General features: G+C 38.1%; 3 protein-coding genes and 1 long non-coding RNA gene across 5 annotated transcripts in view; 3 read left to right on the forward strand and 1 right to left on the reverse strand.

Annotated features, from left to right (window-relative positions):
- Positions 1-2064, forward strand: part of LOC108176401 (uncharacterized) — a 5256-nt gene extending 3192 nt beyond the window's left edge. The window contains 1 exon segment of the mRNA XM_089309066.1: positions 1-2064. This exon segment is cut by the window's left edge and continues 1336 nt beyond it. Within this exon segment, the coding sequence (XP_089165192.1) occupies positions 1-2064 (2064 nt within the window).
- On the forward strand, positions 2064-3347 carry LOC149123531 (endogenous murine leukemia virus Env polyprotein from Emv-2 locus-like). The gene has a single exon (XM_089309067.1). The coding sequence runs from the start codon at positions 2064-2066 to the stop codon at positions 3345-3347; it is 1284 nt and encodes a 427-aa protein (XP_089165193.1).
- A 40337-nt stretch (positions 3348-43684) lies between these two features.
- Positions 43685-45084, reverse strand: LOC138844222 (uncharacterized). The gene is made up of 3 exons (XR_011379784.2): positions 44956-45084; positions 44506-44577; positions 43685-43820 (listed from the first exon to the last, which is right to left on the reverse strand). It is a non-coding gene; the product is annotated as an uncharacterized LOC138844222 (long non-coding RNA).
- Positions 45085-53988: 8904 nt separating this feature from the next.
- TRHDE (thyrotropin releasing hormone degrading enzyme) lies at positions 53989-479201 on the forward strand. 2 transcript variants are annotated; one of them, XM_070051462.2, is made up of 20 exons: positions 53989-55099; positions 60680-60742; positions 67466-67739; positions 165398-165524; positions 263253-263407; positions 266911-267024; positions 293261-293398; positions 338786-338851; positions 363390-363455; positions 364093-364280; positions 370143-370231; positions 378797-378930; positions 379027-379082; positions 437076-437223; positions 439300-439397; positions 439847-439954; positions 467090-467257; positions 467610-467750; positions 471796-471877; positions 476670-479201. In XM_070051462.2, exons 1-20 carry the CDS (start codon positions 54189-54191, stop codon positions 476811-476813), a joined length of 3270 nt encoding a protein of 1089 aa, XP_069907563.2. In that variant the 5' UTR covers positions 53989-54188; the 3' UTR covers positions 476814-479201. The 2 variants fall into 2 exon arrangements, with proteins under 2 accessions (XP_069907563.2, XP_051701635.2); XM_051845675.3 differs by lacking the exon at positions 60680-60742.
- The last annotated feature ends 97515 nt before the right edge of the window (positions 479202-576716 follow it).

Consider the following 576716-nt stretch of genomic DNA (forward strand, 5'->3'; position numbering starts at 1 on the left):
GTGGCGTACTTTTCAAAGAAACTGGACAATGTCGCCTCGGGGTGGCCCCCTTGCCTCCGCATGATTGCGGCTGTGGCCGTCTTGGTGAAAGACTCGGACAAATGGACTCTGGGGCAACCACTCACCATAGTGGCACCCCATGCCATCGAGGCCGTCATCCGCCAACCGCCAGACAGATGGCTCTCGAACGCCAGGGTTACCCACTACCAGGCCATGTTGCTCAACCCTGAATGGGTCCGGTATGGGACTGCTGCCTCGCTCAATCCGGCCACCCTGCTTCCTGAGCCGGGGTCTGAATCACAAGTTGACCATGACTGCCACCAAGTGTTAGCCGAAGTGCACGGGACCCGAGAGGACCTGACAGATCTACCCCTGTCAAACGCAGTCACCTGGTATACGGACGGGAGCAGCTTCTTGCACCAAGGTGAGAGAAAGGCAGGGGCGGCGGTGGTTGATGTGGAAACTGTCATATGGGCCTCTGCTCTGCCCCCAGGGACTTCGGCACAGAAGGCTGAACTTGTGGCCCTCACCCAAGCGCTTCGTGCCGCTAAGAATCGCAGGGTAAACATTTATACCGACAGCCGTTATGCCTTTGCCACTGCGCATATACATGGGGAAATATATCAGAGGAGAGGGTTGCTAACCTCAGGGGGCAAGGACATCAAAAATAAGCAGGAGATCCTAGACCTCCTACAAGCCCTCCACCTTCCAAAGAAAGTGAGCATCATCCACTGCCCAGGTCATCAGAAAGGAGATGACGCAGTGGCCAAGGGAAATAGAATGGCGGATGAGGTAGCTAAAACAAGGGCCCTGGACAGCGTCACTCTAGTAACGCAGTCATCGGAAACCACAAATAACCCTGGGTGGTCATATTCGGAGCAAGATGTGACAGCCATCCAAAGACTGGGAGGCGCGTACAATGACCAGCGTAAGGTCTGGGAGATCCAGGGGAAAACAGTATTTCCAAGAAAGGAAGCCAAGGACCTCGTAAAAGACCTCCATAGATGGACCCACTTGGGGCATAAAAAGTTAAAGGCCCTACTGGACAGAGAGGAACTAACCTACTTCATAATAGGACTGGACTCATTAGTAAAACAAGCGACAGAATCCTGTGTTCCTTGTGCAAAGGTAAATCCAAAGTGTATTAAAGTACCAGAGGGAGCAAGAATGCGAGGGGCACTCCCGGGAACAAACTGGGAGGTGGACTTTACCGAGATCCGTCCCGGTAGGTATGGAATTAAGTATCTCCTAGTATTTGTAGACACTTTTTCCGGCTGGACAGAGGCCTTTCCGGTAAAAAAGGAAACAGCGCAGGTGGTGGTCAAGAAAATCCTGGAAGAAATCTTCCCGCGGTTTGGCTTGCCTAAGGTACTGGAATCCGATAATGGGCCGGCCTTTGTCTCCCGGGTAAGTCAGTTGGTGGCCAAAGTACTGGGGATTGATTGGAAATTGCATTGCGCATACAGACCCCAGAGTTCAGGACAGGTAGAGCACACGAATAGAACAATTAAGGAGACCTTAACCAAATTAATGATGGAGACTGGCACTAGAGATTGGGTCGAGTTGCTACCGATGGCCTTATTCCGGGCCCGCAACACTCCCTCCGCGTTCGGGTTGACTCCGTATGAGATACTGTACGGAGGCCCTCTCCCAATAGCTGACTTGTTGGGACCCATCATTGACTCTTATGCCACTTCCCCTAGTTTGCAGACCCGACTGAGAGCTTTGCAGCTGATTCAGAGGCACGTGTGGAAACCTCTAGCAGCAGTATACCAATCCAAGTGCCCTACAGTGCCACACCCTTTCCAGATCGGAGATTCAGTTTACGTCCGCAGACATCAGTCCAGAACCCTCGAGCCGCGTTGGAAGGGGCCCTACACCGTACTCCTAACAATGCCGAGAGCAGTGAAAGTGGACGGAATTGCGGCTTGGGTTCACGCCTCTCACGTCAAAAAGACATCAGAAAAGGAGGGGAGTTCGAGCAAGGACACAAGTGAACCATCGAGATGGAAACTCCAGTGTACTCAAAACCCCCTCAAGATAAGACTTTTAAAAGCTGCCTAATGTTTGTAATCATTAGCCCGTTGCCTGTACTGCTTATGATTCGCCCCAGTCTCAGTCTCACCCTATCCAGCTCATCCCTTTCTAACCCCCATGGGCCGCAAAAGCTCACTTGGGAGGTGATCTCTCCCTCGGCTAGTGTGGCCTGGTCGACCAGCGACACTCGGGTACCAGGAAAGTGGTGGCCTTCTCTCCACCCAGATGTATGCCAGATAGTTCTGGGACTAGATTCCTGGGATCTACCCGATCAGGAAGATATCCCCCACAACACTTCGCCTCCGTTAGACTTCATTCATCCCCCGGGATCCTACCCCGTAGCAGCGGGATGTAGAACCCCAACTCGGAGATGCCAACTCCGCCAACTAGAATTTTATGTGTGCCCCAGGGATGGTAGAAGAAAGGATCAGATCTACCGGTGTGGGGGGCCGGAGCTCCTATACTGTAAGGCTTGGGGGTGCGAAACTACAGGGGAGGCATACTGGAAGCCTTCCTCTTCTTGGGATTGGATTACTGTGAAGCGTAATACCACTGTTGCCCACTCGGGCTCCTATCTAGCCAACAGGGCCTGCCAGAGCACCCCCTGTGGAAGCTCCCCTACATGCAATCCCCTCAATATTACCTTTACCACTTCAGGAAAGCAATACACAACGCTGTCCAGTTGGATGAAAGGGAGAATCTGGGGTTTGCGCTATTATACTACTAATAACGATTTTGGGTTTTGGTTCAAAATTAGACTAAGAATCACCTCTCCCGACCCCCTACCGGTAGGGCCCAACAGGGCTCTGGCCCCTGCCTACCGACCAAGCCACCCTCAGCCTGAGACAACCGGACAGCCAGCCTCTAAGGGAATATGCTCACCGGCTCCCCTCGCAAGCCTACCTGCAGGGGAGAGAGTGATGTTGCTAATACGGGGTGCCTTTTCGGCAGTGAATCAGTCACACCCTGACCTGACCAACCCCTGTTGGTTATGCTTGTCCGCAAGCCCGCCCTACTATGAGGGAATAGCTGTCGTTGGAACCTACAATACCTCCTCGGCCCACCGGCAGTGCCCTGCCGCTAACCCCCTAATAACTTTGGTGGAGGTCTCGGGGAGGGGAACCTGTGTTGGAGACCCGCCCTCAGCCTACCAGCGCCTCTGCAACACCACTACCAACTCCTCCCTGGTGGACCGGAACTTGTACCTGGTGCCACCCCCCCCAGAACCTGGTGGGCATGCTCTCGTGGCCTCACTCCCTGTGTGTCCACCAATGTTCTCAACGGGACCGGGGACTTCTGTGTCCTGGTGACGGTCATCCCGAAGGTGATTTACCACCCAGAGAACACACTTGAGGAGCGGTATGATGGCGCTTTAACCAGGTTCCGTAGGGACCTGGCCTCCATGACCCTAGCAGTGCTACTGAGCTTTGGGATAGCGGCTGCTGGGCTGGGCACAGGGACGGCCACCCTGACCCAAGGAAACAGCGGGCTGGCAATCCTCCAACAGGCGGTGGACACAGATATAATGGAGATAGAACAGAACCTCCAACGACTACAAGAGTCCCTCACCTCCCTCTCAGAGGTAGTACTCCAAAATCGCAGGGGCTTGGACCTTGTTTCTAAAAGAGGGAGGGTTATGTGCTGCCCTCAAAGAAGAATGCTGCTTCTATATAGACCACTCTGGGGTAGTAAAAGATTCTTTAGCCAAACTAAGAGAGCGGCTGGAAAAGAGACGACGAGAAAGGGAACAGACTCAGAGCTGGTTTGAGGGATGGTATAACAGGTCGCCCTGGTTGACAACCTTGCTCTCCACCATAGCGGGCCCCCTTATCACCCTAATCCTAATTCTGACCTTCGGGCCGTGCATTATAAACTGGCTACTCCAGTTTGTTAGGGACAGACTGTCCACCGTGCAGGCATTAGTCCTCACGCAGCAGTACCAAGCCCTGGCCACCAGTGACCGTGTTGAGACCCCCTACCAACAGCTTTAACAGTTATAGGTACTCAATTTTAGGATTAAAATTAGTTCAAAGAGAAAATGGGGGAATGTGAGACCCCCACAAAAGCCCCTAAACAATGCAGGTCCTGGGAAATGGGGAAGCAAACTGGTTTTCAGAGGAGCGGTTAAATGTTACTTAGGAGCGGTTGAATGTTACTTGAGATATGGGCACCAAAACATCCTGTTATGTACATAAGCCCCCTCCCCTATGCTTGCTCAAGCTTAACAAAGAAAACCGCAAGGCACGTAAGGCACGTAGCAGCCTGATTCTCTTCCTCAAACGACAACCCCCCCCCCGTCATACCCTTTTGACCTAGTACTTTTCCACTGACATTACCTCCCTACTGCTTCCAAACTGCCATATTAGGTCAATTGCTGAGAACTATCCAATGAACTTACGCCACCCTATAGTATGTTAATCTTGTGGTTTTGCCCTTTAAAAACTGTGTGAGATGACTGTTCGGGGCTCCTCCCTTTCTCGCTGCTTGCAACAGCAGAGGGCCCATTTGTGCAAATGAAATAAAACTGCCTCTTGCTTTTTGCATCGCCTGGTCTGGAATCTGTGTTTCTGGGGTTGTCACAAAAGGGCACCACTTTTGGGGTCCTTCACTGCTTTCCCAGGCCATAGCAGAGAGCTGGATCTGAAGTGGAGCAGCCAGGTCTCGAACTGGCGCCCATATGGGATGCCAGCACTTCAGGCCAGGGTGTTATCCCACTGCACCACAGTGCCAACCCCTCCAACTTCTTCTTAAAGCAAGAAGTTACCATGAATCATGATTCTGTTTTCATCACTCTATAGAAATATAATTGAAAAAATAGTACATTGGGATTAATTTAATATAAAGGAGGAACATAAACTTTAATAAAAAGGAAATGAGTAACAGAAATTATATTGTCATTTTTGGAATTTGGATATTTATCAACACTTGAAAATCAGAACTACATGATTCTCATAGAATTCACATCCTAAGTAGAAATATAGCTACTTAAGAGTTATACCTGTCACTTGAGAAAAAAATTAAAAGTACATAATACTATATCATATGGCAACTTGGAACAAGCATTAAAACTTAAAAGAAATACACACACACACACCCCACACATATACAGATAAAATATTTTCATTTCCTTGGTCATTGAGGTGGTTTCAATAACCAAGACAAGATTTTCTTGTTTTAAGCATGTATTTATGTTTTACTGAAAACCTACAACCAAATGTGTGCAAGGTTGTAAAATATATTATGTAGTATTTACAAAATTTACTTGTCTAAGAAATTCCTATATCCCACCCACTTTTGGAGGGACTTTCAATTAGAAGAGAGTTCTGTCCTACACAATTTAGGAAGCTCAACTCATTAAGTTCCCAGCCAGAGTTTAGTGTGGCCCATGAGGCCATTCCTGCCTTTGCTGCTTTTGTCTTATATAAGATGAAAATAATATAAAAGTGAGAAACAAGGCTATTATTTCGTGTTATTCTCTGTACTTCCTTGATGATGTTCTCAGTGCATTTCACTGATAAATAAGAAACACAAAGCCTCAGCATAAAATTTCATAGTTTGTAAGTCAATAGGGCAAGAACATGTACAATAATGCAGCAGCATTTAGATAAACAAAAACACTGCTATTGTTTCTAACTGCTTGGCAAAGTTATTCTCCTTTACACATTTTCAAGATTCTACTTTGGAGATATTTTTTCTAGTCAAAGTAATAGTAGTTTTGTCACCTAATTTTTCAATCACCTACTTCTAGCTGATAATAAAAGAAGTGAATAATGTCCTGAGTGTATGCTCAGTTCTGTATGTGTATTACCAATGGTAGGAAGTACTTGTATATGATAATAGCAGACTATTTATCTAAACTGGGGATAATTTATTTTTTCACTTCTGACATGACACGTCTATTGTAGACCTATGAATCAAGAAAGCACTGAATTTTATTGTAAAGTTTGCTGATGAGATACAGCATACTTCAAACATATTTTAGTATAAGTGAACAAATATTTCTCCATATGATACAGAGAAAATATTTAAATTTTGAATAAAGCCTTGTAATTTTTATGTTCACAGCTTTGTCAAAAATATGTTATCTTCCCAGTACCATCATGTTATCAAAGATGCGAACCTTAAATCAACAGCTGTTATACCTCCAGCAAACTATGCATTTTTCCTGATTTATAGCAATCATTATTTTTATTTCTTTTCTCAGTCAAGCAGGGAAATTAAGGTTATTTTCATGTAAGAGAAATACACATTGTGGCTTAGTATTTCACATATCCACATCTCTTACCTTTTGAATTAAATTGATATTTAAATGAATGTGATCTGAGAGCTACTCTTGATTAATAGAAATGTTGTTAGTAAATAGAGGATGGAGAACAAATTATTTACATAAAAATAGAAGAGAAGAAAACATAGACAAAATAACATTTTTATGATTTGCATGACTTGAATTATACTGATACAACAGACCAAAATTAAAATAAAAGATCAAAGTGATATATGATCGTAGAGGGGAGAAATTCTATATCATTATTTTTGTTGTTATAGGTGCTCTTTAAGATATCTAACTACTAAATCAGTGAAGGCTATCTTTTAATGAATTCAGGTTAGCAATACTTTAAAATTAAAACTACCTCTAATGTAAAAGTGATCTGGTAGTTAAATCTTTTGCCCAAAGTAAAGATACCATGTACTAGTTGTAATGGGTTATGTATTGCAGTGAAATGCTTTCTGGAGAGCATCAGCCATCATGTGGGTAACTGCAGAGCTAACTGCTGTTGGAGTTCCTGTTTTACAGAGGAGGATATTGAAGCCCAGTGACTAACGCAGTGAAACAGGAATTCACACACAATCAAGTCTTTTGAGTCATCAGTAGGAAATCAACATGTGGCATTCTCACACTGTATGAGGTTAATTCCTGATTGTAGGGAAGTCTGTCTTCTGGAGAATCAGGCACCCTGGGGCAGAAGCAACCAATACAAAAATCTTGTGTTGAGGCTGGTGCTGTGGTACAGTAGGTTAATCCTCTGCCTGTGGCATTGCCATCCTGTATGGACACTGGTTCTAGTCCCGGCTGCTCCTCTTGCAATCCAGCTCTCTGCTGTGGCCTGAAAAAGCAGTAGAAGATGGCCCAAGTGCTTGGACCCCTGTACCCATGTAAGAGACCCAGAAGAAGCTCCTGGCTCCTGGCTTCGGATCAGCTCAGCTCTGGCTGTTGAGTCCATTTGGGGAGTGAACAAGTGGGTGGAAGGCCTTTCTCTCTGTCTCTCTCTCCCATTGTCTATAACTCAACCTCTGAAATAAATAAATAAATCTTGAAAAAAGAAGAAATCATAATAGGGTTAATAGGGCTTATTTTATTTATGTAATACATACTATTATGGAGGCTATTCTATGCCAGACCCTGTCCAAAGCACTGTATTGATATTAGCTGAGATAGGTACTAATACCACTGTATAAATGAGAAAACTGAGACATGGTTTATAAATTGTGCAAGGAAACACAGCTAACAAAGTGTAGAGATTTGATGTAAAAGTCACACTGTATACTAAGTCTTCCTGACTGTATCATCCAGTTAGGGCTTTAACACATCATTTCCAAACTCAGTGACTTACAGTAGGCATGCAGTTTTCTTATATTGGGGTTTTCATGTTAATGGTTTGGTCTAGAAAGGATTCAGCTGGATGTGCCCACTCCCACCTGTGGGTCGGCTGGCTTTCATGCACAATGAAGATTAAAGTCAAATAAGCGAGGCTTGGGCTTTTTTGAGGGACTTAGGCTTGGGGAGAGCACCGCACACAAGTCACAACTGCACACACCTTTGGGGTTTCCACTCAGAAGACATTTGCTCACATATCATGAGCCAGTGAATATCATCAGCGATACAGGAAGTATATACTTCCTGGGAGGCAAGACAGGAGTGAATATTTCCTGAACAGATATATACAAATTATCACACTCTCTCCCGGGCTACCACTGTGTAATAATATAAAATGAAGCCTGGGTCTGAGAATTGTCCAAGTAGACAAAGCAGTTAGGTCACATAAGTGAAACTTAACTGTCGCTCCCCGTCTTCACGGAGGAACGACACAGGACCCTGCGCTGTTCTTTTGTCTGCTCGGCCCTCCCCGGGTTTGCTGCTGGTTCTTCCCCGGTTGGCTACCGACCCTTCCACGGAGGGCGGTTCCCCCTGCCACCTTCCCCACTTCCGTGGGGGAGTGGCACACCGCTGGCCGGCCGGCTCTCTCGGGGGCTACACAGGTGTTCCTTCAGATAGATGTTCCCCCTAGATGTTCCTGGTGCATGTTGTCTCTCTCCTCCTTTATAGTCCTCTTCCACCAATCCCAACTCTGCTACCCACACGCCGAGTACGCTGCTCTCCTCCAATCAGGAGCAGGTCCTACAGTTTATTGGTTGAACTGGAGGCAGCTGTGTAGAAGCTGTTTCTCCCTTCTCAGCGCCATATTGTGGGAGAGCAGATGCATAGAATAAGTCTTAATTCCAGTAACTTAGTCTAGTCCGAGTTGCTCCCCACACTTAACCTAATGACTTTTGAATCCAAGTGAAACCTTAATTAGATTATTTATTGCTACTGCCTTTGATAATCATAACAAATGAATCACAAACTGATGAAATTTAAGCAACTTTTCAAAATTGATTTCAGATGACAAATTTTAACCAATCCCTTGCCGTGTGGAAATCCCCTCTGCAAAAAGCATTCATTGTAAAGGTTGAACAACTTCTTCACTTTTACTGTATAAACTATCCTGTAACCAGCTTTTTACCATTTTGGTTTGAGTTCTTCTGTATTTTCTGCATGACAATAAACTTTAGTCTCACTTTAATTTTGACACTACTGAGTCAGACTTAGAAGGAGGGGTTGTTACATATTAATTAAGGTTATTTTAGCTACTGAATTAGGTAATTTCTAAACTTTCAAGTGCTTAACCTAATCGTACTTTATATCTCATATTGATGGCATTTGGGCAGCGTTCCACATGTTCATTCGTAGACTCAATCAGATCCTGATGTATGCTACTCTGCCTTCTTCTAGCTCCTTGGAGACCTCTCATTCAGCCAGCAGACACAGAAGAATGGTGGAGTGGACACAAAAGCTTCTTTTGGACTAAGTCTGGAAGTGGTTTCTGTTACTTCTCCGCATTCCATCAACTAGAACAGAGACACGTGGTCACTCCTAACTCCAAGAGATGCTAGGAAGTGAAGTGGATTTCTGAGCTCAGAGACTTTGGTTAGAATATCTAGTCTGTCTTTTTCATGTATGACCAAGGACTTTTGAAAAAGTAAAGGCATTCAGATGAGTATACGACAAAGTAGGACAAGTTGACCTTGGGTCTTGTGTTACTGCAGTGTAGCCTGAAGCAGAAAGACAGCTATATTCAGTCTGTTCTAAAATGAAGATAAAAACCTTAGTATGGAATCACTGTTTTGTGATAATGGAAGTAATAAGATGTTGGCTTTTGGTGACTTTTGGTGATAGAAGAGTGGGAAGCCAGATATACTGCTTCCTACATATGTCTCCTTCTGCAAAAGCAAATTTGGAACACAGAGTCCAAAATTTCCACAAGAGTGAGGGAGTCAATATGCACATTATGAATCTTTTGAGAAAATATTTTGTGATGGCATGATTTTCTCAGAACTATTTGGAATACATATTTCTCTCTTTAGTTTTATGAAAGCATACTGACTTTTCTCAGTATACTTTTCTTTCAGAAAATTCACGTCTTCCAAGATGAATTTTTACTGCTTTTGTTGGCCATAAACAGTCAGGATTCTGCATCATCACTTACCCTTATCATTTTCCTTTTTCTTTTTGTGTATTTCAAATATAAAATTATTCATAAATGACACAGGGAAGATATACAATTAAATCTATTTTTCTATAATGCCAAATTGAACCTAATTTTGAAGCAGAGTTGGAGTGAGAGTATGAAAACAAGTATTGAATTAAAGATGTTATTCATGGTATGACTCACCAATTACTAATACAATTATTATTATACATGCTGAAATGAGTGGAAATTCAAATACATTACAGCAGCATTACTGTAAAATACAAAAGTGGTCTTTTTTACCTTTTTATTTGTAGAAGCCTGAAGCATGTAAATAGCCACTTGAAGCTGTCAGTTCTCAATCATTATTTATGTCAGATGCATTATTGACTTATGAAAGCCAGGAATTCCTTGTACTACTTAAAAGACGTAGATTAGTTGCTTCCATATCTCACATTTTTGACAGGTATTTTCTGTGTCAAAAACATATTATGTCATAGCATAAATTACTGGCATGCATGATTTTCTAAATGGAGATAAAATCTATCAGGTTCTTTAAAGAGAAAATCTTGTAAAACAAGACAAAATGCATCCCACCACTGCTGCATACTTTCATAATATTTTAGTTCAATTTATACATTTGCTTTCTACTAGTTATGAAGCAAATTTAATTGAAGATGAGGAGGAAGCATTTTTGTGCCCAAAAATATCATAATAATGACAACTCTAATTATAAGAATTTGCGCTTTCATTTATTTTATTATTTTCACAGTATTTTTAAGATTTTATTTATTTATTTGAGAGGCAGAGTTACACAGAGAGAGGGAGAGACATAGATAAAGGTTTTCCACCCACTGGTTCACTCCCCAAGTGTCCTCAATGGCCAGAGGCTGGGCTGATTCAAAGCCAGGAGCCAGGAGCTTCTTCTGAGTCTCCCGCATGGGTACAGGGGCCCAGGCGCTTGGGACATCTTCCACTGTTTTCCCAGACCATCAGCAGGGAGTTGGATCAGAAGCCGGGACATGAACCAGGGTTCATATGGGATGCCAGGGCTGCAGGTAGAGGCTTAGAATACTACTCCACAGCGCTGGACCCCACACAGTATTTTCTGTATTTTGTACCTTAACCAAAAATAAGATCTTTTTGGGGGGTTATTTGTTTATTTAGTTTTGGTGGCCCTGAGAAATTCTTATTTTCTGATTCTCTCCTCTTTTTAGTAAAATTGTTGGCTTATGGAAAGAACTATTCCCTAGAGTTAAAGCAGCTGGTGTCTCAGTATCCATATTTTTAAGCATAGTAAGATCATTGTGGGCAGAAAAGAAGGAAATAAATCAGCTTGTGAGATATTATCATTCACTTTACGTCCTGAGAAACAAATACAGCTGTCGTATCCTAACATTCACTACAGATAAACTGAAAAATGTATGTCATTATTTAACACAGTGGAAAAAAGAGGAAGAGAGTATCTCTAACTAAGGAATTGCAGTATTTTGGTCATATGTCTTATTAAAGCAAAGGAAATTGGCTCCTGGTAGTAAAATTGTGAAGAGTTTATTAAAGTTCTTCTAATGTATAGAAAAAAATCATACACATTTCAGACTGAACAACATATCAGAGTTTATTGATCTCTAGAATTAGGTATAACTTGGTAGAGCATGTTAAAAAATCTAAAGAGGCTTTGAAGTAAATTTTTTTAATTCTCTCAGCTCTTCTCATTTCTTTTAGGGAAAGGACTCAGTTCCTCTCAAGGACTTCTCTCTCCTTCTCTCTTATTGACGGGGGGATAATTGTTGATATTTTGTGACAGGGATTTTGTACTTTCACCCCTAGCAGCTGTTTTGGAAAAGACAGGAGACTCCCTTTCCCAAACTGAGCCAGTCACCGTGTCTTTTCCCTTCCCTTTCTATAGTAGATGCACTTCAAGCAGGGGCCAGTAAGAGTCAGGCCTTTTCTTTCTCTCTCTTTTTTTTTTAGATTATTGCCAAAAGCTGGGAAGAAAAACTTCTTGAAATAGGAAACAATGAAAATGTAAAAAGCAGAAGAGATGGCAGAAAGAATCAAGATTTGTACCTGAATTCTCATGTCTAGGCCCTGAAATCCCAGAGCTTCTGTACAAAGGTTTAGTCCTTTGACATTTCCTTTGGGTCTGTGAGACTCCTTGGTGTACATGGTGTCCTTCTGATAAACAGTGCTCATTTTCTTCCTTTTACAATTTTTTTTGACTACAGGAGAAGTTAAATTTCTATCACTTGCAACCAAAGTAATCCTTGTGTATCTATACAGAGCACTTAAAGAGCTCATAGAAATGGAATTAAAACATGTTTATGTAATTTTTAAAATATAAGTGCAGATGCATGTATTTTATTTTGTGTATAGATTTGTTTTTAAATATGTATATTTATATGTAAAATATATATATTTAAATATATATATATCTGTGTATGTATTTGAGAGGAGACAGATAAACAGAGTGAGCTCCCATTTACTGGTTTACCACTCAAATGCCTGCAACAGCTAGGGTTTGGGCCAGGCAAAATTTGGGAGACTGTAACCTGATACAAGACCCAACTACTTCATTACCTGCCAACTACCAGGGTCTGCATTAGCAGGAAGCTAATATCCAGACCTACAGCCAGTGCTTAAATCCAGGAACTCTAATGTAGAACATGGGTGTTTTAACTATCTCTTAGCAGTTAGACCAAACTACAGTCCCAGAAGCTGATTATTTTGATGCAAAAAATTTTGAAATCTATACATAGCTTTTTCATAATATGTGTTTTCCATGAACTTTTTGAAGATCCCTCTATACATGGTTTTTAAAAAAATTTTTTTGCACCCAAAATAAATTTATCTTTTATTTTCCATTGATTTTTTGAAGCCTCCTCAAATACTTAATATTATGTATGTTTATGAAAATGCTTATTTGAGTCAAGAAAGTATTTAAAACTCCAACATCTTTTAACAATAGATTGAATAATTTTTATTAGATAATAAGGCATTTTAGATTATATGGCTTTCAAATAGCATTTCATGAAATATCTATCTTCAAAATCTCCAAAGATAAATTTTTTATGTTGCTTCATTTTGCTAGCCAGTGAGAAAATACATTTCTAGGCCCTTCCTCATGCATTAATTCAACAATGAACACTCACTGAGAATTGCTTTGTGCTAGATACTGTTCCAGGTGCTGGGGAAACGAAAGCAGGCTGTAGTGGCAGAATATACGCAATAATGTATCATAAGAAAGTGTTTTACGAAGTGGATCACAGACAGCAAAACCGGGAAGGAAAGCAGAGCTATGTGACAAATCAATTGGTCAGTGAGTTCTCAGTGAGTTGGTGAGACTGAGCAGACTTGAAAGAGCTGAGGCCGAGTCATGAACAGATGGCCATAGACTTTATCACTGAAACTGGGACACCTGAAAGATTTTGCATATGATGCTAGGATAGCAGGCACAAAGGAGGACTCTCAGGCAAATCGGGATGTGTGGTCACCCTGTTTTGTAGGAGTCTGAAAGACAGAATTTTGAGAGAAAAGCTAGTGCACAGCTCACTGAGGCAGGAGTGAGCCTGCTTGAGACAAGGTCCAGTGATACCACTGTGGTTGAAGCCGGTGGTGAGGGAGAGAGCAGGAGGAAGACAAGAATGCTGGGCATGTCTTAGGGACCCTGAAGGCCATGGGAGTATCATTAACATTTACTCTGAAAAAATGGATAGTCGTGGGAGGGTGTTATCAGAAGAGTGACATGACTTGACTTCTGTTTTAACAGGGTAGTAGACTATAGGTGGCCTAAAACAGAAATAGGGCTGTCCCCTAAAGGATTTTTAAGAAGGCAGATAAGAAAAAAAAGTGAGTGGCATTGGGTATGTGTGGAAACAGCAGCAGTGGTGAAAAATGGTCAGATTCTTCATATATTTAAAGAGAAAATCAACCGTATTTGCTGATGGATTTTAATATAAAGTGTGGGAGGGCTGGCGCCATGACTCACTTGGCTAATCCTCCACCTGCGGCGCTGGCACCCCATGTTCTAGTCCCGGTTAGGGCGCCGAGTACTAGTCCCTGTTGCTTCTCTTCCAGTCCAGCTCTCTGCTGTGGCCTGGGAAGGCAGTGGAGGATGGCCCAAGTGCTTGGGCACCTGCGCCTGCATGGGAGACCAGGAGGAAGCACCTGGCTCCTGACTTTGGATCGGCCACTGGGGGAGTGAACTAACAGGGGTGGGGAAGACCTTTCTCTCTGTCTCTCTCTCTCACTGTCTATAACTTTCTCTCTGTCTCTCTCTTAAAAGAAAAAATATGGAGTGTGGGAAAGAGAGTGCGGAGACAAGAATAACTCCAAGATGTTTGGCCTGAAAAATGGAAAGATGCAATTGCTGTTTTATGTGATAGTAAAGATACTAGATTAAATAAGTTTTATTAGAAAAGATGAATTAATTACTGAATATGTTAAGGCATGTTTATGAACATGAGAAATCTACTAAATAGCCAAAATAGTCCCTCAAAATAAAATCAAGGTATTAGCATGAGAAAGAGAGAAAAAAAAAAAAACTTTCATAGGTCGAGCCTGAGGACATTGCAACTATTAGCTATAGGAACTCTGTCTAGAAAAAGAACTGAGTTTGTCGTGACATATTTTTAGTGAGCCTGAGCTGAGATCCTAATAGTGCTTCTTCCATTCTCTAAGTCAATGTTTTCAATAATTAGGCATAGAGTTTTGCCATAGTTTTCAGAATATGACTGCTTTTTTGGAAGATTAGGAATACTTTTGTGTGCCTTTGATTCTCTAAAAGTTTTTGCAGTGTTCTTGGGTGTATTTAGTTGTAAGTCAATACATTCTTTGAAAAAATCATCTAATTCAGTTTCTATTCCTTAGTTTCTTTCACTTAAAAAATTTTAAAATCTTTTTTTTTCTTTTTTACTTTAAAAGTAATATTGTGAAAGGTAAACTATTTAGAAATACATATGCACAGTAAGATTAAAATCCTCAAAAAATAAAAACTACTCACATTTCAGAGTATCCCTCTTTTCTCTTTTCCTCTTTAAATGTGTGTGGATGCATGTACATATATATATATATATATATATGAAATATTTAAGTCAAATGGAATTATGTAAGTATTATACATTTTGTTTTTGTAACTTACCATTTTCATTTATATAAGGTCATTGGAACACATACAATGAAGGAATAACAATCAGAGTTCCTTGTACTTTCTGTCATCTGTTAACCTTATACCATCTGCCCTTAGCAGAGGGCTTATTGCTTCCTTGTTTTTGCTCCAAATAACAAAACAAAAAAAATCAAATTTATTTGGTTATTATTTTTCATATATCTCAATTCAATCTGGAAATTTAGCCATTGCTGCTATTTTCAAACAGATCTAAACCACTTTCTTACATGCATTAGTACTTGGTTCTATGATCTTGGTTATATGTGAACTTGGTTATATCGATCAGTGCTGCATTGAACACCCATTCCCTATTTCATTCTAAAAGGACTTCTATTTGACTTAATTATCTCTATCCCCACCTTCAGCTAACCCCACTACAAACAGCCATGTGCCTAAAAAATTGATTTTTAAAATTGACATACAATTGAATTGATGTTTGGTGTACAGTGCCACACATTTTTTAAAAGGTTGATTTATTTGAAAGATAAGAGAATGAGAGCAAGAGAAAGAGAGAGAGAGAGAGAATCTCCCATCTGCTGGTTCACTCCCAAATTACTGCAGTGGCCAGGGCTGGACTAGGCTGAAGCTGGGAGCCTGGAACTCTGTCCAGGTCTCCCACCTGGGTGGCAGGGACCCAAGTATTTGGGCAATCTTCCCCTGCTTTCCTAGGCACATTAACAGGGACCTGGATCCGAAACCGAGCAGCTGGGACTAGAACTGGTACCCATATGCGATGCCAGCATCACAGGCGATAGGTAGCTTAACCTGTTGTGCCACAATGCTGGCCCCCAGTACCACACATTATAACACACATGTAGATTCACTCCACTTCACTCAGGATGAATAACAATCCTGTTACCTTGGAATACTTCATTTTGCTCACTCGAACTCCTAACTTCTGGCAACCACTGATCCTGTCTATTACTATAATTTTCTCTTTTTTGAGGGTGTCATATAAATGGAATCATACAGTGTGCTACCTTTTGAAACCAGCTTCTTTTACTAAGCCTTGTGCCTCTGAAACTCATCCAAGTTGTTGTGTGTATCAATACTTTTTTATTATTGCTAAGTAGTATTTTATTATGAATATTATCATAGTTTGCTTATTCATATATTATTTGTTCACCTGTTGAAGGATATCTGGCTTATTTCCCATTTTGAACGATTATGAGTAGAGCTGGAATAACCACTTGTGTGTTCATTTTGTGTATACATTTCTCCAGGGTAAATAGTAGTGGGATTGAGAGTCATATAGCAAATAAGTATTTAGCTTTATAGGAAATAGTCAGTTTTCCAAAGTGGCTGAATTATTTTGCACTGATATCAGCAATTTCTGAGAGTATATGTCATTTGCGTCTTTACCTGTTCATGGTGATATCTGTCATTTTTATTTTACCCATTCATATAGGTATGTTCTAGTATCTTACTGTGATTTTCATTTGCATTTCCTCAGTGTCTGCTGATGCTGAACCTATTTCATGTGCTTACTTGCTTTTCACAGATCCTCTGGTGGAGAGGCTACTTAAGTCTCTTGCCAGTTTTTAATTGAATTATTGTACTGTTGAGTTATGACGATTCTTCATATATAATGGATATAATACCTTTGTCAGATACATAATTTAAAAACACTTTCCTTCAGGAGTTGGTGTAGACAGACAGATCTTGAAAATTCCTGCAGTTCGAGCTCAAAGAGCAGCAGACTTGCTGGCAACTGGGACAGCACAGGAGCCCACAGGCACGGAGCCCTCCGAGCAAGAGCAGCTGTCCTCTCTGATCAGAGAAGCTGTGGGTCCAAAAAGGCAGCAAGAACCTCCGCGGATTTTTTTTCTCTCTGTGGCCTCCTAACACTTGGCCATGGGCTTGGCGATGTGGCTAAGTAGGGAACCATAAAGTCCTAGGGAGATGCTGCAGAGTAAGGAGCTCAAGACGTCAACTTTGAACTGAAAGACATTTTTTATGGCCTGACGTCAGGCAAAGGGGTATTAGATGAAAAACCAAAGCTATGAGGTCACCTCAAAGTCTGTGGAAAAAATGGAATGAAAAGATAAATGTATTTGGTGCAAAAAGATTTCAAATCCTATATACTGAGTGTCTTCAAAAATTCATGGGAAATGTATATTATGAAAAGCTATGCATGGATTTCGATACTTTTTCCACATCAAAATCTTTTAATTTTATTTTTCTATGAACTTTTAGACATATCTCCATATAATTCATATAAAGGAAAAAGGATCAATTGGCTTTATTAATTGTTTTTCAAATTTTCTCTATGAAAGATAAGCTACAGACTTGAAACTGAAGGGGAAAAGAGAAGATAAACTCACAACTGACTCAGGGGTCATTTAAATTCTAGCCTCCTCCCCAAATCTGCCTGCTAATATTCACTTTTAAGCAGATACTTGCACTTTGTTCCATGTATTTTGTTCAGGTTTTATTACTGTATCCCATGGGCGAAACAGATTGTCAAGTGCCTATGTCATCTTACTCAGAATTGCAACTCTCAGATCCACTCCACCATAGCAGTTGGTAATGGAATGGCAATGGGATATAGTCAATATGATAGGAAAGGAATTCTGCCATGGGAAGCCTCAGCAGAGTTTTCTCACTGTTAATAGAGACATACACAAAGTGATGCTCTCTCTCTCTCTCTCTCTCTTTTTTTTTTTAAGATTTTATTAATTAGTGTTGGTGCTGTAGTGCAATGGGTTAAAGCACTGGCCTGCAGTGCTGGCATCCCTTATGGTTGCCAGTTCGAGTCCCAGCTGCTCCACTTCTAATCCAGTTCCCTGCTAATGTGTCTGGGAAAGCAGCAGAAGATGGCCCAAGTCCTTGGGCCCCTGAACCCACTTGGGAGATCAGGAAAAAGCTCCTGGCTCCTGGCTTCAGATAGTTCAGCTACGGCTGTTGCAGCCATCTGGAGAGTGAACCAGTGAATAGAAGACTTCTTTATTTCAGTCTCTCAAGATTTCACTTATTTGAGAGGCAGAGTTACAGAGAAAGAGATAAAGACAGAGAGAAAGGTCTACCCACTGGTTCACTTCCCGAATGGCCTAATGGCTGGAGTTGGGCTGATCCAAAGCCAGGAGCTAGGAGCTTCTTCTGGGTCTCCCACACGGGTATGGGGGCCCAAGAACTTGGGCCATCTTTTGCTGCTTTCCCAGGCCACAAGCAGAGAGCTGGATTGGAAGAGGAGTAGCCAGGACATGAACCGGTATCCAGATGGGATCCTGGTGCCACAGGAAGAGTCTTAGCCTACTACTCGCAGCGCCGGCCCTGGTGCTCTCTTCTGTCTACCTTGGAAGCTGTTGTATCAAGATGCAACATATGCAACTAGCGCTGTCTAGGTACCATCCTCAGGATAAAGGGGACACAGATGGCAGCATAGAAACAGCTGAGTCCTTGAAGCCATAGTTGAGTGTGCCCCCTTTCAGGACTTCTTACATAATGGTGATTACTTGATTTCCCCTATAAGCTTCTTTGCAGCTTGGGGTTTGAGGCTTTTACTTGTTGCCTGATGTCTTAAAGTACAGAAGCTTTTTTTTCTTTTTTTTAAATTTCGAACTTCAGAGAATTCCCTTAATTGCCATCTATTTTCCTTAAATCTGTGCTGTCTAAGAAGATTGCCACCTGTCATACATGGCTATTGAATACTTATGATTTGGCTGTCCTGAATTGAAATGTGCTATGAAGTGCAAAATATATACCAGATTTTGAAGAACTTAAAAATTACTTGTTAATAATTTTTATATTTATTGCATGTTGAAATGATAATGTTTTAGACATGTTGGTTTAATAATAGTTATTAAAATAAAGTCACGCTTGTCTTTTACCTTTTAAAGGTGTAGCTGCAAGAAAATTAAAAATTACATATGGACTTGCATTATATTTCTGTTGAACAGCACTGCTTTAGATAATTCATTCTTCCTGTTCATGGGAATAGTTATATCATCAGATTTAAGAGCTTACCAACCATCTGTAAAATTTTCATTTATTTATTTGTACTTGAAGGGGGGGGGAGGGAGAGTGAGTGAGTGAGTGAGTGAATGAAAGAGAGAGAGAGAGAGAGAGAGAGAGAGAGAGACTAATTAATTCCATCTTCAAGTTCACTTCCCAAATGCCTGTGGTTGCTGTGCTGGGCTATGCTGAAACTTAAAGCCAGGAACTCAATCCAGGTTTCCCACAAGGGTGGCAGGAACCCAGGTACTTGAACCATCACCTCCTTTATCTGCTCAGAGGAAGCTGGAATCAGGAATAGAACCCAACATCAAATCCAAGCAATCTAACATGGAATGCCAGTGACCAAATAGTGTCTTTTTTTTTTTTTTTTTTTTTTTTTTTACAGGCAGAGTAGACAGTGAGAGAGAGAGAGAGACAAAGAGAAAGGTCTTCCTTTGCCGTTGGTTCACCCTCCAATGGCCGCCGTGGCCGGTGCGCTGCGGCCGATGCACCGCGCTGATCCGAAGGCAGGAGCCAGGTGCTTCTCCTGGTCTCCCATGCGGGTGCAGGATCCAAGCACTTGGGCCATCCTCCACTGCACTTCCTGGCCACAGCAGAGAGCTGGCCTGGAAGAGGGGCAACTGGGACAGAATCGGGCACCCCGACCGGGACTAGAACCCGGTGTGCCGGCGCCGCTAGGTGGAGAATTAGCCTAGTGAGCCGCGGCACCAGCCCAAATAGTGTCTTAACTGCTATGCTCAACTCCTTTGCCTCAACCATCTGATCTATCTTTAATTTTAAATACTTCATTACTATCATTTTTTCTTTGAAACTTTTGCATCTTCTTTTCTAAGCACTGTTCTCAAACATGATAGGCCTTATATCTGGAATTCTTGTATAAAAAGTTTTTAGCCCCATCTTCAGAATAATTAGGTCATAGGCAGAGCCCAGGATTCTCCTATTTTTAACTGTTCATTCACTGAGCAGTCGTATAAGGTTATGTGTGACATGTAATCCTAGGCCGTGTTCCTTCTAATATTCTGTTAGTTTGGAATGCATCGTTTTCTGGCACGTCACTGAATTTACTTAACCATGGTATTCAGTATGAGCCTCTATTTATTGTCCTGTGTTATTAGATTTTTGTTTTTATCCATTGTTTGCACATTGGCTTATAGATATCTGAGACTATGACATTGCTAATCCTCTCCCTAGTCACTTTCTCATGTGGCCTATTGTATTGTCCCCATCATTTTATGTCATCCTGACATAGCCTTTGGCAGTGATCTTAGAACCAGGACACATGTAACGCTGGGGGTAAATGAGATTTTTCCAAAGGATATTGTATCAGAGTTGGGTGATTTAATGGAAATGGACTGTGAATTCTATTATAAATGATGCATTAAACAATACCATTTCCAAGTGTAGCTCCTAATGATGGCCTAATATCTCTTCTTTGGGTTGTAAGAACACTATTATTTCAATGAGATAGATTCCCAATAACATTTTACTTTTATGTTTTCTAATTTAAATACTTTACATATATAATTATATTTTGATTGATTGGTAATTTTAATGATAATTCAATCCAAAAAAAAATATTGCCATACATAATGGTTTCATAAAATTTTTAAATTAAATTTATATACATATGGTATTGAAGGCAATTTGATGAGTTGATCAACAAAAGTCTTGGAAACACAATAATATATTGCACTTAGATTATGATTCTTGAGAATTGGGCCATGAAAGTATGAGTTCAGAGAGAAAAAAAACAACCATGTAAACTTATGATTGCCAAAGAAATTGCTCATATGCTCTTTGAATTACTCTGCTGTTTAGATTCATTTCACTCATATTAAGTGTTATAAAAATTCTATTTTAGAATGTCATTATTTAAAGTGTACAAAAATTTTCTTCTTTGCAACTATGCATACTTATATTCAGTTTTTTAGATGTTAATCCAAAAATATGAAAGGGATGTCAATAATTTCAAAAATTCTTTTATTAGGTACAAAAAAATTATTGTAAAATTGTTGAATTTTTTTCTGGGTACTTTTTTTCCATCCAGCACATTCTATTCAACATATGGGGCTTGCAAAGTTAGGAAATATGTGTCAATAATTGTACAAATTATGTGACATGAACACAAATTAAGTCCTTGCCATCCATTTGGGAGACCTGGAAGGAGTTCCTATGCCCATGATTTGGAAATCCAAATGCCAATCTTTGATTATATATCTATATATGCAGATAGATGGAGAACTAGAGGAACTGTGGTCCCTCTCCTGTCCACCCTTACCTCTCCTGCTATTCATTGCACTCATACTACTTTTTCTTTCAAAATCTCAACCTTGCAATGAATGAATCCATTCTCCCACAGTCCTATAAGGCTTCAAATCCATTGGTTTTCCTCTTTAATGATTTCATAGTCCCTCTAGAAGTTTCTCAAGTCTCATCTGTGCGAGTTTCTTATTCTCTGATTTCTCTCAAGTGTAGTAGCTTTGTTTTCAGAAGGTCCACTATCGCTCATATGAGTATTTTTATTTCTATGGAAATGGATAATTTAATTTTAAGTTGTAACATTTCAAAATATACAGATATCTATTGAAGAGAATTAAGTAGTATATGTGTATATATATATATACAAAGTCACCTCCAAAGTTCATGAAAAATGAAAATAAAATGTAAGTTTATTGTGGTGTGAGAAAACTTTGAAATTATATAAACAAGGAGTCTAAAAAGTTTGTTGAAGATGTGTATTATTAAAAACTATGCACTGATTTCAAATTTTTTGCATATATGTTATGAGTTTATATTATTATATTCAATATTTTTGACCACTTTATATTACCCTACCCAGGAAATTATTCAAAAAATTTCAAGCACATATACCTATTTAGTTAATATATTTGTATGATATAAGATAGTATATATTCTATTGATTCATCTCATTATTCTTTTTAAAATATTTATTTTTGTTTATTTGGAAGGCAGAATAGCGGAGAGAAATAGAGATGACAGAATAAGAGAAGAGATATCGTCTATCCACTGATTCACTCCCCAAAGACCCTCAACAGTTATGGCTTGGCCAGGCAGAAGCCAAGAGGCCAGAACTCCCATGTATTGTATTACTTGAGCCATCATCTGCTACCTCTCAGGATGTGCATTAGAAGGAAGCTGGGTTGCAAGTAGAGTAGCCAGTGCTTGAACCAGGCACTCTGTTATGGGAGGTGGGCATCCCATCTGTGCCCTTATTATTCTCTCTCTCTCTCTCTTTTTTTTTTTTTTTTTTTGACAGGCAGAGTTCCTTTTTCCATTGGTTCACACCCCAAGTGGCCGCTATGGCCTGCGCTGCGCTGATCCGAAGCCAGGAGCCAGGTGCTTCCTCCTGGTCTCCCATGCAGGTGCAGGGCCCAAGGACCTGGGCCATCCTCCACTGCCCTCCTGGGCCACAGCAGAGAGCTGGACTGGAAGAGGAGCAACTGGGACAGAATCCGGCACCCCAACTGGAACTAGAACTTGGGGTGCCGGCGCCACAGGCGGAGGATTAGCCTAGTGAGCCGCAGCACTGGCCAGTCTTATTATTCTTAACTACAACAAAGTGAATGTTACCATGTCCAGGTGGATGGCCAGGCAGGTGGCTTTCAATCTGTCTCAACAACAAACAATGCTGTGAAGAAAACACTTGTGAATATAAATCAGCACGTTTGATTATTCTTCCTGGTTCAGTTTCTTTAAGTATGATGATTTTGTCAGTGACTACATATTTTCACTTTTGACATTGTCTTCCAAAAAACGTGTGCCATTTTACATTCAGATAACAATAGAAGAAATATATGTACCCTCATCAAAATGCATACAGTCAACTTTTATAACAACTGCCTATTGGATAGGCTGATAATGAGTTCTTGTGGATGGTCTGATTTGCTAGCTCACCTCTGGTGCATTAACTCTGTGAGAAGTGACAGACACTTAATTTGAGTTTCAGTAATGCTGAGTAACTTTTTTTATCCTCTAGGCCATATTTATCTGTCCAGCATTATCTGGATATGCTTTTGATCCCTCTCTGACCCCTAAAAACATACATTCAATTTTTTTTTGGATCATTTCCTCTTCTCTGTTTTTGTTTTAATCTTTGTCCATAGGAAGGTCTTCCCCAGGCCTGGTCGCTTTCACCTCAAGCAGCTGAGTCACTTAACCTAATTAGCAGGATATTGCTTCTGGCAGGAACACACACTGAGGACACTCCCTGAAGGGCTGAAGAAATAATCAGCCCACCCTCCCTTCTTCTTGCTTTTTGTTATACGGTGTTGGAAAAGATATTTTTTTCTTTATATTAAGATGTTGTTTTTGAAACTTTTCCACCAAATTGGTCCTATAAGCACAGAAGAGTGAACTTGCAAATATTCGTCTTTCTTATTCCAAACTGCTGAGTAAAACAAAAGGTACAGAAATGCATACTGTTTTCTTCTGTCAGTTTTTTACTCTGTGACACAGACTATATGTTGGTTAACAAACATTGCATTAAATTAGATAAAGATCAAAATCATGATCAATTCAGTTCAATTTAATTTAAAAAAATGTATGTATTCCATGTTTAGTGATTACATGGAAAATTGATGGAAAGTTTTGACTTTTTGACATCATAGAGTCCCTAAAAGGAAAATAGGCACCACTATTTGTCTCCATCTATGTGTCTCTGTATGTATGCATGCATGTATACATGCATACATATGCTAACCAATGGAATTGAATATTTAAAACAAATATTGAAATGCTTTTTCATGTTTTCACATACTTACGTAAAAAGTGAATGTGTATTACAAGATGCTTTTCTCTTTTTTTGACAGGCAGAGTTAGACAGTGAGAGAGAGACAGACAGAGAGAAAGGACTTCCTTCCATTGGTTCACCCCCAAAATGGCCGCCATGGCCAGCGCATTGCGCTGATCTGAATCCAGGAGCCAGGTGCTTCCTCCTGGTCTCCCTTGCGGGTGCAGGGCCCAAGCACTTGGGCCATCCTCCTCTGCCTTCCTGGGCCACAGCAGAGAGCTGGACTGGGAGAGGAGCAACCAGGACAGAATCCGGTGCCCCAACCAGGATTAGAACCTGGGGTGCTCGCGCCACAGGTGGAGGATTAGCCTAGTGAGCCACGGCGCCGGCCACAAGATGCCCTATTTCAGAAGCCAAATTACTGGAAATATATTAAGGTGATGGGAAAGAGAAATGAGAATAAAAGCATAAGTGTTAGATGTTCCTAAACATGTAATAGTTTTCCTAATTCTTCTTTTTAAAGATTTATTATTTATTTTAAAAGCTGAGTTACAGAGAGAGGAAGAGAGACAGAGAGTGATCTTCCATCCATTAATTTACTTCCCAAATGGCCACAATGGCTAGGGCTGGGCCAGACCAAAGACAGAAGCCAGGAGCTTCTTCTGGGTCTCACATGGGTGTGAGAGCCCAAGCACTTTGGCCATCTTCAGCTGCTTTCCCAGGCTATTAGCATGGAGCTGGATTGGAAGTGGAGCAGCTGGGACTCGAATTGGTGCCTATGTCAAAGGCAGCAGCTTTACCCAGTATGCCACAATGCCTATCCCAAATGGAAATTCTTATAGTTAATGCTTTTGCTGTGGTACGCATGAAATTTTGCTAAAAACCTAAGCAGTTGAATGTTAATGTTTTTATTTATTTATTACATTGTTGTTGATTCCTTGGATTTTATAATAAAATGTAGAATTGCTAATTAATTCAATATAATTAAGTTTAATATTAATGGAGACAGAAAGAGGGAGTTGAGTTCTGGTTTTTATTTTGTTTAAATCAAAAGAAAATTGATGCATCATAGACTTAAAAAGATGAAACTATAATATCTAAGACAAAAACAGGTGAAAATATTCATAATTTTGTGGTAGACAAAAATTTCATGGACAAGACACAAAGTACTAACCACGGAATTTTTTTAAATGATGAATTGGGTCTTATTAAAAAATAAAACTTCTGATCTTCAAAGACATTCTTAAATAAAACAAAAAGTATGCCAGAGATTGGGAGACAGTATTCACAATATGTGTACCTGACGAAGGATTTTTGCTATAATACACAAACTCAATAATTAGAAGAAACACCCAATTAAAATGTGAATAAAAGATTTGAAAAGACACTTCAAAAAAGAAGATCTATGAAGGCTAATAAGCACATACAAACATTTGCAGTATTATTAGTCATTAGGGAAATGCAATTTAGAACCATGATACAGCACTAAACACAGCTGTTAGAATGACTAAAATGAAAAAGAATAAGCAAGTGTTATTAAGAAGGCAACTGGAGCTCTCGTATGTTGCTGTGGGAATATTAAATATGAAAGAAGTTGAAAAAATTTATGGAAAATGGAATTAAAAGTTGAGTCTGTCTTGGTGCAAAACTTTTTTGAAATCTAAGAACAGGAACTGGTATTGTGGTACAGCAGGTCAAGCTGTTAGCAATATCAGCATTCCATATTGAAGTGCTGGTTTGAGTTCTGGCTGCTCTGCTTCCAATCCAGCTTCCTACAAATTTGCCTGGGAAAACAGCAGAAGATGGTCCAAGTACTTGGGACCCTACCACCTACATGGGAGACAAGGATGGAATTCCTGGCTCCAGCCTGGCCCAGTCCCAATGTTTGTGGCCATTTGGGGAAGTGACCAAGCAGATGGAACATCGCTCTCTCCCTGTCTTCCTTTGTTTGCCACTCTCTCTTTCAAATAAATAAATAAATCTTTAAAAAAAAAGAAAACCAGAAATAGTTTTCTCATAATGGACATTTTCATGTACTTTTTAGTCCTTTTGTATACGTAGGTTTCAAAAATTTGTTTTGAAGATTTATTGATTTATTGGAAAGTCACAACCAAAATAAACTTATATCTTAACTCTTTCCCATGAACTTTTTGAAGTCCCCTTATGGTTTGACAGTTCCTTATAAATTTAAATAAATACATACCTGCCAATAGATATAGCCATTCCAACCCTAAGTATTTACCCTAGAGATATGAAAACATAGGACCCCACACAAGGACCTCTTAAGGAATATTCATAGCAGCTTTATTTATAACAGCCTCAAACTACAATGACACAAATGTCCATGAATAGGTTAATGGATAGGAGCCTGAGTTGTGGCATAGGGCGTAAAGCTGCTGCCTCTGATGCCACATCCCATTTGGGTGCTGGTTCATGTTTTGGCTGCTCCACTTCCCATCCAGCTCCCTGCTAATGGCCTGGGAAAACGGCAGAAGATGGCCCAAGTGTTTGGGTCCCTGCGACCTATGTGATAGATCCAGATGAAGCTCCTGGCTCCTGGCTTTGGCCTGGCCCTGGGGAGTGAGTCAGTGGATAGAAGATATCCCTCTAAGTCTCTCCCTCTCTCTGTAACTCTGCTTTTCATATAAATAAGAAATAAAAAATAGGTGAGTGGATAAAGAAACCATAATACTACTTATATAACTTACACAACAAAATGGAATACTACTGAGAAAAAATTGTATTAAAAACATTATTCTGAGCTATAGAAGCCAAAGAAAAAAGAATACATACTTACACCTCTATTTAAGTAAATTCTAGAACAGCTGAAACTACTCTTAGTGATGCAAAGCGAAATACTGGTTGTCTGAGGCTGGGGACTGAAGAAGGCCAAGGGTAATGGAAATGTTCTATGATATAAGATGATGGTCACTGGCGGGGCCAGTGGTGCAGTGAGTAAGATGATGATCACAAGGGGTGAATTATTTGTTAACATTCATTAAACTTCACTTAAAATTAGTGCTTTTATTGCATATACATTTGCTTCCATTTAAAATAAACACATTAGTATAGGTTACAATTGTTATAGAAGTTTAGAGGTGAGGAAATCATTAGGGGCTGGCAGTTTCAATTGTAGAAATGCCAGTTCTGTCTAAACGCTATGAAAAGCAGCTGAAGACATAGGAAGATCGTGGTGGTCAGGAGTCAGATAATCCAGCTTTGAGGATGCTTCTCATCCAGATTTTATTACAGATTGCAAGGGACTAAAACATGTTACTCTGTTACGTTAAAGGTCAAAGAGTAATTGGGAATGAGGTAAAAAAATAACTCGTGTAGGTCAGAAGACAACTTAAACATTCTATTAAACTGAAAACAGACTCCTGATGGATGCTCAAAGAATATTTGACACTAAACTGCTTTACAAAGCTCTTAGAAGCTTCTCACTCTAAGGAAAGCTTCAAAGTGAATTTGAAGATTTCTTTCCTTTTGACCAGAGGAAAGACCAGAGGTAGTCTAAAAGGCTAGCATTAAAGCTAAAAGGATATGTTGCTGTTTTTAGTTTTTTGACTTTTGCCTAAAGTTACGTGTCACTTTTTTTTTTTTTTTTTAATTTGAGAGGCAGAGAGACAAATATAGACAAAGAAAGCTCCCAAGCATTGGTTCACTCTCTGAAATGGCCAGGATCTGGCCAGGTCTCCACTTAGGTAGTAGAAATGCAACTACTTGAGCCATCACTTGCCAGCTCCCAGGGTGCACATTAGCAGGAAGCTGGAATTGCGAGCAGAGCTGGTACACAAACCAGTTACTCTGATATGGATGTGAATGTTCCAATCAGTGGCTTCATCACTGTGCCAAAACCCACCTGAAGTGTATAATTTTATTTTATTACACTTTCCCTGTTTAAAGTGTGAGATTACTCAAATTATCTCAGGTCTTCACAGAAAAGCTGCTCACTTCTCTTTCACTTATGTATTTATCTATCTCACTTGTTATTTAGAAACAATTAGTATCCACTTGCAATTATAAGAAATAATACAGAAGATCCTGTATGTCTATTACTCAGTTTCTCCCAGTGTGAACATCTTGCATAACATAATATTGCATATTGAACAGAACAATATTGCAATGGGAAAATCGAAATTGATTATAATCTATTAAAATCTTATTCAGCTTTCTCCATTTTACATGTTTTGAGTGTATACATGTGTGTGTGTGTATTTAGTTTCATGCAATTTTTTTTTTTTTGACAGGCAAAGTGGACAGTGAGAGAGAGAGACAGAGAGAAAGGGCTTCCTTTTCAGTTGGTTCACCCCTGAATGGCTGCTGTGGCTGGTGCGCTGCGGCCTGCACACAGCGCTCATCAGAAGCCAGGAGCCAGGTGCTTTGCCTGGTCTCCCATGAGGGTGCAGGGCCCAAGGACTTGGGCCATCCTCCACTGCACTCCCAGGCCACAGCAGAGAGCTGGACTGGAAGAGGAGCAACTGGGACAGAATCTGGCACCCCAAGTGGGACTAGAACCCGGGGTGCTGGCGCTGCAGGCAGAGGATTAGCCTATTGAGCTGCGGCGCTGGCCCTAGTTTCATGTATTTTTACCATATAAATAGATTCACATGCCCACCAACAATCAAGATACAGAGCAGCCCCATCACAACAACACTCCTTTCTGTTGCCCTTATGTAACATTATTCCCTCCTGTTTCCCTTTACCACTGTATACATCCTTGGAAACTGCTAATGAGTTCCTCTTTTCTATAATTTTATTATTTCATGATCTTGTAGAAATAGAATCACTTGGTATGCAATCTCTTGGGATTGGCTCTTTTTTACTCAACTTAATTCTTTAGAGATTCATTCAAGTTGTTGTGTATATCAATAGTTCAGTTATTTTTATTGCTGACCTGATTCTATTTCATTGTGTGTGTGTGTTTAACTTTTCACCCAGTGTAAGACATGTAGATTATTTCTATTTTTTGGCTATTGGTATAACACTATTATGAACATTCATATGTAGCTTTTTATGTAAACATAAATTTCCATCTCTCTGGAGAATAATGTTGCTGACTAGTATAGTAATGTATTAGTTTTTAAAGAAAATGTCTAACCTATTTTCCAGTATGGCTGTACCACTTTTTATTCCCACCAGCACTGCATGTGTGATTCAATGTCTATATATCTTTGCTAATACTCAATGTCTACAAGGTTTCTTAGTCTTGGCTATTCTGTTAGGAATGTAGTGATAGGTAATCTTGGTTTAATTCATATTTCCCTAATGGCTAATGCAACCAAAAATCTTTTAACGTGTTTGTCATCTGTATATCTTCTTCAGTTACATGTATGTTCATATATATTATTGAATTCAATTATTGTTTTGCTGTTTCATATTCAAAATTTTTATATATTCTAGATATTAGACCTTTGTCAGGTATGTGGCTTGCAAATATTTCCTTTCAGTCTATAGCTTGAATTTTTATCCTCTTTACAAGTGTTTTGCATAAAAATGTTTTTAATTTTGATTAGCTCCAACCCATCAACTTTCTCTTTTATGAGTTATGCTTTTGATAGCAAGTCTAAGAATTGTCTGCTCAGCCCTAGATTCTGAAGAGCTTCTATTTTCTCTTTCTGAAATATTACAGCACTTCAAAACACTCATGAAAAATTAAAGTTAGGTTTATTTTGATTAAAAAATTGAAATTCATGCATAGTTTCTCATAATGTGCATTTCCATGAGCTTTCTGAAGACCTTTTGTATACACATTGTTGTATATTTTTTATTTACATTCATTACTCATTTTGAGCTAATTTTTGTATAAAATATGAGGTTAAGGTTGATGTTCTCTTTCTTTTGACTATATATGCTCACTGCTCCGGAATCATTTATTGAAAAGGCAGTCCTCCCTCCATTGAATTACTTTCACACCTTTGTCAAAAACCAGTTGGAAAACAATCAGTTGAAAACTGGGTTGATTTGTCAATTTTTCTTTTGTTCTATAAATCTCTGAATCTATTTCTCTACTGATAGTACACAGTCTTGATTACTGCTGTTCTATAGTAAAACCTTAGTATCAAGTAGAGTGGTTCCTCCCACTTTCTTCTTCTCTTTTGGATGTCTTAATTATTCTAGGATTTGTCATGTTCATATACATTTTATAATAAGCTTACTTATTCCTCTAAAAATAGTTGTTTGAATTTTAATAGGAATTGCATTAAGCCTATTGATCATTTTGGTGCAGACTGACGTCTTTGATATATTGAATCTTCTAATATATGATTGGCATGTCTGTTTATTTAGGTCATTTTTTATTTCTTTCATCAGCTTTTGCACTTTCAGTATATAGATAATGTACATGTATTGTTAAGTTTACATAAGTACTTAATTTTCTTTGTATGGGTTGTAAATGTCTTAATTCTTGTTTTCATTTGCTCATTGTTATTGTATAGAAATAACATTGATTTTGTGTTAATCTTGTATTCTGAAACCTTGCTGAAGCCACTTTTTTACTTTCTCTGAGTTTTATTTTTGTCAAATCTATGGAATTTAGGTAATCATATCATCAGCATGTAGGGGAAGTTCTATTTCTTCCTTTTAAATTTATCTTTTATTTGTTTTTCTTGACTTACTGCAGTGGCTAGAACTTCCAGTACTACGTTGACTAGAAATGGTGAGAACTTAGTCCTTGCCTTGTCCTCTGTTTGAGGTGAAAATACCTACTATTAAGGATGATGACTGTATATTTATTAAAGGACTGTATTTTTAGAACAGTTTTAAACTCACAGAAAAATTGAGTGCACAGAAAATTCACACATAGCCCTTTTCTTTTTTTTTTAGAAAAAGATTTATTTACTTACTTGAAAGTCAGAGTTAGAGAGAGAGAGAAGGAGAAGCAGAGAGAGAGAGAGAGGTCTTCAATCCACTGGTTCACTCCCTAATTGGCCCCAATTGCTGGAGCTGTGCTGAGCTGAGCTGAATCCAGGAGCCAGGAGCCAGGAGCTTCTTGCTGGCCTCTCACATGGGTGTAGGGGCCCAAGGACTTGGACCATCTTCCACTGCTTTCCCAGGCCATAGCAGAGAGCTGAATTGAAAGTGTAACAGCTGGGACTTGAACTGGTGCCCATAAGAGATGCCAGTACTGCAGGCATCAGCTTTACCCACTATGCCACAGCACTGGCCCCATATAGCCCTTTTCTGTACATGTATATCACCTTCCCCATTGCCATGATCACACTAATATGGTACATTTGTTATAATTGATGGAAACACTTTGATTTTTCAAAAAAATATATTCTTTATCAAGTCGGGGTAGTTCCTGTCCATTTCTAACTTGCTGAAAGTTTTTTTTAAAATATTTTTTATTTATTTACTTGACAGGTAGAGTTACAGTGAGAGGGAGAGACAGAGAGAAAGGTCTTCCTTCCGTTGGTTCACCCCCAAAATGGCCGCTAGGGCCATTGTGCTGTGCCAATCTGAAGCCAGGAGCCAGGTGCTTCTTCCTGGTCTCCCACATGGGTGCAGGTGCCCAAGCACTTGGGCCATCCTCCACTGCCCTCCTGGGCCACAGCAGAGAGCTGGACTGGAAGAGGAGCAACTAGGACTAGAACCTGGGGCCCATATGGGATTCCGGCGCCGCAGGTGGATGATTAGCCAAGTGAGCCATGGCACCGGCCCCTTGCTGAAAGTTTTTAATTACGAATGAGCCTTGGATTTTGTCAAATGTATTTTTCTGCATTGGTATAATCATTTTGACCTTCCAATTCTTCCTCATAAATTGTGTGCTTATGATGATTATTTTTCTATGAAAATGGAATCTTGGTAGAAATACAGATGTACTGTCTTGGAGTACTAGAAGAAAATAAAGTTCAAAGAAATCAAGTCAGAAGAGTGCAGGAATTCCCTGCTGTTCCTAAAGTCAAGTGGCAGTGGAATTATGGATGATTCTTAATAAATCAAAGTAAAAGGAGGCTACATTTGGGTTTTGCAGCACAGAGGACTGTATTATCTATTGAGAGAGAAAAGCCATTGCTTTTTCAGATTCAGTGTATCTTAACTGCAGTGATCTCATTTCAATGACTGGCATTCAGCAGTAATTCTTCTTTGCAAGGACCCATGACCTATGCATTCTACCTCATTTTCACTGTCTTACACTCCACCTCCTCATGGCCTTGCTTTCCTTCCTTTCCAGTTTGATTCCATGATACAGCTTTACAATTGCTTTCTTGACAATAGCCTTTATCTCTGTGTCCCATTCTCCCTCTTTTGCAGCTTCTTGACTGTCAAGCCTATTAAATCCAACTTGTTTCCAACTAGGTTAGCCAGAGAGTTACTCTAGAATCACTCAAAATGCGTTAGTACTAAACTCATGTGGACATTGAGGATTAATGATTCTAAGGCCTAACATTTTAATTTTCTGCTTTCTATTTACTCATCCTCTAATTACTGTATTATTTTCACTTTTTCCTCAAACCTCTAAGACCTTCTTCTCTACCTTCACTCTGGTGATGGTCGTGTTTCCTATTCCATTGAGAAAATAGCAACAATTGGGACAGAATATTCATGAGCATCCACTATCACAGGTACCCATACAACCATCAACCTACTAGTTCCTAAAGATGAATTGTCTGTACTCAAACCACTCATCCCTTCTAGAACCCATCCCCCTCACACTTATTCTAGGACAAGATTCCAAAAATATTTCCTTACTTTCCTGCATCATCAAGATTTTCTTCCTGACCAGATCATTCCCATTAGCAAATGGCATACTATAATTAACTACCCCCAAACCCCCTTTTAAATCCTACATCCTCCTATAGGTGATGCCTCATTGAAAGCCAGTAGAGAGATTTGTATGTACTCTGTACCTACTACTGCTCTTTTCCCATCCACTCTTGAACTCTCCAGTTAGCATTTTTTTCCTCTAATACTCCACTGAGCTTGTTTATGTGAAGGTCATTAATGGCTTCCACATACCAAATATCATGGTCAATTCTTGGAACACATAGTCTTGACTGTCCACAATATGCATATGGAAATCTTGATATTTTTTCCACTCAAAACTGCCCCTCACCATCAGTGTTACAACACAGCTGGTTAAGCTGCTGCCTGTGATGCCAGTATTTTATATCAGAATGCTGGTTCAAATCCTGGCTGCTTTGCTTTCCATCCAGCTCCCTGCTAATGCACTCTGCCAACCTCACGGGAGACTTGGATGCAGTTCCAGTCTCCAGCTCTGACCTTCACAGTCACTTGGGGAGTGAACCAGTGCATAGAAGATTTCTTTATCTTTATTTCTCCCTCTCTCTGTCCCTTTGCTTTTCACATAAATACAAAAATTTTTTTTAAAAGACTGCCCTTCCACAAGCTTTTGCCATATTAATAAATCGTGAAGCATGTTCACTTTGAAACAATCCCAAGAGAAGCATCTCATTGTGGGACAGAAGAGATCATCAATATGCCAACCAGCAGGAATAGCGTTGCACACTTCCACACACTACATCCTGGGCTGCAAGATTACCAATGCCCAAGTCTCATGAGAGAGAGAACACATTCACACACGAATTATATGAAACTGGCTTATTACTTACACATAGCAGCAGGGGACAGAAGTCAGGATCCATTGTGAGCTGATTCTCCAAGGCTCAAGAAAGCTGCCTGGGAATAGAGTCTGCATGTGCCTGACTTGCACTGCAGCTGAGGGGCCCTGAAAGTTGGCCTGACCTCATTTGTATGCCTCAGGATCTGGGTGACTCACTGGATAACGTTTGGAAGGACATCCTTCTTCCAGAGGACAGAGTAATGAAGCCCAGGTGGTTTGAGCAGTTCCTACCTAAATGAAGATGCTACATTCTTAGCAGAGACAAAAAACAAGACCTGGGATATTTCAGGCAGTTCCTCTCTATCCTAGGACATTGCATTCCCAGTGTATTCTAGTTATTTTTGAGAACCACAAGTCATAAAGGGAGAACTGGGTCGGCCCAAAGCCATTTGGAGAATTGTCCTACAACAAATGTCAACTCCCTCCTTCTAGACGCTCTGAGTGAACATCCTGGCAACCAATTTTGAGGTCTCTAACATGCACCCCATGTCTAATCCTTCAGCAAAACCCGATAAATTCTCACTATTCCTGTGTTACCACTTCAGTCCAACCTTGCACAGATTATTTCAGTTGCCTCAAAACGTTTTTATCTTTCAGTGAATTCTCATCAATCCCACCAAAAAGACTTCTCTAAAACTCATGACAGATCATGTCTTTGTTCAGCTCAAAAGCCTCTTGTGGTTTTCATCACTCTTAATAATAGCCAGTCTTTGTAATAGCCTACAAAACCTAATCTTGACTCTAATTATTTTCTGACCCCCACCTCCCTTTCCTCTCTCCTTGATTTGTTCTACTTTGGCCATATAATTTTTTCAAATTTCAGAAATTTCATAACAGGTATATTTAATATTATAATCCAGGGTGTTGTGGTACAGTGGGTTAAGGTGCTGCTTGGGACACCTGAATCCCATAATGGAGTGCCTTGGTTTAAGTTCTGACACTTTTCCTCCTCCAGCTTCCTAGGAATATGAATATGCATCCTAGGAAACAGTAGGTGATGGCTCAAGTACTTGGGTCCTTGCCACCTATGTGGGAGACAAAGATGGAGTTCTGAGCTCCTGGCTTTGGCTTGGCCCAGCCCCAGCTGTTGCAGGCACTTATGGAGTCAACAGTGGATGGAATATATTCATTCTCTCTCTCTCTCCCTCTCCCCCCTTTCTCTTGCTTTGCCTTTCAAATAAAAATAAAACTTTAAACAAAAATTTAAAAATAAAATGTTATTATAAAAATGATAATATTGTAATCTTTTTCTGTATCTAGCACTCCCTATCTTTTATTTTACCATTTATTTTACCTTTTTTTTTTTTTTTTATAAAAATGTGTACCTTCGGGGCTGGTGCTGTGGCGCAGTGGGTTAATGCCCTGGCCTGAAGCGCTGGCATCCAATATGGACGCTCGTTTGAGACCTGGCTGCTCCATTTCCAGTCCAGCTCTCCACTATGGCCCAGGAAAGCAGTAGAAGATGGCCCAAGTCCTTGGGCTCCTACACCCACGTAGGAGACCTGGAAGAAGCTCCTGGCTCCTGGCTTTGGATTGGCACAGCTCTGGCCATTGCGGCCAACTGGGGAGTGAACCAGTGGATGGAAGACCTCTCTCTCCCTCTCTTCTTTCTGTGTAACTCTGACTTTCAAATAAATAAATAAATCTTAAAAAAAAAAGTGCACCTTAATTGGAGTGCATGTTCCATAAATGCAGGAACAGTATCTTGTTGCTTAAAAAAACATTGTTGAATAAATGGGTGAATGAATGAGTGAATGGATAATAAACTCCAGGATGATAATCTTGGGGCAAGCTTCATAAGAGAGGTCTTGTGATCTCACTACTGGCCATGCTGAAAAGAGAATGATGTAAGTTGGGGAACATAATCCAGGCTCCTCATTATAGTAACAAGAAAACCTCAGTCCTTTGAGAAGTGTGGGGTAGATGCTAGTCCACAAGAACAGTAGTGGGGTCCTTATCAGCCCAGAGATGCAGCTTATTGAGACCAGCGCCACTGGGTGAAGTCAAACATCACACCTACCAGCTATGCCTGAACACTGAAGCACGGGAAATGGCCAGTAACCACAGAATGCAGTTCAGGTTGCAATAGTTCTTGATGGATTATGGAGAACTCAAAGGGAATGAAATATTGCTGATAGTTTTACTGAGATGACAGATATTACTGTGTAGTTCTTTTTATTTTATCATTATCTTTTGGTTGCCACTGTTATCATCATCATCATTGGTGTGATTTTAAGAGGGAAATTATCAGACTCCTAACAAATTTCCCAGGTTTCTTCAAGGCAAATTTGGGAGAAGGAAACAAAATACCTCTGCAGATATGAGTTGGGGCCATTGTTTCTCAGAGGTTTCTGAGAAATAAATGTTACTTGAGACATTAGACAACATACATGATTGCTTTTGTCTTCTTTCCACCTCACTTGTCATTACTCAAGATGGTAGGTATTTTAATTTTAGACAAGAAAATATAATTTAGAACTTCTAAATTTTCATCTAATAATTTCTTCCATTCCTGGAAAATGCTATTGAGAGTATCAGACATAGCCCTGACTTAATCCAAAGCAAGATGTTTTAGAAAATTAAAAAAAAATTTAAAAAAGGGATGCTGTTTTCACAATTTTCTTTCTTGTTATGTTGTGAGGAATTTGGCAATTTAGAGTATAAGATAAGAAAAACTGCTGGGAGTTCATTTATGATTAATTAACTTCAAGAACTATTTTGGTTTTACATCCTTAGTCCAGAGCAGGAAGGAGGAAAATGGTGACAAAGAGTGGTGACTGATGCAGGTGAAGGAGGTGGGTGTGCACTTGCTGCTTCTCCTCTGACTAATCAGATGCTATTTGCATTATTTGTGATGGGGAATAGCAGGGTGTGGCAAGGTGTTTTATGTTTAGAATAGGTTCTTCAGGGGCAGGTGCCATGGCTCACTTGGTCAATCCTCCACCTGTGGTGTCGGCATCGCATATGGGTGCTGGGGGGGTTTTAGTCCTGGTTACTCCTCTTCCAGTCCAGCTCTCTGCTGTGGTCCGGGAGAACAGTGGAGAATGGCCTAGGTGCTTGGGTCCCTGCATCCGCACGGGAGACCAGGAAGAAGCGCCTGGCTCCTGGCTTTGGATCAGTGCAGTACCGGCCGTAGCAGCCATTTGGGGAGTGAATCAACGGAAGGAAGGAAGACCTTTCTTTCTGTCTCTCTCTCTCATGGTCTATAACTCTACCTGTTAAAAAAAAAAAAAAAAAAAAAAAGAATAGGTTCTTCCTGCCTCTACAAATAAATAAAACAGGGTAGAAGGGGAGGGAAAAAAGGGAAAGATAAAAGTAATTATGGAAGGTATTCTCAAAATATCTTTTGTTATGGTTAAAATGGGCACATGGGCTACTTGAAATGAAAAATGTGAATAGGAAAAAAAAAGATTCCAGGAGAGCAGATAAAATCCAAAAAGTACAATGTGTTTTGAAACAAAGGTTGGTTGATAACATATCATTATTTCATCTTCTTTTCCACTTTATTAATGCTTTATTACTAGTTTCTAACTCATGTTCTTTTCCTGGCTTCTGTAACACTAGAACTGCACATTGAGGGCTTTTTAAAACTACTAAAGAGCATGGAATTTTTTTCCTTTTAATGTTTTACTTTAAAATAATTTCAAAACTACAGAAAAGTTGCATAAAGGTATAGTGAATTCTTGAATGCACGTCTCCCAAAGCCATGATTCAAGTTTTGCCAACTGTTCTAATAAAGTCCTTATAGCAAAACGTTCCATTTCAGGATCATACATTACACTCATTTGTCATGTCTTCCGATCCTCCATTAATCTGGAAGAGTTCCTCAACCTCTGCTTGATTTTCATGACCTTGACATTTTAAAGGCCAGTTATTTCATGAAAGTCTCTAAATTTCTATCAACTGATGTTTCCTACTGAATATAGTTAGGTCATGATTTTTTGGCTGAATATTAGAGAAGTGATGTTGTATTTTCTTCACCTTCCATTAGGTTGCACATGATATCCATTTGTTCCATTACTGAAAGTGTTAACTTTGATCACTTGATCCACATGGTATCTGTTAAGTTTATCCAATATAAAATTAAATTTTCTTTCCTTTGCAATTAATAAATGTTTTTTAGAAAGATCCTTGAGACTATGTAAAATTTTGTTCCTCATCTCACATTTGCCAGCTAATTTTAGCACAGATTGATGTCTTACCTGAATTTCTTTTGTATTTGCCAGTCACCATTCTAATCTAAGAAAGCATTTTCTCTTCTTTTATCAGTATCTGTTTTTATAAGTGTGGATTCATAAGACCCCATTTCATTCAGTGGGCTAAAACTCAATACTCTCAGTCCTTAATTTTTGTTCAAATTGTTCGAGATTTGGTCAGTGGGCACTCCTGATAAGGTGATTACAATGTTTTCTGGGCATGTTATTATTCTGCTTTGAATTATTTTCTTACTTTGCATCCCATTAATATGTTCAAGGCTCATTTTATTCTTTCCCTGCCCTATCTTTATAATCTCCAGAGAGCTATGGTGAAGGGATGTATTTAGAAACAAGGATTTGGACATCAAGTTTTCTCATTACTACTTAGGTGTTGTTGCTCCCCTACCCTCCTAATGGAGACATATACTTAAAATAGTATTTATATACAGATAATCTTTGATTTGCCATGAGGTTACATCCTAATAAATCCATTATAAATTGAAAATATCTTAAGGAGAAAAAGCATTTAATACACCAGCCTACCAAGCATAGCAATGCTTGGTATACTGTAGAGTATCAGTCCTTTACCCTTAGGACCATGTGGGCCCTGGGAGTTGTGACTCACTGGTGCTGCCCAGCATCGCGATAAAGCATCCAACCACATACATATTTACAGGCTGGGAAAAGATTAAAATTCAAAAAAGTACAATTTTTGCTGAATACATATTGCCTTCTCACCATTGGAATGAAAAAAACCATAAGCTGAACCATTGTAAGTGGGGCATGGTCTCTTTCTATGTAAGCGTGTGTTTACAACTACTCTTCTAATTCTAATCCAACATCACAGGGTTCATCTGAACCTTTTCCTTTTCCAGATCTGTGCTTTTTTTTTAGCACAGAGAAGCTAGACTGCCTATGTGTGGCCAATCATCTGATCCTGCCAGGCTTCTAAATCCCTCTCTTCTTGAGTCCTGACTACTGCCAAACTACCTTCAAGTCCACTTTAATGCCAACTTTGTGTGTCCTTGACACCAATTAGGCTACAGTTTTGCTGGAAAGACAGGAAGCTAGACAATGCCATCATTTTTTTTAACTGAAGCTTCTGCATTGGCTGGCTATTTAAGCAGAAGATACACACGTAGTAAATTGGTGACAGTGTTTTTACAACAACAATCATAGCATATGAGTATTTTATTTACTCAAATTCAACTTAAAATATTAAAAATATTGTAAGTCCTGTACATACATTGCATTTGAATCTATGTCCACTTATTTCTATATAGGAACCAATGCACAAAGCCATGGTTTACTGCTTTTTTCTAAGAGCATTAGAGAATTTTTCCCTAGGGCAAATGTGAGCATAGGTAGTTGTTACCTTATATGCTAACTTAAGAATCTAATCCTCTGCAAAGTATGACTCTAATGCATGGCCTAGATTGTGTCAGCATCCCATTAAATTCTCCCTCTAGGAAAACCATATCATTTTGGTTTCCAAACTTTAAGCAGAGAGGATCAGATACAGAACTTACTATTGGCTTACTCAGGGAAAATTATGTAGTTGTGTTTTATTAGCTCATTAGATAAAAATGTTCCCTGTTAATACTCCAGTGCCAAGTTTCTAGGCCAGAGCCTAGAGTAGGGTCTTGGCTAAAGGACCAACTCCTAGAGTAGATCACTGTAGCAATTCACAGGAGGCCAAGCTAATGAGCATCCTAGAGGAACTTTCATTCTAGCAGGGGAGAGTCATGCCAACAGTTAAGAAACTATGTCTTGAAAGTTGAGACAGTTTTTAGATGATGACTTTTGATAGCTGATGCTAAATTAATTTCCATAGGGTTAAACCAATTTATAGAGTTGTAAGGCTATTTCTAAATACTACTCTTAAACCCCTTTCACATTCTTATGTGTTTGAAGGATATGGGTTTTTTTTTTGTTGTTGTTCATTTGTTTGTTTTAAGATTTACTTTATTTATTTGAAAGAGTTACAGAGAGATGTAGAGACAGAGAAGGGTGGGGGGGAGGAGGGAGGGAGGGAGGTTTTTCATCCATTGGTTCATTCCCCAAATGGTCACGACAGCTGGAGCTGAGCCCATCTTAAGCCAGGAGCTTCTTTTGGATCTTGCACATGGTGGGTACAGGGCTCTGAGCACATAGATCATATTCTACTGTTTTCCCAGGCCATAGAAGAGAGCTGTATCAGAAGAGGAACAGCCAGCTCTTGAACTTGTACCCAATGGGATGTTGGCAGTGCAGGTCAGGGCTTTAACCTGCTGTGCCACAGTGCTCGCCCCAAAAGACATGGTTTTAAAAAAGATTTAGACAAGAATTTTAATATTATGTAGTTTGATTTTCCCCAGTTTTTCCTTCCCCATTTTTGAGTCATTAAATAATTATCAAGAAAGTAAGTAGATAATGGTTTTCTGAGAAAGTCCCAAGTGCCTACTGGCAGTATTTCTCTAGATCTTTTTTTAAAAATTTTTTAGTAAATATAAGTTTCCAAAGTACAGTTTATGGATTACAATGGCTTCCCCCCCCATAATTTCCTTCCCACTCCACCCCTCCCATCTCCTGCTCCCTCTCCCATTCCATTCACATCAAGATTCATTTTGAATTATCTTTATATACAGAAAATCAATTTAGTATATATTAAGTAAAGATTTCATTAGTTTGCACCCTCACAGAAACACAAAGTGTAAAATACTGTTTCAGTGCTAGTTATAGCATTACTTCACATTGGACAACACATTAAGGACAGATCCCACATGAGAAGTAAGTACACAGTGACTCCTGTTGTTGACTTAACAATTTGACACTCTTGTTTATGGCGTCAGTAATCTCCCTAGGCTCTAGTCATGAGCTGCCAAGGCTATGGAAGCCTTTTGTGTTCGCCGACTTCGATCTTATTTAGACAAGGTCCTAATCAAAGTGGAAGTTCTCTCTTCCCTTCAGAGAAAGGTACCTCCTTCTTTGATGGCCCCGTTCTTTCCACTGGGATCTCACTCGCAGAGATCTTTCATTTAGGGTTTTTTTTTTTTTGCAGAGTGTCTTGGCTTTCCATGCCTAAAATACTCTCATGGGCTCTTCAGCCAGATCTGAATGCCTTAAGGGCTGATTCTGAGGCCAGAGTGCTGTTTAGGAAATCCGCAATTCTATGAGTCTGCTGTGTATCCCACTTCCCATGTTGGATCGTTCTCTCCCTTTTTGATTCTATCAGTTAGTATTAGCAGACACTAGTCTTGTTTATGTGATCCCTTTGACTCTTAGACCTATCAGTGTGATCAATTGTGAAATGAAATTGATCACTTGGACTAGTGAGATGGCATTGGTACATGGCACCTTGATTGATTGTATTGGAATCCCCTGGCACGTTTCTAACTCCACCATTTGGGGCAAGTCTGATTGAGCATGTCCCAAATTGTACCTCTCCTCCCTCTCTTATTCCCACTCTTAAGTTTAACAGAGATCACTTTTCAGTTAAATTTAAACACCTAAGAATAATTGTGTGTTAATTACAGAGTTCAACCAATGGTACTAGAACAAAAAAAAATACTAAAATGCATAAAGTATTATATTGTACATCAACAGTCAGGACAAGAGCTGATCAAGTCACCGTTTCTCATAGTGTCCATTTCACTTCAACACGTTTCCCCTTTGGTGCTCAGTTAGTTGTTGCCCATCAGGGACACCATATGATATTTGTCCCTTTGGGACTGGCTTAGTTCACTCAGCATAATGTTTTCCAGATCCCTCCATCTTGTTGCAAATGACCGGATTTCATTGTTTTTGACTGCTGTATAGTATTCTATAGAGTACATGTCCTATAATTTCTTTATCCAGTCTACTGTGGATGGGCATTTGGGTTGGTTCCAGGTCTTAGCTATTGTGAATTGAGCTGCAATAAACATTAATATGCAGACAGCTTTTTTGTTTGCCAATTTCATTTCCTTTGGGTAAATTCCAAGGAGTGGTATGGCTGGATTGTATGGTAGGGTTATATTCTAGATCTTGATGATACTGGACTGAACACCAACGGGTATGGAAATTGTCTTGCAGTTAAAGCACTTTTGTTATTTTACTTAGTGTTCATGAACTGTAGAGTTTGGGGAAGGCTATCAGGTAAATGATGGTTATTCTTAGTAAACTGTCTGGTCTTTCCAGAATCAGGTGGTCATTTCTTAATAAACTTCTCTGCCGGAGCTTACCTTGTTGGCAAGCAAAAACCTATTTGAAAATTTGGAGGAAATTAGGTTACTTTTAGGAGATTATAAATAAATAAGTAATAGCATCTATGATATTTGCCTTCTGCAGAATTTTGGCTTTTAAATATGGGATTGAGCTGCTTTTCCTTTATTTTTAGGTACTTTATTTTTAGTTGAGACTTGTGGGCCCTCTTCTATTGGTGACATGCTTTTAATTCTAGAGTATGTGGACAAAAAGCTGTTAGAAAAGCAAGTATACCAGGATGGTATTCTGTATGCTCCTTTTGCAAATAATTTCTTGGGCAAGAACTCAAATCTAATAAATGAGAGCACATGGATAATTTACAGTGGTTTTCTTTTCTTAGAACTAACTGCCTGGGAATTGAGGGATTTGAAGTGCTATTTTGTAATTTTATTTTTGAATAAGTTTTTTGAAAGATTTTATTTCTCTACTTGAGGGCAGAGTTACAGACAGAGAGGCAGAGATAGAGAGAGAGGTCTTCAATCCGCTGGTTCACTCACCAAATGGCCGGAGCTGGATCGATCCAAAGCCAGGGGCCAGGAGAATCTTCTGGGTCTCCCACGCAGATGCAGGGGCCCAAGCACTTGGGCAATCTTCCATTACTTTCCCAGGCCATAGCAGAGAGCTGCATCGGAAGTGGAGCAGCAGGGACTAGAACGAGTGCCCATATGGGATGCCAGCGCTGCAGGTGGAGGCTTAGCCCACTACACCACAGCACTGGCCCGTGAATCAATTTTTTTCAAAAATTACTCACTTCATTTAGACTTGTACTATGTCTCTTCATTGCACACTTGGGAAAGAATTAGAAAATGCTGAACTTCGGGAAAAATTTAATAAAGTCAGTTGACAATGGAACAGTAGGAGTTAAGGGTCCTCGGGGCTGATTGTTTTCAGAACTGTAGGAACAGACAGGAGCGGAAAATGGGCCGCTGGTGTCCCTGTGCAGAGCAGAGGCTCCCCTCTCAGGCATGCAGCAGCACCTGGCAAAGACTGGTACTTCACGACGGAGATCCAGGCCACAATTCAGTCTCGTTTTAACGCAATTTCCACTAGCTAATACCTACAAGGTGTTTCAGGAGCATTAACATTGTGAGCCTTAGGCAATCAGATCTGAGGGCTCATTTTGTTCGATTCATAATGTGGATTATATTTTATAACGTTGCAAAGATTTGATTATTTGCACATCCTAGAAGATATAGCTCCTGCTCTGAACATTTAAGAGAACTGCTATATGGAAGGTAGCACATTAAACAGAGAGCTACTGTAAGTAAATCTCAAAGAAATAAAGAAATGATCCCATAACCATGGTGATAGAATTATATATTTGGATGATTATCACATCAGCTGTTTGACTATCTTGGCAAGCACTGAAAATGAAGGAGTGACACAAGGAACTGTTTGTGCATTTTATAACACTTGAAGCTTAGTTTAGTAGCAAGTAATACACTTTGATTCAGACTAGAGAAATGTATGTCTCATCTATTTGTATTTTTTTAGATAGATACAAATAAAGACACACAAGACACAATGATCACAGCAAGAGTTTGCAAACATTAATGTTAACTTGTAGACATTCATTGATTTTAAACACATCCTTTACTATTAATAGCTTTGATTTCCTGTCTAGAAGACAAAAGGGAACATTAATAGCTGTCACTTACGAAGTTTACATAGTTGAATGTTAGTGCTTCTAAAAATGAATTAATACATTGGAAGATTAAAGAAAATAAATGATAATTTGAAACCAAAAATGAAATTCTCAGAAATGTCTCAGAAAATATTTTGTGCAGTATCACTGTAAGAGGAATAGAAAAGAGATCATAAAAGTCTTTTGACATTAAAGGAAAAGACTTGGAATATCATGTAGCCCAATTAATTAGGGTCTGCTTAATTTTGAATCTGTAACAGGGTAAAGATAAAATATGTCTTATTTCTTGAATTTATTTTTAAAACCCCATATATTTAATAAGAAGATAATACAAACAAGAGGGTAAAACTCATCCCTGGAGTTGTGTATTGTATGGTGGTATCACTTATCTGTGTACAGTCCAGTAACTCATCCCCAACAGTGCACACATGTCCAAGGTATTTTCAGGAGGTCACTATGCAGTTTATTCAGCTTAAATGGAAAGAAATCACATATTTACTATTAAAGCTGAAGTTGAAGTATGAGGGCAAAATGATTAAAACATTTTATTGTCCTCAGGTGAGAAAGCTCTTTCCCTAGTTTTTAGTTATTTACTTAAATGTCAAACTCTAAGAATAAGAATTTGTTCAATGATAGCCATTCAAAGGTTAAATGGAGGGCTATAGATTTAACATTGTCTTTCTGGGAATCTTTTTATTTGCTCCTGAACCAAGTCTGTGGGAAACTGGATCTGTGTCAGAATGTCAGGGAAAGACTCAAATATCAAAGGTTTAAGAAATATAACAATTAAAATGCATCCCCTAAATTGGAAAGCATGATACATTATGTTTAGAGACTGAACATAAGGCTTGTTCAAGTTAAAAATGACCAGGAAAATTAAATTCTAAGGTCTTTGTAGCATTACTGGTGGTATTTGACTGCCTTGGTTCTATAATCAGATTTTAGCAAGCTTATAAAACTGCTTAAGTTTTTTTTTTTTTTTTTTTCATTGTTGGTGGTGCGCTTCCAGCACAGATAACAGATAGCTTGTGACATTCAGGTTACAGGTCAAATCTGAGGCCTTATTGCACATCTAGGGAAAATTACTTTTTGAATAACACATGGTACAACCTTCAACTCTTAATAGTGCGGGAGTAGTTCACATAAGAATACTTACACATTTATAGTGACCAAGTTTCATATGGGTTCCACTTGTTTTGAAACGACTCCACAAATTTATTTCTCCAACCTAACACAAAAGTATTGCAAACATTATAATAGCATCTCTAATACAGGGAAAATGGTAAGGGAACATCTAACACATGTGCTGTGTGTCTCAATTAAAACAGACATTTAAATACACTGTACTGACTTTTTCTTTATCTCCTTATAACAGTAGCATAATTTAAAAATGAACTAAGGTAACTCAATGCAAATTCTATCTGATGTACAGAATTAAACTTCATACATCAGATATGGGAGCTTTTCTTTAAACAGGATTAAGCAGAGTTTCAAATCACCTGGAGTCAATTCTCAAGGGACAGTGTTGTAGAAATGATACCGAGTGAAGAAAACATTTTTCTTATGGAAAAAAAAATCACAAGTCAGAGCTTGCCACTTACATTACCCAAGATAAGTTTGGTGATTATCCTGTAAATGAACATCGATTTTTGTGTAGACTCCAATATTTCCAATCTCTGAAAAATTGTCCTGGTGTCTGGAATGGCCAATTGCAGAATTATGGCAAATACCTTCTGGTGAAGTGGTTGCTCCTCTGAGAAAACAAAGAAATTACCTCATATCTGAGCGTTACCACACTACTTTCTAAGACTAGTTTTAACATAGCAGAGGAAAAGAAAACCAAAATACTCAAAACTATATAGTACATTTATTGTTACTGGCTAACCCACAAGGTGGCACTAAAGAGAAAAGTGACAAAAGTGAAGTTCACAGGCAAGTTCCATAGTAAATCAAGTCTATGATGATCATTAAACCTATTTCATGAAATGATCATCCAAATTTTAATAATGCTAATAACTCAAAACACTTATCTTCAGGCTCATTGCTTTTTTTTTTACCCCCACAGACTGCTGGAAGGCAAATTTCATTCAACCAAATTATTGGTTATTTTCAAGTTAGTCATTTATTGTTCATTTTATTTGAAAGCTAGAGAGATGGGTGAGGAGGGGAGAGAGAAAGAGAAAGCAATAGATATAGAGATAAAGAAATCTTTCAGTCACTGATTTACTCCCCAAATGTCTGCAATAACCAGGGTTGGGCCAAGTTGAAGCCAGGAGCCAGGAACTCCTGCCAGGTCACCCATGTGGGTGGCAGGGAACCAAATACTTGAGCCATCACCTGTTGCCTCCTGAGGTATGCGTTTGCAGAAATTTGATTTTTATGTGTGTGTGTGTATACATGTAGTAATTTTATAGGGAAGCCCTCTCCCCCCCAACCAGGGACAAACTTCATGACCATATTTTGATTATAAATCATGACCATGTCTCTTTTATACATTGTATAGTGTCTAGCATTTAATGTTCTTAATATAAATGCAAAGACTCAACATGATTGATTTTATAATTATAGTACAGTAGTGTATTTACATTTTAATATATGTAGTAGTAGCATTTAAATAACTTTTTTAAATGGTTAAGAAAATGGCACTTTGGCCAACATGTTTGAATTTAAATGTTTCCTGGAACTGTGAACAAATATTTCACCTTTCTTTTTTATTTTTTTATTTTTTGACAGGCAGAATGGACAGTGAGAGAGTGAGTCAGAGAGAAAGGTCTTCCTTTTTCTGTTGGTTCACCCCCCAATGGCCACTGCAGCCTGTGCACTGCGGCAGGCGCACCGCGCTGATCCATAGCCAGGAGCCAGGTGTTTCTCCTGGTCTCCCATGAGGGTGCAGGGTCCAAGCACTTGGGCCATCCTCCACTGCACTCCCGGGTCATAGCAGAGAGCTGACCTGGAAGAGGAGCAACTGGGACAGAATCTGGCGCCCCGACCGGGACTAGAACCCGGGGTGCCAGCGCTGCAGGTGGGGGATTAACCTATTGAGCCGCAGCGCTGGCATTTCACCTAACTTTCAAGGCACCTGAAGAATATCTTCAGACTCTGTGTAAGGATGTAAAAGAGGAAATCCTTTTTAAATTTTTTTTTTAATTTTTAATATTTATTTGAAAGAATTACAGAGAGGCCTTCCATCTGCTGGTTTACTCCCCAGATGGCTGCAACAGCCGGAGCTGCACAAATCCAAAGCCAGGAGCCAGGAGCTTCTTCCAGGTCTCCCACGTGGGTGTAGGATCCCAAGGACTTGGGCCATCTTCTACTGCTTTCCCAGGCCTTAGCAGAGAGCTGGATCGGAAGTGGAGCAGCCGGGACTAGAAGCAGTGCCCATATGGGATGCCGGTGCTTCAGGCCAGGGCTTTAACCTGATGTGCCACAATGCTGGCCCAAGAGGAAATACTTTGAGAAAAACTTGTGCAAAGGAAGAAGAAATGGCATGATATTGGCACAGCCTTGACACTGAACCTTGAAATTAGGGAGGTGTGGCCCCTGCACCAGTGTGGGAGACCCGGAAGAAGCTCCTGGATCCTGGCTTCGGATCAGCGCAGCTCCGGCTTTGCGGCCAACTGGGGAGTGAACCAGCAGATGAAGACCTCTCTCTCTGCCTCCCCTTTGCTCTCTGTGTAACTTTGACTTTCAAATAAAATGAATAAATCTTTTAAAAAATATTATGTCTTTTTGCTGTTTCAAAGTAAGAATTCAGTGAGGTATAAAATCAATGCTATTTTGCTTATTGTATATTAAATACATATGGGTGTGTACATGTATCTTATGAAATATCATCTGTGTGTATATATTTGCATATATCCTATGAAATATTTTCTACCAGAAGGCTTATTTTTCATTTGGAAATGACTGCGACTTTGATAAGAATACTGAGTCAGCAAACACGTATGTTACACATTCTTAAAAGAAACCATTGAAATTTAAAATCAGCTTTTAAAAATGCACATACAGGTAGATGGCCTAATATTAGTGAGATTTAATCATCTAAGGTGGAGAAATTTTCCATATTTCTTTTCATTGATATATTTAGTGATCATTTGCTACTCAAATTTTTAAAAAACAATTAAAGAGCTAAATTGATACTTATATAGCAAGCATTTCTCTGCAGTAAGTGAAGGTTTTAACAGATACATATATTTTGCTATTAAATAAAAGATGAGGGGAAAATGATTTGAAAGCAGGGCAGATGAGAAGAGTGGATTAGAAGACACATGTGGAAGAATTGAAACAATTCTTATGTCTTTATGTGACTACGCTAATATCTAAGCATGCCTTTGAAGCAGATATTTTTCCTGGTTTGAAAGAGGTGAGGCACCATTCAAATCATGTAATTTTCAGCTGTCAAATAAGCCTGGGTTAAATATGTATTTTTTTATGCATTCAAGAGGTAGGCTTTCTAAGGCATGTAAACTGCTTGTTCTGCAGTATGAAAATAAGCTATAGTCAACTCTTTCAACTTAGTTCTCAATCCAGGGTGAATAATGTCCTTTTTTTCTTTATCATTACCTTACAAAATTACTACTCTGCTCAGGGTCATATTACACTATTATTAATTATTCATTTCGTTTAATAAACACTCAGAGCTGATCACGTCCCACGCACTGTCCCCTCCTCTCCAGTAATGATAGAGACCAGGATTGTTTGGTTCAGTGTCATACTCCTAGCACAGTCCCTGGCACTCACTTCATCATTTACGTAGCAAATATCACTTATGCAACTGGGTAGTTTACACTTGGCTTACCTTTCAGGAAGTATGAGATAATGGTTAAGAGCAGATGATGGAGTAACACTGCTTGGTTTTGAATTCCAGCTGTGCTACCTGCTAATTAAATGACTGTGGGTAAGATATTTAATTCTCTCTGAGCCTCCTTTTCTTACTTGTCAGATAGGAGGAATAATAGCATTGACCTCACGGTTATTTTCATGATTAAATAAGATAACATAAAATGTTTAGACAAATATCTAGTGGAAGTTAAGCTCTTGAAAAACCTTAGCTATTATCATTAGTTCTTCCTGCATATTTATCTAGAAACATGGATCTGATCAACTTAAGTGGTAACAACTACATCAGTATATTTACTATTTTCATTTCTTTAGCTTCTATACAAATTGACTAGTTCAATAGAAACATCTCTGGAAAGTCACCCAATTTCTGTTCTGTTTGTAGATGCTGGTGTATATTATGCTTGCAGGTTTCATGAATAAACTATAAACATTTCCATGATACATACTTTGCCTTTTACAGGGCTTTCTTACATAGATCATAAACCAGAGAGCCCTGAGTGAACACTGAAGCTTTAACCTAGCATGTAATCCCCCAGATGAAAAGATAACATTCTCAGGATCTCAGTTTTTTCTTTTCTGGATGCAACATTTAATGCTGGAGTTGAGAATGACACTTTGAATTACTTGGCCATGCTTTTTTGTTATGTCTGCCATTTAGAGAGGCCCTTTTTAAATTATGAGACTTGTTTTGGTGTAATTATAAGATTTTCCTAGGATTGATAACATGTAACATATTAGTAGGTTAGGGAACTAAATAAGTTAGAAGTGTCACAGATTTTTATGTGAGATAAAAGACATAATCAAATGTGTATGTATATTCCAATTAATTTTTTAGATAAACAAGTTAGACCACTGAGAGTTAAGGTGTAAATTGTAGTTGGAAAAAGAGACATGAAATTTCACTATCAGTTATGGCTAATTTTAGTTTTTAAAGAAATTATTTTCATTTTATTTGAAATGCAGAGAGACAGAGAACAATCTTCAATTTACTGGTTCACTCCCCAAAATCTCCTGAAAGCCAGGGCTCTATTAGACAGAATCCAGGCGCCAAGAACTCAATTCAGGTCTCCTGCGTGGGTGGCAGGGACTCAAGCACTTGAGTCATTGTTTCCAGCCTCTCAGGGTGTGCATCAGCAGGAAGCTGGATCAGAAACACTGAGTAGTTAGGACTCAGCCAGGCACTGTATTATGGGATGCTGGGGTCTCAAGGGTGAACTTAGGCTGTTGCAATAGATAGCGAGTTTTAAACAATCCTTTTTCTATTTTCCAAGCCTTGAGTACTGTTCTGTCAGGAAGGATGTTTTTTCTATGAAACCTTTCATTGTCAAATGACAGATGTAGTGAGGTCAAATGTTACAAGATTTTGAAATTTACATGTAAAATATTAATAAAGTTTGCAGGAATGTGAATTTTCCTGAAGTAAATATTTAGTGAAAATATCACTATCTCAAATTGTAAACTGCTTTTTGGCTGTTGCCACCTGGTGGTACCACTTTAGCTGGTCAACAGGCATTCTGCCATTCACTGTTAGCATTGGTTTCCAGTTGTGTGAAGTCTTCGGAAATAGATTCCTCCCATAAAATTCATCAGCTCTGTTTTGACTGCCAGGGAAATAAGGCTCTTTTGTTTTCCTCTTGCTTTTGTTGGTGTGGTATATTTTATAAAGTCTCCTTATCCATTAAAATTTTAGTTTTTAATTGAATACTTTGTTTCTCTTGGGGAAGATTAAGATTCCTTGGAAGCATGCAGAGGACAGTGGACTAGCTTCTGAATTTCCCTCATAGAACCTATGAGATGTCAGAGACTTGGTGCAGGCGGAACAGGAGCTAGCTCTTAATCTTGAGCCAAGTTGTCACTGGGTGTGAAGTGCTAATCACATATGAAGACACCAGGAACACAAGGATACTTTAAGTTGTGCTTGCACCTACAAACCAGCGTGTGTGTGGAAGGGGCGGGGGGAGCACTTCGAGAATGTTTATTTAAACAGAGTAAAGACTCTGAAGCCACCATACTTAAGATAGTCCATTTGATTATTTACAGGACCAAGATGTAGACTGAAGAAAAAACAGCTGTTTGGGTTCAAGACAGCTTTTACTCTGTTTGGATGGGTGAGGGTGGAGTAGGTCAAGTCCCTGAATCAAGCATGATCATGAATGACTTTAAAGGCTTTTAACTAAGGAAAATAATCTTAGTATTCTCCCCCAAAATAAAAATTTCTGAGAAGCATTAAGCATTCGGATAATTCTTACTTCCATGTGCAGAGTGTGTGATTCTGGCACCTGCAAAGCCAAACCTATCTTTGTTGTAGCCATTACTATAACACCGAAAGCGACATTTTTTTTTAAAGATTTTATTTATTTATTTGAAAGCCAGAGTTATGGACAGGAGGAGAGAAAGGTTTTCCGTCCGCTGGTTCACTCCCCAAATGGCTGCAATGGCCAGAGCTATGCCGATCTGAAGCCAGAAGCCAGGAGCTTCCTCTGGGTCTCCCACACTGGTGCAGGGGCCTAACCACTTGGTCCATCTTCTACTGCTATCCCAGGCCACAGCAAAGAGCTGGATTGGAAGAGAAGCAGCCAGGACTACAACCGGTGTCCACATGAGATGCCGGCATCACAGGTGAAGGATTAACCTAGTGCACCATGGCGTCGACCCCCAAAAGCAACTTTTAAAGGGGGTACTAGCAAATCATTTCTTCAGTATGTTCTTAGATACTCAATCTGAAATTTTGCTCTCCCTCCTCCTTTTTCTGGTTTGAAGAATGAACATTCTCCAGAAAAATAATGCTGTTGTTGCATCTCAAGGCAAAAGTACCACATAGTTTCAGAAATTATAAAAAGAAACACTCCCTGGGATCCTGTAAAGGGATATTGTAAAGATATAGGTAGGAGAGGAAGAAATATTCACTCAGTTGACCTTGATACTGGGTTTATTGGGTAGTTAACATGTAAGGAATCAATGAACTAAAAAAAAAGTGCCACCCTATGCTAATAAACTTGTATCCACAACACTTGGGTCTCCAAAACAGTCCATTCACCAATTTAATCAGCCAGTAGAGATTTTATTGTTAGATGTATTATTTAATTCTGAGGTATTTGAGAGTTGCCTTGTAGTAGTTTTCAGAAGTGCATAAATGCATTGAGGCAATACAAAGATGAATAAAAGAAAAAATCTTTGAATCTTGAGTAGCATCACTTTAGAGAGAAAAAGTTCTTAAAAATCCCCTAGTAGGTAAGCTCTTCACTAATGCAGTGGTTCTCAAATTCCTGGGAGTGGTTTCAGAAGTCTGTAATAACCAAATACACTGACTCCATGGTCATATTTTACTAATCCTGAATTACCAGATGAGGACCCTGGAGTGAAAGAAATCTGGTGACTTGCTGAAGGACACAGGGCTCTTTTGCTGGCCTGCATTGCACTTCCTGATTCTGTGACACACAGCTCTTCAACTCTTAGAATGCATACAGCCAGATATATATGGACAGCAAGAGTATAGGCATTGAAAACAGAGCAGAAAAAGTAACTTGAACAGAATGTGGCATTTCCCTGGTCTGTTGCTAACGGCCCACATGCAACATGCTTTAAAAAAAAAAAAACAACACTCTAGCACGCATTTCACCATGGTTTAAAAATGATTCAAAGGGACATTTAGGTTACATGGTACCGAGCATGTGAGCATGCAACCCATCTGGGGACAAATGCAAAAGAGCTTCCTAGAGACGGCTGTGTTTTCAAGCTAAAACTGGTGTGCATTTGGTCTTTGGTCATGCTTTTAAAGCCAAACACAGTATTTTAATTGTACTTTTTCAGTACTGTAAAGCCAGTAGTAAAAAAAATTCCTTTCTGCAAGGAAAATAATTATGGACATGGTTTCTAAATGCCCAAGGATTTGAAGATGTGAAAGAAACAGCTGAAATGGAATCACCTCATTTTCTTTATATTATGCACTTTATTTTTTATGAACTCTGATGTCAGTCACACTGTTTATTAAATGCTAGAAACTCCTGCCTCTCAGCTGTTACCTTTTGAGTGGCTCTTTTCTTAAGAGTTCTTTGCACAGACTCCGAGGGCTGGGTACCCCCTATACCCATACACTCTTCACTCTAATTTGAAACTCCAATAAACTCAGCAGGGTCCACAACGAGCCAATAGGCTATGAATTTGGTTTGATGCTTACTGCTGTCAGCAAACGCTTCCCATTGATAAGTATTCTAAGAAAGTTTAGGCAATTTTCGTGATAGCACTGGAAGCCTACCAAAAAAAAAACAAAAAAAAAAAACAAAAAAAACATTGTGGCTAGGTGAAGCAAGAAGTGACCAATTCTGGGATATGTCTGTAGGCTCTCCTAGTAAATCTAAAGCCACGGGCTCCTATGCCCAGCTTCTGTCAGTCTTAGGTACTTTTTTGGTCCTGTGGGCATTATATTTTAATCATTTCCCCAGTCTAAAAATAGAAATGATCCTATAAGGGAACAGCCTCCTTTCTTTGGCAATTATTTCCTGAGAATTCTAAGTCCTCGTGGCTAACCTTTACTGCACACCTGGTCGCACCTCCCAGTATAATATAATATACGTAGTCAGGCTTCAGAGAATTTATTTCAATTTACATACAATCCTGCGAATCCGCTGGCGAGCTGGATGGGAAATCTGACCCAGCACGATCTTCCTTGGCTCTCCGCGTTAACAGCCCTAGGCTCCAGCAGTCCCTCCGGGGAGCCGCAGTGGGGTTCAGGAGTCGGCAAGAGGGGTGAGACTGCGGGGCTCGTTGCGCGGAAGATTTACAATGTACTTCTGGCAGGCGGCTCAGCAACCCCCTCTGTGGCTGTGGGTGTCTGGTGTGACAGAGCGGAGAAAAGCTCTCTAATCTCCCCGCGCCTGCCTCTGCCGCTCAACCGCTCCCCTCCCTCCCGCCGGGCTGGCCTGCCTCCCCGCGCGCGCTCTCGCTCGCTCCTTCGCCTTTCTCGGGGAGTTCCAGTCCCCGAATGCAGCTGGAGTAGCCTTGGCACTCTGGTCCCGGAGCCTGTGTACACAGACACGCGCGCACACACACACACACACGCACACGCGCGCACACGCATGCATACGCGCTCCGGCTCTCCCCCCCGGGGAGACGGAGCAACCCTTCATCTACCTGAAGTGGATGGCCGGGCCGGACACTTCTTCCTCACTTGTCATCTCTGGAGGGCAGAGCAACACCGGAACGAGGGAGGCTCGCCGCCGCCGTCCGGGCTTGCCACCTCACGCCGCCGCCTGCCGCCGCCGCTGCTGAAAGTGTCCAGGGCGGAGGAGAAGGCTCCTCCAGGCTCCAGGACAGATCCCCGGCGTAGCTCCGCGGCCCTGGGACTGGGCGCCGGCTGATTCCCTCCAGTCTCTCCCTCCAGCACTCCCGGCCATCCTCTCCTCTCCTCTCCGGCTGCGGGGTGTATGGCTCGGGCGCCTCCCGTGCTGCCGCCGCTACCGCCGCCGCCGCCGCCGCGAGCACATCCCACCCGGAGGACTGCGCGCCGCTGGAGTGGGGGGAGAAAGCGGAAGCCCTAACTTCCCTCCCCACCGCGCCCGGTCCTTCTCCTCAGCCCCAGGGCCCGCAGGAAGCCAGGCGAGAGCGCGGCGGCGGCGGGGGCAGAGCCGCGAGCCGCAGGCGCGCCGCCGGGGCGGGGGCAGCACGTGCCCGGGCGCCCGGGGCTCGCCCGCCGGAGAAGTAGCGCGCGCTGAGGCGAGCGAGCCGCTTCCCAAGTTGGGCGCGTCCCGGAGCCCCGCGCCCCGCGCTTCGGCCGCCGCGCTCCGGAGAGGGCGGGGCTGATGGGGGGCGCCCCGGCTGCCGTCGCCTGCGGCCGGAGCCCGTCTTAAACAGAACCCTGGTCAGACTCCTCAGGGTCCCGGGCGGCGTGGCACCCTCGGCCCGCGCGCGCTCTCTCATGCCCGCTCTGGCGGCGGCCCGGGTGGCCCGCCCGCGGGGGGTGCTGGAGGGGGCGGGGGAGGAGGAGGAGGAGGCGGTGTGATGGCCCTGGACGGCGAGCGGGGGGAGCAGGAGGAGGAGAAGAAAAAGAAGAAGAAAAAGAAGAGGAAGAAGAAGAAGGAGGAGGAGGAGGAGGGGGCCGGGAAGAGCAGCTCACCCTTCGCGGCCGCGATGGGCGACGACGACGCCGCGCTCCGGGCAGGCGGCAGGGGGCTCTCGGACCCGTGGGCGGACTCGGTGGGAGTGCGACCCCGCACCACCGAGCGCCACATCGCGGTGCACAAGCGGCTCGTGCTGGCCTTCGCTGTGTCCATCGTGGCCCTGCTCGCGGTCACCATGCTCGCCGTGCTGCTCAGCCTGCGCTTCGACGAGTGCGGGGCAAGCGCTGCGCCGGGCGCCGACGGCGGCCTCGCGGGTTTCCCCGAGCGCGGCGGCAACGCGAGCCTCCCGGGACCGGCCCGGCGCAACCACCACGCGGGCGGGGACTCCTCGCAGCCCGAGGCGGGCCGGGTGGCCACCCCGGGCACCCCTTCCGCCCAGCCGCCGTCGGAGGAAGAGCGGGAGCAGCAGCAGCAGCCCTGGACGCAGCTGCGCCTGTCGGGCAACCTCAAGCCGCTGCACTACAATCTGATGCTCACCGCCTTCATGGAGAACTTCACCTTCGCCGGGGAGGTCAACGTGGAGATCGCGTGCCGGAACGCCACCCGCTACGTCGTGCTGCACGCCTCCCGGGTGGCGGTGGAGAAGGTGCAGGTGGCCGAGGACCGCGCGGCCGGCGCTGTTCCGGTGGCTGGCTTTTTCCTCTACCCGCAAACCCAGGTCTTGGTGGTGGTGCTGAACAGAACCCTGGAGGCGCAGAGGAATTACAACCTGAAGATTATCTACAACGCCCTGATCGAGAACGAGCTCCTGGGCTTCTTCCGCAGCTCCTACGTGCTCCACGGGGAGAGAAGGTACGGAGGGGAGGGAGGCGGTGCCCTGCGCCGCCCCACCCCGCCAGGCGGCTCGAACCGCGGGGCGGCCGGCGACCCCAGGGACCCGGCTGGTTTCCCACGCTAGGGAAGCCGGGGCGGGGGCGGGAGGGAGCCAAGCAGGGTAGGATGCTCATCCCGCACTCGCGCCGGGGCTCGTCCTGCGGCCAGCTCCGAAAACTCACTCACCTGTGCCAAAAGCCGTACGCTGCTCCCTCCTCTAGTGCGGACCTCCCACGTTCCTGGGTCGAAGTTCTTAAGCCCCGCGGGCCCTCGGCTTTCTCTGACAGAGCGCGGAAGCTGAGCGAAGCCCGAGTGACCTCCAGAGATTGCCAAGTTCCCGTCGAGGGGAAACGCGGCGAACCCCCAAGGCCAGGGCAGCGGCGCACCCCGCGTAGGGTGGTGGAACGGGCCAGACACCCCGCATCCCTAAACACGCTCACTTCTCTGCCTAGGAGGAGCCCCTCCCGGCAAGTGCAGCGGGAGAGGGTGGGCTTCGGCTGCGTAAAGTTTTCCCAAAGTGCAAGTTGGGATTCGGAGCGGGAAGAGCGGTCCCCAGTGGGGTGGGGGGTGCCCGTGTGACCTAGCCCGAGCTGCCAGCTCTCTGCAGACGCTGGGTCACCTCAGTTGTTGGTGCGTGCGGCGCTGCCTCTGGGAATGACTGCAGTGGCTAAGGGTGGGAAAGGCAGCGTTCAGTCTCAAATGCCCAGTGAGTGAGTGCCTTTGAAGTGCTTTAGGTCTGAGCGGTACTCCACTTTGTAGTTTTTGAGAGGCTGCGGGTTTTCTTTTTTCTTTTCCTTTCCACGACTTGTTTAAAGCCCAGACTTTGGAATCCAACTGCCCGGGTTCGAATCACCGCTGAGGTGGTTTGAGAAAGGTACTATACCCACCTCTAGTGTTCATTATGCACTGTTCAGGAACCCGATCCTACAGGAAGCCTCTGGGTAGATAACTATTATCAGCATTCTCTGTTTTACAGCTGAGGCAATGGAGACACAGACAAATCTCGTAACTTGACCCAGATCACAGTGAGCTGACAAAGCAGGGATTTAGAAACAGGTAGTTTGGCTCCAGAGCCCAAACTTTGAATTCTAACCTGGGGATAATACTACCTGTTAGAGGATTTGCGCAGATGTTTGTGATCAAATATATTGAAAAGCATTTAACCCTGTGCCCGGCTGGGGTAGGTGAGCTTTCTATAACAGTAGGTTCTGTAATACATTGTGCATTGAGTGACACTTGCTCTTTCCTCTTGCCCATTGCATTTAAAATAACTTCGGTTAATTAACTGCTGACAACCAAAGTGGGCTTAAAAATGAAACCACCAACTTTAGCAGAAGAGGCAACGTGGAGGTTAGTAAGGAGGCAAGAACTCTCCTTTTCTCATAATAGCAAAACAAAACAAAAACATCAGGGCTCAGAGCAGCCAGGGGCACGTCAGGTCTTCAGGGTTGTCATTAGAGAGCTAGGTTTTCACCTTTGGTTCTCTAATCCCTGGTCGAGGGCTCAGGATGTTGTGTAAGAGGCTAGGAAAATTCTAATTTTCCTACAAAAAGTTATTTATAAATGCTGTGAAGTAACCTCATATAAATAAACTGCTCAGTGCATTAGTAGTTGCATGAGAGTTGAAGCCTCCTATAAATGAGTGTGTAGATTATTCAATTTCTACCTCTTCTGATCAGGTACACATAATTTAAAGCTCTTTCCATCACTTTCAACATACTGTAAAGAATACAGATTAAAAGTACTTTTTAAACCCACAATCATGTCAAACATGGGAGAAAGGCATAAAAGGCACATTTGCATGTTATGTTTAGAAACAAGTTTGTTACCTCTGAATGTCAGTGGTGGGAGTTGCATATCATTACTGATAAATTTTGCTGTGATGAAATAAATAGGTCCAGCAAATCCTGTTTTGAGCTATGCCAAAATACATTTGGCAGAGCTGAGCTTGTTTTGGTCAGTGCTTTCAAATTAACAGAACCCTTAAAACGACCAGCTGTTTCTGCTTGACCCATAACGGATTTCTTGTACCCCTAGTGCCTATTTGTATTCAAACTTTCTCCTTCAGTTTTCTCCAAAGATGTAAATAAATTGGTTGAAAGTTTAACCTAGTGCACATGTATGGTTAAAACGTGCATCCCAGTAGGACACCCCAGAGTGGCTTTGTTTCTAAGAGAAAGTCCTTATTCTGCCTTCTACCCTTCCCCCCTTCTTCTTCGACACCACAGTGAATCTGATCATTTCTTGGATGTTTCTACCAGGATTGATAAAGCAAAATAAATCTAACAAACCATTTCACACTATGTCAGCATTCCATTTTTAAACTTCTTCCTTGTTGTTTCTGAGGCTACTTGAAGCTTTTCTAAGCAGACCAATTTCAGGAACTGAGCCAGAGTTGAACTTTATTGGTATTGATTTTGTCCTCAAAATGCAATGTAAATTGGCATTTTAAAACCCACTTTCCAAAAGGACACAGATGCGAACTCTGAATTTTCATTTGATTAATGATTAAATATCTTGGTGTTTAGTTAGTCATAATTTTTGCCAATTAAATTATAGAATTAGTTTCATAATGAAAATATTTAATCTGCCAAAGGTCTACAATGAATTACTTGAAATACTTAAAAAAAAGTAATGCTGCAATTCAGTTCACTTTATTTAGCCTACATAAAAACAATAATTCATTGATATATTAACAGTATGATTCTTCAACTCACTCCTCAGAGATATGAGAGGGAGAATTTTGGTAAGGGCAGGAGATTAGGTTCTACCATGTGCCACATGCCTTTGGCCTCTGAAGGGTCTGATCTGCCATTCATTGTTTTTGTGCTACAGGAAGACTTACTTTTTCTGGTTTCCATACTATGGTGAATAAGGGTTAGAAGACAGATGCCCCTTGGAAGCCCAGAATTCCCCAACGCGAGGCCAATCTCCTAGTCTTAGGTCATCATTTGTCACAGAGAGAACACCTGTTGAGTACACAAAGTATGTACTCTTAAAATTGCAATGTTTACATACAAGCAGTAAATTATCTCCACTAGGCAGAACACATACTCTCACCTTTTCCTCAAGAAGGTGTGCAGCATGCAGATAAAAGGAGTGTACGTTTATGCCATCTTTTCTTAGAATTTGTTTGCCTAGAATTAGGTAAAATGTTCATTTACCTGAAATAATCATTGCTTTTCGGTAGCCAGATGGTGAGCACACCTATGTTCAAAGTAGGCTACCTTAATTTAGATCCAGATGGTCCGCTTGAAAGAGGAAATTTACCCCAAGTAAATGAACATTTTAGATATTTTCAAAGGGGAGACTGTCTCTCTTTGACAGAATTTGATTGGGTCTAGAAAATGCCAAAGTGACATGAGACAGCATAAAAATAGAAGGTCTTCTTCTATAAAGGATTGTTTAGAGAGAAACTGTGATCTTCAAGTAAAATGAGAAAATAATAATTGTAATTTTCAAAGAAAATTGGAACCATGCTTCTGCAAAAATCTTGGAAGTATGGAAGATTTTGTCTTTTAGTAGACATGTGTTCTTTTGTAGTTTAGTGTGCATAGTTTGATGCTGTGTTAGTTTTTCTGGAATGAACTAATAATGATATTTAATAAAACCAAGAAAATTACCTCATTGTTTTTATGCTGAAAGCGTCTCTATTTGTCCTATTCAATTTGGAGAGCAGATTTCCATGAACAAGGGGGAGCTCACAGATTTTTGCCCCTGGATAGAAGTCTATGAACTGAAACAATTTTGAGAACCATTTGTTTCTGTGAAAACTTTTTAAATGGTTCCTTAATGGACATACTTCATTGTTTTCCTGTCAGGTACACATAACCTCATGGCTAAACTGAGTCCAGTGTACACTTTGATCATAATTCAAAATGCCACCAATAAGTCTAACATATATATATGAATATGTATGTAAATATCTATATACATACACACACACAGAACTCTGGCCATCTAAACTCATGCAGGAAAACTCCTAAAATTTGTGTTTGTCTTCCATATTTTCTATGGTGCCATCTGATTTGCTCACCCTGGATTATAGTAATAAAACATAGTTTCTCTGACAGAGTTAAATTAGTTTGCCCCTGTTTTACTTTATTCAATGCAACTCCAAACAGTCTGTCTGCCCTGAATATTTTTTTCAAACAAAAATGGATCTGCTACTAGCTTTCTCAGTATTTATTTGGTATGTACAACATATTTTCCCCTCATTTTTGTCACTGTGTTTGGTTATGGGCTTGGGACAAGATGATAGGGCAGTAGTTTAATTTGCTTGGGAATAATGACATTAGGTCAATATGATTTTAAGACTCACATCTTTAGGCATGACTTCAAAGAATAATGCAAAGACAGTAAGGAAGAGTTATTTTACCTTTAAAAAGATAAGTATGTTACAGTCTGTAAGGACGAGCATCCCTCCTTTACTCCTGCGCTCATCTTCCCGCTTCACAGCAAGGATAATCATCATCCCATTCTGTTCCTTCTCACCAGCACCACCAGTCATCACCACCATCACCATTATCATCATTGTCATCACCACCACTACCGTCATCACCATCCTCATTTTCATCATTACCACCACCACCACCATCATCATCCTCTTAGTTCTTGACATCCTCACAGGAGTACAGCAGTGGCTGGTTTCCCGTAGAGTTTTTCAAAGTCCCATGCCCCCCTATTTCCTAGACTTAGTGGAAGCCCTCTCTTGCAGACAATTTTAGTATGCAGTGTTTGAGAATGTTGTAAAATGAGGAAGTATTTTCTGCTCTTCCCTGTGTGTCCAGTTGCACAGCTTGATGATGCTGGTGGGACCGTGGGGCTGGACTAAGATCAACAAGGTGGTGTGGGGCTGAATTGTGGTGAAGGGCACAGGCTCCCTGCCCTCTGCCTCCAGACCTCTGGGTGCCCAGGAGGGCCTGATGCTTAAGGGGCTCTGACACAAGCTATGTAGGTGCCGGCTAAATTGGTCCCTCCCAGTGCACGCCCATGTTGAATTGCAGGATGAAGTTTTTAATTATTGAGATCTCTTCATTATTGTGCAGCTGAAGGAAACCAAATCAGATGATGGACAAAGAAGTTTACAAACCACCATTACTTTGATCTCTTTTTGAGAATAGATTCAAGACTTTTGGTTGTGTTAGAAGATGGGAAAGGGTGTGTTTAATGTGTTGATTCTCCTCCTGCACAGTGATGCTTGAACCAGACTGCGTGCCTTCATGTCTGACTTTGCAACTCTAACTTCATGACCTCAGCCAAGTTTCCAGGTTGTGCTCTGTGGTCCTTATCTGGAAAATGGAAATAAAATGATAACTGTTTCATGGAATTTTTGTAAGGATTACATAAAGCTCCTAGAACAGTGTCTGACAATTGGTCAGCACTTCGGACAGTATTAAATATTATATTTTTACATGGCTGGAGGTCTACTATTTTTTCTGGTACAAAGTCTCATAGGACCAGTGTTCTTGTTTGGAATTTCCCCTGGCTCGTTAAATGATGGGGCAGTGGTCACTGTGGACAATCTTTTGTTTGCTGTTTGTTTTGCCCCCAAAACAGAATGCAGAAGATGAACAGGCAGAGAGTGGGAGAGAAGACCCAGAGTGCTGTCATCAGGAAGAGGTGAGGGAGAGGGCAGGCTGTGATTTCATGGTGAGAGAAATCCCAAGCTTGGATCAAACATCAGGAGATGGAGAGGGTTGAGGGAGTGGAAAGACGGGGGCAACAGAAGAAACACACAGCCCTTTGATTTTAGAGTGCTCTGTCTGCCAGTTGTGAGAATAGCAGGAAACAGCAAAGGGTCAGGATGGTGCCATTTCACATGGAGGAAAACCCACAGCACCAAGGAAAGAAGGATCTGGCTGGCTGGCTAGACTTTATGTGCGTTTCGACAGTAGCAGTACTTTATAATATTCACGTAATGTTTTTCCTCTTTCCACTATAAAACAAATGAACCTCAGACACTAATTTTATTTATTCTTATGAAAACCTAATGTTATGGCTTGGGAAAGCAATTTTAGTGCATTCCTAATACTTTTCATCAATGGTGATCAAGTACTCAGTACTCATTTTTGATGAGTATTTAGTACTACATAAATGGGGAAACAATTATGAATAGTATGCTCTGTTTTTATAACACGATTATTCACATATGCAGCACTTCCTACACACATATTGCTGGCATTATTGCATTATGTTTTTAGTTTACTAGAATGGTTATTTAAAAAAATAGACTACACACTTGCTTATATCGTTGAATATTCAGCAGGAGTACTTCTCTTTTGAAATGGCAGAGGTTTAATGACTCATTGAAGTACATAAAAATACACACAGTCTAAACAAGGACCCATTTGAGCTTAAAATGTTTTGTCATGGAGTAACAATTTGCATTTTGATTAACAACCTTATGTGACTTCTATGACCTTGTAACTTGGTTCATTTTAAATGGGACAGATGTCACTCCCATGACCTTGTAACAGTCTGTTTACTGCAATCAATTGAATAGTAACTAGATGGCCCTTGGAACTTTTCATTTGGTCTTGGGACTTTTTATTACCAATCTTAAACTATTATAACACTAGGCAAATTATAATTGCCTGGAGAAAACACTGCTAAGATCAGAGGGCTGTGTGTTTATTTTGTTGCCCCTGTCTTTCCATTCCCTCAAAGGTCATTTTTCATTGTGTTGTACATGTGGTATGTATAGATGTGGCCCAAACAGAAATCTTGCAAATATCCCTTGCTACTTGTGAGATTCTCTTGGTTTTGGTGGATGCTATAGTCAAAAGCCATGAATTCATCTGAATACTAACAGTGTTATGTAAATCATTGTTTCCTTTGCATATCTTACCTTTATGAAAAATCAAACTGAAAAATAATGGAGCAGAAATTGTTTTGTATCACATACACGTAATTTGTTGGCAGTATCAACAGCGTTAATGCATTACTTCTGCTGAATGTTATCATAATGACTTGACACAAGTAGCTTGCCTAGTGAACTTCCGCAGAAATATGAAGAAATCAATTCTCTATATCCTTCAGAGGCAACACAGAGCTTTAAGCCCTCCTTCTTAGCTCAACTAAAATGTCAAATGGACAAGTTAAGAAAATCAGGTAATTTATTTTAGATAGATGAGAATTAAAATACTTGTGTGTTTTCATATTTTTCTAGGTATGCTAGAGTGACATTCTTCGAGTGACACTTCCAGAATGTCACATTGGAAGTGGAATTTTTGATGGTAACAAAGGGCTTCATTAAAAGATAAGAATTATTTTATTTAAGAAAGCAAGAGAAAAACAGACAACACAATACTTTTCCCCATTACTTTCCAACTCCTTTTGTTGTATTTTACTTTTTGCTATATTTCCATGATATATTTCATATATACATTGTATATTTCAGTTTTTAATTAATTTTGTTCTTATTAGAGGTGGTGTCCTATAAATACCTCATTCCTGAAATTAACTCAGAAATCCTCTATTTTCTTGTCTAAATCACTCTTTCTACAGGGCTATTTGATGTTTTTAATGACACTAACCAGAAAAGTCTCCCTTCCACCAATTGAAGGCAATCATAAAATCTGTTATGGTGAGAGCAATATGTATTTTTGAAATCCTGTAGGCGCTGTTGCCTATTGAGGGTACTAAGCTGAAACTGGCTCTCTCTTAGAGAAGTGAATATCAAGGGTGAGAGAGGTGTTAGAGAGGGACTTGTAATACTGTGTAGTGAAGCCAGACATGACAGCACATGGGAACTCCATATGTGTGTCAAAGCTTTTTAGATGGGTTCTGTGTTATCGTAGTTATCCACTCATTTTTCCATCCAACTTTGAACTTTAAATATCTACCCAGGTTTCAAGACTGATTCTTGGTTTCCTTTACCATAAAACCTTCTTTGAGTTCTTTAGGCTGTTGCTTCTTCAGTGGGGCGGTTTTGCCCTCAAGGGGGCATGTGGATGGTGTAGAGACATTTTGAGTCGTTGTAACTGGGGAGCAGTTATGCTGCTAGTGTCTACTGTGTAGAGGCCAGGAGTTCTGCTAAAATCTTACAGTGCATAGGCTGGCTCCTCACATTGAGTCGCTATCCAGACTAAGAGGCCACGCTGGAGAAGCTCTGCTTTAGGGAGTGCAATTTCATTATCTGTTTTCCTTCTTTATCATGACTTTTTGCATGATATCCATTTAGGTATATGGTACTTCAGAAATTTCATGGAAAATGGAATTAGAAGATAAATTATTTTGGTGCAAAATTTTTTGAAATTCATATATAAACACTGAAAAGCTTTTCATTTATATATATTTTCCATGAACTTTTTGAAAACCTCTCAAAATTTTATTTTCCTAGAGTATAAACTCCTTGCAGGGGGGTGTATATTTATACTTTTCTCCTCGGTGCTGCACACTCAAAAATGAAATTAAGAGGAGCAAATGCACCATAGAATTTGTAGTAAAAAGCCATTTAGTGGTAGTGTAATTTAAGTTTTTAAATGAATCTCATTACACTGGGGGATATGTATTTATGGTAGGATCTGGAGCCCGGGAAGGGCCTTAAATATAATCTAGTCCAACTGCTCTTCTATACCGAGGGACTCCTTTTGATTTTCTAAATACTGAATTGAAATTCAGTTGTAATCACCCTCAGGTGCCAGACTGTGAAATTGGTATTTCCCCATTTAGACATTATCAGAATATATGGTGGCCCTCTGTGCATAGATATATACTGTGTGTATGAATTCATTAAGAATACAAATAGCAGAAAAAGCCATGTGATTATCTTGATTGTTGTTTTCAACCCTGAGGATGAGTGGTTTTAACTGGTATGTTCCTTAACATGTGTACTCACTAAGTAAGGCAAAAGGAGACTGCATGTTTTCTCTGCATAAATATTTGGCTTATGAATTTCTCATTAGCCCAGCGATATTTACATCATCTACATCTAATAAATTCCTGTCCATTTATTACTTAATGTCAAAGACACTTTTGATTTTTACTTAAAGATGAATGTATTCTAATTAACAACCTCTATTGAACTCTGGGAGAACTTTTCCCGTAGTGTAATTAGTTGTCTTGTGCATGTCTGAGTACATATAGGTAAACACACATGCACAAACATTGGCATTTTTTTCTATTTGTACTGCAAAGAACTTAAAGACAAAATTGGTTATATCTTTAAAAAAATAAAGATCCTAGCAAGCGCCTAATATGGTGAAAAGCTCACAAACACCTTACCGTGTTGTTATTCAGTGATTGGAATTGGAATTCTCAGATTCTTGAAAATTAAAAGGGAGCCCTTTTCCTCATTTGTAAAATTCCATGGATATCTTTTAAATAGACTCCGTAGAGAAATATCAAGCTCAGTGGACATTTTAATTAGTAAGTTGAAAGATAAGATTCATGAGTAATATGTAAGATAAAAGCAAAGGACGATAAAATTGTAAGTGGGTGCATTTTAACTAAAAGCTGCTGACATTTCATTAAGCAAAAATGTAATATTACCAGCAGAAAATAACAAAAAAATATTACTGCGATTCTGGCAATTTGGAAAAAAGAGCTATTGTCATCTACAGCTGAAGTAAAACATTGTTTATAACTTATAGGTAAAAATTTTACTCTTTTTTTAAAAGATTTATTTATTTATTTGAAAGGCAGAGTTAGAGACAGAGATAGCAAGAGAGAGATCTTTTATCTGCTGGTTCACTTCCCAAATGGGGTGGTTCGAAGCCAGAGGCTAGGAGCTTCCATGTAGGTGCAGGGCCCCAAGCACTTGGACCATCTGCTACTTTCCCAAGCACATTAGCAGGGAGCTGGGTTGGAAGCCAAGCAGTTGGGTCTGGAACCAGCACCCATATGGGATACTGGCATTGCAGAAGGCGGCTTTACCCGCTACACAACAACACGGGCCCCAATTTTACTGTTTTTGAAATATAATTTGCTTTTAATCAGACACAAAGTGTGTGTTCTAGTCTCAGCTTTGTGTTAATTGCTAATGTAACTTTAGACAAGTTAACCCTACTGGATCTACTTTTTCATTTCAGAAATTCATGAGTGGCACAATTTGTTTCTAATATTACTTCTAGCTTCAATCTTATATACATATAAAGATTTATAGTTAAAGGTTCTTTCTTCTATATTATCTCGTTTTATCATTTTGACACTTTTGAAAGAAAGACATAGAAAACACAATTACTATTCTTCTACCAATGGAAAAATAGGCTAAGGCAGTTAAGTCACTTAGCTAAGCCTGGTGTGTAGTAGACCAGTGCAGTTTAAAAGATAGCTCTCAAAAACTTTCTTACAAGATAAGTACACAATTAATCTTTAAGATTTCTTCTTTCTCTGTTTCAAAATGCAACTTTTAGAAAGCAGACACTCAGAGATAAATGTAAACTCCATCATTTTTAAATGGAGTGGACTTACACTTCCTGGTGTGAGCCAGGGTGGCCACTGAGATTCTACATGCACATCAACCTGTATTGATTGGTGGTAGCTGCCTCAAGTCCTGTGCTGAGAATAACTTAATAATTTCGATGCCAAGTTCAGGCTCAGTGAGAAAATATGCTGTGATAGATTAGCCATGTGAAACCTGGGTGGTGGGAAGGGGAGTGATGGCAGAGCTACTCACAGAGGAAAGAGCCTTTCAGAGAAATTACTTTAGAATTCAGTAATGGCTTACAAAGTGCCTGACGCTGACTTGCCTTGCATTAAATTTTGTAAGTAGTATCATTCAAAAAAACTGACTTTTGCCATGAATGTTTTCTTGTTTAGAACAGCGTCTTCCTTAAAATGCTTAATTTGAATATCTTCACTTGTAACCATTAAGCTGGGACTTGAACCAGTGCCCGTATGGGATGCTGGCACTGGAGACTGCAGCTTTACCCACTACACCACAGTGCCAGCCCCACTCACTGCTATATTTTATGTAGACATTTATTATGTTAATATATTGACAGGTAATACATATATTATATGTAGTAAAAAAATTAAAAGAAGAGACTTTGGACTATTCAGTATAGAAGGCATGTTACTGTCCTTCAAGAAAGGTTTAAGATAATGGGACTAACATTGGAGCATGCCATATTGGTGTGCTAGTTCTGAGTACTGGCCCCTCGATGTCTTATCCAGCTTGCTGTAAATGCACCCAGGAAGGCAACAGATGAACCCATATGGGAGGTGAGGATGCAGCTCCAGGCTCCTGGCTTCAGCCTGGCCCCGGCCTGGCTGTTGTGGCCATTTGGGGAGTGATCCTTCAGATAAAAGATCTATCATACTCCTCCTCCTCCTCATCTCCCTCTCCCTCTGCCTCTGCCTTTCAAATAAATAAGACTTTTAAAGATTGAAGACAGTGTGACTCAAGCATTGCAGTTTATTAACAGCTGCTGCATACTATTTAGAGATAGACACTTTACATATTTTTCCTCTAAGCTTTACAATATAAGTTAGTTGATTATTTCTTTTTTAACTTAAAAAACATTTACTCTAAAGGCAGAGAGGGACATAGAGATATCCTATCTAATGGTTCATATCCCAAATTCCCCAAATATCCAGAGTTAGGAGCTGGGAACTCACTTGGAGTCTCCCATGTGGTTGGCAGTGACGATTTGAGCCTTTATTGCTGCATCTTGGGTTATACGTTATCAGGAAGATGGAATCAAGAGAGGATCTAGAACTGAAACCCAAGTTCTCTGATGTACATGGGATGTGGGCATTCCAGGCAGTGTCTTAACCCCTGTGCCAAACGCCTGTCCTATTATTTGCTTTTTAAGAAGTGAACAGCCATATGTCAGGAAAGCTTAGTAATTGCTGAAGATAAGGTTAAGCTGTGGATACAGAATTCAGACCAAGATTTACCAGATTTCAAAGTCTTTTCACAAAACTAGGCAAATCTTATAATTTGAGGCCACAGATATTTCCCAGTGATTGTGTTATTTATATATCTGTGTATTATTTTTGAATTTTGGCCACATTGTCTTTACATCTTATGTATCATCAGCTTCAGGAAGGAGCATGAAACACCATAAAAGAGAATCATTATTTTCTAATCTTTGCCGATATGATTGTCAATGAAATGTTTTTCTGTGGAGTATAATGTTTCACCAAGTAAGCACCTCTGTGGGTTTAGAGAATTTACTTTAATTGAGACAGAAGCTTCCCTGGAGAACTTTTATTGTTGGGAACGTAGATTATATATGAATTGTGCTTTCATGCTTTTCAAGCACTAAAGTTCAGTTCAGAAAAAAAATTGCAATTTGGCAAAATATATTATCAGCACAAGCATATAATGTGGCTATAATTTAACTCAAGCCATAAATGTAATTAAGAATGTCCTTTTATTTTTATTTTTTTCAGATTCCTTGGTGTTACTCAGTTTTCACCTATACATGCCAGAAAGGCATTTCCTTGTTTCGATGAGCCAATCTACAAGGCCACTTTCAAAATCAGCATCAAGCATCAAGCAACCTATTTATCTTTATCTAATATGCCGGTGGAAACTTCTGTGTTTGAGGAAGATGGATGGGTTACGGATCACTTTTCACAGACCCCTCTCATGTCCACATATTATTTAGCCTGGGCAATTTGCAACTTCACATTCAAAGAAACTACCACCAAGAGTGGGGTCGTAGTAAGTATTCTCAAATTAATGATGTTTTTGGTTAATGCATACTCTTTGAACTAACTTGATTTCTGGATTAGCATTGAATCATTTCTAACCTCTTCATGGCTTACATAGCTGAATCCTTTCCTTAACCCCTGGGGGCCAAATTGTCTTCCTGGTTTCAGAGTCAGATAAGCTGCCTCTTCTATACCCAGCCCTCCTGTTCCTTTAACCGCCTCCACCTGCCATTCCCAACATCCTGGTCCCTCTTCATTTGTAACCTAGTTCCTGGGTGTCTGTAGAATAGCTGCTGTCTCTTTTGGGAAATTGCCTAGTTCTGTTTGTGTGGCTGGGAAAGCTGCTGCTTTTTATTATAAAATATTTCAAATGCACATAAAATGTGGCACATAATATAAAAACTCCATATACCTAGTAGCCAGATTTATAGAATCTAGACATTTTACCACATTTTACTGTCTTTGCCTCAGTGTAATTGAACTGTTGAGAAGTAAAACATAGTGGGTAGAGTTGAAACCCTCGATGTGAACCTTCCTGATCTCATTGCCTGGCCCCATACCATTGACCCAAATTTAGTATTTGCCATTTCCTTGCATATTATTGTCTAATTGCTAGTTATTTGCAAATATCTATTTATAGCATATATCAGGCTTTAAAATTGCATGCAAATTTAATGATTTAATATTATAGATAAATTTTTAATGATTTAATATTATAGATAACATTCTGCAACTGATTTTAAATTCATTTTATTTTTGTAGGAAAGCTTAGATATAAGGAGCGCTATCTGCGTTCGATTTATAATAAGAGTCAGGAGGATTGTTTTTGGTCACTGTCCTTTGTGACACCATAGTGTCTTAAGAATTTTTCACATACTACTGCACCGCATGAGTCTTGGTTAGGCCATGCTGAGTTAACAATTTCTTCCTTATTTCAGTGGTTTATGTGATATGATAAATATGCATTTATTTTAATTTTCATATTGACCCTAAAGCAAGGTATTATGATTCCACTTTTTCTAAATGAGCAAATTGAGGTTTAAAGAGATTAAGTAATTATCCCAGGGGCAAAAAGTAAGCAAGTGGTAGAGCTGTAAATCAAATCTCTGTTGGTTTGATCCCAAGTTTTAGGCTTTTCTCTGTGCCCTAGGAACCCTGTGATTGACCATTTCTCCTGTATGTCTCTAAGGGAAGTCATGATGTGCTTTGCTCATCCAATGTTTATTCTATTCAATATATCTTGAACAGAATAAAATCTATATTTTTAATCTGTAGGATGTTCATAACTCTATAATAACCTAAATTAAAAAAAACAGTTTTGCATAAAAAAATTCCTCACTGTGTAAATTTTAATTTAAATCATTGTAAAACCTACTTAAAAATAAGTTGCATACAAAATTAATTCATTACTGAAGAACTGCAAATACTGAATTTATCTAAGCAGTCATTAAAATAACGTGTTCAATGCTGACCATACAGGTCAAATGCCTCTTTACTCCTCGGGGGCTTCTAGCCGTTTATATGTGGAATTCCTCTGATGTCTGTTAATGCTTTTTGTGGACATTTCAAGGCTGTACTCTTTGGGCCATACACAGAAAAGCAACAAGACATCTCGTTTCCTTTTGCATCTTCAAAAGTTAATGATTGAGTTGCTATGGGTCAGCTAGCACAGGGTACACTGGAAATGCTTTTTCCTAGTATGTTTTCTTTAAAGTATCTTAAGTGTTCTCAGTCCTACACTATTACGCTTGTTGCTAAGTGACCCATTTTTAAAGCCAGATACACTCTAATTATTTAGATGTGATTTTTTATTAGAGTTAAGAATCTCTAAGTAATTAGTAAACATTTTAAAATTCCTACTTAATGATTTTTATGTAGGAAAGGAGAAAACATGTTACCAGAGAACATTGAAAGGTCAACTGAAATAAAAATTTTAGATTATATAATCTAATAATACTAACATCAATAAGAGGGAACACAAAAGTGCCATCGCAGCTCTTATTTATCAACTGTGGAAACACAGTTTGAAACTTGACTCTCTTTTTCAGTCACCCCTTGGAAATCCAATCTATTTTCTTTTCATTGCTTTTTTTCCTCTTTATTACTGGAAGCACATAGGAATGACATTTCTCAACCCTTAACAGCTGGAAGGAGTGGAAATTTAGCTTTGGAGCCTAGGATGTGGGATAGTCATGTGAAGTCCAGGGGGTGGTTTCAGGTCAGAAACCAAAGCAATTTTCTTTGAGAGAAGAGAGAGGAGCTTCAGTAGCATAGTAATAGTGCCCAGTTGAATTGTAGCAGTGCCCTAAGTATGAATATTTGAAGCATCATCATCTCCATCATCACTTGTTTATCAACTCACCTCTCCTTTGTGACATTATTCCAAGTAATTAGAAAGATAAAGAAAATGCAGCCTTCAAACAGAATCCACACTTGCAGACATGTTTTGTTTACCATCTTCAACACGGCTTGATATTTTTCTAATTAGTTGTCAACATTTAGAAATTGAGAGGTTGTGCATAAATTATTTATTTCTGGCTTTTTGTCAAAAATTGAAAGATCTTGTAACAGTGGGCTCATATTCCCTGCTTGGCAACATTTGTTCCTTCATTTATTCTTTTAATAGTTGTTGAATGAATGTTGGATGTTGTTTGAGGCTGTAGAGATAAAGCAGCAAACCAAGCAGAAAAGGTTCCTGCTCTCAAGGAGTTTACATTCTACTGGGGTGGGAGAGGTGATAAATTAATAAAAAGTACAGTATGGCAGATGGTGGTGTGTGCTGTGGCTGACTCATTTACAAGGGTATTTGTTTTACAGTGTAAATTAATCCAGATCAGTTTTGTTCCTCTGTACCCAGTCTACCTCAGCATTGTGTATTACCTGTTTAATTCTATGGTCATTTGGATTTTCAGCCCTTCTCTAGAGGCGTAATTCAGCAGGGTTGCCAAGAAATATGCATGTGAAAAGCACTCAGTTCACTAGATGTGAATAAGTGATGCTGGTATTCACTAATTGCAAAATGAACATTGGACATTGTAGAAAATAAATTAACAGCAGTTTAGAAGAGAGCAAAATTGTTAAGAGTGAGAGTCTAGGGACATGTTTCATGGAACAGATAAGAGTTAGTATGATCCTGAATGCTGATGTTTGTCTCTGAGAAGCAAATATCATATTCATATAATCCTTGGCAAGGGAAATGTTATTAAGACAATACCTAAAGGCAGATAGGTATATCTCCATGGAATGTGGTATAATATTATGGTAATAAAAATGGATTTTAGAATCAGATAGGTCTGTTTCAGAATTTTTGCTTTGTGTTCCTGTGACCTTGGTCAATTACTTAATTTCTCTTTATACTGATTTCATATTTGAAAGCTGAAAGTATGAATTTTTCCTTTGCAATTTTGTTCTGATTACTATTGTGTCATAATCAACTGTTAGAACTGAGTGGTATAAAGCAACCATTTTATTCTGCTGAAAGTTTCTATGGGTCAGCAATTTGAAAGGGCACAGTCAGGGTACTTTGTGATTTTTAGTGATGTCTGGGGCTTTGTTTGGGGAGATGTGTTGAATGGGGGCCACAGTCATTTGGGATAGTCTCTCTCTGGTGATTATCCTGTCAGTCAGCTGGGGATGCTGGTCATGCCATCTGTGTGTAGCCTGTCCATGTTACCTGGGTTTGCTCACAGTGTGATGGCTTCAGATGGCTGGACTTCTTACTTGATAGTTAAAAGTTCCAAAGTTGAGTGCCTCTTGAGAGCTATATGGTCTTTTTTGAATTGTCTTCAGAAGTCACACTGTATCACTTCTGCTACATTTGATTAGTTACAAATGAGTCACTAAAGTCCTAATTTAACAGAAGGAAGAATAGACCTTAGGTTTTGATGGGAAGAGTGCCAACATATTGTGGATATTTTTGAAAACTTACACAGTCTGTTCCCATATACAATATCTGCCTGTCAATGGGTCTCATCTTACTACAACATTGGACTCAAGTCTGAGGTCAAAGATCTCACCATTTTTTAAAAGATTTATTTATTTATTTGGAAGTCAGAGGATATTGACTGATGATTGATTTCACTTCTCAAATGGCTGAAATGGTCAGAGTGAGGCCAGGCTGAAGCTAGGAGCTTCTTCCAGCTCTTACATGTTGAGTGCAGGGGCCCAAGGATGGGTACCGTCTTCTGCTGCTTTCTCAGATATATTAGTGGGGAGCTGGATCGGAACTGAAGCAACTAGGACTTGAACTGGTGCCCATTTGATTTCTGAAGACCTGTTACTTAAAGAGAAAAGTTGTCTATCTTTCCTGTCCCAGACAATGAAGAAATGGGAATACAATTATTGAAATAGCATTCTGTTTGAGAATGGAGGAAATAGGAAGATTCAGTGGTCAATGGTCCATAACAATTCTGAAATCCAGCTGGTCATGTGTTAACAGTTATTTTTGCTTAGTGATAACCCCTGTGGGTTGTTTTTCTTGCCATCTGACCCAAGTCTTTGGGCTCTTACTTTTGCCTTCTAAAGAATTATTTCTTTCCCAGGTAAGAAGTACTTTGTGTTTGCAATTAAATAATAAATAAAAGTAGTTTGTGTTTGCAATCAACTTGAAGAACCCTGGATTTCCACAAGTAAAAAGTTGGAAGTCCAGAGGTCTGTTTTTTCTTTTGTGTTGGCTCTGTTATTTAAGTCCAGGCAAGACTACCTATATTTAAAAAAAAAAAAGCCATTTGCTTTTGATGTATCAAGCTATGTCCTCTCCAGCAGACAGAACTATACCCACACCCACAGATCTCTTTTAGTTGAACCTTTGCCTGCTTTGCTATGTGGAATAAAGGTTACTAAATGCTCATTATTGAACAGAGAATTCTTTGATATGCCCTTAACATTTTTGTAAAGGCTTTTGCGTTTTTGAAGCAGTTATGGGGAATCATGAGTTTTGGCTGTCTTAAGTCATCATCTTGGCTTCATCTTTGGTTATGTTTTCCTGATAGTGACCTACATATTGTTTTTTTCTGAAACTTTTTCCTACATTGAGAATCTGCCATGTGCAGGCAGGTGGGAAGGTGAATTTTAATTTCAAAGTTAGAAAATCTGACTGTTTTGTATTTTTTCTAAGTTTTGGTTGAAAGCAGGACAGGTTGTTCTTAAGCTCATCCCCTCCCCCCCTTTTTTTAAGTAAAATCCATGGCCAGTGAGAAGAAATGTGGTGGTACCATCAATGTTCTATATGGGAATCCCCTTAACTAGAAAATATAGCTCAGTAGTTAGATTTTTCATTTTCCTTAGTACTGTAGGTAACAGGGCTATCATCTCCTTCCTTTCATATTCCAATGACATTTACCCTAATATCCTTTAAGTCTGTAAGCTTCTGCTACAATCCCTTCCTGGCTCCTGAGTTTCTGTCCACAGTCTAGTACCAAAACCAGTGCTATATATTGCTAGGCTTTTGTTGTAGCTGAGTTCTTCCAAAATGGTTCCACTTCAGTATTGTGAAAAAAAAAAAAAAATCCTAACATTAGCTATAAAAAAAAATCACATTTTTTATGCTTGTCGATTCTGTAGATCATGAGTTTGGACAGTACAAAGAAAGGAATGAACTCAGCTGTGCTTCATGATGTCTCAAGCTTCAGCTGGCAGTGACTCAAAAGCTGGAGTCAGAAACGTCTGATGGCATCTTTGCTAAGTGTCTTCCCTTGATGTTGGCTGTCTTGTGAGACCTCATTTGGGGTTTTCATCTGGGTCACATATGAGTGATCCCTTCATGTGGATTGAGTTTCACTGTTCACTGTCTTAGTGATGAGATTTTGTGTATATAACTTAAAAATGGCACTATTTCTCTGTAGTTTCCTACTGAAAACAAAAATGAGTCTCAAGAGAGAATTGAGAAGTGTTGATTAATGTACTCTGAGCATATATTCTAGCTTTTAAAAAAATCTTTAATAATGAGTCTTGCTCTTCTCATAGCTTGATAATGGCCCATAGAGAAAGAAAAAAATACTAACAAGAGTTGGATTATAATCTATATAAGATTATAAATAGGGACTTCCTGCTTACTCCCAGAGAGTTAATTTCCCTCTTCCTTTCTACTCATGGACTGCTTTGTACATGTATTTTCTCATAGCCATTATCTTGCTGTTCAAGGTTTTTTTCTGGCTGGTTTCTTTGCTCCTTTAGACTGTGCACTCTTTGAAGGCAGGTGTCATATCTTATTTTAGCAAGATCAGTAGTCTACATTATATGTAGAAAATGGTAGGTATTCAAAGTAATTCTACTGGATCTCTGAGTGAATTCCCTTCAGAGAAATCACAATGTTGGCAGTTTCCAGAACCTTTTAGTTAGGTTAATATGTGGAAATGAAAATTTATGAGAAGTAATTTTGAAATATAAATAGCAGTTGTAATAATACAGATAATATTGCTTTAAGGAATTCTGCAAGAAGATATAGGAGAAAAGAGTTCCTAAGGAGTTTGATGCTGAGGAACAAAACTTTATTGCCAATCAGGGAATTAAATCCTATGCAATGTCTAGGCTCTGGAGGACCCTATATATAGGGGAGATGAAATTGGTTGTTTCTTACAAATGCAAAGATCAACAGTTGTTTTTTTTTTTCTATTAGGAAAGAAAAATCTCTGAACAGTGTTGATTAGGGGGTAATACCTGAGTTGACTTGATGGTCTGCTGCCATGTGGCTGCCAGTTTTGGGATTATGATGTCCAGGTTATCTCTGCAGTATGAAATACACCTGAACTAGGCTTGGGTCATTCAATCAAGTCTGAAATAACACTGGAAGGCCACATTTCTTGCTTGGGGGAGGTTATTAAAGTCAAGGAGCTTGAGAACATAAAAAGCAAAAAATTAATGAACCACCAGCAATTTCATTAATGCAGTAGAATCTGAGCTGATAGGTTCTGTTAAGGAGTGAGTGTAGAGTGAAGAAATCAATGACTGACTCTAGACTGTATTTTTAAGAGTGTTAGTTCAGGGAAGGAATGAGAGAACGTATTTATGCAGAGTCTATTGCAAGTGGTTTTTAGACAATTGATGAGCTGAATCTATAAGAAAAGAACAATAAAGGTTCCAGACAGCAACCAAGGGCTACCTGATGCTTAATGACTTGTGGTTGTAAGAGAAATATCAGCGTTCTTTTATGCCTTTATGCAAGTTTTAAGAAACTATGAACAAGAATTGAGATAGCAAATGTAGGGAGATTGAACCTGTGAAACTGACAAGGCATATATGGCCAGCAGTGAGGAGGGTAAAACAGCTAGAGAGTGACAAATAAGGTTGAAATCATTGTTGTGGCATCTAGAGAGCCAGGAATGTCAGTTTACCCATAATGGGAGTTATATTCATGAAAAAATGGATTGGGAAGGATGAAGAATAGAAGTTACTATGAGACTACAAAGCAGGCATGGAGAGAGATTAAGTGGAAGAGGCAGAAATATGGCCTCTGATAGGGAGGAGTGTTTCAGGATGAGTTGGAGGAATTTTAAGCAAAGTTGAACGGATAAAGGGTTCCAATGGTAGAATTGTAAGTGAGTAGGAGTAAGGTTAACGGGGAGGTACTATTGGAACCAACATCAATAATGTGCAGGGAGATCCTTGAGAATGTTGGCAGGCAGTTGTAATCCAGGTTTCAGACTGAAGAAGTGTGAGTCCGCATGATAGGCTTAGATGGGGAGGAGGATTAGGGAGAGTCATGAATCCCCAAAACATAGTTTTTTTCATGAAAGTGGAGGAAACATAGTATGAACAAGCATTTGTGGGAGCTGGGGAAGTACTCATCCCTGTTTATGGCTTCGAGGGTAAATGAGAGCATATCCATGTTAAGGATGAGGATGTGGGCAGAAGTGGTAGGAGTCAGGTATTTATTTAAAAGATGGAGTTGTTGAAAAAAAGGATTTGGGGGGGCCGGTGCCATGGCTCACTTGGTTAATCCTCCGCCTGCGGTGCCAGCATCCCATATGGGCGTCGGGTTCTAGTCCCCGTTGCTCCTCTTCCAGTCCCACTCTCTGCTGTGGCCCGGGAGGGCAGTGGAGGATGGCCCAGGTGCTTGGGCCCCTGTACCATATGGGAGACTGGGAAGAAGCACCTGGCTCCTGGCTTTGGATCAGCACAGTGCCGGTCCTGGCAGCCATTTGGGGAGTGAACCAACAGAAGGAAGACCTTTCTCTCTGTCTCTCTCTCTCTCACTGTCTATAATTCTACCTGTCAAATAAAAAAAAATTCCTTAAAAAAAATAAAAGCAAGGATTACTTACATAATGGATGGGATGGTACAATGGAGGGATATGATAAAAACAGAAGACAGGGAGAAGGTAGCAGGCTACATTTAGTTAATGTAGCTGCATAACAGATCTACCCCAGCCCAAAGGTTTCCATTGGGATGCTGGTAAAATGGAGTGTGCCTCAGCAAATCTCCTTCCCCTGGTGGCTAGCTTAGGCTTATGGTGGATTCAGTGATAAATGATAATGGGTTTTGTAATATAATCCACAATTTATCAACTGCCTTGAGTTTTCACAGTCTATATATTGAAGAGGCTAATAGAACTAAGAAAAAAAAAAGCTTGATGTAAAAAACAAATGAACCTACAAAGCAGAACTGGTTGATCTTTGTAGAGTTTTCATGGTTGGCGTATGTATTTTATGTTATCTTCTTTGATAGGGAGGAGGGCAGTAGGGAAGCAGAGAGAGAACATGAGTGTTACCATCTACTGGTTCACTCCCCAGTTGCCCCAACAAATGGGACTGGTCCAGGCTGAATCTGGTAATTGGGAACTTAATCTGAGTCTCCCACATAGGTGTCAGGGTTCTGACTAGCTGAGCCATCATCTTCTGCCTCCCACGGTGTACACTATCAGGAAGCTGGAGTCAGGATCTGGATCTAAGAATCGAACCCAGGCACTCTGATGTGGGATGCAGGTTTCTCAAGTGACATCTTAACCACTACACCAAATGTCTGCCCATGTGGTATGTTTATACTTGATGATGTGTGTGAGAGATTGCATGGTGTTAGTCAGGTCTGTTTCTGTCTTCTTGGACAGAAGAGAGTCTGGCTTGACCATTCGTTCCTTAGTCTTCCTAGTAGGATTTGGATGACCACCGAGGAAATTGCTGGTTTAGCTGTCTCCTCATCATAGTCCTGGCATCTCTAGAGTAAAGCAGTGGCATAAAGTATGATAATGTAAAAAGGTCTGCTCTTCTTTTCTGCTTTTTTTTCCTTCTGACTTCAAATTTTATTATTATTTTATTTTCCCTCTTCTTCCCCCCCTTAGATTTTTAGGATTTTTATTTTAAACAATAAAGTCTTGTCAAGCCTTTATAATCTGAGAAGTAGAGTGTTGTGTAATGTCAAGGAGCGATGAGGATAGAGATTAATGGGGGAGCCAGATCATAAACGGATTTGTATGTCATGCTAAGGAGTTTTGATTTCTGTTAGGCAGAGGGGAACCATTAAAGGATTTGAGCTTGGGAGGGCTTCAGATTGTTTCAGGAGCTTTCTCCTGGGGATAAAACGAAAAGTCTTGTCTTTGCCAGAAGACTCCCAGTTCCTCTTCTCCATTATTTACTTGACCGGAATCTGTTTTCCTGCTGGATTAAGGCTGCCATGCTGATCTAGTTCGACTTTCCTGAGGATTAGGGAACAGATACTAAAGTGGCTATACAGGCAAGCAAACAAGTGTAAACTGTTTAAATTGCAGCTGGCATGAAAAAGCAGCCAAACTTTTGCATCTGGTTTCAGACACAAAATGGGCTCTAGTACAGAGAAAGTGCTCCGAGAAACCAGGATATTAAAACAAATGATGAGGCAAAATCATCCTGTAAAGGTTGATGTTACTCAGGTTCAAATGTTTCCTACAGTTTTTCATGTCAGATTTCAGAAAGACTAACCACAATATTTGGTTGAGATATGTCAATATTTCTGCAGGTGGTACTTGCAGGAAACAGAAAGAAAAATTCTTCGCTGAAGAATCCTGTATTATTACTGGAAGGCCTTTATATTCCGATGGGCATATAAAGCTAAAGAGTCAGAGTGGTAGAATTGTCAAAAAGTGCTAATAGTACTATCTGTCCTCAGCTACTGCCACCTACTAATGTTTCTTGACTTCCTTATCAGGCCAGATGGCAGGATGGAACTCGCTGGGTCTGTGAGATGCTGCTTTTTTCTGATGAGGTTTAATTTGCAAAGGAGCTGACGAATGCCTAAACCCAGTGATTATCCATATGTATTGTTCATATAGCACTAAAAACTACTTATTTCTTAAAACTATAGAAAACCATTTCTCTATTCATCTAGAAATATATATATATATATATATATATACACATATATATATCACAATGGTGTTTAATAGTAAACTTATAAGTGTGGAAAATTTTGGCATAATTAATGTCAAAGAGAGAACAGATTGGACAAAACTCATAAGAAACTCACCTAGATGTGGGAGTAAGAATGACAGGGGCAGGAAAATATCCTGAAATTTACTGATGAACTTTAATCAGCTGATTAAGAAGATACTGGGGCGGAGGCGGTGCTATGGTGTAGTGGATAAAGCCACCACCTGCATCCCATATGGGTGCCGGTTTGAGTCTCTACTGCTCCTCTTCCAATCCAGCTCTCTGCTATGGCCTGGGAAAGCAGCAGAAGATGGCCCAAGTGCTTGGACCTCTGCACCTGTATGGGAGACCCAGAAGAAGCTCCTGATTTCAGATTGGCCCAGCTCTGGCTGTTGTGGCCATTTGAGGAGTGAATGGAGGATGGAAGACCTCTCTCTCTGTTTTTCTCTCTCTGCCTTTGTGTAACTCTGCCTTTCAAATACATATTTTTTTTTTTAAATGAAGACGAAGATACTAGGTATCTTCTCTGGAGTTGGCATCCTGTTATATATACTGTGTATAAACGTGTGAGGCTTAGATTTTGTCTTCAAGGAATTTAGGAGCCAGTTTATACGATAAATAACACTGGATGGTATGATGCACTATATATAAAAGAAAGGTTGATTCAGGGGTATGTCCAGTGTTTGAAAAGAACAGAGAAGGATACAGATGGGAGCACAGATAGTTGCTGAGAAGTATTGGATTTTGAGAGATGTGTGGATAGGGGTACATGGGAGGCAGGTAAGAGAGCATTTCTTGTGGGCAGAAGTGTGCAACAAATCTGTGCCTGTTGGATTTTCTTCATAGTTAGAAGATTACTTACCAATTAGTTGTTTGCAAATGTCTTAAAGGCACTCAAGAAAACTTACAAAAGAGAAATTCAACAATAAGGTCCTAGGAAGCACTCGTAAGTGAAGAACTAAACCTGATGCTCCTATCTTGGGCAAGACTGCCTTGAGGATCCATAGAGTAGACATCAATGAACAGTCATCTTTTTATTTTTTAAAAGATTTTCTTTATTTATTTGAGAGGTGGAGTTACAGACAGTGAGAGGGAGAGACAGAGAGAAAGGTCTTCCTTCTGTTGGTTCACTCCCCGATGGCCACAATGGCTGGAGCCGCGTCGTTCCGAAGCCAGGAGTCAAGTGCTTCTTCCTGATTTCTGACATAGGTGCAGGGGCTCAAGTACTTGTGCCATCATCTGCTGCTTTCCCAGGCTATAGCAGAGAGCTGGATTGGAAGAGGAGCAGCTGGGACTAGGACTGGTGCTTATATGGGATGCTGGTGCTGCAAGTGGAGGACAGTCTTCTTTGTAAGAACTGTTACCAGATTTTCTGAGAGTGCGAGCATTGTTGCTGTTTATGTTCTGAAAGAGAGTGTGAGCATTGTTGTTTTTGTTTTGTTTCGCTTTGCCTGAATTGTATGCCCATATAAAAGGATGGTATGCTTGCTGAGGTTTGCCACCACACCCAGCAAGGACAGATGACATTTGGTATGAGTAGTTTTTCAAAAGAAAAATGGTCTGACATTAACAAGAATGGGGATAGTGTGTTCTATAAGCAAAATATTGGGAGTAGGAATTTGACTTAGCCTATAAGATGCTACTCCAGACACCTGCCTGCATCCTACGTCAGAAAGACTGGGTTCAAGTCCAGCCTCCAGCTCCTGATTCCGCCTTCCTGAATGCAGACCTCAGGAAGCAGCACTGATGGCCCAAATGACTGACTTCCTGTCTCCCTGTGGGAGACCTGGATTGAGTGCCCAGCTGCTAGCTTCAGCTCTGCCCAGTCCTGGCTGTGACAGAAATTTAGGAAGTGAACCAGTGGATGGGAACTCAACCTGCCAATCTTTTTGTCTGTTTACTTCTTAAATAACAATAATAAAAGTATCAGTTTATAAGTAGAGTAAAATAGAAAAAAACAGAATAAAATATCAGCATACATATCACTTCTTAGTTGTTAGGTATGTTCTAAATATCGTTTCTTGGAACACTTTGGGGCAGGAACTGTGGTCCTTATTTTCTAGAGTAGGAGAGAGAGGGAATGCTTGGCTTGCTTATGATTGTGTGGCTCACAGCTGACAGAGCTGGCATTCATATCTCAACAGTGGACCTGGGGTTGTCCTCTTAATTGTGTGGCCCCCAGAGGAAGGTGTTGGATGGGGAGTTGCAGGAAGTAAAATGGGGTCAGAGAGGGGTCGAGGAGAAAAGCTTAGGTTGGAAATGGAGAGAAAGGAGGGTCCCAAAAGGCTAAGGGAATGTGATGATTGAAGTGAGATTTAAGAAATATTCATCTCGAAGAAGTGTGCTGGATACTTTGGAGGGGACAAAGTCTGAGGTCCTGAATACACGTGGACAAGTCGTGACGTGGCGTGGATAGCAGGATGCGGACCTGACAAAGGCAAATTCCCTCACTGACTGTATACCGTTCTCACGTGGAAATAGTTTTCTTCTTTTCTTTTTCTATCTTTTTTAAACATAGCTCGATGGGATCTCAATTACTGAATTCAGATTTTAAAAGCTGTTTGTATAAAAAGTAAGAATTGCCCTAGCACAAGAATGTAACTTCTTCGAGGAAGTTTTTCGGTTTCAATCCCTGCAGGAAGCCTTGCCATAGCTAAGACTTTCCCTTCTTTGAACAGGACTGGACCTTCAATTAGAGTTCTGTTTGGATTATTGTCCTTAAAAATTCATATTGTTTTCTTCATATCTTTTCTAATTTACTGATTGCAAGATTCGTAAGGACAAGAACTGTTTCCAGAATAAAACACACATTTATATATATATGTCGTACATACAATTGCAAACATACACTCTGTCTATATAACATATATGGCTATATATCATATATGTGTACATGTGTATATATAATATATGTGTACAGCACTTATATCTGCAAAAATACTCCAAAAAGTTCATGGAAAATAGAATTAAAATGGAAGTTTATTTTGATGTAAACAGTTTGAAATTCATTTATACAAGGGGTCTTTAGAAACTTCATGAAACATTAATATTAAAAACAACTGTGTGAATTTCAAAATACTTTTCACCAAAGTAAACTTGCCTTTTTAATTTATACCCTGTGACATGGCATAGGTCCTTGCCCATAGCAGTCACTCACTGCATTTACAAAGCGTGGGTGAACAAAAGAAAAAAAAAAAAAAAAAAACAAAGCGTGGGTGATGCAAGATGCATTTTGAAAGAAAACTTAGTAAGTCTTACTGAGTGCCTTGATTTGGGTAAAAAATGAATAAAAATTAATCAAGGAAAACTTCAAAGATTTAGCTTGCTTGACTGGTACTTTAGCCCTGGGCTTCGGCTTTTAGAGTTTTTTTTTCTTTCTTTCCCTTCCTCTCTTTCTTTCCCCTACTTTTCTCCATGCTGGCCAGAATGAGGCATTTCACTGCCTTTACTCCCCTGAAACTTAACACCACACAACCCTGGCATACGAGAGTGAAAAAATGAAGAAATACAGAGTACGTTTTTTAAAAAAAAATGGCACGTTTATTATATGTGCCTCTCTGATGAAATGTAAATTAAATGGCAAGTCAGGCTGAAAGTTAGGCTATCTCTACACATGCTTAGAGTTGATGAAGGGGTATCTCATCATTTCAGATAGGGAAAAATAATCCTTTGAAACAGGATCACTTTCTCTGGAGAGTATTTTTTTTTCCTCCTCTTCAGTGACTCCTTAGACGCTGAGAAATTCTATCAGAAGAGGCTCTTGGGGGATGTAAGAGATGCTTATGGTAGAGGCAGTCCTTTTACCTTCCCTCCCCCTAGGGAGAGGTAGTGTGAACAATGAGTGAGTGAAGTAGCCCTGTGTAAAAGAATCAGCTGAGAGTATAGGGATTCTCTTAAGTGATATATTTCCTAGCAGAGTGTGGAGGAGTCAAGTACTGGCCAGGCAGAGAAAGTTCGTGGAAATAGCTGTGATACTTGGCCAGTGGAGGTTGGGTTTTAGATCCCAGCACTTATCAGGAGCTGGTTTCTTAACTGAAGTCATAACCCCTTACATACAACAGGAATAACAATGTATGCTTTGAGAAACTTAAAAGAGACAATGGACGTGAAGTGCCAAAGTGCACGACATATAAGCGTGCTCAGTGCTTGTCAGCCACACAGACAAGAACAAGTTTATGTATCACTAGTGAGCAGGCTAGGACTGTAGGTGGGGTGGGAAGAAAATGAGCACAGGTGGCTAAACAGGAGCCTTTTATCCATCAGTGTGCAAAGGGCAGGATGGCATTGCTGAAGGGATGAAGACACGAAACATTGCCATTTCATCTGGACATCCCCCATCATGCCACTGTGAAAAGCATTGCAAAAATCCCATGTTTATTTTCTCCATAGTTAGTGGACGTGAGAGATGTGTGACGTATGTTTTTCTGTTGCTCTGATATACGCGGGAAGAAGGAATTTTCTTAGGTTTATGGAAAAAATATTCACAGGGAGAAATTTGGGAGAGAAAAGTGTTTGAAGAGAGAAGGAGGTTAAAAGAGTAGTGGAAAGTTGTCTATACCTGTTACCTATATCCACCTATTAAAAAATAAAGTTAAATCCTGCCAGTTATCAAGATATATGATTAATGATAGAGTGGAGGAAAAGGACACACTTGTTAAAGGATGAGAGATTCTCCACTTTACTGGAACTACACAGAAATCATTCATCCAATTGTTTTTGCTCATGATTTTATTTTAAAATAACCTCTTATTAGTCACTTATTATATGTTGGGTACTGTTCTAAGAACTTCATATGGGTTATATAATTTAGTCTTCATAATTATATGAAGCAGTTTCTGCTGCAGTATATTCTATAGATAAGGAAAGGTAGGCTCCAAGAGGCCACCACTTGTCCATTGTAAATGCTGGAGCTGGGGCTCAGGTTCAGGTGGTCTCACGGCAGAACACTCTGCTGCTTCGCTGTACTACTAAGAGGTGGTAAGGCTGAATGTATACAGGGCAGACACAGGAGTGAACATGACAAACATGGGATCTCTCTTCAAGGGGCTTACTTTCTGGCTAGAAAGTGAGACACTTCTCAGGGAATGTGTTTTTGAACAAACTACAAATCTCTTGGGGTAGTGTTCATGCAACACCCTTTCGTATGGGATTGCTTAGTCTCTACACTGTTGATATTTTGGACTAGATACGTTTTTGTCTCAAAAGTTTGTCCTGTGCATTGCAGGATGTCCATAGCATCCCTGGTCTCTACTCACTAGATGCATTACCACTATGACAGCTGAGAAACCTCCAAATGTTGCCAGATGTGCTCTAGCAAAATCACTCATGGTTCAGGACCACTGCCTTGGAAGCATGTCTTCAGTAGCTGAGGATTCTATATGGAAAGGTGTGGAGGTGGCTTCATCTGGAGGTGTGTAGCCGATTCACAGGGTGACAGAGGACTCACTGGTGTTTACTTCTACAGACAAACATGGGCACAAAGGCAATGAGAAAAAAAATCTAAAAGTACATCACTGGTAAGTTGAGGAATGGAAAAGAGAAGGAATAATAGACAAAGGTTTCCCTATTTTTCTGTGATGTTACTATAATGAAGAGCTAATGAAAGAAGATAGTTTCTTATGTGGGGAAAAAAAACAAAAGAGAACGGTACATTTTATACTATGTTATATGGTCAGGGGTTGTTGGCTGTTTTAGGGGTAGTCGGAGTGTTCAGTTTGCAGTGTTTCCAGTGTGCTGTTTGAACAGTGTTCATTTACTCGTCACATCCAGGTATATGAGAGTTGGAGGCCCCACTGCAATGATCTTCATGTGCATGTTAGATTCTTTTTCAAGATTACACTTATGGACTCTCCTCTAGGCTTATTGAACCTGAACCTTCAGATACAGGCCTCAGCATTAGAGTTTATGAAAAGTCTGTGGTGTATGCTCATGAGTGAGGCAGGGACTGAAACTTATCTTCCTGTGTTCTCTATCCAGATTGATCTTTTGTGACTCCGCTTCTTCCTTTTAAGGGGATATCCCAAAAGTCACATACAGAGCATTTCTTTTTAGTTCTTATTGGCCATATCTTTGTCACACGCTAAACCTGGTTGCCAGGGATGTTGGTAAATATAGTTTTTATTCTATAAAGCCATATGTCAAGCTAAAAGTAAGGGATTCTAAAAGAATAAGGGAAAATGGACATTGGTGGTCAATTAGCAATCTGTGTCACAGATTGTTTTTAAAACACAATAACTTTTCACACTTACATTGAATATTAAACATGTGCCAGGATCAAGAGAAAGCAACCATGTGCTCCTGCTATCATTATCCTTGTTTTATAGATAAGAGAATGGAATCAGAAGGGACGGCATTTGATCATTGTAACATAGTGGATGTTAGAGCCAAGGTATTAAACAGGATTTACCAGATTCTACAAAACATTTTTCATGCGATAATCTAATTCCACTAGCTCAGTTTTTCCAAGTAATCTACTTGTTTAAGTTTGTAGAGCCTTTAGATTTAGTTATAAAACATAGTTGGCTGTTGGTGGTAACGGTAATGTCAGTAGTCTCTTATCCTTCAGATCTTGTTAGACTTTTACTGCTGTATATTTTGAATACGTACTTTGTTTTATTAGTTCTAAGTGATGATAAGAAATATGCATTAAGCTGCAGAAAGAGCTTGATGTTTTTCATAAATTTGGCAAGATTTTCGACCTACAGTGCTCAATAATCTAAAGGATCATACATGATTATCAGGGCATTTTTGGAACTAATTTGATCCTGGGAGATCAGATTGGTAGGAATTCTAAGTTGGATTTATATAAATATGTAGGGTCTCCCCATGATAGCCAGTTCATGAATCAAGTAGAAAAATACTTGGCTAAGCTTATCTATCATCTTAAGATGACACAGTGAACAGTTTCTGGTAAGTTTTACAGCAAAATCTTTCTAATCCAGAGGACATTTGATAATGAGTCCTCTCGGCTGAATCCATCTAGAGTCTTTCCTTAGACATTTTTTGACATCCAGTATCAATGAGGCAGGTGGTATACATAAATAAACCAGTGATGTTTTAGAAAATTATTAATATAGGGAATATTTTTTCCAAGTCCATGACTGACCTTTTAAATAGCAAGTAATTCAGAGCATACTGGTTTATTTAGGGAGATATTTCCTCTGTAAGCAGATTTTATGAGGTTGTAGATAAGAAGAAACCAGTCTTACTGAGTCTTACTGTTCCATTTGTCCATCATCTTATCCTGTGGTTAGATGAAGATTTGGAGAGAGAAAGAGAAGAAAGGGGATAGGATAGAGATGAGACTGACTTTTATATTAGAACATTCTGCTAGATAAAAAGGATCCCAATAAAATTTCAATAATAAAAGCCTTTAATTCTGGGAGGTAGTTATAAAAGTGTTATTCAATGTTCTTTTTTGTACTTTTTATTAAAAACTATCAAAATCCCAACAATAGCAACAAAACAACTCTGACAAAGATAAAAAGGTTACATGTGACATGCTTAGCAGAAAATAATAAATGCTAGTCTACAAAGTAGACTAAATCATTTTCAACAGTTAATCCTTTCTGAAAAAGGGATTACTCAATCCCACTGCAAGATTCAAAGCAAAATAGTTATGGGCAGATACAGAAGATGATGGTGGAACCTGGTTGTTGCCCATGGTATGAATTCTGCATAAAATCAGAGTCATAAATTGCCACTGGTGACAAGTAATTAGTCACCTAGTGGTGACTATAAATCCAGGAGAATTTGGGTTACAAGAATCCCTTGCCTCTTAATATGTTCAATAGGATTCACTTGAGAACAGTTGTATCAGGATGTATCTCCAGGTATCTAGTTTAATACATAAGAGGACCAAACCTGCTTCCTCCCTTAAAAAAAATTCAAGATATTTTATTGTTGGATATGCCAGATTTATTTAAATGACTAGATGCAGTCACATAAGAGTGGCTAATTTTGTTTAGTAATTTTATGGGTACTATATCCTGTGTGCCTAAAACATTTATTTTCCTCAAACTTGCCTATGTTATCCTTCCACACACTCCAAATATTGGAAGACACTCTGAGATTTCTCTTTAGGTGTTCTGCCTCTTTCTTCTTGCCTGTTATGACTGTTTAGCCTGTTTGGAGTTCATATCTAAGGCTAACACACTACTCTGTCTTTATGGGGTTATTTTAATTTTAATTTTATTATTTTAAATTTAATTTTAATTTTAATTTTATTTTTAATTTTTATTTGACAGGTAGAGTTATAAACTGTGAGAGAGAGAGAGAGACAGAGAGAAAGGTCTTCCTTCCGTTGGTTCACTCCCCAAATGGCTGCTACCACCGGTGCTGTGCCAATCTGAAGCCAGGAGCCAGGTGCTTCTCCTTGGTCTCCCATGCAGGTGCAGGGGCACCCATATAGGATGCCGGCGCCACAGGCAGAGGATTAACCAAGTGAGCCATGGTGCTGACCCAAGAACTCTTTAATCCACTGGTTCACTCACCAGATGACTGCAATAGCTGGAGCTGCGCTGATCCAAAGCCAGGAGCTAGGAGCTTCCGCCTGGTCTCCCACACAGGTGCTGGAGCCCAAGGACTTGGGCCGTCTTCTACTGCTTTCCCAGGCCATAGCAGAGAGCTTGATCAGAAGTGCAGCAGCTGGGACTTGAACAGGCACTCACATGGGATGCCAGCATCATAGGTGGCAACTCTGCCCGCTATGCCATAGTACCGGCCTCTTTGTGGGGTTATTGCTAGTAATAAACACCAGCTCCAACGACAGGTCCCATGCAGTGTGAATTGTTTATCAACTTTCTTTCCCTCCACCTCCCACATGACTGAGAATATGTTCTGGTGGTGGGTATCCAATTGAAACTGTCTTTAAGTTTTCTTTGAGAAAATCTTGAGATTAGATAAAATCTTAATAATTTGCAAGAGGGACTAGTAAGATTTAGATACATCTATTTCATATGAATGTTTTTGATATCTGTAGTTTATACTGAGGACAAACAGTACAGTAGTCATTAATTCTCCCATAAGATTTTGATTCCATTTCAAAGAGTAGTTATGAACTAAGTATACTATCTCTGTAAATATTAAACTAGTGATTACTTTTTGAAAATCTGCATAATACTAACATTGTTAAATCAGGAAGGGCAGAGATCATTTACACAAATTTCATTTCTCTGCCACTTAAAGTAGAATTTCACTCTAATTTCTCATTAATTTTACACTTGAATAATTGTATAATAGTATTACAGGAAATAGATGTCCATACTTCAGCTGTAGCAAATATGAAAATAGGCATTCTTCTCTGTGTAGACACCATGATTTTATTCATTGCCATAATACAAGAAGGTTCACTCAACATATACTTGAATTTTCACGTTTTAGACAATAGGGACACAGCAGTGAATAAAACTGAACTTCACAGAGCTTAAATTCTATTCCAGAGGGGCAAAGCTGACAAAATATTAGGATACATAATATGTTAGATGATGTGTGCTAAGGAGGAAAACAGAGAAAAAGAGTGGTGTGACTTAACATAGGAAAGGGCTTTCTGAAAATGAATTTTGGAGCAAAGACTGAATTGAAGAGGTGAGCCTTGGGATGTCTGGGGGAAAAGGATTTATGGTTGAAGGAAGAGCCAGTGCAGAGACCTTGGGGCAGAGCAATGCCTAGAGTGTTGTGGGTGTTGAAAGAAAAGAGCTGTGGGGTTAAGAAGAGAATGGTAGATGATGAGGCCAGATGTGTGTGTACTTGGGTGTGCATACATGTCAGTAGAGCTTTGTAGGTGATTATGGCAATTTTTCCCTTCAATACTGTTTCAAGCCAATGAGTGAAATATCAGGCTCATATTCTCTGGCCATGGTGTGGGCTTTTCTGTGACGGGGTAAGAGTGCAAGCAGAAAGACTATCTAGATGGTTATGCAACATGTAGGCAATGGAGTATGGAGAAGTAGTGGCAGTTGGGATCTATTTTGAAAGTAGGGCTGATGGGAGTCATGATATAATGGATGTGGCTGGTGAGGAAATGAGAGAATTCGAGGAGCATTCAGGTTGTTTTATGCCAATGAGATAACTAAAATTTCTAGGTTACACAGGGAACAGCTGAGCTAGTTCCTCACTGTTGTCAGAAAGAATAATTCTGAGTCGGCTCAACTAAAGCCAAAATTGAAATATCTCCATTGTCCAAATGGATAACACTAAATAACTCCACAGAGCAAAGTAGTTAACTGAGTTTTGAGAATGAATTTTGCAGTGAACACATTTTACATGCACCTTTGTGCAAGCATTTTTTAAATTTAAAAATCAGATTTTTTGATGAAGATACTCCTTTTTCATACCTGTCTTTTCCATATTTTAAGTAAACTATTTGCAGTTTATCCAGTAACTTCCTGAAGGCATCAGTAAAATCTCAACAGCATATTCTTTTTGCTTTCTTGAAGGTCGTCCCCTGGTTCATGTTGTATGGGCTCTCAGAGTGGAGCAACTCTGACTCTTGCCTTTCTTGGTGGCAAAAGCAGATTCATTTTTCCTCCAGTCCCACAGATTATTGGCACTCCATGCACACATCAGTGAACATAAGGACGGATTGCCTGTGACCCAGCATTTGGCAATGACTTCTTCAGACAATTGATACCTTAGAAATCATTTAATGGGCATGCTGACAGTCCACTTGTTTATGTCAGTGCATGTGCCTGGCATTGAGGGAGGATTTTAAAGCTTGATGCATTCTCAGTCTGATTCTACTTCTATGTATTAGCTGTGCTATTTCACCACTTTAAATAAGTAATCTCATTTCATCTACCATGCATAATAAAAGCTTGTTAGATGAAATAAGATTATACATGCAAAGTCCCTGGCTTGTGGAAGATGATTTTTCTTCAGTACTTACCTGTTTCTACAGTGTATTATATTGACAGAAAATAACAAGTCCAATCTAGGCTGCATCAATGGCTATAGAAATTCTTTCACTGAGTAACAATTTAATGTTACACTCTCATTTTTAAAAATAGAAGGTGATATATAAAATGTCTAATTAAATATTATTTCTGTAATTTTACAAAGATGTTACATTACCCAAAATCTCATTTCTAAAGTTTAGGTGAAACATTCCTCATTGAATTACCGTATTACAAAGACATTTTCTAATCCTGAATTATTCCCATTCTGATGTGGTGAAAAGGAAATTCACCAACATGGGAAGCGAGATACACAGCAGACCCATAGAATGGCAGATGTCCTAAACAGCACTCTGGCCTCAGAATCAGCCGTTAAGGCATGCGGATCTGGCTGAAAAGCCCATGAGAGTATTTCAGGCATGGAAAACCAAGATACTCTGGCAAAAAACAAACAAACAAACAAAAACAAACCCTAAATGAAAGATCTCTGCGAGTGAGATCCCAGTGGAAAGAACAGGTCATCAAAGAACGAGGTACCTTTCTCTGAAGGGAGGAGAGAACTTCCACTTTGACTACGACCTTGCCTAAATATGATCAGAGTCGGTGAACTCAAAAGGCTTCCATAGCCTTGGCAACTCATGACAAGAGCCTAGGGTGATTACTGATGCCATAAACAAGAGTGTCAATTTGTTAAGTCAACAACAGGAGTCACTGTGCACTTACTCCTTATATAGGATCTCTGTCCTTAATGTGCTGTACATTGTGATTTAATGCTATAACTAGTACTCAAACAGTATTTTTCATTTTGTGTTTTTGTGTGGGAGCAAACTGTTGAAATCTTTACTTAATGTATGCTAAACTGATCTTTTGTATATAAAGAGAATCGAAAATGAATCTTGATGTGAATGGAAGGGGGGAGGGAGTGGGAAAGGGGAGGGTTGCGGGTGGGAGGGAAGTTATGGGGGGGGGAAGCCATTGTAATCCATAAGCTGTACTTTGGAAATTTATATTCATTAAATAAAAGTTAAAAAAAAAAGAAAAACCACAATGAAAAAAAAAAAAGGAAACACACATCAAAGCCTAGTTGCATAGTTTATCTTATTTTACATTTTCATAACTCTAGTCTACTTACTTTTAGTTTGTTTCTTTGTTCATATTGAATATAAGAACTTTTGTTACATTGAGTGTATTTTATTCGGCTAAAATTTATGTATGATAAGTAGAACTCTTAAAATTGATAGGGTTTTGACAGATATGAAACCACTCCCATGATTAACATACAGATCATTGTCATCTCCTCCAAAAACTTCCCTGTACCTTTCCCTCTATCTCCAGTTCTGGGTAACTACTATACTGAGTTTAATCCTGCAAACCTCTGCATAGTCACTTTACAGGTAGAAGGCAAGTGACACTAGTTTGAGAAGGAAAGAGTGAGTACCTACTCTTCAAAGGATTTGTAGGCAGAAAGTGTGAGTGTTAGTCATACAGAAAATAAAGAAGGGATTTTAAAACTACAAAAGAATTTTAGCAAAAAGCCACTAATTTTTTAAAGATTGATTTATTTGAAAGGCAGAGTTAGAGTCAGAATAAGAGATCTTCCATCTGTTGGTTCACTCCCTGAATGGTCTCAACAGCCAGGGCTGGACTAGGTGGAAGCCAGGAGCCTGGAATTCTGTCTGGGTCTGCCTTGTGGGTGGTAGGAACCTAAGTACTTGGGCCATCTTCTGCTGCTGTCTCAGGCACATCATCAAGGAGCTGAATTGGAAGTATAGCAGTCAGGATTTGAATTGGCTCTCCTATGGGATGCTGGCATTGCAGGCAGTGGCTTACCTGGCCTTAAAAGCTGATTCTTAAAGGCTGTTAGAAAGGCTAGAGATCCATGAAAAAAGAGGTCCCAAAGGAGATGAGAAGGACTTAAGTAAAACATCAAATTGAGGGGATAACTGGAAACAGGAGGAAAACGAATTTTCCTTAAAAAATGGAGTTGGGATGGCATGAGATGAAGCAGATAAGAGGCATGTTTATATTATACTTGGAGGTAGAGCTAGAGAGTTTATATTTGATGGTTCAGTTTCCTCAGTCAGGTGCAAGAAAAGTTCATCTGTGGAGTTACAGAGAGGACAAAAGATGCCTGAGAAAAATAGGAACAAAATGATGCTTTGGGATAGCAGCTGTGGGGAAGTGGGACCACGAGGTTGTTTTTTTTTTTTTTTTCCTGGCAAGGACTGTTGATGGTCCTTGGATAAAGGACAGTGGACATTGAATATCAAGGGAACCTATCACATGGTGTATTTAAGGTTTTTTTTTTTTTCTATTTTCAGTTGCTCTTTGTGACCTGCATATAGCAGTAAAAGAAGGAGAAAACGGATATTTCAGAGTTGAGGAGTAGTTTCACAGGGGTACAGAGGAAGGACAGAAAAATCAAAAAGTTGAATGCATTTCATAGAGAGATTGACACTGTGTACCATGGAGTTTAAATGTGTTGGGAAACTAGAGTTAGGAGTTAGGATGGGATATGAAACATTCAATTCTGTTTAAGAAATGAAGCCTTATTCTACAACATAGAGTGAAATACTGATCTTTCTAATGTGCTACTTGTTAGTGCAGTTTCTATGAACACAAATGTGGAAAGTGTGCACCTTAGTTAGAGGGTGCCTTATGCCCAGGGCAGGAGTAGTGAAACATGCTGTGACACACAACAGTTGACAGTGCTGAGCCAAGGGATCTGGAGCCATGTTAACTGTGTGTGAGTTCTGGTCCCTTAGTTTTCCAGCAGGGTGACCTTGGATGAGTTACTTAGCCTCCCTGTGTTTGAATTTTCTCACCTGTTAAAGAAGACAATAATAGTACCCACCTCATGGAGCTATGAAAATTGAGAGCTTTAACATGTGTAGGTGGCTAAGCCTAGCTGTTAGAATTCCGAAAGCCTGATTTCAAGTCTCATGTCTAAATTCTGAACCTTGGGTTTGCAACCATGAGCAAATCTTAACCCATACTGATTGCTTTGTACTTAGCTCTTCTGTGAAACAGTAATAATAATTTTTAGTGTTCATATTTTAATGACAATGATAATATCAATAAAAGTGCTCTGTAATTTTGAAACACTGTAAACCCACATAAAATATTGTGCTAATTGTATTATGTTTATATAGAAATTATATGAAGTAATGAATGTGAGCATGCTATGAAATATGAAGTGTTTACATAAATGTAGAACATTTGGAATTTTTTTAATCAGAATTTTGATCATATATTTATATAATTATATATTTAACCTGTGACTCTGATGGAAAAATGTATTGGTGGGAAGGAAGCCATTTAAATTTCTAATTAAAATGAAAGATTTGCTTTCCTTGTAGATCTTATTTCCTTCCTTTGCCTTCGCATGTGGAGTTGAAATTTGACAGTACCTAATCAATACCAATTTCAGCTGATTCTGACCTCTAATGGTATTGAATCCAAGAATTTATTCATGTATAGAATGTTTCAAGTTCTCTTAAAGATTTGTGACACCTCTGTGTTTTAGCTTCATGGAGTATTATTGGATGAAAAATTATAGCACTGATACCACTATTTTCTTTTCCCCTTTCCACTTAATTTTTATTAAAGTCAAGTTACTAGTGCATAAGTTATATACAGTAATATTCACCTTTCCTAGGTTCGTATTTCTGTAGATTTTGACAAATGCATATAGCTGCTAATGCTGCCTCAATCAAGGTAGAGAACATTTCTGGTATTCCTAGAAGTTCCTTTATGCTTCCTAAAGGCCAGTCCTTGCCTTGACCTCCACCTGTAGACAACCCTGGCCTTTTTTTCCCCATTACCGATTTTGTATTTTAGTAATATCACATGCCAGTTAAGCATTTTTAAACAGGTTCTGAAAACTTGTTACTGGACTTCCTTATGAATAATAACACTCAAATTATTCATCATCTGGCCTGTGGGAAGGTAGTGTCTGTTTTCATGGTTGGCTATGGGCAGTTGAGTAAAGGTGGTGCTGAGTCTACAGGTGCAGGCTTGGTTGACAACGCAAAGCACCTAGGGCTAGTGGTGCAGTCTTCGTTGATGGGATCAGCACATTAGCATTGCTGAAAATCCAGCAAAAGGAAAAGATTGTCGTTCTCAGTTGCCATTCAGTAAATATTGCTGACTGTTCATCAAATAAATGATACTTTAATGGAACACTAACTAAATAGCTTTACCTACTGCCAGGGAGAAACTAAGTTAATCTAGGTGATAAGAATGATGATAATGACAGCATTAATCCCATTTTGCCCATTATACCGGCCCATTTGGAGTGCCATAGTTGAGTCAGTACATTTTGGTAGGTGTTTGGTAATATAGAAACAGGAGAAAATGAAATTGACTGCAAAATGGTCAATTGAAGGGGCAATATAAATTCTTTCCATAACATATGGGGGAGAATGAAACTCATTATTTAACTATCTGCTGTGATAGCTTCAAACTCTTTAACACCTTTCTTTTAGAAGTGTTTTGTTTCTTAGTATTCTTCCTCTTTTCTTCATTAAGACTGTTAAAGGCATTTTGATGTCTGGACTGCAACATTAGCATAAATGTAGGTAGATGCAGAAGCAAATTGAAACATTTGTTGAGTTTCTGCTGCATGTATGAAAGATACTTTAAATTTTTTTAAAAATTTTATTTGTCAAGATGAGTGACAGAAGGAAAGGGGGAGACAGAGAGAAAGGTAACTCTTCCACCTGCTGGTTCTCTCTGCAAAAGCCAGATATGTACCAGGCCAAAGTCAGAAGCCGGGAACTCCGTCTGGGTCTCCCACATGAGTGACAGAGGCTGAAACACTTGGGCCATCATCTGCTGCCTTTGCAGGTGCATTAGCAGGAAGCTGGATCAGAAGCAGAGCAGTAGGAACTCAAGCTGGCACTTGGATATGGGGTTCCAGCATCATAATCGGTGGCCTAACCTGCTGCACCCCTACGCTGGCCCAGACACTTCAAATACACTTGTTTGAGCCTCATAATAACCTGAAGAAGTACATACTGTTTTTACTGTTTTACAGGTAAGTACCCTGAAAGGGAGTTTGTCTAGGGTCACATGGGCAGGAAAAATCGAAGGTCACAGTCTCTCATGTCCCTTGCCTTGCTGCTTGTCATTCTGCCTGTTGACTTTCCATTGTTATCTGTAGGTCCCATGTGTCTCCTGGATAAATGCATTGACAATGCTCAGAGACCATCAACTTTATGATTATGCACTGTTGGTTCAACAAATAACAGGAATTGCTGTTGATTTTCTATATTTAGGAGGCCAGAACAACTTATGATAAATATATGACCTGTAGGTCAGACATTTCCTGTAAAGTAATGACCAGACATTCTCCAGCCTGCTATTAATTATGGTCCAAGAGCACTCAGCCATTGTTTTAAAAATAATATAAAAATAAATAGCACGAGAAATGCTACTTTGGTTATTATGTAACGATATGGAGGGTGTTAAAAAGGCAATATTGGTGGCCTCCAACTGTTTCCCGCTACTTCACTCTCAGAGAAGATGAACACATTTTCCCGTAGGCCACAAATTTACCAGATTTCATTGGGCTGTGTTATCCTCTCAAACCTTAATAAAATTTCATGAACGTTATAATTCTTTGAACTTTTTAAGGCTATGCCACTTTTAAAAGTGAGATAAACAGGGCCGGCGCCGTGGCTCAATAGGCTAATCCTCCACCTTGCGGCGCCGGCACACCGGGTTCTAGTCCCGGTTGGGGCACCGGATTCTGTCCCGGTTGCCCCTCTTCCAGGCCAGCTCTCTGCTATGGCCAGGGAGTGCAGTGGAGGATGGCCCAGGTGCTTGGGCCCTGCACCCCATGGGAGACCAGGAAAAGCACCTGGCTCCTGGCTCCTGCCAGGATCAGCGCGGTGCGCCGGCTGCAGCGGCGGCCATTGGAGGGTGAACCAACGGCAAAAGGAAGACCTTTCTCTCTGTCTCTCTCTCTCACTGTCCACTCTGCCTGTCAAAAAAAAAAAAAAAAAAAAAAAAAAAAAAAAAAAAAAAAAAAAAAAAGTGAGATAAACATCACTGCTCAGGTAATGAAAAGATGTGTGGTCCAGGAGTTTTATAGGTAATCATGTAGCATATCTCTACTGTTACTCTCCTCCCCCACTCTGTGTTCCTGCTTCTCTCAAGGTACAAATCTGCATTTGTTTATCAAGTTCTGCAAGGTAAAATTCTTAAAAAATGTTTTTGACTTTGAAATTTCATCTCCCCTTTTGTTATTATTTTTTAAAGATTTTATTTAGTTATTTGAGAGGCAGAGTTCCAGACAGAAAGGGAAAGACAGAAAGGTTCACTCCTCAAATGGCAGCAATGGCCAGATCTGGGCTGATTCGAAGCCAGGATCTGGGAGCTTCCTCTGGGTTTTCCACATGGGTACAGGGGCCCAAGCACCCTTGTCCCTATTTTTATTCTTGTGCTATGTACAAACCTTTAGATTGTCTTTGATTAGATTAAAATATGACTTCATTATGGTGGTCAGTATTTACAGTTTCAAACATGTGGGGCACATAGCAAGATAGTTTCTCTGTTCTTTCTAAAAAACAAAACAAGGGACCGTCATTGTGACCCAGTGGGTTAGGCAGCTGCCTGCAATGCTGGCATCACATATGAGTTCTGGTTTGAGTCCTGGCTGCTCCATTTATGATCCAGCTCCCTGCTAATACCTGTAAAAGCAATAGAAGATATCCTGAATGTGTGGACACCTGCTATCCACTTGGAGCAGCTGGATGGAGTTCCAAGCTCCTGGCTTTGGCCTGGCCCAGATCCAGTTATTGCGGACATTTGGGAAGTAAATCAGTGGATGGAAGATATCTCTCTGTTTCTCCCTCTTTCTACCCCCTCTCTGTAATTCTTTGAAATAAATAAAAATTTTTAAAAAAAAACAAAAAGAAAACTCAGAATCTTTGTCTATTCATAATATTGACTGATTTAAAAAACTGTAGATTTATTGACATTGTGGAGCGTGATAGATCATTTATTAATACAAGTTTATCATTTTTATGTTTTAATTTCCTTTTGATTTTCTTCTATTAAAACACACAAACTGTAGTACTTGTTAAATGCTGAAATGAGTGTTTTTAAAAGAGGTTGTTGTATGTAAATAAGATGTAATTGTGGTAGTGTTAGATATAGCTTAAAATATATTTCTTGGCCGGTGCCGCGGCTCACTAGGCTAATCCTCCGCCTTGCAGCGCCGGCACACCGGGTTCTAGTCCTGGTCGGGGCGCCGGATTCTGTCCCGGTTGCCCCTCTTCCAGGCCAGCTCTCTGCTGTGGCCAGGGAGTGCGGTGGAGGATGGCCCAAGTCCTTGGGTCCTGCACCCCATGGGAGACCAGGATAAGTACCTGGCTCCTGGCTCCTGCCATCGGATCAGCGCGGGGCACCGGCCGCAGCGCGCCAGCCGCGGCGGCCATTGGAGGGTGAACCAACGGCAAAGGAAGACCTTTCTCTCTGTCTCTCGCTCTCACTGTCCACTCTGCCTGTCAAAAAATTAAAAAAAATATATATTTCTTACACTGAAATTAATTACATCATCAAAGGAGCATTTATTTCTTTCTGCTTGTCAATGTCAAACTCTCCAGTTTTATCATGGAAAAAATGTTCTCCTAAAACAAATATACACCTGTATTTTAGATAAAGTACAAGAATGTTTAAGATAAATAATAAAGTATGCAGCATATAACATAAAAGTTTTGGAAGACAATGCTCCCTGTAATTTTTTTTTTTTTTTACAAGTCTTGTGTCAGCTTTTGTCCTGAACTATCTTTTCATAGCAAATAGCTTCGAAAGCTGGAGATACTGTCTCCCTCTGGGTCAGAGGGTGGATTTGACAAAGACAAACTCCCTCAGGGACACAGGTTAGGCAGTATTGCACAGTTCTCTTGGTAAGAATGGAGATTTCCCCAAGCCTGGGACTCTCTAGAACCACATGTGTGAGTGCCCAGCATCCTCCTCAGCGGGCTGTTTCGTATGGTCCTCCTAAGACTGGATAGTGAGGGGAAGTTAGAGGGAAGGAAGCTCAGGCTGCCTGCTCTTCTGTGGGGAAGAAAATTTTTTTCTTGAGCCCAGGGGTCTTAACATACTTGCTAGTCTCAGTGAAACTCTTAGCTTGGAAATGAGCTAACATCTTAGCAATTCTTAACAAAACCCTGTGTTATTGTATGTGAGCTGAATTGAATACACCAGAGCACCAGCTGTTTCCTTAAAAAAGAGAAACAAAGAAAGGAGGTATGATAATGCTTTATACATTGCAAACTTGGTATCTGCTACTCTGAGTTTCTGATTGGCTTTGCAAATTAAATGCCCTAGAATGAAACTTTCACACAGAATGTTTGGCTTATAAAACATCTACTATGGCAGCACTTATTGTGGACACAGTCTATGGATAGGAAATTATTTTATTTGCATATAGTTGCTACTGTTTCAAATGAATGTCACTGAAGGAAAAGTGTAATACTGAAATGGCAAGTTTGGGTTTGATATATATGCAGTTTGCAGTTCTGAGAAGTTTAATCCTTTGGACATATCAAGAGTTGCAGGTGAAGCTTATGTCTCATTTGTAGCAAGTGCATAAAAAACATTTCAGAGTTTTAAAAAACAAAAGTGCTTCAATGACGGTACTTTAAATGTTTTGCTCTTGGAAATATGTCTTCCCCAACCCTCCCAACCTAGCTCCATTGATTAAATGCTGGAATTAGGAATTGAAATTTGGATATGTGGTTACATTTTTAAAAGCTTAAGAAACATTGAGTTTAAAACATGTTTTAAAAAACAGAACTGGGGCGGCACTGTAGCACGGCGGATTAAAGCCCTGGCCTGCAGGGCTGGCATCCCATGTGGGTGCTGATTGAAGTCCTGGCTGCTCCACTTGTGATCCAGCTCTCTGCTATGGGCAGTAGAAGTTGACCCAGGTCCTTGGGCCTCTGCACCCGCGTGGGAGACCCGGAAGAAGCTCCTGGCTCCTGGCTTTGGATCAGCTCAGCTCTGGCTGTTGTGTTCATTGGGGAGTGAACCAGCGGATAGAAGACCTCTCTGTAACTCTTTCAAATAAGTAAAAATAAATCTTAAAAAAAAAAAAAAAGAATTTAGGGGTTAGTGTTCACATAGTAAGTTGCACTCACAGAACCATAAATATTTCTTTGTATAACTTGCACTTTCATTGCAAATTTATCAGATTAACTTGGTGTTACCTAGTTAAAAAAAAGTTGTTTAAGACAGTTGTATCTGCATAATATGCATTAGGATGATGTTTTAAAGTTTAGAGCATTTTAATCCTTAGAATTTTGAAAGAATATTTTTCTTTCCATTTGAAATAAAAATGTTATTTTTTAAAAAAGAAATTGAGTTGTTTAAAGGTATTCTCAGCTACACGCCCTAAGACCTTTTATTGCATAACCTATGTGAGGAGGATAAACTTTTCCCATAAATTTTGATGCAGTTAGGAAGTATTTCAAAGTGATAGCTAAGGATTGCTTTCTACTAATTTTTGTAAGAAAAAAAAAATAAACTGATAGGTCTTATACAAATCCCTAATGGTTGCAATAATTTATGGATTAAGTAGTTTAGATTTTGTGAAGTCCATATATACTTTAGTTTTTTTTCAAGCAGCCATCTGTGCCATAACTCCAGAATTCTTGTGCATTTTAATCAGTATCTAGTTATGCATAGCTCCAGCCTTATTGCCATCTAAATACTTAAAACAGTAAAGCACTACAGGATATTAGGGGCACATAACTGTGAAATTATGGTGTGTACTTTCTCTACCTGAGCAGATGATCTGCAAATCAAGGCCTCTCAGAGGCACATCTGCAGAGGTGCTGGGTAGAGAATGTGCTGGCAACAGGAGCCCAGGACTCACGTGTGAGGCTGCCAGGGGGCTGACCTGGTTGTTCAGCCTTGGGTCTTCTAGTAAGGGAGGATGACCCATGACCTCCTGCCTCCTGCTTACTCCAACCAGTCTCTCTGTGTTGATGGAAAAGGGGAGTTGGCAGTGCAGCATAATTGCCATGTAGCTTGATTTTCTGTGGCACTTAATTGTATTGTGTGTCCTTGGAATTATGGTTACTTTAAATGGATATGCAATGATTTTTCCCTCTTTATGTGTAATTTAGCCAGGGGGAAAATGCAACTAAATTTTATTTCAAACAGAAATGCATTGCGCCAGCTGTGGATTGAGGGTTGGCCTTGATTTGCAAATTTTCACGGATTCAGAGGCTGTTCTGCCAGCAGCCAGCTTAATAGCTGGGATATGGCCAAAGAGCAGCTTTTCATTGAATATATTCTATTCCAGCTTCCGAGTGCACAAATCCAAGGAACTTTTTCCTTGAGAAGACACTGATATATTTACTTGGAATAGCATTATACACACATAAATCAAGAGCTCTGGCAAGAAAATCAGTACTTGCAGGTTTTAGTTCTGAGTCATGGATTTGTTTTATGAGTTTGGGTAGTTATGCTGCCGCACCCTTCTTACTTTAAAAAAAAATGATTTCAGTGCCTGTGAACAGGTATCTCTGGGGGGCCTGGAAGCCACCATGGGGTTTGGGGTTTGACTAATGCTTGTGGCTACCACTTTTTTTTTGTTTTACATAGTAAATTTTTTTTTAATTAAAATATACTTACAGAAAGAGCTCAAGTCATTTAAAAATGATTTTTTTTTTTTTAATTTCAAAAGCAGAGTGACAAAGAGGGAGGGAGAGACAAAAAAAATCTTTGATCTGCTGATTCACTTTCCAAATGGCTGCAATGGTTGAGGCTGGGCTTGGCCAAAGCCAAGAGTCTGTAACTCTATGTGGATCTCCCACATGGGTGTCAGGGGCCTGAGCACTTGGGCGACCTTCTACCTACTTCCCAGGCCAGATCAGGAGCAGAGCAGCTGGAACTCAAGCCAGCACTCTAATATGAGATACCAGTATCACAGGCAGCAGCTTAACCTGCTTAGGCCATGTCACCGGTCTCTGTCACTGAATTTTTAAGAGGTAAAGACACCAGATGGCCTCCACCTGGATAAAACCTGGAGCATCGGCAGTATCCACCACCAAGGCCTTCTCAGGCTCTCCTCAGTTGCTAACTCCGGTCTCCTTTCCAAAGCAAAGTGCTAACCTGCCTTCTCACACGATGCAGCAGTTTTTGTCTGATTTTTAATCTTGTGTGAGTGGAATCATGTGTATATATTCTTTAGTTTCTGACTTGTGTCATTCACTGATATGTCTATAGAATTGATTCATATTGACATATGTTGAAGTTCCATGATAAGAACACATCATGATTTGTCTGTTTAAAAATAAGAGTGCACTGGTTGAAGTAATTCTGCAGTCTCTTCAGGGTCTGAAGCTTTTTTTTTTTTTTTTAAGATTTATTTATTTAGAGAGGCAGAGTTACAGAGAGAAGGAGAGACAGAGAACTCTTCCATCTGCTGATTCACTCTCCAAATGGCTGCAACAGCCAGAGCTGGGCTGATCTGAAGCCAGGAGCCAGGAGCTTTCTTCTGGGTCTCCCACGTGGGTGCAGGGGCCCAAGCACTTGGGCCATCTTCCACTGCTTTCCCAGGCCATAACAGAGAGCTGGATCAAAGAGGAGCAGCTAGGACACAAATTGGCACTCCTATGGGATGCTGGCACTGTGCACAGAGGCTTAACCTACTATGCCACAGTGCTGGCACCTTGGGTCTGAGGTTTATCATTGAATAATTGTTCTGAGAAAACATGATGTATAAATTACATGGTTTTCGTGTGTTGTCTCATAGGATAGCAGTTAATACAAACTCTGGAGAAAGTAGGATATCTACTTTTTTAAAGAAAAAGTAACAATATTTTAAAGATGGTGGTGTTTTAGCATGATACACATCAAAATAAAAATTATATGTATTTTGTTATGGCCTGTACTTTTAAATTTATTAAACAAATATTGAGTATGAGAGCCTATACACTTCCCTTTTGGTTCTCACAACAGCTATCTAGAGGGTACTGTAATTCTGTTCTTTATAGGAAAGCAAGTCTCAGAAAATTAAAGTTAGTTGCCCATTTATATACAACTTCTAAAGGGAAATTCCTGAGGGTTTGGAGCTTGTGTTCTGTTGGAGGCTGGAGATGCAAGTGCATGAAACAGATAAATCGAGAATTTTAACACAGTAAACACAAGTTGTAATATAAGTGTCTTAGTTTGTTTCTCTGTTATAATAAAATTCCACAGACTGGGTAATTTATCAACAGTAAAAAGGCATTTCTCACAGCTTTGGAGGCTGAGTCTAAGAGCACGGTGCTAGTAAATTGGTGTCTGAGGAAGGCTTTCCCTTCTTCTGGGACGGCACCTTGTTCCTGTGCTCTCAGAAGGGAGAAATGTCAACTGCCATGCCTACACCTGGCAGGAGGGCCAAAGTGCCAAACAGCCTCTCCCAAGCCCCTTTACAAGGGCACTGAGCCCATTCATTAAGAGAACCCTCAAGGCTTACTCACTTCCAAAGGCTCTGCCTCCTAGTACGTTTGCATCAGGGACTAAATTTCAAAATGAATTTTGGAGGGACACAAACATTCAAATCACAGCAGCACCTATGGGAATCATAGGTACTTAGAGGAGGAATACCAATGTTAGTCTACAAAATAAGGAAAGGGTCTTAAAAGCAGTGGGAGTTGTATGATGGGATGGGCAGAGAATGTTCAACATAGAAACAGCAGCATGAGCGAAGGTCTAGAACACCTGGGAGCATTGCTGTAATAAGATGTTCTGTGTGGGTGGCAGGGAATGGGGAGGTGGAAGGAAAGGTGTGGTGGTAGGAATGAGGCTGAGGAAAGAAGCGTAGACAACAGCGTGGAGGACTAGGTTTTTCTCCTCATGAGCTGAGTCTTAGCTAGGAAGACAATTTGTAGCTGTCAAATTGTCTCCAGCTTTCATCCTGGAGAGATCATGATTAGAGGCCATACAAAAGAGGCGTGGCAGTGTCTTTCACCAGTTGAAAAAGCTTTAATTGTTCAAGTTGGAGTTGTTGCTTGTTCTACCATGGGAAAATCCACAGTTTGAGGGAATAGAGGGGGTGTCTCAGTAACAGCATGTTAGGACTTACATATTAGGTTGTTGTCAGGTGATTTTTGGGGAGGGATCCAAAGAACCAGGGATTCATTTTGGATTAGAATGTGTCAGCAAACAGGGATAATTCTATTATTTGGTACCTTAGTGTGTTTTATCTAGAGGAAAGGCAGAAATGAGTGGGTTTAAGCCTATAATCGGTAAAGAATCATGGGAGAGGGGAGTATTGGATTTTTTTTTCATTTGCACAGTAACCTGTTTGTGTATGTGCTCAGACAGTATTGTGAAGTAGTCTTGATGTTGGCTTCACTTCATCACCATCACACTGACCTTGGCTAATGTTGGAGTTTTCTGAGGTTGTTTCTCCTAATAACAGAACATCATGGCCTAGAAGTGAGCATCAGGCCAGCTCTCAGATGTCAGGGGCTGCTTTTTCTCTATTGTAGTGGTTAGGAGTTCAGTGTATGGATTCTGACTACTGATCCATCTCATGGCCTGTCTCCATTTTTTTCCTAGCTGAGTAACTTTTGAATGATATCTATTTCCTTTGTACCTCAATTTCTTGATCTGAAAATAGAACGTCTCCAAAGAGTTATGAGGAACACATGTAGAGAACTTGAGAACCTGACTTGTGGCAAAGACTTAATCAATAAACACTTATTATTTTGGAATGATTAACAGAGTGGGAGAGGGTAGACATCAGGAAGGAAGGCAGGGAAATTGCTGGGAGGATCATTAAAGAAGGTTGATGAGAGGTAAGTTCCGTCCTGAACCAGGGCAGTGGAAGTGGGCATAGAGAGAGGATACCGTCTCTCTGTGAGAGCCATGGGAAGAAGAAGAAAGAGTCCCTGTGATTCTGGGGTAGATGAATGGGTAGGAAGTGAGGTCCCCATTAGAGACTGGGAATACAGGGATAGCAAACCATGTTTCAGGGCAGAGAGTGCAGCCAGATGGAGACCTGGAGCAGGCTGCTGATGAAGCAGGAATGAAGCCCAGTGGAGAAGTCAAGTGCTGCAGCCTTTGTTGCCTTCTGATCTCTTGCAGAGAAGCCAGCTGTCTAGGAGAGAAGTGCCACTGTCCTTGGCCTCAGGTCTTCCCTTGGCTTTTCTCTCTGGGACTGTGGCAGAGGGTTTCTGTTATTTCATATGCGGCGTTAAACCCAGGTCTACCTCAGAGGCTGTCAAAAGTTCTGGATTTGTCTTTAGTCAACAACATGGGACGTTTTCATGAAAAGGTCTTGTCAGAAATTTTGAAACTCAAACTCTTCTCTGCTCAATACTTAATTAAAACGTGGATGGGGAAAATGATATGTGTGGAATGTCAAAGTGTGCTGCTTCTAGATACTATCTTAGATGATGATTTTACCTCTGTCATCTATCCCCCATCATCTATCTCCTTTTATTAATCTGGCCCTCAGATTTGCTGATTACCTGGACTACGTCATGTTGGCTCTTAGCAGGATAGCTTTTCTTGTACTGTGATGTGATAGTATGCCATTAGCCTGCACAGAGAGAGATGAGAACAATGGCTTATTTATTCACTTATTTTTTAAGGATTTATTTGTCTATTTGAAACAAAATTTATTTATTGTTCATTTATTTTTTAAAGATTTATTTGTTTGTTTGAAAGTCAGAGTTACAGAGAAAGGGAGAGAGAGAGAGAGAGACAGAGACAAATAAAGAGAGAGCTTCCATCTGCTGGTTCCCATTTGATCCCAAAATGGCAGTAATGGCCAGAGCTGTGCCAGGCTGAAACCAGCAACTTCACCCTGTTGTCCCACGTGGGTGGCAGGGACCCAAGAACTTGGGCCATCCTCCCCTGGTTTTCTCAGGCCATTGACAAGGAGCTGGATTGCAAGTGGAGCACCAGGATTCCAACTGGTGCCCATATGGGATGCCAGTGTCACATGCAGCGGCTTTATCTGCTACACCACAGCGCTGGCCCCTTTGGTGTCATTTTGTTAGAGGCACTAATAAAAAATAATTTATTTATCTTATTTTTGTGGTAGGAAAATGACAACTAATACAGTGTGAGGGATAATATGAGTATAATGATCTTTAAAAAATGCACTGAAAGGAAATTATCTTTTAATTTCATTTTCCATGAACTTTTTGAAGTACCTTTGGAGGAAATGGGAGAAACTGAGGCCCATGGGAGGGAAGGTGTGCCCTTTACAGGAAGCAGCTCCTATTCAGTGCAGGCTCATGGTTTCCAGGAAAGAATTAGGGATGAGGTGCACAGGTGAATTTTCTTGAGAAATAGAAAATCAGTTTTTTGTAAATTATTCTAATTTATAACTTCTGACCATTCCAAATTTTAAAGTGCATCTACTGGATTAACACTCCCAGGTGTAAACAACCTAATAGTTGACTTCAGACTGCTTCTTCACCATCACTGCCCTGGGAAGTTTTTGCAACTCACCTGTGTTTGAAGTGACATAGATCCAAAGAAAAACAAAATTATAAGTTGTTTTTAGGAAATACATGTGCATTTATTTTACTGTTGTAAAGCCCTTTCTCCAGTGAATATTCATGAGAAAATATACACTTTTTTCTGAATATATTCAGTTTTGTTACCAAAACACATTTTTTACTGTGAATGCATTATCTAAGTATACATTAAAATTCAAAGTTAATATAGTTGTATAGTAAAAAAGTGGTGATATTTATAAATAATTACTTGAAAATAATGTACAATTTTGCCTAGTGTTGATGCTGCCTGTCTAGTTGAGGATAACATTCTGATACAAAAACAAAACCCTGGTAGTCCTGGAGGCTGTATTCCACTAACTCAAAGAGCTGTTGGTGGCTTCTTTTATTTATTGTGTTAGCTCTAATGGGTAGGAGATCACAAAACATCAGAGATAAAACCAGTTTAATTTCTCAGACTATCTACAAATACTGTCAGTCCTTATTATTTGGAGATTCCTTATTTGCAAATTCTCACTTGCCAAAATTTGTGACCGCAGAATCAGTATTTGCGGTGCTTTCTTGGTCATTTGCAGATAGGCACAGTCTGGGAAAAATTTGAGTTCACCTGATGTGAGTGCTTCCAGGTGAGGTTGAACGAGGTGATCCTCTGCTTGATTCAGCCTGCTACTATAAATAAAGAAGTGTACTTCTTTTGGCCTATTTAGTGCCACTTTTTTCTTCCATTTTGGGAGGCTTTCTGTTGGTGATTTTGCTATGTAAAATGGTCCCAAGTATAATGCTAAAGTGTCAACCTTGTACTACAAGTTTGACAGTGAAAATATGTGTATTCGGTAAACATTGTTCAGATATGAGTTACACTGCTGTTGACCATGAGTTCAACATTAATGAATGAATAATATATATTAGCTAAACTGTATTTAACAGAAACAAACATAAAATGAAGTTATAATGTTGATGGATTGACAAAAATACTGTAAGCAGAGGATTGTAAGGAACTTAGTCTAGTTTCTCCTTGGGGCAAAGGTCCAGTATTTGCGAATTTATAGAATGTAACTACTGTGATTAGTGAGAATAGGCTATGAAACATTGAGGTAATTGATTTATTTTCAGTAGTATATACAGATACAGCTTCTACCTCAGTTTTGAAAGATGTATCTGACAAATTCAATGATTGCTGTAGGATAAATTGCAAATGCCTTTTTAGAACTTGAGTTGTATACTTTGGTGTATCAATCAACAAAGGAAACTGGGGGTTCAGGAGCACTGTCTGGGATCTTAGCCTTCCTGGATTCTTGTCTCAGTCTTGTTACTGATGACACTATAGTGGACTCTTCTCATCTCTACAATCGAGAAGAGTGAAGAATTCTAAAGTTCTTACTCTTTCTCTATATATGTAATACAGATAATATATGTATATATGCATACATATGTGTACATATACATTTATACATGTGTATGTGAATTTGTATATGAAAGTATTAATTTAACATGTATTCAGTTTCTCAGGGAGGAGGAGAAGGAGAAAGTTTACAAAGTTATGTCTGTATAAAGCTTTGTGCTTACAAATAAAGTTACAACCAATTTGGGAAAACATAAAAATTGAAACACAGGAGGGGCCAGCATTGTGGTACAGTGGGTTAAGCCACTGGCTGCTATGCCAGCATCCTGTGTAAGTCCCGGCTGGCCTTTGGGTTGCTCCACTTCTGTTCTAGCTCCCTGCTAATATACATGAGAAGATGATACAAGATGGCCCAACTGTTTGGGCATGTGTCACCCACATGGGAGGCCCGGATGGGGTTCCAGGCTGCTGGTACTGGCCTGACCCTATTGAGGATTGTGGCCATTTGGGAAGTGAACCAGTGGATGGAAGATCTCCCTCTATAACTCTGCCTTTCAAATAAATAATAAAATAAATCTTAAAGAGAATTGAAAAAGAGTGTAATTAAGATGTAAATTAGATCCTATTGAACAGTGGTTTTTAAACCTGAATATGGATGGTAGGGAGTAGCTTATTAGAATCTCCTGATCAGGAGCAGAATTTTTCAAATTAGCTGTAAATGGCGCTCTTACACACTTTGTGCTGTCCCTTAGAATGTGTTCTAATTGAAAAAAAATCAGAACTCTTGGTGAGAAACATACAAATTTTAAGAAAAGGACAAGCATCTACTTGCTTACATTCTCAGGCTGGGTCCTTCACACAGCTGCACAAAGTGGTCTTCAATGCAGAGGGGCTGCTCTTTTGCAGGCATGTCTGTTCCAGGAGATCCTGACCCTTCCCTTTCATTCCAGTTCCACCAATGACTGGATTGATTATATTAGGGCACCCAGTGCTAAAGAAGCCAGTCCGTAGGCCATGAATGACACATGCCGTGACTTGGTGCGAAGAAGATGAACTGTGTCAATCATATGTCCTCTTGACAGATTTGGACTAGGAGATAGTCAAAGAATGAGGCACCTGTGGGAGTTGGAGTTGAAAGCCAGCTGTGCTGTATAGAGAGGTTGTGTTGGTTATGATGGGTCTCTTGCACAATGAAGTTATAGGGAGAGGGGGTGGGGAGAGAAAAAGAAGAAAGAGAAGTAGACACACAACTATTTGAGTGATGGTAATGGCAGGATTTCCATTGAAAAACCCAAGTCTCAGCTTGATATGCAGTTTTTTGCTGACCAAGATGAAAACTTACTACCTTTCCCACTCTTCTTGGTAGCAGATTGTTCAACAGTTTCTTTGTGTGTTTATCCTTTCAGCAGCCTACTTGGTTATATCAACTCCTTGATTCATTTCTCTTTCTTAGAATTGAAGATTCTAGCAAAATTCAGCAATGAATCTATAGTAATCAAAATAGTCTGTTTAGTGAGTACCCACTAAATACTTCTTTTTGTTGACATCACTTTAAAACTGACAAGAATCTTCGAGGCATCTCCTCCTGGAGGGGTTAGATGACAGACTGCTAGGTAAATGTGTAAATTAGGCTTAGGACCTACCTATGCCTGATGACATTGACTTTGATCTTTATATACTGCCTCCTTGACAGTAGGAAGTCTTCATGGAGGAGGTGGGCATGCTGGTGATAGAGAACATTTACAGCCAATGAGATCTGGGACTTTCACATCAAGGTAAAGATACTGCGAAAAATATAAAAGGATAGTGGGGGAGAAATCAGGGAAAAAGTCAGACATGAACTGAATATTTCTGTGGTTCAGTATGGTCTAGAGGAGTCATTGTTGAAAGGCTTAAGAGTTAGGGAAGTTCAGTCTCCAGTGGATACAAGGGAACCACACCCATCGGTGACCTGGTAGAAGGTGAGGTGGATCTGTGGAGAAACCAGAGTCATGGAGAGCTAGGTAATGTTTCTGTGTAATGAAGAATTTTTACTGAGGCTGACTTCCTCCTGGGAGAGTAGAATATTCTTCTCCTCTCCTCTCCCCTCTTCCCTCTCTCCCTCCACTCCCCTCCCCTCCTCCTCCCCTCCCCCTCCTCTTCCTTTCCCCTTTCCCCTTCTCTTTTTTTAAAGATCGATTTATTTATTTGGAAATGAGAGTGCCTGAGCTTGGGTCTCTTCCTCTTCTATGAAAGCCCACTAATCCCCCATGACCTCAGCTAACACTGTCTCACAAAGGCCCCCATCTCCAAATAGCATTAACATTTGAACTGGGTGGGGGGATATGTTGAAACCCTAGCGGTGGGTAACTATACTTAAGTGATGTTTTCTCACCTTCTGTTTTAAACATTCTAGACCTCAGGTTTGGCTTGAGATTTCAGGAATACACGTGATAATAATGCTTGTATATAGTAGGTTGTGATTCTGGAGTGTTCCTCATCAATTGGGAGCTTTCAAGCTAAAATATTCCTTTCATAGTGCAGAAAGGAGCACTTTTTTTTTTTTTTTTTGAAGCAAAATGAAAAAGAGTTAAATGAGAGAGACAAAACTCAGTGGAACTCTTTTGATACAAATCATTGCCTATAGCCATTTGCTCAGTTTTTAATCTTATTTTTTGTTATATAGACATAACATTGTTATTTTAAAAAGGGCTTAGTTCTAAATTTAATTCTGTGTTCTTTAGTTTAAGCCCAAACCCCCAGTTTTGTTTACCTATAGTAACCATTCCTCTCTTAATAATTCTTCCTGGATTTTAAAACATTGCCCACTAAAGAGATTTAGATTTCATCTTCAAAGATTTATGTGTTTTTACATGTTTATTCAAATCCCAGAAAGGGAAAACCTAGGGATTGAAAGCCAGTAAAACAAATGAACAATTCTGTTTGCCAAACAGCATTGTATAAAGGAAGCCTAAAATTATGATTTTGTTGTTGTAACCAGAATTTGATGCTTTAGGAGTAAAGAAGCTATGCAAATATAACCACCACAAAATATGGGAGGTTTCATTTCCCTTTGAAAAAAAAAAATGGTTTAGAAAAAACAGTACTGGCCTTTTAAGATTCAGCAATAATTTACATGTATCTGTTTCTGTGAATTTCTATTACATTTAATCTTTCAGATTAAAAAATATTTTGTTTTTAATTGACATATATAATTATACAGTTTTGGGGCTAGTGTTGTGCCGTAATGGGTTAAGTTGCCAGTTGCAATGCTGGCATCTCATATGAGGGACCAGTTTGAGTCCCAGGTACTCCATCCAATCCAGCTGGGAAAGCAACAGAGGGAGGATGGCCCACGTCCTGTGCTCCTGCATCCATGTGAGAGACCCCAATGAAGCTCCTGGCTCTGAGCTTCAGCCTGGCCCCACCCCAGATGTTACCTCCATTTGAGAGACTGAACCAGTGGATTGAAGGTCTCTCTGTCTCTCCCTCTCTCTGTAACTCTTCTTTTCAAATAATTAAAATAATTAAAAAATAATGATACATTTTATGGGGTGTAATGTATTTTGATATATGTAAACATTTAACAATCAAAACAGGGTATTTTGGATATCCATCACCTCATACATGTTTCATTTGTAGTAAGATCACTCAAAGTCCTCTCATATAGCCATTTTGAGATATTCAGAACAATATTGTTAAGCATAATCACCCTAATGTGCAATAGAACATTTGAGCTTATTCCTTCTAACTATAACTTTATTCCTAACTGGAACTCTGTCTCCCCTACTTTGTACTTTCTCAAGCCTCTGGTAACCAGCATTCATTTTACTTTCTAGTTATATGAGATCAACTTTTTATATTTTACGTTTAAGTGAGATCTTGTCACTTTGCATCTGACTTACTTCACTTAACATAATGTCCTCCAGATTCATCCATTTGTTGCAAATGACAGGATGTCATCCTTTTGAAAAATGTTTTATTGTTGAATAGTATGCCATCCTGTACATATACCACCTTTTCTTTATTCATTCATTTGTTGTTGGATGCTTTTAGTCAGTAGTTATTAAACCTATTTTCTTTCTATGTGAAGTATCCGCAGTGAAACCTTGCTGTTGAAAGGGTAAGTTTAATTACTTTAAAATGAGGTGCTATTTAGTGAAACTGACAACACAGCCAAGCCAGTTCCTTTTTAATAACAAGTTTGGGACTTTTTACTTAAATTAACTGGATAATTATCTGTTGCCCAATTTACTTCTACAGAGAGTTTGATGTTTTTGGGATTTGATGTTTATGGGACTATAATCCAAGCACTTGATGTAGTGGATTCAATCAAATGACTTGTCAATTGTTTGGGAAAAAAGTCTTTTTTATTATAGACCTCTCAAAATGATTATCAATCCAGTTCTCCAGGTCAATGGCATTATTGGCAAACTACACAGAGACAATTAGCATATTTGGAATGTCTCTGCTTTCTTAACCACCAACTGTTTGATATTCATGAGGAAAAAGATTTTTTTAAATTATTGTTTTTAGAGGACACTTACACAATCCAAAACCAAATAGCTGGAAGTCAAAAGAGACTAATCCTGTGTGCCATTCTGGCCCTTGGAGGCCCTGAAACTGTGTTCTAGTTTCTTTATCTCACCAGGCTTCATCTATAAAGACACAAGCATTTGGATTAAATAAAATTTCTAAGCTAAGGAAAAATCATTAAACTGAAAAATTAAAATGTCTATAAATATATATTTGGATCAACATAGATTTTCAAACTTTTAATTTGTTAAATGATCATCATTATTATCACAACTCATTCCTTCAAAGAAATTGTATTTTAGCATGAATACAGTAGGAAGTATACTCTTGGAGTAACAGGTAATCCTCACTTTGAACAAATTGAGCTTTGTCAAAACTTGCTACATTGCCCTTATTTTCTCATTTTGTCTTAAAAGGTTAACAATTTGATAAGGAGAGGCAGCAATCTGGAACCCCAACTTGGCAACTTCCGGGCTAGAAGATTATTTGTCTCCATCTCTAGCTGTATATCTATATATATATTCCCACAAGCTCTAAAATTCTTTGATTTTATGAATCTAAGTTTTGTTTCTTCCTTTAAGCACACAATTCTGCAAGGTATAAAGAGAAATAAAGTCTAATATCAGATTTTGACATTTTTGCATATGAATTCTTATGAGGACATTTTATTTGTATCTTTCATAAAATCAAAGATATTTCAGGAAATGATTTGAAATGACATGTCTAGTGAGACTTCTACTGATATAAGGATTTCCACTGATTATGTGAGGCATAGGAGTAACTGTGGTGTGGGCAGTGATGAAAGTATGGTATAAATTTCCCAAGTTAGTAAGCATTGGTTGAGAGAATAAGTGAATGCATGAGTCAATGTCTTTCCTTATGTCAGGAAGTCTTTGTCTTAATTAAAATACTTACCTTTACGATATTCTAAAACTGTGTGTATTTGAGCAGTCATTACAGTTTAATGGATCATCTAATAGGACATGTTGAATCACTGAACTGACCACAGAGATTTCTTTTCAGAATTAAGCACTGTATTCATAGTGACACTACCAATAGGGGAACTTGCTCTGAGACCCCAATTAAGGGATGTTGTGTATCATTTTAGGGAATTTTTTTCCCACTTGTAGGCTTGAACAGTTTTTGTTTTTCTTTTGAAGCTCCTTAAATCCCAGATGAAACCAGTTCTTAGCAGTTTTCTCTTTTATGGGATTAATTGAAAAGAAAAAAAAAAAAAAGATGGAGTGTAAAATTAGCACCTAAGCTCTTTGATTACCTATCAGATGTAAATGTAAAAGAACTAGCTTTGGCTTTCAAAGATTGTTTTAGGAATCTGTTTTTCTCAGCCCTCTTTTTGCCACTTGTCTCTCACTTCCATGATTCCTCATCAGTTTTCTTAGTAGGAGTGTATGCAGGGCAAGCAGCCCAGGTCACTAGTTGTCCTTGCTTGGCTTTTGCCTAATTAACACCAGTTGCTGGGATTTTTGCATACTGACAAGCACTGTAAATGGCCTAGGGGCAACAGAAGGAGAAACCTGGACTTTTGGTTTAAACAAAGTCTGGTTATGAGTTACATCAACCAAAGTTGGAATACTGAAAGCTGAGGCCCAAAAAGTCCATTCTGAATTTGCTCCTAGTTTGGGTTATCTTCATTTTGTTATGTATTGACTTACGAAAGTTAAGTTTCTATGAAGAGTAGTGTAGGTTAGGCCCTCAAGGACAGTTAACTGGAGCTGAATGTTTCGGACACTTTGTAAATAATTGCCTGATTTAGAATTTCTTTCTTTGTGCTTGGTCGCCTTACTACAATTTAATGGATCAAATTTAAATTTGATCTATATTCTTTTCAGAAACAACATTTACAATTTTATTGGTTTCCTTTTAAAAGTTTGTGCATAAGTCTAGAGTGTAGTCACAGGGATCTTTTTTTACATTTACTTTGGATTATTAATGATTTAATCCATCATGTTCTTAGAAAGATAAAATAGGAAAGTAATGTATGCTATGATAATTTGGTAGCCTTGGTGAGGACATTCAAGTCATCTTTATTCTAGACACTTGTACATTTTAGTACATTTCTACCGTGTTGTGTTTTAGAGAAACTTTACAACACTGACAGGGCTGGAAAAAATTTTGGTGAAATAGTTTAATGTGACAAGATTTAATTTATGTGGAGTAAAAAAAATTTGATACAGAGAAAAATTTCATTGTTGGTAGCTTTTTCTTATATTATTAATTTTCTAGTGGTATAATTTCAAGATATTTTTCCTAATTAGCAAAATCCTATTTGAGTAGTTAATTATTTGCTTTAGCTTATTCCATGAAGACTGCTTTATTTAACAGCTAAATCATATAAACTTCTCTGTTTATTAACATTTCTAATTATGTGGTTCCATTTCTTTGATGTCATTAAAAATATGTGTTAAAATACAAAAATTTTCCCAAGTTTTCTGAAGTTCTTGTTTATCACAAACATATATTTAGAGAACTTGCCATGACCTTGTCTTTGGACAGACTGTTGGTTTACAGTTGGTGCTTCCCAGCTCATAGCTGACTGATTCGAGATAGATTTAAAAAAAAAAATCAGTGGTTATCATACATTATCTGCTATGATAAGTGGAACAGAGGAAATTATAGGAAAGTTAAAGTCATGTTCTTACTTTGGTATATTAAATGAAGAATTGGGGGGGAAGGAGAGGGAAGAGTTTATAATTTATGGATAATCCTTAAAATTTTAAATAGCAGAAAATAGACTAGATGTAATTATAAAAATTAATATACAGTTATAAAAAATTTAGGCTCAGTAAAATCCTATTTGTTTTGGAAGTATGAATTAGGTAAATGCGAATAGATCTAGGGAAATTACTATCATAATAAATGCATTGTAAACTCATTTTTTCCCTCCATGTTGGTAAAACTGTTTCTTTCTAAGTCTTTGAAATAGGTGTTGTATATTTTAAAATAATGCAAATGGAACTTATTGAAGAATGTTTATTTCTTTGGTTTTTGAGGAAATTTCAAATTCATTCCAATTTTGCATTGTTACTACATGACAGATTATATTGATCAATGCTAGAACCACATCTTTATTTTAAGGAAGTTGTGGAAGTAGAACATTTTCATTGATTATTGTTCATCCCATTTGTGTGGGAAAAAGAGGTTCTCTTGCAGTTTACAGGGTAAAATGATGTGAAATGATGGCTTATTTATTGCATGCCAGTTTGGGCAGACAGGAAAAAGATGTCTTGGGGCTTGATACCTGAAGGAATCACTTCTCCTGGATTTCTCCAGCTGATTTTCATCCAAATTCAAGAACAAGAACACTTGTGTGACAGGAGGTGTGAGAGAAAAGAACCAAAAGGAAAAAATGAGAAATGAGAGATGAAAGTGGGTCTCCAGAATAAGATAAATGGTTTCGCTGTCAGAGCAATGTAATGAAAATGAAATCAGTGTAGGCTGTGCCCATTTCCCTCTCATGCCTAGCCCCAAACACTGCTTTAAATACAACATATTTCTTTTACTTCCCATTTCTTGCTTGCTAACTTAAAGATAAATGACTTGCTTGCAAGTGTAGTGAAAAGGAAATAAAATCAGTAACAGGCACTGCCCAAAATGCCCCAGCTGCTTAACGGTCTCGCCTTGAGCAAAGCAGTTTTTATGGAAAAGTTTTACTGTTCTGCTGTTAAGGAAACAAAAGCATCTCTCCCCACAACCTACCACTAATTTTCAAAAAATAAAACAAAAGCAAAGGAAAATCGAAAACTAAAATCAAAGTTCAAAAAACAAACAAACAAACAAACAAAACAAAAAACAGAGCAATCCAGAATCAGGCATGCAGTTGGACATGTGGCCATGGTGACATTAACTGTGTGAGAATTGTCAGGACTGGAGCTATGTGAGCAGCATTCAGCCTGGATTGCTATGCTCACAGCGATGGCAGAGCTCTGCTCCTGCAGTCAGGGGTCAGCTGCTGGTAATTAGACCCACGGGTGTTTCTAGGTAGGCAATTGGATAAGCAATTAAATACTTGGTGAGCAGCAGTTTGGGGTACTCTCAAAAGGTTGGCAATTAGGCAGCTCTGTAACTGAAGCTACTAGTAGAATGTTCGATACACAAGGCATGGCTTTTTAGTGTTTGGAAATAGGGAAAATGTACTTTCAGGAAAAAATCATTTTCTGTTAAGAATGATAAAAATACTTAGTGGGTATCCCCTCTTGGGTGTAGCAATAAGCTTAAGTGGTTTGCATGTCTACTTTTTTTAATCTTTACAAAATGCATCTCGAACTTTAGAATGCATCAGAGTCTCTAGGAAGACTTACGGAAACAGATTGCTGGTCCCTATTCCCAGAGTTCTAATTCAAGAAGTCTGTGGACAGCCCCAGGAATGCACATTTCTAACAAGTGTCCAGTTGCTGCAGTGTTTCTGAGGACTGCATTTTGAGAGCTGCTGCCTACATTAAAATCCACTGTGCTGGTGGTAACAAAGGCAAACTTTGAGCTCTGCCATATGCCAGGCACTTTGTTAAGCAGTTCACAGCTATTATCTCATGAAGTCTTTGTAAAACTTTATTGGGTATATTGCATATTAGCTGTAAATGCAGAGTTTGGGCTTTCACAAGTCAAAGGTTTTTCCCAAAGCCATAGATGTCACAAGTGATGGAGCTAGGGTTTGAAGCCACGTGTTGCTCTCTAAAAACTATGGTCTAACCACTGTATCACAGCTCTGGTGTCTTGTCTTTGCATAAATTTGGCTATTTTTGAGATTTGTCAAAAATATCCCAAGAGACAAATGGAGAAAGCTACTGAAGAAGATTAATTCAGTTACTTAGCAGGGACCATGCTGATGCAAGATAGTGAACTCTCAGTGAATTTTACCTTGACAGAAGACATTTCATTACTGTGCCTCCAAATAGGCTAATTATCCTTACTGTGGAGTTGCTCACTTGTCATTTTGTTTACTTCCAAGGCTAAAACAGAACTGTGAGATGCAGATCTCTTGTGAAGGTATCAGGTATGACTGGGGAAGCAGTGCAAACCTTCATGGAAGAGGTGGGACTTGAACTCAGTGGGTTGGCAGACCCAAGTTTATGAAGGAAAATCAACAAGCTTTATGGTATTTTGGAAATGCAAAAAAATGAGAAATGAGAAAAAAATGACCTGCCTTGAAGGAATGTGCTTAGGGAGAGAGAGGAGAATAGGGATATTGAGTCAAGGTGGACAGGATGAGAAATTGAGTTCAGAAATGATTTGACCAATTGTATGTAAGAGAAAGTTAAGATCACTTCACTACTTCCATGTATTCTTTTTTTTTTTCTTAAAGAGTAATTTATTTATTTGAGAAGCAGAGTTAGAGAGAGAGGGAGAGACAGAAAGATCTTTGAACCGCTGGTTCACTCCCCAAATGGCCACAATGGGTAGAGTTGAGCTGATGCGAAGCTAGGAGCCAGGAACTTCTATGTCTCCCACGTGGGTTCAGGGGCCCAAGCACTTGAACCATCTTCCACTGCTTTCCCAGGACATTAGAAGGGAGCTACATAAAAAGAGGAGCAGCCAAGACTCAAACTGGCACCCGTATGGGATGCTGATGCTGCAGGCAGAAGCTTAACCTACTACACCACAGAGCCTTGCCCTATATTCTTTACTTCTTTGTGTCTCTTCCACAACCAATTATTCATTCCTAAGCTATTTACTGGGCATTTACTACATGCTAACCAGAGAGACCTTACAGTATAGCTCCTTGGTATTCAATGATGTGGCAGCATCACCATTAAGTATCATATGGGAATTTGTTAGAAATGTAGAATCTCATGTTCAGCCTGGACTATGGAATTGGAATCTGCATTTAAACAAGATTCCATGGAAATTTATGTGGACATTAATGTTTGAGAACCCCTAGACATTTCAGCTTTTGACACTTTATTCTCTTTCACTTACATTATCATTGTGAAGAACAGGAAGTGAGTACATTGCCTAGAATGAGCAAAAGTAAAGAGGAATTTACAAAGATACGAACGAAATGCAATTTGTGACTAACGGTTGTCAGACCCCTGATTGAACGCCTCCAGCGCTAGGGGGCATGTGCTTTGCGTTGTGTCTCTCCTGCAGCTCAGAATTCAGGGCAGAGAACAATGGTGTTGCCCACGAAGACTGACACATTCACGTGGTGGGGAAACTAGTGCAAATTAAGTCAGAAAACACAGATTGTCCTGAGTATCTACCAAGATGTATTGATGCCTCACTATATGATTTAAAGTTGGGATGAAAACAGTAAAGGAAGATACCATAGGAGATTTGAAGGTTGTGTGATTTGGGGGATGTTAAAAATTCTGAATTTGGAATAGGAGAGAGTAATAATCCAAGTGAATATTATACCCTTTATCAACTGCAGAACAAAAATATTAAACAGAAAATTCCCAAAAACCAAAAAATTCCTGTTTTAAATTGTATGCCATTGTGAGTAGCATGATGTAATCTCAAGCATTCCTGCTCCATTCTTCCCAGGGCGTGGATTATCTCTCTCTCTCTACTATATCTATGTTCTGTATGCTGCATGCCCATCTCAGCTATCAACTGAATGTTGCAATAGCACAGTGCTTGTGTTCAGTTAATCTATATTTGACTTAACAATGGTCCCAAGTACAAGAGTAGTGTTGCTGACAATTCCAACATGCCAAAAAGAAGCAATAATGTTCTTCAAGTGAAAAAGTGGAGCTTCTTGATGTCTAAGGAAATAAAGTGGCAGGTGTTTGGCCTAAAGGTTAAGCTGCTATTTGGGATGTCCAACAACCTTGTAAGAGCCTGGTTTTAATCCAATTTCAGCTCTTGGATTCCAGCTTCCTGCTAATGTTCACTCTGTGAGACAGCAGCTGATGACTCCAGTAGTTGGTTCCTTGCCACCCAGATGGGAGATCTGGATTGAGTTCCTGGCTCTCAGTTTTGCCCTTGCCCAAACCTGGCTATTGAGGGCTTTTGGGAAGTGAACTGGCAGATGGATGGATCTCTCTCTCTTGCTCTCTTTCTCTCCCCTGCCCCCTTTTCTCCTACCAACTTTTAAATAGATAAGTAAAAATAAAATTTAAAAAATAACAAAAATCAGTTGCTGAGGTTTCTAGGATCTATATTAGGTTTTTGTTGTTAATCTCATACTATGCCTAATTTATACATTAAACTACATTGTAGGTTTCTATGAGCAGTAAACATATAGTATATGTATAAGGGTTTGGTACTAGCTGAGGTTTTAGGCATGCACTGGCGATACTGGAATGTGTCCCTTGGGCATTACTCTACTCTGTTTTCAACCTTGATCACCTCGTATTTTTCTTCTAGGAGTGTCTGGACTTCCTACAGGAAATCCTGTTGCTCATGAAACATAGGCTTTCTATAAAAGCATTATTACACCGCATAATTCAAATTTAAGTGACAGTGCATGGAGAGAAGTGATGTTTTATGGTCAAACTACTTGGGGTTAAAGTCAACCTTCTGATTATCTATAGTTTGTGGAATGAGTATAACTTTAGGTTTTATTGGGAGTCCTTTGAATGACTTTCCCAATTACTCCCTTTTTTTAGTTCTTTTAAAGTGGAGAGAGGAGCAGTAGTGGCTTCCATGACTAGAATTGTATTTCAAGTGGCATAGGATAAAATAATAACATTGCTGTGTAATATATTGTTCAGCAAATCATTCATCATCATAATTGCTATAGTCAACACTTTGCTCGTTTGTAGATTTTTCCTTTCTTGCCAGAATTTTTCTTCAGTAAAAATGATTCAAAGAGTAGCTACAGGGTTCAATCCATTTCTTCATGATGGAAAGAGACAAGAACCATGTATTTTCCAAATCCATTCCCACTCAAACCCTAGTTTATTGTGAATACAGATTCCTTATGGGCTTGCCCTTAACAGAGCAGTTTCTTTGTATTCTTTTAGGGGTGAATTCTAGATTCTAGCAAGAGATTTTAAGGAACGCATCCAATTTGCTTATTGCAGAGACTTAAATGGCATCTTTTTTTGTTTACAAGTACAGATGAACCACTGGGCACACATATTTGTATGTGATATTAGAAATTACTTTGGCTTTTATGCATCTTTTTTTCAGTTCTTTCTGGATAGGCCCAAGAGAGAAAAAAAGATAGAGACCAAAACAGAAGATTTGGCACCAAATAGCAGACTATGCTCGGGTGGTTGTATGCCAAGCAGGCTTTCTCCTGCCACCTATTTCCCTGCACACACTCAAACCCACCACCAGAGTATGAAAAAGTTGAGGACAGGGGCAATGCCATGACTATGTAGGCTTGCCCCATAGAGCCTACAAATAAAAATTTTAAAGAAAATAATTGACATTATTGAGTAAAAATTTAGTAAAATGTTTCCCTGAAACTGTGGCAGCAATTCAAAATATTCTGTTTTATATCTTTGGTGCCCACAATTTTTAAGCCAAAAAAATTGGAGATGATTGTTTAGTGAGTAGGCAGAATATTTGAAATCAGAGCTGTCTTGAACAATCCAGGGTGCATGATTGCCATATCTGTGTTTTTGTTAAAGTTCATGAGAAACTGTTTTAAAAATGTTTAGTGAGTAAGTGGAATGAAACAGTTAAAACATTTTCAAGAAAGTATAAAAATTTGTAAATTTAATGTGATTTTTCAGTAGACATAAGCACATTCAAGTAGTCAGAAATGGAAGTTGATAAGTAGGATTGGGGGAAAAGGGTTTATGGCGAGGCTTGAGATGCAGTTTATTTTAGGTGCCAGTAAAAAGGGAAAAGAGTTTAACATTTGTTAGCAACTTAGATTTGTTATCCCTTCCAAAACCCCAGAGACAGGTTTTATTATACCTGTTTTACCACTGGGAACCTGAAGCAATGAGAGGGTACCTGATTCCGAAGCCATTTCTATTCCACACTGTCTTACATTAAAACACTGTAAAAACAGGCTTTTGGTGCAGCAGCTGAGCTGCTGCTGGAGATGTCCGTCTCCCGTACCACAGTGCCTGGCTCCACTGCTCGTTTCCAGCCTCCTGCAAATGTGCATCTTGGGAAGCATCAGTGATGACTTTAGTACTTTGGTCCCTGCTACCCACCTGGTAGACCCAGATTGCATTTTGGGCTCCTGGCTTCTGCCTGGCCCTTGTCTGGGTGTTAGAGGCATTTGGGGAGTGAACCAGCAGGTGCAAGATCTCCAACTGTCTGTCCTGTCCGTGTCTCCCTCTCTGTACTACAAATAAATAAAAATAAGTAAATTTAAAAAAAAAACATTCTAAATACATAGGCCAAGTAAAGAAAATCATCAACTGTTAGGGCCCTCCCCTTTTTATGCCTTTTATTTATTTAAATTTTAATTAGTTTTAACACATTCAATGTGATTTATAGATACAGTTCTAAGAACCTAATGAACCCTTCTCCTCTCTCTCACCCTTTTTCTTTCTTTCTCTCTTTTTTTACTTTTTGAGATAGCATATTTTAAAATTACATTAGAGGAAAAGGCTTAATACTTCACCAAATAAGTTTGACAAGTAAAAAGCAAAAAACTCTAGTTTACTGGAAATAAAGATAACAGCTATAAACAATAATTGGAAAAATGATCATTTTACCAACATATAGTAAATTTTAAAGTAACACAGATCATTAAAGCTATAGTAGTATAATATTCTTTTTATTTATTTATTTATTTATTTATTTATCTGAAAGGCATAAATAGGAAGACAGAGAGAGAGATGTTCCATCTGCTGGTTCACTCCCCACATGGCTGGAGCTGGGCCAAGCAGAAGTCAGGAGCTAGGATCTTCTGGGTTCTCATGTAGGTGCAGGGGCCCAGGTGCTTGGACCTGTCTTCTCAGGCACATTAGCAGAGAGCTAGATCAGAAGTGGAGCAGCTGGGACTTGAACCAGCCTCTCTGTTGGATGCTGGCATTGTAGGCAGAGGCATAACTTTGTACACCACAGTACTGGCCACAGATAATATACTTAACTGTTGGTTTGACAAAGGTATAAAACAAAGTTTTACAAAAGTATATTTGCAGCAGACATTTCTTTTTTCTCTCTCTCTTTCCTTCTTTCTTTTTTTTCTTTCTTTTTTTTTTTTTTAATTTTAGCTCCTACAGATGAGGGAGAACATGATGCAGTTGTCTCTCTGGGTTTGTCTTATTTCACACAACATGATGTCCTTCAGTTGTATCCATTTTGCTGCACATGGTAGAATTTTATTTTTATAGCTGAATAATATTCCACATTTTTGTTGTCCATTTGTCTTATGATGGACATCTTGATTGGTTCTAGATTTTGGCTATTGTGAACAGTGCTGCTATAGACATGGTAGTGCAGGTTTCTTTTTGATACATCATGTTCAAGTCTTTTGGCTATATGCCTTCTAGTGGGATTACTGGATCAAGTCTATTTCTAGTTTTTAAAATAATCTCCACACTGTTTTCCTTAGTGGCTGCGCTAATTTGCATTCCCACCAACAGTATCCACATCCTCACATGCAATTGTTTTGCCTTGTATTTGGATTTCAGCCATTCTGAAAGGGGTGAGGTGATATGCCATTGTGACTTTGATTTGATTTCCCTGATGGCTAGTGTTATTGAGCATTTTTTTTGTATATGTGTTGCCTATTTGTACTTCTTCTTTTGAGAACTGTCTATTGAAGACCTTTGCCCATTTCTCAACTGGATTGGTTGAGTTTTTAAGTTTCTGTTATATTCTGGATATTAATCCTTTGTCAAGTGGATTGCAAATATTTTTTCCCATTCTGTCAGGTGTCTCTTCACTCTATTGTTTCCTTTGCTGTGCAAAAGCTTCTGAGTTTTATATACTCCTATATCTTTTAATTTCTCTTTTGTTGCCTGTGCTTTGGGGGGGGGTGTCTTTCCAAGAAATTGTCCCCTATACCAATGTCTTGGAGTGTTTCACCTACGTTTTCTTCCAGCAACTTCCTAGTCTCAGGTCTTAAATGTAGGTCTTTGATCCTTCTAGAATTGATTTCTGTATATGGTGAGAGATATAAATCTAAGTTCATTCTTTTACATATATCATCCAGTTTTTTCAGTACAATTTGTTGGAAGAGATTATCCTTAGTCTACAGTATGGTCTGAACACTTGTGTCAAAACTTAGCTGGCTGTATATACATGGATTAATTTCTGGGCTCCCTATTTTGTTCCATTGATCTATGTATTGTTTTTCATGTGAGTACCAAGCTTTTCTAATTACTAGTGCTTTGTAGTATGCTTTGAAATCAGGTATTGTGATGCCCCCAGCTTGGTTTTTCTTGCTCAGGATTGCTTTGGCTATTTGGGGTCTTTTGTGATTCCATATGAATTTTAGGATTGTTTTTTCTAATTCTGTAAAGAATGCCATTGGTGTTTTGGTAGGGATTGTATTGAATCTGTAAATTGCTTTTGGTAGTATAGACATTTTGATGATATTGATTCTTCTAATCTTTCCATTTTTTGTGTACTTCATTTCTTTCATTAATGTTTGATGATTTTTGAGATCTTCTACTTCTTTGGTTAAATTTATTTCTGAATATTTGATTTTTTGTGTAGCTATTGTGAATGGGGTTTCTTTCTTGATTTCTCTTTCTGTGAGTTCATCATTATCATACATAAAAGCTACTGATTTTGAATGTTCATTTTGTAATCTGCAACTTTACTGAGTTGGTTTATCAGTTCTATCAGTTTTTTGGTGGAGTTTTTAGGTTTTTCCATGTACAACATCATGTCATCTGTAAACATGGATAGTTTTGTTATCAGAATTTGGGGTGCCATATGATATCACCATATGCTTATTAATAAGTACCCAATATTAATAAGCCCATGTAGGTTCTTTCTTAATATTCAGAGAATAATTCTGAATACCAGCATAAATGAATGAGGCAGCATGGTACATTTTAAGCTTTTATTCAGTGTGAAAGATGCATAGGAGAGTGAAGGCTTTATCTAAAAGAGAGGGATCAATCTGGATTCATACCGAGTTCCAGGAACCAGCTATGTGGAGGAACATCTAGGCCAGGAAACATGCAGCAAGCTCCGTACTGGCAAGAGGCCAAGGAAAGGAAAAAAAAAAAAAAAAGGCAGATACACTGTGTTCCAGGCTTTTAATCCACTTTCAAAGGGGAGTGGTTAATTAACCTGATTGGCTGGTGGGTGCACAGGTGTGGCCAGGTAGGCGCATGATGTCACACAGGGGCATGGTGAAGGCGTGGTCTTCCAGCTTACAAACGTAATCAATTTTAACCTGTTTGCCTGCCTACTTCAGTTTGATTTCCTCTTCCAATTTTGATAGGGTCTTTCCTAATCCCCAGATTATCCACATTAATTATTTATCAGTGAAAATAACATGGGGGTTTCCTACGTATTTTTGTTGGTATTTAACTGTAATAATATCTTTTATTTTAATATTTATTTGAAAGGGGGAGAGACAGGGAGAAAGAGAGAGAGAAAGAGAGCCATCTTCCTTCCTATGGTTCACTCCCCAGATGACCCCAAAGGCCAGGGCTGGGCCAAGCTGAAGCAGGAGCTAAGAGCTAAAAGCTTCTTCCAGGTCTCCCACATGGGTTCAGGGGCCCATGGGCTTGGGCCGTCTTCCATTGCTTTCCCAGGTGCATTAGTAGAGAGCTGGATTGGAAATGGAGCAGCCAGGACTTGAACCAGCGCCCATGTGGGATGCTGGCACTGCAGGCAGCAGCTTTACCCACTATACCACAATGCTGCTGTAGTGCTGGCCTCGAGGAGGATCCTCTTCAAGAACCTTGCTTCCTCTATGCCTCTCAGGCTAGATTAGCTGCCTGTGCTGTGTGAACATGTTACATGTAGTTATCCCTCTCTGTCTGTCTCCCTTAAGGGACCCTGAACTCCTGGCCCCTTACTACTCAAAGCATGATGCACAGCCTGGCAACATCAGCCTCCCCTGTGAGTATGCTAGAAACTCAGCCCTCCAGACTTTACCCCAGCCCTACTGAATCAGAATCTGCATTGCAAGGAAGCTGCTGGGAGATCTTTATGCACTTGGATTGAGCAGCACTGTTCTAGCACATGATAAGCATTTTTTGGAGCAAATAGATGTAACAATAAGTGATAATAAAATACACATAGTGCAGGGTTTTTTTTTTTTTTTTTTTTTTTTTTCCTTTTAGGAGGGTGTGGCTGCTCTGACTCCCTGGAGTGGCAGATCCAGGTCCCAGGAGTGTTGACTCACAGAGGCTTCATCCATCTGCTCCTGCAGTTACTCTGCAGGCATGTGTGAGCTACATGGCTGGAGGGAAAGGGAGATAGTCTGTCTCCTCCCGCAGGCCAGAACAGCTACAGGCACCTACCTGTTGGAAGATTTGTCCCAGTATATCCCAGGCAGGAGCAAACGACTCTGAATAAAAACGTGTTTTGATGCCAAGAAGAAAAGAAGGGAGAAGTAAATCTAAAACTTCATTTTTAGACCTCTCTCAGAGACAACCAATAGTTCTCCTCCTTAATTATTTATAGTGTTACCTTGGTGGTATTTATAGATTATGATCAGCTTCCCTCCTTGAAGCTCATTCTCTAGACTGTATAAATTTAGTTTCCCCGAGTGTGTCTCATATGTCTTTTCCTCTGAGCCAAGCCTGAAATGCATTCTACTCCCCCTTGCTTGCTCTGTGATTTATCTGCATTATTCCTAAACTGCTCCAGTCAGAGGAGTTCCTGCTGAAGGCCTTTGGCTGGTTTAGATTCACTGCTGCCTTCTCAGTTTGCATGCTGCTCCTAATGTGCATATCTGAACACTATACTAGAATTATTATTTTTTATTGTTAGCCCAGTGCAAAAATTTAAATACAGTAGAGTGGACACAATGTTTCCCTGTTGCACCTGCTTGGCAGCAGTCAAACATGACACTGACAACCTGTGTATGTAAGAACTTCAGGTCTGTGAGAACCTCTCAACAAAATCAAGGAAATTCTTGAGCAGGTCCTGGAAAAAAAGTAATTTGGATAAATTTTGGATCTGCAAGAATTTTATACTAATTGGAACTCAAAAATATGTTTCAGATGACTTTTTGAACAAGTGTCGCTGTGCCTGCTTATGTTTTCACACAGAATGTTGGAAAGAAATGCTTTTTCTCTTTCTTGGCTATACTTATTTATTAGATTGATGCCAAGCTTTTCCTCTGAAGCTTTGTATTGCCAATTTGAGGCTTTATGCCATCATCCCACCTCAGGCAAAAATTCTGTTGTTTTCTAACTAAGGATAGTGATTGCTTTTCTGCTTGGTGGTTGTTGTGCCAGTGGTCAGAGTTGATTATGGAAACAGAATACAGCCTCCTTATTTATGATTTCCCTACTTCTAGCACTTACCTGGGAAATTTTAAAAAATTCAAAGAAGATAAAGAAATAGATGCAATAGAAAAATTGACCTTCAGAAGTTAGAATTAGTGATAACAGAGGAAAGTATGTTTTCGCGTATCAGTATATAGTATAAGGGAGAAAGAAGTAGTTTGCCGGGATGAGTTGGAAAGTCTGGGTTCCAGCTTTGGGCCTGCTGTGTTTTTGTTCTTGGCCTTTCCCAAGCCACTTGTTTGTTTATACTGAGGATAAGTTTGTTTCACTTCACAAGTTTACACGGAGAGTCACTGGCTGATGTGTGGAAAGCCTGCTGCCAACAATATGTGCTATAAGTACATCAAGCAGCAGGTGGTGATGAAGAGGCCGACGCTGCTTATAGGTTTATAGTAATGTAATTTATATCCCATGAAGAAAATTCTAAATAAAATCTGAGTGGATTTTGTAAACCTATACCATATCTTTAGAAGGAAATACCGAAAAAAGGAGGATAATAACATATAAAGTGTTTTGGCAGCGGCTCACTAGGCTAATCCTCCCGGCGCCGGCACCCTGGGTTCTAGTCCCGGTCGGGGCACCGCATTCTGTCCTGGTTGCCCCTCTTCCAGGCCAGCTCTCTGCTATGGCCCAGGAAGGCAGTGGAGGATGGCCCAAGTGCTTGGGCCCTGCACCCGCATGGGAGACCAGGAGGAAGCACCTGGCTCCGGGCTTCAGATCGGCACAGTGGCGGCAGTAGTGGCCACATGGGGGTGAACCAACGGAAGGAAGACCTTTCTCTCTGTATCTCTCTCTCTCACTGTCTAACTCTGCCTGTCAAAAAAATATATATAAAGTGTTTTCTCCAAAAATTCTAAGATCTCACAATCAGCATAGTTTGAATTCTCTAAAGGAAAATCCTTTAAACTTTTTTCTGTTTTAAAACTATGTCTCGGCTGGCGCGGCGGCTCAATAGGCTAATCCTCCACCTAGCGGCGCCAGCACACCGGGTTCTAGTCCTGGTCGGGGTGCCAGATTCTTTCCCGGTTGCCCCTCTTCCAGGCCAGCTCTCTGCTGTGGCCAGGGAAGGCAGTGGAGGGTGGCCCAAGTGCTTGGGCCCTGTACCCCATGGGAGACAAGGAGAAGTACCTGGCTCCTGCCTTTGGGTCAGCGCAGTGAGCCAGCCGTGGCGGCCATTGGAGGGTGAACCAACGGCAAAGGAAGACCTTTCTCTCTGTCTCTCTCTCTCACTATCCACTCTGCCTGTCAAAACAGACAAACAAACAAACAAACAAAAAACAAAAGAAAACTATGTCTCAACAACTGAAAAAGGAAGGAAGAAAACAAGAGGGGGAAGTGAAGATCATTATATTCATAGAATTGAATCTGTTCTCTGTATTAATATCATATTAACACAAAAATTAAAGTATCAGAAAATAAATGAAAATCTGTCCTCATGTAGGAGGAAAGTATCATATTAAAGGAAACAAATCAGTATGTTTTCAGTAGAAGAATGATTTTGAAATAAAAATTCTAGAAGTAACTGTCTTTTAAGCATCAAATATGGAGACTTGGAGTGTGGCAGATAATTACTATTTCAATTTAACTCAATCTCTAGCATGGATGAACAATCCTTGACTGAAAGTCACCTTTTTCACATTTCTTGATTTCTTTAGATACTCTTATAATGTCCTTTTTTTTTTTTGTAAAAGTGTACTCTGCTGAAGCTCTTAATCTACTTTTATTCAAATTCTGTTAATTATCTTTACCTCCATACTATAGGAAACTTGGAAACTTTTATTTTTAAATTCTTCCTTTAGATTTCCACTTAAATACTCTGATTCAGAACTACCTTTATTTACTGGTAGCACTACAAATGAGGTTATCTTCAGGACTGTGTTTCTTTATATACGCTTCAACTCTCATGCCTATTGACTGTGTTACTGGGAGTGTACCTTGGCAAGGCTATTCATCCTCTTTGGAGGTCCTCATTAACCTCATCTCTAAGTAATGCTAGCGTAGAGCTGATAGGATCCTACAACTGTGTTTTCCACTCTCTAGGAAGATTTTGCTTCCAAAGTTAACTCTTTTACAAGCATCTTCTATTTTTCCTTTATTGATTTTATCCCCTTTGCTTGAAAAGTCATCTTTGTTTATTTGTCTGATTGTTCATCATTGTATCCATCCGAAACAAAATACTCCATTTTTTAGGCATTGCACATTTACAACGGAACAAGACACAGCTCCTGACTGTAGAGGATACCGTGGTGCTCACCCACCGCTCATTTGCTGGGGCTCTCTGCTGCTAAAGGATCTTAGGTGTGTCCCCCACTGGAAATTGCTCTTGGATACCAGCATCTTTGTCACCCAAGTGTTAACTACCTGCTAGGGAAAGAGTATGGGGGAAATAAATGTTTGGTTGATGGAAAGATCTTGAGGGCTGTCATTACGATCTATACCAGCCTTGGAACTCTCCTTAGGGTTGGCAGGAACTTCACTGCAACTGCACTGCATGCAGCTCAGCAACTCGTCTTACACAGTCCTTCCGCCTTCACTTCCTTACAGACGTGTCTTCCAAGAATATACCCCAGTGGATTGTTTAAATTTGCACATCCCCCTCTGAATGTTGGTTTTCAGAGAAACCAATCTAAGATGCTGCCTGTGAGTTCATAGTTTATTTAATGTAGGAAAGAAAAGAGAAGCAAACCAGTCATCAAATGTAAATATAGAAATACCTGGTGGGACTTCAGAGTCTTATAAGAACCTGAAGGAAAGGTTAAAAAAAAAAGCCCATCTTGGAGTCTGGGACCTCAACAAATGATAGGAGATTGTTACTGATGACCTGGCACTTAATACATGCAGGAATTAGCTATTCAGATGAAAGGAGAGGGAAGCAATAAACAGACCAAGCTATTTATTAAGAGAATTTTATACATTTGGACAAACCTATATTAAAGAAACTCTGCATAAAATGAGGGAAAAAGATAGTTGAAGTTGGTAGTGAGAGGCTACATGTAGGGAGTAGCTGTTTTTTATTTTCCTGTCTAGTATCTATTTTTTTTTTAAGTTTATTTGGAAGATGGAGTTTACAGAGATAAAGGGAGATACAAAGAGAGAAAGATCTCCATTTTCTGATTCACTCCCCAGTTGGCCACAACAGTTGAAGCTTGATTTGACTGAAGCTGGTAGCCACGAGCTTCTTCTGGGTCGCCTATGTGGGTGCAGAAGCCAAAGGATTTGGACCATCATCCTCTGCTTTCCCAGATGTACCAGCAAAAAGCTAGATCAGAAGTGGATTAGCTGGGAATTGAACTGGTATCTGCATGCGATGCCAGCATTGCAAGCAGTAGCCCTACCCACCATGTCACATGTCACCCACTAACATCTGTTACTTTTTTTTTTTTTTGGGCAGGCAGAGTGGACAGTGAGAGAGAGAGAGACAGAGAGAAAGGTCTTCCTTTGCCATTGGTCCACCCTCCAATGCACCGCGCTGATCTGAAGCCAGGAGCCAGGTGCTTCTCCTGGCCTCCCAGTGGGTGCAGGGTCCAAGCACGTGGGCCATCCTCCACTGCACTCCCGGGCCACAGCAGAGGGCTGGCCTGGAAGAGGGGCAACCAGGACAGAATGCGGCGCCCCGACCAGGACTAGAACCCAGGGTGCCGGTGCCGGGAGGATTAGCCTATTGAGCTGTGGCACCAGCCAACATCTATTACTTTCACATGTCTTCCAATATTAACATAGTATGCTATGAGGAACTGTTTTAGTTCAGATTAGATTGATCTCCAAATAATGCAAACCCAATAGGTAACAGATGGCTTAAACTAGAAATGGGTCTGTTCTCTCTCACATAAAAGGAGTATATTAGTATTTGGTCTAATATTTCATGCTATCAAGGACCTGTTTCTTTGCCCTTATTCTTCCATAGATGTCTTCCATTATCAAAACCATCTGATATGCAACCTGAGTGCTGGACCTATCGATTCTTCCTGCATGCCAGCCAGAAAGGAGGAGAGAAGATCACGCCCTCTAGTTTTAAGGATATTTCCCAGAACTGCGCACAACAACTCCCTTAAGCTCCATAGGCCAGGTCATTGTCACATAGTCATACCATGTGTTATAAAATAAAAATATAGCCTGCATTTTAAGAGACCATATATGAAGTTAAAAATATGGTGAAGTGACCGAATACTGTGAATTATCAAGCAGTATCTCCCATAGAAGCTGTCACCTTGTGTTGGAGCAGTCTTGTTAGAGATGCTGGCAAGCAGTGACAACCCAGCTAAGCACGTGCTCTTTCTGTGGTGTTGCCCATTTGCCAAAGGAATAGGGTAAGAGAGATGGAAGGATTGGCATAGTTGGTGTTCTGAAGAGACCATTCATGCATTTCTGCAACCTGGAACACCCTTTTTAACCAGCCTATTTCACCAGTCTTTAACTTATGAACCACCTGTGTTCTTCCTTAATTTCACAGTTGTTTCTGTAACATAGAAATAATTTCCTATCTAGTATATCATGTTATCCATATTAAAATATTTCACATTATTTTAAGATGAAAAAGTATATTGATGAGCTGAGGCAGGAGGGTCATATCATGTTTATTTTTGAAAATTTTTAAAAACTGAATAATGGATGTATTGGAAGGTGTTAAGATTGAAAGCAGAGAGAGCTGTAAAATTAGTGCATTAATAAAAATGAGAAATGTTGACAGGTCAAGCTTAACAATAGCAATAAGGGCAGAATCTAGGGGGGTAGTGTTTGAAATCTATTTAGGCAGTAGAGTCAACAGAATTTAAAAACTACATCTACAAATAATATCTGTTGATACAAAATACACCTGATGCTTACAAAGGCAATTCTAAAAGAGTCTTCTAAAAACTAATAAAATTATATAGTTCTGCAAAATCCTGGGCTAGTAAGTATTAGGATGTATGCTGAAGGAAAAAGTATTGGGATATGATTTTGGAAGAACTAGTCTACAGAAGTGACAAGCAATAAAATAGCAGGAAATAAGTAAGTAAGGAGAATTGAAACACAGTTCAAAAATCAGCACTTAAGACACAAATGTGAGTGCAAAGGAAAGACCTTGAGAACACCTAGATTTCTGTGGAGCAATTTGAAATAAAACTGTAGCTTGTTTAGAGAAAGAATTGCACATATTTGGTTCTTTCTTTCTAAGTTGTTAGTAGATTTTATTGTTATATTTTTATTAAATTCACTTATTTTACCATTCTATAACATTCAGTTTAAAGAAAATTATGTATAACTTGAGAAGTGTGATATAACTGAAAACTGGCTAAATTTTATCATCACTAAAGATTTGTTTTAGTTCTCAATTTCTTTTTAGATGTGTGCTCCAAACTATTTTTCAGTGTTTTGGATTCTTGGAAAATAAAATAGGTTTTTTAACAAGAAGGAGATTCCCTGTATCCAATAAAAATTATTTTTATTCCTGCCCATATAGGCTGTTTCCTAAAGAGAGCAATAATGAAGAAAATACGGTTAGTATAGGTGATTGTGATGTAGAATTGGAAGAATCAGTCGTTTTACTTTTCAGTGATTAGTAGGTAAGCAATTAATGAATAAAGGGAAAATCATTGGAACATAACTGATACATCTTATAAGTGGACTTAACTAATATTTCTTAGAGTTACTTCTATTGTCTGTCTAAATATTAGAGGAAGTTGTATGTGTACATATGAGAATACATTCTCTGATTTTCCTTCCTTGCTATACTGGTATATAATACAGTTTTATAGATATTATCCTTGGACTGAGTTTTTTGTTTCACTTTCTTTCTTTCTTTTTTGGTACTCAGGTACTTAGCAACTAGATTAAAAGCAAGAGTTGAACTTCCTGAAGTATCTTCTAATACACTGATTGTAAAAAGAGAGGATCATTTTCAGGTCTAGGGAACCTCTTGCTTGTTTGTATCTTGAAATGGGTCACTTGTATTGTATTGCTTTCACTGAAAAATTACTTGGCAATTATTATTCCTGTCTGACTAAACAAGCTTTACAGAAGAATCATATATAATCTCCTTTATCTATATTGATTGCATTTCTTATAATTTGTTAGCACTGGACTCACTAGTATTTGCCTTTCAAGTACAGTACTTACTGAACATATGGCCAGATTAAAGAAGAGGTGCTTCTTTATTAATATTTAAATAGCAACTTTGTGGAAATTTTTTGAAAATTAAACAGTGACCCAAATATTTTGTTGCTTTTATAAGTGTAGATGAGAAATTATTATTTGAATCCTATTGTGTACCTGAACTTCTGCATTTCTTTTTAAGCTTTAGTTCCTGTGTTTCTAAAGTAGGCATAATACTAGTACCTATCTCCTAGAGTTACAGTATAGGAGAATTAAAATGAGATAATCTTGGACCAGCATCTACTGCCTTCCCAGGTGCTTTAATAGGAAGCTGGATCAGAAGCAGCATAGCTGGACTGGAACCTGCACTGCAAGATGTGATGTGCATATCCAAGCAGTGCTCTAATCCATCTGTGTGGATTTCTAGGCTCCTGGCTTTGGCCTGGCCTAGCCCAGGCTGCTGCAGACACTTAGGGAGTGAACCAAACCAACTGAAGGAAGATTCATCTCTCTCTTTCTGTTTCTGTCTCTGTCTCTCTCTCACTCTCTCTCTCCCTCCATCTCCTTTTCTCCCCCTCTTCTCCCCTACTTCTTCCTCTTTATCTCTCCCTCTGTCTCTGTCACTTTGTCATTCCAATAGATAAATAAACAAATCTTAACAAAATAAAATGAGATAATCTGTGTGTAACTCCAAAAACAATGTCTGGTAAATAAGTGTTTAATACATGTAGCTTCTGCAATGATCACATGTATTATTTAATCTTCACAAAAAGGACAAAAAAGTATGTTCATTTACACTAAGCAAATTAAAACCTGAAGCGCTTAAATGTGTTGTTGATTGACTCATAGCTTATGTTGACTGGAATTCCTAAAATTCATTTATTCTTTCATTAAAACCAAACTTTTGAGTTGTATGTGGCAGTTCTGACTTGGGTTCTCATGGTAGGACGATGAAAATAAAAGGGCATCTAAGCAGGTGAGCAGTATCAGTGACTGATAATGAAAACCGATTAATGTGATAAGTGTGGAGTGTTGCAAATTAGTCCGGTGCAGAAGGCAAGCCTATGAGTGGGATGGGACCAATACTGCCTCTATGCCAAACACTCATCCCTGAGCTACTGTCAACCCTGCTATTTTCCTGTTCTGGTGTGGTCAAATACTGGAGGGACACTTTACTTATGGCTAACTCCCTGGCTGCAAATATGTCCTCTAAGGGTGCATCCTCAGGTAACATGGCCCATGTATGTGTAGAAGGATTATAGGAAAAACTCACATTAGTGTTGGAAATGGACTCTGAACCTACTGAAGTGCTGGTCATTGTTTAACAATTAGCTCCTTATGATTCTTAGATGCACAGTGGTCAACATTTGTCTTTGTGTTGATGAGTAAGTACAAGTGAAACCACCAAGCACAGTCGCTCATCAGTGATGTGTTTGACTTCTTTGCTTAACTACATTGTAGTTTTCCAAGAGAATGGACAGATATCTCCCAAATTTTGTGCTTCCATGTGATGGCTACACACATGACAAATTTTAAAGTTTAATCTTCTTAACATTTTCTCTACTGTATTTTCATGCCTGGGCAATCAATGAAATAAACTAAGCCCTGATTTATTACATTTGTATTTATAGCAGTGTGCCAAATTGAGGCTGTAACATGATGACATTGGAGGCAGAGTTGGAAGGAAATATGCAACAGGACACTGTTGTACAGTATTTCCACAATGCAGATGCCCTGGGCATAAATAGCAAGGACACAGATAATAGTAATAGTAATTAAAATAGCTTTATATTAAATGAAATCATTTTTAACATTTATTGTCTTTGTTTCCAATATAACTTATTTAAGGTTATACATTTATTGCTAATAAAGGTCCTGTTTAACATCCAGGTTACAAAATTTCTGAAAATTTAACAATGGTTTTTTTTTTAAAGGATTTAATTTATTTTATTTGAAAGTCAATACGACAGAGGGAAAGACAAAGGGAGAGAGAGAGCGCGAGATACCTATCTACTGGTTCACTTTCCAAATGGCCACAAAAGCTGGAGCTGAGGCCAGGAGGCTGGAATTGCATCCAGGTCTCCCACATGGGTGCAGGGGCCCAAGCACTTGTGGCATCTTCTGCTGCTTTCTCGGGCGCATTAGCAGAGATTTGAATCAGAAGTGGAGCAGCAGGGACTTGAACTGGCACTCAGAGATGGTATGCCAGCATCATAGGCAGTGGCTTTACCCCTTGTACCACAATGTCAGTCCCAAAACGAGTTTTTGTGAATTGGTAGGAGCCTTTCCAGAACACCACCATCTGGGCTATTTGGTTGTAGAATTCAGGTTCTTACATCTCCTGTCTAATGCTCATTAGACAATTAGAGCATTGTCTAATGGGTGCAGAATGTGTGAGCCTTTTGGTTCCTAGGAATTCTTGTCCCCTGGAGAAGATGCGGCTGGAGAAGAGACAGAGGTCCTCCAAGCCACAGGCAGTTATCAGGGCCCTGGTGCTGCTGAGCAGACGACAGTTTTGAGGCCAGATCGCGAAGTGTCTTTTAGTCTGCCTCTATACTTCTCAAGCAACAACAGATATTCATTTGTTGAGTGAAACTATATAAGGTTAATACATTTTGATACAGCATCAGTTTTACTCAGTTATTTGAGAGGAAGATCCATTATTTTTCTATTAAGATAAAAATGAGTGTTCTGTGGAGTGGTATGTAAAACTTGCATTGATTTTTCCAGAATATGCCATCCACATCTGGAATTTTATGCTTCAGCGGGTTTATTTCAGGATACCTGTGCCAGAGTCTACCCTCCTCTGCTCCTTTGGGTCAGCCAGTGGACATTTAGATATGTGGTCAGAGCCACTTTTGGCAAACCATTTGTCCAGGCTGTTTGAGCATAGAATTCTGGATTTTTTGTTATCCTTAACCAAGAATTAACAGAGTACCTTAATGGAATTTAAGATCTAAGTCAATTTAGTAGATGTGGAGACCTTTCATCAGCTCTGTCCTTAATGACTGTGCAACTTTTGCTCTCACAAAAGCAGCCAGACAACAGGGTGAAAATGCAGACCTAAATCCAGCAGGCATATTATTACCAACTTTGCTTAGATAGATAGAACAGTTCCATTCCTCTACCCTTGTGGAGTAGTTTGTCTTTTCATTTGAGGAGGGTATTCATGTTAACTCATCCTCCACAAGGAGGTGCCGTTTTACAATTTGCCTGGAGGTAGCCCCCTTTTCCAAGCACAAAGACACTCTACGTGCTAGCCGGATAGTGTGTGCCGCAGCTGTATTTCTTGTTTACTGCTGAACGTTCAGTGTCAAGAGCTTGGTGTGGAAGAGCCTTCTGTTGCCTGAATGAATGAATGGGGGCCATGACATAGTGAAATTCATATTTTAAATAAATCTCTTCTGGTTAACTGTGTGGAAGATAATGTATCAGTTTGCTAGAGCTGCTGTAACAAAATGCCACCAACTGAATGTCCTGAATAGTATACATTTATTGTCTCGGAGTTTTGAAGGCTAGATGTCCTAGATCACAGTGTCAGCAAAGCTTCGCATCCTCTGATGACTCCAGGGAAGAGTCTGCTGCATGCTTCTCTCCTGCCTTTCAGTAGTTGTTTGCCTTGTGGCTGTCTCACTTGATGTTCTCCCTGTGTGTGCTCCTGGGTCCCCATTTCCCCTTTGCCTAAAGAAACAAGTCATGTCAAATTGGGGGCCAGTCTTACACCATTATAACACTCAAGCTAACTAATCACTTCTGTGCTGACCTCCAGGTCTCATTCTGGGGATTAGGACATCAACAAAAGGGTTTTTGAATGACTCACACTCCTGAAAGGTGGATTCAGAGGGGACGAAACTAGAAGCAAGGAGACAAGTCTATTTGAGAGACACTGAGGTGCTGGAATTGAGTAATAAAAGTTGGTATATGGGCAAGCATCTTCTCATTCTAAAACCAGTAATGTATTCATAGATGAGACCATTAATTAGCTTATTTTTTATTGAATATTGTATGGTATCTGCTACTGTGTAACTAGTTACTGAGAAAATGTCGTGGTGTAAGACAACATGCACTATCCCGGTTTCTGTAGTCAGCAGTCTGATCAGAGTTTAGCTGGCTCTCCTGGCTCAGCATTTCTCATGAGGCTGCAGACAAGGTGTGAGCAGGGTCTGCGCTCATCCTGGGGCTCTGCTGGTGGAGCAGCTAATTTCAAGTTAATCACGTGGCTGTTGGCAGCAATCAGGTCCTCATGGATTGCTGGACTGAGAGCTTCATTTCTTTTTTAGCTGGCAATGGCTGGGGACTGCCCTCAGTTCCTTGCCCTGTGGGCTTGTCTGCAGGGCAACTCAGAAATAACAACTGACTTCCTGAGTGTGAACCAGCTGGAAGAACCTTGGCAGAATGCAAGATGGAAATTGTAGTCTTTTGTAGCCAACCGCAGGATGGACAACCCATTACCTTTGTTCTATTTGTTAGAAGCATTTGGTCAGCTCAGTCAAGACTGGAGAGGAGAACTCAGGGGTACCAGGAGGCAGGGAATCACTGGAGCTGACTTAGAAAGGCTGTCTACACACATGCTTAATTGTTTCTCTGAATAAAGATTCGCACTTGATGAGTTGCTCAACTTTTAAAAAAATTACTGTGATTGGCAGAAGTATTTACTTATGGTATACAGCATGGTATTTTGATATAGAAATAGACATATACAGATACATATATATACATGATGCATATAGTATATACATACAGACTATATATGGATATTTATATGTAGAATAGCCATTTAAACTATTTAACATGTGTCACCTAAATACTTACTTTTTATGATACAAACACTTAAAATTTAACAATTTTTAAATATATCTGTCGTGTTGGAATGTATTTCTTTAATCCCATTAAAGCAGCAGAAAGCCTCTGTGTTCTGCTTTATTCTCAGTATGTACATGCCATTCCATGTCTTTTCTGCTTCACCTGGACCAATGGTGAGGCCATTTATCTATTTGATTCCTGACAGTCGCCTTGATGGTTTTCATCTTACTATATGAACAACTCTAATTGATTCAGACCATTTGTGTGTGAAATATATGCTTTTAAAGATTTAATTATTTATTTGAAAGTCAGAGCTATAGACAGAAAGGAGAGGCAGACCAAAAGAGTTCTTCTATACTCTGGTTCACTCCCCAGATGGCCTCAGTGGCCAGCGCTGGCCCAGGCTGAAGCCAGGAGTCAGAAGCTTCACCTGGGTGTCCCACATGGGTGACAGAGGCCCAAACATTTGGGCCATCTTCCACTGCTTTTCTCAGGCCATTAGCAGGAACCTGGATCAGAAGTAGAGTAGCCAAGACACAAACCAACACCCATATGGGATGCTGAATTTGCAGTGCCAATCTCTATATATGAAATGATTCAAAGTGACTATAATAAGTCTTAGCAAATGTAAGTATATCTTTTCCAGACTAGATGTTGTTTGGAGTTATTCATAATGTAAACAAAAACTTTGAACACCTCACATCAAATATGTAGTAGCAAATATTATACTTTACTAAATTAAAAAAAAGCTCATTTAAGTGTCTTCCAGCCGACACACATTCTTTTGAGATCTGTACACCCAGAGAAGTATGTTGGAACTTTGCTGGATATGTGTTGGCAAAATAATCACCATATAAATATTCTGGAATTTTTCAAAGACTTTAAATCATATATTTTAATTTTTTGAGGCAGAAACATTTTATTTATTAGAGGTCTTTTTTGATAATAGTTTTTTTTACCAGTAAGATATAGTATATGGAAAGTTTGATTTTTTTTGTTTCCCTATTTCGTGGTTAATGGATTTTGCTTTTTGAAGCTGAATTGTATGTCTTTCCTCTCTGATATGTTTCTTGCTTCAGGGAATCTAGTCCCCTCTGGTCCATTAATATTAGCAATTGTCAGTGATGTAATCTTGTTTCATTTCTACTATGGATTTTATACCATAGTTATAACTTCTCATACATAAAGTTGAGTTAGCTAAGCATGAATTTCTCCCATTTTTCCTATGAATATCTTTGCATTCCTCAAAATGTTAACCATATATATCAGAAATTCATTTACTCATAGAAATATTCTGAATCATCATAGAAATATGTAGTTTTATTTCTAATCTGCTTGGCTTTATTTTATTGTCTTTGTTAGACAAATAGGCATTCTTTATGCTTCTAAAATATATGGCAGTCTTGAAAGGATGTTGTTAGAGTACCTTTATTTAATGGCTGAAAATGGTGAATGTGAACTTGATTTGGCTTTTCTTTTGTTTTATTTTCATAAGAAGATTTCCTTAAAAGGTCATTGTTTTGCTTTTTGATGCCTTTGGCTTGTAGATGAATACATAGCCCTACATTTTTCTGAGCAACAGTCCCTGCTTACTTTGCACTGTTATATACAAATATCTATTTATTATGAGGATATTGTTTTGTGACTGTAACTGCATATGAGCCGTGGTCAAAGAAGGTGGAGCTGTATGACCTTGGAATTGACTGTGCTATAGGAAAAAGAGCATGGATTTTGAGGAAACCTGGTGAGGTATTGCCCTGTGGTTTCCTAGGTATACATTTGTAAATTAGACTTCTTTGAGACTTGGTTGCCTCATCTGTAAAATGGAAAGAGCCATCATGCATAGTTATTAGTTATAAACCACATATGCTTTGTTTTGCATAGACTTAAAGATACTAAAATAACACAGATACTGGATTCAGCTCCGTGCTATCATTATTTTTATTCAATTGGTGGTACATACCAATTTATATACTATTTTCCATATTCTATATACTTTTTTGGGAACCATTACTTCCTTTTTCCTTTAACCTACTCCATCAATAAATACAAGAACATCATTTTACCCCTCCTCTCTCTCTGTTCCCCTCTCATATATTCTTGCTGAACTTACTAATTACTTAACTATATTATTAATTGCTATATAACTTACTCAGTCTTGCATCTTTCCATTTGCTAGGGGACAGCAGATTATCGGCACATTTCCTTCTCAAGCATCTCTCCTTTTGTGGTAGATGTCCCTACCTGTGCAAAAGCAGGAAATAAAGCACTGATGGCGATGATAGTTCCTACATGTCTCCCAGTTGCAAGCACTTTAAATATTATGTGTCTCCATATATTATAAGTTGCAAAATAATTAGAAGATAATATATTACAGTATACTAAGGCTCAGGCAGGTTAGATAACTTGCCCAAGGGCATATAGTTAATAAAAAGTGTTAGAATATCAAATTGATAGGAAAGTCAGCACTTCATGTTTTAGTATTATTTTTACCTGTGAGGCAAAGAGAGAGAGAGAGAGAGAGAGAGAGAGAAACAGGCAGACTGACAGAAAGAATGTCTATCTGCTCTTTCACTTCCCAAATACCCGTAGCAATCATCTAGTCTCAAATGCTGGACTAGATTGAAGCAGAGAACTGAGAATTCAATCCAAGTCTTCCATATGGATGACAGGGACCCAGCTACTTGAGCTATCACCAGCTGCCTTCCAGGGGAATCAGAAACCGGGTACAGGAATTGAGTACAGGCACTCTAATATGGGATATGGGCAACCCAATCAGCACCACAAAGCCTGCCTCTGAAGTCAACATTTTAATCAACTTCTGCCTGTGCTGATACATGAGCCTAGAGTTCCAAAACATGGTTGGGACGACTATTTCTATTGGACCAAGTTTCTGTTTTCTAGGTACCAATCCTCTTTCCTGGGATTGCTTATGAGAAATAAGTTTTGAAAGAAAAAAATTTATGTTGTAAAATTTAAAACTGGATGTGATTTTATACTATGTGAATGGATTTTAACAAATCTGATGGTCCAGTTGGGAGAAGATGTAGCGAAACCTCAAAACAGTGCTGATAAATTTGACTTTGCAGGATAGATATTCATTTTAAAATAATGACATTGACATCTTTTCATTTGATTATTGGTTATAACTCTTTATTTTATTTATTTATTTATTTTTTTACAGGCAGAGTTAGACAGTGAGAGAGAGAGAGAGAGAGACAGAGAAAAAGGTCTTCCTTTTTCCATTGGTTCACCCCCCAAGTGGCTGCTATGGCTGGTGCTTTACGGCCGGCACATTGCGCTGATCCAAAGCCAGGAGCCAGGTGCTTCCTCCTGGTCTCCATGCGGGTGCAGGTCCCAAGCACTTGGGCCATCCTCCACTGCACTCCTGGGCCACAGCAGAGAGCTGGACTGGAAGAGGAGCAGCTGGGACAGAATCCGGCACCCCAACCGGGACTAGAACCCGGGTTGCTGGTGCCGCAGGCGGAGGATTAGCCTAGTGAGCCGTGGCACCGGCCTGTTATAACTCTTACATTCTTGCTGAACTATTGTCCTTTTACTTGTTGAACCTTTTAGTTAGTGGAGAATTAATGTTATTTTAAAAAGAGGAAAAGAAAATAAAGTGTCACAAAGGTGAAATTACTCTGAAATTACTCTGAAAAAACACTGTGGTCAGTGTTTCTATGAGCATCCATAAGAAAAGGATCCAAATCTAGCCATGCAGAACTAGCTGTTTACATATAATTGAATGTGGACTTGAAGGAAAAATTATAGCAAAACCTTTAAATGTGTTTGTATTTCTGTCATGCACACTTTGTTAAACTAATAGAAGATCCAAAGGAAAAAGGTTGGAACATTTTCTAAATTTCTGTGGGTTTTGCAGATAACGTATTTCATAAACTGGAACAAATCCTTAGAAAAGAATGGACCCTGGGAAGTAAGAATCCTATGTGTGATAATCAGATGTCCTGATGAAGCAAGTGAAGTTAACAGCATTGAAAATAACTGATATCCCACAGGGTTAAATAGGATCAGATGTTGGTCTACAAAATTAGTTCTGCCATGTTTCAGGAGAGCAACTTACAAAATATCTACAACCAAAAGTGTTCTTGTATTGTAAATGGTGCTGAGAAAGTTTCTTGCATGGATACATGGAAAATTCTTCCTGGATATCCAAACAGTTGCAGGAGAGCAGTTCCTTCTTAACCTGCAGGGATGTGACCAACTAGCAGCCATAATAGAGAAAGAAGTACAATGCCTAGAAAGATTCATAGAGAAATTATAAAAGAGACTTTTGTTGCATCTGTTCTTACCCATCCTGTCCTATTGATTTTGCCTGCTCAGTATCTCTAGAGTCCCTGTACCTCTCTTTATCTCCTTCACTACCACCTCAGCCCAAGCGACTACTGTCTCTCAAGTGGACTATGGCAATGTCTTTATAATTGGTTTCCATTCTTGCTGTATCCCCAATTCATTCTCTAAATTAGAGCTTCCCTTCTTAAAGCCTGTCGATAGCTTCCTTTTTCACTTAAAAAAAAACATTGAAGATAGCCAAATAGCCAGGCACATCTAGACAGCATCTTTTCTCCCTGCTTTATCTTGCAGCTCCTTTATTTCATCCTTCCTAGCTATATCCGTGGAGTCACTGCACTCTATTGCAGCGTAGGGTTTTGAACAAACTATTCTCCCTGCCTCATTTGTTCACCAGCTTAACTCATTATTTTCCTACAGATACAAGCTCAGGAAGATTTTCTTGAATCTTCCAGACTAGGTCAGATTCTTTTATTATAGACGTTTGTGGTCACATTGACCATGAGCCTATCCTTCAGGGTAATTTCATCTCTGTGTAATTTTATTTTTTAGTTAATTCCTTCTAACTCCTAGACAGAGGGAAAGGGCCAGAGCTCTCATCCTTGGTTTGCTCCCTAAATGCTGCAGTGTCTGGGGCCTGACCAGGCTGAATTTAGGAGATGGTGACTCAATCTAGATCGCCATGTAGGTAGCAGGACCCACATACCTGAGCTATCGCCACTGTCTGCTGAGGTGTGCATTAGCAGGAAGCTGGAATCAGAAGTGGAGCTCAGACTTGAACCCATGCACTTTAATATAGGATCTGAATATCCCAAGCAGAGTTTCAACTATAAGCTAAATGCCTTTTCCGACCTCTGTGTGATTTAAAATGTATTTGTCTCCTCTGCTAATTCAGAACCACAAAGATAGTTATAAGTTTTAGCTCATTATTAAGTCCAGAATCTGATACATGTTCATGAACAATGGATTAAATGACTCACTAAACAAATCTGCATATCAGCTTTGGAATTTTTCTGAAAAAACAGTGATTTGGCCAACTTTTCTCAATTGTGTCTGTTTTACTTAGTAAGAATATTACTAGATGTTAGAAGCAAGTTATTGTTCATGAGAATTCCTTCTCTGTCTGTGTGAGTTCTTATCTGGATTACCTAACCTTGCTATTTTACCAAAACAACAACAACAATGTCAGATATTAGAAAATCACCTGAACACTATTTGGGAATGGTGGTGATTGGTCATTGTTTTGTTATTTTAGCTATGGCTTCCCAATTTTTGCATGAATTATACTTCTTTCAATATAGAGACAATTTGTTTTTAAATGATATTTTAAATGCTTAAAAATATCTAAAAATGAGAGTTTTCCTATGTAGGTGGGGGGTTAAGCAGTTTGTATACTACTATGTTATTGACTTCTTTGTTGTTCTGAGTTACTTGGGAAATATTCACAAACTTTATGATTCTAGACATAGATTTTCTTGGAACACTATCTCTTTTTAATAGTGATAAGTAATCTGGTAATCTTGCAGAAGATGAAAATATTTCAGCAGCCCATTTTAGGGGCTGTTCTAGTTGAATAGTGAATTTGAAATTGAGACAAAATACTTGTCTTCAAGAAGATTTGACAAAATTCATAGTTTTTCTATACTGTCTAATTTTTAAAATTATCTAGTAACAACCATGCAAATATATTTTTCAGTGTAGAGTGAATAAGTTATTTTGGCTTATAATTGTGGGTTTGTATGTTGACATAGAAAACTGGAATGTAAATTAAATTTTATTTACAATCTATTGGCCTGATTAAAATACATTGATATTCAAAATTTTGTTCATAATATGACCCAATGAGACAGTGAGCTGAAAGAGTAAACCATGAAATTTCTATAAAATGAAACTGCAATGTTTAACTTCTGATCATTCATTCACATCATTTACAGATATTTTTAGGGGATTGATATTCAGAAAATATAAGAAGCTTGTGTTAAACAGAAAGACATATATGTAAATACAGAGGAAACATGGTTGAGGGTATAAATGGAAAATTTACAGAAGAGGAAACTAAGTGAGAAAAAATGGTAAATAATGACACTAAATGATAATAATAGCCAACATTTATTCAGTACTTTTTGTGCCAGATTTTGTTTTTTATTGGTTAATTTTTTAACCCTTTAATTTCAAGTGAGAGAAATATTGTTGTGATCCTTACTTTCTAGATGAGTCACCTGAGTCACAGGGCAGTTAATATAACCATGAGCACTTGGATGAAAGTGGGAATCTGGCTTAAGAACCTCTTATAGGAAGCTTTTAGACTCCATCTCCCTAGTTACCATAGATACATTAAAATAATAAAACACCAAAATCAGGTATTTGACAGTGTGAGGATCTGATAAAGTCAAATGCTGGTGGGAAGAGGAAGATGGAGTTCTCTTCAACTACTGGTGGACATGAAATTGAGTCTGCTAATCCTGTCGTCATGGCCATTTTACTCCTGGGCATGTGCAAGACAAACTTCCAAGCCCACAAATATAGAGACAGACAATAGGATGCTTACTGCATTGATGTTGTTATGTGAGGAGTTGAAATGCCATTCTAAATGAATGAGTACCTTGGCGTTTGTGTAAGAAGACACAGTATAGAATGCCCAGAAGAAATGAACTAGATTTAGTCACCGTTTCTCATAGTGTTCATTTCACTTTAACAAGTTTCCTTTTTGGTGCTCGGTTAGTTGTCACCGATCTGGGAGAACATATGATATTTGTCCCTTTGGGACTGGCTTATTTCACTCAGCATAATGTTTTCCAAATTCCTAACAGGGATCACTTTTCAGTTAAAGTTTAAACACCTAAGAATAATTGTGTGTTAATTACATAGTTCAACCAATAGTACTAGAACAAAACAAAAAAAAATACTAAAATGGATAAAGTATTACATTGTACATCAACAGTCAGGACAAGAGCTGATCAAGTCACTGTTTCTCATAGTGTCCATTTCACTTCAACAGGTTTCCCCTTTGGTGCTCAGTTAGTTGTTGCGGATCAGGGACACCATATGATATTTGTCCCTTTGGGACTGGCTTAGTTCACTCAGCATAATGTTTTCCATATTCCTCCATCTTGTTGCAAATGACCGGGTTTCATTGTTTTTGACTGCTGTATAGTATTCTATAGAGTACATGTCCCATAATTTCTTTCTCCAGTCTACTGTTGATGGGCATTTGGGTTGATTCCAGGTCTTAGCTATTGTGAATTGAGCTGCAATAAACATTAATGTGCAGACAGCTTGTTTGTTTGCCAATTTAATTTCCTTTGGGTAAATTCCAAGGAGAGGGATGGCTGGGTCGAACGGTAGGGTTATATTCAGGTTTCTGAGGAATCTCCAGACTGACTTCCATAGTGGCTTAACCAGTTTGCATTCCCACCAGCAGTGGGTTAGTGTCCCATTTTCCCCCACATCCTCTCCAGCATCTATTGTTGGTAGATTTCTGAATGTGAGCCACTCTAACTGGGGTGAGTTGAAACCTCACTGTGGTTTTGATTTGCATTTCACTGATGGCTAGTGATCTTGAACATTTTTTCATGTGTCTGTTGGCCATTTGGATTTCCTCTTTTGAAAAATGTCTGTTGAGGTCCTTGGCCCATCTCTTAAGTGGGTTGTTTGTTTTGATGTTGTGGAGTTTCTTGATTTCTTTGTAGATTCTGGTTATCAACCCTTTATCTGTTGCATAGTTTGCAAATATATTTTCCCATTCTGTTGGTTGCCTCTTCACTTTCCTGACTGTTCCTTTGGAAGTACAAAAACTTCTCAATTTGATGCAATCCCAAATGTTAATTTTGGCTTTGACTGCCTGTGCTTCTGGGGTATTTTACAAGACGTCTTTGCCAGTACCTATATCTTGCAGGGTTTTTCCAATGCTCTCTAATAATTTGATGATGTCAGGTCATAGATTTAAGTCTTTAATCCATGTTGAGTGAATTTTTGTGTAAGGTGAAAGGAAGGGTCTTGCTTCATGATTCTGCATGTGGAAATCCAATTTTATATTTATAAACCCAGGTAGATCTCAGAATTAGTGGAATGAACAAATAGTAAAATTAAAAAGACAATGAGAGGGGCTGGCAATGTGGTGCAGTGGGTTAAAACCCCTTCCTGCCATGCTGCCATCCCCCATGGGCTCCAGTTCAAGTCCCTGCTGTTCCACTCTAATCCAGCTCCCTGCTAATGCACCTGGGAAAGCAGTGGACCCCTGAACCCATGTGGAAGACCTGGAAGATGCTCCTGGATCCTGGCTTTGGATAGGCTCAGGTCTGGCCATTGTGGCCATTTGGGAAGTGAACCAGTGGATGGAAGACCTTTCTCTCTCTCTCTGTCTCTGTCTCTGTCTCTCCCTCTCTGTGTGACTCTGTCTTTCAAATATAAAGCAAATATTAAAAAAAGACAATGAGACTAAATCATAATACTATTTATAAAAGAAACCCTGACCACACACATAATACAATAGATTTTCTTGGATATTCTTACATGTGAAAATACGTATGTCAGGTGGATTGAAAGTACAAAGAACAAAGTTACCATTAAGGAGCAAGGAATTGTCTTGAGAAAAGGGAACAAAGGGGAGAGCAATAACAAAAAGTGTAAGACAGAAAAGGAGACTTTCATAGACGGCTGATGAAAGCATGACATGAAATAAGCGTCATATGGGCAAAAATTTAGTGTTTTGTTTGTTGGTATATCCCAGGTGCCTAAGCCTGGGGCATAGGTGGCATGCTGATTGGTAAAATGGGAATGAATAATTTGTGCATAAATTAATCATAATCATGAGCTCAGTTTCATGTACCTGGGATCCTATTGACCCTCTCCCCAAATTTCTTGTTTTATAATTATATCTGTACATATACATTGTACTAGTTCATTATCTAGTTGAAGACACAGAGAATCAAGCATATTTTCTGGCTTCTGAGGGACAATAATTTATTTGAGGAAATTGAGTTTAAAACTGTTAGGTTGAATGGTGTAAGTACTGTAAGGTAGGAATTTGCCACGTCCTGTGAAAGCACAGAGAAGGAATGCCTGAACGTTCATTTATTTTTTGCTTTCGTTGTTTCTTTTGACCAATACTGTTGAGTTCCTGATTCATGTGAAACCCTCTTCTAAATGGAGGGGATGCAAGGAAGATCTTTTATGGAACTTTGTTTCCCAGGACAACTGACACTATTCAGTTAATTGCTCAGCGACATGGAAGGTGGAAAATTGCTATTGCGTGTCGTCTACCCTTTGAGAATTTAAGGGAAAAAATGAAATATAGATTCCATGGACGAATTCCATGAAGAAGGGATGGAAAGTATGAAGGACTGGTAAAAGTTAATTAGGAAGTGGAGGATTGTGGTGGAGAATAGTAGTTGCAGAAGAAACCCAGGATAAGTGGTATATGCAAAGCTTGTTAGAAACTAACCGTACAAACATCGAAGGCCTTTTTCCTATAGGAAATGAAGGGTTTAAAGTGGAAGTTGTATGATCGATTTTGTGTTTTAAAAAGAACCTTCCAGCTGTGTTCTGAAAAATAGATGTATCAGAGAAGGAACGGATGTGAGAAGTCATGACGTTATTGGAGTTATTACCATGGTCTAAGTGAGAGATGGGACCTACCTTTTTGTGGTAGAAGTAAAGAGAAGAAATGGGTTAAAAAAATCTATTGAAGAGGTAAAATCCAAAGGGCCTGGAGATGGATTGGATTTGGAACAGTAGAATTAGGAGGAGGAGACATCAAGAATCACCTGAGCAGGGTGAGTAAAAACAAATCTACAACTGGAAAATACACAGTGAAACTACAAAATACTAACCACAGAAATAAAACCTTAAAAGCAGGTAGAGTTTTGTTAGATGTATTCTACTGTGGTTGCATAAGAAAGTATCCATATTTTAAAATGCATATGGTATAAAAAATTAAAATAATCTGATTTCCTTTAAAACACTTGGAGAAATCAATATTGACACATATTCTTGACATTTGAATCCAGAGATGATTATTGAGGGATTCATTATTCTCTATGATTTTGTTTATTTAAAACTTCATATTTTGGGGCTGGCATTGTGGCATAACAGTTAAGCTGCTGCTTGCAACCCTGGCGTCCCATATGGGAACTGGCTGAAGTCTCGGCTGCACAACTTCCAATCCAATTCTCTACTAATTTTCTTGGGGAAGCAGTGGAAGATGGCCCAAGTACTTGGGCTCCTGCATCATGTGGGAGACCTGGATGAAACTCTTGGCTTCTGGCTTTGGCCTGGTCCAGTCCCAGCCACTGCAGCCATTTGAGGAGTGAATCAGTGAATGTAAGATCTCTCTATCTCTGCCTTTGTCTCTTCTTCTTTGTCTCTCTCTGCTTTTCAGATAAATAAAATAAATCTTAAAAAAATCCTCATCATATTTTAAAGAAATAATCCAAATAGCAAAGGAAGATTACCTATTAATGGAAGAATAACAGGTAGATTTCGTACCAGTGAGAACAGAGTCCCCTGGATAGTGTAATGTGTACTTTCAAAGTGTTGGGAGGTAGTGAACATCATGGCTCACCTAGGCTTCCTCACTCTGAAATTATCAGTGTGGGGAGCAATCCGGACTAGACTGAGTTACCGGAATTAAGACTTATTCTATGCATCTGCTCTCCCACAATATGGCGCTGGGAGAGAAGTAAACAGCTTCTACACAGCTGCCTCCAGTTCAACCAATAAACTGTAGGACTTGCTCCTGATTGGAGGAGAGCAGCGTACTTGGCGTGTGGGCAGCCGAGTTAGGATTGGCGGAGGAGGACTATAAAGGAGGAGAGAGACGGCATGCACCAGGAACATCTAAGGGGAACATCTATCTGAAGGAACACCTGTGCAGCCCCCGAGAAAGCCGGCCGGCGGTGTGCCGCTCCCCTGCGGAAGTGGGGAATGTGGCAGGGGGAACCGCCCTTCCACGGAGGTGGAAGGGACAGTAGCCAACCCGGGAAGAACCAGCAGCAAACCCGGGGAGGGCCGAGCAGACGAAAGAACAGCGCAGGGTCTTGTGTCGTTCCTCCACGAAGAGGGGGAGCGACATATCAGTTATTCATGAAGGCAAAATTCAGACACTTCAGACAAAGGGGAACTGAGATAGTTTTCTGTTTTTGCCCATTGTGGGAATAAAATGGCTGTAGAATATTATCCCCTAGAAACAAAACTTAACGTAGAAAGAAAAAAGCTATAGAGAAGTAAGAATTTGTTAAGATGTTCATAAATTTAAATAAGCATTATTTATTAAATAGTATTTATCTCCTTTAAAATCTGTTACAGTAGTATCATAGGAAAATAAAAATTCATAACAGCAAACACCTATGCTGAGCATTTCTCAAGCTTTGCCATATGTAGTGACTCATAATTCACAAGAAATTATTATCTTTTTATTATGTTCATTTTTCATATGAGGGGGCTGATTCAAAGAGATGGTCAGTAATTTACTCATTCACTGTTAGTAGAGCCAGGTAGAGCCAGGATCCAAATCTAGGTAGTCTAGCCAGTCTTACTTGACTGACTGCCCTCACTGAACGTTCACTTTGTTTAGGTCATTTTATGTGGTGTTCTCCAGGCAAACAGAGATCTGAATTGACAGTAAACTTTGCAGAGTCATTATATATTTACATTTAAGTACATAACTGAAATAATAGATAGAAATAGAATATAAAATATCCACATGAGTAAAAGGACAAAAATAGAGTAAAGAAAATCTGATAACTCTGACAGAAAGCAGGCAAGGGGAGAAAATGAAGTGAAAGAAAATAGATAGAAAACATTACATAAAAGAGTGGAACAAATTACAGAGGCTGGCGCTGTGGCACAGCAGGTTAAAGCCCTAGCCTGATGTGCTGGCATCCCATATGGGCACTGGTTCTAGTCCTGGCTGCTCTTCTTCTGATCCGGCTCTCTGCTGTAGCCTGGGAAAAGAGTGGAAGATGGCCCAAGTCCTTGGGCCCCTGCACCCATTTGGGAGACCTGGAAGAGGCTTCTGGCTCCTGGCTTCGGATCGGTGCAGCTCTGGCCATTGCGGCCATCTGGGGGAGTGAACCATCGGATGGAAGAACTCTCTCTCTGCCTCTCCTCTCTCTGTGTAACTCTGACTTTTAAATAAATAAATAAATATTTAGAAAAGGAGTGAAACAAATTACAAACTTATCTCTATTTGTACTAAATTTGTAAAATAGAGAGATGAGTTGGATTGAGAAATAAATCTAATAACTCTATGCTATTAACAAGTGGTGTGTCTTCAAGCCCAAATTTTCATGTAAAAAGGAGAAAGCTAATGTAATTTGATGAAATAGACTTTAAGGCTTTAGCAATGATGAGGGTAGGGATAATAAAAGGATTTCACTAGGAAGATATGAACCTGTATGCACCTAGTAATATTGGCTTAAAATATATGAGGCAGAAATTGGCAGAACTACAGATGAAAAAGTCCAAATTAATGGGTGTGGAAGATTTTAACATGTTTTTTTCCAAAAACATAAAAACATAATAGATATTTAGAAGCTATAAACAACATAATAATCATCTAGCTAATATGTTGGAAATATTCTAAAATTAAAGGTTTAACATTGTTTTCAGGGACCTATCTGTATTATTTTTCAAATTCAGTAATTACTAAGCAATAAAGTTAGACAGCAGTAATGTAAGATAATAATCACATATGGATGTTAAAAAACATACTTCAAAATAACTCAGGTCAAATAGATTATGAAATAGTAGAAATTGAGGGAAAATGAGAACACTGATTATTAAATTTTGCAATGTGCAATTAAAGTGATTCTTAGAAGGGATTTATTCTTTTTGAAGATATAATGCAAGCAGTCATTTTAAAAAATTGATCAAATGATCATTTTGTTGAAGAATTTTGAGAAATATCAGAGTGTGATGAAGGAAAGAATAACACAATAATAAAGATAGGTTTAGAAACTTATGAAATAAAAAAAACAGTTAGAAAAAAATCTCAACCAAACTAAAAGGAAGTTCTTGAAAAGACCCTGATACCTTATCTCACAATCTTAAAAATAAAAAAAAAGTTTTGTGACACAGTGAGCTAAGTGGCTGCCTGCAATGCAGGCATCCCATGTCAGAGGGCCAGTTCTATGCCTGACTGTTCTGATTCTTATCAGTTCCTTGCTAATGTGCCTGGTAAGGCAGTGGAAGATGGCCCAAGTACTGGGGCCTTTGCTGCCCAAATGGGAGACTAGGATGTACCTCCGGGTCTTAGATTTGTCCTGGCCCAGCCCAATCCATTACAACCATCTGGGGAGTAAATGTGGTTTATGTCCGTCTCTCTCCTTCCCTTTCTCTATTACTTTACCTTTCAGACTTTCAGATAAAAATAAATCAATCTTCAAAAAAAAAAAGGGGGGGGGATAGACTACAAATCTTATTAGAATTGAGAATATATATTAGGAAGAGATTTTATAAGTTGATAATATTGGAAAGAATTTTACTGTCATGCTTTTAAAAATTAGAATGCATAGATTTCTAGAAAAATATGAATTATCAATAACTTTAAATATAATGAATTCAGTAGTTAAAAAAATCTAACCTCAGCTACCCCTCAGACACCACACACAGTTTTATGGACACGGTTAGGTATGTTTCACTAACTCTCTGGGAAATGGTAAGTTCCATCTTAAACAAAGGAAATGTGTCCCAACATGACTAAGTAGGTCCTCATTCTCCTCAGGAGAGCAATCGTTTGAACACTTGGAAAATTGTTACTGTAATGTCTCACCTTAACAGAGCATAGGAAGAATTACTGCAAGTCATAAGAAAAAGATAAATAATCCAATGGTAGAATAGGCAAAGGAGTAAGAGAGTTTGCAAAAGGGAATCAAATAAACACATGAAAGGATGCTCAACTTCTACCATCAAGAAGATGCAGATTTTAACTAGCTAGCAAGGAGATACTGTTTAATTTTCACTGGTTAACAAAAATTTTAAAACAGTAAAACAAGGACATGAATGGGAAATATTGTGTATAATTGATGGTGGAGCTGGTACTTCATGTTCATGGTTAATTTCAGAGCAGGAGGAGGAGGGATTAGATGAAGGGGGCATGTTGCCTTGGGGAATTGTCATGTTTTACACATTTGAAAAATATCTGAAGCACATGTGGATAAAATATTTTCATTATTTGAAGGCATTGGGAGTATAGAGGTAATGTTAGACTCTGTAGTTTTCTATATGATAGAAACACTTTATAATTTCTCTAAAGAAAAGGTTGAATGGAGAAGCTTGAAGATGGAAACATTGAGGGTCTTAAGGACACTGATAAGTGGGTATTTCTGGAATGCATTCCCCACAGAAATCTATATCCACATTACTCACCTCCTCACTTGCTTCATACTTTTCCACAGATGTCACCTTTTTGGAAAGGCTTTTCCAGACCTTCAACATTTCTGAACCTCTTTCCCTGATTTATTTTTTAACTACTCTTATTTTAACATAGTATATTATTCGCATTTACCTTGCTTATTGCCCGTCTTTCCTGTGTAAGCTGATCATCTGAAGTTCTGACCCAGGGGCAGAAGGGTGCCAACATCTTAAAAGATACGGAAAGGGGGAAAGCATTGGCACAGCAGATGAAGCAATGCTTGGAGGGCACCTTGTCCCTATTTGGAGTGCCTGGATTTTAGTCCTGGCTCCACTCTGTAGTCCAGCTTCCCACTAATGTGTTCCCGTGAGAGGCAGCAGCTGGTGGCACAAGTACCTGCCACCCACATGGAAGACCTGGATTAGGTTCTGACTTCTGGCTTTGGCCTTGGCTAGCCCCAGTGTTGTGGACATTTGGAAAGTGAACCAGCAAATGGAAGATCTGTCTCATTTCCTCTATCTCTGCCTCCCTCCCTCCTTCTCTTCTTCTTCCTCTTCGCCCTCTCCCTCTCAAAAAAAAAAAAAAATTAAAAAAAAATATACAGAAAAGCTGATAGATGCAAACAGGTTGCTGGGTGGGGATTTAGGAGAGGGAAGATGAGGTACAAGAAAGTAGGGTCAGTGAGCATTTGGTAATTAGGGATTAAAAGGACAGATGGCCCCAGCTAGACTGAGACTGAATTGTACTGAGCACTGTCTTTACAAATAGACATCCTTGGCCATCAGTCTTGCTGAACAAATGTGACCAGGCATAAAATAGATAGCTTAATAAAGAAATTCTCTAAATTTATTTTCCCTTACCTTAAAAACCAAACCAAAATAAAAACTGCCATTCAGTGTACTACAAAAGAGAGACTATCTCAGAAAAGGATTAAGTGCTGCTGTTTTATCTATGGACTGTGACAGAATTAAGCCACTTTTTCTGGTTCACAAACATTAGATCTGACTCAACTGTTGTTTATTGTTTATTGTTCTGGGGAAAGATTAGTTCTTAGAGTTAAAAATAATAACAGCCATGTTGAATTGAAGACTCTCGATGGTGAATGAGATGCCAGGAATAACCTTGTATTTCCCCTATGTGTTAGGCTTTAGTTAACCGTATCTGTCTAGGAGGTTTACTTGCTGTGGAACTGAATGTACAAAACACACTGCAAGGGACTCTAGACCCATGGCTTTTTAACTTTAATATGGATTTGATTTCAGCTGATGACTTTTAAAAATGCAGATTTTAGGGCCCCACCGGCCAGAGATAATTTAGAACTTCTGGTGGGAGAAGGAATCTGAATGCTAAACAGTTGTCTCAGATGATTGTTATGTGTGTGGTGCGGAACAGTTCTTGGAGAAAAATCCTTGTAGATGACTCTTTTACTCCACTTTTAAAAACTTTATTGATGTATTTACTTGAAAGACTTAGAGTGACACACACACACACACAGATCCTCCATCCATTGGTTCACTCCCCCAAATGATTGCAATGGAACAGGGCTGTGTCAGGTCAAAGCCAGGAGCCCAGAGCTCCATGTGAATCTCCCACGTGAATGGCAGAGCCCAGGTACTTAAGCCATCTCCTGTTGCTTTCCCACATGCATCAGCAGGGAGCTGAACTGGAAGTGGGACAACAGGGGCTCTAGCTGGTAGTCATATGGGATGTTGACATCACAGGTGGTGGATCAACCTGCTGTGCCACAGTGCATTCCACTTTTTGTGTGTGTACCAATTACATATATTAAGGAATGATGTGCGTGGTAACAATACAGGTGAGTAATACAGGTCTGCTAAACTTAGTAGCTTGCAAGCTGTAAAGAATTATACCTGCAATAGAAAGAGGCACACACGCAGAATATGTGCTTTCACAAGAAGTGGAAAATCGAATCTAAAGTGGAACATTAGCTGACAAGATAAAACAAGTTATAATGTATTAGTTTCCTATAGCAGCTGTAATAAATTACCACCAATTCAGTAGCTTCACATGACATACATTTATTCTCCTGCTGTTCTGGAGGTCAGCAATCCTGAGTGAGTTCTTCAGGGCTAAAACTGAACAGTCTGCAGGAATGATTTCTTTTGGATGATTCGATTCCTTGCTTTTCCAGCTTCTGTAGCTTTGTCTTTTTGCATTTTCACTCATAGTCCCTTTCTCTATCTTTGCAGCTTCAAATGTTTTTAAATGTTTTTTTTTCATTATTTATTTGAGAGGAATAAAAATACAAGAAGGAAGACAGAGAAAGAGAGAGGGAGAGGGAGGAAAAGAGAGAGAGACTGAGACAGAGAGAGAGAGAGAGAGAGAGAGAGAAATCAATATTCCCTTTGCTAGTTCACTCCCCAAATACAACAGGTAGGCCTGGGTAAGGCTGAAACATGGAGCTGGGAATTCAGTCCAGGTAGCAGGAACTCAGTTTCTTGAGCCAGTATCACGGCATTAGCAGGAAGGTGGAGTCAGAAGCCAGAGTCAAGACTGAAACCTAAGCACTCTTACATGGGTTGCAGGCATCCTGAGTGACTTGTTAGCCACAACACCAAACATCTTCCCCCACCTTCCTCTTAATAAGGATACTTCTGATTACTTTTAGAACACATGGCTAATGTGGGATAATCTCTCCATCTCAAGATTCTTAAATCACATCTGCAAAGTCCCTTTTGCCAAAAAGGGTAACATCCACAGGTTCCAGGGATTGGCATTTTGCTATCTTTGAAGTCATTACTCAGTCTACTCCTTTTGTATTTTGAAAAAGGTAACACAAATGTAGCTATATCCAAGCCTTGCACTTTCCTTAAAGTTCCTATAAGTAACTGAAACCCAAAAATTCCACAGTAAACAGGGAAGTACCATGGTTAGTAAATAAATGTGAGGTGATTTATAATAAGAGACTGTACCGTTGGCCGCAGTGCTATTTTTTCCTTGCTGGGAGCAAAATGCAGCTAGAAATATAATCAATCTATTGTAGCAGCATTTTACTACTAGAGTGGACAAGGAGTCAGCAACGTGTCAGTCCCTAGTGGATGCAAGAAACCTACCAAGGTAGACAATTTCATGGAAAATGGAACTGAAAGTTAACTTATTTTGATATGAGAAACTTTAAAGTCAATATGTAGTTTATATTCATTGTATGCATTTTACATGGATTTTTAAAAGACATCTCATAAATATGGTTTAAGTACACGATGAAAACCTTAAACAAATTGAGTATAGAAGGAACATTCCTCAATACAATCAAGGCAATTTATGACAAATCCATGGCCAGCATGTTATCGAATGGAAAAAAGTTGGAAATATTCCCACTAAGGTCCAGAACCAGATAAGGTTATCCACTCTCACCATTTCTGTTCAATACAGTTCTGGAAATTTTAGCCAGAGCCATTAGGCAAGAAAAAGAAATCAAAGGAATACAAATTGGAAAGGAGGAAGTCAAACTATCCCTATTTGCAGATGACATGATTCTATATATTTAGGGGATCCAATAGATACCACTGAGAGACTGTTGGAACTCATAAAAGAGTTTGGTAAAGTGGCAGTATACAAAAAAATTTTAAGCTTTTATTTAATAAATACAGATTTCATAGTTTCAGCTTTAAGAATATAGCGGTTCTTCTCACCATACCCAAACTCCCACCCCTATTCCCACCCCATCTTCTACTCCCTCTCCCATCCCATTCTTCATTAAGATTAATTTTTAATTATTTTTATATACAGAAGACCAACTCTCTACTAAGTAAAGATTTCAACAGTTTGCACCCACACAGACACAAAAAGTATAAAGTACAGTTTGAAGACTAGTTTTACCTTTAATTCTCTTAGTATAGCTCATTAAGGACAGAGGTCCTACATGGGGAGTAAGTGCACAGACACTCCTGTTGTTGATTTAACAATTGACATTCTTATTTATTACATCAATGATCACCCGAGGCTCTTGTTATGGCCTGCCAAGGCTCTTGTCATGATCTGCCAAGGCTATTTAGAAAGGGCTATAAGCAAAGTAGAAGTTCTCTCCTCCCTTCAGACAAAAGTACCTCCTTCTTTGATGGCCCCTTCTTACCACTGGAATCCCACTCACAGAGATCTTTCATTTAGATCATTTTTTTTTTTTGCCACAGTATCTTGTCTTTCCATGTTTTAGTTATAACTTTCTGTAGTATGTTTTGAAGTCTGGTATTAGGATGTCTCCGGCTTTGTTTTTGTTATGTGAGATTGCTTTAGCTATTCAAGATCTCCTGTGTTTCCAAATGAATTTCAACATCATTTTGTCTAGATCTGTGAAGAATGTATTTGGTATTTTGATTGGTATTGCACTGAATCTGTAAATTTCTTTTGGAAGAATGGACATTTTGATGATATTGATTCTTCCAATCCATGAACATGGAAGAGTTTTCCATTTTTTGGTATCTTCTTCTATTTCTTTCTTTAATGTTTTGTAATTCTTGTTGTAGAGATCATGTGACATCCTTGGGTAAATTTATTCCAGGGTATTTGATTGTTTTTGTAGCTATTGTGAAGGGGATTGGTCATAGAAGTTCTCGTCTGTGTATACAAAGGCTGTTGATTTTTGTGTATTGACTTTATATCCTGCTACTTTACCAAACTCTTCTATGAGTTCCAATAGTCTCTTAGTGGAGTTTTTTGGAGCCCCTATATATAGAATCATGTTACAAATGTCCAAAATGGCACACGCTTTATCGGCTTGTCACAGGATGCCATTGTAAAGTGATCAGGAGAGAGAAATGTGTCTATCTTGACCCCTCCCCCCAACTTTTTTTTTTTTTTCTTTCTCTAGTTTGCCTGGTACACTCTCCCTCACCCACCGGGCTCCAAGCAGAGTTCCCTCTAGGCTCTTCCTGCAACTTTTTTGTTGCAGCTTGGGCTACTGCGGTCTGGTCTCTCCTTACTTTCCAGTGCTGGTGCAGAGGCTCTCGGCTGCTGGAGTCCTGAGTTATAGACTCCCACACTCCATGTGGGTCCACTGTGTCCCTCTAATTTCAGTAGAGTTTCTTCTGCCATTTTCTCCCTAACTCTTCCCTGAGACTACGAGGACTCTACTTTTTTAAAATCAAAATTAACACACAAAAATCAATAACCTTTTTATACACTGACAATGCCGTGGCTGAGAAAGAAGTTCTAAGATCAACCTCATTCACAATAGCTACAAAAGAAATTAAATACATTGGAATAAATTTAACCAAGGATGTCAAAGATCTCTATAATGAAAATTATAAATCATTAAAGAAAGAAATAGAAGAAGACACAAAAATAAAAAAATCTTCCATGTTCATGGATTGGAAGAATCAACATAATCAAAATGTCCATACCACCAAAAGCAATTTACATATTCAATGTAATCCTAATCAAAATACCAACACTCTTCTCAGATCTAGAAAAACACATCTATCACATGAGTCTGTGACATGGATTCCAAGGTGAGACCCACTGAGAGGTTCCTATATTTCCTTTGGTAAAAATTTTTGTTAGAATGATGTATTTTGAGGTGGTGGTGGCTCTGATGTCAACATACACCTCACTTTTGACATTGAGATTTTACTCCTCATCTATCCCAGATTCTAAGTTATCTTCCTTCATGGACTGAGTTCTTTGACTATGGTGATGGAGGATGCCCATCATTGGTTATTCTTACTATACAAAGCGCTGAACAGATTTTTCACTTCTTATATGCTTTCCTATTCACTGATCTCCTGTCTCAATACATCTTAGATTCTGCTGTCTAAATAATTTCCCTTTGTCATTTTCAATCATGTTACTCCACTTCATACTCTTAAGTTTCTCAAAGAAGCACATCCAGACTGCTCACTTGGTACATGAGCCTTTACCGGTTCCTGTGACCTGGGTGCCCACCACCTGCTCCAGTGAAGCCAGCTCCTTTGCCATCCCCCTACCAACCTCCTCTTCATATTCATTAGCCCCTACATATGGGCATTTGTTCCCTCTTTCTGACAGAGGGAAAAGTTATTCATTTCCCTTTTGCTTATAAAAGTAGTTATCTTCTGAATTTTAAATAAGATTAATATTCTTGGGCTTTTGTCATAACATCTTTCTTTTGTGTCAATATGTTTGTCTTCTCCTTAGAGCCAAAAAGCACCTGTTCCTTTTTCTCTGGCTTGCTCTGTTTTACTGATTTGTAGGAAAAACCTTCAAATCAAGCCATATTCACATAGGTGAATGAATTTTGTTCCTTACTGGCTCAGAATTTAGTGACAACACATTGTTGTTTTTGCAATTATTAAGGAAAGGTGAGAGAAAAAGCAAACATTGTTATCATAGTGATATTTTAAAGCCATGAATGAAATAATTATTGTGTTTTCTAAAGTTCCTAATGTATACTTGCAGTGTAAGATTTTCTGAGAACAGCTCTGGCAAGCCAGAAGGTTTATTTAACTTAAAGTACCAAATTACAGACGTCAAATCGGAGAAAGTGTTATTCAAATCTTTAACAGGTGCACCACTGTTGTAAATGGTTTTTCTTTTTGTGGGCTCTATGGCAGAGCTATATGCTGTTTCATCTAATTATGTAGTAACTACTACAATTCATTTTTAGCACAACAAGTAATTAAAACAAGCTAGAAGATAGGCTTTAAAGAGATTTAGTTTCAGTGTCCTTTAACATGACACAACGACCATGGAAAACCTTCTCTCCCAATTCTTCACCTACAGAGTCAGAATTTATTGCTAGCTTCATATCTATTTTGTAGATATTTTGTGAAGATAAATTTTTAAACATCTGAAGTATTTTAAATTATTCAATGATATTTCTAAAATTATTTAGTGAAAGATTTCATAGTATTTCTGACAACTGTGTTTCCTCACATTTCTTGCTTTATTTTCAATTATATACCTTTCTTTTGAAATCTTTTTGTACCCTGAAAGGCAGAACTTTATATGGAAGAGTCAGCTGATTGACTGTTCATGTTTTCTTCTCTAGTGCTTTACCTCTGTTCCACTGAGTCATCGTCTCTCTGGAGAGGACTCTCCTGAACTGCCAGTGTAAATTGGATTTACTATAATCATGGTTGTCTTACCTACCCCAGTGGACCTTGTCTCTTTTGCCTCCTTTTGTACATAAACAGTGATCTGATGATGAACAGACACTTGTTAAGTATTAACTGAATAAAATGTCCTATTGATGAACTTCTTAAAGTGCACAGCCTTGAAAGTCAGAATCAATGAGAATCTACCTAAGTTCTCTTTCTTTCTGACTCCCTTCCAAAGAACATTCTCTCCTAACAGTGGGAAATAGGCCTATCTAGCTGCAGTGTTACCTCTCTGACCCTCGAGCACATAGCTGGCCTTTCCAGGCAGGACATTTGCTCCTGCCCAGTTGTGTTGTGATCTCAGAAAACTCTTCTAGGAGCAGCTATTTTGCAGTTTCCAGGAAAGCTGAAACTTTATAACCATTTCTGGTTTGTTTTTTTTTTAAATAAAGACTGAACACATTGAAGATATCTCTCCTTAGCATTTTTCCTTTTCAATGAATGAAATAATTTAAATCCTATAAAGAAGTTGAAACAAGCTTACTTTAAACATAAAGAGTTTGTGAACCACTGGGCCCAACAGAAAACTCCCTTTTGTTCTAAGGAATTAAAACTATATGGTTCCTCTACCAAAACTAATTGCTATAATACATGTGGGTCCTTCAAAACGCTCATAGAAAATGGAGTTCAAAGATATGTTTATTTTGGTGTAAAACATTGAAAACCATGTATATGAGGGTTTTCCAAAAGTTCATGGGAAATGCATATCATAGAAAAATTGTGTATGTATTTCAAATGTTTTTTGTCCCCAAATTAACTTCTCTCTTAATTGCATTTTTCCATGTACTTTTTGAAGTCTGCTTATATTACCACAAAGATGGGGTACCATAAGAATATTTCCCAAAATCATATCTTTCATTCCATATTGGCAACTACTGTTATTTCTGAAAAAAATGTAAAGAAATTATACTAAATATAGTAAAGCCTTTTCTCATTATGCTCTTCCCCAAGTAAGTTGTGGACTTGATGAGAATAATTCAGGCAAATTAGCCCGGCACACTAATTTCTCAGGGATAATGTAATAAAATGTGATATAATATGATAATGATTGCTGTTATACCCAGAAGGAACTTTGAGCTGAGTCCTAGAGAAGTTAACTGTCTCTCAAGGGGGGAGGAGGGAGAGAGACAGCAGTTAGTGAGAAAGTTGAACCTGAAATTCAGGTGCAAGTCCTGGTGTTAGGTACTTTGCACTGGATTGAATGTTCCTAGAGTTTGGTTCATAATAGTTTCAGGAAGGAGCTATGCAGTAGGAGAGATAAAGCCTGGTTAGTCATTTACAGTTACAGAACTGGGCTCTTATCATGGTGTGTCAGAGTATGCAAATAAGCAGCCATAATAAAATTATATTTCATTGCTTTTGAGTGATACCTGTGTTTATGAAGATTTAGTTTCTGTGTTTGATTAAGTATAACCTGGCTACTTTTAAGGAATAAAACACTATTTTTTCTACCACAACAAACGGTGAATTATTGCACCAAATTCACATGATTAACCACATGAGAATTACTCACTTTGTGAAATATTTTGGGCTTTTCTCTTACTCCTTCAACTAGGTTTCACTTGTTCCAATAGGGCACTGGAGTGAGATGCTGCAGTACCGATAAGGTGAATGATTGCTTTTCAGTGAGAATATGACTACAGTTGGCCTTACTTGGTAGCTAAAGTCCTTGTTTGACAGAGTATTAGGACCAATTGAATAAATTTCTCCATTTCTCTGCATCTCTACTGCCATCTTTCCAGCCCACACCACTGTCATCTTTCAACTGAGCTACAGCCATCTAATTCATTTTCTTTTATTTGTTCCTATTTCCTTCCAATCCATCATCTTCACTGGAACCAATGTAATCTGCTAACACATAACACTGATCATGTCATTCTGTGGCTTAAAACTTCTAAATGACTTGCCTGGGCCTACAGTATTAAATTCATATTTTTCAATTTAGTATATAGACACTTCTGTGATATGGCTTGCAATTTCTCTTCACTTCTCCAACCACTGTATATTGCTTCAATTTTCTAATTTGTCTCTTTGCCTGCAGTCTTAACAAGCAAACCCTTATATCTCAGTTTACCTGGTGGAGATCATTGTTGTGATCTTTTGGAAATGTAAAACTAATTTTATCTCTTTCTGGCTTAATATCACCCCATGAATTCTTCCATCTATAATGATAAAGCTCCAATATTTAGTAATCCATTTAAAATCACTTACTATGTGGTCAGTGCCATTGCCTTAATAGTTATTTTTACATTAGTCTCGGTATCCTCCTCTACTTGGTACCTTCCTCTATCAAGGTTCATCTTCAAGGTCCAGCTGAAATATCTCCTTAATTGGGTTTTTATTATGTAGTTCCTTAGGACCTGTGCATTCCCGTGAGATTAATTTATTTGCTCATTTATTCATCAAATTTTGTACACCAGGTACTAGACAGGCAATGAAATGAATGAAATATTTTTACCTACAAAAATGACATTTTTATATGATTGGTCTCAATTGAGGATTTTCCCTCATGCAACTTACATTCTTTGGGGGAAAAGGCAGCAAGAAGCCAAGTGGATTAATAAAACATCTTTTATTAAATGATGAGTATTTCAGGAAATGAGAAAACAAGTAAGGAGAATAGAGAGTCCTAGGATAGGAGGGGAGAGTTCTAAGAGAATGAGATGTTTGGACAAGTATCTAAAGAGGACAGAGAAATGAACCATGGAGGCATCTAAGGGGAAACTCAAAAGCCTTGATGGAGAATATCTTGGTTTGTGTGAGGAGTGGAAAGGGAGCCAGTGTGTGAGTGAATTGAAGTTACTCTGGAACAAAGTAGTAGGCAAAAGAGGACAAGATTTGTATAGGAATTTGGGGGTCCTTGTACACATCTGGGCTTTTACCCTGAATGAGATGGGAAGGTGCTAGAAGGGGAAAAGAGGAGTGGCATGATCTGGTATTCTTTAACAGGGAAACCTTAGTTATCGTGGAGAGATCAGCCTGGAAGGAGTAGGCAGATGAATCATCAGTAGGAAAATGCAGTGATCACACAGGCAAGAAATGGAGGAAGTTTGTACCAGGGTGGTATTAGTGGATTTGTGAAAAGTGGTTGAATTTAGCATTGTGTTTTTAAGGTCGAGCCAACAGGATTTTCTGACCACCTGAACATGATGTGTATGTAAACGAGGTAAAAGAATGATGATTCTGAGACTTTGGACCTAGACAGCTAGATGGAGTGATGGAGTTGCCACTAACTGAAACAGAAAGGCTTTAAGAGGGGCAGGTGGTGGGGTGAGGGAGATGGAGGGAAGAAGAGTGTGTGTGTGTGTGTGTGTGTGTGTGGAGAGAGAGAGAGAGAGAGATCGATCAGGAGTTTGGGTTTAAATGTTAAGTTTCAGATGCTTATTTGATATCCAAATGGAGATATCATGTGTGTAGTTGTGTTAATGAGTCTGGAAGTTTTGAATTATAGAGTAAATCTTTGGCATTAAATGATATTTACAGCCATGAGACTTGATAATATCACCAAGGTACTGAGTATAGTCAGAGAAATGAAGAGGTCTATTGGCTGAAACATGGAACCTCCAGCAAAACACATGATTAGGATAAGGATAGGGAGGAGCCAGCCAGGAGACTGAGAAATGGTTAATGATAAAGAAGAGAAGGTAAGAGAAGTCAAGTGAAGAATATGGTCCAAGGATGGGAAATGATCATCTGTGCAAATGCTACTGGCAGGTTCAGCATGAGGAGGACTGGGAACTGAGTGGTAGTTTTGGCATCTTTAAGTTATTAGTAATTTTTTCCTTTTTAAAATTTTTATATAGAGAACAGATTTCATGATCTTGATGAGTGCACTGATGGAATAGTGGAGATACAAGCGTTGGTGCAATGAGTTCAAGGGAGATTATGAAAGGGAGAATAAAGAGTACCTACCTAGATCTGTTGTCTCAGGTTGTAAGTGTTCCCTTTCATTCTCAAATGTGTTCTGGTTTGGGGATGCATTTATGTGTTCAACTTAACTATCTGAAAACTCACTCAAGGATCATAGGGGAATTGTAGAAATGAAAGATTTTTTTAAGCATAGAAAACAATATAGAGGATTTGTTTGCTGATGGGAATGATCCAGTATGAAAGTATAAATTGTTGATGTGGGTGATAAAATAGAGAATTTGGGGAATAGTCTTTGAAGAGGCAGAAGGGGAGACAATGTGGAGGGCTGAAGCTTTGTGCATCCCTCACAATGTTGAGAAAGCCAGAGTGCACGTTAGATTTCTCCCAGTGTATTTTTGTTGTTGATTTATGTGTTTGTTTTCCACATATTGTAAACCTCTTAAGAGCACTAAGTATAAATGTCTTGTTCATTTTGTGATAGCAATTTTATTGTTCTATTTCTAGTCACTGGTACAATGCCTGGCACACAGCAGGTGAGCAATAAATGTTTGAATGAGCAAATGAAGACACTGCACTTAGTATGTGTATGTTTTATTTTCTCAGATTGGATCATTTCCATCAAATCTTGACAATCAGACTGATTTGATTGTGTTTCTCCTGTCTGAACCTATAGATAGCTTGACTAACTAGTAGTGTTGATTGATTGGAGTGGCTGTGTTTCTACCAAAATCGATGGTGCTTCCTCAGAGTAAAGTCATTGACCCTTACTGCACCATTTTGTAGTAGTGTTGGTTATGGTTTTAACATGACTTTCCAATAACCTTGAACTTTCTGAAAACTTGTACTTCCTTCAATAGCTACTTACCATTCATATGGCCAGTGTTATTATCTTATTCACAAGCCTATTCATAAATGAGATGCTCTTCAAGAATGGTGGTGACATCTTCATTGCTTTTTTGTGACAATAATACATTGTCTCTCCTTTGGTTAAAGAACATGTCTTCTTCATTGCTAAATTAAAAAATGTTCAGTCCCGGCCCTGTTACAAAGAAGTTGCATGTCAAATATTTGCTGAAAGAAGAATGAACAAATAATCCTTACTGCTTCTGGTGGACGCTGGCGGTACTTAAACGAGATCCCTTTTTGTGTTTGATGTGCCCATTTCCTAGATGCCTCTTTGCTCCAAAAAGCTCTTAGCTGATACCTTCTCTGAAGGACCATCCTTGGCTGTGACACCCTGCATCACTCAGATGTTCCAAGAACCCGAAATGTCTAGGATTTTTTGTCTTTGTTTCACTGACAGTAGCCAATTACTGGCACGCATATGTATGGTTCTCTTGTCTCAAGGCAGCAGAAACTCAGCAGTGTAATTCACACTTTGAGCTCACTGTGCATCGGGCAGTGTCAGGACTTCACCTGAAATTGCACTCTGGCTTGCTTGTTGTCCTTCTTTGTCCTCTCTATCTACTGTTTTCTTTCTTTTTTTTTAATTTGTATTTTTTTTATTTAGTAAATATAAATTTCCAAAGTACAGTTTATGGGTTACAATGGCTCCCCCCCCCCAATAATTTCCATCCCACTCACACCCCTCCCATCTCCCGCTCCCTTTCCCATTCCATTCACATCAAGATTCATTTTCAATTATCTTTATATACAGAAGATTGATTTAGTATGTATTAAGTAAATATTTCATCAGTTTGCACCCACACAGAACATAAAGTGTAAAATACTGTTTCAGTACTAGTTATAGCATTAATTCACATTGGACAACACATTAAGGACAGATCCCACATGAGAAGTGTCGCTCCCCATCTTCGTGGAGGAACGACACAGGACCCTGCGCTGTTCTTTCATCTGCTCGGCCCTCCCCGGGTTTGCTGCTGGTTCTTCCCTGCTTGGCTACCGTCCCTTCCACCTCCGTGGAAGGGCGGTTCCCCTGCCACATTCCCCACTTCCGCGGGGGAGCGGCACACCGCCGGCTGGCTCTCTTGGGGGCTGCTCAGATGTTCCCTCAGATGTTCCTGGTGCATGTTGTCTCTCTCCTCCTTTATAGTCCTCTTCCACCAATCCCAACTCTGCTACCCACACGCTGAGTACGCTGCTCTCCTCCAATCAGGAGCAGGTCCTACAGTTTATTGGTTGAACTGGAGGCAGCTGTGTAGAAGCTGTTTCTCCCTTCTCAGCGCCATATTGTGGGAGAGCAGATGCATAGAATAAGTCTTAATTCCAGTAACTTAGTCTAGTCCGAGTTGCTCCCCACAAGAAGTAAGTACACAGTGACTCCTGTTGTTGACTTAACAGTTTCACACTCTTGTTTATGGCGGGCGTCTGTAATCTCCCTATCTACTGTTTTCTAAGTTCTTCCTGAGAGCATTTCTTTATGAAATCACTTGTACACTCATACTTTTCTTAAAGTTTGCTTCTTGGGAACTTAAGGCATGGTATATATATATATATATATATATATGATTTATTAATTTGAAAGACAGAGTTACAGAGAGAGGTAGAGACAGAGAGATAAGAGTCTTCCATTCTGCTGGTTCACTCTCCAGATGGTTGCAATGGCTGGAGCTGCCCCAATCTCAAGCCAGGAGCCAGGAGCTTCCTCCAGGTCTCCCACATGGGTACAGGGGCCCAAAGACTTAGTCCATCTTCTGCTGCTTTCCCAGGCTATAGCAGAGAGCTCGATTGGAAAAGGAGCAGCCAGGATTAGAACCGGTGCCCATGCAGGCCAGGACTTTAACCCGCTGTGCCACAGTGCAGGCTCCAAGACACTGTATATTTTTAAACAGTTGATGTTAAGGACAGGGAATCCTAGTCACTGCCTTTCTAAGTGACAGGTTCTGCTGTCACAGGCGGTCTCTCAGATTTGGGCCTGGTCCTACTACCCACCAAAATTGTTGGGGACCGTAAACTACTTTCAGTGTTTCATTTAGTTGTTATGAGGGATGTGACTTCACAATTTCAGTGAATAGTTGTTACTGATTTAGTAAATACCTTATTAATGTAAGGTCAGACTGTGTTTTCCTTGACTTTCTATACTTTTTGATTATACACATTCTCTCTCTCCTTCCCCCACCATAGACATAGATATTGGACAATTAATTGGATAATGATTTTATGTTATAATTGAATATAACTTTCTTTTATTTTCCTGTTGCATATAAATATCCATTGTTGTATACTGAGTAAACCATTTATTTTTCTAGTGATTTAAAAAGAACACAAACTCCCTTATCTGTAAAATGGAATTAGAAATAATGTGTTTTAGACCTGAAAAGCACTTTAGCAACCAGCTGGTGGCCAACACCTTCCTTATATAAGTGAGAATATTTGAGACCTAAAGAAGTTAAGTAATTTGTTCAAAATCACCCGGCTTGGTTAGTGGCAAAGCAGGACTAAACTCTGAGTCCCAAGCTGCTGTGCTGTGCTTGCTACTGCTCCACAAAATACATATTCCTTATTCACAGCATTGATATGAGGATTAGGGACCACATCTGTGAAAAATAGATTTAGCCTTTGGAAAGAAAGATGCTGGATAGCTTTATGAAAGCTTTATGAAAACTAATCTCATTTTAACTTTCTGTACAGTTGTTAGTTTTGTTCAGTTTTATGTCTCTTGCTTTAGGTTTTAGTTGGTCAAGGACTAGATAATTTATGATACATGCTTTAAAATCAATATTAAATATCTGGATGAGGTTAGAAATATGAATGGCTTCAGCTGGATTTGAAGCTGGGAGCAGTTGCAGAAGCCTGCCAGAATGACAGTTGCTTATATACATGAAAAATTTTCTATCCCTACTTTGCATATTGGGAATAAGGATAGTTTATTCCAAAGCAAAGAAGAAAGCATAAATTATATATATTTTCTCAATCTGGTAATACTTCCAAAGCTTGGTACATCGTGTCTTTAACAAACCATGAATTTTCTCTCCTGCCAAGCCACGGTATCCTGCCTACTTTCAGCATAGTCAGAGACCCATTATACTAATCCACCATTCCTTCATATCTCTAGCAAGCACATGTAAGTGATAACTTTGAATATTTATTTTCATGCAAGGTGTATAAATCTTCTCAATGTCATCTTTCAGGGTGAGGAAATTGTGAGTTGCTCAACTTGGTTACTTCAATTGTTTAAGTTTGGTTCTTTCATCCACATCATGCTTTGATATATGAACAAGAATCCTGTTTAATTTTTGTAGGATCCAAAGTGATTTATGTAGGCTCATATTTACAGGGAAGACAAAACTCAAGTACCAAAATGCTAAAGTAACTTTTATATATATTTTTAATTAGGTACGATTATATGCAAGACCTGATGCTATCAGAAGAGGATCCGGGGACTATGCTCTCCATATAACAAAGAGATTAATAGAATTTTATGAAGACTACTTTAAAGTGCCCTATTCCTTGCCAAAACTAGGTAAGATTTTTCTGGGTTATTTTATTGGAAAGCTCCTTAGACGTGGAATTTCTTCTTCCTAATTTTACTTTACTTCCTATTTTTACTTTACTTATTTTTACTTTACATTAAGAAGCATGAATAGTCAGAGATTTATAATTTTTAGAGAAGATGAGCCTGAAAAATAATTTCGTTTGAAGCAGTTAAAAAAAAAAAGATTTAGTATTTTACATTTTGTCATTGTGGGAATTAAGAAAGACATTATGTATGTCTAGGATTCAAAAGATAACCCAAATATCTATAAGTTGTTTAATTCCCACTGTGGAATTGTATTTGCCTATATGATATTTAATCACCACAGCTACCATATGGGTAAGTACAGCTAGACCATTTTCTTTCTAAGGCAACTGAGACCAGGAAGTTTTCCTTTTATTTAGATATCCGGCAGGAAGTGAAGGAGCTGGGACTTCGCAATAGGTCTTGATGACTCCTATAACCATATTTTAGATGGAAAAGGCACTCATTGATTAATTTCTCCTTCTAAATTCTTATATATCAGACCTCAGTGGATTTGGTTATCCTTTAGGTTATTTTTGTTCAGTCATATTTCTCAAACACAGTTATAGTAAATAGAATAAAAAGAAGAAAGAAATTTGGTAACAGTAGAGATTGTATTCTCTGTAAATGTTCCTGCATTTCTGCCTTCCAGGAGAACATGTTCAATAATTGTTGGTCAAGTGAATAAATGGATTAATTTGTTGTAATTTGAAGGAGGCTGTTGGTTTTGCTAGGAAGTGAAGGGTTGATATATGTATTACAAGTTATTTTTCCTTCTCAGAAAACCTGTTCCAAGATATTACATCATGACCTCCTCCTCCCTTCCCACCCCTCTTCTTCCCATGAGTATTTTGGATCAGTATTCACATAAAAGGCATTCTTATTGGCAAGAATAAAGTGTTCACTTGATCAAAAAGTGTTAGTGTTTGAACCACAGGTTCTCCTCCCTGGAGAACTGGGCCTATTTCATTAAAGTACCCACCTGCTGTGTAGCTTTATTGGTCTTACAGTGAGTAGTTAGTTCAGAAAGTAGACAGAATAGATGATATGGCATACAATTTTAATGAGTGATATTATAAAATGCTAAGGTCATTGAAATGTGCACTCTAAGAATCCATAGGCAAAGTTTCATTTTGAATAGGATCTATGTTTTTGTTTTGTTCTGTGTTCTTTCTCTCTTTCCTCTATATCAACTTCCCCAGCAGACTCCTTCACATTGAAATCTCCCTGATAGTCACCCAAGGCAGAAAGGAATACCTGACCTGATTTGCATGGGGATGGGGGGTGACACTGTTACCTGTTCCATGTAAAACTGGCTGGAAACTTCCCAGCTTGACCCTAATGTAAAATCACAAGTGCTTATGTTGCAAGTTCAGCAAGAGAAATAAAATGTGGTTCTTTTCTCTGTCCCCTTCAGACCAATAATTAGCAGACAAACTCAATTTATAACTTCAGGGGGCTCCATGTAACTGTCAGCTTGCAGCAGGATGCATTTCTGTTCCCTTATTTCACTCACAGTTGAACCATGCGGGCTTTCATTGGTGGAAGAGCTTTGCTCACCATTACTATTATTTGTTAAGCTACCTTATGGTGTCCATAATTGAATGATTTGACTTACCGCAGCATATTTCTTTTTATATATCTAGGGGAGCTACCACAGCCCATGGTGCTTTGTAAAGTTTCCCTTAAAGTTCTACTTATTTCATACATCTATAGACATTTAGATCTATACATTAATGGATTTGTAAGTATGTTTTCTAAATACTCCCTACAGAAAATCCCTAAGTACGGAAGCATTTTGACAAATCTTCCTGTTCATTGTACATTCCAAATTTATATTTTAAATAAAGTCTATGGATACCAACTTATTCCTGTTAATGTGAATGTATCCCAGATATCAGCTGTGGCTGTCCTCTCTTCTAACCTATGATGGTTTCCAGGATCTAGCCTACCCCTCACCTTGTGCTATGTATTCTGTAAACATTTCTTGAGTGTGCCTCCTTTGTGAATTTTTCTATACGATAAAGATACAGTGGCAAATAAAAAAGGCAAAAAAATCCTCACCCACTCCCTGCTGGGCTTACATTCTATTAGGTGGAGCCAATTAGGAACATGGGTAGTGTATCACATAGTGATAAATATACTTAAAATGGGGGGATTGGGAGCATGTGGAGAAGATGGGGCATGGAAAAGGGGCTGAGGCCAGCGCCGTGGCTCAATAGGCTAATTTTCAGCCTTGTGACGCTGGCACACCTGGTTCTAGTCCTGGTCGGGGTGCCGGATTCAGTCCCCGTTGCCCCTTTTCCAGGCCAGCTCTCTGCTGTGGCCAGGGAGTGCAGTGGAGGATGGCCCAAGTGCTTGGGCTCTGCACCCCATAAGAGACCAGGAGAAGCACCTGGCTCCTGCCATTGGATCAGCGCGGTGTGCCGGCCGCGGCGGCCATTGGAAGGTGAACCAATGGCAAAAGGAAGACCTTTCTTTCTGTTTCTCTCTCTCACTGTCCACTCTGCCTGTCAAAGATAAAAAAATAAAAAATAAAAAAATAAAAATAAAGAAAAGGGGCTGAAGTTTTAAAACGAGCAATCATGGAAGGCTTCATTGGGAAGGTGACTTTTAAGAAAAAAGATTCTATTTATTCGAAAGGCAGAGTGACAGAAGGAGAGACAGAATGATCTTCCATTTGCTGGTTCATTCCCCAAATGGCCACAATGACTGGGGCTGCTCTAGGCCAAAGCCAGGAGCCAGGAACTCCATTTGAGTATCCCAAGAGGGTGGCAGGGGGCTAAGTACTTGGGCCATTTTCTGCTGCTTTCCTAGGAAGCAGAGCAGCTGGGACTTGAACCAGTAATACAATGTGGGAAGTAGGCATCACAAGCAGTGGCTTGACCTGCTGTGCCATCATGCTGGCCCCCTATATAAAGTTGAGTTTTGAGTGAAAAACTTAAGGGAGTGAAGGAGCAAACCCAGTGGATATCATGGGACAAGGACTATTGGCAGAGAGAACAAAGTACTAGACCTGGAGTGAGCGCTTTCATGATGTATTTGAAGAACAGCAAAAAGGTTAGTGTGATTGGAGCAGAGTAAGTAGAAGAGTGGTAAGCAGATGATAATGTCAAGGAGAATGGATTGGTGGTAGATCATGGAGAGCCAACAGGCTATGGTAAGGACTTTCTTCCTTTTCCTTCCTCTCCCCTCCCCTCCCCTCCCCTGCCTTCTTCCTTCCTCTCCCCTCCCTTCCTACTCTTCTCCCCTCCCCTCCAATCCCCTCCCCTGCCTTCCTTCTTCCTTACTCTCCTCTCCCTTCCTTCTCCTATCCCCTTCCCCTCCCTTCCCTCTTTTTTTTCCTTCTTGTCTTCCGTATCTGTCTCTCTGATATAAAAGTCTATTGGTCAGTTTTGAACAGAGGCATTATATAATCGTTCTTATATTATAAAGGGTCGAACCTGAAGCTAGGTTAGTAATACACTGGGGTGGGCATTGCGGTGCTGTGGATTAAACCACTGGTTATGATACCTGTGTCTCATATCAGAGTCCTGGTTCAAGTCCATTCTGCACTTTTGATTCAGCTTCCATATGTCTGGGAGGCAGTGAACAATGGCTGAAGTAGTTAAGCTCCTGCCACCTACTGAGGAGAATTGGATGGGATTCTGGCTCCTGGCTTTAGCCTGGCCGAGACCTGGCTATTGCAGCCATTTAGGAAGTGAACCAATGGATGGAAGTGCATGCCCTCTCTCTCTCTCTCACTCTCACTCTGCCTTTTTTAAAGAGTTAATTATTTTAAACTCAGAGATAGTCCATCTCTGGTTCACTTCCCATATGGCTGCTGAAGCCAGGAGCCTGTAACTCCATCTGGATTTCCCACATGAGTGGCAATGATCCAAGCACTTGGGCAATCTTCTGCTGTAAGTTGAGCAGCTAGGACTCAAACTAGTGCTCATATAGGATGGCAGTTATGTCCTGGGTGGCAGCTTAACCTGCTGTGCCACAATGCTGGACCCTACTCTGCCTTTGGAATAAATAAATCAATAAATGTTTCTTCATTTTTTTAAATGGATCATTTGTTAAAACTTATTAGGGCATAGGATGTGTTCTGACATTGAGTGGCTTGAGGCCAAATATGCTGTCATACCTCCTGCAGTGTTTGGGACAGACCCACAACAAAGAGTCAGTGATGCCTGAGTGAGAGACTCTGATATAAAGGGAAAGAATAGAGGCATGAAAACTGCTAAGGAGCTGAGGCAAAATTCAGGTGAAGTACAGTGTTGCTTGGACTAGGATGGTAACAGTGAGGCAGTCATAAGTGGTCCAGTTCTGGATATGTCCTGAAAATAGATCCAGCAAAACTTATTGATGAGCAGGATGCTGAATGCAAGAGAAAGAAACATCCAGGGCAATTTCAAGGTTTTGGAACTGAGAAGTAGAGAGGTTGTTTAGAAGTATGGAATTGCCACTTACTGAGATGAAGAATGAAATGAAGAAGGAAATACTTTTTGCGACTATATGTATCTTAAATGTTAAGGTGACACCTTGATATCTGTAAGAAATTCAAGTCGACAGTTGAATTTGTAAATATGGGGTTTGGGCGGTAATGTGACTAGAGAGTTATATTTGCTAGGAGGTTGGATGGAATTACCAAGGCTGTGAATTAGATGAAAGGAACAAAGGGGAAAGGCCTTTGGTGTAGCGGTTAGGATGCCAGTTGTTACACCTACGTCCTACATAGGAGTCCCTGTTCACGTCCTAGCTCCACTTCCAGTTCTAGCTTCCGCTAATGCCCACTCTGTGAGGTGGCAGGTGATAGCCTAAGTATTTGAGTCCCTGCCACCCACTTGGGAGACCCAAATTGAGTTCCAAGCTCCTGTCTTTGGCATAACCACCTCAGGCTCTTTGGAGTATCTGGGGCATAAAGCAGCAAACAGCACTGCTCACTCTTGCTCCCCCACCCTCTCTCTTTGTTTGTATGTGTGTTTGTGTCTGCTTTTCAAATATAAAAGTAAAGAAAATCCAATAGGAATAAAGAGGGAATGATTTAATATTTAGTGTTTAGAGATGAGGAGCCAGTAGTATCTACTGAGAAGAAGCAGCTGTTTGAGACATGAAGGAAAACAGGTGTTTGTGGTGTCCTCAGAAAACACTGCTTGTGAAGAAAGCGTTGCAAGCAACAGGAGAGTAGGCCATGGAAAGGTATTTCTGAGAATTCAGACCAAGCAAGGTTCTGGGATGAGGGGGAAAGGGAGACAGACTTGTGTTCCCAGGATAGGAACTGAAGTGATGGCATTGTATAGGTTGTCCCTGGTCCCAAACTGTATCCATGAGTATAAAATTTGCCTTCTTTATTTGTGTTATAAAATCAAAAACTGAAATAAGTAAATAAATAATAAAACTCTGTGAGTTGACTGTATTATATATAATAAATATATAATATAGTTAATATATATAACCTTAGTATATATCAGTGAAATTGACATCTCAGAATTTGATTATTTATAGTATCATGTATATTCCTGCTCAGCAGTAGACTTTTTACTTTTTATTGGTTGAACTCTTTTTTTTAAAGATTTATTTATTGATTGGGAAGGTAGAGTTACAAAGAGAGAGGTATTCCATCTGCTGGTTCACTCCCTAAATGGCCGCAGCAGGCAGAGCTGGGCCTATCTGAAACTAGGAGCCTGTAGCCTCTTCCAGTTCTCCCACGTGAGTGCAGAGGCCCAAAAGGCTTGGGCCAGCTTCCACTGCTTTCCCAAGCCTTAGTGGAGAGCTGGATTGGAAGTGAGGCAGCTGCTAAACCTGTGCCCATATGGAATGCCGGCACTGCTGGCATAAGCCACAGCACCAGCCCCTTGATTGAACTCTTTATTTAGTGGAACATTAAACCTGTGATTATAAAGCAAATTAAAAATATTCATCAAAAAATGAAAAAAAATTAAGAAAGAGAGGTATCATATTTTTAGAATGTATCTATAAGCAGACACTAGTCTTGTTTGTGTGATCCCTTTGACTCTTAGACCTATCAGTGTGATCAATTGTGAACTGAAATTGATCACTTGGACTAGTGAGATGGCATTGGTACATGCCACATTGATGGGATTGTATTGGAATCCCCTGGCACGTTTCTAACTCCACCATTTGGGGCAAGTCCGATTGAGCATGTTCCAAATTGTACATCTCCTCCCTCTCTTATTCCCACTCTTATATTTAACAGGGATCACTTTTCAGTTAAAATTTAAACACCTAAGAATAATTGTGTGTTAATTACAGAGTTCTACCAATAGTACTAGAACAAAACAAAAAAAAAATACTAAAATGGATAAAGTATTACATTGTACATCAACAGTCAGGACAAGAGCTGATCAAGTCACTGTTTCTCATAGTGTCCATTTCACTTCAACAGGTTTCCCCTTTGGTGCTCAGTTAGTTGTTGCCGATCAGGGAGAACATATGATATTTGTCCCTTTGGGACTGGCTTAATTCACTCAGCATAATGTTTTCCATATTCCTCCATCTTTTTGCAAATGACTGGATTTCATTGTTTTTGATTGCTGTATAGTATTCTATAGAGTACATGTCCCATAATTTCTTTATCCAGTCTACTGTTGATGGGCATTTGGGTTGGTTCCAGGTCTTAGCTATTGTGAATTGAGCTGCAATAAACATTAATACTAACTGATAGAATCAAAAAGGGAGAGAACAATCCAACATGGGAAGTGGGATACACAGCAGACTCATAGAATGGCGGATTTCCTAAACAGCACTCTGGCCTCAGAATCAGCCCTTAAGGCATTCGGATATGGCTGAAGAGCCCATGAGAGTATTTTAGGCATGGAAAGCCAAGACACTCTGGCAAAACAAACAAACAAACAAAACAAAACAAAAAAAACAAACCTAAGTGAAAGATCTCTGCGAGTGAGATCCCAGTGGAAAGAACGGGGCCATCAAAGAAGGATGTACCTTTCTCTGAAGGGAGGAGAGAACTTCCACTTTGACTATGACCCTGTCGGAATAAGATCGAAGTCGGTGAACTCAAAAGGCTTCCGTAGCCTTGGCAGCTCATGACTAGAGCCTAGGGAGATTACTGATGCCATAAACAAGAGTGTCAACTTGTTAAGTCAACAACAGGAGTCACTGTGTACTTACTTCTCATGTGGGATCTGTCCTTAATGTGTTGTCCAATGTGAAGTAATGCTATTACTAGTACTGAAACAGTATTTTACACTTTGTGTTTCTGTGTGGGTGCAAGCTGATGAAATCTTTACTTAATATGTACTAAATCGATCTTCTGTATATAAAGATAATTGAAAATGAAAAAAAAAGAATGTATCTATAAGCTACTTGAAGTCTGTCTTCTATATTAAAAATCAACAAAATGTGGATGTCAGGCTGTTAATTGCAAAAAAAAATACAATCTTAGAATCTAATGTTGGATTCTTTTTTCAAAAAATCTTTTTTCTGTCCTGACTTAAGTTCTGAAATTTTGTTTCTCTTCTGTCTTCCTCAGTTCCTGTTCATTTCTAGGGCTGAGTGGTTTAATTTTATTGTTACCTCATCTCATACCAGCTCATCTCTAAGGATTTGAGTTTCCATCATAAGCAGTTTATCAGGATAGTTCCCTAAGAGTATTCTGATGCTTGCTGTTAGGATAATAATTTGTTCTCATTACACAAAGATATTCCTTTATCATTAAGATAAAATAGGCAACCAGTGTAAACTCTATGAAGATTTGCTTTTAAATCTCCAAATTAGCTAATTAAAACTATTTGTATGGGCTTTGCAGAACTTTTTCTATTTCTTGGTGTTGTAATGATACCTATAGAGTCTCCTTGATATAACATACCAAACCTTTCTGTATCTGTGTCCTGTTTTCAGGAGAACTGTCATAGGTGAGGAGTATTAGTTGAATAGAAAGTTGTGGTAGACATTTAAAGAATTAGTTGTCTTTCCTCTTATCCTAAAAGCATATTGACAACAGCAGTAACAATGATGACTGTTTGTATTTACCAAATGTGAACCACCATTAAGGGCTTTGTACATACTAACCCATTTAATCTTCATCATGGCCTTTTGATGTGGTACCTGTTATTTTCTCATTTTCCAGGTGAGAAAATTTAGGCACTCAGCACAAAGCAGTGTGCCCAGATCACACAGCAGGAATTAGTGGGTTTGAATTTCAAAGCCCAAGCTATCTGGCTCCAGAGTCTTGGGGTTCTGCTAAAGATAATTCCAGAGATTTTTGTGACTTCAGAGATTACAAATATAGGTTATTTAATAAACTAGAAAATATGATTGCTACAGGAATAATATAATAGTTATTTTTGTTAATTTCTTACTGATGTTAAAAATAATACATGGTCTTGTAGAAAATTTGGAAAATTAAAATGATGACATGCATAACTTGTAACTCCTGATTTCACCAACCAGAAGATATATCTCAGTATGGCAAATATGTTTTCATTGTAGATGTTTTTATAAATTAATTAGATGGCAGATAAAATGATAAATATTTTGTTACCCTATTTAGATTTAGTTAATTATGGCAGATAGTGTTCAGTTTCCTTTTGCTCTTACTCTGTAATTTGTAAATCAATGTTTTGCAAAAGAGTTTGCTTGATTGCTTCTTTTCAAGACACTGTGTTTTTATGAAGAATTCATTACCTGCCTGGCACGTTGCTGTGATTGTAGAGGTAGCACAGGTGTTTATAACAAAAATTTCTGCCCTCAAGGAGATTGTGGTTTTGTTGAGGAGAGAATGCAATTTTACAGGAATGAATGAACTAGAGACTCACATAATATAGAATATAATCAAACACTAAAATTTTGCAGGGTAAATATTTAGTGCCATGTTCAGTTCAGAGTGTAGGGTGATTATACAATGCTGCAGGCATGAAGTGCACATAAAGAGAAGTCTGTATTTACTTATGTCCTGACAAAGAGAAAAGAATTTAATTGGAGGTAGAGAAGAAAGGAAGAAGAGGTCATGTTGAGAATTGTGCAGCCCATTGATACCTTGTGCTCTGTGTTTCAAATTGATGGTCGGGGGGAGATGGTTTCTGTAATGGAGTAGATAAGCTGCACAATAAATCTCACTACTGAAGTTCATGAGGAGGAGAGGCTAGCTTGAATGATCGGCTTTTGTTTAAGCTGTTATAGGCACAACCATTTTTTTTGTTGTGATAGTAGTGGTGATGATGATGATGATGAGTTGCCATTTACAAGTAGTAAAGCTTTTCATAAAATATTGGTGTTGATTACTAAACATTTTACCTTTAGTGGTTATGTTTTTTCTTTAGTTAGTGAATATATTTGTTGTTTTCAAATTTGGTAGCAATTATATAATATTCCTTCCATCTTAATTGTGCATTTCATAGTTGAATTATTTGAGAGTTAATGTTTTTTAAATATGACTTTTCTTGCCTTGCCTTTGACCATGAAAATATAACCTATGCATAAGGGAACTTTTAAAAAGTTCATGGACATCATGTTGAGTGAAATAAGCCAGACCCAGAAAGACAAATGCCACATTATCTCCCTTATATATGAGAGCTAAAATTAAAAAAAAAAAAAAAACAAACAAAAAATAGGGAGATGTCTGCATATCAGTATTGCTACAAATATAGTTTTTGTAAACCTTTGTTTTATACCTTTGTCAAATGAATTGTTAAGAGTAGTATACTATTACACTTTTAGTGATCTGTGGTTACTTTAAAACTTACTGTATGTGGTTGAAATGGTCATTTTTCCATTCAGTTGTTGTTTATAGCCATTGTCTATATTCTCACTAAACTCAGGGTCTTTTTGCCTTTTTTTAAGATTTTATTTATTTATTTTAGAGGTAGAATTACAGAGAGAGGGAGAGACAGAGAGAAAGGTCTTCCTCTGGTTTACTGTTCAGATGGCCACAACTGCAGGAGCTGAGCCAATCCAAAGCCAGGAGCCAGGAGCTTCTCCTGGGTCTTCCATGCAGGGGCAGGAGACCAAGAACTTGGGTCATCTTCCACTGCTTCTCCAGGTCATAGGTAGAGAGCTGGATCAGAAGAGGAGCAACTGGGATATGAATCAACGCCCATATGGGATGCTGGCACTGAAGGCGGAGGCTTAGCCTACCAGGCCACAATGCTGGCCCCCTTTTTGTGCTTTTGCTTGTTAAATTTCATGTTCAGTGAAGTATTAAGCCTTTTTACTGTAGTGTAAATTTAAAATCTATTATCTCAAAACTAAAAAAAAAAAAAAAAGAATGGAAGGAGTGTCGCTCCCCCATTCACGGAGGAACGACACAGGACCCTGCGCTGTTCTTTTGTCTGCTCGGCCCTTCCTGGGTTTGCTGCTGGTCCTTCCCAGGTTGGCTGCCGACCCCTCCACCTCCGTGGAAGGGCAGTTCCCCCTGCCACTTTCCCCACTTCTGTGGGGGAGCGGCACACCGCCAGCCGGCTCTCTCGGGGGCTGCTCAGGTGTTCCTTCAGATAGATGTTCCTGGTGCATGTTGTCTCTCTCCTCCTTTATAGTCCTCTTCCACCAATCCCAACTCTGCTACCCACACGCCAAGTACACTGCTCTCCTCCAATCAGGAGCAGGATCAGCTCCTGCAGCTCATCAGTCAAATTGGCGAGAGGCAGCTGCGTAGAAGTTTTACTCCTCCCCAGCGCCATATTGTGGGAGAGCAGATGCATAGAATAAGTCTTAATTCCAGTAACTTAGTCTAGTCTCAGTTGCTCCCCACAAGGAGGGTGGGAGGGAGAGAGGAAGGAATTATTATGTTTTAGAATTATGTCTATAAACCACACTGAATCTGTTAAAAAGTAGTGAAAAAAGTAACATTAAAAAATTTTAGAAGTTCATTGAAAATGGAACTTAAAGTTTATTTTGGTGCAAAATGTTTGGGAGTCTGTGTATAGTTTTTCTATAATGTGTATTTCCCATGAACTTTTTGAAGACTCCCTCATATATTTTGTCAATGGCTTCAAGTAATACTAAGATAAAATCTCTAGTAACCATTGAAATAGGTATAGTTCTGTATAATTCCTTTCCAAAATACTCCTTCAACCAGAACTCCTGAAAATATTTGACATAACAGTGGAGCTATTTAATGGTATGCTTTCTTGACGAAAATCAACCTAAAGATCTCCCTTTGGCTTAATGTTGTTCGTGCCTCCTTTGGGAATTAGTTGAGGCAGAGCTTTTCCTTCTAGTTTACTGTGAATTCCTGTAAGTGGATATTCTTTCCCCCCTCTTTGGAATCAAATATTGTGTCTTCTTATTTTATTTTATTTTTTTTTATTATTTCTTTCCTTTTACTAACTTGTGGCTTGGTTTGTTGTTTTTATTTTTTTTTTAAGATTTATTTATTTATTTGAAAGAGTTACACAGAGAGAGAAGGAGAGGCAGAGAGAGAGAGAGGTCTTCCATCTGCTGGTTCACTCCCCAGTTGGCCTAATGGCTAGAACTGTGCCAATCTGAAGCTGGGAGCCAGGAGCTTCTTCTGGATCATCCATGTGGATGCAGGGGCCCAAGATCTTGAGCCATCTTCTACTGCTTTCCCAGGCCATAGCAGAGAGCTGGATCGGAAGTGGAGCAGCCAATCCTTGAACTGGTGTCCATTTGGGATGCAGGAGCTTCAGGCCAGGGCATTAACCCGCTGTGCCACAGTGCCGGCCCTGTCTCCCTATTTTATGAAGACAATTATTTCTGAAAATCTTCATAATGTGATTTTCTCATAAACCAAAAGAAACATTATCATTTTTTCCAATGGGAAATATTTTATGCATTTCTAACTCTCACCCTGACAACCATTTGTGCTAAACTAATGTTAACTTCTATTAAAATTTACAGTTATTTTAATATTTGATAATTATTTAACAAAATTTAACAAGGCATTTTGTTTCCTTGTTAATTATTATGTAATATTGCCATTTAACTGTTCTTTGTAAGCTATTTTGCAGCTATTATGTGCAGTGCTTCAAAGACCATACCAATAAAATATACATGATACTCTGTTTATGCCATTTAGCCATTAATGCAAAGAAAGAAAGGAACAGAAGAGTAAAGAAAAATGAAAACTATGATTTTAGTGAGAATGATTCATGAGATTGTTACCGCTATAAATAAGGAAACCACAGTGAATACACTGGGGAATTTAACCAAAAAAATATAGAATTGAATTTACTTAAACTAGCATTTATGGAATAGTTACTAGGTATATGGCATTCAGTATTGGTTGTAAGTGGTGCATTTTCCACTAAAGTCTGAAAATCCAGTCGAAAAGTTTTATGGTTTCACTAGCTTGAGAGTATTATTATGTGTTCACTTTGCCTACTTTGTTCCTGTCCAGTTGTTTAGTTTTAAGAGTTCCAGACCATTGCAACTTTGGATTTACTCCTAGGCACATCCCTACATAGTCAATCAGGGCTTTAACTTAGCAGTTTTTACTTATAATGAGGCCTCCAAAGCATTGTTTTACATATTCTAACGGAGGTTTTTGGCCCTCGTAGCTATGCCTGTAAGCAAGGAAATAACTATTTCCTACATTTTCATATTCCTCAGCGCGTGAGCCTCGTGGCGTATACTCTTCCTTTCCTAATACTGCAGGTCAGCTGGTGTTGCTCAAGCATCAGACAACTCCTCCTCCTGCATTCTGCATCCCACTTCTCTCACCTGCTCAAGGACACACCGCCAGGAATTCATCCTGAATCTCTAATTTCTCCTCTTTTTTGGAATGTACCCTATCAGAATGAAGAATCTGGTGCTATTTGTCGAAAGCACCTCTGTGCTTGCTCCCTCCAGCTTCTGAACCATTTCTCTCCTTTCTTTTATAGCTGAACTGCTTGAAGGGGTGTCGAAGTACACTGGCTGAAATTTCTCTTTCCCTCCTTTCTTGAATGTGCACTACTTCTCTTTCAATAATGCCTCCCCATGGTAAAACCCAGTGGTCAGTCTTCTTGTGTCATCAATATCTGACACACTTGTTCTTGAGCCCTAAAACACACATTTCCCTTCTCTAGCAGGGCAACTCCCTGTCCTGTTTGTTCCCATCTTGCACATTGGCCCTTCCAAATATTTTTCTTTCTTTCTCTTTACTCTCTTCCTTTCCCTTTTTACTTTCTTCCCCTTCCCTCCCTTTTCTCTTTTCTTATTAGTTTCTTTCTTTTCCTTTTCGCCTTTCTAGCTGCTTAGTACTTGAGTTTTGGGACCTCTTCTCTTTGTTACTTAAATTGGCGGTAACTTCATCATCCAGCCTTTTGGGCAGATGGTTCTGATTCCTAAATTTCTATCTGCAGTTTGGTTCTTTCTCCCTTAACCCCACATCTACATTCTGCTGACACCTGCATTTGGAAAACTAGTGAGAATATCAAATTAACGTGTTCAAATTTGAGCTGCAGATTTTTTTTTTATGCATTCGACAGATAGAGTAAGAAAGTTTTCCTTCCGTTGGTTCACCCCCCAATTGACTGCTACAGCTGGAGCTACACTGATCCGAAGCCAGGAGCCAGGTGCTTCCTCCTGGTCTCCCATGTGGGTGCAGGGCCCAAGCACTTGGGCCATCCTCCATTGCCTTCCCAGGCCACAGCAGAGAGCTGAACTGGAAGAGGAGCAATCGGGACTAGAACCCAGCGCCCATATGGGATGCTGGTGCCACAGGCGGATGATTAACCAAGTGAGCCACGGTGTCAGCCCCTGAGCTCTAGATTTTAAAACACTGCTTTTGTCTTTCTTATCTCCAGAAAGGGCCACTTCATTCCTTTAAAAGTAATTAAGGTAGAAATTCTTGGACTTATACTTTTTTTTGATCTTTTGTGATACATCTTAACTATCAACAGATCCGTATGGCTTAACATTTTAAATATATCCAGAATCTTATCACTATTTACTAATTCCCTTGTCACAACTCTCATTCCAGCCAGTGTACTCTCTCTCTTGGATCCAGAGTTCAATCTATATGAAACTTTATAAGTTTAAAGTGATATGAACATAAGATACTTGATTTTATATACAGTACCCAACTTAACAATGATTCATTTTGGATTTTTCAACTTTATGATGTTGCAAAAGTGATGCACCTTTAGTAGTAGCTGTACTTTGAGTTTTGAATTTTGATTTTTTTCTGGGCTGTATGTCTTACAAGAACCTGTCATGTCTGGGCCCTCACTGCCACCATTCACCTCTTTTCTGTTCACTATTTCAGCTGCACTGCCTTCCTTGCTGTTTCTTTAACACATCAAACATGGTTGTTCATGTTCTTTCCTAGCCTGAAATACCTTTCCTTGAGATACTTGCATGTCAGACAGCACCTTCTTCAGTCAGGGATTCGCTGATAGCACCCCCACCCACCCACCATGCCCACCATTTAAATTGTAGCCATGCTTATCACTTTCCATCTCTCTTCCCTGACTTGGTTTTCCACAGCACTTTTTGTTACAGCTCATAGCGTATATTTTGTTTATGTATTATTCATTTTCTTTAATAATTGTATCTTACCCCTTCCTCTGCAAATAGCAGCTCTACCGGAGCAAAGGTTTTTGTCTGTTGACTGATTTAATTTCCTCGGCCTAGAACTCTGTACGGGCCAAGATACTGTGTCAAAGGACAAAATAAAAGACTTTCTTAAAGATTTATTTGTTTATTTGAGAGGTAGAGTTACACACACACACACACACACACACAAACACAGGTCTTTCACCTGCTGATTCACTCCTCAGATGGTTGCAATGGCCAGAGCTGGTTCAATCTGGAGCCGGGAGCTTCATCCAGGTCTCCCATGTGGGTGCAGAGGTCAAAGCACCTGGGCCATCCTCCACTGCTTTCCCAGGCCATTAGCAGAGAGCTGCATGAGAAGAGGAGTAAAAGGGACAGGAACATGAGCCCATATAGGAAGCTGGCGCTGCAGGCAGAGGCTTAGCCTGCTACGCCACAGTCCCCAATGCTTGTCTGTATTTTCAGTTCAAGAATTGGGCACTACTTTATTCCATGTGATAGAATAAGTGTTCAGATGGGCTCAGCTGAGCAGGTTGGTTTTAGAGAGAGAAGGGCTGAAAAAAGCTGAAACAAAGAAACAGCAGATTAGTCATTTCAGAGTTGTTTTCCTTATAAAGCAGAGGGGGTGGAGGGAGGCAGGACAAGCTGATTGGTTTGTTTCAGGTTATTTTTTAAGAATGAAAGGATTACAGGATATGAGGATTAAAGCAGAAGGAACTTCATCACAAAGCCAGTTGGCTTGTCTGGGGAATTTGGCTGTTATTTTCCTGGTTTCTCAGGATATCAATGCATTTAATTTCAGGTTGGTGACCTGGAACTTTAACATGGGTGACTCTGTTTTGATTTTTAGTCTGGTCTGTTAGGGCCCAGTGCAGAAGCTTAGTCATAAACAATGGCCTCCTACAACTGTTATTTCACGGTAGACACCCCATAAGTTTTTGTTCAATGAATGAGTAAGCCTCAATTTCTTCCTGTTTTAATGATTTCTACCACATGGGGAGGAAGAAAGCTGAGTTTTAGCTGTTTTATAAATCAAATAGAACACAACTTATTTTTAGCAGAATAAACAAGGAAATAATGATGATATACCTTATCAGCAGCCCAGGAAACTCCTTTTTAGTAAATGCGAATGGAAGGGATGAAAAATTGACTTAGCTCCTGTTGCAACTACTTTCTTGTAAAGAATCCATATAAAAGGGAGTTGTTGGTAGAAGTTTGTTCCTGGAAGAAGGAATGTACTTTTGGTTTATTATTGGAGTAATATCATGGTGATGCTATATAAGAAACTGTGCTTTGTACCTGTGTGGGTTTTGTATTCTGAAGGTGAAATAAGTGGCTCCTTGTCTGTCAGCTCTTTTCCCTGTTGTCCTCTTTGGGATGAGAACAACATTTATTCATGGGTTTGACAAACATTAATTGAATATCTATTTACTAGAGACTGTTCTACTAGGTACTGGAAAAACCACAGTTGACAAGAGACAGCAATCCCTGTCTTCATGGAGTTAAATATTAACGAATGAGAAAGGCAGACAAATATGCATGCATGATTATAGTGAGAAAGTGTTAACTGTTATGGAAAAAAAAAAGAAAGTGTTAGAAATGGTGATGGTGGGGAGGGGTTTGCAGTTTCAAACAGGTTGCATGGTTAGAGAATGCCTTGCAAAATGGAGGCCCTTGAGTGTGTTGATCAAAGTCAGACACTTGTAAGAGAGAAAAATGTCATCATTTCAAGAAACACAGACCCAGTTAACTCAAAATTTGTGTTCCAAAGAAGGCAGGGAAGGTAGGAGCTCATATGATCAAGTAGGGTTGTTTTATTCCAAAGCGATACAAATCCTTTTGTAGAGAAATTTCTGATGGAATGGAGAACCAGAACTGTGAGACAGGGGCCATGTAACAAATAGGAGATAAAAGAATGTATATACTCATTAAAAGTGCACATAAAACAAGAATCGGTAATCTCTTGATAAGCATCTTGAGTCTCTAACACAATGTAATTATCTGTTTCTGGTGCCTGCATTTGAAGGATGAAGGTAACCAAAATTCATGTTTTTAGGCAGCAGCTTGAATTGTGTGTCATAAGTCCTGTTCCCCTAATGGCCTCCCAATCTATTTTGAAAGCTCTTTTGATATGGCTTTCATCATAATTTTTCCTTTTATTTTCCTTTCTGAATGAGTGAAGGAACCCTGCAGAAGAGGATGGCTGACTTCTTAGAGAAATAGCAAGGAGACCAGTGTGCCTTGGGACAGATTAGGCATGACATCTAGGCCATGGTGCCAGATGCAGAAGGATCTTTGTGGCTGGCCACTAAAAGAAATCGTTTCATTTTGAGAAGCAGTGGCATTGTCTGATTTGTTTGACCTGCCTTAACAAAATACCGGAGCCTTGGTGGCTTAAACAACAGAAAGTTGTATTTTCATAGCTCTAGAGTCTGAAAATCCCAGATCAGGGTGCCAGCATGGATGGCTTCTTGTGTAGGCTGCCTTCCTGGATAGCAGACTCCAGCCTTCTAGCAGTTTCTAACATGTTGATGAGAAAAAGAGAGTTCTCTGTATCTCTTCTGATAAGGGTCTTAATCTCATTATGAGGGCCTGCTCTTATGACCTCATCTACATACAGTTACCTCTCAAGACGGCATCTCCACATGCCATGATCTTTGGCTTAAGACTTCAACATATGAATTTGGTGGTTGGGGGGTGACACAGTGCAGTTCATAGCAAGAGTGATCTGATGGGACTCACATTTTTAAGAAATCAAGTAGCACAGGCTGACTGAGGGGATGAGAACAGAGGCCAAGGCAGAGAGAAGCTACTTCCTTAATTCAAGAAATGATTGTTGGATCAAACTGGTAGCAGTGGAGGTGGTAAAAAGTCGGCAGATGTTGGATATGTTTGGAACAGACTAGCAGAACAATTTGCTGTAATACAGCAGGACTTGAAAAGAAGGCCTGATGTTGGCTCCTTACAACGATAGTTTAAGAAGACTGACAAGCTTGAAACACTATCAGCTTTCTTTTCTTTTCTGATTTTTTCTTTTTTGCTTACTTTCATATGTAGCTACAATGCAAGGGAGAAATCTTTTCATGCTTCTTTCTCTTTTCCTTGGCTTTTTGAAATTAACATAGTGATTTAAATAATTTGTATTTCAGTATTTTCTCAACCGTACAGCTGTATTTAGAACAAAATGATAGTTGTAATACTCCTTTTCTTGAAGTGAATTGCTTCCTTCACTGGCCATTGGTCAATCTGGAGTTAATTATAGCCAAATAGCAATCCAAAACCCCAGAGAAAGGGAAGAACATTTCATTAAAGTCTGGCTAGGGATTACTGCTGACAGAGGCACTGCCAATCAGGCAGTTTTTAAAAGAGAGGTGACCATTCCCATAAACTTTAGAGCTAAAATAGCTTCTATTGAGATCAGAAGGTTTTTCAAATTAGCTTCATTTCAAGAAACTGAGACTGAGGGATAGTTATGTAAATGAGGGTTAAGTCTCTAATAAACCATTAAAGCAAAATGCTCTATAAGAGAGAAATGGTTAAAATGCATCTTTTTTTTTTTCCTGTGTCATTGTGAGTTTTCTAATGTTCCCATTGTAAAGATGCTGTGATGACTTATTGATTGATTGTCATTTCTAAGGTTTAGGAACATGAGTGATTATCATAACGAGGGCTTCATCTCTTTACCTTCCGCATTAAGGTCTTGTGATCTTATCAGATAATGAAGGGTAATACAAATAGCTGTGTTAACTCTGGAATTTCTGCTTGTAATTGCTTTAGGTGAGAAGCTGGGGTGCTCTTGTAACCTGTGTGAGTGGTATTAATTTTGTTCACTCACTAAGGCAGGGTGCGGGTCCTCAGCAAACCATGTAAAATGCTACTTGGGTGCATGTTGAGAGATTATTCAAAGAAAAAAAGAATCTCAGAAAAGTCTTCCCAGCTAATATAAAAGTGATATGATAATTTTGAGAATGGATTATTTTTATAAAAGTAGCAATTTTTTAAAGTTTCAAATTTAGTGATTTTATTCATGTGGCAACTGGGGGAGATCTATGATTTAGATGGAAAGGTTTCAAGAGATTTCCAATGGAAAATGTACCCCTCATCCACCTTTTAGTCCTAATGCCTTTCATTACTGTTTTTGAGAATTTTGATACTGCTGGTTATGTGCTTTGAAATGTAAAACAGACCAAAGTGTAAAACAAACTTTAGCTTGTGAGGGAGGTTGCAGTACACAAGCAGAGCAAATCCAATATGGTAGTTGTAAATGAAGCCTTTAGGGCATTTCTGAAGCTCTTTACAGGGTAATTTTGAAAGAGAGGGTGAGTCCCAAATGCCATTTTTCATCTGGAGGAATTTTAATGGTTTATAACTTAGATTTATTCTTTATTGGCTTTATTTTTTTTTCCTTATGAGTTCTGTCTTCATATGGGAAATGATTCATGAATGACCTAGAAAATGTTTCCAACAATATAAGTTGTTTTTTTTTCTAGCTTTTAAATTGTTTAGCAATTCTTTTTATTTTACAAACTAAGATCTAAAATCATTGGTAGGTTGATAATGTTAAGGATCATTTAGCTTCTAAAATACACTGAGATCTATCTTGTGACTTTTTATTAATAATAATAAAGGTAACTGTAAGCAATATTAAATTAAGTAAACCAAACTTCTCTAGAGGATAAAACCAATACACTATGTCAGTAGCAGAAATGCGTGTTTAAAGGCTTGTACCTACTGAATCTGACCAAACTGTAGGCCTCCAGCATTCCTATGTGAATCCCTTGCATAACTGTATTTGGAAGTAGATGTTAAGTGAGAGAGAACTAAGAGGTAGTTATATGCAAATGAGATCATTAGGGTAGGGACCTAATTGGTAGGATTTGTGATTCTGTAAAAAAGGGTTGATATCTTTGTCTTTCTCTGTATGTCTCTCTGCATTGTGAGGTTAGAGCAAGAAGGTAGTAGTCCACAGCCAGGAACAGAGTTCTCACAAGAATTTGGATATACTGACACCATGACTAAGAATTCTAGCCTCCAGAACCGTGAGAAAACACATTTCTGTTGTTTAAACCACTCAGTCTATGGTGTTTTATCAAATCGGCCCTAACTACATACCTGTGTATGGGCTTGGGTCATTTTCTGTACTGCTTGCTAAGAATTTTGTTGGGGACGCCAGTGAGGACATGGCTGAAACAAAGGTTATGGAAAGTACTCCCAGTATTCAGGCCATAACAACACAATTTCGTCTTTGTGAAATTGCTTTGATCATTTGAGAAGCAATTATCAATTTACCTTTTTTAATGTCTTTGGCTGTCTACCATCCTTACTTCTCATCTAGTGAAAATGTCCTGTGATTGGAAATAATTTTTACCATCATGTAAAGAAATCACCATAATCAATATCAAAGGGATCAACAAGGTTACTCAGTAAAGGGCCAGATAGAAAAATTTTCAGCTTTGTGAACTCTACTATTTGGGTTACAATGATTCAACTTGTAATTTAGCAAGAAAGCAGCCACAAACAACATATAAATGAATAAATGTGGCTGTGTTCCAATATGCTTTTATTGACAAAAACAGATGGCTGGCCAGATTTGGCCCATGGGCTATGGTTTGCTGAACCCTGCATTACTCTGTAAGTTCTTTAGTTCAACAATATAAAAATTACAAATGCCTCAGAGGCCCTTATTAGGTTTTTATTTTTGCCAGATTTTTATATATGCTTCAGAATCAAACTCAACTGTAATATTGAAAATAACCAGTCCACTTTATTCCTAAGAGTTTGCATTTGCTAATAAATATATGCAGAATACATACAGTAGTGAAGTTTACATTTATAGTAACAAATGATACTTTTATATACTATTATATATATAAATAGATAAATTTTCAATGATATACTATATACTTATATATGATTGGAGCCGACACCGTGGCGCACTAAGTTAACCTCCGCCTGCGGTGCCGGCATCCCATATGGGCTCTGGTTTTAGTCCCGGTTGCTCTGTTTCCAGTCCAGCTCTCTGCTGTGGCCCGGGAAAGCAGTAGATGATGGCCCAAGTGCTTGGGTCTCTGCACCCACATGGGAGACCATGAAGAAGCACCTGGCCCCTGGCTTCAGTTTGGCACAGTTCCAGCTCTTATGGCCATTTGGGGAGTGAACCAATGGAAGGAAGACCTTTCTCTCTGTCTCTCTCTCTCACTGTCTGTAACTCTACCTGCCAAATAAATAAATGAAAATCTTTAAAAAATATTTATACATGATTTATTTATACTGATTGCATAGTCATGTTTCATATACTATATATTCGTATCTTGTGTTACATATCCTTGGTCAGACTTTCATGTTAATCTCTCACATAATGTATTTCACATTTTCACCTGAAATGAATAATGTCTGGAAATGTTGATTTTTTTTCTTGTCACTATTAACACATCCTTTTTTCTTTGCAACCCCTAAAAATGTCCTCCAATAAGAAAAAATGTAGTTGAGCGTATGACTGATCATTGAGATAGTTGTATCAGTCATCTAGATTAAATCTCAGCTCTATATATCTAACGATAGCAGGTGTTATTTTTATTGACACTGTGTGTCTTCTCAAAGTACTGAGTTCAGCAATACTCATGTACAGCCTGTTTTAGAGCTTGAACCCGGAAAGTAGCACTCACATGGAGATAGAGTTACCCCTGAGAGGTGCAGGGGTGGGAGGTGAAGGCGAGCATGGGAATGCATAAGCAAACAGTTAATCTCAGGGAATGCATGATGTATTTCAGAATATGTCACATTTTTAAATCTAGTAAATGGCAAAATTGAGAATCTGTTAACCACAGTGTCAGATTTTGTATATCTGTTGTCAAATGTATAAGTCACTGAAGATCCAAGATGAAGAAAACTACAAATAAATGATCACAAAAAAAATACGTTGATCATCCTTCTTGGATGGCAGTTGATTTATTTTGATCGATACAATGCTGTGCAGTAGTTGACATGTTTTCTTACACTGAGCCTAGAGACTGGATCTTAGAATGCTGAGCTTAGATGTGAAGTTTGTCACAAGTATCACAAAGATGTTTCTATGAATTTGTCACAGAATTAAGGCTTATTCCTTTTTTTTTTGTTAAGAAGTAATTCTTTTATTTCATTTTTTCCCTTCTAAAATACAGTGAAATCATGGGTATGTATCAGTACAACTCACATGCATTTGCTGTCTGCAATGCTGTATTGGGAAGGAATGAATGAATTGGAATTATAGTTAGTAGTTTTGAACGTGCATTCCTGGCTAATGTGAGCATGCTCATATATACATTACCCATGTGTGCACTAGTTTAGGCCGGCGCTGCAGCTCCCTAGGCTAATCCTCCGCCTGCGGCACCAGCATTCTGGGTTCTAGTCCCGGTTGGGGCGCCAGTTCTGTCCCGGTTGCTCCTCTTCCAGTTCAGCTCTCTGCTGTGGCCCGGGAAGGCAGTGGAGGATGGCCCACGTGCTTGGGCCCTACACCCACATGGGAGATCAGGAGGAAGCACCTGGCTCCTGGCTTCAGATGGGCACAGCCAGATGCTTCTTCCTGGTCTCCCATGAGGGTGTAGGGTGCAAGCACTTGGGCCATGCTCCACTGCCTTCCTGGGCCACAGCAGAGAGCTGGTCTGGAAGAGGAGCAACTGGGACAGAATCCGGCACCCCAACTGGGCACCGAAGGCGGAGGATTAGACTTGTGAGCCGCGGTGCCGGCCAAAAAATGCAATATATTATTTTTAACTCTACTTACTATGTTGTATAATGAATCTCTTGGGGTCTGGTGCTGTGGTGTAGCAGGTAAAGCTGCCACCTGCAACGGCAGCATCCCATATGAGCACCAGTTCATCTCCCAGCTGCTCCACTTCCAATCCATCTCCCTGCTACTAGTGGGAAAAGCAGCAGAGGATGGCCCAAGTGTTTGGGACCTTGCTACCTAAATGAATGACTGACTGACTGAATAAATCTGGAAAAAAAAAAAAGATCTATTGAACTTATTCCTCCCATCTAAGTGAAAGTTTGTGTTTTTCTACCGATATCTCTCCCAGCCACCCTCCAAATGATGTTCTATTGATGAATCACTGACTTTTTACTTCTCTGTCAATTTTACTGGTGGCTCCCGTGTTAATGTTGAGGATCCCTCCAACACCCTTGGGAGGCATTAATATCCTCAGTCCTATTGATAGTTTTCATTGGCTCATACAGTCCTTGGGCATACCCTGGGCCCTGTCATTTCCACTAACTATGTCACCTTGAAATATCTTTATTTTGTTTTTTTTTTTTTTTTTTTTTTTTTTTTTTTTTTTTTTGACAGGCAGAGTGGACAGTGAGAGAGAGAGACAGAGAGAAAGGTCTTCCTTTGCCGTTGGTTAACCCTCCAATGGCCGCCGCGGTCGGCGCGCTGCGGCCGGCGCACCGCGCTGATCCGATGGCAGGAGCCAGGAGCCAGGTGCTTTTCCTGGTCTCCCATGGGGTGCAGGGCCCAAGCACCTGGGCCATCCTCCACTGCACTCCCTGACCACAGCAGAGGGCTGGCCTGGAAGAGGGGCAACCGGGACAGAATCCGGTGCCCCGACCGGGACTAGAACCCGGTGTGCCGGCGCCGCTAGGCGGAGGATTAGCCTAGTGAGCCGCGGCGCCGGCCGAAATATCTTTATTTTAAGCATCCAATTCCTGCTCTGTGCTTCAGCTTCCTATCTTCAGACCTTTTTCTTTCATTTTTTCTGTTCCAATGCTTCTTTGCCCTTCTCTTCCCTGGGATTCCTAACCTACTGAACTCGTCCATTTTCATCATAGTAACTCTCCTCATATCCTCCATCTCATTTCATCCAGGTTAGATGATGTGTCTTTGAATCACTGTTTTGCTTTCATCTTCTACCTATGCCCTTCTCTCCATCATTCTCACTTGAGAAAACCTGTACGCTTGTTAAAGCCTCTCTGTGCCTAATCTGTGCTTGCACTGAACTGAACATGGTATTCTTTGTAAATTTATGAGCACACAATTAAGTAATCCCTCAATGCCATGAAACAGTCTTTCTAAATTCTTGTAATTATTTTGCTCCCCTCCTGTCCAAGCCCACAATCTTATCTTCTTTCCTCTTCTCAAACCTCTAGTACATCTTTTCTCTCCTCAATTTCAGCTGGTGGTCTGTCTGTAAACTTACTTCATTTTTTTCTCTTTAACAGAGCAATAAAAAGTGAAATTCCTTCTCTCATCTACCTATATTTTATATATTTTGCATTTCCTTTTGGTACAGTGTATGAATTTTCTTTTTACCTAGATGAGATCAATTTCTCCACTAATGATCTTGATCCTGTGCTCTGGCTTCTTTTAGGGCTTTGCTCAATCATGAGTCATCTGGTTTTCTCTCCCCTTCTTATTAGATTTTGTTAAACAAATAAGTTTCAGTGCACCCTCTCTTAAACAAACAAACAAAAATTTCCAGATCTTGAGTCCTCTTCTGGCTATGTTATACTTACAGCAAAATTTTTCAGAGTCCTCATTATTTTTAAGTTTTGTTTATTTGAAAGGTAGAAGATAGAGAGTGTGAGAGCACCCCTATCCACTGCTTCACCCCCTAAAGGCCTCTAACAGCCAGGGCTGGATCAGGCTAAAGCCTTGAGCCCAGAACTCCAGCTGGGTCTCCCATACAGGTGACAGAAACCCAATTATTTGAGCCATCACCTGCTGCCTCTCAGAGTGCTTATTAGCAGGAACCTGGAATCAGGGGTGGATCTGAGACTTGAACCCAGCACTCCGATAGGGAATGCAGGTGTCCTAAGCAGCATCTTAGTCACTATGCCCAATGGCCACCCAAGTCTGCATTCTTTATTTCCTGTTTTGCTCTCATTGTCCTTTGAGCCCACTTGAGTCAGACTTTGAGTATTCACAGCTTTACTGCACCTGTGTTGATGTCATCTCTCCTAAACTCTGTGGACTCAAGCTTCGTATTCAACATCCCTGATGGTGAATACAGCTGCAAACATCCCAAGGGCACATCCCTGATGGTGAATACAGCTGCAAACATCCCAAGGGCAAAACTCTTATTTCTCCCAAGCAGTCTGTTCTTTCTTCCAACTTCTTCATTTTCGTGCATGGCAACTCCATGTATCAGAATGCTCGGTTAAAGCTGCAGAGTCAGCCCTGATTTCTGTGTTCTCCTTGCTCTTTCTGCAACCTGGCAGCAAGTCCTTTAGGCTTCTACTGTCAACATATCTCCTGTTTTTACTATGTTTTGCTAATTCTTCCCATTTCCACGGCTATTCTGAATCATTGAGTGACCACCTTCTAGCTGTATCATTGAAACTGCCTCCGGATTACTCTGTGTACTTACATTTTTGCAACTTCTCTTGCCCGTTCTGTTGTCCAAACACTAAGGAAGGGTAGCTTTTGAATCATAAATTACCATACCCTGGTGTCTTCCTTGAGTTTTTCCCATTGCATTTAGGAGTTCTTACTTTAGGCTATAAGGTCCTCCATGATCTGCTCCCAGTTTCCTTTCTCACCTGACTCCACCTTTCTCTTTGTGCTCTGTCCTCTTTGTAGGAGCCTTTCATGTTTATTTGAATATGCTTTCTCATGTCCCTCTTAGCAGCTTCACTTTGGTGTTCCCTCACTTTGAAATGCTTTTCACTAGAATCCTATTTCAGGAATATGTTCCAGTGCTACTCTGTTGGGGAAGAGGGGTGGTTGTTAGACCTTATCCAATTGTTCTTTATTTTTTTCTGATATCATTTATTATGCGACTTTGTCTTATGTAATTTCTCATTTATATAGCAGTGTCTACTTATTCAGTTGAAAGTTTCATGAAGGTAGGAGTTTTATCGTGTTGATCTTGTACAATGTTAATATTTTCAATAGTGCCTGACATAAGGTAGATGATTAATAATATGTATTAGCTAAGTGAATTGCTGAAATACAGTGTTTTATTCAAAATTACATCTAGTTTGCATTTCTTTTTCTTTCTGAAAATTTGAAACCATTATTTTATATTAGTAGAGCCCAATTAAAATAAATTTTATATAAAAACCAATATAGATAATAAATACAAGTAGATCTTTTTTTTTTGTTGTTCATGGTGGTGCAAACAGAATATTGCATGCTTCAAGTTCATAGAAACAGTTTTCCTAGAAAAGCCTGAGATGTTTCCAGATTCATAGCAAAATTAAAATTCTAAGTATTATCTGAAAGTTAGTGTTAGAAAAATTTTCAGAGTGGCTTAGAAGAATTTCCTAAACATTAGATCATAAAATTGAGTTTTTGTTTGGAGAATATCTAATTTTTTAAAAGATTTATTTTATTTATTTGAAAGGCAGAGATATATATAGAGAGAAGAGACAGCATTCTTCCATCTGCTGGTTTATGCCCCAAATGGCTGCAATGGCTGGGGTTGGGTGAGTCCATTGTCAGGGGCAAGGAGCTCGTGCTGCCCTCCACCGCCAGCCCAGCCTGGCCCCCAAAGTGTGTGCAGGGAACCAAGCACTTGGGCCATTGTCTGCTGCTTTCTGAGGCCACCAGCTGGGAGCTGGATCAGAAGTAGAGCAGCCAGGATTCAAACTGGTGTGCATATTGGATGCCCTTGCTACAGGCGGTGGCTTTGCTCACTGTGCCAGAGAACTGGTCCTAGGAATATCTGTTTCTCACTCGGAAAAATACATTTTATCTATCAAATGGGCCATTTTATACTTCTTGGAATAATATGGGCTGGCGCCACGGCTCACTAGGCTAATCCTCTGCCTAGCGGCACTGGCACACCTGGTTCTAGTCCCTGTCGGGGCGCCGCATTCTGTCCCGGTTGCCCCTCTTCCAGGCCAGCTCTCTGCTATGGCCCGGGAGTGCAGTGGAGGATGGCCCTAGTGCTTGGGCCCTGCACCCCATGGGAGACCAGGAGAAGCACCTGGCTCCTACCTTCGGATCAGCGCGGTGCGCCGGCCGCGGTGGCCATTGGAGGGTGAACCAATGGCAAAAGAAGACCTTTCTCTCTGTCTCTCTCTCTCACTGTCCACTCTGCTTGTCAAAAAAAAAAAAAAAAAAGGAATAATATGATCTGAAACTTGATATTTTAAAATTTAATGATTATGAACCCCCTCTTGAGCTGCTTATAAATGCTTAGGAGATAAAAACTATTTATTTGCTGTGTTATTCACATAAGAACATAAACACCAATGTTGTGAGTTAAATTTCTCACCACCAATAAGTAGTTTTTCAATGTTGAAGAACTGTAGTTCTTGGCAAATGCTAAAATATGTATGCAGAAAGATCAAATTAAACTGAATTTGTCATTGATGAGACATATCAATTACAAAAATAACTTCTTTTCACTAGATTTTAGGTGACTCTTGCACAAACGTAATTAAAATTGTTTCTTCTTTATTAAAATGTAGTCATTCTTGTGACTTTATAGAAAAAAAATTACAGCAAACTTTCAATGTTGAATGACTGGCAGATTTCTAGGTTCTTTATTGCCTCTGTATCTCAATTGTCTGTAGTCTATTTTAAAGTGTAGATGAATGGTTTATCAAGGGAGAAAATGAAGTGCAATGATTTCAGTTTTAATTTCCCACTCTGCCACTAACTCACTATTTAATCTTAGGCAAAAATCTCTCTGGACCTCAGTTTCTTAATCTAATAAATGGGGATCTTAAAATTCATTATATTCATTTTATCCCAGTTGACTGGTGGGTATCACGCCTCCTGAAACAGAAAATGACTTGTTGGGTGAATACAAATTGGATACCTGTGTTAAATTCTTCCTTCTCATTGGGCAAATGTGTCTTCTTGTGTGTTATCAAATGAATTATTTCTGTTGTGAAAATTCACTTATAGAACACAGAAGCAGAAGGTATTTTATAAGTGTTCAGTTTATTTGTATGGAAATTATTCCCTTGTTTTTGTGAAATTTTCTATGGTAATATTTAAAACTAGGCATTGTTATCAACCATTACCGGTAAGGACAATTATTTTGCTCACAGGAGATTCATCTTCGTCTACACATACATTTGTTTAACATGAAGGTATAAGCAAAATTGGACTTCTCATACTGGCAAGTAAAAAATTCTCAGTGTTAACTGAGGGTTTATATGCACATTAGCAGCTATGCACTTGTTAAACACTTCCATTTGACAAGTATTGTATATTCTCAGAACTCGGGAGAGCAGTGAGGACTCTGCAGAGAGCAATACCAATACCTTTCAAGGTACTACCCTATCTTTATAAGCAACTTAAATAAACAGCACCCTACAACTTGTAATTTATGGGAAAGATTTTTAAACTATTAGAACCAAATAATAGGCTGCAAATGTTGTTACAGCGTGTATTTGATTTCAGTGTATAGTGTATGCAATTGAGATTTGAGAAAAAAGTTGTCTTAATTAAGGAAGCTATGAATACTAAAACACTTTTCATGCTGAGAAATATTCTCTTCAATTTTGTTCTTTATTCTTAGAACACTTTATTTGAAAAACGTGAATTTTAATTATAAAAGAAGACCATTAATAGAGTTGAATCTTTTCTTTCTTGAATTGTAATATTTCATAGACAGTTAAGATAGATGCACTTTAATCTCTAGAATACTTAGGCAATTTTAAAATAAAATATTTTAGAAAGGCCCTACTCAGCAAATTTCTTCTTTTGTTCTATGCCTAACACTGTGTTTTAAAGCCTTACTTGATTTATAAGTGAGTTATAATACAGAAAAATGTGAAAACAAGGGAATGCATTTTAGCTGTTTATTTTATTTTTATGTGATGTTGGCTTGGAAATATTTGTATTTTGAAAAAACAAGCTCTCATGATAGTTTTTGTTTTTCCAATTTCTCATTAGGAAATGAGGACCTACCTTATACTAATAGCAACAATGGTAGTTAATGCTCACCAAGGTCTTTCTATGTACAGGACATGTGCTAACTATTTTATAGCCATTGTCTCACTTAATTCTGACATGCTTATATATTAAGTACTAAGATAAGAGGTCTTCAAAGTTTATGGAAAATAAGTATATAATAAAAAAACTACTTATGGATTTCAAAATGTTTTTTTTACCAAAGTAAACATTAATTTCATTTTGTCATGGACTTTTGGAAATTTCCTTATATTATTCTCATTTTAAAAAAAGATATTTTTTCATTATTTTTTTATTTGAAAGGTTACTGACAGGGAGAGGGGAGACAGAAAGAAAGATCTTGTATCTGCTGGTTTACTGCCCAAAATGGCAGAAACAACTGGAGTTGGGCTGATCTGAACCCAGGAGCCAGGAGATTCTTCTGGGTCTTCCCACACGTGTGCAGGTGCCCAAGGACTTGGGCCATTTTCTGCTGTTTTCCCAGGCAATTGTAGAGAGTTGGATGGAAGAGGAGTAGCCAGGACTTGAACTGGTGTCCATATGGGATGGCAGTGCTGCAGGCAGATACTTAACCCACTATACCACTGCGCCAGCTTCTATTATCCTCATTATACAGAGCCTTAATGAGGTTGAGTGACTTTCCTTGAATCCCCCTTGAAACACAAAGAAAAGTTGGTGTTTGTACCCAAGCCATGTTCTCCAGAGCTGGCAACTGAAAATTACACAAGTGCGGAAATCTGTATTTTCATACTGGCCACTGACAGAAATCTAATGAAATATGTACTAAAAGTGATCAGATTCACATGAAAAAGACTTTGCAGAATACTTAGGAATATCATTTTTCAGAAGTATTTGAAGCTTATATTCATTGTCAATTAAAAGTGTATGTGAAAGAATTTATATATTATAGTATAGAATTTAGCAGAATGATCTTAAAGTTTGGTTGGAAGAATAGAAACAGATGAGCAAGATTGGTTCATGAATGTTTGGAAAGAAAATAGTAATGGCTGGGCCTGCAGAGTGCTTGCCATTCCAGATGTAAATAAGCTGGTAGATGGACTTGTTGGACTGGGATGGGTAACATCCTTTTCTCTGTTTCAATATTTTGAATATGTAAAGATATTATTGGTAGTGGATTTGAATTAAGTTTAAAATGGTGACATTTACTTATTTTCTTTTCTCTTCTTTGATTGAAATTTCCTTATTGTTTCCTAAACAAATATATATTAGATGCTAGGACTGCTATAGCAAGTAATACAACTGGGTATCATAGTCAACAGAAATTGATTATCTCATAGTTCTTAGTTTAAAAGCCCAAGGACTAGGGCAGGCATTTGACATAGGGGTTGAGATGCCATGTAGGGGGCTGGCAATTTGGTATAGTGGGTTGAGCTGCTGCTGTGGCACTGGCATTCTGCATGGTTCTAGCCTGGGCTGCTTCACTTCCATCCACCTCCCTGCTGGTATAACACCAGTCATGTTGGAATGGGGCCACCATAACTTAAAGTTCTGTAGATCATCTACAAAGTTAGATGATCAAATGTAGTGGGGGCTAGGTTTTAATTTCCTTTTGGAAGCCTTCCTTAATTTAACCCATAACAATTCACATTCTACTTTTAGTTGTACTATGTTTCTTTTTTTTTTCTTTTTTTCTTTTTTAAAACTTTTATTTAGTAAACATAAATTTCCAAAGTACAGTTTATGGATTACAATGGCTTTCCACCCTCCATAACTTCCCTCCTACTCGCACCCCTCCCATCTCCCGCTCCCTCTCCCATTCAATTCAAATCAAGATTCATTTTCAATTATCTTTATATACAGAAGATCGATTCAGTATATATTAAGTAAAGATTTCATCAGTTTGCACCCACACAGAACATAAAGTGTAAAATATTGTTTCAGTACTAGTTATAGCATTAATTCAGATTGAACAACACATTAAGGACAGATCCCACATGAGGAGTTGTCGCTCCCCCTCTTCATGGAGGAACAACACTAAACCCTGCCTAGGCTTCATATCCGGGTCACGGCACCATTATGTCGCTCCCCCTCTTCGTGGAGGAACGACACAGGACCCTGCGCTGTTCTTTCGTCTGCTCGGCCCTCCCCGGGTTTGCTGCTGGTTCTTCCCGGGTTGGCTACTGTCCCTTCCACCTCCGTGGAAGGGCGGTTCCCCCTGGCCACTTTCCCCACTTCCGCAGGGGAGTGGCACACCGCCGGCCGGCTCTCTCGGGGGCTGCTCAGGTGTTCCTTCAGATAGATGTTCCTCTTAGATGTTCCTGGTGCATGTTGTCTCTCTCCTCCTTTATAGTCCTCTTCCACCAATCCCAACTCTGCTACCCACACGCCGAGTACGCTGCTCTCCTCCAATCAGGAGTAGGTCCTACAGTTTATTGGTTGAACTGGAGGCAGCTGTGTAGAAGTTGTTTCTCCCTTCTCAGCGCCATATTGTGGGAGAGCAGATGCATAGAATAAGTCTTAATTCCAGTAACTTAGTCTAGTCCGAGTTGCTCCTCACAAGGAGTAAGTACACAGTGACTCCTGTTGTTGACTTAACAAGTTGACACTCTTGTTTATGGTGTCAGTAATCTTCCTAGGCGCTAGTCATGAGTTGCCAAGGCTATAGAAGCCTTTTGAGTTCGCCGACTTTGATCTTATTTAGACAAGGTCATAGTCAAAGTGGAAGTTCTCTCCTCCCTTTAGAGAAAAGTACCTCCTTTTTTTTTTTTTTAAACTTTTATTTAATGAATATAAATTTCCAAAGTACAGCTTATGGATTACAATGGCTTCCCCCCCATAACGTCCCTCCCACCCGCAACCCTCCCCTTTCCCACTGCCTCTCCCCTTCCATTCACATCAAGATTCATTTTCAATTCTCTTTATATACAGAAGATCAGTTTAGCATACATTAAGTAAAGATTTCAACAGTTTGCTCCCACACAGAAAGATAAAGTGAAAAATACTGTTTGAGTACTAGTTATAGCATTAAATCTCAATGTACAGCACACTAAGGACAAAGATCCTACATGAGGAGTAAGTGTACAGTGACTCCTGTTGTTGACTTAACAAATTGACACTCTTGTTTATGGCCTCAGTAATCACCCGAGGCTCTTGTCATGAGCTGCCAAGGCTATGGAAGCCCCCTGAGTTCACTGACTCTGATCATATTTAGACAAGGCCATGGTCAAAGTGGAAGTTCTCTCCTCCCTTCAGAGAAAGGTACCTCCTTCTTTGATGACCCGTTATTTCCACTGGGATCTCACTCGCGGAGTTCTTTCATTTAGGTGTTCCCCCCCCCCCCCCCCAGAGGGTCTTGGCTTTCCATGCCTGAAGTACTCTCATGGGCTTTTCAGCCGGATCCGCATGCCTTAAGGGCTGATTCTGAGGCCAGAGTGCTGTTTAGGACATCTGCCATTCTATGGGTCTGCTGTGATATGTTTCTTATGAAATATTCCTGTTTAATTCTTTTCAGTAGGACACCCTTTCTTCATTCTTTACTTCCCCATGTGAAAGGTAGATGTGTTGAGGAGACTGAATCGATGGTGGGGTACAGGTGCCTGATGCCTTCCTTCTGATTAGGAGCTGAGAATAAGCTGATTACCACCACATCCTTGCTCATCTCCCTGTGCTTCCTTCATCCTCATTATTTAGCCAGTTGTCATGTTCTCATTCAGTGCTCCTGGCCTAAACTGTAGTCAGTTTAGTTAGGCCCAGAGAAAGCTGGTGTCTGTATTGGTATTGGGGGAACTGTAGGGAATGGTACATAATCACCACAAACACTTACATATACCAGTGGACATACCAGCCTCTCTCTGTCCATTCTTTTGATGTGGACAAAGAAACACACGAAACACATTGTGGCGAGGACTAAGATAAAAAGTGTCTAGATTGTTGGGAGAGCATAACAAAGAAAGACTTCCTTGAAAAAATGATGATTGAGCTGAATCTTCAAGAATGAAGGTGAAATGAATTCAGAGGACATTCAGGTAGAAAATAATCAAGGACTGAATTATCCTGTGCTCATCCTTCATCCATCCAACTCACCTTTGTGTGTTTTGCTATAATCCAAACACCTTTGGAAGTGTTTTGAATATTTTATTTTATTCATTCTCACAGAGACCTCCTAAGATAAGTCCCAATATTTTTCACACATATCTGATGAGAAAATTGAGGCTCAAAAAGTTAAGAAATTTGCCCAGGATCCTTCAGATCCAATGTGATATTGGACTCACCGTAAATATTCGTATGTACCTTCAAAGATAGATTCATGTTTTCCTTCAAAGAATGATGGATCCCAAAACAAGGGCCTGGAGTGGACTCCCAGAGACCTGGATTAGAGGCAGAATGGGCCAGAACTAGTACCAGCAGAGTTTGAAAGGTTACACTAGATTCTGGAATGAAGCCAACATTGAAGTCCATCTGAAGAGAACAGTCAGGAAAACAAAGTTGAACAGGAGAATCCAGAGTTACCAGATCATTGAGTCCTGCAGTGGAGTTGAAGGAGGTGAGCCATCTTACCTCCTAGGTAGTTGAAGTTAGTTCTCACAGGAATTTCTGATTTAAACTGTGAATAGAAATTGAAATGTTAATGAGATTAATTTGACGTACAGTTGACTCTGTGCTCTTTACAACTAAGCACAACATATATAAGCACATGTCTCTGTGTTTCCATATTATTAGCACTCAGTGTATTACCTTAGCTTGAGCCAGACTACTTGTGTTAAAAGTCCTAGTTTTACTACTTCCCAGATATGTGGTCACAGGTAAGTTAGTTGCTTCTGTTTTCCTGTCTGTAAAATGAGGATAATAATAATATGTACGTATAAAGCATACAGCATAGTACATAGTGTATAATAACTTTGCAATTAACTGTAGTCATCAGTCTTGATTAGCTAGGATAAATTATTCAAGGAGTTTACAATGTTAAAAAATTAAAGTACAATTAGTAATCTTTTATTGAGTGCCCACTGTGTTTCATTCATGTACTAGGAGATTTTAGGAGTTATTTCACTTAATCTTCATTTTTTTTACAAAAGACAAAATAAGACAGTAATATGAGTACCATCCAAGGACACCATAACAGCTCCCTTTGGTTGTGAGTGGAGGGGCAGGTTGTAGTTGGCCTCATGAAGCAGATGATGTTTTTGATCTCTTGACTTGCAGAGTTTTATATGCAGTTTGCCTGTTTTTGTTTATTTAAATTGATCTCCATAAATCACTACAATAGCTATGTTTGTGATATCTTCACTCTCTTCAGTGCTTCTCTATCATGATTACATGTAGTTCTCTAGCTTTTCATTGGTATACCTGGTCTTTAATATTGGCTAATTCCTAATCATCCTCTTCTCCAAAGTTAGCATATCTCATTGAAGGCTTCTTTTATCCTCTTATTTGCTGTCCAAAGTCTTTTTTCACATCTGTTCATCAAGTGCTTGGACCACAAAAGGAAAAATTTAAAACCAAAACAAACAAAAAATCACTTGGCTAATTCTGAGAGGTTTTATGTAGATTGATTTACAGCAGAACATAAAGTCCTTTGTGATATTTCTAAAGAGGTGAATGCTTGGTCAGTGTAAAGGAAAACATAACATTCATGAGGATTATATTTGCAAGCAAATTGGCAGTGTTGCAAGCATGGAACCGTTACTGAGCACAAGGTTCTGGGGGTATAAATATCACATAGATGGCCAGTGTCCCTGTCTTCAATTCATATCACTATGGTTTTTGCACAAGCCTTTGCTTTGTAGAGCTTTCCAAATGAAACAGCTCTTTCTCTGTCTCATTAACTCCCTTCAGTATTCAAATATTTCTTTGCTCACTAGCCCATAGGACTTTTACTTCTCTCCTGCCTTAAAAAAAAAGCAGCTTAAGTAACTTGGCTGTTTCAGTGGAAAGCGTTCAGGAATTCAGGACTCCAAAGGCTTTTATATAAAATAATGTGTTATATCACTTCAAATACTGTGTTTACAGAGCTCATACTGCTAAGGATTAAAGGAATGTGCTGTGACAAATCTGATTCTGAGCAAGTTTGTCTTCCCTAAGATAGATCAGTTGTATTCAAGTAGAACTTTTGATTTATGAGAATTAGGGCTTCTGAGGGCATTGTATGGTGCTCTATATAATGTCAACAGATTATTGTTTCCACTGAGATTCCCAGTGGGAATCTAGCAAGGTCTGGCAAAGATCTCCTGGCTTGTAATACCACTGCTTCTGAACAGAGGTCAACATATTCGGGCTTTTCTTCATGTAAGAGGCACATAGCTTTTCGAAGACATAAGATTTTTACTAGTTGGTGTTGGTAATTCTAATAGGAAGTGAGTGGAGATGTAACTGGATGTTTTTGGTGAAGGAGGTTTTTATTTTTTCTGCTTGCAAAGGAAGATTTAAGTATTGTTGAAATATATCCCAATCTTTTAGAATTCTTTGCAGCTGCCCTCCCTCCTTTATTTCTTTTTTGAGACACATATTTACTGCCTTTGTTTCTGTCTCAAGAGGTTTTTCAAAGATCTATTTACTTATTTTAGAGGCAGTGTTATAGAGAGACTGAGAGACAAAGGGAGAGAAAGAGATTTTGCATCTGCAGGTTCACTCTCCCAATGGCTGCAATGGCCAAGGCTGGTCCAGGCTGAAGCCAGGAGCACAGAACTGTATCTGGGTTTTGCATGTGAATTGCAGGGGCCCAAGTACATGGGCCACCTTCTACTGCCCTCCCAAGCTCATTAGCAGGAAGCTGGATTGGAGTAACAACAGCTGAGACTAGAGTTGGCACTCCAATATGTAATGCCAGCATTGCAAACAGTTGCTTAAACCATTGTGCCACAATAATTAACCCATTGTGCCTCAGTGCAGGCTCCATGGATGTTTTTTTTTTTTTTAACTTTTATTTAATGAATATAAATTTCCAAAGTACAGCTTATGGACTACAATGGCATCCCCCCCCACCAACAACCTCCCTCCCACCCGCAATCCTCCCCTTTCCCGCTTCCTCTCCCCTTCCATTCACATCAAGATTCATTTTCAATTCTCTTTATATACAGAAGATTAGTTTAGCATATATTAACTAAAGATTTCAACAGTTTGCACCCACACAGAAACACAAAGTGAAAAAATACTGTTTGAATACTAGTCATAGCATTAAATAACAATGTACAGCACACTAAGGACAGAGATCCCAAATGAGGAGCAAGTGCACAGTGACTCCTGCTGTTGACGCAACAAACTGACATTCTTGTTTATGGCATCAGCAATCACCCCTGGCTCTTGTCATGAGTTGCCAAGGCTATGGAAGCCCCCTGAGTTCACTGACTCTGATCATATTTAGACAAGGCCATAGTCAGAGTGGAATTTCTCTCCTCCCTTCAGAGAAAGGCACCTCCCTCTTTGATGACCTGTTCCTTCCACTGGGATCTCACTCGCGGAGATCCCCCATCTAGGTTTGTTGTTGTTGTTGTTGTTGTTGTTGTTTTTTTTTTTTTTTTTGCCAGAGTGTCTTGGCCCTCTATGCCCGAAACACTCTCATGGGCTTTCCAGCCAGATCCGCATGCCCTAAGGGCTGATTCTGAGGCCAGAGTGCTATTTAGGACATCTGCCATTCTATGAGTCTGCTGTGTATCTCGCTTCCCATGTTGGATCATTCTTTCCCTTTTTTATGCTATCAGTTAGTATTTGCAGACACTAGTCTTGTTTATGTGATCCCTTTGGCTCTTAGTCCTATCATTGTGATCAATTGTGAACAGAAATTGATCACCGGGACTAGTGAGATGACATTGGTACATGCCACCTTGATGGGATTGAATTGGAATCCCCTGGTATGTTTCTAACTCTACCGTTTGGGGCAAGTCAGCTTGAGCATGTCCCAAATTGCACATCTCTTCCCTCTCTTATTCCCACTCTTATAATTAACAGCTATCACTTTTCAGTTAAGTTTCAACACTTGAGAATAACTGTGTATTGATTACGGTATTCAACCAAAAGTATTAAGTAGAACAAACAAAAAAAAATACTAAGAGGGATAACATATTAAGTTGTTCATCAACAGTCAGGGCAAGGGCTGATCAAGTCACTGTTTCTCCTAGTGTTCATTTCACTTTAACAGGTTTCCTTTTTGGTGCTCGGTTAGCCATCACCGATCAGGGAGAACATATGATATTTGTCCCCTTGGGACTGGCTTATTTCACTCAGCATAATGTTTTCCAAATTCCTAACAGGGATCACTTTTCAGTTAAAATTTAAACACCTAAGAATAATTGTGTGTTAATTACTGAGTTCAACCAATAGAACTAGAACAAAAAAATACTAAAATGGGTAAAGTATTACATTGTACATCAACCGTCAGGACAAGAGCTGATCAAGTCACTGTTTCTCCTAGTGCCCATTTCACTTCAGCAAATATAAAGCAATTATTAGGTTCCCCAAACACATTAGTTTACTGTTTCATGTAGTGGCAATTTTTTTTTTGTTTTGTTTTTTTTTTTTTTGTTTTATTATGAAATTTGGTTTTATTATGAAAATGTTTCACAACATACAAATCAAACCCTCATCCATCATCCAGCATTGGGAACATATCAAGAAAATATTGCATCTAGCATTTCTAGTTTGAAGTAGAAAAGTTTCTTATGTTTGCTCAATCCCCCATTCTAGTGCATTTTGCTTTTATACCTGCAGTTTGCTCTCCTAGCTCCCCTGCCAGACACATTACATTCTTTTGCCAGTGTAAACATTGCTTTAAATCTCCTAAACAAGCATATTTATAAAATACATTCCTAGAACTGCTGTATCAGAGGTATATGTATTTACCACTGATACGTTACTATGCTTCTTAGAAGCCATTTTACCAATTTTTACCTCTACCAACTTTTGTGCTATAATGACCTTTCTGTACAACTTAATACTTTCAACTTTGAAATTAGTACTTCTAATTCTGAATATACATTAGATTTTAGGCAACTTGTTAACACCTAATAATTAAAGACTTAGATAATACTGATTATAATAAACAAAAAGCCTAGTTTATATAGGCAGGCATTTGAAAGCCTAGTAGGTAAAATTTCACCTGTTAGGCTAATGCCACCTTTCAATAAGACATCATTAATAAAACTTTTTGGGTTTGGCTTGAGGTCGTCCCATTTTTTTTTCCATTTCTCTTTTCAACTTGCTTGCATTGTATCTCTCAGCCATTGCAACAAGCTCCTCTGGGATATTCTGATTTGCTCTTTCCAGGATATGAATCAGTTCAGCAGCAACCCTCCAATCATTTCTCGTGATGAGGGTGATTGATACCCCTGTGTTTCCTGCTCTTCCAGTACGTCCTACTCTGTGTACATATTCTTCAATATTCCTCGGAAAGTCGTAGTGGCAATTTTATCTTTTCAAATGATTATCATTAAGTAAACAGCATAAGTAGACACCAATTTTCACCATAAACATCACACTATGGCTAAATGTGGGGTTATAATAAAAACAACTTTTCATCATTTGATAAGTGATATCAAAGTATACAGAATGTCCCATTTTTTTAAAACCAAGTTGATAAACTATAGATGGGAGGATACCAGTTAAGAGCAGGGAAATTCATTTAACATGTGAAATTTGTAGAATGACAAGCTGTTCTTGGACACTTCAGCAAGATCAAGGCCAAAGGGTCTGTGGAGACTTGGGAGGATGAGTTACCAAACGGTTTCTTTTCAGTGATGGATGGCACTCAGGTGAGTCTCCATCCTAGGATCTTAAATGTCTGTCTTCTCCCCTCAGTGCTGCTGGGGGAGGGTTTTGGGGAGATGCCGTAACCTTTCAATGTATTTTTGGAGGCCGGCACTGTGGTGTAGTAGGCTATGCAGTGCTGGCATACAGTGTTCCATTTCCCATCCAGCTCCCTGCTGTGGCCTGAGAAAGCAGTGGAAGATGGCCCAAGTGCTTGGGCTACTGCACCCACGTAGGAGACCCACATAGGAGAAAGCTCCTGGCTTTAGAATGGCCCTGGTCTGGTCCTTGAGGTCATTTGGGGAGTAGACCAGCTGGTGGAAGACATTCTTTTTTGTCTCTCCTTCTCTCTTTCTAAATGTATTTTCTGCGGTTGGAAACCTCAGAGGACACATGTCTGATTCACATGTGAGGAAAATTAAAGCAGACATTATATTGAAGTCTTACTCCTGCCTAAGAAACCTGGAGTTGCTGGAAGGGTTGATGAAGCTAAGAGAGGGTTGATACGTGTGGGGAGCAACTCGGACTAGACTAAGTTACTGGAATTAAGACTTATTCTATGCATCTGCTCTCCCACAATATGGCGCTGAGAAGGGAGAAACAGCTTCTACACAGCTGCCTCCAGTTCAACCAATAAACAGCAGGACCTGCTCCTGATTGGAGGAGGGCAGCGTACTCGGCGTGTGGATAGCAGAGTTGGGATTGGTGGAAGAGGACTATAAAGGAGGAGAGAGACAACATGCACCAGGAACATCTATCTGAAGGAACACCTGTGCAGCCCCCGAGAGAGCCGGCCGGCGGTGTGCCACTCCCCTGCGGAAGTGGGGAAAGTGGCCAGGGGGAACCGCCCTTCCACGGAGGTGGAAGGGACAGTAGCCAACCCGGGAAGAACTAGCAGCAAACCCCGGGAGGGCCGAGCAGACAAAAGAACAGCGCAGGGTCCTGTGTCGTTCCTCCGCGAAGACGGGGAGCGACAATACGTGTAGATCACCTTGCACTTCTAGAGTCAGAGCAAAGGATGTGGAGCACTGCCCATGGACTGGACAGGAGCTACACAGGGGAAACCTGGCATGGAATCACCTGAGGCTTTGCTCATTGTTCACTCTAGGAGGAAAGATCTGTGAGAAGTTATTTGCATCAAGTTTTGAATTTGGGTAAAACAACCAAGAATACTATATAAAATAGAAAAAAAAAAAACCCACCACTTTTCTATGAGCACCAAGTTTCTAAAAATAGTCAAGATCTTCCAAGTTAAATATAAAAACTGGAGTCATAGATCAGATGGATCGTGGAATCTATTTTTCCCTAAGAATACTCCTCAGAGTTAAACTTGAGTGAAAGTGGAGTGCGATGGAAAATAAAGAAACCCGGGGCCCAGACTAGGTGGAGAATCTGACAGACAGCAGTTTATTCAGAGTTGGGAACCCCAAAGGGTAGTGGAAAATTAGTAGTAGTCTGTCCTAATTCTCCCAGTACCATGAGTCTGCAGTAATATTCACGCTGTTGCTGAAAAACACAGGAGGAACTCTTGAAGTTCTAACCACGATCTAGTTCTTCGTGTTTAAAAACCCAAATACACCTAAATTGCTGGCCTCCAATATTCTCATTTCTGTTTCATTGCTTCTGGGCTAGGAGTATTCTTACACACCTGGCAGAAGTGAATTAAAATATTTTCAGTGGAAAGGTATCTTCATCTTATCCTCAAAGCATACCTATGTGCATTTTTCTAAGGAAAATAACTTGGTAGCACTCACTGATGATAACAGCCCATCACAAAAGGACAGAAGGCACTAAAAGCAAGAACCAGTGGATGAAGCATAAAAACACATCTGCAAATACTTCATATATTTCAGTTATATGTTGTAAAGCAACCGTGCTGACAAATGCTTAAAGAAATAAATGCTTAGGGGCCGGCGCTGTGGCATAGTGGGCTAAGCCAGCCTGTGGTATTGGAATCCCATATGAGTGCCAGTTCCAGTCCTGGCTGCTCCTCTTACAATCCAGCTCTCTGCTGTGGCCCGGGAGAGCAGTGGAAGATGGCCCAAGTGTTTGGGCCCCTGCACCCCTGTGGAGACCCAGAAGAAGCTTCTGGCTCCTGGCTTCAGATCTGGGGAGTGAACCAGCAGATGGAAGATTTCTCTCTCTCTGCCTCTCCTTCTCTTTGTAACTCTACCTCTTAGATAAATAAAATCTTTAAAAAAGATGCTTAAAGAAATAAAAATATGTACTCTAAAAATATTCTAACAGATTTTAAGGATAAAATAAAAAATTTTACAAGTGAGAAATTAAAAAATTCAAAGCAAAATCTCAGTGAATAAGCTAAATAATTATCCAGAATGTCAGAGTAATGGCAGAATGTAGCATGAAGATGCAAAAAGAGACTTTAAAAGTGGAGAACAGATAAAGAAACTGTAATCAATGAGTTTTAATTATGTATAATAGGAATTCCAAATGAAAAGAGAAGAATGGGTCAGAAGAAATATTGGCTGCAAATTTTTCTGAGCAGAGAATCAATACCAATTTGTGAATTCAAGATGTCCAAACAACACCAATTATGATACATAGAAAAAAAAAAACTGGATATTTCATACTGAAACTGCAATGCATCAAATACTGGTTACAATTTAAAAGAAGCCAAAAGTAACAGAGTTATCTTTAAGTAATAATAGACTCACAGCTAACTTCTTAGTAATAATGATGGGTCAGAAGAAAATGATGTATACTGTACTGAAAGGAAAAATACTTACAAATACTTACAAACTTATAACCCTTCAGACAATATTTTTTAATAATGTCAATAAAATATTTTTTCCAGGAAAATACTGAGTTTTTCAACAGACACTATCTAATGGAAATACCAAAGAATAGCAGAATAGATCTTATTAATGTCAGCTTTTCTGTCTCCTTCTATTTTGGATCACATGCCCAATGATATCACATTGATTGTACCTCTTTGTAAGTCAACACAGTGTGAACAGAAATTCCATGTGACACTTCTGAGCAGTTTTAAAGCTGGTTTTCTCAACAAGGCAGAGTTATAGTTGATCCACCCTGGACTTAAATGTAATAAAAAAATGAATCTTTGTTTTTGTAAGCCAATAAGATTTTGATATAATCTGTTATTTCAGCATTATTTGGATGCATACCATTCACACTGAAGGAAAATAAACCCAGATGGGAGATCTGGAAAGCAAGATAAATTGATTGATAAATAAGTAAATAAATAACTTTGTTTACCAGTTTAGGAAGCTTTGATATTATCTAGTGAAGATGAAAGTAGGCCTACACTAGGACCTAGCAAGTTCATTCCTAAATATATTTTTGAGATGCTTATGGAATGTGCTTCTTCAGGATATACAGATAAGGATGTTCATAACACAGTTGTTCACAGTAGTCAAACACTAGACACAAGTCAAATGTAAGCTAATAGAGTGATTTAATCACACAATAAACTTGTCCAGCCAAGAAAATGAATAAACTATATCCAAAATATGTATGAATCTTGCAAAGATAGTTTTAAGCAGATGTTGCAATTCTCAAAATAATAAATACTACATATACATACTACATGCATCCATTTACATAAAATTACATAGTGAATGAAATTATACATTGTTTGAGTGTTGCACACCTTGTTGATGGAACTAAAGAAATGTACAGAAATGATTATCATACAAATCAGGATTATATTTGCCTCGAGGGAGGAAAAAATGTATGTTAACCTGAGCCTTACATACTTTGGGGTGTTTGGTTTTGAAGTGGTTGGCTAAATTCTATTTCTTAACTTGGATGATGGTTAAATGGGGGCTTCTAATATGTTATTTTAAGTATTACATGTTTGTATTTATTTCGGCATGCTGTTTCACCATTAATAATCTTAAAATGACCCAATTAGGCTATAAAATCCAAGAATGTCAATGCTACTTTGGGTCAAGACAATTCTAAAGCACAATGCTATTTTGATTCTTTTCAACCTGTGTTTGTTTTATAAACTACGGAATGGTAGGTTCCTAGACTTTTATGATAGAAAAGAACATGACATTATCTAGAGCTATACTCTCTCTCTCTCTCTTTTTTTTTTTTAAAGATTCTAATTATCCGTTTGAGAGGAAGAGTTACAGACAGTGAGAGGGAGAGACAGAGAGAAAGGTCTTCCGACTGTTGGTTCATTCCCCAAATGGCTGCAATGGCCAGAGCTGTGCTGATCCGAAGCCAGGAGCCAGGTGCTTCTTTCTGGTCTCTCCCATGTGGGTGCAGGGACCCGAGCACTTGGGCCATCTTCTACTGCCCTCCCAGGCCACAGCAGAGACCTGGATTGGAAAAGGAGCAGCCAGGACTAGAACCAGTGCCCATATGGAATGCAGCAACACAGGCAGAGGATTAACCTACTGCTCCATGGCACCGGCCCCAGAGCCTACACTCTCCAGTGTGGTAGCCATTAGCTACAAGTGACTATTGAGTTTTTAAAATTTGCCTAATTCAAATGTGTTATACATCTAAAATAATCACTGAATCTGTAAGATTTATATATCATAAAATATCTCACTAATAATGTTATGCCGATTATGTTGAAATGATATTTAAGATGCATTACACACATGCACATATGTATAAACATAGTTAAATGTTATTAAAATTCAGTTAACCTGTTTTATTTTACTTCTTAAATATTGCTATTAGAAAATTTTATATATGTGACTCATTTTATTTCTCATGGGCAGTGTTGGTCTAGGTCATTTTACAGATAATAAAATGAATACCAAATATATTAAATTATTCTTTCCAAATTTGCCTACCATAACTAACACACATAGAAAAACCTCAAAATTTCTGGACTTTTCTTGAGTTCAGGAAAGGATAATGAGCACAGCCCTCTACCAATTGTAAATTGTCATATGACTGTTGTAAAGCACAACAGTGTTGCCTAGTACAACTTGGTCTCCGTCCCCGTGACACAGTTAATGGCTATGTCACCTTCATCAAGTTATTTAATCAGATATTCATTTGTCTATGAAATTGTATAATATTAATGTACTGCACAATTGCAACAGTAAGGTGAGATAAGCTACATGCCAGTTCCCAGCAAGGTGACTCTTATACAATAAATCTTTGAAGAATTATTTTCCTTTAACATTTATATGGGCAGAATTTTTCATTTGCTTGTGTCTTGTCTTAGAGTTGAGTCCTGTTATTTTTGTTTTCATTTTACTTCTTCAAATGTATTCCATGTTGCTGCGAGCAGATCTGGAGGTAAATGCTAAAGGAAAGTGTCTAACTATGGAAAAATATTTAAGTGTCCAGGGTCAAATTTTACCATCTATGCATTATAACATGTATGCTTTTGAAGACTCTAATTTTTATAATTACCACACTAATTCTTCAGCCGTTGGGGGAACAGATTGTCTTGTGCTTACTCAGGCTGCATGGGCTTGGTAGGAATTGGCATTTTCTTACATGATTATGTTGCTTGGTGTGATATTTTATACATCATGGTTATGTTGCTTTGTGTGATATTTTATACATAGGGAAATGAATAATTGCATGATTTTTGAGTAGGTTTCTAACAAGTCAGTAACAAAGCATTGCTCTAATTTACTTTTAGGCATTTTTAAAGGAGGAATGAAGCTGGTTACTTCATAACTTAGTGTTGGTGAGAGGAAACATTAGAGGTGGAGGCATACTTTTCAATAAGTTTGAAAGTCAATGAAATAGCTGTGTTGCAGTACTAGCCCCATATTACTTACTAGCTACTAGAGTTCATTGCTCATTTGCATATAATTATAAGAAAGAACAAAAATAGGTTAAAAAGACTTTCATGGAATTTAGTTTTAAATTGTGAGTTTAGGATGGCAGAGTTTCTCAGTAACTTCCCTGTGTCTCAAAGCCTAGAATCAAGAATGGAGTGTGGTAATTGAATAAGGTCAAGAAGTGACTTAATTTGCAGTTATGTAAACAGTACAGACCAACATCTTGGCAGGATGGTTGTTAATCACTATGAAACTGTACTAGAAATGGAGAGCTATAAAACTGCTTTCCCTCAAAGTCTATGTAGTGTTTCATTTTGGTAGAGAAATGGGGATGTATCAATTGATCTCTGCCTACTATCTTCTAGGGTGGGGATGTGATCATAATTTATTCATTTACTGCTCTCTGCTGATCTTTTTACATACATTAAACATTTACTCATTTCAACAGTCCTGTGAAAGCAGTGTTGATATGCTTTTATTTTTTAATGAAGGAATCGAGACTCAGAAAATGTAATTGTCTAAAGTCATACAATTAATAAGGATCTGAACAAAGATTGAATTTACTTACATTTAGCTGATTCTGAGACCTGTGCAGCTCCTAGTTCCTGAATCTGTAGTACAATATTAAGTAGAGGAGCCTTTGTATAAATTTATACAAACGAGAGCTCTTTATGTAATACAGTACTGCTTCACATTGCCCAGCCCTTCAATAACTCACTTGGAGACCCATTGCTACAGTTCATTAATTTGTTATTTAGTTTTTAATTCTTTTGGTTCTGCCACTAACCTGTAAATGGCAAGTGTAGTAACCACAAAGAGACTGGACCATGACTTTGATAGTCTTAAATTTCAATTGTGTTTTCACAATAGACATGTAATTAGAATCAGTGGGAGTTCAGGCTTGGTGGAGACTAACCACTGGACTCTTTTTATTGTTGCAATTTCACGTCAGCTTTGCCTTATTTGATTACCCTGGCTTTCTTGCATGCCCTGTGCCACGTTTGCCAAGCCAAGACTTCACTGAGTCTCTGTGAAACAACTCTGCTTTTGTTTGGTGTTATTTTGAGCTGCTGATTTCATCTGTGCTAAGTATAGTGTTGACAATTTTGAATTTGAAGACTTTTTTTTTCTAGAGAAAGTAATATACCAGAGAAATGGTGTTTTAGTATTGCTCTTTACTGGATTTATTTATGTTAGGGCATGTGGTAGACGTTTACAATTTGTTTTCCAAAATCACTAGGGTGTGATTGAATTTTATTTGCTGCCTACAGTTTATATTGTTACTAAAGTTTTTTCCTGATTTGATACCTCAGTTTGCTAGATAACACAGCTCTTTCTGCATCTAATAACCTAAATGAGCCTTAAATACTTCTAGAACATGATAAAAGTAATTTGCTGTCTACAAGTATTAATATTTTTTATTTCTTTAAGTCTACTAACCAATTTTTATTAATATTTCTCATAAATTTAATTTGTCATTCTCAATTACATGGGCAAATTCAGTGTGTTTATTGTTTATCAAATGGAGTGGAAAACACATACTTCATATATATATATATATAATATGTCTGGAAGTAGAATTATGAACTAAATAAGGTGTCTCATGTTATCAAGTGTTCTATATATTATTAGTTTTCAATTAAAATTGTTTTTAATATAATAAATATAATAATTGTATAACAATAAAATATTTTAATTATAAGAGAGAAAAGAGAAGAGATGGAGAGAGATCTTCCCTATGTTGGTTCACTATTCAAATACCTGCAACATCAGGTGCTGTGCCAGGTGAAAACAAGTAGCCAGGAGCTCAGTTCAGTATGTTAGATAGGTAGTCAATTACTTGAGCCATTATATCGCTTCCTCCTTGGTTCTGCAGTAGAAGAAAGCTGGATGAGAAGCTAGGTAGTCAGGACTTGAATCAGGCACGCCAATATGAGATGCAGGCGTTCCAACCAAAGACTTAACCACTGTGCTAAATGCTTACCCCTATAATTCCTCTTGCTATCAGAAATAGCTAGCAGAGAGAATCTGCTACTTATTTCTTTGAGACATAAAGATGGGAATTAATACTAGTTCTCAGGAATAACTTTTAATTCCCACATTTATCCAGGCATGAGTCAAAGTTTTCATGACTTCAACATTTCTCTTTTTGTATTCTGTTTTTGTAACAGGGGGAGGGGTTGAAGGTAAGATAAATATTTTCATGGAAAATTCAAAATATATGGTATTTACTATAAAATGCTTATTTAGTTTTGTAGGTAAATACATATTTAAAATATTTAAAAGCTTTGATTTGCATGCAAACCTAATGTGATTCATTGTTCTGATAACACACAAATCAAAATCATTGAATATTTTGCTATTCGAATTTCTTTGTCCTTCAGTTATGGTACAAAAAGTGAGTAAAAAGTCTTTAAAAATAACTTTACTTAGAGATTGATGAATTAATTTCTCCATCTTTTGAGGTGCAATCAAAAAGACAATAGAGCACCTTGCATAGAAGGCTCTAAGAATGCTTTGCAAAGGTTGTCTCATTAATCCTCATACCAGCAATTGTAAAACATTGTTGTCCCTGTGTTTCAGGTGCAGAAAAGAAAGTATCAAGAGGTCTTATTGCTTCAAATCATGTACTGAGTCCAGAGATCAAGTCTGTAATAGAATTTTGTATTTTCTTTCTGCCACCAAGGAACATTGCTGTGTCCTGTGCATTTTGATGGTAAAGAAGGCAGGGCTTCAGAGAATCTGTTGTCAGAATGTCATCAAGGAGGGCATCCATTTGGCCTAGCGGATGCTGATTGGGATGCTGATCATCTGTATCAGAGTGTGTGTGCTGGAGTCGTAGCTCCTCTCCTGAGTCCAAGTTCCTGATAATTCAGGCACCAAGAGACAGCAGGGGATGGCTTAAGTAGTTGGGTCCTTGCCACCCATGTGGGAGACCCAGATTGTGTTTCAGACTCCCGACTTTGGCATCGCCAAAGCTGTTGTAGGCATTTGGGTGCTGAAACAGCAGATGAAAGATCTCTCCCTTTCTCTGTCTCTCCACCTTTTAAATAAATAAGTAATAAATAAAATTTTAAAGATATATAAATTGGGGTTAGTGTTGTGATGCATCAGGTTACATCACTGCTTGTGACACCAGTATCCCATATCAGATTGCCTGTTTGAGTCTCAGCTCTCCACTTCTAGAACAGCTTCTTGCTAATGTGGCTAGTAAGGCAGACGAAGGCAGCCAAGATACCGAGGCCCCTGCTGCACATGTGGGAGACCAGGATGGAACACCTCACATCAGTCTGGCCCAGACATGGCTATTGTAACCATTGAGGAGTGAACCAGCAGATGAAAGATTCTCTCTCTCTCTCCCTTTCTCTTTCTTTTTCTTCTCTCTTTCTCTCCTTTCCAAATAAATAAATGAACTTTAAAACACAAAAACAATAGAAAACAAGGAAATGCAAGAATAATTCTGAGAAGCAGAAGTTACTTTCTTTTCTTGGAAGATTGAGTAAGTAAAAGAATTGCTACTGTGCACTCTGGCCAAGGAAACACAAAATTCGAATGGGGATAGAGTAGAAGGCTACTCTAGGAAGAAGCAGCTCTGTTACCCAAAAGTTAAGTGGGGAAGAGCTGTTTGAACATATCACAGTTTAAAATTATTAGAGGAAAAAATGCAGAATTCTTTTGATGGAGACTTAAGAATGATAACATAGATTAAGAGAAATAGAAAATAACTCCAAATAAAATTCCAACAGTATAATTAGTATTTAAATAAAATGATATGTTCATTGGGCAGTTCCTTGACGAATGTGTTAGGGAAGATATAAAACATAGTGTACAGGCTGGTGCCGCGGCTCACTAGGCTAATCCTCCGCCTGTGGCGCCGGCACACCGGGTTCTAGTCCTGGTCAGGGCGCCGGATTCTGTCCCGGTTGCCCCTCTTCCAGGCCAGCTCTCTGCTGTGGCTAGGGAGTGCAGTGGAGGATGGCCCAAGTACTTGGGCCCTGCACCCCATGGGAGACCAGGAGAAGCACCTGGCTCCTGCCATCGGATCAGCCACGGTGGCCATTGGAGGGTGAACCAATGGCAAAGGAAGACCTTTCTCTCTCTCTCTCTCTCTCTCTCTCTCTCTCTCTCACTGTCCACTCTGCCTGTAAAAAACAAAACAAAACAAAACAAACAAACAAACAAAAAAAACAGTGTACAAAAAGGTAGAAGAAGAGATGGATGGCCAAAAATGATGATAGAAATAAGAGATGACACTTTATGAGAGACAACAGCCACCCTTTGTGAAATCACATAGCACACTGTAAGCAGCATACTATTATTATTTCCATTTTAGAGATAAGAAAGTTAAACTTCAGAGGCTGAGCAAATTGCCACAGGTAATATATAAATGTTAGAGAGACATGGGCCTGTATGAACCAGGTCTAATATATAAAATACACAGCTAAGTGAAGTTTTTTTAGTGGAAAAATTCCTGACATAATTCAAAAGGGCAAATGATATTTGGGACAAGAAAATAAAGGGAGTGGCTTACTCCTTGGGACAGATGGCAGAAAGAGGAGGTGTTTCTTAACCTTGATTCTTTCTTCTTCTGTGGGAGGTAAAGTGATCCTGAAACCTAAGGGAGAAATATTTATAAGAAAAAATAAAAATATAGGATTTAGGAGACTGTACAAGGTAAATGGCTACCCCAAATAAGTTAAACTTCCTGGCAGTGGGGTGTTATAGATGACACAGGGGCTTTGCAGTCAGTCAGATGTAGATTGGAATAGTACTGCTGCTGCTTTACTGCATTGGAACTGGAGCTAGTTATTTAATTACTCTGAGTTTCAGTTTTTTTTTTTTTTTTAGCATGATATATTTGAGTTCCCCAGAGAAACACATACACACACACAAACTACATTGACTCTGTTTACCTAAGAGATTTACCGTAAGATATATGTGCATATGATTATGGAAGCTGAGAAGTCCCAGGATTCCCACTACAAGCTGGAAACCCAGGGTAGTTTGAAGGCAGTGATGGTGTAGATTCTAGTCGGAGTCTGAAGGACTGAGGACCAGGAGCACGGAGGGTAGGGGAAGACTGGTATTCCAGCTCAAGCAGTCAGAGTGGGAGACAGAGGAGGTGGAGAGGGAGAGGGGGAGGGAAGGAGACACAGAGAGAGACGTAGACATCCCTTCCTCCAGCTTTTTATTCTGTTCAGGCTCTGAAACGATGGCAGATGCTTACCCAAGTTGAGGCCAGGCTATCCACTTTATTCAGTCTCCTGCTTTAAATTCCAATCTTCTAGAAACACCCTAATGGGAACACCCAGAAATAGTTTTTAACCAGATTCCTGGGCATCCCATGATCTAATCCAGTTGACACGTCAAATTAGCTGTCATTCCTGGTGGTTCGAAAAACACACCTCCCTCCCAGAAAATAGTAGATTAAAGGAGATAATGTATATAAAGTGTCTAATTATTTGTGATAATATGAGAAAATGTTTGTTATATTTTTCCTTCCAGACTTTGATGAATTGTGTATCATGGAATTGCAGAAAATTCTGGTATATTACTATAGATAATCTTTAAAGAATCATTAAAAATAAGGGCAGAAATGGAGAAATGTCTCATTTCCCAAAGAATAAGAAAAATTAGTGAATTCACAGCCAGCAAATAAACCAAGAAGCGTAGATACAGTTCTAGAATGCATTATTTCCCAGATTACCACAATAAACCTTCTAAGGGAACAATCACTTCTGTTGAGGAAAGACTTACCTGGCCTCTGTGTTCTGTATCCTACAGCTTGTGGACTTGACCGCATCTGTGGGAGTAAGGTTCAGCTTGTATCTCCATGTTCAAGTTTGAAATTAGGTTGAGTGTAATGAATGAACTTTCGTTTAGAACACTGACAGGATCTAGGTGACTATCCAGCTCTAATTTTGGGAACTGATCCCTGTCTTGTTTCATGCTCTCGATTCTGCATACATGACATTATCCATTGTTCTCTGTATTGGTTGTGTTCTTTATCATAGGTAGGAGAATCTGAATGACTTCTGGGAGCTGAGTTCATCTTTGGGGCAGGGGAAAGCTAGGCGATGACTAGATAGATTGATTTGATTGACCAGAGATTAAGGCTTTAAGGCTTTGAGTCACAGTGGTAAGGCACACAAAAGATAACTAGGGAGGCTCTAGATCAATTTCACATGTATTTAGATTGTCTTCACCTTTGGACATCAATATGGGAAGTAGATCCTTATCTGTTGTGGGGAAATAATGGCTAATAGATTCTCAAGCTAGATTCTTATACTTGGTTTAAGGCTGGACATGGCTCTGAGCCTATAGATGATAGAATTAAGTACCAAGTGGCATGATTCCTAAATGCTGGAATATTTCTTTCTTTACAGACTAGTTTTGGTATCGGTGTAGTTTTTATACCAAGTATGAAGTTGGCTGAATCTTCCCCTTCTCATCTTGTGTAAGCCATCCACTCAGTTTGTGGTGTCACACACTGGCTCTTTTATTGTGCTCATGGATCTTCTGTATCTGTGAAGTGAGCCCAGGGTGGGGGGTGGAATTGAAGGCTGAGCTCAGCTGTGATGACAAGAGTACATACAGCATAGTGACAGGTTCTGTGATGTCTTGCCTGAGAAGGAGCATGCGTGTAGAAAGAGCTTTTTGAGAGTTCAAGGCAGGAGCTGCAGAGTTTATTCTCACCTGGTCTCTGAAGTCATGCAGCATTGTTTTTACTGCATTCTACTGGTTGCAACAGAGTCTTTCACAACCACTTTAGATTCAAAGGCAGGGGAGTTTGCAAAACCATGTTCTGGAAGGTGCTTGTGGGATGGGAGAGATTGTTGTGGATAATTTTTGAAAAATACCGTCTGCCACGCTGTGCCAATTTTGATTAGCTTGGTTGATTCACTTTTGTTTTCTTTGGACAATGACTAAGGTGCAAAAATATAGGCATACCTATAAGTATATTTCTTGCTATTCACCTCAGCTTTTTTATGGTTGTAATGACAGTTAATTATGACTTTTAAAATCTACATTGCTTCAGGATATTTTTGTAAAAGCTGTGATGTGTATACCTCAAAGAGCCTGTGAAATAGAAATGTTGTATAAATCATAATGCCAAATATTTTCTGGTACAAAGACAATAGAAATATATGTCCACCTTTATTCCTCAATATTGACGTGGATTTATTGTAATAAAGAGTCTGTGTCTTTTTCATAGCTACAGTGATTCATTATCTTTCATCCCGAAAGTATTGTTTTAAAATGTTCTGGGGCTGTTGCTGATCATCACTCATGTTACAAAGCATTTTTATCTGCAGAAATAGTTTTTTTTTCAGTTGGAATTTTATGGTTCCTAGAAGTAGTGACAAGAATATGAAAATCTTACAAATTTTGTGGTGTACCTTAAAACCATAGCAAGTATTTGAAAATTGGTTAACTAGCAGTTAGCATCATGTTGAAATGGAACTGGGTAACATTTATTGCAACTCTACTGTTTAATCTTTGCATTCTCTATACAACCCTCCATGTCTATATTCATTAGCAGTGAGGGAAAAGATACTGTGTTCTGGTTATATGCAGTGTCAAGTGATTGAAATGTTTTGATTAGCAATCTATCTTTTCAATTCTAGCCACTGATTTATTCTTGAAAAGAACTGGATTAAGATAGGAATAGTAATTTTTATGGCTTCATAACTGAACACAAAATAATATTATTTCACTGTTATATTTTCAAAGACTGTAGAATGTTTTCACTTTGCTCTTCCTGGTACAATTTCTTTCTGGAGAGAAAGCAAATGTGCACAAGTAATAGGTAACTCTATTTCTGTAATGTCTTTGGTTTCTTGATTTTCCAAGGGAAGTTAAAGTTTGGCTTTCTGCTGTGGGATAAATGTATGCCCCAGAATTCATGTATTGGGCAACTAGATTCTCAAAGCAACAGTGTTGAGAGGTGAGACACGAAAGGAAGTATTTAGATCATGAGGGCAGAGCTTTCGTGAATAGATTAATACCACTTTTATTAGTATAATTTTTATTGCTGTGACATAATACCTAACATATTAATAAATAATAAATATATTAGCTCATGATCCTGGAAGCTAGGACATCTAAGACCAGGTGGCCAGAATTGGCTAAGGGCCTCTTTTAGGCATTAGCCTATGGCTGAAGGTAGACAGGAATGAGAGAGCGAGAGTGAGAGAGAGACTGAACATAACCTTTCTATAGATCTCCCTACCATGATAGGAAATCCAGCCCCACAATAATAGCATAAATCAATTCAGGAGAACAAAGCCCTTATATGCTTTTTAATGTCCTTTTTTTTTTTTTTTTTTTGACAGGCATAGTGGACAGTGAGAGAGAGAGAGAGGGAGAGAGAGAGAAAGGTCTTCTTTTGCCGTTGGTTCACCCTCAATGGCCGCCGTGGCCAGCGTACTGCGGCCGGCGCACCGCGCTGATCCGATGGCAGGAGCCAGGTGCTTCTCCTGGTCTCCCATGGGGTGCAGGGCCCAAGCACCTGGGCCATCCTCCACTGCACTCCCGGACCACAGCAGAGAGCTGGCCTGGAAGAGGGGCAATGGGGACAGAATCCGGTGCCCCGACCGGGACTAGAACCCGGTGTGCCGGCACCGCAAGGCGGAGGATTAGCCTAGTGAGCCGCGGCGCCGGCTTTTTAATGTCCTTTTAAACATTCCATCTCATAAAACTGTTAAAATGACAATTAAGCTTCAGCATAAATTTAGGAGAGAGAAACGTTCGAACCATGGCACCTTTATAAAAAGGGATCACAGCAGTGGATTTGCTTTCTTGTGCGCCTGCCCTAACATTGTCTGACATGTGTTGATGTAGCAGGACAACCTCACCAGACACTGGCCCCTTGATCTTGTACTTCTTAGCCTCCAGAACTGTGAGTCAATACAATTCTGTTCTTTATAAATTACCCAATCTCAGTGCTCTGATATAGTTAGTTTTATATACTCTGTATAGTATATACAAAATTGACTAAGAGATCTTCAGCGTTCTTTTGACTGTGTTCCTGTCCTTATTTCTAAACTTGTATTCATTTATACATATAAATCTCCTTTAGAGTATCCTGCACCATGGTAAAGTTAAACTATTTGCATTTTCATGAACAGAGTATTTACTTTCCTTTTCCTGTACGTAGGCTCCAGGTGTTCTACTTGAGATGCCTTCTTTTGTCAAGATCACCTTGGTTTTCAGTCAAAAATCATGTTCCACTTTTCAGATGGTACAGGTTTTTTGATCCCCATTGAGAATGTAGCAACCGAGGCTTAAAAATCTGCATTTTTAATAAACACCAAAATGATTCTGATGTAGGTGCTCTAAGTCTACCACACTTGGATGATCTCTGCATGATGCATTGTAGAAAGGATAGTACTCTGCCAAAGATTTCTTCATCCTTCTCTCAGGAACCCATAGATATGAAATGTTAGAAAGGGAAATTAGGGTTGCAGATAGAATAAGGTGGCTAATCTGTTGGTTTTTAAATGAGGAATGCTCATGCTTTCCTGGATTATCTGAGTGGGTTGTACGGAATCACAGGTGTCTTTAATACTGGCAGAGGGAAGCGTAAGGGCAGTGAGTCAGAGAGGGAGATGTGACCTTGGAAGCAGAACTCAGAATGATAAGTGAGAAGGACTCCACCTGCCCTGCTGACTTTGAAGATGGAGGAAGAGGACCCTGAGACAGGTAGGGGAGTGCAGGTGCATCAGCAAGCTGAAAAGAGGGAACAAGGAAAGCCCTCTGTATGAGGTTCATAGGGGTCCTATATCAAAGTGCCATGCATTGGGGAGCTGAACACAGAGGAATACATGTGGAGACTGACAATCCAAAATCAAGGTGTCAGGGGGGCCATGTTGGCTCTGAGACCCTGGGTGCAGTCTTCCCCTGACTTCCTGGATTCTGGTGGTGGCCACAGCTCCTTGGTATTCTTTGGCTTACAGCTGCATTGCTCCTGTTTCTGCCTCTTTCATCCCTTGACATTGTTCCTGTGTCTCTATCTTTTTTTTTAAAGACTATTTGAAAGTCAGAGTTACAGAGAGAGAGGGAGACAGAAAGAGAGAAATCTTCCATCTGCTGGTTCACTCCCAGTTGGCTCAAACAGCCTGGGCTGGGCCAGGCTGAAGCCAGGAGCCACGAGCTTCTTCCAGATCTCCCACATGGGTGTAAGAGCTCAAGGATTTGGGTCATCTTCTGCTGCTTTCCCAGGAGTGTTAGCAGGGAGCTGGTTTGGAAGTGGAGCAACCAGGACAAGAATTGGCACATATATGGGATGCTGGCACCGCAGGTAATGGCTTTAGTGCTGTGCCACAGCACCAGCTTCTGTGTCTCTATCTTTAAATGACATTTTCCTTTCCTTTCCATTCCATTCCATTCCATGTATTTATTCATTTTTCCTAATGATCCCTCAGCAGCTGTAGAAAACTAAGTCCTGAACCGAAATGCTCTCTCTTCTCTGAAGTCCCTTATCTCCAGTAAATTCCATTTACGTTCTCAGTACTAAATTGTTTGTACTTCTTTGATTAACTATTAAACACTCATAAGCCCCTTGTGATTTTCTTACTTTTTTTTTTTTTTTTTTGACAGGCATAGTGGACAGTGAGAGAGAGAGACAGAGAAAGATCTTCCTTTGCCGTTGGTTCACCCTCCAATGGCTGCCGCGGCTGGCGCGCTGCGGCTGGCGCACCGTGCTGATCCGATGGCAGGAGCCAGGTACTTCTCCTGGTCTCCCATGGGGTGCAGGGCCCAAGCACCTGGGCCATCCTCCACTGCACTCCCTGGCCACAGCAGAGAGCTGGCCTGGAAGAGGGGCAACCGGGACAGAATCCGGCACCCCGACTGGGACTAGAACCTGGTGTGCTGACATCGCAAGGCAGAGTATTAGCCTAGTGAGCCGCAGCGCCGGCCTGAAGTCCCTTATCTCCAGTAAATTCCATTTACGTTCTCAGTACTAAATTGTTTGTACTTCTTTGATTAACTATTAAACACTCATCAGCCCCTTGTGATTTTCTTACATTTTTATCCCTAAACTGCTAAAATTCTTGAAGGAGGGACAGTTTATTTTGCATCTCTTGGAGTAACTAGCAATTAATAGCCATTCAATAACTAGGGAAAGAATGTTAATTTTTCATCCAGAATATAATTCCTTTGTCACAGTGTCACGTAATTCTCTTGCAATAACTACTTTGAAACTAAAATAAACCAGAAGTTTAAAAAATATGTATGTATAGTAAATACATAGTAACTTGTAAAGTTACTATAAAAACTTTACTTTTATGAGGGAAATGAAAGCAATATCAGCCTGTGTTTTATATTACAGCTTATTGTGGGTTTAGGATATCTTGACATAAAGAGCAATTGCATACATGTTTTGTTGTGAAAACCTTTGAAACTGTAGCAGAGAAGGTGTTTGCATCCCACTGCCAGTGAAAGATGTTTTCTCTTGAAAAGTTGTAATGGATAAGTTTTTGTTGTTCTGTTTAGTTCAGTATCTGAAGCTAATGCCACCTGTGTGTTCCTAAGTAAATATACCTACAAGGTACAGTTAATATCAATCTTTGTTTTGTTGTTGTGAACTGTTCCATAATACATTTAGCCATTTTAAACTTCTTATAGAGGAATTTGAAAGAAATCTGTTAACTGGATCATTTGTTCATATGTGTGTTGGTTCTGTTTAGTTTAGCAATTGTACTTTATCAAATCAATTGAGTTTCTTTGTCTTCAGTTAAGATCCTCACATCATGGCAGCTGATGGAAAGCTCCTAAAATTTTTTGTTACGAAACAATATTGAAAATAAATGAAAAAACTATGTTTATTTTGTCTCAATTTTAAACAATAGTTTAAGATTTTGACATTTCTGTGCCATCCTTCTGTTTCCAGCACCTGTTGAAAGGAACCATTTTATAATGAAAGTATTTAGACTGCTTTATCTTATTGATGGGGGTCTATTTGTTTTTTAGTATAGGATTGTGACTAATAAACCATACTCAGTGTTGTGGTTAACAAGCAATGGTAGTGGCTCTAATGACAGTCATATATTTTCACTGAAGAAATAGAAAAGGTCTGGAACCATGGGAATTGCCAAAACTCATACATACATAAAAATCACAGAGGGTTCAAAGGAAAAGCACGACATCAAGTGTTTATCAGCATTGTGGACTGAAACAGTTGAGATGGTGGCAGAGATGATGTTAACATTCTTTTTTTCTAAAGATTTATTTATTTATTTGAGAGGTAGAGTTACAGACAGAGGGAAAGACAGGTGTTCCATCTACTGGTTCACTCCCCAAATAGCTGCAATGGCCAGAGGTGAGCCAACCCAAATCTAGGAGCTTCTTTGGGGTTTCCCAGGCACGTGCAGGGTCCGAAACACTTGGGCCATCTTTCGCTGCTTTCCCAGGCCATATCAGAGAGCTGGCTTGAAAGAAGGGCAGCCAGGACACAAACTGGCACACAAATTGGATGCCAGCACCGCAGGCGGAGGCTCCACCCACTTTACCACAGCACTGGGACAGATGCTAACATTCTTAAGAAATCATTCACTATGGTGTGTAGTAAATGGAATTATGCACACGACATTTTAAATCTATCCTTGATATTTTGTGCAGTCATCAAGGAACCAGAAAAGCATCTTACTCTTTTAGATTAGGTCATGTGTGTCACAGTTCATATTATTTTCATTGATGGGAAAAATATACAGTAGATAAATCTGAATTCATGTAGAAGTATATATAGTGTGAATTACATCTCAATGATTCAAGATAGTTTTGGTTTTTAATAATAAAGTAAAATATTATTGGAGATGTCCAAATAAATATGTTTGATTAACTGAAGAAATAATCACAGGGATACACACATTTTCTCATTGTTGAATATAATAAAATTGTTAAATCATTTTAATGAGTAAAATGTCTTCCTAGGAATATACATATATAATGTATTAGGCTACGCCACTCTGCAGATTTTATTTTTCAAGATTTATTTATTATATGAAAGAGTGACAGTTTGAGAGGTAGAGAAAGAGACTGATCTTCCGTTGATTGGTTTGTGCTCCAAATGCCTGTAACAGCCAGGTCCAGGCCTGGCTAAAGCTAGGAGCCAGGGACTCTAGCTGGGTCTCCGATTTGGGAGTATATCTGGTACCTCCCAGATAGACTGGCAGGAGACTGGATATGAAATATGGTCTGGCCAAGATTTGATCCTAGGAAATCCAGTATGCATTGTGGCTGTCCCAAGTGGCAGCTGAACCCAATGTGTCACAAGGCCATGCCAACTACAGGTTTATACATTATAAACTTTAGTTTCTGTGAAAGAGACTGAAGAGGATAGTTTCAAAATTTCTGAGAATAACACTTTCAATGGTTCCATAATATAGTGTCATTAAACCTTTTCAGAAAATAACAATAAACATATTGTGCCAGACACTCTTATAATCTCCATATATCAACTCCATGGATCCTAACAAAAACCCAAGAGGTAGGAACTCTTGTTTTGCTCATTTTCTAGGTGAGGAACCTGAGGAATGCAAACATTAGATGGCCTGCCAGAGGTCACCCAGCTTATAAGTGGTGGAGACCAATAGCTATTTACTGAGTGACTTTATGAGTTAGGCACAATTAAAGGTGCGGAGATAGATCAGAAACTTAAAAAATTATCCCAATTCTTGTGTAATTTACTTCTTGTGACTTCTGTTTCTTAGGGAAGGTGATCAGTTGTCAGAAAGTCAAACATATCCTTTAGTGAGATGCTAAGAAAATACTATTAATACTCTGTTGTTGTTTTTTGCCTCCCATGTTTTAATCATGGCTAAACCTCTTTCCCTATGGGAAGGAAATGAATTGTCCTCTTAATCATTCCACTTAATGACCAGATATTATCCAAATGTAGTCCTGACCCTTTGATGGCTCAGGAAACTGAAAGGGAGTCTTCAGTCATTCAGACTCTATAACAAACTGGCAAACTGTATTGTCCAGGCTCTGGAGCAGTGCTGTATTTGAAGCTTTGTGGACCACACAGTCTCTTGGAATTTCTCAGCTCTGCTTGCCCATGCAGCCTGAAGATAGCTGAGGAAGACATGTAAATGAACGGGTGTCTCCAGATCTAACCTTGCAGGGTGTGATTTGCTAATTCCTGATCTAGAGGGTGGGATCACCTGGAAGATACTCCCTTTTTGGATTTGCATATGGATGTCATAATGCCTGAGCTAGAAATGGCCTTGTTTATGAACTTCAACTTCTCTGCTTGGAGCCTCTCCACAGCCCTTTAACATCTTTCCCAAGGCCCACCCTCCCTTCCTTAGCTTCTGGGTGGAGCTGTAAATCTTTTCATTCCACTATATTTCACACAGTGTAGGATGATTTTCTGTTAGCACAGCTCATGGAAGATACGCTGGAAGATTCATTGTCTTTTCATTCTTCATTTAGTTTCAATATCAACTCCCTGCCTGGGTTGTGTGTGTGTATGTGAGCGGGGAGGGTTGGTTTTAGGAAAAATATCTTTCCATAAGCTATTTCATACTCTTTTTTACATTGACTTAATATACCATTACTGCAATGCAGGTAAGTCATTTCAAATGCAGAACGAGCATTAAATATGTAGTGTTTAATGTATTTAGATAGCATAAAAGAACATACCAACAAACAGCAATCCCTAAGAGTCTGCCATCTGAGGTTGAGAGATATTTTTTCCAGTAGCTATTCATGCATATATTGGAACTCATGGTAGGTTGTGGAGGTAATTATTTTATTAGCACATAAATTAGTTAGACTATTGACTTCTAAATCCCATAGCTTTGCCAGAATGGCTATATCAGAATGACCTGAACAACTTAGGAAAAACTTAAATTTTTAAGTCATACTTCCCGTGGTACAGGCATAGTAGATTTATGGTGAGGTTGTGAATTTTTTTTAATATATGAATCTCTGCACCATTGCTAGACATTTAGACAGCATAAAAAATTTAATGAAATAAGAAATATTAACAGCAATCACAACAGCCAGAAATATTCCTGTTGAAATTTTAGTTTCTATTGTTTCATATGTATATAACTGCAAAGACTGAATCAGTCTACATTGTGTGTATCCTTATAAAATTTATTCTAAAAATATACAGTACTGAGAGTAAATTTCTAAGTAAATGCAATCTGATGGTCTTTTGTGATAAGCAGAACGTGTCGTAGGATTTGGATGTATTATCTAATTGATTCTATAATTTGTTATTTGTAAAGAAAGTGACAGTATCCATGCATACTATAGATCTTCAAAAAATTCTTGACAAATGTGTTATGAAAACGCTATGCATGGATTTCAAAAAAAGTTTTGTACCCAGATTACCTTATCTTCTCATTCCATTTTCCATTATCATTTTGAAGTGCCATTGCATTTGTGTTTGTTAACTGTTTTTTGTCAGCAATAGGTACTGCAATAAAAAATGATCAAGCATGGAAAAATTTTTTCTTTATTTTTATTTTATTTGAATGGCAGAGAGACAATACACACACACACATACACAGAGAAAGAGGTGGATTAGTATCTGGCTCACTCCCCCGATTCCTGCAACAGCCAGCACAGTATCAGGCTGAAGCCAAGAAATGGGAACTCAACCTAGGTCTACTACATGGATCGGCAGAGACCTAAGAACCTGAACCATCATCTGCTACTTTTCCAGGTACACATTAGCAGGAAGTTGGATTGGAAACTGAGGCGTTTGGACTCTAACTAGGCACTCCAGTGCAGAACTGCATGGAATTCAAGGCTTCTGGCTTTAGCTTGGCCCAGATCTGGCTGTTGTAGCCATTTGGGGAATTGAAGCAGGATATGGAAAATCTCTTTCTTTTTTCTCTGTCATTCTGCCTTTCCAGGAAGTAAAATGAATCTTTTAAGAAAAACTTTTGTTTTTGTTTCTTATTTAATAGAAGAAAGGAATGCGTACAGAGGCAACTGAAAAAAATATCTAAACAGGTCTCCCATATAAAATGTAGAATCAAATGATTCTGTATGTAGTCATAGCATTGTACAACCATTACTAACACAATCAATTTAATAACATTTTTGCAATCCCCAAACAAACTCTGTGTCTTTCATCATCCATGACTATAAATCAAGGGAACTAGTAATCTACTTTCTATCTGTGCAGATTTACCTATTTATATAATTAGAATCATGCAGCGCATAGTTTTGTGGTTGACTTCTCTCACTTAACAGCTTATTTGCTTAATTTATTAGGGAATGATATTTTTGATGATATTGGTTAATTGATATTTGGCAGTCTTTTAGGTTGAAAGCTGCTTGTGTTGGGAAATTAGGCCAAAGTCCCTGCGATGGGATGAGAAGTTATTTTAGGATTGAGTGAGCCTCACCCAAGTTTCTTCAAATCAGACTCTTATGTTTGACAAGAATATGGAAACAAATTGTGTAAATTTATGATATGAACATTATCCTGCCTTTTATTGTTAAATCATTCATAATGCTCCCAATTCAATTTTTGTCTACATACTTGAATGAAAATAGAGTGAAGGTTGGTTATTTTTTTCTGGTCCAAATTTTCCCAAACCACTATTGCATCGTGTTTTCTCTGAATGAAGGGGTTAATAGGCATTTTTCATAGTTCTTTGGGGATGCAGTGTAAGAATTTATTATTATTGGCTGTTACATGAGAAACATATAATTCTGAACTAATGACCTGATAGGTAAAGAAATAAATAGCTGCAATATAAAAACCAGTTCCCAAGGACATAATTATGTTATTAGTAGCAAACAGAGAGTTTCTGGTTCATTAAGTAGGGAAAGGCAAAAAAATGTAAATGATAAAGGAGAAAATTTATTTTTTTCACTTGCTCACCTTTGTTCCCTCCAGACCAATAAAAACAAGAGGGAGGTTTTATGCACTAAATGAAGATATAAACGATGAAGCCTTTCTTAAATCCAGGGCCATGTGTCTGTCCTCAAGTGTTTTATTATGTGGAGTTTGACCTTTATTTAAAGAGCATTTCTGTTCAATGATAATTGATGATGCTTTGAGTAAGAGTTTATGACAGCACCTCTACTTATTAAAATATTTTCTTGAAGGTGAAGATGGTTCTTTTTAACTTTTGTCCTAGCTTAACCTTTGGAAATACCATGTCAGTTTAGTTGCATTTATAGATTTAATTAACATGTTATAGACTCTTTTCAGGTCATTAATAAATATATGGGGTATGACCAGACTTATTTCTAATTCTGGTAATTCACTAGCTTGTTTAAGTTAATTAATCATTCATTCTTCTTTTTGTCCTGTTGTTTTTCAGTCTGGTTTGATGATCATAACTCAAACTCATTAAAATTTTAAAATGTTCTTTATATAAAGACATTATCTTAATTACTTCACTGGGATTGCTCTCAAGTATTACTGCAAAACAATGGTGTTTTGTTTGTTTACTCAAGAATATTCCATCTGTTGGGTTTCATAGGGTTGTTATGAGGTCAAGCCCATTGGTGAGACATGGCCTGTGTACAATAGTTAATACTTCCTTTAATAATATCCCAAGAGAATCAGCCAAACATGCCTGCCAGAGTTAAGGATGCTTTAAAGTTCAGCAGAGTTGAGGTTTGAAAAGCAGTTACTTTTCTAAATACTCCTCTGTTGTTTCTAGAAGTCCATTATGTTAGGTGTTATCAGGAAGCATCTGGACAGGTGAAATGCAGTGTGAACTCCTTTCTGAGTATAATAATAAAGCATTCCTGTGAGCCTTGTAGATCTTACAATAGTAAAGCAAAATTTAAGTATGCAACCACCTATCACCTATTAAGTTTATATTAATATATATGATTGACTGAATATGCCATGAAGCACATCGTGTCTTATCTATTTAGACATATTTATAATTTTGACTTGTATATGAACGACTCAAGCTCACTTCTGACATCACTTTATGTTTGAAAGCTACTGTAAAATACAATGAATAAAAGCCAGATTGAACACATTTCTTGACTTTACTAATCACTGGCCATAGTATGACCTTAGACATGTTAATGAACCTCTAGGTTTCCCTATATGTGAAATAAGAATAATAGAAAAATTCATATTAATTAGGTTTTCTGTGAAGGTTACACAAGTTAATGTGAATAAAGCAGTTAAACATCAATTGGCAGATAATTAGCACTTTATTAAAGTAATTATTAATCTTCCTCCTTCTAACCTCTCTTCTTCCTAAGTCAAGTCAAAGTTCATCATCCTCTACCTGCGCCCACCAGTTTATCAGTTCTATCTCTGAAAATCCGATTAGCTCCTGCCATATTTCAGGCTGTTGAATAGTGCCTATTGCCCCCATTACAAGCCACAGATGAGTCTTGAGCTACTATTATCATTTTCAGTTTATTATATGGTTTGATAATTTTTACCGAATCATGGCATGGTAGGACTCTTTATAAGTCCATTTTTCATTCATCTTTATACCAAGGAAAAGTTGATTCTGTCCTATTTTTATATATCCATGTGAAGAATAAGCTGACATCTAGAATGACTTGATTTTCAAAAGCATTTGTTTATTTACTTGAATGGCAGAGTGATGAGGTGAAGAGGGAAGGAGAAAGAAATAAAGAAGAAGTAGAAGAGAGAGAAAGAAAGAGAGAAAGAGAGAAAGAGAGAAAGAGAGAAAGAGAGAGAGAGAGAGAGAGAGAGAGAGAGAGAAATGAGTGCTGGAGAGCACACTCTTCTGATGGTTTACAATAGCCAAGGTAGGCCAGGCAGTAGCCAGGAGCCAGGAACTCCATTCAGCTCATCCACATGTATGGCAGAGGCCTAAATGCTTTGGCCACTTTCTCAGGCACAATAGCAGGAAGCTGGATTAGAAATGGAGCATCCATGACTTCAACTGGCACACTGATATGATGTAATGCTGGTGTTGCAAGGACAGCAGCTTAACATAGGGCCTGACTTGATTCTTTGGTAAATGTTTTCTGTTTTATAGAGAGATCAGAAATATGTTTACCATTTTAGATTTGTTTATGTAATGCTAAATAAAACTATGAAGGATGTATTACACACCAGGACATTTATTGACATTGAAACTTCATAACAGTTTTGTGACATAGGTGTATATGGTATCATAGTTTGAAAAAAACAAAGGAACTGAGGTTCAAAATTATTAAGCGAGTCAGTAAATGGTAAATTCAAAATTCAGTTCTAAGCAGTCTCCATCAGGATCTGAAGTCTAAATCTTTCCTCTGTATTCTTAGTGGGAGGTAGAGTGTGTCTAGAACATCTGAGTAGATCTCACCCTAGCCAAGGGTCTGTCACAGAGCAATGCTTAAGATTTGTCAATAAGAACAACTAGGACTTGCATTATTGGAATTTAGATGATATCACACTTTCGCTGTGACTGCACATGGTAGAAACATGAACATAAAAATGGATTTTTATCAAAGAGCTAGGAACAAATGACTCAAACAATACACATATGGTGGTTAGAGGGTGGATTGTATCCATGTATATTATGACTTTATGAAATGAGGAAAATCAGATTAGAGGGAATCCAAATATAATTTTTATTGAGTTCCACATTATTCTTCTAGATTTTAGCACTATGTAAGGTGGTAAGCGTTTGAAGAAAATAAATCCATAGATGAATGTTAACTACTTCCAGCTCAGAGTGCCGGTGTTGTAACAGATTGTTTCATTTTTGTGGTTGTTTTTTGACCATCACTTTGCCCTCCTCTTAGATAAAGCTTTCTCTTTTTACTATTGAAGTTATGTCCTCATTTGCAAGGAAAAAATATAATTTGTTATTTGGCTGATGCAGTAATAAAATTGCCTGATAATAATTTCCCACTTTTATTCTCCCTGCTTCCATCTTTTCTGTCCCCATGATGGCTGACTTGCTCGTTTTGCTGGAACCTCCAGTGATGAGTATCTCAGGTGAGGCAGTCCATCATTGCTGCACACGAGGTGGTTGATATTGAGTTGGACAGGCAGGGAAGAGAAAAGGATAGGAGGTGTGGGAAATGAAATGTATGTGTTTCTATTAATCTTCTTGGAGAATCTCTTAAAATCCCCTAAAGTGGTTTACTGTTGCAGGGAGAATCATAAAATATTAGCAAGATCAGGTTTGAGTTTAATGAAGAGAGCTGTTACAGGTGCATTCTCAATTCCAGAGAACTAGAAACTGTCCTATTCTTGTTGGTACTGTTAGACCAAATGTTTCACATCCATGTTGGATTTCATCACCAAAATTCAGGGATAAACAAGATAATAAAGCCGGTGTTTGTGAAAAAAAAAATAGGAAAGAACAGTAATATTTCAGGGGCAATACTTGAAATATTAAAAAAAAAATCTAAGTTGATGTAGATAAGAATCCTCCCTTTTCTGCCACTTGTTTTCCTTGAGTAAGCTTGCAGACAATAAACAGGAGTCTGTAGGATACTGGCTGGAAATATTATGCAAAGGTGGTGGCCAAACTGGAATCATAGTCTATTTTCTTAACAGTGCTTGAGTTTTCCTGGAATAGCACTTCACCTTGCAAGGAGAGTAGGAGGGTGTAGTCCCCAAATGATGCTGGGGCTATTTCAGGTTTATGGATTGACATACTGCCTCATCGTGCTACATCCTTCCATAAAAAAGTTATTAATATATTTGGTTATTGTTACTTAAAAGACCTTTTAAATGTGATTAAAGGTTTTCATTCTATTTGAAGAATGAAAATACCTTGGGTACAGGTAGTCATTAATGTGTGATAAAATACAAAGGAGATTTCTACTCCACAAAGACAGGGCAAAGATACTTAGGCAAGTCTGTCTTCCATATGGTTTTGCAATCTCTGGAAGATTCGCTGCTGTTACTCCTTTTCTTTTAAGTCACTCCTCAGCCTGTAGGGTGTCGCTCCCCCTCTTCGTGGAGGAACGACACTAAGCCCTGCCTAGGCTTCATATCCGAGTCACGGCACCATTATGTCGCTCCCCCTCTTCGTGGAGGAACGACACAGGACCCTGCGCTGTTCTTTCGTCTGCTCGGCCCTCCCCGGGTTTGCTGCTGGTTCTTCCCGGGTTGGCTACTATCCCTTCCACCTCCGTGGAAGGGCAGTTCCCCCTGGCCGCATTCCCCACTTCCGCAGGGGAGCGGCACACCGCCGGCCGGCTTTCTCGGGGGCTGCACGGGTTCCCTTAGATGTTCCCCATAGATGTTCCTGGTGAATGCCGTCTCTCTCCTCCTTTATAGTCCTCCTCCGCCAATCCTAACTCGGCTGCCCACACGCCGAGTACGCTCCTCTCCAATCAGGAGCAAGTCCTACAGTTTATTGGTTGAACTGGAGGCAGCTGTGCAGAAGCTGTTTACTTCTCTCCCAGCGCCATATTGTGGGAGAGCAGATGCATAGAACAAGTCCCAATTCCAGTAACTCAGTCCAGTCCGGATTGCTCCCCACAGTAGGGTCTGACAGTTATCCTCTTTAGTTCATTGAAACTAACTGACAAATATAGCCACCAAACCTAGCAAACACTCCTTCATCCCTTCTCCCACTGCATCTCCTTGCTGCATTTGGTGTTACTGATCTTTCTTTCCTTCTTGGAACTCAGTGTCCCCTGATAGCACTCTCTCCTATTTCTTCCAATACCACTTTCACAGATGCTTGCTGGATTTCCCCTCATAGGTTATGACTCATATTTTTGCAACAGATCCAAGCATTTTGCAGCTTTGTCTGTTTCCCATTTAGTACCCCAGCCAGTGCTGCTCTTCTCACATATTTCAGTCATTGGCACTCTCATGTAAGGGAGTTGACCAGGCAGCCATAAACATAAGAAGAGCCTCCATGGGTTCTTCTGCTTTTCTGCCTTCCTATCATCCTCCAAATTTATGTTTTAAATATTTTACCTCTATATACTTTTTCTCAATCTTGTTAAAACTGTATAACATAAGACTCTTTTGTCATTTCTACTTCAGAGCCATCTTTCTAACTCAAAAAGGGGAAGTTTGGCCAGAGTAATCACCTGTGCCATCCAATGGCTTCCCATTGGCCCTGCAATAAAATATAAGCACTTAGCATGACATATAAAGTTCTCCATGATTTAGCCATTGACTGCCATGCCAGTTTCATTTCCCCATACCCTACTTTCAACTGTGTATTAAATAATGTTCTAGGGGCCAGCGCCGTGGCTCACTTGGCTAATCCTACACCTGTAGTGCCCGCATCCCATATGGGCACCAGGTTCTAGTCCCAGTTGCTCCTCTTCCAGTCCAGCTCTCTGCTGTGGCCCAGGAAGGCAATGGAGGATGGCCCAAGTGCTTAGGTGCCTGCACCCACATGGGAGACCAGGAAGAAGCACCTGGCTCCTGGCTTCGTAGCTCCAGCCATAGCGGCTATTTGGGGGGTTAACCAATGGAAGGAAGACCTTTCTCTCTGTCTCTCCATCTCACTGTCTGTAACTCTACCTGTCAAATAAATAAATTAAAAAATCTTAAAAAAATAATGTTCTATAGTTTGTTTCTCATGCACACTATGCTCCTTCATGCCTATCTGTCTCTCTACTATTCCCTCTGTCTGCTTGGGATGTCCTGTACTCTCTTTTTCTTCATGTTCTATTTAAGCATCGTGATTTTACAAAGCTTTCCTTGGACTTCATGATAGAATTAGTTGTTCTCTTTTTGTATTTTTCTTAGCATCTTTGATATTTTGCACTTAATTTTTTTAAGCTATGTGCTTTATATTTTTGAGTCCTAAGAGGCAAGAATTTGAATTGTATATTACTCATTTCTGTTTCCCTAGGATTTAGCAAAATAGCTGAGTATGAACATTGCTGTGCTAATGAAATAAACTAGTAACATAAAGAGAAGCTTTTTGAATACTGTGAGCAAAATTGAAGAACACATCTGTGGGGACATTTTGCATTAAACTACATAAATAGTTATGGATTTAGTACTTACAAATAGGTAATTGAGCTACTTACTATACATGAGTGAGGCTGTTTTAGAAAGAAAATGGACCCAAAGTGAACAATGGTCCTAGTGAAACTTGTGATCAGGATTTAGTGTGATTTGCATATTAATTCATTCAAATATTTCACAGAAATGAGATAATTTTTCAATTAAAGGAGCCATAAAATCTTCTAATTCATCTCTAATTTATCTGATTGGGGATTTTGCCAAGCATAGAGCTTGACAGATATTAGGCAGATATTTAATAATAAGTTAAATGTTAATTTCTTTCTTTTGCATATAAGAAAATAGTGGTAGTAGTTTAAAGCAAAGAAAGCAAGGTACCTTGACAGTGGGTCACAAAGTTTCTTGCAGGCAAAGTTCAAAAATAGTGTTTCTGATTTTCAGTGCATTTATCTTTTATATCATATTGTTTTAGATCATATTGTATTTCCATTTCAACATTTTAAAAAAATTCCTGGGGTGGACAGTTGACCTCGCAGTTCAGATGACTGTTGGAATGCCTGCATCTGAGTACATGGATTTGAGTTCTGACTCTGCTCCCAGTTGTAGCCTTTTACTCATGTGCACCCTGGGAGGCAGCAGATGATGACTCAAGAAACTGGGTCCCTGCCACCCATATGGGAGATCTGCACATAGTTAATGCCTCCCAGCTTCGGCCTCTGCCCAGCCCTGGCTGCTGCTTACTTTAGAGGGTGAACCAACAGATGGAAGCCCTATAATTTTCAGTCTTTTCATCTGTCTGTCTTTCTGTCTCATAAATTTAAATGATAGTTTTAAAAGATTTCATGTATTTGAATGGCAGAGTTAGAGACAGAGAAATCTTCCATCTGCTTGTTCATTCCCTGCAATGACTGGAGCTGGGCCAGGCTGAAGCTAGGAGCCAGGAGATTCATCTCGGTCTCCGATGTGAGTGCAGGTCCCAAAGACTTGAGCCATTCTCTGCTGCTTTCCCAGGCCCAACAGTAGGAAGTTGGGTTGGAAGTGGAGCAGCCGGGAATGAACCAGTGCCCATATGTTGCCCAATATGCAACAACGCTGAGCCCCTAAATAAATATTTTAAAATTACCCAGAGTTGAAACTTTCTTTCATATAAATATGGACTACAGAGAATATTTTTACTTGTAATCCCTAATCTTGGTAGACTCAACTACATGTTTACTTATTTTAACAGTGATGCAAAAAGCTAACTTATTCTGCAAATATGTCACTTATGGTGCCAAAGTCATTTTAAGATGTTTCTTGCTTTTTAATCAAATATATTTTCCTTAGTTGAGTGTTATTCACATACACAATATTTTTTAAAAAGAGGTTAATCACAGAATACAGGAAGAGACATTAGTGACATTCTCAAATATTAACCCAAAAAAAGCATCCTGCTAAATTTTGGTTTGTTATTCTAGTGGCCATAACCTGGCATGTTTATCAGGACATAGTGAGAACACAGAAGAATATCTGTTGTCCTAATTATGGGCCTAATTGAAGAGAATTACAAGTGAGAAATGGTATTTAATAATTTAATAGGATTAAAGCTAGCCTGTATTGTGAACACCATTTATCATAGACAAAGTAAGATGTGCTAGGGAACCAGAGAGAGAGCCATTTGTTCTTGTAGAGTTAAAGATCACACAGCGAAAGTAGTATGTTAGGAAGGACAGGTGGTTAGAGGAGACTGGATGTTTTCCTCAGTCTTTTCTATTCCATCCCCATGTCTTTTGTGAAACTTTGCTTGTTTACTGGTACTCTAGCAGAGTAATAAGCAGTTTTCATGACTTTTCTATTCTCTTTTCTCCCACTCTGCTATAATATTTGACTTTCATGATTTTCTTCAGCCTGCTTAGCTGTTTGCTCTGTGTTTTCCTAGTCTTATCTGACCTTTATGAAAAACACCTTCTTGTTATTCTCCACATAGCTTCTAGGATGTCTTTAGCAAGTGATTATATGAGGATTTAAAGAAAATTATTCAATGACCAAGAAATCATTAAAATGTTGTACATTGAGCTTATTGTGTGCCTCTGTTGGAAATAGTTCTGACTGCTTCTTTAAGGAAATGCTATGATTCAATGCTATTAAATATAAATGAAGAGGAGCTATGGAACTGAAGTTGTTTTCACCATGTCTTCCTTATTAAGTGATAATAAATTCTACATAGATAATACTCGTATCTTCCAGAAAGACAGAGATTTTGCAGAATCCTCAGGTCTATTTATCAGTAAACACAGTTGAATGCCTCCTCCCTTCTCATTTGGGATTGATTACTTCATGTCTCGTGTGCTTCGCGAGGCACTACTGAGCTTTTTAAGAACCTCTCTCGCTTTGCACCTTCTCGCTGCATGTTTTTTCTTCCATAACTTGCATTTCAAAGCTTCCCTGTCTAACATTTATTTCTGTTGCTTTCTGAGTTCATGTCAGGCAGAAATGTGCCCCATGAAAAATAATTAACTGTTACCAAATATATCATTTATCTTAAGCTTTTCAAGGAAGTGTTCTGAAGGGGACTTGCAGTGATTCATTTCAAACTGTAACTGAATTAATAATTGACTCTAGATTGGAGGTCACACGTGGCCAAGCTACAGAGCAAATATGTCACACAGATATATTTCATTTGATCTCAAAGATGTTATGAAACCTTTGAATTAATTGCCAATATTTTACTGTAGAGAAATTTCACATAAAGATCCAGATATTCAGTTTTCTTTCTAGCTTTCATCCCCCTAGCTTTCTTGAAATATTAGAGAATTGGACAACACTGAACCTGTATCTGCAAACGATCAGTGGTTGGTAAGAGCTGAAGGTTTTTGAATAGGAGTTCTCCGGTTGCAGTAGCTCCCCCACCCCCTTCCATAGGGAATACTTCCAAGAACTTCATGGATGTCTGAAACTGTATATAGGATCAACTCACACACACACACATAGACACACACAATCTTTCCTGTGCCTGTATACTTATGCTAGTTTAATTTATAATTTCCACATCACAAGATATCAACAATAACATACTGTAGATCCTAATAATATCAGTAGACAGGTTGATTCTTTCCTTATTAAATCAAGAACATCAAGAACATTTACTTTTTCATTTAGAGGAAGGATTTTTATGGCTTCTCTTTGACATATCTGAATTTGCCAGCATCACTATTCTTGCCCTTTGGGATCACTATTAAATTAAATCAGGATTAGTTGAACACAAGCACTGCAATACAGCTACAGTCAATGTGACAGTTGAGAGGGTAACTATGTGACCAGTGGGTAGGCAGCATACAGTGGTGGGCAAAGGGATGAATCACATCTTGGGTGGGTGGGGCCAAGTGGGATGGCATATTTCATTACACTATTGAGAATGGCACATGACTGAAACTGATAACTTATTCATTTCTAGGATTTTCCATTTAATATATTCAGACCTCGGGTAACTGAAACTAGAGAATGAAACTATGGAAAAAGGAGTACGGGCAGGATGCTATATTTAGAGGCCCCATTATATACATATATGCCCCCATATATGTTCATCCTGTCTCTGGACTTTTTAATTGGTCTGTGTTCTAGACTAGTGCTTCTCAAATTGTAATTTGTCAATATGAATCACTGGGAGGATTTTATAAAACCTCAGTGGTTATTCAGTGGTGGGTAAGGAATGATTCCAAGCCTGTCTATGCCAATGTTGCCATCTCAGGACATATTGATCAGTAATGTTCCAGATCAGTACTTCTTAATGGGCTAGTGAGACAGACACACACTCACACACAGAGAATTCTCCCATTCACTGGTTCACTCACTCTTCAAACACCCACAACAGCCATAACAGCTGGGGCTGGACCCAGACTGAAGCTGGGAGGCAGGAACTGAATCTACATCTCACTACTGCCTCCCAGGGTTTGCATTAACAGGAAGCTGGAGTTAGGAGCTGGAGGTGGATGTTAAATCAAGTTTGACATGCTCCTAGGGCTGTCAATGTTGTTATCCCAGGACAACATTAGTAGTAAGGTTCTAGATCAGTGTTCTTTTTTCCTTTTAAAGATTTCTTTCTTGATTTGAAAGGCAGAATGACAGAGAGAGAGGGAAAGAGAAAAAGAAACACGTACTGTCTGTGGTACAGTGCATTAAACCACTGCTCGTGATACTGGCATCTGAGGGCAGATTCAAGTCCTGGCTGCTCCACTTCAGATCCTCCTCCCTGATAATGTGCCTGGAAAAGTAGCATATGATATTCCAAGTATTGGGCTCTGGATTTAGCCATTGTAGCCATTTGGGGGAGTAACCAGAGGTTGGTCAAGATGTCTCTTTCTTTCCCTCTCTGTCTCTCTATTACTCTTTCAAGTTAATGTGAAAATATTTTTTTAAAGTCTTCTGGTTCACTCTCCAAATGCCCATAACAGCCAGGACAAGACCAGACCAAAACCAGGAGCCAGGAACTCAATCCCGGTCTCCCAGATGGAGACCCTGTACTTGAGGGTCTTGCTACCACTCAGGTACATTAACAGGAAGCTGGATTGGAAGCACGGAGTAGCTTTCACTTGAACAGGCACTCCATTATGGAATGTGAATATCCAAAGCAGTGGCATAACCTGCTGCATCACAGTGCCTACCCCTAGATCAATGATTCTTAAGTTGTGACTTTTGAATTTTTTATTTGAAAGGCAGAGAGACAGAGTGACAGAGACAGCTCCCTGGCTTCAGGAACTGGAGCAGGGCATCAAGCCCAGATGATCCAACATGGGATGCAGGTATCTTAACGGGTGTTTTAACCTCTAGGCTAAATGCCCACTCCTCTCTATGATTCTTAGCTATAAGCATTGGTACCTACTGAACCCTGAACTGGAAGTGGTGCCTAGCACTCTACTGTATGAAGTCCTCCTGGTGATTGGGATGCATACTAACATTTGAGAGTCACCTCCTTAGCCATCACCTGAGTGGGAGGCTTTGAACTTTGGCTCCACATTAGAAATCACATAGAGGGACCAGTGTGTGATGTAGCAGGTAAAAGCCGCCATCTACAGTGCTGGCATCCCATATTGGCAACTGTTTGAGTCCCAGATGCTCCTCTTCCTATCCAATTCTCTGTTGTGCCCTAGGAAAACCATAGATGATGGCCCAAGTCCATGAGCCCCTGTGCTCACATGGGGCTCATGGCCCAGCTCTGGTCATGGTGACCATTTGGGGAGTGAACAAGCACATGGAAAACTCTCTCTCTCTCTCTCTCTCTCTCTCTCTCTCTGTCTCTCTGTAACTTTGCCTTTCAAATAAATAAATAATAATAAAAGATACATCTGATATCTTTGTTGAAGAGGCAAATATTTAAAAAAAGAAAAAAGAAATCACATAGAGAACTTTCCAAAATGGTTGATACTTGAATCCCACAGTCCCACCTGTGGAAACTCACAGAGAACTGGTCTGGAGTGGGGTCCAATCATCAGTAATTCTTTAACTTCTCAATTGATTCTAATGTTTGGCAAACAACGATGCTCTAAAGAGACATCCTTGGTACATTACCTAAATGTTCAATAGCTCTGTTGTCAGGAAAATTTTATGACTGTAACACTGCTAACTTAAGTCCATGTGTTTATTGCTATATACTTTGTAAAGCAAAGAGTAGATGATGTCCATCATGTTCTTGATGATTTCTGGATCGTTTGATCAAATACAGTGTTTCATAAATCATCTCTTCACAAGTGTATTTGATATTTTGAAAGCCTGTCTCCCTATCTCCTTGCAGACTGCATTAGACTTCTGTGCTTTATGGATTAGGAAACATTTCTTGTTAATTCTGTTGACACAACCTAATAGATTAAGTTGTGCAATGCATAAGTGTAGAAGGACACTGTTCATGTTTGTAGCCATAATTGATCTGTATATTTATTATGACGGTTTTCTGGCAGGTATCATTAACCGTGACTTGAATAAGAGATGGGCTATGTTTGGCTTAGCTAAGGTTATATTTAGTTTAGTAAATTAAAGCCTTCATAAATTCATGCTGAAACATATTTACCTCAATTGAAAAATATATTAAATAAGCAATTGTTTGGCAGATAAACTCAAGCTGTTAATGCTTGTATGCTTTAGTTAGCCAGTGTACTCATATTGGTAAATTTAATGGTAGTAGTGATCCAATAAAAATAATTTGAAGACTGGATATTAATATATATTTCATTTGATTGTTTTAGACTAATTTATAAAAGTTGTGTACCTTTCATACAGTGTTCTAAATTCTGGCATAATTAAGAAATAATAGTATCTCTGAACTGTGTTGGAATATGTACACTGCTGTTATAGGTTAGCTCAGTGATTTGAACTGAAACATTATAGAAGACAGTTTAGGAAAGAAAAACAAGAAAGAAAAAGACATATTATCACTGGTTGGTTTTTGTTTGTTGGAGGTAATGGAAATTTTGTATTTTTCCTTTTTTCCGTGGTATGTTTAGGGGAGGCAACAGTAATTTAAGCTGACTCTGCAAGTAGAATGGATCCTTTGCCTTTGGGCTTAAAGTGTAAGTGACTGACTTGTAAAGCCACTTTACCACCTGCTGTTATATTCAGTCAGGTTGGAAATGAAACATTTGTATATTGTAGCAGTTGGGCTGTGCCATATATATTTTCTAAATGTGAGAATGTCAGCAGAGTGTGGTTTTCCTCTGATCTACTTCCTTTTTTCCTCTAAGGTTTAGAATTCTTTAGGTCTTGTTAAAAAGTGTTTCTGTTTGGAGGAACACATTTTGAAGTTGCTCATTAACCTGAGATAATAAACCATATTAAAGAATGCAGGATCTCAGTAGCCCTCTCTGTGTAAAATGGATATCTACTGAATTTTTACATGAATCAGCATTTAAGCAGAGGATTTTAGAGAAAGCTTCCTCAGAATCTTATCTTTTATAATACAAATCATTTTTTATTAAGAAGATTCATTTATTTTATTTGAAATGTAGAGTGACAGAGAAAGAGATCTTCCATCTGCCGGTTCACTCCCCAGATGGCTGCAGTGAAACCAGGATCCTGGAGCTCCATCTGGGTCTCCCATGTGGGTGGCAGCGACCCAAGCATTTAGGCCATCCTCCTCTGCTTTCCCAAACACATTATCGGGGAATTGCATTGGAAGTAGAGCAGCCAGGACTCAAACCCCTGCTCCAGTTTGGAATGCCAGTGTCCCAGGTGGTGGCTTTACCTTCTAGCACCACAATAATGGCCCCTTATACAATTCATTAAGAGAGGATTGAATCTTTGTAGAAATCACACCTAGTATAGTAATCTGTAATTATCCTGAAAACACTGGTTGCTTCCTGTCTTCCTGGTTCTAGCAGAAATCCATTTGATGTGAAACTTCAATTTTTTGTAGTATTGCAGACACACTACCTTTGTTATTTTTTTTTCTTCAAAAACCTTCTTAAAACAATAGACTTTAGTTCAGACTGTATTATCAGGAATAAAAAGATAGGGTTAGACATAATCTTTTTACTATCTTTTAACATTGGATGCTAATCCCTACTGTTTTTGACTTATTGTTTGACCTTTAATTAAGTCTCTTTTCCACCAATGTAAAACTAGAACAGGAGGCAGCATAGAGCAGAGATTATGAATGTGGACGCTGAAGCCAGGCAACCTAGTTTGTAATTGTTAGAAACAATTGAAAGACATATGTGGTTTCATAGGAAGAAATTATTAACACTTTATTTAACGTCAGTAGCAAAAGTGCCAACTTTTTCAGGGTAACAATATGAATGTGTTTTTTCTATATACAACGTAAAGGTATTTTTCCTCTCCTTCCCTCACCTTCCCTTTCTCTGTTTTGTCCTTCCATTGATTCATAATCTTTGTTAATGAAATACAATGGTCTCATTCATTCCCATTCATTTAATTCAGTAGCAGGGTCTACCGCTTTTTGGTTGGCTTATGATCTTCCGTGAATAATTACCAAGACTTGCCCATTTCCATCTGAAATATGTCAGTGTTTTACTTAGAATTCTATGATCTCTTTGCTGGACTACTATAATTATCTTTGAACCAATCTTTTTGCTTCTATTCTCCATTTTAAGTAGTGATGCGCAATCAGTAGTGCACTTTAGGGACACTTAAAGAATAACGGTGCTGAGGTCCAATCATAGAATAATTAACTCATTCTCTGTGAGTGAACAAAATCAATTTTTGTTGATTAATTTTAATTCTCAAATGAAAATTACATATATCTATCATGTACAGCATAATGTTTTGAAATATGTATACATTGTGAAATACCTAAATTGAACTAACATAATATTAAGTCAAATACTTAATTTTTGTGATGGAAAAACATAAAATCTACACTCTTAGTAATTTTCTTTTTTAAATTTTTTTTATAAATTATACAAGAATCATGTATTTCATATATACGGATTTGGAACATAGAGGGAGAAACCCTCCCCCCACCGATGCCTCAACACAACACTTCTTCCTCCTCCCTCTCTTATTTACACTCTTAATTTTCTTTTCTTTTTGTTTTTGACAGGCAGAGTGGGCAGTGAGAGAGAGACAGAGAGAAAGGTTTTCCTTTACCATTGGTTCACTCCCCAATGGCCGCTGCAGCAAGCGCACTGCGGCTGGCACTCCATGCTGATCCGAAGCCAGGAGCCAGGTGCTTCTCCTTGTCTCCCAGGGGGTGCAGGGCCCAAGCACTTGGGCCATCCTCCACTGCATTCCTAGGCCACAGCAGAGAGCTGGACAGGAAGAGGAGCGACCAGGACAGAATCCAGTGCCCTGACTGGGACTCCAGTGCCGCAGGTGGAGGATTAGCCAATTGAGCTGCGGTGCTGGCCACCCACTCTTAATTTTCACAAAGATCTATTTTAAGTTTACTTAATATAATAAAGTTAACAGTAGGTAAAAGAGTTCAACAAATAGTATGAAGAGAAAAACACTGTTTCTCAACATACGAGACAAAGGGTATAAATAATCAATTCTAAAAATGTCTATTTCATTTTAAAACATTATGTTTTAGTAACTCTGTTAGTTATTACAGATCAGGGAGAACATATGGCATCTGCCTTTTTTGATATTATCCTATTTCACTAAATATAATGATTTCTACTTGTGTCCATTTTGTTGCAAATGACAGGGTTTCCTTTTATTTTATTTTTTTACAGCCAAGTAGTAACCCATAGTGTGTATATACCATTATTTATTTATCCAGTCAACAGTTGATGAACATCAGTGTTAATTCCATATCTTAGCCATTGTGAATTGTGCTGCAATAAGCATGGAGGTACACATAACTCTTTCATATGCTAATTTCTTTTTATTTTGGTAAATTCCCAGGAGTGGGATGGCTGGAGCATATGATAGGACTGTATTCAGATTTCTGAGGTATCTCCATACTGTCTTCCACAGTGACTACACCAGTTTACATTCTCACCAACAATGGATTAGGGTACTATTCTCGCTAGCATTTGTTGTTTGTTGATTTCTGTATGAGAGCCATTCTAACTGGAGTGAGGTGAAACCGCATTGTGGTTTTGATTTTCATTTCCCTGATGGCTAGTGATCCTAAGCATTTTTTCAAGTGTCAGCCATTTGAATTTCCTCTTTTGAAAAAGTCCTGTTCAAGTCCTTTTCCCATTGATTCACTGAATTGTCTGTTTTGCTGTTGTTGAGTTTCTTAACCTCTTTATAGATTCTAGATATTAACCATTTATCAGTTGTATAATTTGAAAATATTTTCTCCCATTCTGTTGGTTGCCTCTTCACTTTGCTGAGTGTTTCTTTTGCAGTGAAGAAACTTCTCAGGTTGATGTAATCCCATTTGTCAATTTTGGCTTTCATTGCCTGTGCTTCTGGGGTCTTTTCCAAGAACAAGAAGTCTTTGCCTATGCCAATATCTTGCAGTTTTCCCAGTGTTCTCTAAAAATTTGATTGCATGATGTCATAGATTTGGGTCTTTGATACATTTCGAGTGGATTTTTGTATAAGGTCTGAGGTAGTGGTCTAGTTTCATACTTCTGCACCCAGAGATCCAGTTTTCCCAGTACCATTTGTTGACAAGATTGTCCTTGTTCCAGGGATTGGATGTAGTTCCTTTGTCAAAGATACGTTACTTGTAGATGCATGGGTTGATTTCTCGAGTTTCTAATATGTTCTATTGGTTTACAAGTCTGTTTTTGTGTCAGCATCAGACTGTTTTTATTTTAACTGCCCTGTAATATGTCTTGAAATCTGGTATTGTGATGCCTCTGGCTTTGACCTGTTGTATAAGATTATTTTAGATATTCAGGGTCTCTTATTTACAAAATAATTTTAGCTTCATATTTTCTAGATCTGTGAAGGATGTTGTTAGTATTTTGATTGGGATCACATTGGATCTGTAAATTGCTTTCAGTAGTATGAACATTTTGATGATGTTGATTCTCCCAACCCATGAACATGGATGATGTTGCCATTTTTAATGTTTTCTTCTATTTCTTTCTTTAATGTTTTGTAATGTTCTTTGAGAGATCTGTGACATCCTTTGTTAAATTTATTCCAAGTTATTTAATTCTTTTTGAAGCTATTATGAATGCGATTGATCTTAAAAATTCCTTTCTGTGTATAGAAATGCTATTGATTTTTGTGTGTTGATTTTATAGCTTGCCACTTTACCAAACTCTTTTGAGTTCCAATAGTCTCTCAGTGGAGTCTTTTGGATCCCCTATATATAGATTCATATCATCTGCAAATAGTTAATAGTTTGACTTCCTCCTTTCCAATTTCTATATCTTTGATTTCTTTTTCTTACCTGATGGCTCTGGCTAAAACTTCCAGGACTATATTGAATAGTAAGGTCAGAGTGGGCATCCTTATCTGGCCCAGGTTAAAAAAAAAGCTAAGCCTTTTCTCCATTCAATAGGATGGTGGCTGTGGGTTTGTCATCAATTACTTGATTTTGTTGAGGGATATGCCTTCTATACCCAATTTGCTAAAGGTTTTCATCATGAAAGGATGCTGTATTTTATCAAATGCTTTCTCAGCATCTGTTGAGATAATCATATGATTTTTGTTCTTCAGTTTGTTAATGTGATGTTTCACACTGATTGATTTGTGAATGTTGAACCATCTCTGTATACCAGGGATAACTCTTATTTGGTCTGGGTGAATGATCCTTGATGTTGTTGGGTTCAATTACATAATATTTTATTGAGGATTTTTGCATCTATGTTCATCAGTGATATTGATCTATAGTTCTCTTTCTCTGTTGTATCTTTTTCAATTGTTTTGAGTAGCTTGAGAGAATTGGAATTAGTTCTTTAAATGTTTGAAATAATTCAGTAGTGAAGCTGTCTGGTCCTGGGTCAGCTGGTAGGCAGTCCTGATGCTGAAAGTGTGGAATTGGGCCTGGAGCTGTGCTTTGTGTGGACCTCTTAATTGGGTCTGGAGGGCTGGGCCTAGAGCCGAAGTCCATAAAGGCAGATTGGCCTGCAGCCAAAGTCTAGAGGGGCTAACTTGGAGCTGGAATAGGTCTTACCTGAATCTGTCAGGCTGGCCAGGGACTGGGATAGGTCTGGCACCTGCTTCACTGGAATAGGCCTGAAAACTGAGTACGTAAGGGCTGGCATTGCACCACAGTGAGTCTGAAGATTGACTCTGAAGGGTAGGCTTAAAAGATTTGAGCCTCTGAAACCACTCTTAGCTGTGTCGTGCCCAAAGCCCTGATGCAGGAGCTGGTCTAGGGGTTAGGTTCGCTGGGGTTGGCCTGTTGATGAGGGAGGCCTGGAGGCTCATTCTAAGCTAATGGCTTGGAGTTTGGATCCCTGGGCCCTGCTTAATGCTAATTTTTACTGAGGTGGGCATGGCATTTAGATCCAAGGCAAAGTCCTTCCTGATTGTGGAGGGATCTCTCTCCCTGCTGTGCTACCTGGAGTTGGGCTAGGGGAGATGTAGACAGTCTCAGCTAGATTCATGGGCAGTAATCTTACGTGGTTTCCTTAGTTCTTGTGAAAGTCTTTCGTGTGTGCATGATTGTTTAAATTGATGTTTATTTTGGACAGTGGTCTCTGGGAAGTCCTTTTTTGTTATCTTGCTAATGTCTGAATTTCTTAAAATCTAGGCATCAATTTTTTTTTCTTAAGTTTCTGAAGTCACTCAAATGTACAATAGTGTTTGAGGACCTCTGTTGTAAACTCTCCTTTTCTGACAGTGATGCTCAAAGGTGATCCCAAGACCAGCAACCTGGTAACTTGTTGGAACTGCAAATTCTTACACCCCAGATCTATGGAATTAGAAATTCTGGGCTTTGCATCCAGAAATATATCTGCAGTGAGTCCTCTAGGTGATTCCAGTGTATGCTCAAATTTGAGAACAGCAGCAGTTTCATACTCTCTCTCTTTCATTCCCTCTCTCTGGTTTTGAGGTATACCAAAATTTTTTGAACACATTCATTTCTAATTAGCTATGATTCAGTAATTTTTAAATATAGCAGATAATTTTATAAGCTACATTTCATGATAAAATAATGCATTTAGAGTGAAGGTCATTGTTAGAATGGATATAAATAAATAGGGTAAGTATTGTTGGTGATAAATTTGAGGGATGTTATTCTCGTATATAATTAAATTTTATTTTTACCTGACAATGAAAATAGAAGAGAGTAACTCTTGTGATGATTGGAGAGTCTAAGCCAGACTACAAGGAACATATCACATCCCAGCCAATACCAAAGTAGCCTGGGCAGTTTTCTTACTTTCTCTGTGCGTCAATTCCATATGTGGAAAGTGAACCTACTCATAGTGTCTTTCTCACAGAAATATTATAATTAAGTTGGTTAATACCCGGAAGTTACTTAGAAAGTTCCTGGTCATTTGTAGGTAACCCAAAAAACATTAGTATTTTTACTAAGAATTTGAAAGATTCAGCTTTGTTGTTTTCTTTTTTATTCATCTATTTTGGTGTCTTTGTATTAGCATTAATCTAAGACTATTATGTTTTTTTACAGGGATATTTTAAAACCATGTATTTATTTTCTGAGGGATGGTTTAAAGTACATTATATAATTCTTAATCAGGTGGATAGGTGCTGCCATATGTCCTAGTCTATTGAATGTGGACTAAGGAGAAATGCAGTGCTGTTATGTTGTCAATGGAACTACTACTTTCTAATCAATGTCCTTAATACTTGGAGCAAGAGAAATTACCTTTATCAGGTTTTGCGCTGAATATTGGAAAAGCTTATTTCTTACTGCACCAGATGAAAATAAATGCAAATAAAGGCTCTAATTTACTTTTCTATCTTCACTGATGGTCTTATATAACCCTGGGGAAAGTAGCAGATACCATGAAACATTTGCTGTAGGTCAGTGCTTCTCAAACTTTAATGTACATATGGATCACTGGAGGATCTTGTTAAAATGCACATTCTGATTCAGCAAGTCTGGAGCTTGTTCTGAGGTTCTGATTTCTAATAAATTCCCAGGCAATGCCAATGCTATGGATTCCTGAACCACACTTTGGAATAACCATGCCGGTATGACAATTTTCTGTCTTAACCCAAATTGTTCATTATCCTCTGTCGCTTGTATAAAATCCCATAAAGCCATACAGTTTCCTTCTGTATTTATTTACTTCCATTCTAACTGTCCCTGCCTTTTCCATTCATGTATTTCATGCTTCAGAACACCGAGAGCTCTTCCTGATTTAGTGACTACAATAATCATTTATGCTTCTAGGAGCTTATAAAACTGGATAAGAAGGCTAGGAAGGGCAAAGGGAGAGATGACCATTTAAGAGTGTCTCAAGGTCAGTGATCTCAAATTTTAAAAATTAATATCTTTTGGGGTTGCCAAATTTTTCTCAATAAATGGTCAGAACAGTAAATTAAAAAAAAAATCCTGGATACTTGTTGCTTCCTCATAATGTGGCGTATTGTTATAAAATAATGGTAACACTAAACTATCATATGATCCAAAAAATCTAAAAGCTTTGTACATGTGTTTAATAACTTTAAAGATACTTTCAGAAGCCAGGGCTAAAGATTCTGAAAAGTACTTTATTAAGGGTATATGTAGACCTTTTTGTTATTTAATACATATCATAAAATTATAACATATAGGAATATATATTTTCCTGAAATATCAAATTTTTAGAATTGAGTGCCACAGTTTTAATGGATGTATTTGTGTTTCTAGTAACAATTTAAAGTTTGGGACTAGCAATTACATTAAATATGAGAGTATACCTTGGTGTCAACAATTGGTAAAATTTTGAGTGATGTAGAACAGTAAGTTAGGAATAAAATAAGCTGAAATGTTAGAAATGTTAAAAGTAAAAAGAAAGTGTTGTATTTATTTAGCTAGCTTGAAGACTTTGCAAATAATTTTTTCAGTTATTCTTAAGCCCCTGCGACAAAACCTCTAAGTGTGGCTTGGTTTCAATCCCTCCATCTACCTGAAGTTACCTAGGACTAGAGTAGTTTACTTCCAGCATGCTTTTAGTCCAATTAGTTTACCAAAATTAAACTAATTTCAGTCTTATATTATATAGCATACACAAGCACACATGATTTTCAGTGTTTGTATAGACATATGTAAAATTATATAGTATATGTAATATTTATATTCATATATACCCTTTATATAGAGATATATTCTACCTGTTATATCTATATGATATATGCTTATATATATGTATATGAACATACCTATGTGGAACTGTTATATACAAACATATTTTATATACATACACATATGCATATGAGGGTACTTCAGAGAGTTCATGAAGTAGTAAGTGTTTAGCTTTGTAGTTAGGACCCTGGTTAAATGTCCACAGCCCACGTTAAACTACCTAGGTTTAGTGCCTGGCTCTGGCTCCTTACTCCAGCTTCCTGTTAATGCAGACCCTGGGAAGCAGTAGTGATGGCTTACTAATTGGGTTCTTGTCACCCATTTAGGAGACCTGCATTGAGTTCCTAGAACTTAGCTATAGCCTGGCCCAGTTCCAGCTGTGGTGAACATTGAGGGAGTAAGCTAGTGGACGGAAGCTCTCTCTCCGCCTCTCACCCTCTCTCCTTCTCTCTTTCAAAATAACTTTGAAAATAATTTTTTTAGAAAGAATGTTAGTAGAAATAGAGAATTACACAGTAATGCACATTTTCCATGGACTTCATGAAGTTTCCAGTGTGTGTATATGTGTGTGTACATGCGTATGTATATTGAGACTCTGCAGAGTGGACACATGCTCCTTGAGGTAGTTAGTTCTTAGAACATTCTAAATACTTTGTAGCATTCCCAGGCCCCTCTGGAAGGTTGGAAGCATGGTCAGGCTATAAAGGGTGCCATGCCTCACCCAGACCTGGGATATTCAATCACTGGTGCAAAACATGAACAGATACTTAAATGCTCTTAGACCATTGCATTTTAGTGCAGTACTAGCTATTGCATTTCTATTAGGATACTGGTTTTCATTTTAACAAATATTCAAACAGATTCTGAATATAAAATATTCTGAAAATAAAAAAAATGCACAGTGTATTAGAATGGCATGAAAATACATATAATGAGAAAGGTGCTACCATGTTTTTCATGGTAGTCTTCCTGCTGCAAGTGTACGGTGATCAGTTACATGTCGTTTTGACCAATAGAACTCTCATGCTCTATTAACTGTGGTGTTAGGAAAATGGCTTCTGGCAATTTTCCATCATGTCAATTCCCTGAGTATTTACATTAGGAACAACATTTTTTTATGATGGGTACAAAAAAATTCTCCTCTTCTCAGCATTTCCCCATTATGGGCGCAAAATGTTTTCCTTCCTATAAAATACACTTTAGGAGTATAACTTAGTGATGCACATTAGATACTGGAGCTTGGAGAGGTAAAGGGTTCAGTTCAATCTCTGGCTCATTATTACTTCTTTCTGTATTTCATTTCTTGATCTGATGTAAATTGAACTAGGGAATATTTGGAACACTAGTAATGGGTTTTGAAAAAAAAAAGCATTGAATAGAAGCTCTCAGAAACTCTTCTGGGGGAAAATTTGGACAAGGCAGTTTCTTTATGCTCTCAAGAAGAGATTTATAACAAAGCATCAAGTACTTTTCAGTAATGAAAGACGTTGTTCATGTTTTGATCAATACCTCCTAGCTGATACATAATCAGCCCGAACAGGGCGTGACATGAATTTTTCTTCATGACATTTGCGTGACTTGATGTTATTTTAAATGATAAATCTATAGGTTTGGATAATAAAAGAGTAGTATGCAGACCAAAAACTAATTGATAAATATCTATTTTAGTTCTCTGAAAGGCAGATTGGCTTCATGTTCTTGTTAAAATTTTGTAAAGTAACAATTTCACCATGTTTTCTGTTTCTGTAATTGCAGTTTTTAAAGTCTATTTCCTTCTTTTTGCTCTCTGCCTTCATTACCCTGCTCTCAGACATTCTCTTAAACTTCACAGTGAATTTTAGTATCTTCTAGCTCTCTGAAAATCCATCCATTGTTAGGTGCTAGTTAATATTAGATGATACTTTGTATGGCAACAAGAACTGGTTAAAAAGATCATTAAGTAACTACTGGTGGTGTCAGTGATTTTTTTCGCCCCTCAGGAACTTCAACACGTATTTGACTTTAGTAGAAATTAAGGCTTTCAGGTTTTAGACTAAAAACCCAAGATTGGTTCTTTTGTGTTAGGTTTGCATTTTTTAATTGAATATTGTGTGTACCACGAGTACAGTTTATGCTAAGAGGAACCAGCCCTAGGGCACAATGAATTTTTGTTTCCACTTTACTAAACCTACATAAATTATTTCTTTTAGAGGTAACCACATTGTACCCAGACTGTCTGAATTACATATGAATTTGAAAATACATTTTACTGACAACACCACATTTCAGAAGTTAGGAATTCTCATGTATAAATAGTACTATTTCCATACTGTGTTCTGCTGCAGATGTGAACCTGTCAATTAAAGAGTGTCAAAGAACTTCCACACCTCTGTATCGGCTTCCAGCTATTTCAGACTTTTAAAACAAAAACACCCGAGTTCCTAGCCATCGGATTGAGCCCACTGATGCTCGTTAAAGGGCTGATGAATGGGTACTTCTGATAGTACAGTAGTGCCCCCTGCCCCACCTGCCCCATTTGAAGATATGACTTTTGCAGTTTCCATTAACCACAGTCAACCCTGATAGAAAAGTATTAAATGGGGGCTGGTGCTGTGGATTAGTGGGTAAAGCTGCCGCCTGTAGTGCTGGCATCCCATATGGGGTCTTTGTGGCCAGCTGGGAAGTGAACCAGGAGATGGAAGACCTCTCTCTCTGCCTCTCTTCTCTCTGTGTAACTCTGACTTTCAAATAAATAAATACATCTTTTATAAAAAACAAAAAATATTAAATGTAAAATTTCAGAAAAAGGTGATTCATAAGTTTTAAGTTGTGTTCCATTCGGTGGCAAGTTGAAATCTCATGCCTAACCCTGGACAAGAGTGATCCCTTTGCGCAGTGTACCCACACTGTGGACAGTTCTTTTCCGGGAGTCAGTTACTAGCCATCTCAGTTGTCCGATCTACAGTAGGGTATTGCAGTGCCTGTGGTAGCCTAAAACCACGTTGCAATGTCTCCATCATTCACTCCATGCCATCTCTACCATGTAGGCCTTGTGTCATCTCACATCATCCCAAGAAAGGTGTGTATGGTACCAAGAGAGATTTGGAAAGAGAAAGGAAGAGAAAGATCACATTCATATATCATTTATTACAGTATATTGTTTTAATTGTTCTATCATTCTATCATTTGTTTTTCTTGTTCATCTCTTATTGTGTCTAATTTTTCAGCTGAACTCTATCAGAGGTATGTATTTATAGGAAAAAATAGTATATGTAGGGTTTCCTGGTATCCGCAGTCTCAGGCATACACTGTGTTTTGAACATATCTCCTGTAGGGAGGAGGGGACTGCTGTATTATATTTTCCCCTTTCAAGTGATGGTGCTGATAGGTGTGATTAAACATGGTTTTATATATGTGTAAAAAATTTATAGCACATTTTGAGAATCTACTTAGAATGATATCGAAAGGTAAACTAGTACTCTTTGAAAGCATTGATTCAAGCTTAACTACTTGTTTATATATACTTACTTGTATAATCCATATTTTGTAAATACAGCTAAGATACTCATCAACACTGTCAACTCTCCCCTCCTTTTGGGTGGATTGCCACTCTTGGCTGATGTGATGTCACACTTTCCTGGTTTACTTTGCTGCTCATAGGTCAGCATCTTGTCAGTGCCCTTCATGCTCCTTCCTCTGCCTGTCTCTTCAATGTCAGGGCCCTTCAGACATCTGGCTTAGCCCTCTTCACTCAGCATTGGTCAGAGTCTCTTCCCATCTCTACTTGTTGATTATTTCTTAAATCTGCTCCCCTATGCAAAACCCTCCTCAGTGCATTAGATTTCTGTATTTTACTTCTTATTAAATGTCTTTAAGTGGCTGTTATAGGAGCAACTCAAACTCAACATATGTGCAGCAGGATGCTTTGTTTCAAGCTTATCGATCTTTTCGTTTGTTTATAGAAAGTTTTACATTTCTTCTTAATTTTCTGAATGTACTTCTCCTATAGCCTTAAATATTCTTTCTCTTTGCTCCCTCCTATTCTTTCAACAGATCTCTTAAATGACTTACTCTCAGATGCCTGTCAGCATCAGGGATGTCTTTTACATAGTTAATGTGATAATCATAAAAGTAATATGACAATTATCACTGTTCTGATTTCAATGGATGCTGTTAAAAATTAGTACATAGTGGCTCAACACAGTTTGTTATCTTACAGCTACGTAGATTGGAGGCTGACACTGTTCTTATTGGAGGCTGTAGGGGAGACTAAAATTTCCTTACCACTCCAGTTTCTAGAGACTACCTGCATTCCTTAGATCTTATTTCCTATGTTCAATGCAAGCAACGTCTGGTAAAGTCTTCCTCACATCACATCTCTTTCTCTGACTCCTGATTTCACTTTTCAGGATCCTTGTGATTGTATTGGGCTGACCTGAATAATCTGGGATATTCTTCCCATCAATACATCCGCTGATTAGAAACCTTGATTCTGTTTCCAACCTTTTGCCGTGGGACCTAATACATTCATAGATTCTGGGAATGAAGACATGGACATCTTTGGGAGGCCATTCCGTGTCTATCATTAATAGCTCACAGTTATTGAGAACTTCCTACTTGCTGGCCACTGTCCTAAGCAGCTCACATGCATTCAGTTGTAGTGAACTATGATGAGCCTTGGGTGTTACCTTATACTCTGTGCAACTTTAATAAGTCTGTCTGCCATTGTTCCCTGAATGCTGATAGTAGGTATGAAACTCCTTGATCAGAAACAAAAGATTTAATTGTTCCAGCTATAGCAGTAGGCAGAGTGTCAGCATTTTTTCTGCCAGTTCCCTAAGTCACAATTGCTGAGAATGACACAAAGAAGTCTGGGTGATATCTGTACATCCAATTGGATGATATTACAGCTGAGCAGCGCTGAGCCTGGGGAATCTGATTCTTTTACAAGGGATGGTACATATGCCTGCCTTTTGCTCTGCAGAGGACATTATCTCTGTTTTTGAAATACAAACGTTCTTTAAAAGACAGTGTGGAATGGAAGGGAGGCAGTGTTTGTGCTCACAAGACATACAGAAATGTGAGACCCTTGAGAATTGTGTTCCAACAGCAGTTCTCATAGTGTTCCTGTGAAGTAGTTGCAATTACATTCATCTCCATTTTATAGGTAAGGAAATTGAAAGGCAGGGAGGATCAGTAATGTGCCCCATTAAGTAGCAGAATTGAGTTCATGTTCTTAATCTCTGCTTTAAGCTGCATCCATTACACCATGCACTCATCATAGCATGTGCATTGTTCTGTAATTGCCTTCATGTGTTTCTATGATATATATGCTTTTTAACTTGTTTGTAACCGTTTTTAAGCTTCATGAGAGTTTAGGGTGACTGTGTCTTTACCACTCAAGGCTTACAATTCCAGTGCCCAGGTCAGTGTGGCCTATACTAGGTTTTGATATGTATTTTTAGAATAAATGAAAATACATTCTAAATGGAACCATAATAGGGAGGGATTTTTATATTGAACCTGTATTCTTTTAGATAACAGGAAATATTTGTTAGTCAACTTGGATTTTTAACAACTAATGGAGATAGGGGTTATTTAGTGCATTTTTTTTTTTGTTTTCATGCCTAATCATGTTTCTTTTTAGCAGCAAAGATTGTTTTAATTAATTAATTATTTATTTATTTGAGACGGATAGAGAGAAAGAGAGCTCCTATCTGCTTTTTCTATCCTCAAATGCCCACAATACCCAGGGCTGAACTGGAGCTAAAGCCAGGGAGCCAAGAACTCAAATTCAAGTCTCCCATGTGGTGGCAGGGACCCAAATGCTTGAGCCATCATGCGCTGTTTCTGAGGACCTGTATAAGCAGGAAGTCAGATCCAGGAACTAAACCCACGTCCTCTGGTATGAGATGCTGATATCTTAACTGCTTAGAAAAATGCCTGCCTGGGATCTTGAGTTTTTTTATTATCATTTTTAAGATTTATTTATTTATTTGAAACAGCTCCAGAGAGAGAGGGCTGTATTGAAAGTGGAACAGCCACGATGTGAACTGGCATCCATATGGGATTCTGGCTTGCAAGCAGCAGCTTTGTCAGCTATGCCACAAAACCGGCCCCTGGATAGTGAGTTTTCAAAGTACTGGAGGCTGGCGCCGCGGCTCAACAGGCTAATCCTCCGCCTTGCAGCGCCGGCACACCGGGTTCTAGTCCTGGTTGGGGCACCGGATTCTGTCCAGGTTGCCCCTCTTCCAGGCCAGCTCTCTGCTGTGGCCAGGGAGTGCAGTGGTGGATGGCCCAAGTGCTTGGGCCCTGCACCCTCATGGGAGACCAGGATAAGCACCTGGCTCCTGCCTTTGGATCAGTGCGGTGGGTGCGCCGGCCTCAGTGGCCATTGGAGGGTGAACCAACGGCAAAGGAAGACCTTTCTCTCTGTCTCTCTCTCTCACTGTCCACTCTGCCTGTCAAAGAAAAAAAAAAGAAAAGAAAAGAAAGTACTGGATACACAATAAATAACATGCACAATATGATGATGAAAATTAAAGTAAGGCTAATTTTAAAAATTACAGGGGTGAGAAACTAACAAATATTCCCCACACATATGGGGTAAGCCCTTAGCATAGAAATTCTTTTACAAGGAAAAAGGAAATCAAGCACACATGAAAAGTGTTCTTCCTTTGCAACTGACAGTAATCAGTAAGTGTTGAGGAAATGTGATTGCAGAAATGAAAAAAATATATGTATCATTCGAGTGTGTAGCAGGAGTATCAGCAAAAACATTGACTACATATTATGCCCTAATGCTAATTCAGGAGGATGCTGGGAGTTTGAGAACTCAAAAGCTGGGATTGTGAATACAAGTAGTGCTGATGAAAATTCAGTTACAGGCCAAAATGTGGAACTGAAACTGGTGGTTTTTGAACAAAAGATATCCAAATAGAAAGTCCATCAGGAAGAAAATGTATTTTGTTTAAAAGCTTTGAAGGACCGACTTCCTTTTAAATTTGGTGGGAAGATATCCAAGAATAGCAAAGTATAAATTCTTCCTTGTCAATTGAACTTAAAAATCCCACTGTATAGGCATAAAAAATACACAAAACATGCCCGTGAAAGGAAGAAAAGGGAGGATTGTTCTCATGTTGTAAGTATCAGTAATGGGTAATGACTATTATTTTTATCTGATCAATATTACTGTTGCAAATGAATTTACGTTCTTAACCGTATGAACAAGAAGGCACAAATATTTGTGGAAAATTCAATCAAAGATATTGTTTACTTCTCATGAATTTTTTGAAGCTCTTGTATGTTGATTTTCAGAGCAAGGAATTTTTTCTTTTTCTGTACTTAAGCATAATTGCATATGTAGATACTGTCTGGAAAAATCTCTAGTAATGCATAAGCAAAATATAGCTTTGTGATTTCTTTTTTACCTGATATGCCTTTAAAATGTATTTAGTATCCCTGAATACTACTATGGGCAAGTCCTATGATGACTTTTGTCTCATTTTTAGGTAGATCCTATATTGCTTTAAATTATGATATTCAATTGAGAAATTAAAATCTATAATGTAATGTTTACCAATATTTATTAATTTCATCTACTTGAAATGCATAATGACTAGGGCTGGCATTGTGGCATAATGGGTTAAGCCTCTACCTGGAATGCTGGCGTACTATTTCAGGGCTGATTCAAGTCATGGCGGCTCCACTTCTGATCCAGGCCTCTGCTAATGAGCCTGGGAAAGCAGTGGAGGATGGCCCAAATCCTGGGCTTCTGCACTCACATGGAAGACCTGAATGAAGCTTCTGGCACTTGATATCGGCATGGCCCAACTCTGGCCATTGAAGCCATTTGGGAAGTGAACCAATGGATTGAAGATCTCTCTCATCTCTCCCTCTCTTTCTCTGTAACTCTGCCTTTCAAATAAATAAAATAGGTCTATAAAAAGAAAGGCAGAATGACACACAAAGAGAAACAGAGAAAGAGAAAGAGAAAGAGAAAGAGAGATCTTCCATGCTCTGGGTATTTTCCAAATGCCTGTTCAGCAGAACTTCATCTTGTTGTAAGGATAAGATGCCTCCTCTTCTAGCTAGGCCTGTGATTTATGCAATTCTTCAAGGTGGTGATGAAATAGAAAGATCCCAAATAGTGATAACATTGGTTGTAATGTTTTGTGCTTAAGACTAAGAGGTTTATATAGTTTAATTCATTTAATCTTTATAGCAACTTGCAAGGTAGATATTATTAATGTCCTCATTTTCCTCATTTTATCAATGAGGAGATGAAAACTGAGAAAGGTTGGATAAATTTCATCAGGTTTCACAGGTAGTAAATACTAGACAGTATGGGATCTAAAACATGAACCTTTAGCCATTATGTCTACTGCTTTCTGCTAAGAAGGCCTTGACAGCAGAACTGGAGAAATAATGTGGATTGTTTTAGGTGCTGCTAGGAAGCAATGTTGAAAACAGTATTACAGGAGACATTTTAACTTGTATTTATTTTCATTTGGTTTGCTAAGGAGAGACAGAGAGAGGCAGAGGGACAAACCTTTCATCTGTTTATTCATTCCCTAAATGCCTGCAACAACCAGAACTAGTTCCAGGCAATGCCAGGAGCCTAGAACTCAATCCAGATCTCTCACTTGGGGTAGCAGGAACCCAGTCACTTCAGCCATCATTTGGAGGGTGAGAATTAGCAGGAAGCTGAATGGATTGTGGAGTAGCTGGGGCTCAAATTAGGCATTCTGATATGGGATGTGATATCGCAAGTGAGAACTTAAGTACTGAGTCTGAATGCCTGCCGCTTAAGGGTAAAATGAGGCAGGAAACAGAAGAGGTATGTCAGAAGCCTGGGGGTTTGGGAACAAGATGTAGTTGGGGTAGAAGGATCAGGGCAAAGAGTTTGTAACCTGTCTAAGTACCTGAAGGGAGTGCAACTAGATAATTAGCCTAGGATTACCAAGGGATTTTAAAGAAGCAACAGGGCACTTCATACAGCAAAAAGCCCCCACTCCCCCCAGTACACTGATAGACAGAGCTATAGAATTGATAGATGGGTTTTAGTAAGGGCTATATATCTGTTTGGCTTATAAGCTCAAGCAAAACAAATTGTAAACTGTATTTGGCATGATGTCATTATCACGGAAAACATTTATTTAGCAGTTATGTTTTGGATGTCACCCATGTACATGGCTCTGTGCTTGGCCCTGGAAGTACAGCCATTGAGATAGAAACCACCTAATCTTGCCTTCCTGGATTGGATTAATGTTTCAGCTTCAGTATCAATATCCTCCCATTAATCCTGTGATTCTTTAACATATTCCTAAGTTATTTTCATTTTTGTTCCAATCACAGTCGTGTGTTTCTTTTGTTAACTTATTTAACTATTTGTGTATTATTTGGCTCCCTGCCTCGTTCAACTCTCTTCACCTCCCCAAAGTTCACAGAGTGAGGACTCTATAAAATTTATTGAGTGAATATATGAATGAATGAAAGATCAAAAGTGCAGGGATAGGAAAAGTCAGAAAGATTAGTTGTTTTCAAGAAAAATATCTGTGGGGTTTTCTTGTTGTGAAACCCAAACTTCTAGTATTAACAGTGCCACTTCAGGTTTTCTGAGCGGATCGCACCCAGCTAGGTCCTAGAGCTTTTTTGTAGGATAAGGTCACATCCTTTGATCAGAGCTTGGCACCAAGCTTGTTCTCTGCCCAAGTATGGAGGGGTAGGGTGCTTTTGAATCACTTCTTTATTTCTTTTTTAAATATTTATTTATTTATTTGAATTAATAAGTAAGAGAGAGAGGGAAACATGAGAGAAAGAGAGATCTTCCATCTCCTGTTTCACTCCCCAAGTAACCACAAGATCCAGGTCCAGGCAAGGCTGATGCCAGGAGCCAGGAGTTTCTTCCAGGTTTCTATGACAGTTTCTGTCAAGGACAGAAACTCTTGGGACTCATTCTTGTGCATTTCCCAGGCCATTAATAGGGAGCTGGATCAGAAGTGGAGCAAATGAACACCAACTGGCGCCTATATGGGATGCAGCATTGCAGGTGGTGTCTTTACCTGCTATGCTTAATGGTGGTCTTGGGGATGGTATTTCTTTCCTTGTCATGGGACCTTTTGTCTTATTTTTTAAAAAATTTATTTATTTATTTGAAAGGCAGAGTTACAGAGAGGCAGAGGGAGAGGGGGAGAGAGAGGGAGATAGGGAGGGAGGTCTTCCGCTGGTTCACTCTCCAGATATCAACAATAGCTGGAGTTGCACTGATCCCAAACCAGGAGCCAGGAGCTTCTTCTAGGTCTCCTACATGGGTGCAGGGACCCAAGGAGTTGGACCATCTTCTGCTGCTTTCCCAGGCCATAGCAGAGAGCTGGATCTGAAGTATAGCAGCTGGGACTCGAACTGGCACCCATATGGGATGGCAGTACTGCAGGTGGTGCCTTTACCCACTATGCTATAGCACTAGCTCGGGGACCTTTTATCTTCTAGGACTTTCTGTCATGTTTTAAGTTCAAGGTTTTGAAGTCTGGGGTATTGGAGCTTCCATCTCCTTAGAAACTCTTCTCTCTTTTTGATTTATTTATTTATTTGAAAGGCAGAGTTATAAAGAGAGGTAGAACAGAGACAGAGATATCTTCCATCTTCTGATTCAATCCCCAAATGGCAGCAATAGCCACAGTTGGGCTGGGCCAAATCCAGGAGCAAGAAGCTTCATCCAGGTCTCCCATGTGGGTGCAGGGACCTGAGTACTTGGGCCATTTTCCACTTCTTTCCCAGGCATGTTAACAGAGAGCTGGATGGGAAGTGGAGCACCCGAGATTTGAACTGGCTCCTATGTAGGATACTGACATTGCAGGGGGCAACTTAACCCATTTTGCTACAACATTGGCTTCAGGATTCTTTTACTGATCTCAAAAAATCTTTAGATAAAGGAATAGTTGACCAATCTAGAGTGAATTGACAGGTTTGAATGTGAGTGACTGGACAGCAGAAATTGACTGGTGATGTCAGTCACCAAGGAAGGAAAGCCAGTACTCTGGATAATGTGGCTTAGGCAGAAAGGAAAGTGTTGAGAGAGAGAGCAGAGTAGTTGACAAGGATCTAAGTCATATATCAAATAGTTTTCTTGTACTCTTCTCTCTCATGGGGAAACAAAGTGTGAGCTTAATCACGAGGCAGAGCCTATCTGAGCTGGAAGATGCCCAACTCTTTGTAACACTTGAGTCAGGGCCTGGCTGAGCCCCCAAATGGAGGCGTCTTATTCTAGGCTGACTATCCATGATGACCTGTGAGCTTAGAATCTGACTGTGGCAGGGAAGAGAGGCTTGATATTGCACATGTCTTTCGTTAGTGGTTATTTAGCAATGTAGAATATCCTAGAGTATATTTCTAGCTCACAGAGGTATACATCAGAAGGGTAAATGTAGTAACACAGGCACTGATGCTGGAGACTGATTTTGATTTCTGTGTACCGTGAGGTTCCATTTTATGAGTCTGTGGACCTTTCCATATGGTTGCAGGGTTCCTCCTAGCAGGACTTTCTCAGGGTAGTGGGATATTTATCTTAGTGGATGACTTTCTCCAGAGTGCAAAAGAGGAAGCTACAAGACTTAGAATAAGTTTAAGCCTCATTAAATGGGAGAAACCTACTCAAGAAGGCGTAGTTAACGGTTTAACAAACAACTGTTTACTACAAGATGCTTAGATATTTTCATCTCAAGCTCTCTGGGCATGTAGGTGGTAATGAATGACATTGGAATGAGTAAGAATGCTCAAAGCGATCAGTAATAGTATCTTAATCTGTACTGCTATAACAAACCTGAGCCTGATACTCTATAAATATAGAAATTTGTTTTTTATAGTTCCCAAGGCTAGAAGCCTGTGCTCAAGGTACTGGCAGGTGGTGGTGTGAGGTCACGGTTGCTCTCTGCTGCCTGAGTGGCGTCTTGTTGCTACGTCCTCCAGAGTACCTGCTGTGTCCTCATGTGGCAGAAGGGACACAGGAGGTGAATTCACCTGCTCAACCCCTTCTATAAGGCACAAATCCAATTGTGAGCACAGAGTCTTCATGACCTAATCACACCCCCAGAGGCCTCCCATCACTTAATACCAGCACAGTGGAGATTAAGTTTCATCATGAATTTTGGAGGCGATGCATTAAAACCATAGCAGTAAAATTTAATCAAAACAAAACCAGAAGCCACAGACAGAAATCCTGGGAACTGTGGTTTTTCAAATGTCAAAGAATAACAAGATATTAAAAAAGAAAAAAATGTGAAACAAACAGAAGGGCTAATCTAAGAATGGATATCCTGTTATAACAGATACTAGGAAACTGTAATAATTCTCAGCAATACTACTAAAGATAAAATTTTGGAAGTATCCATGAGAATTTTTAATTTAGTTATTCAAAGCTGCTTCAACCTAGTGTTAGGTAGAAAGAAAACTGTATTATACTGAAGATGGATAGGAGGGGAGCAAGGAAAGTCAGATTTTCATATTAATGCTGGCTATCACACCCACTAGAATTATTTGGATTATTTATGATCTTTCTACTTCTTAGATTGTATTAATTAATTGGAAAAAGAATACCATGCATAATTTTATCTAAGATTTTCTTTGAATTTCCAAATGACACAAAATTTTCCAAATCTAATTTTTCTTTTGTTTTCAAGGCATATTAAAAAGTTCTGATTGCACATTTTAATGTATGCAGTCTCACAACAAATATATTTCATAAAAATTAAAATAATTTAGTTCATTGTAAATAAATGTTGTCTGTTTCAAATAAGCAAAATACTTAAGCTACTGATACAGGAATTTTATTCATGGGCTTCATTGAGCTAAACTGACAGACAATAAATTGCTCATACTTAAAGTATTCAATTTGATAACTTTTAACATGAATGCACTCATAAAATCATCACCATAAAGAACATATCTACTACTCCCAAAAGGGCTGTGTTGTAATCTCTCCCGTTTTTGTCCCCAGGCAACCACTGATATATTCCTTTTCACTACAGATTAGTTTGCCTTTTCTGGAATTTTATATGAAAGGCATAGAGTGATGTGTGTGTGTGTGTGTGTGTGTGTGTGTGTATGTGTATATGCAGTGTAACTTCTTTGCAATACACTGATGTTGTAGCCTGTATCTATAGTTCATTTCTTCTTATTGCTGAGTAGTATATATTTTGTTATATATATGCCATTCACCTTTTGATGGACATTTGGGCTGTTTCCAGTTTTTTTGCTGTTGGAAATAACTGTGAACATTTATGTACATATCGTTGTGTGGATTTAGGCTTGATGCAAATGTACTTAAAAACCATTATATGAGATTTCTTAAGTTTCAAAGTTTAGAGAAGAGGTACTATTAAAATATCTCTTCATAGTACTTGAACAAAATCCAAGTTTCTGCTGTAGTTTAATGATTTTATGACTTTTAGAATTAATGTGAGTGAACATCTTTTTATTTGATGTTTCTGTAACGCCCTTGCCAATTTTCCTGCTCAACTATGGTCATTTTACTTTTTAGTTGTGGAATTCTTTATTTAGTGGAGCCAATAAGCCTTTGACTATAATGTAACTAAAAATATGGTATCTCAAAATATTATAAACTGTTAAGTTGGAAAAATTCCTAGTTTAGTCAATATTTTATTGTAGGATTATTATAAATATTATAGCATCATCTAGTTATTTTTATCTTCCCTGTTTTTCTACCCCTCTCTCCATAAGTATGGTTCCTATGTTTATTATAAAGCCTATCTGTATCTAAGAAGCTACCCTGTAGGACTGGTCCCCCTGTGTTTTACTATGTCTTCCAACCATCTTATCTTAATTTGGGTCTGTGTATTGAAGAGTACTTGTGTAGTTGATCTATACATTTATTACCCAGGCCTGTGTTCTGTGCTTTCATACTTGTGGATACAATGTGGAACCATCTGCCTGCTTAGGTCACAAGTTCCTGATATCTTTGGTATAAACCTTCAGCTGCCCCTCACTGTACTTGCTCATGCTGCTCATCAGGCTTTTGCTATGTGGTAACTGCTCTTAGCATACCCTCCTCTTTATTGCAAACTCCCAGCCTGGATCTTGGTGCAGTCTTCTTTCTGTATCATTTGAAACAACCTGACTCCCAGTGTGCAGCTTGATTTTCTTACTTGGTCTTGGGAACCTGATTGTTCTTGGCTTTTGGAGGTCTGTAGCTTATAGAATTGCCTCTGTTTTGCCACAGACTTGGTTTCCAAAGAATGTTCCTAAGTCCACATGTGGCACCAGACCTTCTGCAATTGCTATTGCCATCTACTGGTGACAAAGTCTATCCACCATGGTACTGTTGTCTAATTTGCTCATATTTAGGCAACGTCTTAAGTTAAAATCTTAAGTGGAAGAACATCTACTTGTTATGGACTTGGAATTGGTATCAATTCTCTGAGCTAGATATCCTACTTTGTATGTGTCAGTCACACCATTATCTTCTTTCTGTCCAACTTTCTTATCCCATTTCCACCTTCCAACCCGTGTGATTTTAGTCTGCTCTTCTTACAATATACTTAAAAAGACCTTTAATAAGCTAATTTCTATCATCATCAACTTCACAGGTGAAGTCAGGAATAAATGAAAATAAAATAAATGAAAATGTCATTATAAGCAGGTGGTTGACTATTTTATTCTTTATGTTATTACGAGACATTTAAAGCATAGAAAATGAATCAATAACATTATAATCAATATTGCCAGTTCTTATCACCAGTGTAAAAAATTAATACTAAAGGTTAATGTTAAATTAATGATGTTAACATTAAATCCCTTACACGACTTTCCCTCATCTGTTTCCCCATTTTTGTTCCCTGAAGCAATCGTGATCTTAAGTTTAGTGTTTGTCATCGAGATACTTGTGTGTTTATGTGTCCTTTTACTGCTTCTATCTGCCCATGTGTTTTATGTGTGAGTATCCATTTTTTCAACACAAAGTATAAACCTGCTTGGTTTTAAGTGGTATATGGCATGGGTAATTTTATACTTTGTTTCCTTGATATTATGTTTTTCTCTATATATTGATATGCATAGTATTAGATTAGTAGTGAGATCACTTATTTTGAATACTGTATGATGTTTTTATAACTATTGCAGTTTCTTCATGCATTATCTTGCTCAGAGACATTTGCTTTTCCCTTTTCACTCTTACAAATAATACTACAGGGAACAATTTTTGTGCAATTTTCCCATGACATCCTGGGGAGCTACTGGAGGGTGCATACTGGCAAGTGGTAGTTTTAGACCAGAGACTATGAACATTTTACCATTGTCTTTAAGGGCACAGCATCAGAGCCAGGCTGCTGGGTTTGAATCCTTCCTCTGCTACTTACTAGCTTTCCCAGGTTGCTGCAAATATCAGCTATTTTCGGTTTCTTTTCCTGAGCATGCATGCCCTAGCTCAACCCTTTGCTTCAAGTAGTCAGCTTGGCTTAGGTCCTCTTGGCCCTGGTGACTCCTGCCTGGGCCAATTCCCAGCTGAAACTGCCTGCTTCTGGAGCCAGCACTCAGCAGGCCAGAGGCTTCACACGCAATCACCACTTTGCATTTCTGTACCATTTCTGATCCATGGAGAGGTTTATTTTTGAACCTGGTGATGTTTTGTAGTCTTCCCTTTTAATATTTTATTTATCATCACTATGTGTCTGAAGCAGAGGGAGTTCATCAAAGCATGAACTTTTTGTGTCACAATAGCCAGAAGTTGATAATAACTCTGCAACCTTTTAAAATAAGCACAAATTTTAGAATCATCTAATCATAGAGTTTTAGAGCTGGAAGACATTTTGGAGATAAGGCCAATAACCTTATTTTATAGGTGAAGGGATTGTGATCTCAGAAATTAAGTGATTTACCAATGTCACATATTTAGTTAATGATGGCATGGCCGGATCAAAGCCCATGGGTCCCCTTGATAGTCCTTTCACCACTTTATTCACTATCACAGATTTCTGTGTAAGTTATATTTGCATGTAACATTTTCTTTTTAACCAAAGTGAAAAAATATGCTAGAATTTAAGCAACTAGAAAAATGACATTGCATTTTAAAACCAATATAATTTTTTCCTAGAAAATATTGAGATGAAAATAAGAGTAGAGTAGTTACTACATTGATCTGAGTACATTTTTCATTACAAGGCACAATGCTTTGGACTCTGAAATTTTGCTGCCTTTGGTTTCCTTGACTTTCTGAAACCTTCTAGGGGGAGCCCATAGATAATGGTGCCAATACTTCCAGTCAGAGTGCTAGGTCTGAAAATGAACTGTGATGAATGGATATGATCAGCATTTACAGTGATAGCCTATATTTCTTCTTTCATGTAGAAATGGCTGGTAGTTTAATTTACAAAAACAATTACTAAACAGGGCAAGTATTTCTTCTAATTAGGATTTCTGGTCTCCTTTAAAATATGGTGTGTTTGTTAAATCCCTTGGAATTGTTTTATTCTATTTCTAGATCTTTTAGCTGTGCCTAAGCATCCATATGCTGCTATGGAGAACTGGGGACTTAGTATTTTTGTGGAACAAAGAATACTGCTGGATCCCAGTGTTTCATCTATTTCTTATTTGCTGGATGTCACCATGGTCATTGTTCATGAGATATGTCACCAGGTATGAGAAAAAGGATCAAGTGTAAGTATACCGTGCAAACTATTGATAATATAGAATGATTACAGATACCTAAATTAGAAACTACATTATTCTCTTACACAATTAAGTTTTAATTTTATATGGAGCACTGTGTAGCTTCTTTTAGAAGATACATCATTTGTCTCAGTTGACTGTACAAAGAAAAACAAACACACTAATCATAATGAATAAGTGACTGACACTCAGTTTAGTTGAGTAGTGTGATAGCATGGCCACAAAGCAGCCTCTTTGGAGCCCCTATCTGGGTGCCATACCTTATCAACCTGGCTTTATTTTCTTGTGATTATTAGTGTGTATATATGGTAAGCACAGTGATTGCAGTGATTTATTGCATTGCTGTAAGATGCAGCTGAGTTTGTGTACGTGTCAAAATTTGCTTTCACTAAAATCAATTTATTATCCCCCTTTTCCCATCACATAGACACTTAGGAAGTCTTTCACTAACTCAGCCGTAGTCTCTTTGTTCTAAAATGATTGATATTTTTTCTTGGCATGTTTAGAAATTCATATGCAAATTAGCCAACTTTGTAGTGAAGCTAAGATAAAATTAATTTCATTTGATTTTATGTACGTTCTTCAGTGAACAAAAGGTATTAGAGAAATTTTGTAATGCTTATATGAATCTTGAATTTAGCAAAAAAGTCACTGAAAATAGATGTCCATGCTGATAGAAAGTAGTATATACCATGGGTAATTTTAAACAAAATATCGGGAAACATGCTGTGATGCTGTAAGACTTTAATATCTTATAAACCCAATACACTTTCAAAAGATGGAAAAACTGAAGAGTGATGTGGCAGATGCCATCAGTGAAAGGAGAACTGTTAATGATTAGTGAATGAACACTGACTTAATGATAGGTTGGACCATGACTATGTCCTTAATTGGCAGTCTTGTGCAGTGCACCTGTGAGATGGCCAAGCTGGGCACCTGTTCGTACTTCAGATATTTAAAGGGACTCATTGCAGAGATAGCCATGGCTCTCCCCAGCTAAGGGAAATCATTTCCGCCTAAACCTAGAACTCTTTGAGGCAAAAGCCTTTTCCTTTTTGAACATTCCTATACATGACAGGTTAGATGTACAGTTCTGTTGAAATGAAAGCACACTGATCACTTCATGATTGTTCAGAGACTGAATTTCATTTGTTATATGTGCTATGTTACTTTCTTATTATAGTTTTTGGTAGGCCACTTGTATGACGAATGAACCAGAAGTAAGCAGAACAGTTCTAATCATGTTGGCTACCATTGCCCCATTGATTTCTATGTTACCCTCCCTCCTCATCCATTTATTGTCACAATTCTGAAGACAGGTTTTCAATTTAAAAGAGAAACATGTCTTAGATAAAGAATTAAAAATGTGCAATATGTTTTGTGACCATCAGCATATTTAGATCTATCTTTTTTTGTATTTCAATGAGAGGCCCTCTTGAGGAAGTGATTGTTATTATTAATATTGAGATGCTCAGTCTGCAAGGTCTTTACTGAGGGTCCTGCAGCCGTACGTGATCTGTACTTGTCTGCCTTTCAGGACTTCCTGCAGCCGTACGTGATCTGTACTTGTGTGCCTTTCAGGACTTTGTCACACACCTCTCCTCCTTCCAGCCACACGGGTTTTTCCTTTCATTTTTGTAGTACCCATTCCCATGCGGGGTCTTCCTGCCAAAGCCTGTTTACCTCTGTCTGGAACCCTCTTGCCTATGGCTTTCTCATGACTGGCTCCTTATCGTGAAAATCTGAGTAGAGTGTCACCTGCTTGGAGGGAACATTTTTACTTTTACAACCCAAAGCAGTTACACCCTCATGGCTGTAACACTTTATTAGGATTTCAAATTGTGTTTCTCATTTGCTTAATTTTTTTATTGTCAACCTCACCACATCTCTCCTGCCTCTACAGTAAATTACGAGCTGCATGAGACAGAACATGATCTAACTTTTTTAAGAAAAGACTTATTTATTTGAAAGGTAGAGTTACAAGGGGAGAGAGAGAGAGAGAGAGAGAGAGAGAGAGAGAGAATTTCTACCCATTGGTTCACTCCCTAAATGGCTGCAATGGCCAGAGCTAAGCTGGTCAGGGTCCAGGATCTTCTTCCAGGTCTCCCATGTGAGTACAGGGGCCCAAGGATTTGGGCCATCTTTTTTTTATTTTTTATTTTTAGACAGGCAGAGTGGACAGTGAGAGAGAGAGAGAGAGAGACAGAGAGAAAGGTCTTCCTTTGTCATTGGTTCACCCTCCAATGGCCACTGAGGCCGTCGCATCGCACTGATCCGAAGGCAGGAGCCAGGTGCTTCTCCTGGTCTCCCATGGGGTGCAGGGCCCAAGCACTTGAGCCATCCACCACTGTACTCCCTGGCCACAGCAGAGAGCTGGCCTGGAAGAGTGGCAACCGGGACAGAACCGGTGCCCTGACCGGGACTAGAACCCGGTGTGCTGGTGCCGCAAGGCGGAGGATTAGCCTAGTGAGCCACGGCGCCGGCTGGGCCATCTTTCTCTGCTTTACCAGGCACATTAGCAGGGAACTGGGTTGGAAGTGGCACAGCTGGGACTCAAATCGGTTCCCCTATGGGATGCTGGGGTCTCAAGTGGTGGTTTTATCCACTGCCCCACAACACCAGCCCACCATGATCTAACTTTAGTTCTTTGAATTTCAAGTCTTTAGAAAAGCCCTGGCATGTAAGGTGCTTTTACTTTTAAATGATAATAATAAAAGAATTCCTTTAATATTTTGCTAAACTAAGCAGTTCTTCAGAGTAATGTATCATGATCTAATCAAAACACAAATTAAAAATGTCAACAATTTTCGTGAACTAATCTTCAAGGCATTTTTTTTTTTTCTTTTTTTGGCCCAGTGTGTCATTGTAGAATTATGGAACATCAGATACGGAGAGTCTTAAAAAAACCTTTATTTCTCTTATTAGCCAGTGTCTCCTCTGCATTGCCTCTGCTACCAGAGGACACTTCTTCAATACCTGATTAGTTGCTTGTTATCTGTTAAGGTAGTATTTTCCATCTTTGGCCATCTCAGTTTGTTGGATGGTTTTATATATTATCAGCAGATATTTATCGACTCTAATTTCCATTCATTAGTCCCTATTTTGCTGTTATAGGAACATAAAAACGAGGCTTTTTTCCTAGTACATTAACAGTCCTTCCGGTATTGAAGACAGCTGTCATCAGGTTTTTTTCTCCGGAGTCCTTTCTTCTCCCAGTTAAATATGCATATTCTTTTTGTGTTCCTTGACCCTTTTTTTTCATTCTTCTCTGAATGCATTTATAAAAACTAGTGTCACCCACGTAGTCAAATAAATCAATACAGTCTTTCCACAATGCATTTTAAGATAACAAAATCAATTGGGGAATGAATTCCAGCTATGGTAATCATAGGCAATACTTATAATTATAGATACAATCATTGTGAGACAGATTTAATTTTATCTGATGCCCATTCATTTTGATACTGCAGTGGTTTGGTGACCTTGTGACTCCTGTGTGGTGGGAAGATGTATGGCTGAAGGAAGGTTTTGCTCACTACTTTGAATTTGTTGGTACAGACTACCTCTACCCTGGCTGGAATATGGTAAGTGCATTCATTCATTCATCATTTGGAACTCCCATCAAAGGTAGAGCTGGTATTATTTTAGGTTTATATTTTTCTTTTTTCTTTTTTATTTTTTTATTTTATTTTTTTTTGACAGGCAGAGTGGACAGTGAGAGAGAGAGACAGAGAGAAAGGTCTTCCTTTGCCGTTGGTTCACCCTCCAATGGCCGCCGCGGCCGGCGCGCTGCGGCCGGCGCACTGCGCTGAACCGGTGGCAGGAGCCAGGAGCCAGGTGCTTTTCCTGGTCTCCCATGGGGTGCAGGGCCCAAGCACCTGGGCCATCCTCCACTGCACTCCCTGGCCACAGCAGAGGGCTGGCCTGGAAGAGGGGCAACCAGGACGGAATCCGGCGCCCCGACCGGGACTAGAACCCGGTGTGCCGGCGCCGCTAGGCGGAGGATTAGCCTAGTGAGCCGCGGCGCCGGCCAGGTTTATATTTTTCTTAAAGATGAGTGAAAATGCCAACTGTTGCATGAAAAATAGTCAACTTCCCAATAGGTAAAAAAATAATTAAAAATTTAAAAGTTAATATTTCAAGAGATTTATATTTTACTTAATAGGAGCTAAATAGAATGTGGCTTACTACATATTTACCTCAAAATGCTATAATTTTTCTGAATGGGAATATTTTTAGATTGTGGCATTTTATAATACCAAGCAAACTATCCTTTCAAATAGAGAAGTCAAGAGTAATAAATAATATTTTAAATATACAGGATATTTCAATGCAAGCGTACTTCAAAAAAGATCTGGAAAATGAAATTTCAAGATAAGTTTATTTTGTTGTCAAAAAATTGGAAATCCATATTTATATGGGTACTCAAAAAGTTCATTGCATTGAAATAAATATTAATTCAATTTTATGCAAACTTTTTGAAGCACTCCAATACATAGAAAAGAGAGAATTTAATGTTTCTTCCATAAGATGAAACACAAAAATTAACTGAAACATTTGATGTGTTATTGTTGCAGATATATGCATTTTAGGATTGAGTGACGTACCTAGAGGTCATTAGCTTTACCTTGTACATTATGCCTACTCTTTAAGAACATGTCTGTATCTGAACCTGAACTAGGCTTTGTTGTCCTTAGGTTGTGATACTATAAGGTATCCTGGAAGATAAAATGAAGGGAGGATATGGTTTTTTTCTTCCTTTTTAAATAGGTCCCTCAATTTATAGCATCATTGAGGTAAGTTGACATACAATGAACTGTCATATTTGAAGTATACAATTTGGTAAGTTTTGACATGTGAAAGAGGAGGAGCATGAGATGGAGGAAGGTAATATCTTTATGTTCTTAAAATTGTATCTATAAATTATATTGAATCTGTTAAAAAACTAAAAATTAAAATAAAAGTATAAAAAAATAAAAGTATAAAGTTAAAAGAATTCATTAAGCAATGAGACTACTATATTGTTAAATAGATGCCACATTATATGTGTTTTAGAATCAAATTTCAAATTTAGTCAAGTGAAAGTTAAAACATACTGACCTCAATTTCCAGAAGCTCTAATCTAACTTTTGAGGACTATATTGAAGGGTGATTTTATATAAGGACTCCTTCAAATGTTCATGGAAAAGGAAACCAAAAGATAATATGTACATCCATAAACATTTTTAAGACTATTGTATGTATTTTAATACATTTATTGAGGTCTGATTGACATACAAAAGGCTGTATGTTATCTTTAGTCACCGTGCTGTGTGATGGAACCCCTGAGCCTTTTATTCCTGTATAGCTATAACTTAGTACGTGTTAATCAACATTTCCCTATCCCTCCCTCTCCCTTTCTTTTCTCAGCCTCTAGTAAACATCATTAAACTTTTTTTAATTTTTGATTTTTTTTTAAGATTTTATTTATTCATTTGAGAGGTAGAGTTACAGACAGTGAGAGGAGGAGACAGAGAGAAAGGTCTTCCTTCCGTTGGTTCACTCCCCAAATGTCCACAACGGCCCGAGCTGCGCCTATCCGAAGCCAGGAGCCAGGAGCTTCTTCTCAGTCTCGCACACGCATGCAGGGGCCCAAGCACTTGGGCCCTCTTCCACCGCTTTCCCTGGCCATAGCAGAGAGCTGGATTTCAAGTGAAGCAGCCAAGACTAGAACCGGCAACCATATGGGATGCTGGTGCTGCAGACGGAGGATTAACCTACTGCGCCATGGCGCTGGCACCCCCCTATTAAACTTTTAACATCTATGGGCAGGCACTGCAGCTCACTAGGCTAAACCTTCACCTGTGGCGCCAGCACCCTGGGTTCTAATCCCGGTTGGGGTGTCAGTTCTGTCCCGGTTGCCCCTTCTTCCGGTCCAGCTCTCTGCTGTGGCCTGGGAAGGCAGTGGAGGATGGCCCAACTGCTTGGGCCCTGCACACGCATGAGAGACCAGGAGGAAGCACCTGGCTCCTGGCTTCGGATCGGTGTAGTGCGCCAGCCATAGCAGCCATTTGGGGGAGTGAACCAATGGAAGGAAGACCTTTCTCTAAAAAAAAAAAAAAAAAAAAAAAAAAAAAAAAAAAAAAAAAAAAAAATCTATGAGCTATGAGCTCATCATTTTTTTGGATTCCAGATATAAGGGACATCATGTAGTATTTTACTGTATAATAGAGTGACAATAAATAATGTTAGCTTACTGTATAATTTTCTATAAAAGAAAAAATCCTCAGAAGATAGGATTTTGGGATGTTTTAAAAATAAAGAAATAATAAAAGTTTGAGGCAATAGTATTTACCCAGATTGGACATTCTACAATGTTCACATGTATTGGAATATCACATGGTACCCTATAATTATGTATAATTTTTATATGCCTGTTGAAATATTACATATAGGCTGGCGCCATGGCTCAATAGGCTAATCCTCTACCTGTGGCACCAGCACCCCGGTTTCTAGTCCCAGTTGGGGTGCCGGATTCTGTCCCGGTTGCTCCTCTTCCAGGCCAGCTCTCTGCTGTGGCCCGGGAGTGCAGTGGAGGATGACCCAAGTGCTTGGGCCCTGCACCCGCATAGGAAACCAGGAGAAAGCACCTGGCTCCTGGCTTTGGATCGGCGCAGTGCGCCAGCCGCAGCAGCCATTGGGGGGGGTGAACCAACGGCAAAAGGAAGACCTTTCTCTCTGTCTCTCTCTCTCTCTCTCACTGTCCACTCTGCCTGTCAAAAAAAAAAAAAAAAAAAAGCTCAAGGAAATATTACATATAAAAATTAATTAAAACAAAATGCTTTTAAGGAAAATAAAACCTCTACACATTTACTGTGTTCAACTTCATGAGTGTGAAGATTCATATACACTCATGAAACCATCACTATTACCATCACCCATGCTGAAGCCTATCACTTCTAGAGGTTTCCTTTCACCATATTCATTAATTATTATGATTTTCTGATTAAACCAAACTTAATATAAGTTCACTCCCTAGCACATTTTTAAAGGATACGAGCAGTTTTGCAGACTACAGGTGCTATGCTGCACGTTGAATCTTTGGAACTTACTCATCATCCATAACTGAAACTTCATAGCCTCTGTCTACTACTTCCTCATTTCCTCCTACCTCCAGCCTCTGGCAACTACGGTTTTACTCTTTGCTTTTATTAATTTTGCTGTTTTAGATTTTTCATATAAGTGAAATTATGTAATATTTTTCCTTTTGTGTATGGCTTATTTCACTCACGTACTCCAGGTTCACCCATCTTGTCACAAATGACACAGTATCTGTCCTTTTAGGGATGAAAAATATTCCATTGTCTATATAAGTATTTGCCACATTTTCTTCATTCATTACTCAATAGATGGATTGCCTCCATGCTTCCGTATATTTTCATACTCTTCTTTTCTGATATTCTAAATTATTAATAATGTGTGATTGTTTAATTGTAATCATTTCAAGTATCTTGAAGAACATGTAAACCAATGTGAACTATGAAGACATGTGTAAGTCATAATACAACTTTTCTATCATAAATTTAACTGAGTGCTGCTCAATAAAAAAGTGAATTTACTATTTTCATAAAAGAAATATTTCAGTATAAGTACTAAATCAGTATGTCTTAATTATGTTCATTGAGGTTTGTCAATATTTAATAAAGGTGATACAATTCATTTGCATAGATGTATAACATTTACTAGGCTTACATAGGTCTGAGTGTGTGTATGATGAAAATTTAAAAATATTACTTGAAGCATTGATTATGAATTGATATTTATATTAAAATGCTTTAATAGAACTTTGAATAAAAATGATTAGAACAGTGTAATAATATTTGAAGCATACTTTAATAATTACCATATTTGAAAGTCTTAATTTTTCACATTACTTTTCACAAGTATTTTGGCTTTTAGATGACTTTTAACCAACTTTGTTTAAAGTTTTCACTTAATTTTGATTATGCTCTGGATAGCAACTGATTTATGATTTCATGATGTCCAATACTGAAAGATCTTCTTATTACAAATGACATGTTATACACACTGGTAAGTTATTCTTAGCACATTCAGCTACTTGTGATAACAGCTTTTGTATTCATCATTATGAAAAATATATATTAGTTTAAAAAGTAATAAACAAGATTAAATGTGTGAGGTGAAAACTGACAGCTTCTGCTGGTTTTAGCATGGCAGTGTATCCTCAGTTTCAATATCCTTATACTGGATTTAGTCTGTAGAATTTTTATAATTTTTATAATTTATCAATTACTGTATAAATAATGGATATTCTGGAGAAGATTTTTAAGAGGTATTTAAAATGAACTTAGAGTTTAAATAATATACCTGAGAATTTCTTTTTTACTAGACCATGTACTGGAAATATAAAAATCTTGAGTATGATTAAGAAATACTATTTTAATTTATTATAGATCTATACTTAAGAATTTGACGTTTAGACCAAAATTCAATTGACACAAAAGACTCCCTTCATCAAACTAATAAGTTAAAAATAAACTCCATTATAATTAATTAGATAACTAATAGTGAGGATAAACACGTTATAGTGTTTTATTTTCAGATTGTAATGATTATAAATGCTTTCTTATGTTTCATTTTGCTTTTTAGTAACTCTCTGGAGTTCCCACTAAAATAATAGGGGAAGCTGGGTATGGTTCATTAATTGTGACAAATGCAGTAATATGAGATTTTTTTGAATATTCATTTTATTTATTTGAAAGAGTTACAGAAAGAGGAAGAGCCGGAGAGAGAGAAACAGAGGGAGGGAGAGAGAAAGGTCTTCCATTCGCTGGTTCATTCCCCAGATGACCGCAATGGACAGAGCTGTGCTGATCTGAAGCTAGGAGATAGGAGCTTCTTCCAGGTCTCCCATGTGGGTGCAGGGGTCCAAGGACTTGGGCCATCTTCTGCTGCTTTCCCAGGCCATAACAGAGAGCTGAATGGGAAGTGGAGCAGCCAGAACTCAAACTGGCACTCATATGTGCTGCAGGCTGGGGCTTTAGCCCACTGTGCCACAGTGCTGGCCCCAAATATGAGATGTTAATAATAGGACATATTGGGTGAGAGGGATATAGAGACTCTTTGTGTTACTTACGTTTTTGTTTTATAAACTTAAAACTATTCAGAAAGAAAATATTAGTAAATAGATAAAAATAAATGTATATAGTCTATATGAAAGAACTCCATAAACAAATTACTCTTCCATATTATTAATATCTTCTTTGCAAACAAAATTTTAAGAGTAAGGTAAAACATAAATAAGAGATGTTGCATGACTGTACAGCTGTGCCAGCACTATTTTTCATAATAGCCTCCACAAAAGAGTGAAAGAAATAAAAAGAATAGGAGTGATGGCTGTGTCAGCAGTAACTCATACTATTGTGATATGCACAAAAGCTTGTAGGAGTATATGACTTAGGTTTCACTAGAACTGATCCTAAAATAGAAACACCAGAAATCAGGCTCATGTAGGGAGTGAAGAAATTCCAGAAGTTGACCTCCTTTGCTTCTAATCTCAAAAACAGTGCTTTTATTGTTTGTAGACACCAGGGCTCATGCACTGAAATACAATTTCAATTTTCTAGGGAGATAACTATGACGATCTAACTTCCATGGACTGCAATAAAGAAGTCCAAAACTACATAGTAATCTAACGAAAGCTCTTGTTTTGATTCAGGCCAATATACTTACTTTGCTTAACTGTTAGTAAAATCTAAGACATTTTTTTTTTGAATGGTTGTGAATGTGTGTATTTTAGAGCTAGTTTATGATACAGAAGTAATCAGTTTTTACATTAGGAATAGTAACTGAAATAATAATATGATTTTTTCCCCAACAAACTAATCAGTTTTGCCATTTTATAGGTATGAACTCTACAGGTATCATGGTTAAAGTTGAGGATTGGGTTGAAAACAGACATTCAGATTCTAAGAAAGGCATTTCACCTCCCTAACTATCATTTGAAAATGGGGGTAGTTGTAGTAACTTATAAGTTCACATGATTTTTGTGAGGTTTTTGAAGCCACTCTTAAAAATGTAAGTAAGCATAATGGATGTGGAAAATGAATGTGCCATTAGAATGTGCATTGATTTTATGTATAGATATTCTCAGAGTTTCAACCCCAGTAATCCATCTTGATATGTAGACTCAGATCAATTAAATATAGATTGCAAAATAATTTCAATAAACTTTGTGTTTAGTTTTGGTCTTACCAGATCAATTCTTATCTGTACTGCCAATGTGGACTATTCTATAGGAACATAAACCTTAGATAATGTGTCATTCATCAAATGGAGTGTCAAGATTATTAGAAGCAACTTCCTTAGTTTAGGGCAAAGGACCCATTTCATGGGGCATGTTGTGTTTTTGCTTGATGTTGTTTTATCAAAGGTGGCTACTAGTCACATTCTTGAATGGATCAGGTTATAATATATGATTGATGGCAGTTGTATTGACTCTTACTGCATTTTCTCTAAAAGGATAAAAAGAAAGACTTCCAATATATGTAGTATTTTTGAACAACTTTTGGTGATTGTAATTTGGAAAAAAACTCATGGTATATGAATTGCATAATGATCAATCTATACATTATTATGTATTAATCAAAAATAATATGAAAGGAGCTAGCATTGTGGCACAGCCAGCCAGTTAAATTTCCGATTGTAACACCAGCATCTCCTTTTAAAGCATTGGCTCAAATCCCAGTGTCTCTGCTTCCAGTTTAGCTCCCTGCAACTGCACCTGGGAGGCAATAGGAGATAGGCCAAGTTCTTAGGCCCCTGCCATCCATGTAGGAGACCCAGAGAGAGTTCCTGGTTCCTGCTTGTTGTCTTGGCACAGCTCTGGCTAGTGTGACGATTTGAGGAGTTAACCAACAGAAGGAAGATTTTTCTCTCTCTCACTCTGTTGCTGTGTCTTTCAAATAAATAAATGCTAAAAAAGTGGGAAAATACCTAAAATAATAGTAAAAGAGATTATGATAAACTAATTTTAATACAGCAAAGGAATGCATAGTAAAATGTTGCTATGAAGAACTCCATTTTAAAGATCTAAAGCTGATAAAGATCAAATCAAATCTCTGAGCATTTTGTATAGGTTTTCTTTGTAACTTGGATCATCTATATTGTAGATATCTCTTTCAGTATCCTGAATGTAATATTCCATGGAAGTGCTTCTATAATGAGAATCATTAAACATCAGTGAATGTTCTTTTACCAAAAAGATTGGGATGCTACAGACCATCACATAGCATTGAAAGAGTCAGAAGTTATGAATTTTCAGTAAATCCTTGTAATCCCATGTACCTGGTGTAAAGACAGCTGTTAATGAAGAATCATGTAACTAAAGTTCATTATGCTAAATATTTAGGATATTTAGAATATTTCAAAATGTATGGCTTAAAACTTTAACATATGTTCTCAGCTGTCTAAAATAAGCAGGAGTAAAATAATAAAAGTCAATTCTGCCATTGGACCAGCATCATTTTAATGTGTTCCAACAAAAATTGTTAAAATGTCCAGGCATTGGAATAAAATATTCACCTTTGTGTTTATCTTATTTTTAAAAGATTTACTGATTGATTGATTGGTTGATTTTGAAATACAGAGTGATAGAAACAGAGAGAGAGGTATGGAGAGAGATCTTCCGTCCTCTGGTTTACCCCATAAATGGTTGGGTCCCTGGCAACAGCTGGAGTTGGGCTGGGCTAAAGCCTGGAAGCCAAAAATCCCATCCAGATCTCCCACATGGGTGCCAGGGACCCAAGTACTTGGTCTGTCATCTGCTGCCTTCCCAGGTGCAATAGCAGGAAGCTAAATTGAAAGCCAAGTAGCCAGGACACCTACAGTTACTGCAGTGTGCCATGGCTTACCCCACTGTGCTACAATGCCCAGCCCTGTGTGTGTTCATTTATTTACTTTTTAAAATTTTATTTAATGTATAGAAGTTTCATATATTTCATATATACAGATTTAGGAACATAGTGATACTTCCTATGCTATTCCTCCTTTCCCACCCACACTGCAATCTTTCTTCCTCCTCACTCTCCTATTCCCACTCTTAATTTTTAGAAACATCTATTTTCAGTATAAGTTTTACTCATAAGGTTAACTCTAAGTAAAGAGTTCAACAAATAGTATGAAGAATAAAGCACTGTTTCTCAACAGGAGAGACAAGGGCTGTAAATGATCGTGGAATCTCAGGATGTCGGTTTCATTCCAGTACCTCACATTTTTGGTACTCTGTTAGTTAACCCAGATCAGGGAAAGCAGATGATATCTGTCTTTTTGGGACTGGCTTATTTCATTAAGTATAATAGTTTCCGGTCGCATCCAATTTGTAGCAATAGGCAGGGTTTTTTTTTTTTTTTTAACTGACACATTAAAGTTACACATTTATGGAGCACCCCATGATGTTTCATTTATGTGGACATTATGTAATGTTAAAATCATTGTAGATGTAACTACCTATTCAAACATCTATCACATTTATCATTTCCTTGTAATGAAAACATTCAGAATCCTTTCTTCAATATTTTTTGGAAATAAACAGTAAATTATTGTTATTTATACTCACTTTAGTTTGTATACTCACCTTTTAAATTATTTTGTATTCTAAATGAAGTTGAGAAATCATTGATTACCTGAAATACAGGATTTAGAGTTCAGTTTTTTTACAGTTTAACTGTAAAAATATCCTGCTTATTCATCATAAACAATAACAAACACTGTGCTATTCTGAGAGGGGAAACAGAAAAGTAGAGAGAAAAAATTCAGTTTAATATTATACTTGTTCAGTTCACCCTTGATTTAATATCTGCAGGGAAAAATACTTTCCCATAATTTTGAAAGTTACATAATGTTCATTACAACAATATTTAGTGCATTTGTGATATTATTATTTGTCAGCATCAAAATGTGTTTGCACAGTTGTGTTGTGGGATCAGAGATAGACCATTTGTAAATTAAATATTTAATTTACAATCTTTTTAAATATTGAATACCAAAGAAGTATGTATATATGCTTTTGATTTTCTGTATAGTTTTAATATGATCAAAGTCTGATTGCAATATTCAGTTACTCAGAAGGTGCAGATTAGAAGGTGATTCAATTGTTTTCAACTGTTCATTGATATTTTATCCTTAAATGACTCTCACCATATTGAATGTGAAAAAATTAAAGGCTTCTCAAGGGTAGTCCCAAGGGTCTGTGGTCTTTTTGATCCTGTTCAGTGGCTTCAAAGTGACATTTACGAGTGTGCTTGGGTCTCCTGGGGTCGCAGTCTGCAACATGGATCACTCCTTTCCTCCTTTCCCTTCCACACTACCTTCCCTCCTTCACATTCTGCAAGCAAGTTTTTTTTTCTTGCTGAAAACAGTGTTTTCTTCTTCTTCTTCTTTTTTTTTTTTTTTTTTTTTTTAAGAAAGAAAACTACCCTTTCAATTAGAGTGGGATCTGGGGAGCTTTAGTTCGCTATCCTAGGAGAAAGGGTTGCTTTTCCCTATCGTTAGTTGTTAGAGCCATTTTTGGCATTGGTGTATAATGGACCTGTATCAAAGACAAAGAAAGTACACAGAGGGAGTTAAGAGCTGCAGTGGGAACAGCTAAAGCCACTAAAGCAGAGTGTCTCGTGTGTCATGTCTGCACTCTGAGCAACACGCAGGAGGAATCCTAATATGCATATGCCCCATGCGCTGAGGATTAGACTAAAACCAAAATGAGTGCACAAATTAGGATAAGTCAGAAACAGTGTGAATGGTAAGCAGGCCTGGCACTCAGATTTTTAGCCAGTGGTAATGGAGGAGATACTAAATTGTTATTCCTTACTAAAGCAGGGATTGTGCCTCTTTTAATACACTGTACCTGTTAACATGGCACGGAATGAGACTAATACAGAATAAATTGCATTCATATTTTCCACCATTTTGAAGCTTTTTTTTTTTTTTTTTTTTTTTTTTTACAAAATATCACCTTGTGCTAGCAGTCATGTTAAGGACATCTGTTAGAAGAAAAAAAAGCTGGACAATCATTGATTAATTATTGAAGTATATTAATTTATTTAGAAACTTTATACCACAAATACATTTTAAATATGAAACTGTAGAATATATAAAGTCTTCATACTCTTGTTTACACTTCTCTTTTAATAAAAACCAAGACTTTGGCTTCATAGTTGTTTGAGAATTGGAAGCTTTTTAAGAGCTTTCAAGGTGTGCTAAGTTGCAGGATGGAAACCTGCCTCATTTAGTGCTGCAAACAGAAGACCAGCTTTTACCAAGTAAGGTATTTTTAGAAAAGAGAAAGGGGGCATAATTCTTTATTATTCATGCATATTCACATATATTTCTATTTGGGTAGTATTTGGGAAGTTTGAGGGTTGCTTTTTTTTGGTCACATTACCTCACGTTTTATCTTACATTGATTTTTAAAATTTAAAGTAAGACTGCAAATGCAAATTTTCAGACATGGCCTTAAAAGGTGATTTTTTAAAAAAAATCAGTCATTTTTATTAGAAAGACATTGTTTCAGGTTTTATATATTTCTACCTAGAGATAAAAGATAAATGGGCATCCCCTATGGAAAAAAGAATTTCTCCCGAACCCAGTGCTGTGACCTATAGGCTGAGCCTCTTCCTGTGGTGCTGGCATCCCTTGTGGACACCAGTTCGAGACCTGGTTGCTCCAGTTCTAATCCAGCTCCCTGATGATGGCCTGGGAATACAGTGGAAGATGACCCAAGTGTTTGGGACCCTGCATGTGCATGGCAGACTCAGAGGAAGCTCCTGGCTCCTGGTTTCAGATCAGCTCAGCTCTGGCCATTGTGGCCATTTGGGAAGTAAACCTACAGATGGAAAACTTCTCTCTCTGTCTCTTCCTCTATGTTTGTAACTCTGTCTCTCTAATAAATGAATAAAATCTTAAAAAAAATTCTCCCTAAAACTGTCCTCAGCTTTGCATGGTGTCAAGGACCTTCCGTATTTCTTAGGAATTACAAACCAGCCAATCAACTTATGGGAGTTAACACATTTTTGAAAAAAGTACTTGTACTGAACCCAAGCCTAACAATAATGTGAGACTGCTCTATTTTGTAGGGGAAATTAGCCTGTTCACTCATTTTCCAAGGAAGAGAAATTTATAGGCAGTATATTCCACCTTGCTAAAATTTTTTTAGATACATTTCATAAACTACAGAAAATGATAAGGCAAAAATATATGCCAAAATGATATAATGTTCTTTTAGGCATCTTTGTTCTCAAATAAATATTGTCCATAGCAGATTATAGCACTACTTTTATGTCCATTTCACCACCCCTGATAACAGTGTTATCTTCATGTAAGACATGAATTGTTCAACATCTGATATTAGTCAACTTTTTCCCAGGTAAAAAAGAATTTGCAATGTGTGTAACATGAGCAAAACCAAAGCTGAGGACTGAGAGGGCAACCACAGAATAATTCATTAATTTTCTAATTATTAATCATGTTTAACCAGACAGCTATATGTTTGAAGAGACATTGGGGCACAGCTCATTTTTAAGCATAGAGCGACTGTCTCAGTCCATAACACTTTATGGGCTTTTTCCCCCCTTTTCATCAAGGTTACTTTAATACTGTTCTGGTGTTACAAGGATGCCAGAAATGAAAGAAGTGAGTTCAAGTGATCAAATGAAAAAATGTAAAAGAGCTTCCTGTGAAGACAAAGCAATAAAAAAAGCAATAATAGCTTTTGAGGTTGATGAGGACTTTGCCCCAGAGGTGCCTGCATCGGTTGTAATAATAAACCTTTAAGTAGCATTTGCTGTGTTCCACTAAACACTTTGCATGTGTTAATTCACTGTGGAGTAGAGTAAGTCTTGTGCTAAGTATCTTGAGAATGGATATCCTCTCTACTATTTGTTTTTTCTTGAGAGTTCAAAGAGTATCATTTTGGCTAGATTACTAATTAGTCTACCATTCAGGTGGTTCTCCCTAGCCATGTATCTGAAAAGGTTTTTAGTAAAACATGTTTTAGCAATGAGGTGAATGACCTCCCTGGATCATTCACAAATTACCTAAGCCCCTTTTGAAAGTTTTTCTACCTGGGACTGGTGAAATAACATTCTAGTGATTAGAATCTTATTTTTGTCATTTTGTGTCATATTTTTCTTTAAAATACGTGGAAATGCATTTTTCTTTTGGAACCTACTTCAGAAACAGCTGTGTCCAATTAATTCCTTTAATCATTTTGTTTTCTCTTCTCCAGATTTTATTTATAGTCAGTGATGCTGTTCTTTTTTTTTTTAATTTGACAGGTAGAGTTATAACAGTGAGAGAGAGAGACAGAAAGGTCTTCCTTCCATTGGTTCACTCCCCAAATGGCCGCTAAGGCCAGCGCTGTGCCGATCCGAAGCCAGGAACCAGGTGCTTCCTCCTGGTCTCCCATGCGGTTGCAGGGACCCAAGCACTTGGGCCATCCTCCCACTGCCCTCCCAGGCCACAGCAGAGAGCTGGACTCGAAGAGGAGCAACCAGGACTAGAACCCGGCACCCATATAGGATGCTGGTGCCGCAAGGTGGAGGATTAACAAAGTGAGCCAGGGCTCCAGCCCCGTGATGCTGTTCTTAATCAGTATTGATGATATATTACCTCAATAATTTTATATAAACTAGTTTGGTATATTGCTGTCACTTTTTTACAACTCCAATCATTCATACATTTCATTCATTCTAATTATTTCAATCAGAGTTGCCAAGAACCTAAAATGAGCTTTTCATTATGCTAATTTCTATGAAATAAATATCATGGTAATATTAGTATGAACTGCAATATCTGTTTGTTATATAAACTGTATTTTACCTTTAATATGATGATTTTCATTAGAAATTATAAATAAATTTAGGATTTATTTTTTACTCTATGCTGACCAACCACACTCCTATTAGCATTTGCTTTGTGGAGTATCTCAGAAACTCAGAGGCAAACCTGAATTATACTTTGCATATTCATAGATACGAATGCTTTTGGAAAACATAATTTGGCACAATATGAGGATTAGTTAAGTCATGGGACAATAAGAACCATTAACTTTCTACTATTTTTATATGTCTCAAGCATCGGCTCTAATATTTGCTCAGATTGCTAGTTACAATGGCCGTTTCCTTTTTAGATTATGAGTATCTTTCTGCTAAGTTCTGCTTGTTTCTCTAAACTTCACAGCTTTGCTTGGAAGATAGGTATGTATTTAAAAAAGTAGATTTTTGTTTTTTTATTATAGTGGTAGAATTATAGGGGATTTTACATAAATATTTTCTAAGTTGTCTGATTAAAGGCAAGTTTAGATAGATTACAATACAATGTCTGCCCCTGTTGCTCTATTTTTAAGACAACAAGGAGCTTGAAATCTTTTACTTATAGGAGCTGAAAGGTTATAGCATTTATCAGGTCTGAAAATAATTTGGCTCCTCACAAAAAAATGATGTTTTTATATTTGGTGCTAAGTATTTTGCTAGCACATTTTGGCCCCTGACTTATTTATTTTATTTGAAAGGTGGAGAAAGAGAGAGAGAGATAATGAAAACTAGAGAGAAAGAGCTGGTTCACTCCTCAAATGGCCACAGAGGCCAGAGCTGGGCCAATTTGAAGCCAGGATCTTCTTCTGGGTCTCACGTGGGTGCAAGGGCCCCAAAACTTGGGCCTTGTTCTGCTGCTTTCCCTGGCACATTAGCAGGGACTTGAACTGGAGCCCATATGGGATGTTGACATTGCAGGCAGCAGCTTTACCAGATATGCCGAAGCGCTAGCCCCTGCAAGGATTACTATGTATTGACTTGGTCATTTTTTTATTATTATATAACAAGCATGCAATGGATCCTTTTTTTTTTTTTTCCTAATTTCTCTTTTAGGGATCAGGAATACTCACATACATATGAATTCTTTAGGCCCCCAAGGTTCAGGAAACTGTTTTACCAATTTAGTTAGATTAATTTTTTAGATGTGGCATTGTTTTGCGGCTCCGAGAATCATGTTCGTTCTTTTTTACCCATTCCATGGGTTGGATTTCTGGCTTTCTGCTAACTAAGTAACTGTGTCTTCTTGTTTCTCCATAAACATAATGATAGAGGAAAATAGTCTTATTGCCAAATTGGAGTTGTGATTATTAAAAAGATGAAAAAGGTATTACCACTCAGAGATTTGAAATCTACAGACAGGATCAAGAACAGGGATTAGGTTGTGTTAACTAATAAAGAACAGGAAGTGTGTCTGCCCTCATTAGACAATATACTTTGTCAGATTGGGAATTTACAATAATTTCTCAGTATTTAACCAAAAGTATGCCATATGTGAAGTTTTTATTAATAGAAGTCTGGCCAAAAACTAACAGAAATTATGAAGTATAGGTCAACATATAATTTATGAAATATTATGACAGTTTCTATGTAAGCATTAGGAACACCTTCACTGAACCTAAAAAAGAATATTGAGGTAAAAAGAAATAATTAAAACTATATTTGGATAAGAATTTGAAGGAAAGAAAAGGGAAAAATGTCAAAGCATCCTCAAAAATAATGGGAAGTTAATGACATGCATGTTTTAAGGGGATTATATGGTAGGACATGGCATATGGAGATTAGTCATAGTGATTTTTTTGGGCCAGTAGAATCAGAATGAGCTACGTAATTAGACAACCTGTTTATAATTAGTACTGTGATTGACATTATTTGAAGCATGTTCAACAAGTGTTCTGTAGCATCGAGGCTCATCATAATGAATAAAGCAGTGAATGGCTGATTGATGGTAATTTTTGCTGTATCAATGTTGCACCTTTAGGTTCTTAACTCTTCAGAATGGACAGAATTTGCTTGAATATAATGCAGTGCATTTTGTGCTCCATCCTAACATTTTCCCTTAGCTGCATCACATAGTGAATAATATGTGACATGACACACTGAGCTTGGATTTTAAAAAACAAAACATAAGGCAGCTGAAAGATGTTGTCACCAAAGAGACTCACAATTTAACCCACTTTCTTTGTGTTAGTCGTGTTTGGGAGTGTAGCAGCTCATAAAAACATGTGCAGGGGTTATCTGGGATTATGAGAGGCTTAGGAAATCATCCAAGATATTCTTATGGAAATATAATTGCCTTTTTCATTTATTTATTGATTAAGGCATCTTAAGAGAATTTGTGATTTGGCAGTGGATGAAATGTAGCTGATAGTTGGAAGAAATAAGAACATATGGAACACATTATTTCAGTGGTTTCAGTTGTAAGGCTTATGTGAAACCATGGCATAATGTTATATCAGTGGAGATCTGCCTGAAGTCTTGTTCATTTGCCACTTTCTGTAAAAGGTTATGTAAACAAATACACAAGTAAATCTTTTAGTAGAGTGCTTGTTTCATTTTGTTGATGCTGATTATATTTAAATGATTCTTCAATGTCTGCCTTTTATATAAGTATTTATACAAGGTATCTTTAATATAAATGGACTGCTTTTAACAAGTTACATGTGAAAATGATTAATAACATTATAGATGTTTATTTTTAACCCGCCAGTACCAGGATTTCAATTCTGTGACTATTTCAATTAAATTGACACAGGTATATTAAAATAGACTTGAAAAATAATTGAGAAATTATGTATCCTTTATTATTACTAAGAATGAATTTATAGATTATCTTGTAAATAAAATACTGTGACAGTATAGTGTCTTTTACACACACACAAACACACATATATCCCATCCTGTAAATAAGACACTGGATAAATATTTGTACAAATATGTCCTTTTGTACATTATATAATATACAAATAAGTGACTTTCATGACCTTTCCAACAATTATTTTTGGTGAAAGGAGCAAAAACACTTTAAGCAAAGCATTACATTTTTGACAATGTTGTGGGTTTCACATTAAATGGCTTATTTTGATATTGTTTTTCTTGCCATTTGCAAATAATACATTTTCTCCTGTCAAATCTGTTATCATCTTGGACAGTAGTATGGCTGTGAGTATCATGATTTCTTCCTCCTGATGGTTTATCCTTGCATCATTTTAGGTATGCTAAGCAGATGTCTTTGCTAACATAAAATATATAAAACATGTTATTACTGCCTTCAGTAAATCTGTTCCACAGGCTCATCTGCTCTCAATGAGTGCTTGCATCACAATAGTGAGTATAAGAACTATTTAGGGAAAGTACAAAAACACAGGTCCCAATTTGTCAGCAAATAACCACAAGTAGCAACATGTAGGAGTTTGTCAAGCAGCAGAGTGATAGACAACACAATGCTATGCAGTATACATGGTCCCAGTGTCCCATTTATAAGACAGCTATTCTCAAACATTGATAATTTTAAATACAGTGCATTACTGAAGTGACAACCTAGGTCTAGAAAATACAGTCATGAATGCATTTCTTATGTTACATATCAGTTACATTATGCAATCTTTTCTTCAATTGAACATTTAGTAAAAGAGATTTTTATACTACAGTTTATGCTATATTCACATTGAATTTAAAAAAAAATTCAAGTGCTGTAAACATTCAGCTATTACTATTATCAAAATAATAGAATTCTGGGGCCAGCATTGTGGCATAGTGAGTAAAGCCGCCACCTGTAGTGCCAGCATCCCATATTGGTGCCGGTTCGAGTCCAGGCTGCTCCACTTCTGATCTGGCTCTCTGTTATGGCCTTGGAAAGCAGTCTAAGATGGCCCAAGTCCTTGGGCCTCTGTACCCACCTTGGATACCAGCAGGAAGCTCCTGGCTCCTGGCTCTTGGCTTCAGAACGGCTCAGCTCATGGCCATCTAGGTAGTGGGCCAGGATGAAAGATCTCTTTCTCTTTCTGCCTCTGTCTCTCTGTGGTTCTGCCTTTCAAATAAATAAATAAATAAATAAAATCTTAAAAAAATAGAATGCTAAAACATAGTACTTATTTCAAATTACCATAAGTGGTATATTTATAGCTCAATTTAAGTTTTTACGGGTGTTCTGTATACAGGACACTGGGACGTAGTATGTGAAATCTGAAATTTTGAAATGTTCATTTTCAAGGTGCTTTACTCTATAGAAGTAATATTTAATTTCATTAGCTTTTTACTTTTCATCTATCAGATGATTTAGCTATGTATAAAATACTTACCAGTCAAGTAAATGATGACATAATTTTGTTTAAAGGAAAGTTCTTTTTTTTTTAAACATTTTTTATTTATTTATTTGATAAGCAGAGTTTCAGACAGTGAGAGAGAGAGAGACAGAGAGAGACAGAGAAAAAGGTCTTCCTTCCATTGGTTCACTCCCCAAGTGGTTGTAATGGCCGGAGTTGTGCCAATTTGAAGCCAGGAGCCAGGTGCTCCTCCTCCTGGTCTCCCATGTGGGTGCAGGGGCCCAGGCACTTGGGCCATCCTCCACTGCCCTCCAGGGCCACAGTAGAGAGCTGGACTGGAATGGAGCAACTGGGACTAGAACCGGCGTCCATATGGGATGTCGGCGCTGCAGGCGGAGGATTAACCTAATGTACCACGGCGCCGGCCCCAAATAATGCTATAATTTTTCACAAGTAAATTTAGTTAGTTTTCAAGTGGTAAAGCTTAAAAGTTTTTTGGACATTTTAGAACTGCATACAATTCATGGTGACAATATAAAATTTGCAAAGTAAAGTTCTTTTAATAGGAACATTGGAGTCCAAATAATTTCTAAGTTTCACGAGTATGACCTTGTGTTATATGTTTACAAGTGATGCAGATTGCAAATTTACAGTGTTATCATTCATTTCACATACATAAAACCTGATGGATACTTTTCCCTAATGTATTTAGTTTTCTTCCAATCCTGATAACATTCTACTGCTTCAAGTTTTGTCATGATTTGAATAAATCTAACAAAACAAGAGCAAAAAAAAATCCAACCTTGTAATGCTGGGTACACCTGTATTCCTCAAACTAGTTTTATGTAAACAAAATATTTAGTTTTGTAATGATCCATATAGCATGTTTAGCCTAGGGAATCCTCAATGTTTGTATCACATAGCAGTATAAATTTTCAGAGGTAAAATAGAAATGATATATATTATTTCTTCTCTTTTTAACAGATTAATTGAGGTAGAATCAACATATTCAAAGACACTGAAAGTATTTCTTTGTTTTCTACTCCCACAGTACGTTGTGTTCCCAAACCTGTACCCATCACGTGGTGTTGATAGACTGTACACGCATTTGCCTTCCATATCCTGATAGGAATTACTAGGAGGCAGAATTATGCCCCAGTTGTGTTCCCAGCCTCTAACATAGGAGATCAGTCAGTTAAATGTAAGTGGAATTAAGATCGCATTTTTGGCCGGCGCCACGGCTCAATAGGCTAATCCTCCACCTAGTGGCGCCGGCACACCGGGTTCTAGTCCTGGTTGGGGCACTGGATTCTTTCCCGGTTGCCCCTCTTCTAGGCCATGGCCCAAGTGCTTGGGCCCTGCACCCCATGGGAGACCAGGAGATGCACCTGGCTCCTGCCTTCGGATCAGCGCGGTGCGCCGGCCACAGCACACTAGCCGTGGCGGCCATTGGAGGGTGAACAAATGGCAAAAGGAAGACCTTTCTCTCTGTCTCTCTCTCTCTCACTGTCCACTCTGCCTGTCAAAAAAAAAAAAAAATCGCATTGTTGAAATAATTTTATTCAGGCATCCTTATTGATTTGATGCTAAACTCGAAAAAAAATGCCTTTGTATCTAACAGGGTAATATGACCATTAAAAACTGGAATAAGATATTGCTTTACATAAGCAAATGAAAATATTTTAAAGCAAAATACTTATATCAATTTGGGTATCTATGCTTATTTGCATTATGTATCTGTGTCTATATTTCTGTTTGAATCTATATTTTATTCATATATTTTAGAATTCCAAAGTAAATCCTTTATTTGGCCAGTATTGGTCATCACAAAATTGAACATAATTTTGAAGAAACAATTTGTACAATATTTTTGTGATCACAAGTATAAAACTCAAATGCAGTATTGCAATTATTCAGATAACTCTGAATAAATAATGGGAAAGCAAACTGAACATATGAGCAACTGGAAAGAAAAATATTTATTCAGAGTTATCTCCTAAATGTAGGTCTGATGATGTCACTAGCTTCCTGTCTTGGTAGGGAGAGTCTTGGATGGTTTTGTTGTTTTCTGCCTCTCTGAGCTCAAAACTATAATTTACAATATTATATTCCTTGCCTTTTGCCACTCAAGACTCTAATCTTCTAAACAAACCATGTGGTTTCAGGTCTTCATGACTTTTCCACACATTCCTTCTGTCCACAATGTCCTTTTCTGCAGCTTCCTCCTAGGAGACTTAAACTGCCCTTCAAGATTCAATTAATGCTGTCACCACAGAAACATTTCCTGCCCTTGCTTGGGGAACAGCACAGACCTCTGCGTGTGGTTGAACTGCATCCTGAACCTACTTTCATTTTCTCATGTGATAGATTGTGTGTGTGTGTGTGTTTGTGTGTGCTTTAAGGTTTTACTTATTTACTTGAGTGGTAGATTTGCAGGCTGTGAGAGGGAAAGACAGAGAAAAATCATATTTGCTGGTTCACTCACCAAATGGCTGCAATGGCCAGAGCTGAGCCGATCCAAATCCAAGAGCCAGGAGCTTCTTCTGGGTCTCCCACGCAGGTACAGAGGCCCATGAGCTTGGGCAATCTTCTACTGCTTTCCCAGGTCATACATAGTAGAGAGTTGGATCAGAAATGGAGCAGCTGGGACTAGAACTGAATGACAAGTATTTTTATTCCAGTCCACAGCTCTTTCATCAACTTTACAGCAGTGTTCCTGTCTTCTCTCCTAGAGTGCCAGAAGAGCCACTTATGTCCAGACCCATCCTAGATATTATTACTTCTCTGTCTTTTATTATTATTATTATTATTTTTTATTTTTTGACAGGCAGAGTGGACAGTGAGGGAGAGAGAGAGAGAGAAAGGTCTTCCTTTGCCGTTGGTTCACCCCTCAGTGGCAGCTGCGGCTGGCATGCAGCGCTGATCTGAAGCCAGGAGCCAGGTGCTTCTCCTGATCTCCCATGTGGGTGCAGGGCCCAAGGATTTGGGCCATCCTCCACTGCACTCCTGGGCCACAGCAGAGAGCTGGACTGGAAGAGGAGCAACAGGGACAGAATCTGACACCCCGACCGGGAATAGAACCGGGTGTGCCAGCGCTGCAGGCGGAGGATTAGTCTAGTGAGCCGCGGCGCCGGCCTACTGCTCTGTCTTGAAGCTGGTTTCTGCCTGCTCTCTGCCGAGGAACATCTTTTCACTGCTGGGCTGCCTTGGCCACATCTTCCTTATCCTAATGTGATCTATGTGAGTTTCTCTGATCTCAGTTCAGGGCATTCTCTAATTTATTTTTCCTTTCCTAGTTGTAGAAAGTATTTGCTTGTTCTTGCTCTGTCCTGAAATTAGCCTTCCTCTGACAACTTGCTGACATCTTTACCCTCCCTTCCTTTTTTCCCACCCATCACGACTGTGACAAGAGCAGCCATATTGTGTTCTAAGCCCTCAGCCTTTGGCGTGTTCTGATGGCAGAAACCACTTTGAGACATCAAGGAATGTCATTTATTGGACATATTTACTGCTGTAGTAATAATTCTTATCTCCCTTTAAATATGCTATTGAATTCAATATATGAAGTGCTATTGTTAAAAGAAATAATTTTTAATGAGTATATTCTTTTTTAGGCTTCATTCATATTTCTAAACAAATCACATATTGACAAACGATGTGTAACACTTATTCCTTTTCATAGACATAGGTTTTCCTCTCAGTTGCCCATTGCACATCTCTTAAATGTTCACTGTCACTTTTCATGCAGTTTGTCTACAGTTGATCTTTTTAGCCTCTCCTCCAAACCAAACTCTTCTCACCTTCACCATTTCTGTCAGTAGTTTCCTTTCTCCAGCCATTTTTTATATCCCATCAAATCTAAAACTGTGATTATCTCAGAGTATTTCCTCTCCATCATGCCAGGACATCAAGGGACCAACATTGGTTGATTGTTCAAAATATCTTTCATGTCCAGCTATCCTTCGAACCACGCTTCTTAGGATGCATCATCACTTAATCCCTCTTAGTCTAATAGTTACTTCCTGTCTCCTGGCTCTGCAAGCATCAAGCTTCCCCAACATCACCGAGAAGCTGTTTTCCTAAGACCCCAATTTTATTATGTCATTGTACCTACCACTGCCTGTTTATTAAGACCATACTTTTTAACGTGCTGTTGAAGATCTGAGCAGAGCAGCTTTTTTGCATGTCTCCTGTGCCCTGGAATTGCCCTTATTTTAGTGGCATCCTCCATTCATCTGAGTAATCCCTCATCCTTCAGCCACCCACATTAATGCCACCACCTCTGGGAAGACTTTTGTGAACTAATAATCATTTCATCCTCTGTGGTCTATTGCGTACCTCCTATTATGATACTCTTTACTTGATTTTCTCTTAGGCTTTCTCTTCTGCTCTTGAATTCTTTAAGGTAGAAACTAGATTTTATTCATCTATTTGTTCCCAGTTGTAGCACATTATCTGGCATTGAGTAGGAATTTATTATATGTATTTTAAAGGAATGAATGAATAGGTAAAATAATGCAGCTTTCTTTTTCCTCTGTGTTCTTTGTCAACTATATGCACTTACCCATATTTTCTTTACTTTTCTGAAATGCCTTTGCAGTGTTCTCCAAAATTTCAGGTGTAATCTGTTTTGAAATGAAGTGACAATACTGCATCTGTTTAAATGTATGTATGTATGCATCAACTCTCTGTAGTGTCTATGTTAAGGTGGTAGGATTTATGATTACTGTTAACTTTGAGCTTCTTTCAAACAAATGCTAAAGAGACCCTTTTTGCCTCATTGTGCTGCTTTCTGAAAGCGGTAGGTACATAGTAACTGTAAGATATGTAAAATCACATAGAGCTTCTGAATATTCACTGCAAATATATTATTCCCTGCGTGTGTGTGTGTGTGTGTGTATACATGCATGCACGTGACACACAGACACACAAAAAACTACAAAGTTCCTTCAAGGTACAGATCAGGTTATATGTCTTCTGTTAAACTTTCCATAAATAATTCTATTTTACAGTATTGCTTCTCTTAAAATTCCTAATTTAGTACACCTAGTATGTATTCTAATGTGTAAGAAAACATAATTTTTCATTACTATGTTCAAATATTTTATCTCGTTCAATTTAGAGCTAGAATTTCTTTTACTGTATTTTTAAACTTTCACAGTTCCTGGTAAACATGAGACAGTTAATAAATTGTTACTAATTTTTGTTGATCTTGACAATGATGTCCTTACCAGGGACTGATAAGCTAAGATATTTTATTTTAGAATAACATAGATCTTTATGAAAAATTTGTATTTTTTCTCCTGGAAACTCTTTGTAGTTCTGTTAAATTTTCTATTTTGCCCTTCAATTTAAGGTATTTTCACTTCTGGGCTATTTGTGTTGTCTTGCTAGTTCTCTCTCTCTCCTTCCCTCTCTCTCCCTCTCTCCCATTCCCCTCTCCTCCCTCTCTTTTTCCTTCCATCCCTTTCTCTCATTAACCTTATACATATCAGCCTTTTGTCTCATAATTATATACCTTTCTTCTCAGAAAGATGGTAGATGAATCTGTAGCTGTTGAATTTAAACATTAATTATTGAAATTCTGTGGACTAGGCAAAGTTTGTTTATATGTTTTCCCCTAGAAGCATAAGGCAATATGTCATATATAATTTATATTTCCTTTAACAAGAAAGTTTCCTCTTTGAAATTTAGTTTATATTGTATTTTTAAGATTTCATGCCAATTATGTTACAGTATTTTTAAAAAAATCCCATTTCTAGCAAACCAAGATATGTTTAGTAAGTTTTAATATTGGTCTGTGTGTACTTATTTTTGCTAAAAATTGAGATTCAAATAAAACATAATTTTAAGTTCATTTTTATATGTTTTTAAAGATTTTATTTATGTATTTGAAAGTCAGAGTTACAGAGAGAAGCAAAGAGAGAGATCTTCCATCCCCTCGTTCCCTCCCCAAATGGCCACAATGGCTGGAACTGGGCCGATCTGAAGCTAGGAGCCTAGAGCTGCTTCCAGTTCTCCCACGTGGCTGCAGTGGCCCATGTGCTTAGGCCATCTTTCACTGCTTTCTCAGGTCATGGCAGAGAGCTGGATCAGAAGTGGAGCATCTGGGACCCAAACCTGCACCCATATAGGATGCTGGCACTGCAGGTGTTGCCTTTACCCACTACGTCATAGCGCTGGCCCCTACATGTGGTTTTAGATCAGATGTTTGAGTGACTTGTAATGGAGCAGGCATCACTATTTGAAACGCTGAATTATCTTCAGAATGGAATCACATCTTCAATTGGTGCTTTTTATAAATAAGAGTTCATTGATCAAAATAAATATAATTAAGCATTATTTCTTGAATTAATTCTGGTAGCTTTAATATGCATTATAAAATTGAATGAGTACCAGCATTGGATAGCTGCTTAAATTACTTACTAGGGCAGGCGCCATGGCTCACTTGGTTAATCCTCTACCTGTGGCACCGGCATCCCATATGGGCACCAGGTTCTAGTCCCAGTTGCTCCTCTTCCAGTCCAGCTCTCTCCTGTGGCCCGGGAAAGCAGTGGAGGATGGCCCAAATGCTTGGGTCCCTGCACCCGCATGGGAGACCAGGAAGAAGCACCTGGCTCCTGGCTTCAGATGAGCGCAGCACTGGCCATGGCGGCTATTTGGGGAGTGAACCAACGGAAGGAAGACCTCTCTCTCTGTCTCTCTTTCTCACTGTCTGTAACTCTACCTATCAAATAAATAAAAATAAAAATAAATTAAAAATTACTTACTAATATTTTTATTTTCAAATATTCTGGTTTTTCTTCTCCTCTAAGTCTTGGCCATTTGTTGAGATCTTAATTTTGCTTTTCAGTGGACTTTAAATGAAGAATGTAAATATGAATATCTTTTCACTTTTAAATCCTAAGATTCAATTCCTCTTTCCCTAATTCATTGTGAATAAAGAAATTCATTTGCAAATACAATATATGTCATATTTTTTGCTTAATTAAATCTAACTTTGAACTACTCATCTGTGACCATTTAGGGTCTGGAACTGCACTCTAGCACTGAGTGTGGTGTTCCTCTTTGTTACAGCATTGACTACTGCTGTGAAATTCTTAGAATAAAAGAGGACTATAAAACAATAAGCTATTAGAAAATAAGCCTTGGGGCTGGCATTGTGACATAGTAGGTAAAGTCACCGCTGTGGTGCTGGAGTCCCATATGGGTGCCTTTTTGTGTCTCAGCTGCTCCACTTCTGATCCAGCTCCCTGCTAATGGCCTGAGAAAAGCAGTGGAAAATGGCCCAAGTGTTTGGGCCCCTGCACCCACATGTGTCATGGATGAAGCTCCTTGCTCCTGCCTTTCCCCTCGCCCAATCCGGGGAGCGAACCAGCAGATGGAAGGTTTCCCTAACTCACTCTCTCTCTCTCTTTCAAGTAAATAAATAAATCTTAAAAATAAGTAAAATAAGCCTTACAGTATGTAGATGGTTAATTAAATTATTAATTAAGCATACTAAATTATTGAGCAAATGAGGATGAACAGATAAGTTTCTTTAAAATTGCACACACACACACGCACACACATGCCAGTTAACTATTCTTTTCTAAATATATGTCTTCTCCATTTCCGTTTCCTTAAATCTAGGATTGGTGTACTCTCAGCTTGAAATTACAACTCACTCAGAAATAGCATGCTGTTTATCTGCTGTCTAAAAACTAGGAGGCTGCAGGAGTGAGTTCAGAATTAGGTAGAGCCATTTAAGCATTGCAGTCTTTAATCTCTATAATGATACTCCTCAGGTCCCAACTATCCAGGGGCTATTTAGTCCTTGTTATCTCTGGCAACTACTTTTTCATTTCCCTCTTCTTTCATTGAAGGCAGGAGGCAGGAGGACTAATATCTGCCAGCATTTTTGTTAACAAAACCCAGGCTGTTAGTGTTTTTTGTTTTTTTTTTTAAGCAACCTTTCTTAAAACAAAAACAACAAAGTACTTTTTCTTTACAGTTTACTTCCCATGTAACCAGTCAGCTTTTCTAAGAGCAAATACTAATGTGTCCTCATGCAGAAATTAGAATTTTTTTATTTTATTTGTTTTGGCTACTTCATAGTAATATATTATTAATACTGATTAATCTCAATATTTGTCCATAACTGAATGTAGATGTATATCACATCCATTTGATGTCTAGTGTTTTCTGCTATGCATTGTGGGCTCATAAAATCATTTCAGAAAATTATCTGAATGTGGTAGGACAGAAAGACAAGAAAGAATGAGCTATTGAAACGGTACTAGATACCAGTGATATAAATAGCAAAACAGTGTTCTTGAACTGATCTAAAATGGTTATTTGGGATCACTGTCATAGTCTTGATCCTATAGAAGGCACAAAACTAAGCCATCATCCTCTTTGTTATGTCTACTGTCCAGTGTTTCTTTGACCACTGTTAGAGTACAGGCTCCCCTGTTTTATCCTTTTAGATTCTATTGTATTACATTGTTTTTCATTTCAAGTAATGGCCAAATGCTTTCCTTTTAGAGTAACTTAGGGCGTTTTATTTCCTGGGTTCTCTTGAGAGTCGGGTCTGTGTGTGTAAGATGATGAGAATACCAGTAAGCAGCACACATTCTGCTCATGTTGTTGCACGCACTCTGCCAGAACCATGAGTCACCTGTGGTGTTATCCCATCTACTGTGTTGCAGGAAAAGCAAAGGTTTCTGACGGACGTTCTGCACGAAGTGATGCTCCTGGATGGTTTGGCCAGTTCTCATCCAGTATCCCAAGAAGTACTACGGGCTACAGATATTGACAGGGTGTTTGACTGGATCGCATATAAAAAGGTGGGAATAGATAAAACCCAAGTGCCAAGTGGGTATTTCATTATCAGGGTAGCCAAAATATTTTATGCTAGATATTATATTCTTCTCTTATTTTTAGAAAATAGAAATGGACTGTGAGTTGGAAAATATAGAGTCATAGACTCATGTCATTTTCTGAATTAATGCTTTGTCTACCTATATTGTCAGTATAATGGAGATGGATATTTGCCAAATACTGTCTAGGAGTATTGGAATAATTAATGAATAAATGTTTGAAGTCTTGATATGAAATTTCTGTACAAATGGTCTTACGTAAACATTAGTTAATTATTATTATTAAAAAGAGTGCTGACCTATATAGTGACTTTTTTATTTAACCAATTCCTCTTAAATACTTACTTACTTTGATTGGCTGATTCAATTGTATATATGCAGTAACATGAATGTGCATTTTCTAAATATTAGGGAGGTTGGGGGAATTAAGCATATGTTTTTGATAGAAAATATTAAAAAATGGAGTATTAAGACTAGGCTTTGAATGGCAAGAAGAATTTTGAGCAATGATTAGACATAAAAAGTAGGTACAGTATAAATTTTATCCCATTTTTACATGGATTGTGATTTTTCCTTATACAGCAACCCCTTGGTTCTAATTTTAACATTAGAGTATAAGTCTTCTTGTTTATCACTTTCTAGTCACTTAATAATGGATAAAATATGGTTGAAGTCTACCATGATATTTAATGTATATTGAATTTCACTTACTGGAATTTATATGCACTTTTTATTGACTTAATAATGTTTTAAGTTTTTTAAGAAACATTGCTAACATTTTCTATGTAAAATGTGTTTGTATTTAATAGCTAGAGGTCAGTGATTCATCAGAGGTCCTTGGAATGGTAAATGGATATTTGGATTTGTATTCAGGCAGTGACTACCTCAGCAATTAGTCATTAGTAATGTGTGCTGTAGTTTGTACTCATCATGATACAAATTGTGTTACCAGAAAATGTCTTTTTCAGTCACTATTGCATTGACTCAAAAAAGGCAGTATTTTCATATTTTATTTTAAAAATTGATGTGAACACTGACATTTTTTCATAATTATATATGTAACATTATTTTTATATGTGAGTTTTTTACAGTTTTTTGTAGGATTTACGTTCAGTTCATATAACTGTATTGCATCTTTAAATATAATGCAGAAACTCTTTATTAAGGTAGCATGACATGTGTTGGAGCCATGACTGTGGTTCTTCCTCTCTACCTCCAATTCTAGAAGACTGTAAATATGTTTTAATTTAGCATGAATAAAATAATGTAAATACTATTTTGATTATATTATAAAGTGCTTTTCAAATATAAATAATAACTATTCTAGATTTCGTTTGTTTAGGTAATTTTGAATTTATTCAAGAAGGTGAAAATCAAAACAATAGAAAACGGTGAACATAAAATGACTGTTATTTTACTCTCTACATTTCAGTGTAAAGACTTGGCAGTTTACACGTGTGAAAAGTGATCGAACTGTCAGAATGCTCAGAACCATCATTGTAATGGATTATGACTTACTAATATTTAGAACTACTGGAAATATAGTTGTTTCTTTGTGTTGCTTGTGGTGAGAAGATCCACTCATTTCCATTGAAGTATCTCAAGTAGAAACCTGTTTTCTGTCTTTTTTATTTTTATAACAGTTGTATTGAGGTAAAATTAAACTACAATAAATTGTGTGTGCTAAAGGGTACAATATGATGTGATGTTTATATGCAATGAAAACATCACCACAATCAAGTTAGGAACATTTTCTTCACTGTGAAAAATTTCCTCATTTTTAATCTTTCTTCTGACTCATCTTCCCTCCTCCATTAATGTTTTACAGTATAGATTATTTGCATTTTCCAAAGTTGGATATTAATGGAATCATACAGTATGCACTCCCATTTTGCTTGCTTTCTTTAACTCAACAAAGTTTTTTTGAGATGCATACATATTGTAGGATTTACAAATGTAAAATTTGTTAATTCATTTACCTAGACATTTGAGTTATATCTAGTTGTTGGCTACTGCATATAATGCTGCTATAAATATTCACACACACCTGTTTGTATGTAAATCTGTTTCTATTTCTCGTGGATATATACCTAGGAGTAGAATACCCAAATCATAAGCTAGGTATGTTTAATATTTTAAGACACTGCAAAACTGTTTTCCAACAGTTTTACCACTGTGCCATTGTACATGCCCACCAGCAGTATACTGGGGTTCTAGTTTCTACACATCTTCAATTTAGGTATAATTAAATCTTTCACATCAACTAGGTATAAGTATGTCTTTTACTAGAGATTGTCTAATGATGCTACCTTGTGGTTATCAGTTACATTTCTCTAAGAACTAATATTAGTGACATTTTTTTCAATTGTGTATTTCCCCTCATGTCTTCCTTGGTAAAAGGCCATTTCATTTCCTTTGCCATTTAAAATAAATTAACATTATTTTTTACTGGGTTTTGAAATTTTTTATATACTCTGAATATAGGAACTTTGTCAAATATATGATTTATGAGTAATTTTTCCCAATTTGTAGCCCAAGTATTATTTTCCTAACAACGTCTTTCTAAAAGCAAAAGGCTTTAATTTTGATGAAATCTACTTTCTCATGTCAATTAAATTAAAAGTGCTCTTGGTGTTTTATCTAAGAAATCTTGAAATAGCTGATGATCTTCTTTGAACATTTTTTTTCTTATAGAAATTTTATAATTTTATAATTTCATATTTATATTTAGATCCATAACACATTTTTGAGTTAACCTTTATATTGCCGTGAGGTTTGGATTTTTTTTTTTTTTTGTCCTCAGAGGTATAGATTTTTTTTATCCTGTTTCTCCTTTTAGGTTATTGAAAATGATATTTTATAATTTTCATTTCTTTTTTTTTGCTCTTTATTGAATACAATTCATTTTTGTATATTTATCTAGTACAATGTTAAATAGATGCAGTGAAAGCAGACATCCTTCTCCTGTTTTCTTTTTTTTGATGAGGATTGTAGTATCCATTTTATTGTATTTTAAGAATGTATTTATTTGAGAGGCAGACTTGGAGGAGAGAGAGAGGGAGAGACAGGGGAATTTCTATCTTCTGGTTCACTCCTCAAATTGCTGCAAAGTCCAGGCTAGGCAGGGATAAAGCCAAGAATTCCATCTGGGGCTCCCACATGGGTATAGGACTCAAGGATTTAGGCCATCTTCCACTGCTTTCCGAGGCATGTTAAGAGGAGCTGGATCAGAAGTGGAACTGCTGAGACTTGAACCGCTGCCCATATGGGATGATGACATGGGAGGCTGCAGCTTAACTTGCTGCTCTACAATGCTGGTCCCAGACCTGTTTTTTATTTTAGGGGCAAAATATTCAATCTTTAACCGTTGGGTATGTTGTTTCTATAGCATAAATAGCCTTTATCAGGTTGAAGAGGTTGCATTCCATTCTCACATTGCTCTAGTTAGAACTAGATATTGATTGGATCATATGATTATTCTGCCTCTATCAAATTTTTTTTTATTTGAGAGAGATGGAGAGAGAAAGAGATAGATAGATAGATAGATAGATAGATCCCATTCATTGATTCACTCTCCAAATACTACTTGGGCAGGGGCTAGGCTGTGTTGAAGATGGGTGTCATGAACCCAGTTTTTTGAGCCAACACCTGCAATAGCAGGAATCTGGAATTAGGTGCCAGAGTCAGAAAATGAACCCAGGCATTCTGAAGTGGGAGATGGGCATCTTAACCACAGGATTAAAAGCCTACCTTGAATCATTTTTTAATATTAGACATCTTTACATTAGTGAGACAATGCCATTTGGTCAGAAGCCGTTACCGTTTTTAAAAAAATGATTCAATTTGATAAAATATTTAGAAAATTTTCATTTGTGTTTATTAGAGATATTATAGTTTTCATTCTTGTAATATCTTCTACTTTGTTATCACTATAATGCTAGCACCACATAGTTTAACCTACTATCTCTTTTTCAGTTTTCTGGAAGAATTTGTGCAAGAATTATGTTATTTCTTTCTTAAGTGTTTGGTAGAATTTTCCAAAACAATAGTATAGACCCAGAATTTCCTTCATGGGTAGGTTTTAAACTAATAATTTAATTGCATTCATATAATGGATGGGTTACTCAGGTTATTTCTTTTTTCCTGATTTGACCCATTTCATCTGGGATGTTTAAGTTACTGACTTCAATTAGTCTATGATGTATTCCCTTAATATTCCTTTAATAATGATAGAATCTACTGGTATAACCTCTTTCAGAAATTGCTAGTTTGTGTGTTATCCTCTTTTCCTGATTTGTTAGCTAGAAGTTTATCAATTTTATTCATCTTCTTAAGGGAACATCTTTGTTGTCATTGTTTGTCTATCTTGTTTTCTATTTCATAGGTTACCTTTTTTAATTTTTCAATTTAAATATTCATTCCTTTGAGAGAGAGGGAGAGAGAGAGAGAGAGAGGCCCTCCATCCACTGGTTCACTCCCCAAATGGCTGCTATGGTTGGAGTTGCATCAATTCGAAGATAGCAGCCAGGAGCTTCTTCCAGGTCTCCCAAGTGGGTGCAGGGGCCCAAGCACTTGGGCTATCCTCTACTGCTTTCCACAACAGAGAGCTGGATTGGATGTGGAGCAGGTGGGACTTGAACCAGTGCCTATGTGGGATGCTGACAAGGCAGGCAGTCCCACACATTACACCACAGTGCCGGCCCCTCATAGGCTACTTTTTTTTTTTTTTTTTTTTGACAGGCAGAGTGAACAGTGAGAGAGAGAGAGAGAGAGACAGAAAGAAAGGTCTTTCTTTGCCGTTGGTTCACCCTCCAATGGCTGCCGCGGCCGGCACGCTGAGGCTGGCGCACCGCGCTGATCCGATGGCAGGAGCCAGGTGCTTTTCCTGGTCTCCCATGGGGTGCAGGGCCCAAGCACTTGGGCCATCCTCCACTGCACTCCCTGGCCACAGCAGAGAGCTGGCCTGGAAGAGGGGCAACCGGGACAGAATCCGGCGCCCCGACCGGGACTAGAACCCGGTGTGCCGGCGCCGCAAGGTGGAGGATTAGCCTAGTGAGCCGCGGTGCCGGTCTAGGTTACCTTTCTAATTATGATCATTTCAATTTAAGTTTAAAGGTTATGTTGGTAAGTGTACTGTTTGTTGTTTTTAGATTCTTGAGGTACAAGCTAATGGTTTACTTGAGAACTTTTTTATATTTAAATTCAGTCATTTATGATATAAACTTCCTCCTAAGTTTACTACCTATAGAATCATCAAATCTGTGAATATATTATCTATTCATTTTCATTCATTTTAAGATGCTTTATAATTTCCCATTTGACTAGTAAATTGCCACATGAATTATTCCTAGTTAATTATTTCTAAATATTTTAACATTTTTCAGAAAACCTTGTTATTAATTGCTTATTCAGTTGTACTGTAGTTGGTGAATATGGTCTGGACTAATTGAAACATCTTAGATTTATCAAGGCTTGTTTTATAGCCTAGAAATTTTTATCTGTTGGTAAGTGTACTGTTTGTACTTTAACGGACATATATTCCACTGGTGTGGGCTGGCATATTCTATAAATTCCAATTAGGTCAGTTGGTTGATAGAGTCATTCAAGTCTTTTATATCCATATTGATTTTCTGTCTACTTGTTTGTCATGCTTTCCTGATAAGCATTCGTTATTTAGATTCACCCACATTGTATTTAACCAAACATCTACGAGTGTAGAGAAAAACAGTGGTCCAGTTACCCTCTGGGATATCTGAGAAATTATATTCAAATGTTAATGTGGAAAGTTAGCGCATTTCATCTGAAATCTTAGGGACTTCATTTTGATGAAATCAAGCCTTCCTGCTTATTCAGTGCTTTGTAGTTCTCCAATTTGACTTGCCTCAGACTCCCTGTCAGAAAGCTAAAATGTAAGTAATGTGCAACAACCAATTTAAATTTGTAAGTGGAAGGGGTAAGCTGTGAAATTCTGGAATGGATGACAGGTAATACAGATGAATGTGTAGCCATAAGTAAAAAACTGCTTACATTTATTGAATTCTTACTCTATGCTGGACACTGTGCCAAAATTTTTACGTTTATTGTTATTTAACTATATTCATTTTATAGGGATTTTTATTTTTTATTTCATTATAATGACTCATTTTAAAGATAAGCATATTGGCTCATGGTCTAGCAAAGGATATCTTTACCAGGCAATCAGGCTTCAAAATCACATTCTTAATTACCATGTTTGATCAATCAACTTGGTTCAAGTGTTTATTCTAAAATTATTTTGTAAGTGCCCTTCCTTCTGTTCTAGACCCTGTGTTCTGAGTGTGAGGGATATAACAATCAATGATACCCATAATAGAGGTATCATATAAATAGTGCAATAATATGTGAATATTGCCAGAAATAATTTAAATGTTGACACCTAACTGAAATCATCTTAAGCAACAACAAAAAACCCACAAAAATGGTTGACTAAATAATGCTAAGTCAGAGATGTAGTATTAATTTTAGGAACGAATGAATCAGATGTTATAACAATATCACTAGAAAGCTACTGTTCATTGTTTTGTTGACTCTCCTTGCCTCTAGCTGACCTAATTTCTACTTGATTCTTAGATAGATGCCCCAACAGGTTGCAGCTAATAGGATCTTAAATATTCTGATCCTATTGAGCTCAGAGAAAAAGTAAATTGCCTTCTTCTCAACAGAATCTCTATCTGTTCCCCCAAAATCCATGCTTTGTTCTGAGTAGGTAATAGATACTACTCTTCAATCCTTAATCTGTATGGATTGAATATTCATACAAGCCATGAGATTGACAAGGCACATAATTTGTGGGCATCTGGAGATCACTCAGAATAGGAGAGTAACAATTTTCCAAAAAATATCATCTCTGGAAAAAAATTATAGATGTCAACCTTAGAATCCTAGGAAATATGGTAGACATATTTGCAAGATACAGCCACAGGATGGGGTTGCCATAGAGACAGGAAACCCACAAGGGCAGAAAAACTGTTCTGTAGAGGAGGCTCAAATAAAGAATACTGTAGAGATTAAGTAAAACTTGAAGAATTTCTCTGTGGCCACTGAACAGTAAGAGTCTGGGGTAGTAGACAGGCTGGGAGGCTATGTGGGGGAGAACTTGGAGGATCTTTCCTGACATAGGAAGAAGCTTGTGCTTTATTCAACAAGTCGAGAGGAATGAAGAAAGTGTTTAAAGCAGAAGAGTAACATCACTGAAATTTAGTTCTAGAAAAAATATTCCTGTAAGTGTGGTAGAGACAGACTTAGTAGAATAGATCTGTACAACTCAGAAAAGATTTTAGCGAGTAGAGTTGTAGAATGTAGAACTTGGGTGTTTTTTGTGCCTTGTATGGTACTTAATAAAACTTCTTGCCAGGACCCTTCTCTGCCTGTCTCCCTGAGGATCTCTGTTAAGAGTCAATGTCAACCTCTGACAGCGGCCAACCCCTTATTGCATCAGTACTTTGCTAGCTTATCATCTCTTGTAATTATTGCCTTAATAATCATCCTAATTATTCCCACTGCTGTTTCTGTTTTTCTTCCTCAGTACTTGCATTATACTTTAAATAACTTTTTATAGACAAATATATTACAAGGACACAGAAAATTACATAGAAGTAAATCGTAGGAACTAGTAGACCAGATACTAATTGTTGTTTATTTGAATTTAAGAGCTGATTTGTCTTTGAAGAAATATTAAGTGATAATATAGAAGATGCAAATTTTATGATTTACCTGTTATATTACCATGCTAGTAATAAAAGAAAAATACTTCTAAAATTACATACATTTTTTATAACAGAAAAAGAAAAAACATTAAGTACTACCCTATAAAAATAGAGTTCAGTGAAGTAACAAGTTTTTCATTAATAGATGGAAAATAGAGATGCTCGGACTCTAATAGTGCAATGGAAATGGGAAAATACTGTCCACAGACAGGAAGGACTGGGGAAGATGGATTGAGATAGTCTCTTTGTTCTAAAAGCACACAGGGAATTCAGAATCAATGACCCAGTGACCTGGATGATGAAAGTGAGCAGATGCTCATTAAATTTACATATGATGCTAAAACAGAGAAGATTTCTACAAGTTTGGGAGAGAACATATTTTAAAATGACTTCAGCAATTTTGAAGAGGATCTTGTAAACACAGAAACACTTTTCAGCAGTTGTTATATAACGGTTTCTATGACTTGGAGACCAAACAAAATTACAAGGAGTAAAAGGAAATAATTGGTAAGTAGAGAATAATCTGTAAGTGTTCATTGTGAACACAATATTTTAAGAAGTGGGTGATGGGAGAAGTTCAGTTGCACTCATTTGCCTATATATCCCACACATAAAATTTGAAAACCCTTGTTTGACTATTGGAGGCAAATGTGTACAATTTCTGTCATCCTTAGAAATGAATAAAAATGGTAATGATAGCATTTGCATCTACTGCCCCTTGGGATACCAGGCTACCTATCCACAGAATTACACCAGCTAAACCATGCTTCATACACAGAGAGAGCACATTCTAATTCTTCTTACAGGATGCCTTATTTCTGTAGGAAATAAAAACAAAACAACGTCTTTAGTCAACATTATAACCCAGTAATAAGCATATAACTAATGAAATACAGATAGTAATTATACAAAGGGTAACTATAAAACATACCTGTCATTTACTGAGTGCTTACTATGCCCAAGGCATTTTGTGAAATGCTTTGAATGTATTGCTCACTTCTGTGGTCATAATCCATTTTACTTTAAATGATTGCAAGTCTAGTGATGAGGCAAGCCAGGATTTGACATCAGATCTCTCTAAATCTAGACTCTGGGCTCTTATTTGCAAGACCTTCCACAAATATATTTGAAGGCAAGATATAATACGAAGTATCCAGTTAAGTGAACTGCTTGACTCATTTCCTTTATTTTGATCCACTTAGTGCTTTTGTCCCATGGCACTGATCTCCATCTAATCTATTATACAATTTATCCAATATTTATTATGTTGTTGATGTCGCATATCCCCCACTGAATGTGAGCTTCATAAAGGGAGAGATTTATGTCTACAGTTTTCACTAATGTATCTCTAGGACCTATTATACTGCCGATATGTAGTAGGCACTTAATAAATATTTATTGACTTGAATTAAAATAAATATCAGAAAAACAATATAAGCACAGGATTGAGGTGTTACAGAGGGAAAAATTCCATCTGCTTTAGGAATTAGGAAAAAGAGTTGGCACTTGAAGCAGCACCCCTATAAGATATGTTACTATTTTCAACTCACACAGAGTAAACAGAGGCTGTGGAGTTTAGTGATGTGTTCAGGCTCTTAAATGCAAAAGTAGAAATTCACATCTTCTGGTTTCTAACTCACACTCTTTGCACTCTACCAGCATTCTTACTTATTACACCACAGGAAATATGATTTCACTTATATTTTTTGGGCATATACTAAGGCAAGGGATTTTCCATGAATGAAAAATTGCAATATTTTTAAATATGTAATATAATTGTATTAAAATCAAAAATAAAGTTATACCATTGGAGAAATAATCACAATTTGGGATCATCTTGTAAATTAAATGAATAAGTTTAAGAGGTTGAGAAAAATTAGGCAGGGGAGAGAAAAAAGGAGGAGACTGGGAGGGAGGGACAGAGAGAGAGAGAGAATGGAGATTGATTTCAAAACATTTGAAGATAAAGCCTGTAATAAAAAAGCTAAAGAACTTATGTATGCCCACTCTGGAGGATAGAAGGCTAAGAGGTGACTTAATAATTGGCTCTAATATATAAATGGTCATCAGTAAAGCCTGCTCACCACTTCTTGTCAACATCAAGGTTATGGTAAGATAAATAGCCTTGGATTGCAGGAAGAATTTCAGCTAATAAGAACTTTGACATAAAAGGCAATTAAACATTTCAGGAAGAACTATCAAACATAAAATATTCATTCATTGGTATTAGTTAAAAATAAAATAGAAAATGTACTCCTAAATTAAGAAACTGAATTGGAGGATTACTGAAAATATTCCTACTGGATCTTGACTTTATGGTAAATAGTAGTCAGATAATGTAAAATAAATGCCATAATTTGTTAGATTTTCATTTTGTATTCATACTTATGTTTGTGTTAGTTTCTCCCTCTGTTGTAAATGTGGAAGTATGAATGCAAAAAGGAGCAAGATACTTGCTTCTTAGGAAAAACTCTGAAAATGCATGATAATTCCATCTCTGAAAACTCTGTTGATCATTTGTGAGTAATGATTAGAAGAATTTCCAGAAACAACATACTTTAGACTCTCTTTGATACCATGAGTTTTATCTTTATCTTTAGACTTGAATCTCTGTAACACTGGATCAGAGGCAACATGATGTAGAACAACTCCCTTTTTGCCCCTATAAAGAAAATGTGCATTGTGGGAGGAGATAATTGTGTTGATGTTTTTGTGATAAATGCCTTTACTACTTACTGTTAAATTATTAATTTGTGCATTTTGCTGATAGAGACAAGCCTTCTTTTGTATATGTGTTTGACTGATTCATCACAATTTGAATGGTTTCTTTTTATTTTTTCTCACATAAACCTTAGTAGTTAAGACAGCTTGCTTTTTTTCTTTCTAGGCTACACTTCTCACCATTATATGTTCCTCTCTGATTTGTCATGTGTTTAATAAGTCTGAAAGAAAAAATATTTTTAATAAAAATAGACATACAACACTGTAATGGATGGATTAACCACGTTGAGAGGAATCTTGTTGCCTTACTGTCTGGAATTATTTTGTTGTTGACTAATGGTTTATATACCTACTTTTGAATTCTCCTCTTACATGGTGTCTGTCCTTTTACCAGGCTAAAATACTTAAAATGGTGCAGTGTATTCTTCTGCTCTTTTTTTTTTTACATTTTAATGATCAAATTAGGATAATTGGCATCTATCACTTCATGTATTCACGATTGCTTTGTAGTGTGCTGTTTTTTATGTTGCGTTTGTAAAAGCCAGAGGGGTGATCACAGGAGACAAGAGACTTAGGGCAGAGCTATGTAACTCTTTCCTTGAAGAACTTGGCTATAGTGAGATGCTGCATCTACAGCTTTCTAAATACTTTCACAGACCCCCAGTTCTTGGTATTTTGCTTATGTAAAATGCTTAATTCTAATGACTTTTGCAATGATTCACTCACACTAGACTTAATAAATAGTCATAATTAAGCATAAAATGTTACTATTTCAGTCAGTATAAATGGAAATATAAAGAGCATTCCATTCCTCTAACACATTCACTCTGCAACTATATGTAAGTGGCTCCAGTTCCATTAGACTTGGAGGCAGCTACCATACATCTAAGAATGAAATGGGCTTCAGTTAATTGCACAAGGTCATTCAGTCAGGAGGCCTACAGATCTTAAAGTTTCTCTTTATACAGGATGTCCAGTGAAGAAATAGCAATTAATATAAAAACTTAAAAAGCAATGTAAATAACCAATGTATACTCATAGTCCCATAGCATTCACTCAGAAAATAGGATTGTATTGTTTTTGAATAGAGTTTCCATAACAGGATTCTGTAGTACTTATGACAATTAATGTTATCAATAAATAAGATTTCAAAGATGAAAAAGCAAAAACCTGAAATTAAGGATTGACATTTTGAAAGCGAAATGAATAAAGGAGGATTAGGAGAACAGAGATAAATTTTTATGACAAGAATGTAGAAAATTCAGAATAATGATATATGAATTTTTTTTGACTTTCTTTTTTATTTATTTTTTATTTTTTTATTTTTTTAACTTTTATTTAATGAATATAAATTTCCAAAGTACAGAATATTGATTACAATAACTTCCCCCCATAACGTCTCTCCAACCCGCAACCCTCCCCTTATCCATTCCCTCTCCCCTTCCATTCATGTCAAGATTCATTTTTGATTCTCTTTATATACAGAAGATCAGTTTAGCATACATTAAATAAAGATTTCAATAGTTTGCTCCCACACAGAAACATAAAGTGAAAAATACTGTTTGAGTACTAGTTATAGCATTAAATCTCAATGTACAGCACACTAAGGACAAAGGTCCTACATGAGGAGTAAGTGCACAGTGACTCTTGTTGACTTAACAAATTGACACTCTTGTTTAATCACCCTAGGCTCTTGTCATGAGCTGCCAAGGCTATGGAAGCCCCCTGGGTTCACTGACTCTGATCATTTTTAGACAAGGCCATGGTCAAAGTGGAAGTTCTCTCCTCCCTTCAGAGAAAGGTACCTCCTTCTTTGATGACCCATTCTTTCCACTGGGATCTCACTCGTGGAGATCTTTCATTTAGTTTTTTTTTTTTTTCCCCCAGAGTGTCTTGGCTTTCCATGCCTGAAATACTCTCATGGGCATTTCAGCTGGATCCACATGCCTTAAGGGCTGATTATGAGGCCAGAGTGCTGTTAGGACATTTGCCATTCTATGGGTCTGCTGTGTATCTCACTTCCCATGTTGGACCATTCTCTCCCTTTTTGATTCAATCAGCTAGTATTTGCAGACACTGTTCTTGTTTATGTGATCCCTTTGGTTCTTAGTCCTATCATTATGATCAATTGTGAACAGAAATTGATCACTGGGACTAGTGAGATGGCATTGGTACATGCCACCTCGATGGGATTGAATTGGAATCCGCTGGTATGTTTCTAACTCTACCGTTTGAGGTAAGTCAGCTTGAGCATGTCCCGAATTGCACATCTCTTCCCTCTCTTATTCCCACTCTTATATTTAACAGGGATCACTTTTCAGTTAAGTTTCAGCACTTAAGAAGAATTGTGTATTGATTACAGTATTCAACCAAAAGTATTAAGTAGAACAAACAAAAAAAATACTAAGAGGGATAAATATTAAGCTGCTCAACAACAGTCAGGGTGAGGGCTGATCAAGTCACCGTTTCTCATAGTGTTCATTTCACTTTAACAGGTTTCCTTTTTGGTGCTCAGTTAGTTGTCACCTATCAAGGAGAACAAGTGGTATTTGTCCCTTTGGGATTGGCTTATTTCACTCAGCATAATGTTTTCCAAATTCCTAACAGGGATCACTTTTCAGTTAAAATTTAAACACCTAAGAATAATTTTGTGTTAATTACAGAGTTCAACCAATGGTACTAGAATATTTTAAGAAGGTTTTGTACTTACAATGCTCGAATAGATTGGAAGAAGTTGAACTAAATTTTTCTTGTAAAATAATAATGAATGGGTTTTATAATAGCATCCAATAGATTATTCTTAGTAAACAAATTGCACACCCAAATTTTAATCAACCACACTATGTATATTGATGCAATACAAACATTTTCAAAAGTCCTATATGGTTTTCAGTGTCTATTATAAAGTTTAAAAGTTCAAAATTGTTAACCTCCAATGGTTTTATCATTATGGGTCCCTTTTATTACTATTTCTTTTCTAAAATTTATTTATTTACGTGGCAAGACAGACAGATACGTACACACACACACCACACACACACACACATACAGAGATCACATTCACCTACTGGGTCATTTCCCAAAGGATAGAGATGAGCCTAGCCTAAGCCAGGAGCTAAGAACTCCCAGGCACATTAGCAAGAAGCTGGCTCAGAAACTGGATAGCTGGGACTCAGACCAGCTCTCCAGAAAGAATGTGGATGTTTCAAGCAGTGATTTCACCCATTGAACCACAATGCCTAAACCATTATTACTATTTCATTTTCATGTGGACCCAAATATTATCCTTTTATTAAAAAGAATTTTCTTATGAAGTATTAAAAATTCCCATCTTCTTTTTGGGCCTGTAAAATTTTATTTTTAATAATACAAAGAGGGGCTGGCGTTATGGTGCAGCAGGTTAAAGCCCTGGCCTGAAGTGCCGGGATCCCATATGGGCGCTGGTTCTAGTCCCAGCTGCTCCTCTTCCAATCCAGCTCTCTGCTATGGCCTGGGATAGCAGTAGAAGATGGCCCAAGTCCTTGGGCCCCTGCACCCATGTGGGAGACCTGGAAGCAGCTCCTGGCTCCTGGCTTTGGATCAGTGCAGCTCTAGCCGTTGTGGCTATCTGGGGAGTGAACCAGTGGATGGAAGACCTTTCTCTGTCTCTACCTCTCTCTGTAACTCTGTCTTTAAAAAATACAAAGAGAATAGATTTCATGTATTTCATAGGTACAATTTTAAGAAGATAACCATACTTCCCTCCCTCCCCCAGCCCCCTTCCTTCCTTCCTTCCCTTCTTTACTTTTCATTAACTTTTACAAATACATAATTTATAATCACAGGCTTAATTCACCACTAACCATAATATTCAGCAAGGAAAAAGTAGAAAGACCACAGTTCCACAGAAGTGTAAACAAGGGCTAAAAATAACATTCATAGGACAACTTGTCCATTTCATAGCTCTACTTTTTTGTATTCTGTATCAACTGCCACATATCAGAGAAAGCATATGATGTTTGTCTTTTGGGGACTGGCTTATTTCACTAGGCAGCAATATGAAATCCTGTCTTTCGCAACAATAAGTAAATGACCATCCGACACATGAAAAACGCTCAAGATCACTAGCCATCAGGGAAATTCATATAAAAACCACAATGAGGTTTCACTTAACCTCAGTTAGAATGACTATTGCAAAAGACAGAATGAATTGAGCTGCAGTAAACATAGGGGTACAGATAACCTTCGTATGCTGATTTCATTTCATTTGGGTAAATTCCTAGGAGTTAGATGGCTGGGTCATATGGTAGATCTATTTTCAGATTTCTGAGGAATCTCCATACTGTCTTATATAATGGTTGTACTAGTTTACATTCCCACCAACAGTGTATTAGGGTACCTTTTTTTGCAATATCATTACCAGCATTTATTGTTTTTTGATTTTTGGATGATAGTCATTCTAACTGGGGTGAGGTGGTTTTTATAAACATTTCGCTGATGGCTAGTGATCCTGAGGATTTTTTCATGTGTCTGTTGGCCACTTATTTATTTATTTTTAATTTATATAAGGTGAACTATTTCAAGTATTTCATATATACAGATTTAGGAGAATAGGGATACTTCCTACTTCACCCTCTCTCTCACCCATGCTCCAACCTTCTTTCCTTTCTTATTCTTTTAACTTTTACAATGACATACTTTTAGTTTATTTTATAATCATAATCATAACCCTCTGCTAAGTAAAGAATTCAACAAATTCTAAGAAAGAACACTTCCTCAACAATAGAGATGTTAACTTCACTTATACACATTACATTTTTTGTATTCTATCAGTTACCACAGATCGGAAATTGAATAGTATTTGTCTTTTAGGGACTGGCTTATTTCTCTAATGTAATGGTTTCCAGTTGCATCTATTTTGTTGTGAAAGACAGGATCTCATTCTTTTTTATGGATGAATAGTATTATATAGTGTATATATACTATGTTTTCTTTATGGAATCATTGGTTGATGGTCATCTGTTTTGGTTTCAAGTCTTAGCTATTATGAATTGAGCTCCAATAAACATGGGGGTACAGACAACTCTTTTATACACTCATTTCATTTCATTTGGGTGAATTCCCAAGAGTGGGAAGCTTTGGTCCTATTGTAGATCTATCTTCAGATTTCTGAGAAATCTCCGTAAAGTTTTCCACAATGGCAGTACTAGTTCACTTTCCCACAGTGGATTAGGGTCTGATTTTCCTCATATCCTCACCAGCGTTTATTGTTTGTTGGTTTCTGCAGTTTTAATGTCTTCTTCTATTTCTTTTTTTAATGTCTATAATTTTCATCATAGAGACCTTGAACCTCCTTGGTTAAATTTATTCCAAAGTATTCAAATTTTTTGAAGTTATTGTGAATAGCACTATTCTTAGAAATTCTTTCTTAGCTATGGCATTGTCTGTGAATACATAGCTATGGATTTTTTAAAAGATTTATTTATTTATTTGAAAGTCAGAGTTACACATAGAAGGAGAGGTAGAGAGAGAGAGAGAGAGAGAGAGAGAGACGTCTTCCATCCACTGGTTCACTCCCCAGTGCTGCAACAGCCAGAGCTGCACTGATCCAAAGCCAGGAGCCAGGAGCTTCAGGAGCCAGGAGCTTCCTCCAGGTCTCCCATGTGATGCAGGGGACCAAGGACTTGGGCCACCTTCCACTGCTTTCCAAGGCCATAGCAGAGTGCTGAATCAGAAGAGGGGCAGCCGGGACTTGAACTGGCACTCATATGAGATGCCAGCTCTGCAGACAGTGGCTATGCCACAGTGCCAGCCCTGGCTATTGATTTTTGTGTGTTGATTTTATATCCTGCAACTTCGCCAACTCTCTTATGAGATCCAACAGTTTCTAGTGGAGTCTTTTGGAGCCCGTGTATATAGCATTATGTTGTCTGCAGTCAGGGATAATTTGCTTCCTCCTTTTCTTTTTTTATTTTTTTAAACTTTTATTTAATGAATATAAATTTCCAAAGTACAGCTTATGGATTACAATGGCTTCCCCCCGATAACGTCCCTCCCACCCGCAACCCTCCCCTTTCCCACTCCCTCTCCCCTTCCATTCACATCAAGATTCATTTTCGATTCTCTTTATATACAGAAGATCAGTTTAGCATACATTAAGTAAAGATTTCAACAGTTTGCTCCCACACAGAAACATAGAGTGAAAAATAGTTTGAATACTAGTTATAGCATTAAATCTCAATGTAAGCTTCCTTCTTTTCTAATGTATATTCCTTTAATTTCTTTTTCTTGCCTAAGGGCTCTGGCTAAACCTTCCAGAAGAATATTGAATAGCAATGAGCAGAGTGGGCATCCTTGACTGGCTCTGGATCTTAGAGGAAATGCTTCTAACTTTTCCCCATTCACTAATAATCTGGCTGAGGGTTTGTCATACTCGGCCTTGATTGTGTTGAGGAACATTCACTTTATAGCCAATTTGCTTAAGTTTCTTTTTTTTTTTTTTATCATGAAAGGATGTTGTGTTTTATCACATGCTTCCTCTGCATTATTGAGATAATCATATGGTTTTTATTCTTCAATTTGTTAATGTGATGTATCACATTTATTGATTTACATATGTTGAAACATCCCTACATACCAAGGATAAATCCTACTTGTGCCAGGTGAATGATCTTCCTTATTTGTTGTTGGATTTGATTAGCTTATATTTTGTTGATGTTTTTTGCATCTGTGTTCATCAGGGATATTGGTCTATAGATCTCTTTCATTGTGGTGTCTTTTTCTGGTTTTGGAATTAAGGTGAGGCTGGCCTCATTGAAGGAGTTTGAGAGGATTACCTCACTTTCAGTTGTTTTGAATAACTTGAGAAGAATTAGAATTGGTTTATCTTTAAAGGTTTGGTGGAATTCAGCAGTGAGGCCATCTGGCTCTGGGCTCCCTTTGATGGGAGAGTCTTTTTGTTGATTCAGTCTCTGTCTTGATTATGTTATTGGTCTATTTATGTTTTCTGTGTCTTCATGATTTAATTTCGATAGATTGTATGTGTGCAGAAATATATCCATTTCTTCTAGATTTTCCAATTTCTTGGCATATAGTTGCTTGTAGTAATTCTGGATGATTCTTTTTATTTCTGTGGTATTCATGTTAATGCTTCCCTTTTTGTCTGATTTTATTAATTTAGGTTTTCTTTTTTGTTTTTGAACCAATGGTATATCAATTTTGTTAATTTTTTCAAAAACCTTGCTCTTCATTTCACTGACTCTTTGTATTTTGTTTTCAGTTTTATTTCTTCTATAATTTAAATAAATCTAAAAAACAAATGAAAATGACAGCACAACATACCAAAACTTATGGCATACAGCAAAAGCACTGTTAGGAGGGAAGTTCATAGCAATTAATGCCTACATCAAGAAATTGGAAATGCATTAAAAAATTATCTGACAATGCATCTCAAGGACCTAGAAAAATAAGAACAAACCAAATTCCCAGTTAATAGGAGGAAACAATTCCCACCTTTAGTAATCAAACATATGTAAGTCTTAGTCAGAGTTTCTGCCAGGTACGTCAAATGATTATTATATGGGATTGATGCAATTCTAGTCGAACAAAAACCTTTCTGTTTGGCTCAAGTAGGTTTTTTCAAAGTGAATGTGCTTTTTCCTTAGAAATAATGAAAATTTCAGACACACTTTCACAGAGTCTTCTATAGAATCTTTCAAGGGAGACAAAGGACCATTTTAAGACCTACTGAGAAAATTATCTAGGGGCTAGTTTTTTTATGTCCATTATTACTCATACTGCTGTGTACTTTTTAGTAGCACTAAAACCAAGTTGTTGATTTTTCTTGTTTTAGAAATGCAATATCTGTTATCTCTTTTTTTTTAGTTGCCTTTAAATTAGTATTAGAAGTCTTAACTATGATCTCACACACCATGCCCTTTCCTTTAAAACATAGAGACTTTTTAAGAATTGCCAAAGCTGGCTTTTGTCTTAAAAGTACTTTCTCAAGCAAAGTGATTTGAGCAGTTTTCAAGGTTTTGCAGAGTTAGGAAAAGAAGACAGAGTGGGAGGTGAGAAGTTTAAAGAGAGGCTGCTCTGAAAGCCATGACCTTAAAAGAGCTGTGCTTAAGCACATACGTGGTACTAACCTGCACCCATCCGCAGGGAACTACAGAGAAATTGCATATTACAAAATTTGGCAGCAAGTGAAGAGGGAAAGAAAAATTCCTCCTAAAAATTTGCAAATATAAACAACCCTTGATTGGCATTGAATCCCAGATGAAAACTACCTTGGTACACTGGAAACCTCAACCCAGGATTTAATTAAAAATGGTTGGTTCTAGATTAGAATTCTCCCCAGACACCAAACATAAACTGAGACAAATACTTTCTATAAAAACTCTTGTCTCAAAAGATTTCCACAGATAAATCACAAGTAAAAAAAAAAAAAGACACAATTAAGAGCAAAATCAGTTGTGCATATGACTAAAATACTGAATATTTTAGATAGAGTATAAAACAATTTTTTAATTTGAGAAAATAAGAGTCCTTGAGATAGAAGCAAAGTATAAGATATTTTAAAGAAAAACTAATGAAGATTCCTAGAAATAAAAATGTAAAAAGTACATTTTAAATACAGTAAATAAAAGATTTATTACAGATATAATAAGACCTAAAGAGAGAGTTCTAAATTAGAACTTAAAACTGAAAATACTATTCAGAACTCAGCACAAATAGACAAAGAGAAGAGGACTATGCAAGAAATATAAAGATGTATAGGAGGAGAGAGAATGGGTAACACACAGACTCAAGGCTCAACTTCATGAACTTAACTCTGAATATGATTTAAGATTTTCTTTACCTTAAAGTAATGAATTTTACCTACCAACAAAACTGTTTTGTCATTCTTATTCTCTTTTAATGCCATGTTAAATGCATAAGCATGATAAAATAATTTTAAAAGCGTGTGCTTTTATATTAGTAGTTACTATTTATGAGTTCTTACTGTGTTCCTGAAATTTTACCAGATTTCATCCCTTTTGAACATTACATAAATCTGAGGCCTAAGACAGTTACATTTTTTGACCCAAGTTCATGTAGCTCAGAAGTAGCAGGGCCAACATTTCAAGCTAGCCTGCCTCAGTCCAAATTCTGCCTTCTTGTGTGACTGCTTGATCGCAAAGTCAAATAGATGTTGACTTTCAAGTGGAGGTTATACATTTGTTCAAACAACTTTGCCTTTCATCTGACCATTTTCCTTCTTTCTTTTGAAGCAGCCTTAGATACAATTTTGTTCCTATGTAAGAAAGCCAGTCTTACCATTTTTAATTTGCTGAAGAGTCTACCTTGTTCATATTCTTGGAGTTGCTTTGTCCTCTCTTCTCATTAATCAAAAAAAAAAAAAAAAAAAAAAAAAGAAAAGAAAAGAAATTATCAATTCCCAACTTGACTCTCACTGGGATTAAACATGACAATAGGTCTGCTCTGATTTCATCATCATTTAAAAAAATCATCTATTATTGTTCACTTTATGTTTCTGTGTGGGAGCAAACTGTTGAAATCCATACTTAATGTATACTAAGCTGATCTTCTGTATATTAAGATTATCGAAAATGAATCTTGATGTGAATGGAAGGGGAGAGGGAGTGGGAAAGGGGAGGGTTGTGGGTGGGAGGGACGGTATGGGGGGGAAGCCATTGTAATCCATAAGTCGTACTTTGGAAATTTATATGCATTAAATAAAAGTTTAAAAAAAATCCCCATTTTACAACATTTAGCTTTTTTTCTGTCTTATTCTCCACTACGTTTGATCCAACAGCCTCTAGATCCTTAGAAAAATGCTATTCCAAGCCTGCCTTGCAGCTGAGACCTTGCAGAGAAATGCACATGGGCTCCAGAGGAGCTGTGTGGGTCAGTAATTCTGAGAAGCACCGTCTGGCTTCTGCACAGTGGAGCAATCCCAGAGCAAACCAGCCAGTGCCTTGCTGCTGTCATTTCACAATAGGATGCAGTTATCTCAGTGCCATAAAAATATCTGGCATAAAGTAGAGAATTTTGGATATGTATCCCCTGATGAGTACTATACGCCCAAGTAAAAACAATGAGCAAGTAGTTCAATGTTTGTATTTTGCTTACGTATTCCCCAAACTGTTTTCTAGCTCCACAATGTTAGGATGCAATGTATAAACATTTATTGCCATATAATTTTCCTTCTGGAAGGGCATCCATCACAGCAGTGACTGAGTTGGAGAAGTTAAAATTATCTGAGTTGTTACATTCATTAAAAGTAAAGCAAGGGTTTAAGTGTTATCTAATGTCTAAATGTTTTCTCGTTCCCATTTATAGTGAGTATAGTGGTAGTGTTGGGAAAAGTTAGCATATTAAAAGTTATTTATGTCTGGGATAATAAACCAAGTAACATTTGAATAGTGCTGTATTCCAGATACTTTGTATAAATTCTGAGTATATACTAAATAATTTAGTCCTTACTACAATCATATGATATAGGTTCTCTTTCCAGCTTCATTTCACAGATTAGGAAACTGAGGCAGGAAATTATCCAGTGTCACTGAGTAACTGGTGTGGATAGGATTCATATACTGGCAGTTTTGTGCTCATATTCAACTATGTTAGACTACTTATCCTTTGATTTTGTCTTTAGAGATCACATTGCATATAAAACATCAGAAGACTTTTTCATTTCTGCTGGAGCTTTAGTCCTTTGTTGTTATTTGTGTATATCTGTTAGCAGTCCTTTTAAAACAAAAGCCTTAGGAATATCCTAGTTATCACCTAGTGCAGTGACTTACGGATAGTGAGAAAAGATAAGTACTGTGGTTTCAATGAGTTTAACAGTGATTAATTCTGCCCTGCAAACCCTCAAAAGCTTTAATGTAGTGGTGCAAATTTAATTTATAGTTGGTTCAGATCCCCAATATGTGGTGAGACTTGAGAATTCTTTTTTTTTATTTTGAACATTTAGCGTGAAAAAGAGAAGTGCATGTGGCTCTGTACTATTAAGCAAAGTCATGCCTTATTAAATGCTCCCATTACTTTTTAAAGAGTTCTTTCATTTGAATGATTCACATCTTTCCTGAAAAATAAACTGCAGAGTAAAACTTCTCTTGCTTGTCTTAAATTACTTTCCTCAAACACCAAGTGATGCTCTATACTTCTGGTGTCCTATGATTCCTTAGATAAACCTGAGAGAGAAGTTAGGAATGTTCAGAGCATACCCCTCACCTCTGAAATGAAGGTCAGGGAAAGCAACAAGTCTCTTAGCACCCCTTGAAGCCTTTGCCAGACAACTCACAATCTGACAGGCCACTGATCTGCCCCTTTATGGCATTTTTGTTCCTAATTCCATTCTTGTTTACTTTAAGAGCAAAATCTTTCACTATTTCCTGCTTCTTCTTGAGAAAACATTTTTATAGCTTTGGGACCAATTTTTTTTTTTTTATCACTTCATTTCAATGTCTCTTTCGGTGACCCTGTTGCAGGCCGAAGCCATGATATTGTTGATCGAATACATGAGAAGTTTGCTGTGAGTGAAATGAACACTTTTTATTTTCCCAAGAAATAGGACAGAAGAGTAGCTTGCTTTTTCCCTGTTCCATTTGCTGTATGTTAAATCATAAGAAAGTTCAGTTGACCTTAATTGTTTTAAAATGAAACCTTGCTGGTTCACCGTGTCTTTCTTCTAGGCTTCTCATGGTAGCAGCAGTCAGTGTTTTTGTTTATGTTTGTTTTAATATTGGCTTAGGGTAAAAATAAAGGTGGAAATGAGGAAATCTAAAGGTAGAAATTTGCTGCCCATCAAGAAACTAAAGTTTGGAGAAGTGATAACCAGACTAATGATGTAGATGTTTGCTTCAGAGTGTCTGAGGCTTCCTTAGGGTTCCGGGTAGAAAGGGCGTTACTCTTTTTTGGTATGTATCTTGAGAAGTACTGTTTTAGAAAGGTGATGCTTCCCAAGGTGTGACTTGCAGTATGCCAGTACTACAATATGTTTTTCTAAAATTTCTTCCCTTTAACTCAGATACTGAAATTTTAGATTTTACCACTTTATGTTAATGGCATTACACGAAACTGTAGCTTAAATGAAAAGCTTAAACAATTAATTTGTCATATAAGCTTCCTGAATCCACTCTGATCAGAGTGTATTTGTTCTTCATGTGAAAACTTGGGTTGACTCTTTCTTCTCCTGATATACCACTGTCAGAATTGCTTGGGTCATGACAAATGGCTTTGCTGCTTTAGTTCCCTGGACAATATGTTTTTGAGATTTGAAGCTGTGCAGGGACAGAATGCATCTGTACTTTGCCATACTAAAGACAAAAATCAAAAGCTACAGATGGAAACTGTCCCTCTCTTTCACCAGCAGGGCTGCGTAAAAACGTTTGAACATTTTCTTCAATGACTGACTTCTACAAATGATCAAATCCTCACTACTAAACCTGCTGCCATTATTACACTCTGTTGTACCAAAGTATATACTAAATTGATCTTCTGTATATAAAGATAACTGAAAATGAATCTTGATGTGAATGGGATGGGAGAGGGAGTGGGAGATGGGATGGTTGCGGGTGGGAGGAAGGTTATGGGGGAAAAAAGCCGCTATAATCCAAAAGTTGTACTTTGGAAATTTATATTTCTTAAATAAAAGTTAAAAAAAGTATCACTTATAAAATCATACTTCATAAGGACTTGTTATTTCTAAAACCAGTGGCCTAATAAAAGCATACGGTAACTTAAAAAAAAAGCATCCAGACTACAGTTATGACTTCTGTCTGTCTAGTGAAAAACCAAGACAAGAAGTAATACATTTATCATTAAAACAAACTAATTAATTTTCTTGAGAAGGTAGCTTGATGAAACTTTAATGTGGTCATTTTTTCTTTCTGTAAACTTTCCTTGAAGTCAGAATAGCAGAAAAGCAGATCTAGAAAACCTGAGTCAAGCAATTATTTCCCTTATCTTGCAAATATCGATACTGAAAAATAATTTCCTTACCTTCCAAGAAATCAATCATGTCATGTATGAATGAACCCGAGAATGAAGATTAAAAGATGTCACCCACTTATCAAGCCTATGCTGTAGAGAAGACATTTTTCTTCTTTTCTTCATATATATATTTGTGTTGAAACAAAGTGTAGGTCTCAACTGACCCATTCCTTTATGGATTAATTACAGTGGCCAAAATATTAGTTATGCTGGTATTACTTGTAATACCTCTTTTTTTATTATGCACCTAGTAAGATGATAAATTCAGTTTTATAGATGAGTGGAGTTTGAGGAACATGGCTTTATTCAATACTGTTCTTGAACTCAGCGATGGCCCATCTGTGTAAATAATCTCATCAGCCTCTTGTGTGAGCCCATCCTTGAAGATTTCCTCATATGGTTGCTTAATGAAAAAATATACTATGCTTTTGTCCTTGTCAGTGGTGTCAGAACATATGAGATGTTCAGCACAACTGCTAAATAAAACTTGTGCTGTAAGAGGAAGCCCAGCAACATTTTATCTGAACAAGTAAGCAGCTTATGCATGCTGGTTTTCATGGAAAAAAGACAATCCTGAACACATATGAAGGACAAAGTTATTTATGGTTATGTCTACTGGATCTTATTCATGTGGAAAGTGTGCCTAAATTTTCAGAGAACTGACCTCCAAGTTTCAAGTCTTCTTCTTCACTTGAGTTTCCTTAATTTTTCATGGAGTCTTTTATCTGTCTCCAGTGATACGTTTGTTTCCCCCAGAAAAAATCTATACTAAGGTGTATTTGAATCTGAATGTTTACACAGAATGTTCTGTGAATATAGGTGCTCTGATTTATTTTGTTTTAATGTCATTTAGAAAAAAGTTCACTTGAATATGTGTATGATTTAGGAAAATAAGTTTTGAAAGTCTGCGATCTCTTTTTAAAATAAGAAAAAATCACTTTGCCTTTAAGTATGCACAATATTTTTAAGTTGAAAAATATTCTATTCTTAAACCCAGTTGTTTTAAATTTTTCCTAAGATTAACTCATTTCTAAAATTATTAACTCTTTGAAATTAAATAATGATGCAGTATAATGAAATATTCAAGTACCAATTAATTTAATTATGCAATTAGGAATAAAATGAAGGAGTCTATGTGATGTACCTTGGGATGATGTTACTGAAATTTAGATTTGGATTTGTTTGCCACATATAATCACCTACAATCTTGAGACACTATCTAGGCCTCTCCTGTTTCTCAGTGGGTATGTTTTCTTAATTTTTATTTATTTAGTTATTTTAGAGGTGAAAAGAGAGAGGAAGGGAGAGAGGGAGGGAGAGGAAGAGACAAGTTGGCAATTTTTAGCTCATAGACTTCTTCCAGAGCAATACTTGTGAACTATCAGAGAGATTTTGGAGCTCTAGCTATGCCAGTGGGTAGCTCAATTAGATGGATGGATGAAAAATGAAGAAAAAATATTCCAGTTTGGAGACAGGCTAAACAAGAGTCCATATAGAGCTGTTTGGAAAAATATAGAGAATATTCTGCTTTATAGAAGATTAATACTTAATGTCAATAGAAAAAGAAAATACACTTTATTCAAACTACCCTTTGAAAGATAGCTTAAGTATTTCACTGTTGCTTTCATAATGCAAATAGTAAGGTCTCTGTGGTTAAATTATAACCTCTTCCTTTGAACGATCTTTTTTAGTCATTTTTCTTCCTATGGTTGCTATTAACTCCCAGTGGAGTTGAAAATCAACTGACCACATCTACTTCATATAAAACTCTCCTGTGTTTGAAAATTATTCTAACTTTTCTAGAAAAGGTAATCTTTGTGTCTGGATAACAAAGTCTTGCTCCTGAATTTTCATAGACATCCATCTAAAATTTTTATTTAGATTTGCAACAGATAGTTATTTAAAAGCATGGCCAATATAATGTACTTTCCTGCCTGTTATGTTATATCCCAATATCATGCCAATTCTGAAAAAAAGTGCTTATGAATCTTCAAGAGCAAGAATATACATTCTTTTGCTGACTTTGGATTGGTTTCTTCATGCTTTTTTTTTCACATAATTTATTTGTGAAATCCTCTTTTGGGGGCCAGCATTGTAGCTCAGTAAGTTAATCTACTGCCTATGATGCCAGTATCCCATATCAGAGTGCCAGTTGGAGTTTTGGCTGCTTTGCTTTCTGTTAATGCACCTGGAAAGGCAGTGGAAGATGGCTCAAGTACTTGGGCTTCTGCCACCCATGTGGGAAACCTGGATGGAGTTATTAGCTCCTGGCTTTGTGCTGGCTTAACCCTGGATGTTACAGTCATTTGGGGAGTAACTAACAGATTGAAGACATTTTCTCTCTCTTCTCTGTTGCTGTGCCTTTCAAAGTATGAATGAATGAATGAATGAATGAATAAGCAAAAGAAGCTATTTATAAAAATTAAAACACAAAATCCTCTTTCTTAGAAACTTACATTATAGCAGTCAGCTTTTGGAATAAGTTAGAAATATTACCTGAAGACTCAAGCCTCTTTTGGCTTAGTTATTAAGCTTGTAATTGATATTTTATATGGCTGGGATGATTGTAGCTTCTAAATGTTCCATTGATGACATGTAATAATTCAAAATTATTTTTTAAAAAATGAATAAGCACAGACATTTTCTCAAGTAGCATAAAATCAGTTTTTCATAACCCACAAACAAATGTTCTCTGACAACATGAAGATTACACAGACGTGCCTGTCCTCTGATACAGTTCATCCTCCAAATGTCACTCTCAGTGTGTTATGCTTGGTGGTGCTACAGCTTGAGACAGAAGGAGAAAGGTGTCTGCATCTGGATTTTGGAGTCTTGCATATTTCTGACTTCAACACAAATAAGAAAAGGACCTTTTATAAGCAAGAGTTATAGTTTAGTGATTAAATGAATGAGATTAATCATGAATATATCTTAAAGGTATTAGGCAAAATATAGAAAAGAAAATTGTGTGTTAAGGTATAAGAAAAGAGAATAATCAATATAAATGAAAAACAAAGTCTGTATCTAAGTTTATATAATTTTTTTTTTGTCTCAACAATCTCACCATTGTTTGGCATCTGGGAAAAAGGAGAAATATTCCAAAGTTAAGCTTATATCCCAAGTCGCACTGCTGTTTTACTTATTTGCTGTCATCTTCCCCTCTGTTGTTTCTTGCTAATATTTCACAATCATTGCAATGATTCAGTTACCATATATATGAGATATGTATTGAATGTCTAATAATGCATCAAAATCATGAGTTTCTCAGAACATGGCTCCTCCTTTCCAGATTCCTAGTCATGTATGTGGCAAAAATATGTTAAATTTAAATTCTCCAAAAAGATAGACAGTGCTGTATGCTGGGATAGATGTGAAAAACAAGTGCTAGGGGACAGTTTGAGAACAATTTTAATTCTGACTTGAATTGGGAAAAAATTCTTAGAAAATTATGATACTAGAATTATGCCCCATAAAGTTATGACTTTGGTTCAGGATGGTTGTGACACTTGAGAAATGGAGAACTTGTACAGAAACAGAGGTAACGAGAAGTAAAGGTCTGCTTCAGGGACCAGAAGAAATGACCATCAGAGGCAGGGAACCCTGACAGATGTTTCTTTTCATCCTCTCCCAAAAGGCAGTTTAGGTCAGAATCCAGAAAAAGGATTCATATGAGGAGACAAATTCACAAAAATATTTTTCTTCAAAGTCACGTGTCATTGATTTTTTTATTTCAATATGTCAATTAAAATATGAAGGATGGGCAGCAAGTGGTACAACAGTTGAAGCTGTCTCTTTTAAGTCCACACTGCTCTACTTTGGATCCAGCTCCCTGCTGATGCACATGTGAAGGAAACAGAAGATGGCCCAAGGTCTTGGGCCCCTGCCACCCATGTGGGAAACCTGAATGGAGTTCCTGGCTCATGTCTTAGGGCCACTTGAGGAATGAGCCAGTGAATGACTCTCCCTTTTTCTCTTTGTTACTCTACCTTTCAAATAAATAAATCTTAAAAATATGAAGGCAATAACATGTTGGATGTTTAATAAACATCAATATTATATATGTGAATATACATAATAAAAAATTAATAAAAGTAAAATTGGAAGGGAAGCTTTAACTGAATCATTTAATTAGATGTGCTTATAAGCTATTTTATGGATAACTTTGAAATGTTTGAGCATTTGGTACTTTATTAGTTGCAAAAGTAAAGGTTTGAATTATTCAGAACATATGCAGCTTAATAATTTATTAGAGAGAAGGGTTATATTCTAATTTTCAGACAAAATATCTGATAGTAAAACTTCATTACACCAATATTATTCTTTGCATAATAAAACATGTTTCCTTAAGTTATTTTATTGTTTTTAAATACTTATTTATTTGAAAAGTAGAGTTACAGAGAGAGTGAGGAAGAGAAAAAGAATCTTTCTTCTGTTCATTCACTCCCCAAGTGGCTTCAATAGCCTGGCTGGGAAATACTGTAGCCTGGAGCCTGAAATTCCATCCATGTCTCCCATGTAGGTGGCGGGGGCCAAGGACTTGGACCATCTTCCTCCACTTTCCCAGGAACATCAGCTGGGAGGTGGACCAGAATCAGAGCAGCCAGGACTGGAATTGGAGCCCATATGGGATGCTGACATGCAGGTGTTGGCTTAACCTGCTGCGCCATAACACCAGTCCCTTCTTAAATTAGTTTCATTCAGGTACTGCATCTGTAAGAAGAACCATGCCATCTTTTATATTAGCATTTTATATCCAAAATATATGTGAAATCTAATTTGTAATGATCCTCTTAAGAATTTAACTTGTGAAGTTGTTGATAGGGTATTATGCAAACATCTTTTTAAAGTCATGTTTATATAGCATGTTTGACATGCCTTGTTCACTAACATGAATTCATGTTGTATTTTTAATATGCTAAATTTCATAAAATTTTCTAGCTGTGGTACTATTAGACAAGAAACAGTTGTTCTACAGTAAGTGACAGGGATATCATTTGTTGACTAATCAAAACACACAAATTATATTGACCTCTTTGTGCCATTGTTTTACAGATTCTTCATCTCAGATTCTAAAATAATTTGGGATCGAGCATATTCAGATTGTGTGTGTGTGTGTGTGCATGTGTATGGGATGCCTTTTTCTTTTCTTCTCCATGTGATTTGGAAGTACTATGAATCCTCTATTTTCTATTTTATGTATCAAAAGAAAAATTTTATTAACATTCTTCATTTGCACATTTGTAATTGACCTATAAAAACGAGATTATTTCCCTCCTTGTCATCAGACGAGGCAAAAGTAATAGATTGTGATGGGCATTTGGCCTAGCATTCAAGATGTTAGTTGGGTACCCACATCCTACACTGGAGTGCAAAAGTTCGAGTTTAGGTTCCCCTCACAGTTCCAGCTTCCTGGAAACATGCATCCTGGGAAGCAGCAGGGTATGATTCAAGAGGTTCCAGTGGTTGAGGTTATGTCAACCAGATGAAAGACCTGAATTGAATTCCAGGCAGCCTAGACTCTGTGGGCATTTGGTAAGTGAACCAACAGTTGGGAACTCTTTCTCTCTCTCTATCTCAGAAAAAGAAGTCAGTCTCCATAGAGTACAATTATAACATGGTCATAGTTTTACAAACAAATGTTTCTTATAATATTGTAAGCAAATTCAATTAGTTTTATTCATTTAACACTATTATTCGTTTGGAGTGTTTCAGCCTCCCGATAGATCCAGAAATGAACAAAATGAACATTTACAATTTATTATTGCATACAACTGTTTTTACTAATATCTTCATACTTTAATGAGGATTATAATATATTCATTAGTAATTTTATTTTTAAAGCAAAAATTTATAATATCTTAATTGTTTAAAGGGTTATATCAAGTGGTCAGCTAATGCAATTGAACTTATTTTTACTCTATTAAATAAGTGAAATTTTAAAAAAGCAAACCGTAAAACCAAAATACTCCTGTTAGACTCTGTAGGGAGATCATGGAACATAAAGGAAATAAGAAGCATATATAAAACAAGGGAGCCTGGACTAGATGTTATTAATCACAAGATTTTCTAACAGACATATATTTGTTATTTTTAAATCTCAAGAAAGTAAATTTTTAAACAATGTTATAAGATTTTACATACATTTAAAACCCTGATTCAACAAATACTATTATTTTGCTTGATAAATTTACATATTATTTGTTTCAAAGAAAGTTGAAGACCCTTGATCCTCATCTCATGTCCCTCCTTTTCTCAGAGATAATCCTTAAACAGAGTTAATTTTATTTATCCTATATTTTTATACTCGGGCTTCTGTGATTTATCTTCACTGCTAAACAGCATGAGTAAAGTACAATTTATAAATCCACTCCCCTATTCCTAATTTGTTTGTTTTCAGTTTTTACCTGTTAGAAATTGTAGACATTACAGTTAGAAACTAGAAATGATGTTGCAAAAAACATCTATCTATCTGTGTTGCGTTCTTGTGGGAGGGTTGGCTCAGTGTGCATATACCTGCTGGAGAAATTGCTGGCATGAATGATACTGCATCTACATTTCCTGAGCCAATTTATCATTCTTGCAGACAACTAATATTTATTTTTTTTTCTTTCCTTAGTGTTCATTCTTGTTTATCCCTCCTCACACTCATCTGATAACTTTGCTTTTATTTCACTAAAAGAGAAGCAATAAACAAATCACTATTCTCCCCCTTCCAGGCCTACCTTTGTACATCCCACTCGTCAGTTCCTATAGACTCAGCTTTTCTTGGCTGTTTCAGTGCTGAATGTCTGTGTTATGATGCAGGGAGGAGGCCTCACTACGTATTGGACCTGTCCCCCCTTGCTTGCTTGAGGAGTTTGTTGAGGCAGAACTGACTTCTTGCTCCTAAGTCATCCATTTCCCCTCTTGACTCACTTACCCATATGTGCATGAAATTTTTAATATTTTTATCTTTGTAAAAATTCCTTTAACTTGCATTCATCCAGACTCCTTGTATCTTAAACTCAGTTTCAGTCAAAATCCCAATTCTTTTTCCCCATCTCTTTTAAAAGCACTGTAATTATGCTTTCATTCTTACCACTTGACCAAACCTTTCTTGTCTAATCAAAAATCTATTCCATATTATAAAATCCAATTAATCTTCAACTCAGTGACTTGCTTTCTGAAGCATATTTTACAGTGATGTCATTCTCCCTTTTAAATACTTTCTTCATTTTTTTCATAGAAGCCACATTTTTATTTATTTAGGTTCTAAATCATTGGCCATTTCTTCTCCATGTCTTCTGTTGAACTTGATTACTTTTCTTAACCTCTAGTTATTAAAGTGGCCAGGACTCATTTCTTGGCCTTTGACACCTCCACCTACATTTGCTTACTGTGGGAGACTGAGACTTCTAGCCTCAATGTCTTTTCTGAATTCTAGACTTCAAACTCCACCTGTGTGTGTGTGTGTGTGTGTGTGTGTGTTTTTCTGGAATGCTCTTAGTCTGTTACCAGCATAGCCTGGTTTTTCATTTGATTGCTCATTTACTCTGATGTGAACTTATAGAAATCTTCCCGATCATCTGTGCATTTTCAGAGCCCCCTCCTCCAGCACTCCCTATCTCCTTTCCCTGCTTCATTTTTCTTCCTAGCCATAATCAATAGTAGGTGTTTTTATATTAAATTGTTTCTTTGTTTATTAACTGCTTTTTCTGTCTAGAACTCCATGCTAGTTTTATTTAGGTTGTTTCCGCAACATTTCAGGCCCAATAGCAGTGCTGGCAGAGTGCATTCAAAAATATTTCTTAGGGGACTATACTCTGGTATAACAGGTAAAGCCGCAGTCTGTAGCTCCATCATTTAGGCACTGGTTTGAGTCCCAGCTGCTCCACTTCTGAGCCAGCTCCCTGTAATGCACCTGGGAAAACAGTAGAAGATGGCCCAAGTGCTAGGGCCTCTGCACCCATGTGGGAGACTGGGAAGAAGCTCCTGGGTCCTGGCTTCAGATTGGCCCCACTCTAGCCATTGCCATTGTAGCCATCTGGGGAGAGAACTAGCATATGGAAGATCTCTCTCTCTCTCTGTCTCTCCCTCTTCTCTCTCTAACTCTGCCTTAGAAATAAATAAATAAATATTTTAAAAATTATTTATTACTTGCACAAATAAATCAATATTAAACTTTACATGCTATTTTCCTCCAAAGTTTTTGTACCAATGTATGCACTACCACTACCATGTTCAAGAAGATCCATTTTCTTCATTTCTCCATTTGTGCTTGATATTATTATAGTCTCAGATTGTTTACTTGATTAATATCTGTGAAATGCTATCTTATTTAATTTGTATATATTGTTTAAAGTGGGAGTATGTATGGCCTTTTTGGTTCATATTTTGATTTTTCTATTTATACCCATTGCACATTTTTCAGTGGGGTCTTTGTTTTTAAATGTTTGCTTATTTGCTTTATTAATTAATAACTAAGGTTTTTAAACCTGGATATTTATCTTTGGTGTCTAATACATCTATAGTTTATTTTTATTTTCAATTATTTTTATTATAAGAAAGAACAAGCTCTTCTCTCCATTAGTTCTCTCCCCAAATGCCTACAACAGTTGTAGCAGAGCCAGGCTAAAACCAGAAGCCAGGGATTCAATCCAGGTCTCCCATGTAGGTGGCAGAAATCCAAGTACTTGAGCTATCATCTGTCATTCTCTACTTCACGGGACATTCATTTGCAGGAAGCTGGTATCAGGAGCACCGTTTGGGAGTCAAATCCAGGCACTCTGATATGGGATCCATTAGTTTTAATCTATGCCAAATACCTGTTTCTTCTTCTGGTCTGGTCAATATGTTTATTTCTGCTCCAACCTTATGGACTGTTATGAAAACTGATGATTCCTACTATCTTGTATTTCATGATTGCTTTAATGTTTTTGCTAACCCATGTGAATTTTCAGACCAAGACAGTTTCTGAAGTCTAAAAAAAAATCTATTTTAAAGAGTTTATAGATTAATTTTTTAATATTTGACCTGAAACTCTGAAAAACTGAAATTTTTCTTATTTTGATTTTGTTGTATTTGTATTCCTTTTAAAAGTGAGACCCCTTACGAAATAATTCTTTAAGTTAGCTCTTAGTTATACATCTCAATTCTATCTTTTATTTATTGATGTTGTGTTAAGCAACCAGAACTCTTTTTTATTATTTTATAGATCAGTACTTTTTCAATTTTTTAGTTATTTTATTTGAGAACCAAAGAATGAGAGCAAGAGAGAGAGAGAGAGCAAGAGGGAGTAGAGAGATGAGAGAGAGCTCTTGTCTGCTGATTTGTTTCCTAAATGCCTGTAATGGTCTGGACTGGGCAAGGACTGAACCCAGGAGTCAGGAAGTCAATCCAGGTCTCCTATGTGAGTGGCAGGAACCTAATTAGGGGATCCATTTTTTCTTCTCAGGGTTTGCATTGGCAAGAAGCTGGCATCAGGACCTAGACCTCAGAATTGAACCCAGGCATTATGATAGGTGATTTTATTATTTATTTTCATTTTATTTGAAAGACAGGTTGGGGGCAGGGGATGGTGGAGTGAAGGGGGAGGGTAGTGAGAGGAGGAGGGAGAGAGAAAGAAATCTTCCCTGTAGTTTTTCAATACACAAATGCTTGCAACAGCTAGGGCTTGGCCAAGTCGAAGCCAGGATCCTGGGACTCAATCTAGCTCTCCCACACAGATGATAAGGACCCAACTACTTGAGCCAACACCTGCTGCTTCCCAGAATGTGAATTAGCAGGAAGCTGGAGTAGGAAGCAGAGCGAAGACACTAACCAGGCACTCTGGTATGGGTTGAAGGCATCCCAGGCAGCGTCTTAACCATTGTGCCAAACACTTGCTCTAACCAGTCAGCAATTTTTTTTAAAAAAAAGATCAGTCATGAACGATCCAACATGGGAAGTGAGATACACAGCAGACCCATAGAATGGCAGATGTCCTAAACAGCACTCTGGCCTCAGAATCAGCCCTTAAGGCAGGCGGATACAGCTGAAAAGCCCATGAGAGTATTTCAGGCATGGAAAGCCAAGACACTCTGGGGAGGGTGGGGAACACCTAAATGAAAGATCTCCGCGAGTGAGATCCCAGTGGAAAGAACGGGTCATCAAAGAAGGAGGTGCCTTTCTCTGAAGGGAGGAGAGAACTTCCACTTTGTCCATGGCCTTGTCTAAATATGATCAGAGTTGGTGAACTCAGGGGGCTTCCATAGCCTTGGCAGCTCATGACAAGAGCCTAGGGTGATTACTGATGCCATAAACAAGAGTGTCAATTTGTTAAGTCAACAACAGGAGTCACTGTGCACTTACTCCTCATGTAGGATCTCTGTCCTTAGTGTGCTGTACATTGAGATTTAATGCTATAACTAGTACTCAAACAGTATTTTTTACTTTATGTTTCTGTGTGGGAGCAAACTGTTGAAATCTTTACTTAATGTATGCTAAACTGATCTTCTGTATATAAAGAGAAGCGAAAATGAATCTTGATGTGAATGGAAGGGGAGAGGGAGTGGGAAAGGGGAGGGTTGCGGGTGGGAGGGACGTTATGGGGGGGAAGCCATTGTAATCCATAAGCTGTACTTTGGAAATTTATATTCATTAAATAAAAGTTTAAAAAAAAAGACAAATGAGGAAACGTTTCTGATTACAGAAAATAAACAGGCATGAAAACTAAATGCAATACCTGATCCTAGACTGGATTCTGTCTTCAAGGAGATAAAGAAATCTTATAATGGACACTATGAGAACAATTGACAGAATTAGAATATAGATGACAAAATTAGATAAAAGTAAATGTTTTATCTTTGTTAAAAGATAAATGGTCAGTATCATATTTCCTGAAGTTGATTCTGTGATTATATAAGATTTCCTTGCTCTTGGAAGACAAAATGTGGGGCCAGCGCTGTGGCACAGTGGGTTAAGCCACCGCCTACAGCACCAATGTTCCATATGGGCTCCGGTTTGAGTCATGGCTGCTCCATTTCCAAGCTAACTTCCTGCTAATGCACCTGGGAAAGCAGTGGAAAATGACCCATGTAGGAGACCTGAGTGAGGCTCCTGGCTCCTGGCTTCTGGCTTCAGCCTGGGCCAGGTCTAGCTGTTGCTGCTGTTTGGGGAGTGAATTAGCAGTTGAAATACTTTTCTAGCTCTCTGTCTCTTTCTGCCTCTTTCTATTTCTGTACCTCTGCCTTCCAAAAAAAATAAGTAAATTAAAAAAAAAAAAGATGTAAAATGTAAAATGTTAAGCAATATAATAGCATCATGTATGAGGGGCCTTAAAAAAGTTCATGAAGAGGCCGGTGCTGTGGCACAACTGGTTAAAGCCCTGGCCTGAAGCACCAGCATCCCATATGGGCGCCGATTCTAGTCCCGGCTGCTCCTCTTCCAATCCAGCTCTCTGCTATGGCCTTGGAAAGCAGTAGAAGATGGCCCAAGTGCTCGGGCCCCTGCAGCCATGTGGGAGACCTGAAAGAAGCTCCTGGCTCCTGACTTTGGATAGGCTCAGCTCTGGTTGTTGCAACCATTTGGGGAGTGAATTAGTGGATGGAAGACCTCTATCCCTCTGTCTCTACCTCTCTTTGTAACTCTTTCAAACAAATAAAATTAAATCTAAAACAAAAAATGAAAGAAGGAATTAAAAGATAAGTTTATTTTGGTACAAAAACTTTTTGAAATCCATACTTAATTTTTTTCAATATATGAATTTCCATTGACTTTTTTTTAAGATTTATTTATTTATTTGAAAGTCGAGAGGCAGAGAGAGAGGTCTTCCATCCAATGGTTCACTCCCCAATTGGCTGCAATGGCCAGAGCTCTGCCACGTGGATGCAGGGACCCAAGGACTTGGGCCATCTTCTACTGCTATCCCAGGCTATAGCAGAGAGCTGGATTGGAAGAGGAGCAGCCGGGACTAGAACCGGCACCTGTATGGGATCCTGGAGCTTTAGGCCAAGGCATTAACACACTGCACCACAGCACGGGCCTGGACTTTTTAAGATTCCATATATGCAATGTATTCTCAAATTGTTCAGAAAAATATATAGTAGTAATGTGTGTATGATAATATATGCATGTAGTTATAATTTATATTGTTGATTTAGTACTTATTAATTGCATCATCTTAATATCATTTGTATAAAAATTTGTACAGAGTGATAAAACAAGTGTGACAAAATACTGATAATTAATGGGCTTGGATAAAAGATGTGTAGGAGTTCTCTGTAGTATTCCGATTTTTTGTCTTTGATCTAATTTTTTTAAAAAATTTATTTCCTTGAGGTAAAACAATTTCATATATTTCATATATATAGGTTTAGGAACAGTGATACTTCCCACCCAACCGCTCCCTCCCACCCACACTACCACCTTTCCTTCTTCTTCCTCTCCTATTCTCTCTTAATTTTTACAATGATCTACTTTCAGTTTATTTTATTTTCATAAAATTAACCCTACACTAAGTAAAAAATTCAACAGATAGAAGAAAAAACACTGTTCCGTCACCAGTACAGACAGGGCTGTAAACAATCATTGAATCTCAAAATGTCAGTTTCACTCCTACACATTACATTTTTGGTACTCTGCTAGTTACCACAGATCAGGGATACACATATGGTATTTTTCCTTTTGGGACTGGCTTATTTCACTAAGTATAATGGTTTCCAGTTACATCTATTTTTTTTGCAAAAGGCAGGGTTCTATAAATTCTTTTGCATTTCTTTGAGGACTTCACATCATCTCTGATGCTAATTTATCACTTGTTTCCTTTTGCTTCATATAGCTTTTCTTTGTTCATTTGTTTTATTATAGTGTTGTTTGTAGGTATTAGCAATGCATTCTTATTTTCATGTGTAAGGAGACTGAAGTAGTGAAATAATGTTTCACTACTGAGCATGTTTTTGGGAAATGGCCTTTATCATGTTAATGAACCCTCTTCTGTTTCTATTTCATTAAGATATAATTTTTGAATGAATGCCATAATTTCAAATGTTCTTATTCTTAAAGATGATGAAATCATTTGCCTTCTGTAAATGATTACAATGATAAAATATATTAATATAATTTTTGCTATTGTTGACTTTCAAGCATAAACTACTATATTTGCATATAATATAAACAGTATACACACATAGTTTATATTATTTTATTATATATTATATACCCAAATATGGAATATATATTTTTCCTTGTTCAGTTTTCATCAGTTTTTGGTTTTTGTTTTTTTTTTTTTTTGACAGGCAGAGTGGACAGTGAGAGAGACAGAGAGAAAGGTCTTCTTTTTTCCGTTGGTTCACCCTCCAATGACCGCCATGGCCGGCGCGCTGCGGCCAGCGCACCGCGCTGATCCCAAGGCAGGAGCCAGGTGCTTCTCCTGGTCTCCTATGTGGGTGCAGGGCCCAAGGATTTGGGCCATCCTCCACTGCACTCCCTGGCCACAGCAGAGAGCTGGCCTGGAAGAGGAGCAACCGGGACAGAATCTGGTGCTCCGACAGGGACTAGAACCCGGTGTGCCGGCGCCGCTAGGCGGAGGATTAGCCTATTTAGCCGCAGCGCTGGCCTCAGTTTTCATATCAGTTAAAGATGCACAATAATAAGAACTACGAAGCTTTTCCTCTTCTCCAGTTCTTTATAGTGCTTTCCTAAGAGGAGGGTAAACATGTTGCAGAGTGTGCTTATAAACTGACTTGCATGTAAAACTGACCTGGGTTTTTTTTTTGTGTGTGTGTGTATATGTGGTTTTGTTTTGTTCTCCATTTTTTTTTAATAACACCAAGTAGTCTGTCTACTTCTTTTTTGGTTATATTTTGGTTAAACTTATATTTAATTAAATATATTTAATTAAATATTTAATTTTCTGAGATTTCAAATGTATTAGCCTAAATTTTTATGTATTATATTTTTTCTTCTTACTTTTATTCATTCAAAAAGCAGAGTGATAGAGAGAGACATACACCTAGAAAGAGAGAGGGAGAATGAGAGAGAATGCAAATATCTTTAATTTCCTTGAAGATATTCCTCCAAAAACCTATAGTCAGGGCTTGTTAAGCCCAAAGCCAAGAACCCGAATCTCCTCCATCTGTGTATCACACTAATATGGCAGGTACTCAAATCCTTGAAATATCACCTGCTACCTCCCAGAGTGTGCATTAATATGAAGCTGAATTGAAAGCAGGCGTATTACTTGGTCTCAAGCATTCTGATATGGGATACTGGGTGGCCCAAGCAGTGGCTCAACTTGCTGTGCCATATTTGCTATTTTAATTTTGTGTTGTCAACCATTTCTTTGTCTCCTATTTTGTAAATTTTTTGCTCTTAGATTTTATCCTTCCATGTACACACATTTCAGTGGACATTGTTGTTATGTTTGAAATTATCTGGGTTGAATGCTTTCATCTCAGTGCTATTTTAGGCACTCTTGAAAGTTCCTTGTTTTCTTTTTCCTGGGATCTGTGACTTTCTCTTTAAATAGTTTTTTAGTATTTTGAATATAAACTGATACTTGAATGCTATTGTCTGAGAGTACTGAAAAAAAAATGGCCCCAGTGAAAGGTATATGTGAGTTTCATGACAGAGCAGATTGAGCACCTGGGTGTTAGCTGCAATCTCATGGTCTGAATTGCTGATTCGAACTAGAAAGGAACACGTGCTTACCTCTCCAAGCTAGGATCATGTTTTGCTAGCAATGGAAAAATTAAGGCTGCAATAGTAATAGGTGTTCCAATAATCAGAATATATACACATACACACACATATATAGTATGACCATTATATATATATAAAAATATGGCACATTTTATATAAATAAATATATATCATTTATATATATATATATAATATAACCAACATGTAGTTCTGTAAAGAAGAACAATTCGTAGAAAAAAAATTAATGAGCTAGACTGATCTGAAGCTAGGAGCCTGGATCCTCTTCTGGGTCTCCTGCTTAGGTTCAGGGATCCAAGTATTTGAGCCATCTTCAGCTGCTTTCCAAGGCAGATTAGCAGGGAGCTGGTTATGAAGTGGAGCAGCAGGAATCGAATAGGCACTGGCTGCCCTAATTTCCATTCCCACAAACAGTGTATAAGTGTTTCCCTTTCTCCACATCCTTGCCAGCATTTGTTACTCTCTGTGTTATGGATTTTATCCATCCTGACAGAGCTGAGGTGACATCTCATTGTGGTTTTGATTTACATTTCCCTGATGGCTTGTGATACACTTTTTTCATATATTTGTTGGCCATTTGTATTTCTTCTTTTGAGAATTGTCTGTTGAGGTTCTTTGCCCATTTCTTAACTGGATTGGTTGGTTTTATTTTGTATTTTTTTTTTTCTTGCTGTTGAAGTTTTTGCTGTTATATTTGGGATATTAAATCTTTGTCAAATAGGTAGCTTACAAATATTTTTTCCCATCCTGTTGGATGTCTCTTAATTCTGTTGATCATTTCCTTTGCTGTACAACAGCTTCTGAGTTGGATATAGTCCCATTCATTTAGTTTTGCTTTTGTTGCCTTTGCTTTGGGAGTCTTATCCAAGAAGTTGTCCTCTACGGAGGACACTTGGAGTGTTTTCTTCTAGCAACTTCATAATCTCAGGTCTTAAATTTAGGTATCTGATCTATCTTGAGTTGATTTTTGTATATGATATTAGGTATCGATCTAATTTCATTCTTCTGCAAATATATACAGTTTTGCAGCAATATTTGCTGAAGAGATTATCCTTACTCCACTCTATAGTCTATGAACTTTTATTAAAAATCAGTTGCTGCTGCTGTTGGGGCCGGCACTATGGTGCAGTGAGTTAACGCCCTGGCCTGAAGCACTGGAATCCCATATGGGCGCCGGTTCGAGTCCCGGCTGCTCCACTTCCGATCCGACTCTCTGCTGAGGCCTGGGATGGCAGTGAAAGATGGCATAAGTCCTTGGGCCCTGCACCTACGTGGGAGACTGGGAGGAAGCTTATGGCTCCTGGTTCCTGGCTTCAGATCGGCACAGCTCTGGCTGTTGCGGCCATCTGGGGAGTGAACCATTGGTATTAGTATTAGTTGTTTAATCAATAACACTTCTCTGCACATTTTTGGTAGCAACTGACATGTTTAGACCTGTTTAGACAAGTCTCTAATGGTGATTAATTCATGGAGCCTGAGTAGCAGCAGTAGATTAAAGTCCCAGAATTATCAGAAACAATTTGAATATCAAATAATAGGAATTCATTACTGTGTTTCTGGACTGACTGCAGAAGTCCAGTTCCAAGCTGGATGAATACATATGTGATTTCTTATAATTATTCTGTAAAAAGAGACATATGTTTTTACTCCTGAACACTTTGTTATTTGAGTTACTTCAACCCTAGTTCAACTCTTTCAAATTCACATAATCTGAGGACCATAGTTAAATAGGTCGGGAGTGGTTAGTCTGATGTGCCAAGTCTCCACATTGATGGAGCTCACAGTCTATTCTGTATAGTAAATGTTCTTAACTTCTGTGCTTTACACTTTACAACTCTTATTTTTCTTTACTTCCTTTTCTATTTCAGTCCTGTCTCAGAGAAGATTGCCTTTATTCTTTTCCAAGACTAATCTAAATTATCTTCTTACCTAGCCCTCTGGAATCTTACTCCAACACCCATATTTGATCCAGTGTGTCTCCAGTCACCATCTCCACTCAGTCATCTTTTGCTTTACACACAATTTCTTCTATTCTAAAAAAGAACAATGCAAACATGCTTTGTGGGAACAAGTTCCTAGTTTTCTCTTTGCTTTCTTACATTTTCATTTTCAAGTTGGCTTTCACATTCACAAGTCTATTTAAAGAAGTCTCTCTTAAATGTGATGTACTGGTGCCAGTTTTGTAGCACAGTGCATTGAGCTACTGCTTGTGACACTGGCGTCTTTTATTGGAGTGCCAGTTTGAGTCCTGGTTGCTCCATTTATTTATTTATTTGAAAGGCAGAACCGCAAAGAGAGAGGGACACACACACACACACACACACACATAGAGAGAGAGAGGGAGGGAGGGAGGGAGGGAGGGAGAGAAGGAAGGAAGGAGAAAGGGAAAGATCCTCATCTGCTAGTTCACTCCCCAAATGGCTGCAATGGCTGGGGCTGGGCCAGCAGAAGCCAGGAGCCAGAGCTTCCTCCAATCTCCCATGTGCAGGTAAGGGCCCAAGCACTTGGGTATCCTGCACTGCTTTCCCAGGTACAATAGTAGGAAGTTGGACAGGAAGTGAAGCAGCTGGGACTTGAACTGGCACCCATTTGGAATGCAGGTGCTGCAGGTGGAGGCTTAACCCACTACACCACAGTACTGGCCCCTGGTTGCTCTACTTCCAATGCTGCTTCCTATAAATGTGCCTGGGGAGGCGGTGAATGATAGTCCAAGAACCTGGGTCCCTGCCACCCATGTAGGAGACCAGGATGGAGCTCCTGACTCCTGGCTTCAGGCTAGCCCATTCATAACTGTTATGGCCATTTGGGAAATGACTAACTGATGGATGATTCATTCTCATTCTCTCTCTCTCTTTCTCTTTCTCTCTCTCTTTTTCTCTCCGTGTATTTGTCTCCTTCTGTCTGTTGTTTGACTATCATATATGTAAATAAAAATAAATCTTAAAAAATGTGTCCTACTATGCCCTTCTCTTAGTTATCAATTTCTGAATCTGAGCGCTGAATCATTTTTTTTAATGCTGACAAGGAGAGTTCTCCTGTCCTTTTTTTAAAAATTATTTTTATTTATTTGGAAGAGTTACAGAGAGAGGTAGAGACAGAGAGAGAAAGGAAGATGTTTCATCTGCTGGTTCAGTCCCCAAATGGGCTGCAATGGCTAGAGCTGAGTCTATCAGAAGCCAGGAGCCAGGAGCTTCTTCCCAGTCTCCCACGTGGGTGCAGAGGCCCAAGGACCTGGGCCATCCTCTGCTGCTTTCCCAGGAGCATCAGCAAGGAGCTGGATCAGAAGGGGAGTTGCCGGGCACCATTATGGGGTGCCAGCACTGCAGACCAGGGCTTTAACTAGCTGTACCACAGCACCAGCCCCTGAACACTAATTATTAAACGTTTCTTCTCTGACGCTACTTTGAAGCAATTTGCCTTCTGTTTTCATCACAATATGTCATCCTTTTAACTTCATTTCTTTATTGATGTCCTGACAGCTCCTGAGTGCTTGTTCTGAACACTGAAGTTCAGGTCACTTGTAATGTATAGAAAGATTCCAAGATTCTGTCTTCTCTTTCCCTCGCTATTCCTGAGCACCTTTACCTTGGTGGCCTCACATACTTCACATCTCAATTTATGTCTTTCCATCATAACCTCACACTGAATTTCATTTCTACGATTGCATTTGTCCTCTGTTCCTGTGGTTTTCTATCTGTTTATCACATGCAGTAATTTTTATACAGTTGTTATTTTACTCACCTAACCAACACTTTCTTCTAAATCCTCTGTATCTGCTAATGTCCTCTTCCACTCACTTGGGATTTATCATTCAAGCTTATCTTTTTCTATTCCATAAGTCCAGTTCTGAGTTTTATCCTCTTTGCCTCCATTTACTTCTGCTTATTTTGCTTCCTCCTTGGACTAACATTGGATTTCTGATTTTTAGTACTTTTACAAATTTCTCAGCCCTGGTACTCAAAATTCTCTAAAAACTACCCCAGTCTTATTTTCTGTCTAATTTACTTTCTCCTGGTTTTATGCACTGAATCCTTCTGCATCATGTTCTCCGCTGTGTTTTTCTGATATGTGAAGACCATTCCTGTCATACTATGCAAATGCTTTCTGACTGCCTTTGCTGCTAGAACCCACCCAACCTTCAACTTCCAACAGAAATGCCACCCTTTTAGACCCCTCATGCCTGCAGAGAAAGCCTCTTCTGCTTGTGGGACACAATAGACTGTTTCTTGATTTTTTCATTAATCTTAGATCGCCTGGAGCCTCATCTTGTTTATGAGGTTTTAAGGTCCTTGGAGATAGAGACTTATGGCATTCCTGTTTATATTGTACAGGATACTGAACACACCAGCCACTCAGTAAGCATACGTTAAAGGAATACAGTGGTTGATAAGATCTTCCTTTCTTCCAAGTGATTACTTATCACTGAGTACACAGATGATGTAATATACTGTATATCCTGGCTGAAATAACTGGTCTACAAGAGTACAAAGTAATCACTATGAGTGAAGATAATTTATCTTGCTGTCTCATTCATGTGTTATGTTATGATACTGTGAGCCAGTACAGGGAAAGGGTGATGGCATATCATGAGAACACAATTTTCCTTTGGAGGATTTTTTTAATCTCTGTGATTGATATGCATTCAAATGATTATATTGTAAAAAAATTTTGGTGGGAACTTATATGAAAAATACATTCCAAATATAAAAATATAAAAATTCCTAAATGATTAATGAGTTTATAAGAATACTTTTGAAGAATATTCATTATGAACCTTTTAAAAGTTAATTATCCTAGAATCTCCCAGAATCTTAGTATAGAAAACACATTGATAATTTTCTTGAACATTTCCTCAAGTTTTCAAAAACCTTGGGGAATAATATATTTACTTCTTGTACAGTGACTCAGGCTGCCTTATTATCTAGTTTGTGTGATTGGGCCTAGAATTATAAGTCATAACTGTATATATGTTATTATACTATAAACAAGGTTTATTTAATGAACACATGTTTTAGGTGTATAATGAAAGATGATTTGCTATTTTCTTTTTATGAAAAAAGCTTATAATGAGCAATGCCTATATTAAGAGGTATGATCTTTGTTATCATCCATACATAGTAGGTACTTATTATGTTGGCTAAGTGATGACAGGTGAAGAGCCCATCAGTCTATGAAGTTCTATAAAATAGGAATTTTTAAAGTTTAGCTTTGGAAAGAAAGCTAGTTAAATATAGAAGAATGTAAGCTACTCCAGAGGACATTAAAATGCTCAAGTGGGCATCATAGACATATCTTCTAAAAGTTAATTGAATTATACATTATAATAATGATACAGAGTTAAGTAATATCATATAACTTTGATTGCATTTCTGTATTTCATTTCCTGTTAGCACTCTTTTCCAGCTTAAATGAGACAGAAAAAGCAGGCCCTTCTCTATGGTTAGATATGATTCTTTTGTCATTAGACCATACTAAATTGATTGTTTTCATAGTCTGACAGGAGACCAAGTCATCATTCCCTAGAGGGAAACACTTAGATCTTACAAAGTTGGTGATTCTGTTTAGAAGGAGAGTTTGAGTTGACTACTTGAGGTTCTGAGTCCCCCTCCCCAGGAAGCATGGGTTAGTTTTGTTGAAGAATTGACAGTTTCCACCCTCAGGGTGGGTAGATTTGATTGAGAAATGTTTAAAAGGAGAGCTTGTCAAGAAAATTGGAGCAGTAGAGCTGATAGGTCCTGAAGGGAATTTTAACTTGGTCTCCAGATTAAATCATAAATGTTTATGTTTTATGGACTTATACAAGTATATGAAAGATAAAGACGAAGAAGCAAAATAAAACCCAAGAGTAAAAAATGTGGTAGAAAAATATCATAAGAGTCATGAAATATTGTGATTTTCTTGTTCATTATTTATTAAGATGAGAATAATATATTGATTTGAAGGCATTTTTGGGTAGCAATTGACATTTTTAGACACTTCTCTAATGGTGATTAATTCATGGATCTTGAGTAGTAGTGCATTAAAGTCCCAGAATTATCAAAAAACAATTTTAGTATCCCACAACAGGAATTCATTACTGTGTTTCTGAGCTGACTGCAGCAGTCCAGTCCCAAACTGATGACTCTATATGTGATTCTTATAATTCTCCTGTAAAGAGACACTTTGTAGGAAAAGATTCATTGCAGTGTGTACACCTGCAAAGGAGCAGGTATTGTAATGAAAGGATTTTGTCCCTTAAAAAGCAAGCTATCATTTATATTTAAACATTTGCTGCTTATAATCCGCTGCACATAGTTAAAACAATTTCATGTGAATTAAAGTATCTTCTTAAAGGCTTAGCTTATTTATATTTTATACGCATAGTTGTGATCATCCAGGCTTATCCATCATTACTTGGAATATTTCAGATTGATTGCATGCCTGCATTTCTGCACTGACATTGGTCTACCATATTATAATAATGGTTCTCAATGTGAGATTAGTGGTTTCTTCTATTATTCTAAATACTTATATTGATCACATGTTTTACATGTAAATCAAGCTTCTAAAACAGCACAGAAAAATAATTAGCTGTTTTGAAGCAGTGCTAATATCTAACATTCCTACAGTGCTTACTGTTTTATGACCCAGTTTGAAGTGCTTTACATATATTCATTTAAGCCTCAGAAGAACCACATGAAATAGGACTATTATTATCTCTGTATTACAGTGGATAAGAGAGAGAAGCAGAGAGGTTAGGTGATTTTCCTGAGTGAAGAGGTTGAATGAGTGGCAGAGCTTGGTGTTCTTTGCTTTCCACTTCTACAACTAAACTATTTTTTGACTGAATCAAGGATAAGATAAGTGCCTGTGTTACCACATGTTGACATAGGTATTATTCCCTTACCAGATAATGAGCTTGTAACTGGAAGTATTTTATCAACTTTGTCATATATAATGTTGAATAAAATGTTTATTACTGCCTAATACAGCTTATTATGGCCCTGAGATATTCTGTCAAAGAGACCATTTTGCAGTTGTAGGTTTTAAATCTACAGAACTTTTTGATCTGTAAAGGAAATAATGTAACTGCTTTCTCTAAATGAAGTGTTGTTTTCATGATTCTTTTGTTCTTAAATATTTTTGAATATAGAATGGCATAAATGAAGCAGATTATTTTTGAGTAATATAGGACAATTTTAAAATCAATATACTTGATTGAAATTATTTTCCTTTTAACATTCTTTCCTAGGGTGCTGCTTTAATTAGAATGCTGGCTAATTTTATGGGCCATTCAGTTTTTCAGAGGGGTTTGCAAGTAAGTAAAATGCTTTCTATTTTTACTTTCATTTTCTCTTATCAATATATATGTTTCAAGATTGTATCAGAGTTTGTGAAGCTGCTAATAAAAAGTTGCTGAATTTGATGGAAAACTTTCCAATGTGTAAGGTAAGCAATGTCTTTTTGTATGATAAATAGAAATTCTGGGTTGGGATAAACACTGTATCAACTGTTAGACAATTTAGAATCTGCTTAATTTTCATTTTTAGATTGAAGTAAAGATCAACGATGTCACAGCCTAAATAATATAAATAAGACTTTCAGAAAATGCCATTTTTTTATTCCATTTAAAAGTTTATATAGGGCAATAATAAAATATGTTAGGCTTACTACACTTAAGTATTTGAGAAATTCTTAAGGCTATTTCTGCATATGTACTATTTATGTTGTTATTTACTGATGACATATACTTGTTGTTCTCTGTCCCAAAGATACCCAAGTGTTATTTAAATTAGAAAAATGTCGGGTTTTTTTTTTTAAAGGAAAAAAAAACAGTTTTATCATCTTATTTATCGAATATACAGTATGGATCTAAGAATGTCTTTTTAGATAAGGAAAACTTTTTGAACACTTGAAGTAGGCGCAAAGATAGAAGAATAGAACTTTTATTCCACTGAATCTGCTGAAGTAAATCATGTTCTTAGTAGCTGTGATTGATGAATTATTTATGATGCATTCCGCTACTTAGAAGTGTCCTTTAAAGTAAATTGATGTTCACCTGAAATACAATTATGCTAAGACAGAGAGAGCAATCAATCTTATCTGTTCTTAGTAAGCTTTTCATTTTGAAATTTAAATAAACTACATCTGGGATCAGGTCATATTTTAATAGTATAATTCTCTCTTTACCTAAAATAAACTGATAGATAAAACAAAGCAAGAGTTAAGGATGTTATGACAAACTATAGATACTTAATGCAACAAAGAAAACATATAAATTTCTTGAAGAATAATTTCCCCTGGAAAATATTTTTATAGATTCGTTTCAGCAGGGGTTGAGATTTCCTTTAATCAGCTCTTTCCATTAGGGACACCTTCAGAATAGCTGAATCCATTGAACCTATTTGCTGGTGCTAAAGGCTCTATTCTGATCACATAGTTGGGGAAAATCTTTTTTTGTAGGGAGTGCTCTGCATGAATATAAACTATCTGGAGGAATGTCCTTCCTTATCCCCACTCCTTTGTTTTTCCCCATTGAAGTTGTAGCATGACAAAATGAGAAAATAGCTAAGCTTTCATACAGGCAACAAAAATTGAATTTGATTTTTTGGTATCAAGTTGATGTGAAATCATTTTCCGTATACAATTTTTATTGTTTTTCATCATCTGTGTGTTTACATTTGCTCAGCAGATTGAATACTATAGTTTTAATATTTGGAAAGGATTATTATTTCATGACATTTTCCTTTATCCTGTCTTAGTTTCTGTGGTATGCAAAAATTATCCATTTTTAATGCATCCTTTTCCATTGACCCAATTTGTTTGGTTTTATTTCAAATAGTATACCCTCTGTCTCTCATCATAGTAAACATTCACTTGAAGCTTATTAATGTGTGCCTTTGTGCTCAGATAGTTGATTTGCTTAATTTTCAATGGAGGGACTCTGTTTGTCAACATTGCATTTCATTTGCCTTGTGACACCTCATTGATCAGATAGATCTGTATCCTTCAGTACTGGGCTTGCAGCTTTATTTATGCTCATCACTCAAACTGATTTAGTGTATCATCAGCAGTTTGGATTAGTTTACAGTAGATCCCTATGTCTAGGTGATAAATTATCATCTCTTGTGCATGAAGATATATGGGATGTGTTTTGGAGATGACCTCCTGAACAGACACTTCATGTCATGGTGAGGAGTGGTCACAGAGTTGATATTAATATGTTTTCCATCCACAAGGCTCTGGGGAGTGTTGGTTTGCACGTTGTTGAAAGAGCTAATCTGGGCTGTCAGCATTAACTCTGCTGGAAAATCTATTAATTGTTTTACATTAACCATGGCTATTTCTTTGTTGACAAATGGAAGTTTATTATTTGCAAACAGTCCCGAGATTAGATTTACAGGTAAAGGCAATCCCAAATTGTGACTATTAGGTTTTTCATATACCTTATTCTTTCTTCTTCCTCCTTCCCTCCCTTTTCCTCCCTCTTGTCTTTGTTTCCTTTCTTTTTTCTTTTTCATTTCCTTTTTCCTTTGCTCTACTTTATACACAAGAATAATGTCATAATGGCTATTTCATCTTGATTTATTATTTACCTAATATTTGTTTCCTCTTGTAATTTTATGAATCCTTATGATTCATTTAACCTGTTTTGTGAACAAAGAAAGCATTTTGTACAAACACATAAGTTTGTAATATAGAATAAGTAGGCTTCTGGGTCAGTTTGTATATTCATCTTTAACTGATAAAATATCTTCATATAGATTAAACTACATTTTCTATCTTTTATAATATTTTAGGTGGGTAAGTACACATATGTTTTAAATTTCAACCTAAACATACATTTCAGTAGGAAGATACTACAGACTTTTTGAGGAAACTTTTGTTTCTAATATTCTTAAAGCACAATGGATCAATTATAAGAAAAATCTAGAAAGTAGTTTCATTTTAAATAGTCACAACTTTCTTCGATATGGTGTTTGTGGTACATTTTCTCAAGTTCACCTTATTTTTTTATTTTTTTTCTGATACTTAAATTGTGCAGTATTGTTTTAAAATAACTTATAATTCTTTTGTAAATAATACATACATAAAATTATTCTTGATATCACTGATACATTGGCTTCAGTTTCAATGTTTGGATAGAAAATTAAACTTACAGTAAATCAAACCTGAACCCTTCTGGTTTTAGATCATAGGTGTCACTTGTAAATAATACATTGATTTTATTTTATTTTTTAATTAATTTATTTTTAAGGAATACACATTTAATATGTACAACTTTAGGAATATAGTTATTCTTTCCACCAAAAACCTGTCCTCCCACCCATACTCTTCCCCCCTTTCCCAGTCTAATTCTCCACTAAGATTCATTTCCAATTAACTTTGTACACAAAAGACTAACTATATACTAAGTAAAGATTTCAACAATTTGCACACACATGCACACATACGAAACTGAGAACAAGTATCACAGTTAACTCTCTTAATGCAACTCATTGAGGACAGAGGTTAGTACACAGTGACTCCTGTTGTTAATTTAACCACTAACACATATATAAGTAAGACTCTTATGTGTGATGTCAGTGACCACCTGAAGCTCTTGACATGAGCTGCCTAGTCTATGGAAGCCTTTTGAATCCACAAACTCCATCAGTATTTAGACAAGGCCATAAGCAAAGTGGAAGTTCTCTCCTCCCTTTAGAGAGTACATCCTTCTTTGATGGCCACTTCTTTCCAATAGGATCTCACTCACAGGGATCCTTCATGTAGAATATTTTTTAGCCACAGTGTCTCGAGCATTTCAGGCATAAGTAATATATTTTTAAAACATAGAAGTGTTTATTTTTGCAAAGCCTGCATATCTACTGCTCTGTACAACTGACTTTCCAACTAATTGCAGGCATATTTGGTGAAGCTTGAGGCAGTGGAATAAATAGTGAGAAGGGATTCTTATTTTTACCTCTAATTAATGGTGGACATTCTACAACTCACTGAACTTCAGCTGACCTCTCATCTGACAGATACAAAATGCAAGAGTTGGTCTAAATACTCTTTAGATTCTTTCTGTCTTGCATATTCTCTGACAATAAGGTTTATTTAATTCAGTTTACTAGTTAGACAATTTGAGTTTACATCTTTAGTTTGAGACAACTTTCTGAAATAGGAAAATTTGTAAACTGCCTATGCAAGAGTGATTAATCCCCTGTTCTTAAGTCTCCTGTTAATGATGTGAATATTAAATCTGTATGGTTATCAATGTATATAGTACTATAACTATACTTAAACCAGACTATCACTTTTAATTACAGAGAGTTTTTCTAGTGCTATGTTTTGTTTTTCCAATATTAGGAAACAACTGCTTTTTGGCCTTTTTAGTTATATGTTTATGTTCATATTTTCCTCTAAATACTTTCTATTTGGGAGACTAAGCTGCAGTTGTCTGAGATAGCATTTGCTAAGGACATTTTGATATTTCATGGAGATTTTTAGAATATATTCAGTCTTTTCTAAGATCACAATTTCTTCTACTTGTCTTCCTGAAATATACTGGAATCAACTCCACTTATCGGTCTGAGGCATTGGGACATATTTATTGGAGGTTGGTTTTGACGAGAATGAGCATCCCCCTTGATGAATGCAATTACTGAGGACTTAAGTGGAAGGGAAATTTGCTTTTTGAAAAAGATGTACTTATTTGTTCAAAACATAGTGTGACAGAAAGGGAGCAACAGAGATAGAGAACAAGATCTTTCCATTCACTGGTTCACTCCACACAGGGTGCAAAAGCCAGGGCTGGGCTAGGCTGAAGCCAGGCGTGAGGAACTCCATCCAAGTCTCCTATGTCCTGGCAGGGACCCAAGTACTTGGTACTTTAGGAGCTGCTTTCTCAGACACATTAACAGAAAGATAGATAGAAGCAGAGTAGCTGGATTCAAACTTGTACTCCAACATGGGATGAAGACTAGACAAGTGTTGGCTTAACCCACTGAGAGACAATGCTGGCCTCGAAATTGTCTTTCTCAGAGACAAGAAGAGTTGCTTCTGATGCCAAGGCAGCCTTAGTAGTATTTAGACTTTTAAGGCCTACATTTCAATTCTCATTACACTACTCTTTCCCAATCAATAATTTAACATTCACATAAAAGAACTAATAAGGCCATGTAATTTACTTGAGTTGTAATCTTGCTACTCAGAATGTCAAACAATAATATAGTTGTCAGATATATTGATTCTAAGACTATCAGAGGCACAAGAGCCTTTTAGCACAGTCAGAATATCTCTGAATCCCTCCCCATACCTTTGGCTGAGGATGTAAAGCATCAAGACTACTGTTTTATTTTTGTTTTTATTTTGTAATCTCTCCAGTCTAGTGAGAAATAGCTAGTCCTTCTCAAAGACTTTAGTTCTTTATCCTACTGTAATGTCATTGAAACAATCATTTGTTTTCCCAAAACCTATATTACCAGAGAAAGCAAGGGTTCTTGTCTTCCTGCTAGATTCTGACTTCCTACCTAACACCTATTCTTCATTTTAGGAAGTTGCAGATAATAATCTAAGGAACTTTTGGCTCTGAAAACCATGAATTTGTCAAATCACCTACTGTCAGTGCCACTGTCCACTTTAAAGTTAATCAAGACAGGCAGACCATTGTAGATAACCCTCTTTGAAAGTCTGGACCTACTTCTGGTATGTAAGTCAGTAGAAAAACCATAAGCATTCCTAGAATTTCAAGCAGAAAGGGGATTAAGTAAAGTTGGGTATGTGAATTTTCCTAACACTATTGAGAGGCTTCTGGAGTGAACCTCAGCAAAGCCACTGTGAGCCTTCAAAAAGTCAAGAAATGTGGGTGTCACAATGGACTGACACCCATCTTTTCAGCTAGTTACAATATGCCTGTAATCCATTAACGTCACCTTCCCTCTGTCCCAGACTAAGCTCCCATGTCTGCTCTGTGTTACCCGAACTACAAAAGCCCCCTGCTTTTTGAGTATCTTCCATATCTTTTATGAATGTTTTTAATTTTGAAGAACTTGAACTTGTACCTAACTAGCAACAGGTGTTTTTTGTTTGTTTGTTTGTTTGTTTGTTTTGACAGGCAGAGTGGACAGTGAGAGAGAGAGAGAGAGAGAGAGAGAAAGGTCTTCCTTTTTCCGTTGGTTCACCCTGCAATGGCACACTGTGCTTATCTGAAGCCAGGCACCAGGTCTTTCCTCATGGTGTCCCATGTGGGTGCAGGGCCCAAGGACCTGGTCCATCCTCCACTGCACTCCTGGGCCACAGCAGAGAGCTGGACTGGAAGAGGAGCAACTGGGACAGAATCCAGCGCCCCGACCGGGACTAAAACCTGGTGTGCCGGTGCTGCAGGTGGAGGATTAGCCTATTGAGCCGCGACGCCGGCCTGTATTTTTTTCTTAATATTTGTAGTAAGATCATGTGATAGTTCTCTAGCTGGAACAGAATGTTTTCCATTGATTTCACTATAATATATGTCCCTTGTAAGGATATATGATGGCAGAAGTTAGAAATCAAACCAACAATGTGCTCATTCAATGCACTTCATAACTATAGTCTGTCAGCTTGTGGTCTGTCTCTCCCATCTCTTTTTTGAGCGAGCTGGTTAGTTATGTCATGGTGAATTGGCACTTTTAATATATCTAGTTTTTAAATTATAAAGTTACTACTCTCTCTTTTAATATAATGAGTTAGAGAAAAGACAAGATTTTACTAATGTGAATAATTATTTTGGTTTTTATGAAATTAAAAATTTCAAACTTTCACTTTCAATAACCAATACTGTTGGCTCCTCATTCTACCTCCCCAGCAGGATCAATCCTGGGATATAGTAAGTACAGGAAGAAGCAGCAGTTTGACTAAATTGCTTTGATTTAAGATCATCTCTACATAAAACATCTGGAAAATAAGCTTATGCATTTCCTCAGCCCAGGATTTTCTCCTAGCAATGATTCCAGTGAGTAATGACTAAGAAAACAACTGAATTATACATACCTGTTGGGACTTAAACAGTCAGTAAGAAAGGCAGTTGGCAGGCCAGCAGTAACCAGAAGCATTCTTGCACACAGGATCAAGTTTTTTGTATAATGCAATTGTACCATTAGCAACTCATATTTGTCTGTGGTATAAACGTCTCCAAATTCTCCCAAGGTTGTCTTCCAAGGACAAGCTAGCAAGATTACTCAGAGATTCCATATCTATTTAATTTGTACTATTTAAATATGATTTTCTCATGGTAACACCAGAAGCATAAGTAGAGTCCTCACTGGTGGGACACTGGAGTGGAATTCATGAAGTGTATTTTCATTTCTATCGTCTTTTCCACCTAGATAAGCTTCAGTGCCCAGTGTAGCTGTTGACTTTCCTTTTGCTTGTGGCACCTGGAATGTACATATATGGCAATTTCCCCCCCTTCTTATTTTTTCCTGCATTTCTAGAAGTTCTTGGTGATTTTCCATATCCTGAAATATCTCTTGTTCCTAGAAATAAATGCTTCTCCTCCAATAAACTTTGTCAATCTCAGCATCTTTTAGCAATTCTTGCACCTTTCACTTACTAAGATTCTTATTAAGTGCATATGCACTAATTTTCACTTATATGTAACAATGTTTATGAAAAAGAAATGATAAAGATGTACATGTGATAATAGGCTTACATTTAAAATCAGCAATTTAGATAACGATGCTTTTAGAATTTTTTTTTGCATGACTTGGCCCTTCCCTATTTCATTTACTTGTTTTAATATCTATAATTACATTTTTCTTTATTCTCTGATTTTTCTGGAAATAAAAACAAAGCTGTAATTATAAAATTTTCAGATAACATTGAGTGTCTCAAAGCTATTAAAAATAATTAGTACATAGTACTATAGCTTTTTCTTTTCAAAGAAAACAGTAATGTTTTAATGATTTGAGTCCAGCAGTACCATTTTTCATGTTGTTAATAGTCAACATCCAGGGAATTGAAATTGTGAAGGAAGATCATTGTTAAGTGTGATATGAACCCAAACTCTAAAATCCCTGCCAGAAAGTGAGTCACCTTTCTGCTCAACCAGTGAGGATAATTCAACATCATCTAAAATATGGTTGAATAAAGAAATATTTCCCTTGATTAGTACTTAACTGCTCTTTTCCATAAGGTAACCTGCAACAAGATGTTTGGCTCCAATTATCAGGGTGGAAATTGCTTATGCAAATCAATGTAAGGCAATGAGGTGTGGATAAAAAGCAAAAAGGAAATATCATTATTATTGGTTTGTGCTCATAAAATGCTGATAGCCTGAAGGTAATGACAGGCACAGAGCCATGGGGATTATTAGCAGCAACAACATACTCGCTGGCCTGCGTTCCAACGAGGTGTTATATGTTAACACGTGTATGCAGGGTTTTTATTTGAAAACTGCAGGCTTATGTTTGTGAGAGAGCATTTGCTCCCTTGCATGTAGGTTTTCAGTTGAATGAAGAATAAGAAAATAATAGAGGAGCAGAGACAATGTGTCAAAGTTAATTTCCTTTCTGAAGGGATAGTTTTGTGTTTTTATCCAGATGGTAGCTGAATCATGCTCAATCTAAAATGATTGGCTATAGAAAATTTTGCTCAGATGTCTCCATTTTTTACTTAAAATGCTGTGCAATTTTTAGATGCAGTATAGGTACAAAGCTTTATAATAATTCATTCTGATCATCCAATACCATATGATAACAGTGTTATCATTACTGGTTTTTTAGTCTTTGGATTTGTGCTGATTAGCATTTAATTGATTAAAGACCTAACTACAATGCTAAAATTGATTAATATACCATAGAGAACAAAGAATACTTAGTTTAAAGAAGATTCCATGGATTTTAGAATCAATTCCAAAACAAGTACTTTTAAAAATTAAATGTTGAAAAAAAAATCTTAAAGGGTTAGCTCAATAGGCTAACCCTCCGCCTACGGCACCAGCACACCAGGTTCTAGTCCCTGTCGGGGTGCCGGATTCTGTCCCAGTTGCTCCTCTTCCAGTCCACCTCTGTTGTGGCCCGGGAAGGCAGCGGAGGATGGCCCAAGGACTTGGGCCCTGCATCCGCGTGGGAGACCAGGAGAAGCACCTGGCTCCTGGCTTCGGATCAGTGCAGTGCGCGGGCCACAGCCAGCCGGCTGCAGAGACCACTGAGGGGTGAACCAACAGAAAAAAGGAAGACCTTTCTCTCTGTCTCTCTCTCTCTCACTGTCCATTCTGCCTGTCAAAAAAAATTAAATGAAAATAGTTATTTATATTCCTGAATCAGAGAGAAATAACATCTGCTCATCAGTTTTGACTTCTTTTAATATACAGCCACTTATTAAATCCTTATTTTTTGCCTCTGATTTGGGTAATGTTAATTGACCACTGTGACTATATAGCATTAACTACAAAGCTTTTCTTATTATAGACATATATCTCTATTTGATCATCCTGCAGGCATTTACCTAGCTCAGTGGGAAGACTTATAAATTTATATTTATTAGATATCATATATTACTTAAGGACTCAGTATTTATTACACATGCTAGCTAATCAGGTTAATATTATAAAATGATCTTTCTGATCACTTTATTTAAAACGTATCTTTGATTTTTAGGCACATTTGATTGATGGATGAGTATACTCATATATGTATGTAGATGTGTGTGCAAATGCATGCTGATCTGCAAATATGTACACACTTGGATACATTTTCCTAAAAACTGTCTCTGACAGTAGACATTACCATTTGGTTAGATTGCTAGTTCAGAAGTACAATAAACTTGCCTCGGAGGCATTTTCTATAACCTATTTAGCTCCTGCATCAGCAGTTTTCTTTCTTTTTCCTTTTTTTATTTTTCTTCTTATTTATATTCTCCTTTTGAAACTATGTAGTTGGCAATATTACAAATTTGGCTCCTAAAAATATCCCTCCTAAGTTGTGAATACTTTTCTCCTTATTACTTATATTTTCATAGTTGTTCTATTCTATAGTTTAATATAGGTTTTTTGAAAGATTTTATTTATCTGAAAGACAGAGTTACAGAGAGAAGTAGAGACACAGAGAGACAGAGAGGTCTTCCATCTGCTTTTTCACTCCCCAAATGGCTTCAATGGCCGGAGCTGAGCCAATCTGAAGCCAGGAGCTTCTTCCAAGTCTTCCATGTGGGTGCAGAGACCCAAGGTCTCGGGCCATCCTCTGCTGCTTTCTCAGGCACGTTAGCAGGGAGCTGGATCAGAAGTAGAGCAGCCGGGACTTGAACGGGTGCCCATGTGGGATGCTGGCACTATAAGCCAGGGCTTTTAACTGCTGTGCCCCAGCGCCGGCCGCTATTCGATAGTTTAATGCTGATAATATACAGATGTATCATGTAATTTTGTGAGATCTTTGTGGCTTTCCACTTTTTGCATAATAGCACTCTAATAATCTTTCTTCTTTAGAAAGATTTATTTATTTATTTAGAAAGTCAAAGTTAGAAAGGGAGACAGAGATCTTCCATTCGTTGGTTCACTCCCCAGATGTCTGCAATAGCCAGAGCTGGGCCAGGCCAAGGCCAGGGACTTTTCTTGGTATCCCACACAGGTAACAGGGGCCAGAACACTTGGACCATCTTCCACTAATTTTCCCAAGCCGATTGACGGGGCTGGATTGGAAGTGGAGCGACCAAGACTTGAACCGGCACACATATGGGATGCTTGCATTGCAGGCAGTGACTTTACCCAATATGCCACAATGCAGATCCCTTTAATATTGTTTGAATTAAGGATTTTCTCCATGGATGTTTGATTGTCACTTCATATATATTTCAAGAAGCATGGCATTTTTTCTCCAAAAGATTAAAGCACTATTTAATTCTAGAAATAATTTTGAAAGTTTTCTTTTATTATGCACTAAGTATCAGGTCTTATAAATGTTCAAAATCAATTTCATAGTCATTTAGGAAGTAAATATGCCATTCTTATTTTAATATATATACTTTTATCAGAAATAAATTTGAAAATTTTATGTATTTTCAGTTTGCATTTTATTTTATTGTTTTATAACATTTATCTTTTTGTTTTACTCATTTGAAAGTGAAGTCTTATTCTTCTTTATAATGTGTAAATAGATGTAAAATAAAAATGAGACATGTTTTTACTACAAACTTTTTTTTAAAGATTTGTTTATTTATTTGAAAATCAGAGTTACACAGAGAGAGAAGGAGAGGCAGAGAGAGAGAGAGGTCTTCCATCTGCTGGTTCACTCTCCAGTTGGACGCACTGGCTGGAGCTGTGCCAATCCAAAGCCTGGAGCTTCTTCCCAGTCTCCCACATGGGTGCAGAGGCCCAAGAACTTGGGCCATCTTCTACTGCTTTCCCAGGCCATAGCAGAGAGCTGGATCAGAAGTGGAGCAGCCAGGACTCAAACCAGTGCCCATATGGGATGCCAGCACTGAAGGCAGCAGGTTCACCCACCACGCCACAGTGCCAGCCCTTACAAACTCTTTTTTCTATGATAACTAGTACCTAATAATATTTTTGTGAAAATTCAAATGTTATAAATAGTGGCTTTAGAGTAGTGTTTCAAAGACCTATCCTATTTTAAGTATTTGGATCCTGACTTAACAAAATTTTCAGAAACAGTGAAAATTCCACTTTGGTCTACCTTTATGTTCCTGTCATGGAACAGGAAGATCCAAATTAGTGTTATGCACAAAGATATGGTGATATCAATTTGGTACTGAACCTGATTTCCTTCTGCAATTAGTCTCCTATACTCATCCTCACTTTTCTGCTCAAGGTCTTTCCCTGTAAAAATAGTTGTACTTTGGCTGATGCTGTGGCTTAGCAAGTAAATCGCTGCTTGCTATGCCAGTATCCCATATGGGTACCAGTTGGAGTTCTGGCTGCTCCACTTCTGATCCAGCTCCTTTCTAATGCGCCTGGGAGAGCATCATGAGGTGGCACAAGTACTTGAGGCCCTGCACCCACATGGGAGACCTGGAATAAGTTCCTGGCTCCTGGCTTCAGATTGGCTCAGCTCTGGTTGTCATGGCCATTTAGAGAGTGAATCAGCGGATAGAAAATTTTCTGTTAGCCTCTGCCTCTCCTTCTGTGTAACTCTTTCAAGTAAATAATTTTACTTGAAAAAATAATTTAAAAAATAATTTTATAGATAATAACTTTATATATAAATAATTGTTGGATTATTATTAAATCATTGTTAAATTATTGAATTATTATTAAATTATTACTTGAAAAATAATTTAAAAAATAATTTTATAAATCATTTTCTTTCCATTGGATAATAATATTGTGTTTTACTGTTAAAAGTTATTTCTGAATGCATTGTGCTAATAAAGTCTTCCTGTACCAGCTTTCCTTAGTTTTTTTCTGAAAAAGTCCATGTTGTTCATTCAACAGATGTGTTAATTCATTAATTTATTCCACATATACTTACAATGCACCTGCATATTTCAGATATATGATAAGTTCAAAATATTTAGGCAAGCTGTACATAGTAAATATTGCCCCAGATCTCATGATTTCTATAATATGATGTGGAAGACACGAAATGCATAAGAAAAATTAGTACATATTTGCTAAATATGATTGGTGCTAGGAGGGACAAAACAAAATGCTGTGAGAAACAGTGACTTGATCAGCCCTTGTCCTGACTGTTGATGTACAATTTAATACTTTATTCCTTTTAGTATTTTTTGTTGTTGTTCCAGTTAATACTATTGGTTGAACTCTGTAATCAACGCACATTTATTCTTAGGTGTTGAAATTTAACTGAATAGTAATCCCTGTTAAATATAAGAGAGGGAAGAGATGTACAATTTGGGACATGCTCAATAGGACTTGCCCCAAATGGTGGAGTTAGAAACGTGCCAGGGGATTCCAATACAATCCCATCAAGGTGCCATGTACCAATGCCATCTCACTAGTCCAAGTGATCAATTTCAGTTCACAGTTGATCACACTGATAGGTCTAAGATTCAAAGGGATCACACAAACAAGACTAGTGTCTGCTGATACTAACTGATAGAATAAAAAAATGAGAGAGCGATCCAACATGGGAAATGGGATACACAGCAGCCTCATAGAATGGCAGATGTCCTAAACAGCACTCTGGCCTCAGAATCATCCCTTAAGGCACTCGGATCTGACTGAAGAGCCCATGAGAATATTTTAGGCATGGAAAGCCAAGACACTCTTGCAAAAAAAAAAAAAAAAAAAAAAAAAGGAGGACCTAAATGAAAGTTCTCTGTGAGTGAGATCCCAGTAGAAAGAAGGGGCCATCAAAGAAGGAGGTACCTTTCTCTGAAGGGAGGAGAGAACTTCCACTTTGACTATGACTTTGTCAAAATAAGATCAAAGTCAGCGACCTCAAAAGGCTTCGATAGCCTTGGAAACGCATGACTAGAGCCTAGGGAGATTACTGACGCCATAAACAAGAGTGTCAATTTGTTAAGTCAACAACAGGAGTCACTGTGTACTTACTCCTCATGTGGGATCTCTGTCCTTAATGTGTTGTCCAATGTGAATTAATGCTATAACTAGTACTTAAACAGTATTTTACACTTTGTGTTTCTGTGTGGGTGCAAACTGATGAAATCTTTACTTAAAATATACTAAATCGATCTTCTGTATATAAAGATAATTGAAAATGAATCTTGATGTGAATGGAAGGGGAGAGGGAATGGGAGATGGGAGGGTTGCGGGTGGGAGGGAAGTTATGGGGGGAAAAGCCATTGTAATCCATAAACTGTACTTTGGAAAATTATATTTACTAAGTAAAAGTTAAAAAAAAAAATGCTGTGAGAGAACATGACTGGGTGGGTTGGAGCAACTTTAGATGAGGTAATAAGAGAATCCATCAGGACAAGGCAGCATATGTGCTGACGTCCGAAGGAAAAGAAAGAAATGTAAAGGAAGGGAGATTCGTGCAAGATGGGGGGCCATGTGTAAAGAGATGAGGAACAGAACCAAGCCTGCCAAAAGGAACAAAGTGGTGTGGATGAGCTGATCGAGTAGTGAGGACATGAGGTGAGACAGGGTAAGTGAGCAGGAGGAGCCAGCTATCTGATCAGCCCCTGCTGAGAAGGGTGGAATGTATCCTGAGTGCAGTGGAATATTACCAAACAGTTTTAAACTGAATGGGACATAGCTTTTTTCATATTTAAAATAAGTCTCTGGCTAAATATAATAACTCACTGGAATTTGGACAGTCCATGAGATAAATTGGGTAAATAAATAAGAAGTTTTTTAAAAAAAATTCAGGTGAAAGATTACTGAGGCTTAGATAGTTAGCAAACAGATAGAAAAACTTAGGTGGATTACAAATGTGCTTTGAGCTAGAATTAAATGGATTTAGGGTTGGACTGGATGAAGAGTGTGTGTGAGTTGAGGAAGAGAAAGGAATCAGATTCAATGAATGATTCTGCGGAATGCTGAGGACCTGAAAGGCTGTTGCAATTGGAGGTGGAGAGATGAGAAGGCCCCTGCCTAGGAGAATGAGCTGGAACAGCTGAAGAGGCAAGTCAAGCACCCAGAGCCAATAGGGAAGCTGATCTGAAGAATAGGAAAATAGCCATCTAGATTCAGTATAACAATGAGGTGGGGGCTGGCGCTGTGGTGCAGCAGGTTAACGCCCTGGCCAGAAGTGCTGGCATCCCATATGGGTGCCGGTTCTAGTCCCAGCTGCTCCTCTTCCCGATCCTGCTCTCTGGTACGGCCTGGGAAAGCAGTAGACATTGGGCCCCTGCACCTGCAAGGGAGACCTGGAGGAAGCTCCTGGCTCCTGGCTTCGGATCGGTGCAACATTGCAGCCATTTGGGGAGCAAACCAGCAGGTAGAAGACTTTTCTCTCTGTCTCTATTCTCTCTGTAATTCTATCTTTCAAATAAATAAATCTTTAAAAAAAAAAAACCAATGAGGTGGAGTAGGGTAAAGACTGAAAGGCGTTCCTTTTGTCAGCTGCAACTTTGCTGGGTTCAGTGGGATGAGTTACAATGTAGATAGGAATGTGGATGTGGAGACAGAAAATGTAGAATCAAATATAAGCAAGGAAGTCAATCAGAAAAATGGGGTGAATAGTTAATGGGAATATGGACTTAAGAAGATTTTTGTTTTGTTTTTATAAATGTGAAATGGCTGTTCTGATTTTAGGCTAGCAGAGAAAATGAGGGAGAGGACTAGGCTGATGATGCAGGAGAAGTGAGGTAGCTTTGGGACATTGGCCCTTGAAGGGGAGAAAGGACTCATTAGTAGCAGACACACTGCCACCAAATCAGGAGATCTGGTAGAGGGGAAATGAGGGAAGTCTTTCCTAATGACTTCTGTTTTGTCAGTGTTTTTTTTTTTTTTTTTTTTTTTTTTTGAGGTGATCAGTAGCTGAATGAAAGGTGGGATGGCAGGTGGAGAAGTTTGAAGATTGAGTATTGAAAAGAGTTGAAAGATACAACCTGAGAGCTTTGAGTGCCTATTTGAGCATGGTGATTATGCATATATAATAAAATTAAGCTGTTCAATTATATGATTTTATCCTTTGACTCAATTGCATGATAGTTTGGATTCGAATAGGATTTTTTTTCCAACCTAATAGCAGTGAAGGACTGAGCTGCGAAAGAGATGAGGCCTTTTCCAGAAATTGGTTAAGATGAACTTGAAGTCTAAACTTCCGCTCATTAGGGAAGTAAGGACAGGAGGGGTCTGATAGGTAAGTGTGAAACTATAATAATAATTGATCAGTATACTATGTTAGCAGTGATTTTAACACTGCACAAAAGAATCCCCCTCACTTTTGAGCATACGGGGAATATAAACTGCCCTAATGAGATTCCTCCTATGTCATGCCCATTAATGTGAAAGTACCCAAGGAACATTTTCAGTTCAGAATATGTGGTAAAACTCCGTCTGCTGTCACCCACACTGATATGCAATCTGATTCATGGAATGCACTGCTGATGGGAAAGAGGTAGCGAGCATCCGTGTTTCTTGAGTTCAGTGTATATTTCTTGAGCCTTCCTACTCTCTTGAAGGTTATTAGAGTCCTGCTTCATTATCAGCTTGGTTAAGTCTGTTCCATGCTGCTGCGTTTAATTGTTTAATTAGTGCTCCCGTTCCGGGGGCCATCCATCAATGGTCTTATCCCCGTTATACAACTCAGAAAAACAGGGTGCTCCATCCCTCAACTTGAGGACCTTTCCCAGACTTAGGGAGTCTTCTCCAAGAAGCTTTGGTGTCAGTTTTTCTCTTGCTCATCTTCCCCCTCTCTTCTAAGCTCCCAGTTTCTTCTACTTGTCTTCCTGAAATATACTAGAATCAACTCCACTTACAGGTCTGAGACAATGAGATGTAGTGCAGGTTGCTCTCCTCACCCTCTTTCTCCTCCTCCTCCTCCTCCTCCTCCACCTCCTCCCCCTCCTCTACCTCCACTTCCTCCTCTTATATTTCCCTCTCTTAGTATTTTCATCCTTACAATTAGCCCATATACTTTTCCTGTTGACTTTGTAGAATACATTGGCTGTTGAACGTAGACTTTCGTCTTTTCCATTGAGTTTGCTATTAAAGTGACCAAAATTTCGTGGGGGTTTTGTATACAGGTATTTTTCTCTGTGGGGCAGACAGTTTTCTAAGTGCTCTATTTGTTGTATGCCATTTTCTGTGCAATCTTCTTTTTTTGTTAATAAATAACTTATTTTTAAAAGATTTATTTCATTTGAAAGACAGAATTAGAGAGAGGTAGAGACTGAGGTCTTCCACCCACTGGTTTACTCCCCAAATGTCCGCAACTGCTGGAGCAGAGCCGATCTAAAGCCAGAAGCTTCTTCCAGGTCTCCCACATGGATGCAGGGACCCAAAGACTTAGGTCATCCTCCACTGCTTTCCCAGGAGCATTAGTGGGGAGCTGGAATGGAAGAGGAGTGACCGGGATGTGAACTGGTGGCCACATGGGATGCAGACCCTGCAGCCTGAGGCTTTAACCCACTGTGCCGCAGCACCAGCCCCTCCTGTACAATTCTTACCAGATACACAGTCTATTATTTGACTGTTTGAGTTGAAGAAATTAAGGTTTAGAGAAAATAGATACCTCATCCAATATCATATCACTGGTAATGATCAGACTGAATTTTTATCTGGTTCTTCTGAATCTATACGCTACTTCTTTCTCAACTAAATTACAGTTCCTTCTCAACTACTCATGACAATCAGGGCTGAGCAAAAAAAAAGGGGCGTGAGAGGGAAGCTCCTTGTACATTTCTACAATCAGTGGGCATTTTGATTTACAAGATTTTTACTAGCCAGCATAGAATTTATCTATTTTTGTGGGTTTATAGTGGTTAAAGCCCTTTATCAGGGCTTTCAGAAAAAGCAATTCAGAAACTTCAGTTTTACCAATACATTCACTTTATGTCTGAGAAATATTTCAGCCTAGCAGCAAAAGTGAGAGGTGGGGATATTTTAGTACCCGGAACACCCCGTAAGCTATAACATTGCTGCTATTTCACTGACAGGTGTAGTCGAGTTGTTCTGGAATTGGGAACAAAGCAAATAGTGGTAATGTTGTAACCCTGGCAGTGTGCCTGCATGTTGTGTCAATGGCTTGATCTATAATGAGTATATAAGAGACAATTGAAAACAAATGTCATATGATAATATGCCATTGCCTGTAATTTCAAACAACAACCAAAATCCTTTCATGTGCTGGAGGGTTGTTTTGATTGGAAACTTTGATTTTCCATTATATTTAGTAATCTCTTACAAAAATATACTGATTTTTATAAAATTTACATTCATTAAGTGGAGTAATGGATTTTTAAAACATGTAAAATGGCTTTTCTTAGAAAAACATTGGCATTCTCTCATTTAAACAAGTCACTCCTAAAGGTAAATTTAGGATAAACACACATTGAAAAGATCAGAATTGGAATGGCATGCAAACAGTGCTAATTTACTTTTCAGCTATTGTTCTTTTATACCTTTAAATAGCTTTCTTTCCTAAATGTCACCTTTTTGATTTAATTGTGTCTGGTCCCTTGTAACTGCTGTGCCTTGAAAAATTTGGTAATGGCTTCTATTATTCTGAGTTTCCTTCTTGGAAACCTATTATATTTTGATAATAAAACAGTGTTTTCATAATTATACCTTTGCATCTTTAATTCTTATCTAATGGAATGAAGTGTAAATATTACAGCTTTTATTTTTGTGTAAGTTTCCTTCAGTGTATTTTTGCTCATTTTTACTAAATCTCATAATTTCCAACCTGCCTCCAGGTATTAACCAAAATAAATATCTTAGTCTGTAGTCCAGCGTTTTTAGGTGCTGTTTGGTTATCTGTCACTGTTTCAGTCTCCTTGCTTCTGTTTTTCAAGGTCACAAAAACGTAAAACCATTCTGTGAAGCACATGGGCCACGCTTCAGATGAGTGTTATACAACTCTTGTGTGACATCGCTGTGATGCGACACTTTTAATCTGCTTTTGCTGTTGTTCATGGATCCTTTTAACAGCAGCTTACTCTAAAAATGTATATACCTGGAAGTGTTTAAGTTCAGAGGTTTTTTTCCCCAGTTTAAAAGCCCTCTTTTGGAAGTTTTGTCCAAATTGTTTAAGTTTTGCTCTTGTTTATGCTGTCATTCCTTGTGTACCCGTCCACGGCATTTTCTTCATTCCATTTCAGTGTTAGCCTCTTTGTCCAGTATTCTTGGCTGGCTTTTTTTTTTTTTTTTAACTTAAATATACATCTCTCCCCCAACTCATTCCTGCTATTGATAATACAATGAAAATCTAATAGATTTACAAAATAGAACTTGATGGGGTTTTTAATCTTTTCTTTCTTCAAATACTTATTTAATAATGATACTTTTAAAAATGTAAAAGTTTTATTTTGATTAACATTAGTTATATATGTTTATATGTTATGTGACATTTCAGTACAGATTTGCAGTATGTACTGGTCAAGCGCATTTCCCTTTCTCTGTCATTGCTTTATGACTAGAGACTTGGATCACCTTTTCTACTTGGTTAGAAAATATCTTATAGTTTTATGAACTGTGCCAATTCTGAGAATTAGCTATTGTTTTTCTTTCTGATTATCACCAAGTGTTATAAGGTATTCTTGTTTTGTAGCTATCATCCACTGGAATTGTATGAGTCAGAGTCCAGGGTTGTATGCAACAGAAACAAACTCTGGCTAACTTAAGCAGAAACAAATTCATTGGAAGGATGTAGTATAGCCCATAGAATCCTTTGGAAAGCTGATGAGCCAGAATTACAAAGCAGTGAGATCTAAGAATTAGGAAATCAAGAAAGCTAATCAAGGTCATACCGAAAAAGTGACTGGTTCTGTGTTACCATTAGCTTGCCTACCCCTGCACCCTCAGTGCAAGGGTTAATGTATCATCTTCTGGTTTTTCACATGACTTCTTTAGTGTTCACAGTTGTAAAATGTCAGAGGGAGGCCAGGGCACTTGCTTAAGCTGTGAGGGTAAATGGAGAGTTTTGGTGTTTTGTTCCTTCCACTTCAGTAGTGGGAAGCAGAGCCCTTGTCTTCTCCCAAGATTCCGTAGTGAGTTATTGCTTCCACACAAAAGCGGTGTATAAATGCTGGAAAGGCAAAAAATGACAAATGTTCACTACAAATTTTTTGAGGTACAATTATTCTTGATAGAAAGCAACCATATTTCAAATCCTGACCGCAGCCTTCTTGTCACATGGAAAAATCAGAGCTTGAATTTACCTAGTATTTAAGACTGTTCTTACCCATGGAAGGCATCCTACTTGTCAGTGTCACTGTGGCTCAGTCATGTCAGAACACATCAGTGGCCTACCCATAGCTCGTCACCCCTTCTTTCTTGTTAGCTGGATTTTGTTTAAGTTCCAACACTCTTTTCAAGAGCCGTATGCTTCAGAGGTCTGTGTGCTCCCTTGGGTAAAACTTCAAACATTGCTCCCTTAAACTGCAGCAGTAAGTGTTGGCTGGAGCACAGGCTACAATTTTGACGAATAGGATATGAGGGGAGTTTGCTGTAGGTGGTGAGGAGAAAGTTCCCTGAATTTTAAAAAGAGGTTCTCAGGAAGAAATTCTGTCTCCTCTGTACAAAGTGGTGTCTGAATGTGATGCTTGAAATTGCTACTACCACAAAACTGAGATGAAGCTAAAACGTAGGTAAAGGGGATGGTGGGATAAATAATTCCAGAGAAAAATGACTGTAACTCTGACCTACTGCTTAAAATGGAAAAGAATAAATATTGCCATTTCAAAGACATTTTACCATGGACTTTTTTTGTACTTCCAGCTAACCACATATACACAAATCCATACGATTCATATTGACCATTTATGTGGTTGATCCTCTGTCAAGCATGCTGAAGGCCCAATTAAATGAAGGAAAGTGTACTGTATTATTTCCATATAAATCTTTGAAGAGAATAGCATTTATCTCTTAGGTCTCTCTTTTTACTTTCCTCTTGTCTTTATTAGTCCCATTGGCTTATATACATGGAACGTTATGAGCCATGTCACTTATTATCCAAGGAATAAAAAATGGTCTCATTTACAATAGTTTACAATACCTTGATCATATCATATGGAATTCTATAAACTGGTTCAGGTTATATCTATGCCAAATATACACAGATATAATGAATTGTGCCCCATATTATATCTAAATAAGACATTTGGGGAGAGTCTGCTGGATATAAAAAATCCGAATTGCCAGTTATTAAAAGAAAGGAATATTGCAAAAAGAAAGGTAAATCGTACACATGTACTGAACAGCTACTTGGTTCTAGAGTAGGCACGAAGATAGTGGGTAAACAGTATTCTAGTGACTGGTTCCTTACTCTCTTGGAGTTTAGAGGCTGCATGAGAAGTCTAATAAACAGGCAGTTATAACACAATATGCTATAAAATTCTTTTATATGCTACAATGCATGAGAATTAACAGAGATTAAATTTAGAACTAGGAAAGAAGTTGCAACAGGCAGAAAGGATGCCTTAAGGAAATGCATCAAACTTGAGCCCTGGAGAGTCAACTGGATTTAGGTAGGCAAAGAGGAATAGCAAATATTAAGAATTATGTGTGCACAGAACTAGATAAGTGTGAAAATTTGAATTGAATCATGGAGCAATGAGTTAACAGATAAAAGTGGAGATGAGCAAAGGGGCCAGATCATGAGAGACATTTTAAGTGGCATTAAATGTTTGGACTATAACCTGAATATATCAGGTGTTCATGTGTGTATGTGAGCAAAGGTAATCTGACTTCATGGTACACATTAGATTTGAAAGGGATGGAGCAGATGAAGTGGCTGTTGCATTCTTCTAGGTTAGAGACCAAAAAGTGATTGTAAAACAAGCAAGGGAACAGGGACTCTCAGAGGAATCTTTAGCTCACAGATCATTATTTGAATGTGGTGGAAAGGGAGAGAGAGGGATCAAGAGGACTCACTTGAGATGCGTGGAGAAGTCATCACAGGGGAAGGGCTGTAAATGGAGCTGACATAGGCAAGGACATTGGGTTCAGTATTAAAGTGACTCTTAGTTATCTGTCCAGCATCATTGGATTTCTGGATTTAAGTAGGCAGTTTTTTACATGGTTATGGCACTTGGATATGGACCTATCTCTGAGGTCCAGTGTTCTGATTTGTTAAACGATAATAACATCTACTCATAATGTTGTAGGGATTGAATGAGATAAACTATACAGCAATTTACATAATATAAAAATATTATTTTCATGTCTGCATTCTTTATTATTATTAATGATACTTTTCCTTCTGTTACTCAGTATTCCTACCTATAGACTGGGATGAACTGAGTTTACAGCTAATGTCTACTGACTACATTTGAGGTACTAGGTACTCTTTATTCTTCTAGAAGTGCACTAAATTAAAACATTTACTTCTCAGAAAAAATATGCATTACTTCTTGTATTATCTTCATTTATATATGTGAGGGCAAGCCCAAGGAATTTTTTTTTTTTGGACAGGCAGAGTGGACAGTGAGAGAGAGAGACAGAGAAAAAGGTCTTCCTTTTCCATTGGTTCACTCCCCAATGGCCACTGCAGCCGGCGCACTGTGCTGATCCGAATTCAGGAGCCAGGTGCTTCTCCTGGTCTCCCAATCGGGTGCAGGGCCCAAGCACTTGCGCCATCCTCCACTGCACTCCCGGGCCATAGCAGAGAGCTGGACTGGAAGAGGAGCAACTAGGACAGAATCTGGCACCCTGACCAGGACTAGACGTGGGGTGCCAGCGCCGCAGGTGGAGGATTAGCCTATTGAGCCGTGGCACCGGCCAAGCCCAAGAAATTTAAAAAGTTCACAAAGGATCATAAATTTTTGAGTGTTAGAACAGTATTTGAACTGAGACAGTCAGACTGCCACTGTTGCATTTTAAAGCACCGGGCTATGCTGCCTTTCCCAGGGGTAGATGTGTCTAAATACACCCCTTCATAATGTGCTTTTAACTTTTCATCCGTCTATGTTATTTGTTATGTCCTTTAAGACTATTCTAGTGGCTGTTTTTTATTTACTCCTTTAAATAATTCTACTAGTTCTGAAATACCCAGCATAGAGAACACACAATTCCTTTTAGTTAATATTAAAACATTTTTTATTTCATATTATATTTATCAAATCTAATATTGATTGACTTTCACACACATAAATGTTTACATAGATTTCTATTTCAGATTCATGTCTCTAAGAATTTCATATTCATTGACCTATAGATTTTAAAGGAACTTAAGTTCTTCCTACTCAGTTACATACCAAATATTTGAACTCATCTTTCCAACTGGTAGTCATCATGCCATGATTTCTACAGCTTCAGACAGAGAAATCATCTTACACAGATTGTATCTCAGTGCTTATGTTGTTCTTAGTAACCTTTTCTTCACCAGTTTCCCCAGCACCAAGAGGTTGCCTGGCACATGCTAGCTAATTCATACATTTTGTTGAATGAATGAATAAATGAGTGATTATCTTTTAAAAATATAGTTACTAAACTGTCCTATAAGTTATTTATAATTCTGAAAGTCACAGCAAAATTTCCTTAATTCAAAATACAAATACTTTTTGTGCGAGGATAAGGCTAAGATTACTAAGGAATCATTTCTTAAAAGGAGTGCATACATGAAACATACAGGGAAGTATTTGAATACCATGTAAATATGAGGCTGCTGGGAATCCAGGAAGGCAAGATAACTTCCCTGAATACTGAGGTCTGCAGTTGGGAGTTGCTTGTATAATCACCATTTCAGCCTGTGTGAAGTGGAAATCTGAACCTTATTCTAGATGGTGGAGAGAACCAGCACTCAGCTGATGATCAGTACTGGGACAAGGTCAACTCGTAATGAATAATTAGACTTTTACATCTAGCAGATGCTACAGTTGTACGTTGGAACTCATACCGTCCCTTTGTTTTCCCTTTCTTATTATCATACCTACCAGCACTGTCCATAAACAGAACCCAATAGTAAATAGTTCTAATTTCAGTTATTTTTATTATATCTAACTAAAATAATATACAAATGTATATTTTGTAAATTCCATTGCTGCCTGATTTATTCACATAAGTGCTAAAATACAAAAAGAACAAATTAGAAAGCTAAATGTGAAATAATCTATTTAAATTCTGGTCCCTGGGTTCATGTTGAAAAAGCCTCATGTGGCATATTAAAGCCAAATTGATTCGGAGTAGTTATGAAGATACTATTTTTGTCAACAACATACGATGATGATGATGATGATGATGATGATGATAACTTAATGGTTGCTAAGACAGTGTTGGGCATTGCAATCCCCAGGCATCTGATTCAGTGGGAGCTGCTATTTGCTGTGCTGTGAGTTGCCAAGAAAAGCTGAATCTGTCACAGGTGCCACAATTTGTATTTCAGAAAATTTGCTTTCCTAACTTTAATTATCCCCAAAGTACCCCACTCTGTAAAGTACTAAAAAGAGTCAGCACTTTTTTCTTCAGTTTAAGTTCTTTGATGTAAATTAGGATTTTTGTCTACTACCTACATGTTTTAGAGATAATAGAATTTCAAGTGAAGGAGTGGGCCCTTTGTTTTACAGCATAAAACACTATTTTCCATTCATTTTTCTACTTTGAAATTAGAAAAAAAACACCAGGTAACCATGAATGAGTAACACATTAACTGTGAGACAAACTACACTTAGGAGGGAAGAAGGCATGAATCAGAAAATGTGTATTTTAAACAGTAATGGTTGAAACTTAGGAAGTACTAAGCTCAAAAATTAAAATTAAGATTTACTTTTTCTTACTAATGCTAATGTGTGCTTTGGACTCATGGAAACAATTATTTGTCATTTTTATAATAGACAGCCTTTCCTTTGCAAAGAGACTAGGAAACTGGAGACAGATTGTGGAGAAAGTAAACTTTTGGCAAAGTAATCCCTTCTAACATCAGTATTTATCAGCCAGCCAATTTTTTCTTTTTCTTATTCTTCCATAAAAGAATATATTTTTCAATACTTTAAAATAAATTTGATGGGAAAATTTCCTCTTTATCTTTCACTGTAGAGATGGTTTCTTCAAAATTGGCTGAGGTTGACTTGTTCAATTAGATCTTTGACCCTGGAAATCCTTAAGAAATGACTTTGGCCATAAAACCATTTTTAAGATATTAATATTGTTTGATTATTTGATTAGGAAGACTACTATAGTTAAATGTGTGTGGAATGTTTTTAAATGAGATTTTTCATCTTTTTTGCATGTCTTTTTCTTTGTATTAATACAATTCCAAAACATGGAAATTGTAAATTAAATTGAGAAATAAATGTGCTTACTGGTAATTGCTTAACCTTTGAATTGTAATTACTACTGTATATTCTTTTAGGATTATTTAACCATTCATAAGTATGGCAATGCAGCCAGAAATGATCTCTGGAATACATTGTCAGAGGTAAAGTATAGAAAGCTCACATAGCAGACTTCTACTTGACTATTTCATTTGAGTTTCTAAACCATTCGTAACTTTTGTTGAGACTGACAGTTTCCTTTCACTTTTTATGTTCCCCAGTTCCTCATATTTTCTTTCCTGTTCTTTGATTTGATACATTATAAATAATGGGGCTTAAATTTGTTAAACTGTGAATGCTAATAAAAATATCTTGTCTACTTTCAAGAATAACAGTACTTCTGAAATATAATTTTAGTAGGGTATAATTCATGTAAAAGAGAATATTGAAATATGACAAGACATGCTGGTGATACTTAATGATGCTGTTATTGCTTGCTTTAACAATAAAGTATATTTAATTACCTGTTATGTATAAACTTTAATGTTAATAAAACTTTCATGTCTCTATATTTATATATACATATGGGAAATATATACATATAAATGTTACATATAAATATTCATGAAGCTTAACTTAAGGCAAGAAGATAGTTTCACTGGTACATTGTGTTAACTTCACTGATTTTGAATGCTTTCATATTTAGATAAACTTTAAAGGTAAAAATGAAAATGCCTTAGTGTTAATTATGTTTATTATACATGTTTATAAAAACTAATTTATACAATTTTGCTTGCAAAGGCTTTAAAAAGAAATGGAAACTATGTCAATATACAAGAGGTAATGGATCAGTGGACACTCCAGATGGGCTATCCTGTCATCACCATCTTGGGAAATACAACAGCAGAAAATAGAATAATAATTACCCAACAGCACTTTATTTATGACATCAGTGCTAAAACTAAAGCACTTGAACTTCACAATAACAGGTACAATGCTCTTTAATTACATGCCAGATATAGTTTTTGTGTTTCCTTATTTATATTTAACATTTAAAAAGCATTGATAACACAGTTATATGGGAAATATAGTTTTCATTTTTTCTTTTCTGATATTTCATTTTCATTATTCTTTTACTCCTGTTCCCTATGTATTTTAACCCTTAGCATGATAACACACCAAAGTTATTTATTTCAGAAGATAGAATTTTAAATTATCTTGGTAATTTAAAAATAAAATATGATTTTTCACTTTTCTCCATATACATTTCTTTCTTTTTTTAAAGATTTATTTTATTTATTTGAAAGACAGTTACAGAGAGAGGTAGAGCCAGAGAGAGAGAGGTCTTCCATTCTGCTGGTTCACCCCCCAGATGGCTGCAATGGCAGAGCTAAGCTGATCCAAAGCCAGGAGGCAGGAGCTTCTTCCAGGTCTCCCACGTGGGTTCAGAGGCCCAAGGATTTGGGCCATCTTCTAATGCTTTCCCAGACATAGAAGAGAGCTGGATCAGAAGAGGAGTAGCTGGGACTAGAAGGAGGGCTAATATGGGATACTGGTACTGCAGGCTCTGACTTTAACCAGCTATGCCACAATGCAGGTCTCCAGATAAAACATTTCTTGAATTAAATTCAAGAATATTTTATGTTCTTTTGTTAATTAAATGAGCAAAAAGATTTAAAAAACAAATGAGAAGACAAACTAGCAATCCAGGAAATCTAATTAAAAGAAACAAAAATCTAAACTGAATACTCTCTGAGTCAGTAGAACTCAAAATAGATACCTTAAAAGTGGCCTAAATATCAGTCACACTAAGTATCAAATAGGCTCACTTTTCCCCGTTTTTAGTATTTACTAACACTAAATAGGCTGTGTGTGTGTGTCTCTGTTGTTACTTTTTCTCTTAAAATACTTATTTAATTACTGATAATTCAGATTGTAAGGTTTTTTTCTTTCTTTCTTTTTTTTTCTATTTTGTGTCTCATTAAAGGTTGAGCCAAGGAAGGATAGTAAAACTTAAATCTACCAGTTTTGTTTTTTGTAAAATACGCTGTAAGAGGCTGGGGAAGATGGGGCAGGGGAGAGGTTAAAATTAATAAATAAAAAGAGAAGTGATGGGGCTAGTCATAAAACTACACTTGAATCTGATTTAGGAAAGTAGTACCCTCTCTCTAGCTCGCTCGCTCTTTCTCTCCTCTGTGTGTGTGTGTTCGCATGTGTTGACCTTCAAGACATTGTCCTTTGCAATTTAACTGTTTGGACTTGTGGAATATGGTATTTATTGCTATGCCACATTGTCGCTGCTGTCAGGATCTGACTCTGTCAGTGCTTCTCCGCCCAGGCTGCATTTCCCACAGCTGCCAAGTGCTGCTTCATATCGTCTACCGTCTGGCCCCAGGCTAAACATGCGTAGGCATCAACCCGGCCTTGCCAAGAAGTACATAAAAACTACTGACTGTGGCAAAGTTAGAGAGATTCAGGCCAGGCCTTTGAGAATGCTCAGTCTGACACAAGCATCACTGATGCAGAAAAACATAAAGGACATGCAGATGACAGAACAAATTTGAACAAAAATACTCTGTCAACCTATAATGCATTTCAGATGTCTAGCCACAAGTCTGGCTCTTTAAGGGAAGAGTCCCTCGCAGGCAGTATGAGCATGGGTAACGTCTAGGCAGCTTTGGTTTTGCTGGAGTGAAAAAATCATACAGACGACTTTGAACCCTGGGAACGTGGCATATAAAATATGAAGTGTAAGGTAATATACAGACTCTCATTAGTCTAAAAGTGATTCTCTACCTGTTTGGAATGAATGGAGCTTTTTGGTGACAATCCAGTATTCCAATTTTTTTTCATTATTGATAATTTAATTCACCATAGCATTCTGGACAAAGCTTCAGGACCAATTCTATCTGGTCTTTGTATACAACTTTCCTGGATCTTTGTTACACAATGCAAACAGTTGACATAGTAAAACCTGTCTCCCACGGATGCCAGAAAACCTGTGAGTTGTGGATATTTTCTGAGCCAGGATCATCAATTCTTTATCTTCACTCTTCTAGGAGACATAAGAACATCATTATAACTTGCCTTAGAACATTTTTAATGTGTCCAGTAATTGTCAATTTCAAATGTGATATTTATATTTCAGCACAGAAAGATCTTTCCATAATTGATACTTGCATCAAGTTAGTTGACATGTAGTAGAGTTTAAATTATGCGCTAGAGTTTGGGTAGGTGGAAAGCTAGGACTTTGTGTAGCCTCTTTTTTCTTTATAAAGTTAACGTATTGCAATGTTAATGTTTCCTCCTACACTGAGGAGTTTCTCAGAGTTCTATGCCACAGGGAATTATATTCACCTCCACAATTTTATTTTCCTTTCCTTACTGACCTGATGACAGCTGTCTCTGCACTAATCCTTTATTAATATCAACACGATTTTAATAAAGACTTTTCACTCCAGCCAAAATATGTACCTGTTATTTTCTACCTTAATAAAGTCAGTAGACTAAATATTGCTTTATCTAAAAATGCAAACTACTAATGAATGGAGGTAGTTCCAGAGATTAATAAAGAAAAAAATCCTGCATTTCTTTGTTTTTACCTTTATTTTAGAGCTTAAAATAGAATGGCTGAAACTCCAGTTAAACTTAAGTGACTGGAACCCAATCTGACTTTCTAAGTTTTTTTTCTTGTCTCTTTTTAAGTTAACTCTGCAGTCTCATATTTCTTTCCATCATACCCTATAGCACTCTTCTTTCAGTTGTGTTTTGTGTCTTCTCATCTCTTAAGTTGTCATCACAAAACAACACACTTATCACACTTTCTCTTAAATTAAAATGAAATTTATGAAAATATCAAATGTGTATTATGTGGAAAATTGTGAAAAATAACTTATGTAGTATCACCAGTATGCAACTCAGACGTGAAAACAGATCTCAAATATGTTGGTAACTTTTAACTTTTGACTTGTCCCTGCAATAATTGATAGATTTATAATAGAGTACAAAAACTTTTTTAGGAAAAATAGAGAAATCTAGGTTGAAAATATAATGAAATGCATCAGTACTTACATAGTATCCTAAAACTTTGTAGTTAACTTCTTTTTCCATCTGAAGAGCTATGTGACACAATCTTTCCTGTATGTGAAAATGAAAATGATCATCAGCAACATGTAGCATTTATCTGAATCTCATTTTCCTGTACAGTGGGGATATTTTTCTCTTAAACTCAAGTACTAAAACATACCAGTTTTTATCATAATCTACAGTTATTTGGAAGAATACAGTTTTACATGCAGGTAAAATATTTGTGTTTGTATAAGGGGAAAGCTAAGAAGAAAGTAATTTTTCACAAACATTTATGATCATGTTACAAATGAGACACACTTAACCTATGAGGACTTTTTAACCATCATCAATTTTTTATATTCCTTGTTCCTTTAGTTAATATTTATTTGGCTTCACATTTCAGTTGATACAACTTGATATAGTAGTGAAATCCTAAAAAGTCAATTTCATAATGTTAATCTCTGTCTTACCTCTAGGCCAATTTGATCTCCTTTATTCTATGTTAATTTAAGCCAATTCAGTCCAATTCAGTGGCAATTAATAAAATGCCTCCTTATTTCTGAACCTCTCCAAATCTTTGAAAATCAGACCCTTAGTGGGGCATTTTTGTCTCTTAATTTTCCCAATTACCCAAAAAGAGATTAATTCTTTCTAGAAAATAGCAGTTAAAGAAAGAGTTCTTTTTACTATTTTGTCAAAGATTTATTTGTTTGAAAGCAGACTTGGAGACAGAGAGGGAGGTAGTTAGATCTTCATTCCCCTGAAAAGGCTGCAGCAGCCAGGGCTGGGCCAGACCTAGACCAGGGCCAGGAGCTCCATCCGAGTCTCCCACATGGGTGCAGGGTCCTAAGTACTTGGGCCATCTTCTGCTGGTTTCCTAAGTGCATTAGCAGGGAACTGGATAAGAGGTGGAGCAGCTGGAACTTGCACTGGGGCCCCTACGTGCTGCCGATGTGCTGGCTTAATTCATGCCACAACACCAGCCCTTCTCTGTGTGTGTTTTACCGTAAACCTATCAGTAAGTTTTCGTGGTATATTTTCAGTCCTATGTTAAAAGCGTAGGAAAAAACATTAAGAGTTTACCTGAGTTGTTCACTTAATAGTACCTAAAGGCCGATACAGATTTGGCTACTGTAAATTACTAACTTCCTGATGGTGCCGTAAACACTGGAGCATAGCACAGTGTTTGCACATAGTTGGCAGTCAGAAAGGTTTCTTCCATTAAGCACTGTATATTTTTAAAATTTAGAATCTTACATGTATTCTTTTGATATTCCATGAGAGATAGCAGTTGAAATTATGAATTTCTTCCAGGCTTCCATTTGAACTCTGCTATTACTGAATTCTGTTGATCATAAATGAAAACGTGAAATGATAAAATAATAAACTGCACACAGCAGATTCAGAGGAGATGCCACTCTCCCCCACCTCCCAGACGACAGGTTCCTTGTGTTCTGTTTATCACCCCAGGCCTGTTCCCTCAGATTTTCAGTTCTCCGTGCACGCTCAGAGTTCATGAGCTCATCCAGTATCTCTTCTGACATCTCGAAAATAAAAACAGTATTTCTCCCATGCTGAAGTTATTGGCTATACCTGTTGCTAATGGTGCACTGAGAGAGCGAATAGTCTGTATACACTCCAAGGAAGGTAGCAAAGTATAGTCACTGGACTTTTGTAAGACCATCCAGCGGCCAGTGCCGTGGCTCAATAGGCTAATCCTCCGCCTGCGGCCCCAGCACACAGGGTTCTAGTCCCGGTCAGGGCGCCGGATTCTATCCTGGTGCCCCTCTCCCAGGCCAGCTCACTGCTGTGGCCCGGTCAGGCAGTGGAGGATGGCCCAAGTGCTTGGGCCCTGCATGCGCATGGGAGACCAGGAGAAGCACCTGGCTCCTGGCTTTGGATCAGCGCGATGCGCCAACCGCAGTGCACTGGCCACAGCGGCCATTGGAGGGTGAACCAATGGCAAAGGAAGACCTTTCTGTCTCTCTCTCTCACTGTCCACTCTACCTGTCAAAAAAAAAAAAAAAAAAAAAAAGACCATCCAGCATCTCCCTGGCTATGCATTTGCTATTACATTTACATGGCTTCATGTACAAATGGAAGACTTGATTTCTAGCTTTTTAAAAAGGTAAATGTAAGAAATAGCTTCTGTTTAGTAGCTGAAATTCTTGACTGATTCCTGCATGTTGGGGATATTTTAACATATCAATTTGGAAATTCCACTTCAGCAAACAGAATATTGAGTCCCACAGTGTCTGCATTTTAGGAGAACCTGGTTACTTTTGCTCTTCCTCTCCCTACTGACTATCTCTTGAAGTGCCATATTAACCTTTTTGTAAAATACGTTAATAGTGTCTCCCAGAATCCATAGACAATAAATAAGGAGAGCATTGAAATGTAAATGCATGAAACCCTGCAATGTGTATTAATCTAAGATTGGAAAAATGTAGAAGGGAATTATTTTTAGCCTTTAATCAATATATGGTATAGCTCAGATTTATAGATTTTAGTTACTTTTTATTTCTAATGCAAAATAAAGTCTACTTTTTCTCTAAGATTAATTGTTTTGTTGACAGTTCTCCTTCATTAAAATTAAAACCTTGAAAAGCAAAGTCCTCTTAACAGCGTTGAAAGAATGAATTCTTTTTTTGGGGGGGTGAGGTCTGGGAAGTTTTTGTTACTTTCTATAAAGAGCATTTAAAAATCACACAGTGGGGGTAACTCAGTTGTTCTTGTTTAGAGGTAGGTCTGTTTATCCTTAAAGTTTCTTTTTTACTTTGCAGTTACCTGTGGCAGATTCCATTAACTATTGTGGTAGGAAATAGAAGCCATGTGTCTTCAGAAGCAATTATTTGGGTGTCTAACAAATCAGGTAAAATATATATTCTCCTCTGAAGAGCCATTTGGTTTCAGATAATTGTCTAGTAACTTAACCTCTGGTTTCATCTGAAATAAAATATGGATAAAGACAAATGGTAAAGAATATATAGAGGAGTGATAATCCTTTCTACAAAATCAGGTATGGTACAGTGTAGTATCGTTTCTAACCAGTCTAATTTCAGTCTGTTTATATATAAATATTGCATTTGTTTCTTTGATGATAAAGATGAAATTTAAAATTCATATTTGTCATACTGATCTTAGCTATTTTAAATTGCATTATTCCAAAGCCAACTAAATGTAATTTAATAATCTCAAATGTAATCGTAACTCTCAGTAAAGTAATACATCAAATACTGAAGCCCTGACCTCATTGTTAGTCTCATTTTCATGCAGTGTTCTCTTTTACAAGACCAGCTTGTCTCTTTAAGGAATGAGAGAAGCAATATTCTTCATGGAATTGAATAATTGTAGGGTCAGAGGGAGGGGCTTAGGTCATGAAACCATCTCCTGGGTAGTGTCAAGCCTCAAGGTGCAGAGAGAGATGAGATTTTATTTTCTTTCTGAACATCTTCAAATGAGATGGTGACCTGTTTCAGTTCACTGTCAAGGAACTATTTCTTGAATCCAATCTATCTCCTTCATGTTAGAGTATAAAACAGGTCCCTTTTATTTCTGTTTTCCACTAGCTAGAGAAAAAGTCAATTATCATCTTTTATATAACATTTCATTTAGATTTTGATGATCAAGTATGTCCATATTTTTGTTTTTCTTACTCTTTTCTCATATGTTATAAATTGATGTTACCTTTCCAGTTTGTAAGCATCGTTTTAAAGTCATATTTTTTATTTTAATTAGGGTAAGGTGTAAATAAACAAATACTGTTTCTTCTAATCAGTGTTAGTATTATAAGGGAGATATAAGTACTCTCTCTATTTTTATTCAAGAAAAAGTTATTATAACAAATCTGATTATCTGAAGTATAAACACTGAAAGTTCAGAAGTATTTTTTTCCAGAAATTCAGGTTGCTGTATTTTTAACACATAATGGCATATTATGAAAATATATACTTTACCTACATTCATTTTATATAAAGCATTCATATTCAGTGTAGCAGTGCATTGAAATGCTTGCTTCAAACTTTATTGATGTTTCTCCTTTTAATTTGTTTATTCTAACCAATTCTTTTCATTTCTTGGAGTTATTATTTCCTCCCTGATTCTGAATTGAATGCACCATGTTATTTGTCTTTAGAGTTCTGTTTTCCTATCATGCAGTTCTTTTGTTTATCTACATAATTTCTTAGGAAATGATGACAGCAGAGACTAGTTATTGTAATAATCCAACTATTAGAAAGAAGCCTCCCTTCCGTAGGAGTACTAGGATCACGAAATAGAGCAGTATTCAGAGATAAAGTAAGATATTTAACTGTGGAAGGTAGAATGGAACTTTGAAGATTAGGAAAGTATGAAGATACTGATCAAACTAACCCGAAACTTAACTTTTAGGCAGTGGAGGGTTCAGGGCAAGTCTGACTCTTCAGTACCTTTTTCAACCCATTTCCTCTAACTCCTCTAACATCTGTAATTCATGATAGCCTCTTAACCCACGTAGTGTGGAGAAAAGTGCATCAGCTTTCCTTGACCAATAATTACTGGCTGTTGTGTTCAACGCATTCTTTCTCTATATCCTTTCATTATCATTAAGAAACGATAACAATGTATTGATCCAAACTATTTTCCTAAAATATTACCTTTGTTGGTGTGTATAGTAATTATATGCAGCTGCACAGTTTGTAGAGTACATAATTGTAGAAGATACTATTTGCATAGATTATGGTATGAACGGTACACTTCCTCACCCCAAAGTTGTGCAGTGTGCAACCTGTACAGTGTAATATGTCATTTCCATGAAATCACAGCAGGATCTCCTGTTTGATATAAACACCATCACAACTGAAATGTAAAGGCTTTGGGGAAGATGACCACACTAATACTGCCTGGAATTTTTTTTGACAATTTTATAAAGATAAAATTCTGGAAGAAAGTTTCCAAGAAGGACCTAAAAAGAAGACTACCTTCCTGTGTTGCCTTCTCAGTCCCATTAATGGTATTAAATTTTGTCTGGAGATCCTTTTTATAAAATACTAACATGAGGCAAAAATTAAAACAAAAGATTATTAAATCCTACATTCCTTTGTAGGTTGTCATTTTCCTTCTTTGTAAAATATAGCCAACTATTGTCAGTGAAAATTGCTTCTCCATGTAAATATGAAGGAAATTTTCTGGTCAATTCGTATCAGCATAAGTTAAATTAATCCACAATAAAAATTTAAAAAGCAATATAAATGCTTTTGTAATTTTCGTTGTCAGTTGTCATAGTAATTTGATCCCTCAAAATATTAAGCTAAAGTCATTGGACTAATATAAAATATATTTGAGTCAAAACATATATTCTTTATGGTTAAATATTTTAGCACCTTGGGTGACTTTAATTCTAAAATAAAACAGATATTTTAGATAAATTAACTTCAAATCAATTTTTAAGTCATTGAAAGCAAAAGTATTTATATTTTTCATTGTTACTATGAAAATATCAAGAATGTAGACATTTGTAATGTAGTAGCTTGCCAAGCTAAACCCAAGGAGCCTGGAATTCTATTGCAGTTCTCACAAGGGTGGCAAAATCCCAAATATTTGAGCTATCTTCTATTGCCTTCTCAGGTGCATTAGCAAGGAGCTGGACTGCAAGTGGAGCAGACAGAATTCAAAGTGTCTGCCTGTATAGGATGCAGGTGGTAGGTTAACTTGCTGTGCCACAACATTGGCCTTATGGTTGATTGTTTTTTAAATACTAATGCTTCTGCAGAAAACAAATATTGGGTAGACATGACTAATTCCTTTTTATTCCCAAATAAAGTATAAAATACAAAGATCTTAGGAAATACCAACTACTCTATTCTTCAGTGTATTCTGTCTTGTACCATTTGTGTTTCATTCTAAATATAATTTTAATCATTATTGCCAACACTCAAAACATATCTTCCGTACTTTTTATTGTGGTACTCAAGTACCATAACTCATTAGGCCATTGGAAATTATCTCTTTAAAATTCATTGCTAGCCATTAGTTAATCTGAAGAACATTCTAAGGCTATAATTAATTATAGCCAAAGAGATATTTAAAAATCTATTATAATATCTTTCAGGAATTATTTCTCCAAAGATCTCATTTGTAGCAAAGGCATAAAAATATTAATGAACAGTAATAACCTTTAGGTTTTAGTTATAAATTTAAAAACAGTAGATGCCTACATCTGGTCAGATGATATAGAAATCCTAAGAATTATTTTCCTGTATTAATATACTTATTACTTTTAATTTTACTTATAAGTTGAATTGAGTAAATTTAGAAATTAGACTTAAGGGGTCGGTGCTGTGGCTTAGTGGGTTAACGCCCTGGCCTGAAGCGCTGGCATCCCATATGAGCCCCAATTCAAGTCCCAGCTGTTCTACTTCTGATCCAGCTCTCTGCTATGGCCTGGGAAAGCAGTAGAAGATGGTCCAAGGGCTTGGGCCCCTGCACCCAGCTCCGGCCATTGCGGCCAATTGGGGAGTGAACCATCGGATGGAAGACCTCTCTGCCTCTCCTCTCTCCGTATAACTTTGACTTTCAAATAAGTAAATACATCTTTAAAAAAAAAGAAATTAAAGTGAATCACATGGAATTAAGTTAAACCAGCTATCCAAATGGTGAACATAAGGTTTAATATTACAGAAATCGTGTCCATTTTAAACTTGTAAAAATCTCAGTCATGAAACTTTATACTTTAACCCATTAAGTTCTAAAATTTTCAATGAAATTGACACAGTATATTAAAATAGATTGAAAATCATATTCTAGGGCTTAGGTATCCTTTATTATCACTAAGAATAATGTATAGATGATCCTATATATAGGACAAGTATAGACTCTTTGTCATAAATATGCCATTTTATTAGTAGGACACTGAGCAAATAAGAAATCATTTCACACATTATACAATCTACAAAGAAGTGACCTTTAGGACCTGTTTAACAACAATTATTTTTTGCAGAAATTAGGAATTTTTTTGAAATCCAACAACTTTATGAGGCCTTCCTCTCTTTGTACACAAATTTGTGAATAATCCATGCATTTGGGCCCGGCGCCAGAAAAACCACCACCTGAGGTACCAGCATCCCATATAGGTGTGGGTTCAAGTTCCAGCTGCTCTTCTTCTGATCCAGTTCCCTGCTAATGTGCCAGGGAAAGCAGTGGAAGATGACCCAAGTCCTTGGGCCCTTGCACCCATGAGGGAGGCCTGGAGGAAGCTCCTGGCTCCTGATTTTGGACTGACCCAGCTCCAACCATCACAGCCATTCAAGGGGTGAAGCAGAGGATCAAAGTTCCCTCTTTCTCTCTGCTTCTGCTTCTCCCTCTCTCTAACTTCACCTTTCAAGTAAAAAAAAAATCTTTTAAAAAATTTTAAAAAGTAAAATAATCCATGCATTTGTGATACAAATATCGGTTATCCTAGGGAACAAAGGAAAATATCATTTTTAACCTCTGACAAAAGTGGAATATTAAGAAATTAACTAATCATATTTATGCACATCATCATTGAAGTTGTTATAGACACCCAGTATGTTTGGATGAGGCACATTGCTTTAACTCTTTATTTTTTCCAACATTGAACTTTGTCATGTAGTTCAGCTGTATCACACTTCATTTTGACAGTGACACATTTATTATCTAAACATTTTATAATGAAAATTCATTATTTTAGTCAAATCTGTAGCCACACTACCCTCTTGTTTGTTTCTTTTTAATCATGTTGTCATTTTCAAAAGTCATTTGTTTGGTATGTTTCCTTTCATTGTGCTTGTAACTTGGAATCCAGTATTTTAGAAGTGTACCAACAGGCTTGCGCCACAGCTCAATAGGCTAATCCTCTGCCTGCGGCGCCGGCACACCGAGTTCTATGAGGCGCCGGATTCTGTCCCAGTTGCCCCTCTTCCAGTCCAGCTCTCTGCTGTGGCCTGGGAGTGCAGTGGAGGATGGCCCAGGTCCTTGGGCCCTGCACCTGCATGGGAGACCAGGAGGAAGCACCTGGCTCCTGGCTTCAGATTGTCACGGTGAGCCGGTCGCAGTGCGCCAGCCATTGAAGGGTGAACCAATGGTAAAGGAAGACCTTTCTCTCTGTCTCTCTCTCTCACTGTCCACTCTGCCTGTCAAAAAAAAAAAAATGTACCAACAAGTCATAACAGTAAATATATTATCATAAAATACAGTGTCATTGTAGATTACTGTCACTTCAAGCATTTATATGAATACCTTACTCCAAAGCACGTAAGTCACAACTTTTCAACAAAAAACCCTAACTAGCAACTCGAAGAGTTTGTCAGGCAACAGTGTAGAGAAATACCGTGCATTCCTCAAAATTAAATTGCAGTCTAGTTCTAGAGCATATTTTCATGAATGCATGTGTTGTATTACATATCAGTTATATTATAATTGTATTCAGTTGCACAAGTGTTAAAAGTAGCTAATACAGTGAAGTTTATGCCATTTTCACAATTCATTTAAAAATATTTTCAAATGCTATAATCACTCATTTATTACTTTGTCCAAAGTAATAGAATTTATGTAATATTTATTTCAAAGCTAAATGGTGCGTTTGTTGTTCAATTTAAGTTTTTATAGAGGTGCTATATAAAGGAAAATTGGGAAATAATGTGTAAATATTTAACTTAAAAACTTCTTATATAAAAATTATGAAATTTTCTCTTATCTCAAGTGAATTCAATTAGAGTTTTGATATTTTGTTATAAAAATTTTTCTGTACTTGAAGACAGATTTACTCAAGAGAAATAATACCTTAAGTATTTATATTTGATTTTTTCTTCACTGAATTTATATGACTCATTAAAATCTCTTACAAGGCGATTTTGGTTTCTTAAAATGATGTATTTCCTTTTTTACAAGAAGATTTATCTCTTTATTTGAAAGGCAGAGTGACAGAAAGAGGGGGGAGAGACAGAGCTTGCTTCTCCATTTGTTAGTTCACTCCCCAAATGGCCACAAAGATTGGAACAGGTCCTGGTCAAAGCCAGGAGCTTCATTTGGGTCTCCAACGTTGGTGCAGGGGACCAGGTAGTTCAGTTATCCTCTGCTGCTTTTTATGAACACATTAGCAGGGAGCTAGATCAGAAGTGGAGCATCCGGGACAGGAACCAGTGCCAGTATTTCCTTGTGAGTGATACCTGTTTTCATATTTACATCTGTAAGGGTGACATTCTAAAACTTCTTCAAAGCAAGTAGATGGATAAACACATTAATATTTTTGAAAAACATGATTATAAAGTTTCTTCAAAGCAAGTAGATGGATAAATACATTAATATTTTGAAAAACATGAATATAAGGTTTCTGAAACTTGAGAAATAATTTGTACTTTAGAGAAATATATGGAAGATTTATTTTCTCAAGAACTATGAATTAAGCTAAGTAAAATCTCTTAGAAAAATAGTCCGTTCTTCTATTGAAGAACTCCAATTCTTCTGTAGAATTGGAGTGAACCTTAATAGTCATTATTTGTCTTTTAAGTTACATTAAAGAAAATTGAGAACCAGAAACCATCACCTACCTGTATTCAGACATGTATGTGTAGCAAAGTAGAAATGAGAATCCAGCTTTAATACACTATTTACGTTATTTTTCCTATCTCCTTTACGCCCTTTTAAAATGTATATCATGTGATAGTACAGGTGTTATACCGTCTGTATAGATGCATATAGCGAAGTCAGGAGACCTGACAAGATTTCCTGCCTTCTAGGACAATTGAATCAACCTGTTCCAGGAGACACAATTAATAAAGCTGGCAAGAAGTTGAAGTTGCATTGTGCATACTTTTTGATTTAAGTCCGTTAAGTTTTACTGCTGATGTTTGAAAATTAGTAATCTGTAACATGCATTGGGTTAATTTCCCATTCCATGCCAGACCAGAAAAATGAATGTTCATTATTTCTGCCCAGTAATTTTTGTGGCATAACCTCTTCTTTTGTGGCCTGTACTTGAGAGAGTACTTTATAAGTTCTGTCCTTCAAAGACAAAAATGGGAGAAACTTTATTTCCTGCTCTGGAGTGTTATATATAAACAACTTAATAACAAAATAACGGCAGAAGTAGGTTCCCTACTCAGACATGAGGCATATGGTTTCTACGATGCATTTTATAGTTTTGAGTTATTGTTGCAGTTAGAACAGATCAGTTTGATTTTGGTCATTTCATTTTGGGTATCAGACTATATGTATTCTGTAAATTTTAAGTAAATTCATCAAGTGATTTTTATGAAGTATGAGTTCTAAAGATCGACAGCAAAGTTATTCTAATTGTGAGCTATGATTTTTTAAAGGTTTATTTATTTACTTGAAAGGCAGGGTTACAGAGAGGCAAAGGCAGAGAGAGAGAGAGAGAGAGAGAGAGAGAGAGAGGTCTTCCATCCACTGGTTCACTCCCCAACTGGCTACAGCAGCCGGAGCTGTGCTGATCTGAAGCCAAGAGCCAGGAGCTTCTTCCAGGACTCCCATGTGGGTACAGGGGCCCAAGGACTTGGGCCATCTTCTACTGCTTTCCCAGGCCATAGCAGATCAGGATCAGAAGTGGAGCATCTGGGTCTCAAACCGGCGCCCCTATGGAATGCCGGCACTCCAGGCTAGGGCATTAACCCACTGCCGCCACAGCACCAGCCCCGATGAGCTATGATTTTGTGAAGTCAATAGAGGCTAACTTTACATGGGAACATACTTCCCTCTATTTACCATATTTGAAGGAGTTAAATATGAAGAAGTTATACTGTTGTTTTAACTGATTTCTAATAATTGAATTAACTGCTGAGCATAATAAGTGAATATTTTCTGAAGTGACTTCAATAAGCAGAGTTTATTATCTTTGTTTCTAATTCTGTGCGCGAGTATTAGAGTCTTGAACAAATGACTTTCCTTTTTCTAGTATTCTTTATGATGTTGAAAAGTCTGTTATTTATTAGTACTCCCAAAAAAGCACAAGAAAAAAGACAAGAAACAAGTGACTTTGAAGTTAATGAGCTCTATTGCTTTAATTTCTTACTTCCAAATCAAATAAATAGAATATGTGTCTAAAGCCTTTTCTTTTATTCTAGCTGCATATCTGTACACCATCTAATTAAAAGCTGCATGAATACAGTGATAGATTTCTAGGTTACATTTATTTTGAGAAAGAACATTACACAGAGGTAATAGAATTTTGTCAAGAACAAAAATATTCATTATAAGAAAACATTTAATTGAGATAATAATGACCAACCAACTGAAAATTTTTCTAGCAAATTCTCCATGCAAGTAACTAATTAAATAATGAGTTCCAATTAGATATTTAGGATGCCATTCTCTCTTAATTATTGGCTGTTATATCCAGTATTAAGGAAGTATGCTCTATTCTTCATTCCACTGTAACTCTTAAAATTTTAACTCTATTTGCTCCCAAAAATGCTGTTTTCAGAGCACCACAGAATAACTTATTTGGACAAAGGAAGCTGGCTTCTGGGGAACATCAATCAAACCGGCTACTTTAGAGTCAACTATGACCTGAGGAACTGGAGGTTATTAATTGATCAGTTAATCAGGAACCATGAGGTATACTTTAGATTTGCTCATCAATGATATGCTTTGCTATGTGAACACCTGTCATTTGAATCTTAAATTATTCCTTTTTTCTGATTACCCTCATAGGTTTTCTCTGTCAGTAACCGAGCAGGTTTGATCGACGATGCCTTCAGCCTAGCCAGGTACATTTTCCTGTGGATCTCTACAGTAAAAACTTGCACCTGTAGTACCTCTTCTGTTTAACTGCATTGTGTATATGTTTTGAACTTAAGAAATTTTAAAAAGCAATTTCTATCTCACTATCTTTGTGTTAGATATGAATTATAAGCAGTGTCCCAAACTCTTGATCAATAAATAGCTGTAGGTTATTTTCAAGACAGGAAGAGCTTGATCAATTTTGCTGCAAGTTCAATTTAACACTCTGGAGATTAATAATCTCTTCCCAATTTCATTAATAAACTCTACAAAATGACCATTGTGCCATATTTAATTTTTGATAGAAAATACCTTCAAGCATCAGCAATTTTTTCCCTGACATATACCAGTGTTATATTTTTTAATTTTTTTTGAATGTGATTCATTATGAAAAGCTTGTGCAGCAAGATAGAAATAAATATTCCACAGGGTAAGACTGTTCAGGACAAAGTATATATCAATCTTACAGCATCTTGTAGCAATCTTTAGTGATTGTAGTATTTGTGTTATTTTCATATATAGATTTATAATATTAAAATCAGTTATTTCTTTGAATAACTGAGTCATTAAATGAAATAATGCTGATAATAATTCAAGGTGTTTATTCAAGTTTGAGACTAAATAGTAAAACTGAGTTGATCTTTTTTATGATTTTTTACTTTTCACATCCAAGTACAATGTAATTTTAATGACCTAATTTACAAGTTATAACTTAGGACACAAGTGATCGTCTGTACTTATCTGGTTATAATGATTTAGCATATTTTCTCCTAAAGTAGTTGTCTGAAACTGGTTGGTTATGTTTGTACTGATATGAACATCTGACTTATTTTTAAAATAAGCATTGTTTCATATGTGGAGCCTGGATCCACTTTTATAGTTTATGTATTCAGTCAGATTTCAATTTCTTCCATATGTCATAAAGCTTATCACACCATGTAGCAGTCTAATCCATCAAAGTTAATAAGCTTACATATGGAAGGCTTGTTAATTGGATAGAAACAAAGCTAAAGTTTGGGACCAAGTTAGAGATTTTTTTTTTTTTTTTGTAGAAATAGTAATGTAAAGTGGAGAATACATAAAGAAAGATAAAGAAGAAATTTCAAGTGCTTTTCTACTTAGAAAACAAAGAATACTTTGGCTTTTGCTCTCCTTGTTGGTATTAAAAATCCAAGAACCATTAATATTTTATATTATTCCCTGAATGATGTTGTGTCAGTTCCTCATTCTCACCAGGCAGGCACATTTCCAGGCACAAAATGGCTTACTAAGTGAGTGGCAAATCTAAGGTCAAAATTATCAGCAAGGAATTTTTTAATGAAATTGGACCATGAGTGTAGTCATTTAATGAGAACTGTGGGTCACCCCAGAAAAGGTAAATGAGGTCTCTGCTGTGTCAAGATGGCATCTTACTGGGAAAAACTTCAGAAATCACAGAGATGGAGGTTGGCCTTCTGAGATGGCAATGGGCGGACCTGAACACTAACATGTAGTTTTTGCTCTGCAGTAAAACAGGAAGATTTGAAGCAAATTATTAAGTACCTCAAAAATTATTTTGACATAGAAGGTTACCAGAAATTCAGAAAGAGAGTGTACTTCATGTAAGATTGCACTGAAAGAGAGGCAGGAAAAAAAGGATGGGAGATGTTAAATGCCTCAAGGAAAGGGTTAGGAACTCTAGGAGAATACCAGCGGGTAAGAGTTGTTAAACACTTGAAAAGAAGCAGACACTGCTCCTTCACATACAATACAGTTGTCCCTCAGTGCCTCTGCGTCGTGGGTCCAGGACCCCTCCTGTCTACTGAAATCCAGGGATGCTCAAATCTCTTCCAAACGTAGCATAGTATTTGTATGTAGTCTATGCACAACCTGCCACATAGTTTTAACTAATTCTAGATTAATTATAATGCGTGTGGGTGCTATGTTAATTGTTGTTATACTGTATGGTTTAGGAATGATGACATGAAAATCAAGTCTGTGCATGTTCAGTACAGACATGATCTTCTTCCAAATATTTTTGATCCATAGTTGGATGACTCCACAGATATGGAATCCATGGATACAGAGAACTGATTTGAATTCGGTTAATTGTTACAGCCTAATAAGATATGTAGGTACTTATTGTTTTCATTTGATAGGTGAGGAAGTGGAGGCTCAGAGAGGTCATGTACCTTTTCTAAAGTCACACAGTCAATAATTGGCAGAGCCAAGGCCTGGATCTGGTTGATCTAGCTGCAGAGGCCACGCCATTGTCCAGGGCACTTTACAGCTTCTTCGTGTAATATTGTTTAATAAAAGGCACTATAGATATGCTGAAGTGCTATGAAGCAGTTGTTCATTTGAACCATGTGGGTTGGAAATAATGGTGAGAAAATAAGTAGTACTGTCTTAAAGACAGAACACATTTGAAAATTTAAAGGGGAGGGTCTTTTGACTCACCTACATTAAATATTAGATCTTATTTTAGAGTTGAAGATTTTATTTGATTTTAGTTGATGAATATATATTCAAAATTGTATCCTTTGCTTATTTAGGTGAAATTTTTTTCAATATGCAAATATTATAAAATATATATTTATTAGTTTTACTGCTTATGAGATATAAGAATAAAAACAAAATTGGTTTATTCAGGCATATACTCTGTACTTACTTGGTGTTAGGGGTTATTCGTATTTCATCGTATTATAGTAAATACTGCATGGTTTTTCTATTCAATCTGTATAAAGCTGCTTTCAACTTCCTGATCACATCATGCACTCTTTGGCTTCTATAAAGCTGACAAGCAGAAGAATAGCAAATATTTATTAAAGTATCTGTGCTGGGTACAGTATTGAAACCTCTTTCCCAGTGAGGACACTCATTCCAAGGGGTTTCTAAGAAACTCTCTTAGAAAGTGAATGAGTGTCCTTACTACTTTAATTTGATAGCTGAGACATGAGGGTTAAGAGGAAGTACATGACTTAGCTTAGTTCGCACAGATTTTCACTGAGGGGTGAGGTATACAACTCTAAGCAGAAGTAAAGCCTCCTGAGTCCATGACTTGGCCCATGACATGAAATCCCTTTCAATTCCCATCCCTTTTGTCTTGTCCCTCCCTTCAAGAATATTATCATTCACACAAAAAGGAAATATATTTGGCTCACCCGCCCTCATTAAAGACTTACCCGTCCTTTGAGCAAGAGTAAGGTGTTGTTCCACTGAGCTATCTTATAGCAATTGTCATCTCATTGCTTTTCTGTGTTCCTGATAATTCTGGGATGTTCTGGGGAACAAAGTGTTGTCTTTTCCTTGGATGACTGTTGACTAACCTTGTATTACCACTGCCGGTAAAAGTTGGTGGCATACATGATAGTCATTATTTTTTCAAACTATTAACTTCTATGCCACACTTTTTTTGTGCAATTAAGTGAACATCCTCCAAAAATTTTAAACATATAAAACATATTATATATTCTGATCATAAAAGAATAAAACAAAACAAAATATACCATGTGAGGTCTTTCACTCCTTCCATCCTTTGTCATCACTTTATCCCCCTCACAAGTAAATTTTTTAAATAATTGATATGTATTGATCTAGTTATTGCTTCTTTACATTTCCACTTCGTATATTTTTTACATGAACCATTAAGTATTTTGTTCTGATTCAATTTTAAAAATCTGGGGAGCTTTTCATTGTTTCTAATTTCTCACTTCTAATCAAAGCTACAGTAAGCGTCCTTGAATGTTCTTTTTTTGTGCATGTGTGTATTTTTATAGGGCCAAACCCTCTAAGTGGAATTTGGGGTTTAAGGAATATGATACTTTTGATAAATATTGGAAATTGTTTTGCAAAGGTTTTTGTAGTTCAACCCTTCATAAATCATGTATGACAGGTTCCAGTGCCTGCAAATCTTCCATTACACTGAATACTATATATATTTCACATTTCGGACAACTTGGTAACAGATTGAATTTTTTTGAAGATTCATTTTATTTATTTGAAAGGCAGAATTACAGAGAGAGAGGAATAGAGAAATAGAGAGATCTTCTATCCATTGATTTACTCCCCAAACGGCTGCAGTGGCCAGGGCTGGGCCAGGAGGAAGCCAGCAGTTTTCTTCTGGATCTCCCATGTGGATGCAGAGGACCAAAAACCTAAGCCATCTTCCACTGCTTTCCCAAGCATATTATCAGGGAACTTGATCAAAAATAGAGCAGCCAGATGCAAAAACAAAAATAATTTTAAAAATTGTATTTTCTGCAAGTTAAATGAAGTTGTGCATTGTTTCATATGCATTTACTTTTTGCACTTTTTTCTTCTGTGAATTGTCACCTGGATTTATAAAATAATAAAAATCGAATAGAAATTGGGGAAAGGTATTTTTCCTACTATATCTTTCTATATCATTTGGATACTTGGTGATAATAATAGTTCTATAGATCCATTTTACAGTGTTTTTTCTCAGCCTTATACCTTTTTAATTTGTAGAGTATTTCATCATTCAAAGACTTTTTTATGAAATTATTATTTATTAATACAAATAGCATTAAATGATTAAGGATAATTCATTATTTTAACTGTATAGATCAAATATTAATCAAAGAACTTGAAAGTGATTAAACTTGTTTTTATACAAATATACTGGATTAAGAAAGAGTAACAAGTTTAGAAAGTTCAAAAAGTCTTAGGAAACTTAAAATTTAACTCATTATAAAAAGTATTATAACACAATTTAAATTCTAAGTATCAGTAGACATGAAGCAAAATCTCTCCTTGGATGTCACCAATTCTAACTGAAAGACTGACATATATTACTAGTGCTGTCTTAACACACAAGAAATACAAATAGCTCATAAATATTAGCACATATGACGCTCACATATAAAGTTGATATTTTTCTTAAGACATAACTTTTAATTTTTTTAAAATTTTAATGAACATAAATCATACATAATTTGGGGTACTAGGTGGTGTTTCATTACATGTGTACATCATGCAATGTCCAATTAGGATAAATATATTCTTTTAAGCATTTAACAATTCTTTACCATGAAAACATCCAAAGTCCTATCTTGTAGTTTTTGTTTTTGAAGAGAAATATACAGTACATTAACATTATCTGTAGCAACCCTGGTGTGCAACTAAAACCCTAGAACGTCTTAGTTCCTATCTAGCCATAACCTAGTTCCTATAAATTAAATTCTCTTCATCCTTCCTTCCCTACCTTCCTCCCCAGCCTCTGGTAACCTCCATTATATTTTTAATTTATATCAAATCATCTTTTTAGATTCAACTTATGAGCGAGATCATTTGATTTATTTCACTTAATATAATGACCTCCAGGTCCATCCATGTTGTTGCAAATGACAAGATCCCTTTTTATGGCGAGCGATAGTCTATTGTGCATATATGGGCACCACATTTTTTCTCCATTCATCATTAATGGAAACCTGCATTGCTCACATTTGTTGGTTATTGTGAATAGAGTTACAGTAAACATAGACTGCAAATATCTCCTCAACAATTGGGCTTTGTTTCTCTTGGATGCAGACTTAGAAGTGAGATTGCTGCTTCATATGGTAATACTATTTTTAGTCTTTTAGGAACCTCCTTACTGTTTTTTTGCAATGGCTGTGCCAAACCACATTCCCAGAAACATTGTTCAAGACTTGCCTTTTCTCCACATTCTTGCCAACATTTGTTATCTTTCATCCTGTTGTTGGTAGCCAGTCTAACTGGGGTAAGGTGTTATCTACTTGTGGTTTTGATTTGCATGTCCATGATGATTAGTAGTGTTGTTTTCATGTACCTACTAGCCATCTGTATTGTCTTCCTTTGAGAAGTTTCTGTTTAGACCTACTACCTACCCCATTTTTAGTTGGTTTATTTGGGAATATTTCTGTCATTGACTTGGTTGAGTTCCTTATATATTCTGGATATTCATCCCTTGTCAGACATATGGCTGCAAATATTTTCTCCCATTCTGTAGGTTGTCTCTTTACACTGTTGATCATTTCCTTTGTTATACAGAGACAATTTACTTTCCTGAAATATCATTTGTCTATTTTTGCTTTTATTTCCTGTCCCTTTGATGCAGAAAATCCTTGCCCATTGCAATGTACTCCAATGTTTTCCCTATATTTTCTTATGGTACTTTCAATGTATCAAAACCCATATTCAGGTTTTTTTCATCCATTTTCAGTTGATTGTAATACACAGTGAGAGATGGTTTCATTTGTTTACATGGAGATATTCAATTTTCCCATGCCCATTTATTTAAAAAGACTATCTTTTTTTCAAATGCATGTTCTTAGCATCTTTGTCAATGATGAGTTTGCTGTCAATTAGTGAGTTTACTTCTAGAGTCTCCATTCTGTATCGTTGATCTTTGGGCCCTTTTTTTTTTTTTAAGGTTTAATTAATTTATTTGAAACACAAGAGTTACAGAGAGAGGTAGAGACAGAGAGAGAGGTCTTCCACCTGCTGGTTCACTCCCCAGATGGCCGCAACAACCAGAGCTGAGCTGATCTGAAGCCAGGAGCCAGGAGCCTACTCCAGGTTTCCTATGTGGGTGCAGGGGCCCAAGGACTTGGGCCGTCTTCTACTGCTTTCCCAGGCCATAGCAGAGAGATGGATTGGAAGAGGAGCAGCCGGGACTAGAACCATCACCCATATGGATTGCGGGTGCTTCAGGCCAGGGCTTTAACCCGCTGTGCCACAGCGCCTTGTGGACCCGTTTTTAATGCCAATACCATGCTGTTTTCAGTATTGTAGCTTTTTAATATACTTTATTTTATATTTAAAGATTTTACAAAATTTATTTAAAAGGCAGTGTTGCAGAGAGAGAGAGAGAGAGAGAGAGAGAGAGATCGAACTTCCATCTGCTGGTTCACAGCCCAAATGGGCTAAGTGATCTCGGTTGGGCCAGGCTGAAGCCAGGATTCTGGAACTCCATTTGTATCTCCCATGAAGGTGGCAGGGTCCAAAGTACTTGGGACATCTTTTGCTGCTTTCCCAGGCACATTAGTAGGGAGCTGGATTGGAAGTGGAGCAGCTAGGATCAAACTGGTGCTCATATGAGATGCCAGAATTGCAGGCAGCTGCTAAACCCACTGTGCTACAACACTGCCTTTACTCCCCCTGCCTTTTTTTAGATTTATTTATTTGAAAGGCAGAATTACAGAGAAAGAGAGAGAGAGAGTGCTTTGTAATATACTTTAAAGTCAAATGGCAGAATGCCTCCTGCTTTGTTCTGTTTGTTCAAGATCACTTGCACTGTTCAGGGTCTTTTGTGGTTCCATACAAATTCATAAAGAGGCTTTTAATTTATTTGGTTAAGGCACTTGTTTTATAGTTTTCTGGTTCTATTTTGTATACAGTGGATTCCCTATCTGAAGATTTTGAAAATATTCCATTTTTCCCATTAAATATTATTTTACATTTATCTCCTAACTTCTGTAATCAATTTTTTTAAAAAAAAAAATTATTTATTTATTTGAAAAAGTAGGGGAGAGAGAGAGAGAGAGAGAGAGATCAACCTTCCATCTGCTATTTCACTCCCTGAATGGCTGCAATGGCCAGGGCTGGGGCAGGCCCAAGTCAGAAGCCAAGAACTTTTTCCATATCTCCCATGTGGATGGCAGGGGCCCAAGCACAGTGGGCCATCTTCCACTGCTTTTCCCTGGGCATTAGCAGTGAGCTGGATTGGAAGTGGAACAGTCAGGACTCAAAACGGTGCCCATCCAGCATGCTGGCATGACAGGTAGCAGCTTTACCTGCTAGGCCACAACCCTGGTACCCCTATAATCAATATTTTTATATAGAAAGGATTCGGTACCTAATTTTCTTTAATGTTGATACATTTATTACTAATTATTCCATCCTATTTATTTAACAGCATTTTTCATTGATTTGAAATGGTAGCTTTATCTTAATACAATACCTATATTTTAGCAAATTGATTTTATTTCATTTTTCCCTGTTCTTTTCTACACTAGAACCAGATTGTTTAATAGCTTAGATGTATATGTTCTTACAGCAGATAAAACTTTTCTTGATCTTACTTAAAATGTTATATTTTTTTACTATAAATTTTAGAATACATTTGACAAATCCATGTAAAAAGCTTCCATGGTTATGACTAGGTATGCATTGAATATATCAATTACTTATTAGAGTATCAACATCTTTTCAAATTTGAGCTTTCCAATGACAGAACATGTTGTTTCTCTCAATTTACTTAGGTCCCTAATCCAAGCCTTATGATTTTTTTATAAATAGATCTGATGATAGTTTTATATCCTCATTTTTTGGAGGTAAATGCTGTCATAGGAAAGGGCACTGTTTCCATACTTACATATTATAAATTTCATAGCTTGTGTATAGGAAATCACTCAGTTGTCTTGCAAGTTTCATTGTGCTATGTCTTGGACTTTGACATTCTCAAAATTACCTAGATATTTTCATTGCTTATGCTATGGTTTGTGTTTGTGTTTTGTTAAAGCATTGTTGGATTGGGAAATATAAAAATGAAAAAAATACTCATTGTGTTCAATGAACTCACTATCTAATACAGAAGATATATACTAGTAAGTTAACTATATTTAGCATAAAAGAACTATGAATAAAATATTATAAAAGTCTTGATGAGTAAAGGATTAAAATGGCCTAGGAAGATTTTAGAAAAAAAAAAATCAAAGTCTGGCCTTGTGGCCACCACCTGCAATGCCAGTATCCTATATGGATTACAGTTCAACTCCTGGTTGCTTCACTTCTTATCTAGCTTCCTACTAAAGCATCAGGAAAGCAGCAGATGGCCCAAGTACTTGGCCACTGCCACCCACATGGGAGTCCCAAGTGAAGCTTCTGGCTGCTGCCCAATCCAGCCCAGCCATTGTGGCCATTTGGGGAGTGAACCAGTGAATGAAAAAAATCTCTGTTTCCTACCTTTCTCTGTAACTATGCCTTTCAAAAAATAGTAGATCTTTAAAAAATCTATCAAAATTAACATCAAGGGTAGAAGTTTATTATAAATATAATATAAAAATATAAAAATAATGGTCTCCAACGTAGGTGCAGGGGCCCAAGCACTTGGGCCCACTTCCACTGCTTTCCCAGGCACATTGGCAGGAAGCTGGATCAGAAGTGGAGCAGCTGGGACTGGAACTGGCACCCATATGGGATGCTGGCACTGCAGCTTCACCTACTCTTGTACCTTGTTTACGGTTTCTCTTGCAAAGTATGTGGGTCATTTCTTTACTAATACAGGAAATAAAAGCAAGATGTGCCACAAAGACTTGAACCCAACAAGACCAGGAGTTGTTTTTCTTTAATAATTGGTTGTTTATAAATGTCCACTGCACTAACCTTACATAAATGAAATTGAGAAAGGATGACTTAGAAGCCTTTTGTAAGAAATGTGTTGGCAGACTGGACTTTTTGTCTTGATTTCTTCACTGTGTTATGGAATAGCAAGACTACTTTATTTCAACTGCACATTGCTATAAAAAAACCTGATTACAGAGGGCTGATCCTTTGCTTTCATCTACTCCTTTACAAATTCTGATTTTACGAAGGATGTTTGGTTTCAGAATTCCTTCTTCAATCTCCATCCTTATTTTTTAAAAGTACTACATACACTCATCACAGTTTTCTCTCTTAGTTGTGTTTTGTAATGCAAACATGAGTCATTAATAATACTAAAATATTGATTTAAATGTTTAGCTAATTTTACCCACTGGACAGAGGAAAAAGATGACCCAGAGCTGTTTGTATTAAACTCACTGGGAGAAGTGACCATGTATGATGGCACTCTTAGTTTTTCTTTTGTTAAGTGTATGTGCAAAAGGGTTAAACTTAAATATTTATGAAGTCCTACAAGTAATAAAATCATTTATTACCAAATAATGTTCATTGTTGGCTGTATGCCTCCAGTGCTCTGCCACTGATCAAAAACTATTAAATTTAGCCTGTTGTTCTCCTCCAGCCTTTCTACACACTACAGGCTGTTACATGCTATGATGCCTAACTCAGAAAGGTCGTGGCTAGCCCCAGAAGATGGGATTTCTCACATTTCTGAGACTGAAGACTCTAATTCTCTATTTGCTATCACCAGTAAATTCTCATCTTGAGACATCCACCAAGTCACCTTGAAACCCTCTCATTTTCTACCTTTCTGCGTGCAATTATTTAAAAATTCATATCCCAAAGACCTCTAAATTAGTCTCAGTTTTTGCAACAGTTTACCACAGATAAATGTTAAAAATAGTCTGAAAGCATTTTCAAGACGTGTAACTGTAATGAGCTCAAAGTCCTCAGCTTCCTTCTGTTGTAACCCACTGAAAACCTAGAGTAGATTTCTGGATTTTCTGGTTACACTGTTCCTGAAGGCATGTTCTGTTTTGCTCAAGGTTAGTGAATGAGTTAACACTTTCCTTTGAGCTGTCCTTAGAAATCTGCTGAGGGTGGAGTCACAGATGTTGTCCTTGGGATAAGGATTTATAAGGAGCTACTGTACGAGGTACTTCTGAGAAGTACAAACCTCCTGAGGCATTTAGGGCAGGCCTCTGGCTCTTGAGGATGAAAACTTTCTGAAAGACTTTTAAATTGTGCTGCTTTAAATCAAAAGCAAATTTGTAATCTTCTGGTGCCAAATTTGTGTTTCAGCTTCGTGGGAGAAAATGTTTTAATATTAATGCTCAATATCTGAGAGTGCTGAGCAGAAAGTAGAAGAGAGCTATTTTGACATCATTTGGTAGTTTTGATCCATTTTTGTAGCAAACAGCCTGTACTCTTGAGTTACAAAACTGTGGGTGATGTTTGTAGGTTGCATGGATTTGCATGAGCCTTTCCTTTTTGAGAATAAATAGTCTAAGTTTCTAAATAAAAGTGAAATGTATTGGAATAAGTACGTATTTGTGTTCTTTATACCATCTCATAGAGTTAAAGTAATTCTGTAATTTACACCGTAGCCTGGTTATATACAGCACAAATTGTGATGTTTTTCATTCTCTAATTCTTTTTTGAAGGCTAAACCTGAAATTTCATAGGAATTTGCTCTGAAATGCCTCAAAATTTAAAAGGCTTGCCTGTTCACAAATAATTTATTTAGACTGAGCCTGCTCCAAAATGCCCCCCCCCCTTTTTTTTTTTTTTTTTGGACAGGCAGATTTAGACAGTGAGAGAGAGACAGAGAAAGGTCTTCCTTCTGTTGGTTCACCCCCAAATGGCCGCTATGGCCGGCATGCTGCGTCGATCCAAAGGCAGGAGCCAGGTGCTTCCTCCTGGTCTCCCATGTAGGTGCAGGGCCCAACCACTTGGGCCATCCTCCACTGCACTCCCGGGCCACAGCAGAGAGCTGGCCTGGAAGAGGGGCAACCGGGACAGATTCTGGCACCCCAGCCAGGACTAGAACCTGGGGTGCTGGCACCGTAGGCGGAGGATTAGCCAAGTGAGCCTCGGCGCCAGCCTCAAAATGCCCATTTTTATCACCAAGTTTCCTTGTTTAGACTTTCAAGAAGTACTTTTAACATAAAGACCCAATTACACCTCTGCTGTTAGACCTGGGTGAGAATAGTTTTGTCTTAGTGTTTCTCCTTTCATAGATTTGCGTTATCCTCCATGCTGCTTCCTGGAAATCTTTTACATATTCAGATCCTGTGCTCCTTTGAGCCTGTCCTGAGAGGTCACCTGTGTCAGAATCACATGGGATGTTTTATTAAAAACTGCACATGTCTGGGCCAACACTGTGGTAAAGTGGGTTAAGCCACTGCCTGGGCGCCAGCATCCCATATCAGAGTGCTGGTTCAAGTTCTAGCAGCCCAGATTCCAATCCACGTTCCTGCTGATGTGCCTGGGAAAGCAGCAGAAGATGGCCTGAGTATTTAGGCCCCTGCCACTTGTTTGGGATGGAGTTCCTGGATCTTGACTTCTCCCTGGCTTAGACCTTGCTGTTTCAACCATTTGGGAATTGAATCAGAAGACGAAAGATCCTTCTCTTGGTCTCTCCCTCCATTTCCATAGCTCTCTGCCTTTCAAATAAATAGATAAAAAGTTTGCATGTTCTGAGATATACCTGAGAAACTTTATTTTCTTTTTTCTTTTTCTTTTTCTTTTTTTTTTTTTTTTTTTTTGACAGGCAGAGTGGATAGTGAGAGAGAGAAAGGTCTTCCTTTTGCCGTTGGTTCACCCTCCAATGGCCGCTGAGGCTGGCGCACCACGCTGATCCGATGGCAGGAGCCAGGTGCTTCTCCTGGTCTCCCATGGGGTACATGGCCCAAGCACTTGGGCCATCCTCCACTGCACTCCCGGGCCAGAGCAGAGAGCTGGCCTGGAAGAGGGGCAACCAGGACAGAATCTGGCGCCCTGACCCGGACTAGAACCCAGTATGCCAGTGCCACAGGCGGAAGAATAGCCTAGTGAGCCACAGCGCTGGCCGAGAATCTTTATTTTCTTAAACATTTCATGAGACTATGAATTCTGATGCAGCATTGTGGAAACCACTGCTTTTGAAGCACAGATGGCATTTGTGGTGTAAGATGAGACAGACAGGTGCTCCTCTCAAGCTGGAAGACTTTGGAATAGGTAGTAAGCATGACCTTTGTGTCCCAGAGTCGTGAAGTATCTGGTCTTTCAACAGCCAGATAATCAAAGGCATCAGTTTGAAAAAAATAGTGATATTTAAAAAAAATCATTTTATTTGAAAGAGAGAGACAAAGAGATTTCTCATCTTCTGATTCACTCCTCAGATGCCTACAACTGTTAGGGCTGAACCTGAATCAAAGTCAGAAATTGAATCTGGGATCCAAGGACTTGAACCAACGCCATCTGCCTCCTAGGATGTGCATTAGCAGGAAACAGAATTGCAAGTGGAAGATCTGGGACTTGTACCAAACAGCTCCAGTATGGGATGCAGACAGCCTGAATGACAACTTAACCATTGTACCTGTCCCTGAAAACAATTTTCTTAAATTCTCATTATTTCACATTTTAAAATCTCAAATACTGGGGCTGTCACTGTGGTGCAATAGGTTAATCCTCCCCCTGCACCGGCATCCCATATGGGTGCTAGTTCTAGTCCCAGCTACTCCTCTTCTGATCCAGCTCTCTGCTATGGCCTGGCAGAGCAGTACAAGATGGCCCAAGTCCTTGGGCCCCTGACCCACATGGGAGATTAGGAAGAAGCTCCCAGCTCCTGAGTTTGGATTGGCCAAACTCTGGCACTTGTGGCCAGATGGGGAGTGAATCAGCAGATTGAAGACATTCCTCTCTGTCTCTCCCTCTCACTGCCTGTAACTCTTCCTCTCAAATAAATAAACATCTCTTTTAAAAAATCTCAAATATTCCATTTAAAAGCTGTAAACTGAAGTCATAACCCAGGTATCTCAGATGTTTTTCCAAGCATGGTTCTTATATTCAAATGAACATATTGGCTCACATCAGCCACACACATGAGTCTAAAATGTTCATTTCTTTGCCCTGATGGAAGACATGGCAGTGTTTTTCCACAAGTTCAACTGGCTACGATAATCTGCAAAACTACTGGTAATACGAATAGGCACTGCCAATCTCGCTATATACAGCAAGTATTAACTGAGAAAAGAAGACATGTTGAGGCTTTATGGCTGTTCTGTATTGTTCCTTGAGGAAATCAGGAACTTTAAAAGATGGAGGAGACAAAGAATAAGTACATTGTTTCTATGAGGAATGTTTGATAAAAACATGATTGAAAAGAGACAATTCTGATCGTTTTGAACCCTACAATTTCATAATTTGTCAGTTTTTCCACAGCTTTTCAAAGCTTTATAAAGAATTGATTGGACTAATTTTTTCAAAGTAAATGTTGGACCTTTTGCTATCTGCTCAGAGACATTGACACTGAATTCTGTTAGGTTTTCTGGGTTTCTTGGAAATTTACAGGAGTGTGATCCTAAGTAATTTCTTTTTTAAAAAAAACTTTTATTTAGTAAATATAATTTTCCAAAGTACAGTTTATGGATTACAATGGCTTTCCCCCCCTATAACTTCCCTCCCACCCACACCCCTCCCATCTCCCACTCCCTCTCCCATTCCATTCACATCAAGATTCATTTTCAATTATCTTTATATACAGAATATCAATTTAGTGTATATTAAGTAAAGATTTCATCAGTTTGCTCCCACACAGAAACATAAAGTGAAAACTTTTTGGGGCCCAGTGCTGTGGCTTAGTGGATAAAGCTGCTGCCTGCAGTGCTGGCATCTCATATGGGTGCCGATTACAGACCCAGCTGCTCCACTTCTTATCCAGCTCTCTGCTATGGCCTGGGAAAGCAGTAGAAGATGGCCCAATGCTTGGGCTCCTGCACCTGTGTGGGAGACCCAAAAGAAGCTCCTGGCTTCTGATCAGCATAGTCCCAGCTGTTGTGGCTCATTGGGGGCGTGAATCAGTTGATGGAAGACCTCTCTCTGTGTCTCTCCTTCTCTTTCTGTGTGGCTCTTAAATAAATATTTAACAAAAAGAAAGAAAAGGAAAGGAAAATAACCTTCTTGGCAATGTCCTGCCTGTATCTGGTTTAGAACATTTTAAATTTGTTTATAAGATTTAGTTTACTTATTTGACAGGCAGAGTGACAGAGAGAGAGGAAAATAGAGAGAGGAAGAGATCTTCCATCTGCTAACTCACTCTGTAAATGGCCACAGTGGCCAGGGCTGTAACAGGCTGAAGCCTTGAGCATGGAATTCCATCTGGGTTTCCCAAATGGGTGGCCTGGGGCCCAAATTTCAGGACCATCCCCCACTGACTTCCCAGGTGCATTAACAGGGAGGTAGATCAGAAGCAGAGTAACTGTAACTCTAAGTGTTGCTCCAGTACGAGGTGCCAGTATCACAGGCAGTGGGTTAACCTGCTGAGCCACAATATAGGCCCCTGGTTTCTGGTAGTTAACTGCTGCCATCTAAACATATCTGGATATGACTAATCAGCACCCCCAGAATACGAGACTGTTGACTAGTATTTGCTTGGAACTCTAGCTATCTTAAGATTATAGTTTCTAAAATGATTTTCTGTCTGCTTCTTGTTTTTTTTTTTTAATGCATTTTTAAAAATTTTTAAGGTGAACAAAATTCATGTATTTTATATATGCAGATACAGGAGCATAATAATACTTCTCACACTACCCTCCCACCCAATCACACTCCTACTCTTACTCCTCCTTCCTTTCCCATCCCTTCCTTTAATTTTTACGACGATCTACTCTCAATCCATTTTAAACTCATATGATTAACCCTATATTAAGAATTCAACAATACTAAGAAAAAAACACTGTTCTTCAACAGTATGCACAATCACTGAATCTCAAAATGTCAACTTTACTCATAAACACTACATTTTTTGGCACTCTTGGTTACCAAAGATCAGGGAAAATATTTATCTTCTGGAGATATTTATGATCTTAGGGGGGTATTTATCTTATGGAGATGGTCTTATTTCATAATGTATAATAGTTTCCAGCTAACAAATAGGATTATATCAAACTGAGAAGCTTCTGTGCTGCAAAAGGAACACTCAGCAAGTTGAAGAAGCAACAGACAGATTGGAAGAAAATATGTGCAAACTATACAACTGAAAAATGGTTAATATCCACAATCTATAAAGAGCTCAAGAAATTCAACAACAACAAAGCAAACAACCCAGTTAAGAAATGGGTAAAAGACTTGAACAGGTCTTTTTCTCTCTCTTTTTTTAAAGATTTAATTATTTATTTGAAAGGCAGAGTTACAGAGAAGCAGACACAGAGAGAGAAAGGCCTTCCATCCCTTAGTTCACTCTCCAGATGGCCGCAACGGCCGGAGCTGTGCTGATATGAAGCCAGGAGCCAAAAGCTTCTTCTGGGGCTCCCATGCAGGTACAGGGGCCCAAGAACTTGGGCCATCTTCTAGTGCTTTCCCAGGCCATAGCAGAGAGCTGATCAGAAGTGGAGCAGCTAGGAGTTGAACCAGCACCCATATGGGATGCTGGCCCTGCAGGCAGCAGCGTTACCTACAATGCCATAGCTCCAGCCTTGAGCAGGTATTTTTCAAGAGAAGAAATTCAAATGGCCAACAGACACTTGAAAAAATGCTCAGGATCACTAGCCATCATGCAATCAATCAATACAAATCAAAACCATGGGGAGGTTTCACCTCCATTTAGAATGGCTCTCATATAGAAATCAGCAAATGACAAATGCTGGTGAGGACATGGGGAAAAAGATACTCTGATCCACTGTTCATGGGAATTTAAACTGGTACAGCCACTGTGGAAGACAGTATGGAGATACCTCAGAAAACTGAATATAGAACTACCATATGATCCAGCCATCGCACTCCTGGGAATTTGTTTAAACCAAAAGAAATCAGTTTATGAAAGAGTTATCTGTACCCCCATGTTCATTGCAGCACAGTTCACAATAGCTAAGATGTGGAATCAACCCAGATGTCCATCAACTGTTGACTGGATAAAGAAATTATGGTGTATATATATATACTGTGGAGTACTACTCAGCTGTAAAAAAAAAATCCTGTCTTTTGCAACAAGATAGACACAACTGAAACCATTATACTTAGTGAAAGAAGCCAACCCCAAAAAGACAGATATCGTATGGTTTCCCTGATCTGAGGAAACTAACAGAGTACCAGAAATGTAATGTATTGTAGTGAAATAGACATTTTGAGATTCAGTAATTCCTAAGACATTTTGAGATTCAGCAATTCCTAACAAGTAAGCTTCTTGCCTATCGAAATAGATTCAGAATTTTCACTCCATGATTTACTAACAGTTTGGAGGTTTTATGAGGATTAAAATAGATCACATATGTACTGGCATAGCACAGCACTAAAGGAGTCCTCAATAAATGTTGATTCTCAGTCCCTTTCTTACCTTCACAGCAAAGGCTTACTGGCACTCCAGAGTAACTAGTCATTGTGGTTATTCTGTGCATACCAATTAACAATCCGCTGGTGTTCTTCTACACCGACCATTTTCCTGACATGCCCCAGCCTAATGCCAACTCTAAGTGCATACACGGTATGGCTAAAATGTAGCTGTTTTTCCTTCTAGCACAAAGAATCTTGACTTTTGATTGGGGAAGTCTGAGGTGGACCCAGTCAGTGGACACCCTTGTCTCCCAGGGAAGAAAATGAGAGTTTGAGGCAGATGCAGTTTATGGGAAAATTGAAGTGAATCCTTTTGTCATTTGACCTATCAATGTAAAAGCCTAATTTCATGAAGACTCTGTTTGCTTTGGTTTTCAAAAAGCCTCCTTTTATTTTTATTATGATAAACTGTAAAGAAATCTTAAATGTGAGGACTATATGGATATGGTATTAATATAGGCTTTTCTTACAGTAATTTTACTACTACTTTGTGTTCTAACAATATTTTCTCCCCTCTGAAAAGAGAGTCAGCGAGGCCTTTCTGATAATCACCTTTCTCAATAAGCATGGTAATCAGCCAGCGATAAAGAGCTGCTCATATGTTTTTCCTAGAGCTCCTAAAATCTATTTTTCACTTCAGTTGTTACTTACTTAGAGAAGCAGTGTGATTTCGAAGCTAGAATAAAAATAATTGAAAATAGGTATTTTACATGATTTTCTGATTGCCCTGAAAATATGGAAGATCCCATGTTTTTTACAAATGAGGCTGTCATAATTTGGTGAAGATGGAAAACGAAAGGAGATTACATTGTAAGATTTTGTATGAAGAAAACACACACTTTCCACTATGTGACAGATCTTAAAACATTGGGGGATTTTGAAATACATGATGTTCTCTCTTAATTTCATACGATTTGAACTATTCTGTGTGGGATGCTTCAAATGTCCTTATGTGGAATGGAGTACCAGTACTGAGTCCTTCACTATTTTGGATGTAAGAAAACTTTATATTGCAACTATACCAAAGCCTACATAATGTTATGTAAAGACAGGAATTCAGGCCAGCTAGGAAGCTAAATAGTAGTACTGGGCTCTGTGGAATTGTACTGTATTTGAATGACAACTTGGATTCCTTCTTAAACTTGGCATGGCTGGAATGTTGTAGATACATGCCACTCAAGAGAGGCCAGCAGAGGCTTCCAGTTGCTTCACCTAATTAGCCTGAGGATTAAGCAGGACTTCAATATCAACTCTCAAAAGTCACCAGGTGGTAGTGGTAATCCAAAGGGGAAAGAGAATTTCCAATGGGGATGACACTGATGTCAGTCTAGAGGTTTTTATTTGACAAATTCATGTAAGGTGAACAGACCCTAAAGTGAAAAATGATTGAGAATCACAGAGTTATATGTGAATGTTAACTTAAACACTAATTTAGTAGAAAGCTTTTAAAATACTGCCAGAGGTGTCAAAATAGATAAACTCCAGGTGAAAATTAATTGATTTTGCATTCCAAGTGTGCAAATATATTTGAAGTTAATTGTGTAAGATGAGGGCCCCCTCATCGATTTTTTTTCCTTGTCATATCAAGGAAAATGCAACTTATCCTTTCAACCAATAGGAAAAGTTAAATTATGTTATATAGTTAATGTGCAGAGAAGTTATCCCTCTGGCCTCATATATTACCATATTTTTAAATTTCCATCTTTGCAGAATTTCTTGTTTCCAGTTTTTGAATGTTACTAATTTTGTTGAATTTTGGCATTGGTAGACTATAAGTTATTTCTTAGAAGTGTGGAGAGTTGAAAAATCCATATGAAAATTTGAATTTTGATAGAAGAAATGTAATATGTAGGGTATTTCAATAAATTATATATACAGTGTAGACAGCAATGAAGTTGTTGGCAAGTAGTTAGAAAGAAATAGATGAACCCATCTGAAGGTAGATGGATAACAAAGACAGGGTCATGATACTTATTCCATGCTTTCATGAAATCACTATATTTGGCCCAAGAAAGATTATTTTGTTATACTGTCAGATGAGAAGAGCAATACAGAACTTTTAAATTCGAGTATTATAGATGATGCTTAGTTAAAATAAATTCAAGTGACTTTACTATAGAAAGAAGATATTCTTCAGATAAAAGCATTTAATACATGTGAATTATATACTAAATAATTATCACATGTGACAATACAGGATAACACAGTTGATGCAGAAATTTTCACATTCACTTCTTTCAAAGATATACCGTATTAAAAGGTAGAAATGTGTGTTCTTTGTCTTTAAAAAATCATTATAAACATGCACAGAAGCTCATAACAAAATCTTTCAATATTTACTTACTCAATTTGTGTGTGTTGTCATCATCCAACATCTGTCTTTCATTGCAGATAAATTAATCAATTTCCAAAGTGCATATACATGACATTAAAATGAACTATGTTCTCTGCTTATCTTCAGATAAAGGATATGAGAGCTTTTTTCATAAACAGACAAAATGAAAATAATGAGAAGCACTTCACAGTGCTTTTAATGAATTCAGATTTTTATTTTAATTTTTGAGGCTTATTAGAACAATTCACAAATGGAATATTCTGTATTAAAAAGTAAGCAGTATCTTCCTGTTACGTTATAATAGCTTTGCACATTTGGAAACACTTGGGCATTAAAAATATATGTTGAAATAGACATGGTGATCCAAAATATCCTGTCCACAATGTGACAGTTCATGTACTCAGCAAATATTTAATAAAATTCTGTACAACAGGCAACTTAATAGGCACTAGAGTGAATAGCAGAGCCAGAGTCCTTGCTTGCATAGATAACATGACAGTAGAGAATGATTACAGTAAGATTGTCAAGCAAATAGTTAAATGTATGTCAAATGGTGAAATGGTGAGGCTTGTAGAATAAAAAATAAGACAAGGTAAATACTGGCAGTATTTGGAAATGCAATTGCCTGGGATTGATACCTGGTTCTGGATTCTGCCTCCAGTATTCTGCTTCCAGTATTCTGCTTATAAGATCCTGGGAGGCAGCAGTGAAGGCCCTTGTTACTGGGTCCCTGCCACTCATATCGGGGACCAGGATTGAGTTCCCAGCCCAACTTCGGCCTTCCAGCCAATATGAGCATTTGGAGAGCTTGCTCTCTTTCTCTTGCTCTCTCGTTGATGTTCTCTTTCTATCTTTCAAATAAATACATTAATTAATTAATTTTTAAAAAGATATACTACAAGGAAACAAGGGCAATCAGGACTAACTCCCTAAAGAAATATGTTGAAGACTACACTGTGCCTAATTACTTGATGAGGTAGAAGAGATCCCCCAGAGGGCCAGGGTCGCCTCTTGAGTGTCAGAGGTTCACATAACACAATTATGGAACCTATGCAGACATTTTCCTGGAAACAAGTTACTCATGCAGTAATAGCAACAGCAAAAATATGGGCACTTATATTCTTTCAGCAGCATGGGTGTGTCACACGATTTTGCTCATTTTATCCTCCCAACAATCCAGTATGAGTATTATTGTCATTTAATTTTGTTGGTTGTTTTTGCCTTTAGAAACTATACCTAAATCTTTGTTGATGCAATCTTTCCATTAAGGGGTTACTCAGGTGTAATCAAATAGACTGATTTATATCTAATTGTGTAACTAATACTGCAATCAGAATGTACTACATGTTCCTTATGCAAAAGTTTCCTCATGTCTATTTATAGTTCCTTCCCCTCCTTTTGACTCTGGGCAAAAACTAGTTCAGTTTTGCTATCATTATTTTTTTTTCCTTTTCCCAAATTTGGTATAAATAGATAGACAGAGTAGGGAATCATTTATGCTTCACTTCTTTAATGTAGCACAAGTTTTTGAGATTCATACACATTGTTGCACATATTAATGCATTGTTCCTTGTTAATATTATGGATATACTATAATTCATTTTACTGTTCATGGTTGATGGACATTTGTGTTGCTTTGAGTTTTCAACTCATGAATAATGACTGCTATAAACATTTGCATAAGCATTTCTATTTGGGTGCATGTTCTAGTGGACTGGCTGGGTCATATGTTAAACTTACAAAGTTCACTTTGTAAGATGTTGTCATACTGTTTTATAGAGTGCTTGTAGCACTTCCTATCCCAGCAATTGATGACATCCCTGATTCTTTTACATTCTTGTCAACTCTTAGTGTTGTCAGTCTTTTTATCAGTCATTATATTGGGTGAAATGTGTACTTTACTATAACTCATAAAATTTGCATTTCTCTGTTGATCGGTGATGTTGAGACTATTTTAATGTGCATATTTGCTATCTATATGTCCTCTTGTGATTTTCTTTATTTTCAGATTGGAGATTTTTAATATTGATGAGATTCATTTCATCACTTTTTCTTTATAGTTTGTGCTTTTCAGATTCTTTTTAAAGGATATCTATACCAAACCCAATATTACAAAGTTTGTCTTCTAGGCTTTCTGCCAGAAGACTAATTACTTTAACTCTTTTGTGTAAATATCTAACCCAAGTTTAGTTTATTTTTGCATATGAAGTAGGGTAAGCATTAAGATAAATTTGTTTCATTCTAACATTCATATGTTTTAGTGCCCTTTACTGAAAAGTGTCTTTTCTTATAGGCATTTGTTGTCAACTTCATAAAACTCAGGCAGCTATATAAATTGGGAAATCCATTTTTATTTTACTCTGTAGTCTTTTCCATTGATCTATATCTTTTTTTAACCTTTTATTTAGTAAATATAAATTTACCAAGTACACTCTATGGATTACAATGGCATCCCCCCCCCAAAATAACTTCCCTCCCACCAGCACCTCTCCCATCTCCCACTCCCTCTCCCATTCCATTCACATCAAGACTCATTTTCAATTATCTTTATATACAGAAGATCAATTTAGTATATATTAAGTAAAGATCTCATCAGTTTGCACCCACACAGAACATAAAGTGTAAAATACTGTTTGAGTACTAGTTATAGCATTAATTCACATTGAACAACACATTAAGGACAGAGATCCTACATGAGGAGTAAGTACACAGTGACTCCTGTTGTTGACTTAACAATTTGACACTCTTGTTTATGGTGTCAGAAACTTCCCTAGGCTCTAGTCATGAGTTGTCAAGGCTCTGGAGGCCTGTTGAATTCACTGACTTCGATCTTATTTAGACAAGGTCATAGTTAAAGTGGAAGTTCTCTCCTCCCTTCAGAGAAAGTTACCTCCTTCTTTGATGGCCCTGTTCTTTCTACTGGGATGTCACTCACAGAGATCTTTCATTTAGGTCCTCTTCTTTTTTTGCCAGAGTGTCTTGGCTTTCCATGCCTAAAATACTCTCATGGGCTCTTCAGCCAGATCCGAGTGCCTTAAGGGCTGATTCAGAGGCCAGAGTGCTGTTTAGGACATCTGCCATTCTATGAGTCTGTTGTGTATCCCACTTATGGTGGATTGTTCTCTCCCTTTTTTATTCTATTAGTTAGTATTAGCAGACACTAGTCTTGTTTGTGTGATCCCTTTGTATCTTAGACCTATCAGTATGATCAACTGTAAACTGAAACTGATCACTTGAACTAGTGAGATGGCATTGGTACATGCAATCTTGATGGGATTGTATTGGAATCCTCTGGCACATTTCTAACTTCACCATTTGGGGCAAGTCTGATTGAGCATGTCCCAAATTGTACATCTCCTCCCTCTCTTATTCCTACTCATATTTAACGGAAATCAATTTTCAGTTAAAATTTAAAAACCTAAGAATAATTGTGTGTTAATTACAGAGTTCAACCAATAGTGTTAAGTAGAACAAAAAAAATACTAAAAGGGATAAAGTATTACATTTTACATCAACAGTCAGGAAAGAGCTGATAAAGTCACTGTTCCTCATAGTGTCCCTTTCATTTCAACAGGTTTCCTTTTTGGTGCACAGTTAGTTGTCACTGATCAGGGACAACATATGATATTTGTCCCTTTGGGACTGGCTTAATTCACTCGGCATGATGTTTTCCAGATTCCTCCATTTTGTTGCAAATGACCGGATTTCATTGTTTTTGACTGCTGTGTAGTATTCTATAGAGTACATGTCCCATAATTTCTTTATCCAGTCTACTGTTGATGGGCATTTAGGTTGGTTCCAGGTCTTAGCTATTGTGAATTGAGTTGCAATAAACATTAATGTGCAGACAGCTTGTTTGTTTGCCAATTTAATTTCCTTTGGGTAAATTCCAAGGAGTGGTATGGCTGGGTTGTATGGTAGGGTTGTATTCAGGTTTCTGAGGAATCTCCAGACTGACTTCCATAGTGGCTTAACCAGTTTGCATTCCCACCAACAGTGGGTTAGTGTCCCTTTTTCCCTACATCCTCTCCAGCATCTATTGTTGGTAGATTTCTGAATGTGAGCCATTCTAACTGGGGTGAGGTGAAACCTCATTGTGGTTCTGATTTGCATTTCCCTGATTGCTAGTGATCTTGAACATTTTTTCATGTGTCTGTTGGCCATTTGCATTTCCTCTTTTGAAAAATGTCTATTGAGGTCCTTGGCCCATCTCTTAAGTGGGTTGTTTGTTTTGATCTTGTGGAGTTTCTTGATCTCTTTGTAGATTCTGGTTATCAACCCTTTATCTGTTGCATAGTTTGCAAATATTTTTCCCATTCTGTCGGTTGCCTCTTCACTTCCCTGAATGTTTCTTTTGCAGTACAGAAACTTCTCAATTTGATGCAATCCCAAATGTTAATTTTGGCTTTGACTGCCTGTGCTTCTAGGGTCTTTTCCAAGAAGTCTTTGCCAGTACCTATATCTTGCAGGGTTTTTCCAATGCTCTCTAATAATTTGATGGTGTCAGGTCATAGATTTAAGTCTTTAATCCATGTTGAGTGAATTTTTGTGTAAGGTGAAAGGTAGGGGTCTTGCTTCATGATTCTGCATGTGGAAATCCAATTTTCCCAGCACCATTTGTTGAATAGACTGTCCTTACTCCAGGGATTGGTTTTGGATCCTTGATCAAATATGAGTTGGCTGTAGATGTTTGGATTGATTTCTGGTGTTTCTGTTCTGTTCCATTGGTCTATACATCTGTTTCTGTACCAGTAGCATGCTGTTTTGATAACAGCTGCCCTATAGTATGTCCTGAAATCTGGTATTGTGATGCCTCCAGCTTTGTTTTTGTTGTACGATATTGCTGTAGCTATTTGAGGTCTCCTGTGTCTCCATATGAATTTCAGCATCATTTTTTCCAGATCTGAGAAGAAGGTCTTTGGTATTTTGATTGGTATTGCATTGAATCTATAAATTGCTTTTGGGAGAATGGATATTTTGATGATACTGATTCTTGCAATCCATAAGCATGGAAGATTTTTCCATTTTTTGGTATCCTCTTCTATTTCTTTCTTTAAGGTTTTGTAATTTTCATTGTTGAGATCTTTAACGACCTTGGTTAAGTTTATTCCAAGGTATTTGATTGTTTTTGTGGCTATTGTGAATGGGATTGACTTTAGAAGTTCTTTCTCAGCCTTGGCATTGCTTGTATATACAAAGGCTGTTGATTTTTGTGTATTGATTTTATATCCTGCTACTTTGCCAAACTCTTCTATGAGTTCCAATTGTCTCTTAGTGGAGTTATTTGGGTCCCCTAAATAAAGAATCATATCATCTGCAAAGAGGGATAGTTTAGGCTTGCACCGCGGCTCACTAGGCTAATCCTCCACCTAGCGGCGCCAGCACACCAGGTTCTAGTCCCGGTTGGGGCGCCGGATTCTGTCCCGGTTGCCCTCTTCCAGGCCAGCTCTCTGCTGTGGCCAGGGAGTGCAGTGGAAGATGGCCCAGGTGCTTGGGCCCTGCACCCCATGGGAGACCAGGAAAAGCACCTGGCTCCTGGCTCCTGCCATCGGATCAGTGCGGTGCGCCGGCCACTGCGCGCCGGCCGCGGCGGCCATTGGAAGGTGAACCAACGGCAAAGGAAGACCTTTCTCTCTGTCTCTCTCTCTCACTGTCCACTCTGCCTGACAAAAAATAAAAAAAAGAGGGATAGTTTGAGTTCTTCCTTCCCAATTTGTATCCCTTTAATTTCTTTTTCTTGCCTAGCAGCTCTGGCTAAAACTTCCAGAACTATATTGAATAGCAGTGGTGAGAATGTGCATCCCTGTCTGGTACCAGATCTCAGTGGAAATCCTATTGAGGATGCTGGCCATGGATTTTTCATGAATTGCTTTGATTGTATTGAGGAATGTTCCTTCTATACCCAGTTTGCTTAGAGTTTTCATCATGAAAAGGTATAATTTATCAAATGCTTTCTCTGCATCTATTGAGATAATCATATGGTTTTTCTTTTGCAGTCTTTTAATGTGGTGGATCACATTGATTGTTTTGCACACATTGAACCATCCCTGCATACCAGAGATAAATCCCACCTGGTCTGGGTGGATGATCTTTCTGATGTGTTGTTGCATTCTATTGGCCAGAATTTTATTGAGGATTTTTGCGTCTATGTTCATCAAGGATATTGGTCTGTAATTCTCTTTCAATGCTGCATCATTTCCCAGCTTAGGACTTAAGGTGATGCTGGCTTCATAGAAAGAATTTGGGAGGATTTCCTCTTTTTTGATTGTTCTGAATAGTTTGAGAAGAACTGGAGTTAGTTCTTTTTTAAATGGTAGAATTCAGCAGTGAATCCATCTGGTTCTGGCTTTTCTTTGTTGGGAGGGCCTTTATTACTGTTTTAATTTCTGTCTCAGTTATGGGTTTGTTTAGGTTTTCTATGTCTACCTGGTTCAGTTTAGGTAGGTTACATGTGTCCAGGATTCTATCCACTTCTGATAGATTTCCCTGTTTGCTGGCATTCAAATACTTGTAGTAATTTCTGATGATTCTTTTTCTTTCTGTGGTGTCTGTTGTTACGTTTCCTTTTTCATCTCTGATTTTATTGATTTGGGTCTTTTCTTTTTTTAGTTAGTTGGGCCAATGGGGGTGTCACTTTTGTTTATTTTTTCAAAAAACCAGCTAATTGTTTGGCTGAATTTTTGTAATTTTTTTGATTCAATCCTGTTTATTTCTTCTCTGATTTTAATTATTTCTCTCTCCTACTAGATTTGGGTCTGGTTTGCTGCAGTTTTCTAGATCCTTGAGATGCATTGAAAGCTCATCTATTTGGTGCCTTTCCAATTTCTTGATGTAGGCACCTATTGATATAAACTTTCCTCTTAACACTGTTTTTGCTGTTTCCCCTAAGTTTTAGTATGCTATGCTGTTATCCTCATTTACTTCCAGAAAGTTTTTGATTTCTCCTATGACCCATTGTGCATTCAGGAGCATGTTGTTAAACCTCCATGTGTTTGTGTATGCTCTAGGGATTCCTGAGTTGCTAATTTCCAACTTCATTCCTTTATGGTCTGAGAAGCTGCATGGTATGATTCTAATTATTTGAATTAGCTGAGACTTGCTTTATGGCCTATTATGTGGTCAATCCTAGAGAATGTTCCATGTACTGCTGAGAAGAATGTAAATTCTTTAAGTATAGGATGAAAAGTTCTGTAGATATCTGCTAGATCCATTTGGGCTATAGTGTCGTTTAAATCTACTGTATCCTTGTTGATCTTCTGTCCGGTTGATCTGTCTATTTCTGAGAGTGGAGTATTGAAGTCCCCCAGTACTATTGTATTGGAGTCTAAGTCTCCCTCTAATTCCCTTAACAAAACTTTAAATAAACTGGTGCCCTGTAATTAGGTGCATATACATTGATAATAATTATATCTTCCTGTTGTATTGATCCCTTAATCATTATATAGTGCCCCTCTTTGTCTCTCTTAACAGTTTTTGTGTTAAAGTTTATTTTGTCTGATATTAAGATGGCTATGCTCACTCTTTTTTCATTTCTGTTGGCATGGTATATCTTTTTCCAGCCTTTCACTTTCAGTCTGTATGAATCTTTGTTGGAAAGATATGTTTCTTGTAAGCAGCAAATAGATGGGTTTTGTTCCTTAAGCCATTCAGCCAATCGGTGTCTTTTAACTGGAGAGTTGAGGCCATTAATGTGCAATGTGACTGTTGATGAGTAGTAACTTTGCCCTGCCATTTGCCAAAGATATTTTCTAATATATGCTTTGAATTCCCTGTGATCTTTTGCTGTGAGGTTTCCTTCCTTTACCTTCTTTCATATTGATGACCGTGTTTCTGTGTTTCTGTGTGTAACACATCTTTAAGCATCTTTTGCAGGGCTGGATGAGTGGTGACAAATTCTTTCAATTTCTGCTTGCTATGAAATGTCTTTATTTCACCTGGCAGTTTTACTCTCTTTGTACCTGGGCTATATCTTACCATTCCCTCCTAGCCTGTAGGGTTTCTGATGAGAAGTCTGCTGTGAGTCTAATTGGAGATCCTCTAAGAGTAATCTGATGTTTCTCTCTTGCACATTTTATAAGCTTTTCTTTATGTTTCACTGTGGTGAGTTTGATTAAAACGTGTTGTGGTGAGGATCTCTTTTGGTCATGTTTACTAGGGGTTCTATGAGCTTCCTGTACTAGGATATCTCTGTGCTTCTTGAAACCCAGGAAGTTCTCTTCAAGTATCTCACTAAAACGGCCTTCTAATCCTTTCTCCCTCTCCATGCCTTCAGGAACTCCTAGAACCCGAATGTTGGGTTTTTTAATAGTATCCTGTAGATTCCCAACAGTATTTTTTAGATTTCTAATTTCCTCTTCTTTTCTTTGGTTTGACTGTAGACTTTCCTGTGCTCTGTCTTCTAAGTCCGATATTCTCTCTTCTGTTTCACTGACTTGTTTTTAAGGCTCTCTAATGTGTTTGTCATTTGATCTATTGAGTTCCTCATTTCATTTTGATTTCTCTTCACTATCACACTTTCCTGTTCTACTAGTTTCTGCATTTCATTTTGATTCCTCCTTAAGATTTCATTTTCATGAGAGAGATTTTCTATCCTGTCCAGTAAGGATTTCTGTAGTTCAAGAATTTGTTTTTGAAAACCTCTAATTGTTCTTATCATAAATTTTTTGAAATCCGTATCTTACATTTCTTCTATCTCATCATCTTCATAATTTTGGCTTGGGGTGTCTTGCTTATTTGGGGGTGTCATAATGTCTTCGTTGTTCTTGTTCCCTCGGTTTCTACATTTGTTGCTTGGCATATTGGAGATATTCTTTGGATTCTTCTTCCCTCACTGTGGTGATTTTTTCTTGTTATACTATGACTGTATTAAGTTGACTGTCTGCTTTTGATGGAGCCTTAGAGGCTTGAGATGGGTGTGGCCAGAGAGCTCTGTTTGGTTCCTCAGGGTTAAGGGTGTGCCAAAGGTGACACTCTCAGGTTAGGCGTGGTAAATCTCTTTCTTTCTCTCTCTCTCTCTTTGATTCAGAAGGGAAGTAATTCCATACAGCTGATTGGAATTGAAGGTAATCAGCTTCTGATCTCTGGCTCCTGTGGATATAACATTCACCTGCTCTTTCCCAAGGACCACACAAAGAATCTGTTCTGCCCTCAGTGTGGGTTCAAATTCTCCTGCAGTCTCCCACTGAGTTGCCAAGGTTATCGAATTGTAGCCTCTCTGGAGAGTACTCAGTGAATTCTGTGAGTTCTTTCATCCACTGTCTCTTTTTTCACAGTCTCAGTTCATTAGCTCCACACATTCACTAGGTCCTAATCTCCTGTTATTTCACCCCCCAGAGTCAGGTTTTTTCTGCTTGGCTGAGGGCGGGTGCAGCTCTGTGGTCACGCAGCTTTTACATATGTCCAAAATGGTGCCTGCTCTTTGTCTTGCTTGCCTTTGAGAGGTGAGCGGAGAGGGAGAAACTCATGTCGGTACCAGTCCCTTTTTTTTTCCTCTCTCCTCTAGTTAGCTCGGTGAACTTTCCCCCTTGGGGCTTCAAGCCTCGTTCCCTCTAGGCTCCTCCTTCTGCTTTCCCACCGGTGTCTTGGGCTACTGTGGTTCGGCTCACCTCACATTCCAGCGCTGGTGTGTAGATTACGCAGCTGGTGTCCCAAGCCGTGGGCTCCCACACCCTCCACTCAGGTCCACCGTGAATCACTAGTTCCGGAGGAGTTTCCTCTGCTGTTTCTTCCCCAACTCTTCATTGAACCTGCAGTATCTCCACTTTTATTAAACTGTCTCTTCCTAGACTATCAGTGTGCTCCCTTTCAATTCCGCCATCTTGCCGCAGGTGGTGGATCTGTATATCTTTCATTATGCTAACACCATTGTTTCATGATTACAGTAACTTTATAGAAAGTCTTTTAGGATTTGGGTTGAGATGCTAAGAATCTATAAACAATTTTAAAAATTGTCATCTTACAAATACCCTTATCTTTGGCACATTTCATTATTTATTTGGGCTTTTTAGGTTTCTTTTTCAATGCTTTGTAGCTTTCAGTGTTCATATTTTAAACATCTCTTATTAAATTTATTCCAGTGTGCTTTATTTGATGTTATTGTAAACAAATTATTTTTAAATTTTCTCTTTGACTAGTTTTTGCTTACATATGCTGGGGTTGAAACCATGGTATACAGACTGGCCACCCATTTTTGTCAATAAAGTTTTATTGGATCACAGTTAGATTTACTTATTTATATAATGTCTGTGATGACTTTGATGCTACAAAGGTAGAGCTGAGAATTTGCAACAGTGATATTGTGCTCTACATGCCTGACGTATGGCTCTGTGTCCTCTAAGATAAAGTATGCTAGCTCCTTATATATAAAAATACATGAGTTTTCTGTGTTCAGCCTATATCCTAAAACTGTTAAGCTCATCGGTTTCTTATATTTTCATTAAGTTTTCTAAAAGTTCTGAAATATTGTCTAGAAATAACAAGAGTTTTATTTTAGCTTGACTTGAGTGCATTTTGTTTCCCTTTCTTGCTTTATTATACGGCTTCAACCTCCAGGACCATCATAAATAGAAGCAGGGATAGCTGAGATCATTACTGTGTTTGGAATCTGCAGTAGAAAGTATTGAACCTTTCACTATTGAAAATCATACTAGCTTGTTTTAAATAGATTGAGGAAGTTCTCTCATTTTCATTTGTTGAGAGTTTATGTGATGAATGGATGTTCAATTTCATCAAATGCTTTTTAAATTTTTATAGATTTTATTTATTTATTTAGAGAGGTAGAGCTATGACATTGAGAGGAAGAGATGGAGGGAGCGGTCTTCCATCTGCTGGTTTGCTCTCCAAATGGCCGCAATGGTGGAGGTGAGCCAGTCTGAAGCCAGGAGCTAGCAGCTTCTTCCCAGTCTCCCATGCAGGTGCATGGGCCCAAGAGCTTGGGCCATCTTCTACTGCTTTCCCAGGCCATAGCAGAAAGCTAGATTGGAAGAGGAGTAGCTGGGACTAGAATCGGCACCCATATGGGATGCTGGCACGGCAGGTAGAGCATCAACCTACTGTGCCACAGTATCGGCCCCTCATTAAATGCTTTTAATAAATCTTTTAAAATAATGATAAAACTTTTTTACATGTAGTGAATTAAGTTACTGCTTTTTGCTTGTTAAACCAATTTTGCATTCCAAAGATAATGGTATTAATATAAGGTTTTAACTATTGTTGAACTTTTTCGTTAACTTTATTATTAAAAGTTGCACATGTATGTTCATGAGGAATATTGTTTTTTATTTCTAATTGAGAAATGATCTTCCTTCTCTATTTTCTGGAGGAGTTTATGTAAGATTGGTGTCACAGCTATCTTACATATTTGATAGAGTTTGCCAGTGATGCCTTCTGAGCCTGACATTTGCTATATTCTTTACCAAAAAATTCAGTTTTTCTCATTGTGATACTTGTTAAAGTTTTCTCTTCATCTTGAATCTCTTTTGGTAATTTGTCTAGTTCAACTAGCTTGTTAAGGGTATAGGCATAGAGTTGTATATGATATTTCCTTAATATGCATTTAATGTCTAGGGCTGCTTTGGTGATGTGTCTGTCTCACTTATGGTTATTGATAATTTTTTGCTTTCTCTTATTTTTCATGATCCTTTTGAATATAAATTTTCTTTACTGAAGGATGCCAAAAACATTCTTGGAACAATTAATCTAAAATGTTTATATATTTTGGTGCAAAAAGAATTCATGTATAGTTTTTTTTTTTCAAAAACTACATTTTCCATAAACATTTTAAAGACCACCTCATCATTCATTTGCAGGGATTGCATTTTTGTAAAAAGTACTTATTGACTTGAGAGGAAGGGAGAAGGAAAAAGAGAGGAGAGAGGGAGACTGAGACCACGTTAGCAGATTAGCTCCCCCAAATACACAAAGTAGTGGGAATTAGGCCAGGCCAAAGAGGTGACTTGGAAGTCAATCTGTGTGTCCATGTGTGTGACAGGAGTCCAGTTTCTTGAGTCGTTGTCATTTTCTCTCAGGTCTACACTGGCAGGAAACTGGAGTCAGGAATCATAGGTGGGAATCAAAGTCAAGTACTCTGGGAGGTGAGCATCTTAACTGCTAGGCTGTATACCCGTTTCCTCACTAAGGTTATCTTTTAATTCTACTTTCAATGAACTTTTTGAAGTACCCTTGTATACATTTTTTATTGTGTTATCTCTCCAATTAATTGACATTTTTGTCGTGGTTAATCATCTAACCTTAACTTTCATGAAATCTGTTTTATCTTGCATTAGCATAGTCACTCTGCCTTCTTAATTCTTAATCTCTTCACAGTATGACTGTTGTAATCTATTTGCTTGGAATACCTTTATTCTAAATGCATTTTTATAGGCAGCTTATAATTTTTAAGAGCTTCATTTATAATATTTCTACCTCTTAATTGGAATGTTTGGGTTTTTAATATTTAGTATAATTGTTGATCCAATTGAGCTTGGGTCTAACCATTTTGTTGTTATTGTTCTATACTTTACTTGATGGTTATTTTCTTCTCCAGTTACCTCTTTCCCCAACTTTTTCTTTTTATTAGTTGTATATTTTCAGAGTTCTGTTTCTATTTGCTGTTGCATTTTTTGCGCTGGTTTCTGCAGCATTTTTTATCCATGGCCCTGGATAATATAATAAACATCTTTAGCTTTTCAACTAATTTACAGTTAATAATTTATTACACCAAATAAAACAGAAATCCTTCAACTTTACCATCCCATATACTACTAACTTTCTGCCTTGATATTATAAAGATATATTTATATATTCCAGACATTACAAATCCCAAAGTAAAATAACTTGGTTAGATATTTACATATTTATAAAGAAATGGAAAAGGGCATATAGAAAAATAATTTTGTACATACTGTGATATTTTCCAATTTTGATTTTTTAATTTTTAATTTTAATTCAGCTTCTTAATTTTCAAGGACCTGAACTTCTATTGCCATTTTTTTAAGTTTTTTTTTTTTAATTTATTTATTTGACAGGTAGAGTTATAGACAGTGAGAGAGAGAGAGAGACAGAGAGAAAAGTCTTCCTTCCGTTGGTTCACTCCCCAGATGGCTGCTACGGCCGTCGCTGTGCTGATCCAAAGCCAGGAGCCAGGTGCTTCCTCCTGGTCTCCTATGTGGGTGCTGGGGCCAAAGCGCTTGGGCCATCCTCTGCTGCTTTCCCAGGCTAAAGCAGAGAGCTGGAATGGAAGAGGAGCAACCGGGACTAGATCCTGGCACCCATATGGGATGCCCGCATGGTAGGCGGAGGATTAACCAAGTGAGCCAAGACTTTGGCCCCGTCATTTCTTGAACTAAAATTCTGCTACCAAATATTCTCTCATTTGCTTTTATGTAAATATTTTTTTCATTTTATCTCTACGCTTGAAAAGTATTTCATTATAGAATTCTGGTTTAATAGGTTCATTCCTTCAATGCTTTAAAGATTTTTTCTTTTACTTCCTTCTGGCCTTCATAGTTTCTAACAAGAAAATTGCCATTAATTGCCTATTGTTTCTACATGATATATATTTCCCTTCTGGCTATATTCAAAATTTGCTCTTTATTTTGAGTTTCAACAGCATAACTATAATGTGCCTTGGCCCAATATATGACAGGGACACAGTCACTTTAGCCATAACCTGCTGCCTCCAGGATATGCTTTATCAAGAAGCTGGAATCAAGAATGGAGATGCAGTTCAAACTCAGGCACTTGGGTGTGGGATGTGGACCTCAAAAGCAGCATCCGAACAGCTGAACTTCATAGCCATCTCTTGGAGGAATGTTTTAAATTCTCATCCGCACATGATGGGATACAGTCACCAGTCAGAGAAGTGAATAGAGCTGGGAAATGCTCTCTCTGTTTCCTTTTTGGGATCCATTACTGTCTTTCATGTTTATGGTTTGCAAGCTTTATTTTTGGGGCCCAGTCCAGAAAATCTGCATGTTTTCCCTGATGTATTTCTGCCACCACTATGCCACTACCACATGCTGCTGAGGTTGCACTTAGTTCCAGTCTGAAAGTGAAATTTTAGCCCCAGTTAATGGATGAAGTGACTAAAGTACAGAGTATAACTATTTGCACAATTGCAAATCTGCTGCTAAAAGTAAGAGCTGGAATTCGACCAGCCACAATAAAAGTGACTCCAAAACTCATGTTCTTTTATAGTCACCCTTACAATGGTTACCTTAGAAGCTCAATATCAGTGATAATATTTTTATTCTTATTGGGACAATAATATGTATTCAAATTTTTCATAATATAAACAAGCATAAAATGAAAATAAAATCATTTGCATAATCACATATTCTATTCTTGTTTTGGACTAGGTCCCATTTGACTTTTTATTCCTTTAGTCTTAGAAATGCTTTACTATTTTAGAAAAGAATTAAATTTTAAATTTTTTCTAACATTGCATTATAAGGATATAGGTGCCATAATTACACATTTTCATATAATTGGAAATTTAGAACATTTCAATTTTTCACTCAGTAATGATTCTGAAGAGCATTTTGGAGTGTGAAACATTTAGTATTTATTACTTATCTATTAAAATATACCTGTGAAACTTTAATTATTGAACCTATAATTATAAACAATCTTAAAACTAATTGCCACTAAAGATAAGTAAATTTCTCTCAAGTAAAATAGAACAGCATTTTCCAACATTAGTTTCTGACTAATTTTAAACTTGATGTTATTTATTTCACTTTTCAGACTACTTTACACTAGGAAATTTATGAAATTTTTTTAAAAAATTAATTGGTCCCTTTAATTTTTAGTTTAAAGAAATAACAGTGCTCAAGATTATTTACCCTGGAATTAGATATAATATTAATTTTAGTTCCAACAAAAATATGCTGTTGAACAAGTTACACTGTATCATTAGTATGGATATAAATAATATCTACCTGAAAATATTATTTTGAATATTCAATAATATAATGTAATTAAAACATTGTGTGTGTCCCCAGACCTAATAATTACCCAGTCAATATTTTCTGTTACTGTAGTACATGAAAGTTGAGAATCTCAGTCATTAGCATTCAAGACATAAATACTGCAGAGCTGAGAATTCAAGGCTCAAAAAGTATTGAATTCAGGATATGCTCTTTTTACCTTAGTTTCAATTCAGTTTAAAACAAATCTTTTAGGGTTAATTTCATTGGACATCCACCCAAGTGTTTTTTATTAGATTACTTGTTTTTATTAACACACAATAATTATGTACATATTTATGGAATACAATGTAATATTTTGATAAATGAATACATTTTAAATGATCAAATTAGGATAATTGGCATCAATCACTTAACATATACAAGATTTCCTTGTAGTGTAAATATTTATAAGCCTTTCTTCTAGCTATTTAATGATATACAGTATGTCATTGTTAACTACTTTTACCCTACTGTGCAATAGAACACAAGAAGGTTTATTTTTACAATAAGGAAAAAAATAATTTTTAATTCAATAAAAGTAAACCTTTCTGAGGTTTAATTTATTTTATTTTTAAGCATTCTTTTTGTGAGAAACTCAATTAACTTTAAAGAAGAACCCAAGAATGATACATGTTTTGTGAGCACTTAGGTATAACTATAACTTATGAGACATAAGAATATCCTTCACTTAATACACTAAAATGAAATAAATCTTCAAGAACAAGTTTTACTGTTAACTCTCATAAAGCAACTCTTTGAGGACAGAGGTCCTACATGGGAAGTTAGTGCACAGTGACTCCTGTTGTTAATTTAACAATTAACACTCTTATGTATGACAGCAATGACCACCTAAGGATCTTGTCATGAACTGCCAACACTGTGGAAGCTTTTTGAGTTCACAAACCCTGTAGTATTTAGACAAGGCCTTAAGGAAAATGGAAGTTCTCTCCTCCCTTTTGAGAAAAGCACATCCTTTTCTGATGGCCACATCTTTCTGCTGGGGTCTCATTCACAGAGAGATTCTTCATGTAGAACATTTTTGCCACAGTGTCTTGGCTTTCCATGCTGAAATGCTCTCCTGGGCTTTTCAGCCAGACCAGGAAGCCTTAAGGGCTGATTCTGAGGTCAGAGTATTACTTAAAGCAATGATTCTATGAGTTGGTTGTGTGGACTCCTTCCCATGTTGGAACATTCTCTCCTTTTTAATTCTATCTGTTCTTATTACCAGGCACTTGATCCTATTTATTGGATCACTTTAACACTTAAAATGCTATTTTTACCACCCAGCTTAAGGGAATTTGGGGCAGGTATGAAACTCAGACACTTTAGTATCAGAAGAGGGAGTCTTAAGTGCTTGACCAAATGCCACTTACATTGCTTTTTTTATATTAAAAAATCCTAGGGAAGACTTTATTACGAAGTACAGGGAATAAATAGAGTTGCAATCTACATATTTTTATAAGTAAAATCCAGTTTCTTGTATGTTTTATATTCTGCATCAGCAAACTTGTAGTTCAAATGATACCTTCTATAGTTTGTCTTTTGAATACAAACCAATCCTTTGCTCAGTGTCCAGTATTTCACATATCTCTCTGAAAGGTGAGGAAACCAAAGAATTAACCAATCAGTTGTCCCTCACGTCATTAATTTTAACTTGTGGGACAAGAAATCAAACCCCTCACTCAAGATGGAAAAACTGCACACGAAAGCCTTTGTGAAGGTCTCCTGGGGATAGACAGTTTCATGATTAGATTCTGTCAAATTTTCATAATAATCTCTAGTTCTGCCCTTTGAGAGATTCTGCCTTTTCCATATCCTCCATGGATGTAGATGAGGTGAGATTTAGGGCAGATACCTTCTTTGTTGGGACCCATGCAGCTTTTTCTTCCTTTGTTTCCTTCCTGAAGAAGTTAGGAAAAAAGGGTCTTCCCACCCTTGTGTAGTCACACGGTCTTTCAGTTCAAGATTATAGCTTATTTGATAGCAGAGCCATCTTAATAATTTTGTAATCTTCCTATACTATTTCAGGAAATCCCAAGTGTGAGTATCCACTCCCACAGCTATTTATAATCTTGGTTTTCAGACACTGTATATTTCTTTGACAAATTATTTTGAGTTCATTAGCCTTCAGCAGGAGAGTTGAGTTCTTTTTTTTTTTTTTTTTTTTTTTTTTTTTTTTTTTTTTAAACTTTTATTTAATGCATATAATTTTCCAAAGTACGACTTATGGATTACAATGGCTTCCCCCCCATACCGTCCCTCCCACCCACAACCCTCCCCTTTCCCACTCCCTCTCCCCTTCCATTCACATCATGATTCATTTTCGATTATCTTAATATACAGAAGATCAGCTTAGTATACATTAAGTATGGATTTCAACAGTTTGCTCCCACACAGAAACATAAAGTGAAAAATAATAGATGATTTTTTTAAATGATGATGAAATCAGAGCAGACCTATTGTCATGTTTAATCCCAGTGAGAGTCAAGTTGGGAATTGATAATTTCTTTTTTTTTTTTCTTTTTTTTTTTTTTTTACAGAGGATCAGTTTAGTATGCATTAAGTAAGGATTTCAACAGTTTGCACCCCCATAGAAACACAAAGTGAAATATATTGTTTGAGTACTCGTTATAGCATTAAATCTCAATGTACAGCACATTAAGGATAGAGATCCTACATGAGGAGTAAGTGCACAGTGACTCCTGTTGTTGACTTTACCAATTGACACTCCTGTCTATGGCATCAGTAATCTCCCTATGCTCCAGTCATGAGTTTCCAAGGCTATGGAAGCCCTCTGAGTTCTCCGACTCTTATCTTGTTTAGACAAGGTCATAGTCAAAGTGGAGGTTCTCTCCTCCCTTCAGAGAAAGGTACCTCCTTCTTTGATGACCTGTTCTTTCCACTGGGATCTCACTCGCAGAGATCTTTTGCCAGAGTGTCTTGGCTTTCCATGCCTGAAATACTCTCATGAGCTTTTCAGCCAGCTCCGAATGCCTTGAGAGTTGAGTTCTTAAGCTCTGCCCCTGAATTACATTATCTATTTTTAAGATTTAATGTCAATTAGATATCCTCCAAAATCCAGGGCTGTTACTTTTAGCAAGTTAGTCCCCTGGTCAACAGAGTGGGTGCTATTATAGCGAATCAGAAGGGAACAGGACACAGGGAAACTCAAGGGTGTTAATATGCTGGTAAGGAGAAGATTCACATCACTTCTCACTTTCCTGTGCTAGAAATCAATTACACCTAAGTTTGAGATAATTAAGAATCCTAGTTATGTCCCCAGGATTAAAAAAAAAAAAGTCATTTGGTGAATAACAAACTTACTCAATACTAATTGAATAAGTTGTCAGAAATACGTGAGAATGCTAGTTCAACCCAGTTTCTCAGGAGTATATTTTGTTTATTCTATTTTTTTAGTACATTAAGTTGATAAATGTGAAATATATACATATACTCCTATTTTCCTACTTCAACATTAACTTCCAATAACAACAAAAGAGGAAGAAGATAGAAGAGAAGAAAAGGAAAGAGAGAGAGGAAGAGGGAGAGAGGAGAAGGGAAGGGCAGGGGAAGGTGAAGGGGAGGGAGAGAAGGGAATGGAAGGGAAGGGAAAGAGTTGGGGGCCAGCATTGTGGTGCAGCAGGGTGCGCTGTTGCCTGGGACACAAGCATCCCATATAAGTGCTGGTTTGGGGTTTCAGTGCCAGATGATCTACTTCCTATCAAGCTCCCTGCTAATTCACCTAGAAAAGCAGCAGAAAATGACCAGAGGATTTGGGCCCCTGTACCCATGTGGAAGACCTGAATGGAGTTTCTGGTTCCTGACTTCAGACTGGCCCAGCCTTGGCTGTTGCAGCCATATGGGGAATGAACCAGGGGATGGAGGATCTGGCTTTCCCCACTCCCAGCCCCTGTATTTCTGCCTTTCACATAAACAAATAGGTCTTCTTATTTATTTTTTTAAAGAAGAGATTAATGCTTTGTATGTAGGTGTGTGTGTTCTTGTGCATGACATAGAAGGAGAGAAACATCTAGAGACTAACAAAACTCCAAATTTAAAAAAAAAGTAAAGAATTACTAGGAAACCTTTCAAATTATGAACTATAACACAGAAGAAGGGTAGGCATTTGTCCTAACAGTTAAGATGCCTGCATCCCATGTTAGAATGATTGGGTTTGGTTCCAAACTCGGGCTGCTGATTCCAGCTTCCTGCTAATGCGGACTCTGTGAGACAACAGGTGATGACCCAAGTGTATGGGTTCCTGCCACCCATGTTGGAGACCTGAATTGAGTTCTCAGATCCTGGCTTCAACCTGGACCAGCCACAGTTGTTGCAAGTATTTGGAGAGTGAAATAGATAGGAGCTCTATCTGTCTAGCTGTCATCCATATATCTGTCTATCTGCCTCTCAAATAAATTTTCAAAAGTTAATAAAAAACAGAAGAATTCTGAGGATAGATGAAAACATTTATAGATTCTCTGTGAGGCACAGAAATCTACCAGAATGAAAAATACATCCCTGAAGGCAGTGCTTCCTTTTCTGGAATAATGAAATCTAGAGTCATGATGGGGTACACTGCTGAATGTGTCTCCACATGGAAGACTAGGAAACAGATTCTGAGAAGACAAGCAAACCACCAGTTCTAGCAGGATCCAGGGGGCACAAGTGGTGGGCTAAATAATATATATTTCAGTTGGCTTGGCAACCATTAATTGAGACAGCTGGAAGAAACAATTAAATGCTAAATCACCACAATGAGAAGCTGCAATATACAGAGTTGAACTGTGAATCACACAGCTCTCCAGCATATTCTGAAATGGGACTGTGGAGCAGAAATATGCCCCTAAACAGATGGAACCACTGATTTGATTAGAACCAGGTCTGAAATAACAACCCTAGATGTAAACTGCTACTGTTAAAGTATCTTTACCATGATTGCTCTTTAGCCGCAATCCACCAGCAACCACTTCTACTGGATAGGACTCTCCTCTTCAAATATTTATACATAAGCCACACCAAAACCCTTAGAACTGTGGGAAGATACCATTAGAATGAGAGTTAATGGTCACAAAGAAACCAGAACTCTAACACAGAGCAAAAATTCGTATGATGTAAAACGTGATATAAATTGTATGTTGGTTTCCTTGTCTTCCTCAGCAAGGATTCAAAGGATATACATTAAATAACAGATTAACCCATGGGAAAAATTGTTTGCGTATGTCATTTTATTTTTAAATTTTAATTGATACATAAATTTTTGTAGTATAATGTGTCAATACAAAATATGTTGTGTAATATTCAAATCAGGGTAAGTTAACCTATCTCCTCAAATGTTTATCATCTCTTTATGCTGAAAATATTTTCTTTTTTAGGTATAGAGTACATTATTATTATCAGTAGCCACCCTACTGTTTAATAGAACCCTAGAACTTCTGGCTCCTACCTATAACAATACCTATTAATCAACCTCTCCTCATCAATCCTGCTTCTCTGCTGGCCTCTGGTACTACTGTTCTATTCTTACCTTCTAGTGGAATCCAAAACGTGCTTTTAAAATAGTTTGAGACAAAATTTCTTTTGAAATAAAAGAGTAGTAAGTATAAGTTTTTAAGACTATTTTAGTCAAATGGAATATGGAATGTATCAGTTGCCTGCCATTTTTCTAAAGCTATCAATTTTTGAAAAGATTTATCACGTTTTTATCTTTTCTCCTAAATATCTGCTTCTCAATATTAAACACGTGGTTCTTATGAAAACTGTTGTACCACTATTTCATATCAAATAATAATGATAAGAACTCATTAAATTAACATTCCAGATTTTTTAAAAAGTTACTTATTTGGAAGGTAGGGAGAAAGAATGAATGAGAGAGAGCACTTCAATCTGCTGGTTTACTCCCCAAATGCCTAAAACATCCTGGGCCAGGGTAGGCCAAAGCCGGGAATGGGCACCAGGGCCCAAGTTCTTGAGCCATCATTGCTCCCACTCCGGATGTACACCGGCAGGAAGTTGGATCAGAAATAGAGCAGCCAGGACTCAATCCAGGCCCTGTGATATGAGATGTGGACATCCCAAGTGATTTATAATGCACCACCCACCCCAGTTTCCAGAATTTTCTACCACAGGAATTCTCTTACTATAAAGAAATTCTTAACTTTTTTAATGTAATGTCTCTTTAGATTCAGTATCATTAAACTATGTGTGATCTTTATAGCAAAATAAAATATTTTATGTTAATATGATTCTTGTAAAAAGATATTCTCTTTTTACACTGATATTTTGGAATAATTATAAATATACTAATTCTGAATTAACTAGAACTCTTTTGTTATTGTTTTATAATTTTATTGATGCTTCACTTCAGAAAATTACTTCTTACTAGTGGTAATGAGGGGTACATTTTCAGACAGTGAGCAAGGACTTAACTATGGGAGTTATTAAAATTGATACACCACTATTAAAACATGGAAAATCTATACCATTAATGTCCTGTAATTGTTAGTCATCATTAAGGAGTTAGAACATCATTATCATTACATTTCAGGTTGCATCCAAACGTTATCAGCTTTAAAGAAAATCAAAGAATAATTAGTTTATGTTTCTGAGCTGGGGAATCCAGGATTAAATATTTCTATATAAATAGTGAATTTTGAATTTTGTGGCACTGAAAGTTGCAGCTAAATACAGCTCTTAGAAGCAGCTACATCCCCCATATTCTCTGTCCCTGGAGGTTTCTAAATTATTTACGAGTTACTGTACTAAAGGACAAAGGGTATTAGTCATTATGTAGTTATTAACTGATTTCAAAAGGGTTGCAATGTATTCCAAGAATTGAATCTTTCTAAAATAGATCTAAGACTCGGTGGAAACAAATTCTCAAATAAGTTGCTAGTGTCATTTCGATGTAATCACTTATTTTATATTCCTTATGGCTCAGCAAATTTGTTTAGCTTTGTCCTTTATTTCTTTGGGTTTTCATTTAGTACCCTTATGATGGAAAGCAAAAAAACCAAAAATTGTACTAGCATACCTGCTTCCCCAGAGGTTATTTCGAGTGGGTACGGGAATCTCTTTGGGGATATTAATCCTTTTCCTATATAGAGAATTATGCTTTGAAATTCTATCTCATTGGTAATAAAGGTTATTTTTACTTTCGTCATTTTATCTGCAGTGGCATTGAGTGGCTTTTTTTTTTTTTTGGAATAGAGCATAATATTCTGAGAGCCAGGACAGTACTTCCTTAAATCATATAGAATTAGATTATATATTTCATTTCTCTATGAGTAAAGATGAATATTTTTCTAAGATTAGAGAAGGAAAAAATACATGGCTCACAAAAGTTGTGTTGGTTTGTATCTCTTTTCTATTATTCACTTAACTTGAAAGCATTTCTTTGACATTCTTGTGTGTCTGCTAACAGCTATCATTGAATTCAAGAAAAACATGGATTATTGTCTATTCTCATTACTAAATTTTTAAAAAATTGCTTTTTCCTTTGATACAATAGAGAAAATGTTTAAAGAAAAACAAGTAAAATATTTTTCACATTTTGTACAATCTCCATGAGACAGATGATGGAATATTTCTCTAACTGATGGCTGAGTAAATCACTTCATTTTCATTGTTTTCACAGTGTTGACCAACATGCTGCCTGCTCAGCTTCCCACTTCTGATTTAAACCCATGATTCAGAATGACTTTGGAGGGTTGTGATACTCACGGATTTATAGGGCACTTGGATGTGGGATTCTCATCACTGTACAGCAACCCTGTCATTTCTGTGACAGAGCCTGTTTGACTGGTTTGGGATTTATGATGGAAATAATTCAGAACAGAGTAATAATTTTCCCTTGGCAATTACACTACCATTTGGTACTTTGTCCCTAAGGGGAAAATGAATGTGCCGAGATCCATACATGAGTTTAGTAGCTCAATGTAAGGAACAAATCAAGGTCAGAATACAGACGCAAAACACATGGTTGCTGAGTTGTGATTGTGGCTCCTCAGTCTTAGTGGTCTACATCTGTGTGGCACTTTACAGTTTAAAAAATTCTCTTCCACTTCTTGTCTTTTAACTGTCACATGACCCTGGAAACAAATACCACGTTACCATTTTAGTTAATTAATTGAAAAGACAGAGTGACAGAGAGAAAGTGAGAGACACAGAGAGAAAGATATTCCATCCACTGTTCAATAACCAAATAGCTGCAATAGCCTCACTTGGGTCAGGCCAGAGCTGGGATCCAGGAACTCCATCCTGGTTTTCCACATGGTGGCAGAGACCTGAGTTCTTGGGCCATCATCTTCTTTTTTCTGAGGCACAATAATAGAAAGCCAGATCAGAAATGGAGCGACTAGAACTCTAACTGTCACTCCTATGGGGTCCGGGTGTCATAAGCAGCAGCTTAACTTGCTGCATCATGCTGCTAGCCTCTCTGTCATTTTATAATGGAGGGGGTCAATTGACAATACTGCCTTTGTAGTGGATTTTTTATTTTTTAGTAAATATTTTTTTATTTATTTGAAAGGAAGAGTGGCAGGGAGAGAGAGAAGACAAGACAGAGGGGGACACAGAGATTGAGATCTTCCATCCATTGGTTCACTCCCCAAATGACTGCAGGGGCCTGGGCTTGTCCAGGTCAAATCTAGTAGCATTGAACTCCATCATGGTCTCCCATGTGGACTACAGGGACGCAAGAATTTAGGTCATCTTCCACTAATTTCCCAGGTGCATTAACAGGGAGCTGGATTGAAAGCAGAGAAGCTGGGGCTAAAACAGGCACTCTCAGTGTAGGATGCCAGCATTGCAAGCATCAGCTCAACCTACGATACCACAACACTGGTCCAGTATTGCCTTTTTTAAAGTTTGTTATTCAGCAAATATTTTAAGCATATACCATATGAAGACTTCATGATATATACAGTGAATACAGGGATAGATAAAACTTAGTCTAGGGTTTTTCTTCTAAGTATTTACTAGGAAGTATTTCAAATGTATACAAACTGTGACCAAACAGTGTAATTGAAGTTTCAGTATCCTCTGTACAATTGTATACTCACAGTCAGTCCTATTTCACTCACATTCCCATCTATCTTAGCCTGTTTTCGGTTGCAAAAAAGCTGTCATACCTGATACTGAGTAATTGATAAAGAAGTATGTTTTGTCTCAGAGTTCTAGAGGCTAGGAAATCCAAGAGCGTGGTGCCAGCATCTTCCAGGCTTCTGATGAAGGCCTTATGCTGTTGCTTGCATGTATGGTGGGAAAGGTGGAAAAGGAGGAAGAGGAGAGCGGGTGCTGTGTGAGTGAGAAAAGGGAACCCAGCTACCAAGATAGCTAACTCATTCCCGTAAGCCAGGTATTCATCTATTCATGGTGATCCTTCCCACGATCCAGATATCTCCATCTACCAACAGTGCGATATTGAGGAATCAAAATTCCAATTCACAGATTTGTGGGATTCCTTATAAGCATAGCATTGTCCAGCCATTCATGCTATTTCAAAGCAAATTTTAGACACAAAATCAATTTCTTAAAATAATATCACAGGTATCTCTGAAAATGATTACTTTTAAGCATGGCTATCAAAAATTTAACATCTCCAGAGCCGGCATTATGACGTAACAGGTAAAGCCACGCCCGGGATGCTGTCATCCCTTTGGTGTTTGTTTGATTCACACTGCTCCACTTCTACCCAACACTCTGCTACTGTGCCTGGGAAAGTAGTAGAAGATGGCCCAAGTACTTGGGCTCTGCACTTGTGTAGGAGACCCAGATGAAGCTCCTGGCTTCAGCTTGGCCCAGCCCCAGTCATTGTAGCCATCAGGGGAGTGAAGCAACAATGGAATATCTCTCTGTTTCCCTTTCTCTTCATAACTCTTACAAATTAAAAAAACTTAAAGTGATTTGAATATTAACCAGTCACAGATCAATAACATCTGTGGATCCTGATTCAAATTGTAAAAAAAAAAAAAAAAAATGTCATTTCTGACACTTTTGGAACTGTAGACACTTCTTGAATGTTGTTATTGAGGAAATGATAAATTTTTCTTTTATTTTTAAAAAAGATTTATTTCTTTTTAAGATTACAGAAAGTGAGAAGCAGAGACAGAGAAAGAGGCCTTCCATCTACTGGTTCACTCCCCAAACAACCAAAACAGCTAAGGCTGGGCCAGGCTGAAGTCAGGAGCTAGGAGCTTCTTCTAGGTCTCCCATATAGGTTTAGGGGCCCAAGAAAGTACTTGGGCCATCCTCCGCTGCTTTCTCATGCACATTAGCAGCCAGGACTTGAACCAGCACCTTTATGGGATGCTGGTGCAACATGTGGCGGCTTAAACCAATAAGCCACAATGCTGGCCCCCAGATTTCTTTTCAACTGTTTTTTTTTCCCTTTCCCTTTTTAGCATTTCTTCTCAAATAATTTGGTGAAGAAGGCTGTTTTTTCTATATGATTTCCAACAGTCTGGACTTTACTGACTTCATCCCCACTGGGCACTTTTATGTGTTCTTCTGTCTTCCCTCTTACCTGTGAATTGGTAATTGAGTCTGTAGACATGTAGACATGATCTGGTATAGTTGTAAATTACTGGAATGATTATGTAGAGTTGACACTCTGTCAACACATAAAATAAATTGTTCTCTTTTTTCATGATACTTGTAATTATTGCTATTTAATGACTTTGCCATATGAGGCCAAAAAAATGACCAAAGGCTTAAAGGTTTATCTATGGTGAATCCACTAACACTCACAGTTCAAGGTCACAGCCGTGGATCAAATTACTCCCTCCATCGGCGCCACGGCTCACTAGGTTAATCCTCCACTTTGCAGCGTCGGCACACGGGGTTCTAGTCCCACTCGGGGCGCCGGATTCTGTTCCGGTTGCCCCTCTCCCAGGCCAGCTCTCTGCTGTGGACAGGGAGTGCAGTGGAGGATGGCCCAAGTGCTTGGGCCCTGCACCCCATGGGAAACCAGGATAAGTGCCTGGCTCCTGCCATCGGATCAGCGCGGTGCACTGGCCGCAGCATGCCGGCCGCAACGGCCATTGGAGGGTGAACCAACGGCAAAGACCTTTCTCTATGTCTCTCTCTCTCACTGTCCACTCTGCCTGTCAAAAAAAAAAAAAAAAAATTACTCCCTCTATGTCCACATCTTGTTTTCCTCATCAGGCCTCCAAGGATTACTCCCATTTGATATCCTTCACAATCTTCTCACTTTACATTTTCTAAAAGAGGTGAAGGGGAATAAAAAATTACTGTCAGGACTTTTCAGAATAGTAGTAAGAATATCATGGACTTAGTGCAAAAAAACTGGGTTCCGAAACTAGCACCACCCTTATTTGCAAAATGAGCTGAGGAGGTTTCAACCTCAGTTTTAATTATAAAATGGGACTAGTAATATTAAGGAATATTGCCTACTTCAGAAGATCGTATTGAGGATTTAGTAACATGCATGAAAAGCATTGGCTTTGTAGAGACACACAGAGAGGACTAAATCAGTGTTGGCCATCACAATAAACTCTCATCTTCATAAAGTCCTCTGATTTCTTAGCTGGAACATTGTACTGTTTGATAAAGGTTGAAGACATTTGTTATAACCTTTAGTTCAATAATTCTAATACAGATATTCCATCAAAAGATAATTGGAACATTGTACATGACATTGTACATGTAAAAACATTGTACAAGACAATGTTCTAGCCCTATCCTTATGATATGACAAGTGTATAACAACCGAAATCTTCCCAAAAAAATAGTATTAAAACAAAATCAAAGGCAATTAGGAATAATTTTAACATGCAAAGTTATTGTAAGTTAATTCTGTAAACTTTTCTGTGAGGTATAATAAAAAACTATCTACAAATATAAAAAGCAAAATTTCTGTCATAAACATTAGACTGGCAGAGATAAACCTAGCTATTTTTAAACGATTTTCTTTGAGTAATGCTTTTTTCTCTTTTCTAGTTTCTTGATATTCACACGTTTCTCTAAAAAGCAGCAATATAGGACGTTAAAGCTTCACTGATTTATGGACCTTTAGGTTAATGATTTGATGTCTTGATGGCAGTAAACTCAACCTTTGCAAAATCCTGCTGGAATTTTTTTATTCCTTTTGCTCCCATGTGGCTCTTTAGATCATTAGAAAACTTCACTGCCGAATAAGCAGAATTCTCTACTAGTTTAAGAATTGTATTTTACATGGATAATTTTCCTATATTAAATTCAGGCTATTTTTATATTCAAATCTGTACTAACTCTGCCAATTAACTCAAATTTGAATATACAGTTTCCTGTACATAAAATATATATTCATTCATTGCAGAAATGATTGATCGGTGAATAGTCTCATACTAAGGCTGCTTTTGACAGTTAAAAACAATAAATAATGTGTGGATAAGCTGATGGAATTTTTTCTGATATTACCATAAGGAATTTTTCTAAAACAAATCTCATGCATGGCTTATCTTCAAAAATCATGGTCTCTGCTCTTATGTCATCTATTTCACTTACTAGTGCATTTTTTTTTGTTATAAGCTTCCTTTGTTTAGTGAGAAAGGATCAACCAGGAAACCATATTTCAGTTCATTTTCATCATGAAAGACCACGTGGCACATTTGAGTTTTTTTACACAGCGATCAGAATCACACCTTTAAAGCATAAATCATGTCATTTCCCAGCTCAAAAACTTGCAGTGCCTTCAATCATACATAGAAAAACAATCTGGGTTCCCAGTGTGCAATGAAACAACCCAAACACTTCCGTATGCCTCTGTTCACGTAGGACCTGAAGTACCTTGTGTGTTTCTGCTCTATCTCAGTGCAGAAGCAGTAGTCATCTGCAGGACTACTGTCCCCACCAAATTACCTTCAGATGAGAGGGAGGACATCAGCATGGTGTAGGGCATCCAAGTTTTGGAAGTGTGATGGAATAAAAGAATCCTCCCTGTATTGAATTCTCAGGGGTACTCTGATATTTGTGTTGTCTCAGTTTCAGTTGAATAACTGAAAAGAGGAGTAGCTGAGTGGCTGGCATTGGGAAAAGCAGATAAGAAATCTGAAAATTAGAATGATTCAAGGGGCTATCACTGTGGCATAGTGGGCTAAGCTTCTGTCTGTGGTGCTGGCATCCCATAAGGACGCCAGTTCTCTGCTATGGCCTGAGAAAGCAGTGGATGATGACACAAGTCCTTGGGCCTCTGTGCCATGTGGGAGACCCAGAAGAAACTCCTGGCTCCTGGCTTCAGATCAGCTCAGCTATAGCTGTTGTGGCCATTTGGGAAGTGAACCAGCAGATGGAAGATCTTTCTCTCTGTTTCTCCCTCTCTCTGTAATTATATCTCTCAAATAATTTTTAAAAAATCTTAAAAAAAAAAGAATGATTCAAGCCAAGCAAAAGTCTGAACTGAAAAGGCTGCATGCCAATGAGCTGTTCTTTGAGAATGATGTTAAGTAAGGAAGTATATTCTATGGCTAAGCAGCTAGAAGAGAAAGGCACAGTGATTAAGAAGCAGGACACACTTTATGAAGAGCACCTGGATAGACTGGTAGGGAGGTGTGGACTCCTGGGCACCTGGAGAGACTGGTAAGGAGGTGTGGATTCATGGGCACCTGGATAGACTGGTAGGGGGGTGGGGACTCCTGGGCACCTGGATAGACTGGCAGGGAGGTGTGGACTCCTGGGCACCTGGAGAGACTGGTAAGGAGGTGTGGATTCATGGGCACCTGGATACACTGGTAGAGAGGTGTGGACTCCTGGAATCACCACTGAAATATTTGAAAGTGGCTCATGAGTTGGAAGCAAAGTGCAACTGGGATGAGTTTCACCTAGTCTGTGCTGATCTATGGGCCCAAATTCTCCAGTATTACTACCAGACTGTCAGCTCATCTGTGATCCATGAGTACATGCACTGTGTTCATCATACCAAGTTGACCACACGTGAGAAGAATTCTAGAAGTGGGACTCTTTCTTTCCTAGTAATCAAATAACTAACTCCTCTAAGACCATTAAAGAGAAGAACTGGGATGGGCAGTATGGTGGAGAGGTTAAGACCCCCCCCTTTGAGATGCCCAATTCTACATAGAAGTGCTAGGGTTCAAGTCTCCACTCTGTTTCTGATCCAGCTTGCTTCTAGTGCATACCCTGGGAGGTAGCAGCTGATGTCTCAAGTACCCAAATGCCTGCATTTCCCATGGGGGACCCAGACTGAGTGCTAGACTCCTGGCTTATGGCCCAGCTCTGGCTGCTGCAAGAATTTGTGCAATAAACTAGCAGATGGAAAATTCCTCTCTGTGTATCTTTCTGGTTTTTTAATATATGCAATGTTTATTTGTCAAACAGATAAGAATACCTACTTTTTATTCAAAAGGTTTTTTGAATATTGAGTGAAAATCCTTATACACAGTGATGATTAATAATCACCACTGACTCCATTTTTGGACAAAAAGACATTTAATCTTCCTGTCTTTAGTAATTGCTGTTTTAATATACTTTGTGAGTGCTCCTGGGCTTTTAAAAACATTTTATTAAAATATAGTATACATACTATGACGTGCATGTAAGTGTAACTGTCAATGAGTTCTTTGGTCTTCTGATCATCCTCATAACCAACACCCAAATTAGGAGCAAAGTATTAGGGGCCAGCACTGTGGCATAGCAGATAAAGTCACCACCTTCAGTGGCGGCATTCCATATGGGTGCCAGTTCAAGTCCTGGCTGCTCTGGTTCTGATCCAGCTCTCTGCTATGGCCTGGGAAAGCAGTAGAAGATGGCCCAAGTCCTTGGGCCCCTGCATCACATGGGAGACACAGAAGTAGCTCCTGGCTCCTGACTTCAGATCAGCGCAGCTCTGGTCTTTGTGGCCACCTGGGGAGTGAACTTGCAGATGGAAGACCTCTCTCTCTCTCTCTCTCCATCTGCCTCTCTATAACTCTGCCTTTGCCTTTCAAATAAATAATCTGTAAAAAAAATGAAAACTAGTATCCCAAGAGTCCTCACCATTGCTCCCCACCCATTTCTTTGTTTTAAAGAGTGAAATAAGACTATATAGTCATTTACATGGTATGATTCAGTGAAACAATATTTATAACTATAGACTAATTCATCTGAAAGCCAAACAATTTTTTTTATTTGACAGGTAGAGTTATAGACAGTGAGAGAGAGAGAGACAGAGAGAAAGGTCTTCCTTTCATTGGTTCACTCCCCAAATGGCCACTACAGCTGGTGCTGCGCCAATCTGAAGCCAGGAGCCGGGTGCTTTTTCCTGGTCTCCCATGCTGGTGCAGGGGCCACTTGGGCCATCCTCCACTGCCCTCCCGGGCCACAGCAGAGATCTGGACTGGAAAAGGAGCAACCGGGACTAGAACCCGGTACCCATATGGGATGCCGGCACCACAGGCAGAGGATTAACCAAGTGAGCCATGGCGCCAAACAATGTTTATTTTCTTTCTCTCCATATATTAACTGTCACAAATAAGAAAAAAATATGATATTTTTCTTTTTGCATCTGGCTTATTGCACTTAGCATAAAGATCTCCTGTTGTATCTAGTTTGTTACAAATTTCAGGATTTGATTCATTTTAATGGCTAGGTAACATTTTTTTCACCTACTCATCAGTTGATGGACATATAGGTTGATTTCATATTTTACCTATTGTGAATCAAGGCCTGCTGTAAACTTAGGAGTGCAGATAACTCTTTCATGTGCTGTTTATATATCTTCGGTTATATTCCCAGGAGTGGGATGGCTGGGTCATGTGATAGACCTATTTTAAGTTTTCTGAGGAATATTCATACCATCTTCCATAATGCTTGTACAAGATTATATTTCCCACCAACAGTGTATTAGGATATCTTTCCTCCACATCTTTGCCAGCTTTTATTATTTTTCTATTTTTGGATGATAGCCATTCTAAGTGGGATGAGTGGCGTACCTCATTGTTGTTTTTATTTTCATTTCTCTGATGGCTAGTGAGCCTGATCATTTTTTTCATGTGTCCATTGACCATTTTCATTTTCTCCTTTGAAAAATGCCTGTTCATATACCTTGCCCATTGCTTAACTGGGTTGTCTGTTTTGTTGTTGAGTTTCTTGAGCTTCTTATATATTCTGGAAATTAATCCTTTATTGGAGGCATAGCTTGCAAATATTGTCTTCCATTCTGATGGTTGCCTCTTCACTTTGTTGACTGTGTCCCTTGCTGTGCAGAACCTTCCTACTTGATGTAATCCCCATTGTCTATTTTTGCTTCTATTGCCTGTGCTTTTGGGGTCTTTTCCTCTTTCTTTCTTTCTTTCTTTCTTTCTTTCTTTCTTTCTTTCTTTCTTTCTCTCTCTCTCTCTCTCTCTCTCTCTCTCTCTCTCTTTCTTTCTTTCTCTTTCTTTCTTTCTTTCTTTCTTTCTTTCTTTCTTTCTTTCTTTCTTTCTTTCTTTCTTTCTTTCTTTCTTTTTGACAGGCAGAGTTAGAGAGAGAGAGAGAGAGAAACAGAGAGAAAGGTCTTCCTTCCGTTGGTTCACCCCCTAAATGGCCACCACGGCCGGTGCACTGCGCTGATCCGAAGCCAGGAGCCAGGTGCTTCCTCCTGGTCTCCCATGTGGGTACAGGGCCCAAGCACTTGGGCCATCCTCCACTGCACTCCCGGGCCAGAGCAGAGAGCTGGACTGGAAGAGGAGCAACCCGGACAGAACCTGGGGCACTGGCGCCATAGGCAGAGGATTAGCCAAGTGAGCTGCAGCACCAGCCTATTTTGGGGTCTTTTTCAAGAAAGCTTTCTCTAGTTACTCTTGTGGAGTTTCTCCTATGTTTTCCTTTAGCAGTTTGAGAATTTCAGGTCTTAGATTTAGATTCTTGATCCACTGTGAGTTGATTTTTGTATGGAATGTAAGCTAAGAGACTTTGTTCAAATTTCTGCATGTAGTGCTCCAGTTTTCCCAATAACGTCTGTTCAAGATTTCCTTTTTCAGGAAATGATTTTAGTTCATTTGTCCAAGATTAGTTGGTTGTAAATGTGTGGATTAATTATATCTGGGGTTTCTCTTCTGTTCTATTGGTCTATATGTCTGTTTTTATGCCAGTACCAGGCTGTTTTCATTATAACAGCCCTATAGTGTGTCTTGAAATCTGTTGTGATGCCCCCAGTTTTGTTTTTGTTGTTTAAGATTGCATTGATTATTCGTAGTCTTTTCTGTTTCCACATAAGTTTTAGGATTGTTTTTTTCTAGATCTGTGGCATATGTCCTTGATATTTTGACTGAGATAACATTGAATCTATAAATTGCCTTTGGTATTAGGGACATTTTGATGACATTAATTCTTCCAATCCTGAAACACAGAAGATTTTTCCACTTTTATTTGTCTTCTTTCATTAATGTTTTGTGATTTTCATTGTATAGATCATTCACATTCCAGGTTAAATTTGTCCCAAAGTATTTAAATTTAAATTTTTTGTGAATGGGACTGATCTTACAAGTCCTTTCTCAGTAAGAGTATTGTTGGTATATTAGAATGCTAACCTGTTTTGTTGAGATTTATGACTATTTTATTTATTTATTTTAGTTTGGTTTAAAGAACACTTATTGAGCAAGTATTTTGTGCTTGGTTTTGCAGTAAGCTAGGAAGATAAAAGAGATTTGTAAAACATACTTTATTTTCTCAAAGATCTAAGTCCTGTGAGTGACAAAGAAAACATTAAGATAAACCTACAATAGCCGGCGCCCTGGCTCACTAGGCTAATCCTCTGCCTAGCGGCGCCGGCATACCGGGTTCTAGTCCCGGTCGGGGCGCCGGATTCTGTCCTGGTTGCCCCTCTTCCAGGCCAGCTCTCTGCTGTGGCCAGGGAGTGCAGTGGAGGATGGCCCAAGTGCTTGGGCCCTGCACCCCATGGGAGACCAGGAAAAGCACCTGGCTCCTGGCTCCTGCCATTGGATCAGCGCCGTACGCCGGCCGCAGCGCACCGGCCGCGGCGGCCATTGGAGGGTGAACCAACAGCAAAGGAAGACCTTTCTCTCTGTCTCTCTCTCACTGTCCACTCTGCCTGTCAAAAAAAAAAAAAAAAAAAAAGATAAACCTACAATAATTATCATAATAATTATTATGAATAAAGGTGTTGGGTCCAGAGAATATCTGCCTAAGTTGAGTAGAGACAGGATTCCTGGAAGAAAGGAAGTAGCAAGAGACCATGAGAAGTCTTTTTGTGTAACTTTCCACATTCATAATTTTCTGGTGCTACAGTACATAACTTACTTTTTTATTTTTTATTGTTTTTATTTATTTATTTATTTTGACAGGCATAATGGACAGTGAGAGAGAGAGACAGAGAGAAAGGTCTTCCTTTTTTTTGCCGTTGGTTCACCCTCCAATGGCCGCCACGGCCGGCATGCTGCGTCCTGCTCACTGCGCTGATCCGATGGCAGGAGCCAGGTACTTCTCCTGGTCTCCCATGGGGTGCAGGGCCCAAGGACTTGGGCCATCCTCCACTGCCCTCCCTGGCCACAGCAGAGAGCTGGCCTGGAAGAGGGGCAACCGGGACAGAATCCGGCACCCCGACCGGGACTAGAACCTGGTGTGCTGGCGCCGCAAGGTGGAGGATTAACCTAGTAAGCCGCGGCGCCGGCCCATAGCTTACTTTTTAATCTCTGCAGATGATAGTTCACAATGCCCAAATCATATTTTTCCCTCTTGCAACTGGCCAAATGGATCACTGGTTGAAAGAGATGCCTTCCTCATGTTTTTTTTTTTTTTTTTCTATGTTACTCCAAGAACTATCGGGGTTTCTAATCTTTGCTATAGGATCTTCCCATGAAGAGCATATAAAAGTCTTTTAATAATGAGTAATAAAGAATAAAAGATAAAACCTAGTAAACTTCTTAATTAAGCATTTTGGCAAATGCTTTAAAACCTATGCTCTAAGGGACAATGATAGTATCTTCTGCATATATTGTGAAATATGCAGTAGCCTATTTATTGGCTTTAAATGAATATTCAGTTAACGAAGACTAGAGTCTGGTAAAACTAGAGTATGGAATGGACTGAAGAATCTGAGGATTGTGCTTCCCTACCTACCTAAGTTTCAAACATCCAGTAATTGATTGCTTTTAAAGAAAGCTCACAGAAAAATAGGTTAGTATTTACAGTCCACTCATATGAATAGATTCAAGAGCTAATATTCACAGTATTCAATATGGCTTCTAAAAAACAGTTCTGGATCTTGGGTGAAAACAAAGCCCAGCTACAATCAGCATTTCAGCATCAGCTAATATAGTCTTATTTTAGTTTTCTTCATATAAAAACACTGATATATGCCAAAAGCTATATTTCACTCAGGCGAATTGGAGAAGGAAAAGAGAAAGGAGGGAAGGCTATGTGTAAGAGAGGCAGGGATGGTAGGAACAGCTGTATAAATGCATTTGGAAATCTTTTGTTTCTTTAATATTTTTCATTTCCTCTCTTACTCATTTGATTCTTAAATCATTTCTTACTCCCATCCCCACCCTAACAGCAGAGAAGATAGATACCATTTACAACTCTTCCCAAAACATTAAGGCACACTTAATTATAGATGAAATATTCTTTACATTTGCTCATTTTTTTTGGCCATTTTCTGAGCAACATTTCCCTGTGATGATGCAAATTTAGGGAAACTACTTTTCAGCATCAGGACCTAAATGGGCTCCCCGCTGGGCTGATTACTTTGAACTAATGTAGTGTTCCATTCACTGGATTGCATGCACTTTCCCTATATTGATTACATTATCTGTAGTAGTAATCACAGATATCATTACCAGCCAATTACATAAACACATATCTAAGCTAGGTAACCAGTTCGCTAATATTTCCTCTAGCAGTTCTTAATTTTGTAATGATGCTGATCACCATGCTCTTGTCAATTAAGTGTAGCTACATATTTTGATCTAGTAGATGTAAATGCAAGCATATTGGATGATATAGTAGGTAATTACTTACAAATATTGGTAATTAAGTGAATGAGGGCAATTTAAGTGTAGGATTGCATTAGAAAAGTTTAACTACATTAAAAAATTGACTCAAGCATACATTAGAATAAAATGCAATAGAAATTATTTCTTGCTGACATGCAGGATTGGATGTAGAAGTGATATTGGTCATTCAGTTATTTAGGAAGCCAGCTGGATTTTTGACATTTCTAGTATAAGACTTCCAAGGTCTCCTGGAAGATTCATTTCAGGAAAAAATGAATTTAGAGCTGCTAAAGAGAGGCTTCTGTAGGCTAACAGTAGGGCATATTTATATTCTTGTGGTTGAATCTTGATCAAACAACCATGCTTAAATACCAGAAAGACTGGGAGTAATAGTCTAATCCTAGGAAAAGAAATAAGATACAGATTTTGCTGTTGTAAGGAGTTACAACAGAACTTGCTTCATTTCTCTATTTGAACAATACTTTCATTTTTTAGCAGTTTCTTTTTATTGGTTTTTGAATTTTTGATTGAGTGGCCGAGAGAGAAAATGAGCACTCCAATCCACTGGTTCACACCCGACAGGCCTGCAAAGACTGGGAGCTGGGAACGCAGTTCAGGTTTCCCTTATAAGTGTCAGGAATCCAACCACTTGGGCAACCACTGCTGCCTCCCAGAGTCTGAACTAGCCGGAAACTGGAATCAGCAAGCCAGTGCCAAGTGGGATGCAAGCATCCAAACTGGTGGCGTACTCCTGGACTAAACACCCACCCTTTTTCATGAATTACTTTTCTTTACTTGTCTTGTTATTACTAGGAATGTCTACGCGTATAGCTTTGCATCTTCATGTTCTTTACACCATAGCAGATATCGTAGGACGCCTAGATCGTGTCCTGTCTCTTAAACTTGTACATGCTAAGCAATTAAAGAATGAAGACTATAAAGTATTTTCAGGTTTTTAAACAAATAAATTATACTCGTATTATTGTAATTATTTCTCAGAATATTTCATTTATTCATATATATATGAATAAATAAATAAATAGATATATATTCATAGATATATAGTTTTTGAAGTACAAAGACTGTCTTGTGGCTCAGCCTTCTAATTTCATAGACAAGAAATGTGAGGGCTGGAAAGATAACTCATTTGTGTAATTGTGCTAGCAGTGTTATTGGTGTAGCCAGGTTCAGGATCTTTCTTCGGTTTTACTCTCTTTACTTTCATTATTTGTCATCTTTTTACTTGTAGTCAGATTGCTCTGAAAGGATAAGTCGTGAAATAATATCCACCCGTGAATAGAAAAAAAAATCAAACATAATAATTTGTGATTGACACAGGACTGTCATGTTTAAACCTATGGAAAAATAGATGCAAACAACTTTCCAGGTTTTTCAAACATATTTGAAGATTTGCAAGAGGTTAGCTGTTTACTAAAGGTTTTTTTTTTTTCTAAAAAAGTGTTACTTTTACTGTTCAACAAAATAACAGTAACTTCTAAATAAATCTTCAACTTTGATATGATATAATCCACTGCATGTTAGAGGAAGTAAATATAATCACTATGCTAAATAATATTTAGAATTAAATTTTTAGGGGAGACAAATCATAAAGTGCTGGAAGCAATATTTCTTTTAAGAAAAAACTGATCATTTTTAATTAAAAATTGCATTCCAGATCCAGCATTTTGGCATGGTGGGTAAAGCCACTGTCTGCAATGTCATCATCCCATATGGGCTCTGGTTCATGTTTGGGCTGCTCTGTTTCCAATCCAACTTCCTTCTAATGGCCTGGGAATAGCAGCAGAAAATGGCCCAAATACTCAGGTGCCTGCCACCCACGAGGGATACCAGATGAAGCTCCTGGCTCCTGGCTTCCTCCTGGCTCAGCCATGGCCATTGTGGCCACTTGAGTAGTAAACCAGCAGATGGATGACCCCTCCTTCTCTGTCTTTCCCTCTCTCTTTCTGTAATTCTTCCAAATAAATAAATAAATCTTTTTTTAAAAAATTGCATTCCTCTTTAGTGGGTAAGAAACCCATGAAAGGAAAATGACACTATTATTCACATGCTATACTAGGTAAAAGATAGTTGTTTATATAATTATTATTGCCAAAGACTCATTTAATGCTATTTTTACAAGGATGTAAATAGTGAAAAATAGTACAAATATAGATGTACTTCAAATCATTCAAACTTGAAGGAATTTTGAAATTATATGAAATGTGGGCTTATGTCTTCATTCTTATTTGCATCAGATATTAACTATGGTTGATACTGCAACCATGGTTGAATCAAAATCATTACAGTGACATGCATTCTTTTGTCTAATTCAAAGAAAGCTAGAGCACAATCTTCAGAATTGGTTTTTTTATGAACATTATAAACACAGCTGTAAGCTAATATTCATTTGCAGAGTAATTTTTGCTTTTCACATTGAATAAGGACTAAATAATCAGGCAAACTTACTTTAAGTGAAAATGAGAAAATGCTTTGCTTCTTCCCTGTCCATCTTCCACCATGCGCAGATATTGTGTTTCACAATAGCATGAAATGCAGATAAGAGGGATATAAGCTTTGGTCACTGTTCCCTGTGTTAAAATCTGCATTCCATTAATTATTGTCTTAGTCTGTTTTGGGTGCCTTAACTAAATAGCTTAAAGTGGGTAATTTATAAATAATAGTAATTTTGCTCATGGTTCTGGAAGCTGAGGAGTCCAAGGTCAAGGTCCCGGAAGATTCTGTGTCTATTTCAAGGTGGTATCTGTTGCTAGGACCTCACATGGCTCTGTGCAAAAGGAGTAAGGGAGTTCATGTGAGCCTCTTTGATAAAGGCACTGATCCCATTCATGAGGTTGGAGCCCTCATCGAGGACTTAAATCATTGCCCAAAGGCCCAGCCTCTCAATAGTGTAATATTGGGTGTTAGGTCCTAATATATGAATTTAGGCTACACTAACACTCATACTGTGCAAGTATTAATGTAAAAATACAGCAAAATACATAGTCACTGTATGTAGCAGAAACATGAAGGCCAAACCATATTTTAAATGATTATATAGATTGTCACTGAATATTACTTTTATAAGGATTTAAAATGTAATCTGCTGGAAAATAGAGAAATATAATATATTTTGGCTCCTTTTATGGATATAGCCTTTAATTCATAGACAATATGTATTCAGATAAATTTAAGACTACATCTTAACATTTTTAAAAAACACCTGATATTTTTGGTCCCCATGGTGATATAACTCCTATGTTGAAGAAAAAAAAAGGCAGATTTTTTTTTTGTACTTTTTTATTTGGACTCTGAAAATCTGTGAACTTTAAAAAAAAAGTTTCTAAAAATGCTTATATTGTAATCTAATATGGATACACTCCAAACTGTAAATTGACATTAATTTATTCATGATTTTGAAAACAACATGTAGTAAATGTCATTATATAGAGTTACATGAGAAGTAAAGAGAATAACATTGAGAAACTGAAATTGCATTTTAATAATCAATTGTTTTCAATTAATTATTTCTTCAAAAGAGCTTCTGTGAAAGAAAATACGTAGGGTTGGTTTTGTTCAAATTCCATAGTTCTTCCCTTTTTACAAAATATACATTCTGGTGTTTTTGTATCCATGCAAATTTTTAACTCTCCAAGTCTGTATATATTAAGGGGCATTGACATCCTAAGTAGGGCTATATTTAAAAAGTGGGTAATTTTATTTTTCTGTACTACTGAGTATGCTTTCTTTACAGTGTGATGAATCTTGCTTTTTCTTTTGTTTGCATAAGTAAAATCTCCATTTTTGCATCATCATGTATCTTTTGTGCATATAATTAACATTACCTTTTTTTTTTTTTTTTTTTTTTTAACTGTGCAGGGCTGGCTATTTGCCTCAGAATATTCCCCTGGAGATTATCAGATACTTGTCTGAAGAGAAGGATTTTCTTCCTTGGCACGCTGCCAGCCGAGCTCTTTATCCTCTGGATAAATTACTGGACCGCATGGAGAACTACAATGTCTTCAATGTAAAAAGATATAATTTCTTCTTTCTAATTTTCAGAAGCTAAGCTGTTTTCTCATTATCTGTTACATGCTACTGATCCTCGGTTACTTCCATTCTCTCTTCTAGTTTGTTATCATTTTTGTCCTGGTTTCTATGCAGCCTTGATGAAAATTATCTGAAGAAGATATTTAATACAAGCCACCTTTTGTTCTGGCCTAAAAGTGTCAATTAAGCTTAAACGCTTCAGAATTTAAGAACGAATATACATGGCAAATCCTTAAAGTTCAAACTTTCTTAGCAAGAGTTAAAGGGCTCTGTGTTCACAAAGGACTCCACCTGGGTAGAAGGATTCCAAAGATCTTAACAGAATAGAGAATATTTCAGTAAAGATTCTTAGTCATTATTTCTATCCAAAAGGGCATGGTGAATTCAATTCACTTCCTTAATTAACAAGGATAAGATCGACGTTGAAGCAAGAATCCCATTCATAATTGGGTCCTAGGGGATAGAGGAGAGCAAACAACAGATAATCCGAATGGGCATGAAGACATGACAAACATTCCAAAATGTTACCTGACCAGAGCTTCTAGGCTCAAAGTCCAATAAACCAAAATGGCACTGCTGACCTCACCTAATCTGATTTAATATTTTGAATAATATTAAGATTAGATATTACTGATAAACGTTTGATTCCCAAATTCTTATCACATTGCTTTCTTCCACCTTTGTACACTATTTATTTCTCTTCTGTTATTTTAAGACCCTTCCTTGTGTCTTGACCATCACTCTATTTTTTAATGAAATGTTGACTCTGTTAATTAACCTACAGGTTTGGGATTACTTAAAACTTGATTGCCATGCCGTGCAATCTGTTTATTAGTGCCATCTAAGTTGTCTGAAAACCATCAGAGTCGTTTCATTTTTTAAAATATTATAAACCTGTAGGTAGTAACTCTGTTTAAATAGTTTAAAAGGGGCCAGCACTGTGGCATAGTAGGCTAAGCCTCCGCGGACATATGGCCATGAGTACGTGTCCCAGCTGCTCCTCTTCCAATCTAGCTCTCTGCTTGTGGCCTGGGAAAGCAGTGAGAGATAGCCAAAGTGCTTGGGCCCCTGCACCAGCATGGAAGATCTGTAAGAAACTCCTGGCTCTTGGCTTCATAGTGGCCCAGCTCTGGCTGTTGTGGGCATTTGAGGAGTGAACCACCAGGTGGAAGCCCTCTCTCTCTGTCTGTCCCTCTGTCTGTAACTCTACCTCTCAAATAAATAAATAAAATCTTTTTAAAATAGTTTAAAAAATAAAGGAAAAGTAAAGGAAAGAAGGAAGGAAGGAGAAAAGAAGGAAGGAAGGAAGATAATAAATGAATAAATAAATAATCCTGGCTTGACTGTTGAGAGTTAGTTTTGTTAAAGCCCTTACAACAGACTGGCAAAAAAATGAGTCACTACAATTATGATACAGTTTTATCTGCTAGAGAAAGACATGTTATACTTCTTTTTTCCCTAACATAGAGACAATGTGATATAAAACTTCTCAAAAATGAAATACACTTTTGTATATGTTTGTACTGTTGAATAGTGAATCATGTCAAACAGCTCATTTTTGGTGGAAGTTAGAACTGCTTTTACTGCAATTCTAGTGCTTTCATCCTTTCACACAGTTCAAGAACCACATTAGAATGAGAAAAAGCATATATTCTATGGGTACTGGTATTTAAGTATATCATTAGGTGTTTGAGTTGTTGACATTAAGTACCATATCATTACACATAAATGTTCTCTGTGCCTCAACTTCAACAATGCTAGACTATTGGATACTTCATTTTGTCACAACATTTTTATCTAAAATACTATATAGGGTAAATTACTAAATCATTTGGGAAGGAAAAAGAGTAATCTTACATACCAATAATATTTTATCCTTATTTTTTACGTTTAAAATACTAAATTGAATAAAATTACAGCATGGCTTTACTGTGTCTATTACTGGTATTTAAAGGTATATATACTTTAATTTTTTTTTATTTTGTTATAGAACATTGTCAGCATGGAGTAGTTTGAAAGTGATATTGTCTTTGTTTTATCCCTCCCCATTTAGGAATATATTTTAAAGCAAGTTGCAACGACATACATCAAGCTTGGATGGCCAAAAAATAATTTTAATGGATCTCTTGTTCAAGCGTCCTATCAACATGAGTACTGTTTTACTTTCTTATTCCCTTCCTTTGCCCCAGAGCTGTACAATAACACCGTGCTAGTACCATTGTGACTTTACCAGTTCGAGACAAACTCTGATTCTGCATCTTACCTTTCATTTTCCTGGGAGGACTGCTGCTGGGTGGCACAGTTTCATTGCTTGATAATGAGAACAAAGGCATTTCCTTGCAATGTTTCAATTTAAGAGCTGCCTTTTTTGCTGATACTGAGATGGGAACCCATGCCCCTCACTGGATACTATTTCTAGAGAAGACTTTGGGCATATTTAACTTGCACTCTGATAATTGCCTTTACTCAGCAGCATGAGACTTCCAGGTCTAAAAAGTATTTTTGTGTCAATAACTTGCTTATTTGCTGTTTTGCAATGAGTTACTCTTTTTGTGTATTAAATCTGCTTATTAATTTTTGTCCTTTTTGATGATATCTAGAGAGCTACGTAGAGAAGTTATAATGCTGGCATGCAGTTTTGGCAATAAACACTGTCACCAGCAGGCATCAACACTTATTTCAGATTGGATTTCCAGCAACAGGAACAGGTAAGTGGAACCTAATCCCGAATTTCTGATTTTTTTTTTTCTGTAATACTGTGCTCAGATTCTCCATGGGTGTATCCACTTATCAGCTAGAAAAAAACAAGAGTGGAAAAAAATACATCAAAACTTTGTTTCAGGCTCACAACTTACAAGGCAACAACATGAAAGCCATAACACACTTTTCTTTGGAGTGTTTCGTTGAATTTAAGCTTTCTTAATCTAAGCACTTATTCTTTATTTACTCACATGAAATATCATCTTATTTCAAATTTTGATAGTTCTGCTATCCATGCAGAAGAAAATAATTAAATTCAGTTCCAAAGTATGTAAGGTTCCTTATAAAGGTTGTGGTATTTATCCATAAAAATTTACCAGTATATAATCTTAACAAAGTAGCATAACAAATGTGAATATTAAAAACTAAAAGCAGAAAGGTTATGAAAAGAGATCTTTGACCCTTCAGTGACCCTTGAAAATGACCTTAAGCTTTTATCTTGGAATTGTACTTTACAGCATTTTAATGCATAATATGAGGTTAAAGTTATTCAATAGAATTATTTTTGAGGGGAAAAACATTATACTAAATGTCACTTGTTAATAAAAGGAATATTGAACATTAAAATAAATTAGAGATCAGTGATCTTGCCACAGTGTTTAAACCTTCTTATAGTGTCTTTATATTTCCTAGGGATTTTATGCACCATTTCTTTTTGTACTTTGGGCAACTCATATCCATTCCTCTTTCAACTCTGGTCTCCATGATTAACCAGATTTGCATGGAAAGGAAGTGGAGCAAGGAGTCAATTTGTACCGATGGTGCCGTGTGCCACTATAGGCTTGTCCCTGTTACAAGCCACCAAGAAAGAAGCTTGTTTGGAATAAATATAGAGAACCATACTCAGTTTTACCTACTTAAGGAACAAATTAGTACTTGGCTTGTTAATAATGATGTAGGCTTATATTTAATATCTAAATTGTGTAATTCAAAGGAGAGTTAGTCTACTTTAAAGGGCATTATAGGAAATCTTTTATTGCATCTTCTGTTCAGTACTTGGTCATAATACTTTCTGGAGCATTTTCATGTTTACATGAACATGAAACATTTTCTTTGTTCCTAATCTTATATTAAGCTAAAAAGGAAATAATTTATCAGTATCATATGCTGATTGATCCATCACATATTTGGAGACTGTGATAAAAGATGTCACCTGCCTCCTCTAGGACGAAAGCATCATCATTTATTCAATTTTACTAATGACTGTCCTTGGCATGGTCATCTGAAAACCATTACATTAGACCTAAAATGTTATGCAAACATTTTTTCCTATTTTTATCACGTCCTTCAATTCTGCCAAACCCAATTAAACCATGAAATCAAATGTTAATGCAAAGTAATCCAACATTTTATCAAAATATACAGCATATATACATTTGAAACAAGTTGAAGTATATTATGAAAGAATTTGTATTCTTTGCTTACCTTCCATTTTTTAATTATTTTGCTACAAACACATATCCTTTCTCAGAGCCAATAATTATTTTTAACCCTTGAATGACTTTACTAATGTAAACATCTTTTCTTAACTCTTTGTTAAAATTTGGCTTATACTATCATTTGGCATAATTTCTCTGGGTAACATTCAATCATAATTACTTTGTACATTTTAAAAATATGGCTACTAAGGTAAGCATTTGCCACACTTGGAATGTCCACATCCCAGTGTCTGGGTTTTAAAGGTGGGCTCTGCTTCCAATGACAGCTTCCTGCTAATGTACAGTCTAGGAGGTAGCAGGTGACGCTCAAGTATTTGGGCCCCTGCAACTCATGTGGAGGACCTGGGTTGATTCTGGGCTCCTGGCTTCTATCTGGATTGACCCCTGCTTGTGCTAGCATCTCAGGAACCAATGGGTGGAAGTCCTCTGTCTCTCTGCATTTCAAACAGAATGAAACTATTTTTAAATAAAAATATGGCCATTGGGAAAATGCTCTTTTTAAAATAACTCATTTAGTTTACAAACTCTATGGAGTAACTTTCAATACCAGCTGGTAGCTAAAAAACAAAAAGAAGTGAATCACAAAATTAATAGAAAATACAGCTCTATGAACAAGTACATCTGTTTTTAAGGAAGAACTAAACACAAGACAGGGTGTGAACACAAAGAAGGGAGAGAATGCTATCTTGGAAGAGTGTCATCCTGACTCATGGAGGATGACTAGGATTTGCTAGGTGTACAGGGCCAGACCAGAGGAAGAGGTGGGTGCGTACAAATATGTAGGAATTCCAGGCAGAAGTAAACTAAGTGGGTTGTTCTTACTTCAGAAAGCATAGTAATTTTTGACTTGTAAACTTGAAAAATCCATCATTTCCGTAATTCCTTTATAAGTGAAATTTTATATGTAAGATATCAGCTCATTTTGGTTTTAATAATTGTAATTTTTTAGCTAAAATGATTAAATTTGATCCAAACACTGTAAAGCTCTTTAGTCACGCTCTTCATTATTTTTGTATTCTCTGCTTTTCTGTATTTTGTAGCTGGGCTAAGCCGAGCTAACAGAGTGTTAACTTGCTTAAGCACCCCATGACATGCCCCAGCTCACACAAGTGGCTTCCAGCAGCCACAACACATGATGCCACTGAGTTACCTGTGTGTGAAGATCATAGGTTCAATCAATGTTTTTTGGTTGACAATTTAATAATACAATTATAATGCAATCCATTAGCAGTGAATGCTGTGTTTAACTTTCTTAAATTAAGTCAATGAAGGGAAGAAGACATTTCTTTTGAACTGAGCCTGTAGCAATAGACTAGTCAGTTTGTTGGTTAACTGGAACCTTAAAATAAGTGATTTGCATAAATCATCTAAGAAAAACAACACCAAAGGTAATGTAGCAGTGTAGTTATAAAATGTTTTGGGAGTTGTATAGTTATGCTAATAAAGCTAAGGAACAATGAGTCATGGAAATAACAGGGATTGAAAATCTTTGGGGTACTATATTGCTAAGCAGCTTAATTGTGATATTTTGGGGACATGCGTAAAATCAGTGATGTTAGAATCAGGAAAATGGAATGGATGTGAAAGTTGGTACAAGGAGAGATAATGGAACCAAAAGATGCAATGCATAGCTAGAAATGCTAGCACCGCAGAGAAAAATTCAAGAATCATACTGGAAAATGAATTGAATGAGTTGACATTCTGATCCATGTTAAAATATTCAGATGCTACACTTGTTGAATTCTAATGGTGAGGTCATGCAGAAGAACCAATTGAACTACATTCAGGTCTTGTTAGGCTGCAATTTAGGTGCTAAGTGCAGCAGAATGCCACGTTTCAGAGACAGACTTTCCAAGGAGAACAATACAAATGATCTAAAAATTCTGGAAACCACAAACTCCAACAGCAGCTTGTGAGACCAGAAAATTTCACTTTTTTTTTCTTCTGTTTTTTTTTTCTTTTTTTTAACTTTTATTTAATGAATATAAATTTCCAAAGTACAGCTTATAGATTACAATGGCTTCCCCCCCATAACGTCCCTCCCACCTGCAACCCTCCCCTTTCCCACTCCCTCTCCCCTTCCATTCACATTAAGATTCATTTTCGATTCTCTTTATAAACAGAAGATCAGTTTAGCATACATTAAGTAAAGATTTCAACAGTTTGCTCCCACACAGAAACATAAAGTAAAAAATACTGTTTGAGTACTAGTTATAGCATTAAATCTCAATGTACAGCACACTAAGACAGAGGTCCTACATGAGGAGTAAGTGCACAATGACTCCTGTTGTTGACTTAACAAATTGACACTCTTGTTTATGGCATCAGTAATCACCCTAGGCTCTTGTCATGAGCTGCCAAGGCTATGGAAGCCCCCTGAGTTCACCAACTCTGACCATATTTAGACAAGGCCATGGTCAAAGTGGAAGTTCTCTCCTCCCTTCAGAGAAAGGTACCTCCTTCTTTGATGACCTGTTCTTTCCACTGGGATCTCACTCGCAGAGATCTTTCATTTAGGTTTTCTTTTTTTCCCCAGAGTGTCTTGGCTTTCCATGCCTGAAATACTCTCATGGGCTTTTCAGCCGGATCCGCATGCCTTAAGGGCTGATTCTGAGGCCTGAGTGCTGTTTAGGACATCTGCCATTCTATGGGTCTGCTGTGTATCTCACTTCCCATGTTGGATCATTCTCTCCGTTTTTTTTTTTTTTTTTTTATTCTATCAGCTAGTATTTGCAGACACTATTCTTGTTTATGTGATCCCTTTGGTTCTTAGTCCTATCATTATGATCAATTGTGAACAGAAATTGATCACTGGGACTAGTGAGATGGCATTGGTACATGCCACCTCGATGGGATTGAATTGGAATCCCCTGCTATGTTTCTAACTCTACCATTTGAGGTAAGTCAGCTTGAGCATATCCTGAATTGCACATCTCTTCCCTCTCTTATTTCCACTATTATATTTAACAGCGATCACTTTTTAGTTAAGTTTCAGCACTTAAGAAGAATTGTGTATTGATTACAGTATTCAACCAAAAGTATTAAGTAGAACAAACAAAAAAAAAATACTAAGAGGGATAACATATTAAGCTGCTCATCAACAGTCAGGGTGAGGGCTGATCAAGTCACCGTTTCTTATAGTGTTCATTTCACTTTTCAGTTTTTGTCCTGACGGTTGATGTACAATGTAATACTTTATCCATTTTAGTATTTTTTTTTCTTCTAGTACCATTGGTTGCACTCTGTAATTAACACACAATTATTCTTAGGTGTTTAAATTTTAACTGAAAAGTGATCCCTGTTAGGAATTTGGAGAACATTATGCTGAGTGAAATAAGCCAATCCCAAAGGGACAAATAACACTTGTTCTCCCTAATAGGTGACAACTAACTGAGCACCAAAAAAGGAAGCCAAAAAAGGAAACCTGTTAAAGTGAAAATTTCACTTTAAAGAAGGAAAAGAATAAAATTGAGAGAGAGAGCATGAGGCTGATAGCCCTTTTATATGTATCAAAAAATGTAGTAAAGGGGAAAGAAAATGGTCTCTTTCACTGGCTGATGCAAATAAAAAAGAAATAATGGGCCTACATTTCATTGAACAAAATATAGGGAACATATTACTATCTTTAAATGTCTGTATTAAAACACTATCAAGGTTGTACAAGTAACTATACAAAGTTCATAATATGGCACTTTGGAGTTTTCTCTAAGTACTAAATTGAACCTGAAATTAAATATGTGTCTGAAATAACTTATTATTTTTCAAATACTGTTAAATAGTACAACTTAAAGCTATAAACCAAAATAGGGTAATGATTTTATGTACTTGATATCCATTCCCTAACATATAAATTGAAAACTGGCATCTTCACCCTACTTAAATATTCCCTGAAACAACAAATTAGATTGAAATCAATTAGAAATCATTGTGAAAATTAAAAACAAATTAAGACCATTCTAATAAAAATGATAATAGAGGAGCATCTCAGAAACATTGCCTTCTACCTAATGCATAACTTTCACTACTCATGCAATTATATTATTTATAGTATTGTCTATCATGGTGATCATAATCGAAACTGTATGTACTTTATTGAGTGTTGAATACATTTTAGGCACTAAGTTTTTTGTGTGTGTATAATCTCACAATTTTTATTTTTAATAAAGATAAAATTGCAAAGCTTATAATAATAGCTGATGGAGTTAGGTTTCTCCCACCACCACCTCTGCTTGCCTACCCCAATCCTGCAGGAAGTGGCTCTGTAGTATATAAAATTACCACAGACGTTTTTAGTAATACATATTTGTTCAAAAATGGTAAATAAGTAAATAAACAAGTAAAAACTACCCAACAGACCCCAAATACTCTCTGCAGACATATAAGCAACCATTTTATGCCCATGGGGCTTCATGTCATAAGCCAGTAGTTCTTCAGCCTAAAGATTCATCAGAATTATCAGATAGACTTGTAAAAACAGTTCATTGGGCTCTACCCCCCAGAATTTCCAACTTAATGGGTAGATTGAGTTGCTTCAATCTGTATGTATAACAAGTTCCCAAGTAATGCTGATCCTGCTGGCCCAGGGTCACACTTCGGGAACCACTGGTAAAGGCGAAGATGACTGTTTTCAGAGTCAGAAACACTTGTGATCAAATGGGAATTATTCCACTAAACAGTCCTGTGAAAGTCCCTTAGCTTCTTCATCTGAAAAAGTGGCAATCCTGTGACCGCTGCAACAGGTTGTGAGTTGTGTGAGTGCCTGGAGGACACCTAACCTTCACAGGAGCTCACACATGAGCCTTCTGCAGAGTCACCTTGACTTCCTTTGACTACCTGTGTGTAATGAACAGTGTGAATTTCAAATGGGGAAAGTGGGGATTTGAATGTGTATTGAATTCTTCAGTGTCAGGCCTACCTTCTATTAAATTTTGAGAATTACAAAGATGTGACCTGAAACATCAAACACAGCACAAAATAGTACTGTAGTTGTTAGGAGCAGGGGGCATTTTCCCTTTTAGCCTACTTTCAGAAACAGCACCTGTCTAGGCCTCCAGGTAAAAATTACTTTTCCTCCTTGCTCTTCTTATTCAGTTGCTGCTTATGTCAAATGACCCTTCATGAGTCATAGCTCCTTTCTTTAAAAAAACTATTTATTTGAAGGATGCGCTACAGAGAGACAGAGGCGGGGTGGGGGAGGGTCTTCTGCGCACTGGTTCACTCCCCAGATGGCTGCAATGGCCAGAGCTATGCCAATTTGAAGCCGGGAGCCAGGAGTTTCTTCCGGGTCTCCCACGTGGGTGCAGGGGCCCAAAGACTTGGGCCATCTTCCACTGATTTCCCAGGCCATGCAGAGGGCTGGATCAGAAGTGGAGCAGCCGGGACTCGAACTGGCACTCATATGGGATGCTGGCACCGCAGATGGCGGCTTTACCCGCTGTGCCACAGCACTGGCCCCATTCATAGTTCTTTTTATTTCATCATAGAAAGAACTCCAGATAAACCTGATTCTTTTGTATCTTATCCTTATCCATCAGTGTTTTTCTTATTAGGCAGTATAAAGCTGAAGGGACATAGGGCTCTTTCCACTGTGTTCTGTATAAATTTAGTTAGGAAACCTCACTGTTGTCTCCCCAAAGGTATGAAGGCCATTTCCCATGTTTTCGTGTTGTTCTGGTCCTTGTCTGTCAGTTGTTTTATATTACTTTTTTCTCTTTTTACATAGTCTCTCCCACTCTAAATGTTCCTAGGCTAAAGTTCTTATACCAGACAGACCTGCTGTTTTAGTGAACAATTACTAGCATAGCTATATATTTTTACCTTTTTATCAGAATAGTTTTAAATTTATAAAATAAAAGATGTAGAGTTGTATAGAGCCCCCATATACCCTACACCTAGCTTCCCCTATCTTTTTTTTTAAGATTTATTTTATTTATTTGAAATATAGAGTTACAGAGAGAGGTAGAGACAGAGAGGAAAGTCTTCCATCTGCTGGTTCACTCTCTAGATGGCCACAACAGCTGGAGCTGAGCCAATCCAAAGCCAGGAGCCAGGAGCCTTCTACAGGTCTCCCACATGGGTGCAGGGACCCAAGCACTTGAGCCATCTTCTACTGCTTTCCTAAGCCACAGCAGAGAGCTGGATCGGAAGTGGAACATCCGGGACTAGAACCGTCACCCATATGGGATGCCGGTGCTTCAGGCCAGGGCTGTAACGCACTGCACCACAGTGCTGACCCCTCTTTTTTAAATCCAAACTAAATATAACATTTTGCATAATCCATAATCCACAGCCAACTTCCCCATTTTTTAAATCTATAGTCCCTCCATATTCCCTACCCTTCCCAGCCTCTAGTAATCAATATTCTGTGTTCAGATTGAGATTTGTTGTTGTTGTTAGCTACCATTTACAAGGTTTGGAAGAATGAACTGATCAAGATGTTTGCATGAGTAATGAAACGACAGGGCTGCCCAGGCTTCCAGGGAGTTGGGGTAAAGAATTAACTTTTGCTGCTACTGTTGTCATAAACAGGTACTGTTTTAGATGATCAGTTAACATTTCAGAATCTCAAACATGTTTTTAAATTAGAGAGATCACCTCCAAATCTTCTGTGGTTATATAAGCTCTAACAATCCAAAATTTCGTACTCATTCTGTGTTTAAGTAAATCATACAATTTCTTCATATAGATCTAATTTTGGTTCATTTTTCCTTATTTAGTCACATGGCATATGTGCCTTTATTCATGCATTCTGTAAATATGTATGTGTTGGGCACTATGTTAGATACTTGGGATGTGTCATTTACTTACACACCTAATGCTACCATGTGGTAAAAATTCAGAGTTTCTGCCCTTACATATCGTAAGTCTAAGAGGGTAGTGTAGAGTTAATGGAGACAAGAATTGTTGAAAATATTCACACAAAACTGAAAACTCAGACAAGTGCAACCAAATAGAGATCTGTGGGGTTCTGTGAATGTGGTTATCTGTGGGAATTCAATGAATGCAAGATCAGGAAAATGTCCAGACCTGAGAGCTGGTTGCAGAAATGAAAAGAGGATAAACTGAAAATAGATCTTTGTAAAAAAAAAATAAGAATGGCAATAGGAGAGGGAGGAAGAAGAGTGAGAATGGGGCAGAAGAGAGGGTAGGTGGGAAGAATCACTATGTTCCTAAGATTGTGCATATGAAAAGCATGAAGTTTGTATGCCTTAAATAAAACGTTTCTAGGTAAAAAGAAAAAAAGGTGTATGGTAATTTTGAATGCCACACTGGCATATATACCATAACTTTATTAAATTGTCCCACATTCCCATACAGCTATACTTAGTAGCTCCACTTAGCTGCAATCACTAGTGTATTTGTTACTTCCCTGAAAGTTATAGTAACATTTTTCTAAGAAAAGACATTTTTCAGGTTGAAAGAATTGGCACTATCCAGAGATCTATTTCTGTTCACAATTGATCGTAATGATAGGACTAAGAACCAAAGGAATCACATAAACAAGAATAGTGTCTGCAAATACTAGCTGATAGAATAAAAAAGGGAGAGAATGATCCAACATGGGAAGTGCGATACACAGCAGACCCACAGAATGGCAGATGTCCTAAACAGCACTCTGGCCTCAGAATCAGCCCTTAAGGCATGTGGATCCAGCTGAAAAGCCCATGAGAGTATTTCAGGCATGGAAAGCCAAGACACTCTGGGAAAAAACAAAAACAAAAACAAAAAAAAAAAACAAACAAAAAAAAAACAACTAAATGAAAGATCTCTGTGAGTGAGATCCCAGTGGAAAGAACAGGTCATCAAAGAAGGAGGTACCTTTCTCTGAAGGGAGGAGAGAACTTCCACTTTGACCATGGCCTTGTCTAAATATGATCGGAGTCAGTGAACTCAGGGGGCTTCCATAGCCTTGGCAGCTCATGACAAGAGCCTAGGGTGATTACTGAGGCCATAAACAAGAGTGTCAATTTGTTAAGTCAACAACAGGAGTCACTGTGCACTTACTCCTCATGTAGGATCTTTGTCCTTAGTGTGCTGTACATTGAGATTTAATGCTATAACTAGTACTCAAACAGTATTTTTCACTTAATGTTTCTGTGTGGGAGCAAACTGTTGAAATCTTTACTTAATGTATGCTAAACTGATCTTCTGTATATAAAGAGAATCGAAAATGAATCTTGATGTGAATGGAAGGGGAGAGGGAGTGGGAAAGGGGAGGGTTGCGGGTGGGAGGGACGTTATGGGGGGGAAGCCATTGTAATCCATAAGCTGTACTTTGGAAATTTATATTCATTAAATAAAAAAAAATTGGCACTATCAAGTACAGATTAGCTTCAAAGACAATAATAAGATTTCTTGTGTCTAACTCATATACATCTATCCTTCAGCCATTTGAAATTCCACAATTGCACATTCTCCTTTCAAAAGTAAAATCATTATTTTGCACTACACCAAATATTTTTTGAAGAAACATACTAAATCTACTGATGAAGAATAACATTGTAGTTAAGTTTTAAATTGTATTTTGTGCAAAGTTCTGATGAGTACTAAGTAACAATAATATTTAAAAGTAAAAAAGAAAAGTAGTAGAGATATTTTAGCACTATTAAGGAAGGAGTGACAACAGTGCTTGTCTTGTTGAGTAAAACAAAGGCATCAAAAACAGTTTACTAGAATAATTCAATAGAACACAAACTGTTCCCATTTATAGCCACTAAAATACCATGTTTAAGTTAGCATAGAAAGTTCTCCATCATGCATTTTAAAAATTGCAAGGATTTGACTCCCATGTATTGCTAAAAGAATTTTTTAAGATATATTTATTAATTTAAAGGCAGAGATTCGGAGAGAGAGAGGTAGAGATAGAGAGGGAGCTTCCTCTTCCGGTTCACTCCCCAGATGGCTGCAAGAGCAGTCTCCCACGTGGATGCAGGGGCCCAAGAATTTGGACCATCCTCCAATGCTTTCCCACGTGCATTAGCAGGGAGCTGGATCAGAAGTGGTACAGCCAGGACTCAAACTGGCACCCATATGGGATTCTAGTACTCCAGACAGGGCCACAGCACCAGGCCCTAAAAGAAATTTTAAAATAAAGCTCTTTACATATATTAAGTAGAATTAAAAGAATAACTATTTTCTACTTACCATTAGCTACTTAAAATGATTAAACTTTTAATAGTCACAGATTTTTATATAATTCTACTCAAAAATATTTGATGGATCACCCTATCATACTTCTCTACTAAAAGAAACACCCACATGAGTAAGTAATTTTTTATGTCAACACAAAACCTGTGTTAATTTGTTTCTTAAATTGAATTATCATTACAATAATTAATTTGATCACATTTCAACATAAAAGTAGTTAAATATGAAAGAAAAAGTTACATAGGCCCATATTTCTCTTTTTTTTTTATGACAGGCAGAGTTAGACAGTGAGAGAGAGAGACAGAGAGAAAGGTCTTGCATATTCCATTGGTTCACCCCCAAAGTGGCCACTACAGCTGGCGCGTTGCTGCTGGCATGCTGCACAGATCTGAAGCCAGGAGCCAGGTGCTTCCTCCTGGTCTCCCATGGGGTGCAGGGCCCAAGGACCTGGGCCATCCTCCACTGCACTCCCAGGCCACAGCAGAGAGCTGGACTGGAAGAGGAGCAACCAGGACAGAATCCGGCACCCTGACGGGGACTAGCACCCAGGGTGCCAGCGCCGCAGGTGGAGGGTTAGCCTAGTGAGCCGCGGTGCCGGGCCATAGGCCCATATTTCAATTAGGTTATATATTTATCAATAAATATTACATATTTCTAGAAGGAAAAAAGTCTCACTGTCAATTCTATTCCTATATTTGTGTTAAAGTGCTGAGAAATCCTGCACACAAAGATAAGTAGATGAGAATAGAGATTTTTTTGTTTATTTATTTATTTATTTTTATTTATATATTTTTTTAAACTTTTATTTAATGACTATAAATTTCCAAAGTACAGCTTATGGATTACAATGGCTCCCCCCCCTCCATAACTTCCCTCCCACCCGCAACCCTCCCCTTTCCCTCTCCCTCCCCCCCTTCCATTCACATCAAGATTCATAGAGAATAGAGATTTTTTTAATAGCAATGTGACACAGGTTTTCACAATCTTTGCAAATTTTGTTCCAAACATCACACAATAATCTATTATAAAAGTCTAAATTTGTTTTTAACACCTTGATTAGGTCTTCTCCGAGTTTTGTGAAATTGACAAATTTTAAAGTTCAAAAACTCATTTCCTAAAAGTCACTGATACTTAGAAGTTTGTCTTTGCTGCTATAGCACTGTTTACCATCACACGATGGAAGATGATGAAAAAAAATGTGTTTCTTCTAAAAAAAATGGGAGGAAATAGAAGGGCTTTCATAAAAAAAAAGCACCTATATCAAAGTTAGGATTTGGAAATAATTCCCATGGGTCTGCCAGTATCCTTAGGTACTCCTTGGAAAGACTTCCCTTTCACCCAGAGAATTAACTCATTTTGAATGCCATTGCACTAGTACAAGCATACATGAAAAAGTTTAAATTAATTTTCTTTTGTAAGAAAATTGAAACCCACAAATTATTTTTGTCATATATTTTCTGTAAAGTTCTTGAGCCTCATATGCATGAATTTCAAAAATTTTTGCATTCAAATAAACATACTTGAAATGCATTTTCCATGGGTTTTTGGAGTAACCTAGTGTGGGAGTAGAAATAGAGAGAATGAGGGGTAGATGAGACTGCCCAAGTAGAGAATATGCTTAAAGAAAAGCTGAGACACAGAGAATTGAGGAATCACAATGCTGAATAGCAACTATATCCCAAACATAAGTTGTGGCTCTTGAGCCCTAACACTTGCAGGTTATGCTAATGTTTTATTTCTTTCATCATTTTTTATAAATATATTTTATTTCATTTATTATTAATCCCTTTCACTGAGAATCCAAAGGCTTTTAACTATCTATTTAAAGACATACATACATCTGTAGATACAGATATGTGAATATAGAATACACTTCAAGGATTTATGCCTGGAATTTATTCTTACAGATGTCCCTAGAAACCTCATACAATTCTTAATTTCATTTTTATATATTTCCCCTTTAAATATGCAACTGCTTGCTCAATTTTGTGTTATAAATTGGCAGTTTATATCTTTAGGTTCAAACTACTTTTTATGATTTTCCTACATGTGTTTAAGTATTTTGCTTAAATTACTATTTCACTAGTTAGCTAACACTGCTTTTATTAGTCAAGTAGTATATCTCTAAGCTTCCTACTGACACCTAGCATAGAAACTACCTTTTTTTCATCATGATATCAAAAATTATTTAATTTTAATTTCTAAAGGTTTAGGAAAGATGCTATATAAAGTACTTATATTCTCAGTGGATGATGTTAAGTAGCTTAAAACTATTTGAGCTGTGTTTTTAGTCATTCATATGTTTTTTTCAGTGTGAAGTAATTCAGCATCCTACATTATAATTTTGTTTGACTTCTTTCCTATTTCACACTGCACAAAACAGGACACTAATAATAGAGTTTTATGCATCCCTGCTTATTTTAACCCTTGTGCAAATTCCATCCTAAACATTCTTCATAGCAACCTTTTGAGGTGAATATTTGTAATGTACATTTTAAAGTACTCTCAACTGGTTTTCTGCTATGCAAAATTTGAGGGTCTTTTTTTTTGGCCAACTTTTATTATATGTTTATGAAAAAAGCTTAAGGGGTAATGACCTCCTTCCATTCCCTTTTGACCATAGAAACTTAATATTTCAGTGGTATGGCTGGTCATTTTGTTGTGAAGTGTTGCCTGCTTAACCCCAGCATGGACACTAAGCTCTTGGCCATGGGCATTTTTAAAATAGAGTTCTGTGGGAACTTCTGACATTCTCAGTTATCATCAACATCATCTTCATCATTCTTGACAACTTATTATCCACTTATTTCTCCTTAGTCTCTAAGACTGAAAACAAAATCTTTAACAAGCTGCCTTCTTCAATGTGGCAGTTGCAGGGACAGGTTCACGTGTCTGCGTCTGGGTAATAGGATATCTTGTTAATAGTCAACTTGATTTTTTAGCTTTCACTCTGCTTCTAAAATATTGTGGCGTATTTCTTCCATGGTTATATGTCTACTTGTTTGTACAGTACTTGATTTAGATACTGAATATATACTAGTCTGTGCTATGTGTCCCATGGAACATGCTAAATGGCACCAGGGAGTCAACAGTGAACAAAAGCATGTGGGTGGCATTGACCGATGCTAATTAGATGATATACAAATAATGTAAAAGTTTAACTTTGATGCACACTCAGACAAGGACAATTTAACCCATCAGTTTGGTTGAATTCCTGCTGATTGACAACTGACCTGAGGTCTACAGGGAAGATCCACATTCACTAGGGCTAACAAGGAAAGGCAATGTTAAGTGTAAACAACAGTGTGTAAAAATGGTCTTCCTCCTCAATGTCCTTTCTCAAGGTTAGATTTGTGGGACTTACAAAATGTTCAGCTGATTGAGCAGAATCTAAACCAACACAAGAACATCCTCTATATGATTTATAGTTTTTTTAAAAACAATTAATCAGTTTGTTTTGTTTTTTTTTTTTTGCTGAGAGCAGCAAAGATCCCAGTTAACCGATTATTCTCCTTCCTCAAAGGTTTAGGGGATCTCTATTCTAAGATTAGAGTACATTATCAAACAGACCTTCTGGAAAAGCTATGTAGACAAGGAGTAGTATGTGTGTATTGTGAAATCTTCATAGCCAGCGATAACCAACCTGAGTTATTACTTGTGTAAGTGTAGATCTTCTTATAATAAAATGAGTTAAAAAGTGGCTATGCTTGAATATACAAAAGCACTTTTGGGTCACCCTTTTCTGTAAATTCTCTGGAATCACCATGAATGTACTGCCTTCTCTTGTTATTTGGAGAATTCAATGTATACTTAGTTCAGTCCATAATGGGATAAATATTCAACTAAATAACCTACTTTAAGGAATTTACCAATCTGGTTCTATTTTTAATTTACTTTTTGGTATTGCAAGAATTTTAATTTTAATTGTCCCTAGAGCTAATATCACTCCAGTAAGTACATATTTCTCTTAATTTTCTTATAGTCACATTTAGGTTTTAATTTAAATGCATTAATGATTTTATATTCTTATTTAAAATGTGAAAATAACTATGCATTTACTTTCCTTGTTTCAACACTTTGGGCTTTATCCTGACATTTTTACCTTAAAAATTATATTGTTACCATGCATGGAGGGAAATAGTCGATAGTATTCTTTCAAGTTATTTTAATTTTTACAGAAGTATGCTTATTGAAAATAACTTGATTGAATTTAACTTTTTTCTTTGCAATGTAATTGGTTTTTCCTCTATTTATGCCAATAATCACTTTCTTATCATGAAAGTATTTTGCCTAGTATGATACCTATTTCAAGCATAGTATTATTGAGTTTTTGTATCATTTTTCCAAAGATATGCCTATTGATTAGTTATAAAATAGCTCTATTTTAACAGCCTGTTTATCATAATGCAAGTCCTAATTTAATAGAGATTTACATGGACAACTCAGGGAGCAATTCTAATTAAACTTACAATAGTTATCATTATTATTTCTTAAGCCAGAGCTTAATAACCAACAAAAATACTTGCAGCTTCCAAAGAATTCTTACTTATTCACAATGAATAGATTATACTGACAAGTTTAGATGAATTGACTAGAAGGGTCATTGCATTGACTACAATAACTATTAACGAAGATTTTCTCAGCATTGCTGTTGTCAGTGAGGAGAATTCTTCAACAATACCAACATTTTGTTTTTGTATATTTTCCTTCTTGTGATAAAGATTTGGGACTTTTTCTCTTCTATTAATTCTATCTCAGAGTAAAAGTGAAAATAATTCATGTTAGACTTCTTTCTAATGATAGTATTATAACACTTATTTAACAAGATGACAATTATGACAAAATATTCTCTAATCATTAAATTGTTTTATGGTATGTATATGTCAAAATATCTCAGAGGTGAGAAATGCAGATCTTTGATAACTTGTAATTTCTTGCCAATAGCAGGAATTTTAAAAACATAAGTACTTACTGTGATGGATTGAATAGTAACTTCTAAAAGATACTTTCAGGGCCAGCATTGTGGCATAGCTGGTACTGCCATCCTATGTGTATGCTGGTTTATGCCCTGGTTGCCCCACTTGCCCCACTTCGCATTCAACTCCCTGATAATGGCCTGGGAAAGTAGCAGAGGGTGGCCCAAGTGCCTGGAACCCTGCTATACATGTGTGAGACCTGGAAGAACCTCTAGGCTCCTGGCTTTGGCCTGGCCCATCCCTAATTTATTGTAGTCATATGGGGAGTGGGTCAGTGGATGGAAAATGGCTCACTCTCTCAGTCTCTTTTACACTTTCTCTCCCCTGCCTCTTTGTCTGCCCTTTCCCCCCTCTCTCTCTCTCCCCCTCTCTCTTTTGTAACTTTATTTATTTATTTATTTATTTATTTTGACAGGCAGAGTTAGAGAGAGAGAGAGAGAGAGAGAGAGAGAGAGAGAAAGGTCTTCCTTTTTCCGTTGGTTCAACCCCCAAGTGGCCGCTACAGCCAGCGCGCTGTGCTGATCCAAAGCCAGGTGTCAGGTGCTTCCTCCTGGTCTCCCATGGGGTGCAGGGCCCAAGGACCTGGGCCATCCTCCACTGCACTCCCAAGCCACAGCAGAGAGCTGGACTGGAAGAGGAACAACCAGGACAGAACCAGAGCCCCGACTGGGACTAGAACCTGGTGTGCCAGTGCCACAGGTGGAGGATTAGCCTAGTGAGCCGCGGCACAGGCCTCTCTTTTGTAACTCTTTCAATTACATAAGTAAATCTTCCAATAAATAAAAAAAAGATACTTCCAAATCCTAAACTCTGTGAATGAGACTGTATTTAGAATTAGGATCTTTTCAAATGTTACTCAGAGATCTCAAAGTAGGCTCATTTTGGATTTAGGAAAAGCCCTAAATATAATCTCAAGTGTCCTTAGGGAAATAGGGATGAGCCGCTAAAGACAGAGTGATGAATCTACAACCTAAGAACAACAAAGGTTGCCAAGGCATTTCACTTTAACAACAAAGATGTGAGGCATTTAACTGATTTTCCCCATTCTCCAGAAGGAACCAGCCATGCTGACTCCTTGATGGCAGACTCCTGCCACCAGATTTGTGGGAGAATACATTTCCTTTTTAACCCCTCACCTTTATGGTCATTTGTTGTGGCAGCCATAGGAAGAAACACATACCCAGAACCTGTGCTTTACTTTCCAAACTTGTTGGTAGTCAGTAGTTTATATAAGTTTTCTTTGATGAAATATCAAGGAGACACTGCAAGTAAGACTTCTGACTTTAGATAACTTCATCCTATTTGGACTACTGAAGATTTTCATCAAGGAAAGGAAGAAAAAGAAATATAAATATAAAGCAGGTGACTCATTCCTGTTGCTCACAAAATTCAGTCAAAATTATAACTTTCTACTACCATAGCTTTTTTTTTTTAATCGGGTAGGGGAAAAACACAGGAACAGTTCGTTGTGTGAAGACAGAATAATATAGAGAGATTTTCAAAGAGTTCACGGCAAAATACCTATACTCAATGTTTAGAATCTCTTTAAGTATTTAGAGGTTCTTTCTTTTTTCTTTCTGTTCTCTTTAAATTCTTTTTTATAATTAAAAAGTAAAATAAAATAATTGAAATTATTTCTAGTTTTAAAAATTATTTACTCTGGTTTTTATTTAAAAGGCTGAGAGAGATCTTCCATCTGCTGTATCATTCTCCCAAATGCTCACAACAGCCGGGACTGGGCCAGGTCAAAGCCAAGAGCCCAGAATTCTATCCTGATATCCCAAGTGAATGTCAGGGATCCAAGTTCTTGAGCCATCACCTGTTGCTTTCCAGGGTGCACAACACAGAAAGCCAGATCGAAACAGAGGAGCCAGGATTTAAACTAGGAACTCTAATATGAGATATGGGTACCCAGGTTGCAACTCAATTGCTATGCCAAACATCCACTCCAGAATGATTTCTATTTAATTTTCATATATAAATAAACCATGCTTATTTTATCCTGAAATATGCAGTGTGGTAGCACTTAATGTACACATTGTTTTCTCGTTATTCTCAGATGTGTGTAGCACTGTCACCACTACCTGCCAGGCATATGTACATATGCATATAGATCAAATATTCTAAGTATTTCACAAAGTAATAAACCTGAATCCACTGTTTGGATGTATGTGTTTTGAATTATATTATGTCCCAATGCAAAATTTGCAATTTTTGTCTAATTTCCTCTTTTTCATGTACTCATGCCCTTGTCTTTTCTCCAAAACCCTAGTTGTTTCAATTTTAATAATTTTATTATATGTTACACAGCTAGATTCTTCATAACTATTTTAGTGAGTATTCTTTCTCAAAATTTAATTTTGTCAATCCATATTCCATAAATACACATATATGAAATTTATCATTCATTTTATGGTTTCACATAAAAGATAACAGGAAGGTCAAAGTATCTTTCAGTGAAGCCATGGAACATCTCAGATTTTAAGTGAATAAGAATACTTCCCTATCTTAAAAAAAAAGTACACCTTTTTTTTTTTAAATAGTAAAGCCTTCAATCAAAATTATGAAAACCTGCAGAATTATATATTGGCCAGTATACATGTACACATATCTACCCACACATACAAATAGTAAAAATTACTTTGGCCAAAATAAAATCTATTTTGGGGTTGGGAAACTTTCTAGTGGGAGATTTACATTATCCATCACCTAGTTATAACAGCTTAGTGGTTATGCCAAAAAAAAATTTAACCGAATTATTATAGTCGTAGTCAGCTTTGCTCAGGCTGGAGAATCACCCCTATTATCCTCAGTGGTTTTGACAGTGCACAGGAGATAAAAATGAAACACATTTATACCAATCCCTCATGTTTATGAAAGTAGTACTTTGTAGTATATAATAATCATGTATAATTTTTCAACCTTTGTGTGAAGAAAGCAAAAGGTGATGACTGTTGCTATAAATTATATATAGGCAACAAAAGTTATTTGTTGAGGTGAAGCCGAATATAATCCATCAGAGTTTTTATAGACACTTAGACCTGGCCCGTGACTTGAATGAGAACAGTTACATGTAAATTCACTTTTGTAACTAATGCGTCATTCTCATCATTCATCTTTCAGCCTAACAGTTAAGCAAAACTACTGATTCCTAATTATTGTGATTCAGACAACACCATTTTTAAAAATAGGTGGACTTCATATCATAGCAGACACTTAGATTTATGGTGCCCTGACCAGAGCTGAGTGAAAAAGCAACCCAAATATTCACAGTCAGGGTGAGTTGAAATCCATGAATAATAGACGGGCAATTACCAGAAAACAATTTATCTCGTTTGTTAACAGAGGCATCTATAAATACAGCAGCTTGTCAGCCCTTTCAGAACTTCTACAACTGTATGCCTCTTAAGTTTTAAATTATGTTGTGCTCTGAGAGCTACTTAGATTAGCAGCCTGCTGCTCACTGTTTTAGTGTGTCATTGATACTTAACTTTTCTGCTTTTGTTACAAAGAATTTTTGAATTCTTATCAATATGAATGATTTTAATGTGCAAGAAAGCCGTGAGTTTAAAGATGTGAAATATTAAATATCAGAGTTATAAGGTTTTCAGTACGATGAGCTTAAAATCCAGACAGAAGAGGAAGTTAAGACAAATCACAATTTCTCCAGTAATGATTTGCTGGGTTTCCTTTGACTTTCTTGTAAATATTTGCTATTCTTTTCTTGGCCTTTTAATTTTCTCACTTGTATTCTTTCTGTGTTTTTAGCTTTCCTGTGATGTCTCCTTTTTGTCACTTTCCCTTTAATGCTTGGGGGGCCACTCACTTTCTTATGCTTTTCTGCTTTAGCAATTATAAAGTCTTACAGTCCAAATACTTTAACCTTGGTCATCCCTCACCCTTGCTACCCAGTTGCATGGTGACTAGAAATCGCAACCACTTTATATATGGGATGAAATGCTTGAGATTAATTTCATCTATATTATGCCAAGTTAGATAGAGTGAATGTCCCTTTCAAGGTAAGTTCACTTTAATTTTAAAAGCCATTTAAAAGAGCATAGTCATTTTAAAACATAATCTTTGGGTATATCCTGGATAAGAATGATCCCCTGCCAACAATTATTCTTTTCATATAGAAAGAGAAGCATATGCCACTTTTGCCACCATGCAAAATGGAAATATGAAGTTGCAGTACACATCATTTCAGAGAACATTCAGATACATACATTTTTTTCTTCTGTTCTCCAGGTTTCTCCAATACTATTCCTTTGTGGTGCAGTGATTCTTTACTAATTTCACTGGAAAAACTATTCGTTTTTATTATATATAAGGTTTAGTGGGAAGGAAAAAATGCTGTTTAGACACAAGAAGACGAATCCCCTGGAAGTAGAGCTGGCCTAGCCGCACAGTGAGAGGTGTTCAGCTAACAGCTGCATTGCCTGGTGACTTTTCCTCCAGTCACTGGCTGCACCTTTGAAATGGAATTCTGTTCCCCTTTGCCGGGACTGTTTTTGAGACACCTGGAATCATTTATATGGATTCTGTGGCATCACTTTTGATTTATAAATATGCCAGGAAGTTTAGGTGTAATTATACAAATATATTTTATTGTAACACTTTAAGTTTGAACGTATTATTAGTCATGTATTTAATGAATTATTCTTTTACTTTCAGTGATATCATTTAAACATTTTACTGCTGCTTATTAATTATGCTGTTAATCATTGAGAAAGACAGAAATATTGATTGAAACTTCATCTTAATAATAATAGTAATAATACAAATAATGAGAAAAAGGAAAGTGATTAGTAGATATTGAGATAATTTTTGTGTACTCAGCTCTGGGCTGTGCACACCAGGTAGATAAAGACCATGCTAGGCCCTTGATGTGCACCAGGCACTGTGCTAAGCACTAGACAAGTATTATCTTATTTAATCATTGTAATAACCCTAAGTGAATTCTTATTTCTATTTTCCAGATGAGGAAATTAACAGGTGTAAAACACCACATATTTCTTCTAAACACCTTTGTTTTATTTAAGATGACTTTCCTAGCAGCAGACGAAGCAGTAAAAAAAATGGGGTAGAAGACACTGTGTACAAGGTCAACATTTATAAATGTAGGTTATTTTTGATTCTTTGAAGTCATAAATTGTCTGTCCTGGAAGAGATAAGAGTTACAAGCAGTTATAAGACAGAACAAGATTTAGAGTATTGGCAAAGAAACCTCAACTAAAGCTTTTAATTTTTAGGGTAGGCAAATAGTCTTTCAAACAAATTAATTAATTATAAATTAATTAAAAGTAATTAAATGTTAGGCCCAGCTCTATATCAGTGGCATGTCTAGAGCCACTGAAAAAAGGAGGTTGTCTTAAAGAGGCTAATGGCTTGAGAAATTTTTTTATTGTCTTTGAGAACAATTAAATCCACATTTCAGTGTTAATACAATCACTAATGAAAAGAATCTTGTATTAACAGAGCAAGAAGAGACTTTAGAATTCAAATACTTTAACCTTGTTCAATTAGGATAAAAAGTTAAGCCTGAAGCAATGACCTTGACTTACTGAGACTGAAAGGCAGTAACTGGCCAAATTAGATCCAAGGAGAACTTGCTTAGAAATAGACACATCCAAATTTTTATTTCAATATCGTGGTTTTTTCCTTTGTAAAGTATAATTTTCCTATGAAAGATATTTTCAATTTATCATAAGAATTATTTACATATATTATTCAGTAACATTTTTATATAATGAATGTTTCTACTGTAATTGTAACAGATTTTCTTTGTAAATATAATTATATATTATTTTCAAAGTCATTTTAAAAGTTATAAATTATGAAATTTGAAATAAATGAGCTAAGCTACCTATGATGCCCTAATTCTGAGGCAAGCCTTGTTAATATTCTTTTTTTTTTTTTTTTGACAGGCAGAGTGGACAGTGAGGGAGAGAGAGAAAGGTCTTCCTTTTTGCCATTGGTTCACCCTCCAATGGCCGCCGTGGCTGGCACGCTGCGGCCGGCATACCGCGCTGATCCGATGGCAGGAGCCAGGTACTTATCCTGGTCTCCCATGGGGTGCAGGGCCCATGTACTTGGGCCATCCTCTACTGCCCTACCTGGCCACAGCAGAGAGCTGGCCTGGAAGAGGGGCAACCGGGACAGAATCCGGCGCCCAGACCGGGGCTAGAACCCAGTGTGCCGGCGCCGCAAGGCGGAGGATTAGCCTAGTGAGCCACGGTGCCGGCCAATATTCTCTTATCTATTCTTTTAAGCACTTTCCCTAAGAACATATATGTTTTTTGATTTTTAAAGTTCACACCATGCTATTATAAATTTACATGTTTTTTCATATCAAAAATATGTTACATAATTAAATATTAGTCTGTAACATCATTTTCAATTGTAACTGTGTCATAACTTAGACACTTAATATTCATATTTTGGATGGAATGAGATGTTTTACCTTAAATAATACAGCATTGAGAATATTCATAGCAAACTCTCATAAATTAAGTATGTATCTTAATTTACACTTAATTGTCCACTTCACAATTTTCTACTTATTAATTAAAATGCCTTTTTATTATGTTTAGTTTACTTCTACCATTGTTTTGGGCTGAAATCTAGCTCCATAAATTTGTATGTTGAAATCTTAATTCCCAAATGTGATAGATATTAGCAGATGGGGTCTCTGGGAACTGTTATTCTTGCAGGTGGAATGCTCACAAATGGGATTAATGCTCTTACAAGGAAGACTTCGTAAAGCTCTTTAGCTCTTTTTGTCATGTGAAGATACAACAATAAAGATGTTAGAGAGGGCCTACAACTCCAGAGAAGGCCCTTATATTGCTACCCTGTTCTCAAGACTTACAGCCTCCAGAAATGACAGAAATAAATTTCTGTCTATAAGCCACTTAGTTAATGGTATTTTATGATAGCAGTCCAAACCAAGACAGCCATTATTATTATTTAACTCAATTAAAAAATTCCTAAAAGATTTATGTCTTACCTTTCCAGATAATTTTTAACATATGCATCCCTAATATTTAGTTTTCAAGTATTTGCTGTTAGCAAAATAATTAAATTTCACTGAATGTGAAAATAAATCATTTTAAAAGGTTATATTGAACTTCTTTGCTTTCAAAACTGCTGTTTTACAAGTGAACTCTGTCATAATCTAAATCAAAATGAAAATGTAATAAAAACCACAGTGCATGTTACACAAAATATGCATAATTTTTGAAGTATTCTAACCTTTAAAGAAGATAAAGGCATTTCATTTTGGCTTCGAGTTTCCCCATTCATCCTATGCTGTTTTTCTCTATGTATGGTACACAATGGTATCCGCAAACAGTGCACTAGTTCCTTCCAGCTACAGCACAGATTACCTTCCCAGATGATAAAATTCTATTAAAAGATTTACTTCTGAGCTAGCATATAACAAGAAAATGACCATGGGGATATTCACAACTTCATAAACAATTTTCATGTTCACTAGGAGGGGCTCTCTCTCCCTGTAATCCTGATATTGAGTGTCTCTCAGGACTCATTTGTACTGTTCATAACTATGGGTTCTGTGGGTTTTTAGCTCATGCTTTCCAAACAAATGAGCTTTTTCATTTGTTCCTAATGACTTTGGTTTATACACAAAGTTCTTAAATTGTCCCCAGAGCAATCATTTTGCTAAAATATTATTAGAACATCTTTACAAATTTAGCAAGAAAAAAGGGGTTTCATTAACAATGGAAATCATTGGGAATTGAGGGCTCTTGGCATATTCAGTGCTTAGCAATCTTGTTTTATTTTCAGTGATGAGTAGAAATGATCTTGTGAACTGTACATTGATTGTTTATCTGGTAGATGGCGAAGGAAGATGAGGAGTTGATGGGGTGAGTAGAAATGCTAGGAAAATCATAGCAATTTTCTTTGGCTAGTCAGTTTTGTCTTTGTTCTCCAAGGAGTTGTATGAACATATGCAATTGCACTGCCTGTTGTTCACTAATAGATGTATTCCTTTCCTGAGATTTGGGGAGTCTGCAACTAAGACTGAGGATTAGTTTTCAATGGATCATCAACAATCTTGAGATTATATATGTAGACATATATATGCTTTGAGTTTCACAGTAACAAAGTTGATACATCCACGATGCAAGAAACCTGAAGTTTCTTATAAAGCATATCCAAATTATGCAGTATTTCTCATTTCGCAGCTGAAGATACAAACGTAGACCTTACACCTATAATAGACAGCTTTTTCTACAAGACCTCCACTGGTCTGGATAACTTGTGTTAGACTTCCTTGGAGCAGTCTCTAGTTTTTTCCTAAAAGTTTATTGCTGGATGCCCTTTCAAGATTTCTCCTTTGTTCTTGATGTGACCAGTTTGCTATACAGAAGGTCATTAAAGACACAGCTAACCTATGTCCTTTTCAATCATGTAGAATTTTAACAAGTATAACTACAAGCTGGTGAGCAGAATGGTCACTTGGAAATCCAGTCTTAGCGATATTAAGTATATCTCAAAGTTGACTGATTAAACTCTGAATTTAAAAAATAGAGATAGGTATTTTAGCATTGCAGTTAAGACATTACTTGGGATGTTCCTATCCCATAACTGAGTGCCTGAGTTTGAATCCCAGCTCTGCTTCTGATCCAGCTATTGGATCAGCTACACCTACCTTGGAAGGCAGCAGGTAATGGCTAAAGTGCCTGGGTCTCTGCCACCCACATGAGAAACCTGAATTGAGTTCCATGCTCCAGGTTTTGACCTGCCCAGCACTGGCTGTTGTGGGGATTTGGAGATTGAACCAATGGATAGAATATCTCTGTTTATTTCCCTGGATCTTCTTTCTTCCCACAGCCATTGATTCAACAATGGTTCAGGGACAACTTCCCTCTGTGAGAAATCCAGAAACTATTGAAAGGCTTCTAAAAACAAGCTCATCAAGGCCAGTAGAGACATTTGAGACATACCTTCATCAGAATCTCTATCACCTGGCTCATTGTTATATGACAGGAAGAGAATCCCTAACTCCAAGCATCTTCAAGAGAAGATAATAGGTTGGGTCATGCATCCAGCCTCCAACTTTTCTGAGATGGATTCCCAGAAAAGTAGCTTCTGTCTTGCATGTTCTGGAGCTCTGAAGGATCCAGAACAGTTGAACGACCTGAGTGATAAGGGAGATGGCAGCTTTTATCATTGTAGATTCTCCTCTAGTTCATCACGGAGTGAATGAGTAAGAAACCCTAGTTATCAGCTGCCTCCTAGAAAGGCAAAAATTTCACTCACACTTAGGTACCCCAGCACCTCTGGAATAACCCAGAGAAATAGTATATGCCTTGCCAATTGTGGAGCTCTGATAGGTCAGCCACAGTTTAGCCATGTGGGAGAGGGAAGAGAAGACAACATTTGGACTAGTAGATGCCACAGGTTTTCTCTACTGCTCAGCACAGAGTAAATGGGAGGAAAACATCCCAGCTCTTGGTTTCCCCTCTCAGAGGAAGATGATCTGGGCATTCAGGGCTCCCACTTCTCTAGGGTTGCCCAAAGAGCTAGCCTCTGACTCTCCACTCTCAGGGTTCTCATGAGTCTGGTGTGGTCTAGCCAGCTAGGGGAAGAACAGAGACAGTTCCTTGGACTGCTGAATACTACAACGGTGCAAAACCCACAGCCATGAGTATCTTTGTCTACTTGATGAAGTCCCTTGAGGTTTCTTCACTCTTTTTCATTCTTTTGAACTTTTTCTTCTCTAGATGAATAATTTCCAATGTTGTTATGTTTGAGTTTGCTGATCCTTCTGCATGATCTGGTATCCTGTTAAAACCCCTGCAGTAAAATTTGCAGTTCAATTGTTGTGTTGTTCAGCTCCATAATCTGTTTACTGTTTTAGATATTTTCTATCTCTTGGTTGAAATTCTCAATTTACTCTTGCATTGTTCTCCTGATTCTAGTGAGCTTCTTCTCTGTTTTGAATTCTCTATAGCCCTATTTTATTAGGGTAAATTTCTGGAGATTTGTCTTATTTCTTTGCATGAATCAGATTTAACTGTGTTGAGATCTGCACATCAGACACTTTTCCCTGTTCACAGGCTGGCTTTGCATAGAAGACCTCCCCTACCCCTGCTCCCACCAATTAGCCTGTCCAAAGACTGGAGGCTTCTATTAACCTTTCCCCTTACAACCAAAAAGCTGAATTATGTTTTTAAATTTTTCTTTTAGAATCTTTACTTAGTATATACTAAATTGATCTTTGGTATATAAAGATAATTGAAAATAAATCTTGATGTGAATGGGATGGGAGAGGGAGCGGGAGATGGGAAGGTTGCAGGTTGGGGGGAGGTTATGGGGAGAAAAAGCCACTGTAATTCAAAAGCTGTACTTTGGAAATTTATATTTATTAAATAAAAGTTAAAAAACACATATGAAAGGTTTATTGTAAAATAAAAGTCATAATTCATTAAAAATTATTCTTTTAGAGAAGAATTTCTAGAAGTCAGTAAATATAAAATATATACTAAAGCAAAGTAATAATATTTAATAAAAAAATCACAATGGCAGTATAACTATGAAAAATTATAATTTGGGCTAAGTTTTGGTTAGCAGTTAAGATGCCAGTTAACACACCTACAAAATCCATATTTGAATTCCTGGATTTCAAGTTCCAACCCCACTCATTCCAAGCTTCTACCAGTGTGCACTCTGGAAGTCAGCAGGTGAGTCTCAAGTAGTTGGATCTTTGCCACCACATGTGAGGCTTGGATTGAGTTTCATCGTGGCCACTCTAGGCATTTGGGTAGTGAACCAGTGGAAGACAGCCCTTTATGTGTTGTCTATCTTTGTCTCTCTCTACCTCTGAACTAACTAAATAAATAATTGAAACAGAAAATGTATAATTTATGAATAGCCAAGCCTAATCCACTAACAGTTTACATAGTCATGTTTTAGTATATTTAATAGTTAAGTGTATGGAAAAACTATTCCTACATTCTCATAATTTCCTACTTATGTTTTATTACCTATTTATTATCTCTATTTATAGTCTTCTAGGTTCCACAATTTGAAGGATTTTGAGAAAATTCCTTTTAGAGAAAGTTATTCCAAAAAGTTAGAAAATATTTCTGTTTTATCCAAATTAGTTACTATCTTTAACCATTGTTTTCTTGTCATTTCTGAGTATAAATTATGAAAACAAAATATTTGGATAATGAGTGTATTAATGTTGAAAATACAAAGTATCTTGTTTCTAATTGCTTTTTTGAATATTTAATGTCCCTGTGTTTGTTAAATATAATTCTAGTAGAATCATAAATTATATTCAAAACTATCTCATTTTCAATAAAAGCATTGTTTATTCATTCAGTCACAAATATTTTTGAGCACAATCATTACATAATGTCATTCTCTTTCTGGCAAAATGTAATTAACAAAATCATCTTTCTAAGAACTTGAGACAGTATCTGTCTCTAACTCAAGTCTATGAAGCTTTTAATTAACAGAAAACCACCATGGATTACTTCTTTAGAATACCGCTAAATGTTAGAGACATCGTCTACTGTACAGGAGTGTCACTACTGGATGAGGATGTCTGGGAATTCATATGGATGAAATTCCACTCCACCACAGCAATTTCAGAGAAGAAAATATTATTGGAAGCCTTAACTTGCAGTGATGACAGAAATTTGTTAAATAGGTCGGTCAATTATTTTTTAAATTAGCTTTTGTTATGGAAGTATTTTCTGTTAATCAAACAACTCTGAAGTTTCTCTTATTTCCTTGGATATTAGTTTGTTACTCTAAAATGTTCATGATAAAGAATTTTAAAGGAGAGTCTGTCTCAGCAAACCAAAATTGTGATTTCTATATCTAGAAGTTTTTTTAGAGTTTAATTAATAATTAATTAAAGTACTATTAATTTGATGATTGTCCCTTTTATAAACAATAATTTGTTCTAATGTGATAAACTAGATCATGTAATTTTTGCAAATCTATAAAAATGTTTAAATTATTGGTCTAAAAATTTCTCTACATTTCTGTCCTTGTAGACTTCTCAATCTATCACTGAATTCTGAGGTGGTATTAGATCAAGATGCAATTGATGTCATAATTCATGTAGCTCGAAATCCACATGGCCGAGACCTTGCCTGGAAGTTTTTCAGAGATAAATGGAAGATACTAAATACCAGGTAAAAACAAGAATTTAATCATCCATATTTTAGTAAATTAAATCAGACATATGAAAAATAGAGGCCCTTGTGTCAGGGCTACTGTCAAACAATAGGATTAGATTTAAAAATAGTCACTCTAGATGGTTGTTGCCACTCCTGTGAAACTCAGATTTTTGTAACTTTTTAACATTATTTATTTATTAAAGGATGATATGAGAGATTAATTATATGTGGAAATGTGAGAAAGGCACAAAGTTTAGCAGAGCCAAAACTTGAAAATGCATCAAACTGTCCACAGTAGAAGAAACCATGTCATGAAAGTCCTGTGTCCTAAATGTTATGAGTATAGAAAAAATAAAGCATAAAAGAGATACAGTGGTATTCTAATAAGAAATATCAATTAGTTCTGTAGAACATTTTTCCCCAGAGGTTTATTTATTTATTTGAAAACAAAGTTACAGAAAGAACGGGAGAGGGGGAGGAAGAAGGGGGTGGGGAGAGAGAGAGAGAGAGAGAGAGAAGGAGAAAGAAAGAGAAATCTTCCATCCACTGGTTCATTCCAAAAATGACTTCAACAGTGGGGTCTGGGCCAGACTGAAGCCAGGAAGCAGGAACTTCATCTGGTCTCCCATGTGGGTGGCAAGGGCCAAAATTGGGCCTCCTTCCTCTTCTTCCCTTAGGCCACACTAGCAGGGAGCTCAATCATAGGTGCAGTAGCTGGTATGTGAACTGCACCCATGTGGGATGCTGGCGTCGTGGGCGGCAGCTTTCACTCACTACACTACAGTGCTGGCCCCTGTAGAATTTGTTTAATTTTTTTAAATAAAAATATCAAAAAATATCTGAAATAAAACTGTGATGGAAAGAAGAAACATTAACCATGTGAATCATTGTATGAGTCCAGTGGCACAGAATTCATTACTGGGATATCTTGTTTCATGGTGAAAATTCTTCTTCCCCAATTTCAGAAAATATTTTATTATGTATTTAATATATTATAATACATGCTAATTTATTAATCTGGTAATCTTTATGGGATTCTATAATTAAATTTATTATGGAGCAAATTGATGTTGCATGTTCTTCCCAAACATAAATGTGTCAAGACAGTAAGCAGATCTACAGTCTCGTCTGTAGAAAACTGATGTATAAACTATTATATGTAAGCACAGATTTATCAGTTGCCCTGGTAAAATGAGTTCATTTCAAATGGATAGGCCATATTAAGACATACTTCTAACTACATGTATTTCAGGAAGCACTGATATTCCAACAAGGCACGTTAACCTTTTTTTTTCATATTTTCAGTTCAGAATTTACAGTGATTTGAAGATTAGAATTTATTCTTCTGTCGTACATATTATAGAATGAATAGTCAGATACTTAGGATGGAATTAATACATGCAAGCACTTCACTGTAAAGAATACACAGAATTTCTTTAAAGGGTGACTTTGAAGGGTTACACATATATTAGGCATATGTAGTTTATTCCATACCAAAAATATTTGGTTCCTGGCATCTTTGTTTTGCTTCAGAATCCATGATTTCTATTTAAAAGATAGAAATACTGAGATTTCAATGTGTCTGCAAATAAAATAGTGTTCATCTCGACACTACGTTAAATAAAGTAGTGTTCGTCTTAAGTCATAGAGTGTCTTTCTCATCTGATCCTATTCCTGTCAATCTTTGAATTTTGGAGTTTATGAGGACTCTCTCCAAGATGCTCTTTTCTTCACAGGCTGCAGGTTCTTCCTCATTTTAGTTGTCATCTACTCTCAGACTCTCAGTCACTCCCATATTGTTTCTCTAACTCTCTGGAGTCACTTAACCTTCACCTGATCATATAGGATAATTTGAGGTCCCTGGTGAAGTATGCTGTCAAAGCTCAATCTATCATTATCCCTTTGTCTTCCTTTTCTCAATAAATCTTTTAGCCATCCAGGCATTACTCAAGCCAGATACCTGGAAGTCTACATAGGCTTCTCCCTTTCTTTTGCCATTTATAAGAGTTAGGCTTGAGTCTTGTTAATATAACAATTCCTAGATGTTTAATTTTTCCACTGTTTTCTTACCCTCACTTCCTAAGTGTGAGTTCTTCTCTTTTGACCTTACTCTTATAATAGCCTCCATCTCCTGGCTCTGCAGTTGTCTCCATTAGTATTCATTCACAATGGCCCCTCCCTTTGTCCCAAAAATCTTTCTGAAAAGCAAAAGTGATATTTCTCTGCTGTAAAACTCTCAATAGTCCTGTGCAGTACTTAAAATCTAAGCCTCTTAACGTGCCCTCAGCATAGCTTTGAGTCTTTTGATCTTCTATCCCTAGCCTCACAATTTTTCACCCTTGATACTGAGCTGCTTGTAATTGTTGGCATCTGCCATACTGTTTCATACCTCCTTGCCCTTATTTATGTTGGTCCTCTGCCTAAAATTACTTTCTTCCCTGTTCATAACTACTCCATTGAGATTCCTTCATCTCCCAGAAGCCAGTCCCCAAACCCCAAAACTAAAGCCACCTTCTCTAAGCACTACTTATAATTTTATCAGCAGTCCTATAGCCGCATTAAGTACAAATTCTCTGTATACACGTCCAGTTCTTAGATAACGTAATACTTTCAGGAAAGAGATTGTGTCCTATTCATGTTCACATGGTGGTCAGCATAAATAAAAGCAGTAGTCAGTCTCTTAGAGAAAGCCTACTTTTTCCCTAGAACATTGGCTGTTTCTTTAGCCACATATTGATTTTATTACAATTAAATACCTATTTGTCCGCACTCACTTATCTTACTTTATTTCATGGAGCAATTCAATATTAAATTCAGAGCAGTTCGTGGTGGTCACCCAGTTTGGTTCCCTCTTTTACAGATGAGAAAACTAAGTTCTCCAGAAGCTAAATTAAGACCCTACAAGTTAGGACAGCATTAAAAAACCTCTTCTAACAGCGCTGTTCTTTTGCTTCCAAAATCCCATAGTCTTTACTTTTTCGTCTGCTTATGCTGGTTTGAAGAGTATGATAGCCTATGGTAAGCATCCTTAGATAATAGAGACAATTGGTAAAAGAAGAACTCTCCAACTCACTGACCCAGTGGTTCCTTGCCTTGGATTCTGAGTCTAGTAAAATTGTGTTTGTGATACAAAGAATGTACAATTCAAATGCACAGTTAGATATTGTAATATTTATATTTTAAAAGAGCTAGTATTTTGGGGAACATTTTTGCAAAGTTTGGTTTGCTTTTTAAAAGTGAAATCAGGGGTTGGCTCTGTGGCACAGCGGGTTAAAGCCCCAGCCTGTAGTGCAGGAATCCCATATGGGCTCTGGTTCAAGTCCCAGCTGCGGCTGCTGCACTTCTGATCCAGCTACCTGCTCATGCACCTGGGAAAACAGTGGAAGATTTCCTAAGTGCTCGGGCCCCTGCACCCACGTGGGAGACAAGGAAGAAGCTCCTGGCTTCCGATCAGCTTAGCTCCAACTGTTGCAGCCATTTGGGGAATGAACCAGCAGATGGAAGACCTCTCTCTCTCTCTTTCTGCCTCTACCGCTCTCTGTGACTCTTCAAAATAAATAAAATAAATCTTTTTTTTTTAAAAAAAGAATGAAATCAAAGAACATCAACATCACCCATGATTGACCAGACCCAGGAATCTGGAACATGACTATTGTGCCCAGCTTGGTCCTGAGTCCATCTTCTCTTTGTTGTGATCCTTTTCCTGTACAGTGAAACAAGGCTGCTTTATAGCTGAGCATTGCTCCTCAGGCCTTGGTGTGGAAATATAAAAGTGATTCCTAAATCCAATTTTAGACTACCCCCATTTTGAGAAAATTCACCACAGTGTAGACTTCTCTGAAGTACCATGGGACAAATCAGGTGGGATCTGCTGATATTGCACAGCCTTACCTCTGTGCACCTCCTTGACTCTACAGAAAAGACCTTGTATGTTCAGAGATGCAGCAATCTTTGACACATTGATCAGATGCAACCTGTGAGAGAGAGTCTAAAAAATCTTTATAGTAAGATTTCTTAAATTACTATCTATATTGATGTGAACATTTTTTTCTCTTTTGAGGTATGGAGAAGCATTATTTATGAATTCTAAACTGATCAGTGGAGTTACAGAATTTCTTAATACTGAGGGTGAGCTCAAAGAGGTAAATATTTCAAGATGAGTACTTATTCTTTTATTTTTTAAACACATGAAATTATATTTTATTTCTACCATTTCTTTCCAGCATACACCCATTCCTTGTATACACACACACACACACACACAAGTACAAAATATGTAATTCACTATTTGCCAGGTATATCTGATATAATAAGCATTGAATAACTACAAAACATGTTTGAATGTAATGATGTTCAAACCTGGAGATGAAAAATTCTAGATAGAAATGTATGAAACAGTCATCTATCTAGATGATTCTGTCAACCCAGTTTTGGATCCACTAAATAACAAAACAATTACATTGATGATTCAGTATTTGAATAAAGAACTAAGGAATAGACCATGAGTTTCACTGCTTTGTGGGCAGTTGTCCTAGTCAGACAATGGGTGACTAGACATGGTAATAAGGCTTTCTGTTATCCACTCTGTTAAATGGAATAAATTCATTTGTCTGCAAAGGAGCTTATATGGCAATACGCATTGAAGTTAATAGTTTATTTTAAAACTCTGTGTACTGCAATTAAAAAATAAGTTTCATTAATGAAAACAAACATTTTTAATGGTCTACTATCCATGTTGTAAAATGTTTAAAATTTCCTTTTTTCTGTGGTTTATTTCTCTGGAACTTTATAAAGTTCCAGATCAAATCATTTTTTGATGTTGTTGTTTTTAACCATTATATCTATAATAGAGATTTGAAATGGAGAGGGGTATGTAGATAGGAAAAAGGAACAAAATATAGATTCTTTTGATTGGTTACGAAGAGTTGGCATCACCCATTTATCACCCTTTCATCTGCTGTTCTGTCCATCATAAATTGTAGCTAATATTTAGCACTGAGAATCATGGCACTTTCAGTTTTCACTGACAGAGTGCTTGATGCTGCAACCCAGAACTAATCGCAGTGACCAGCATTCTCCTAGAAGCACCCACGCTTGTACCTTGCTTAATATCTTCTAATACTTCCCAGCTTCCTGGGATCATTTCCCATGACTAACTTGGATTCTTTCATACCGTGTAAGCTAAGTCTCTGATTGTAATGATTTGAATTCTGTTTTTATCCCTGCCATGTGTGTTCCCAACCCTGAAGGATTTAGTTTTGAAAGCCCAAGAATATTTTTTACTATATTCATGTTTTTAATACAAGAAACTAAATGCAAAGAATGTTTTCATACCCATAGGAAGCAGAAAGAACAATTAAATTAATGATTGCTTCCAATGTTCTCTATATTTAAATGCAGTATGTTTAGTGGCATGATTTTATATTCAACAATATGAGAGTGTAGTCATTTAAGTGAACACACAGTTAAAGCTTTCTCTCCCTTTTCCTGTCCCTTTTTCTCTTTTGTGTTCCTTTCTTCTCCCCTTTTATCTTTTATCCCCTCTCCTTCCCACCTCCTCCTACCCTTTGTCCTTTCTTCCTCTCTCTCCCTTTCCTCCAGCTGTCTTTTTATGTTGTCCTTGGTTTGGAAATACACAGGCCCTTGAAAAAATTCATTTAAAAGGACATACTGATCATTTTACATATGTCACTTACATATTTAAGTTTTTATATGTCATCAAATTACCATTTTAGATGTTACAATGGGTTCCTATCATGAACGGTGTAATTTCAAAACTGCAACTAAATTGTGGCTTTTATTCCATTATCTACAAAGCAGCTAACTTCACAATGCAGCCTCTCAGTGGAATGAGTGATGAATCCCTTCACTACAGATTCCTCGCTCTTTCTAGTTTATCAGCTGCTGCCTGAGGCTTTTTCATACTTTTGTCATCTAATTGTTGTCTGTAGGACTGGGGAACACTATTTTTGGGTAAGGTGAGGGGGTTATTGTATTGAAAATAACACCCACTCCCTTCATTAATGAGAAAGGACTGAAGACAGTCTAGTCACATTCTCCCACAGTCCCTGGGCTTCATAAGTAGAAAACCAATTGCTCCCTTTGGATAGGGCATACTCTTATTTCTGAGTTTGTGGATCAAAGGAATCAGCATCTTTATGAATTCTGAGAACTTATTTGAGATTTTAATGATCCTCATTGGCTTTAAAGGCATTCACTAGAGAAACTCACCCTGTTCCCTGGGCCCATCCCCCAAATTACATTCTAGAGTTCCTGAAACTGGACTTTTTTTAATTGCATGAGATCAGCCATTTGAACAATATTTATCTGTGAGTGAATCCATTATTTCTTTAATTTTCAATCCTGGAGCCACTTGCCATTTTTTCCACACAAATGTTATGCACCTATTTTCCCTGTTTCTTGAACCCACTACACAACACAATTGAGGAGGAGCATAGATCCTATGCATCACTGGCATCCCTATTTACACTGTTTAATGTTGGATATATAAACCTTATAAAGGGCAATAGCTAATTCTATTCATTAATGTATTTACTGAGTATATTATATTTTACCATTTTACTCTAATAAGAAGTAGTGATATTGGGGTCTAGAACACCCTGAAATAATGTGTTTTTTTTTTTTTTAATTCCACTTTTTTAATAGAGAAACTAACAAAAATGCCTGACAGGTTTGTGCTAAGATTTGAAAGCACAAATAATATTGACATCTTACTAAAAATTATTTTATATAAGTCTCAAATTTGCACCATTTTAAAATAAAAACTTGCAAATGGCATACATTTTAGGAAACACAATTTAAAAAGATCTACCAAGCAGCAGAAAGCCTACCAAAGAGCTAACAAAATAACCAAAATAACCACAAGGCACTGTGGCCATGCCCTAGGGCGGGGTGGCTGCTTTCCTCTCCTGTTTGCTCTGTTGTGGAGGAATACAGGCTATAAGCTCAATATATGGAACTGCGAAAGTGGACCAAATGTGTTCTGATGAATAAATGACTCTAGATGCATTCAGGGAGTCACCTCGGGCTCCCTGTACTCATGAGGGACATACTTAGTGCATTTAAATCGTGATTTAAGAAATGAATCTCTCAAGACCTATTAGTTAAATTTCCTATTGAGTGTGCTCTTACAGGATGATATGATCTACCATCCTTGTGTCACTAACACATTCATATTCAAATCCATAGTTTTCCTTTAAAGAGGACATTAGAGTTGTATTCGTGTGTTCAGGCTATTTTGTTGGCTCATCAATGGTGGAGAGCATTTGCCAGAGTTAAATTTGCCGTGCCACTTACTGCTCTCTCATGTATTCAGTGGCTGCCTAGGGAGAAAAACATAAAGATGTAGAACATATTTTAAGAACAATAGTGTATATTTTTCCTGATTTATATGTAATATGTTACTACTACAACTATAATGCCGTATTTTTAAATAAATTAAACCACAAAATTCAAAACGGATCAAAATGTAATATTGGTTGCTCTATGGGTAAAGACAGAATATAATACAATGTATTACATGTTAATCAGGTAAAGTTCAAACTGTGAATTCAAATGATTCAACTACTCCCATTAGACTTCTCATTTACGTGTATATAAATGCTATATATGTAAGTGTCTGTGGCACAGTGCCTGAAATATTAGATATCCCATAAATTCTAAGCCTTTCCCTGTTCCTTTTTCCTTCATATATGTAAATTTTTTCAAATGTTAAATCAGCTTTAACAACATCACCAATAATCTTTGATATGCATTGGATTTTTTAGGTTTGTTATAAAAGCACAGTGGTCCTGTGTAGGACACAGCTCTGAGATAGGATACCAACGCTACAGAGCACAGAGCTTTATAGAAAAGTAGGGTTAAACTTTGACAAAAATCCCATCAATATCAGGTAATCAAATAACTCTGCGATAAGCTATCAATGAACTAATTTCTAAATTAATTCCAGAAAGTATATTTACTTGTAGTTTAAACACCCTCTGCACCTCATTTCTCCCTGCTCCTGAGTCAGTCTTGATGTACAGTGTTTCCTTTCTGGCATGTCCTCCATGTGGTGCCCACCATGTGGTGACTCACACCCCACACTAATTATACCACGCAAACTGTCTCTGTTGCAAGCTGATTTTTCACATTTGTCTATTAGCATCTCAATTGCTGGTTGGTTGCCAGTTTCTTAAGACATATCAAACAGAAAGAGAAACTGTTAGTATTTAACCTTGAAATAAAATCCTTGAGTATTCCCAGAGTATGTGAACTCTAAATAAAATCTTTTATCAATAAAAATATGACAAAGCATCTTACAACCATAACTTAAATGTTCAAAATTCTGTATCTCAATGAGACTATATTTCTGTTTCATTTTTTCTCAAGCTAGTCACCTAGGTGAATGCAGTGTCATTAGTCATCCAGTTTTCACAGCACCATTTCTTTCTCTCCTACCCAATAACTTGTGGCAATCCCTTGACATCAAGGATAATGTCACTTCCTATCCTGTGCATTTAGAAGAGATAGAGTAACTTTCTCTCTACAAATGAAAAATAAATATTCACTCTCCTATTCAGTATTGAATGCTGTTTTATGCATTGCTTATACCTTATAGTTATCACTAGTTTTTGCTACAATATCATCAACCTATTTTAAAAAGACAAAAATGTTTGTTTTAATACATACTCATGACCAAGAAGTTGAATTTGGAGCTATTCACATTGTGATGTCCAACCTTCCCTTTCAAGACCCAAACCAATTACATCAAACCTGTTACAATTCATTTCATTTCATAACCAAATTTGTTGCATAATATTATATATAAAACATCTGCACTGATTGTAGCCCTTTATTTCAAATAGATTCTTGTTTATACATATTAGACATTTTTAACATGCACATTTACCATTTTAAAATTTGTATTTCCAGCTAAAGAACTTCATGAAGAGTTACGATGGGGTAGCTGCTGTTTCTTTCTCACGAGCTGTGGAAACCGTGGAAGCCAATGTGCGCTGGAAAACTCTTTATCAAGATGAGCTTTTCCAATGGTTAGGAAAAGCTCTAAGACACTAGTATGTGTCTCTTATAAACAACAACTCAACTTGGAATTTTTTGAGACAACCTGATTTATGTTGAACTAGAAAAATGTGCTCTGTGGAAATGGCCAGATTTTCAGTGTTAATGGATGGGAGGATTTTATTTTTATTTTATTTTTTGTTTTGGGATATTTTTTCTTTATTTCATTCATTCTGTTTTGTTTCTCTACTGGGTGTTCTGCTCTAAAGAAACTCTTACAAGTGAAACTAGCCATGGTTGCTTCAGCTGTACATTTCTTTCTGTACAGGACCAAATACGATAGTGGTGCATGTCTATATTGCAGTCAGTTTGGAAAAAAATATTCATAATATGCTGTGCATGGATGTGTGGTCTTACCTGTGTTCAAGCATGCTTATTTAAAATGTCCAATGTTGTATGTAAATCTGTGTTACATCTAGGATGGGCATTATGCAAAGCACAAAAATTATCTATGACAATCAGTGTTGCAATGAAAGAAAATCTAACAAAAGGGAGATACATTCTTAGTCCTGGACAATGACAGAGGTAAAGAAACCCTTTAAGTGATCGGTGTCACTTATTTCAGCACTTGGATTGTAAGGCAATGATTACTGTGTTGCTAACTCAATTTCTTTGAGTTAAAGCTATATAGGCATATAGATAGTGTAAACATATGTGTATGTACATAGGGAAGCCCCATATGTATATAGTATGTTGTACACTGCACATGTGCAAAGAATATCTTCAGATCAAAGAAAATTTATCTCTTTTTATAAACTTAAAGACACTTGGAAAAGGTGTAAAAGAATTTATCTCAACATTATTCTTTCTATTTATTAACTAAATTTCTCAACTGTCAAGATTTTTCATCTACTTTCTGATCAATGGTCTATTCTGCTATATGAAGATGAGTTGAGACAAAATATATGTATAAACTAACCACACTTCTAATTGTCCGAAGTGGCTGCCTCTCATAGATTCTGTCATCATTTTGGTCAAACTTATGATGGCATAAAACTATTGTGCAAACTTCTATTTATCAGTGCTGACAAAGTTTTTTATTTTCTATCTTGTTTTTCTATTTTGTTTGTTTTCCCATTTTGTGTTCAGTGATCCAGAGATTTAAAATTTCTCTGTGTATTGTTATTTGTCTGTGTCCATTAAGCAACCATACCTCAAGTAGGTCTGTTAGCATTTGTGACCTTTTATGCTAGTTGTGCCATCCCTTAGGATGAAAAGTTACTTTTCTTCTGTCCAAAGTCTTTGTTCTAGCATTGACAACTCTGTTCTACCTGGGAATTTTGAAAGGAATGTTCATGGCTGTGTGTTATGTAACACAAGTATTTTTTCCATGGTATTCTCACCCAGTAGGCCAGTTCTCCATGCATTACATAGATGTTTCAAAATTAATATTTTATGTTTAGCATTATAAAATATGAATACAATTATTGTACATAACCCAAATGTTTGTGGACAACTTTCTATGTTCTTGAGGTTTTATGATCCCTAAAAGCAGAACTAATCATTTCAAATACATGTGTTCTAATAGTCAATGAATACTAAAACACAACAACAACAAACTAGACACTTTAGAAAATGGAACAATAATGGAATTTAAGTTTATTGAAAAGAAGAGCAATTTCCTAACCCACGGAATAAGTACCACCTGAAATTGAATTTTATCAATTAAGCAATTATTATCTATTACTCATTTGTAACTTTTGTAGCACAACCTTGCATTAAAATGAATTTTAAATATCCTAAGTGGAAATATCAAGGCATGTAATGCTTAGTGTAAAATCTAAATGTTGGTAATCCAAAGTGATGAAATGCAATTCCTGTGCATCACATTTATGAAATCTTTAAGGGATAAGTTATGATACATCACAATAATAAGCATCACACTGCCATGTAGGTCTGAAACATGCATTATATCACCACTGAATTCATGTAATAGAGGAGACTAAAAAATAGAAATATCTGTCTTCTTTGTCGTGAACTACTGAAAATTTTTAGTAGTTGAGGCGTTTTTCTGACAAATCATCCTTTTGCAGATATTAGTTAAAAGGGCTTTTGTAGTTCTTTTTCCCTCCTTACTGTTAATAATCATAATATTTTTCAGTATTTTAGTGGCCTTGAGCAATTGTATAGCTATAATATCAAATCCTATGTGTATACTTATGTGGAATGTTCAATACCTCATCGAATATTGTTCAACAATATAGTGGTATCAATGACATTGAGGTGGCATTTTTGTTCTACATATTTTCAATAATTTATCCTTTTCAATGATGAAATTATATTGGGCTTTAACATTTTTAGTTTAAATAACTAATATTTTCAAAATAAAATAATGATATCTCTTGGAAAATTCTGTAAAATATAGTTATAAAATTCTATTTTCTATTGAGAGTTTTTATCTTTTCTTTCTTCTTTGCTTAACAAATCACATATATGCATGAAATAACAAATTGTTTAACATGTCTGACATCTAATATTAAATGTACCAGGGCAATATATGTACAACAGCAAAATTTGGTTTCAGTTAGAAAGGACGAAATTATTTATCACACTATATATTAAATAATCTCAAATGACTTGTAAATAAGATTCCCCATTTTTACATATTTTATTTCTTAAAATATTCTTTTAAGGTTTTGAAGTTGTAAAAATATACAATCTCAGATTTTAAAGCTGGTATCTATAATGATAGGTCCATTCCTGAGTTTCAATAACAGGTATTTTATCTGGGCCTTAAATTCACTTTGGTTTATATTATTTCTGGAATACTTATAGCATAATACTGAGTTTTTATAGCAGAATATTTTACAAATATTAGAACTTTAATGTCTTACAAAGCTTTTTGATTATGCCATGTATTTATAAAATGCATTTTATTTTCAAAGAACTTTTCACATTCCACTTTATTTGACTCTTCAAAAAAAACATGATAAATTTTATTAGTCCTGATGTTCTGAAGAGGAAACTGAGACTCAGAGTAGCAATATCAACTATTTAAAATCATATAGTTATTTGGGGAACAGATAAAGTCATTTAAATCTCTCAACACAAAGTTCCTACAACTGAAATATAAACACGTGTTTAAAATAACTTCTTTCCATTGCATTAGTTGGAGGTTTTTCAATTCTGGACCAGTATCCAAATGCATAATTAAATTATTTTCTACTATGCTATAATTACATTACTTTTAAAATCTGTGTATCTAATTTTCATGTTGCCCAACAACTGAATGACAAAGTTTATCGACATCAATTTTTTCAGTATAACTACTCAAAAAATGGAACAAATAATTTAGTTCATTGATTATAATTTCCATTTTGTGAATTTATAGAATATTGTTTAAATATAACCTTAAAATCAATAATTTGCTTTGCTTGCCACATAAATTTTTCTAACAAATTTATCTATAACATGATCAAAACACAGATAAAATGGTGCCCATTTAAATCAGTTTAAATAATATTTAGTAAAATACTTATAAGTGTGTACAAAGTGGTGAATAAATACTTTTTGAGGAACTATAATCCTGGATTAGATGCAAAAAAGGTATTAATAAAGAAGTATATTATAATACATTTATTTAAAAATCTGTCAATTAAAATTTCAAGGAATTCTCTTCTATGATGTTGGAGAGGCTAAAATACCACAGTTATTCTCTCCTGAGTACTTGCAAGTGGTGAGCATATATATGTATTAAAGTAACAGAAGCACATAGAATGAGAAATTAGGATTTCCACACCTACTGTTTCCCTTTATCAGAGATCAGGGGTGAATTATCATTGACACTACTCATTATATATTGACATGATTCAATTTAATTAAAGCAATATTCTTTGAACACTTTTATTGAACAAGGGACTTAGTGAGACAAAGGAAAGAAGAGATGAATGAGACCTAAAGGAACTCACGTCCCAGTAAATGAAGAAAAAAGTGAAAAGAAAAGAAATAATGATCCAATCAGAAGAAGGGCACCATGAAAATAATCACAGAAGATGAAGTAAATCCTTTTTAGGTGTAGGTATTATTATCTGATGATTTTTGTACAGCAATCTAATTTTAAAACTGATTTCATAGCACCTGTGTTTCACAGACATCTGAAACATTTTGAAATGATAAATAAATATTGTTTGTATTAATTAACATGTAAATTGGGATAGTATTTATCCTTAAAATTATTTAAGCAATTTAATAATATCAGCAATTTGTAAGATGCTTAATCCACTTATGAAAAAGTAACTCAAGTTTTCTAAAATGGTTTAGCTTGTTTTATGTATATTTATAATGTGTTAAAGTTGTCATATATTCTTTAAGGCAGATTCAACAATATTTATCCTGGGCAATAATTTATTTCATCAAATTAGTGGATGTCAAGTTGAGTGCAAAAATGTTCTTGAAAATTATTCTAGAATTTCAAGCTTTAATTATATAAAAATAGCCTTCTGTTCAATCTATTTGAATTAAAAAGTTTATTTTTAATATTTTGTGTAATGTGGTATAGAACAGGAAAAGTTTAATACACATGTACTTTCATAGCTTTTTTCAGTTAGATTGTTTGAAATTTTATTTTAAAGTTTATATAGGGGAAGTTTTTAACTGTCTCAATGTTTTTTAAAGTAATTGTTGAAAAGGTAGATTTTAATGTTAAGTATAATGCATATATTATGGAATGAATTTTATTTTTAAGATAAGTAGTTCACAAAATGGCCCTACTACTAGCAAACGGTATGATTTTTCACAAATTTTGAAGAGTTCACTATATGGCTTTTTTAAATATTTAATACTATAAGGATAGTAATTTGAAGTTATCTATCTTGTGGATATTTCCTAGTTCATGTACTAACACATAGAGAAAAATGACAATCATTCTTCATTTTATTCTGAGTTAAATGTTTGGGTCGTATTAAATTTTAAATGAGTTAGGATATAGGAAAGTGAAAATATTTGGTTGTCTACTAAATGCCAGACACTTGTTGAATATTATCTCACTTAACAATATGGTGAAATGTCAATAGTTTTAATTTACCAATGAATAAATGAGGCTAAGAGTTCCTATCAGTTTTCATAATTAACTGGTTGTATAAGCTGGCATTCAAAACTCTGCAAATCTAAGTCATTCTGGTTTACCACCTCTCATTTCTTAACAAGGTTACTTTGCACATTCTATAAAAAACTTTTCATCAAAATGTTTTACATTAGTGTGTTGTGTAGTGGATTTTAAGCTATTATAGCTAATTAGCAAATATTCCGGCCAATGAGCCGTGAAAAATCAGTGAAAAGAGGGGGTGGATTGCAAAGCTCTTTACAGGAGACCACAAAGATGAGGTTAAACCGGTGTCTCTGCATGTGGAGGAAATGTGTAAGTCTACCGGACTTTCCTTTCGCCTAGCAATGAGGTTGGAGAAGTATTTCTCTCTTTCTCCTTAGAACTATAGATGGACTGCAACTGCTTGATTTACTAGAAGTTACATTTTCAATGAGCCTGCTGTGCGTAGCTATAGTCTAAGATAACTGCTTTGACTTGCCTCCACACAGGTCAACCTGCTTCTAATGGCACACATTTTTCTTATGTCATGTAAGTAAATGAAAGAGTGAAACGTTTTGTAGAAAATATGGCAGTGGAGTTAAGAACATCTGCCTAGAATGTGCAGTGCATTTATTTTCTAAGTTAATCTTTCGGTAGCTGTCCTCTTAACCTGTGCTGGGTTCACAGTATTTCATGCTTTTGTCCATAATTGTGTTCCCACCTTCACATAAGCTTATGACCTACTGGGTGAGAAATTCATTAGGTTTTTTTTTGTTGTTGTTATTTTCATTTAAAATAGGTTAATTAACCGTCATTTCTCTAGTTCAAAACATTCTTTAAATGAATTTCTCCTCAAATGTTGTGTTCTGCCATTTAAAATATTATATAATGGTAATCTCATATTATCCTTTTAATAGTTACCTCTTTAGTACCATATATGAACATATTTGCCATTTTTGTTGCTATATTTTAACCTCTTTGCATTTTTCTAATCTTTGAAAATAGATTAAGGCTATAAAACTAAAAGAGATTAGGACTTGGAATTCACTCATTGTCCGGTTACTTGAATAGTAGCAGAAATTTTGCTTTTGAGGTTTCATACTTGCTTTCTGGACACCATTGAATTTATCAGGTACTCATTTAAGCTCAGTAAATGGGCCGTTCCTAATGAACTTAAGTTTACTCAGCAACAAAGAGTATTTTCTTAGTCATTCTCCAAATGAACAGACATTTAAAATATGCCAAATTCAAGCACTTTTTTTTTCCTTTTTACTATTTCATGATTTGGGAATTAAAATGTAGCTGTTTTAGTAAATACAAGTTACTAAAGCATTTACCAAATAAATAATCTTATGTTAGTTTGGCAGATAAATGTTTTTTATCATATGCTTTTAAAATTACTCAGTAAAAATTGGATCAATATGTATTCAACATGGAATTTTTATTCCATTCTGACCAAGCACTAACAAAATGGGTTTTTCTAAGTGAGAAAATTTCTCTTCTGTATTTTAAGCAGAAAAAAAATTGAATTTTGCCTCTGCTAATAAAATTTTGTACAGTAATGTGTAATTCATCACTGTCTTAATTTTCTGATATGTGCAGATAAGGCTAAGATAAATAATACCTCTGCTCTTTTATTATGCTTTTGTTTTTACTTGAGAATCCATTTTAAAAATTCTGAGTATATATACTGCTGATGGCCATGAATAGAGGAAGAAAGAATTGCTCTCTTCGACATGGACTTCTTTCAAAAAAATACACATATTGAAGCTAAAGAAGTATGTATTTGTGCTATATTGTAAAAAGAAAAAAAAATCTGATTCAGTCTCCTTTCTAATTATAGGCCTTAAGAATAAATGAAATGATCTGTACTTTGGTAAAATGATTTCACCTGAAATGAATTTCAGATTGCTTTTTAATAGGCTTTCTGCATTCGACATACTGTCAGAATCCCTGAATTTCAAGAACAGCTTTCAATAATGAGACTATAAAATATATATGATCATGACAACATAAGTAGTACTCAAATATATTCTCCAATGCCACTGGATTTTCTTCTTTCTAAGAATAGGTCAGAGAACATTAGAACTTGACTCCACATAGCCACTCATTTGAGCCTTACACAATACATATTATGTAAAATTATACACACATGTATAATGCATGTGTGTATATATATATATGTATAAAGAGTTTTCAAAAAGTTCACAAAAAGACTGCATGGACCTCAGAAAGTTTTGCACAAAGACAAACATTGTCATTTCATTTTCACAAAATTTTTTGAAAGTCTCTCATATATATTACATATATGTTATATATACACATCATTTATTTCACTATCCAAATGATAATTGTGCTGCAGAACAATCATGTAAGCCAGAGAATGAGCATTGAAAAATATATACTAAGGGAGTCAAGCATGAGTAGCTCTTTACCTGGAGAGCCTGACTAGTGATCCTTAAATTTTATCAGTGTGATAGCAAAGAGCTTCTCTAAGGATCACAAGCAAGCTGGTTGAGAAGCAGAGTCTACCCAGCCCCCAGCTCCATGCCATGTGGTCTTCTTTATTTTTAGTATATTGCAGGTGACTGTTCGAAGTGATCCATCTAGACTACATGTTAAGAAACACGCACCATGGGGCTGGCGCTGTGGCTCACTTGGTTAATATTCCGCCTGCAGCACCGGCATCCCATATGGGCGCCGAGTTCTAGTCCTGATTGCTCCTCTTCCAGTCCAGCTCTCTGCTGTGGCCTGGGAGGGCAGTGTAGGATGGCCCAAGTGCTTGGGCACCTGTGCCTGCATGGGAGACCAGGAGGAAGCACCTGGCTCCTGGTTTTGGATTGGTGTAGCTCCAGCCATAGTGGCCATTTAGGGGGTGAACCAATGGAAGGAAGACCTTTCTCTCTGTCTCTCTCACTGTCTAACTCTATCTGTAAAAAAAACAAACAATCAAACAAATGAAACATGCACCAGGTACAGTGGTTCTCTCCCAATCAACTCACCCAACTAGCTTTCAAAACACACTGATGCTAAAACCATAATCTTACATCAATTAAAGAACTTGTAGGGGCAGTGAGGGGACAGATGCCAGCATCACCACTTTTTTAAGCCTCCCAGATTATTCCAATATAGAGTCAGGGTTAAAAACCACTAGGTAGAAGGTACCAAATTGAATATGATGTCATTTAAGCACCAATTACAGAATGCTATCCAAAAAGATATCCAAACAGTTCCTAATGTTGTTTGACACTCTTCACCAACTACAGAAGTCAAAAATTTGTCCTCATTTGGCTTAATGGTGAAAAGCAAAGAAGATGTTGAACAACTGAATTTACTTCCATGGCAGCGCTGCCACAGTGCAAAGCCAAGAGAGGTTCAGGTTCATCCATGTTGGTGCATCATCTTCCCTCTCTTCTGTCTCACATTCTCCTGTCGCTCACTTGGTCTCATGACATTTCTTCTACAGTTTTATATGACTGTACATATGTGTGATTACATCCATGTCTACTATCAACACTAACAATTTTTCAGCTTTTATTTTCTTTTGAAATGGAAGAGAATACCCATTAGAAGGGCTTTCCATTAAATGATGGCACCATACTCAACACAATTTCTTGTTCATTTTGCAAACTCTAGAAATTGGAGATCAGACATGACAACATATCACCAGAAACTAGTGTTATACACCATTGTCATCTGAGATACTGTTCCTTCTTCCAGTTCTTCTCCATTGTTTGTACTTTACGCTCCCTTTTTCTATGACCTGTCAGCTGAGCACTGAGCCTTTTTCAGCAACAGACACTGTGTTTTTCACTTGACATTGCAGAAAGAATAGTCAAAGTTTTGAGCTCTTTCTATATCACTGTGCATAATAGAAAGTGACATGTGTTCCTGGGATTGTCAGACAAGACCCAAAGGGCATCTGGATACATTAAAACTGCTTGGCTGTGCTCTTGACTCCACTCGTTTGTTGATCCTTCAGTTCTGTCTTCCCAAGGACTTAAAATTTACTTCCCTTTCCTAAAATCTCTAGTTAATTAGATATTTCAGAATACAAACTAAGCCTATTCTTTTTTCCATAAAAAGGGAAATATAAATATTGTCACATCTAGAATATTTTAGCAAGCTGTTGGAGAGTGAATCATTTAATTGGATAACTTTTGAGCCTTATCTGACCCAAAAAAGCCTAATCTTTCTCTTTTCATCCCATCTTCCACTGTATATGTTGTTGTCTATGTAGGATTTAGTATTGAACCCATTTTCATACTGAATGGAAGTTTTGCTGTAGAGTAGGCACTTCCAAGTTAGTGGTTGTTTATTTTTAAAGTATATTTATTTATAGAGAACAGATTTCAAGTATTTCATATATACAGTTTTTTTAAGATTTCTTTATTTATTTGAAAGCTGGAGGTACAGATAGGCAGAGGCAGAGAGAAAGAGAGGTCTTCCATCCACTGGTTCACACCCCAGATGCCGCAATGGCTGGAGCTGCACTGAGCCGAAGCCAGGAGCAGGTATCAGGAGCTCCTTCTGGGTCTCCAACATGACTTCTGGGGCCAAAGGACTTGGGCCATCTTCCAGTGTGTTCCCAGGCCATAGCAGAGAGCTGGATCAGAAGTGGAGAAGCCAGGTCTCGAACCAGCACCCATATGAAACGGTGGCCTTAGCCGCTACATCACAGTGCTGGCTCCAATATATACAGTTTCAAGAACATAGAGATACCTCCCACACTTCTCCCTACCCTCCCTTCTCCTTCCTTTCTTATTTTTCTTTTAATTTTGCAATGACATGCTTTATTTATCATGACAAACCTAATCCTCTACTAAATAAAGCATTCAACAAGTAGAAAGTAGAAAGGCCATAGTTCCTCAGGAGTATAGACAAAGGCTATAAACAATAATCAAATCCCATGATGTCAATTTCACCCATATACAGTTTTTGTTCTCTGTATGTTAGCTAGCACAACTCAGTAGCACTTATTAAGTTATCAGAGTTCTTTTGCTGACTAGCTTCACTGAGACATTTATGACAAATTCAGCTCTAGCCTAAAACTCCAACTGCCTGCTGGGTAAAGTGAAAGAAGGAAATGCTTAATGAGCACAGATCTATGTAGAAGTCCTAAAGCTAAATCTTAACAGAAGTGGCTCCATTCCAATATTACTAGGTAGACATACATCAAAATTTAGAGCAAAAAATGAATGAGAAGGGAAGTTCAAAATATTAAAGATGGAGGTGGCCTTTAGCAGATAGAATATGCAGATATACCAGTGCATAACAGACTCCAGGCAGTTCAATTACATCACAAATCTACACTTCAAAATGAGCATACTTCAAAATGTTCATGGAAAAAAACTAAAAATAAGTTTATATTGACGCAAAATGTTTTTGGAATCTGCATAGGTTTATCATAATTATATTTTTAATAAACTTTTTGATGACCCATCATATTTTATGGTGCTTACTTTACCTAAATATCTTCCAGTGATATTTGAGTGAAATAACTGAATGAAATAAATGGAATGTTTCAGATGCTATGCACAAGTTCAAAGAAAAAGTATTAATTTTACTCTTGTTCAATTGGCTTATAAAGAGCCTGAGCTGCTGATGCTTATGAGGTACGTGTGTGTGTGTCTGTGTGTGTGTGTTGTTTTGGTAAAAAGTAGAAGGAGGGAAGAAGGAAGAGTAAGGAAGAGTTAAGGACAGATAATACAACTTTCTAAGAAATAGACAAAGAACCCATCCATTGGTTCACTCCCAGGGCTGGGCTGCACAGAAACCACATTGGTGGCAGGAACCCAGTTAGAGGTATCACCACTGCCTTTCAGGGTCTGCATGCGCAGGAGGCTGGTGTCAGGAGCTGGCGCCGGGTACTCCCACGAGGGGCCGAGTATCCTCACCAGCATTTTAACTGCTAGGCTAAAATGTACCTCAAACACAACTTTTAACAAAGCGTATTTTCACATGGAAAAAATTTAAACTCTCATGTTATACATTAAAATAGTTTTAAATCTTTTAGAATTTGTATTATTCACCAAATTTGCTTAATTTGCTATTTTGAGAATTCTCATCCTCTTGTATCTGAGATATTACCAGTGATTTAGAGAAGAGTTTTAAAGTGCAATATTATTTTTGGTTCAATAGACAGTGTCATGAGTTTCTAGAACTGTCAAATAAGATTCAATAGCTATCTAGGTACATAGAAACTGGATGTCCTTTTGAGTTGAAAAGGAAATATCAGAACTTGACTTTGAATAAATGAAGCTGAAAAAAATCAAGTTGTCCTTTCTGGTTAGTAACAAAACAGGGTTGCTGAAGTTAGAGGTGACATGTGACCATATGCTTGTTCTGTCACAAACATGTTTTAAAATAGGGTCCCCAAATGTTAAATTTCTCATCACTTTCAATTTCTTAGATTAACTTGAGTGAAATCAAATGCTTTGCCTGAACCTTGTGCACAAATACTTCATTTGCAGTAACTATAAATGCTTACCTTACCTACTGTTGGATTTATCACTTGATACATTTGATTTTGTAATACAGACTGCATAGGTTGGCCAAATTGCAAGAACTGAGTAAAGTATCACTTTGCCCCAGGTCCTGTACTTCTAGCAATGCCTAAATTTGCAATTTTCTTATTAACTTAACCCTCATAGATCTTAAACTCAATTAAAGGACCAAAATATAGACTTTTAAACCAAATTGCAGTTAAATATTGCCTGTTGTTTTACAACCAAATCCAGAAGTTAATATTTTATTCTCATTAAGTTTTTTCACATGAGAATTTTGGAATCCCCATCCTGGATTCCACTGTAATAACCTTTATATATGTGCATGCATACATACATACTTACATGCATGCATGCAGGTGTATGTTCCACCATAGATTCTATTGAAATCATGAAATGAGATTACTTTTCTTCCCAGAGACCATTGTGCCAACATATAGATTCTGATGATTTTTCACTTGGTTACATGTATAGATCCAGAATTTAAAATTTAGCCCCATATTTATATGGGGCTTCTTTATGGGAGAATTTCTGTATACATAAAGCCTATGCACTGCCTCCTTCAGGAAGGGAAGGGAACATGGATCCAGAACTCTACATTCTGTTTCTGATCCCATTACTCCAGTATCTCCAGAAAAAGAAATGGCAGCTACCAATACAGCATGTAGCCAAAAAGTATTTTCACTGTAATCTCTTGCCAAACTTTTTGAAGAGGGATGGTATGGAAATTTTTCCCTCTCAATATTTTAAAAAACAGTTGAGGGGTTGGTAGTGTGGCATAGTGGGTAAAGCCAGGAGCCAGGTGCTTCTCCTGGTCTCCCATGCGGGTGCAGGGCCCAAGGACCTGGGCCATCCTCCACTGCACTCCCGGGCCACAGCCTATAGCACTGGCATCCCATATGGACACATCCCATATGGGCACCGGCTGGAAACCTGGCTGCTCCACTTCCAATCCAGCTCTCTGCTATGGCCTGGGAAAGCAGTAGAAGATGACCCAAGTCCTTGGGCCTCTGCACCCACGTGGGAGACCTGGAAGAAGCTCTTGGCTGCTGGCTCCTGGCTTTTGGCTTCATATCAGCCCAGCTCTGGTGGTTGTGTCCAATTGGGGAGTGAACCAGCAGATGGAAGACCTCTCTCTCCCTCTCTCTCTCTTCCTCTGCCTCTGTGTAACTTTCCTTTCAAATAAATAAATAAATATTTACAAAAGAAAAGAAAAAATAATAGTTGAATAAACCAATTGGAAATCATAAATTATAATAGCCATTAGTTTACATTAGAAATTGGTTTTAATTTTTGTCAATTTGAACTCTTCCTTCTCTGAACAGATTCTGTTTTTTGTTGTGTATAGTCATTACTGACTATACCATTTATTTCACATTTGTTTGATATTTAATATCACTGAGTTTTCTCCCAGCTAGATTATATTTTTTCGACAATGGAGATAGTATCTATTTCCACTTTTGGTCAGAAACTTCAAATATAATAAATTCTCAATCACATTTTCTTCATTGAGAACAAGCTCAGCGCCAGTCTAAAAGCCAGTCGCTTTTCAGTATGAACAAAAGTAGCAGAAAGCAAGCAGGGTTTTAGGAATTTATAGGTATAACTTGAATAAAAAACATTGATCACTTTAAAGTATTCCAAAGCTAATGCTTTAAAACTCATTCTATTCCTTTAATTTGTTCAAAAACATCACTTTAGGGTAAGATTTCATATCGACTTTGACCCACTTGGCAGAGAAAGTAGAAGAGGTAGATAATAAGATGCTGTTCCACGACACATACATTATAGTAATTCATTTACAGTATGAAACCTTTGCCAATGATAAATGCATGTTACTGTGCTACAATTATGAATGTACCTTGGCTTTTCAACAATAAAGCTGCCAAAGGTTGCAAAGTGCACACGGGAGAAAGAAATTTTAGTTCAAAAGCTGAACTAACCAAGAAGTATAGTTTTTTTCCTTAAGTGTCTGTATGACTTTTTAAAGGCATTTTTCGTTCATTCTTAATGGAGATTATGTGTTTTTTTTTTTAAGGCACACATTCCATTTAATATTCTTTTAGTTTTAAACATGATTTTGCATGCATGCCACCCTCTCAAATTATCTTCAGATAGAAAACATTCACAATGTCTCCCCTATTGCCACAAAATTTAAGTACATTCGAGAAAATGATGATGCTAATGGCTTTGAAATTCTTTGCAAGATCTTGGATTGGACTTGTAAATTACTCTTAAGCTTTGTTTCCTTGATATTTTTGGAAATTATTTTTATTTTAAAGGGAAAGCAACAGCAAGAGAGATATCTTCCACCCCCTGAATCACTTTCCAAACGGGCACAATAGCCAGGTGTGGGCCAGGCCAACACCAGAAACCAGGAACTCCATCCAGGTGGATATTAGGGGACCAAGTATTTGAGCTATCAAGTCTTTCCTCCCGGGGTTCACAACAGGAAGCTGGCTTGGAAGCAAGACCAGAACTCAATCCCAGGCACTCTGACGTGAGGATGCAGGTGTCCTAAGAGGCAGCTTAATCCGCTGTGCCACAGTGCACACATGCACACACACACATGCCTTGATATTTTAATACGCAATAGAGATCAGGTAGAATTAAATAATCTGGGTCTCATGCCACCACTGTGCCTTTTAATCTTTATTAAATGGTACAAGACCAAGTTCACTATGGAACTAATGAATGGCAAATCTTTGCTGACCTAGCTAGCTAGATGCTATACTGATGTGAATGAAAGTCATATAAAGCATAGTTATCCAGAATAGGTCTGTGCAAATAACAATTATAGGTTAATCAATATCATAAACGAGTATAAGAAAACATTTGATATATATTTTGAGGCTACTATTAAAAAATTTGTGGAGTAAATGGATTTGACTGCTTCCTATGGTTTGGATAAGGCAAGAAATTGTAGGAATAGGTAAATAAATATTTGATAGTATAGAAAAAGAATAAATCATAAAAGAACTTGATGATCTCTCTTATTCATCTTCATTCATCCAAGTTGGATAAAGGCTTTGGCTAACTTTAACTTAATTATATCTGCTCCAATGTGAAAAAAACTTCTTATTTTGAAGGCTATTTTTAAAAGATTTATTTTTTTTACTTAAGAGGTAGGAGAAAGAAAGAGAGTGGTCTTCCATCCACTGGTTCATTCCCCAAATGGGCACAATGGCTGGAACTGGGCCAATCCAAAGCCAGGAGCCTCTTCCAGATCTCCCACATGAGTGCAGGGATCCAAGCACTTGGGCCATCTTCTGCTGCTTTTCCAGGCCATTAGAAGGGGGCTGGATGGGAAATAGAGCAGCTGGGACTCAAACTAGTGCCCACATGGGATGGTGGTGCCATAGGCAGAGGCTTAACCTACTATGCTATAGAATTGGCCTCTTGAAGACTATTTTTTGAGGAATGTAAGATACAAGACAAATGTCTTTTAAAAGATCGGTGATACAAATAAATAATAAGAAAGAAAATATACCAGTGCTTCAAAATGTTTGTGAAAATGAAATTAAAAAATAAATTAATTTTGGTGCAAAACTTTTTTGAAATCCATGCAAAGCCTTTTTATAACACATTTTCAATGAATTTTTTGAAAACTTCTCATGTAATCAAGTTTTTATTTCATTTTTTTTTGCAATTATTTATATAATTTAGGTGCTTCATGTTGTATTTTTTATACTAAGAGAAAGGCCTGAGATTCTGCCCTGGACGTTACATGAAAGTCGTTAAGAAATAAATTCGGATGAATTATGCTTTAAATACATTTGTTCCATGGATTAATATAGTATTCTTTAGAGAGGGCTGATTATATAAGAAGAGCCTTAACTCTGTATCTTTTTGGAGTTCCCTATGTTTATTTTGCTTTAAACCAATTTCTTCTCCAGCTTCTCATACTTTGGCCAGTTCAAACTTTCTGCAACCCAATTTGGATCATGCTTAATGATTCCCTTTGGTCTGTTGAAAAAAGTCCTTTGCCCTAACATTCAAGAGCTTTCACGATTTGCCTTTGATGTATTATTTATTTCTTGGTTTCCATTCCCTGTCATATACTCTGCTTTGACCAAAGTGTTCTTGACTCCCTCCCAAGCTGTTTGTAGCAATGAGCATTTAGAAAATTCTCATTTGCTGTAGGCTGGATATGTGCTATCTACCAATCATAAAGTGTGTTTCCTTCAGTCCGCACTCTAGCTGCTGCTGTGTTAGCAGTGTGCTGACACAGATAAGGCATGCTGGGTTCCTTTTCAACAGTGGAATGTTCTGTGAGGACAGGTAATATGTAAAGTAGAGATGTGAGAGAGTGTCAAAGTAAGTGAGGGAATAGACTGTGTACGCCCAAAGATATAGGACACAGGAAACTGCAAGTCACTTGCAATCGGATATTGCAGAAAGGTGATTGACTCCTCCAGCCCCTGCTCACCAAACTAATCTTTGTCCCATGTTCATGAGCAGTGTCCACTGACTGCAGGAATAAGGTGACCCAGTCTGGCAGCAGCAAAGCAGAATTGTTACTCAAAGCAGGGCCACAGAAAACCAGTAGCTGTGGGTTGTCTCCAAAATGAGCTCCCTTTGCTGAGTTCCCCTGGGACTTCCCTGGCAAGTTTTCCCTTCAGGATTCCTCTAGCTGTTTAGAAGGACTTTCCTAGCAAAATAATCTCCTCTTTTGGAAACTTTATATGTCTCTTCTTCCATTTGGGAGCAATTTGTTCTGCTGTTGAACTCAAGTCTATCTCCTTTCAAACTGCTCATCAGAAGGCCACTCCCATCTCATGGAGTAGAGGGAGATTCCAGAGCTCCCCGTGGAGATCAGATGGTGTATCCTCACCTTTCTGTCTCCTTGTTTTACTCTATTAGGGCTTTCATCTGCATACTTTTTTTTCTTTTCAGCACTGCCTTCTCAATGCTATCTATCTTTTAGGGCTCTGAGCACAAGTACTTAGAACATAGTACTTGGGCCTTTCCTATCTCAGTCACCCAGGGTGCTTATTAGAAATGTATAAATCGGAATCTCTAGGGATGGTCCAGAGATCTAAATTTCAGTAAGCTCCCCAGGCATCTTTTGTGAACACAGAATTTTGAGAAACATCATTCTGCTCAAATGCCACGAAGTCTTCCTCATTCCCTTCAAAAGCCAATGTACTTTCTCTGTAATTTCTTTAAGAATATTTGCTCTTGTGCCGTTTTAAAAGGGTTTACAATAGTCTGTCATAATTGATCATATCCTGATGGTCAATGCGCCTGTTTTTCTGTTCCCCCACGTAATAGCTCTAGGCTCCTTGCCGCCTAGGCCTGTGTGTCTCCAGAGCGTCTGGTGTGGAGCTTGCTTCCAGCAGGAGCTCAGTTCTTATCTCTAAGGATGCATGAAATGTCACCTCCAGGCCTTTCCCCAGCTCCTCTGTCAGTGCACTGTGAACATAAGCTACAGTGTAATTCCAAAACGCTTGTAACATATTAAAATAAATGAACTGCTTAGAAAACCTCTTGCTTGAACTAAGCTTAGTTCACAGAATTTGGTCCCAGATAAATAGTTGACTCAGACTTTTTTGTTCTCTGTAAATCTCCTTATCAGCAGGAGGTTTATTTTTGAAACTCATGGCTCACTATAGTGAAAAGTAGCCACTTGAATCAAGAGCTACAGAACGATTCATGGTTCAGGTCATTAAAGTTACCTATATGTTTGCCATTGGTAAATCATTTATGATCTCCTTAGTGTAGTCTGAATTTTCAAAAGGATAACTTTGGATGTGCATTTTTAGAGTGCATGTGTGTGTGTGTTTGCTTAGAATATATCAAGCTACAAAAAAGGGCATTTTCTGAAAATACCGCTGTTTAATTTCTACAAAATCCAAGTGAGTGAAAAAAGTGCATTCAAATCAAAGATGAGAAACATGGCTTGAAGTTCAATTGTGTAGCTGCAATTACCATGGGACAGTTCCCTGGTATTTGGTTTTCCTGGAATCAGGATGTAACCTAACCACTTCAAACATGTGTTGCTATGGATTTAAATGACCTGATGATTTGTTTGCTTTGTAATATTGAAAAGGCATAATGCTTTTTCTTATTTTTTACAAGCTGGGTAATCAGACAAAACATACAAGCAAGGAGACACACAAAATGTAATAGAACTACAGATTTTTTTAAAAAGCAACTCAGAGAGGATAAATTTCTCTAAGCCTATTATGAGTATTTCAGGAGCTTAATTAGCACTCAATACCACATTTAAATAAGACACTAAATATTAGTGAAATTATATTAATTATACTAGAGTTGACATATAAATAATTTTCATCACAGAAGGAATATCAGAAACACTTTTACAGAGGAACAGATATACTTGAATATTTTATAGATGTATGCCTTTTTCACATGATAGGAGAGGAAAACATTTTAGGCAAGAAAACTGCAAAAACAAGGTTCAAATAAAATTTAAGCACAATATTTTAAAAGCAAAAGAAAAGTGGCCGGCGCCGCGGCTCACTAGGCTAATCCTCCGCCTAGCGGCGCCGGCACACCAGGTTCTAGTCCCGGTCGGGGCGCCAGATTCTGTCCCGGTTGCCCCTCTTCCAGGCCAGCCCTCTGCTGTGGCCCGGGAGTGCAGTGGAGGATGGCCCAGGTGCTTGGGCCCTGCACCCCATGGGAGACCAGGAAAAGCACCTGGCTCCTGGCTCCTGCCATCGGATCAGCGCGGTGCACTGGCCGCAGCGCGCTGGCCGCGGTGGCCATTGGAGGGTGAACCAACGGCAAAAAGGAAGACCTTTCTCTCTGTCTCTCTCTCTCACTGTCCACTCTGCCTGTCAAAAAAGAAAAAAAAAAAGAAAAAAGAAAAAAGAAAAGTAACTTCATGTCCCATCAGAAAGAAAAATAATTATAGAAAAAGAAAATCAATTTTTAGCACAGGCATATTTCAGGGATATATAATGCCTCCCCACAATTGGGTATCCTGAGAAACCCCAAGAAGGCATAACTCTCTTAAGTCAGCTCAGTTATTTTATCCCAAAACTCAATGTTCTCTATCCAGCCTCTTCTAATCATTTGCGTGTCTCAGGGCTACATCAGGTTCAGATTCCTGTGGCCCATTTTTAAGTGTATCATATTACTTATTATCTTCCTCCTGCCTCTCCTCTAACTTTAATATTCCATCCTACCCACTTGTGCTAAAATGGTCTTTGCACACATTGTTTCCATCACCACTCCTCTACCTGAGGATTTACAATGACTTTCCATAACTTGTTACCTAAAACTTAACCTGCCCTATAATAACATCTGTCCCCAGTTGGCTGATGTTTCCTCTCTATAACAAAGTAAATGATTTTTTTCATGGCAGTTTGAAGAATTGGTTTTATGAAAATTAAGACTTGTTTTATTTTTCACATCTTACTAGTTCCCTCATTAACTAGTAAATTAAGTAAAACTGTTGGCTTTTATTTATTTTGTATTTTTATCAGAGTCATGATTTCACCTTTTTGAAAATTATGAATTACCGGCTTTACTATACCTAAATCTTTGCTTTATAAGTCTTCAAAAGCACACATACTCTTCTCTGATCATACATACCTACATTCTTTGAAACTCAGTTCATATCCCTCCACCTTTCCAAAACCTTATCAACAGATGTTAAGAAAACTTAATGAAGGTATTATTAAGATGTTGTTTAAGTTGTTCAAAGGAATTTAAAGAGCCACATACATATAAACCCACCAGGAATGCTCGTGTAAGTTTGTTTGCTAGATGACAAGATTGTTCAATATACTCAGGGCAACAATCAACGAAATTTCCAACGAACACAATCTGCACTTTTGTGAACAAGAATCATATGCATTACTAGTGATCATTCTACAACCTGCTTGGTGCTACTGCGGGCGCTGGAGATAGAGCAGTAATTGCAGTCCTTGCTTTCTTGAAGTTTGCATTGTGTGTGTTTGTGTGTGCATGCATGCACATAGGAGAGGTAAAATCAGGTATGAAACAAATAAATATATTCCTATCCTATGTGCTTTAAAGACATGTACTATCTTAAAAAAATACAATATAGGCTAGTGATGCTAAGTCATGTAGGGTAAAGGAGAATCCTAGTTTCTACAAAGTTATTAGGAAAGGCATCATTGCTAAAGTGATATTCAAACAGAAATGTGACGGAAGAAAGGGAGCAAATCATGAACCTATGGGGGTGAAGGGAAAGAGAATCTCAGATACAGGGAACACCACCGAGTACAAAAGCCCCGAGGCAGGAGCATCAGAACTGAAAGGGGGCCTGTTGTAGGAGAGAAGAAATGAGTCCCAGAGAGAGGAGTTCTGAGAAATCGCCCCAGGGTGGGTTAGGAGCAGGCTGATGTGGGCAGATCATGATGAACTTTTTGAGCTCTTTTGGGACTTTGATTTTTGTCTTTACTTCAAGGGAAATGGGGCATGACCCAGGAGTTTGGACAGGGGTATAGCATGGTTTGAGTGGGAAACGTTCTGCATGATGTGATGTGATCAGTCTAAAGGAATCAAAGGTAAAAGCGGGGCAGCTGCTTGGGAGATTTCTTGGTTTGAGCTGTGTCCCCCAAAAGATATCCTGATGTCCTCACTCCCTGACACGTGCGAAGGTGAGCTGGTTTGGAAATAGTCTTTGCAGATATAATTAAGTTAGCATGAGGTCATACTGGATTAGGTGGTCCCTAATCTGAGGATTAGCATCCTTACAAAAAGGAGAGAAATTTGGGCCAGAAATATGGAGAGAAAGCCTCGCAAAGGCAGAGGCAGAGACAAAGGGTATGCTGCCAAGCTTCAAGGAATGCCAGAGGCTCACTGGTAAACACAAGAAGCTTGGGAAAGAGGGAAGGTCTAAATCCTCCCAGAGAGCCTTCAGACAGAGCCTGTATGTCTTCTTTCAGAGTTACAGCCTCCAGCATATGAAAAAATGAATTTCTGATTTTTCTTTTAGATTTATTTCATTTATTTGAAAGGTAGAATGCCAGAGAGAGAGAGAGAGATACAGAGAAAGAAGGAGATCTTCCATCCACTTTTTCACTCCCCTCAAAGGCCTGCAACAGCTGGAGCTGGGCCAGGCCAAAGCCAAGAGGCAGGAATTCCATAAGGGTCTTTACATGAGTGGCAGGTGCACAAATCCTTGATCCATCTTCCACTGCCTTTCCAGGTTCATTTAGAAGGGAGCTGGATTAGAAGCAGAACATTCCGAACCTGTGCTCCCATACAGACTCTGGTTAACCCACTAAACCACAGCATCAGTCCCAGTTTCTGATGTTTTAAGCAATGGGAGTTTGTGGCACTTTTTTATGGAAGCCCTCATAAGCTCAAGACTATCATTATAATTTATGTGAAAGACAATGGTGACTTTGCCAATTTTGTACTAATCAAGGGCATAAGGGGAATTTGATGCAGAGTGCTTTATCAAAAGTAAAATCACCAGGATTTGGTTATGTATGTGTGGTGCCATAGAGAAGTTAGAGTAATTCAAGAAACTGTGCAACCTTTTAAGAATTGAACTCGGGGAAAATTTGAGAGCTGTATTTCTAACCATGATGACAGATATCTAGGAAATGTTTACTGTAAATGCAATGGAAGCCAGACTTAGCAGGATCAATTATCATGAGAGCTGTCCATTCTGGATCTCATTTTGTGTATTGGGCTTTTAATATACATGAAGCATTTAATCCTCCCTAGACTCCTGTGATAGAAGCATTATTACTTTCATTTTACAAGTAGGAACCATTTACTGAAAGATGTTTTGTATAAACCCAAGGAAGTATTAGAGGAAAGAATGCAACCAGATTTTCCTGATGTCAGTGTCAACTTTCAGGAAGTAAATAAAACTTTTGGAAATAAAACAGTGCTTATGAGAAACTTCGATTCTAAATAAAATATTTCCTCTTTCATTTGCTACTTATTTTTTTTAAGATTTATTTACTTATTTGAAAGGCAGAGTTACAGAGAAAGAGGAAGAGATGGAGAGACAGAGAGTGCTTCCATCCACTAGTTCACTCCCCAAATGACTGCAATGCCCAGTGCTGTACCAGGCTGAAACCAGGAGCCTGGAGTGTCTGTTTCCCACATTGATGAGGGGTCTCCTACTGTCTGTTACTGAATACCAAATAATTCTAAAACTTAGAGGCTTAATAAGACAATCTAGGCAGTGTTTAATTAATTCTTATGTTTCTGGAAGCTGACTGGGCAGAGGTGGTACTTGCTCAAGGTTACTTACACATTTACAGTCATATAGTAGCTGGGTCCAGAGTTAAAAAAACAAACAAACAAACAAATAATTTCTTCACCTCTGTGATTACATTGATATTGGCTGTGGTCCTGCTTAAGTTGTGGATTTAAACCAACGACACACAGCCTTTCCCAGTGACCCGGGCTTCCTGTACATGGAGTTTGAATTCCAATAGAAACCATCTAAGTTATAAGAAATAAATCAGACAGTATCTTAAGGGACAGGCCTGGACACTGGTTATCATATCAATCTCTACTGAATTCCGTTGGCCAGATACAGAGTCTAGATACAAGGGGAGGAACAGAAACTGCACCTTTCAATGTAAGGAATGCCAAATAACTTTAGAATCACACTTAAAACCACCAAAAGCGGAAAAATTCAGTTGTTTGTATTTTACACTGAACAAGTTGGAAGTGGAGAAATTATAAATCCTAGTGCATTAAGGGCCACAGGTTTGATTAACACCAAATCCTCCTTACTGCGGTATACTCTGTGTCGTTAGAAAAAAGTAGAACAGTCCGGCGCCGCGACTTAATAGACTAATCCTCCGCCTGCGGTGCCAGCATCCTGGGTTCCAGTCCCGGTCAGGGCGCCAGATTCTGTCCCAGTCGCTCCTCTTCCTGTCCAGCTCTCTGCTGTGGCCCAGGAGTGCAGTGGAGGATGGCCCAAGTCCTTGGGCCCTGCACCCACATGGGAGACCAGGAGAAGCACAAGGCTCCTGGCTTCAGATCTGCGTGGTGCGCCGGCCGGAGCGCGCCAGCCGCAGCAGCCATTGTGGGGTGAACCAACGGAAAAGGAAGACCTTTCTCTCTGTCTCTGTCTCTCACTGTCCACTCTGCCTGTCAATAAAAAAAAAAAAGTAGAACAGAGTCTTGAAAACTTAGTGTCTGGGGTCAAATTGTCTAAATGTGCATTTTAGTTTTCTACTTTCCAGGTTTGTGAGCTCAAAAAAGTAATTTTGTTTCTCTTGGTGTTAGTTTACTCTTCTGTGAAATGAGTTAATAATATCTAATGTAAAGAATTGAGAAAGTGAAGTGATACATACCACAACTCAGAACAATATCTAGCCTATAGTAAGCAACCAATAAGGGTTTTTTATTGTGTGTTTCACAGCAGCCTAGTAGAATTTAAGAAGGAATCTGGTGATTTTGTGTTATAAATTTATACATGTTAAGCATGGATGGACAGTTTCTGTGGTAAATGACAGGAGTTTACATTGAGATTTGATGTCTGCTTTGCCAAGTTATTGACCTTTTTCATTGTGTTTTACTCCAGTGTCTCGTATTTCAGTTATTATACTTTCCACCGTGCATTGGAGTGATTGGTTTGTCTATTTGTCTCCCTACTAGAATATCAGCTCTAGGAGATCTAGACCAAACAAGGGAGCTTATTTGGAGGTTCCAGGAGGGAATGTGAATATTCACATTCTCTTAACCAAAGAACCGTCCTCTTTTAGGAAGGTTTCAATGAGTGTGCTGCTTTGGGAGAGATGCATATGGAGAGGTGAGGAAGGAAGGGGACACCCACCTCTCCAGCCAGATAGCTATAATCAATATTCAGGATCAGCGGCTGAAAGGAATCTCAGGCAGATCATCCTCACGTTCTAGACTATTCTTATTCACCTTTGTAGCTTAGTGGCCTGTATAAAATATAGTAGATAGTAGGAGTGTAATACCTTGCGGAAATAAATACGTAACAGGCCAGTAAGGAAAGCAAGGGTGTGGCCTTCTGTAAGGATTTTCCTTTGTAGACGTGTAAGCTGTTCATGTGAGATTTTTGAAGGGACAAATGAAGAAAATACAGACTGGGATAATAACCAAACAACTCAATTACTTCAGTGTTTATTTTCATTCGTCATCCACAAAGGGATGAGTTTTTCTTTACAGCCTTAGAGAAGAATAATAGTTTTTAATTATTTTATTTTTGAAGTAATGTATTAAACATTATGCCATCAGTCATTCTGGATTAGATAGGATCCAACAGTATGTCCTCAGAAGGAAGCACCTTACCTTTTGAATGTATTATTAAGTCTCATAAACATTAGAAGTGACAGCCATGATTTAAACACTAAGAGAACTAAAGGAACTCCTCTGTTCTAAGTACTGTTATGAGTGAAATTTAATTTTCACTTTGATTTATAATAACCTTTATCTTTTCCATGATGATGTTATTCCTTTGAGAAATGACAGAATGATTTGGAATTCTATTCCCTAGAGTCACCATGAGGAAAAAATCATGATAAATCTCTACAGTTCCTCAGATTGGTAACTGAACGAATGTGATTTTGGTGTTATGAGAAGTTCCTGACACATTTCATTCCTCCCCTTCTTGCAATGTACGGGAGAGTACTGCCTTCTTGTATGTTACATAAGGTGGCCGTTAATGTGGATTATCTTTCAAATATAAGAGGCAGAGATTAATGCATAGATGCATTAAATAAGCTTGATGAAACAGCTCACATATAGATCTAGCATAAATATGAATAATTGCAAAGTGATTATTGAATGACACATTTTAGGAATAGGAGATAGGCACAAATACAAATATTGTAGAGAAAAAGTTTTCTAGGACTTTAAGCAATTTTTGGCAATTTGGTTTGGGGTATAAATACTGAAAATGGTTGTACGGGTATTTTCTTAGTGTTTGTTTGAGTTTCCACCAACATTTTTGTCTGAACTCAACAAGTTATAGATCATAGTTATGAGACAAAAATTAAGAAAATATATCTACCTCTGGCACTTTTCTATTACCTACTTCTTTGCACTCCACTCCTGTTGAAAATATAAGAAAAGTTTGCTGCTAAGGAAATGTTCTTCTTGCTTTAGTTCAGTATAGAGTTTTCTTTCCTTCTGTGGGTAAATACTTGGTCCTCAAGGGAATTAAAATCTCTCATAAGAAATATTATTCAACCAGTGAATCAGTTAACATTATTACAAGGAGGGCATTGACCAGCTGTTCTCCTTTGGGGACAGAACTGAAAGAAAAAAAGACTTACTTAGGAAATGGCAAGTTATAAGGAAGGGAACTCCCCTGATGACAAGGTTGATAGAAGCCTAGAAAGTTAAAGTTTTCTCCCAAAACTAAGTGGGACCAAGTGGATGAGAGTTAGCCTATAACCTCCACGTTTTTTGCCAAGTCCCTTGCCTTTGTTTAATCAACTGTATGGGGGATGAGTGATAATATTTAATGCCTAGAGTTGTTGTGTGGATTTTAAAATGATTTATATGAAGCTTTTAGAACATAATTGGCAGCCAGTAAATGGTAGCAGTGATTATTATCACTACCACTGACATAGAGACTTGTTATCTCACATCAGTTCAAGGTGATTTGAGTGGCAATGATTTGCTCAGTCTTCATTTGGAGGAAAGGAAGCTTGGCAAATAATACACAAAGTGATTCTTAAAAAAACCATAAATGATAACGATTATTTTCCCTTGAATAACAGGAGTGAGAATTCTCAATGTTTCCTGGAGGAGGAAACCCATTTTTCTCTAATGGCATCTTATAATGTGCTGCTGCCCATATCCCTGCCATTCTAATTTACAATAATAATATGCTAATTTTATGCTTGTAATCTCAGATTGGAACAAGTGCCAGAGTTTTAGAGAAATAAATGACTAACTATATTTCTTTTGGAATACATTTATATAGAAACTTTAATGCTTCCAGTGACCCAATGATTGCATTTTAAATGCACATCCAAAACTTAACTCCAGCTTGCTCAACTTTGTCTTTTTACATGCAGTTTTGATGATAATATGTGGATGAATAAATGAAAGGATTTTGATTTATTTTAATTATTAGATTTTTAGGAAAAACATTAAAAAATCCTTAGTTTTTTAAAAAAATTCTCACCTCCTTCCTTTGTTCAATCCTGAGATTGTAAATAATTTTATTCTTTAAGGTTTATTTTATAGATTTTCTGCAAATTTATAAATTATATCAGCATATATTAGGAACAGAACCTATATATATTATACGTATATATTGATATTGACATAAACTGTGTATATTTCTAAACCATGGTAAAATAAAAAACCATAAGTTAATCTAAGAAAGAATCTAATGACTCCCACTGGCTTTTCCTACAAGATGAAAACTGCTGTGGGCTTCTTATTGCAGATGTATTCTTCTCTAAACTGTGTATTCAGTACTTTTTAGAAATAATGGAAGGAAAGCATATTCTCCACCCCCTGAGTAGAAATTGATGTTGATTTGCCCCTATTTTCTTGTGTGTAGCATGGTCTCACTTTTCTATTAGAGGAGTTAAATGGAGTGTGTTTTATATCACCCTTGTTGGTAATATTTAATCACTTAAGAAGTATTTACAATGTGCTCTGTACTGTGATAAGTACTCAAGAGATTAATACAGTAGGAAAAGATACAATTGCCAATGACATACTTTATGAAATATTTCTTAAAAAGGCAGGATTTATTCATTAGTGGTAAGTTGAAGACAACCATTTCTTTATCTCTTTTCATTTTTCCATTCCTTCTATCATTCCTGCACCAAAATTTAATTGAAATTTCCCATCTTCTAGAAATGTATTGAGTTTAAGGGTTATAATGGAGAAAATAAATGGTTCTTTCTCTTGAGGATAATGTAGTAATGATTATGAAGGAAATACAAAGAAAGAACAATGGGCATACAGAAGAAAGAATGCCTAATTCCAGGTATTTTTGACGGAATCCTTAATAGAGTTGATTTATTTTTAAACTGACTCTTGAAAGGTGACTTGGAAATCACTAGAGAGATTATGGTCAACCAGTGAATAAGACTGTGAGGTTAAGGGACTTGTTATCTGGGTTAGAATGAATGGACAAGCAATGAACTATGAAGCAGAACAGCATATTTGGAAATCAACAGAGTTTAATGTTGCAGGGGCATATGGTCAAAGCAAGTGGTAGAAGATGGGACTACACTGAGAGTTAAGATGCTGTCTGTGTGATGAAAGATCTTAAATTTTCTGCTAAGGAATTTATCTTCTAGGACATGGAAAGTAATGGAAGGATGTTATCAAGTGGAGTGTTAAGATCCTGGTTGAGTTTAATATAGATGATACTAGTGGTGATATGAAAGGTGGAGCAGAAAGGATAAGGGTGGAGGCTCTGACTTCAGTGGGTAAACAGCCTGCTGCATTCATCCATGACAGATGTGATGAGCTTCTGAACGGAAGCACGGTGGTGGAGGTGAAGCAAAGGCAATGTCCTTGAGAACTTTTAGGAGAAACTCCAAAGGCAGCCGCATTAAATGTGATAGCTATGCAATAGGAAACAGTGTCTGAGTACAAGTAGCTTTACAATTTGGGAGACTGGATATTTCCTATTAATAAGCCAAACTTTGAGCAGATGGCATGGTACAGAAATGGGAAGAAATATAGAGTATGATCCACATGTGGATCTTAAGGATCCTATAGAATGAATGTATTCAGAGAAATGAATAACTTCTCCCGGAAGGAGGACCAGGTTTGGGAGCATCTGACTATTTTTAGGAGGACGTTAAGTCTTTTTCACATTGGTAAACCTTCTTTAATAAAGTTATTACAAAACTGCAGGCACAACAGTAAAAAGTCACATGAATAGGTTCCCGCCTAGGTTTTGCAAGAGTCCTTGGTCTATTTTCTGTTGCATTACCAAATATCTGAGACTCGGTAATTTATAACAAATGTAAGTTTGTTTCTACTCATAGTTCTAGAGGCTGGGGATACTAGAGCGTGGCTGCACATGTGCCTGACTTCTGGAAAGGCCTCGTGCTGCTTCCATTTATGGTGGAAAGTAGAAGGGTCACAGGTGCCTGTGGAACAGTCCAAACAAGGAGCCTGCCTCACTTTATAACAACCTGCTCTCATGAGACCTAACCCTGTCCTGTGACAGTGAGAACTCACTGACACTCTAAAGGCATGAATCCATTCATTAGGCTTCTGACTCTGTGATGAAAATGCCTTCCATTACACCCCTTCCCCCAACAGTGCTGCATCAGGGACAAAGTATCAACATGAGTTTTGGTGGGGACCAGCCACATTAAAACAGTAGCAATCCTATATTGTGAGAGTTCTCAATAAATAAATAGTTATTTCCCTTGAAGAAAATGTAGCAATGATTAGGAAGGAAATACAAAGAAAGAACAATGGGCATGCCAAAGAATGAATGCCTAAGTCCAAGTATTCTTTGGAGGAATACTTAATAGAGTTGATTTATTTTTAAACTGACTCTTGAAGCTTCATTACTGTCATGACTTCACTCTGCAGAGTTTTATATCTCTGTCATTTATATTCCCACCTCGACACACATGTGCGTGTGCTCACAAAAGCCCCCCCACATATATTGTGCTTCCCCTACCATCCTCTCCATTGTGGAATTTTGTGGACCTTTCCTATAATTTCATTTTACTTTGACATCTTATAGGGTCATCAAGCCCCTTATGAAAAGCCAGTATAACATTTTAGACTTTAACACAAAATATTGGATTAATCTGCTTCACAAATATTTATTATTTCAAAAAAGAAGAGGCTTTATTAACAGCAATATTCAGTGTTTATTAACTAAGCACTATATAGCAGATGGACATAGCAACTTCCTTGATTGTCATATACATACACACACACACACACACACAATTTTGTAGTAGGTTTCCTTCCCCTTCCTAACTTGTAGATGAGAAAGTGAGTCACAGAGGGGTTAAATAACTTCCAAAACTGTAAGTAGTTGCCCAGTGTCAAGGCCAAGGCTTGGACTGCAGCAATCTGGCTACTAAACCTGTGCTCTTAACTGTTTTGTCTTTGTGTCACTTCTTATGAATGTATTCATGTTGTGAATTTGTTCATGTGATAGATGCCAAGCACAAAGACCATCACTGGTCTTCCCTGGTACAGACACAATGCCCAAACTGATGCAGTTTCTTGATTTTCAGTCAGCCATCCTATTTCAGGCCCATTCGATCTCAGTTCCTCCTCCCCTTTTCCCATAGCTTAAGTCATATCCTTGTCATTGTGAAATCAAACGGAAAGAGGCAGAACAGTGATCTCTAAGAGACATCTGCATCCTAATCTCTCCGATATGGTGGATGTGGTGTTACTTTGCTGGGGAACGCAGTTAGGGGCCTTAAAGAGATTATCCTGGTTCATTTGGGTGGGCTTGTTGTAATTACTTGAGCTTTGAAAGCAGAGAATTATCTACAGCTGGAATAAGCAGAAAGGAAGGCAGAGAGAATCAAAGCTAAGAGGAAATTGATGCCTCTCACTGCTAGTGTGAAGATGAGAGGTGGCAAGCAATCAGATTGCTTATCCCTACAATCACAGGGAACAGGAATCTGATCTTGAATGAAGAAGAGGATTGTCCCCACAGCCTCTATAACAGATTGCAGGCTTGCTGTCTCTGCTTTCTTCATCGTGGAACTCTAAGCAGGGAATCAGGTAGACTACACTGTGCCTAGACTTTGTTCCACAGAAATTATTTTATATTGTTTGGAAAGCAGACATGCACAGAGGAGGGGGAGAGGGGGAGGGGGAGAGGAGAAGGAGAAGGAGAAGGGAGACAGCAAGTGAAGCAGAGCTCCCATCTGCAGGTTTATGCCCTAAATTCTGGGAGCAGCCAGGGCTGGGCCAGGTTGAAGCCAGGATCCCAGAACTCAATCCAGGTCTATCCAAAAGGGTGGCAGAGATGAACTTGAATGAGCATCATTGCCTTCTAGGGCTCACATTAGCAAGAATCAGGTTTCAGGAATGGAGCCAGGACTGGAATCCAGGTACTCCCACATAGATGTGGGTATCCCAATTATTTTGTTTTAAAAAATTTAAGGATGCATTTTGTTTATTTGAAAGACAAAATGTGTGTGTGTTGTGTGTGAGAAACAGAGAGAGAGAGAGAGAGAGAGAGAGAGAGAATATCTTCCATTCTCTGATTTATTCCTCTTCAAATGACTGTAACAGCCAGATCTGGGCTAGGTTAGGCCAAAGCCAAGGACCAGTAACTCCCTCTGGGTCTCCCACGTGAGTGGAGGTGGCCTAAGCACTTGGTCCATCCTCTGTAGCCTTCCCAGGTACATTAACAGGGAATTTGATCAGAAGTAGAGAACCTGGGACTTGAACTGGTGCTCTAATGTGGGATACCCGTGTTGTCAAGTGGTGGCTTAACCTGCTGCACCACAACAACAGCCCCTTGATTATCTTAAAAGCTGCATAAACACCTGCCCTGGCCCAACAGAAAGTTTGATGAAAAACAATGATATTTGAAATTAGGGTGTTTTTTTTGAAACTTGTTAAAGCACAAAGAGAATACTAATACCTCCATAAGATATTATGTAGTATTATTTTTGCAGTTCCCACCCCTTTTTTTAATCATACAAGGTGACATTTCAGACTTCAGCTGCATATTACTGAAATTAATTAATTTCTGCTGGCCCCTCAGGGAAAATTAGAAGAAGGGGAGCTCTAGTCCTGGGCTAGCAGGAAACCTACAGCACTGGATATTGAATCTGAAGTTTCCTCTATATATTACTGATGGTTGTGGCCAGTTTTTCTCCTGGATTATGTCAAAATAAATACTCACTAAGGAGAAATCTTTTTTTTTTTTCTGATTGCACATTTTGCTTAATGCTATGCATTCCCCTTTATTTTCTCATTTAATTCTTCAAAATTGGCAAGAATTATTTTTCATAGATGATGGAACTTGCTGAAGATTCTAGTAACAAATAATGTGGTGGCATTCAAATGCAAGGCTTTTGGGTATTAGCAAAGGTGAGAAGAGGGTGGCTTACTTCCCTGGAAGGCCCTAGAAACTGAAATGAGGCAGAACTCAATCTTTTCCATCCTTTCATTGAGACACAATAGCTCACTGCCTTTCTGTATAACCCTTTTACATTTTCATAAGAAAGTGCTTCTACCCCAGTGTCTGTAACTAGATTTCTCACTCTCAATTGAAAATTTGGTGCATCTGAACCCTTGCATAATTTCTGTAGGGTATTTGGTATTTTATTAAAGTGTGTATAATTTGAAAGTCATGCACTAATCTTATTCAGAGCAAAGTGTCTTGATGTATTTCCATAGAATATTATCTAATGGTACTAGGAAACTGAGCAGCCTCTATCAGTTCCTGCCACTCCAACCCAAGTTTCCAGTGTTTTGTGATTCCAAGTCAACATTTTTATGCCTTTAGACTGGAAAGCTTATCTTAGTGAGGTCACTGTATTTCTCTCACTGGTTTTTAAGTTTCCAAAAGGCAAAGTCCAGTGCATATCTTAGAAGACCTCCTGGACTATTTACGTAGAACTCAGTAATACTTGTAAAAGTAAATGATAAAATCCCACCATTAAAAACAATAGAATAATAAATACTAATTTTATTGTGAAGGAATCTTACTCTGAATATAACCCACTTGACAACATTCTTTTTTGTTGTTGTTGTTGTGTGGAAAAGTAGCTTTCCGGAATCCTAAGTTGTATTCAAGCTGGTATCCACTATTCATTTTTTTCCAATTTAGGGCTCATTTATTTATTGTTCATGGTGGTACTTTGTTTTGCAAGAGTTTCTGTGTATTTTTTAAATACACGGTTTTTAAAAAAAGATTTGTTTTTTATTTATTTGAAAGGCACAAATACAAGGAGAGAGGAGGAGAGAGAGAGAGAATCTTCTATCCATTGGTTCACTCTCCAAATGGCTGGGGCTATGTCAGGCTGAAGGCAGGAGCCAGGAGCTTCTTCCAGATCTCCCACGTGGATATAGGGACCCAAGCACTTGTGCTATCTTCCTCTGATTTTCCAGGTGCTTTAGCAGGGAGCTGGATCAGAAGTGGAAAAGCTGGGACTCGAATGGGTGCCCATATGGGATGTCAGCACTTCAGGCAGAGGCTTAACCTTCTGCACCACAGTGCTAACCTCTTCTGTGTATTTTTGTATGCTTATTGCTTGGTTGAGGATAGGCTGTCACAGTTTACAGAAAGGAAATATGATCAAAATTAATAAAGGAGCCAAATGAAAGCTTGGCCACTCAATCCAAGCCCAGGGCTCCATGACCCTAGATAGGTGAATCAGAAAAACAACACGTCCCTTGGGCACTTGAGACCAAAAGAGGCAGCCTACACTTACATCTGCTGTCACTTTTATGTACTATAAGAGGTGAACAACAGTACAAGGTGGTCTGCCTAGTCAGACGCTCTCACAAACAGCACCAAACACTTATTTGGGGAAATTTCCTAACATTTTCATTGGCTTTTCTGTCTCAATTTTCTTTTTCTTATACTCACTCTCTAGCTTTAGACTTCTGTTTTCCATTCTTCTCTGAGGTCTGTAGGTGGTTCTGTGGATGACCTCATTATTTTAAATTGAAATATTTTTGCTATTTTTTTTTACTTTATTCACTTTGGTATCCATGAGTTTGATATGGGAGACAGGGATTCCCAACTATGGTGTTGGCCCAGTAGAATCCATATGTCCACCTAGCAGCAAGCCTACCCCTCTGCCTTTTGGGACAGGAGGGAACTAGGCTAACTTCAATTCTTTCAGGTAATTTAAGTGAATATATTAAAGAACAATTTGGAATAATCATACAGAAACAATAGGCAAATACAGTCAATATGATGTTCTAAATGGCTACAGGAACCTAATTGTATAAACTATATGGCAAATTGATTGGTTTTGGAAGAAAATGCATTGAAGCAACTGAAAAGAACAAATGATCACATCATAAAAAAGTTTCATTATATGGGAATGGTAACTTTATGTTCCAGACCTAGCTCATAAATGTATATTATATGAAAAATGATCAGTATTGATCACTCTGGTTGTACAAAGCAGGTGCAGGTAAGCCAATGTGTCAAAGTACCCATCACACTTATACCATCATAGTCGTTAAAATACTCAGGGAGAAGCACTTGCTATTTTTTAAAGATTTATTTATTTATTTGAAAAGCAGAATTACAGAGAGGCAGAGAGAGAGAGAGAGAGAGCGAGCTTCCATCCACTGGTTCACTCTCCAAATGGTTGTCATGGCCAGAACTGGGCCAATCCAAAGCCAGGAGCCAGGAGCTTCTTTGGGGTCTCCTGTGTGGGTGCAAGGGCCCATTGACATGGGCCATCTTCTGCTTTCCCAGGCCATAGCAAATAGCTGGATCAGCAGTGAAGCAGCTGGGACTTGAGCTGGCAACCATATAGGATAACAACACTGCAGGCAGAAGCTTTACCCACTAAGCCACAGCTCAAGCCTCAGGAATTGTTCTTAATAATCATTATTCCTTTAATATTTGCCCACAGAAGGTTGTTATTTCTTAAGACATTATGATGAAAAGGAATGAAATATTTAAGGAACAAAGACTATTCCTTCCAATTCTGACCAGAATTGCCAGAGCCTCCTAAAATAATGCAAATAGCTGTTCCCAAACATTGCCATCTCCAGAAATCCTCTTTCCACCATCCATCACTGTCATGATGTTTTCATCAGCTACCTCTAATGATTTTGTTGCTGCTTCTGACTTGAAATTTTGAGATGAGTGAATTGATAAATGGATGAATGAACACATGCTAACTTAGAACTGCCTTGTTCTGAATGGATGGAAGTCAGTCAGATAGCACTGATGGGGGATGTGGGCGAGGAGAGTGTTCTTTGCCCATATTAATGAAGCTCTGTCATGTTATAACCCAATGATTCCACCAACTGAAGGGAGACAGACGGCTGCAGGGAACAGTGAGGAATTTTAAAACAGTCCACATCTCAAGCTGCATGATGAGAGCATGTAGTGAAGAGCATTTGACTTTTTATACCCATGAATTCATTTGCCTTGTAAATATATTTTTAAATTGATATAAATAAAATACATGGAATGACAAATCCTTAAAATTGAAATTTTCCATTTCTAATCCAAATTCTTGACCCACAGTGTCACTCCCTGATGAGAACCTCATGAGCAATCTTACATGTATCTTTCTAAAATACTCAGAAACACAAACATTTTTATGTGTGTGTGTTCATTCTCTTTACTTCCACTAATGGGATTGTCTTCTATATAGATTTTTATACTTTGTTTTTATCAGTTACAATGTATTTTAGGAATTATCTTATATAAGCAAATCAAGATTTATTCTTTATGCAAATATGCTTTGATCATATTCAAATTAAATTTTACCTGTTTCTTCACTCAGACCTAGAAGCAGCTATTTTAAAAATTAATTTTGTGTTAAATTCCCTTGATTGCTAATTTCTTTTTAAATTTACTTATTTGTTTGAAAGTCAGAGCCACATAAAGAGAGGGAGAGAGGAAATCTTCCATCTGCTAGTTCCATGTCAAAGTCAGCCAAGAGATACAGCTGGGTCTCCCACGTGGGTAGCAAGGGACAAGGTATTGGGGTCATCTTCTGAAACTTTTCCCAGGCCATTAGCAGGGACTTGGATTGAAAGCAGAGCTGCCAGGAGTGGAATCAGCACCCATATGGGGTGCTGCCATGGCAGGTGGAAGCTTTACGCACTATGCCATGATGCCAGCCTGTGGTAGTTACTTTTAAAATAATATGGGTAAATCATTCTTATGACTAAACTTTTACTACATTTAAATAATACTAGTGACTACATTTTATGAAACATGGGCATTTAGCTTGCTTACATTAATTCTTCCCTTCTCCTTTTTTCTATTTTTGAGTTAATTGATTACAATTCTGAAAAATGAATCTGTAACTATTTCTTGATCCATGAATTTTAATTAGTAGCTGGTATCCCTTTCAGTTGTCTTACCTTCTGAGAGAGAAACTACATCAAAATCCATTCACCCTTTCTTCCATAGAAAAGCAACTTTAGTTGGGCTGTGACTGCCCAGATAAAGACTACAGTTTCCACACAGCCTTGTTGCTACGTGTGCTCAAGCAACAAAAATCTTGCTCATAGAGCATCATGTGGACATGAGGTCTGTGAACTTCAAAATACTTAAGTGGAAACAACTACCTTCTGCTTCTGTTCCTTTCCCCAATCCTTGGAGGAAAAATGTATGTTTAGTGTGGCCTAGGAAGGCTCACATTGTGTATTGGGTAACTGCCATGCTTGGACTCTGCAATTTTACATGGAGGAGAAATCGTTATTGACCAGGACTTTAAATATAACATGAGATAAAAAAGAGCTGCTGTCTTTTTTTGAGCTGTAGTATTTTGGGGAGTGCATTTGTTACAATTTAATTGAGATTTTAACTCTGAAATATAAGATCTCTCTGTCTTTGCCCATCTGTTTCTTACTTTCATCCGCTCTATGGTATGTAGCATATGCAGTTGATGTCCTGCAGTCAGTGTACTGAACAAACCACCAATCAATCATTTATGCAAGCCCTGCCAATCTTGGACTCAAGGCTTTCTCTCAGCTCATGTCTGGAAGTTCCAGGAAGTTAACACTTAAAAAAGTAGTTTGTAGCCAATGATGGATTAAAATTTGGAGACTAATACCTCAGACTTCCTGGCCTTAGGAAAGATCATTTCTGAGGCATGTTTTACTCTGTCTGCAAGGTTTCCAGCAAGATAGCATTTTAGTTGCTCACATCAGTAACTTGATTGATAATACACTCTTTATGTAGCTTCCTAGCCTTGTCTTATATCTTCTTTTACCTGCTTGTACTTCTTGGGAGCAGCTCTCAGATAAACCGCTTTTGCTCAGATATTTTTTGGGGTATGCTTGTTGAAGAACTTGAGGTAGTATGAAAAACTGAGTAGGAAACTTCTTGTTGACATGCGATTCTGGAATTGAGACAAACGAATTCTGAGATAAACTCCTGGGAAGTGGTACATAGCTTGGTGACTGATGAATGCACAGAGTCACAGTTTCTAAGGCTCTCACTTGTGATGAATTGGGAGATATAGGGGAAAGGAGATATACTGGCTTATGCTATAGCTCTGGCCCTGAGACATGTGAGTAAAATAATTATTGAATGAATCCTAGAGTTGAGTGGCTATTGTTAACTGCCATAGAAGTCACAAAGGAAGAATATAAAAGTCTCAGGTCATCTATTGATAAACTGGACAAAAGCCAGGAGATCTTCATGACAATAATAAAAATCACAAATCTTGTAGCTAAGGGGACATGATCTATGCAATAGCAATCAGTTTTTAACTGTGATGAGATTACATAGGAGCTTGAATTCATAACTATCTTATAGCAAAATCAGGAACCTGGGAGGGAAGGAGTGGAACACTTAGAGCCAGATGAAAACATTTGGGTGAATGGATGTGAGAAGTTTGAATTCCTGTATTCTCCCAGATGTTCTATGCCAAAAATCGCCAACCCACCACCAACCCTTTTAAGGGGAGACAAACCTTGTTTGCATGTTGCCTTCCTCAGTATTTACCCCTGCCTCCCTTCATTGCCTGTAGACCCATAAATAGAGTTCTTTCAGTATGCCCAAGTATTGTAACTGTAAAAGAGGAAAGGTATGTGTCGCTCCCCCTCTTCATGGAGGAAGGACACTAAACCCTGCCTAGGCTTCATATCCGAGTCACGGCACCATTATGTTGCTCCCCGTCTTCGTGGAGGAACGACACAGGACCCTGCGCTGTTCTTTTGTCTGCTCGGCCCTCCCCGGGTTTGCTGCTGGTTCTTCCTGGGTTGGCTACCGACCCTTCCACCTCCGTGGAAGGGCGGTTCCCCCTAGCCACTTTCCCCACTTCCGCAGGGGAGCGGCACACCGCCGGCCGGCTCTCTCGGGGGCTGCACAGGTGTTCCCTCAGATGTTCCTGGTGCATGTTGTCTCTCTCCTCCTTTATAGTCCTCTTCCACCAATCCCAACTCTGCTACCCACACGCCGAGTACGCTGCTCTCCTCCAATCAGGAGCAGGTCCTACAGTTTATTGGTTGAACTGGAGGCAGCTGAGTAGAAGCTGTTTCTCCCTTCTCAGCGCCATATTGTGGGAGAGCAGATGCATAGAATAAGTCTTAATTCCAGTAACTTAGTCTAGTCCGGGTTGCTCCCCACAGATCCCCCTTTCTTTTTATTTTTTGGCGTTGATACGCGCCTGTCTTCGGTGCCCCACAGCACACACTCTGCTCTGCTTGCTGGAGTTGCCCACAGGTGCTTACAAGCCCTACCAATCAGGCAAACCGAATACGGGTCCTCTCTTCGCCATGTTGTAAGGAGGTTTTTAGGCGCTGATGCGTGCCTGTGTTTGGTGCCCTGCAGCACATGCTCTGCTCTGCTAGAACTGCCTGCAGGTGCTTACAAGCCCTATCAATCAGGCAAAACAAATCCAAGCCTTCTCATTGCCGTATTGTGGGGAGACAAGCCTTCTCATTGCGGTATTGTGGGGAGACTTATTGATGTTAATTTGTGCCTGTCTTCGGTGACCTGCGGCGAATAAGCTGCTAGCTGCCCACAGGTGCTCACCACCTCCCTAATCAGGCAGACCTAATCCAAGCTCTCTCATTGCCGTGTTGTGGGGAGGCCTTATTTTTCTCTATTTCTCTATCTCCAGGCATTCCTATCTCTCCTATTTTACTTCTATCTGCCAGCATTCCTATTTCCCTCATTTTACTTCTAAACTTGTTTCTCTTATCTCCGTGGCTTCCCGGCGCCCGCCCCGAGGCTGCTTCTCGGCGCCTCCTCGCCCTGCGGCAGCTTCCCGGCTCTGAGCCTCTTCAGCCCGAGCTTCTCTCATCTGCGCAGCTTCCCGGCGCCCGCCCTACGGCGGGCTCCCAGCTCTGCGCGGCTCGGCTTCGTGCGCTCCGCAGTCTCCACGCCCCTTCGCGTCCGCACCACGGCCTCGCACTAGCCCCAGGTTCCCTATCTACTTGTGCCCCGTGTGCTCTCTCTGTGCGCGGCGGCTTCCACGAGTCACACAGCACAGCTCACGTTTCCGCCACCGGTATTCAGTCCAAGTTCCCCGGGCTAACCTGGCGAATTCAACCTGGCAGCCCACGTCTCTGCCTCTGGTTCCAGATTTTCGCCTTTTGCTCCCTGGGCTGACTTGAAGAATCCCAAGATAGCTTACGTCTCTGCTTCAGCCTGCACTCGCGGCTTCATCCTCCCTAACATTTTTCTCTACCCGGTATGTTTCCCTAAGTTTTCTTCCAAAAATATTCCTCCCTCATTTCTCCTGACCTCTCCCCACAGTCCGTATCCAAGTCTAAGTTTCTTATAGGTTTCACTTTCACTTTCAACCTGCAGTCTGTATCTGAGTCTAAGTTTCTTCTTGCTTTCACTTTAAATCCTAACTTCTTTCCCACAGTCCGTATCTGTCGCTCCCCGTCTTCGTGGGGGAACGACACAGGACCCTGCGCTGTTCTTTTGTCTGCTCGGCCCTCCCCGGGTTTGCTGCTGGTTCTTCCCGGGTTGGCTACCGACCCTTCCACCTCCGTGGAAGGGCGGTTCCCCCTAGCCACTTTCCCCACTTCCGCAGGGGAGCGGCACACCGCCGGCCGGCTCTCTCGGGGGCTGCACAGGTGTTCCCTCAGATGTTCCTGGTGCATGTTGTCTCTCTCCTCCTTTATAGTCCTCTTCCACCAATCCCAACTCTGCTACCCACACGCCGAGTATGCTGCTCTCCTCCAATCAGGAGCAGGTCCTACAGTTTATTGGTTGAACTGGAGGCAGCTGAGTAGAAGCTGTTTCTCCCTTCTCAGCGCCATATTGTGGGAGAGCAGATGCATAGAATAAGTCTTAATTCGAGTAACTTAGTCTAGTCCGGGTTGCTCCCCACAGTATGGCCTACCAAAAGAGCAGTAGAACCTGGCCCCAACACATTTGCAGCAGTTGGGAGAACATGTCTTTGAATGAATCTGGAAACACCATACCAGTTGTAGGGAATAAGAGTATTGAATGTAGAAGTAGAAACTGGACACTATGGAAATGGAGAGTAGGATCTCATAACTCAAGAATAACATTTGGAAAATGTGAGCATAATCTCATCTTCTCATAATATTGGGATGACTCCTTGAAGTTTGAAATGATAGCCTACAGTTAATGAAGTAAATTTGCTAGAACTGCCTTAGCAAGATTTTATAGGAGTAAAGACCAAAGAACTGAGAATATTAGAATGAATGTATAATTAAATCTGAATAAAATACCATCTGACTAGGTTCACTGGAAGGACCCAGAGGATACTTCTTTTCCTAAGGTGGTAAGGAATTCACCACTGACAAATTTACCAACATGGATATGAAGCACGGTTGTGACTGTCCCTTTAGCTATGGGTTAATGCTATAAGATACTTAAATAAAACTTGTTTTCTTAGAGACAATATGGCTAAAAAATAATGGAATATTGACCACCAGCAGGAAAGTATATATAACTATAATGATGGGCAGTAAGTTCTGAATTATGTGCAGGAGACCTACTTTTAGGGATTAATCTTAGTTAATAGGCCACCAAACTGGGGATGAGACAGATGGGCAGTCAATGACGAGTATTACTTGACCTGCATTGGGGTCAACAAACTATGGCCAGAATATGGTTTTTTGTCGGTGGAACACAGTCATGTCCATTTATTTACCTATTGTTTATGGCTGTTTTTGTACTACAGTGGCAAAGTTAAATAGGTGCAATAGAAACTAGGTGGCCTGTAAAACCATAAACTATTTACTATCCAGCCCTTTTCAGGAGAAGTTTGCTGACCCCTGCCCTATGTAATCAAAGGAGGTCAAGAACAAGTAAGAAGAAGATTGATGTCAGTCTCCATAATGGAAAATCGCAGCCCATGTTCCAGGACCTTGGCCAGTTTTTAAACTAAGAGTTATTGATTAAGAGGAAGGACCCTGCAGAAGTAATATATATAGAAAGAACATTCAGTAGCATTCCCCCACACCATTCCTTTTGCTTTTTTTTTTTTAAAGACTTTATTTATTTATTTGAGAGGGAGAGTTACAGAGTTGGAGAAACAGAGACAGAGAGAGAGAAAGAGCTTCCATTTGCTTGTTCACTCCTCAAATGGCTGCAACAACTGGAGCTGGGCTGATCCAAAGCCAGGATCTTCTTCCGAGTCTCCCACATGTGTGCAGGGGTCCAAACACTTAGGCCATCTTTCACTGCTTTCCCAGGCCGTAAGCAGAGAGCCGGATTGGAAGAGGAGCAGCCGGAACAGGAATCGACACCACAGGCAGAAGCTTAGCCTACATGCCAAAGCACCCGCCCCCATTCCTTTAGCTTTAATTTAAGAATAACATGTCATGTGGAAAGAAGAGATGTTCACACCTTTTGAAAGAGCTTAGTCACAGGTTCTGAGCTGATATTAACACCAGAAGAACACAACATCAACATAGATGCTTCTTTAAAGGAAGTCGTACAGAATCAAATGATAAATGAGGTCCTACTCCATATCCCCTTGAAAGATTCACGGTGTAGTAGGAGGGCTCCTGTGGGGAGCAACCCGGACTAGACTAAGTTACTGGAATTAAGACTTATTCTATGCATCTGCTCTCCCACAATATGGCGCTGGGAGAGAAGAAAACAGCTTCTACACAGCTGCCTCCAGTTCAGCCAATAAACTGTAGGACTTGCTCCTGATTGGAGGAGAGCAGCGTACTCGGCGTGTGGGCAGCCGAGTTAGGATTGGCGGAGGAGGACTATAAAGGAGGAGAGAGACGGCATGCACCAGGAACATCTAAGGGGAACATCTAAGGGGAACACCTGTGCAGCCCCCGAGAGAGCCGGCCGGCGGTGTGCCGCTCCCCTGCGGAAGTGGGGAATGTGGCAGGGGGAACCACCCTTCCACGGAGGTGGAAGGGTCGGTAGCCAACCCGGGAAGAACCAGCAGCAAACCTGGGGAGAGCCGAGCAGACCAAAGAACAGCGCAGGGTCCTGTGTCGTTCCTCCACGAAGACGGGGAGCGACAGGCTCCAAGATGGCAGAATAGGGAGGGAGCTCACCGATAGTCCGGGAAAAGATAGTTTAATAAAAGTGGAGATACTGTAGTCTCAGGGAAGAGTTAGGGAAAAAACTGCAGAGGAGACTCTTCCGGAACTAGTGGGACACGGTGGACCTACGTGGAGGGCACAGGCGCCCACGGCTTGGGATTCCAGCTGCCAAGAGAGTCTCCACTCCAGTGCTGGAAAGGGAGGTGAGGAGAAACTGCAGTAACCGGAGACGCTGGCGGAAAGTGGCAGGAAGCGCCTAGAGGGACCGAGGCTTGAAGCCCCATGGGGGAAAGCACACCAGCCTAACTAAAGGAGAGAAAAAAAAAATAAAAGGGACCAGTACGGACACCATTCTCTCTCCCCACTCATCTTACAAAGGCAAGCAAGATAATAGAGAAGGCGCTATTTTGGACATACCTAACAGCTGTGCCAGCTCAGGGCTGCGCCCGCCCTCAACCAAGCAGTGTAGTCATTTATGTGGTCCTGGAGGAAATATGGATAGTAGATACTTCAAACTGTTTCTTTCATAGACTCCTTGCTTATTGTTTGTTACAATGAACTTTCCCTAAACTCACAGATAATCCTCTTTGAGGGTGCGTGGGACCAGCTGATGGAGATTCAAAATACCTGGGTCTGGGTCACAGCGGGACTGCTTAACATGTTGGTGGAAGTGAAGAAAAATTTCTGCCACACTGTTATCACTTTTTAGAGTCCTAAAAGACAGCAGTGAGGGAAGGGTATCCCTCTGGGCGAAGCTTCATTCAGTAAACTTTGTCATCAACTTTATTTGAAGAAAGAAATGGTTTGAGACACAAAAAATTCTGGGAAATGTTGAGTAACTTGGCAGGTCATGGAGGGATCTGGAAGGTGTAAGGAGACCAGGGACAAGAGGAAATGAGGAAGAGGCATGCATGGATACTTGTGGGAGTGGCACAAAGATTCATGGATTTTTTTTTTTTTTTTTGGTTTCATGACAATTCTTACCAGAGTATCAATTTTTGGAAGGGCCACTAAAATCAGGTTTACAGTTACTCATTTGTGCATACCAGCCAGTTTCCGTCCCTCCACCTTATTTGTGTATGAATTGCCCAGGAATGAAGAAGTCACATTGGTAGGGATAGTGGTTCTCCATAGGACCAGAAGCACGGGTTACTCTTCCTCAGCTGTATTCATGACTGAATGTCTGACCGGTCAGCCACAGAGTTTATCAGTAAATCTCAATGTGATATTACTGTCTGAGGAATTCAACCAGTCACTTGCAGAATAGTTGATTATATTGACAATTTACCATTTCGATCACTGATGTCTCTCTGTCTAAAGTGCCTTGGTTGACAGTACAGTCTGAGGATTCAGAGTATCTGATTTGTTTTTGAGATCTCCATACAACATTTCAGAAGTATGCTTCCATTATTGGGTTAAAGAGGTCTAATAGAGAACATGTGACTAGGGATCCACAGGTCAGGAACTGTTGCTCATACAGAATGTTGGAAGGGGTCTAAAAAAGAACATTCAAGGTGTCACCTTGGGAAGACATCCTACAGTCTTACACACTGTCATTCAAGATGCAGTACGTGCTTCAAACCAATGGCCACTTTACACAACTGCAATATAAATAGCCAAAGCGTATAGGTATATGAAACACATGATGGGAGTAAAGTCTCTCCAACTCACTGTGACTCCTTTTTATTAGGCAATTTTTGCCTCCAGTACCTGTGGTATAGTCTCCACTTGACTAAATTGCTTGGTTTCTAAGTCCTTGACTATAATGCAAGTTAAAAATGTTATCTCGAAAACAGAAAAGGAGGGATGGAAAAAAAAAAAAAACAGAAGGAAGGGGAGAGAGGAAACGGTTATTAGTCTGAGAATAGTATCTATGAACTACACTGAATCTGTTTTCTTCGTATTTATCACATTAACAGGAAAAATAGGTGTCAGCTGGTAAGAAAAAAATTGACTTGTTTTGCATTACATCAATTTACTTAAAATGATCCACATTTGTTTTACATATTTAGCTTTTAAAATGCAAGAGGTTTTTTTTCTCCTGATGGAATTTCTTTTAACGTATATAAAAGTACTTTGAAAAGTTCATGAAAAATACATATTATGAAAAACTATGCATGGACTTCAAAATTATTCTACATTAAAAATCTATTGAATGCCATTTGCCATGACTTCTATATGAATATATTAAAACATATACTTTTCTGAATACCATTCCAAGTACTTTGTCTCTATCCACAATCATATGATAGAATAATGCCAATTTTATTTTACACCTTTATTTTTAAATTTCCTTTTCCTGCCCCATTGAATGCCTAGGACCTGTAGTATACTGTTAGATAGGAGTGGAGATGATATGCAGAGGCAATCTTACCTCAACCTAGAATTTTAACAACCAAAAAACCTCATTATTTTGCCATTTTGAAAGAAGCTTTTTGTAAATGTGCTTTTTCACTTGAAGTTTATTTCTATTGATAGCTAAACACTTAGATCATTAATAGGTATTTTTTGTCAAGAATTTTTGGTACATGTTAGTATCCCATTTTTCCTTATTTGATGAAGTGAATTAGATTCATCTGCATTTTTGTTAAGCTAATCTTATATTCTGAAGGAAAAAATTAAATTTGTCTTGATTTAGTATCCTATATTGGTGTTTGCTTTACTGGTACTGTGTCTAGGTTTTTTTCTGTTTGTTAGAGATTAGACTATAACACTCTTTTGTAGATCTTTGCCAGGTTTTGGTAAACAGCTTATGCTGTCCTTATAAGCCAATTGGGAAGTATACGTTCTTTCACCACTCCCATTTTCCCACCCCTGATAAATTTTGGATGAGGCTCACTTTGCTTATTTCTTCGATATTCACATTGGTAAGAATCCTGTGGTGTAGCCATTTAAGCCTGCATTTTGTTGTAGGAAGATTCTGAATTAAGAATTGTGGGGCTCACCTGGGGTACGTGGTGGGCCAGCCAGCCCCTAACAGAAAGTGGTGGAAGCTTCCCAGCTCTGCCCAGAAGGGCAGCCCACCTGATTGGTGAGAAAATCCACCGGACTGCAAGAAAACAAAACTCAGCTGAGTTAGGAGGAAGCTGCCCAACCAATACAAGCTCCTCAAACTGCATCCCCTGGGCAGAAGACACTCCCACTGTCTCATCTACTGCTCCCTTGCTATGTATTCGATACACTTATATTCACTCACTCTACCTGTAGACCACTCTGAGTCCTTTCACTACCCGTGACATCTGTCCTAAATGGTCACTTCCTTTGACACAAATCCCATCCATAGATTTACATTTTTTGTAAGAATTGAATACTTTCATCTGAACTGACAAAATTTTTAATGTAAAAATATCTGTAATATCTTGTCATCCTAGTACTTGTGAGATCTGTACTAATGTAACACCAGCGTTGTGGCATAGTGGGTTAAGCTGCCGCCTGCAGAGCTAGGGTCATATATGGGTACTTGTTTGAGTCCCAGCTGCTCCACTTCCAATCTGACTCCCTGCAAATGTGCCTGGGAAAGCATCAGAGAATGGCTCAAGTACTTGGTCCCTTGCCCCTACGTGGGAGACCCAGATGGAGTTCCAGGCCCCTGGCTTCAGCTTGACCTGGTCCTGGCCTTTGTGGCCAAATGGGGAGTAAGCCAAAGGGTAGAAGATTTCTCTCTTCTTGTCTGTGACTCTGCTTTTCAAATAAATAATAAGTGAATGCTAATAACATGATTCTTGTTTTAGTGCCTGTCTCTGTAGTGTTCTTGATTGGATTTTATAAGTTTTTTTGATTTTCAAATTACCAATATATTTATTTGCATAAATATTTGCTGTTATCCTTGCTATTAACTTATCTTCATTTTTTTAGTTTGCTGTTCTTTCCTCAAAGTTAGAAGTATGTATAACATGGTTTTTGGTTTTTGTTTTCTGTTTGGTTGTAAAGTTGCAATTTTTCTTAGAGCATAATTTAATCAGTTTCCTCAAGTTTTGTCATACTATATTTTCATTAGCATTCATTTTAATGTATTTAAAATTTCCCCAGTGATAACTTCTCATGGTCTCATGGGTTATTGAGAAGTATACTTTTTTTTGTTTTTAAGATTTAATTGAAAGAGTTAGAGGAAGAGATAGAGAAATAGACAGAGGTTTTTGATCTGTTGGTTCACTCCCTAGATGATGTCAACAGCTGAACCTGGACCACGCCAAAGCCAGGATCTGGGAACTTTGTCCATTGGGTGGCAGGAGCCCAGGTAATTGGGCCATTTTCTGCTGCTTTTCCCAGGCAGGCCATTTGCAGGGAGTTGGATCAGAAGTGGAGCAGCCCAGTGACAAATCGATGCTCATATGGGATACTGGCATCACAGTGGAGGCTTTCCCCACTTTGCCACAATGCCATTCTCAAAAGTATACTGCTTTATACGGAGGTACTTGACTTCTACTTGGATTTTTTTTATAAAATTGAATTCTGATAATTTCATATGGCTAACCAACAATCTGCATGATACCAATTTTTAAAACTGTTATATAGCCTAATTGATTATTTAGACAGCTTTTTCAGCTTTGATATATGTGCAACTGAAAAGAAAATGTTTTCTTAATTGCCATATAAAAGTGTACTATACAACTGTGACATGACATGTTAATTCCTTTGTTCAAATGACCTATATCTTTACTGTTTTTTTTTTGTTTAGTTTTGATTACCTTATTCTATCACTATCTGAGAGAAGTATGTTAAAATGTTCTAGTCTGATTACACATTACTCTTTCTTTTTCTCTTTATTTTTTTCGGTCTACATTAGTTGCAAACAAATCATTCTCAATTGTTGTATCTTCCTGGTAGTTTGTGCTTGAATAATATGGAAATTCCTTGTGTATACAGTAATTGATTTTTGTCTATTTATCATATTGATATAACTAATGCTATCTTCTTACCTTTTCATCCTTTGAATTTTTTCATCACTTTGAACATTTCGTGTTTTGATGTTTAAGTGGCATGTCTTACTGAGCTTCTGATTTTGCATATTTTATAAAGTATGATAATTTTCCTTTTAATTAGTTAGAATTTGTCATTTCACTGGTAGATACAAACCGGAAGTTTGAGTCCTGACTAATCCACTTCTGATCTAGCTTCTTGTTAGTGTACCTGAGAAGCCAGTAGAAGATCATCCAAGTACTTGGCCCCTTGCTGCAAATGGGAGACCAGAATGGATTTCCCGGTTCCTGGCTTCAGCTTGGTCCAGACCTGGCTGTTGAAGCTATTTCAGGGAGTACAACAGTGGATAGAAAGTCTCTTTCTTCCATATCTGACCCCTCAACCCTCCTTCTCTCTGTCATTGTGCCTTTGAAAAGAAATCTTTGAAGAGGCCGGCATCTGTTGTGGCAGTTAAAATGCTGGTTTGGCTGCCTGCCTCTCATCTTGGAGTGTCTGGGTTTGAGTCATGACTTTGGCTCTTGATTGCAGCATCCTGTTGATGCACTCCCTGAGAGGCAGTGGTAATAGCTCGCTTGGTTGCATCCCTGCCACACATGTGGGAGACATGGACTGAGTCTCAGGTTCCCAGCCTCAGTCCCCCACCCCACCCTGTGTCCTGGCTGTTACAGGTATTTGGGGAGTGCACCAGTAGATGGGAGATCTCTATCTCTATGGATTGGAACATCTGCCTTTGTCTCTTTCTATATGTCAAATAAGTAAACCTAAAAATAAGGAACAGATAAGGAGCTAGTTAAAGGAAGAATATGAAGAGATGATTGGGGAAAGGATGTTCTTTGTGAACAGTGCATGCCAAGATAAAAGAAGAGCTATGCAGTTTATAAATTCAAGACCAGGGATGATAATGGAGATTGATACTGGCCACAGGTTAGCTTAGGCCATGTTTTGAAAGACTTTTTAATCCATTGTCTGAGAACTTGATGGGAGATACAGGTCCAGATAGAATGAAGGGTTATAAACAGGATAGTGACAAGACAATTGAATTGTTTCTTCTTGTTGTTGTTTTTTAAGATAATTAATTTAAAGGCAGTGTTGCAGAGAGGCAGAAAGAGAAATCTTCCATTCACTGGTTCCTCCCCATATGGCCACAACTGCTGCAGCTCAGCTAATCGGAACCAGGAGCTTCTTTCAGATCCCCAACGCAGGTGCAGGGACCCAGTGACTTGGCCATTTTCTGCTGCTTTCCCAGGCCATAGCAGAGAGCTGGATTGGAAGAAGAGCAGCTGGGACTAACACTGGCACCCATATGGGATGCCTGTATGCAGGCAGCAGCTTCACTTGTGCTGCCCCCAACAATTGACTTTAAAGGAGGTTACTTAAATGACAGAGACTGTATTGGACACAAACAAGATCAAAACCAAGGAAAAAAGTAAAGTGGCTATTAAACAAATTGAAGTGAAAAAAGATAAAAGACAAAGGAAGAAGGTATTGAAACATTTTGCCCACAATGAAATTGTAAGATTTATATTAATTCATGTCCCTGTCACTGTGTTGGGTGATGGAAGTGAGGGAGGAACTAGGAACAGTTCCTGGGTTTTGGATGTGATGTTGGATAGGATACAGAACACAGAAGAAAGAGCTGATTGTTTGACCCTCAAAAGTGTTTGAGAGGACCTGGCCAAAGCAGTAGGATAAAACCAGAAGAGAATGTTGATGTAGAACCAAAGGAGGAGAAAATCAAAGAGAAAATGATGGGCAGCACTGTAGAATAGTGGGCTAAGCCTCCACCTGTCCCGGCTGCTTCTCCTCTAATCCAGCTCTCTGTTGTAGCCTGGGAAAGCAGTGGAAGAAGGCCCAAGTGCTTGGGCCACTACACCTGCGTGGGAGACCCAGATGAAGCTTTTGGCTTCTGACTTGCCCAGCTCTGGCCATTGTCGCCATTTGAGGAGTGAACCAGCAGATGGAAGACATTTCTGTCTATTTCCCTTTCTCTGTCAGTAATTCTACCTCTCAAATAAAATCTTAGCCCTTCCCTACCAAAAAAAAAAAAAAAAAAAAAAAAAAAAAAGTCAATAGGGTTAAGTGCTTCAGAGTGGATGAAGTAGATAAGAACTATTAAGTACTGTTTATTATGTGGCTCCTTGAAATTCTGGCAAAGCATTTCCATGGTTGGTAGATTGAAATTGTAGTGGGCTGAACGGTAGAAGAGAAAGCACATTAGAAGTATTAGCACAGCTGTAAATGAAGGGGGAAGGTCATGTTTCCAGTGAAGAAAGGGGAGGGAAATCTGAGCAAAAGTGACTACATGCCTTTTGCATATATTAGCTTTAAGAACAAAATAATTTTCAAGTAAAACGTTACCTCCTGTCAAGATCTAAGGAAAGAGAAAAACCTAATTTCCTTAAGTTGCTTTTTCCCTTTCTATCTTTAACTTTTATATAAAACTTGGTCTTCTGATCGTATTGCTTCTTGTTGGCCCTTTCCAGAGAAATGTGCTTGGAAATTGGTCATTTAATGATTTTAATGCTACATTCCAAATATTTCCCAAAGATGGCTCATTGTTTTTCATCCATCACACACTGGAAAAAAGAGTGAAAATGTGGAATGTTAACTAATTTATTTTTCTACATTATTTTTAATTTACAAAGACTGGTTCAATAGTACCTAATTGCAGTATCCCCACAACAGAATTCAAAAGTGCAAACTTACAGACTTTCCTCTTTATAGGAGTGATAAGTAGCATGAAGAAAATCCCAATGAGTATCATCAATAAAGATTGAACATAAAGGATAAACTGTTTAGATAAGCTGAAAGAAGCTATATTCTTCTCTTGATTAGCCTCGTATAAATCGTTCTATGGGTTATTGCCACAGATGTGTATTCCCAGGAGCTAAAATCCTTGAGTGCTCCTGCATTTTTTACATGGCTTGGACTATGCTGGTAGAAAAAGAAAAGGTATTTTAATATAAACATGAGAAATTTAATTAGCAGGATAAATCAGTTCCCTATATATTCTCAAGATAGTTACAAGTATATTTTTGCATTATTGATAAAATGTTGTTTGTATGTATGTGTGTGTGTATCCTGTATGCTTGCAATATCAGATGGTAGAAAATTTTATGAAGAGATTTGTCTAAAAGCATTGTTGGGTATATAGGCCTTTTTTTGTTTTTTTTTTTTTTTTTTTGTTTTGTTTTGTTTTTGTCTGCTTCTCTTACAGAATTGTGTGACTTAAAAAATGTGGTTGAATCTTTCTGGTTCTCACTGTGCTTGTTGTAAATTTGACTCCAAGAATAACCAGAGTTTTGTCAACTACAAATTAGATGATACATTCACAAAGTACTTCATGGTGCTCAAAACTTAGAGAATGAATAGATTAATTTTCATATGCCATGTTATTTCACAATGTCAATATATTTCAGAAGCTTTCTCCATTGGGGAGTACCGACATGCTGCTTTTCAAAATGCCTCAGTGAGTTGGGCTCCGGAACCACAGACTTTTTTTTTTCAAAGCTCTGCCTCTTATCCATTTTTCCGAGTCTTTTCTCTGTCTTGGTGACTAGTTTTCATACTGTTGTCTGAATCTCTATTCTCCTTGGCCAACTAGTCCTGTGGACCTACTGATTTTTCTCTCTGAATATCATTCAGTATTACCTCAGCTCATGTCTAGGACCACCATGTCAGCCTCATCATCACTGTATTTCAATCCATTGCTTTGGTCTGAGCTCCTGCACCAGGCCCGAGCAGACCAGATCAAGCCAAAATGGAGTCACTTTTGTGAAGGGCATGTAATCAAATTGAAACTTTAAAAAACAGGTAAGGTGCCAGTGTTTTGGTGCACTGGGTAAAGTTGCCACCTATGATGCCAGCATCCCATATGGGTGCTGGTTCATGTCCAAGCTGCTCTACTTCTTCTTACTGTTCTTTTATTTTTTTTAACAGTTCTTTATTTGAAAGAGACATGGTACGATAGAGAAAAAAAGGGGAGAGAGATCTTCCATCAGCTTGTTCACTTCTCAAGTGCCCCAGTCACTAGGGCTGAGCCAAACTGAAACCAAGAGCCAGGAGCCTCATCCCAGACTCCCATATGGATGCAGGGGCCCAAGCAAATTGGGCTGTCCTCTGGATTCTCAGGAACATTAGCAGGGAGATGGATCAAAAGTGGAACATCTGGGACTTGAACCGGTGACCACATGGGATGCTGGCACTATAAGTGATGGTTTAACCTGCTACACCACAACACAGGCCCCATGCTCCACTTCTGATCAATTTCCCAAATAATGGGGCTGGAAAAGCAATGAGGATTGCCCAGGTGTTTGTGCCCCTGCCACCCAAGGAGGAGATCCTGATGAAGCTCCTGATGTCGGCCTGGCCCAGCCCTTGCTGTTGAAGCTGTTCTGGGAGTGAACCGGTAAATGTGAGATGCCTTTTCCTCTCTCTCTCCTACTCTCTGTAACACTGCCTCTTAAATAAAATCAAATCAATTAAATCTTTTTAAAAAAAGATAGGACCTCAAATCGGTTTTCCCTAAAATGTAGATATTCACAGCAACCAATCAGAGCTCAGTCTACCACATCAAGGTGATAAGAGTCAAAACAGAGGGGCTTCCTTAAAAGAAACCTAATGCTAATCTGTCAGCTTCTGAGTTTTACTGTTCTATTTCCTTGTCCTCATCTTAAAACCTACTTCCTACCGTTGCCCAGTTGGCACTCTCAGTATATTTTATAGAATAGAGACTGTACTGATTCATGAATTATAAACAATAGCCAACTCATCTTTGAGCAGTTGGGTTATTTTTCTTGACAGTCCATAACCTTAAGTTAACACCACATCCCATTTTTACAGCAGGATAGTTTGGAGTGTTAGAAAGATGCTACAATACAACTTCCACCTTTCAAAGTCTAATTGATTTAGCTTGCATAAATGTGAGTTTTTCAGAGATACAATATCTACTTATTGTACTCTTATCACCTCTACTGCCTTTAGCCATGCCTCTCAGTACTATTCATGACTTAATGAGTAAGTGCTAATTAATAGAGGAAACTTTAGGGAGGACATTTTCATTGTACACTTGATGTTATACCAAGAGCACTGGGTATTTGTTTATGGCTCTTAGCTCACACCAACTTATCTATGCTTTCCTCTGAACCACTAGAAGTTTTCAAATGATATTTTCCAGAGATTTTCTCTAGCAAAATTTTGTTGCAGTTTTGACAGTGAGAAGCATTGAACAGAAAGTAGACTGACAAAGGGAGAGTGACATTATTTTATGGCTGAAGCAGGGAGATACTAGTCAGATTTAAGAATTGAAGTCGGGTAGCTCTAGTAAAGGATGAGGAGGAGCATACTAAGACTTCAGACAGTTAGAGACCAAATCATGTATGCAGGGTCTGGAGAGCATTGGTAATGACTTTGGATTGTGTTCACCATATTATGGGAAGCCAGTATAAGTTTTAGAGCCGAGGACTGATAACAATGTTCAGTGTGTTAATTGAAAATTGGTTGCTTAGTTGAAAATAACCTGTAGATATTGTTGGAATAAGAAGACTAACTGAGCACCAAAAGAAACCTGTTAAAGTGAAATGAACACTATGAGAAATGGTGACTTGATCAGCCCTCACCCTGACTGTTGATGAGCAACTTGATATGTTATCCCTCTTAGTATTTTTTTTTTGTTTGTTCTACTTAATACTTTTGGTTGAATACTGTAATCAATACACAATTCTTCTTAAGTGCTGAAACTTAACTGAAAAGTGATCACTGTTTAAATATAAGAGTGGGAATAAGAGAGGGAAGAGATGTACAATTTGGGACATGCTCAAGCTGACTTACCTCAAACGGTAGAGTTAGAAACATACCAGGGGATTCCAATTCAATCCCATCAAGGTGGCATGTACCGATGCCATCTCACTAGTCACAGTGATCAATTTCTGTTCATAATTGATCATAATGATAGGACTAAGAACCAAAGGGATCATATAAACCAGACTAGTGGCTGCAAATACTAGCTGATAGAATAAAAAAGGGAGAGAATGATCCAACATGGGAAGTGAGATACACAGCAGACCCATAGACCCTACATGAAAGATCTCTGCAAGTGAGATTCCAGTAGAAAGAATGGGCCATCAAAGAAGGAGGTACCTTTCTCTGAAGGGAGGAGAGAACTTCCACTTTAACTACGACCTTGTCTAAATATGATCAGAGTCAGTGAACTCAAAAGGCTTCTATAGCCTTGGCGACTCATGACAAGAGCCTAGGGTGATTACTGAGGCCATAAACAAGAGTGTCAATTTGTTAAGTCAACAACAGGAGTCACTGTGCACTTACTCCTCATGTAGGATCTCTGTCCTTAATGTGCTGTACATTGAGATTTAATGCTATAACTAGTACTCAAACAATAGTATTTTTCACTTTATGTTTCTGTGTGGGAGCAAACTGTTGAAATCTTTACTTAATGTATGCTAAACTGATCTTCTGTATATAGAGAATCGAAAATGAATCTTGATGTGAATAGAAGGGGAGAGGGAGTGGATAAGGGGAGGGTTGCGGGTTGGAGGGACGTTATGGGGGGGAAGCCATTGTAATCCATATTCTGTACTTTGGAAATTTATATTCATTAAATAAAAGTTAAAAAAAAAGAATAGTTTGAGGGCCGGTGCTGTGGCACAGTGGGTTAAAGCCCTGGCCTGAAGCGCTGGCATCCCATATGGGCACCGGTTTGAGACCCGGCTGCTCCTCTTCTGATCCAGCTCTCTGCTATGGCCTGGGAAATCAGTAGAAGATGGCCCAAGTCCTTGGGCCCCTGCACCTGTGTGGGAGACCTGGAAGAAACTCCTGGCTTCAGATCGGCGCAGCTCCTATGATGGCAGCGGCCATCTGGAGAGTGAACCAGAGGATGGAAGACCTCTCTCTCTCTCTCTCTCTCTACCTCTCTCTGTAACTCTTTCAAATAAAATAAACCCTTTAAAAATAGTTTGGTCTATCAGGCTAGGTCATAACACATGAAAAGTGTGCTGTGGTTTGAGTCAGTTCTCCAGGCAGCACTACAGATTCCTTTATGGTACTGCTACATCAGCAAGTGCCATAATTACTGAAGAAGGAAAATAGAGGTCTAGATACAGCAGTGTCAAGTACATGACCTTATTTGGAAGTGAAAAACCTGTACTATATATTTCATTTGCCGAGGCAAGTCCTATTGGCTATGTTCAAGTTCAAGTGGGTGGAAAAAAAACTTCTGCATTCCAGATGGAAGTGCCGGTGTTAATCTGTTTCTGATGCAGTTCCCTTTTATTGCACATAGTAGGCAGCAGGTGACTAAAGTACTTGGATCCTGTCACCTATATGCAAGATCCAGTTGGAGCACCTAGAAATTGTTTCTGCCTGGGGTAGCACCAGCTTTTTAAGCCATTTGGGGTATAATCTAGTAGATGGGATCTCTCTTTTTTTTATCTTCTTATTCCTCTTCCTCCTCTTTCTGCCCCCCAACCCCCAACCTCTACTTTTAAAATGCATAGTTTTTTAAAAAAATACTTTTTTGCGATCTCTGTGAGTGAGATCCCAGTGGAAAGAACAGGTCTTCAAAGAAGGAGGTACCTTTCTCTGAAGGGAGGAGAGAACCTCCACTTTGACTATGACCTTGTCTAAACAAGATAAGAATCGGAGAACTCAGAGGGCTTCCATAGCCTTGGAAACTCATGACTGGAGCATAGGGAGATTACTGATGCCATAGACAGGAGTGTCAATTGGTAAAGTCAACAACAGGAGTCACTGTGCACTTACTCCTCATGTAGGATCTCTGTCCTTAGTGTGCTGTGTATTGAGATTTAATGCTATAACGAGTACTCAAACAATATATTTCACTTTGTGTTTCTATGGGGGTGCAAACTGTTGAAATCTTTACTTAATGTATACTAAACTGATCCTCTGTAACAAAAAAAAAAAAAAAAAAAAAAAAAAGAAAGAAAGAAATTATCAACTCCCAACTTGACTCTCACTGGGATTAAACATGACAATAGGTCTGATCTGATTTCATCATCATTTAAAAAAAATCATCTATTATTTTTCACTTTATGTTTCTGTGTGGGAGCAAACTGTTGAAATCCTTACTTAATGTATTCTAAGCTGATCTTCTGTATATTAAGATAATCGAAAATGAATCTTGATGTGAATGGAAGGGGAGAGGGAGTGGGAAAGGGGAGGGTTGTGGGTGGGAGGGACGGTATGGGGGGGAAGCCATTGTAATCCATAAATCGTACTTTGGAAATTTATATTCATTAAATAAAAGTTAAAAAAATACTTTTTTGCACCTGCAAATTCAGGAGAACCAAATGTGGGTTAACAAAAGCAAGGCCTTCCACAGGGACTATCTCTGTAGCCTTGGAGAAAGATAATGGCAGTCGAGAAGTCAGAGTATATGTATACGGAACACACTTTGAGAGTAGAATTTAAGTATGTGCTGCTGAGTTAGAGGTGGAATTGAGAGAAACAATAATTTAGAAGGACTACAGAACTCAAGACTAGAATTATGTATGAATGGAGATGCATTCTGCTGAGATGAGGAATATCGCATGAGATATTCACAGTTATGTCAGATTTGAGGTGACAAGCATTCAAGCAGGGATAGCATGAGTCTAGCCCTTGGGAAGTAGGATAAGACTTGACATAAATTTTGGAATTGTAAGCATTAGATGACATTAAACAAATAAGCACAAATACATAAACCATAAGACCAGACCAAAAACTGGATTTTAGAGATAATTGAAAAGGTGTTGTGAAGTGACAGGACTTTTGGTAGCTATCAGATAGTAAATAATACTTTAATTTATAAAATGGAAAAGGGTGGAAAGAGCTAACATAGGATTAAGTAAAAGCATTCAGGTTTGAACATACTCTAAATGAGGTACCTTTTGATGCTGGTGTCATAAATGAAAACAAATGACAAGGGATGAAGATGGAGTCTTTTAAAAATTCCACATTACAGAGGAAGGAGATAAACATTCATTGAGGCTGAAAAACAGTGAAAAGTTTCCATAGAAATGAATGTAATGGAGAGCTTCATGAAGAGGGTGGTGGTTAACAGTGAGTGTCAATTGGAGCATACTTAGAAACTGAGGCCAAACATAGAGAATTCGGATTATCTGGTACCTCGTGAGTTTGAATTTTCTAGGTTTCCTTGCTGAACTTGGTTGACTTGAGTCTATCTCCAGTCAAGATATTCCCCTCTTTTCTGGAGACTTCTGTCATTCCCAGACTGCTCACTCATACTGAGAAGGAGCAAAAATGTTTAAGTCTTCCTGCTAGTATAGAATGTATAATAATAAAAATGGCTAACATTCAGAGGTGTCTTAAGCCAGTTTTGGGGAGAAGGTTCACTGCAAAGGTAGCCAAACTAAACAATTTAGAAGCATCTCTTTAAATTACATATGGGAAGAAGTGTGGGACTCACTGTGATCTGGTCACTTAATTCTCCAGAAGGCTGCTTGATGGAGGTGGAACCTTGACTATGGGTGCCTCACTCCACTGCTAAGGGACCTAAAACACAGCTTGCCCAGGATAGATAGCCCAACGGCCACATGGCTCATTGGGAATGTTTTGAAGGACATCCCTTTCCAGATAAGGGAGGAACAAAGTCTGAGCTGGCCTGGGAAAGTCCTCCCCATTTCAGGATTTTGTATGCCTACTACAATTGGACAGCTATTCTGAGGGCTAAATCCAAGAAACTCATGTGGGCAAGGTCGGAGTAGGAGGGAGAGCATAGTTCAAGGTCACTTGGAGAAATGGTATGCAAGTCTGAATTCTGTGTGCTTTATATGTGTTGTTACAACCATGATGAACACATCATTTTTTCCTTTTCACGTTCTAACAAGAGCTAACTGCTGATCTCGTGGCTACTTAGAATGTTCAAATCAAGAGGTAAATGTTTGCTTGATAATTCTAGAAGCTGTCCTTGAGAAAGCTATTTGAGGTTGCAAATTAGTCTGTCCCACCACAGTCAGTATGTCCAGAGGATTGGACTTAGCACTGCAGGCTGAGAGCAGCCACTGTGCCTGCAGCCTTCTCCGCCCCCCCTAGAGGCCAATGTGTATGCAGCTGGCCCTATTCTTTGTTCTGTCCCCCCCCCCCCCCCGCCAAGCTGCTCCCTCAAAAGCTTTCCTGATAACCAGTGAACTGAGCAAACCAAGCACTTTGAGACTGAACTTGTGTACTTCCTCCTCAAGAATGCTGATCTCTTGAATCAAGCTCTTTTCCCTGCATCAGTTCTCTATCCGGAATTGGCTGTCCAGTGTCCAGCAACACACACCTAATGTTTCTGACACAAAATGTTCTAATGCTTTAATGCTTTCACAGTCCTTAGTCTGTCAAGACCCTGTGTGATCTATGCCCTTCTCACCCACTCTCCCCTATCTCTTGAAATTCACTTTCCACTACTTTTCCTGTCTTACTCTACTGCATCTCCATTGGTGTCTATACGATTAATTGTACACACCACAGAATTTGGGGTTAGGGCTTTCTACTTGCTATTCCATGGGCTGAATGGTATGTTTCCAGAACATCTACCTGGCTTGTCAGTTTATTTCCCTCATATCCTGTCTTCTGAAATCTTCCCTGAACGCTTCTTCTATATTATTAACCAGCTCACAATGCCTTGATCTTTCACTCTATATTGTTTCGTCCTATATTATTTTTGTTTATATAGACTCTTCCCCACATGAGTTCCATGAAGTCACAAATTAAACTTTATTACTGCCTTTTCCTTGGTGCCTATAGTACCTAACACAAAGGTGCTTATGTTTATTTACTGATGAGACTCAAAGAGGCTAAGTGCCTTGCACAGTTAACAAGAGGTAAAGCTCTATCTCAAGTCCATATCTTTGAATCTAGAGTCCATGCTGTCATTCAAAGTGTTGAATATTCATAGAGCCTTCCAACCTTCTGTATCTGCCTCCTATAATGCCTACTCTTTTTTTATTTTTGTAATTTGTGTTACCTTCATGTCTCCTTATGATCATTTTAGTTTGGTTTTATTTATACAAATGTATTCATGGCAGCAAGAGGCACAAGAGATGGTGACCCTTCCCCAGGAAACACTTCCATCACTGCTGAGCAGAATTCCACAGTCTGAAGGGAGAGCTTTGCCACTAGCATCAGTAATTAAGAGTTGGCAAAATTCCAATAGCTCACAGGACAGATGCACTTTGTCAATTGGCTCCTAATAATGAGCAGTAACTAGATAATTGGAAACAGCTATGATGTATGATGGCATTTGTGACCTCAAGAGAAATAAATAGCAAAAAACTGGAAAAAACTGACATATACCTTCTTACTACTCTAGTTATAAGAATTCTGGGGAAGGGAGTGACACAAAAGAACTAAAAATTGATGCAATTATTTATTTTAAATCATCAATGTACTTAGCTCTTTTTAAACTATTAAGCCAAATCTTGTTGAAATAATTTCATTAAACACTTGATTTTTATTTGTATCTACTTGTCAGGTTGATAAGTTATATGACAAATGACAACATACCTTAAGAAGTAAATATTATCTTTTTATATATATATTTATAAATCAGATTAGTAAGCGTGTCCAATTCATTATACAGCCAAGAAAAATGTCAAAAATTTTCTTTCTGTTTATGGAATGAACTAAAATTCTATGCCATTTGGGTTTATATTTAAGTTCTACAAGTTGGTAAAATTATTGCCATGTGAATGAATGTGAAAACTTTTATACCTATCACTACTATGTATCCCTCTCGTCCTATAATTTAATAAATGCTTTTTTTAAAGATTTATTTATTTACTTGAAAGTCAGAGTTACACAGAAAGAGGAGAGGCAGAGAGAGAGAGAGAGGTCTTCCACCTAATTGTTCACTCCCCAGTTGGCAGCAACGGCCGGAACTGCGCTGATCCAAAGCCAGGAGCCAGGAGCTTCCTCCTGGTTTCCCACATGGGTGCAAGGGCCCAAGGACTTGGGCCATCTTCTACTGCTTTCTCAGGCCACAGCAGAGATCTGGATCGCAAGTGGAGCAGCCGGGTCTTAAACTGGCATCCACATGGGATGCTGGCGCTTCAGGCCAGGGCGTTAACCTGCTGCACCACAGCACCGGCCCCAATAAATGCTTTTAAAGTATTCTCTTAAAATAGCCGGCGCCGTGGCTCAATAGGCTAATCCTCCACCTTGCGGCGCCGGCACACCGGGTTCTAGTCCCGGTCGGGGCGCCGGATTCTGTCCCGGTTGCCCCTCTTCCAGGCCAGCTCTCTGCTATGGCCAGGGAGTGCAGTGGAGGATGGCCCAGGTGCTTGGGCCCTGCACCCCATGGGAGACCAGGAAAAGCACCTGGCTCCTGGCTCCTGCCATCGGATCAGCGCGGTGCGCCGGCTGCAGCAGCGGCCATTGGAGGGTGAACCAACGGCAAAGGAAGACCTCTCTCTCTCACTGTCCACTCTGCCTGTCAAAAAAAAAAAAAATAAAGTATTCTCTTAAAATAGTTATTATCAGATTACTTTAATGTATATTTTCAGCTAGTCTTTGATAAATTGCTTGGATATGCAAAAGGAAATAGAGAAGAGCCTGACTTTTGTAACTAAGGTATCAGACACTTTGAATAAAGCATTTTCCATTCCTTAAGAGTTGAGTTCTGACATCTTAAATTAGTTCTAAACCTGAAGCAATCATTGAAAAATCCCTATTTACAAATAAATTTCTAAGAACAATAACTAACTTTACTTTCACATAGATGTGTGTGTATAAAAATACTGTTACCCAAAGATAGATCAGTTAGGCTTGAAATTGTAAGACTATTTACTGTGTTCTGAAGCTACAATATCATCTAAAGAATTATTCCCGATTAGCACAGTACATTGTTCAGTTGGGTACTGTGGTTAGCCAGAGGTTATAAGATATATGACTACTTGTCCTTTTCAAAAATATTTCTATATTGTTACATTAAAATCTTCAATCATTAAAAGATTAGGCAGGAAATATATTCCACCTGCTGTTTAAGAAGCATAAATTGCCTTGTTATGCTATTCAATGGCTGATAAATACAGAAAAAATAGTCCAATCAGAAAAGCAGATTAAAATGAGTTGTAACATAAAAACAAATAACCTGTAGAAAATAATGTACTTTTTAAAATTAATTTACTTATAGTTGTTTAGTTTTTAACAGACTTACTTTGGTTAATGAGTACAATTCTAAGAACACAATTTTCCCCTCCCTCCCCCTTCCCTGCTCTCCTTTCCCCTTTCTCTTTCTTTTTCACTTTTGAGGTAACATATTTCTTATTTATATCACGGCCAAGGGCTTAATGCCCACCAGATAAAGAGTTAAGAGTACAAAGGCACTAAACAATCATCATGTGGAGAAGTGACCATTTCACCCATAAACAGTAAATTTTGAAGTAAACGAGGATCATTAAAACTATACTTGTTAATACTGTTAACCATTGGTTTGAAATAAGCCAGACTTAAAAGGCAAATTTCACATGTTCTCCTTTATACATGGGAGCTACAAATTAAAAAGAAAATAAAAAGAAATGCCTGAGTGTATCAGTACTGAATATTCTTCTACTACCTATAGTTTATAACAGTAGACTGGTTTCTTATATATCCAAATACAAGTGCTGGTCAAATCCAGAATATTCTACAACAGAAATCATCTGATTATTTCAACATTATGGTTAAAGAAAAACAGAATTTAAAAAAAAAAAAAACCATTAGTTATTTCTTAGCTAAGCAATGGTTACTTCAAATGCAAATCCAAACAATATTGATAACTAATTTATTTTCAAATAATCTTCTGTATCCTGTCTTTAATATTGTGTTAAAAAAAACCTTAGGTTGAAATGAAATTACATTTCTAAAGGCCTTAAGTATTTTCTTTGAAAAATTGTGGATACATCTTGGCCTTTATGAAAACAATTTCTACACATCACTGTCGCTCCCCCTCTTCGTGGAGGAACGACACAGGACCCTGCGCTGTTCTTTTGTCTGCTCGGCCCTCCCCGGGTTTGCTGCTGGTTCTTCCCGGGTTGGCTGCCATCCCTTCCACCTCCGTGGAAGGGCGGTTCCCCCTGCCACATTCCCCACTTCCGCGGGGGAGTGGCACACCGCCGGCTGGCTCTCTCGGGGGCTGCACAGGTGTTCCTTCAGATAGATGTTCCCCTTAGATGTTCCTGGTGCATGCCGTCTCTCTCCTCCTTTATAGTCCTCTTCCGCCAATCCCAACTCTGCTACCCACACGCCGAGTACACTGCTCTCCTGCAATCAGGAGCAGGTCCTGCTGCTTATTCGTTGAACTGGAGGCAGCTGTGTAGAAGCTTACTCCTCTCCCCAGCGCCATATCGTGGGAGAGCAGATGCATAGAATAAGTCTTAATTCGAGTAACGCAGTCTAGTCCGAGTTGCTCCCCACACATCACAAAAATTTTTATGGCATAATTTCCATTTGATCTTTGAATAAGAAAGCATAGTAACAGGGGCCAGCACCATGGCTCACTTGGTTAATCCTCCACCTACAGTGCCTGCATCCCATATAGATGGCGTTTCTAGTCCTGGTTGCTCCTCTTCCAGTCCAGCTCTCTGCTGTGGCCTAGAAGGGCAATGGAGGATGGCCCAAGTACTTGGGCCCTGCACCAGCATGAGAGACCAGGAGGAAGCACCTGGCTCCTGGCTTTGGATCAGCACAGATCCGGCCATTGCGGCCATTTGGGGAGTGAACCAACAGAAGGAAGACCTTTCTCTCTGTCTCTCTCTCTCACTGTCTGTAACTCTACCTGTTGGAAAAAAAAAAAAAAGCATTGTAACAGATTCTGGGTAAGTTACAAAAACAAAATCAGAGATCTGCCTTTGTAATTCAAAGGCTGTGCAATGGAAGGATTTTTCCAGGGCAAGGTAAAACTTTACTATACAAACTAGTTTGTGAGCACACAAAGTAAAGCCATCTGGTGTAGCTCAAAGAAAAACACTCAACACTCCAGAAAGGATTTGATGAACATTCCTTGGGCTTCGATCCATTCTTAAGATAAGTTTTGAGTTTAATTTCCATTAGTTCGGTACAAAACTAGTGTACAAGAACCAGCCATCGAAGAGGGACAGGATTGAGAAACTGAAGAAAGATGACAAATCCAATATTTCATAGACAGCAACTTACTGGAAGAATGTATGGACGGAAACATGGTCTTGGGTGGCTATGAGACAAGTTCAAGCACAGTGAGGAAGCAGAGAAAGGATTTTAAGGTACATAAATTTTCTCAAGGAATATTGACATTTTTAAGAGCTGTTCTAGGTGTGAGATAAAACCTTCAGATAAGAGTCATAGGTCATCTTAGTGACTCTGCTTACCTTATCATAGGACTTAGGATGAACTTAGGGTTTGCCTAGAGGCAAGATGATGCTTCTATCCAAGATGGGTGTAGTTATGTCAAGCTGAATCCTTGCGCAAGTTGTATAATCTTCAAGCCTCTATGCCCCAGTTTTCTTTTGTGTAAAATGGGCTTAAGAATTGTGTTCAAGTCACAGAGAATTTCCACAAGTTAATTTGACTGATCTGATAATTTATATCAAACAGTTATCATATACAGCACAGAGAACACTGAATAGATACATGAGTTGGTCATAATTATCATACATATCAGCATCATCATTATCTCATCTTTATCAATACTGAATAGGAAATTGTCCAATAAGCAGAGAATTTGGATTGCGATGTCTAAGTGACAAAATAGGGCAGTTCAGGAAACTAAGCTGGCAAAATCTGGGCATGAAGCAGATGCGTTTGGTCATGCATGTGCTGTGAGAACAGGACATCTCCTTAAAGGTACTACTCCAGGCTAGTAATGAATCAGGGCACGCATAGCCCCAAACTGTCATTGACTCTAGCCAGCCAACACTGGTCATTAAATACAAATTCTTCTGTGTTGTGTGCTGACTGTCCTGTGTTAGAAAAATCTGTGTGATTTAGAGCTTAGCTAGAAACGTGGCATAATTGAAGCTTTGGTTTAATTGGAAAACATGAGAAAGAATCAGGGGAGGGGCCGGCGCCATGGCTAACTTGGTTAATCCTCCGCCTGTGCTGCCAGCATCCCATATGGGTGCCAGGTTCTAGTCCCGGTTGCTCCTCTTCCAGTCCAGCTCTCTGCTGTGGCCCAGGAGGGCAGTGGAGGATGGCCCAAGAGCTTGGGCTCCTGCACCCACATGGGAGACCGGGGGAAGCACCTGGCTCCTGGCTCCGGGCCGGCGCTTTGGAGAGTGAACCAACAGAAGGAAGACCTTTCTCTCTGTCTCTCTCTCTCACTGTCTATAACTCTACCTGTCAAAATAAAAAAAGAATCATGGGAATATAGCAGCAGTTATTATTTTTGTAGTTGTGGAGTTATTCAGCCTTCATTTTTCTATTTTAGCTCTCCTAAAATAGTTATCCAGCTTCTCCAAGAAGTAGGAACATGAAGATCAACTGACACTTTTCATTAAAATGCTAAGGAATATAATAAATACAAAAGCTATACAGATTAGCTTAAAACTCTCCTAAACAGTGGGGAGTCAGGAGTGAGATAGGTAGTAGCAGATTAGCTAAAATGTCTTTACTTGACAAGTTTTATGGGAGACCACTAGACAGGTGGCTAGAGAAAAGGATTGTATAGGAGTTCCCTGTATACTGTTCTTGGCAAAATGGTATGGCTATAAGATGCTAGAGGTTAAATGTAATGGGTAGCAGAGTGATCTTTTTAGAGATAAATTAAATTGAATTACTTTTCTATTCCAAACCTTTCAAAGCCTACATATATCACTAGAAAACCAAGTTCTACTCATTAGAATGGCCTGCATGGCCTTAAGTAAACCGACCTGGTTTACTTTAATTGCCTCATCTTTTACAGATTGCCTCATGACGGACTCTGATTACAAGTATGGTCTTAGATCAAATTCCACCTTTTGAAAAGTTTCTTGCGTCACCTTGCTTGGCTAGGAACAATGCCAGACTAGTTCTTTTATATGTTGAATATCATACTTACTATGTTGTATATTAACTTACATATATAGAAAACTTATCAAAAATACTTTAAAATACTTCTAACTCATGTTAGAGTTGGTGGATATATTACATGAGGTAATATGTCAAGCAACCATCACTATATCTGGCACAGAAAACACAAGATGCATATTTTTCAAAATTTTATTTGAGAGATAGTTACAGAGAGAAGCAGAGGCAGATATTCCATCTGCTAGTTCACTTCCAAAATGGCCGCAATGGCCAGAGCTGAATGGATCTGAAGCCAGGACCCTAGAGCTTATTCTGGGTCCCTTACGTGGGTGCAGGGGCTCAAGCTCTTGGTCTGTCTTCTACTGTTTTCTCAGGACCATAGTGGAGAGCTGGATTGGACAAGAAGCAGCCTGGACAGGAACAGGCACCACAGGCGGAGGCTTCGCTCACTATGCCACAGTACTAGTCCCATTCTATGATATTTTAAAGATTTATTTATTTGCAAGGCCAAATGGCAGAGAGACAGAAATCTTCCATCTTCCACTATGCCACAGCGTTGGCCCCAGATGCATATTTTTGGTCATTGTGCCATCATCTTTGTCATTGAAAGGGAAGAGACCAAGCAAGCAACTTAGGCAAAATGGGGGCAGTTCAGGAGACTAAGCTGGTCTGTGGGGAGCAACTCGGACTAGACTGCGTTACTTGAATTAAGACTTATTCTATGCATCTGCTCTCCCACAATATGGCGCTGGGAGAGGAGGAAACAGCTTCTACACAGCTGCCTCCAGTTCAACCAATAAACAGCAGGACCTGCTCCTGATTGGAGGAGAGCAGCGTACTCGGCGTGTGGGTAACAGAGTTGGGATTGGTGGAAGAGGACTATAAAGGAGGAGAGAGACAACATGCACCAGGAACATCTATCTGAAGGAACACCTGAGCAGCCCCCGAGAGAGCCGGCCGGCGGTGTGCCGCTCCCCCGTGGAAGTGGGGAAAGTGGCCAGGGGGAACCGCCCTTCCACGGAGGTGGAAGGGATGGCAGCCAACCCGGGAAGAACCAGCAGCAAACCCGGGGAGGGCCGAGCAGACCAAAGAACAGCGCAGGGTCCTGTGTCGTTCCTCCGTGAAGAGGGGGAGCGACACTGGTCAACTGTAGGCATAAAGCAGACCCTGTTGACTTCCTATATTACATGGGTCACCGTTGATCACAGGTAGGGCCCTCTCACAAGTCCTCTTATAGCTGCTTGTTTCTTCTGGGAGAACATTAGATGCGTACCCCTTTGGAAAGACTTTGATTAGATCAGACCCTTCTGAAATGACCTCTCTTGGTTGACTCTTAAATAGATTTGTGATTCTATTATATCTGCAGGATCCTTCCCCATATCAGTTAATTTTTTATCTCTATAACAAAGTACCTGAGATGTTAACTTTATAAAGGAAGGGAGTCTATTTGCGTTAACAGTTCTGGGGGTTCACAGTCCAAAACAGTCTCCATTGGCTCAGCCTGTGGTAATGGCAGACACTGGGTATCACCTGGCAAGAGACTGAGAACATGTGTGTGTGTTCATGCCTGCTTCTCCTTAGAAGGTCACCAGGATTCAATCATGGGGATTCCACCCTGACCCCTAAGTCTATCTAACAATTTCTTTAATACTGTTTCAAGTTTCTACACCTCAGAACCACTAACATAAGGCCGTGGGGACTAAATACCTTCAAGAGTTTGGGGACCAATATTAACATATTCTTCTCAGTGCCATAATTAGTTTTATAATGCAAACTAACCATAGGAAGGATGTAAGACCTATTTATAAGTTCTTTGCATACCCCAAGGGAGAAGATTATACTGGGCATATATATCATGGGGTATGAATCTTGAGAACTATTTTGAATTGTGTCTATTATGATAATCTTATCAATGAGAATTTATCCATGAGCTTTATGCTTTATGAACAGTCACTTTTTATAACTGTTATGTAAATTGTAGACATGATGTAGTTTGCCTTTTGAGTTACAGAATCTGACTCCTAAAGGAAAAAAATGATAGCATTAAGGTCAAGAAAAATAAAAGCAAACCTATGGAAAAAGCATTCTGTAGATGCATTCAGGGTTTGAATAGCTTCTCTGAAAACTTTATATTCATTTAATTAGCATTCTTAGGTTTAATTGTTTTCTTAGAATTCAAAGGATAGTTAAAATATGTGTAAATTAACAGATACTTCTAAGGAATTTGTATATACTGCAGGTGTAAACATAACCCCAAAATACGTATCACATCTCTGTTAATACATGTGAAATCTGTATAAAATTACATTTGATTTTAGGTCACTTCTAGCAATTGAACAACTATGATTTGGCACTGAAGTAGGAAGCTTGTATTTTTTAAATGGAAACAGAAGGAAACATAAACACATAAGTACGCAGGAAAGAATTCAGGTGTGAGACAGAGAGCAAAGTAATAAGGCTTTATTGGGGATAGGGCATCCGTCAGAATGGGACAGATAGAGAGTGCCCAGGCACTCAGACTGGGAAAAAGTGAGGTAACATGGTTAAATGGAGAGAATACAGGCGGCTGGCTCAGCAGAGAGCTGAACAGCAGTCATTGTTTAGGCTGGGGCTGATGAAGGAAAAGGAATCCAGGATTCTCCCTCCTCCTTTTTCCCCCTCCACAAAGGATTTGTTGAGAGGAAATCAGCAAATTGCTTCCAGGAAGGGCATCTGTGAAGGTTTTATTGCCCCGTGTTATCAGGTAACCCATTTGGTCCTGAGGGGAGAGAATTCTGCTAGGAGCTTTCCTTGGGGGATAGGGCTGGGACCACCTGGAAAGTTAGCAGGGTCTGCGTAGGATCTTGAAGTATCAAATGCTGGGCTTTTGCAGATGTCAGTTTTCTTAGGCTTTTCTAACACACACACACACACACACACAGGCTAATTTCTAACTTTCAACCTAACAATAAGGATATTAGAAATTCCACTGAGTGCTGTGTGCACAAAGCCTTTATAACAGAGTCCCATTCCTAATGGCTTTGAGGTGGACTTTATCAGCTCCAGAATCTATCCCATAGAGTGAAATTCTTCTGTCTTCACTGTGGTGATTGAAAGTCTACTCTTTATTAAAGATTAATTCACTGAATTAAGAGTGGTACAAGGGTTGGGTAGGCCCCACAGGACTCTGTATTACAGGCCAGAGAGTTCAATATCCTGATGCCAGACCTTAATTGAGAAGTTTATCAGGAAGTTCAAGCCTTCTTCAAGCAAAGTAATAACCAATCTTCTCACAGATCACAGCTGGGGTTGCTCTCCTTGCTATCACTGCATCTTCAGAACACAGTGCTCTCCTGTCACTGACCAATCAAATGGAAGCACGAGTGCTGTGCACCAATCAGAGATCCACACACTAGCGGATCACAAACTGCACATCTCCAACTTTGAACTATAAGATTCACTGCCTTTAATCCGTCAAGGAGTCTGGAAATGGAGCCATTGCTGCCTGACTCCTTGATTGGCACATTGCAAATGAACTGCTATTCTTCCAGCACCCTGGTGTCAATAACTGGTTTGCTATGAGCCACATGAGCAAGCCCAGTTTTACGGGCTCTCTGGAAATCCCTGCAATTAGTTTTGGGGTGTTTTATAATATCTTTGTCTATGATAAAACTGTCATTTCCAATTCTTAATATTTTAAGGCTGCCATTTCTACCAAGGAAAGAGGATAATATTTTATCTATCTCCTTAAAACACACACACCAACACACACACACACACACACACAAAGGGAAACCTGAGGAAGAAGGAAATTTGAGGGAGCTATTTTCAGTTACTACAAAATAAACAGGAGAAAGGTGGTAGTCCCAGAGAAAAGGGAAACAAATGAAGTTAGTTCTATTATGTCCCTGGCTTTCTGCCCAGACAAAATTTCCAGACCTAAACAGAGTTGAGTTGAAAGGCAGAGAAAAGGGATCAAAAAGATAAAGGCAGCTAAAATTTTCAGGGCATAATGCTGTACAGAAGGGAATTGCATAGTTAAACAGCTTTACTGATCTATATTGGGGTCCCTTTAGATCTTTGGCTAGAAATTGTTTTGTGCACTTGCACATTGGGTCACTTCATGTGATCAGGGAAAGAATACCAGGGTGCTGTAAATCAAACTGTTTCCAGAACTCAAAGAAGGATGGGAAAAACTGAAGTTCCAACCAGTCACTAGGTCATGCGTTAATAGTAGCCCTAGTGAAAAGGCTACTAGGAATTACTGCGAGGAGTCAAATGGGTAATAGGCAGTCAGGGTGGTGCCCTGGTAGAAATTTGGAATAGTAAGGTGCCTGTTCCCCCCAAAAGGTTATCTTTAGCAGATCGAGTGTCTGGCTTCCTTAGGAATTCCCAAATTTACAAATTTACTGTGAGCACAGCAAGGGAGTAGGGATTTCTTCCCCCGCCCTTACAGATGATTTTTTTTTTTTTTTGACAGGCAGAGTGGACAGTGAGAGAGAGAGAGAGACAGAGAGAAAGGTCTTCCTTTGCCGTTGGTTCACCCTCCAATGGCCGCCGTGGCCAGCGCACCGCACTGATCCGATGGCAGGAGCCAGGTGCTTCTCCTGGTCTCCCATGGGGTGCAGGGCCCAAGCACTTGGGCCATCCTCCACTGCACTCCCTGGCCACAGCAGAGAGCTGGCCTGGAAGAGGGGCAACCGGGACAGAATCCGGCACCCCGACCGGGACTAGAACCCAGTGTGCTGGCGCCGCAAAGCGGAGGATTAGCCTAGTGAGCTGCGGCGCAGGCCTACGGATGATTTTTTTAATCATAAGCAAGCCAGACAGGTTAGAGAATTGTAAATCAGGTCTTTTGTTGAGTTTATCTCCACCTTGTTGATTGACAATTTTGTGCCCAAGACTGTCCTTAAAAACCCGAATGCTACGGGCCTTCTGTGTTTTTTCCTCTCGGAAGCCCCGCTCTGTGCCAATCTGGCAATCTGGCTGAAGGTCCTTGACTCTAGTAAGTCTTTCTAAGTCTCTCTGCCATCAGCTTGGAAATTCTTCGTCCATATGAGACAAAGAACCTAGGTAATGATAGTTTCTCCGCAGCTGTTTTCCCCCAATACTACTTCCAGAAACTTAAAAGTCATAAAAGAGTCAGCTTGACCAGCATTTAAGCTGATATCATGTACACAGGAAAAAATTACACCAAATTAATTTAAGACTATTGCAATAGTGGACAGTGGTGCTGTGATTTTGAGACATTTGGATGAACTAGCGGAAAAGTATTGAGACATTACTGAGGAGGTTCCTCAACGATTAGGCCACCTCTGTTTGCTAATGGGCATGTATTGATGTGAAGTTCCTAGCTTTGGTAGAGACAGGAAATACAGTCCCTATCTGATTATTACATTTCACAAGGATGATTCTGAGGTCCTTGACAAAGACATTCCTGTGCTGTAGAAGATTTACATCTCAAACGGACAGAGAAATGATTTACAGTTTTGAACTTTCTCATGTAAGTGCTTTAACAAAGGAGTTGGCTGGCCTATAGTCAGGGAGAAGTATGTCTAAAATTTTGTCAAGTTGAGGGGGATATTAAGGCAGTCTTAGTTGTTTAGCAAAACAAATTACTGATGCTAGAAAGGGAAACTGACTTGGGTTGTAGATTTCATACTGATTAACGAGTGTTCCTACAATTCCATAAGCCAATTTCTTGAAATAAATCTCTCGCACACTATATATTTATGTGTGAGTTGTTTTTCAGTATCCACTGGGGATTGGTTCCAGGACCTCCATGGATACCAAAATAGGCAGATTCTCAAGTCTTTTATATAAACTAGTGTAGAATTTGCATATAATCTATGCATATCCTCCTATATATTTTAAATCATCTCTAGATTACTCGTAATATGCAATACAATGTAAATGCTATGCAAATAGTTGTTATATTGTATTGCCTAGGGGATAATTAGGAGAAAAAATGTCTGTACATGCTTGATACAGATAAACATCTGTTTGCCTAAGCATAAAGTAGCATTTCTCAAATCATACTCATTCATTTAACCAGGATTCTTTGGCATAAGCTGCAGAACAGACTTGTATAGTCCAGCTCTTGCCCAGGGCAAACAAAATAGGGATTTGAAATGGAAAAATACGCAGCCTTTCCCACACCAGGTTCTGGTTCTATACTTTAAAAAGGTCAGTGCATGTAAACCCTAAAACATGGCATTAACTTTTACTACAACAAGGATGTTGAGGAAAAAGTATTCACTTTATTTAGTCAATGGCTTGTACTACGTTGTGAACTCCCACCCTTTAGAGATAGAAGTGAAAACAGGTAACTCTGCTTTGGTTGATATTAGCCTGAGTTGATAATTTTCTCAAAGTTTCTCACTGCCTCAAATACTAAGGACTTCTTATTCCCTTGATCGCTTCTTCAGGTGAAGTCTAGTGTATAGGGGAAGAGATTGTAAATTATCTCGAGTTAGGGGAAACTCCAGTTCCTTTTGTAATTGAGGCTGGTAGTATTGACTGCTCAAGCAAATTCACTAGCAGCTGGGGAATCGGAGCCTGCTATATTCCGAGGCTTAAGTGTGTAGCTGATGAATCCTTTTGCCTTAGCCATTTTTGACCTTAGGAACATGTTCTGTGGTGCTCCCTCACCTTGCCTTCTGCTGGCTGCAGCACTTGGGGCATCACCTGATGCACTGGCTGGAGATCCTCTCCCAGACTCTGGCAAGGAAGAAGGGCACTCTGCTCATCTACAGTGTGCACCTTTGAAAACCATTGATTCTCCACTCACCCGTGTGATGTGGAAATGGAGGGTGGCTGGGGATTGTTGTCACCTAGAGCCTCCAACACCACCAGTTAGTTACCTTAATCCTGCAGGTTTGCTACAGGGATTTTGGGGAGATGATCTCCTTGAACTCTTCCCCAGAGACTGTGAACACTCGGTCCTTTTCTGTGTGGTACCTAGAGGCAGGATTCTACTTTACTCTCTCCTAAGTTCTGTTCCTATTTTCCTTCTTTCCACAGTGTCCCAGAGCAAAAAGGGGGGAGGGATTATTTTATTGCTCTAATCTAATGTGATTTCTGTATCATAAAACTTGTCTGACTCTTCAAAATAGACAGAAGATTCACTCTATGCTAAAGGGAACTCTTTGTCTTTCAGTCTCCATGTCAATGAGGTAAAAGGGGAAACAATGTAAACTGGCTATGTTGGCTGGCAATACTATCCCCTCAGAACATAGCCCTGAGTTAAGTATCTGAAGCCAAATATTGCCCTCTTCCTTCACCTAGAATCCCTTCTATATCAAAGCCCACTCTTCAAAGCCATGTTCATCTACCACACCCCAAGTATATGAAGCCTTTAGGTTGACCAACTGAAAGTCTTAGAAGATAGAAGAGGCAACTCATGAACATCATTCCAAATGTTTCCATTCAGATATCTTCAGGATCTTTTAAGTAGATCATATGTCATTTTATTTTTCTCTGGCAAATAGGATGATGAACTACCACAGTTTAATCGGAGGCTTGGAGATTTCTTGAGCTACAGGACTTTCCTGGATAAAACTAGAACAGTTGTGGGTAAACTAGGACAGTTCATGAGAGTCACGAGTGTTTAACTTTCACTCCCATTGCTATTTGTTGCAGTGGCTGCTTACCACACAGTATAAGCTGCTATTTTTAAATTGGTAGGGGTACACATTTGGGGAATATTTTTCTTAGTCATTCCTTTAGCCTCAGATAAGGCTGGATGGGTTTCCTGAATCTCTCTGGGACAAGAGGCCTCATAGGATATCCTTTACCACTGAAATCCCAGGCTGCCATGCTGCCTACTTTATTGCGCCCTTGTCAAACCTCAGCTGGGAAGTGATCCTAAATACCTTTGCCTGTTCATTTTTTCAAATTTAATTTCTAATGACAGGATCCCTACTAATGTCCCTAGGAAAGCAGGAAATGATGGCTCAAATAGTTAGGCCCCTGCCACCTACATGGCAGACCCAGAGGGAGTTCTAGGCTCCTCTTTGTTCTGGCCCAGCCCTGGCTGTTGCAGCCATTTGGGGAGTGAGCAAGGAGATGAATGATATGCGTCTCTACCTCTCTAATTATCATGTCCAAATAACTAAATTTTTCAAATAATAAAAAGGAATGTCCTGTCTCAGTTTGAGTAATGCCATATTAACAGCCATTATTTTTCTTTTCTTTCTATTCTCTTCTTGCTCCCCAATTGATAGTCTTTGGAGTTGGAGTGGTGGGCAGTGGGAAGGATACTAGAGAAATTTTCAAAGTGGCTTTGCCAATTTTCATCTCCATTGAGGGTTTCTAAAGCTTAACAGGCAATAACTGAGCATTAGTTCTCCATAACTTGGAATGATATCTCCCTTTGGAGTAGGAGTAGTCTTAATTCCCATCCCCAAATAAAGGAAAACCTTAGGCTAATATGTACAGGTTGAAGTAGGGTCACACAGAGAAATTAAAATGTTTCACACATTTTTCCATGTTAAGTAGGAACATAGCTACCTTAACTAGCTACAATCATATTTTTTGACTCAATGTTTCTTTATGTATGAGGTTCTATGCATAATTGTATGAATGGTCTCATCTAAAACTCACAGCATCACTGTCAGGTAAGATTCATGTCCGTTTTCTCAATGAGTAAATGGGTTTATGAAGATTAAAAATTTGCTTAAGGACATACAGCAAGTAAGAGAGCTAAATTTTAACTCCAGTCTGAGCCCATAGTCTTGTCTTTATTCCTAACTATATCATCATCCCATTACCACTTTTTCTGTTTTGCCTTCAATTCTAAGTCTGGCTTAGCACACCTCAACTTTTATTATGACAGAGTGAGAGAAGGAGGTAGAAACACAAATGAACTTGGTATGTTTATGTAGCAGTGGTGCCAGACACACAGAAGAATGGAGATTTTTGTGAGAACATACTGGAACAATAAGTGAAAATAAAAGAATATATATGCAAATGCAAGGCTTTATTACTGTGATTACTGGAAGCATAAAAGCTCTGAACATTTCTATTATGTGTTTTTAGCATCCATAATGCTTCTAGACTTTACACATGAGAAGATTTCTCAGCATATGTGGTTTCATATTTTCTATAGGTGAAGTTGCCAATGAATTTGTTGCTTTTAGTTTCTTTTTAACCTTAAATGCCAATTCTTAAACAAAATTCCCTTCTCGTGGTTGGGGTACATTTCACTGAAACATCAGTTCATCTTTCCTGACTTAGTCACTGAGGGTTTTATGAATTTCAGGCCTTTTCTTGGTTACCTGGTGGTGTAGAAGAGCTAATTTTATCTGTATAGCTCTAATTTATTTTGTCTAATTTTAACTTTGTTTCTTTATCAGTTTTATTTTGCGGGTGATCAGTGAAGAGTCTGAGTTTCGTAATTAAAGATCTGAGGTAATGTGGCTAGGTTTGTGAGGACACTTTCAGCACTATCATATGTTGGGCTCTGGAGAGCATTTATTTGTCTCTGAATTTAAGAATGTGAAAAGTAATCCTCTGAGGTTTTAGACATAGATAAGGAAAATATGGCAAACTATTCCTAAACACTTCTATTTGTGTGACAATGTAAAAATCATGCTTAATTTATGTACTTTTAGCTTTACCATGTCAGCACAATTATAAATTTGTGTATAACAAACCAATTAGCCAAGTATAGTATATGGAACACACTGGAGTAGAGTATATTCTGAAAGAGTTCCATAGTTAATCGAATTGGAATCAAATTTTAGATTATTAGGCTGATATTTTACAATGAGTAACTCCGCATTCAGCTATATCCAGACGTAACTTCAGATATTCTAAACACTTTCCTTCTCTGTAAAAAGGCAACACAGCAAGTCCCAATATATTCAAGAAATTGGAAGTTGTTTTGGCTAAATGATTTCTAGAAATATGTGACAATTGATCTATTTGATGCTATTGAATCAGAACTTCCATCCTGTTACAGGGATGATCTGCCCATGACATTCCTGTCCAAAACATACATTTTTGTTTTATGGACTAAGCTGAAGTGAACTTTCTGTATCTCCGATCAAACTATCTCATAGTCTACACAACAGCAATTACAAGATTTATCTTGAATCCTTGCAGCTCTGGTGGCAGTTTTAGAAGGCTCATCATAGCTTGGCAGCTAGGTTATTGGTTTGAAGCTCCATATATGGCACTATTCTTTGAAGTATGACTTTTAATAAAAATGTTTTTGGAGTGTGATGGAGTGAAAAGCATCTCATTTGGAACCAAGTTAATTTTATTCTACAACTAGTTAGTGGATATTGTCTGTTGCTAGTCACAGACTGAAAGCTTGAGTTCCTGCCCAAAAAGGCAGCCTATAGTAGAAGTGGTTTTAATTCCTGCTTCTCTGAACGTAGGCACATTTAGGAAGATTCCTTAGTATTTCTGATCTGTACTTTCCTCATTTGAAGAATGGAATTTATATTTATTACACAATATTTTTAATGAATAAATGAATTTATAATTATTACAAAGTTTTTTAATTAATAAAAGAATCTATAAGTTCCTAGCACAGTATAAAGTTCAGTGATATGAAGAGTGTAAATACTTCGATATAACCTTGAGTATAAATTTTAGATTTTTCTCTTATGTTCTATGAAAATGGGTTATTATGTAGAAATTACTCATTTGTTATCCATTTTATTTTGTTAAAGATCTATATATTTGAAAGAGTGACAGAGAGGGAGAGGCGGACAGGTCTTCTGTCCTCTGGTTCATTACCCAAATGCCCTCAATGGCTAGGGCTGGGCCAGTTCAAAGCCAAGAAACCTAAGTACTTGGGCAGTCATTTGCTGTCTCCAAGGCTCATTAGCAGGAAGCTGGAATGGAAGTGGAGGATCTGAGACTCAAGACAGCATGCCAAATGTAGGAGTCCTAAGCAACAGCTTAACACTGCTATGCCACAATACCCACCCCATGTAATCAAATCTTTAACCCATAGGTTTTATGAAGGTAGCTCAGAGAGTTAATGGAAAGGTGCCAGCAGTTGGAGTAGCAGTCAAGATACTGCTGGGGACACTTATTATTACTGATTGAAGTGCCTTATTTCAAGTCCTAGTTCTGCTCTCCACTCGAGCCTCTTGCTGATGTGCACACTGGCAGGCAGTAAGTGATAGCTCAAGTGTTTGGGGATCTGCCACCCAAAGTGGGAAATGCAGGTTGAGGAGTTCCTGAAGAACCTGACTTCATCTTGGTCCAACCCTAGATGTTGTGGGCATTTCGGGAGTGAACCAATAGATAGGAGATCACCATCTGTCTGTCTGTATGCGTCTCTGCCTATCAAATTTGTTGAGGACAGAGTTAAAAGATCAGTTCATTTTGGTGCAAAAATACTGTAAATACATCTAAATATAATAATTTATATTATCTATGAACTTCTAGAAGTTCATTTATACCTCACCTATAGCCAAGGAAGCTTTGTATGCAAGGATTAAGCTAATCAATTTAGAGGCATATTTCTGTGAATTATATAGTTAATCTCTTTTATAGATGAGGAAAGTAAGCATTAATCAAAGAGGTACTATTCTATAAACAGAGCTTCTACCATTACATGAGAGACTATTGTGATGACCAAGTACACTGCAGAAGATACCTAGCATGATATTTATAATGTAGTAGAAGGCAGAATAATATTCCTGCAATCCTAATTTATATCTAGTATGAACCTCATAATGGTTTTATCCATACCTGTTTGGTCTATACCAGAGAAGCAATAAATACCATAAGGTATGAATGACATTTGCATCAAATAATGAAATCCATGATAAAAAAAAAAAAAAAAAACCTTTACTTGTGTGTAATACTTAAATCAAAACATGTGCATTACTTTCATGGATCAATATTCTGAACCTTTACAGCTGTATCTCAGGGAGCTTCAAGATGGGGATTCTTTGAGTTAAACAGAAAACCAAAATGGCAAAATTCATCACAATGCCTTTCATTTCATTTTCCAGGTCATTTTGCACTGGGATTAAGTTATAGGTACTGGTGCACTGTGACTTTCTCCAGGTAGCAGGTCTGTAAGCACATGTTGTTTAGAGCAACAAAAATTGTATTTTTATGATTTCAAGTAAAAGCCCCCACCCAGACACACATACATGCCGCCCCCACTTCTGCCGCATAGAGGATTTTATTTTAAAGGAAAAATTTTGATTGCCATTGGAGATTTTTGAAATAATGGAGGCAACATGAAGAAAACGTTTCCAAGGAGTCTTTAAACACAGGTCTTGAATGGTGACCTCAATATATAAATGGAGAGAGAAAGAGAGAGAGAGAATTAATTCATTGTACAGTAGAGCAGAAAACTCACATCTGTTCTTTCTACAACCCAGTACACCCCATTTATTAATGCTGTTCTGTGCACTGTCAGGTCTAAGCAATTAACTTGCACAGACTGGCTTCTGTGGGGATAGATAGATGGTGTATTTATCAGGGGGAATATAATGCTTATAGGTCATTTAATAGAGAAGAAAAAGAAATGCAATATCTCCTATGTTCTATCTAGTCTAAAGACAATATACCTTTATAGTCATGGGTTAGTTTAGTACCAAAGTAATATTCAAAATTTTAAATAACAGAGAAATGTTCAGTGACATATTGTCTTTAAGAATAGGTCATTTTGGGTGACATCCAATATAGTTATTTTAGTTTCTTGGTGAATGACTCTTTTCTAAATATATGGCTTACCCACATCACTGGATAGTTTTCTAAATATATTGGTTACTCACATCCGATTATCTGGGAAAGGGGAGAAAAAGAAAATGAGTTTGTCATTGCCATTAAATATAGCAGCAAAAGTAGATATTCACAGGTATGGCTTAGGTTAGGGACTATTGTGTGAGCTCCAACGACCCTATAAATAAGAGGATGGTATATTTTGCATGGATTCCTGGTTTTATGATCAGGAAAAGTGATATGTAACTCTATATTTATCTTGAATTTTCTATTTTTATTTCAACTTTTTCAATTCTTCCACGGGTAAAAAGTGCTTGTAAGTGCTTATTTCTTCTTACTTCACTGTGATTGAGATAAAGTGAGAGAAAGCATTCAGGGGAAAGTGCGCATAGCTGATGACTTTCTCTTTCTTCCAGGAGACCACACACATTCTTATGTTCCTTACACCTCCACCGTCCACCTGTCCACCTTTGTCCTGTAAAATTTGTGCTCCAGGGTAACTAATTGGAGACTCTAACCTCTTTTTTTTTTCTAGCCACTTGTGGCTTTAAATATCTAGAAGCTGGTTATGCCAAAATTTGTGAAACATGTTCCAGAGTTTTACAAATTGCCTGATCAGCATTGCATTTAGACGTATAATAAGCATCTCAGATTTGCAATATTTAAAATTAGACAATTCCTTCTTTGCCTATCCTCTCTTATCCGTATAGCATAATAATCCCCTTCTCCTGTTCTCAGTTTCAGTGATTGATTAAAACATTCTTCCAGGGATGACTTGGTAATACTGAAGGCATGGCAGGTTTTTCCTTCTCTCACAATTAACTTATTAGCAAAACTCTTAAGAGCCAAAATTGACTCATTTGTCATTTATTTTGCCACCACCTGGACTTGTGCAATATCTTTCTTGTTGATATCTTTACTTCCCTTTTGTGCAGGAAATCGAAATATAAGATTAATTATTTTTAATGCAAAATCATCTTAAATTTGTGAATACTCTTTTCATTATACACACTTTATGAACATTTGGGGAGTGAACCAGAGGATGAAAGATCTCTGTCTTTCTGTCATTTGGCTTTTTAAATAAATAACATAAATCTTGAATAAATATTGGATGAATAAATATACAGTGAGATTATCTGCATAAGGCTTATTCAGGGCAAGGTCTTCTAAACCTACTTTTATCACATAGTATCATTAAAGTAAAAATGTGGCTAATGTTTAATACGATTATTATCACCTAACAAAATGGGACCCAGAAGATATTTCAAACCAATTTCTCCCATTTAGTAATAGGATATTTAGAATATTACGGGCCGGCACCGCGGCTCACTAGGCTAATCCTCCACCTTGCGGTGCCAGCACACCGGGTTCTAGTCCCGGTCGGGGCGCCGGATTCTGTCCCGGTTGCCCCTCTTCCAGGCCAGCTCTCTGCTGTGGCCAGGGAGTGCAGTGGAGGATGGCCCAAGTCCTTGGGCCCTGCACCCCATGGGAGACCAGGAGAAGCACCTGGCTCCTGCCATCGGATCAGCGTGGCGGCCATTGGAGGGTGAACCAACGGCAAAGGAAGACCTTTCTCTCTCTCTCTCTCTCTTACTGTCCACTCTGCCTGTCAAAAAATAAAAAAATAAATAATAAAAGAATATTACGAATGTAACATTCATTTGGGACTAGGTAGACATAGTCTCAGACTGATATTTACTAAGTGCTGTGTAGTCTGATTCCTCAAGCAGATGGTGAACCAACCTCCTGGGAATACAATTCGCCAGGTTTTCTTTGAAGCTTTTGGAACAATAAATAAAATACTGTGTTGCAGTGGTAGATTTATATATGATAACTAAGAAAACACTATTTGTAAAGGCTGGAAGAGTTCATGTGCTCCATGGTTTTTATTCATCTGTTCTCCTTAGTGCTTTCTGGTGACTTAGATTTGAGGAGATTACTTTAGATACAATTTTTCTCTAGGAAAATGTGGTTTGCACCCTTCCACTCCATGCCAGACCTGGGGTTATGCACAGTAGAGTCAGTTTATACAAAGAGGACAGCTGAGTGAAGAATGGCTACAAAGGAATCCTCTTCAGAAATACCTGGATAAACTTAACTGCTTCTTCCTCAGCATGTTGTCTTGTATCATTAATTAGTGGGAATTAATCTGTAAAGTGATTTATATCTTAAAGAGTAAGGTAAATTTCTGTCTGGATGACTTGACAGAATATTGAACTATATACTACGTTAAAACTACCTTTAAAAAAGCATCCTGCCAAGTTAGTCCTGTTCCTGTCTCACCATTTTTTTTTTTTTTTTACTTCTTTTGTTTCAAACCTTGATTGGCTTCATTAAGAAGATGAAAACAATCCTAAATGTGCACCTTATAACAACCTCACAGAACATGAATCAGAAACTGACACATTTTGGCCTCCGAAGATTCCTATCCATCCCACGTGGAAATATTCCGCACCAGCATTTAGCCTATCAGCTAAGGTGCAGGCTACAATACCTGTATCCCGCACTGCAGTACCTGATTTCTATACCTGGCTCCAGTTCCTGAATCCAGCTTCCTACTAATGTACACCTAGGATGCAGCAGGTGAGGCTTAAGTAGTAGGGTTCCTGCCACACGTGTAAGAGTTCTGGATTGAGTTCCTAGCCCATCTTCAGCTTGGCCCAGCCCAAAAAACTGGGCATCCAGGGAGTAAACCAGCAGACAGGAGCACTCTCTGCTCTCTATCTCTCTAATTAACTAAAAAAGAAATTACATTCTTTGCATCACCAGTTCCTTCCAAATCTCAAGCCATTTGGCATCAGCTCAAGTTCAAATTCTCATCAACTCAAAGGCCCCAAATCTATCCATCTAAATTGGTTGCTCATGACACCCTGGGTTGAGTCACTAATGGGAAAAAAAAAATCCCTCTTTAGATTTGTGAAACTAGAAAGCTTGTTACCCATTTTCAAAATACATTGATTGCAAAGGCTTAGAATAATAATTATAGATATTCCTATTCAAAATGAGAGAAAACAAAGGAAATTCCAGCCAGCAGACCCCACCTCAAGGACTGGGGATGATCCTCCAGTGTATTTGATTCAGCCCTCTGAGTTCACTGCTCAGCCTTGAAGTCATCCTTGAGCGGGAAGAGCAGTGCGTGTTTGCAGATGAGTTGTTCTTTGAGCCTGTTTCCTGTCCATAATTTTGGCAACCTTTTGTCTTTTCTTTGCCCCATTCAGTCAAAGCTGTCAGTATTTTTTGCTGGTATTACCCTCCCAGAAACTTGTGAGCCTCAAGAATATGTCACAGGAATTCACTCTGTTAGACAAGGTACCTTCCACTTATCTTTACTGAGTAATCACATCTCTTGTTTTGGCTTCTGCTGAGAAGGCTGGAGAGGATCTATGAGCCAAGTAATCTCTTCAAAGAGCCTTCTGTGTGATTGAATACTGTGAGCTTCTGATCTTTCCAAGGTACTGGCAAAAAGTCATCCAGACAGATCCTCAATTGTCACTCCAGAGAGTATTTTCCTGACAGTGAATTCCCTAAATTTTACTTCATTTTCAATCTGGATCAGTTGAGAACTTCCCAGATCATCAAATCTTTGTTCCATTTTCACTTAACACTTCTTCCTTCAGTCTTTTCCATATATCAGTTTACAATAAGAAGCAAGAAAACAATCAGATGACATCTTCAACATTTGCTTTGAAATATCCTCAGCCAAATAACTGAGTTCCTTCACTTTCCTATAACTGGCTCCTCATTTCCTTCTGAGCACACATTTTATGTGATGCGTATTATATAATTGAGTGTATGCCTCTAACAGGTATGGAATTCTCTATTATAATGCACCCCTCCTTTGTAGGATTTATATTGAAGGTGGCAAAAGAGGAATAAATTAAAATATACTTAGCAAAAAGAATAACATAAGTTCAAGGAGAAGACTGTTGTGCTTGAATCTCAAATATATTTTAACATAGCTCTGTGACTACAAGATGTTACTTAATTTCTCCATGCTTTAGCTGCTCTATATGGAAAATGATTATACTATCTCATGGTATTGTTTTCAGTATACAAGTGAGATAATCCAGTAAAGTGAGTAGCATAGGTTGAACACACAGTAAGCACTCAGGAAAGCTTAGGTGAGTTTTTTTTCCATATAATAATTATTTTTTTGGACTTAAAATTTCACAGGAAATAGGCCTATAATGCATTTCCCCTGCACCAAACTAGAGATATGGGGAAAAGAAGCCCAAAATACAAAAGCAAAGGAAAGATGATTGAGTGATGTGACTGTGTTAACAGTAGAATTTTTCAATGCCTGTTTCAGGTAGAGAGAACTGGAAATCAGGAAGAATCTTAGTACCCAAAGGTGAGGGAAGGCATGGAACTCAGATGGCAAATATATCCCAGGCAGATGTAAATGATGAAGAAAAATTGAGATGATTTCCATCCTTTTCCTGGTCAAAAACATTGAAAAAGATATTTCATTTGTAAATATGTCCATGTGCCCCAAATTTATAAGTATATTTATCACATATCATATAGGATAGGCATAAACATGTATAGATATCATAGTATTTGTAGAAAAATAGCATTAAAAATAATGCAAATTTTCCATGAACTTTGTGAAGGCCACTGATAATCATATCTGTCTGAGGAATACTAAGGAAAGGAAGGAAACACTAAATGAAAATTGTTTTAAATTTGTGATCTTTTTGGGGCCAATGCTGTGGCATAGCAGTTAAAAGCAGCCACCTGCACTGCCAGCATCCCATTTGGGTACTGGTTTGAGTCCTGGCTGCTCCACTTCCAATCCAGCTCTCTGCTATGGCTTGGGAAAGCAATAGAAGATGGCCCAAGTCCTTGGGCCCCTGCACCTTGTGGGAGATCCAGAAGAAGATCCTGACTTCAGATCGGCACAGCTCCAGCCCTTGTGGCCATCTGGGGAGTGAGCCAGCGGTTGGAAGACTCTTCTCCCTCTGTCTCTACCCCTCTGTAACTCTGCCTTTCAAATAAATAAATAACTCACAAAAAAACAAACAAACAAACTTGTTTTTTTTTGTTTTGCCACATCCTCTCTCTGAAGTCAAAATTATTGTTTTGTTGTTACAATCTGAAATGAAAGCAATGTGAGATGTATATAGATTTGAACTCGGCTCTGTTCCTCTTCAAAATCTCTGTTGGCTTTCCATGACATCATAATAATATTTTGCCACTGATTTGAAAATATCAGGATTTTCTTTGAGGAAATTGTCATTTTAAACTTCAGATATCTAATCTTAGACATCAATGAACACAGAGTAAGGAATTTAGTTCAAATAGAGGATAAATAATTAGCTTTCTTTGCCTACCAAAAAAATTAGGAGTTTTAAATAAATTTGAAAAATGTTTATTCTAAATGAAATAGAAATTGGGGGCTGTACCTGGCTATGGAGATATGATTGGGAACAAAAGAAGTAAACAAAATTCAGGAATTGTTTCCTATATTAAGGATGATACTTATGGCAAAAATATAGTTTTTTTCTTATTTTTTAAGAATTTACTTGAAAGGCAGAAGCAGAGAGAGAGAAGTCTTCTTCCATTCACTGGTTCACTCTCCAAATAGTCACAATGGCCAGACTGAAACCAAGAGCTTCATTTGGGTCTCCAAGCTAGGTGCAAGGGCCCAAGCACTTGGGTCAGTCTCTCCTGCTTTCTCAGGTGCATTAGAGAGCCAAATTGAAGTGGTGCAGCTGGAAGCCGGCACTGCAGGTGGTGGCTTTACCCACTATCCTACAGCAATGGCCCTAAAAATATAAATTATGCAAATGACTAGCAAATAAAAATGTCATTTACTTGTATCATCACTATTTTTGTTCTCTGCATCCTATATGCACCATTTCTGGGCATATGAATCTGCAGTCTTGACTTTCATTCTGTAGCTGTTATGAAACCTATTAAGCCAAGTTTTATGATTTGATGAACTGGTTTATCAATGGGTTTGATGTTAGTGGGAGTATAAAGAAATAGTCACCATCTTTAACCATAATTTGTTGTTTCTGCTGTTTCTGCTACTAAATATCTCAAAGTTCTTTTAGCTCTGTTAGCTTTTGAAAAGCCTAACTCAGTTTAGTCCAGGCCACACTTAGAATTTCAAATCCACTTTATAGCTTTTCTATATTGTCATCCTTCATTTTTGTAGTTCTCTGTCATGGATCCCCTGTGACAATTGTCTCATGGAGTACACGGGCAGGCAGGTGGATTCCAAGGGAGGATCTAAATGAGGAGTGTCTGTGGCACAGCCGCCAGATTAGGGAAGAAGAATTCTACAGGATGACCCGTCCTGACAGTTCATCACTTCCTGCTCAGTCTTCTCTTGCTGAGGTCGCCTTGTACCAGGGGCAATTTTTTGTGAATGTTCCTGACCGTCTCAGTTAACTTTTAGTGGAGCCGTTTAACCTTAAGATAACGATTCAGAAGTGTTGCGCCATGCAGTCCAGTGTATACTACCCTACTGTGATTACATAGTGCATCCTCATAATTTCTCTTTCTCCTGTTAAATTCTAGAGCAGGTCAGCAAATCTGGTGCCTGAAAGGGGCATCTACCAGAAGAACGAGAAGGTAGCTTACAATGCTTGTGGCCACTTGATATTTTTACCAATTGCTTCCCAAGAGGGACCAGCTCTTGGCTTATTGTGCTATGGAAAAAGAAGCTGTTTGTGTTCAAAGCAAGGGCTTGAGTACTTGGAAGTTAAGGGTAAGTACACACCAAAAGCCATGGAGAATTCAGATTTTGAAGAAATACTATGTAGGATGTGCAAGACTTACTTTGTTGCAAAATTGACCTGGATTCAAATCTCAGCCCTTCATCTTCCTGGTGATTCGCACTCCAGGAGCATTCATTTTTCTGTATTTCCATTGCCTGCTTCAGGAAATGCTGATGAAAGACTGCAGTGGAGTGATATCTGTGAAAAGATGTGGCACAGTTCCTGGCAGCACAGAGAGCTTCCTTTAGGAGTGTCCTCAGCCTGCCTTACAGGTCATGTTCTAAGTTGTTCTCTCTACAGATTTCCCAATGGAGCTATTCTGTCGTACTCAATTCCCCAAATCTTATACTCTGCTAACCAAAACAGTCTGAGCACAGGAAAGACATTTAACTCTCAACTCCCCATCTTGCCACATAAAAGAAGCGTCTAATGCAGTGTTCTTTTAAATTGTTTTTCCTTCTGTTTTCAAAAGCAAATTCTATTCCCAATACTCTCAACACCTATAGATTTAATTTCTTCCTTTCTCTCAACCTACAAAAATGCTGACACCTTTTCTATCCTAAAAAGAAACAAACACTAAAAAAAGCAAACAAAATTTTCCTTCAGTCTTTTATCCTCTTCTGGTTATATCCAGCCATCTCCATATTTTTTCGAGAAGCATCATAAAAGAGCTACTTGCACAAGGTGTCAGTGCTTATAGAACTTCCAATTTTTTTCCCTCAACTTGTAGTTTGACTTCTAGTTCTCCTCTCATTGAAATGCATCATGATCAGAGGCATAAAATAATTGACATTTCTAAAACTCTACTAATTCTCAACAGCCTCTTATTCCCCACACACACAAAAAGAATAACACTTACCCTGAAATGTTCTCTATAAGGTTATGTCAACCCAATTGTCAAAGCCAGAAGCCTTGGGACACTCTCAAGGCCTCTTCCTCATTCTCTGGCTTCTACCCATGCATACAATCATTCATCCATCAACTATTACTTCCGAATAACTCAAATGTAATTTGTATACTCCTCTCCTGTCACTTAACTACTTCAACAACTTCCTATCAGTATCTCTATTTCTACACTTCAACTTTGCCCCTATATCCCATTTCCTATACAATCTCCTTTTTTAAGATTTATTTTATTTATTTGAAAAGAAGAGTTACAGAAAGAGGGACAGAAATCTTCCATCTGCTGGTTCACTATCCAAACAGCTATAACGAACAAGGTTGTGCCAGGCCAAAACCAGGAACTTTGTCCAGGTCTCCCATGTGGGTGCAAGGGACCCAAGGACTTGGGCCATCCTCTGTTGTTTCTCCAGGCCCTTTAGCAGGGAGCTGGATTGGAAGTGGAACAACCGGGCTTGAACTGGAACCCGTATGGGATGCCAGCATTGCAGGTGGCAACTGGATCTGTTATACCATGATGCCAGTCCCCAGAATCTCCTTTTCTTATACAATATTACCAAGGCATTTTTAGCATACTATCTCTTCTGCACTCAACATACTCTTCAGTCATTAGAAACTAGGTTTCATTCTCTGAATGTCGTATTCTTTTCATTCTCTATGATTTAACATGGTCCTTTCCCCTTCTAATGTGATTTTGCATCCACTGTCAAGAGCCTATTTCCTGTCTCCTTAAATCTAGAATAGTCCTATGAATTGCTTTAATCACTGGAATGTCACAGAAGTAGTGGGTTTCCCAATTCCACACTTGGACTACAAAAGGCTTTGCTTGTTTCAGCTCCTTCTCTGGGAACCCTGGTTACACTTGTAAATAAACCTGGAAGAATCTGCTGGAGGCTGAAAGATCACAGGGAGCAGAGATAACAATCCCAAAGGAGGCCCTTCTTGGCTAGTCACACGCTGATTTATTATTACGAAGAAGTGTTACGCATTTGATACTGGCTCAAATTAGTAGAAATGACCAGCTGACCCATAAAGTTGTGGGCAATAAATGCTTTTTGCTTTAAACTACCAGACTTTTGCAGTGATTTGTAGAAATAGTCAAATGATACACGTTTCTAAATAGATCATAGAAGGCAGGGAACATGTCAGATGCATCTTGGGACTGAAAATGATCTTAGTAGTGTACGTCCCATGTTTTTTCTTATTCATTTAACTTTTGCATACTCATATTTTCTTGACAAATATTTTCTACTGAAGCCTTTATCACTCTGAAACACAACTTTAGAAATGATATTACCTTCTGTTTTCATTCAGATCATGGTGGAATCCTGTCAACTATATATTTTATCCTACAGTTAGAGTCATTTCTTCAACATTAGGATAATCTCTCCCTGTGACAAGTGTGTGTTGTCTCTTTCATGTTAATAACTGTCTTTTTCTTTTATAAAGGCTATCATCAGTTCCCTCTCTTGGCCACTTTGTGCTCTGTTAGGCTTTTAAAATGTATTCAATTTCTTGTAATTCTTATCTTGTCTACTTTACAGATCTTTTATTTATTTTACTTTAAAATGTCATGGTGAAGAATTTCATAAGGCTAGTCTATCTTTCCCACTTCCTGATCTCTTACCACACATCCTCAAAACACATTACTCCATTCTCTTTAGATTTGCTTGCTAGGACACCAGATCTTCTAATGCCCTTTGAAAAATGTCTGCAATGAAAACATTTATCCTATGTAAAATGCTTGAGATCTGATTTTTATCTCTTACCTACATTACCCCTGTTGTGAATTTTGTATGAATTGTATTATCTGAATACTCGCTTGCAGCTACATAACTCAGATTCTATTCCCCCATCCATTTCATGACTCTGCTTTAAGGTGCACACTCAATCACTAAAAAGAAAAGCTACATTACACAGCCAAAATGTGTACATGCAAAGTCAGGTTTGTAAGAATTAAAGATTCATGTAGCGCTGATAATAGGAAATATAAAGTAGAGGAAAAACACTTGTGTGCATAATGGTCCATGTTACCATTCCTTATGGAACTTGCTTCTATTTTCCCCTTGCTGAAGGTAAAATTAGGTTCAGCACACATAATGTTTAAGTCATATTTATTAGTCCACACAAACAAGAAAAAGGCTTGTGGGTTATAGTTGTTGTAATATTCAGAAAAATGAGAGTATGCCCACCTAGTCTTCATGTAATGCTATATTAAGAGATTTGGCACCCAAGAGGACAATTCGGATGCCATAAAATGTATAGGAGCCTACAGAAGAATATTAACAAGAACAAAGACTGTGGATAATTAGCGATTCCTGTACCAAGGAAATCCTAGGAATAATTGTTACTGTAGCAATCTTTTACAACAGGAAGAATTACATCAGTGAGTTTTGGGTCTCAGGCTGGGAAAGAGATCACTGTTGCTCCTGATTATGAGGATGGTATGATGGAAGGCGCTGTGGGGATTTTTGGGTGAAAAACAACTAGCAAAGCCTCCAATTCTTCTTAGCTGATGGGGATATCAACAAAGATCATGCATGACGGCTTACTATTGTGCTCTGGAGAGCAGGTTAAGGGTAGGAAAAGGGGAGGTAGAGGATTGTTGGAATGGATTTCTTGATTCTTAGATAAAAAAAAGTATGTAAGTTATAAGAGCAATTCATATGCAAAAAATTATTATGTTATTCCTTTTGAGTATACAAGTAAATTTGAAAAGTAGGTTTTACATTTACTCACTTGCTTCTCTTATACAGAAGTATGCAAAGTAAATAATGTATTAAACAGTGTAAACTAAAGTTCTGAAACAAAAATAGTGAATTAAAACTGAATTAAGAGACGATATTTGTTTTATTGTCATGAAAAACTTATATTTTATGTAGAAAGACAAAGATAGGGAATCAAGATTTATTTTGTTGATTTCAAACTTAAAAACTACCATGATTAGTATCTACAAACAAAAAGGAAGCATTTATTATCTTTAAATCATGGTGTATTAGCTCAAACAAAATAACTCTGAGGTATATGAGCTGAAATGTGGTGCAATTACTCCTGGTTTAAAAATGAAGCCAATGTCAGTCATCACGGTGACCTAACATTGAATATACACAATTAGTAACAAATGTTCCATGTTCTGAGTGATAATTAGGACTTCTTCATTTTGACTGTGCTAAAATTAACGGGAGTAAGCAGTGGTACAACTTGGGAAGAACCTAGAAAAAAATACCAAAAAAGAAAAAAGGAAATGATGTAGACAGTACCTCAATACCCATGTTTCGATTCTTGTACCCCTCAGTTCAAAGTGCTTTCCGTCTTCCTTCCCTTTCCTAATCAGCTCTTCACAACTGAGTCTTTGAGTCTTGCCAGTTCCCTTCTCAAGTTTCTTCACACATCTGGCAGATTCTTAACCAGTGCCTATTTCCTTTCCCCTTTTTAGCTGGATAGGTGTGAGTTCACCTCTCTCTGCCCAGGGAATACATTTTAGTTTTAGCAAGAATCTTGCATGAAAAAAATTTTTGGTGCAAAAAAGTGACAGCTGGTAGCAGGAAAGGAGGGTATTAGGGAACATTAGGCAAACATGTATTTTTTTTTCAATGTTCAGAAATCAGGCCTTAAGATGCCTCTGAAATTATAAATTGAGGTAATTGTTGCCTTTAATCAGATTAGCTTGCTTCTACATGTCTCTAAGTGAATTTATCTCAATAGTACATCTCACCAGAAATCTTTCAAATTCACATCAAGTAAGGTCGTAATCATAGCCTAAAATTTGGTATGTACTATGATCTAACTTAAAACCCAATAAAATTTCAAATGCAAGGCATATTTGAAACTGAGAACCAGCTGAATATTTTAAGAATATATGAAGTGATTCAATGGGGTAAATTAGAAGATTCATGTGGTCTTCTGCAAACCCCAAGTGATATGAAATTGTGTGAAATATGACCTGGGTTGCCTTAACTTTGTAAAATGACCTTAGATCTAACAGAGCAGTTTGATTTAGGGGCTGACTCTGGCAGAGTGACTTTTCTAAGCGCTGAGATCAGTTATTGTGTTAACAGTAGTTCACAGGTGATATTCTAAAGAGCTTGCTGCTTCTTGGATGGTAACTTATTCTCTTCTTCTAGTCTCTAAACTTTCAGTACATTACCTATGTGTTAGTCACTTATTTTCACATTGTAGAAGTGGACAAGATAGTGGAACTTGCCAGTAATGCTGAAATTCTGGTGAAGACCAAAATTCATACCATCTCTGTTTATATTAGTACTGAATTTATGTTAATTTGTATTCATAATTTTGATTTTAATAACAATATTGTTACTTTTAAATACCTAGTTGAGTATCCTTTTAACAGAGTTGCATATATATATATATATATGTATATATACACATATATAAATAAATGCCATGCTATATTTCCAGGAAATTTAAAAGCCTAAGTGTGAGTAGATGCTACTAATATTGTTAAAACAGGATTCAAGAAATTAACTACATTGTTAAAATGCATCAATGATTAAAGTGCCATTTAAGAGGAAATGTTTATAGATCCTGTGGGCCAGTTTAAGGTGTTTTAGATATATTAATAACTGCTGTAAACAAATGTTTACCAAATATGTCATATAAAATCATTCTTCTCAAACACTGTTAAGTAAGGCTAGCTTCTGTGTCAATTTAAAAAGTCTCATTATTTATATTATTTTGAACTATATCCTACTTTAAGAAAACACACATTTCTGTATAATTGTTCACATTTCAAAAAGCTGTATCATGATAAGATTCATGATCACATTCTCTGAAATAACATGCTCTCTCAGCACACCTAAGTACCAGTTTACACATCATTAACTACTTGACAGAGAGGAAAAGGTTGGAAATAGAAATTTAGAACTAATGTAATGGAGTCACTAATAATTGAATGTAAAAACAAGGCTCACCTGAAATTTATAAAGTAATTTAATAGGCAAAGGTATTTTTAATCACAATTTTAGAACCACATATATGGAATAGAGTAGGCAAAAAAAATCTATTTTACTTACATAATCTAAGATAAGCATGATCTGAAAATTTCCTCAGCTATCTTCAAATCAGAACAAAAGGTGATGATTTTTTGTTCGTGGCCTAATTGTCAGCAGCACTAAATTCGTAGGTACGAGTTGTTATAGATACTATGGCAACTTAATAGTCCTACCATCACGCAGCTGGGAAACATGGATCGATAGCACACAGTGGCTGCAGTCAACATGCAGATTAATGAACAGGGGCGTATCCACCCGGGAACGCTAGAACAAAGACTGGTTGAGCATTTTAATTGCTAAGTTGCTGCTAAGTCTCAATTCCCCATCAATCTCCATCCATTATGACCACTGATGCATAGCAGACATTAAGAGGAAAACAATAACATAATGATTCATAAGTGTTAGGGTGCAAATGAATGGTTAGCTCTGGGAAAATCATGGCTGTGATTACTTTGTGGTTCAGACTGCTTGAAAGATCTGACATACTATTTATAATTTGCATTGTTCCCTGGACCTGACCTGCCTATATTTAATAAATTGATTTTAATGGAATTAATAACATAGCAAAAGGTTAGTTGAACAATCTTTTCTCTAGCTCTCTCAACACAGGTTTGAACTGTTCCTAAAACTAATTTACTTAACTTCAAAAATTGCAACCAGGGAAATTAGAAATGAAGAGGACTTAGGAAACCATGAAAAATTTACTGTGAGAACAAGATTTTCTTAAAGTAGGATTGTGTATTTTTGGTGGAGTTTTATAATGTGTGCATTCAATGGCCTTTATCTTAATTGTCTTTCACCTTGACAGCTTAGTTTACATCCTGAGGTTTCAAGTAAATCTCCCAGAAGTTGACCTCCATGCAGTACATAAAGGTTTCTTCCAATATAGAGGAAATTTTCTATAGTTGCTTTAGAAAGTATAAACGTGTCTCTCATGTAAGTTTGGCACTGTAATTGAGAATGTTTCTTATCTAATAAATATTTATGTCAAAAAGTTATTTAATCACTCCTCTTATAGGTTAAGCGACTCAAGTTTGTGCCATTCCCAAGTCACACTGCCTATGAGAGGCAAAGCTAGGATACCAACATAGATTGATGTGACTTGATAGTATGCCTTTCCCTCTCAGCTTGCTGGATCCCAGGCATTGAGTCTGACCTGACTTGTCCTAGACATTCTTATTAATCAAAGGATTTAGAAACTTTGAGTTTTCTTAAAAACTGCATATATACTGGGTATCATTCTCATATCTTCTGAAGGCAGAGGCATTTACTTCAGTGGAAAACATCTTTTTAACCTTGATTTAATTTACCTCTCCCAAGTCTCTCTTCCTTTCTTGGATGAACTTTGTGTGCAAGCCACTGCTATTCTCTGGCTTCAACTGAATGAGCTATGTTTGGAGACTTAGAGTATGTCAGGATTCATGCAAGAGTCCATGTTCAGTATGTGGGCTTTGTCAGAATTCTTCCTGCACAACTAAATATGTATGTTTATTCTGTATGGAAAAATGTACTGGGATTTCACTGCCCCCAACTGCCTTCACCTTTGGGTGAGATGTTTGCTATTTCTTGAGTCCCTCTGCCAGCCAATCCACAGCCAGCAATAAGGGTCCAAGCCAGGGCCTAATTATCCACACTCCCTGCCTCCATCCCACTCCACCCCTTGGGAATACCTGGATTCTCTACACTATCCACACACTGTGGCATTCATTCTCCATCTCTCTGACCTCCTCATCTGTGGTGGTTTATGGATGTAATGGAGTTTTTAAGATTATTACAAACCAGTAAAAAGAAAAAAAAAATTCAAAAGTATATATGCTTACCACATTTTGTGAAGAAGTTAATAGAGATACTAGCCTTCACTTGCAAATTTAGTAGCTTGGAATCACAATACTGGAATAAATGTGTAAGATTGTATGGCACTCTCGCAGGTTTTCTAAGTCAGTTTTGAATACATTATTACATGGTCTGCAGATCAGGAGAAACCATTATAAATGATTATTCTTGAATTAACTCTAGTACAATATGCTTCTCTTTGCTTCTTTAATCATCAAAAAAATTGGCATGGAATTAAATTTTTACTAACTCCATCTTAGTTGGGATCGATGTTTACGTCAGATGTTTTCACATCACTGAGACTGATGTGTAGTTGAAGCTGGTAATGGTGCGGGAATCTAGCACAGAGGTTGGTAGTTAGGAGATTTACACACCAGCTCAGGTTCTGTCAAATACGCTCTAAGAACAGGGCAGGGTTAGTGCCTTTAGTTTCTTGGTGTCCTACTCCTTGTCAATAAATTGAAAGAATGTTTTTAAGATAATATATTTAATCAGAACCCCTTATAAGATAATTTAATTATGATATCATATAAAACTTATTTGTGTAAGTTATTAGTTTTTTCAGATATCCAATCTTGCTACTCTTTAAAAACTTATTCCTGGAATAGCCATTCAGCCTAGTGATTAAAATGGTGGTCAACACTCCAAGTCCCTCATTGGAGTGCCTGGGGTTGATACCCAGCTCTGGTTCCTTACTCCGGTTTCTATAAATGTATACCTTGAGAGACAGCAGTAATGGCTCACATGATTGGGTACCTGTTGCCCCTGTGGGAGATCTGAACTGTGTTTCCCAAAAACATTTATAATAGCTTGAGGTTAATGCACTTTCGGAACAGCTCTTTGAAGCTCTATGCTGGATAACATTGCTCTGTGTGCCCCTCACTTCCATGGCGACTCCCCAGCCACTTAGCACAGATAAGAATGTTCTCATATTCTGTGCTCTGACCTCAACTGAACAGTCACTGAACTATGAACACCTTTTCAAGTATGTTCAACTCATCACACTTGATTCTTAGAATATTTTCCTGCTTGATTTTTCCCCTTTACTCTCATTTTTAACCTCAAATTCATTGTCCTTGGCTGGTACGTACTATACCTTTCAATTAAGAAACAGCTGTGGATTTAATTAATGTGCTGTTGACTCCCACCCTTTTCCAGGTCATTAATGAGGAAGTTAAATGAGAACAGACGAGGCTTTATCTTGGGTTCCATTGGGACCTCTGGGGAAGCTTTTCCCCTAATATTTCTGTTCATTTATATTGCTTCAGAGATTAAATGCTGTAGGGCAGTGAATGTGTTATGGAAACCTAGCATTTGAGATGTTATAGAAATATTTTGATTTTCCTAAGAGGATTACATGTTTTTACTCGCATCATATTTTCACATAGCTGTTCTCTAATGGAGATTGCAAAGTGCGGTTCAGTGGAGTATGTATTTTAGAGGAAATCAATGGGTTGGCATGTCAGGTGGGTAGCTCATACTATCTGTGGTATCCCCTCCAGCATTCTAACCAACAGCAAGCTCTATTAGATGTACAGTCGTCTGAGATATCTATAGTGAACATGTGGGAGGCAGGAAGAAAATCTGATAATAACCCTAATCAGTGAAACACTAAGTTTATGGTATTAGAATTGCTATGTTGGCTACACAGGTATTTTATAAATCAAAATTTATATTTACATCACTTATGTTTAATAACATATTCACAATACATTAGTAAATATTGACCAGAATTGACAATTCAGAGCAATTAGTCAGAATCCCAGTTGTCTTCTTAGATAATGAGCAAATCTACAAATGAAGATAAGACAATAAATTTCAGGTTTATAAGTCTTTTCCTTTTAAAACACAACAGAAAATTTTAAACATGGAGAAAAATGTTTAACCCCTAAAGTAGAGAATGCTTTTTTCTTCCACTTTTATTTCTTGGACTACTTGCTAAATATAATTTGTAATACATGAAGGTAGACTCCAGGAACTACCATGGACTTCGACAAACGCTACCAGCTACACAAACAACACATAAGTCAAGCTTTTCTTTCCTTTTTTAAAAATTTACTTATTTATTTGAAATTCAGAGTTACAGAGAGAGGCACAGGCAGAGAGAGAGAGAGGTCTTCCATCCACAGGTTCATTCCCCAACTGGCTGCAACAGCCGGAGTTGTGCCGATCTGAAGCCAGGAGGTTCTTTCGGGTCTCCCACATGGGTACAGGAGCCCAAGGCCTTGGACCATCTTCCTCTGATTTCTCAGGCCATAGCAGAGAGCTGGATTGGAAGTGGAGCGGCTGGGTCTTGAACCGGCACCCATATGGGATGCCAGCACTGCAGGGCAGCAGCTTTACCTGCTACGCCATGGTGCCAGCCCCAAGCCACACTTTTCAAAAAAAATGCTATGCTGTTACAGCAAACACAGGATTAACTGGGTGTGGGGCATAGGCAGGCAAGGGAAAGAGAACACTGGTAGCTTCTTCCAAGGGCATATTAATGGCACACTGACATGTTATGGAAGGTTTCCAAGAGAATATATGTAATTAGGACTTTGCATTTTCTCTGTTTCACTTTCTCATAATTGCCTGGGTAGTTCTAATTAAGTAGAGAATGTTCTATTTACCTGGAAGGGCAATACCTAGCATAAAGGGCTATATTAGTTTCCTTGGACTTCCACAACAAATGACTATAAATTTGTTCAAAGTGGCAGAAACGTATTCAACCACAATTTTGGAGCACAGAATTCTAAAAGTGCTGACAGGGCTGTGCTCCTCCAAAGCTGTTGGAAGAACATTTTCTTGCCTCTTCTAGCTTCTGATGGAACCAGATGCCCCCCCTACCCTTAGATTGCAATTGTCTCAATGATTTTTATTTCCTTCTCTCTGGATGTCTTTCTTATACATGTCTCTTATCAAGACATTTGTCACTGGATTTGGCATTTACCTAGATGACCTCATCTCATCATGAGATCCTTAATTTAATGGCATTTGCAGACTTCCTTTACCAAATATCACATTTACCTCACCGTGGGCATATATTTTAGATGCTGCCAATCAACCCTATACAAAAGCACAAAGCAGGAGAGTGAAAAAGACCTTCCTAAAGCAATTTCTCCAACTAAGGAACCATGTCAGGGAACTGCTAGGTTAAGACATATATGCACACCATTTAAGAGAGTCTACATGTTTCAAAGTGAACTTTTCATTGAGATGAGCAAAGCAAGAAATCAGATTTATAAAGTACTTTAAGCAATAGAGGCTTCCAAGTCAATAGACAAAACATAACTCTCAGGCAGAATTTTAACAAACATAGAGGGAAAACGTGCATATGTTAAATTCCCTAATCTGTTATTCTGTGGTCTTCATTTCTCTTTACCTCCATCAGGCTATTGAAAAGGTGGAAAATCAAGAACCAGCCCTCCAATGAGGGTTGAAGGGGAAGAGACAAGTGACACACAAGTTGAACAGGTCATGAAAACAAATGGGATATACTAATTTTGAGTGAATACTTACCAGTAAATGTGCCTATATCACAGATGTGAAACAAAGACAAATTTACCCCAACACTGAATGTATAAAACACCCCTCAACACAGAAGAAAAGCTATATAATCTGGATTGACCCATTTCTAAACTGGGTTTTATTATTGTAGAGCTCTTGAGCTCTTCATAAGTCCTAGATATTGATCCTTTATCAGTTGCATAGGTTAAAACTATTTTTTCCTATTCTATCGGTTCTTCATTTTGAGTGTTTCCTTACAGTACAGAAGCTTCTCAGCTTCATGTAATCCCATTTGCCCATTTTTGTCTTTATTATCTGCACTTCTGAGTTGTTTCCAAAAAGTCTTTGCCTTATACCAGTGTCTTGGCAGAGGTTCCTGGATACTTTCCTCTAGTAATTTGGTGGTATCAGGTTGAATATGTAGATTCTTGATACATTGTGAGTTGATTTTTTTTTGGTATAAGGTGTGAAGTAGGGCTCTTGTTTCATACCTGAGCATGCGGAGATCCAATTTTCCCAGCATCATTTTTTGAACAGTCTGTCTTTCTTTCTTTCTTTCTTTCTCTCTCTCTCTCTCTCTCTCTCTCTCTCTCTCTCTCTTTGACTGGCAGAGTGGGCAGTGAGAGAGAGAGACACAGAGAAAGGTCTTCCTTTGCCGTTGGTTCACTCTCCAATGGCCGCCGCGGCTGGCGCACTGCGGCCGGCACACCATGCTGATCCGATGGCAGGAGCCAGGTACTTCTCCTGGTCTCCCATGGGGTGCAGGGCCCAAGCACTTGGGCCATCCTCCACTGCCCTCCCTGGCCACAGCAGAGAGCTGGCCTGGGAGAGGGGCAACTGGGACAGAATCCGGTGCCCCAACCGGGACTAGAACCCAGTGTGCTGGTGCCGCAAGGCGGAGGATTAGCCTAGTGAGCCGCGGTGCCGGCCTGAACAGTCTTTCCTTTCTCCAGGGATTGGTTTCAGCTTGCTTTCAGTGATTAGTTGGTTGTAGTTGTGTGGATTGATTTCTGGAGTTTCTACTCTGTTCCTTTGTTCTTTATATCTATATTTATATCTATTTTTGTGACAGCACCAGGTTGTTTTGATTATACCTGCCTCATAGTAAGTCTTGAAATTTGATATTGTGATGCCTCCAGATTTGTTTTTGTTGTTTAGGATTGTTTTAGCTATTTGAGGTCTTTTGTATTTCCATATGAATTTAAATTTTTTTAGATCTGAGAAGAATTTATTTTGTATTTTGATTGAGATCACACTGAACATGTAAAGTGCTTTGCATATAATGGAAATTCTGATGATATTAATTCTTCTGGTCCACAAACATGGAGGATTTATCTATTTTTTGTGTTTTCTATTTCTTTCTTTAATGTTTTATAATTTACATTGTAAAAACCTTTCACATCTTTGGTTAAATTTATCCCAGAATATTTATATTTTTTGAGGCTATTGTGAAGGGTACCAGCTCTTTTTCAGACATGATATTTTTTGTGTACACAAAGGTTATTGATTTTTGAGTGTTTTTATATCCTGAAAATTTACCAAACTCTGAGTTCCTATAGTCTCTTAGTGGAGTCTTTTGGTTTCCCTATTTATAGGATCATGTCATCTGAAAACAGGGATATTTTGATGGCTAAAACTTCCAGAACTATTTTGAATAGCAATGGTAAAATTAGGTACTCTCGTCTGGTTCCAGATCTCAGTGGAAATTCTTTGAACATTTCCCCATGCAACATGAAGCTGGCTTTTAGTTTGTCATAAATTGTCTTGAATGTAGGGATATTCCTTCTACACCAAATTTTCTTAGGGTTTTCATCATGGAAAAAGTGCTATTTTAATCAAATGCTTTCTGCATCTACTGAGATAATCACATGGTTTTTATTCTTCAGTTTGTTAATGTGAAGTATCATATTTAATTATTTATTGATTTGCAGGGATGAATCCTTCTTGGTCTGTGTGAGTGGTCTTTCTGATTTGTTGTTGGATTTAATTAGCTATAAATTTGTTGAGGAATTTTGGTTCTATGTTCATCAGGGATATTGGTCTATAGTTCTTTTTGTTGTATCTTTTTCTGGCTTTGGAATCAAGGTCACACTGGCCTCATATAAGGAGATTGGGAGATTCTTTCAATGGTTTTGAATAGTCTGAGAAAAATTAGAATTAGTTCTACTTTAACTGTTTGTTAGAATTCAGCAATGAGACCATCTGGTCCTCTGCTTTTCTTTGTTGGGAGGGTCATTATTAGTGAATAAATCTCCATATTGGTTATTGATCTACTTAGGTTTTCTGTCTTCGAGACTCAATATTGGTTGATTGTATATTCTAGAAATCTGTCCATTTCTTCTAGGTTTTCCAACTTGTTGGCATATAGTTGTTTGTAGTAATTCCTTATGATTCCTTTAATTTCTGTGGTAGCATTTCATTTTCACCTATGATTTTATTAATGTGAGTCTCCCCCCTACTTTTTTTCCCTTTGGTTAGTTATGCCATTGGCATTTCTTTTTTGTTTATTTTTTCAGAAAACTAGCTTTTCGTATTTTTTATTTCTTTTTTTGTTTCAATTTTGTTTATTCTCTAATTGTTTCTCTGCACCTTCTAATTTGAGGTTTGTTTTTTTCTTGTTTTTCTAGGTCCTTGACATGCATTGTTAGGTCATTTATTTAATGTGCTTCCAGTTTCTTGATGTAAGCACTATTTGGTATCCTATTATCATTGCTTTTACTGTAAGTTTTGACATGTTATGTTGTCATCTTCATTCATTTCCAAGAATTTTTTGATTGTTCTTTTGATTCAGGAGCATGTTGCTCATTCTCCACATGTTTGTATATTTTCTAGAGATTCTTAGGTTGTTAATTTTCAACTTCATTCTTTCTGCTCAGAAAAGATACATGGTATGATTTCAGTTTTTTTGAATCGGCTGAGATTTTGTCTATGGCCTAGTTTATGGTCTATCCTAGAGAAAGTTACATGCACTGAGGAAAACAATGTGTATTCTTCATTTGTGGGATGAAATGTTCTTTAGATATCAATTAGGTTATTTGGTCCATAGTGTAGTTTTTGTTGAATTTTTGTCTAATTAATCTTTCCATTGATGAAAGTGGGGTCCTGAAGTATCCCATTATTATTGCGCTGGACAGAAGATACACAAAAACTGAACATGCAAGGATGGTGTATGGGCAGGCGGGAGGGTAGGGTAGAAAGTATCATTATGTTCCTAAATCTGTATACATGAAATACATGTAATTTGCATACCTTAAAATTTTTAACATTACATTTTAATATAAAAAGGGTAGAAAATGATATTCTAAGCAAATGGAAAGCAAAACAAGCAGGAGTAGCCATCCTAATGTCAGAAAAAATAGTTTAACAGAAAAACTGTTGAGAAAAAGAATGACATTTTATAATAATTAATGGATCAAATCAACCAGGAAGATGGTACTATAGTAAATGTATACGCACCCAATGCCAGGGCATATGGCTATTTTGAGTTTTTATTAAAATTATATGCATTAAATTCAACAAATGTATATATTGGGGACTGTTTGTGATACACATGTATCAATGATTGAAAAAACAGAAATGGACAAAAATTGATGGAGGATTTTCCTAAATTTGAATAGGGAAGTTAGCAAAGAAAAACAAGAATATGATAGCTTTCACAGAGATAAACTCAGAATAAAACAGAGTAAGGGAAAGACAAGGCAATTTAAAATTTTTCAATAGTTAATTCGCATCTTACTTCCTCATATTATTTAAAATTTTATAGGTATACAAATTATAAAATTTCATGTGTTTCCTATATGAAGATTCAGGAACATAGTGATTCTTTCCAAACTACCCTCCTTCCTGCCCATGTCCACAGCCATCTTCCTCTTCCGTTTCCTAGTTCCATTTTTATTTTTTACAAAGATCTATTTTCAGTTAGCTTTATACTCATAAATTAACTCTATCTTAAGTGAAGAGTTAAACATCACATTAGCAAACTTATGACCTTTATCTTGGGTCATTTGATAGCATCCCATAAATCTTAACACTCTCTTTAATTTTTCTAATTATTTTTGGTCTGACTGAAAAATTTCAAAAATTTGTCTTCTAGCTGTCTTTCTTATGCCTTACCAAGTCTGCTGTTAATGTGGTGGAAAGCCTTTTGTATTTGATCTATTGAATTTTTCATTTCTAATATTTCATTTTGAGATCTCTTTAAAATCTCAATTTCATGGGAAAACTTTTCATTTATGTCATGTATGGATTTCTTTAATTCATGGATTTGCTTCTGTTTGCTTATTAGTAATTCTATGATTAATCTTTTTGAATTCTATTTCAGGCACTTCATCATTCTCTTGATCTTCACCTTCTAATATTGAAGTGTTGTTGGGCTCCTTTGGGGGAGTCATCTTGTCCTCTTTAATCTTGTTTTGAATTTCTGCATTTATTTTTAGGTGTTTTGGAGATACTTGGTTTTTTTCTTCTGAGGGCTTTTATCTTTGAACTATGCCTTTGTGGCTCAGTGGAACATCTGTACTTTCAGTGAATATCCACAGGGCTGTGCTGGGTGTGGCCAGGGAGCTCTGTTCAGTGTTCCAGCATGTGGTGAGAATCTAGGGTGATAGTCAAGTTGGGTGGATTAGATCTCCTTTTCTTAACAGTAGGGAGGCTATGGTGACCTCTGTTGGCTTCATCACCCCCTCACCTCCTCTCTTTCAAGGTGAATAATTCCTAGGTGTCAGCCCTCAGTGGATGTCATAGTCACCTGCACTTACACATGAACTGTACACAGGAATTGAGCAGTCCTCAGTGTGAGCCCAGATCTTGCTGCAGTGACCCACCCCAGGCATCAGGGAGCTCTGAGCATGTGGAGCCACTCATAGTGATTGCTCAGTGACCTAGCTACACCCTGAACGCTCTCATCCGGTCACAGTGTTCCCAGTCTCAGCACTCAGGGTTCCCAGTCACAGTGTGTAGAGCATCTACTTGCCCTGCTTGCCTGTCCTGTCCACAGAGATGCTGAGAGGTCTCTAGAGCCTGCTGCCTATGGGTACTCCGCCTAGGTGGATTGTGTCCTGGAGCCTGTGAAAAGCTGAGTGGTGGGTGAACCTCACAGTCATCTGTGGGTGACCTGTCCCTTTCAGTGCTCCTAGCTGAACTCAGAGTCATTGAGGAATGTGGTTTTGCCCCTCTGGTAAAATCCCTGGATCACAAGCATACGCAATACCCACCGGCATCATGCACTGCTCATTTCACAATTGTGCTGGGGGTGTACAAGAGTCTCTGCACGGAGTCCTGATGCTGGAACGGCTCCTCCTCCCCATCTGTTGCCAGGTGGGCACAGCGGAGCTGCTGCATTTGCCTCTGCTGATAAGATGGAGACTGTCCCCACCGGTGTCTGAGTGCACACACAAGATCTGCAGCAGCTGCTACCTACTTACGTCCAAAATGGTGCCGGCCCTCTCACAGCTGGCTGCCAGGCACCGTTGCAGCAGGGGATGGGGAGAGAGAGACATGCTCTTTTTCTTTTTCCTGAGTGAGTGGGTGCCCCGTTCCCATGGGGGCTCTGGGCCAGAGCCACAGACAGTGTAGTCCGCTAGGCTATCCCTCTGGCTGTCCGATCCTACCTGGCTTTCCAAAGCTGGCACTTTGTCTGTCTCAGGGCTGCTGGGGTCGTTTGCTGTGCCCGTGCCCCTTGCTGCACCTTCCACACAGATGCACAGTGTCTCCTCCTCCTGCAGAATCGCCACTGCTGGTTTTCCTCCAACTCCCCACTTAGAATGAAATTTCTCTCCTATTTTTTTTCTTTTTAAACTATATTTTACTACTTTTGTATAGCATTGAGTGGAAAGCTCTGTCACTATTCCACCATCTTGGAATGCTCCGCTACCTGTGTCTCCCGTCTGTTCCTCTGGAAGACAGAATGGCTCACTTGCTACAGGGCCATGGCCACACTCTTTCTTTGCCATTCAAAAAAGACAGACATTAAAGAGGGGAGGGCCTGTGCCAGGCTGAAGCCTGGAGTCCATGGGTGGCAGGAACCAAGCACTGTTGCCATCACCCACTGCATCAAGGGTGTGAAATAGTAGAAAATGAGATTGGAAGCAGAGTAGTCAGGACTCCAGCAGGGTACTTCTCCCTCTTATGCCAGTGTCCCAAGAAGCTACAGAGCTACTGTGCTAAGTGTCTGGCCCAGAATACAGTTTTATATGGAATTGTCAAGATAGGGAACAGGTGGCTTTGAATGCAGTAGATGATACAAGCAGCACAAGTTTGGAGGAAATACAAAAAGAGTTAAAAGAACGAGGAAAAAGCCTAGAGAGGCAAACAATATATGAAATTAAATAATTTAAAACATAACTAGGCATAAGAAACTGGGAAATCAATCTTATAAACAACTGAATAAGGAAGTGGTTAAAAAAAAAGAGACTGGGATGGAGAGGAAAATGATAGTGCTAAAAATGAAAAGAGGAGAGCACAGGCGCGCTTGTTGTGATGCAGTGAGTCGAGCCACTGCCTGTGACCTGGGTGTCCCCTGAGTGCCAATCCAGCTCCCTGTGAGTATTCCTGGGACAGCAGTGGATGATGGCCCAGTTGTTTAGGTCTCTGCCACCCATATGGGAAATCTGGATGGAATCCAGGCTCCTGGCTTCTGTCTGGCCCATATCTGGTACTGGCATCCAACTGGGGAGTGAACAAGTGAATGGAAGATCTCTGTCTGTCTGTCTGTCAGTCTCTCTGTAACTCTGGCTTTTAAATAAATTAATAAGTCTAACAAATAGAACTGATATTAAACACAGACAGTATAGTTCCAACAAGTT

The sequence above is a fragment of the Oryctolagus cuniculus genome, chromosome 11 (assembly GCF_051225735.1).
Source record: "Oryctolagus cuniculus isolate XC-2025 breed Fujian yellow rabbit chromosome 11, ASM5122573v1, whole genome shotgun sequence".
Lineage (NCBI taxonomy): Eukaryota > Metazoa > Chordata > Mammalia > Lagomorpha > Leporidae > Oryctolagus > Oryctolagus cuniculus.

What these genes read in the sequence shown, in the direction of transcription:
- LOC149123531 (XM_089309067.1), top strand. Translation starts at nt 2,064, where the DNA reads ATGTTTGTAATCATTAGCCCGTTGCCTGTACTGCTTATGATTCGCCCC.
- TRHDE (XM_070051462.2), top strand. Translation starts at nt 54,189, where the DNA reads ATGGCCCTGGACGGCGAGCGGGGGGAGCAGGAGGAGGAGAAGAAAAAG. An exon ending in GTGCTCCACGGGGAGAGAAG is followed by an intron (nt 55,100 to 60,679) that starts GTACGGAGGGGA and finishes CCCCCAAAACAG; the next exon opens with AATGCAGAAGATGAACAGGC. An exon ending in CAAGCGTCCTATCAACATGA is followed by an intron (nt 439,398 to 439,846) that starts GTACTGTTTTAC and finishes GATGATATCTAG; the next exon opens with AGAGCTACGTAGAGAAGTTA.